The sequence below is a fragment of the Staurois parvus genome, unplaced genomic scaffold, assembly GCF_062004578.1.
Source record: "Staurois parvus isolate SC_StPar_1 unplaced genomic scaffold, SC_StPar_1.0 ptg000704l, whole genome shotgun sequence".
NCBI lineage: Eukaryota > Metazoa > Chordata > Amphibia > Anura > Ranidae > Staurois > Staurois parvus.
In genome coordinates this window covers 5,452,230-6,028,945 of record NW_028318500.1, presented here as the reverse complement: position 1 = coordinate 6,028,945, position 576,716 = coordinate 5,452,230, and the positions used below count along the sequence as shown (strand labels likewise).

Here is a 576,716-nt window from a genome sequence, read left to right as displayed (position 1 = left end):
TGGAGAAGAGAAGGGGTCTAAGGACAGAACCTTGAGGGACCCCTACAGGAAGAGGAAGTGGAGAGGAGGAGACAGAGTTATAGGTAACACTGAAGGAGCGCTGCGATAGGTAGGAGAGCCAGGAGATAGCAGAGTCTCAGAGGCCAACAATGTGGAGTTTTATTTTTAGAAGGAGGGGATGGTCAACAGTATCAAAAGCTTCAGAGAGGTCAAGTAGTAAGACTATGGAGTAGTGGCCATTGGTTTGGGCAGTTAGTAAATCAGTTTTAGGAGGGCAGTTTCAGTGGAGTGGAGTGAGCTAAAGCCAGACTATACTATAAAGGGTTAAGATGATTGTCAGTGAGATAGGAGCTCAGGCGATTGTAGACTAAGTGTTCTAAGAGTTTGGAAGTAAACAGGAGCAGGGAGATGGGTCTTAAGTTGTTCAGATTGGTGGGGTACAGGGAGGGTTTTTTAAGTATGGAAGTGATTTGTGCATGCAGAGGGCACTATTCCTCCCACTGACACCAGCGATGGGGCACTATTCCTTCTAGTGATACCTCCCAATGATACCAACAATGGGCACTATTCCTCCCAGTAATGCCAATGCTGGGGCGCTATTCCTCCCACCGACACCAACCATAGGGCACTATTCCTCCCCAACACCAACCATGCGGCACTACTGCTCCCACTAACACCAATAACGGGGCACTATTCCTCCTAATGATACCAACCATGTGGCACTATTCCTCCCAGTAATACCAATGATGGGGCACTATCCCTCCCACTGACACCAATAATGGTCCACTATTCTGCCTACTGATACCAATCATGGGGCAGTATTTCCAGTAATACCAATGAGGGGGCACTATTCCTCCCACTGACACAATAATTGGGCACTATTCCTTATAATACCAACCATGTGGCACTATTCCTCCCAGTAACACCAATGATGGGGCACTATCCCTCCCACTGACCCCAATAATAGGGCACTATTCCTCCCAACGTCCCTAATGGTGCACTATTCCTCCACTGATGCCAACCACATGGCACTATCCCTCCCACTGACACCAATAACGGTGCACTATTCCTTCCCCTAATACAGTGATGTTTACACCCACTGATGCCAGGAAAATTCCCATCACTGCTGGCCACATTTCTAGCACTGGTTCACAACAGTGCAGCTTTAAAGCTGTGCTACTACAGGACGATTTCAAAGCCGCTGATCGGTACGACTTTAAAGTCGTTGATCAGTACGATTTCATCTACAGATGTCAATGCAGGTCCCACATGAAAACACACAAAAATAGTAATAATACTAGTAGCCTAGCTCCAAGGAGCAGGGCCCTCCTATCCCTCTTGTATTGAACTATATTGTCTCCCTTTATATTGTACAGCACTGAGCAAACTGTTGGCGCTATATAAATCCTGTATAATAATAGTTCAGGAACCTGAATGTTGATGTGATTTGAGCTGTTCCATCTCTGTAAGCAGGGGCGGGCTGACCATTTGGAAACTCAGGCACAGCCAGAAGGCCCGGGGTCAGTAGGGGGCCCCAGGAGATGCCCCTGGTACCTTTTTCATAGGCTTTTTTGAGTTTGGGCATGGATACAGGGGCCCCATGATCCCCTATTGCCTGGGGGCCCCATGAGTTGTCAGTCCGCCCCTGGCTGTAAGGGTGCGACTTTAATCTCTCAAGACGCACCCGGGGCTCAAAGACAATGAACTGGCCCTTTGTTTAGAAAGTTTGGAGACCCCCTGCTCTAGAGACTGAATCAAATCCGTTTAAATGGACCCCAGAAGGAAGAGCATGAGCCAGAGGCCCGCACGACTGACGAGCCCCAAACCCTGACCTGACCGCACCCCTGCGCTAGAACCCATGAGAGCAGGCCTCTGGTCTGTAGAGGAAGGACAGACACACTGACTACCCCGAACCCCGCAATGTCTATAATGCTGCGCACACCTCTCTGCCCATCCGGCAGCTCCCCGTTCTTATCTCGGAGCCATGTGTTCTGCTCAGCGAGCTCAGCCCCTCCTTCCCCCTCTTTGCTGTGCATTGCAGTAAACGTAGTGCGCATGCTCATTCTAGGGTCTATAAATAGCTCATGACGTCACCTAGAAATATTCCCGAAAGACACGCCCCCGGTCCTGCCCACTCATAGTGAGTCCCGGGTTGCAGTACCGTTAGGAAGCAGAACCGGGATCAGTGCGGAAAGGCTGATCGAGAGAGACGAGCAGTGCGAGCCATACCGAGACCCGCCCGGAGAACAGTATGGCGGACCGGGAGCAGCTGCTCCAGAGAGCCCGTTTGGCGGAGCAGGCGGAGAGATACGAGGACATGGCGGCAGCTATGAGAGCGGTAAGGGAGAGGAGGAGGAAGATGGCAACGTGTAGGGAATGCATGTGTCCGGGCGCCCCTCACTGCCCTGTCTTCCTGTATAGGCAGACTGGTGCACCATGCACTCCTTTCCCCATGTCTTGTACAGCACATTGCCAGGATCACAGGAGCTGCAGATACAACCCATGACACATCTATTCATCTCACTTTCTAATGACTAGTATGGATTTCTAACACACTGCATAGAAGGGAAGTCTGATCTTGCTGTAAAGAGATGCAATGAATGAACATGGCTTTCTGATGACCTGTGATCTCCATCATGATGGGCTTTGTAGATGGTACCCATCAAGCAGCAGGATGCAGAGTGTGCCCAGTGATGGGGTGGGGTACCCTGTGCCAGGCTGTGTCCCTGACCAATAGCAGCCTTTGATTCTGGCTCGAGGGTACGAGCTGCATGCGTGTCTACGCTGGTTGTGTCCCGGGAAAACACACACTCGTCTGGCCGGCTTTATATACAGGATGGAGCAGTGGGTCAAAAATGAAACCCAATCTCACAAAACAATCCAGTGTACTATGGGACATTCCAGGTGTCATCTCTGAACAAATTACAACCACAATTGAATAAAATCTCTATATAATGTTTGCAGCTCAGCCTGTTCCATGGGTAGAGTGCAATGATGGGGTGTGGTGACCTGTGTGTAGTGTCCAGAGATAGCACGACAACCTAGTTCTGTGTATGGACCATCAATGTCTTACCATTAAAGATGTTGCCCGTCTTACCGTTTTGCTCCTGTTCCTTTTTCATACTGAAAATCATTTCTTTTGTTCTGGTGTTCCGCAGGTCACAGAACTCAATGAGCCGTTGTCTAACGAAGACCGGAACCTGCTGTCCGTAGCCTACAAGAACGTAGTTGGAGCACGAAGGTCTTCATGGCGAGTCATCAGTAGTATTGAGCAGAAGACGCTGGCTGATGGGAATGAGAAGAAGCTGGAGAAGGTGAAAGCCTACAGAGAAAAGATCGAAGCTGAACTGGAGGCTGTGTGTAATGAAGTCCTGGCGCTGCTCGACAAGTACCTCATTAAGAATTGCAATGACTTCCAGTATGAAAGCAAAGTTTTCTACCTAAAGATGAAGGGAGATTACTATCGTTACCTGTCGGAGGTAGGCTCTGGGGATAGGAAGCGAAGTGTCACGGAGGCATCTGAAGCTTCATATAAGGAGGCCTTTGAAATTAGCAAAGAGCACATGCAGCCTACTCACCCTATTCGTCTAGGCCTGGCTCTCAACTTCTCTGTCTTTTATTATGAGATACAGGGTAGCCCCGAACAAGCTTGCCTCCTCGCCAAGCAGGCCTTTGATGACGCTATCGCTGAGCTGGACACGCTAAACGAGGATTCCTACAAGGACTCCACCCTCATCATGCAGCTCCTGCGTGACAACCTGACCCTGTGGACAAGTGACCAGCCCGACGAAGAGACCGGAGAAGGCAACAATTAAAGAGGGTGTTGCGTCTTGCTACAGCCCATTACTTACCCTCTCCCCTTCACCACATGCTGACCCCCAACCCTTCCCCCACCGCTGTCCCTGACATGTCCCTGTGCTTCTCATATCCGTATCATTGGCACAACTGCTCATACTGCTGCGTGCCCGGGGAGACGGGCTCTCGCGGCGTTCTTTTGGGCATTGCTGGATTGCGTTGGCACATCAGCCGTTTCTCGGGTTGCCCTCGCGTTGTTCAGGGGATAAGGGAGGCTGCAGTTTCAGAGAGGCGCCCGCACTCTCCTCGCCGATAGGGCACTTACGGGCTGGAAAGATGCAAAGTGGTCCCGTTTTTATTTTGTAAAGAAGTCGTTTTTAGTTTCCATTTGTGCAGCATTCCCTTTGCATGTAAATGACCCCCCCCCCCCCTTCCCCACCCCCGATCCCTTTCTTCCCACAAAGAAGGCAGCATACAGCTCCAGCTGTGGTTGGCTGCAGTTCACCTAGTGGGAAATGGGGGTCCACCTGTTTTTGTTGGCTAACAATAGACGTTTTTAAATGTGAGCTTTGTGAAGTTTCTATTTGCCCTTTTAACTTATGGTGTGATCATTCTACACCCCTTCTGAGTTTGAATGCCCTAAAAGTTCCTGTGTTGTGTTTTTTTTTTTGTTTTGTTTTGTTTTTTTCATTTGTTTTTTAATCACTTAATTATTCTGGTAAAGGGCCTCATTATTTGGTTGTAAGCCTTGTGTAGGACAGTCCTTCTTAGGACTGGCTGCATCTGCACAGTGTGTATTAGCCTGTTCATGATGGATGCCAATAAAATGCCAGACACCCAATATAAATGTTTTGAAAATGCGTGGATGAAATAAATGCTGCTTTGAGGATATTATTCTTGCTTGAGCCTCTTGTCTGTTGATAAAACAAACCTAAGAAGCATTCCATATCTTCTAGGTCAGGGCTTCAGTCAGTGCACTTGCATCTTAGTAGGATCAAGAGTGAATCAATAATCTGGTACTACACACCTCTTCCCTGTGGTTTCTTGTAGTTAAGCGATTTTATTTTCTGCGAGGATGTCTATAGGTTAGTGTAGCTGCCCTATGTGCTATTAATTTTACAGGCACACCAGTGGGTGCCTTTTTACTGTATTTATTTTGTGGTATTACGAGAAATTCTTGGTAGTAACCAAAGCATTTGTTTTAGAATTGTTTGTCATAGAATTACATATATTTTTATCATTGTGTCTAAAGCGCAGCTCGACTGAAAATGCTATTTAATTCATTTTTACTATTCACAGTAAACCCACACATCCATTCATGTCATCCGTGTTTTTTTTTTTTTTTTTTTTTTTTTTTTTTTGAGAAATCACTTTGAAAATCACCCCCCTAGCACTTCTAGCTGCAGCCATCTTGAGTAAGGGGAGATGATTTATGTAGCAATTCCTGGAATCCATCTGCCCTTAGCTCAGGCATGCAGACAGGAGGGTGGGCTTACCTGAGAAAGTCCCTCCTGCAGATGAAAGACAAAGTCAATAAATATTCATGTGTTGTATGACATTATTTTGATCTAAGCCAGAATTCAGGAGGCAACTAAAGTAATTAGAATATACCTTCCTTTTTTTTTTTTTTTTTTTTTATCTACTTGTTTTAACTATTTACTAGGGCTAGTGGTGCAAGGATTATAGGATAGGTTTACCTTTTGATCATGGTACATCCATATTTAGGGTTTACCATATTGAAGCAGACCCCCACCCTCCCCTTTAGCCCCCCTTCCCTGTGATAGCAGTCAGGGGTTCCTCTCCCCTGCAGCTGCTGTCACATTCATAATCAATGTGGCTGTACAGGGCTCTGCCCATACAGCCACATCATTCATTCACAGGGGTCTGTGAATGAATGAACTAAAAGTTCCATCTACCACTGCAGTATATGGACTGTGAGCATGCTGATCGACACGATCGTAGTCCATACACATTTCCTATAGCTCGGATACTGAGGTACAGATGTATGGGCACATGGCTGGAGGAAGAGTGTGCAGGAGCCTGACATTGCAGCTGTGATCCACATATTGTAGGTGCAATGCTCTGCAGGCTCCTGTTCTGCAGCATCTCCAGTCCAGTCTGCAGTGGCGCCCTCTATGTGCAGGACAGCCAACAGCTTTAATTCCCATCACTCATAGAGTTACTATGGGGTTCAGTTGTCGGCTGCCTCTCCTACACACTGAAGCTGCTGCTGACAGCTCAGCGTGGGAGCCAACTGGAGCTCCTGCAGAACTGGTAAGTGTATAATTTTTTGTTTTTTTTTCTTTACAGGGCTAGATTGGGCTTAATTTGTGACTGAGAGTAGATTTAGAGTTAGTTAGGTTTTGCCTTTACTTCCACTTTAATGTTGACTCAGAGAGTTTAGTTCTGCTTTAGGTGAAGAAAAGCTGACCATTCCCATTTGAGAAACAATAGCTGTTGATTAAAGCGTAAGTTCACCATTTCACAAAAAATGAAAAGGCGAACCAACACGCTGCACCCTTTCAACCCCTTGAACCTGTTGAGTGGGCAGTGAAAGCTAATCGTCCACAGAGGTAAATGCAGCAGGGACCAGAGGATTGAGAGGTTGTGTATTGGTGTGTTTTACAGGGGGAAAAAAGTAAACTTACATTTTGAAGTCACGTGTGCTTTTAAATTAATGATACCACATCTGGTCCAGATGACAAATTCTTTACATATGCAATTTTTCAAAAATGCTTTAGCATGTATTTTATATTCTTGTTCAGACTATACATGGTCAATCTGTATGCAGTTGCTATGCAGGTTTACCTAGATAAAATGCTATGCTGCTCGTTATACATTTAGTAAAAATATTAACCGTTAAGGCACCTTTCACACGAAGGACTGACAAGCAGACCTGATCGGACGGTACGTTCACCCCTATGGACAGGCAGGTGTAAACAGGTTTGTGTCAGTTTATACCTGCCTACCTCTGATCCGGTCCACTAAAAAAAAACAGGGGAATCCAACCCCTTCTGTCTAGGTGGATCAGAGGGCAGATGGATGTAAATGGGCAGCAGTCAGTTTACTCTCCTCTGCCCACAGAGCAGAGTGGGCGCTCTTCATAAACTGAGCAGACATGAACCTGTCACCTACTCGCCCTGCTCTGATCAGCAGGGGATCAGTGGACAGTCCGTCCTGTGTGATGGGGCCTTATTCACTTCTGGCCTCCTTACCCGACTGTCGTCTTGGTTTAAGCTGGCCATACATGTAAGAAATTTAGTTTGATTTTCTAATCATTAGTGGGGTCAAATCGATGTTTGTTTTCGAAGGGGCAGGAAGGAAAACTTTTCTCGATCAAACGAAGTTTCGGCCAGTATATGTAGTTATCATTCACAAATTATTCATTTTAAACTTGAATGTTAAAAGCAAAAGACAATTTTTGAATGACATTCGTCCATTCACTGAATGTTCAAAGAATTTTCGTACGACTTTTCATATGAATATTCTCATCCAAAAATCTACACGTGTATGGCCAGCTTTAGATACATAGAAGTCTGTACTATAGTTATTGGGTATGATTTATGGCTCATTCACACTACAATCCTTGCTTTCAGTTTGCAGTTCAGCATGTGTGCAGTATGTATTTGACTTTTTTTTTTTTTTTTTTCAGAATTGCATTTTTAGGGACTAGCAGTGCATTTACATGCACAAAACATGCGGCATGCTGTAACGTTTTTTTTTTCTTTAACACACCACGATAGTATAAACCAATCTCATTGAAATACATACATTTTTTTTCCTGCATATGCCTTTGTAGTGTTTTTGACTGCATCTGGTGTTAAAAAGCCCTAAAACTAGATCATCCTGAAATTACTTTTTTTTTTTTTTTTTTTCTTTTTATCTAATCAAAGCTTTATATTGTATACTATAGAATCTTATTTAAAATGCTTATTAAGGTTTCTAAAAGAGAATACTCTACAGATATCATCAGTCTTAACTGGGATACATGTTATGTAGGTGTAGCTGGTATTTCAGGTTATTACAACCTGTATAATTTTTGTAAATTGGCTAAATATGATCTAAACCACGGGTGTCAAACTGGCAGCCCTCCAGCTGTTGCCAAACTACAAGTCCCATGAGGCATTGCAAGTTTGACAGTTACAAGCATGACTCCCAAACGCAGAGGCATGATGGGACTTGTAGTTTCACAACAGCTGGAGGGCCGCCAGTTTGACATCCCTGATCTAAACCAAGGAAATTGTGTCTTGGTTTTTAGGGATTCCATACTGGCTGCTACTAAGGAAATATACTTCCATGGCTTCTGCATAATTGGCACACATCCTGAAATGCATGCCCCTTGTACTTTGGCAGTGCAGCATTGCTGAGTGGTCCTGGATTTCTTTGGATGTGACCTGAATATTGCATACTGCAATACAGGTAATAGAAGAGATGGGGAAGGTCTATGCTAGTTTCCACAGCAACAGAATGAGATTTATAGAAGCTTCTGTTTCCATGGCAATGGGACTGGAGGGAGTGATGCTGCAGAACACATGCTTTAGTCTGAGCTGCAACTGTTACAATGTGTCTGATATCTGCACAGTACTCGCATTCTTATTCCTGGTGGTATGTTTGCCTGATTTAGCCCTCCTACAAATGTAATGTATGTGGAGCAGCTACTGATATGCCCACATGGATTCGCTGGTAAATGATATTCCTTTTGTAACTTGCAATTACAAACGACACTCCAGCAGAAAATTGGTTATCTCACACTGTAAATCCTTTTTGGTCCTTACTAGGAAGGATGCATTAAAGGTAGTTAAAGCTGTCACCTTGGAGACCGTGTGATGTCACCATTTTCCATGGTAACAGTTTTGTGATCAAGATAGATAAAGCAGACAGCATTTATGGCCGTCCAAGGTTGCTAATATGAGTGGCATCTGCTGCTGCTCATGATGCGACTGGCATCTACATATACAGAATATGCATTGGACATAGTTATTGGGCCATATCATTTACTGTGTCACATTCTATTAAGGCATACATCAGCTTAATGCAAATAAATATTACACACTGACCTATGTATGAAAAGAAATTCATCTGCCCGGTTTTTCTTTTCCTGTTTTCAGTATGTAAGCCAGAATGGTTGCTGTAGTCTAGTACATATTTTGTTTTTTTTCCGTTTTTTATAACAGTCAAATAATAAAGCCTGTACAAAAGAACCACTTGATTAACTTGATCAAAGTTGCATATTGGCTACAAAGAGTGATACTGTAAAAGATAAGCCAGTCCCCCTGCACTCCATGTGACACTACACCCACGCGGCCGCATCATTCTTTCACAGAATTCTGTGAACAAATGAACTACAAGTACCGACAGCCTTTGCGGCTGTTGGATTGTAGTTCTCAATGTGCTATCAGGGTGCTTTTGAGCACTCTAGGTAGTTCATTGATGCATCCTGTCAGTGCTCATTTCATGCATCCTGCCTGCTCATTTTTATACTAATATATATATATATATATATATTGACAACAGTTTGCGCAGCACTTTGCAATATAATGGGAAATAAAATTAAAAAACTAAGAGGGCTCTGCTCATAAGAGATTACAATGGGTTATAACTGTGGGGGATGAGCTGATGGAAGTGATAATTCTCTAGTTGAAGGCGTGATTGGCTTCCCAGAAGAGATGAGTTTTCAGGGATTGTCTAAAAGCAGCCAGATTAGGGAATTCCAGACCGATTGAGGTAGATCGTTTCAGAGGATGGGAGAGGCTCTGGCGAAATCCTAGAGATGTGCATGGGAGGAGGAGACAAGGGAGTTTTAGAGCAGGAGGTCATGAGAGGAGCGGAAAGGATGGTTTGGGTGATATTTGGAGACAAGATTGGTAATTTAGCTTTGGGCAAAGTTGTGTATAGCTATGTTAGTATTTAGAATTTAATTCTCTGGGCAATCGCAGGCCAGTGGAGGGATGACAGACACTGAGCAGTTGGTAACATAAATGATTCTGGCAGCAGCATTCATGATGAGACTGAAGAGGGGATAGCCTACAGAGGTAGGCCTATGAGAAGGAAGTTGCAATAGTCAAGGCAAGAGATAACAAGGGAGTGAATGAGTAGCTTGGTGGTTTCATTAGTTAAAAAGGGATGAATGTTAGAGATGTTATGGAGGTGAAGTCTACAAGCTTATGACAGCAATTGAATTCAGGGCCGAAAGGATAGGTCTAGAATTACGCCTAGTACCCTGGATAGATGTGAGGTACTGATAGTTGTATTATTGACCTTGATGGAAAAGTCATGCAGGAGGTGATTCGTGGGGGAGGCATTATTATCCGCTCGGTTTTAGAGAGATTTGTGTGACATCCATGCTGATATATCAGTAAGTTTAGTAATGCAAGGAAACTGAAATAGGTGAGGCGTAGAGAGGTAGATTTGGATGTCATCAGCATAGAGGTGGTATTTGAAGCCGTGGGAGGTAATCAGGTGAGCAAGAGAGGAGGTGTAGATAGAGAAGGGGTCAAAGAACAGAGTTTTGGGGGGACCCCTAGAGGAAGAGGAGACAGAAGTATAGGTAACACTGAAGGAGTGCTGTGATAGGAAGAGAATCAGGAAAGAGATCAAGGTAGTGGAGTTTGAGAAAGAGAGTGGGTGGTCAACAGTATCAAAGGCTGCGGAGAGGTCTAGTAGTAAGAGTAAGGAGTAGTGGCCATTGGTTTTAGCAGTTAGTAAATCGTTAGCGAGTTTTAGTAGGGCAATTTCTAAGGAGTGCTGCAAGTGAAAGCCAGACTGTAAGGATCAAGAAGGTTGTTTTCAGTGAGGTAGGAGCTAAGATGGTTGTAGACTAAGCGTTTTAAAAGTCTAGAGGTAAATGGGTGCAGCAAGATGGGTCTTAAGTTGTTCAGGTTGATGGGGTCCTATGAGGGCTTTTGGAGTATGCAAGTGATATGTGCATGCTTTTGGGGGAAGGTGCCAGTAGATAGGGAGAGATTGAAGATGTGATTGAGAAAACATAGGACAGAAGAAGAGTGACCATAGGAGTTGCGAGGGAACAGGATCCAGAGGACAGTTGGCTAGGTGGGCATCTGAGAAAGGTTTGGTAACCTTTTCAATAGCAGCCAGTTCAAAAGAGGAAAGTGTTGACTCTACTGTTAGATAAGGTATATTAAGTGGGGAAGATATCTATATAGTGGATGTGACCTCATGTATTGCATCAATATTATCTTTGAAGTGATTGGCAATTGCTTGGGCAGTAAGTGAGTTAGTGGGTAAAGGTGGTGGGGGACGAAGTAGAGCGGTAAAGGTAGCATACAGCCAACAAGAACTGAATGACAAAGTAAGTTTGTTTGGCAGCATGGAGGCAGGAATTGTATTTTAGAAAGGAAGATTTATATAGGGCGAAGTCCTGCAGGGATTTGGTTTTACATCACAGTTGTTCAAGAGCATGACAATGTCTCGAGATTTCTGGTGTTGTCAGTTTGCCAAGGTTGTAACGGTCGGGGCATGAGTCTTCATATAGTTAGAGGAGCTAGTGTGTCCAGTGAGGATGAGGGTGAACTGTTGTAGACAAAGGTGGCCAGGTTAGGACAGGAAAGGGGAGAGATTTTGTCATAGAGGTGGTCAGTAGCAGAATAGAGAAGAGAAGGGTTAAAAGTGGTGAAGGTTTCTACACGTAATCGTTTTCTGCTTTAAGGGAAATGTGATTGGAGAAAAAATTACTGTGAAATTGATGAGGTTGTTATCAGAGGAAAGGGGTGTTGGTGAGGTTGCCAGGAGTGCAGAAATAGGAGAATACAAGGTCAAGGATATTACCATTGTATTGAGTGAAAGTGTGTCCATTGTGTTAGGTCAAAAGATGAGATGAAGTTGAGCTGTAGCCAGGCTGTTAACATTAACTGGATGTTAATCACCAAGAAGGATAGTGGGTATTTCAGAGGAGAGAAAGTACGATAACCAGGCAGAGAAGTCCTCAAAAAAGCATGACCTTTGTCCAGGTGGCCAATAAATCACTGCAATCCTGAGAGAAATTGGAGAAAACAGATGAATACAGTGCATACCGAAAAAAGAGAGGGAGGGGTAGGAAGGACTTGGAAGGTGCTTTGTGAGGATAGAAGAAATCCAACTTCACCACCTTTCCCTCCACTAGGTCTGGGTGAGTGAGTTCAGTGGAGGCCACCATGGGTGAGGGCTGCAGGAGAACCCGAGTCAGAATCCTGAAGCAAGGTTTCAGTTATGGAAAGTATGTTAACCACTTCCAGACCGGACACTTTTACCCCCTTCCTGACCAGGGCAATTTTCAGCTTTTAGCGCTATCACACTTTGAATGACAATTGCGCGGTCATGCAACACTGTACCCAAATGAATTTTTTACCATTTTTTTTAGATAGATAAAGCTTTATTTTGGTGGCATTTATTCACCACTGGGATTTGTATTTTTTTTGCTATGTAAATGAAATGTCCAAAAATTTTTTAAAAAAGTGTTTTTTTAATAAAATTTTGCAAATAAATAATATTTCATCATAAATCTTAGCCAAAATTTATTCCGTTATCTTTTTAGTAAAAAAAAAAAAATCCAAGTTTATAAGCAAAAATTATAATTTTTAAACATTTTTTTTTACATTTTTATTTTATTTTTTTATATTATTTTTTATTTTTATTTTTTATTTTTACATACTGTCACCCTAGCAGTACAGTGTCACCATGGTGACACTGTTACTACTTGTGAGGGGTGATAAAGATTTTTTTTTTTACACTGATTGCTTTTACACCCATATAGGATGTAAAAGCAATCATTTCTCTTTCTCTCTGTGCATTCCTGCACTCATTGAGAAATACAGAGTGAGCTGTGATTGGTCACAGCTTGTCACATGGTACAAGGCTTTTGTGAATAGCCTTGTACCATGTGACCTCTGTGATCATTCACAGATTTCACATATGGTAAGCAATGATGTCAGAAGTGACATCTTGCTTACTACTTTGCATGTGATCACTGAGTCCGACGATCGGTGTTTCACTGTGTCCGGAGGACACAGCAGGCACCGCATCGCGGTGCTGCGTGCTCCCAGGGAGCGCGCACAAGCAGGGTGCGGGGAGGCCGTTTATAGACAACCACCCGACCCTGCACTGCCACCGTCCGGCCGTTTATATACAACTGCCGGTCGGGAAGTGGTTAAAGCAATGGGAGATAAAAAGGTCATGCACAGATGTGAGCTTGTTACAGACTGAGTGGGTATTCCAGAGGGTACATGAGACTGGCGGGCTAGTTTTTGGAAGCAGGGGGCTAGAAATTAAACTGCAGCTGTTGCCAGAGGAGGAAGGGTGCTGGTGTTGGAGCTTGCAGATAGAAAATGGAGGGCCTGGATTGGGGCAATTGTTCCCAGAGATTAGGAGAAGTATGAAGGAACGTAAGATGGGATGGGAGGTATGGGAGTGCACTTATTTCACTGCCCTGGTGTTGTGTCAGCTTGTGGGTTCAGTGTTTGTAAGAAGTGATGGGTGCAGTAAAAGGGAGATGGCTGGAGTGAGGGTGGTATGTATAAGCTGTGAGGTGGAGATGACAGGTAAAGTAAGGGCAATTTGAGAACAGAGAACATTAATGTGAAAAGGAAGAGTAGAGGGAGCATATTAGTGGGAATCAGACTTCATAGGAAATCTCCAATGTTGACTTGCTTGCTGTCCTCCCAAAGTGCAGTTCTTGTCTCTTCACACAGCTTTAGTTATCCTGCTTAAGTGATAAGTTCACCTTTGGGAACATGTTACATAATCCATCCGTTTTTAGGGTGTAACATGTTTCCATAGCAGCAGCAGATTTACTGATCACTGGTGCAATGCTTTCCAGGCTCCTTTGCACAAAAATAATAAAAGCACATTTTTTTTTTTTTGCCTGCAAAAAAAATGTGCATTTATTATTTTTGTCCAAAAGGTGAACTTATCCTTTTAAGTTAAACTGCACTTGCTCGCAGACATTTACTATATAGCACAATAGTGTCAATTAGCAGTCATACATGGCATGGAGATAGTACAGATGGATATTGCATGCAGACATTTACCTGTGAAAGAGCAGAGAAGAAATAACGAGAAGGTGATAGAATTAACATCAAAACTGCAATAACACTAGTTAAAGAAACGCTCAGAAAAGAAAAGGGTGCCTGCAATTAACCCCTGTACGATCAGACAGCTACACTGACAGTCTGCAAGGGCCCTGCATTGCACCCATGATATTCTGATAACAGGTGCAATGCTTTGCAGGCTTCTAAATAAATGCACATTTATTTATTTTTTTTAACCTGCAAAAAGATTTGCATTAATTTTTTTAGGTGAAATTATCCTTTAACTCCAAATGCTTTAGGCCCCTTTCATACGGTGCAGATTCTTTTTAGATCACCAGGGGATCTGTCCGCTTGTCTCCTGCTGATCTGAGCATCTGTGGGTGGGTGACAGGTCTGTTTCTGCTTGTTTTATCTAGAGTGGACATGGACCGAGCCCGCTCTGCTCTATGGGTGGTCGGGTGTAAACCGACTTCTTCCCTTCGATCCACCAAGCGGGGGGGGACAGATCTCCTTCCATTATTTTTTAGGCCAGATTATATTGGAGGTAAACAGATGTAAACGGACATCCTTTTTCACCCGAGGGTCTGAGCAGGTCCACCTGAAAAACTGATGGATAGACCTACTTGGACTTGCCGTGTGAAAGGGACCCAACTGATACTTCCATAAAGCACCTATACATTTGATGTGCAAATTTATACAGGTTCTGTGGCTGATTGAACGCAAGTAAGTCGAAATCCAACAATGGAACCTGGAGATCAGGAAAGCAATAAAGTGGGGTATACAAGCATAGGTTTTTTTTTTTTTTACTCGCTCGACCACTCAGTTGAATGAAAAAAAAACTCACAGATCCCTGCATCAGCACAAACAATGTGGATGCTTGGGTCTCCCCTGCTGCACTATTGTATTCTGACAGCAGGGAACCCTCCACCACCTCTCAGAATATACAGATCTGCGCTGCAGCCATTGGCTACAAGCACTGATTGGATTCTAGTTTCTCAGTAGGACCATTCCACAGACGCCTGACGTTAGACTGTCTTCTGTTGAACAGAAATCTGTACACACGAAAATTCAGCTTTAGTTTTGAACTCTGACAGTTTTAAAGAAACCTGTCCTAAAATCACTTTGTAGGTGCCATTGCTGTGTTCTGAAATTGCTAGTTTACTGGATGGCCCACTAATTCTTTTCCTTCATTATTTGGGTAAATAAGGCAGCATGTATTGCATATCCCTTTGGAAAAAATGTGTTCTTTAAGGTAGGTGACTACATCCATCTGTGTTCATTGTATTTCTTTTTCCATTCTGTATTGCTGAGACCTCCTCATACTGCTTATATGTAGCAGTGCGGCAGCAGAGTGATAAGTCAGAAAGGAATGTTCTGTCTGCTGAAGGTCAGTTATGAGATCTGAATGCTTGGTCCTACTTCTCTGAGAACAGCAAGGCCAGGGCAGGAGACTAGAAGAAATACAAAAAGCAAAGCAGCTCTTCTGGATAAAATCACTTGAAAGCAATTTAATTTTTCTTCACTATCTGTTAATATTGTAGCTGCACATCCAGTAAAATGGTGCTGCCTAGATTTCAAGGTGACTACTAGGTTATATGTGGGCAGAAAAAGAGGCCTACTCCTGTTCTGTAATGAAAGCTAAGAAAAATACACTGCCTTGCACTATGGGAAAGAAGCTAGACGTGGCAGTTTTCCAGAATAAATGTCATTTTGTAGTCTCTTACTATATATGGTAACGACTTGTTAATACTAATAAGAGGTGGCAACATATGCAGTACTAGCAATTTAAAAGAGTGTATGAGTCCCGCCAGCACAAACTTTCCATATAAAATAAAACTTGTACTGTAAGCATGTCAGCTGCTATAGGTTACCTTTCCTTCTGAAAATGCTAGATACCTGGCTGTCATGTCTAAACGGTGGTTTCTGTACTTTGTAAGCCACTGATGCACAACACATACACAGATCAGGACTTGTGATATTCCTGATTTGCATGCTTATTTTGGGTCAGTGTCTGAAATCAGGATGACTTTTTCTTTTTTTGGTTCACGTTTTTTTTTGGTCTCCAGATAAAACATTTTTATAAACAAAATAACGCACCAGGGTTCTGAATGTGAGCAGGAAAAAGTGCTCAATGCAAGCCTGGAAACACAGATGACTTACAAACTTGCCTGACTCCTTGATCTTTCCCATTGTATCATTCTGGTAAGAGTGTCCTCTTCAAAGCCTATGTGTAGCTAAAATTATAAACATAAAAATCAGCACAAGGGACATAAGTTACAGGTAGTATATGTCCTTTGTGCTAAATCCTTTTCTTTTAGTTGAGATCCTCGTCTAACCCTAAAAACAGCCCCCACCCACCGCCGCTGCTGTCATCTTCCAATACAGTGGGGGGTTAATAAAAACTAAGGGTCTATCACAGGCTCTCTTCAAGAGATCCCAACTGTGCCCACCCTATCTGCCTACCTGTGGCATTCATAGAAGCCATACTACAGCGTCTATGAATGAAGAGAGTGGATCTTTCAATCATCTGCCCCATCCTCCATTCATAAATCTTATTCATAAAAGGTGTAGTATGGCTTCTATGAATGATGCAGCCAGGCTGAAAGGGCAGGCATAATTTCATATGATGACAGCCTCTTAAGTGTATTAATGCCTGCCCCACTGAAAGATTACAGCAGCAGGGGTGGTGGGGGAGTCGGGGTTGGAGGAGGATTTCAACTAAGCAGAGGAATCGGCACAAGGGACACATCCTACAGACGAAGTTATGTTCCTTGTGCTGATTTTTTTCTGTTTTTAATTTTAGATTTATTTAACTTATGTATAGTCCTCTTGAATGTCTATCTTTTAACACATCACAACACTCTTACTAGGATGTCCATCATCATCCAACCCAAAACATATTATAAAAAATACACTAGTTAAAACATTTAAGTCATGCAAAGATCAAGGAGTTGGGCAAATTTTTAAGTCAACTTGGTGTTCAACCTTGAATTTAGCAGTTTCTCTTCGGAGCCCAACCTGGGGGAGAGGGGTGGGCTGAGGAGGATTTCGTTTACAAACGATTTTATTGTACATGAGTAGACAGTAAAACAACAGCACACTTTAAAAGTGATATTGTTAGCAAAAACAAGGCACTTTTGAAAAGTACAATACATAAAAGTATATTAACATAACAAAGAAGATAAGAAAAAAAGAGGAAGTTACAAGTGCATGAAGTACGTAAACGACAAAGTAGGTTAGGTGATACACCTGTCAATAGTACATGCCAGCCAACTTTTACTGGGGATGTTATTAAGCATGTAATAAGTGTCTGCAATCTCTCCATGACTCCCATTTTTTATCGTATAAGTGCATCTTATCCAGTAGGGTATAATGAATGCGTTCCATAAGCATTACAGTGTCAATTCTGTGTAAAACGGAGTCCAAGGGTACAACATTGGACTTCCAATGTAGGGCAATAGACCATAAAGTGGCAATACATAATGTGTGTATCAATCTCAGATTGGCATCAGAGACCCCTGGGATATGGGCCCCCAATAAACAGGTCTGCATGGACAATCGTATCGGGGCATCCGACAATAAGGCAGCGACCTCAGAAATCCTACGCCAGATCAAAGATATGGTCGGGCAATCCCAAAATATATGAACCAAAGTACCCGTGCAGTCACAGCCCCGAAAACATAGAGGGGATGTTTGTGGAAACAGTACATGTAGTCTTGACGGGGTATAATACCATCTGGTTAGAACTTTAAGGGCCGTCTCACGAACCGAAAGAGATCTAGAGCTCTTGCATATATTATCCACCATGGAATCCCAATCCTCATCCGAAAAAGTGACGCCACAATCCTCCTCCCATTTTCGTCTGTACAAAGGGGGAGCATGAAAAAGACAGATCAAAAATTGGTGATAAAGATTTGAGATAAGACCCCTACCCCTGGGAGAGTCACGGCTGATACGTTCAAAAAAGGAAATCGGAGAGGATGGGGTAAGGCCAAAGTGCGCCTTAAAAAAGTGCCTAATCTGTCTATAACGAAGGTACTCACGAAGAGGAACATCAAATAACATGCGCAGCATATCAAAGGTAATATAAGATCCTCCTCTTTGGAAATCAGATAATCTGATAAAAGATCGATCATACCACCAACGAAACATATGAGGGGAAGAAAAGGCTACAACAAAAGTAGGATCCCCAAAAAATGACACACCTGGGGGAATAGGAGAGACTAAACCCAATTTAGATTTGTGTTTGGACCAAAGCGTCAGTGAGTGAGTCACTATGGAGTTATGAAAAACAGTCGATCGGGGGGAGATGTTAGACCATAAAATTCCCGGTAAATAAAAAGGACGTATCGACTGAGACTCAAACTTGATCCACGGGATTTGAGAGTTAATAGTAGCCCATTGTGACAATTGCGCAAAACGAGCCAAGAGATAATATAGCCAAAAGTTAGGAAGACCGAGACCTCCCGACCGTTGTGAGCGATACAAAATGGATGAGGCAAAACGTGGATGCTTATTTCCCCAAATAAAATTATTAATAGTCCGCTGAAAATGATCCAAAAACGTTTTTGAGACCGGAACTGGAAGTGCTCTAAAAAGATAAAGCAATTTGGGCAAAATATTCATTTTAACCGCCGTGACTCTACCCAGAAAGGAGATATGATAACCGTGCCAGATCTTCAGTAGAGTAGAGAGACGCGATACACATGGTGGATAATTAGCCGCAAATATATCCGAGTATCTGGGAGTGAGGTTAATCCCCAGATAGGATATCCTGTCCTTGACCCAGCGAAATGGGAAAGAACTACGGAGAGATGCACTTAGGGAGTCAGGAACATTAACAGGCATGACCACAGATTTGGTAAAATTAACGGTGAGACCTGACACTTTGGCAAAATTGTTCAATACAGCACACAAGTTAGGTAAAGAAGTCAACGGGCTAGTAATAAAAAGCATAACATCATCAGCATACATGCTCAGCTTAAAATGTGAAACTAATAATGAATAGCCAGAAATATCCGAATGTGATTTAATCGCCAATGCCAAAGGTTCCAACACCAGCGCAAATAAAAGGGGTGAAAGAGGACAGCCCTGGCGGGTACCTCTACCCAATGTAAAGAAGTCAGAGTTACAGCCAGGAAGCCTAATTCTCGTTTTAGGAGAGTCATACAGGGCATGTATGCCTGCCAAAAACCCCTCACTGAAGCCCATTTTCTGTAGCAAGGAGAACAAGTAGGGCCAAAGAACACTATCAAAGGCCTTGTTTATATCCAAACTCATCAACAGAACCTCTTTGGAATGTAAATTGGCATCTTGAATAACATTTAGAGTGAGACGAATGTTATCAGTAATAAATCTGTCGGGAATAAAACCCGACTGGTCTGGAGAAACCAAAGAGGAGATGATAGGGGCCAACCGGTCCGCCAAAATACGGCTAAATATCTTTAGATCATTATTCATGACCGAGATTGGTCTATAGTTTTGTGGCAAACAGTGGTCCTTCTGTGGCTTGGGTATTAGAGACATGTTAGCCAATAACATCTCCTCAGGGAACTTACCCCCCTGCAAAACATCATTAAATAAAGTTATCAAGTATGGAGCCAATGTAGAGGCAAAATGTTTATAATAGCTAGCGGTAAATCCGTAAGGACCCGGCACAGTAGAGCGCTTGAGCGCGCCTATCGCACATGTTATTTCCTCTAAAGTACAGGGGGCATTAAGAGTGACAATCTGAGAGGGTGTAAGGGCAGGGAGGGGTATAGAGTCCAGCCAAGAATCCGACAGAGGGACAGAATCCGACTGCGGAGGAGCTAGTAGTTTAGAATAAAAATGTTCGAAAATACCCAAGACTTCCTGAGGTAGAGATGAGATAGCACCCGAATTTGTGCGTAATTTATACACGTGTGGGGGGCGCAGAGAGTGGTGCAACTTCCTTGCGAACATGGTAGATGCCGAGTTACTATGTAATAGGAATGAGGCCTTCGACCAGCGAAGGGCCTTTTCAGTTTTTTGGGAAAGCAGGGCATTCAGTTCCAAGCGCTTTTGGGACAGTAGCTGTTTATTAAGTAGAGATGGATTAGCGACATGGCTTCTATAGTGTGCTTCTAATTCTCGGGTTAGAAGTAGTATTTGCTGCCAACGTTTGCTATTTCTGGATGAGGCCATGGAGATAAGTCGGCCTCGTAGGACCGCCTTGTGGGCTACCCAGAGTGTGGGTGGGGAAATATCAGGGGTTAAATTAGATTGAAAATATTCCTGAATAGATGTAACCACTTCCTGGCGAGAGTCAATATCGGTTAGCATAGAGTCATTAAGTCTCCAAGAGAAGGGAGTAGGTGCCAATCCCACAAATGTGATAGATAAGGCCACAATACTGTGATCCGACCAGGGGCTCAAATGAATGCAAGCTACCCTAGAATTAGCTAGTAAAATTGGGGTACAATATATATAGTCTAATCTAGCATAAGAGTCATGTGGGTGGGAATAAAATGTGTAATCCCTGGCTCCGGTGTTGTGCGCTCTCCAGGCATCCACCAACTGGAGGGTATCTCATTTCTTAGTAAGGGATTTTGGGAAAGCCTGGGAAGAATGCGAGGGGGAACTATGGTCCAAAAGAGGATTTGCCACCAGATTAAAATCCCCACCCACCAAGAGATGAGGAGACAAAAACCTATCCAGAGTACCAAAAAATTTTGAAAAAAAGGTAGCTTGTGCTGAATTCGGTGCATATACATTAGCAATAGTAAGTTCTCGACCTGAAAGGGTGCCTTTAAGAATGATAAACCTACTGTCCGGATCACGATACACATGTTGAACCTCAAAGGGGAATGAGTTATGTAGAAAGATGGCTACGCCCCTACTCTTGGAGGAATGCAGGGTATAATACCCCTGCCTATAAGATCTATGAAAATATGTCGGGTGTTTTGCAGCTGCAAAATGTGTTTCCTGTAATAAGATAATCTTGGCTCCCAGTCGTTTATATTGAAGAAAGGACGTTTTGCACTTGTTTGGCGAATTGAAAGACTGGACATTATGCGAAATACATTGAATTACCATAGTAAACAGAGCTTATTACTATCATCATAAAAGTACACATTACAAGGATATCCCCTAAAATTAATTGGCTAGACATAGAAATCCGCAGGTCTATAGCAGACAGACGTACAGGTGGCAGAACCAGCCCAGGGGACCCCCCGGCCCCAACATGGGGGCCATGATGTCCACAGACCGACACAACACCATCCTCATGCACTAAAGTGTTGAAAAAAAAGAAGACAAAAAACAATAGAGAGGAGATTTGAAGAGCTCCTACAAATAAGGTAACTGAAGAACATGGATCAGGCTGAAAATTTGTCATACCTGATAAAACAAAAAGTTCAAATATTAAGGGGCCAAATGGGCCCAAACCCTGTCTCCCTAAAACATGGAAAACGGAACTGCCACCCCTCAATCGGGCGGCGACACTTCCGGCCATGTCAGGAGGCAGGGTGGGGTAACGTGTCAAAGAGTTGTGAAACCATAAACCAATGGGCGCAATTAAGAGGGACCAAAGACCCTTGTTATACCTTGACTCGTCCAGCTATCAATGCAAGGCACACACATTACTCAGGATTATAAAATTAACATAGCAGTAACCATAGAAATACACATCCTGACAGCGTAAGATGTAAGAAACAAAATCCCTGTGTCTCAATTCTCGGTAAAGTCATAAAAGACAATAGGCAAGACCAAGGACTGTCAAACAATAGGTAATAGGCAAGTGAGAATGGACCTGTCAACCCGGATCCTGTCTGACTCTCCTTCTATCTCTCCGTGGAGATGGGGTATGCCAAATGGGAGAGACACGAGGGGTGGAGGGTGGACGTTGAGGTGATGGGGCATCCGCTAGGCCCAGTTTGGCCAAGATTGCTCTACCTTCAGAAGGGGATGTAGCTATATATGTGCTCCCATTATGTGGAACAATCAACTTAAAGGGAAAGCCCCATTTGTAGCGGATACGAGCTGAGAACAGGACCGTTGTGACGTCTTTCATTTTTCTACGCTTCTCCAACGTGGCCGGGGAAACATCCGGAAAGATTTGTAAGACCGAGCCTTCAAAGGAGATCGTAGGGGTATTGCGAGCAGCTCTGAGTATTTCCTCTTTGGTCAAAAAGTCCCTCATGCACAGGACAATATCCCTAGGTGGCTTGTCAGTAGGAGGTTTAGGGCGCAGGGCTCTATGGATGCGGTCACAGGCAAAAGACCCAGGGTCACGATCCGGGAGGAGTGATTGAAATAATTTGGTCACGATTAAGGAGAGGTCAGACCTAGACTCCGGGATTCCCCTGATTCGCAGATTATTCCTGCGATTGCGATTATCAAGGTCCTCCACCTGCGCCTGTAGTTGAAAAAATGCCGTTTGTAAATGATCATGCTCTCTGGAAAGTTCACCATAGGCCAGGCTAAGTTCATCGTGTTTGGTTTCTAAGCGGTCTGTCCTGGAGCCCAATGTGGCTATTTCCTGAGAGAGAACGTTAGTGCTTTTATGCAATTCTGATTGAAATTTGGCGGCTAGTTTGGCGTACATAGATTCCAAGCAGGACTCCAAGTCTCCTTTTGTAAGTTGCTGTGTATTTTCACTGACCAAGGCCGATAAGGGAGCGGTGGTATCCTGTGTGGGATCGGACAGGGATGCTCGCTCTGTATTGACTGGAGACATGTTACAAAGCTCGTGTGCCTTAAGTAGGTATGTCGTGAGGGACTTCTGGGCTTGTCCCTTTTTTTTCTTTGTGGACGGCATACAGGGAGTCTCCTGGGGGTGATCAACTGAAAATAGGATAATGAATGGAGATTATAACTCCAGGGGACCTATAACGCCCAAAATAGGTTTAGGATTGTAGTTACATGAATGCGGTTAGATCCATCTGCGAGAACATTATATTGTAAAGATAGTTAGCAAGCCATGGAAGGGTAGAGAGGACATAGATCACAGTAACACGCAGATATAGCACACCGGAGCAGGATGATGGCACCAGATCCCAACCTAGGACACAAGAGGGACAAGTGGGAAGCAGAGGACCTCCAACACCAAGCACAGGGCCCTCCAGGGAGACACTCCACGGGGCAATATTAAGGCCCCAGTAGGCCTCTGAGCCCAACAGGGGCCGTGGTTACGGGAGATGGCAGGCTCCGGGGTCAGCAACGTGAGGCCCACTCCCCAAGTCACTGTGGGGGGAGCTAATGATAAGAGGGCACCCGCATCCCCCACTCACTGTGACCAGATGGAGGCTCCAGACAGATGATGTAGGCCGCAGATGCCGCCGCCACCGCGGGAAGCAGCAAGGCTCAGCGGCGTCTCTCCCCCAGTCCCAGCAATGCAGAGGGCGCCGCGGATGTCCCCAGGCGATCTCCCACAGCCCGGATGGCAGCAGGTGCGGATGGGAGAGCTGATGGGTGGCGCCGGAGCTCCGGCCCACGCGGCCGCACCAGGCCGCGGACGTCAGCCGCCACGAGGGGCGGAAATATCACCCGGGTTCCGACTCCCCGGGATCGGGGATACTACCCGGGTCCTCCGCCGTCACTCCGTGATCCGCTGCCGCACGGATGGCAGCGGATTTAGAAGCTTGGCACCGGAGCTCCGGATTATGCGGCCGCTCCGGTCGCCATCTTGGACACGCCCCCCCGGCTGAGGAGGATTTCAACTAAAACAAGAGGAATCAATACAAGGGACACATCTTACAGACTGTAGGTTATATCCCCTGTGCTAATTTTCTGTTTTTAATCTTGGCCATATATAGGCTTTAACCACTTTAAGTCCGGACACTTTTGCCCCCTTCCAGTCCAGGCCAATTTTCAGCTTTCAGTGCTATCACACTTTGAATGACAATTGTGTGGTCATGCAACACTGTTCCCTTATGAATTTTTTAGCATTTTTTTTAGACAGATAAAACTTTATTTTGGTGGAATTTATTCACCACTGGGATTTTTATTTTTTTGCTATATAAATGAAAAAGTGTTGCAAATAAATAATCTTTCTTCATAAATCTTAGCCAAAGTGTATTCATCCATCTTTTTAGTAAAAAAAACCCCAAATCCGTTTTTAACCAAAAATTATAATTGTTCTAAATTTTACTTACATTTTTATATATTTTTTTATATTATTTATGGGGTTGTTTTTAACATACTGTCACCCTAGCAATACAGTGCCTCCATAGTGACACTGTGTTACTTGGGGGTGACGAAGATTTTTTTTTTCTCTTTTTACACTGATTGCTTTTACACCCATAAAGGCTATAAAAGCAATAATTTCTCCTCTCTGGCTGCATTCCTGTAGCCATTGAGAAATACTGTGCGAGCTGTGATTGGTCACAGCTTGTCACATGGTGCAAGGCTGTTGTGAATAACCTTGTACCATGTGACCTCTGTGATCATTCACAGATTTCACAAGTAGTAAGCAATGATGTCAGAAAGTGACATCTTGTTTACTACTACTATTCATGTGATCACTGATTGGCCAATCAGTGATCACATGAATCAGGACCTCACACAGAGGTCCTGTACAGTGATCTGTGTTCCCAGGGAGCGCGCACAGGCAATGGATGCGGTGTTATATATTGCAGCTTATTCCTTTGATGTAGTGGCAGTATAAGTTTGACTTCTTTTTCTCTTTATTTTCATCTGGTGACTTTAGGGTACTTCCTCTCCTAGGGTGACAGAGCTCATTCCTGCACTGTATCTATGGAGAAGTACTGTTATCACCTTAGGCTGCTCTCCTGCTTTCGACTGCAAACACTTATCTCCATTAAAATCTCAAAGACAGAAATTTGACCAAAGTAACAGGAATTCTACTGTATGTGCAGAAAAATAATAAAACGCTATTTGTAATTGCCGTAAAAGCATTTTCTTGGAGATCATCAAAGGACACAGGATCAGTATTAATTCTGCAAGACGTTATGCTGCCTACAGGAGATTAGACACTAGCAAACAAAGCTGTAATCAGCCACACATAACTCCTCCCACTCCCATCATGCTTCTGTTTTGTAAAAAATCAGTAGTAGGAGTGGATCACAAAGACAGGGATGGGACTTGAAGATATAGCTAAAAGCAAAACTTTTTTTAGTTTTGGATAGAGTAGAGAGGCATTAGAACATGTCAGTTTTCATTGCTGTCTGTGTCCCTGTTAGGGAAATTCATCTTCTCTATCTGTCCTGTTTACTAGTAACATGGAAAGTGAAAGAAAATCTCACATTTTGGCTGTTCCCAGAACAGAAATAGTGAGGATCTCTTCAGATGGAGACACAAGTTCTGGTTCCTTGTGACAACCAGGGATTTCCTCACTTTTGAGGGATTTTCACATACTTCTTGATGTGGCAATGGGACACAAATAGCAAAAATAAACCTTCCAGGGGTTATAACCCTCCCTTACTCTATCCAAAATGGCAAAAAAACAAGTTTGAAACAGAAAGTGAGAGTAAATGTCTACAAAGCGAGGGAATTCCACTCTTAGACCAGTGGTCTCCACTCCATATACAGCCCTTTGCTTGCCTTTATCCAGCCTTTAGGGCATTATTCATGTGACTAACAACAACAATTATGGGGCATAATTCCCTCCTCTGACAACAAAAATGGGACACTGTTGTCCCACTGACACCAACTATTTTTCTCCCTAATACCAAAGACAAGACATTGTTTACTTCCACTAGGCACAGTCTGCCCCCCTTAACATCTGAAGGACAGTAAACTGGCCCTTTAGAAAGTTTGGAGACCCCTGTCTTAGACAGTTGTCACCAAGACAAGGGTCCCCATTGGAAGATTTCTAATATTCCTGTTCCAGGGTAACAATTTTAGATTTCCCATAATTTTCTATTTCAGTGACAATAGCCAACAGGACTAATGGACTATAGGGCCTCATGGAGCACATGGGCCTAGCTGCCGACTCATGATCTGCGGTAGAATCACATCACCAGTGACTGGCCCATGGTTAGTAGTTGATTTGGAAGCAATATGCAACCTCCTTTAAGCCTGATTGAAGAGGAACTTCTCCTGTCATAGTACAGTAACAGTGTCCATTGGATGCATGACGGTTGCAGCACAGCCACCTTTACTTCTTTATAGCACAGTGCAAGGCAATATCATCTGCAGAACACAGCATGTCCATTTTTTTTGCCACACCAAGAAACACAAGTTCACAGCCGCAACAATGTTTTATGAGGTTGTCCAGCTGCCACTGGTTGGTTTTGACAGGCGGCTGAGGCGAGTTAAAAACATGCCTCTTCCACTTGACTGTAAAGACATGCTCATGTGAAAGACACCTTAACTGTTCTGGTGACAAATATCTAAGGGTCTCATTTACACGGCAGCCTATGTAAGTCTATGAGGATGCTGTGGCTGTACATACACAGCTGCTCATCCTAATTTGACAGGCATATGGGTGCTGGTGAGCAGCCCCAAATACAGAGTCTGTGGGTAAGAATGCTCACCCAAACACCTATCAAATTAGGATGAGTGGTTGTGTCTGTACATCCGCTGTGTCCACAGACACTTACATAGCTCAGGTCTATAGGATGCCTGCTCTGTGTCCTCCATTAGCCAGTCAGTGACTCCTGTCCTGGGTCCAGTGACCCATGTCCTGGGTTCACTGATGATCTGGGTCCAGTGTCCAGAATGCAGTGACCTGTGTCCAGTGACCCGTACCTGTTCATAGGAGTGTTGAGTTCTTAGTTCTGAGTCTAAAGTATATGTAAACCCTCACCTTGTAAAACAACCCATTCAGTTTAACAGAGAAATGAAAGGAAAAACATTTATGTATACCAATTGTATGAAACACATTATAAATACTCTTTTCCCCTTTGTATAAGTGATCACATACCCTCAGTTCTCAGTTGCATGAGGAGCTCAGGGAGGCGAAACAGCAGTACACTGGTCTTCTGCGTGAATGGCTATGAAGAGGGGGTGTGTCAGCAGAAGTCTGATCATTGGAGGAGAGCAGGCTGAGTTCCAGTACAGCTAGATAACTAACCATGGTGCTCTCATGCCTAGTGTAGTCAGTTTTTAATAGGAAAGCAGAGGGAGTGGCAGGAACACCAGGGGTTTTACAGAAAGGAAGCAATACATAGAGAACAGGATAGTTTTTCATATACAAGTACATGGTAGCAGGCACATGTGAGGAATATGAAATGCTGGGTTTACATATTCGTTAGGTCCTGACTCCTGAGGAGTCAAGACGAGTCCCAAGTCATGGCTGGGCTTGCTTGGAAGGGAATAGCCTGGAAAGGAGCCAAGACATGCAAAGCATTTCTGACCAGTCTCATGGATGCCACTATACCTCTGAAGGTATGCTGTGGTATCTGGTACCAAGCCATTAGTAGCAGTTCTTTTAAGGACCCATTCACACCTGAATGATTTGCACTTCAAGGCTAGAAGCACAAAAACACTTGAGGAGAAAAAAAATCAATTAATCTCATTGGAAATGGTTCACATCTCCACTCCAGGTCACCTGGAGCCAAACAATTTCTGTAGCTTTTGCGTAGTTGGTCACACGTTTTTTGTAAGGTTTTTCTGCTCAAATGAAAAAATGTAAAAAAAAAAAAAGAATAATCAATAAAATAAATAAATAAATGTTAAATAAAATAAATACACAAATATAAATAAATAATGAGAACTAGATAAAATAAATAATATGTAATAAATAAATAATAACCCCTAACCTTAACCCCCTAACCCTAAAAAAATTAACAAAATAATAATAATATATTAATAAATAAACAACTTAAATAATAAATAAGTTAACACCCTGACCCTAACAAATAATAAATGAATAATAATAATAATAATAATAAGACAATAAATAAAATATTAACCCCTTACCCAAACACCCAACCCTATACCCTAACTCTAATCCCAACCCCTAATTCTAATCCTAACACCTAACCTTAACTCTAACCTCTTACCCTAACAAAAAAAAAAAAAGAATAATAATAAAACAAATTAAACAAAAGCTGATGGAAAAGATAAGAAAAAGTTAGCAACAAATGATGAAACAAATGATATTTTTCTCTATTGGCTAGTAAAAAAAATGCCAAAGCTCAAATTGCTTTAAAAACGCTGTACAAAAACGCACGACAAAACACCTAAAAAATGCGACGCTCAGGTGTAAATGCAGCCTTGGATGGATCAGACTTGTTTTTCCAACTTATCCCACAGATGCTCGAGTGGATTGAGATCTGGAAAATTTAGAGGTCAAGCCAACACCTCAAACTCGTTGTGTTCCTCAAACTATTCTTGAACCATTTTTGAAGTGTGGCAGGGTGCATTATCCTGCTGAAAGAGGCCATTGCCATCAGGGGATACTGTTTCCATGAAAGGATGTACTTGATCAGCAACAATGTTTAGGTAGGTGGTATGTGTGAAGTAACATCCACATCAATGACAGAATCAAGGTTTCTCCGCAGAAAATTGCCCATAGCATCACACTGCCTCTGCCGGCTTACCTTCTTCCCATACTGCACCCTGGTGCAATCTCTTACCTAGGTAAGTAACACACATGCACCCAAGCATCTACATGATGTATTCATCAGACCTAGCTACCTGTCACAATCATGCCCACAGGGAGAGGTGCGGTTCTCCATTTTACCCCAAACTTCTACATTTTGGTATTGCTCTTAAACTCATATGCCATCACCTGAGGGGGGGGAGGTGTAGTATTGTGTATACAAGAGCCAGGCACAGGCTCTCACTGTATTAAGAAGTCTTCTGCATCCCCTCATTCCGCCCCCTCCCTCAGGAATGCCTTCAGTGTAGCTGTTTAAACAATCCTCTTGCCAAATAAGGTAGTGAAGATACCAGTTGATGTGTAGAAAAAGAAGCTGTTATGTTTTGGGTGTAGTCAGAGAAGTGAGGACCGTCTGCGATATAACATCTATCGGACAGAAAGCAAAGGAGAATCTCGCTGCAACAACAAAACTGTGTGCGAGACCAGAAATCCCTTTTTAGCTCATCAGACTTGAAACTGCTTAACCCCAGGCATTTATTTGGCAAGTACATATTTACCTAAACTTCTTTCTGTTATCTGTTGGCTGTGCTGTTGTGCTCTGTATATTTATATATATATATATATATATATTGGTTACATCTTCTTTCTGTAAATATTTTTACTGCACCCTTTCGACCTTTTGGTAATAAATCTTACTTTCTAAAAGTGTTGAACTGTTTCTATAGCTCCTGAATGTAACTTACGAGTCCCTGCCGCTGAAGAACGCTACTATGAGTGTTTAACCCTCTGTATAGCCGGTCTGTAGAGATAGCGGTATACTGTCGATTAACCAATCATCCTAGTGTATTGCTGAGTTTCCTCTTTCTCTGTATAAAAAGGAGGTGGTGGCAGTGTGAAGGGTTAATTGCGTAATTAACCTGACCCAGTAACCAGCGCATTCAGGCTGCCGGTACATCGATTGTGGTCCAATTAGCTGGAAAATCGTTGTGCAGGGTGCAGCTGGGTGTGGCATTGTTACGCACGTGACACCGCGGTTTTAGATTGGCTAGTCCTTCGGTCACGAGTTTGGTGAGAAGGGCTGGGGTCTGACGCCGCGCCCGTCACATATTGGTGGCAGCTGGGGGTTAGTTGCATTAAGAGCTTCAGTGCAGTGTTAAAAATTAGCTCTGCACTGAAGGATTGTGACCTTTGTGGAAACAATCCTTAGAAACAAGAGGTGTATATTTTATATATATATATATATATATATATATATATATATTGTCAAGGTCCTACCTTTCCTCAGGGCTTGTGCTGCTCTATGTGCTGGCATCCATCTTAGGTGTCTGCAAAGCATTGTGGGATCCTTTATGCTTTCAGCACTCTGTGGCTCCTCCCAGGAGGTGGTGGCTTATCACATTTAAGTCTGCTGTTTGTAGCTGTCCATTGCATTCGTGTCCTGTCTGTTGCACAGCAGCAAGCTCCTGCTCAGTTAACCCATTGCTCTCCTGGATACCGATTCGGCTTTGGCAAAGACTCCTCCTGGCTTCTGCCCCGGCTCTGGCGACCATTCCTCCTGGCTTCTGACCCCGGCTCTGGCGATAAGTCTTCCTGGCTTCTGACCCCGGCTCTGGCGACCATTCTTGCTGGCTTCTGACCCCGGCTTTGGCTACGATTCCAGCTGGTTCTCGACTGGATTATCCTGGAAGACGACCTCGGCAGGAGTACGTCAGTCCTACCAAGTCATCCCCTGTTGCTGTCGGACTTGCCTAGACTCTTGTCTTGTTTTTGTATAAATAAACCTACCTTTAATTGCACCTCCTTGTGTGTCTGGCTCCTCGCTCCCTGACACTACACGAATGCTATGAATCCTGACGGTGCAGGTATACCCTCGCTGCCTATGTTGGTTGCCAGATTTGATCAGCAGGATCTCTTGTTGGATCAGTTCGCTCAGGCGTTGCAGACGCTGCTTGCACGCACAGCGCACCTCGCTCCTGGTGCAATTATGCTGGTTGTCACTCCTGTGTTCGCTCCCGCTGCTGCTCCAGTTGTTGCGCCTACCTCTGCATCTGCTGCTGCACCTGCGGTGCCTGGAGGTATGACTGGTTCAGCCCCCCCTTCCACAGCGCTTTGGGGGTGAGCCAAGTCAGTGTCGGGGTTTCCTTAACCAAGTGGGCATATATTTTTAGTTGATACTCCACGCTTTTTCTACTGAGAGGTCAAAGGTGGGCTTCCTAATCTCGCTGCTCTCGGACAAGCCCTTGGCCTGGGCAAATCCCTTATAGGAGAACGATGACCCTGTGATTCACGAGTTTGCCTTTTTTGTTGCCTCCTTCCGTAGGGTATTCAATGTGCCTGCTTGCTCCGCCTCTGCTGCCAAGCTGCTCATGTCCATGCTTCAGAGTTCACAGACTGTTGCCGAGTACGCCATAGAATTTCGTACCCTGGCGGCAGAGGTGGGTTGGAACAATGAGGCTCTGGTGGCTGCTTTCTCTCATGGTCTCTCAGAGGCGTTGAAGGACAAGATTGTAGCCAAAGAACTGCCTGTGGAGCTCGAAGCACTCATTTCCTTACTAATCCTGATTGACACCAGGTTCAGGGAGAGGCCTTCACTTAAGGAGCTTCTGCGGAGGCCTCCTAACCGTTTGGCGCCTACGTTTTTTGTCCCACCCGTTCCTCCCTCTCCTCCCACGCCTCTTGGGGATGGCTTGTCTGGTGCTGAGCCCATACAGCTGGGGTTTGCTGGCCTTTCCGAGGGGGAGCAGGCCTCTCGGCGTCGGGAGGGTCGCTGCCTGTACTGTGGTCTCGGTGGGCATTTTCGGCAGTCCTGTCCAGTCCGTCCGGGAAACGCTCGCACCTGAGATCCTGTCAGGGGCAGATCTTGGGTGGCGTTTCCTCGTCCCCGGTGTCCCGCAAAGATAAACCGCTAATCACCGTTGTCCTCTCTTGGGCGGAAGGCTCGGTGACGGCCCAGGTGTTGGTAGACTCTGGTGCTGGCGGGTTGTTTATGGACAGCTCGTTTGCTGCCCAGTACGCCATTCCTCTGCAGGCTTGAGTTACTCCATTGGTTCTTGAGGTGATAGATGGCAAGCCCTTGCAACCGCCGCAGGTTACCCACAAGACCTTGCCGGATGAAGTAGCTATTGGGGCTGTTCACAGGGAGTTGGCCTGTTTCCAGGTAATTTCTTCTCTTGCACTACTCCGTTGTTTTGGGATATCCCTGGCTTCAGAAGCACAATCCGACCTTTGATTGGCGGTCGGCCGAGATTCTCTCATGGTCTCCACAGTGTGGGGCCAGTTGCATCCGTGGACCTGTTAAGGTGTTGTGTGCCTCCTCGGACTCTGTGTTGCCCACTGACTATGGGGAGTACCTGGACGTGTTTGACAAGGTGCGCGCCAGTGCTCTGCCTCCTCATCATCCATACGATTGTGCCATAGCCTTGCAACCCAGTGCCACTCCTCCTCGTGGCAGGGTGTATCCTCTTTCGGTTGCAGAGAATCAGGCCATGGAGGAGTACGTTGCGGATGCGCTTTCCGGGGGGCACATTCGTAAGTCTACTTCTCCAGCAGGAGCTGGCTTTTTCTTTGTGAAAAAGAAGGGCAGTGAATTGAGGCCTTGCATTGATTATAGGGGTCTCAATCGAATCACTATTAAGAATGCTTACCCAATTCCGTTGATTACCGTTGTTCGACTGCCTCAAGGTCTTTACTAAACTTGACTTTAGGGCTGCGTACAACCTCGTACGGATCAAGGAGGGCGACGAGTGGAAGACCGCGTTCAACACCAGAATCGGCCACTATGAATCCCTGGTTATGCCCTACGGGCTGTGTAACGCGCCCGCGGTCTTTCAGGAGTTCATTAATGATGTCTTTCGTGACTTGTTGCAGCAGTGCGTGGTGGTTTACTTGGACGACATCCTGGTTTACTCTGCATCTATGGAGTCTCATATCCAGGATGTCAAGCGGGTGCTGCAACGGTTACGTGAGAACGAGCTTTTCTGTAAGCTCGAGAAGTGTGAATTTCACCAATCCCAGGTTGCCTGTTTGGGCTACATCATTTCCGCTGTGGGATTTTCCATGGACCCTCAGAAAGTTTCGATGGTTCTGCAGTGGCCTCGTCCCAGTGGTCTTTGGTCCATTCAGCGCTTTTTGGGATTCGCCAACTATTATCGGAAGTTTATCAGGAACTTCTCCACGCTGGCCAAGCCTCTCTCAGATCTGACCAAGAAGAGCAGTAATCCCCACGAGTGGTCATCCGAGGCCATCTTAGCTTTCAAAGCTCTGAAATCCGCCTTTGCTTCGGCTCCGATACTGTCTCATCCCAATCCTGGGTTGCCCTTTGTCCTTGAGGTTGATGCATCTGAGACGGGAGTAGGCGCCCTCCTGTCTCAGCGTCGGTCAACCAATGGACCCCTACTTCCCTGTGGGTTCTACTCCAGGAAGCTTTCCTCCGCAGAATGCAACTGCCAGATTGGAGACAGGGAGTTGGCCATTATTCAGGCTCTCAAGGAATGGAGGCACCCGCTCGAGGGTTCTGCGGTTCCAGTTCTTATTCTCACTGACCATAAGAACCTGACGTATCTCTCGGAGGCTTAGAGGTTGATGCCCCGTCAGGCCAGATGGGCTCTGTTCTTGTTGCGTTTTAACTATGTGGTCTCCTATTTGCCTGGCTCCAAGAATGTCAGGGCTGATGCCTTGTCGCGGCAATACTCTGAGCTGTCCAGGGAGGACTCTGAGCTTACCTCGGTCATACCTCCGGATCAGATCCTGGCTGCCATTCGTACCAGCATGACTTCTCCCCTTGGGGAGCAGATTTTGGCGACTCAAACTGATGCTCCCTCTGAGAGACCGGCTGGCAGATGTTTCGTACCTGAGGGATTGCGCACCTGACTGCTCGTAACCTACCATAATTCCAAGACTGCCGGTCATCTGGGTAGGAACCAGTTGTCCTGGGTCGTTTCTCGTCTATTCTGGTGGCCATCTCTCCATTCCGACATCGCCTCATATGTAGCAGCATGTTCTGTCTGTGCCCAGAATAAATCTCCTCGGCATCTTCAATTTGGCCTTCTGCAACCCATTCCCAATGGGGAGTGTCCCTGGTCACACCTGGGCATGGATTTTATTGTGGACCTCCCTGCGTCTCAAGGCCATACGGTCATTCTTATGGTCATTGATCGTTTCTCCAAGGTGTGCCATTGTGTTCTGTTCAAGAAATTGCCGACTGCACAAGAACTGGTTACGGTTTTTGCCAGGGAGATCTTTCGCTTGCATGGGTTGCCTAAGGTGATTGTCTCGGACCGTGGGAGCCAGTTTGTGTCCAGGTTCTGGTGCGCTTTCTGCTCCCAGTTGGGTATCAAGCTCTCCTTCTCTTTGGCCTACCACCCGCAGTCCAATGGGGCTGCAGAGCGTTCCAACCAGGCCCTGGAACAATTCCTTCGCTGCTATATCTCAGACCATTAAGACAATTGGGTCGATCTCCTGCCATGGGCAGAGTTTGTGAGGAACTCGGCCGTCAATTCCTCCTCCGGGATGTCTCCCTTCATGGCCAACTATGGGTTCCAACCTGCCGTATTGCCTGAGTTGTTCTCGCCACAGGACATTCCGGCTGTGGATAACCATCTTGCTGCCCTGCGTTCTTCATGGGGGCAGATCCAGAGGTCCTTGAAGGACTCAGCACAGCGCCAGAAGCTCCAGGCTGATCGTAGACAGTTGCCCGCTCCTTCATACCAGGTCTGAGATCGGGTGTGGTTGTCCACTCGTAACCTCAATCTTCGGGTGCCCGCACTGAAACTGGCTCCCCGTTTTGTTGGTCCTTTCCGCATCTTCTGCAGGGTGAACCCGGTTGCCTATGCCCTTGCTCTTCCTCCTGGGATGTGTATCTCCAATGTCTTCCACGTATCCCTGTTGAAGCCTCTGGTCTGCAATAGCTTTACTGCCTCACTGCCTCGGCCCTGTCCTATCCGGGTTGACGGTCATGAGGAGTATGAGGTGAGCCACATCCTGGACTCTCGGCTGGTCCGCGGTCGGGTGCAGTTCCTGGTCCATTGGCGTGGTTATGGTCCCGAGGAGCGTTCCTGGGTTCCTTCCGTGGATGTTCATGCTCCTGCCCTCCTCTGCGCTTTTCACGCCCGCTTTCCCCAGAAGCCTTATGTTGAGCAGCGGAGGGGGAGGGGCCCTTGAGGAGGAGGTACTGTTAAGGTCCCACCTTTCCTCAGGGCTTGTGCTGCTCCATGTGCTGCTCCATGTGCTGGCATCCATCTTAGGTGTCTGCAAAGCATTGTGGGATCCTTTATGCTTTCAGCCCTCTGCGGCTCCTCCCAGGAGGTGGCGGCTTATCACATTTAAGTCTGCTGTTTGTAGCTGTCCATTGCATTCATGTCCTGTCTGTTGCACAGCAGCAAGCTCCTGCTCAGTTAACCCATTGCTCTCCTGGATACCGACTCAGCTTTAGCAAAGACTCCTCCTGCCTTCTGACCCTGGCTCTGGCGACCATTCCTCCTGGCTTCTGACCCCGGCTCTGGTGACCATTCTTCCTGGCTTCTGACCCCGGCTCTGGCGACCATTCTTCCTGGCTTCTGACCACGGCTCTGGTGACCATTCTTCCTGACTTCTGACCCCGGCTTTGGCTACGATTCCAGCTGGTTCTTGACTGGATTATCCTGGAAGATGACCTCGGCAGGAGTACGTCAATCCTACCAAGTCATCCGCTGTTGCTGTCGGACTTGCATAGACTCTTGTCTTGTTTTTGTATAAATAAACCTACCTTTAATTGCACCTCCCTGTGTGTCTGGCTCCTCGCTCCCTGACATATATATATATACAGTATATATATATATAGAGAGAGAGAGACATATAGCAACAGCTCCTTCCTTTTTCTACTTTCTATTCTATCTTTGCTTGCAATGATGCCTGGTGCAGCAGAATACAAGAAAATGAGCAAAAGTGATTTGAAGGTGGAATGTACCTCACGAGGAATGGACGTCGGTCGCTAAAATCGTGAAAATTTGATTCGGGACCTATAGTAGTATGATATCCGAGCAGAGCAGAACTCAGGGGAACTTGACCATGACGGGGTTCCCGCTACATCCGATCCCAGTGTCTCAGAGATGGCCTCGCAGGATAGGCATACAGAGACTGACACTGGAGGATCACCGAATGTTATCATCACACCACCGCCCGAGCGGGCCAGCACCGGAGTGCTTGTAACCAGCAGAGACTCTCCTCAGATGCAGGAAGCCCTGAAACGCATCAAGGAGACAGATCCTGAGGCATACCTGCGGTTCATGGAATGCCAGGCTGACAGAGAAGCTGCGGAACGCCAGGCTGACAGGGAAGCTGCGGAACGCCGGGCTGAGAGAGAGGCGGTGCAGAGGGAAGCTGATCGTCGGCACGAGCTGGAGATGGCGAGGCTCCAGCCACAGCGACAGGTGCAGAACCCCGGGTCCCTAGAGCACAGGGATGCCACTCTGGCCATGGGCACAGCCGCCAAGTTTCCACAGATGGAAAGAGATAGTGACATTGACATGTATTTACTGTTATTTGAAAAAACGTGCCGTCAGTACCATGTGCCCCCAACTCAATAGGCTCGGTACCTGACCCCAGGGCTACGAGGCAAGGCCCTGGATGTGTTTGTTGAAATGCCAGAGGGGCAGGACGACGATTATGAAGCTTTAAAAGATGCCATCATCCGGAAGTACCAGATGACCCCGGAAGTGTACCGCAAGCGGTTCAGGTCCATGCAAAAGGGACCTGGGGACTCTTACACAGATGTGGCGAGTCGCTTACGCACCACATTCCGACAATGGACTAAAGGACTGAAAGATGACTCCTACGAGTCTTTAGAAGATCTCATGATACGAGATCAGCTCCTGCATATCTGCCCAGCAGACGTCAGACAGTTTGTCTTACAAAGAGAACCAGCCTCTGCTAAAGCTGCAGGCGATTTGGTAGATACCTTTGTCCACACACGGGTGTCTGACCCTCGCAAAGCTCCTCCAAATGGCTGGAAAGGAGGGAAATCACCCAAAGCAACCCCTCCTACGCCGGTGAGTCAAGATCCCCCTCAACCAACACCTGCAGCACCTGGGGCCAAGCCATTCCTGACTGACAACCGCAGATGTTTCACCTGTGGGAAAGCCAGACATCTCAGGACGCAGTGTCCTGAGCAGAAGCAGTGGACATCATCTGGTCAGCAGGCCAGCAACTCTTCTTCCATGCTGTTTGTCCGCAGGAAGATGCGGGTAACCCCCGCCAACTTGCAGCCAGTCACTGTGGGCAACTGTGGGCACTGTGGGTTTGTAACTGGTTCCCGGGACACCGAAGCAGAAGTCACCTTGATCCGGCCAGAGGTGATTAAGCCAAGGAACCTCATCCCAGGAAAGTTCCTTACCCTCACAGGAGTTGGAGGGACCCGTTCACGCATCCCCTGTGCAAAGGTATTCATCAATTGGGGTGCGAGAAGGGGGATGAGGGAGGTGGGGGTCTCGGATGAAATTCCCACACCTGTTTTGTTGGGTGCCAATTTGGGTACTCTTGTGTCTTATTACGCCCCTGCCGAGAATACCCAGAAGGCCCTCTCTGGACATGCCAAGGTACTGTGTGCAGATGTTGGGGTAATGTCTGGGCAACCTGTGGATGGACAGAGGGAGGGGGCTGGGAATGGAGTGGGGTGGCAAGATTCTTCATTAGCTGGAGAACGAGAAGAAATCCCCTTGCATGGGGAGGTATCGAACTCATGTGTCATGGACGTTAGAAACGTACCTGTTGATAATGATGACGATGAAGCTGATATTGATAATGTTGATGATGATATTGATACAGTCAATGATAGTGATGATAATGATGATGATGATGTTGATATTGATATTATTATTAATGTCAATCATGTTGATGATAAGGTTGGTAATGCTAATGATGATGATGGTCATGAGGATAAAACTGATGCATTTTCATTGTTGGGGGTCAACCACAGTGCTGTGAAGGGGGCAGAGGTACAATCTCTGGGGGCTGAGCAAAGGGATGGTCTGAGTAGGCCTGTTCCTTGCCTAGGCCCAGAGGATTCTACCTTGATAAGTGTCCAGGCGTTGTCCTTCCATGGTACTGGACATCCGGCTGGGGCTTGTAGTTCCACGTGTAAGGCAGCCCTGGAAAGCAATTCACACAGGGATCTCAGCAGCCAGATAGCTGTGAGCTTCCCTGCTGAGAAAGGTAAACAAAGGCCTGACAGGGAGACTGTCATATGATCTGACCTGTCCTGGTGTGTCACCAGGCAGACTAACATGTGTCCTAGGCAGTGACAGCACACCTGGATTGGAAATGCGAGGGGCCTCATTGGAGTTGATCAGCGGATCTCCGAAAGGGGGCTGCGGCCTTCAGCTCCAATCACCTCTCCTTTCCATTCAGGTACAGAAGCTGCTGGCAAGGCCTATGAGAGATGGTGTCAGAGTTCAGGAAAACCTGGGGAGAGCTCACCGTGCTGGTTATGAGTTGGACGGCAGGGTGTATCTTTCTCCCATGCCTTCTGCCAACCTCATCTCACAGGAGGTGCAGACTGAAAGGGCCAAAGAGACAGAGGGAATGGCGCCGTCAGGAATCCAGGGGTCAGCTAGAGTCTGGGCATCCCTGGTAGTCTAGGTCCCCAAACAGGATCAGATGACCAGAGTTTGTGAGGACCTTGGAAAACTGAGCGCCAGCCCTGTGGTTGTGGCCTACCCCATGCCCAGGAGCCATGAGGTACTGAAGCATCCGGAAGGGGCCCACTGTCTAACCATCATGGACCTGAGCAGAGGGTCTGGGCCACCATCTCTAACCCAGGAGGCTCAGGATGAGTCAGCCTTCACCACCCCATGTGGCTTGCCTGAATTCCCGGGAAAGCTAATTGGGGTTGAGAATGCACCAACCACCTCCCCAGGGGTCAAGAATGGCCTACAATGTGGAATGGAACGGGGTGCAGTTGCCCACTTTACGGGCCTTGTGGTAATCGGCACTGTCTGGGAAGAGCACCTCGGGCCCCTGTCACTAGTCAGGAACAAACTGTCCGTGCCTAGTCTGACAGTCAAGAATGGTAACTGTCAAAGGGGCATGTCAGTGGTTCAGTTTTGGGAACCACCAGTAGGAAGAGACCCCCAGAGGTCTGGGAATGGGGAGACTGAGGCAGTTATGGCCTGGCCGACTCCCCAGGTCAAGAAGCAAGTTTCGTCAGTCCTGAATGCAGCTGGCTACGGTAAGATGCCTGGGCGCAACTATCATGGCTCTGCTGGACCTGTGACTGACCTAGCAGACAGGAAACTGACAGGAGTGGTGTCTTGGATGCTAGCAGGTAAAGAGGACTGTTTATCTTGGATGAAGGTACTTGTGGACACATTGGGGAGGCGAGTTCCAGAATTCGCCTCCTCCGGTTCCGGTGCACACAGGCGCCACTACCTTCGGGTCAGATGTAGTCCTGGTTCAGAGGAAAGAGATGGGAGAGGGAAAGCTCACTCTCTACCTCGACAAAAAGCTACATCTCAATATGTTAGCAGATGACACCCCTGAGCCAAAGTGTTTTGTGAACAGGTGGGCACCCCGGCAGTCGCCACGATGTCCGGATAGTCACAGCCGACTGGTGCTCCCCCGTGACCACTCACTTGGTCGGCACAACAGAAGGAACCTGGTTCTCCCGCAGTGCAATGGCACCCTGTCAACCCAAGGTGAACCTCTGGGCAGAGGTCGGTTGCGTCAGGAGGGAAATTGTAGTTCCCTCCCATGCAACCACCTGAGGAGGGAGGTGTCACAATCATGCCCACAGGGAGAGGTGCGGTTCTCCATTTTACCCCAAACTTCTACATTTTGGTATTGCTCTTAAACTCATATGCCATCACCTGAGGGGGGGGAAGGTGTAGTATCGTGCATACAAGAGCCAGGCACAGGCTCTCACTGTATTAAGAAGTCTTCTGCATCCCCTTATTCCGCCCCCTCCCTCAGGAATGCCTTCAGTGTAGCTGTTTAAACAATCCTCTTGCCAAATAAGGTAGTGAAGATACCAGTTGATGTGTAGAAAAAGAAGCTGTTATGTTTTGGGTGTAGTCAGAGAAGTGAGGACCGTCTGCGATATAACATCTATCGGACAGAAAGCAAAGGAGAATCTCGCTGCAACAACGAAACCGAGTGCAAGACCAGAAATCCCTTTTTAGCTCATCAGACTTGAAATTGCTTAACCCCAGGCATTTATTTGGCAAGTACTTATTTACCTAAACTTCTTTCTGTTATCTGTTTGCTGTGCTGTTGTGCTCTGTATATTTATGTATATATATATATATATTGGTTACATCTTCTTTCTGTAAATATTTTTACTGTACCCTTTTGACCTTTTGGTAATAAATCTTACTTTCTAAAAGTGTTGAACTGTTTCTATAGCTCCTGAATGTAACTTACGAGTCCCTGCCACTGAAGAACGCTACTATGAGTGTTTAACCCTCTGTATAACCGGTCTGTAGAGATAGCGGTATACTGTCGATTAACCAATCATCCTAGTGTATTGCTGAGTTTCCTCTTTCTCTGTATAAAAAGGAGGTTGTGGCAGTGTGAAGGGTTAATTGCTTAATTAACCTGACCCAGTAACCAGCGCATTCAGGCTGCCGGTACATCGATTGTGGTCCAATTAGCAGGAAAATCGTTGTGCAGGGTGCAGCTGGGTGTGGCATTGTTACGCACGTGACACTGTGGTTTTAGATTGGCTAGTCCTTCGGTCATGAGTTTGGTGAGAAGGGCTGGGGTCTGACGCCGTGCCCGTAACACTACCGTCTTCCATTTCTCCGTGGTTCAATTCTGTTGCTCACATGCCCATTGTAGGTATGTCATGGGCCCCCTGACCAGTCTGTGGCTATGCAGGCCCAAACAAACTGTGATGCCCAATTTTTCTGCTTTGAACACATCAACTTCATGGATAACATGTTTACTTGCTGCTAGATGGATAATCTTGGGAGCTATTGCAGCTGAACTGAGCTCCACAGTCCAAAAAGTGTAGAAAACATGCAAAGGCTGCTGCACTCGTATATTTCCATTTAGCTTTTTGTTTCTTCAAAATAAATGCTTATCCAGTGCTGGAGGGACACCATTTTGGCATTGTACACAATTGCTAAGTATTTATTTAGAAGAAATAAAAAGCTAATTGGACGTACAGGAGTGTAGCAGCCTTTGCGTGTTTTACTATTGTAGCCAGGTATCGACTATATCATTATGCCATCTAAGGACACTTACAGATGGGACTACAATGAATCCTTTTTCCCCATACTGCCCAGTACTGAGACTGCTACATCACCAACTGTTAGCAGATTGGCTACAGCTCTTGTACAGCTGAGAATCCTGGGATCTGTAGTCCTGAAGTCAGCATATACTGTGTGAGTGCTGATTGAACTACAACTACCAGTGACAGCTGAATACAGAGGGACACTGGGGAAGCTTATATATTCTACTACAGCAAAGGACTGGCTAGCTCTCTTGGTGCAGGATTCAGAATTGAAAACAGGGAAATACAGGGGGACTGGTGTGCTCCTCTAAACATAGATTGCTGGTTACAACTGCAGGACTCTGCATACTCTGCAGTTCAGCACAGTAGTGACGCTGATCACTACACCAGGATCGCATCAGCTTCTTTGCATCGAGACCATCACTATCTAGTCTTCATCCGGTCATCTCTGTTTGCTGCGCTGACAGGCTGTCAGGCAGTAGCTCTGAACGTCTCTTCAAGCAGCCAAGAGTCTGTGCAAGAACCCTGTTCCTAGGAGGCCATGCTATCCATGGAATTGGTGAGGGTGACACTGCGTGCAGACACCTTTACTCCTCAGTACCAAGAGATCTTTGCTTTGAGCATTTACCACAGCCTATCTGTTCTCTTCATTGAATTACCATTACTTACTACTGTATTTGGGCCCCACCATTGCTAGCAGAAGACAATGGCTACTATCACATCAAGAACTTTAAACATCTCAGGACTCAAGTTGCTATTATTAGTTAACCACTTTCCTACTGGGCACTTATACCCCCTTCCTCCCCAGACCAATTTTCAGCTTTCAACATTGTCGCACTTTGACAATTGCGTGATCATGCAACATTGTACACATATGAAATTTTTATCATTTTTTTCACACAAATTTTTTTTTGGTGGTATTTAATAACCACTGGGTGTTTTATTTGTTGCGCTATAAACAAAAAAAGAGCAAAAAATATGAAAAAAAAAGTTTTTTTGTTTCTATTATAAAATTTTGCAAACAGGTAATTTTTCTCCTTCACTGATGTGCATTGATGAGGCTGCACTGATAGACAACACTGATGGGCACTGATGAGGTGGCACGGATAGGCAGCACTTATGGGCACTGATGTTGCTGCACTGATAGGCGGCACTGATGATGCTGCACTGATAGGCAGCAATGATGGGCACTGATGGGCGGCACTGACTGGCGGCACTGATGGGTGGCACTGCTGGGCACAGGTGGGTGGCACTGCTGGGCACAAGTGGGTGGCACTGCTGAGCACTTCTGGGAGGCACTGCTGGGCACTAGTGGGTGGCACTGCTGGACACTGATCATCAGGGCACTGATCATCAGTGCCAGATGATCAGTGCCGATCTGTTCTCTAACAATTACTGGTTTTTGGCAGTACTTTCCTCACACTGTGACATCATGAGGAAAGTGCAGCCGATAAGCAGCAACTGTATTTACCCGGTGATCTTCTGTGTCATTGGATCACGTGGTAAAAGGCCGCTGTGATTGACCATTTACCACATCACGTGATCAGCTGTGTTCGTAGGACACAGCGATCAAGGAGATCGCTGGGTGCACGCCGCTGGGGGTGCGCGGGATTGCACGTTCTGGGAGGACGTCATATGATGCCCTCCCAGAACTGGACAACCACGCTGTAGCTGTCATTCAGCTATAATGTGGCTGGCAAGCAGTTAAAGGGTCCTCTTCGCATCTAAGCCATTGTTGCGCATTGCGCTTCAGGAGAGGTCTCCTTCTTGGACGACACCCATGCATGCCATTCCTCTGCAGTGTGCACTGTATTGTGTCACGGGAAGCAATACTAATATCCAGGCCATCCATGGAAGTTAACATCTTGACAAGAGCATCTTCTGATGAGAAGGGTTGAAGAAAATTGCCATGCAAGTTTACTGCAGTTAGCTAAAGATGTAGAAAGCCAAAAAGCTTGCCTAGAATTTGCTAGGGCCCATGCTGAAAAAGAAGACTACTGGGACTCTGTACCCTGAAGTGATGAGACCAAGGTAAATGTTTTTTGGAACTGATGGCTTCAAAACTGTATGGCGTCAGAAAGCTGAGAAGTAGAAAAAAAAATGCATGGTGCCTACAGTGACACATGGTGGTGGGAGTGTCCTTCTGTGGGGCTGAATGAGTGCTGCTTGTGTCAGGGAGCTGTATTTCATTGATAGTATCATGAATTCACAGATGTACTGCTCTATCTTGAAAGAGAAGATGCTACCATCACTCCGTGATCCTGGCCATTGTGCACCTTTCCAACATGACAATGATCTAAAACACACATCTAAGGCCACTGGTGCATTTCTGAAGAACAGGGTGAAAGTGATTCAGTGGCCAAGTATGTTTCCTGATCTGAACCCAATGGAACACCTATGGGGAATTCTGAAGAAACAAGTTGAGCATCACTCTCCATCCAGCATCCAGGCTCTCATAGAGGTTGTACTTAAAGAATGCAAAAAGATGTTGCAATATGTCGCCAACTTGTTCATTCCATGCCTAGAAGACTTGATGCTGTCCTTACAAATCATGGAGGTCATACAAAATACTAGATGTAGTAGTTTTTGTTGTGGGGTATATTTATTTTTGCATCAACTAATTTGAGAAAAGCTGAAGATTTTGCAATATAAGTTATATTATAAACCTTACTTTCATGTAATGAGCTAAGCAAATGTTCTGAAACTCAGCTTTGTCTAAATTTTGGATATTGCTCTTTTGTTCATTGAGATATTGATTTATGCTGAGCATTATATATATATATAGTGATAATTTAAATCCTAGAATGTTTGCAGCATAGCACTATGGTGGTGATTCATACAGCCATTCGCACTCCAACATGTTCTGACATCTTCAGTTGACCAGCTCACTCAGTCTTTATGGAGTAGTAGAAGAAATAACACGTGTGTCATAGGAACTTAGAACATAAAATTTTACGTGAGAATTGGGAACAGTGCAAGTGAAACTTTAGCTCTTTCACAACAGGCTTATGGTGAACATTCCATGGGGAAATCAAGTTTTATTTGGAGATGTCCACGATGACACAAGTGGCTGGCCACAAACGCAAAGGAAGGATGGAAATGTGGACAGGGTGTGAACATTCGTACTCTCAGATCAAAGATTGAGTGTGCAAATGATGGCAGAAAAATGGAACATGAACAGGGAAACACTGCAGCAGATTCTAACAGGATTTGGGAATGAGAAAGATTTCCGCAAAGATGGTGCCTCGAATCAACAGAAGATCAGAAAGATCGCTGTCTTCAAATTTAATCAGATCTTTTGAAGAATGTAAAGGTGTTTGATCATTTTTTTACAGTCCATTCCAGGAAATAAATTGTTACACTTCGTATATATATATATATATATATATATGTAGCTCCCTCTGATGTACATAGTTTGTTTAGAGTAGTTAGAGGCTTGCTAGAAGCCTGAGATTAGACAGTGGGTTACTACAGGTCGGGCTGGAGGGCTCTACAGGTCAATCCTCTGGTACTTCCTCCTGCTTTAGAATCTTGTAAAAGTTTCTAGAAGTCAGTAGGCGGAGGTGAGGAGGGGCGGATCTGCATATTTATGGGAGTGTCTGGGTCTGACCAATTCCAGGCAGAAGTGCTGGCGGTGTGGCAAACCAGCCCATAAATATGGCAGAGTCTGGCCAGTAGGGGAGTCAGGTGGAAGAGTGATGAGTGCTGAGAGGTGCTGCTGTGTAGCCTGGGAGGGGTCCCTGAGAAGAGGGATTCTGCTTCCAGTCTGGAGGCTGGAAGCTGACGGAGAAAGGAGGAGAGCTGAAGGAGGGAGCTTCACTGCTCTGCAGTCTGTCGGGGAAGGACAGCCTGCAAAGCTTAGAGAGAAACTAGCCCAGCTACAAAGGCCTGAAAGCAGTTTTATCCACAACTGCAGGACAAGGACAGTGTGAGTACCTTTACACCCTCAGAGCCTACAAGGGAGAAGTCTGCTGGATGCAAAATCTTGGCAAGTCTTCAGGGGACAGTTCATAGCTTACCCAATCCCCATGTCCTGGGATCAGATACCATAGCCAGGTGGGCTCGTATTTTTTTCACTTAGGGGACTTAGAACTCCTACAAGTTGGGACTTTGCTAAAATCAATTCAAGGGGACTCAGAGCTCCTGCAAGCTACCACTTTACTAAAAACTGTCATGGTTCCGACTGGAACACAGTCATTCATATGCCATTTTAGTAGTATTTTCTAGATTAGGAAATTGTCCTCAATTGTTACTCTGATATCAAGTTGGTCATCCCATAACCCCTTTACCTTATCCAAGTTAAACTCCCTAATACAATTTAAAAACCAAGGTCCATGGACTGTTTCTTGTGTCTGAATACAAGTGGAAAATGCATGTTGCCTGGCTGTACAGCAAGTAAAGGGGGCCCAAAGCCAGCGGCTCTCAAGAGGCTAGCGCTACATATACAGTATATAAAACTAATTGTATATTTCTGCTTTGCCACAAACATTGGCACTATTTCAGAACATGCTGCAAATAGTAAATACATTTCAGCACAGTGTGCCTTGCTCACCACTATTAACTTCTACCTGCCAGTGACAACCCAGTTACAGCATAAGATCAGCAGCACTGAGAATGCCAACAGGGTGGATGGGTAACCTCCAGCTGTAGCAGAAGCTTAGCCATCATCTCATGTTGCACAATCAAAGCACCCTATCCCAGGTTCCAACCCCTAAGCTTCTAAAACAGGGCTAAATATATAACTGAGGTAGAAGGGCAAGACTTAGATAAAGCTGACAGTGCCAAGCAGAAAAAAAAGCAATTCCAGTGTACTAGGAGTCAGTATGTTATTGACTGTCTATAGCGGGAGAGAAACCCAGACTGTGTGCTATATGTCCAAATCCCAGCAAATCACTTGCTCCTCTATAAGCAACATGCACATGCTATAAATTCCTGTCTACTCTACTAGCTGATATTACTCAATTAAAGATTAGGAGTGGGTTCCAGTGTACTGGTACCTTATATAATGTTTTCATCAGTGTGTCACAATGTAACTTTGCAATTGAGAAATGTGTTACTTAATGGATGTGATTGTACCTCCTAGATTCTGTCACGTCCTCCTGAAGAAGAAATACGACATACAGGCTGGACTGATGTGAACTGAGTTTGTTTCTAAGATACTTAACAAGCGCTCCCTCTTTGGAATATATGTGCCTGGATTACCATGCTGTCTTTATCGTGACTTACTTACATTTGGTCTGGATGGTTTCCCATTGGGAAGTTGGTCTTTCCATTTTAAGATTATGTGTACAAAACCATTGGCTGTCTACTGAATGTACCTGAATTTCTTGCCTTCACCTTGGCTTACTCATTTGCACCTCTGTGGGCAATGTGCACATACTATGAATTCCAGTCTTCTCTACTGGCTGATATTACTCTATTAAAGATTAGGAGGAGGTTCCAGTGTACTGATTCTGTCAATGTGTTCCTGAAGAAGGATTACCAAAATGTGTGAACAATAATCAAAATCTTTGCACATTGTTAACCCGTATGTGCAGAGTAATTTTAATGCTGTGTAACATATTTTTAATAATACATAATAAAGCTGTTTTTACGGTACTCAGTTTCTCTTCTATATGTCTACACAAAGTCCATATTTTGTTCATAGTTGTACATGTTTCTGACTGTGTCATTGAGCATGTCTCTGCTTGTTTCAGTACACAACTTAAATTGTACTGATTCTGTTGGAGGGCATTTTAATGGTCGTGTTGGCATGGTACTGATTATGTTTCTGTGGATGTTTCTGGCTCTGTCAGTACAGTACTGATTGTGTCTCTGTGGAAATGTTTCTCCTCGTGATTGTGTTTATTTGGCTATAATATTGTAACTGCTGGTGAATACGTTTTTTATGTTGTGTGTTGATATGTGTGTGTGTGTGGGGGGGGGGGGGGGGGGGGCCCTGGTAGCCAATAGCACATGCACGGATGCCCAGTGTTAGGAGGGGAGAGGGATCCAATGTCTAAGGCTCTATTTAATCACACCTCATAAAGACAACCCAATAATCATCACAGTGCAAACCACACCTGTTTTTGCCATAGTGTGTAATGCACTCCTCATTTCCCACTTTCTCAAAGCAGAGGACCCAGCTTATGATTCCGCATACAGTACAGGACCACTGCATTCAGAAAATGTCCCTGGACAGACAGCAAGGCCTTTTTGGCTGAAACACCAATTCAGGATATTTTTTCAGAGTAGATTTGGCTATAGATGCAAATGACTGTTTTTATGTATGGTAAATCTGAGAAGCTTCAAAAAAAAAGTAAAATGTGTGACGGGAATAAAGAGAATTCATTGTAGTTGCACAGAAGTGTCCCTGACTGTAGACAGTACAATTATCCTATTACACTAAGTCAGGCATGAGTCTCTTCACTGCTGGCAGTTTGATTGCAACTGTAAAATGCGGTTGAAGGTGTTTTCTTTTACAGATGACAGACAGCAAGAGGCTTGTGATCTCCAGTGTAGGCCGTTCAGAGAATGGGAGGGATGGTCCACCTACAGAAGGTATGTTTCTTTGACCAGGCTGGCTATCCATGATTATATCTGATAGATAGAGTGATTATATTTTATCAATGAAAAGTTTTTTTTTGCATCTGAGTTGTTCAAGCCATTCCAACAAAAAAGTAATCTAAGTCATCAGTGGCTTAGTGGTTAGCACGTCTGCCTTGCAGTAAATGGGTCATGGGTTTGATTCCCGACCATGGCACCTCCTGCATGGAGTTTGCATGTTCTCCCTGTGCTTGCGTGGGTTTCCTCTGGGTGCTCCGGTTTCCTCCCACACTCCAAAGACATGCTGGTAGGTTAATTAAATCCTGTCTAAATTGGCCCTAATATGTGTATGTATGAATGTCAGTTAGGGACCTTAGATTGTACACCCCTTGAGGGTTAGGGACTGATGTGAATGTTCAATATATATATAAAGTGCTGTGTAAATTGGCAGTGCTAAATAAGTACCTGAGATAAATAAATCTAGCTCTTCATTAGACCATGGGACCCCCCCAGGATGCATGTGAGGAACACATATCAATGAGAAGCTGGAGAGTAGAGCACATGAGGGTTTGGCCTGCAAATCAATACCCTCAATGTAGAATGAAAGATACTGATAGAAGGAATATCCAAGTCCTGAGGAAGCAAGAAGGAAAACCATGAACTGTGAAATGCATAGACTGTGGGGATAGGAATTTGTGTATTAGATAAATATATTTACACTGTGGGTTTATGTTTTTAAGTCATTGGATATTTTATGTAGTTGTAGCAAGGGAGCTGATCCTTACCTGCCCCCACAGCTCATCTTCCTGCCCTCTCTGCCAGTTTACTATGTAAACAGTCAGTCGTACGGTGACAAGGGAGAGGTAAGCTGCAGGTTGTTTATGTAACTCTCTGCTGCCCCCCATCCTCTCAACAACGCAGAGTTTAACCACAAAAGAGGACTGTGTGTGTGAACTCTTTTCCTTCTCTCTCCTAGAAACTGCAATGGACCAGTCAGCAGTAAGGAGGAGAAAACCAGATGTTTCTGGAAGAAGGATTCTCCTCGGAGTGTGACAGGAGAGTGATGTGACAGGAGTATGACAGGATCTTGTCAAGGAAACTCCACATAAGAGAGAAATAGCCTGGTCAGTAGAGCCATCAGCCATGTAAGAGACAGCCAGAGGGTACAGAACTTGACCCAAGTACTGAGGGACGAAGCTACCTACCAGAGTCATCATGGGCAACTTAGAGGATCTTGTCAAGGAAACTCCACATAAGAGAGAAAGAGCCTGGTCAGTAGAGCCCTCAGCCATGTAAGAGACAGCCAGAGGGTACAGAACTTGACCCAAGTACTGGGGGACGAAGCTACCTACCAGAGTCATCATGGGCAACTTAGAGTGAGCAGATACCCGATCAGAGAGACCACTGCTGCTGTGTCACTGGGTCTGGTGAGAGTGCCTTGTGGCTGTTACTACCATTAGTGACTGAGGAACTACCTTCCAGTTACTTCATAGATTTAATACTGCCTGCAGGTTTTATTGACTGCCTTAACACGTGCCAATGGGGCCCAACGTTTCGCTGGCTGAAGAGTCAGGACTAAAGACTACTACCCCTAACAGATGCTGCATCCCAGCCAATCCCTTTGAGTGCACTCTGACTAGTGTAGTGTTATCATCATTTGTACTGCATTTGTCGTTTACTAAAATTGTTTATTGCTGATTTACTACGTTACCTTCCAGATTCTACTTAGGGGTATAAAATTAAATTTTTGCCAATTTAGCATAGTTATTACTCTATATAGCAGACTGTGTTCTAATTTATCAACTGTGTGCTCATGTATGTTCAATTTGCCATTTATTCTAACCGTATCAATAGATTAGGAACATTTACCAATAATGGGGTGTGTGTCTATTCACTGGTAGTAACCCACAGCCACATTAAAGGTATTTTACACTTGTGTATTTATCCATGCTTGCTGTGATTTTGAATCAACCAGGTGTGTCAGAGGGGCCGAGGTTGTTCCTGGAGTTGAGGTACAGAACAGAGAACCCAAAGTTACCAAGTGACACCTTTGAGGGTGGCGCTACATAGTAAATAGGGTAATATGAGATTTCTAGGTCTCTATTGATGACCATATTTTTAAAATTATGGAGTAATAATAAACTTTGTATATATTTTTTTATAAATATGTCATGTGGTTGGTGTCTGTAAGTAGATTTAAAATCAATTTTCTTTTGATATTTTTAGTGTATAAGTCAGGTATGAGTCCCTATACTGCTGTCAGTCTGATGGCAATGGCACAACTGTAAAATGGGGATGAAGGTATACCCTTTTACAAAGGACAGAAAGCAGAATATTTTTGCCTGGCAAAACCAATTCAGGAGATTTTGTTGGAATAGATTTGGCAATAGATGCCAATGTCTATTATTATGTATAATAAATGTGAGGTGCTTCAATCAGAGTAAAATGTGTGATGGGCATAAAGAGGAATCATCAAAATTGCAAAATGTCCCTGACTGTAAACAGTGCAATTATCTTATTACAGCAGACCTTTTTTCCTGGGAAAAACACCTTAGGGGTTTTCTAGGAGTAGATTTGGCTATAAATGCAAAGTCGCTATGTATGGTAAATACGAGATATTGCAGAGTAAAATGTGTGACAGGCACAAACTGCACAGGAGTGTCCCTCACTTTAAAAAGTCTTATTACACTAAGTCAAGTGCGAGTCTATAGGTGGAGCCTAGGCCCAAGGTCCCCGATCAGAAAGACACCACACAACACAGTCCTTGATTATAGTAATTACCTTGCAAGTAATTACCCAAGGACAGCTTCCGCTGGAGGGGTGGTGGTTTGCAGTGTGCTGGGATGTCACTGTAAAGCTGCTGGGAAGATCCCCACGCTATTATTCCTGATACTGGGATGTTTCCTCCAGGCAGGCGTTTTCCCAGATCTGACCCTACTTGCCTGGAACCTCTTCCTGCACTATACACCTTCCCTCACCAGTGGGGTCTCTGTTGCTAACCTACCATTCGCTCCCAGTGCACCTGAATGACACAGGTACCCTATTCTATAAGGTCTGACACCAAGATGGCCACCTGAAATCTTGAGCGAGTACAGCATCCAATCCGACAACTTACCTCTCTGATAACCTGCAAGAGTCTATGAGGAGACAACTTCCCTAAAAACTCCACTCCTTCTGTAAGTCCTCATGCGCAATGAACGTTTTTACAGCTGCTGTTTTTGGCTTTTGACATTTTTTACTACAGCCAGTAAACTCCCGAGCATGTTATCCTATGTGTCCATGCACACATAGGCTAAAATCTGTGTTTTTTGGCAGGGAAAAAAACCCCAAGAACTAGAGGGTTTCTAGAAGAGTTTTTTAGCTGAAAAATGCTCTAACGCTGAAAAACACAGCAAAACGTGGTAAAACACAGCAGACCAGCATTTTTGGATGTTTTTTTTTAGCAAAACATTTTTAATGTGACTTTACACAGCTAATGATATCAAGGTTATTAAAACACCCAGTGTGCATGGAGCCTAATAATGACACACTGCCACTTACATGGTAGAGGGAAACTTGCAGCTGCCTACACTCCCCCCCTCTAAATGGATGCAGTCATCATCATAACAAGAAGATTACGCAAGAACACATAACATAACTTGAAAATGAAATGCCTATAGTATCCTACCAGCCCCAGGAAAGAACTCAGTTCTGTCATAGTTTAGGGACTGGACAATCCCATACTTCTTCTATCTTAGCCATATCAGGCGACACCCTACTGGACTCCATTTCACGGTCTAGATACTGGATTCAACTTGTCATAAAATGTTATTTGCCAGGCTTCAGCTTAAGCCTGTATTGCATTAACCTGGTGAAAACCTGATCAAGATGGTGGGTATGGACTTTTCAAAACATTTTTGAAAAGATGATGTCATCCAAGTAAATGAGAATTTTCTTGAAGTTGAAATCCCTCAAACACTGTTCCCCGAGTCTCTGGAATGTACAGGGGGCATTGGTTAGGCCGAATGGCATATAATTAAACTCATACAGTTTCAAAGAATCAATGAAAGCTGTTTTTTCTTGATCCTCCACTTTTACAGGTACTTGCCAGTAGTCACCAGTCAAGTCCAAGGTCGAAAAGTAACATGCCTGCCCTAAGGTCATAAGAGACTCCTCCATCCATGGCAAGCAGTAAGCATCTCAATATATGCACTCATCCAGCTTTCAATAAGCCACACAGATACATAGACTCCCATCTTTTTTCCGAACTAGAACTATGGGGTTGTCCACGGGCTCCATCTTTCCTGGACAACCCCACTATGTAACATATTACGTAAGTCCTTGACTTACTGAAACAGTAGGAATGTTATGATATCTCTCTCTGATTTGGACCATGTCCCCAGTATGTATAGGATGGTCCAGAGCAGTAGTACACCCATATTCTTAGGGCCCACTTACTAACACCAGCACATGCTTTTGCAACAGTTGAAGAGCCATTGTTGTTCCAGCGAGAATTCACAGTTGGTCTAACAGCTGCTGACAATGGGAGTCCTATAGAGTAGTCATGGCAGCCTTCAAAGAGGGCTCCACCCAAAGATATCCTCCACCCCATGACAGGACACATTGATGCACTTCTTCAGAACTGTATACACATCAGTGATGACCTGCTGAGTTGGTAGAGTATAAATTTGGTCCCCAGGTTGACCATTTATACAAGCACCTTGCCTTGATGGCCACCAGCCATTCTCTCATCACTTCCAGATGACATCAAGGTTCCACCATGATACTAACTCATTGCAACTTAATTCGGCTCCCTGGGAGGGGACAAACAACCTCTTGTTGTGGTAATAGCTATAGTCTATGGTGAGGAGGTAATCTTATTATCCCTACCTTTTTATGTTGACATTTGTCCTCCTGGTGTTGAATTTGATAAGCATTCACCAGGTTTTGCAGCTAGATCTGTTCCTTTGAAGCCCTGGGATTGTCAGCTGCCTGAGTTGTTGCATTTTTATGTAGCCAAACCACATCCAGCTCCTGCAAGGCATTCGTACCCAGTACCATGGGAGCGTCTAAGAGGGCAGATCCACGGGTCACTAATACCCCATAGACCAAACTATGAGTAAGATCTTGTTTGACTGAAACACGTTAGTGTTGCTTGTATTCTGGAACTATTGCTCTGCATCTCAATAGAATTTCTACAATTCATCTACACCTTGTTGCCGATCGTACATGATTTGATTTACTGGTTCAGCAGATGGAAACCGCAGGAGTTGCACGGTGAGATACATACTCCTTTTGGAAAACAGGTCAACTCTCTTTTTCCTAAAGAAGCATGGCGGTTTGGGACTTCCTAATCTCCTAGCTTATTTTCATGCGGCTCAGATAGCACAGTTAATTTGTACTACAGCCAGGGGTTATGTCCCCCAGTGGGTTGACATTGAGGCCTTATCCTGCCATCCTTATGCTATTGGTGCTCTTATGTGGCTCCCCAGTCGCTTACGTCCTCCTATTTTGTGTCCTACGCTGTCCTATTCATTGATGGTTTGGCGGGCTCGCAAACCTTTCTTCTTCCCACATACTCCATTAGCTCCAGTTTTTTATAATCCTGAGTTTATTCCTGGGGTGTCACCATCAGTATTTCAGTGGTGGTTGAACAAGGGTTTGCTGCGTATTGGAGACTTCCTGGATGGACTTTGTCCTCGTTCTCTCCAGTATTTTCTGACGCAGTACCAGATGCCTCCCGGAGAATTGTTTCGCTATTAGCAAATTATCTCATTTATCTCTAGCAAACTTAAATTAATTGCGGAACCTTGTACACTCACTCCTTTAGAAGTCTCCTGTGGGGCAACTGGGTTGATGAGGGGTCATTTGTCCTTTGTCTATGCTTCCCTTGTAGATCCTCTCACTAAATTATCCTATATGACTCAATGGGAAAGGGACTTGAATAGCTCCTTAGATCTGGAAACTTGGCAGACTGCGGCCCATTCTCTATCAAAGATTAATACTGCTCTTATTGAATCCAATTACAAAACGCTACTTCGTAGGTACTTGGTTCCTACGCGCCTCGCTAAAATATGTCCTTCAGTATCACCTAATTGCTTCCGGCACTGCAGACAAGAGGGAACTATGTTCAATATTTGGTGGAAATGTCCGGTAGTGAATAGATTTTGGATCCGAATGTTTAATTTTATCTACTCGGTTATGGCAATTAATATTCGTAGAACACCGGAAGTGGCCTTATTTCATCTGCTACCTACTACCGTTCCCAAAAAATCGACTAAACGAATTCATTACCTCTTACTGGCGGCACGTATTACCATAGCTAGAAGTTGGAGACAATCATTGATTCCTCTAGACGGGGTTAAACAAAAACTTAATTGGAATGGTAAATGATAAGTTAACTAGCATTGTCAATAATGATGAATCTAGATTTGAAGGAACGTGGGAACCATGGATCAGATATATCTCCATTGCTTAACAACGCCGCAGCTAACTCTCTCATTTTCTCCCTCTTCCCCACCCCCCCTTTTTTTTTATTGTCTTTTTCTTTTCTTCTCTCCTCCTTGTCTTATCCTAGATCTTTTCTTTCGATCTCCCTATTCTTAACTTTTTTCTTTTGAATTGGGGTTTTATATTGGTGGTTAATGCCCTTGTCCATCGTCTTTTGGAACGTTTGCTACCTGGTGAGAATGCTGGTTTTTATATATATGCTTATATGTTCTATGACTTTGTTTATTCTCACCATTTCGCTATGTGGGCGGAAATGTTATTGTTCCTATGCATACCACTGTAAACCAATTCTCAATAAAAATATTGAAGTATAAAAATAGATCAGAGAATACTCTGAAAACAATCACTTTTAGAATACCCTCAGCAAGGAATACATTACTCCGTGTCTCCATCTCTCATTGTTGGGTATTAATATAGGGTATAGGACAGTTTCTGCATATACACAGGAATTGTTTGAATGTTCGAGATTCGAGACTACCTGCCTTACTCTGGTGCACGCCTGGCAATCTACAAGACCTGCTCTGCTTGTTACTGCTGTGCCTGAATCAGAAGATCATCAGTCCTCCAAGGTCATTATCTGCAAGAGCTGCAAACAACAACTACTGGCGCACTTGTCCCCCTGGTCCCTAGACTCCCTCTGTTCCAACTCCAGTGGGGTCAGGGCTAGTGACACAAGTGAGGCAGACCTCGTCATTTCAGTCTCCCATCAGGTACGTGCTCTGCTTGTTACTACTGTGCCTGAATCAGAAGATCATCAGTCCTCCAAGGTCATTATCTGCAAGAGCTGCAAACAACAACTACTGGCGCACTTGTCCCCCTGGTCCCTAGACTCCCTCTGTTCCAACTCCAGTGGGGTCAGGGCTAGTGACACAAGTGAGGCAGACCTCGTCATTTCAGTCTCCCATCAGGTACGTGACAGTACCAGTCAGCCAATGATAGAGTCTGAAAGGGAGGCCTCTGCATTGGGGGACATTTGTCAATCAGTATCTGCCTTGTTTTACTTGGTGCAAGATTTGCAAAGAAACCTTGAGCATCTGGAGAGTCAACTACTAACCGAGTCTAATGACCCCACAGCCACGGACCTCTCTGCAGTCTCAGATGTAACTATTCAAACAGAGTTCAATATGATTCTTGGAACTCCTTCCCTATCGGAACTCCGGGTGCCTACACCTGAATTTTTCACGGGAGACCGCAGGAAGTTCCGAACGTTTCGCAACTCATGCGAGCTATATATTTCCCTGCTTCCAAGAACCTTTACATCACCAAGCACCAAAGTGGGGTTCATTATCTCACTCCTTAAGAATGAACCCCAATCCTGGGCACACCACCTTCATGAGCAACATGATCCGGCTCTAACTTCGGTGGACTCTTTTTTTCACAGCAATGGCACAACTCTATGCTGATCCTTTCCTACGTCAGACTGCTGAATCTATGCTCAGCAAGCTACAGCAGGGCCAAACGCCTATTGAGGAATATGTTACCGATTTCCACATATGGAGTTCTGACACTCAATGGAATGAGTCTGCTCTCCACTACCAGTTCCATCTTGGCCTTTCTGACACCCTGAAAGATGAGCTTGCCCGAGTGGGGGTACCTTCCCGGCTAGAGAACCTGATAGACTTTGCTATCCACATTGATCGTCGGATTCAGGAGAGACAGGATGAGAAGACTAACGGGGACATCTTGATATGTTCAGAAATGGGGACCCCTGTGCCCTCTATGACTGCTGTCCCATCAGAGTTACTTATCAATAAAGGAGAACATCTTAATTCATCTAGAAGGAGCTTTTGGAGACCACTGTTGTCCTCTGCAGAACGTCTTCGATGACAGAAGTTCAGTCTCTGTCTCTACTGTGGTGACGCAGGTCACTATGTATTGACGTGTCCAGTAAGACCTCATAAGCCCTCTCCTAGCTGGTTCTATATGATGCATCCCCAAGGAGCAAGCCGAACGCATCTCTCCTTCCACCTTCAATTACAACTGGCTGAAAGGACGATCACGGTCCCAGCCATTATAGACTCTGGTGCCTGTAGTTGTTTCATGGATGCAAACTTCGCTACCCAAAATAAGATTCCTCTCTGTACTAAGGCACAAAGACTTTCGGTCCATCTAGCTGATGGCTCTGGTATCAGTTCTGGTCCTGTGACACAAGAGACCATGTCAATGTTATGCCAGTCCTCCTGGGGACACCAGGAATTTCTTTGTCTGGATATTATTACTTCTCCAATATTTCCGGTTATTCTCGGCATGCCCTGGCTAAAAGCACACAACCCATCCATCAATTGATTGTCTGGAGAAATTCTTTTTCCTTCTGAATACTGTCTAAATCCTAAAGTTCCTAAAGAACCAAACGCAGCAACTCCTCTTAGTATCCATCCTGATCCCGAGACAATGAAACTCGTCCCTGTTGTTTACCATAATTATCTGGATGTATTTAACAAGAAGAGGGCCAATACTATTCCTCCACATCGCTCCTATGATTGTCCTATTGAGCTCCTGCCTGGCGCCGAAATTCCTTTCAGGCGAATTTACGCTCTTTCCGAAGTAGAATTAGAGGTCCTCCGGGGTTATATTGATGAGAGCTTGGAAAAAGGGTTTATTCTGACCTCTACATCACTAGCAGGAGCTGGTATCTTCTTTGTTGAGAAGAAGGATCACACCCTCAGACCTTGTGTGGACTACCATGATCTGAATAAGATAACTGTCAAAAATCCCTATCCCCTTCCTCTAATTCCTGAATTATTCCAAAGGCTACGTGGGGCATGTGTCTTTTCAACACTGGATCTGAGGGGCGTTTACAATCTAGTTAGAATTTGCGAAGGAGACAAATGGCCTTTTGAACACGCTTTGGGCATTTTGAATACCTGGTGATGCCTTTTGGTCTCTGTAATGCCCCAGCAACCTTCCAACATTTTATAAACGATATATTTCGGGACTATCTGGATCTATTTATTATCGTTTACTTGGATGACATCCTGGTTTTTTCCAGTTCAATTGAAAGACATTGGGATCATGTAAAAAAGACTCTGGATAGATTACGCCAACATCACCTCTACGGAAAGGCTGAAAAATGTGAGTTCGAGAGGCAGACCATTCAGTTCCTCGGACTTGTGATCACCCCCAAGGGCATTGCTATGGACCCCCAAAAGGTGTCCTCTGTGTTAGAATGGCCCATTCCAAGAGACAGGAAAGCAGTGCAACGTTTTGTAGGATTTGCAAACTTTTACAGAAAATTCATTAAAAACTTTTCCGGGATCATTGCACCAGTAACACAGCTAACCAGGCAACATGCTACCTTCAGGTGGACTCCTGAGGCCCAACCAGCCTTTGAACAATTAAAGACCTTGTTCACCTCTGCACCTATCCTGAAGCACCCAGATCCTGCTTTAGCCTTTGTCCTTGAAGTAGACGGTTCTGAGAATGCTGTGGGAGCCATTTTTTCACAACGACAGGGACTCAAATCCCTTCTGCACCCTAATAATCAATATTGATGCAGCGCTGTGACAAATAAGTATCAAATCAAATATGATTAACAATAAAGTGGGTTTCAACCGTGAGAAAATAGTGAATTCTGTGTCAAACAGCCCGCACAATCTCGGCACACAGTGATTCCCTCTATAACATATAACATTCTCTGACTTTACCGCCATGCGTTTACGCGGTTTTAATTTAGAGACACAATTCTATTTTTTATATATTTTATATTAATAAAATTGTCACTTCATGCATTTTTTAATTATATTACATATTTTTTAAAAAAAATCTTTTATGACATGTACATTTGGTCTATCATCAAGGAATAGCAGCATCACATACTAAGTTAAAGAGCAGATGGAGTAAAACTATTATTAATAGAGATATTGGTATAGGTTATATATGACCGTAATATGGACAGTTCACTGGTATGAATATAATTAATAATATCCTAGTGGTTATTTTATTTACCAGTTACATTGTATTGCGGCAGTGGATCAAGTAAATAGAGGTGGTAATAATAGCATAGAAATGGGTGACTATGAAAAAATGGCTGCGGTACAATGTCCCACAATATCGCGACCTCAACAAAATGGCCGCGATGACTGACATAATTACCAACCAATGGACAACAAGATCCCGCTATAAGTACCAGGGGAAATGACCATGACACTATCCTGACGAAGCTACGAGGGGCGTGGCGTAACGCGTAGATGTGACGTAGTGACGTGGTGACGCACTTCCGGGTTGGCGCCATTTTGCTACACCAGAGTGCCTCAGTACACCCATGAGAGGTGTCACAAGTGAAATTTCGTCTGCTGAAATGTGAGTTGCAACTTGGCGGTTTTAAACAGAATAAACGTGATATACAGTTTTGCACTATGGAGGATCTTTGTGTTTTTGTTTCATGATTGCCACCATCCCATGAATTTTTGAGTACATGCACAGCGGTACCTATTCAGGGGGAATAGCAGATGGTGAAGGAGAGAGCATTGGAGAGTAAAGAGTGTCTTGCACCTGGAGAAAACGCATAGGGTCAAGGTGTGACCCGTAAGGCTATTTGGCCCCTGTGGGTCGCAGGGGGAAGGTGAGCGGGCATGCTAGCCATACAAGGATTGTCACCTACCACTTTGCACGAGCACAGGAGCATGTGTGTCCTCTAAAAACGTGTTTATACATCTATACTTACTGTGGACTGCATTTTTTTGCCTGCACCATCTATAAATAGCAATTTTATATGTTATAGAGGGAATCACTGTGTGCCGAGATTGTGCGGGCTGTTTGACACAGAATTCACTATTTTCTCATGGTTGAAACCCACTTTATTGTTAATCATATTTGATTTGATACTTATTTGTCACAGCGCTGCATCAATATTGATTATTTGTATATATATATGTCCATCTAAAAGGTGAGGATTGGATGTTGGCAGCTGTCTTTATATTATATATTGTAAACGCAGCAGCGCAGGTGGATTTACCACTTATTTCCCTTCTGCACCCTGTTGCATTTTTCTCCAGAAAGCTAAATGCCTCTGAAAGGAACTATGATGTGGGAGACATAGAGCTGTTAGCCATCAAGGCAGCACTTGAGGAATGACGCTACTTACTGGAGGGAGCTTCCCATCCTATTCTCATTTTCACAGACCACAAGAATCTTGAATATTTGAGAACGGCAAAATGTCTAAGGCCACGACAAGCAAGATGGGCACTATTCTTTTCCCGCTTTGTCTTTCATTTGACATACCGTCAAGGATCAAAGAACGGTAAGCCCGACGCACTCTCCCGTATGTTTCATGATCCAATTGTTCAGTCTGAACCTGACACGATTCTGCCAGCCAAGAACTTTCTACTTCTGCATACAGATCTTGTAACACAAATAAGAGAAGTGGTGGACGATCATCCACCCCCCATAGAGATGCATCTTCAGCTAAGAGACGGTCTGTATCTTCATAAGGAACAAATCTTTGTGCCAACAACTCAGGACTCTTATCTTCAAAAGGTCTCATGATCACCCCTTAGCGGGTCACTTCGGGATCCACAAGACCTCAAATTTGGTCTCCCGTTCCTTCTGGTGCCCAAACTCAATGAAAGATTGCCAGAACAATGTTAGATCTTGTGCAGTTTGTCTTCAAAACAAGTCTGACAAAGCCAAGACCTGGGGCCTGTTGGAATCTTTGCCCATATCGGAAAAACCATGGAATATGATCTCTATGGATTTTATTGTGGAACTTCCCCCATCGGAGGGATTCCCCACTATTTTTGAAGTGGTTGACCGCCTATCAAAGATGGCTCACTTCATTCCTTTGAAAGGGACTCCATCTGCTGCTGAAACTGCTTCTGCATTCATCAAAGAGATAGTAAGATTGCATGGCGTTCCTATCAATATTGTGTCCGATCGAGGAGTACAGTTTACATCCAAGTTCTGGAAAGCTCTGTGTAAGGCACTAGAGATCGAATTGCGCTTCTCCTCTGCATACCATCCACAAACAAATGGACAAACGGAGAGAACAAACCAAACTCTGGAACAATATCTCAGACACTTCTCATCTTATTCACAGGATGACTGGGTATCTCTCCTTCCGTTAGCGGAGTTCGCATACAATAACTCCATTCACTCTGCTACCAAACAGTCCCCTTTTTACTCCAACTATGGATATCACCCCTCCTTCCTTCCGGAAATACCAGTGGAACCCGCTGTCCTGGTAGTACAAGAAAGGATGGATTTCCTTAGGAGGAACAGTCAAATATTGGAAAAACCATTTCAGAAGCTCAAGCGAGTAACAAAACTTTTTTTGACAGAAGGAGAAGGGGCAACTTAAATCTGAAACAAGGAGATAAAGTCTGGTTATCCACGGCAAATCTAAAGTTGAATTGTCCTTCGAGAAAGCTTGGTCCAAGGTACCTGGGACCATTTACTATTAAGAGAAAAGTTAACCCTATAGCTTTCGAGTTAAAGCTACCTGCAAATATGAAGATTCATCCGGCGTTCCATTGCTCCCTGCTAAAACCACATATTCCAAGTGGATTTCCCAATCGAGATCCGGAGACTCCTGCTCCACTACTGGTTGAGGGAAATGAAGAATACAAGGTAGATGCTATTCTGGATTGTAGGAAGAGGGGCGGACAGACCCAGTTTCTCATTAAATGGAAAGTCTATGGTCCAGAGGATAATTCTGGGGAGCCATCCACTAATGCCCATGCCCCACGGTTAGTTCAAGCCTACCTCCATCTTCACCCTGAAAAACGAGCCCTAGTGGGCATCCGGAGGCTGCCCCTAAGGGGGGGGCAATGTAAGAGATTTCCGGCAAGACGAATCGCGATTAGAAATGCGCATGCGCATAGGAACTCCCGGAGAAGAGTTGTCGGTTGAGCGCATGCACGCAGAAATGCGCGATTGCGCACGTGCACACGCACGACAAAGATTGAAGCCAGGCTATTTAAAGAGTGTCTCTGCCCATGTTAGGTGCTGATTGGTCTTCAGCTCCCCCGTGTCCTGCTCGTTCCCATGTGATTCTTATGTTGCTGACCCGGCTTGTTCCTGACCCGACTCTTATTGCTCTCCTGATTGATACTGGTTCCTGACTTCGGCTCTGCTCCTGACATTGGCTTTCCTTCTGATTCTGTACCGTGCTGTACGACTGTTGATGACCCTGGCTATTCCTATGACACTGCTCCTGTCTCTTACCCTCACTACCTGCCTTGCTCTAGTGCACGCCTGGCAATCTACAAGACCTGCTCTGCTTGTTACTAATGTGCCTGAATCAGAAGATCATCAGTCCTCCAAGGTCATCATCTGCAAGAGCTGCAAACAACAACTACTGGCGCACTTGTCCCCCTGGTCCCTAGACTCCCTCTGTTCCAACTCCAGTGGGGTCAGGGCTAGTGACACAAGTGAGGCCGACCTCGTCATTTCAGGCTCCCACCAGGTACGTAACACAGCCCGTGTATAGATTTAGATAAAGAGCGTCCTCAACCTAGGCTCCTCCCAGGCCATGCACACTGACATGTTTCATCCCACCCCTATAAGGCTTGGTCACAGTTGCATTATTTATGCAAGTAGTTATTTCTCCATTTCAGGACTCTGCAGAACTTTTCTCTTTCAATAGTCCAGGGATCTCCAAACTTTCTAAACAAAGGGCCAGTTTACCTTCCTTCAAACTTTAATGAGGCTGGATTGTGGCCAATGGGAGCAGAAAATGTCTGGGTATCAGTGGCAATAAAAACAACGCCCCATCTTTAGCATTAGTAGAAGGAATAGTGCCCCATGTTTGGTATTAGGGGGAAGAAGAGTGCTCCATTATTGGTGTCAGTGGAAGAAATAGTGCCTCATTGTCAGTGTCAGTGGCAGGAACTATGCCCCATTGTTGCTGACAGTGGGAAAAATAATGCCCCAAGGGGCGGATAAAATCAAGCAAAGGGCCACATCTGGCCCAGGGCCGCTGTTTGGAGACCACTGCCATAGTCCATAGTCCCTAATCTATCTTGGAAACAAGATAAGGAAGGTGACTACATATGGAGAGACCATGAAGAATAAATGTAACCACCCTCTAACAGGAAGTCAGATCACAGCAGCAAAAAAATAAATAATTTGGAGAAGGATGAGAACAATAGAAGGTACTTTTTGAGTTAAAAATATATACTTGAATAGAACATTTTAATATAAGAAGTTAAATACAAACAATTTGTTTTTCTCTGAGCTACATTTCTTCAGCCATCCCTGGTGCACCTTGAAATCGTGCCCACTGCCTCCAGCATTAATTTAAGTCCTTCAGAGAAAGCCACTAAACACTACGTCTGTGCAGGAGGTTCTTTTAGATTTCTATGGGGCCATATCTTAGACATTCCTGAAAGTCTCTGGCTTTGGGAGATGCCTCATAGATGTCTATGGGTAACTACTGGGCTGGCCTAGTCACTAGCTTTCCTAAAATCCTACAGGGTAAGAAATGAGACAGAGGTAAAAAAAACAGGGTAACTCCTGTGAATTAATGGCGAGTTGACATGGTTGTAACTGCCTGTTTCAGCATGACTGCCCTTAGGCACAATAGCCTTGGGGAAACTACCATCCAGCAGCTGAAAGGGGCCAGAGATGGGTCACTGGTTGCTAGGAAGCTGGCTTTATAGCAATCAAGGAGCCCTGTATGGGAAGCTCAGTGTACATACAGTATTCGTCAGCACATCATGGATCTTCAAATACCTTCCATAGGTTTTTTTGAAGAACAATCACATAGCAGTATAACAAGTGCAATGTTTTGGAGCCACATAGGACCCCTTCATCAGACATGGGAGTATTAGAATGCAAAGGTACAGAGAGAGAATTCCCCCTTCTACCTCAAATGAGTGGAAGGGAAAATTGAGTCTTTTTTTTCATTCATTCTGCTGGCTGAATGTAAAAAATAGTCAGAGAAAGTCAGACTGACAGTAATTCTTTTCCCACCACATGCAGTTCAGTGAGTTTTTTTTTCCTGCACCAAAAATGCATGGATAGTAGGTTTTTTTTTTTTAATTTAAATATTTATTAGTTTTTCATATTATTACAAAAATTCCATAAGAAGAGACACAAAACATATAAAACATCAATACATTTCTACTTTGCCCCCTTCTAATTACCTCTTTTCTTTCCCTCCCCTCCCAACCCACCTCTACCCCCCCCCCCACCCCCTCCCTCCCATCTGCAAGATCTCCAATCTCTCAAGACCCAATAACTTTAAATAATTTCCTAATTTAAAATTTTCTATATTTCTCTTTCATTCCTGATTTTTCCCATTTTTCCCATCGCGAATAGTATATTTCCAACCTGTCTTCCTGCATATAGTATGATTTTTCCATTCTGCTAATCTGGTTTACCCTATTGATCCAATCCTCCTCCATCGGCACCTCTGTCTTCCGCCAAAACTTAGGTATCAACCCTTTTGCAGCACTTAAGTAGTACCATACGCCTGATTCTTTATATTTATTTACTGTTGTCTCAACATTATGTAGGAGACACTTGGTTGGGTCTAACCCTATGTCATTTCCAGTTATTATTTCTATTAATTTAACTATTGTCTTCCAGAAAACCTGAATTTTTGGACATTGCCACCATATGTGAAACACCGTGCCCTCCTCCCCACATCCTCTCCAACACATTTTTGAATTCTCCCCACTCATCTTGTGCTCAGTGCTCGGTGTAATATGCCATCGTGTCAGACATTTATAGTTAATCTCAACGTCTCTCATACTAACACTCTCGTGTACCAATCTAAATATCTTATTCTGTTGATCCTCATCTATCTCCACCTCCATATCTCTTTCCCAATTTGTTATAAAAATTAACTTTGTGTCCGTGTCTAATTCTGTGAGGATCCTATAAATTTTTGTAACACCGTGTTTCCCATCCCTACGTGTTTCTAATAGCCTTTCAAACAAATTCCACTCCTTTTTTAATCTCAAGGGTTTTGGGAGATTTCCAATGAAACATTTTAATTGGTGATATTTCCACTCATCTATTCTATTAAACATATCCCCCCCCTCTCTTTTAATTCTTTAAATGTTCTCAATTCCCCCTCTACCAATACATCTCTCAATTGGATATCTTCTTTTTTAAACCATCTCCCTGATATCTCATCCTTTCCTGGAGGAAAAAACTCCATGTTTGCAAGTGGCATTAATATAGAGTTGAATTCCCATTTCATGTGTTTATGTAAATTATCCCATGTCCTTAAAACATTTAAAGTGAAAGTGCTTGTGTTTTCTTTAATTCTTCTATATTGTGCTGGGACCCATATCATCTTACTCAAACTAATTCCACTCAGTTCGTTTTCTATTTTTACCCAACTTTTTCCCTTATGGTTAAATGTCCAGTCATATATTCTCGCTAAAATTACTGCTTTATGATATCTCTTGACATCAGGTAGTCCCATTCCCCCTTTCTCTTTAGTCCTACTTAATGTTTCGTATGATATTCTTGGTTTTTTATTCCTCCATATATATCTTGTTAACATTCTTCTCATTATCTTAAAAAACGCCTCTGGGAGTTTAATTGGGACCATTTGAAATCTATAGAGTATTTTAGGTATAATTACCATTTTAACTAGGTTTATACGTCCTAACCATGATGGATTTCCTCCTTCTAATCTTTTTAATTCATCCTTAGTCTCGTTTATCAGAGAAATATAGTTTAATCTATACAGTTGTTTATATGAAGTAGCCAGTTTTATTCCTAGGTATTTTATATCTTTTTCTCTCCATATAAAGGGGAATTCTTTTTGTAACTTTTCTTTTTCGCTCTTTGGTATATTGATGTTCAGAATCTCTGTTTTTGTTGGGTTAATCTTTAGATTTGATAGTTCACCATACTCCTTCAGGGTCTTCATTATACTTGGTAATGTTATTCGGGGGTTGCCTACATAAAACAATAGGTCGTCCGCAAAGGCCGCTACCTTATGTTCTATATTTTCTATCTGGATTCCCTTTACCGCTCCACTATTCCTTATTATTGACAACAAGGGTTTCAATGTCAAAACGTACAACAGGGGGGACAATGGGCAGCCCTGTCTTGTTCCATTGGACATCCCAATGGATTCCGACCTCTCCCCATTTACCGTAATGATTGCGGTGGGCTCCCTATATAATTTACCTATCCACTCCCGCATTCTCTCTCCGATCCCCAGCACTTCCAAGTTGTCCATCATAAAGCCCCAGTCCACTCTATCAAACGCCTTTTCGGCATCAATTGACAAGAGCACCACCGGGGCTTTTCCTTTTCTACTTTTCTGAATAAGCATTAAGGTTCTCAACCCGTTGTCTCTACCCTCTCTCCCTGGGACAAAGCCCACCTGATCTCCATGGATCCATTCAGGCATTAGTTCTTTCAGCCTGTTTGCTAGAACCTTTGCGTACAACTTGGTATCAGTGTTCAATAATGAAATTGGTCTATAGCTAGAGCACTGAGAAGGATCTTTTTCTTCCTTATGAATGAGAACTACATGGGCCTGAAGGGATTCCCTCCTCCCCTCCATCCCACCTCCCAAGTCATTCATATACTTCTTCAGCTTCGGTAACAGTAATTCACTAAATTTTTTATAGTACTTAACTGTATAACCATCCGGGCCAGGGCTTTTCCCACCCCCTGTACTTCTTAATGCTGCTTCTATTTCTTCCTGGGAAATTTCCACGTCCAAGGAATTCAATTGTGTTTCACTGAGCTTAGGTAATCCCGCATTTTTTAAATATATCATCCTTTTTTCGTTAATACCTTCTCTAATTTCTTTTGGTGCACCTTGATGACTAATGTTATATAACTTTCTATAATACTCCGTGAATACTTTAATAATTTCTTTAGTTGAGTGGACCAACTCCCCCTTAGGACTTTTTATCTTTTCTATATAATTCCTGTTTTTCTTTTTATTCAGGGCTCTCATTAAGTATTTTCCTGGTCTATCTCCTCATCTATATCTTTCACTTAATACTTTGTTATATACTCTTCTCCTCTCCTCTTCCATCAGTCTCTCTAGCTCGTCTTTTTTATCCTTTAACTTCTGTCTTGTTTCTATTGTTATTTTCTTCTTATGTATCTGCTCCAAGTCCAGGATTTCCTTTAGGAGTCCACTAACCCTCTCTCTTCTTTCTTTTTTCTTCCTTGCTCCCATCGCAATCAAGATTCCTCTTATATATACCTTATGGCTTTCCCATACTGTAGCTGTCGATACTTCCTCTGTCTCATTCTCCTTGAAATATACTTTAATCTCTTCCCTGATCTTCTGCGCAATATCCTCATCCAAGAGAAGAGCCTCATTTAACCTCCATCCTAAGCCTCCCGTCCACCTTCTTCCCCATCCTATTTTCATTATGACAGGGGCATGATCCGAGAAAGTTCTTGTCTCTATTTCTATTTTAACCAACAGTTCAATGAGTTGATGATCTATCAAAAAGTAATCCAGTCTCGAGTATATCTCATGTGCATTAGAGAAGAAGGTATAGTCTCTGTCTTTCATATGCATTATTCTCCAGGAGTCCACCAGTTGGTACTCGTGGATCACTTTCTTCAAAGCTCTCAGAGACCTACCCCCCTTTCTCTGCACAAGGGAGGTTGCATCCTTTTGTGGGTCCATACAAAGATTTAAATCTCCTGCTATTATTAAACGCCCTTTTTTAAAATCAATCAATTTTTTCAGCAGACCCTTCAAAAAGATCTCCGGTTTTTTGTTGGGGCAATATATATTGGCTAGTGTACACTCAATTCCCTGTAGTTTACCTTTCAAAAACAGGAATCTCCCCTCCGGATCAGTCTTTCTCTCTTCCAGCTCAAATCTCATATTCTTTGCCAAGCCTATTGCCACCCCCTTTGCTCTTTTAATTGGAGAGTCAGCGTAATACCATGTTGGGTAATATTTAGATTTTAGTTTCACGTTTGACTCTATCTCAAAGTGTGTCTCCTGTAAAAATACCACTGACGTTGCCCTGTGATGTAACTCTTTAAACAACTTAAATCTTTTCCCAGGACAATTCAACCCATTCACATTATATGTTATAAACTATATTTCTTCCATCCTTCATGAGTCTGTCTATCTTTCTTCTAAATCGTCTCTTCCTATTAGGCCCAACTGTCTTGCAGAGTATTAGCCCCGTAACCCCTCCCCCCCTCCCTCCCACCCAACCCCTATCCCCCACCCCCTCCCCCCCTCTCTTATTTTCCCCCTACCCGTTTTTAGGCTTATAAACTGCCTACAAATCATTTGTGGAACTGTTTCCACGGTTGATTTAAAATATTGGGCGTAAGCTCCGCCCATGGGCAGCTCACCTCTCCTCCGACCTCCCCAGCTCCCCTTTCTCTATCAACTGGGCTCTGCAATACCTTTACTTCCCCCCCTTAACCGGAGCTTCCAGAGGGACCTCCGCTTCTACAGGGGGGATACGAGGGGGGGTGAGGAGAAAAGAGAGAGAAGAAGAAAAGCATATATTTTACTTAATTCTCCCTCCCCCCTCCCCCCAGCCCCAAGGCCTCCCTCCCCCTCCCCCCGACCCGCTGCCAGTCCTCCTTTCTTGCATTAACCGTATCTCCTTTTTCTTCTTCTTCCCACTCAGCTATCTCCATTCTTTGCAAGTCCAGTCTATCGCAAAAATCTCTCAGTACGTCCGGGAATCTCAGATATGCTGTGACCCCATTTGTCCAGCCAATTAGAGATACTGAGGTACCCCATCTATATTGCACTTTCTGTTTTCTCATTTGCTCCAACAGGGGTTTCAGGGATCTCCTTCTCCATAGAGTCTCTGATGTTAAGTCCGCAAAAATTTGAATAGTCCAATCTCTATACTTAATTAATGATCTTCCCTTGATCTTCTTCCAAATCTCATTTTTGACCCCAAATTTCTGGAACTGGACAACGATATCTCTCGATCTTTCCCTCTCAGTCTCTTGTTTAAACTTTCCTATTCTGAACACTCCGTCCAGTTCAATCACATCTGTTTCAGGTCTGTCTCTTATGGAGTTTAAGATTTTATTAACTAGTTCATATAATGTTTCCCCTTTTATAGACTCTGGAATTCCTTGCATCCTGAGATTACACCTTCTTTCTTTATTTTCTTGAGTTTCCATCCTATAGAGCAATTTTTTCTGGGTTTTCTCCAAATGGGTTGTTTTTTTCCTTAGATTATCTATGGTTTGGGCCTGGGTTTTAACTTTCTCCTCTATTTCTTCCATTCTCGACAGCAAATGCCCTAAGTCGTTTCGAATAACTGTCATTTCATGTTTTATCATTTTCTCCAAACTTTGAAACATTTCTGTCATCTCCTTCTTATTCGGTACTTGTAGTTCACCATCAAGCTCTTTTTTTCCCAAGCCATCCTCTATTTGTTGGCTTCTACTGCTGTTCATACCCAATGACAATCTAGGACTATTTCCGGATCTAGTGTCCATTTCCCCTTTAGCACTGTCGCCTTGGGGCCTTTCTGGGGTAATATTACCGTATGATGTAAATTTCCTTAGCATGCCTGATTGAGACCCTTTGAGCCCTGCTCCCTTAGGACCTTTATTCTTCATATCCTCTATATATCTTTTGTCTTCTATATGCTCTAGATGGGGGTGTACCTCTCCTTTATGGTTTGTGCTCCAGACAGGTTTGCAGATTTTCCTTGTGTTTTGCTCTCCTGGGGCACCTGGGGCTTTTCTCTTCTAAACCCAGGGAATCCTCCTCTCTCCTCCTTGACCCCTTGATCCCCAATGTCACTCAGTAGTCCACTGCACAATAGACCCCCCACAGCTCTCACTCACCCTTCTCTTCCCAAGACGGTGGCTCCAAGCATGAGTGGAGGGCCTTCACATCAGCTCTGTCCTGGGGGGGATTCCTCTGGTCTTCCCACGCTATGCCTCGTTTTTCCTCTCTGGGCTTCGTCCCAGGGATGCAGGGTGGGTCTTCTAATACTCCCGGGTCTCCCCGGATTGAACAGTCTACTGGCCGGGGGCCGCAGGCAACAGCAAGCCAGGAGACACGGCCAGTAACAAGCCGGAGGTTGTAGGCAACAATAAGCCGGGGGTTATGGGCAACAGGGAGCCGGTAACAGTAAGCCGGCGTCTCCCTGTCTCATCAGGCAGCTGGCCGGCTTCTCCCAGAGATCCTCCGCGGTTGCATACATGCCCCCACCGCGTCACCTCGCATCCCAGCCGTCCGGATCCCTCTCTCACGAGGCGCCGGAGGAGCCGGCGCGTCACTGCAGCCTCCGTCCAGCTCCCATCTCCGTCTCTCCGGGCTCCATTCCAAGCGCTCCAGACTCCGGTGAGTCGTTCTCTAAGGGTCACTAGGGAGGTCGGGAAGCGGGACCTAGCCGAAAGCTAGTGCCGCTCGCTCCCCTCAGCCACCATGTCCAGGCTTCACCCACTGCTGTGCATGGATAGTAGGTTATATGGTTTCCAATTGCATAGTTGACACCAGTGCAGTCAGTTCCAGTGCGGTCCAGTTCCAGAAAAAAAGCAGAACATTTTTTCTCCACTGAACTGTACTGGAACATGGTAAAATGCATCAAAAACGCACTAGAATGCACCTAAACGCACATGTCCTTAATTAAGGTGAAGAAAAAAAGAGGTGAAAAAATGCACCAGAATGCTTCTAAAATGGGCATGCAGAAACGTATCCAATGAGAAATCTGGATTGTGATTCTGCAGTGTGAACTGGCCCTTAGAATACATCGCAGCTATAATGATGGGTTCTTAGAGTGGCAGGATTTACCCCTCCCAGGCCATTTTTTGCGACACGGTACTGCGTTACTTTAACTGACAACTGCATGGTCATGCAACATTGTACATAAATTAAATTTATGTCCTATTTTCCCACAAATAGAGCTTTCATTTGGTGGTATTTGACTACCTCTTCGTTTCTATTTTTTGTGCTATAAACAAAAAATACCGACAATTTTGGGGAAAAAAAACAATATTTTTTACTTTTTGCTGTAAGCCATATCCAATAAAAATATTTTAAAAATAAAATTTCTTCATAAATTTAGGCCAAATTATATTCTGCTACATATCTTTACTAAAAAAAAATCCCAATACATGTAAATTAATTGGTTTACGTGAAAGTTATAGCGTCTACTGGAATTTTTATTTTTTTACTAGTTATGGCGGCGATCAGCGACTTACTGCGGGACTGTGGGACTGCGGCAGGCATTCTGACACTGAGTGGGAACTGACTAACTGTCACTGATATCCCCAGTGACACTAATACAGTGATCAGTGCTAATAAAAAGCACTGTTACTATATTAATGACACTGGGCAGGAAGGGGTTAACATCTAGGGTGATCAAAGGGTTAACAGTGTGCTGTGTGTGTTTTACCATGTAGACAAGCTGCTTTGTATTGTTTTGCTGTGCAGAGCAATACAAAGCAGCCTGTTCATGCTGACAGGGGAGAGATCTGTGTTGTTTACTTACAGATCTCTCCCCTGTCAGCTCCTGATCAATCATTGAGTCCCGGCCGTGAATCAGCAGGCCTGGTGAGTAACATGCTAAGGAGCCAATAGCGGCGCGGTTAGGGAACGTGCGCGCCCCCTACCCGAAAATGCGAAATCACATATATATACATAATTTTGCGCATCCCTGCCTCCCTGTAGCAGTACTTCTGCTATAGGGCGGTCGGGAAGTTGTTAAACAAGCTGAGGTTAGAAGCTGATTGGTTACCATGCACAGGTACACCAGATTCTGAGTGCTCCAATTTTAGTAAATCTCCCCAAATGTGTCTTCTGCAATAAACTTCACCTACCTGCCTGCTCACAGCAATCTCTGAACTTACAGCGCCTGGCCCAATCCTGTGTTCTGGGATGACTAGCTCCTGTGCATGCGCAGGAATGATGTCATCCAATGCCGGCCAATGAAGAGACTTGAAAACTGCCACAAAGGAGAGGATGCCAGCAAGGGAAAAGTGTGTATCTCTGTCTTTAGTTCCACTTGAAGCATAACTGTGCATCATTTATGTACATTCTAGAAAATATATTTTAATATAATTGAGCCATCTTTAAAGTCATTCTAAAGGCTTATTTTTTTTCAAAAAGAATTACAAACATGTCTATACTTACCTGCTGTGTACAGTGGCTTTGCACAGAGCAGCCTGGATCCTCCTCTTCTTGGGTGCCCTGCAGGCTTTCCTGGCCCCTCCCTCCTGTTGAGTGCCCCTACAGCAAGCAGCTTGCTATGGGGGCACCCTCTGCTCCATGTGTCCATTCACACACGTAGCCGTGGCTTTGCCTCGCCCCCTCTCTCTTCTCATTGACTCACTGGCTGTGATTAACAACAGTGGGAACCAATGGCTCCCGCTTCTGTCTCAGCCAAAGAGGAGAGGGAGTCCCGGGATAGCCGAGACTCCAGTGCACATCGCTGGATAAAGAGGGGGCTTAGGTGAGTATTAGGGGAAACTGGGAGGGATGCTGCACACAGAAGGTTTTTTACCCTCATGCATAGAATGCATGAAGGTAGAAAACCTTAAGCCTTTAGAACCATTTTAAGTATGTAAAGGAATGTTATGTTGTGTAGAATGTGTATATGTTAATTTCAAAATCCATACATTTGTCCACATATGATTATATACATGATACATAATATACAACATATATTCAAGAACAATACATTAATTCTATAATGCACAGAAATATTGTTTATGCTAAAATCCTGTAGTCCTCTAGTCTTATGTTCAGTTCCTATTTGTTTTTAACCACCAGAGGGTGCTGTCTATTAGGTTGTCAGGCAAAATGAAAATTATGAGCCACACTCACATGAAACAACTAAAAAATTGAAGCAATGAAAAAAAACGTAAATGTCTAAGGTATAAACCCCCTGGCAGTTTTTTTTTATATTTGTGTATTACTGAAAACATTTCCCTTACCTTTCTTCCCTGTAGACGCTACAGAAAATGGGAGAAAATATAAAAAAAGTGAGGAAATATCTTAGGGTTGTCACCTCATCCCTTTAAAACCGGACAACAATGATCAGTAGTCTAGGCCGAGTCGGTAGCAGAGGCAAACAGCAAGTTCAGAGCAGAAGCCAGGCCAGTAACAAGGTCATGGCTGCACATCAGGACTTAATCATGAGAATAAGGCTGAAGACCATACAGCACAGGAGTAATGCAGGGTTCAAGTTTAAATAAGCCACTTGGCAGCCGTGTGTGCACATGTGCATGTGCCAGAGCTCATACGTGCAGGCAAATGAACAATCTGTCTTCTATGCTTATGCATATGCACATATTTATTAGCCAAACAATAAGTCTTAGTCTGGCGGCTGGTAACATGTTCCTTCTTGTCAGGGAACCCTCAAAAGGCGTGTTTTGACATCAATTTGATTGATGCTAGAGTCTATGTCTGCTTGAACTTGGAATTCATAACCCACCCTGGGGGTAACTACAGCAATTAGAGTACAAAGAGTGCACCATTGGAGCTACAGAACTAATCAGCCACCACTAACACAGATGATGCCGCTGGCAACCTAATGGTTGCAACCAGAATTCCTTATTGGGCCCTCATATGGTGAGGAGGGTTGTGATGAACCAGTACCTTCAGTTCCTGATGGTCAACCTGCAATGAAGGATTTGCTATGGGGACATGAAAAACACAAATCCGTTGGTTGAGATGATAGAGAGGTACATGGTAACTGAACAGCTTCTTGCTCCAAACTTCAAAGAGCCATTTGTACAATGCAGAGGAAAAACGTCTTCCCTTTGAAAAGTTGGACCATGAAACCCCGGAACCCCCATGAGACAATACAGTGAAACAGAGTCATATGCATTCATGGCGCTGGTGCTGATTACTACCCCATGTGGAACTGTAAAACATGAGGCTGGTCCGGTAAAGGACCTAGTGCACTCCATAATTGTATATTGAGACTTCCCCTGGGAAAGTGCAGAGAAGTGGCGGCTGAATCAGGATGTCAAGCTGACTTCCCAAAAAACAGATAATGTTATTAAAATTACTAATGCTGATATGCCTGGTGTAGATACTCCTAATAAAGCTCAATTAGCCACAAGAAAGGGAATTTCTCCATTGCAGGTTATGCTGAGGACATTAGGAAATTGTGGAGTTCCTGTTTATGGATATCCAACCTGACCTAAACACGCCCAAGAGTTCATTCGGTATTGCCCAAATGCAAGACCTGACCATGGTCCATGCAAAAGAGCAGGTGGGTATCATCACTGGGGTGACCCAGGGACTAGGAGCGGATCAAAAGTGGCCCCATTTTGCTCGTAATGGGGCCTTCTATATTGGAACTTTAAGGTTCTGGAGGAGATTGTTAAACAATTACTGGTACAACAAGCATACAAAATAATGGTACTTGATGTTGTGAAGGACACTTGTAGGTTGAAATAATAGATTCATAGACGTGATGCCACATACCGGTTAACTGCACTTGTATCTCTCTTAATCCTTTCATGCCCCTACCTGTGATCAAAATCTCTTTTGAGTGAATAGCAATGGAGATAGTAGGTCCTTGGTGAAATTTACTCAACGGCACCAGCATATTTGGTCATCCTTAACTATGCCACCTAATATCCCAAGGTGAAAGCCCTGAGGAGTACCTTGGACAAAGCTATAGCCTGTGAGGTATTCCAAATGTTAACCCAGACAGGTTTACAAAGGCGATCCTTACTGACTAGTGAACTTTGTTTACATCAAAAGTAATGACACACGTCTGCAAATTATTACAAATTGGGCAGCTGTGCAGTTCAAGGTCTTTTTGAATCATTTGACCAAGTCATCCACAGATAGATGATTTTGAAATCCATTTTGAAATGGGTTGTACCAGATGACAGAAAAGAATGGGACTGCTTTTTGCCAGCATAAATGTTTGCTTTATACAAGATTTCTCAAGCATCCACATGGTGCTTTCCTTGCCAACGCTCTATAAACAGAGACTTTGGTTTTTTTGTGACCTGGTAAAAGAGACCTGGGAGAGTGACCCCCCCACCCACACACACACACCATCATCACCACCACAAACCTGTTTTACAGTATGTTTCCCAAATGCAGAAAAGGATTGAGAGCGGTGACATCACTCTAAGAGTGCCTCTTGGACACAATACAAATGTTCCTTAAAAGCATCAGCTTTGTTGGGTATCTAAGCTTCTGACTGTTTTTTTTTCTAGTTAATTTATTATTACTGGACATATCTTTGCTATCTTAGCTTCTTTTCCCTGAAGTCAAGTTTTTAGTTTTATTGGATTGGGCCTTCACACCAATCATTTTCTTTTGGTTGACCAGCTTATCTGCTGGTCTAAGTGACTTTCCTGTTTGGATAGTATTGCTCCAACAGTTTTTTCCTTAAGGCAGCCTATACATCATTCATTTTCTTTTGTTCATCCAGCAGGTTGAATGAAAGAAAATGATAAATTCCCCGATTCTCCTATGTTTATGGAGTGTGTGGATGGGAGAATTACTCCTGCTGTACTATTGTGTTCTGACGGCTATAGCTGACAGGATCGTTTGGGAAAAAAACTGCCAGGCTGGTTGTACAGAAGTCAACTGGGAAGTCGACATCTGTACAACCAACCTTTCCATAGATGGACGGCAATTCGACCCATCCCTGCTGCTGAACCAGCCAAATTTTGATCCACCTATGGCCTGCTTTAGATAAAAGGATTAACTGTCCTCTGCATTGTTGGTGGAGGCTCTTTGCTTCTTTAACTACTAGTTTCCTCTTGGAGTTTTTCAGTCCTGTTCTGAAACATCATGTTGATTGTACATGTCTCCCTTTGGCTATGCTCTTCTCCATATTTGGTAAATTGTTTTTCATCAAGCATCTATTCAAGCTTTGATGCTAGTTAACTTCCACATTGTTGGTTTTTCTAATCACCGTGCCCACCCGTCAACTGTTTTGAAGTCCAACACATCATGGACTCTTCTACAATCATGTGTCTCTCAATGGATGATAAAGAAAGTACTTTTGTACTTTACTGTCGTAAAAATCTTATATTAGAGTTCATTAAAGTACACAAGTCCTGCCCCTCTGTGTTATGATCTTATGTATCGACTGTTCACAAAATTGAAGCACGTAATAGACTATCCTACAATCCTGTTTCCAATATGGACTCCAAGAATAATATTTTGCGCCAAGTTTTGACCTTTTAACTCTTTTCGTTTTATTTCAGTTTCACAAAATTACACGCTGCTACTGATTTGCAATAAATGTTTTTTTTCACTGAAAATCTTAGTCAAATATAATAAAGTTTTTATTTTTATTTTCTGAATGATAAAAGCAAGACCTTATTAATATCTACCCTAGACTTTTGTCTATAATATTATATGCATACTAGCATTTGTAATCCCCTAAATTAAGGACAGAGGTTTGAGGCAATCCAGTCTTTTTATGTATATCTAATTAAAATAAAATACATCTTTTGCCATTTTTCTTCTGCAGCAGTTGGGAGAGGAGATACAGTGAACTAAAGAGAGGTAAGTGTTTAAATGTGTATGTATACGTATGTTTTGTGCATGTGCGGGGTCAGTAGGGGGCCCCATGAGATGCCCCTGGTACCTTTTTCATAGACTTTTTTGAGTTTGGGCAAGGATACAGGGGCCGCATGATCCCCTATTGCCCAGGGGCCCCATGAGTTGTCAGTCAGCCCGTGATGCAGAGTGTATGTATGTTGCATGTATGTGCATGCAGAGTGTATGTATGTTGCATGTATGTGCATGCAGAGTGTATGTATGTTGTATGTATGTGTATGCAGTGTGCATGTATGTTGCATGTACTGTGTGTGTGTGTATGTAATGTTGAATTCATGTGTATGCATGTACTGTATGCATAAGCAGTGTGTGTAAAACGGACTCTGCACGGTCTCTCCTTCCAATTGAGACTAATTTATATTTATAGTCGCAATTGCCATAGCTCTAGAGCACAGGCGTCAAACACAAGGCCCATGGGCCGAATCCGGTCCTCCAGGCCATTTCATGTGGCCCCTGCACCTCCCCTGCAGGTGCCCCCTTGTCTCCGCTCCCACCTTGTCTCAACAATCAGCAGCAGAGAGGACTCCTCTGCAAAATCCTGCACCTCTCAGTGCAGCTGCAGCACCCCCTCATCTCTGCGTCCCCTGGTCTCAGCATTCAGCAGACTCTGGTAACTGACTCCACTCCTCCTCTGGTCCTCCTCCAGACCGTGCACTCCTGCTTTCCAGCTCTGCCCCCAAAAGGGGGTGCACAGTGATGCTAGGGAGGGTGTGGGATTCTTGACATCTGATGTAATGGGGGTGCTCTAGACATCTTACAGATACAACCAGCCCTTTCAGGGCAACCATAAAGCTGATATGGCCCGTGATGAAATCCAGTTTAACACCCCTGCTCTAGAGGAACAGCTGACCCACAAAGTCAAAGTTTTCCACAAAGTATTTAGTCCCTTCGTGAGGTATTTATATTTCGGGGGATATCTAGATTAGTGGATGCTCCACAAACTGGCTATAGCAGCCCTTGGTGACGATTTGAATTTTAATTCTGGGGGAAGACAACGTTGTCTGGGGCATGATTATGGATGTGAATTAGGATTTTCATTATATTTTATATTGGTAGTAACTGATTTTGGTACTTAATAAAATTTTAAATTTTTACTAAATTCTTTGGTATACCGCATAAGTTCCTTGAGGTAACTTCTTTATAGTGTGGACTTTCTAGTTCATACAAATTTGGTTATATCTGTTCATACTTCTGACTCCTAAACTATTTATGTTACACACACCTGACCCCTGCACTCTATGCATTACCCACTCATATTCCCCACACTCTATGCATTACCCACTCATAATCCCCACACTCTATGCATTACCCACTCATAATGCCACCCATCATTGCCGCCTATCAGTGCCACCTATCAGTGCCGCCTATCAGTACCGCCTATCAGTATCGCCTATCAGTGTCACCTATCAGTGCCGCCTATCAGTACCGCCTATCAGTGTCACCTATCAGTGCCGCCTATCAGTTCCAATCAGTGCCGCCTATCAGTGCCTATCAGTGTCGCCTATCAGTGCAGCCTCATTAATGCATATCAGTGAAGGAGAAAAATTAACTGTTTGCAAAATTTTATAATAGAAACAAAGAAACTTTTTTTTTTTTTAATTTTTTGCTCCTTTTTTGTTTATAGCTCAAAAAGTAAAACATCCAGCAACAAATAAATACCACCAAAAAGAAAGCTCTATTTGTGAGAAAAAAATTATAAAAATTTCATATGGGTATAATGTTGCATGACCGCAATTGTCATTCAATTTGGCCTGGTAAGGAAGGGGGTGTAAGTGCCGGTAGGCAAGTGGTTAACAGGAAGAAGTGTGCTCTGACCTTCCTCCCTTCTACTGGTGGTATCCAGGGTAATACAGTGGACCTTGCTTTGTGCACTGGTGTGCAGTCATGTTGGAACAGGAAGGGGCCATCCCCAAACTGTTCCCACAAAGTTGGGAGCATGAAATTGTCCAATATGTCTTGGTATGCTGACACCATAAGAGTTCCCTTCACTGGAACTAAGGGGCCAAGCCCAACCACTGAAAATCAACCCCACACCATAATCCCCCTTCCAACAAACTTTTCACAATGCAGTCAGGCATGTACCGTTCTCCTGGCAAGCGCCAACTCTAGACACGTCTGTCACGGATCCACGGTCGCCGCCACCAACATGCGACAATCGCACGACCGCGACTAACAGTAATACGTCACGCCCATGGCGTCAGATCCCAGACCTTCTCACCAAACTCGTGACCGAAGGACAGGCCAATCTAAAACGTGCGCAACAAGGCCCCACCCAGCTGCACCCTGCACAGTGATTGTCCAGCTAATGGGCTACAATCGGTGCCTGCAGCCTGAATGCGCTTGTTACTGGGTCGGGTTAATTACGCAACTAACCCTTCACACTGCCACCACCGTCTTGAAATGTACAGAAAAGACGGACTCTGTCAGAAATACACTATATTGATTGAAAAGTCACCTGTCCAATATGGTCAATTGGGCAGGGAGTAAACAAACACAGTAGCGTCTCTTCAAAGGGCAGGTATTCATGAATTGCAGGTAAGCGCTTAAAAACAGTTTAACACTTTCAGAAAGAAAGATTTATTACTAAAAGAGTCAAACAGGTGCAATAAAATATTTACAAAGAGATGTCACAAAAATATATATATATGTATATAAGGACACAGCAGCAAGATAATAGGAAGGAGATTACAGGGTTAAGTTACTTGCCTTGCCTTGGTTTTGCAGATTCAAGCTGCAGAGCAGGGTGATTCTTTGATCTCCTTTTGTTACGATGTTCCCTGGGAGATCTGTGTGTATCTTAAACTAGCTTGTCTCTTCTTAAAAGTCCCTCTCAAAGGGGAGGGGGGCTCTTACTACACGTTTTGGGAGTGGTCAGTGGGAAACTCAGTTAAACTAACAGCTTCATAATCCATGACATGAAACACACAGTTGACCTGAGGAATGTTCAATTCTCTTTTAATTCCGGGAGAGAAGCTATTATCTGTTTTATGATGTGGGGGCTTACACAGTTTTGGGGTCAGTGCTTCCCAATTCTCTGAGAAATGCTGCCTTATCAAACGTAGGTGAGAAAGGTTACATGTTTCCCCAGACAACTGGCACCAAACCTGGTTGACCCAAACCATCTGTCAGGAGATAACGTTTGCCTCTCAGGACTGCAGGGGGGGTAGGAAATGAGGCTGAGGAATGAGAAATATCTTGAATAAAAAGAGAAAAAAGGGTTGAAGGAGAACTCCGCTCCAACTCTGATGAGCAAGTTTGCTACAACGTCCATTGGATTGCCAGACAGAGAAGCGTAATTGGTCACTCCAGAGAACACGTCTTCTGTTCTAGAGTCCAGTGGTGATGTAAGGCTTGCATGCAGCTGCTTGGCCATGGAAAACCATTCCATGAAGCTCTCTACGCACTGTTGTGCTAATCTGAAGGCCACACGAAGTTTGGAGGTCTTTAGTTATTGACAGTTGGTGACTTCCGCGTACTGTGCGCTTCAGCATGCGCTGACCCTGCTCTGTCATTTTATGTGGCCTACCACTATGTGGCTGAGTTGCTGTTGCTCCCACTTGCTTCTACATTATTATAATTTTTCATTTTTCGCCCGACAATTTGGCCAGAAAACGAGAAATCGGTCGTTCTGTTGCCACCAATGCTTACGAAAATTGGCAGTTTTTCGTAGATTTTCCAGCATGACTGATTATAGAAACGAGAAGGAACAGCGAAAATTGGCCGACGACATTGCCCACTAATGGTGCGAATATCGGCCAATTATTCTTTCGGAAGAAAATTCGGCCGATAAATGACCCGTGTATGGCCTGCATAAGTAGCAAGGAAATTTCACAGATGGACTTATTGCACAGGTGACAACCTATCACGGTACCACACTTAAATTCACTGAGCTCCTGAGAGCGACCCATTCTTTCACAAATGTTTGTAGAAGCAGTCTGCATGCCTAGGGGCTTGATTTTATACACCTGTGGCTATGGAGGTGATTGGGACACCTGAATCCTATGATTTGGAGGGCTGGCCCAATACTTTTGGCAATATCGTGTATATGTGGATGCTGCACTGCCATTCCAAGGCTCTTCTATATAATGCGTTCCTAATACATATTTTTGAGAGTCTCTAAGTTGGACCACATAAAACAGTGGATAAATTAATGGTAAGCATGTCTGCAGGGAGCCCATTCCTCCTTAAGTCACCGGTCACACTGCTGCCATTTAAAATTGCGCAATTTGTGTGCAATTTCAGTGCAATTTCAGGTGTGATTTCTGAAGACTTTATTGCTACTTGTGAAGATTTTCAACGATTTCTTGCAGTTTGCAGTGCGATTTCCATTATATTCTATGTACAGTCAGGTCCATAAATATTGGGACATTGACACAATTCTAACATTTTTGGCTCTATACACCACCACAATGGATTTGAAATGAAACAAACAAAATGTGCTTTAACTGCAGACTGCCAGCTTTAATGTGAGGGTATTTACATCCAAATCAGGGGAACGGTGTAGGAATTACAACAGTTTGCTTATGTGCCTCCCACTCTAATCAGCTAATTAAGCCATAACACCTGCAAAGGGTTCTTGAGCCTTTAAATGGTCTCTCAGTCTGGTTCAGTAGGAATCACAATCATGGGAAAGACTGCTGACCTGACAGTTGTGCAGAAAACCATCATTGACACCCTCCAAAAGAAGGAAAAGCCTCAAAAAGTAATTGCAAAAGAAGTTGGATGTTCACAAAGTGCTGTATCAAAGCACATTAATAGAAAGTTAGGTGGAAGGGAAAAGTGTGGAAGAAAAAGGTGCACAAGCAGCAGGGATGACCGCAGCCTGGAGAGGATTGTCAGGAAAAGGCCATTCAAAACTGTTGGGGACTTTCACAAGGAGTGGACTGAGGCTGGAGTTAGTGCATCAAGGAAAAAATGTAAAAATCAAATTTCACCATAACTGTAGGCCAAAATGTATTTTGCTACATGTGTTTGCTAAAAAAAATCCCAATACGTGTAAATTAATTGGTTTACGTGAAAGCTATAGCATTTACAAATAGCGGTATACATACTGGAATTTTTAAAAATTTTTTACTAGTATGGCGGCAATCAGCGACTTATAGCGGGACTGTGGCGGGCATTCTAACACGGGGGAACTGACTTGGTGTCACTGGCATCCCCAGTGACACAATACAGTGATTAGTGCTAAAAAAAGCACTGACACTGTATTAAGGGCACTGGGCAGGAAGGGATTAACATGAGGGGCAATCAAAGGGTTAACTGTGTGCTGTTTTACTTGTGTCTGTGTCCATGTGCTTTACTGTAATCACACTGCTTTGGATGGCTGTGCTGTGCACAGCCATCCAAAGCAGTGTGCACGAGCTGATAGGGAGGAGAACTGTATTGTTTACATACAGTTCTCCTCCCCATCGGAGATGCTCAGCAATCAGTAGGCACTGGCGAGTAATCACTGTCCGGGACCTGGTGATTGATAGCCGCGGCCTCGTTTTGCACAGAGAAGCCCTGATCCTCCTCTTCTCAGGTCCCCTGCCAGTGCTTCTGGCTCCTCCACCCTGAGGAGTGCCCCCATAGCAAGCTGTTTGCTATGGGGGCACTGTTGCATGCTCGTCCCCAAGCCCTGCTCTCTGTGTCCATAAGACACAGCAAAGTGGGACTCTGCCCTGTCCCCCCACCCCTTGCTCCCTCCTCACAGACTGCGATTGACAGCAGCCATAGGCTTCCACTGCTGTGTCTAAGCCAATGAGGAGGGGGAGACCAAGGAAAGCCGAGTCCATCTGTGCTGGTGGTCAGTGGAACTTTGTCTTTCTGTGCTGGTGGTCAGTGGAACATTGCCCCTCTGTGCTGATGGTCAGTAGAACTTTGCCCCCTCTGTGCTGGTGGTCAATGGAACTTTTCCCCCTTGTGCTGGTGGTCAGTGAAACCTTGCCCCCTTGTGCTGGTGGTCAGTGGAACTTTGCTTGCTTGTGCTGGTGGTCAGTGGAACTTTTCCCCCTCTGTGCTGCTGGTCAGTGGAAATTTGCCCCCTCTGTGCTGCTGGTCAATGGAACTTTTCCCCCTCTGTGCTGGTGGTCAGTGGAACATTGTTCCTCTGTGCTGGTGGTCAGTGGAACATTGCCCCTCTGTGCTGATGGTCAGTGGAACTTTGTCCCCTCTGTGCTGGTGGTCAGTGGAACTTTGTCCCCTCTGTGCTGGTGGTCAGTTGAACTTTTCCCCTTTGAACTTTGCCCCCTTGTCTTGGTGGTCAGTGGAACTTTGCCCCCTTGTCTTGGTGGTCAGTGGAACTTTGCCCCCTTGTGCTAGTGGTCAGTGGAAGCTCTGTTATTGTGTTTTTCTATGAAGACAAAAGATGTTAATGTATGGGTTGTTTTTTCTAAGCTAAAACCTCAGAATTCAGGTTTAATTGCAGTGTTGGACTTTGCGATAAATAAGCGGGTTTTAGGTTGCAGTTTGGGCACTCAGTCACTAAAATGTTCGCCATCAATGTTGTAGGCTATTTTTTGCAATGAGTGAAGCCAGCCCCTAGAAAAAAAACCTCCTAACAGTTTTCCAAGTTGTCCTGTCTTCTTTCCAGGAAAGAGCAGCCATTAGGACAAGCACTCCCTAGCGGTACAAAAGCGAGCATCGCCCCACACATGTTTGTGGATGAGCTTAGTGGCTGCAACAGGAGAACATGTAGAGGGCTTGGTAGAAGGACGGCACATGCTCCTCTACTGCTAGGAGGTGCGCTTCCTAAACATGGGCATACCCAGGTTCAGTTTAAAGGACGTTCAATGAACATATCATAAGTTTGAATGCCAAATCCAAACCCCTTTGATGTCAATGGGAGCTGAAACTGTAACAATTAGCCCAATTTTTAAGGCTAATAGTTGAGGGATTGGCAAATAACGGAAAGGGGATGAGGAGATGAACAAAAAAATACCATTCTGGAGGATGCTGTGATATCAATATTACTGTGAAGCATTAAAAATGCACTATTTCTTTAAGGTTATGTAATGATATTTAGGGACTGCATAGGGTATTTTTTGATAAAGGTGAAGTAACCCTTTAAACATGACTATTCTCAGAGTTCTAGCTTGTACCATTGCATGAATGAATCAAGCTAAGGTTTTCTTGTGTCTGTAGTGAATCATTGATGTAAAGTTCATTTCTATCTCTTATGCTTCCTTAACTACTGTGTAATGATTAGTGGGAGATAATAGCTGTGCATTCTTTTAAGAAGCTAGTCAACCAAAGAATGGCCATCCTGATCAGCTCATAATTATGTACAGGCTAACACCTTCATGTGCTGACCATGCAGTGCTGTGAAGTCTTGCATTAACATTTGTTTCTGTCTTCTGGCAGATGAAGCTTGTGAAAGCACATAGTAAGCTGGTCTGTTGCCTCTTGGAAATACTTGGAAGTACAACAGTAGGAATTCCATCACAAAAGTAAAAATACCAAGAGATGTATTCCTTGTTTAGGGATGTGATGGAGCATTTTATATAATAATTAGAGATGAGTGAAGTATTCAAAAATTCGATTCGACTGATTCGGCGAATTCGTGGAAAAATTTCGATTAGAGTCGAATATATTCGCTGCGAATTTAACTTATAAAAGGGTGTTTCTAGGCTTCAGAGAGCCTTTATATTAGTGCAGAACACTGTACCTTTAATTTAAATGCCCTTGGAGTCTGCTGGGGAAGAGAAATAATACTGACAGTCAGTATGACATGCAGATGAGTGCCGTCGATCTTAGAATCACCGCACACTTCACTCATTTGGGCAGTCACGGGGCCAAAACCAGAGTGTGGAGCCACAGTGTGGCGGTGGAGGCAGCAGCAATGGGAGGCCATACAGCACCCTATGACAAAAATGGAAACCACCAGCAGTGCGAGGAGACCTGAAAGTGGCACATGGCAGAGTGTGGCGATGGAGACAGCAGCAATGGGAGGCCGTACAGGGACCCATGACACACTCTGGACCTGGCAGCAGCATGAGGAGGCGGTAAAGGGGCCCATGACAGATTACGGGCCTGGCAGCAGCATGAGGAGTAGGTACGGGGGTCCATGGCAGATTACGGGCCTGGCAGCAGCAATGGGAGGCCATACAGGGACCCATGACACACTCTGGACCTGGCAGCAGCATGAGGAGGCGGTACAGGGGCCCATGACAGATTACGGGCCTGGCAGCAGCATGAGGAGTCGGTACGGGGGCCCATGACACACTCTGGACCTGGCAGCAGCATGAGGAGGCGGTACAGGGGCGCATGACAGATTACGAGCCTGGCAGCAGCAACTTGGACAGGAGGACGTTCAGCTTCTGCACCGTCGGGTGCGTGCTCGCAAACTGTTGTCTCTTGGAAACGTATTCCAAGAAAGACTGCTGACGGAATCCGTAAAGAGGAGTAGCAGGAGAAGGAGCATCTGAACGAGCGGAATATGCCAACAAGCGACAACAGGGGCCCATGACAGATTACGGGCCTGGCAGCAGCATGAGGAGTCGGTACAGGGGCCCATGGCAGATTATGGGCCTGGCAGCAGCAATGGGAGGCCCGTAATCTGCCAGCACCCTATGACAAAAAATGGAACACAACAGCAGTGTGAGGAGACCTGAAAGTGGCACATGGCATGAGACACTGTGGACCTGGCAGCAGCATGAGGAGGCGGTACAGGGGCCCATGGCAGATTAGGGGCCTGGCAGCAGCTATGGAAAGCCCGTAATCTGCCAGCACCCTATGACAAAAAATGGAACACACCAGCAGTGTGTGAGGAGACCTGAAAGTGGCACATGGCAGAGTGTGGCGATGGAGACAGCAGCAATGGGAGGCCGTACAGGGACCCATGACACACTCTGGACCTGGCAGCAGCATGAGGAGGCGGTACAGGGGCCCATGGCAGATTAGGGGCCTGGCAGCAGCATGGGGAGTAGGTACGGGGGCCCATGGCAGATTACGGGCCTGGCAGCAGCAATGGGAGGCCATACAGGGACCCATGACACACTCTGGACCTGGCAGCAGCATGAGGAGGCGGTACAGGGGCCCATGACAGATTACGGGCCTGGCAGCAGCATGAGGAGTCAGTACGGGGGCCCATGACACACTCTGGACCTGGCAGCAGCATGAGGAGGCGGTACAGGGGCGCATGACAGATTACGAGCCTGGCAGCAGCAACTTGGACAGGAGGACGTTCAGCTTCTGCACCGTCGGGTGCGTGCTCGCAAACTGTTGTCTCTTGGAAACGTATTCCAAGAAAGACTGCTGACGGAATCCGTGAAGAGGAGTAGCAGGAGAAGGAGCATCTGAACGAGCGGAATATGCCAACAAGCGACAACAGGGGCCCATGACAGATTACGGGCCTGGCAGCAGCATGAGGAGTCGGTACAGGGGCCCATGGCAGATTATGGGCCTGGCAGCAGCAATGGGAGGCCCGTAATCTGCCAGCACCCTATGACAAAAAATGGAACACAACAGCAGTGTGAGGAGACCTGAAAGTGGCACATGGCATGAGACACTGTGGACCTGGCAGCAGCATGAGGAGGCGGTACAGGGGCCCATGGCAGATTAGGGGCCTGGCAGCAGCTATGGAAAGCCCGTAATCTGCCAGCACCCTATGACAAAAAATGGAACACACCAGCAGTGTGTGAGGAGACCTGAAAGTGGCACATGGCAGAGTGTGGCGATGGAGACAGCAGCAATGGGAGGCCGTACAGGGACCCATGACACACTCTGGACCTGGCAGCAGCATGAGGAGGCGGTACAGGGGCCCATGGCAGATTAGGGGCCTGGCAGCAGCAATGGGAGGCCCGTAATCTGCCAGCACCCTATGACAAAAAATGGAACACACCAGCAGTGTGAGGAGACCTGAAAGTGGCACATGTTTGGGGCATGATTCATGGCGGATTTAGTCAGTTGTGTCAGGAACTGGTGGTTTGAAATCCAGACTAATCCACGCCTGATTCATTTTCACAAACGTGAGTCTCTCCACACTTTGGGTGGACAGTCGTGTCCTCCGCGGAGTTACAATACCTCCTGCCGCACTAAACACGCGCTCCGATGCCACGCTACTGGCCGGGCATGACAGCCTTTCAAGGGCAAATTCAGCTAGCTGGGGCCAAAGGTCAAGTTTCATTGCCCAGTAGTCAAGGGGATTGTCTACCTCGGTTGGCAGGGTGCTGTCCAAGTAGGCCTAAGCCTGTTGTTTGAGGTCCTGCTCCAGGTCCACCTGATGCTGCTGCTGCTGCGGCTGGTTAGTAGTTTCCTCACTGCGCTGGTGAAGAAAGCTACTCATCATCGACTGCAGACTGAGGCAGCCGCTGCTGGTGGAGCTGCCACTGCTCCTACCACCCCACCCCTCCCCTGCTGCCATGGCAGCGGAACGCGAGAGCACAGGGCCCACAGTGTCTGAGGATGGACGTTGGCGCAGAAAGGCAGAGACCAGCTGACTACATAGGTGGTTTTTATAGTACGTTATTTTGGCCTCCCTCTCAGCAGGTGTGAAAAAGGCCACCATTTTTGAACGGTAGCGAGGGTCCAACAAGGTGGACAGCCAAAAGTCATCCCTCTGTCTGATGGTTATTATTCGGCTGTCGCTACGCAAGCAAGCGAGCATGCTATGGGCCATTTATGCCAAGGAATGCGAGGGACTCCCTGCCTCCATCTCCACAGCATACTGCCACGCTGCGTCTGGGTCCTCTGTCTCCTCCTCCTCCTCCTCTACCAGATGCTCCTGCTCCTCCACTCCTGTCCGCTGAGTGGAAAAACCACCCATTTCACTCAATAATTCCTGAGCACCAATGTCCTCCTCTACCTCCTCCTCTTCTTCCTGTCCTGCCCCCACAGGGGTCATGTGGCGTTGAGATCTGTGCGCCCCGTCTACCGCACCCTGACCAGCCATTGTTAACAGCATTTGTTCCAGGATGTGCAACAGAGGAATGACGTCGTTCATCCCATAGTCCTGCCGACTCACGAATAGCGTGGCCTCCTCAAAGGGCCTGAGCAAGCGCAGGTGTCACGCATGAGCTGCCAATGGCTGACATCTAAGTTACACAGGGAGTACCTTTATCCGCTTGTAACATCAGGAAATCTGTGATGGCCTTTCGCTGTTCGTAAAGGCGGTCTAACATATGTAGGGTTGAATTCCACCTTGTTGCAACGTCACAGCATGAGGAGTCGGTACGGGGGCCCATGGCAGATTAGGGGCCTGGCAGCAGCTATGGGAGGCCCGTAATCTGCCAGCACTCTATGACAAAAAATGGAACACACCAGCAGTGTGTGAGGAGACCTGAAAGTGGCACATGGCAGAGTGTGGCGATGGAGACAGCAGCAATGGGAGGCCGTACAGGGACCCATGAGAGACTCTGGACCTGGCAGCAGCATGAGGAGGCGGTATAGGGGCCCATGGCAGATTAGGGGCCTGGCAGCAGCTATGGGAGGCCCGTAATCTGCCAGCACCCTATGACAAAAAATGTAACACACCAGCAGTGTGAGGAGATCTGAAAGTGGCACATGGCAGAGTGTGGCGATGGAGACAGCAGCAATGGGAGGCCATACAGGGACCCATGAGAGACTCTGGACTTGGCAGCAGCATGAGGAGGCGGTATAGGGGCCCATGGCAGATTAGGGGCCTGGCAGCAGCTATAGGAGGCCCGTAATCTGCCAGCACCCTATGACAAAAAATGGAACACACCAGCAGTGTGAGGAGACCTGAAAGTGGCACATGGCATGAGAGACTGTGGACCTGGCAGCAGCATGAGGAGGCGGTACAGGGGCCCATGGCAGATTAGGGGCCTGGCAGCAGCTATGGGAGGCCCGTAATCTGCCAGCACCCTATGTCAAAAAATTTAACACACCAGCAGTGTGAGGAGACCTGAAAGTGGCACATGGCATGAGACACTGTGGACCTGGCAGCAGCATGAGGAGGCGGTACAGGGGCCCATGGCAGATTAGGGGCCTGGCAGCAGCTATGGGAGGCCCGTAATCTGCCAGCACCCTATGACAAAAAATGTAACACACCAGCAGTGTGTGAGGAGACCTGAAAGTGGCACATGGCAGAGTGTGGCGATGGAGACAGCAGCAATGGGAGGCCGTACAGGGACCCATGAGAGACTCTGGACTTGGCAGCAGCATGAGGAGGCGGTATAGGGTCCCATGGCAGATTAGGGGCCTGGCAGCAGCTATGGGAGGCCCGTAATCTGCCAGCACCCTATGACAAAAAATGGAACACACCAGCAGTGTGAGGAGACCTGAAAGTGGCACATGGCATGAGACACTGTGGACCTGGCAGCAGCATGAGGAGGCGGTACAGGGGCCCATGGCAGATTAGGGGCCTGGCAGCAGCTATGGGAGGCCCGTAATCTGCCAGCACCCTATGACAAAAAATGGAACACACCAGCAGGGTGAGGAGATCTGAAAGTGGCACATGGCAGAGTGTGGCGATGGAGACAGCAGCAATGGGAGGCCGTACAGGGACCCATGAGAGACTCTGGACTTGGCAGCAGCATGAGGAGGCGGTATAGGGGCCCATGGCAGATTAGGGGCCTGGCAGCAGCTATGGGAGGCCCGTAATCTGCCAGCACCCTATGACAAAAAATGGAACACACCAGCAGTGTGTGAGGAGACCTGAAAGTGGCACATGGCAGAGTGTGGCGATGGAGACAGCAGCAATGGGAGGCCGTACAGGGACCCATGAGAGACTCTGGACCTGGCAGGAGCATGAGGAGGCGGTACAGGGGCCCATGGCAGATTAGGGGCCTGGCAGCAGCTATGGGAGGCCCGTATTCTGCCAGCACCCTATGACAAAAAATGGAACACACCAGCAGTGTGAGGAGACCTGAAAGTGGCACATGGCATGAGACACTGTGGACCTGGCAGCAGTATGAGGAGGCGGTACAGGGGCCCATGGCAGATTAGGGGCCTGGCAGCAAATATGGGAGGCCCGTAATCTGCCAGCACCCTATGACAAAAAATGGAAAACACCAGCAGTGTGTGAGGAGACCTGAAAGTGGCACATGGCAGAGTGTGGCGATGGAGTCAGCAGCAATGGGAGGCCGTACAGGGACCCATGAGACACTCTGGACCTGGCAGCAGCATGAGGAGGTGGTATAGGGGCCCATGGCAGATTAGGGGCCTGGCAGCAGCTATGGGAGGCCCGTAATCTGCCAGCACCCTATGTCAAAAAATTGAACACACCAGCAGTGTGTGAGGAGACCTGAAAGTGGCACATGGCAGAGTGTGGCGATGGAGACAGCAGCAATGGGAGGCCGTACAGGGACCCATGAGACACTCTGGACCTGGCAGCAGCATGAGGAGGCGGTACAGGGGCCCATGGCAGATTAGGGGCCTGGCAGCAGCTATGGGAGGCCCGTATTCTGCCAGCACCCTATGACAAAAAATGGAACACACCAGCAGTGTGAGGAGACCTGAAAGTGGCACATGGCATGAGACACTGTGGACCTGGCAGCAGCATGAGGAGGCAGTACAGGGGCCCATGGCAGATTAGGGGCCTGGCAGCAGCTATGGGAGGCCCGTAATCTGCCAGCACCCTATGTCAAAAAATTGAACACACCAGCAGTGTGTGAGGAGACCTGAAAGTGGCACATGGCAGAGTGTGGCGATGGAGACAGCAGCAATGGGAGGCCGTACAGGGACCCATGAGACACTCTGGACCTGGCAGCAGCATGAGGAGGCAGTACAGGGGCCCATGGCAGATTAGGGGCCTGGCAGCAGCTATGGGAGGCCCGTATTCTGCCAGCACCCTATGACAAAAAATGGAACACACCAGCAGTGTGAGGAGACCTGAAAGTGGCACATGGCATGAGACACTGTGGACCTGGCAGCAGCATGAGGAGGCGGTACAGGGGCCCATGGCAGATTAGGGGCCTGGTGCAGCTATGGGAGGCCCATAATCTGCCAGCACCCTATGACAAAAAATGGAACACACCAGCAGTGTGTGAGGAGACCTGAAAGTGGCACATGGCAGAGTGTGGCGATGGAGACAACCCACCGACTGTTTTGCTCGCTGCCAAGCTGCCACCCTCTTCTCCTGATGATGCGGAAGCAATAGCCTGATGACGACGAGGCTGCCAAGTGCGATCAGCCTCATCATCATCAATTAGGGTCTCCGCGTCACTACTAGCCCCCTCGGCTGCGTGTGGGTCAGGAGACAGACCTGTCTCTAGACCGGCTACCGAGCCACTCTCCTCGCCACTACTTCTTCGCCTGGCTGCTGAAGAGGCGGATGTCTCCCCCCGTTCCTGACCGCCCTCTGTTAGCTCTTCCTCACTGTACTGGATGACACTGGGAGCACTGGCCTCTGGCTGCGAATAGTGCTGCCTCGACCCCTTCCTCTGCTGCCACGTCTGCTCGCTCCTAAAACATTGCCTCCTCTGCCACTCCTCTGCATGTTGTCTGACATACTCTTTAATTAAACGATTCTGTGTCCCTGAGTAACAATTCTGTGTCTGTCCCTGAGTAACAATTCTGTGTCCCTGAGTAACGTTTCTGTGGCCCTAAGTAACAGTTCTGTGGCCCTCAGTAACAATTCTGTGTCCCTCAGTAACAATTCTGTGTCCCTCAGTAACAATTCTGTGTCCCTCAGTAACAATTCTGTGTCTGTCCCTGAGTAACAATTCTGTGTCCCTGAGTAACGTTTCTGTGGCCCTAAGTAACAGTTCTGTGGCCCTCAGTAACAATTCTGTGTCCCTCAGTAACAATTCTGTGTCTGTCCCTGAGTAACAATTCTGTGTCCCTGAGTAACAATTCTGTGTCCCTCAGTAACAATTCTGTGTCCCTCAGTAACAATTCTGTGTCCCTCAGTAACAATTCTGTGTCCTTCAGTAACAATTCTGTGTCCCTCAGTAACAATTCTGTGTCTGTCCCTCAGTAACAATTCTGTGTCCCTCAGTAACAATTCTGTGTCTGTCCCTAAGTAACAATTCTGTGGCCCTAAGTAAAGTTTCTGTGGCCCTAAGTAACGTTTCTGTGTCCCTAAGTAACGATTCTGTGGCCCTAAGTAACGATTCTGTGGCCCTAAGTAACGTTTCTGTAGCCCTAAGTAACGTTTCTGTAGCCCTAAGTAACGTTTCTGTGGCCCTAAGTAACGGTTCTGTGGCCCTCAGTAACAATTCTGTGTCCCTCAATAACAATTCTGTGTCTGTCCCTAAGTAACAATTCTGTGGCCCTAAGTAACGTTTCTGTGGCCCTAAGTAACGTTTCTGTGGCCCTAAGTAACGTTTCTGTGGCCCTAAGTAACGGTTCTGTGTCCCTCAGTAACAATTCTGTATCCCTCAGTAACAATTCTGTGTCTGTCCCTGAGTAACAATTCTGTGTCCCTAAGTAACGTTTCTGTGGCCCTAAGTAACGGTTCTGTGGCCCTCAGCAACAATTCTGTGTCCCTCAGTAACAATTCTGTGTCTGTCCCTAAGTAACAATTCTGTGGCCCTAAGTAACGATTCTGTGGCCCTAAGTAACGATTCTGTGGCCCTCAGTAACAATTCTGTATCCCTCAGTAACAATTCTGTCTGTCCCTGAGTAACAATTCTGTGTCCCTAAGTAACGTTTCTGTGGCCCTAACTAACGATTCTGTGGCCCTAAGTAACGTTTCTGTGGCCCTAAGTAACGTTTCTGTGGCCCTCAGTAACAAATCTGTGTCCCTCAGTAACAATTCTGTGTCTGTCCCTAAGTAACAATTCTGTGTCCCTAAGTAACGTTTCTGTGGCCCTAAGTAATGGTTCTGTGGCCCTCAGTAACAATTCTGTGTCCCTCAATAACAATTCTGTGTCTGTCCCTAAGTAACAATTCTGTGGCCCTAAGTAACGTTTCTGTGGCCCTAAGTAACGTTTCTGTGGCCCTAAGTAACGATTCTGTGGCCCTCAGTAACAATTCTGTATCCCTCAGTAACAATTCTGTGTCTGTCCCTGAGTAACAATTCTGTGTCCCTAAGTAACGTTTCTGTGGCCCTAACTAACGATTCTGTGGCCCTAAGTTACGTTTCTGTGGCCCTAAGTAACGTTTCTGTGGCCCTCAGTAACAATTCTGTGTCCCTCAATAACAATTCTGTGTCTGTCCCTAAGTAACAATTCTGTGGCCCTAAGTAACGATTCTGTTGCCCTCAGTAACAAATCTGTGTCCCTCAGTAACAATTCTGTGTCTGTCCCTAAGTAACAATTCTGTGGCCCTAAGTAACGTTTCTGTGGCCCTAAGTAACGATTCTGTGGCCCTCAGTAACAATTCTGTATCCCTCAGTAACAATTCTGTCTGTCCCTGAGTAACAATTCTGTGTCCCTAAGTAACGTGTCTGTGGCCCTAACTAACGATTCTGTGGCCCTAAGTAACGTTTCTGTGGCCCTAAGTAACGTTTCTGTGGCCCTAAGTAACGATTCTGTGGCCCTAACTAACGTTTCTGTGTCCCTAAGTAACGTTTCTCTGTCCCTAATTCTCTCCCTGAATACAGCCAGGTCTGCCTCTGTTGAATGACTGGAGGCAAATGGAGAATTCTAAAATGGCCGCCATTTATAGCTCGACCATTACACTGTGCTGGCTGGCTGGCTGCTGATTGGCTAATGCGATCACATGTCATGAATGAATGCATTATGGGTCAGCGCGCCTTGTCTGCGCGCCTTCCCAGACATCCCCGCTCCGTCGCCGCACATGTCGCCGCCATTTTAGGAAAAATTCCGAAGTCTGCTTATTTTCGGATTCGACGCGAATCTAAATTTTCCTAATATTCGAAACGAATTCCACTTCGCCTACTTCGATTCGCTCATCTCTAATAATAATATAGGGATGCCTTGGATAAATGTATTAAGCTCTGGGAACCATGGTTGTCTCTTTCTGGTTTGGCATCCAATTCCTTGGTGTTGCAAAATGTGAAAAGGTAGTAACGCCTCCGTGGCAAAACGTAACCATGTTTACTCTAAAGGGAAAAAAAGGGTATCAAAGTATAAGATGGAATTTTCTTATGGGGCTTTGAGAACAAGCAGACAGATTTATGTTGTAATGAATGACTTAGTATCTCAAGGCATAATAAGACAACAGAAGGAAGGAGCCCCTTTTTTTGGAGTTTGCTTGTTTGTGTCACATACCTGATAAGAGTCTGAGATGATGAGGTTGGCCTCTCCTGTATCTCCAGCCCAGGCCTCTCTAAGAATGAAACAGATAGTGCCAAGGAGCAAGAAAAACAGGAGTACCGGAAGATGTTAATAGAAGAATTTGCCACTAGAAATGCAGGCTTGGTAGAACTGGCAGGACATCAAGTCAGGAACAGAAACTCTGAAGGACAGACCAGCCAGAGTTAAGGAGGAACTCCACGTGCACTGCAAGTTCCCAACAGGCTTGTGGCAGGAATCCACTGTGATGGTTGCAGCAAATGCAAATTACAGGGCACGTGTAGCAAGTAAATTAATAAACCTTCCACTATTGCTATTACTAGGTTGCGACTAGAGGGAGCTCTAATGATTTGTAGTGTGACTTCATCAGACCAACAAGCTCACATTAAACTTGGAATGAGCAAGTGACCACATGTTTTCTGTTCTCCTCTTTGATACAGGTTAGTCACACGTGGTTTATGCTATCTTTGTTCAGTTTTGTGTTTGTTCTGACATTCACTTTCTCTGTTTATTATCCTATATGTTATTAATGGTAACTCTCTAACACATATTGATGCTCTTCTCCATGTGGCCTGTGCTGCCACTATAAAGAAGGTAACTATCCGTATAGTGTGATTCATTTCTGTTTTCCTCTTTGATATAGATACTGCAGGTGCAATCTTTGTCATACCTCACACTCAGACCACCGATAATCCTGTAACACAGGCACTAGGTAGTAATGTAGAGCTGAATCAGAGACAGGAACGTGATCATATGGGTAGCCAAGGTCAGCAGCGGGTGAGCAACAAGGTAGGTAGGATCATGTTGTAAGCAGAGCCGAGGTCAGTAACGGTAAACAGCAGTAATGGTAGAATCCCAGATCAGGGTCAAAGGCAAGCCATGTAAGTAATAGAAGACACTTACAGGACACTAGCAGGACATAGGATGCATCTGAAGACCAGTCAGTGCTGTCACTGTCAGTGCTGTCACTCGGTAAAAGTATCTTTTAAATAGGCTGTCTTCCCTGACAGTTTGTTTTTGTCATGTAGTGTGAAGGAGCTTTTAGGTGTCTAGAGGTACTACACAGGGTTAATATTGTGGTTTACTTTTATGTATGATATTTTTTAATCAACTAATATAAGACAACATATGGTCATGTATGTTTTTATTTGTGCTAAATGGAAAAAAAGAATAAAAAAAAAAGGATGGTGGGAAAAGTTATGAAAATACAATAATCCGTTTATGTTCCTGTGACCATTATGCTAAATGATCATCTAGATTATTGCATAGATCCGACAATGGGCTAACTATAGACAGGCACAATCAGATTCTTCTGCACATTCTTTGTCGTGTGATTTGTCTGCCATATAGGGGAAGTGCATGCATGCTAATGTCTTCCCTCCTGCTCAATGAAAATGGAAGAGGCCAAATTATACAGGTATTTTCCAAAGGAAAGGTTTTGACCAGTTCCAGGGGTAAGACATACTCAGCATTGCCCCTTTATGGTAGAATTAACATCACTATCAATCAGTTGTCATTTCAGGTATTGGAACTCCAGTGAGATAAGGCTATTTATGAACACTGTATAATATACAACAGTTTATCAAATTGTCAATCCTGCAATGACATGTATGATTCTACCTTCTATACTTAAATGAGGAATAAAGCATTTCTTGGATTTGTGATGACATGCAAATCATTGATGCCACCTGTCCTGGATTTATTGGGACAATCCTGCATCTGTGACTTCTGTCCCAATGATGCTTTGTGGTAGGATCCCCTATTTGAGTTACAGAGCATGTGCATCAAATGAATAAAGGGTATTAAAATAAAGGATTGCGGTAGCGAGTCGGCAATTCCTGGGTTGGGACTGTCCATGGGTGCAAGTGAGTGTGGCCTGGGAGAGACTGCTTGGAAGGTGGACTTGTCAAGTGTGGGCTGTGGGCAGGAAGGACTGGGACTAATATGCTGGCAAGTTTGGGATATATAATCTGTTTTAAGAATATAATGTTATAATAATGGAAGTGTTTCTGGTTCCTTTGACTCACTTTACTATAACCTTAAGAAGCCCATAGATTATACAATTTTCTTTCCTTCAGCCATGGGTAGAAGGAAATAAACTTGCTCAATTCCCCCATCAAAGCAATCAGTGTTGATGGGCGAATTCCTCCTGCAGCGCTATTGTGTTCTGCCAGCGGGGAGCCTTCTCTGCCAGCAGAACACAATGATCACTGCTAGTGTCATAGACACTAGTAGTGACCACATGAAAAAAAATCCAACAGATTCGTAGAACTGAAGTTGATCAATGGATCTCCACCAGTACAACAAACCTGCTCATAGATGGATCAAATTTCAGCCGATCCCTGGCCAAGATTTGATCAATCTATGGCCAGCTTTACTGGATGCATTATCTCAAAAATATTAGGTGCAATGCTAACACAACAAGATAAGAAACTTTAATTTTTAAAGCCTGCCTGTGTTTATATGCTTCTAGTGGCAGGAGTTTAACAAATGAAATGTAGCTTAACAAATATTAAATCTCAAGAATACTTTGCATAGTATATGAATTATTATTATTATTATGATCAAAGATTAAAATGGATGTAAACCCTAAATGGATGACATTTAAAGTTCTAAAGTACTGTGTATCACATTTTCAACTTTTTCCATCCTTTTTGTATCTCATTACCGCCGATCTCCTCCAGCCACTTTTAGCCACTTCCTGTCCACATGCACTTGCTACAGTGGCGGCTGTACATCAATGATCTGGATCAGTTTCCTGACAGTGACAATGGTGTACCCAGGGACATATTTACCACAAGGCAAACAAGGCACTTGCCTAGGGTGGCATTTTTCAGGGGGGCAGCACCTCCCCCCAGAAGAAGGGATGAAAGAAGGGACAAGCGCACCATGGGAACCAGGTGGGATCTGAGAGAGGCTGTGGGATGCTTGATGGTGTATGTAGAGCCTGGCTCTCATTCCTGGGGATGTGTGGAGCTGTGAAGATGACTGTCTCTCTATCGCCAGGGAAGGGGGTGTACTGGAAGGCTCTCCCGGGTGGGGGGCAAGGGTGTTGTTGGTCAATGTCAGGCTCTCTCCGCAGGAGGGGGAAGGGGGGTTGTGTTGGTCGGTGTCCGTGAGGGCAAACGATTTTTGTGTTGACTAGGGCAGCACAAAACCTAAATACACCACTGGGTGTACCATGTCTGTACAATATGCGTAGGCATGGTTAATTGTAAGCTATACCAAGGGAGCATGTAACAATGCAAGGGCACATTTATTTGAGAGACATTTGTCAGTCTGTAACAGAAAATGCCTAAGCAAGCATCTTTATGGCAAGATAACCAGATATTGCTGTAGTGAAAGCTGCATATTTATAAGGGATGAAAACTAAGTTTGAAATTACATTAACATGTTCAAGTGTCTATAAGATTTTAGTAATTGTGTTTAGATCTACTCAACAGTTCAAAGATGATGTGCTGTAACCTATAGCTGTAAATTGCATTTCCACCTCTATCAGTTTAGAGTGCGCAGAACAAAGACATATCATTTCTGGCAATTTAGCATTGGCTATTTGCACTTGATACAAAATGGGGGAAGTTTTGTAAAGAAAAATAAATTTACAGATACATGTGTAGAGGTCAACATGCGCAGTTACACTAATGTTCAACTTTATTCCAATGTCTGGGCAGTTACATAGGAATCTCACGAAGGTACCTGCCTATCTCTTACGTAAAGGTCACAGGTAGGCTAAAACTTGATGACGGATGGTCCAAGGTTTAGAGCAGAGTAAGGATCTTATCTTTTCAAGTATGTCTTAGTATCTCAGATAGTCATACATAATTACAGCTAATAAGTAACCTTATACTTGTATATACAACAAGGCTATCACTTGGTTTTATTTAAAGTATAATACACCAGAAATATGTATGTATATATATATATATATATATACACACACACACACACACTATATTGCCAAAAGTATTGGGAGACCCCTCCAAGTCATTGGATTCAGGTGTTCCAATCACCCTCATGAAGTCTGTTTCTGATTGTTTGGTCAGAGAAATTAACACCAGTGGCCTGCCGGAGGCCATTTTGTAGGGCTCTGGCAGTGCCTATCCTGTTCCTCCTTGCACAAAGTCCTGTTGATGGGTTAAGAACATTTTACAGCCCTGTCCAGCTCTCCTAGAGTAACTGCCTGTCCCCTGGAATCTCCTCCATGACCTTCTGGCAATGGTACGTATTGATGTGCCATCCTGGAGGAGTTGGATTGCCTGTGCAACCTCTGTAGGGTCCAGGTTTCTCCTCATGCTTCCAGTAGTGACACTGACCCTAGCCAAATGCAAAACTAACGAAAAATAGGCAGAAAAGATGATTAGGGAAAAAAATGTCAGTGGCCTCCACCTGTAAAACCATCCCTGTTTTGGGGGTCATCTCATTGTTGCCCATCTGTTGCACCTGTTGTTAATTTCATTAACACCAAAGCAGCTGAAACTGTTTAACAACCCGTCTGCTACTTAGCTGACCAGATCAATATCCCAGGAGTTTCATTGACTTGATGCTATACTCTGATTAAAAAGTGTTCCTTTAATATTTTTGAGCATTGTATGTATATAAATGGTATATCTCTCATTGCATGGAGTAAAGTTGTGTTCTAAAGAAGGGGAATGAAGAAGCAACTCTCAGAAAAGAAATGCCCGTAGCGAAATAAAGAAGAAATAGCGCAGGGCATACATGACTAGGCCCAGAGTGGGGGAAGGAAGAGCAGAAAGGGTTAAGGTAGCTCCAGGGAGATTTGTTATTGTTAGTGGGGGGTAGCTGATTGGTAGAGGTTAGTGTAGGTGGGGTTTTGCTGAACCTTAGGGTGGGAGGTTCTGTGAGGGGGCGTCAGTTAGCTGGACGGCAAGAGTGTGAGCTTGGTGTCTGTTTAGCACACCTTGCTTCAGGCCACCTTTAGACGTGCCAAGGACGGCCTTTTGGCTCAGCTGCGGGAGGCTGCGGAGGACAGGGGGATGGACTGGCTGCAGAGCCGTGTCTCGGATCTCTTGCAGGATCCTGGCTCATCACCTGCAGCAGGGGGGCGGGAGCGCCCACATGCTCAGAGGTCTAGGCCTCCGGAGCGCTTTAGCCCGGGCTCCCTCCCCCCCTCTCAGAGCTCAGAGCCACCATGGGAGCCCCGCTCGGGCCCCTCCGGCTCCGCTTGCAGGGCGCTCCCTTGCCTCTGCTAGCGGGGAAGCCGGGAGGAATCCCCGCCATCGGCGGAGCTCGGTGGGCGGGGCCTCGCGCGGGGGAAGTCCCTCCCCCCCGGCCGCACGGCATGGAGGCAGAAGAAGAATCTGCGGCTCCTCCACTGACAATGTGCCGGTCAGGGAGGGAGCCCTGCGTGGGAGGCGCACAGCTGCAGCTGCCGGGCTGTCTCCTGCTGCGGCCGGCGGGCCCCCTGAGAAGTCTGGGGCTCCGGCTCCAGTGAAGCAGCAGCGTGGAATCGGCACTGGACGGAGTGCAGCGCCGGAGTTCTGCGGCTGCTGGGCTGTCTACTGCTGCGGCCGGTGGGCCCCCTGGACGGTCTGGTGCTCTGGCTCCACAGCAGCATCAGCGGAAGACTGGAGCTGGGCGGAGGGCAGCTGGAAGTGCTGCAGGTCAGAGCCCAGGGACGGCGGTGAGCGTGTCTGGTGCCGGGAGGCGGAGTCGTGAGCGGCACAGACCAGCAGGACCCGTGGCTCCTGGGACTGGGAGGCCATCTGAACAGCGTGCGGAGGACGAGAGGTCGGAGGGCGAGCTGTCGGAACCCGATGCGGGGGCGACAGCTGGCCGCTCTACAACGGTGGATCGTGAGCGCGCGGCTGATGGGGCATCTCCTGGGCAGCCTGGTGAGTTACCTGTTCTGGGGTCTATCTCTTTTTCTTCTGCGTTACGGGACCTGCTGGGGGGTGGTAGGGCCGCTACGGTGGGCGCGGCCTCTGCGGCGTGCACTGTCGGCGTTCCCCCGTCGGGTATGGGTGGGGGTGTCGGTGATGTGATTTCCGGTTTGCGGGACCTGTTGCGGCGTCTTGAGTGGGGCGGTGGTGGGGCGCCTGGGCCTGCTTCTGCGTGGCTCCCGCCGGATGGTGGGGAAGATTTCGGGGTTCTTGTACAGGACAGCGGGGACGTGCGGCGTCCGGGGGTCTCTTCTCCTCCGGGGTCTGGGCTAGGGGTTGTTCCGGCCACGACAGGTGATCGGGGTTCTGCGGCCCCCTCCGCGGTGCTGGGTGCGGATTCGAGGGTGTCCGGGCCTGTCGGCTTGGTGGACCCGGCCAGGGGCGAAGTGTACGTGTGTTTTGAGGGCCCTTTGGGTGCGCACTTACAGTTGGAGGTACGGGAGAAGATTTTGCGTGGGGAGTACGTTGATATATTCTCACTCTTGCCTTTGGAGCATTTTCCTTTTGAAGGGTCCCGGGTTGACGAGAGTAGGCGGGTGGAAGCGGAGCAGCGGCGTTTACGTTTTATCCCGCGTACCTTTGCAAATTGGTTGCAGGCGTTCGCGATCATGGCTAGTGTGATTGGGGAGAAGGCTCCTGAACATTGCTTGGCACTGTTCTGTTACCTTGATGCCATTGGTGAGGCTCACAGGGTTTATGGGGGTACTGCGTGGCTTCGGTACGATAAGCAGTTTAGGCAGCGGAGGGCGGTTCGCCCGTCATTGCGTTGGAATCATAAGGACATTGGCCTCTGGATGCGACTCATGACACCGGCGAGGGCCCCTGGTTTGTTTTTTCAGAGCGGGGCCGGCGGTTCGTTCTCCCCGGGACAATCAACCTCCAGGCGTCAGGGGTTCTGCTGGCAGTTCCAAGAGGGGACGTGTCGATTTGGTGGGTCTTGCCGTTTTCGGCTCGAATGTTCCGGGTGCAGGGGCTCCCATCCCTTGTCGCGCTGTTTCCAGCGGGGTCGAGGCCTTCCCGGAGAGCATGCTGGTAAGAGGGACGACTCCGGTGCGAGTGGAAAGGATGGGGCCTTTCTTAAAGAGGTATCCTGATCGGGCAGCTGCAGTGCTGCTGACGGCGGGTTTTTCGGAGGGTTTTCGCATCCCGTGTACTTTGACTTTGATTCCTCCCTTAGCTCGGAATTTGCGGTCGGCCTTGCGGCATGAGGAGGGGGTTTTGGCTAAGTTGCGTAAGGAAGTGGGGTTGGGACGCATGGGGGGTCCGTTTGCTTGCGCTCCGTTTTCGGATTTGGTTGTTTCTCCCTTGGGGGTTGTGCCCAAGAAGGAGCTGAATGCGTTTAGGTTAATTCACCACCTGTCCTTCCCTAAGGGGGGGTCGGTGAATGATGCTATTGATTCGGAGTTGTGTTCGGTGTCTTACACGTCTTTTGATGCGGCTGTTTTCTGGGTCCGTCGGTATGGGCGCGGTGCGCTCATGGCGAAATCGGAAGTTGAGTCGGCGTTTCGGCTGTTGCCAGTCCATCCGGACAGTTTTCGTTTTTTGGGTTGTCATTGGCAGGGCTATTTTTACGTTGATAAGTGCCTTCCTATGGGGTGTTCTATATCTTGCGCTTTGTTCGAGAAGTTCAGTTCATTCGTGGAGTGGGTGGTGCGGGATGTCTCAGGGGTGAATTCGGTCATCCACTATTTGGATGATTTTCTTTGCGTGGGTCTGCCAGATTCCGGAGTATGTGCAGTTTTGCTGGCCACTTTGCAACACGTTGCGGAACGTTTTGGGATTCCTCTGGTGGTGGATAAGACTGTGGGCCCGGCTACGGTGATGACTTTCTTGGGCATTGTTTTGGATTCCGGCACGATGGAGTGCCGCTTGCCTGAGGTTAAGCTGGTGGCTCTTTAAAAGGGGAACTACGTGGGGTGCTGGGGCAAGCGAAAAATTCAGCTGCGGGCCTTACAGTCGTTGTTGGGCAAAACTTAACTTCGCTTGTCGGATTCTGCCCATGGGTCGGGTGTTCTGCCGCCGGTTGGCGGCGGCGACGGCAGGGATTACCTCCCCTTTACATTTTATTCGGTTGACTTGGGATCATCGGGAGGATTTGCATTTGTGGCACACCTTTTTGGATTCGTTTAATGGGCGGGCTCTCTGGATGTCTGGCCCTGTTAGGAATTTTGACTTGGAATGGTTCACGGACGCGGCGGCATCGGCGGGCTATGGGGCTTTTTCCAGGGTCGATGGAGTGCGGCCTCGTGGCCTGCTTCCTGGCGGGAGGCGGGTTTTCTTCGAAACTTGGTGTTGTTGGATCTTTTTCCGGTAGTGTTGGCGGTTGAGGTTTGGGGAGAGAATTTTCGAAATCTAAACGTGCGTTGTCACTGTGACAATTTGGGGGTGGTTCATGTCATCAATCGGGTCTCAGCTTCTTCTCGACCGGTGGTGGCCTTGCTTCGCCATTTAGTGTTGCGTTGTCTGCATCTGAATGTTTTTCTCCATGCGGTGCATCTCCCTGGGGTTGATAACACCGTGGCTGACGCTTTGTCTCGCTTTCAGTGGGACAAATTCCGAGAGGTGGCGCCGGCGGCGGAGCAACACGGGGTTCCTTGTCCCAACGGGCTGTGGGAGATTGCCTTGGAGTCCTTGCGGGCTGGATCCGGCGTTCGGTGAGTGAGGCGTCTTGGTCTGCATACTCTAGGGTCTGGCGGGAGTGGCTGGATCTGCTACAGCGGGTTGAGATTGATCCCTGGGGGACGGAGGTGGTTTGGGCGGTATTGTACTTTGCGGCGCGGAATCTTGAGCGGGGGGTGTCGGCTGCTGCGGTGGATCGCTGACTGGCGGGTTTGGCATTCTTCTTTAAGTTGCAAGGGTGTCAGGATTTCACTGAAGATTTTTGGGTTCGGCAGGCTCTCCGGGGTTACCGGAGTGCTCATCGCTGTAAGGATTCTCGTCGTCCGGTGTCTTTTGAGTTGTTGGGGGTCTTTGTTTGTGCATTTGTGGTTTGTGTGTTCTTCGGACTTTGAGGTGTGCTTATTTCGGGCAGCTTTTGTGGTGGCCTTTTTTGGGGCGTTGCGTATTGGGGAGCTCGTTAGTCCGTCCAAATCGGTTCTTGGGGGGTTATTGGTGGAAGAGGTCAGGTGCTCCGGTGAATGGGTGGAGGTGCTGGTACGTCGGTCTAAGACGGACCAATTGGGACGTGGTGGTCGGGTGTGTTTTTTCGTTCTTCCGGCTTCTCTGGTGTGCCCAGTGCGGGCGGTTCAGGAATTTTTGTCCCGTCGTCCAGTGGGGCAGGGGTGTTTTTTCAGGCACGCTGAGCGGGAGCTGGTGCGGGATGTCAAGCTGGACTTTCTTCAGTTGCGGCGGGCTTATCCGGGGATGGTGGTGGTGTGGTCTGACATTGTCGCCCGTACCTCTTGGCGTTGGGCGCGGTCGGTGGAGAGGCTCAACAAGGCTCGGATCAAGGTTAACAGAGAGGTGGGGCGTTTCTTTAGTCACCATGGGGGGTTTGTGGTCCGGCACTTGGAGTTGGATACTTGGCGGTATCTCAGGTGCGATGGGGTGCATTTGAATGCGGTTGGGACGGATTTATGGTCCCTGGATCTGCAGGATGGCATACAGCGGGCTGTTCGTTTGTGGCGTGGCACGCATGGGTAAGGGCTTACCCAGCGTGCTGTGGCGGTTGTTGGTCTTTGGAGGCGGTTCTTATTTGGAAGGTAAACAACAATGGTGTGGGACCCATCCGTGGTATGGGATGCCCGGGGACATTCCCAGTTAACCAAGGTTTAACTGGAAGGTGGTGGTGCTGCACTGCGGACGGTATGGTTGTCTCCGAGCTGGTTGGTTGCGGCTGGAGGCCTAGTGTATATGGGTGTCCGCAGGTGCATTTCGGATCGTTTTGGGGTGCCTTCGAAGACCAACAACAATTCTGTGGGTTTCTGTTATAAGGAATGGTTGGTGTATTGTAACTTGAGTTGTTAATAAATGGCCATGTTGGCCATTTACTCCAAAATTGGTGTTATGTCTTTTGTTAGTATAATTGGTTAAGGGGAAGGGGGTTGGTGCGGAATGGTAATGGTGGTAATGGGGAAGTGGACGAGCCTATCTCTGGTGCAATAGTCAAGAAATGCCGTAGCGAAATAAAGAAGAAATAGCGCAGGGCATACATGACTAGGCCCAGAGTGGGGGAAGGAAGAGCAGAAAGGGTTAAGGTAGCTCCAGGGAGATTTGTTATTGTTAGTGGGGGGTAGCTGATTGGTAGAGGTTGGTGTAGGTGGGGTTTTGCTGAACCTTAGGGTGGGAGGTTCTGTGAGGGGGCGTCAGTTAGCTGAATGGCAAGAGTGTGAGCTTCCCTCCCGCCCTCCCTGTTTGGGTGAGTTTTGGGTCCCTCCAGGTAGAGGGGGGGATTATGTTGGTTCATGGGCGGTTGTTGGTCTCTGGAGGCGGTTCTTATTTGGAAGGTAAACAACAATGGTGTGGGACCCATCCGTGGTATGGGATGCCCGGGGACATTCCCAGTTAACCAAGGTTTAACTGGAAGGTGGTGGTGCTGCACTGCGGACGGTATGGTTGTCTCCGAGCTGGTTGGTTGCGGCTGGAGGCCTAGTGTATATGGTTGTCCGCAGGTGCATTTCGGATCGTTTTGGGGTGCCTTCTGTCTTGGAAATTCGCTTTAACGAATTTCTCCTTACCGTGAGTACTCGCAGTTGGATGCGCAGAAATCCCCCATAAAGCTGTGCGAATCTTGCTTACCACGACTGCAGCTAAACTACACGATTCCTGCCCATCCAACTACTTTTAGCTTCTGTTGAAATGTAGGTGATGGAGCTCCGTTACCCTAGAATGATCAAACGACACTCTCAGGATGATGGTTGCAATTCACATAAGGACTGGTTTTAGACTCAGCTCTCTGTTTTATTAAAAATACACACATGCCCCCCACATGAATAAAGTCAATCCCCTCCTACCAAACAATGCAATGGGGAGTGCCTATACACAGGATGTATATTCCAATTGGAGCATAGCCTTTCCTATTATCTATCACTGGTCCTCCCCCATGAGTCTTCTGAGGTCAGCAGACTTCCTCCCCTTCCCCCCCATGAGCCATCTGAGGTCATATTTCCTGTCCTACTAGCTTCTATTGGTATGTCCATTCTCTGCACAAGCACTCCCTAAAAATATCAGTCTGTACCTGGATGGGCCCGGTACGATCTTTATTAAAACACATCCATCCGGATACAGTTCAGATTGGTAATGGGTTGTAAGATATGCATAAGCCTACACGCGGAGTTCGTACCGCTTGGCGCCTTGCGTTATGAAGCCCACGTGGTACTATGCTGCTGATATGTGGATACAGGCCCACGGTCTACTGCCAGCGACATTCGCATCGAATGCCGTGGTGGTATACACGCCGGTCTATAAGCGCAGATCTGCCATCTCATCCATTACCAAGCTGAGTACTGTAATACATACATTGTACATGCGCATGGCCCAATTGCAGCCTTTAGAGCTTTAATTAAGCCACACGAGAGACATATGAATAACACGAATATATGACACATTTAAAGTTCGACCAACAATACAAAATTTCCATGACATTCCCTCCTGTTTTATCATATTCTCCTCGTGTCCCTTCTTGATCTTCTTCAGCTTGATGGGTGTAGTCTCAAACTTCAAAGAGTTCCTGTAGTTGTCCCTGAGAATAAAGCTCCACGGGGTACCTGAAACAACAAGACCCGACGCAGACTCGACGCAAACAGGCTTGATTGAAGCAATGATCCTCAAGAGCGTTGGAACCTTCACTACAGGAAGGCTCTTGCAAAAACCACAAACAGACTTGTGGTATGAATAAGGCTTGTGATCCCACGGTGGTCTGGGGAGATCCAGCAATAGATTCTCAAATTGCCCCTGCAGACGGGGCCACACAAGGCTGGTCTCGACCCAGACGGTTTTCCAAATTGCAGACACAAACCATGATGAGGCTTGAAGCTTGCTTGAAGGTCTTGGAGAATGTGGTCTTCAGAGAGATAAATTAGAGGGAAGCCAGGACGTAATCTGTAGAGAAGGTGGATGGTTGGTGAGGTCTTCCTCCGATCAGTGGTTGGAGTGGGATCCCAGGAGCGGGCATGGAGATGTGGTCGTCTGCCCGAGCTTGGCTTACACGGTCGATGAGGCAACAGGGACATCTCACCGCGGCATATAAAAGGCAGATGAAAAAGAGAAGCATCAGGACATACACTCCCACTTCCTTCAACCAAGATCCGATGGAGAACAGGAAATCTCCCAATCCTCCCAAACCCTTGAACGGATTCCAACCCTCACTAGCTATAGCTCTAGCTTTTCCCTGTAGTTCACTAACTTTGTCCATATGGGCCTGGACCTTGTCATCGGTGTCTTCTATCCAAGTACAACAATCCTCTCCGATGAACTCACAGAACCCCCCTTTGGCGGCTAAAAGATAATCAAGGGCCATCTTCTCCTGAAGCACTAAAATTCCCATCTGCCGTTGTTCTTGGGCAATTTCTCTGACAGCCTCTACGGTCTCGTTAAACATACTATCCACGATGACAGAAAAATTGTTCAGGCGCTTCATAAGTTCTATTCCCCATCCTGTCCATGAGGGGAACCAAGCCCATGCTTGGTCGCCCTCAGAGAACAGCTCCCTGCGAACTCTCCCTGCCATCCTTACCTTCTTGTGGACCATCAACTCTTCATGATCCATCACTACATAGGATGCGGGGACTAGCTTTATGAGGGCACACGAACCTTTCGCGTTCTGGGGAAATGTTCTATAGGCTGCCGAACCATACAGAAAATAGTATGGACCTGTCAGAGCAGAGCAGGAGGAGTTCCTCGTTCGGCCTCTGGCACTGAGCAACAGTTGCACAGACTGGGGGATTGCTCCCTCAGTCTGCACATCACATCCGTCCTTCCAACACACGTGGTCTGGTCGGTCAGTGTGGTTACTCAGAAGGGAAGTCTGGTTAGTCAGATTGACAGTTATACCTCCCTCGCAGGTGGTAGTCCCAACAAACTTGTTACCTGTGCCAAAGCTGATGTTAAAGCACACCTGAGGGCTGCCTAGCTGCCCAGTTACCCATAATGGACTGGTAAGGGCCCTACAGGAGCTAGAGCTAATATTGGTGCTGAAACTGATGTTACCTGCTAAAAATGTGTCATTAAGTTCTACCGACAAATGTCTACGTGGGGGCTGACCAGGGGTCCCTTGCTTTTTCATGCCGACGCGGATGTCATATAGGGCATGAACAGCGGCCATTGCGGACATGTGATGACTGGGTGGGGGCTTAGAGCATACCCAACAGTTGGTTTTGTTGGCGGTTCTGGCTAAACGCAGGTGCATTTTAAATAAAAGGTTGGGGTATCTGCCGTCTTTTCCTCCGTTCACACACATGTAAGACATACAAACAAAAAGAAAAAGGATAATGACACCCCTCATTCTCTGGTGTAGTTGAAAAGCTTCTTGCAGTGGCTTGCGTGCACCCAGTTGTCTCGTCCCTCGAGTTTGAGTGAGGTAGGTGTCGTCAGCTGGACTTGGTATGGTCCGGTGAACCGTGGCTTGAGTCCGGTTCTTTGATGTTTCTTTAGGACGACCCAATCACCTGGCTCAATAGAAAGAACACCAGTTATTGCATTTGGATCGGGGAGCGATTCGCGAACCCGATGGTGTATCTTCTGCAGCTCCCGTTGCAGAGATTGCACATAACCTGTAAGCTGTGAATGCAAAGACGACAACTGTTGAGGAAAGTACAACCCTGTTTTGGGAGGTCCCCCAAACAACACCTCGTAGGGTGACAGCCCATGTGGTTGCCGAGGGGCATTCTGGATGGAATAGAGGGCAATGGGGAGACACTCAGGCCAAGGTTTTTTGGTATCGGCCATGATTTTGGAGATCCTGTTTTTAAGGATTCCGTTGAGACGTTCAACCTTACCGCTACTCTCGGGGTGATACGGGGTGTGTAGCCCTTGGTTGATGTGAAGGGCTTTACATACCTCTGCAAAGATCTGTCCAGTGAAGTGTGACCCCCTATCGGACTCGATGGTTTCAGGTAGACCCCAGCGGCACACAACCTCAGACAGGATTTTCTTCGCCGTGGTACTAGCGTTGGCACATGTGACGGGCCACGCTTCAGGCCAGCCTGAAAACATATCTACACAGACCAAGGCGTATTCGTACGGCCCACTCTTTGGTAACGAGATGTAATCGATCTGGATGCGTTGGAAGGGGCGTTCAGGTTTTGGTGAGTGCCTTTGGGGTATTACTACCGTTCTGCCAGGGTTGTGTAGGGCACAGACTAGGCAAGAAGCTGCAAAGGTAGCTGCAGCAGTACTGAACCCAGGTGCAATCCAATGCTCGTCTACCAACGCACACATAGCCGTCTTAGATTGGTGCCCAGGGTAGTGAGCCAAGTGGGCCATCATGGGGAAAAGGGACTTTGGCAAACACCATCTTTTGTTCAGGCACCAAATGTCATTCGACCCTTGGGAGGCTCCTGCTGCTGTCCATCTAGCCTTCTCCTGCAAACCCGCCTGTGATTGCAGTTTTTTAAACTCGTCTAACGAAACCTCTGAAGGGATGGCCAGCATCAGAACCCCCCTTTCCTGAACCAGTGCACCGGCCTTTGCGGACCGATCTGCCAAAGCGTTTCCACATGCCTCCACACTAGTCTCAGTGGTATGAGCTTTCACCTTAAGAACAGCAATCTCCCGTGGCAGGCCGAAAGCAATGAACAACCTGTCAATCAGTTCTGCATGCTTCACCGGTTTACCTGAACTTGTGAGAAATCCCCTCGCTTTCCAGATGGGACCAAAGTCATGTGCAATACCAAACGCGTACCTCGAATCCGTATAAACATTAATCCTCTGACCTTCATGTAACTCACATGCCCTGGCCAGTGCCCACAGCTCAGCTTCCTGAGCTGACATATGTGCGTTCAGAGAGCCCTTTTCCACAACGTCACTTTCCGTCGTGACCGCGTAACCAGTGTGTGGCTTACCGTCTTGGGTGTAGTACCTGGACCCATCGACAAAAAGATTTTTCGCTTCCGGTATTGGCGTTTCCTTCACTGGGCTGATCGCCGCTGACTCCAGTTCCATCAAAGAAATGCAGTCGTGTCCTTTGGAAGAGAGGTTAGTAGTGGATAAAGAAGACATGTTAGTAGAAGAGGTGTTAGTATTGTTAGTCGGGTTGCAAAATTCAGCACTGTCGTTGTTGTCCTCTCCCCCTTTCTCGTCTTCCAACACAGGAAGAAGAGAAGCTGGGTTAAGAATAGTGCATCGTTTGATAGAGAGGTTAGTAGGAGTTAGGAGGGCTACCTCGTATTTGGTCAATCTTGCTGCAGAGAGATGTTTAGTTTGGACCTGGTTTAGGATCTCTTGCACCGAGTGCGGAGTGTAGAGTGTGAGGGGTGAATCCAAAACGATGTCACCCACTTTTTGGACAAGGACAGCACAAGCAGCCACTGCCCTCACACAACCCGGGGACCTTTTGATGACTGGGTCCAGAGCGGTCGATAGGTACATGATGGGGCGGTATTTGGTTCCGTGAAGTTGGGTTAGTACTCCGGTTGCATGGCCCTGACTTTCGTGACAGAAAAGGTAGAAAGGTAGGTCATAGTTGGGTAGACCTAGGGCTGGTGCTATTGAGAGTTCCTGAGTCAAATCTTGAAGAGTTGACCAGTCGTCATCTGACATTTGAAATGGTGTTTTGGATGTCAGCTCATACAGGGGACCAAGTTTGCCCGAGATATTGGGGACCCAATCTCTGCAGTAGTTGATAAGGCCGAGGACGGCTCTCAGCTGACGGTGGTTTTTGGGTCTCTTTAGGTCTTGCAATGTCTGCACTCTTTGGGTTGTTAGGTGCCTGGTGCCCTGAGAAATACAATGCCCCAAGAAGATTACTTTTTCCTGGCAGAGTTGTAATTTCTCCTTGCTGGCCTTGTTGCCCGTTGACGCCAGATGGTTGAGTAATGAAACAGTATGTTGATAACAATCCTTTTTAGTGGGACAGCAGAGGAGCAAGTCATCAACATACTGTAACAACACCACCTCTGGATTCATTGGGGTCCACTGATCTAACACGATTTTCAGCTTGCAGCTGTATTCCGAGGGACTGGTTACCGCCCCCTGGGGGAGACGGGTCCAGGTAAGTTGTCGGCCCTGGAAGGAGAAGGCAAAAAGGTACTGACACTGGGGATCCAGGGGTACCGAGAAAAACGCGTTTGACAGATCAATGACGGTAAAAAATTTTTCATTGGGTGGTATGGTTGCCAGCAGGGTGTGTGGATTGGGCACCAAAGGGGCATCACTGATGATGATTTTGTTTACCGCTCTCAGGTCATGTACCAGCCGGTAGGTGGTGGGTTGACCCGGTGCTGTCTTTTTTGCTACTGGGAATAATGGTGTGTTACATGGCAACTGGGTTGGGGTGAGGACCTTTATCTGTAGATAATGGTCGATCTGGGTTTTTAGGCTGTCCATTTGAGCTACACTTAAAGGATATTGTGGTAGTTGTGGTAATACGCTTCCTGGTCTGATGTTGACTGTAGTTGGAGGTACCGGCAAGAGACCCACATCATATTTATCTGCTGCCCAAACTTTGGGGTCAACTTCAGCCAATACGTCCAACTCCAGACAATATGTAGCCTCGGTGAGATAAGGTAGGGCCAACAATGTGCACAGTCTTTCTTCCGACAGGGCACTACTCACCACAACACCCGATGGGGTGAACTCAATGACAGCTTGAATGTCTGACAAGATGTCCGCTCCCAAAAGATTGATGGGGACGTCATCTGAGACCAGCACTGACCTGACAGCCTCAGTGTGCAGACCTAACCTGCAATGGAGTGGTTTGGTGGACTGTAGAGACACCGTTTGACCTGTGAGACCTACCGTCGGTGTGCTTGCCCCTGAGAGGGGTACCTTGCCTTGGATGTCCTGTTTTCGCAAGACTGTTCTGGCTGCACCGGTGTCGATGAGGCAAGGGAGGGGATATTTTAATTCCTCGAGAAAAAGATGGATCTGGGCCGACACCGATTTGCCAACTTCCTATGAGGATTCATAGGAGTTACTTACCATGGTGGTCATAGGGGCGGAGGACTCATCAGGAATGAACTGCCACCGACCTTTAGGTAATTTGTGTAAAGAAAAAAACTTTCCTAATACACACAGAAAAACCCTTTTTCAACCTGAAAAACTGTTAAAAAGGACAAAGTGGATCCTTATGAAAAACACGGGAAGTTTCACAGTAAAACAATTACACAGAGGTAAACCGAAAAACTGCGCCAAAAGTAACCTTGTTGCTGACGCAAAAATCACTCCTATCAGCACCGCTAAACGATCCACGTTACACACGCAATCTTTGCTGCAACCACCTAAAAACCGTTTACACAAAAAGTCTGCTGGACGCGAAACACGTGACACAGCAGCTTAAAACAAACCCGCTTTACAATAAGGAACTACTTTTAACAGGAAAAACACAAGAAAAACATAATCACTATACAAGAAATCTATGTGCAAAAACCCAGACTTCACCGCGCTCACTAAATGTGGAACACGTGAAGGGAAAACTCACTTAACACACTTTAAATTGGCTGGCAATACGCAAATTTAAAGCTAAAAGCAAACAAATGAAACTGTAAAAAATTTGGATTAAAAACACAATATGGCTCAAATGCATATAGGAAACTGCATACACATTGCATAGAGATTACTGCACATATGGTAGTCAACAAAATGGCCACCAACAGGGAAAGCACATGGTAGCCAACAAAATGGCCACCAAACAAAAGGAGTCCATGTGGTTAGTCAAGAAGATGACCCCCCACAGAGGAGCACATGGCAGATACTAGAATTACCCCCCACAGGGAAGCACATGGTAACACTAGAATGGCCCCCCCACAGAGGAGCACATGGCAGACTCTAGCCTCAAAATTGCCTCTAACCTCTTACATAAAACAGACTTTTGGACAGAACATACACTGGACAATTACACAACAATATGAAGTACACATACAACACAATTTGGGCACAATCACAGAACGGACATAAAACACCAACATATCACACTAACATGTACATGTAACAGAAAGGACCCCCTGCTGCATGCTCGCTGGGAGCAGTAGTACCACAAAACATTGCACAGACTACATACACACAGAGATCTTACAGCAGTTAACAATTAACCTAAACCTTTCAGCACTGTAATAATTACCTCACGTGGAGGGGGGTAGAGCAATTAATACAGTACCTACAGCCCACAAATACTTACCTAACACTATGCAACAACTTTTACCCGCTAAAACATATACCCGTTTAATTTTTGGTTGGAAGATTTTTAAACTTGACCAAATCCAGCCAACCAAACCCACCCCTCTGCTGCTCTCCGCAGAGACAAACCCTTGTCTTTCACCCACAAATCAAGAGTTTAGGACAAAAAACTAGGTCCTTGCCAAGCGGTAATTCTTGTTAGCTAACAGAGAGCGAAATCAGCCACACGAACACGCAAAAAGCGATCCTCTTAATGGCAGAGAGACCTGAAATGTGCCGGCATACTTTTTGCTAGTTCATGATGGCTATTCCCCCCCCCCGTTCTTGGTTAGCTATGCAAGAATACGCGTTAGTATCCACCAGGCTCGCCAAACTGTCTTGGAAATTCGCTTTAACGAATTTCTTCTTACCGTGAGTACTCGCAGTTGGATGCGCAGAAATCCCCCATAAAGCTGTGCGAATCTTGCTTACCACGACTGCAGCTAAACTACACGATTCCTGCCCATCCAACTACTTTTAGCTTCTGTTGAAATGTAGGTGATGGAGCTCCGTTACCCTAGAATGATCAAACGACACTCTCAGGATGATGGTTGCAATTCACATAAGGACTGGTTTTAGACTCAGCTCTCTGTTTTATTAAAAATACACACATGCCCCCCACATGAATAAAGTCAATCCCCTCCTACCAAACAATGCAATGGGGAGTGCCTATACACAGGATGTATATTCCAATTGGAGCATAGCCTTTCCTATTATCTATCACTGGTCCTCCCCCATGAGTCTTCTGAGGTCAGCAGACTTCCTCCCCTTCCCCCCCATGAGCCATCTGAGGTCATATTTCCTGTCCTACTAGCTTCTATTGGTATGTCCATTCTCTGCACAAGCACTCCCTAAAAATATCAGTCTGTACCTGGATGGGCCCGGTACGATCTTTATTAAAACACATCCATCCGGATACAGTTCAGATTGGTAATGGGTTGTAAGATATGCATAAGCCTACACGCGGAGTTCGTACCGCTTGGCGCCTTGCGTTATGAAGCCCACGTGGTACTATGCTGCTGATATGTGGATACAGGCCCACGGTCTACTGCCAGCGACATTCGCATCGAATGCCGTGGTGGTATACACGCCGGTCTATAAGCGCAGATCTGCCATCTCATCCATTACCAAGCTGAGTACTGTAATACATACATTGTACATGCGCATGGCCCAATTGCAGCCTTCAGAGCTTTAATTAAGCCACACGAGAGACATATGAATAACACGAATATATGACACATTTAAAGTTCGACCAACAATACAAAATTTCCATGACACTTCGAAGACCAACATCAATTCTGTGGGTTTCTGTTATAAGGAATGGTTGGTGTATTGTAACTTGAGTTGTTAATAAAAGGCCATGTTGGCCATTTACTCCAAAATTGGTGTTATGTCTTTTGTTAGTATAATTGGTTAAGGGGAAGGGGGTTGGTGCGGAACGGTAATGGTGGTAATGGGGAAGTGGACGAGCCTATCTCTGGTGCAATAGTCATGCGTCTTAAGGCCTTCTGCACACAGGATGTTTGGTTTCTCCTCTGAATGCCTTTTTCTCCTGGCAGGAAAAGCAGCTTCAAAAACGTGTCTCCATTTTTTCTTTGGTTCTGTTATAAACTTTTGCTCTGATGAGGCTACACTGATGGGCACTGATGAGGCTGCACTGATAGGCACTAATGAGGCTGCATAGATGAGGTGGCTTTAATGGGCACTGATAAGCTGCACTGATGGGCACTAATGAGGAAGCACTGATAAGGCTGCAGTGATGAGGCACCACTGATAGGTGGCACTGATGGGCACTGATGAGATGGCTTTACAGGGCACTGATAAGCTGCACTGATGGGCACTAATGAGGAAGCACTGATAAAGCTGCACTGATGAGGCACCACTGATAGGTGGCACTGATGGGCACTGATGAGATGGCTTTACAGGGCACTGATAAGCTGCACTTATGGGCACTAATGAGGAAGCACTGATAAGGCTGCACTGATGAGGCACCACTGATAGGTGGCACTGATGGGCACTGATGAGATGGCTTTTCAGGGCACTGATAAGCTGCACTGATGGGCACTAATGAGGAAGCACTGATAAGGCTGCACTGATGAGGCACCACTGATAGGTGACACTGATTGGTACTGATGGGCACTGATAAGCTGCACTGATGGGCATAGATCCTGCCCGATGCACGCCCCAAGGGGTCCCCCACGAGGTGCATTCTGGGTGGACGTCTATAGACACCCTCCCAGAACGAGAGAACCGTGCTGTAGCCATCTTTCAGCTATAGAGTGATATTAAAGTGGTGATATGTGCATGGACACATAGGCTGAAATAGAGGCACTTTTACAGGATGAAAAAAAACTGACCTGACATATACAGTACCCTTCTTTGCAGAGCATTTTAGGTGGAACTGTCACAAACATCGTGCCAGCCATCAGGCTCATGCACATATTTCTGTACATAGAAACCTAGTTCTACCCCATAGCTGCAAACGCTCACTGCTGAATGGTCTTTCAGTCTGTTCTACCGTGATTACTGATTCTGATCTTGTGCCTGACTTTCATTGCTGACTTGGCTTTCACCTGACCTGTTCTTGAATCTCCCCTTCTGCTTTTGATTGCTGTTCAATTCTGTCACTGACCCTGGCCTTGACTGTTGACAAAGATTTTGCCTTTTAACCTGGTACTTCACTGCCTGCACATTGGCAACCTCTGCTGTTTCCTGACCAGGGGCGGACTGACAACTAATGGGGCCCCCGGACAATAGGGGACCATGGGGCCCCTGTGTCCTTGCCCACACTCAAACCACACCCAAAAAAGCCTATGAAAAGGTACCAGGGGCATCTCATGGGGCCCCCTTCTGACCCCAGGCCCTCGGGCAGTGCCCGAGTTCCCAAATGGTCAGTCCGCCCCTGTTCCTGACGATGATTCTTCCTTCAGTTTGGAGCTTCGTTTTGATTGTGCTTTCTCTACAGCTCACTGGAAGTGACAAAGACACTGCAATTCTGACAAGATCTACAGGCATTTTCTGTATTTGCTGAAAATGTTAGTGAAGTTAAAACAAATGCAGCCTCTACATCCAAGGACTGGTAAGCTGCATTTTTGTTCTTGTGATTAGTTATCCTTAAGCTCTGGTTCAAACTAATGCGGTGTAGGAAACACAGCAAATCTTGTACGTTTCACGCACCGCATTGCAATCCCATGGTGTTAATGCGATCTGGTACGGGTGTCAATGTTACATTACCGAAACTCCCGAAACAGATCACAAATTGCAGTGCGATTACCAGAATCAGGTGCAGGGAAAAAAAGGTCCTGCACCTCTTTGGTACAGATGCGATGCGATTTGAGCCATACACAATATGCGGCTCAAATTGCACCGTACAGACATCGCATGTAATTTGCACAGGAATGCAGTGCGGTTACTGTGCAAATCACATTCGATGTGCCGCACCACATTAGTGTGAACCAAGGCTTAAAGTTGTACTTTAAATGTTGTGTGTCAGAATGTGAATCTGCAGCACATTACATACGCCAATCTGGATTCCATTGTAACATAAGGTTATAGACATTTATGTTAGCAAAGTACAACTGTTATGTACCGTATTTTTTGCTCCATAAGACGCACCTGACCATAAGACGCGCCTAGGTTTTAGAGGAGGAAAACAAGAAAAATAATATTCTGAACCAATGGACTGCAGACATAGTACAGGAAATGGCCAGAGACTGTGGACATAGTACAGGAGATGACCAGAGACTGCAGACATAGTACAGATGACCAGAGACTGCGGACATAGTATAGGAAATGACCAGAGACTGTGGACACAATACAGATGACCAGAGACTGCGGACAGTACAGGAGATGACCAGAGACTACGGACATAGTACAGGAGATGGCCAGAGACTGCAGACATAGTACAGGAGATGAACAGAGACTGCAGACATACTGCGGGAGATGACCAGAGACTGCGGACACAGTACAGGAGATGACCAGAGACTGCGGACACAGTACAGGAGATGACCAGAGACTGCGGACACAGTACAGGAGATGACCAGAGACTGCGGACACAGTACAGGAGATGACCAGAGACTGCGTACATCCCTCCCTTGTACATCCCTCCCTATCTTCTGGGACACGTGACAGGTCCCAGAAGACTGCCGGACCATTCACAAAGCACAGAGCTTCTCGCTCATGCGCAGTGGGCACCCGGCTGTGAAGCCGCAAGCTGTCACAGCCGGGTGCCCACACTACAGATGCCGGCGCCAAGGAGAGAAGACGGTGAGGACACCGCTGGGCCAAGGAACAGGTTAGACCAAAGAGCAGGTTCTGCTGCACAGAAGAGCTGAGCGGCTGGCCTAGTATTCTAACATGGTAGTGGTGGGAATACCAGGCCATAAGATGCACAGACATTTTCCCCCATTTTTTGGGGGGGAAAAAGTGCGTCTTATGGAGCGAAAAGTGCAGTATATATCATTGGGTCTTTAAACAGAATCTGTATGCTTGGCCAATGTTCTATACTTGTTTTAATTGTTATGCTGATTCAGAGGTTTTAAACCCATAATGTAATCAAAGGTACACTTTTACAAAAACATTTTCAAACAGGTGTACAAAAAGAAACAAGAAAAACTGAACATGGTAGTTAAAGCCAGCCATACATGGATCAAAATTTGGCTAGTTCAGCAGGGACCGGCTGAATTTCAATCAATGCATGAGCAGTTAGGCAGGTATGGTCTGTTTTGTTCACTGTATGTGGCACTAAGTCTGAGTGGTACCACAGCCTGGAGAGGAAGTCCAAGGGGAATACCGTTTCTCTATGGTTTCCTGGGTCAATGGAGCAGTATTCCGGTTGACTATGCTGCGGCCATGCGAACCTTGGTGGCCATCTTGGATCAGCAGGGTCTATTTAAGTCCCTGCCCCTGGGTTTCGGCATGCTTCTTGTGTGTGTCTAGTGTATGGAGAGAGACTCCACTTTTTAGGGAAAGTAACTAGTGGTAGGGAAAGGTTCTTGAGGAAGAGGGACAGGCTAGGTATTCGCTAACTGGAAATGAGCTGTCAACATCTCTCCTCCATGACTGTGAGTTATTTCCCTAGTGGCGCTCTCCTGTTCCAAGTTTACAAGTACACAAGGTCCAAGCAACTGTGTATTTACTGTCCACATCATGCTGCACCTCCCAACAGGCAGGCTGGTTGTAAACAAGTCATCAATCCACTTGTGAACAATAAGCTTGTTGGAAATCTTTCTCTTGATCAACGCTGATCAGTGTATTCTGAAGGCTGGGAAGTCTTGCCACTGTCAGAATAGCACAGCGGGAGAAATTACCCCATCCACACACTGGACACACGATTAACTCCTGTATGGTCAGACTTACACTTTGTTAAAACTGAGTTAATTAAGTTATAAACTCTAACTAACAAACATAACGTCAATTTTGCCAAATATGCAGCTTAACACCTTTTGTCAACTGTTAAAACATTTTTGTGAATACTTCAACTTATATTTAAACAACCTGACACCAGATATCACCTATAAACAGGGTCGGTGCTAGACTATTTTGCACCTTAGGCAGGACCAGCTGCATGAACCCCTGCCCCCCTCAAGAAAAAAAATTATAAAACTTTCAAAACAGTAGAAAATATTACAACCCCTAAAATAATTTTCAGCTCTCTGTGAACCCCCAGCAGCTGCTAGAGAAACCCTAGGACTTCGCGTGACCCTGGCTTAGAAAGGATCACCTAGAACAACTTTTCGCAACCTTTGTTCCCCCATAGAGTAAAGGAATTTAGTATTGGGAACTGCTGAGACTCCATTAGGACATCTTCACTGATTACCTGGACTTGTAATAACCCTTTTGGGGATTTTCAACACCACATTATGAGAGTATATAGCAAACTACACTTAGATCTATGGACCAGCAGGCAACTAGAGGTATTTTCTAGGGTCAGGACCATAAGTACTGGGAACTATGAAACCCAGAGAGGGGCACCACCACCCTGGACTGTGTGCTGGGCATGTGCAGCCTCATACAGATTGTAAGCTCTAACAAGCAGGGCCCTCTGTTTCCTCTTGTATCAAATTGTATTGTAAATGTTATGTCTACCTTCATTTTGTAAAGTGCTGCACAAACTGTTGGTACTATATAAATCCTGTATAATAATAATAATAATAATAATAATAAATACAGGCATGCCACCTGAGTGACTCAGATGTGTAGGTGCCCTGTTGGTGTCTTGGCACCTCCACCCATGATGAATGGAGTGACACCATAAATTATTGGTGGATGCAGGGTGAGGTGAGGAACAACAATGCAGCAGAGGGGGTGTAACAGCATTGAACACAGAGGGATCCTAGTACTACAGGAGGAGGGGCAAAGCTGGTGGTACTTACAGCCAGAAGTGCACCATCTGGATGCCGTAGCCATTCCTCTGCTGGGGAGCACTCATGGTTAGGCTGTCAAGTCCAGGGGCTGGCTCATGCCCTGTGCAGCTCTCATCAGCAGAAGCCCCACTGGAGAGATGGGGCCAGAGCCCCGGCAGGTCAGGCTGGGTGCGGTGAGGGACCCCAAGTTGTGTCTGGATGGCGCTTGAACTGATGGCCATCGCTGAGCCAAAACACGCCACTACCAGCCATCAGCTCCATCTACAGATGGATGATGAGCTGACAAGTGACAGCAACCCGGGGGAGGGGTGAGAGAGGAAGGACCCTAGTCCTGCCTAGTGCACCTAGCGGTGGTGCCTTCCCTACCTATAAAACATTTTTAAATGCTCTTAATTCCTAACATATGGGCAGAATGTCAGCAGCAATAATATTGTCTCTCATATTAAATATTCTAAATGCTTTCAAATGTCTGCTTGTCATTTAGAAAAGTCTGTTAGTTTTAGTTGAGCTTTGAATGAGACTAGGATATACAAAAAAACAGGCAGGTCAACCCCAGTGGGTTGAACGGAAAAAAACTGACAGATTCCTGCATACATGCAAACAATGTGGATGCAGGAATCTCCCCCTCCCTCTCAGAATACAGAGATCAGCACTAATCAAATGCTGGATTTCCAGTAGGACTGTTCAACAGAAGCCAGAGAAGAGTAAGCGTACTGAAAGTTGACCGATTCCTGCGGAACCAGCTGAATTTTGATACAAGTATACCCTGGTTAAGTCTTCATCTAAATCCTGCTGCAACTGTACCATGTATGGTAGTTTATCAGATTTCTAGGTAATTATAACATATTGCAGAAATGTGACCGGAAATGTCAATGGTTTGTAGAGATGCTTCATTGATGTCGTAATACTCACGTCTAAATGTCATGCTAGAGCCTTATCTGCAAAAAACAATAGAGTTCAGTTAGTGGCAGCTGATGTTTGTTGTATGCTCCTTGAGGGCAAGAGACTGATACGAATGTATAATATATGTAAATTGACGGCGCTATCTAAGTACCTGTAATAATAATAATAAAATTACTAAACAATAAAATAATAATAATAAAATTACTAATAAAAGCCCTGATCATTACAAAATGCCCTGATCATTACAAAAATCTGCTGTTCTGAGAAATTCCTTATTTTTCTACCACATAAAATTTTGAGGGTTAAGACTGGGGGTGGGTAGAGATAACGGACTGAGATCTCTGTTTCTCATACAAAGTAGGAAAGAGAAAATCCCTGCGGTGGTACTCTCTATCGATTCTGAAAAGGCATTTGATAGAGTAGATTGGGGATATATGTAGGATACATTGGAAGTATTGGGGATGGGACCTAGAATGAGAGAGTGGATAAGGAAATTATATAGTCAACCCTCTGCAGCAATCATGGTTAATGGGGAATTGTCAGAGTATTTTGGGATGCAGATCGGAACTAGACAGGGATGCCCTTTATCTCCATTGCTAAACGTTTTATCATTGGAATCTCTTTTGGCTACAGTAAGGAATAATATAGATATAAAAGGAATTTGGATAGGAGTTACGGAGCATAAGGTGGCAGCTTATGCAGATGACATGCTATTCTATGTGGTAAACCCAAGGGTAACATTGCCAAATTTAATGAAATCACTGAAAGAATATGGGGAGATGTCAAATTTAAGAATTAACCCAACAAAAACAGAAATTTTAAACATAAATCTTCCAAATAGAGAGAAAAATAGGTTACAGGAGGAATTTCCCTTTATTTGGAGAGAAAAAGAATTGAAATATCTAGGAATAAAATTAACTGTATCCTCCAAGGACTTGTATAAATTGAATTATATCCCATTATTAAATGAGATCAGGGATGAACTAAGGAAATTAGGATGGGGAACCCTGTCATGGGTAGGTCATATAAATTTGATAAAATTGTGATTGTTCCAAAAATATTATATAAATTTCAAATGATACCAATTAAACTACCAGAGGTTTACTTTAGATCAATTAAAAAAAATGTTAATAAGATTTATTTGGAGGAATAAAAAACCCGAGAATAAGCCAGGAAATTCTATGTAGAAATAAAGAGAAAGGAGGATTGGGAGTCCCAGATTTAAAAAGATATTATAACTCGGTAATAATGGCGAGAATTTTTGACTGGACATATAAAGCAAAGGGAAAAAGCTGGGTTAAAATAGAAAATATACTAAGTAATACTAAATTAAGTGGAATTGTATGGTTAACTCCACAATATAGAGGATTAGCAGACAGTAAAAGTTTGTTCACATTTAATGTTTTAAGAGTTTGGGATGTTTTGCACAAACAGATGGGATGGGAATTTAATTAATTATTAATGCCCTTAAAATCCACAGAGTTTTTCTCCCCCCGGGTAAAGAAGGTATCACAGGGAAGTGGATTAAGAAAGAAGATGCACAATTAAGGGTTATAATGGTGGGGGAGGAAATAGGATCACTTAAGGAATTGGAACAAAAATAAGATTTTACGAGAATGGATAAGTGGCATTATTTTCAATTGAAACAATTTATAGGAAAGCTTCCAAATTCTTTAAGAATAAGAGAGGATTGGAATCCTTTTAAGCACTTATTAGGTACACGGGAAACGCAGAACCTCTAAAATATATAAGATTCTCACTGAAATAAACGCAGATATAAGTCCTCCATATATAGAAAAATGGTAAATAGAAATAGGAGTAACAATAGATGAGGAAAAACAGAGGAAAATGTATAGAATAATCCACGGAAATATAAATATGCAGGAGGTAGAAATTAATTATAAGTGTTTGGCAAGATGGTATATCACACCGAGTGTGGCACACAAATTGAGCCTACAGGTTACCCCAGCGATACAGCATTACCAGAGGAACAGGAGCCCTGTATACAGGCTGAGCACCTTTTCCATCCTTAAGGGGGCCTCTGGATCCAGCAGACAACTTAATACAGATTGATGACTACACCATAGAGGATAAGTTCACCGGATTGACCTGCCCATCTACAGATACCTTGATGGTTTATGTTACATGCGCATTTCCCATGCGCTTCTGGTGAGTGCGCAGTTTTATCATTGGTTGACGTCACAAGCTTGCCTGCTGCTGATTCTATCATCTTGGGATTTGATTCTTACATTTATACTTATTCATGTTTGAACTTTATTAGTGGACAATTTTTCATACAACTTTATTGGTTGGTCTGTGTTTGATACCACAATATTATCATTTTTTAGCGCTACACCCATATTATATAATTTCTCCTATATTGACTGCTTTATCGTGTTTCAATGTACCCATTATGCTTGGTTCCAGAATATTCTAACAGATTTTTTTGCCTTAGTAAAATTCAGTAATGGCATCCCAAAATCAAAAGCTTTGTCACAATTAACTCTCCCAGGATCCAGAAGCAGGTTGCTCCTCTGACGTGGCCGTGTCTGAGCCCCTTGCATGCAAAACTCACAAGTGCACCCAAAAGCATCAGAACATCCATTACCTTTTTCTGACACCCATGCACTCCTGTGTATCCCAGAGCATCCTGTGTGTTCTTGTGAGCCTTCTGGTACGGATCAGTTACACCTGTGTCTCTGCACAGTCTTTGGCATGCTCTGCAGTTGTCTGGTCTGCCACTTTACATCATCATTACCCTCTGCTGCCTCTCAACCCTCAGGTACACTCTTGCAATCACCAAGATTGTCCTTCCTTCAGTGCTCTGTGACAGTGGCCTTGAACCATAAACCTGTCTGAGGTACCCTAGATGCCTTCTTATTGTAGGTTCTCACTCAAAGATTTGCTGCCCAGGAAGCCAGTCAGGCTCAGGTGATCCAATATCTCTACACTCTCGATCCACTTTGATCAACTACAGGGATATCTCACTCTAGCTGGAAAACTTCCAGCTACTTCACAGGACTCTCCAGTGTGGCTATTGGTCTTATCTGTTACCTCTACATCCACTTTCTGTCTCCACTACTCTTCACTGAGGACCGCAGGTGTTGCCGTGGGTAATATTCGCTTTGAGCTACAACCACAAAACCTATCTACAGAACATACTAAAGTGGACTATGTAATTTTCCAGCTCTTTCGGGAAGCTTTTTTTCTGGGCATCTTTGCTCTGGGAAAAAGGCAGCCCTGTGGCCAAGAACATTGCTGCTTTTCTGGTTCTCTCCTAAAAAATCTTTGATAGGCTCTGCTTTGGCAAGTGCTCTACTATACTTCCATCAAGGTTTTGCTTATAGTTGAACAGTATGCAATTCAGTTCTGAACTCTCTTGCGCTAAACCTAGAATAATGAGACCCTCACAGCCATATTCTGGCATGGTTTGTCCAATTGGAATAAAGATGAACTGGGTGGATGTGGAAATCACACTACTTTTAATGATCTGGTCTCTTTGGACATACAAATAGACATTTACTCCCATGAGAAGTCTTGTAAAATGTTTTTCTCCACATCTGACACCAACACTTTTAGACCACCTTGAACCAACTATGCCCTCTGCTTTGCTTTCCTATGAGGAGCCTATGCAACTACCTATAAAGAATGGACTTGACATCATCCCAGGGCCTTTGTTTATAGTGTGGGCAAGAAATGATATCCATAGTATCCAGGAAACTTCAGTGTTTAGTATGTCTTATGGAGATTCCTCCTCTATGGCCTCCCATCAACCCTTTTCCTGCAGATTGACCATGTCTTTGCCTGCTGATGCATCGTTGCCTGCTAACAGAACTGACACTGTCTGCCACCTGCACTAATCATTTGCCTGTTTGCTGATCATATCCCTGCCTGATGCCTGGACTGATCCTTTGCCTGTTTGCTGACCACGTCCCTGCCTGATGCCTTGACTGATCCTTTTCTTGTTTGCTGACCATGTCTCTGCCTAATGCCTGAACTGACCTATCTGCATGTCCCACTGATTATGGTCCTGCTGAAACACAAGCCCTCAGCTATTGTCTGCAAACAACTGCACTCCTGCTACCACACGTACTGTTTGTTCACCCTTTGCTCAGTCTTCTGTACTTCCTGGTCATTGAACATAGTATTGTGCTGGTGACGAATAAGTACTGTTATCCTGTTTGTCTTATAGAAATGGGGGCTGCTATAGGTAAAGCAGTGAACATTCCAGTACAGATTTTGATTCAATGTTGTTTTATGTTTGTGATGCACAAGATACAACTTTAGGTGTATATTCAGGACAAACATTAAAAATGTGTCACGCATGTGGTGTTCCCATACTCTGGAGCAGCATGTGTTTTGTGGTGTAATTCTAGGTATACGTATGCTTTGTGTGAGAAATTTCTCATTAAAATGACAATTTTGTGTAAACAATGTTCTCCCTTTTTTTGCTCATTTTCCAAATACATTTGGCAAAAAATGTATTATGCAAATGAGTCACAATGCCTTTTGGCAAATACCTTGCCCACCAAAATGTGGTCATTTTGTGGATGTTTCTACTGTCTTGGCATTTCAGTGCCTCTGAAAATGTGATATGTAGTTAAGAAATCAAATGGATGCCCCTGGAAAGCTTTCAAAGTCTAAAGGTTCTCCTTGAATTTTGGGCCCCTCTAATGCCTATGCAGCGAAAAAGTATCATGTGGTATTCCAATACTTGAGATGAGTAGCAGAATGTGTAATTCTAAGCATACCTATGCTGTGTGTGAAAAATAATTTAACCTGTCCAGCCTGGTTAATAGCAGAATGACAGCCAAGCGGGACTTTCATTGATCCGGGTGAGCATCATATGACATCCTTCTCGGATTGTGCCTTGCATGTGCCCGCGGGGCCGTGCTGTGGCAAAATCTGTCAACGACTGTGTACCTCGGACACAGAAGATGACAGATCTGTGTAGCGGCCCGTTGTCAGTACCATGTGACCTGCTGTGACCAATCACAGCAGGTCACATGACAATTGTAAACAATGGATGGCTTCTTTTTCATGCCATCCATTGTATAAAATTGTGTGACTAGCTGTGATTAGTCACAGTGATCACATGTAGAGACTGAGCCAATCACAGCCCATCTGTCTAATGTGATTAGCCATGGCCAATCACAGCTAATTACAACAAAAAAACCTGAATGAATAGATTTCATTCAGTTAAATGCTTGCTTATAGCAAAGAAATTCTTTGCTATAAGCAATCATAATGTGTAAAAAAAAACAAATACTGATCACTTCCCCAAAGTTACTATGGTAACATTATAATACTATGTTCACAGTTTATTATGAAAACAAAATCCTAAAAAAAAAGAAAAAATGTAATAAAAACTAAAGAATTTAAATTAAAAAATTAAAAAAAATATATATATTTTTTTTTTGATACTGTCACCAGTCAGTGACCCTAACCACCACCACACCAGTTATAAGATGATGTTATACTATTAAAAAAAATTATTTTTTTTAATTTCTTCATTTTCCAGAATTATGACAAAAAATTGCAACTTCAAAAAACTTGGCATGCCTCCTTCTAACTACATTGGACTGTCTACTTTGCAAAAAGGGGTCATTTGGGGGATATCTGTACTGTCCTGACATTTTTGGACCTCAAGAAATTTGATTGGCCATCAGTCAGGGGCGGACTGATAATTTGGACACTCGGGCACTGCCCGAGGGCCCGGGGTCAGTATGGGGCCCCATGAGATGTCCCTGGTACCTTTTTCATAAGCTTTTTTGAGTTTGGGCAAGGACACAGGGGCCCCATGATCCCCTATTGCCCGGGGGCCCCATGAGTTGTCAGTCCGCCCCTGCCATCAGTACTTCAGGATTGATCAATTTTCAGATATAAACCGGTTTGTGAACCCTATAACTTTCCTACAAACTAAATATTAAATACTGATTTGGGTTAATTTCACCAAAGAAATGTAGCAGAACACATCTTGGCCTTAATTTATGAAGAACAATTATTTATTTACAAAATTTTATAACAGAAACAAAGAAAAACGTGTTTTTTTTTAATGTTCATTAATTTAGCAAAAAAATAAAAACCCTAGTTGTGATTAAATACCACCAAAAGAAAGCTCTAGTTGTTTTAACAAAATGATAACAACCTAGTGTGGGTTCAGTGCTTCATGACCGCGTAATTAACATCCAAAGTTTGAGAGTGCTGAAAGCTGAAAATTGGCCTGGGCAGGAAGGGGGTAAAAGTGCCCAGTATTGAAGTGGGTAACAAAATGGCAACTTTGTGTAAAAAAAATCCATTTACACATTTTTGGAAAGCAGATACCACAACACACGTACATTCACAAAAGTAAACGATCAGTCAGCACTACAGAGTTGTGTAAAGTATATGCCAGCACAGTGTATGTTCAGTATCTGCCTGCCAGTCTATCACACAGTCTTCCTGCACTGACAGATCCTTTACTTTTTATGAATGAACAATCAGTACTGTCAGGGCTTTGTGTTAGATCTGGTGCAGTGTATGTGTTTTAGCAGCCAGCTTCTAGCATGCTTTTATGAATGAACAATCAGCGCTGGTGGGGCTGTATCATAGATCTGCCTGCTGCGAGTAAGTATACACTGCATTGGCAGACTTACCACACAGCCCTGATTGCGCTGACTGTTCATTCATAATAGTGACTGATCAGTCAGTGATGTGAGCTGCCAGCTGATGATAAACATCTACTGCGCTAGCAGATAGATCACACAGCCCCACAGAGATGAATGATCTTTTACTATAATATATAAATAGTCACCACTGTCTGCGTTGTGTGATCTATCTTCCAGTGCAATGTATGTTTACTAGCAGCCAGCAGCTCTATCACATAGCCCTGCAGCACTAACTGTTCATTCATCATAATAAAAGTTCAGCCAGCTTAGAGAGGAGGAGGGGATTCTGCTGCGCTGTAGCTCCCCATAGGAATGCTGAAAAATTGGGTTTCAACCTGGGGTGGAGCAAAAACACAGCAGTGATTTCCTAGCCCACAGTCTTAGCATGAAACTTAAATAGAGAACAATCAGCACAAAAAAATGCCACCATACAATTAGAACTAATGAAAGTGTCCATAAAGTCCAATGTAAGGTTACAAAAACTCCATATAGCACTAGGGCAAACCTCCTATAATGGTAGTAGCAGAACTCTGTGTAAATTAGAGAAGAGAAGAAGCGCCTCTAAGTGCAGTGTAGGTAACTTTAATGGGTAACAAATGTAGAACAACTCACATATAGCATGTATAAAGCAGGGCTGTGTAAAGCAGGCTCAAGAAGATGGGAGAATAGCTGCGTCTGCGCTCAGAGGATCATGGATGTAGGAGAGAAGGTGGCCGACGTGTGGAGTCTCCTAAAGATGGTGTCTGGAACGCACGTTGAGGCATGATGTCGACATCAACGTGATGACATACATGGACCGTCATGCATAGTGACGCATTACGGAGCATGCACTAGACCTCTAAGGGTGGAAACGCGCTCCCTTATCAAGCTCGAGCTCCGAAACGCGTCGCTATGCATGCTGGTCCATGTACGTCATCACGGCCTCAACGTGCGTTCCAGACGCTATCTTTAGGAGACTCCACACGGCTTCTACATCCACGATTCTCTGAGCGCAGACGTGGCTGTCAAAGCACGGACACAGCCGTTCTCCCATCTTCTTGAGCCTGCTTTACACGAGCCTGCTTTATACATGCTATATGTGAGTTGTTCTACATTTATTACCCATGAAAGTTACCTATACTGCACTTAGAGGCACTTCTTCTCTTCTCTTTTTTACACAGTCTTACCATGAACAAGTGCTATGTTCACTGGGTCCCTTGGGGGATTCAACAAGAGGCTTCACCTTCTGGTGATAATTCGTCTGTAGCTATATGCAAAAAATGTCTCACATTTTAATTTTCTAACACATAATAAGCCCGCAAATTCACTTATCCTTCACAACAAGACAAAACCATTTTGTTTCACAAATTACCAAGATTTTTTTTTAAGAAACAGTAAATTTCACAGTTCAGTCTTCCCACGTCTTTTAAGCATTTGCTTATCAATAATTTCCCTCAATAAAATTCCTTACATTCCAAAGTGCAAACTCCTGCTAATTGCTTTGGTGATAATTTGGAGGCTACAGCTACAGCTTAGCATATTTCACTTAAGTATTCCAACCCTCTGTGTGTGAACTTAGACTTAGGATTTACCATACAAAAACAAAAGTGCTCTCTATTACTCAACCATCCATGTCCATGGCAGTGATCAATTTTTACCATCCAAGTGGAACAGGAAGCATTTTTATTTCTGCTTCTTATATTATCTGTCCCCATAGCTTCTTAACACAACATACAAGGAACTTAATTTGTGTAATAAATATTGTGCAACTGATATTCTATCAGTATTGTCAAATATCCAACTGATACAATATTTAACAAAAACAGAATAAAATTGCTGAGTTCCAAGCATGTCCTCAAAATATCCCACATGATGTTACAGTTAACACCAGCTTAAAGTGAAACTCTTGGCTCAAATCATAGTTTCAACAACTCAATTTTCGTATAGACCAGAGGTGCTCAACCTGTGGCCCTTGGAGCCCTCTGATGTGGCCTTCAACCTCAAATCAGGGAAGCGTATGCCTGAGGTCACCCACCCGTTGACCTCGATCTGGGATTGGTGACCCGCCATCCCAGAGCTTCAGAGTGCTGGCAGCAGAGGAAGCAGGCAGCCAGGAAAAGAGCAGGATCTGCATAAGCTGCTACTTCCTCTGTAGCACCGGCTCCTGTCCCAGGCAGCGTGATACAAAGTGCACTTCACCTGGCACCTTTCCAGCAGCTGGAAAGCAATGCTAGCTAAAGCTGGAAGAGGAAAAAACTGCCAGTGTATACAATACATACACTTTTGCAATGGGCATATTAGCACCTATATAAGGGTTAATAACTATTAGGCTGCTTTCACACTGATCCGCAGGTGCAGCACAGCGCACCTATGGGTTTCCTGTGGGTTAGCTGCACTCAGCTATAGATTTTATTATATCCTGCAGGTTTGATGCTCTTTCTGAAAGGGTAAAAAAATTTCTGAATGCAGAAAGTGCACCACAGACAAAGCCGCAAGTGCGCTGCGTTGCACCCGCGTTATGGGTAAACCACAGCGCATCAGTGTGAAAGCAGCCTTAGGGACTCAGGACAGTAAGGGTTCACTTACATTTGTGGTTAGTGTTTTCACCACACCCTCTCAACCACTGGTGTAGCTGCAGGGGCCGCAATAGTGACCCGCAATGGTGACCCTGCCACATTTTGTTTTACTCTTGTACAGGAGGGGCGGCATATACAGGAACCAATCCTTTCTATTTTCCTTCTACAACTGCTGAAAGCTGGCTTCTCCTACCATTCTGCCGGCATTCAGTGGCTATAGGAGGAAAATGTTCATTAAGCTATTCAAAATAAAAAAATTTAAATGCTGAACCATTTCGCCGTGGCCCATGAGTGGTTAGCAAATCACTTAAGTGGCCCTCCCTTCAAAAGGTTGAGCACACCTGGCATACACAAATGTTCAACATTACGTTTTATAGCTAGTTTTGTTGTTACTGACATTGCTGCTTTCCCACTAATGCTTGGCAGCCAATAATCCTGGTTCCTGATCATAGTGGGCACAAGGAAAAAACATGCAAAAAGGAAACCTGAGGCTGGGCTTTAGTCCTCATGCACACTGGATGTTTTGATAACGCTGGTGACGTTAGCTGTGTAAAGTCACATTAAAAACAGCTTTTTTTAGCGTTTTTGCATTAGCGGTTTGCCGCGTTTAGCAGCGTTTTCCCACGTTTGCGGTTTTTAAGCAGTTTTTTTTACCAAAATGTTTTTTTTTTGGTCAAAAAGCCATCCAAAAACGCCAGTTTTGTGGCATTTTACAACGTTTTGCCACATTTTTCAGCTGTAGAGCGTTTTTACAGCTAAAAAACTCTTCTAAAACCCACTAGTTCTGGGGTTTTTTCCAGCCAAAAAACGTTGCAGCCAAAAAATGTTGATTACAGTCTATGTGTGCATGGACACATAGGATAACATGCTGGGGGGTTTACTAGCTGTAGAAAAAAACATCAAAACCCAAAAACAGCAGCTGTAAAAATGTTGAGTGTGCATGAGGATTTAAAATCAACGTAAAAGGATTGAGATAGGCAGGTTAGTTACAGACTTATTGTCAAACTTGACATTTATGGTCATAATAGCAATGACTATATGTCTGCAAGCTATTCCCAACCTTAACAGCTTTATATGGGCTGAACTTTGTTAGAAGGATCTATTGGCTGGGTTGTACTTTCTTTGACAGTCATTATTATTTTCCTGAGATAAGCTATTGCAAGTGATATCTTCTGAGTGCTTCCCTTCCTCCCTACGTTATCTGATAAAATGCACATTCAGCCAATCTGGGCATGCGTGTGTGTAGAGTTTTTGTACTTCCATACACCATCTAATGTCTGTAGGTAGCTTTAGATTGGGAGCACTTTGCAGTACTCTTCCTCTCCCACTCTGAATACTGCTGTTCAGAAGTTTATGGGAAACTAAAAAAAATGACAGATTTCGGTATTTATTTTAGCTGTATTTAAAACTACATTTTAGCTGTATTTAAAACTACATTTAGGAATATATAACTGGATTAAATGATAATCTAAAAAAAATAAATAATAATAGGGGAAGAATTAGATGTCTATTGAATAAAAACAAAAACTAGGAAACCAACAATGAAAGAAAACTGTGAAAGTTAAATCAAAAACTACTTTCATATAAACTTATAATAACTATCCATGTTATGTATTCAGTGAAAATACGCAATCCTTAAGCCTACTGAATCAGTGCCTAGAACAACAGTGACAATGTCACACCTGTGCAATTATGTTCATTTGGGCACACATTTACGTGAACACTGTCTGTGTGACTAAGTACCCATCCTTTGGAAGACTTACACAAGTCACATAGCTAAATTGGCATCACCTGGCACACACCCACTTTCCTTTTGTTTTTTTGATGACAAACATTCCTTTTCACCTTAACGCAGGTTTCATAGGCTTATCATACAATGTTGGAGTACAGAGGTTTGTTGTGATACTGATTAGCTTCCTCAGTTTAGGAAAGATCAGGTTATACATTGATGGCAAGGTAAGGGGCGGTGAGTCTCTGTGGGCTGGGTTTATTATTAACCCTACATCCAAGTCATACACCTGAGAGAGGAGAAAGAAGGACCGGTTGGCATATGAGAGCAGAGTGTTCTCTGGACTAAAGCAGAGAAGATGGATTTAACTCCAGCTAGTACCTCTGCTCCCTCTGAGGACACCATTCCAATTAATAACCCAGCAGACATCTCCGTGATTGTGATCTATTTTGTAGTGGTGCTGGCTGTAGGAATATGGGTAAGTGTTGTATTAATTTGGGGACTGATACTGATAATCTGTATAGGTATTGATACTTTGCATGAAATAGATATACATTATATCCACTGCAATTAAGCTTTTGCAAACTCATACCTTAACAGTATGTCAATTACAACTAGTTGTTAGTTGAGAAAGTATAAGCATCAGCATATGCTGCCATTCTCTGAATGGTTTTGTAGTTCTTGAATATCTGTGGACTCAACTTGCTTTTTGAACAGTTCCTGCAGAGCTGACTTTCTTTTAAACTCAAAAGTAAAGTACAGTAACCTATAGCAACGAGCAAATATATTGCACTACCCTCACTAGTCTTAGCAAGGATAGTCTTAGGTGATGAAATATAAAGTGAATATTTATTGGGCTTTTAGTAATACAGATGAACTACTCTTGTACTTAATGAATGATCAGGGGCGGACTGAACATTCGAGCACTCGGGCACTGCCCGAGGGCCCGGGGTCAGTAGGGGGCCCCATGAAATGCCCCTGGTACCTTTTTTATAGGCTTTTTTGAGAGTGGGCAAGGACACAGGGGCCCCATGATCCCCTATTGCCCGGGGGCCCATGAGTTGTCAGTCCACCCCTGTGAATGATTCATAGGGACATTAAGCTCAATTCACTAAGCCAGGGTTTCTCAACCAGGGTTTGATGGTCCCTAGGGTTCCTCCAGAGGTTGCTAGGGGTTCCTTGAACAATGAGCAATTTCTGCCTCTCAGAAAAGTTTCTCCTAACATCATTTATCTTTTTAGCTATCTGTAAAGGGCTAATTCTCCCCAGTAACCACAACTGTAAAGAGCATTAATCCCACTGTCCATCACACTAATGAATTATGAATTGTAGCTTTAGTGATTTTTAGCAGGGGTTCCCTCAGACAAGAAAGTTATTTCAAGGGTTCATCTGTGTTGAACAGTTTGAGAGGCTGCATTAAGCTATAAAAAATGTGCTTTTTCAATTGTATCTATTATTTACAGCTATGCAACTGTTATTTATCTCTCATTGGCTCACTTAGCCTAAATACATTTTTTTTGTAAAATAATGATAGTCATAGCTTCGTAAGTCGAACTTTATTTCATTGGTTTCAACCAAAATGTATTAATTTGTATTGTGCATCATGTCAATCTACCTCTTTACTGTGAAAGGATCAGTATATGCATAACAAAATAAATTACCCTCTGATAAAAAATATATTTAGCAATCATTAGGGAAGATATCTTGACTGTTCACATCTTATGTATGGTCGGAACTTAGCAATGAAAGTCACAACTTTTTCCTGAGCTAAATGCTGTCATTCTGGCTAAATATCAACTAAACAACTATACCTTAGCAAGCTTTTCAACTTTTGCAAATTTGTTTGAGGTACCTTATCAATCCTGTAAACAATATAAGAAGAGCAGTTTATGTAGTAATTCAATTCAGTGATTTGGGATGCAAAATTAACATTGGTAATGGTGATGGGTGGAGAGGCATGTCCAAGTTGATGATGTCCAGCAAATGCATGTGAAGGCGGGCAAAGTAGGACCAAATGCAAAGGCTCCTCCATGGAAACATTAACAAACAACTGTGTGAATGTCAAAGTCAAAAGGCAGGCAGATGTAATGTTCACCATAATACTAAGACCAGGGTCACTTTTTAAAGGACAGAAAATCTGAATGCGTGGTACATGATCCAATAAGCAATGAATGGCATATGTGCTTTATAACCATAGCAAAACTCCCAAAGAGATTAGCACATCAATTCATTGAATAATATGCCCCCATGAAAAGTGTATCTAATTTTCAAGAAAAATAGACAGATTTAAAAAATATTTTGCCCAAATGAGGAGCTAGGTGGTTAACATACTAAAATCTGATTGTATATTACAGGCTATGGTAAGGACAAGTCGTGGCACTGTAGGAGGTTTCTTCCTGGCTGGGCGCAGCATGGTGTGGTGGCCAGTAAGTATTCTAATGTGTTAACGAATGTAGATAGCCACAGTGGCTCTGGCTAACATATATGGTCTTAAATCATGGGCTGGCAAGGTAAATTAGCCTATACGCTTAGTTTCTACTTAGATAAATATGATGATGTGTAAATTCACAGGTATGACTGAATCTAAATGCATCAATGCATGTATTGTAGGGCACCATAGCTCTGAGGTGTATTAATGTCAACACATAGGGCACCAACACGAAGTTGAGTAGTACCTAATGTGGGTTAGCTGCATTGCATCTTACCTTCCTAAAGATCCTGAAAACCAATCCTATAATATTGTTGACACTTGACAACACATTGACTAAAAGGTGTTATAATTTGAAGTCACTGTATCATTGTATATTTAGCATTTTAAATAAATGAATGGGCTGTTTTAGCACATTGGAAGTGAGCTCAAGGAGTTCCACTTGAAATATATTACGCCATCTCACTTATACTGAGATTTGTTCTGTAGCTTGGAATGTCAGCTCACATGTAAGCTATCAGGAATTATGGGTGTTTTGTGCTCATATCTGCTTTAAAGCAAAGATGAAGTGAGAAGGCAAATAATTAAAATGGCATTTAAATACCAACTACACCCAAAATGATGTTTTGCGTTTTTAAATGGGAAATATTCAGTAGAGTCATCCCAATTTTAATAATGCATGATTCCATTTGCAATACTCAATAGTACATTCTGCATTAAGGAAAATCCACGAGGAAACGCATGTACTCATCATTTGACCTAGCAATGATCAACCAAGAAAAGTGATGTTCACGGTCTTATCTTTACAATTGCACTAGAGTGGAAAAGTTGCCTCCTGACAGCATGCTGCAGACAAGGACCCTTGTTCTCTGGGTAGATGTCATGGTCTCTGTGCAGAGATCAAACACACCCTCTGTTGAGTCAGACCCTTAGCATAGAAATCAGCAAAGCTTAACTCCTCACTGATTGGAGAACTCTAGCTCTGCAGACCCCTGCACAGAGACCGCTGCTTTCATGCAGAGAGTTCTTTTCTGCAGCATGCTGACAGAGAACAGGCTACTTAGGCTATAGTTGTGTTCTAAAGGAAATTAACTTGGAACACCTTTTTATTGTGAAGCACCTGGATTGAATTAAGTTCATTTAAACTGAAAGATCATTTTTAAAGGAAAACTTAAATCAAATATTTAAAATGCCCTTTTGTGCAATTTGTTAAATCTGTAAGACTTGTGTAGCACTACCCCCTTAGGAGTTGCTGAAAGTCCTGCACAGCCAGGCATCACGCATCTTCACACAGGCTTGCATTCAGAGTCAGAGATCAGTCCTTGAGCTTTGGTTTTGTTGTTTTTTTAGGGAATTTGAACTGGGATATGGTTAGGGGTGTACAGGATGCCCAAGGAAACTGGTAAACTGAGGACAACTTCCTGGAACTGTTTACAAGCCTTCTCTGCAGCACAGTCTTTGTTGCAGAGCTAGTCAGTGTCTCCTTAGTGTATCACCCCAGACCCTATATGAACTTTTCCTCTTTACCCAGCAATCTGGAGGTATCCTTGAACAGGGGATCTGGTTCTGTCTTTTTAAGAGTTGAACAGTCACTAGTAGGGGGCTAATCTGGTTTGCCAACAGAGTGCTCCTTCCCCTATCTGCCCAGGGGTGTAGGTGTACTCACTCAGATCCTCTCCTTTACAGCTTGTGGGTTGTTGGCTGCTACCAGGCCTATCAGCTGGGCTGCTCCTTCCTTTCCATACAGGTGGTCCTCTCTCAGGGGGCTAGTGAGCTCTGAGCCTTCCTCCTTTCCAGCTCCAGACCTGCATATAGGCCCCATCCCACTGGGCCTCCTCACAGGCTCCTTCCTTCAGCCTCACATCTTCCTCCCTATCTTCCCCCTGAACTCTCCTGCTGCTGAGCAGGCTTACTTACTTTTAAGGGTTGTCCTGGTCCCTTGCCAACCTCCTGCTTGGGAATGGCCAGGATCGCTTAAGAGTATAAGCCAGCCACTCCTCAGATCCATGCACTGCTTCTAGACCTTTCTTTGAAGATCTAGAGCAAGGGGAAATTCCAGAGGGCTGGTCTGCAGAGCCTTCCAGCTCCTGACCCAAATTTACCCTTTTGACCCTTGCACCTGGCCTGCTACTCAGCCTCTGACTGTCAATCAGGTCTCTAGCTCCCCTAGCTAAATATGGAGAGTGCTATACTTTTTTTAATTTAGCTGTGTAATTGTTTCATCTGTGTATTTAGCTGATTGACTGATATTACGGTGCATAAATGGCCAATATCACAAAACCAATAAGGTATTGAGGCACCTCACAGGGCTTGATTTACTAAAGGCAAATAGGCTGTTCACATTGCAATGTAAGTTGCATTTTGCATAGAAATTCTCCCCAGAATGTAGTGAATGCGGTGAAATTTCATTTTGAAAACAATACCCAATTATGTGCAAGGAAAATAAAAAACAGTTTTTGCTCGAACCTTATTTAAAGCGGAACTCTCTCAATCGACACTAGCTATTTTTAATCCTTACGCTGCTAGGATTAATAAATAGGTAGGGAAATATATCATATTAACTTTTTTTTTACATTTCTTCAGTTACTTCCTGGTTTCCAGGCCTAGGCAAATGATGTCATACATACCAGGAGTCTTCAGGAGGGTAGGAGGGGTTTTCTTAACTAAGCACACCCTCCCATCTGCATGTTTGTGCTAAGGGCAGATGGATTCCAGGAAGCAAACGCTACATGAATCATCTGCCTTTACTCAAGTTGGCTACAGCCAAAAATTCTAGGGGGTGTTTTTCAAAGTGATTTCTTAGCAAAATAAAGTATGGGGTCTTGGAGAGATGGAAGAGTTTGCTTTGAATATTAAAAATGAATTAAATAGCACTTTTGGTTTGTGGTGCTCAGAAGCAGTGTAGTTCTGATTTAATGATGGGAGTCAGCACATATTCTTTTCATTTATTAAGTTGTGCAGAAAAGTTTGTTGTACGCTGCATCTTCCCTTGCAAAGTGAACAGCATATAGCTTTTGAATTATGAACTTATTTCTGTTGCATTAAAAGAATACAGTATGGAATAAAATGAAATATCACATTTTTATTTTCCATTTTTATTGCATTGTTTTCTAGCCTATACACAAATACTGTAGCTGCAAAAACATTGTAAAGCTATCATTTTTGGATTCTGTAGTAATTTCCTTGGGTGTGCATAAGTCAATGCAGTTTGTGTAGTGTAGTGAAGAACTATTTGAACAGGATGAAGAGCTCGCAGTTAAAATGAAAGGGTTTGAGGAGAGAGAGAGGTGCGCCAGACTGAGTGTAGTAAGTTAGTAACAGTTTATTGCACACAAGAAAAAAAACTCACAAGACGTGGGTATATATCAGGCATCAGGTATAAGAGGGAGGACGTCATCTAAGCTGCACATCATGGGCAGATGGCTGCAGTGCCAGGGTTCTCACAGTGGCTGGCGCTCTAGGCGGGTCCCAAAAGGAGGAGCGAGGACGGCAGGCGCAGTTACCGGGAGTCGCGGTGCAGGGAAGAACCGTGCTCAGGGCGGGCGCTGCTGGTCTCTCACATCAGCGTGGGTAGTGGAGCCAGCTTGAGGCGCATCCAAGATGGCCGCCGAGCGGAAGTGACGTCAAGATGTTGCTGGGAGTCATCCGAGGGCGGCGGTGACGTGTTTCAAGGCAACCAGCCTTTTCATCAGACCTGAAAGGGTTTTCAGCTTGCAAAATTCCTCTGAAAGAACAAACCCTGGCAAGATATATCTACAGTTTATCTATCTATCTATCTATCTATCTATCTATCTATCTATCTATCTATGCCATGTCTATTTCTCTGTCTGTCAGAGGGAGATAGGCAGGCCATAGACGGGCTGTTTATCGGCCAAATTTTCGGCCGATAAACGAAAAATCGGTCGACCCCGTTGCCAATTCTACCACCCATGTCCACGAAAAACGGCCGTTTTTTGCGGACTTTCCAGCATGACTGATAAAAATAAATGAGGAGATCCGCGAAAAACGGTTGACAGGCTGGCCCCACTAACGGCGTGATTATTGGCCAATTTTCATTGCTTACGAAAATTCGGCTGATAAATGACCCGTCTATGGCCTGCATTAGAGAGGTAGAGAGGGAGATAGACAGGTAGAGATGGAGGTAGAGAGGGAGATAGAGAGGTAGAGAGGGAGATAGAGAGGTAGAGAAGGAGATAGAGAGGAAGAGAGAGAATTAGACAGGTAGAGAGGGAGGTAGAGAGGGAGATAGAGCGGTTGAGATTGCGATAGAGAGGTAGAGAGGGAGATAGAGAGGTAGAGAAGGAGATAGAGAGGGAGAGAGGGAATTAGACAGGTAGAGAGGGAGATAGACAGGTAGAGAGGGAGGTAGAGAGGGAGATAGAACAGTAGAGATTGCGATAGAGAGGTAGAGAGGGAGATAGAGAGGTAGAGAGGGAGATAGACAGGTAGAGAGGGAGGTAGAGAGGGAGATAGAGCGGTAGAGATTGCGATAGAGAGGGAGATAGAGAGGTAGAGAGGGAGATAGACAGGTAGAGAGGGAGATAGACAGGTAGAGAGGGAGGTAGAGAGGGAGATAGAACAGTAGAGATTGCGATAGAGAGGGAGATAGAGAGGTAGAGAGGGAGATAGACAGGTAGAGAGGGAGATAGAGAGGTAGAGATTGCAATAGAGAGATAGAGAAGGAGATAGAGAAGGAGATAGAGAGGTAGAGAGGGAGATAGAGAGGTAGAGAGATAGCAAATTTAGAGCATCAGCAACCTGTTTTTTTATGGGCCAAAATCTTTTCTACACTAGGATCTTCTGCAGTCTAGGTCCACTGCTCATTCTTTGCTTGACTCAAGAATATGGACTTCAATAGCCACAACCAATAATTCTTACTGATCGACCTGCAGATGCTTGAACAGTCAGATTTATTTGTATTGGGGAACATTGGACAAGAGTTCCTAGCTTTTAAAATGATAATGATAATTCCTACCGCTAAAGCCTCATTCACACTGGCACTGTCAGACCTGCATTTCTGTGCATTTAGATAATATTTCTAAATACATATACCGGTACTGTAAATGCAGGTAATTGTTTTTCAATGGTGTCATTTAGAGAAAATTTAATTCAGTGTCCAGGATCCGATTAGTACCTCTAAATGCAGCTAAACGCATGTAAATTTGGATAAACCTACTTTAAAAACAGGAATGTCTAAAAGCAGAAAAAATTCAATACTACACTAGATTTGTATTTATACAAGCAAACATGAGAAAAAAATGTTATAGGAGGAATTCCCTTTTACCGTATTTTTCGCTCCATAAGACGCACTTTTTTCCCCCCAAAAAAGGGGGGAAAATGTCAGTGCGTCTTATGGAGCGAATATAAAGCGGCCGGTCCGGTATTTTTGCGGCCACCATGTCAGAATACCGGGCCGGCCGCTCAGCTGTTCTCTCCTGCAGAGCCTTACCTGTTCCTCGCTCCAGCGCTGCACAGTCTTCCCGCGCTGGCTTCTGTGACAGCCGGGTGCCCACTGCGCATGCGCGAGAAGCGCTGAGCTTTGTGAACGATCCGGTGTCTTCTGGGACACATGAAAGGTCGCAGAAGGCGCCGGGCCATTCAGAAAGCGCAGCGCTTCTCGCACATGCGCAGTGGGCGCCCGGCTGTCACAGAAGCCGGCCCGGGAAGAAGAGGGAAGGCAACTCCGCGGAAGTGGGAGCGGATACCTGTCAAATTCAGGTACGCGCTCCCCCTCCCTCCCCAAAGGTCCACAGTCTCTGGTCATTCCCTTCACTGTCTGCAGTCTCTGGTCATTCCCTGCACTGTCTGCAGTCTCTGGTCATTCCCTGCACTGTCCGCAGTCTCTGGTCATCCCCTGTACTGTCCGCAGTCTCTGGTCATTCCCTGTACTGTGTCTGCAGTCTCTGGTCATCCCCTGCACTGTCCGCAGTCTCTGGTCATTCCCTGCACTGTCCGCAGTCTCTGGTCATTCCCTGCACTGTCCGCAGTCTCTGGTCATTCCCTGCACTGTCCGCAGTCTCTGGTCATTCCCTGCACTCTCCGCAGTCTCTGGTCATCCCCTGCACTGTGTCCGCAGTCTCTGGTCATCTCCTGCACTGTGTCCGCAGTCTCTGGTCATCTCCTGTACTGTGTCCGCAGTCTCTGGTCATCTCCTGTACTATGTCCGCAGTCTCTGGTCATCCCCTGTACTATGTCCGCAGTCTCTTGGTCATCCCCTGTACTTTGTCCGCAGTCTCTGGTCATCTCCTGTACTATGTCCGCAGTCTCTGGTCATCCCCTGTACTATGTCCGCAGTCTCTTGGTCATCCCCTGTACTTTGTCCGCAGTCTCTGGTCATCTCCTGTACTATGTCCGCAGTCTCTGGTCATCTCCTGTACTGTGTCCGCAGTCTCTGGTCATCCCCTGTACTGTGTCTGCAGTCCATTGGTTCAGAATATTTTTTTTTTCTTGTTTTTCACCTCTAAAACCTAGGTGCGTCTTATGGTCAGGTGCGTCTTATGGAGCGAAAAATACGGTCTTTGGAGAGAAAGAGATCTAAAATATTTGGGTATAAAACTTACTGTATCTCTAAAGAATTTATATAGATTAAAGTATATCCCACTATTAAACAAGATTAAGGATGAAATAAAGAAATTGGGAAGAGGATTTCAGTCATGGATTGGTCTGATAAACTTGACAAAAATGGTAATCGTTCCCAAAATTCTATATAAATTTCAAATGATACCAATTAAGCTCCCAGAGGCATATTTTAGAATAATTTAAAAAAATTATAACATAATTTATATGGAGAAATAAGAAGCCCAGAATAAGCTATGAAATCTTAAGTAGAGATAAAGGAAAAGGCGAGGAAGGGTTGTAACAGCGCAAACACTGCAAAGTCCTGGGAAATGGTAGTATGGGTGATGGTGGTATTAGTGGCTACTGTATGAAGAGCGTAGGATTCCGTGTGGCACTGAGGGCAAGGCTTCCAAATAAGCTGTAGCAACTTCTGTAGATGAGAAAAAGGAGAGAAGCGCCTCTAAGTGCAATAAGTCTTTTAATTCAAGTCTAAATGTAGAAACACTCACATGTGTGAAGTAATCATAAGCATAAAAACCGTGGTTAACAATAGTTAACGGTGGGGTGGTAAAACCTATTCATTCAAAGAATTTTACAACTGCTCCACTGATCATGTGATCTATTGTATATCCTGCCCTTGCGGCCTCCTATATGTGGGACGAACCATCAGACCCCTCCGCGCCAGGTTTGGCGAGCACAGACGTCTTATTGAAGATGGTAAAGACAAACATAGCGTCCCCCGCCACTTCCTTGAATATCACCAAAAATCCACTGATGGCCTACAAGTATGGGTCTTAGAATCCATACACAACAATCTCTCTGAGTCTGATCGTTTCAAAAAACTCTGTTCACAAGAAACTTATTGGATATTTACATTAGATACATTGTCCCCAGGCGGACTCAACGAGGAATTAGACATTAACACTATACTATAAACACTACAATTTCCCATTCACAGCCACTCAACACTCACAATGACACTTCCCCCCCCCCCCCCCCTTTCTTTATAATTTTTTTTTTTTTTTTTTTTTTAATCGAATTTTTTAATCGAATTTTTTAATCAAATTTTTTATCGAATTTTTTTTTTTTTTTTTTTATCCAATTTTTAGTTTATTATTTATAACCTTTTGTTCATTATTTATATTTTATTCTATTTTTTACAATTTTTTACAATGTAATTTACTTTTTATAATGTCATCTGCATGTATTATTACCAATATGTTTATCATCTTGCAATCATGCTGTATCATCTTGCAATCATGCTGTATTACCACTAAATATCTGCTCACTACTGTTACATAATTGATGTGCCAGTGCTGCAAGGTGAACATTTTACCCCACTAATCTCCCAGAACATAATTTTTTTTTTTTTTTTTTTTTTTTTTTTTTCTTTCGTCTTCCGTTTTCTTATTTATTACATCCTCTCTTTTTTCCATTTGGTTTCCTTTTACCCCCCAGTTAACATCCATGACTTTACACTATTCACCTGACAGCAATGGTCAATCACTGGTTAATTGGTTAATTGATCAATTAGACTCACGTTCCCTATATATTCACCCCTGTTCATCCACTTCCCCCTGCTTGAAAAAGGAGTGCACTTCCGCCTTCCACGGCCAGTGCATGCTCCGAAACGCGTCGCAGTGCACCCTGGGATCTGACGTCATCACGGCCACGCCGCCGCTACGTTCCAGCGTGCGTTCCATCCGGCTTTGAGGGAGGACGTGCATGAAGGCTGGCCTCACCACTGTTCCCCCTCCAGCCACCACGCTGTTCCAGCCGAGAGCTGACCTCCCCACATCGCAGAGAGATGACGGTTCTTCACCCGGGTTACCACCCCACCGTTAACTATTGTTAACCACGGTTTTTATGCTTATGATTACTTCACACATGTGAGTGTTTCTACATTTAGACTTGAATTAAAAGACTTATTGCACTTAGAGGCGCTTCTCTCCTTTTTCTCATAAAGGAAAAGGCGGACTGGGGGTACCAGATATGAAGAGATACTATAATTCAGTAATATTGGCAAGAATTTTTGATTGGACATATAATGCACAGGGGAACAGTTGGGTAAACATAGAAAATACATTAAGTCACACGAATTTAAGTAGAATCATTTGGTTACCTCCTCAATTTAGAGGATTAAAAGATAGCACAAGTTTGTTTACATGTAATGTTTTGAGAGTTTGGGACACAACACAAACAAAGGGGGTGGGAATTTAATTAATTGTTAATGCCCCTAGGATCTACAGAGTTTTTTCCTCCAGGTAAAGAGAGTATTACAGGGAATTAGATAAAGAAGAAAGATGTTCAATTAAAAGATATAATGATGGGAGAAGAATTGTGTCTACTTAGTGAACTGGAAAGTAAGAGGGATATATTTATGAGAATGGATGAATGGCAGTATGGTCAACTAAAACATTTTGTAGGTAGTCCTCCAGTGCCATTAAGAAAAAGAGAAGATTGGAACCCCTTTGAGCACTTATTAGATATAAGAGGAGATGGGAAGCACGGATCACTATAATATATAAAATTTTCACAGGTTTAATCACGGCTACAAGGCCACTATTTATAGAGAAGTGGGAAAGGGATTTAGAAGTAATAATTGATGAGGGAAAACAAAAGAAAATATATAGTTTAATTCACGGGAATGTAAATATGAAGGAAATGGAAATTAATTAGAAGCGTTTAGTAAGATGGTATATTACACTGATTTAGCGCATATAATAAGTGGAGATAAATCACCTTTATGTTGGCGGGGATGTGGAGAGAGAGGTACAATGATACACTTATGGTGGGAGGGCATAGTGAGTATTATTCAGGAAATAACAGAGGTAAATATTCCTAAGGACCCTGAGACTTGCCTGCTTTTTGGTACCGAGTTTTCGGTTAAAAAATATAAAAAAACTGGATTATTGTATTATTTAAATGCAGCGAAGGGGCTGATACCCAAGTTTTGGAAGAAACAACAGGCACCGAAAATAAAGGATTGGGTAGAGAGGGTGGAGAAGATATATAGAATGGAGGAACTTTACCATATGGAGGAAGATAAAATGGAGGTATTTCGCACAAGTTGGGAAAAGTGGGTACAGTTTAAAAATTCAGAGGCATACCTAGAATATGTGAAATAAGGAAAAGAAAGGAAAGGGGATAAATATAGTACAGTAAAATACCAGTAATAGCTAAGGTTCAGGATTTCTAGAATGAAGTTAAAAATGCATAATCAAAGGGGGGGGGGGTAATAGGTAAGGGAGGGGTAAAAGGTCACCAAGATTAAGGTTATTTCTGGGGAGTGTTATGACAGAAATGTGTAATGTATACAGTCTGTTTTATTAACTTTTGTACATTTAATATGGTGATTTGAAAACAATAAAATATTTAAATTAAAAAAAATATATATACAAGCAAACATACGTCAAAAATTATTCCATCCATAAAATCCATGTGACATCATGATATAAACCTTAAAAACAAAATAAAACAACAGTTTGTTTCCTTTGCAAAGGTCCATCTTCATTATGACAACATTTTTTATCAACAAACAGCTTACTAGCATTTTTCTAGATACACATAAGCTCATCCTTTCATGTCCTCTGAAAGATACACACTGCTATAGGCATTGAAGGCCCTGGGCTCCCATTTAGGGTGTCCCTGTTGTCCTTCTCCTGCTCTCTTCTCTTTCTTTCAGTCTTGCTCTGTTCCTTTACCTCTGATCTGTCTCTTGGCCCTTGGTTCTGGGTGGCCCTGGCTTCTATATTATTATTATTATTATACAGGATTTATATAGCGCCAACAGTTTGCGCAGCGCTTTACAATATAAGGGAGACAGTACAATTACAATACATTTCAGTACAGAAGGAATAGGAGGGCCCTGCTCGTGGACCTTACAATCTAAAGGAAGGGGGAGGTGATACAAAAGGTTATAGCTGCAGGGGTTGATCTTGCGGAGGTGATTCAAGTGATTAAAGTTAGGTGGAGGTGGTGTAGGCTTCCCTGAAGAAGTGAGTTTTCAAAGATTGCCTAAAGGCAGACAGGGGGGGGCTGACCGGACATGCGGTGGTAGGGAGTTCCAGAGGATGGGAGAGGCTCTGGAGAAGTCCTGGAGGTGAGCGTGGGAGGAGATGATGAGGGAGCTATATTTTTTGACCACCTTCTATGTAGGGTCTGACTCTATCTATGGTGTCGTTTTATCATGCAGCGGTAAATGACCGCTGCTCAGTTCTCCGTCATTCTCAGAGGAGAGAGTTCTCCTGTAAATGCCTTTTTATGAAGCGGTGTAGATCAGTTCTCCGAATGAAGGGAGAAGCAATCTACAAACGCTTTGAACGCTAGAAAACGGCTGCTGTTACTATAATCTTGCGAGATTACAGTAAGAGATCAGTTAAACACCGTTTACTAAACAGTGGTAAATATTTCTGCTTTGTTTGTGGTTCCTCCGATTCTCCAGCTCTGGACTGGAGAATCTGGAGGGAGAACACAGATCGCCAGTGAAGGGCTGACATTGCTCCTTCATATACTGGCAGTCTGTGTGTTGAGATGATCAGCGAAGAACATGTTCTCCGCTGATCATCTTTGTTTCCTAAATCACTAATGATCGGAGATCAGCAACGATCCTCAGGATCGCCGCTGATCACTGTATCATAAAAGGACACCTAATTCAAGAGCGTCTCCTAGTTCACAGTTAACACGCGTTTTGATCTGCTATTAGAAAAGCTAAATGCAGGAGTGCAAACATGTCTGCTTTCAAAACCTCCTGCCTGCTTAGTTCTTTTAAAATAACCCTAAGAATCACTTTTTGTGTGTTCTATATTTGTTTTAGTTATTACATTCAACCTTAAAAAAGTAAAGTTTTTTTATAATCAGGTGAATATGACATAATGCATAATAATATATCACATTTCCTATCTGCAGCATGATGGCAAACTCTAAGCAAGGGCATTCCCTTTCAAGAGCATTAGTTAACAACTTTGTTGTAAAACAGGTCAAAATAGTAGAGAAATTTGATTACATAGAATATAGAGTGAATCACAGAGGAGGGACACAATCCCTTCCTCTCTCCTAGCGGAGATGTGACTATCTGGCAGCCAGTTATACAGAGGTTGCCGACCAGCCTGCAGGTAGTGCTGGACTTTCTTATTGAATTAGTACCGGAAATCACAGCTTGCTTTTCAAATTGTCATCTTATTCTAGAGCAGAAACTTTTAAAAAAATGTGCAAAACACAAATGTATACTTTTCATTATTTGCATAATTTGTATTCTTAATGCATTCAGGGTGATTGTCATTCTTTTGTTCAGATATCATAATTGTTTTTACCCTGATGAAAGTGATTTATTTCTGCTATTCTCTATGGCTATATATCCTTTCATGAAAACGTATTGAAAAAGAAAGTGATTTCCTTTCCCAGGAGCCAGTTCCAGTCTGTTACTGAGTGATTGTTATGTGCAGCTAAGGGGGTCAAATACACAGACTTCATGTATCTGGGAATGAATGGGTCTTTTTGTTCTCTAGAATAAAATGTACAAGGAACTCCAAGCATTTCCAAAGAAAACAATGCCATTACTTACATGTCACTATCCTAGAGTCTTGTTTCCACAATAAATACAGTAAACGATCTCAGTTATTGTTTGAAATGCATTTTATATGGGTAACTGTACCCTTATGTTTTTTGTTTTTTTTTAAATTAGCACTGACAATTTAATGGGGTTAATATATATTTGTACAGACCCTGTGCCAGTCTTCTTTGAGTTAAATGGTATGAACAGGAAAGTTTATTCTTTGCTAATTTTCAAGATAGTTTCCTTGTGTCTCCCACAATCATTTATGCCCAGATTATGCAAAAATAAGATGAGCTCATCATTGTGTACACATCCAGAAAATCTAGTTATTTCCCAACTCTCCACTTCTGACCAGAAGAAAAGCTCACAATGGTGGGTGGAGATTAGGAAAAGTTTCAGTGAATCTAACCACAAGCTACCATTTCACATACAACCATGAAAAAAATGTTTTTCTTATCAATAGAAAGCATGGTCACAGATAGAATCATGCTTATTTTTCGGTGACTATAAAGTATATGGATACAATAATTGTATTATTCAGGCTCATAGCTGCCTGATTTTACTTAATTACAAATTTCACTATATTGTCTCAGCTATATTTGCATGCTGTCTTGCAAGCTGATTGGTATACTGTGATGTTTTTAATGAGACACTGTCCCATGGTGACAGTGTCTCTACAAAGAGCTTAAGCCCACCCTCCTCATTCTTCCACAACTCACCCTGCCACTTGTCATGTATCTTTATGAGGAACCTGAGATGATGAAGGTGATTTCTAGGACAATTCCCATCTGAATGTTGGGATGGGGCTGCAGTGGGAAAATAAGGGCAGGAAACTGGAGTTGAAAACTTGATTTTGGAGAGCACTGGAGTTAGGTAAGCAGAACAGAAGAGAGGGCACCCAGCATACAGTACATCAAGTCCAGTGGTGAGCACAGCCAGGTCTCGAGCCGAGTTTGGTAACAGTCAAGCATGAAAGCACCAAATCGTGAGCAGGATCAAGGTCAGAGACAAGCAGTGGTTGGCAACTTGCAGGCAGCAAGGTACAGAATCGATAGGCAAAATCTTGGTCTGAAGCCTAGGCCGACGTTGGTAATAAAGATAGGCAAGAAACTAGACAAGCAAAGATAATTCTGAAGCAGGTCAGATGAATACTGGGTTATTAACAGTCAAGCAGGTTTAGGATCAGGAATAAGTGAAACTCAAGCTGAAAGACCATTCAGCTCTGATCGCATGCAGGGCCCAGGCTAAAATAGCCCACTAGATGCCAGTATCTGTAGTGGGAGTTCCCATGCATTCATGTGCAGGCCATGATGCATGCATACCTATGTGTGTTCGGATTGTTGCATGTTTAATTAGGCCCCATGTCCGAAAACATGTGCACGTTTCTGTGCATGAGCCTTACAGTTGGCACAGCCCTTCTGATGCTGACTTGATGTTCCTGACACCAAAGATTCCTTGCTTCTTCTTTTCTTTTTCACAACAGCACTGAAATGACTGTTTTTGGTGACCCAGTGGAGCAGTGATATAACTCCCCCCAGTCATGTTATAATGCCCAGGGCTAGTGATTAGCTGCTGGACCCAAACACCATCACAGGGAAAAAGGTCACCTGCTTGTCCATATGAAGTTCTGGGTATTGCAGCTATTTGTGTAGAAGGAAGGAGTGGTAAGAGCCTGCTGGTAGAGGCAGTAAAAGGAGGAGGTGGGGTCAGGGGGAAGAATGGAAACTCGGACAGTGCCCGAGGGCCCGGGATCAGTATGGGGCCCCATGAGATACCCCTGATACCTTTTTCATAGGCTTTTTTGAGTTTGGGCAAGGACACAGGGGCCCCTTGATCCCCTATTGCCCGGGGGCCCCATGAGTTGTCAGTCCGCCCCTGCTTATGTGTTTGAATATTCAAAGGCCAATCGTTTGCATGATGCCCCACTTTACACCTGTATTTATGGTGTAAAATGTAACATTGTATAAATGGGACCCCCCCCCCAAACCACCCTCCACTGTGAGAGCATGCAGGGGTTACTTCTCCCCCCCCCCCCACCCAGCCGCTGTCACATTTCAAGTTGGCACAGCTGTGCGGGGCTCCAGATCATGCCACTGCAGAAGTTGGACTCTTATTGGAATACAAGTGCGATATTAAGAACACTCGTAGTCCATTGACTCTTTCACCAGCTCTCTTACTGAAAGCCTGTATCTGGGTACAGGCAGGGAGATGGAGAAAGAGTCTGCTGGTGCCTGGCATTGCACTCATGATCCACTGATCATGGATACAATGCTTTGCATTCTTCTGTAGAAAAAAAATTATTACATTTTTTTCCCCTGCAAATATTAGTGCATTTATAATTTGTTTACTAAAAAGATGGGCTTAGCCTTTAACAAACTGCAAATTTTGTCCACTTATACTTTCATACAGAAGTAATATTGTTGCTTAATTTTAGAAACAATGGTACTCTCTGCGCGTCATTGCTGGCAGTATTCAGGGCTATAGTTAGCAATCTAAATTATTTGAGTGCTCACTGAAACTTTGGTTTATCAGTGTCACCTAGTTTGTCCTTTTCTCTGGTTGTAGGCTAGATATAAATTTCTTATGCTGATGGACCAGCTAAGAAAATGTGAATGATTTATTTTGCTTCCAAAGGAACAGGCTTCCTCATTATATTAACCAAATATTTTATGGCTTGCTTGAACTGTGGTTTTACAAACATATTTAAACAACCTATACAGGGTCAAGTAAAAGTATGTGAACCCCTTGGAATTACATGCTTTTCTGCAGTACTTTGCAATAAAATGTGATCTGGTCCTCATCTATGTCACAATAGACAAACACAACGTGCTTACGCTAATAACACAAAAACAATTCTAATTACTTGTGTCTTTATTGAACACACCCATTACCCATTCACAGTGCTGGAGGAAAAAGTAAGAGAACCCATAGACTAATTACATCAAAAAATTGGAGTCAGTAGTTTGCACACCTGGCATGCAGTTATTGAAATAAGCTTGGAGGTGTGGTTTAGAGCTACTTTGATAAAAAAAAAACACTCACACCATTTAAGATTGATGTGCATAATAAGCATCAGCTAAGTGTTTAGATATCCATCAGTGAACAGTTAGACAACTTATCTATAAATGGAGACAGTTTAGTACTGTGGCTACTCGTCCTAGAAGTGGGTGTCCAGCCAAGGTGACTCCCAAGATACAATGCAAAATCCTCAATGAGGTAAAGAAGAACCCACGAGTAACAGGTAAAGGCTTGAAGACATCACTGGAACTGCCAAACAACCCAGCTCATGAGTCTACCATATGTACAGTATATCTTTGAACAGGCAGGTTGTCCATGGCAGAACACCACGGAGGAAGCTCTGCGCTCCCAAAAAAAATTGCTGTATGCCTGAAGTTTGACAAAGATCACCTTGTTAAACTGCAACACTACTAGGAAAATGTGGACTGATGAAACAAAAGTTGAATTGTTCAGGAAGAATAGTCAGACCTGCGTATGATGCAAAAAAGGCCCAACTTACCAACATCAAAAGATCACCCTCAAGGTGAAGTATGGTGGAAGGAACATCATGATTTGGGCTTGCTTTGCTGCCTCAGGGCCCGGGCCACTTGCTTTAGTCGAGGGGAAAACGAATTCTCAAGTTTACCAAAATATCCTACAGAACAATATCAGGATGGCTGTCCATCAGCTGAAGCAAAGCAGAAGATGGGTGATGCAGCAGGAAAATTACCCTAAGCCTTCATATAAATCCACCACAGACTAGCTTTAGAAAAGGAAAATGCACCTTTTGGAGTAGTCCAGTCAGAGCCCAGACCTTAACCCCATGGAGATGCTGTAGAATGACAGCAAGACCCATTTATACCAGACATTCTACAAATGTCTCTGAGCTGCAGTTTTGTAAAGAGGAATGGTGTTTTGCAGGTATGATTCAGAGTTACCGAAAGCACTTACTAGAAGTCATTGCTGCCAAAGGAGGTTTGACCAGATATTAACACCAAGGGTTCACTTACTTTTTCTTCCAGCACTGTGAATGTTTAATGGGTGAAACACTGATAAAGACACAAGAAATTTGAATTGTTTGTATGTCATCAGCTTAAGCACATTGTGTTTGTCTATTGTTGTGTCTTAGATGAGGATCAGATCATATTTTCTGGCAAATTACTGAAGAAAACAAGTTAATTCCAAGGGGTTCACATAGTTTTCATGCCACTGTATATCTACAGTGATGGGAGTTTTACTGTAATTGGACTTGAGGTTGAGAAAGCTCCTTAGTTAATGCTGAAATGTAAACTGCATGTTGAAAGTCCATTCCGCAGAGGAAAGGTTTTCTGCTGGGGATTGCAAAGGTGTGAATATATGTGGTTAATGATTTGATGTGATTTTGTGCTTAATACCTGTTATTCAGATTAATAATTTATCTGAATCAGATTAGCCCATATCTTCCTGGAGTTCTTAACACTTTACTGCAGAAATATCTGAACAGTTAAGTGACAGATTGACAGAGATCCAAACAGTTCCAGGGGTCACTTTTGTGCTATATAGGTTATTTGGACATGGATATATTATAACCAGAGTTCTGTATATCAGTTATTTTAGAATTATAGGTTTTTATGCTAAGATTTGGACTACATATATTTCTCTGTACATATGTATGCACATGAAATCCAGGATAAATAATATGCTCATTGCAGAGAAAGACCTTTCATATCTTCTGTGTTTACCAGTAATATTTTTACTAAATAAGCATTTGTTCCTATAATCAGTAAATCAGATCATACATTTCCATCTCTCTCTCCAAATAGAAGAACAAACCAATGTGCTATGCCTGCAATTCATATAGGGGCTGTGAAAAATTCCCAGGTATTAAAAAAATAGAAAAGAACATTTTTTTGCATTCTTGCTATTGCCCATTTTGTCTTAAAAATATTGCTCTGAGAGCCAATGGCCTTATTTTCTTGTCTTTCTACTATTTACTAATAGAAAGCCAAACATATTGTTATAATGATAAACTTCTCACAAACGGGAATGTTGAAAAATATTTCTTTAATCAGTGCTGCAGCTCTGATTAGTGTATTCTGACAGCGGTGGAGTCTCCACTCTTAGAATACAATAGTGCAACAGGGAGGATTCCTCCATCTATCTAGAGCTTTTGGATGGGGGGCAGTGGAAGGTACATGCATAATTGCATTAGATGCCAATAGTATAGATTTGCCACTGTTTGTGAACTGGACGTTCATAGTGGAGCCAGTTTCCAATGCAATAAGATGAATGAATAGCAGTAAAGGGATCAGCTATTTTGAAATTTAAATCTAAATTAAAAGTGCTATCTTAGAGCTGGTATTACAAGGGTTTTGCCATTACCTTAAACTACCAGGAATCATATAGAGTCAACACATGCCTCCTGAACTAAAATGTTGGTTCCTATATGACTAAATCATGAAAAAAATCTGGTGCCTGCATATCTACAACTCATGGTTCTTTGATGTGATGTTCAGTGGGAAAAATGCTGCTCATACTTGTAGTCATTGGGAAGAATTACCCTTTAAAAGACAGCTAAAATGCTCAATGGTGTCAGTGGGAACTTATCTGAGAGGCAAAAATTGCTCATTGCTCAAGCAACCCCTAGCAACGTCTGGCGGAACCCTAGGGTTCCATGAAACCTTGGTTGGGAAACCTTATTCTAGGCTGTATGTATGCTTGTTGTCTTACATAATTAAGCTTCCCACTGCTGTCTCCCAATTCGTAACTTGCTGCAAAGTTGTTACATTTCTGAGTAAGCATTGGGAGAGAGGAGACCTGAAATAATGCTTTTTCCTGCCTACACCAGACTGATGGTCAATCCTCAGCGTAGGTTTTTGACTGAGTCTTAAAGTAGAATTATTGCCACTCATAAATAAAAATATATGTACTGCAGCACTTAAAGTGCCTTTAAGTTGAAACCAAAAATGTAATATGTTGTAGTTAACCAATGCTTAAAAGGGATTAGTGCACATTTACAGAAAAAATGTAAAGGTGAACTAACCCCTTACACACTGACTCCCCCCCCCACCATTCCTGTTGTACTTACCTTCAGGGGTGCTGAGCTCTCAGTGCCCGCACAGCTGGTCCAGTGGTCCATGGATTTAAAATCCCTGTCCTTCTCCATCTTCTCTATGCAGTCAGGACAGATGAGGGTGATGCTGGTCAGTGCCGTCACAGAGCATCGCTCTGATCCATCCTGGAAGCACTGCATAGAGAAGAGGGTAAAGAGCAGGGATTTTAAATCCCCAGACAACTGAGCCAGCTGCTTGGGTACTGACAGTTCACAGGTAAATACAGTGGGGACCAGGGGGTGGGAAGAGTGTACAAAGTCCTCCATCTACCTTGAATGTATGAATGGGGAAATCAGCTCAGTTTTTTTTTCGCTCAACCTACTAGTTGAACGAAATAAAACTGACTCCTCATGGCCACCCTCAAATACCTGTTGAGTCTACCAGTGAAGTCCACCCAGTGCAACTTCCTGTGATGGTGTGTCAAGTATGATGCAATACTCCTGAAATTAGAGCAGAGTTGCCACTCTTATGTAAGCTTGGCCTTCTTGCACTATAGCAGGATGAGAAGATGTTGCAGGCTATTAGCATTGTCACTGCTGAGTCATAAGCTTGTAGCTTGTCAATCAGCATGTAGCCACGTCTAATGCAACTCACTTCTTTCTGGATAGACAGTACTATGGAGGGGGAGCATGTGAGATGCAAATGAAAAAGGAATTGGCTTAGTGGAAGACGGTGAATTATGTTTTTGTTTACTTTATGAAGCTTGTGCATCTCAAAATCACTGAATATGGAACTTGTTTTGTCTGTCATATTGGGGTCTTTATTAGTTGTACACATGTGTGTTCCAGGAATACGTGCAGAATGGCACGTATCTGTGTATGTTTCTGAAATACTCGAAAAATGTGCAAAAACCTGCATCACACTTGCTTTGCCATTAATTCTTAATGGCTCCCCAAATGTGGTTAACTGACGTATTCAGTGGTGGTCTTTTGCACATTTGTTGATTTTTCAAAGGACTAAGATCACTGGACAGTTTGTGTAATGTTTTTGAGTGGTTTTTCACTTAACTTGCTCTTTGATTGAAATGTTAATGAGTCCGATAGCACTTCATTATATTATTGTACTAATATTTGCACTTTCTTCTGAATAAATAGGGTATATTAGTAGACATTTTATTGTATATACTATATTGTCAAATGAGCTCTGTATTTTTGTATTTATATTGTTCTAGATATCAGAAGGTATCTTTTGCAGCAACTTAGTCTTTAAATGAGGGTGTAGCACGGTTAAATAGTCAGTATCAATTTGTAAGTTACAATTCACTTTGAACCATTATAGGTTCTCTCAAAGGCCCAATTAGATCTATCCATTGAGGTGTGTTGTATTAATGTATATGTTGTTGCAACATTCCATGCACATGTCAGTGTATTGTGGCACCATTCAAATAAATGGGCTGCAAAATGTGTTGCAAGGGACTCCATAGATTTGAATGGGCCCTTAATACATCATGAAGACAAGTCATGGATGGAGTGAACCATAAAGCTTAGCATGTTTGTCATTAAACAAGCACCAGGTCCTACGAAAACTCTAGGAACTGAAGCTGTGCAGGCCCTCTTTGTGCCTGCATGACGTAAAGCATGGAAGAATACTGAGAGTGATTGAGGAGAAATAAGAGTTATAAGAAGAGTGACGCAGACTATATGAAGAAACAAACCTGAGATGAAGTGCAATGCAGCTCAGCAGTGAACCTTGTACATAATGTCATGAATGTTATTTAATTAATTACAATGACATATATGTGTAGCAGTAGCCTTTGGGGGTTGCTGATGAATTTGGGTCCCCTATAGTTCTTCACAGCTGGTCATTTAGCATTTCCCACACAAACTTTCATCCGGAGACAGAAACCAGTCCTTGAGCATTTGTTTTGTTATTTTATTGAGAAAATTAGAACTTGGATAGGGAAAGGGGGGTATATGATGCCCTAGGGAATTTTGTGAGGACAACTTCCTGAACTATTCACAAGCTTCTCTTCTTCAGCAATACAGTCTCTAGTGGAGTGCTAATCAGCAGCTCCAGTTGTACCACCTCAGACCATAAATGAACTCCTTTTCACCCAGCAATCTGGAGACTTTTCCTGAGCAAGAGATCTGGCCCCCTTTCCTTTAAATGGGTAACAGTAATTAGCAGGGGGCTAATCTGGTTTCCCACTAAAGTGATCCTTCCCCTATCTGCCCGGGGGGTGGGGGGGGGGGCAGGTGTACTCACTCAGATCCTCTCCTATGCCGCTTGCAGGATGGCTGCTGCTACCAGGCCTATCAGCTGGGCTGCTCCTTCTCTGCCATACAGGTGGTCCTCTCTCAGGGGCCCAGTGAGTCCTGAGTTTTCCTCCTTTCCAGGCTCGCAGGCAGGCCCCATCCCACTAGGCCTCCTGGCAGCCTTCCTCCTCCAGTCTCACATCTTCCTACTCCTTCTTCCACCCCACTCCCCTGCTACTGAGCAGGCTCTTCCACTTTTAAGGGAGTCCCACCCCCTTGCCAAGCCTCCAGACAGGGATTGGCTGAGGTCCTTCAAGAGTGTAGCCAGCCACTCCTCAGATCCACCCACTGCCTCCAAGGTCCTCTTCCGAAAGCTTCAGAGCAGGGGGAAATTCCAGATGGGCTGTCCTGCAGAGTCCCTCAGTCCTGACCAGAATTTGACCCCTCTGGCTATCTCAACTGATCTGATAACCAGTTCCTCACTAACCATTAGGGTGTAGCTTTCCCTAGCTAAACTAGGAGGGTGCTACGTATGTATTTTCAGATTGCTATTAAATATGCATATAGAGTAGATTTTCTTTTTACATTTGTTGCACTACTCCCTCAGGAGCCACTGGATTTGTTTTGGGTCAAGCTAAGCTTCACACGGCCAGGCAACATGCATTTTCCACACCTTTGCATGCTTGAAATCAGTAAACAGTCCTTGAGCTTGGTTTTGTAGTTTTTATTAAGGGGTTAAACCTGAATGGGGTCTAGGGGCATATGGGATGCCCAAGGAACGGCAGAACCTGAGGACAACTTCTTAGCAACTACAGTGAAGGAAATAAGTATTTGATCCCCTGCTGATTTTGAATGTTTGTCCACTCACAAAGAAATGATCAGTCTAAAAATAAAATGGTAGGTGTATTGTAACACTGAGAGACAGAATAACAACAAAAAAATCAAAAGAAATGCATGTCTAACAAATTATGCACTGATTTGCATGTTCATGAGGGAAATAAGTATTTGATCCCCTTCACAAAACATGACTTAGTAAATGGCAAATCCCTTGTTGGCAATCACAGAGGTCAGACGTTTCCAGTAGTTGGCCACCAGGTTTGTACACATCTTAGGAGGGACTTTGGCCCACTCTTCTTGGCAGATCCTCTCCAAGTCGTTAAGGTTTGGTGGCTGACGTTTAGCAACTCGAACTTTCAGCTTCCTCCACAGATTTTCAATCAGATTAAGGTCTGGAGACTGGCTAGGCCACTCCAGGACCTTAATGTGCTTCTTCTTGAGCCACTCCTTTGTTGCCTTGGTCATTCTCATTCTGGAGCACCCATCCACGACCCATTTTCAATGCCCTGGCTGAGGGAAGAAGGTTCTCACCCAAGATTTGATGGTACATTGCCCCGTCCATCGTCCCTTTTATGCGGTGCAGTTGTCCTGTCCCCTTAGCAGAAAAACACCCCCAAAGCAGAATGTTTCCACCACCATGTTTGACAATTGGGATGGTGTTCTTGGGGTCATAGGCAGCATTCCTCCTCCTCCAAACACGGTGAGTTAAGTTGATGCCAAAGAGCTCAATTTTGATCTCATCTGACCACAACACTTTCAACCAGTCCTCTTCTGCATCGTTCAGATGTTCAGTGGCAAACTTCAGATGGGCCTGGACATGTGCTTTCTTGAGCAGAGGGACCTTGCGAGCACTGCCAGATTTTAATCCTTGTCGGCGTAGTGTGTTACCAATTGTTTTCTTGGTGACTGTGGTCCCAGCTGCCTGGAGATCATTGACAAGATCGTCATGTGTATCTCTGGGATGATTCCTCATTGTTCTTATGATCATTGACACTCCACAAGGTGAGATCTTGCATGGTGCACCAGACCTAGAGAGACTGACAGTTGTTTTGTTTTTCTTCCATTTGCGAATGATTGCACCAACTGTTGTCACCTTCTCACCAAACTGCTTGGCGATAGTTTAGTAGATCAGTCCAGCCTTGTGTAGGTCTAAAATCTTGTCCCTGACATCCTTGGACAGCTCTTTGGTCTTTGCCATGGTGGAGAGTTTGGAATCCGTTTGTTTGATTGCTCCTGTGGACAAGTGTCTTTTATACAGGTAATAAAATGAGATTAGCAGCACTCCCTTTAAGAGACTTCTTCTAATCTCAGCTTGTTACCTGTATGAAAGACACCTGGTAGCCAGAAATCCTGCTGAATGATAGGGGATCAAGTACTTATTTCCCTCATGAACATGCAAATCAGTGCATAATTTGTTAGACATGCATTTCTTTTGAATTTTTTGTTGCTATTCTGTCTCTCAGTGTTACAATACACCTACCATTCGATTTTTAGACTGATCATTTCTTTGTGAGTTTGCAAACTTTCAAAATCAGCAGGGGATCAAATACTTATTTCCTTTACAGTATGTACCTAAAAATGTGGATTAGCAACAGTCTCTATTAAGGAGCGCTAAAGCCCCTTTGGTGTACTTCCTTAGACCCTGGATAATTCCTCCTCTTCAGCCAGCTGCGCTGGAGCTCATCCCAGGGCAAGGGGGCCTAAGAGCTGTCAATTGAACAGTCCCAGATGAGAAGCTTCCCTTATCTGGTCCAGGGGGTGTGGGAGTTCTCACATTGTCCTCTCCTGTTAGCTTAGTGGGCTTGTGGCTGCCTTCAGGCCTTACGCTGGGCTGGCTTCTTCCCTGCCACATTAGCTGTCCTCCCCGGGAGACGTTGAGGCAGTAGAGATCCTCCTCTCCAGCATCCTGCCTGTAGGTAGTCTCCCTTCCTGGGACCCCCTCTCAGGCTCCACACCCCAGCCTTCTTCAATCCATCTTCCACCTGACACAGCACACTGCTCCCCATTCTCTGTCATACTTAAGGGTTGCCTTGGTCTCCATGCCCAGCATCCTGCCAGGGGATTGGCCAAGGTCCCTAAACCATGCCAAGGGGATTGGCCAAGGGCCTCCTTCCCTTCTACCCCCTTGTTCCAGAAAGGTCTTCAGTTTTTGTGAAGGTGGGAGAGCTCCAGAAGCCCTGACCCGCAGAACCTCACAGCCTGTCCTGAGGTGAACTCACCACCTCACTCCCAGACTGACTCATATCAGGCTGCTACCCAGCCTCTATTTAACCACTTGCCCTCCAGAGGATTTACCCCCCTTCCTGACCAAGCCATTTTTTGCGATACGGCACTGCGTTACTTTAACTGACAATTGCGCGGTCATGCAACGCTGTATATAAATGAAATGTATGTCCTTTTTTCCACAAAAAGAACTTTCTTTCTGTGGTATTTGATCACCTCTGGGTTTTTTATATGTTGCGCTATTAACAAAAAAAGACTGGCAATTTTGAGAAAAAAAACCCCAATATTTTTGACTTTTTGCTATAGAACATATCCAATAAACAAATTTAAAAAATCTAATTTTGTCATAAATTAAGGCCCAAATGTATTCTGCTACATGTTTTTGCTAAAAAAAAAAATCCCAAAACATGTAAATTAATTGGTTTACGTGAAGGTTATAGCGTCTACATATATATCGTATATATACTGGAATTTTTTTAGTTTTTATACTAGTAAATGTGGTGATTAGTGACTTATAGTGGGACTGTGGGACTGCGGCAGGCATTCTGACACTGGGTGGGAACTGACATCCCCAGTGACACCAATACAGTGATCAGTGCTAATAAAAAGCACTGACACTGTACTAATGACACTGGGCAGGAAGGAGTTAACATCAAGGGCAATCAAAGGGTTCACTGTTTACTGTGTGCTGTGTGTGTGTTTTACTTTGGAGACATGCTGTCTTGTACCTCTCTGCTGTGCAGAGAGATACAACACAGCATGTCCATGCTGATAGGGGAGAGACCTGTATTGTTTACACACAGGTCTCTCCCCTGTCAGCTTTCCCCTATGATCTCTGGGTGCTAGCGGGGAATCGTTGGCTGGGACCCGGTGACTTACATCCCTAGCTGCCAATAGCTGCGTAGGTAGGGCGGCACATGTGCACCCCCTACCCGGAAATGCAAGCAAGGGAGGGGTGGGTGTAAGGAAGGGGTGTAAGGAAAAAAGGGAGGAAGGAAGGGGTGGGTTGAAGGAAGGGAGGGGCGGAAGGAAGGAAGGAAGGGAGGGAGGGATGGGTGGAAGGAAGGGAGGTTGGACTCACGTGACTCATTTAGAAGCATCAGAGCTGTCGGCTGCTGTGTTCAGTTTCCCGCCCACACATCCTCTGAAGCTGTACAGACTGGAAAGTGGCATAGGGAGAGGCAGAGCAGATCCAGCCTCTCTCCCCTCTTCTCCTATTGGTGCGGAGGATGGAGGGAGGGGCTGGGCATTGAGAAGAACACAGCGGCGGTGGGAGGGAGAGGGGACAGGGGGTGGTGGTAGCTATAAAACTGAGTCATCAGATATGTTCTTTGCAGCGGTGGGGGTGGTGACAAGCAGCGATCTCCTGTTTAGCTTTCAATAAAGCAGCTGGAAGTCGCTTCTCCTCCTTTGCCTCCCGAGGCTTCCAGCTGATTTATTAAAAGCCGTACAGGAGATCGCTGCTTTTCACAGCCTCCACCGCCACCCCTCCCACACATCCCTACTCCCGGCACTGCTCATCGCCCCCAACTTATTTCCACTTTCGGGCGAGTGGAAATTTCGAGGGCTGCAGGGATGGTTGGCAACTCTCCTCTGGGGGGGGGGGTTCAGACCCCCCTGACTTCCCCCTTATCTACGGGATGCACACTGTGTTGTCATATTGCCATGATGACTGCCCTGCTCAACGGTGGATCTGTCATTGAGGGCTGGCGGTCCGGAAGGGAGCACTGCTGGGACCATTCTCAGATCGTGGTCCACCATTTAGTGACTGCTGATCTAGGGTATACAGTTCATCTGTAGCATGTGCAGCAAATGTACAGATTTCCAGTGTAAAAACATACATGTAGCACCCTCCTAGATAGGTGCTAGGTTCAGATGGATAGATTTAGTATGTGTTTAGATTGCAAATTGTACATTTAGTTACCACACTGTAGTCCGTGTGACTGATTATTTGTTAGGTAAAAGCATAGTTTGCTCCCTGTACTCAGTGAAGCTGCATTCTGTTAGTCAGGTCTGTGTTCATCTGCTGCCAGTCTGATAGCTCCCTGTGCATCCAGAGAGCTTGAGAAGTTTCTGAATGATAGGTGTGGAGGTGTGCAGATGGCAGCATAAATATCGATACAGCCCAAAGAGGTAGGCTCTAATGGCATGCTGGGAGACTGTATATATTCGGTGAGCACACTGCGCTTCGGCTTCGGGTCTTTTCCTGGAGAGGATTTGTCCATCCTGGAGAGGGCACGCTGCCCTTCCAGGCAGTGCTGCTATGTCTGTTGTCGTGAGGCCTTAGGTGGGCGACCTGAGGACCTGGATGTGGAGGTCCTGTAACTAAAGAGAGCTGACTGAGGGGGCTGTCCGCTGAAGACATGTTCTGCTATCACCAGAGGAAGGTGTTGCTTGGAAGTTGTAATGAGGCAACCAGCTGTCCTTGGGCCTTGATTGAGTACAGATGCCTCTGAAAGATCTTGGGGACCCTTGTGCTTTTGCCACCCCTCTGGTGCTAGAGAGTCAGCTGTGGATCTAGCTAAAGGGGACAACGGCTGGTGTCCTGAAGAGCTTTGTCCAGATAATCTTTTACTTAAAGGGACTCTGCTCTTGTGGCTCTAAGAAAGGAAGTTACGGTTAATACTACCATTTTAAAGCTGAAGTCTACTGTTTGCTACAAGCACAGACTTGTACTGAAGAATACCTAAGTCCTGAAGTGTACATAATTCTTGTCTTTGGAGTATGCCACCCAATTCCATCAACCCCATCCACATTCTCCAAAAATAAAAAATAAAAAAACACCCCTAGACTGGTCATTGGAGGAAACATGTGAGTGAGCCTGTGTGCCTGGTTGTGGGGCAAAGCTTGTGGGGAAACCTGGATAGTATTCCTGAGGCTCCTACAGGAGTAGTGCTACATAGATATATAAGAATATTTAGCATCCTTGATCATTTTCATCTATAATATTTACTTATAGCCCCCACCCCCACCTATACTGAGTTGCAGGTAGGGTTGGGGGTCATGAATACAGGTCACATTCTGGTCATTAGAAACTCACACATGCAGTTGTCTCGAGTTTGTGTTGTTATGTTATGTTTCTAGCCAAGATTAAAAAATAGAAGGTAAAAATAAATTGACTGCAATTTTTTAGATTCCATAATGGGCTGAAGAAGGATAAGCAGTCATATGACTTTAACATCCCAGTCAATGTTCACACCCCTGCCACCTCTCAACTACTCAACCTAACTTCCTCTTTTAACCTAACACAATGGTCACAATCCTGCACCTACTCCAATGGCAACACCCTTGACCTTGTATTCACCCACCTATGCACCCCCTGTAACCACTCTAACACCCCTTTTCCTCTCCCTGACCACAACTTTATCAGCTTCACACTCTCCCTGCCTCCTACCTCCCATGCCTCCAACCAGCAAACCGTTACCTGTAGAAACCTTCATCACCTCAGCCCTGACCTTCTCCACTCCGCTACTGAGCGCCTCTATGATGAAATTGCACCCCTGTCCTGCCCAGAGCTGGCCACATCTGCCTACAACAACTATCTATCATCCTCCCTGGACGCTCTTGCTCCTCTTTCTACACACAGAACCAGGCCTCGCCTGTCACAACCCTGGCAAACAGATGACACCAGAAGTCTCAAGAGACGCAGCCGCACTCTTGAGCGAGCATGGCGTAAAAATAAATCCCTGAAAAACTTTACCCTCTACAAATCCGCTCTTCTCAAATACAACTCCAGCCTCCACGCTGCTAAGCAAACCTACTATAACACTCTCATCAAGACCCTCTCATCCAATCCTCGTCAACTCTTCTCTACCCTTAATTCCTTACTCCACCCCCTACTGCCTCCACCCACCAACTTACTTACTGCACAGGAGATTGCCAGTCACTTCAAGAAGAAGATCGACACAATTAGTTATGAGATCTCCAGTGTCAGGCTTCCTCTTCTAACCAACATACCAGGCTCAGCACCAAACTCTACACTCTCCTCCTTTGACCCTGTTACCACCAAGGAAATTACCAAACTCCTTTCCAAGGCCCACTTCACCACCTGTCCCCTGGATCCTGTCCCCTCACGACTGTTTCAGCCTCCTTCCTGCTCTATCCTAAACTCTCTAACCCTCATTTTCAACCTCTCACTCTCCATGGGCACCTTTCCCTCCCCACTCAAACATGCACTGGCTACCCCCATCCTCAAAAATTCCTCACTGGACCCCACCTGTTTGAATAACTTAAGACCCATCTCCCTGCTCCCGTTTGCCTCCAAGCTTCTTGAGCGCCTTGTTCACAACCGTATGAAATGCTACCTTACCGATAACAACCTTCTTGATCCCCGACAGTCTGGCTTCTGCGCACAACATTCCACAGAAACTGCCCTACTAAAACTCACTAACGACCTACTTACTCCTAAAACCAATGGCCATAACTCCATACTCATACTCCTTGACCTTTCCGCTGCCTTTGACACAGTCGACCACCCGCTCCTCCTCAGTAAACTCCACTCCATCGGCCTCCATGACTCTGCTTTCTCCTGGTTCTCCTCCCATTTCTCAGCGCACTTTCAGTGTCACATACAACTCCTCCTCCTCCGCTCCGCTTCCTCTTTCGGTTGGGGTACCCCAAGGTTCTGTTCTTGGACCCCTCCTTTTCTCTCTCTATACCTCCTCCCTGGGCCAACTGATAACCTCCCATGGCTTCCAATACCACCTCTATGCTGGTGATGACACTCAAATCTATCTCTCCACTCCCCAGCTCACCCCCTCAATCTCCTCACATATCACAAATCTACTAAGCGACATATCAGCATGGATGTCACATCACTACCTCAAACTCAATCTTTCAAAACCTGAGCTTGTAATATTTCCTCCTCCCTGATCCCCCACTCACGACTTTACCATTAAGATCAACAGCACAACCATTGGTCCTTTCCTTCATGCCAAGGTGCTAGGCGTAATCCTAGACTCTGACCTCTCCTTTGGGCCCCACATCCACTCACTGGCTAAATCCTGCCGCCTCAACCTCTGGAACATTTCCAAAATCCGCCCCTTCCTGACCAACGGCACCACAAAACAACTTATCCACGCCTTGGTTATATCCCGCTTGGATTACTGCAACTCCCTCCTCACTGGTCTACCGTTACACAGGCTATCCCCCCTTCAGTCTATTATGAATGCTGCTGCTAGACTCATACACCTTACCAACCGATCAACGACTGCTGCCCCTCTCTGCCAATCCCTCCACTGGCTTCCACTAACCCAACGTATAAAATTCAAAATACTAACCACAGCTTACAAAGACTTCCACAACACGGCCCTAGCTACATCACCAACCTCATCCACAGATAACGCCCAAATCGCCCACTCCGCTCCTCCCAAGATATCTTCCTCTCCAGCTCCCTCATCACCTCCTCCCACGCTCGCCTCCAGGACTTTTCCAGATCCTCTCCCATCCTCTGGAACTCCCTACCACAGCATGTCCGGTCAGCTCCCACCCTGTCTGCCTTTAGGCGATCTTTGAAAACTCACTTCTTCATTGAAGCCTACCCCACCTCCACCTAAGAACTGTACTTGAATCACCACCGCCAGATCATCCCCCGCAGCTATCACCTTTTGTATCACCTCCCCCTTCCTTTAGATTGTAAGCTCCATGAGCAGAGCCCTCCTATTCCTTCTGTACTGAAATGTATTGTAATTGTACTGTCTCCCTTATATTGTAAAGCGCTGCGTAAACTGTTGGCGCATATAAATCCTGTATAATAATAATAATATGACCTGTATCCAAAAGGCTCAGAAAAAAAGGTAGATAAGTCCAGATTGTTAAATTTATACATAGGGATTATGACATTTGAGTGACTAGAACATATATAGGCAGAACTTTTGTTTTCATTTTGGATATGATAAGGTATGGTTATAACTCCTGTCAGATTTTTTTCACCATCTCTGTCCCATTACAGAGATTTCCCTTCACTTCCTGTCCCACAGCCAAACAGGAAGTGACAGGAAATCCCTGAAAATTAACAGAATTCCTTGAGGACCCCCACATCACCAGAACTAGTGTCCCCATTGGAAGATTTCTCCTCTATTACTTTTCTGGGGGCAGCCCATAATTTGGGATTTTCTCACATTCAATGATAATGGTAAATAGGACAAATAGAGAGGAGGGACACAGACAGCAATGAAAACTGACAAGCATTCTAATCCCTCTGCTTTCTATCCAGAACTAAAAATAATGCCTTTAGTTATACTTTAATCTAAAGCTCTTTATATTTTTAGAATAATGTATAATGCTATTTTCTTTATGTTTTCAGATTGGAGCATCCCTCTTTGCCAGTAACATCGGAAGTGGGCACTTTGTTGGTCTGGCAGGTACCGCAGCTGCTGGTGGGATTGTAATCGGAGGCTTTGAATGGAATGTAAGATATTGTAATATACTTGTGACACTCTACTACTTCCCTTAACCAGAGAGATCCTTATGGTTTTCTAAAATAGCATGTTACCATCTTACCATATAAATCAGTGGTCTCCAAACTGCGGCCAGGGGGCCATATGCTTTGCTTGCTCTTATCTGGCCCTTGGGCACTATTTCATCCACTTATACCAATTGGGTATAATTCCCCCCCCAATGAATGGGGCACAACACCTTCCAATGACACCAATGATACCAATGATGAGACACAATACCTCCCAGTGACACAAATGATAGGGTCCAATGACATCAATGATGGGGCAGAATTCTTCCCAATGACACCAAACAAAGGGACATTTTTCCCACTATTTTTTTATGTTGACGTAAGTCACATAAGTGACTTCAATTTCAATGTGATTGATGTTCTGTTCCTTTTCATGCAGTACTGGTGGAGCTTTTTGCTCAGCTTGTTTTTCAGGCGATATTGACAGTATAACTCCATGAGACTTTGAACACATTAGAAATTTCACTTCTGCTGTTTGTTTTTTATTGGTACATGGATGCAGAATTCTGTTATCCTGTTGAGACTCACTGCAGCTTTCTTTAGCTAATATTAAGTTTTCTCTGTTGCTTTTCCGGGTAAGCGGTACAGCAGTTTTGGAGGTGGTAGAATGTAACAAATACCTCTTCCCAGTATATTGATTGCATTCTCTCTACAACACCAGTTATGTACTCTGTGCCATTATGTCTGCAAAGTATTTTAGGCATTTTCCCAAATATGTGGCTTACCTGTGCATGTTATTGTGCAAGTATATTTGGTATGTGATCTTGGCTGTGTAACATGTAGAACACAATATACTTTGAGTAGCCAATATGAATGTTAGAAAATATTGTTTCTTCCCTTAAGTCTGAGATTTCATAGGACAAAACATTTTAGATTTGGACAGAGTAGAGAGGGACTAGGACACATGTCAGGTTTTCACTGCTGTCTGTGCCTCTTTTAGGGAGATTCACCCTCTCTATTTGTCTCTATGTTTACCATTATCACTGAAAGTGAAAGAAAATCTCAAATTCTGGGTTGTCCTCAGAACAGTATTAGAGTAGAAATGTTCCATTGTTCTAGTTCTGGTGACCGTGGTTACAAACGGGGTTGCCCTTACTTTGGAGAGATTTCCTTTGACTTCCTGTTTTGACTGTGGGACAGGAAGTGAAGGGAAATCTGACACAAAAAAACCTTACAGGGGTTATACCCCTCCCTTACCCTATCAAAAATGAAAAAAAGGTTTACCTGTAGTTCTACTTTCCATTGCTATATTTTGGAAAAGGGTTCCTGTACAACAGTTCCAGATGTCTAATACAGTTCAAATGTTTTTCTTTATTTGATAGTGTTAACAACTTTACTGCACTTCAGCTGATACCGTTCATCTATGATTTTTTTTTCTTTTGTGAAAATACAGCTGTTACCTCTGATTGTCACTACATGCTTGTTGAACTTTTTTCATTGACAAGAGATTACTTTCAAGAGCAGGAACAGGAGTAGGAATATATAGTACATCATTGATAGGTATTTCTGGTCACTGTTTGGGATAGATAGTCAGCAGTGCCTGAACTACAACCAGAGCAGTGATGATTACTTTTCTTTATTCATTCAAAGGCCATAGCTGTTGTAATTCCTATTGTCTTGCTTTGATCAAACTGAGTTAATGCACCAGGTGGATATGGCACCTCTTTGGAATGTAAGGCACACTCAGTATCTGAAGCATTTTCTACTTTTTTCTTTAACTTTTTTGGTCTTTTGTTGTTTAATTTGTCTTTTTTACTGATTTATTTTAGATTCCCAAATTCTTTTTGTGCACAAAACAGTCATGTGTTTCACTCAACCTATTACTATTATCGTGGTTGTTGGTTCTGATTCTGCTGTAGGAGCATTTCATTGTTTGCACTTTTAGTTTCACTTATACTTATCCACAAGCTTTCCATTAACATATTCCAGGGTAAGCTTGTCATCTGGGTCAGCATCAAGTGCTGTAACAAGTGTTTGCAAAACTATTTCATTTCTTCTCCTATATAGCCCAGCATGTGGTGACCTTTCATTACCTTTCTGTGGCTTCTTCCAAATTTCTTTTGCAGTTTTACACTTACATATGTGGACAATTTGATCATTATATATATATATATATATATATATATATATATATATAGCAGGGGCAGACTGACAACTCATGGGGCCCCCGGGCAATAGGGAATCATGGGGCCCCTGTGTCCTTGCCCAAACTCAAAAAAGCCAATGAAAAAGGTACCAGGGGCATCTCATGGTGCCCCCTACTGACCCCGGGCCCTCGGGCAGTACCTGGGTTTCCAAATGCTTAGTCCGTCCCTGATATATATATATATATATATATATATATATATATATATATACAGTGGGGATCGAAAGTTTGGGCACCCCAGCTAAAAATTTGTATTAATGTGCATAAAGAAGCCAAGGAAAGATGGAAAAATCTCCAAAAGGCATCAAATTACAGATTAGACATTCTTATAATATGTCAACAAAAGTTAGATTTTATTTCCATCATTTACACTTTCAAAATAACAGAAAACAAAAAAATGGCGTCTGCAAAAGTTTGGGCACCCTGCAGAGTTAATATCTTGTACTGCCCCCTTTGGCAAGTATCACAGCTTGTAAACGCTTTTTGTAGCCAGCCAAGAGTCTTTCAATTCTTGTTTGAGGTATCTTTGCCCATTTTTCCTTACAAGTCTTCCAGTTCTTTGAGATTTCTGGGCTGTCTGTCACGGACTGCTCTTTTAAGGTCTATCCAGAGATTTTCAATTATGTTGAGGTCAGGAGATTGTGAAGGCCATGGCAAAACCTTCAGTTTACGCCTCTTGATGTAATCCCCCGTGGATTTCGAGGTGTGTTTAGGATCATTATCCATTTGTAGAAGCCATCTTCTCTTTAACTTTAGCTTTTTCACAGATGGCATCAAGTTGCCATCCAAAATTTGCTGAAATGTTATTGAATCCATTTTTCCTTCTACTCGTGAGATGTTCCCTGTGCCACTGGCTGCAACACAACCCCAAAGCATGATTGATCCAACCCCATGCTTAACAGTTGGACAGAGGTTCTTTTCATTAAATTCTGTGCTCCTTCTTCTCCAAACGTACCTTTGCTCATTCCGGCCAAAAAGTTCAATTTTAACCTCATCGGTCCACAGAACTTGTTTCCAAAATGCATCAGGCTTGTCTATATGTTGATTTGCAAAGTTCAAACAATGATTTTTGTGGTGAGGACGTAGAAGAGGTTTTCTTCTGATGACTCTTCCATGAAGACCATATTTGTACAAGTATCTCTTTATAGTGGAATAGTGTACCACAACTCCAGTGTCTGCCAGATCTTTCAGGAGGGATCGTGCAGTCAAACATGGGTTTTGAATTGTTTTTCTCACAATCCTGCGACCTGTTCTGTCTGATATTTTTCTTGGTCTTCCAGATCTTGCTTTAACTTCCACTGTTCCTGATGGCTGCCATTTCTTAATTACATTCTGAACAGAGGATATTGACATCTGAAAACGCTTTGCTATCTTCTTATAGCCTTCTCCAGCTTTGTAAGCGTCAACTATTTTCAGTTTCAGTTTTCTAGACAACTGCTTAGAAGAACCCATGGTGCTGATTGTTGGGGCAAGGTCAGATGAGTCTGGGCATTTAAAACCTTTGAGATTGACATCACCTGGTCTTCCCAGACGATGATTGAGAACAATCCATGACACTGGCAGGTCTCAGCTTGGCAAAGGGGGCAGTGCATGCTATAAATTCTGCAGGGTGCCCAAACTTTTGCAGACGCCATTTTTTTGTTTTCTGTTATTTTGAAAGTGTAAATGATGGAAATAAAATCTAACTTTTGTTGACATATTATAAGAATGTCTAATCTGTAATTTGATGCCTTTTGGAGATTTTTCCATCTTTCCTTGGCTTCTTTATGCACATTAATACAAATTTTTAGCTGGGGTGCCCAAACTTTCGATCCCCACTGTATATATATAGGGATATAGTATGATGAACTTTTTGATGTTTCTTTGTCCACTCACCTGTAGGACCAGGACAAGGGATGGGCAGGAGGGGTGGCTGCCCTGAGCACTGCGGTATCAAGTGAGGGGGGGGCACTGCAAGGAGATTGGGGGGGAGGAAATTTGTCTTGGGAGGAGAACTTTAGGGGACGGCAGGAGTGCGAATTGTTCTGGGAGGGGGAACTTGAGAGGGGGTGCTGGAATGGTCATTTGGAAGATTTGTGTTGGGAGGGGGATGAGGAAGAGGATTTGTCCTAGGAGGAGGATTTGGGGGGGTTGTGCTAGAAGGGATGATTCAAGATTAGGGGGTTTTTGTGCTAGGAGGGGAAATTTGATGGGGATTTGTGCTGGGGGGAGGAGGCTTTGGAGTGGGGGAAAGAGGATTTGTGCTTAGAGGGGAAAATTGAGGGACAGAGGATTTGTGCTAGGGGGGTGATTGGGGGAGGGTGATGGGGGAGGCGGTCAACAAATTTTGCTGGGAGGGATGATTTCAGCAAGGGGTGGATTTGTCTGGGAGGAGGGGGAATTTATTCTTAGGGAGTAAGCATGCAGATTAGTGCTGCTTTTTTTGGGGGAGGAGGGGATTTTTGCTGACATACATCTTTGGGGGAGGGGGTGCAGTTTGGCATGTTCACCCTGGGCTGTAGAAGATCTTGTCCCAGCCATGCTTCCAAGTACCCTCTCTTACCAGAAGTATCTTCATTTTAATCTTCCAGGACTGGTAGCTCTGATTTGTCAGATTATAAATTGAAAACAAATGTTAGTAGCCAACATACATTAATTCTGACCCTTTTTGTATTTTTCATAGGCTGTTTTGCTGTTTCTCTGAGTTGTATCTGTATCTGCAGCAGTACTTTTGTTGTAGTGGGACCCAAAACCTGTTGGAATTTGCAGTTGATTTGACTCTAACCTTCTTGTTTTACTGGAAAACATCAGAAACACTGGGGTTGATTTACTAAAGTTGGAGAGTGCAAAATCTGGTGCAGCTGTACATGTTAGCCAATCAGCTTCTAACTTCATCTTGTTCAATTAAGCTGTGACAATAGAACCCAAAAGCTGATTTTGGGTTTGTATGCAGAGCTGCACCAGATTTTGCACTCTCCGGTTTCAGTAAATCAACCCCACAGAGACAGGTAATTACATCACAACCATGTAGTTTCACTAGGTAGAACAATACATTAAACAAGCATTAACAAAACACCACAATATAGTGGAAGAACTACTAATCACAGTATAATATTTGAGAATAATTGTTGCACCTATATCTGTATAATCAGCATTCTAAAATGTATTTATTACTCTACATTCCCAGAAATTACTTACTGTTTATGTACAGTATGGGCAGCACAGTGGCTAAATGTTGAGCACCTCCACCTGGCAATACTAGGGTCGTTGGTTCGAATCCCAACCACGCAATTGTTAAGGTTTGCATACACTTTAAACAATAAGTTCACTTTTGTACTAAAACTTTTTATGCAATAAAAGGGTCCCGGTAGTTTATAAAACATTGTTCAGTAGAGAAAAAAATTAGATTACTTGAAATGATATTTTGGTAAGCCACAGGTGGCTTTCATGAGTCCTGGCTGGAAAACTTCCAGTGAGAGAGATCGGCCACATCCTGGGCAGTATCTAGGAAAACCATTGGGCATGGCACAACAGAAAAACACATGTACATAACACATTATTTCACCAAATTCACTTACAGTGGTTGCGGTTTTTAAGCATTTTGAAGGCCTTGTCTCATCTTATGCTTTAAGACCTTTATTTATTTGTGTCTCTAAGCTATGCATTTATTACTTACGTTACTAGCCTGTTTTCCTTTTTTTTTTGCCTTTTTTAACTTGCCACTTTAACTTTTTCTGTGCCATTAGGACTCTTTTCAAGTAGTGCGGTTTAATGATAACATAGGTAGAAGTAACAAATTCATACATAATAATAAACCATTCTGCTACAACCTTACGCCTTGCCTTTTAATCTTTATGAAGAATTACTTGCTCATATAATCAATTTAGACCTTAGATAATTTCCTTTGTAATTCAGATGTTTCAAAGTCCAGAGTGCTACATATTCTGTCCATAGTCTGTGTGAGTCAATTATTTTCAGATGAATCTGTAGTTGTTACAGTGAAGATATTCTAGACTCCTGATTTTCAAACATTTATCTGCAGACTACAATCCTTTGTCATACTTGAAGCGAGTTTGTCAGAATACAATTGAAGGTGCATGCTCCAGTACTTTCATCATTAAACTGGGTTCAGCAGTTAGTGAGTCAGTGACACAAAACAAGAATGGGCATAACAGATACTGAGACAGATGAAATATACATGCTTGTTCTAGGTTATTGATACGGCAAGTAGAAGATGACGATAACATCAGTAGCACAGGTTCCTTAAAACTGAAAAAAAAACTAGTTAACAAAAGAAGTTTCCATATGTCTATCTTTTGTCTTAGTCTCTTTGACTGCGCCATATAAATTTCTCTGTGTGTTTTTAATGCGCAGCACTACCCTTGCAGAACAGGGGTGTATTTACCACAAGGCAAACAAGGCATTTGCCAAGGGTGGCATTTTTTCAGGTGGGCAGCAGCATTTTTTCAGGGGGGCAGCAGCCGTTTTCAGGGGGGCAGTGCCGCCCCCCAAGAGAAGGGATGGAAAAAAGAAAGGACACACGAAGCATGGGACCAGGTGGGATCTGAGAGAGGCTGCAGGCTACTTGATAGTGTATGCAGAGCCTGACTCTTGTTCCCAGGGATGTCCAGCAGCTGTGAAGGTGAGTGCCTTCTCTCTCGCCAGGGTGTGTGTATTGGGGGGGGGTTGCCTGTGTGTATGGGGTGGTAGTAGTGGAAGGCTCTCTTGGTTGCGGGCGGTTGTTGGTCAATATCAGGCTCTTATTGTGGGGGAGGGAGGTGTTTGTCAGTGTCAGTATATCTCCGGGGGGGGGGCCATTTTTGTGTTGCCTAGGGCAGCAGGAACCCTAAATACAGAACTGCTGCAAAGGTTGCTTGATAGTGATTGTCCCCAGTGGTTGCCTTGACCTTGCAAGCCTCTTGACTGACACCTCCAAAACTCTGGGTTCAGGCATATTTCAACAGTATAGAATGATAATGCAAGAGACACAATTCTTTAGTGACACTTCTAAATTAGACTTGTTTAAAAGAGTAGACTACAGTAATTATGTGTTTAGGATATACAACCCCAATTAAGGCATAAATGCAGAACACTGGTAAAATAGGAATAATCAATTAGCAACATTTAACAGGTTTTACAGTCATGAGTAGTAAGCTTTGATTATTTTATTGCAACACCAGCTGCAACAGGGCATGCAGAGAATTATGTAAATATATACTCTGTCATAAATAGATATAAATACCTTAAATTGAATAACAATGGCCTTAGAAGAGAAAACATCCCTTTAACTAGAGACTGCAACTTGAGTCTTGCGATGTTTAAAGTTCCTGATATGGTGGTATCCACTGTCTTCTGCTAGCAATTGTGGGGCCCATACGCATTCATGAATACTGGTAATTCAATGAAGTTAAACAGATAATTTGCGGTACTGCTCAAAGCAAATGTCTTCTGGTAACTGTGGCGTAAAGGTGTCTGCATGCAGTATCTCTAGAGTGATGACAGAAAGAGGTTGGGCATTTGCTCGCTGATCAATCCTATGGTTAACACAGTCTCCTAGCAATGAGAGTTCTTCCCAGGCTCTTGGCTATTTCCAGGAAAGTGCAGAGTTACTGCCTGACAGTCTGTCAGCGCAGCATGCAGAGATGTTTGTGTGAAAACCGGACAGTGACATCTCCTTATGCAGAGAAGGTGATGTGATCCTGGTGTGGTGATCGGCATCACCACTGTGCTGAACTGATGTGTAGCGTCCCACAGCAGTAGGCCAACAACCTGTCTCTGTAGGAAAACTTCAGTCCCCTTATGTTCAGCTCTAAATCCCATGCCAAGAGAGTGAGCCAGTCCCTTGCTGTAGAATATATCTGCTTTCCCAGCATCCTCCTTGTTCCCCAGCTCTCTGGTAGTTTTAGTTTAATCAGCACTCAAGAATACAGGATGTATTGGCTATAGAACTACGAGTCCCAAGATCCTCTGCAGTCAGAAAAACTGAATCCACTCTGCTAAGAGGAAGTCATGTAGCAGTCGCAGTACTAAGCACTGGGGGGAAAAAGGATTAACCATAATCGTATCTGTAAATGTCCCTGAATGACACAATGATATAGCCAGCACCTGGCTACAAATATGATGCATACAATTTACAATAGCACGCAGCCTCTTACCTGTAGTTTTTGTAGTAATGACATTTGGAGAATGTATGTAATACATTCATATTTATTCCACACAACACACCAATCACACATTAAGTATAGTGTGGGTACATACGTTTGTGTTGGCTTTATTTACTATGAGGATACAAGAAAATCCCACACTGCATATGAATTAAAGTGGTAGTAAAGTCAGTTTTTGTACTTGTACCTACAGGGAAGCCTATAATATGGCCTATAATAAGGCTTACCTGTAGGTATTGTAAATATCTCCTAAATGTGCACCGTTTAAGAAATATTTACCTTTGTAAAGCACCGGCACATGTGCTTTGAGGGAACGGCATGCCCATGCTGTTCCTTCAGAGCTGTGTGCCATTGAAAGTGACTCCATGCATGCACCGGAGCGCCATCATCGCGGCTCGACTATTCAAGCTGCCGGAGCCCACGAACCTGGAAAAAAGACCGGGTCAAGATGGAAACTCTGTCAGCAGTGACAGCATGCTGCTGGAGGGCTTCATTTTAAGGTACGTTTCACATAATGTGCTGGTATGCAATGCATACTGGCACATTATGCCATTGTCTTGCAGGTTTTTTTTGTTTTAAAAAGGTCAAAGTTTACTACCGCTTTAAGAAGTTTTACTCAAAGTGATATCCAAACTGTACCATAACATTAACGGAGATTGAATATCACCTTTAAAAAAGGGTTGCAAATAGTCTGCAGAATCAGTGTACTGTCCCAACAACTGCTAAATCCTGAAATTAATCAGTTTGAGTAAATGTTTCTTTTTCTTCTTTTCACTGGTCTGCTGGCTAATCCTGGAGATAGATTCAGGGAACTGTAAGAGTGTGAGGGCTAAGAATCTATTTTGGGGATGTCATGTTTCACATGACTGTCATATGCCTTTAAGTGTTCTTTGTATTTTGTCTCTGCTCCTCACCTTCCTTTGGTTTAGTTCATGCTGTATAGATAGCTCCACCCCTTTTTCATGTTCCCAGTAATGCACATCATCTTCAAGCCTCATGTCTCATAGAGTAGACCACATTATAATCCTTTGAGCTATCCGATTTTCATTGTTGTGAGATCCTCTCAGTTTATGAAATAAAGTTCACAAATTCTACAAGGTGTCGTCTGGATCGAGTCACTGCCTGTTTTATTCAAATAAGATTGGAGTTATCTCTATCTCATCAAAACTGTAAATTACAGAGATCACACTTTCAATGCTTAGATTGGAGAGACAGAACAGGGGATGTAACAGGGTGTAAAAAGAGGAGATCCTAATGGAATACATATTGGAGCAAGAAGAGTCTTAAAAACACAGAGAGTAGAATTTACAAAGCTGTCATGTATAGTTGTGTTCAAAATAATAGCAGTGTGGTAAAAAAAGTGAATAAAGCTCAAAATCCTTCTAATAGCTTTTATTTCCATACACACAAATGCATTGGGAACACTACACATTCTATTCCAAATCAAAACATGAAGAAAAATATATCAAATTTGTGTTGTTCCTCTAAATAAAATTGAAGAAAAGTGAATATTAGACTGTTCAAAAAAAAAATAGCAGTGTTTGTATTCTTCTTTACAAACTCAAACATTCACTATATAAACTGAAAAATGTTTGAAGATTTTGCTTTCCTTTGAATCAATTAATATTTAGTTGTATAAGCAATGTTTCTGAGAACTGCTGTACATCTGTGTTGCATGGAGTCAACCAACTTCTGGCCCCTGTGAACAGGTATTCCAGCCCAGGATGATTGGACTACATTCCACAGTTCTTCTCTATTTCTTGGTTTTGCCTCAGAAACTGCATTTTTGATGTCACCCCACAAGTTTTCTATTGGATTAAGATTCGGGGATTGGGCTGGCTACTCCATAACGTCAATCTTGTTGGTCTGGAACCAAGATGTTGCACGTTTACTGGTGTGTTTGGGGTCGTTGTCTTGTTGGAACACCCATTTCAAGGGCATTTCCTCTTCAGCATAGGGCAGCATGACCTCTTCAAGTATTCTGATGTATTCAAACTGATCCATGATCCCTGGTATGCGATAAATAGGCCCAACACCGTAGTATGAGAAACATCCCCATATCATGTGTTTGCGCAACCATGCTTCACTGTCTTCACAGTGTACTGTGGCTTGAATTCAGTGTTTGGGGGTCGTCTGACAAACTGTCTTCGGCCACTAGACCCAAAAAGAACAATCTTACTTTCATCAGTCCACAAAATGTTGCACCATTTCTCTTTAGGCCAGTCAATGTGCTCTTTGGCAAATTGTAACCTCTTCAGCACGTCTTTTTTTCAACAGTGGGACTTTGCGGGGGCTTCTTGCATATAGCTTGGCTTCACATAGGCGTCTTCTAATTGTAACAGTACTCACAGGTAACTTCTTTGATCTTCCTGGAGCTGATTGTTGGTTGAGTCCTTGCCATTTTAGCTATTCTTCTATCCATTCGAATGGTAGTTTTTCGCTTTCTTCCACATTTTTCAGGTTTTGGTTGCCATTTTAAAGCATTTGCGATCATTTTAGCTGAGCAGCCTATCATTTTCTGCACTTCTTTATATGTTTTCCCTTCTCCAAGCAACTTTTTAATCCAGGTACGCTGTTCTTCTGAACAATGTCTGGAACGACCCATTTTCCTCAGAATTTCAGAGAGAAATGCACTGTAACCAGCATGTACAACATTTGCTGTCTTCCTTCCTCAAATAAGGGCAATAATTGCCACCTGTTTTTCAAAGAATGAATGACCTCACTGCTATTATTTTGAACATGCCCCTTTCAATTAGTGATTCAATTACACAGAATCAGCAGCATGCATGTCATGACTGTTGGATTTCTATTACTCTACTACACCTGCTAGTAAATTATTTGCCATGTAGAAATATCATTTCTACCAAACAGTGATTGATCAGGTTAGTGATGTCTGACTGCTATTATTTTGAACACAACTGTATATGTAAAGGGCAGTAACTAAAAGCCTTTATGTTTTGGGGAATGTTTATGGGGATAGTACACGGTTAAAATGGTAATACAGTGAGCAAGCCCTACACAGCCAATAAAATAATATGGTTCTAGACATGAAGACTGAAAATATGAATATTTGTTTTTGACAACAATTTTCATAAATTGCATTTATTCATTATTTATGCAATTTGCTCCTTTCTTTTTACCCCACCTCCTGAAAAAAGAAGAAACTCACAAAAACTGCAGAATTAAAACCACACAAAAGACATTTTAGCACTTAAAGCATTCAATCCTTAACGTGAGCATGTACCTGAGTTATGGACATTCCAGTATTTACATATTCTTTTCAGGTGGTAAATGAACTTTAAAACAAAGCTTTGTGACTGCTGGCATTGTGGAGCAATTGATCATCAAGGTTCACCTGCTTTCCCCTTCCAGAGTATCTGGTTTGAGTTTACATTAAAAACTGAAAGACTGGAAGGCTGGCAGGTTACTTCACAGAAAGGGAAGCAGGACAGCCTGAGCAGCTGAGAGAACAATTTGACAACTTCAATGCTTCTTCTCTGAACATTGCCTACAGTGCCTGCAGGTATAGAGGTAAGTGAGGGCTTGTTTTAAAGAGCATTTACTGCTTTTTAGGAACATGTCAATACTTGAAAGAACATGTTGCACCAACATTTCATATTCCTGATATGTGTCTGTTGTGCCATGTACTTGTGTTAAAAAATATCCTTTTCTCTTTGTATTGCTTCCTTTGTGTGAAACACCTGACGTTCCTGCCAGTCCCTTTGCTTTCCTAGTTCAAACTGACCAAGCTAGGCATGAGAGCATAGCCTCCTCATTGTTAACAGTTTTCTGGCTATGCTGCAAGAACAGTTTGCCTGTCCTTTAATGGCCAGACTTCTGCTGACATCTCTCCTTCCTTTCACTGGGAAGATTAGTGTCCTGCTGTTTCTTCACCCCACCTCTCTAAGCCCCTTATGTAGTTGAGAACAGAGATTATGTGATCACTTATTTTAAAAAAATGAATATATGTGTATATATATATATAAATATATATATATATATATACACTATATTGCCTAAAGTATGGGGACACCTGCCTTTACACACACATGAACTTTAATGCATCCCAGTCTTAGTCCGTAGGGTTCAATATTGAGTTGGTCCACCCTTTGCAGCTATAACAGCTTCAACTCTTCTGGGAAGGCTGTCCACAAGGTTTAGGAGTGTGTCTATGGGAATGTTTGACCATTCTTCCAAAAGCGCATTTGTGAGGTCAGACACTGATGTCAGACAAGAAGGCCTGGCTTGCAGTCTCCGCTCTAATTTATCCCAAAGGTTGAGGTCAGGACTCTGTGCAGGTCAGTCAAGTTCCTCCACCCCAAACTCGCTCATCCATGTCTTTATGGACCTTGCTTTGTGCACTGGTGCACAGACATGTTGGAACAGGAAGGGGCCATCCCCAAACTGTTCCCACAAAGTTGGGAGCATGAAATTGTCCAAAATGTCTTGGTATGCTGATGCCTTAAGTAGTTCACTTCATTGGAACTAAGGGGCCAAGCTCAAGCCCTGGAAAACATTGTAATCCCCCCTCCACCAAACTTTTCACTTGGCACAATGCAGTCAGGCAAGTACCATTCTCTTGGCCACTGCCAAACCCAGACACATCCATCCTGTGGCCATAAAGGTGATTGGAACACCTGAATCTAATGATTTGGAGGGGTGTCCCAATAATTTTGGCAATACAGTGTGTGTGTGTGTGTGAATATATATATATATATATATATATATATATATATATATATATATATATATATACACACAAATGTTTTTGCCTTTCATTTCTATGTTAAACTGAATGGGTTTAATGGGTGGAAAAGGGTTTGCATATACTGTACGTAGTTATATACATTTGAATTAATGTTGACATTTTGTTTATGGTTACATAATTTATTTAAAACCACATTTCCATGTGTCAGGAAATGGCAACCTGTATATTTTAATTTCCTTTAACAGAAAGAAAAGTCACTACCTGTATGAGTACAGATTATTAACATGATTTTGTGTTATTTTGCAGGCACTGATTGTAGTGGTATTTCTTGGCTGGATATTTGTTCCTATCTATGTAAAGGCTGGGGTGAGAGACTTTATTTTATTAGACTTTCCATAATGCTAAATGTGTATTGTGTATCTCATGTATTTGGACTATTTGCCATTTTTCTCCCCTGACCTTTCCCCATTCTAAAGCAAACTATATGTATTTATTTCCTCTTCCATCCTTTTTGCCACCCACCAGTTAATATGTTTATTCAAAAATAGAAGTATTTAACTTTGCAGATGAAGCAGAAGTTTATGTTCTAAATTTGATCACTCACTATGTTAAAGTGATATCTAAACCCAAAGCCAAAAATGTAATATATTGCAGCTTAGCAATCACTGGATGTGGTCGCTGTATCAGTTTTCTTTTCTTTATTTTTTCCCTTTGTTTTCACCTGGTGATCTGGTCAATAACACACTATCTGGATGAAAGGATACTCTTAAATATACAGTTGCAAGAAAAAGTATGTGAACCCCTTGGGATTACGTGGAGTTTTGCATGAATTGGGCATAAAAATGTGCTCTGAACGTCATCTATGTCACAACAATAGAAGAACACAGTCTGCTGAACATAATACTACACAAACATTAGATGTTGCCATGGTTTAATTGCACATAACATGTAAACATTCACAGTGCAGGGAGGAAAAAGTATGTGAGGCCCTAGCTTAATGACTTCTCCCAGAGCTAATTGGAACCAGGAGTGAGCCAACCTTGACTCCAATCAGTGTGATGATATTGGATGTGTTGCTGACAGCTGTCCTGCCCTTAACCTCCCTAGCGGTATTCCCGAGTGTAGCTCGGGGTAAAATGTCAGTGCCAAAAGCGGTAACCCCGAGCTACACTTGGGCTTACCATGCTGCGCTGCATAGGGAGTCCCCTGCAGCGTCCCTGGCCATCTCCTCCGGCCGATGCCGGCATCTGGCTTCTGTGCTCCGGTCCCTGTGATGTCGGGACGTACGGGCACCGCTGCCGGCGGCGGGAAATTTGAAAATTTTAAAAAATTTCATTTTTTTCAAAACAAATTTTACATGGTAAAACATTGCTGTTTCAACCCATTTCACATACATTTTGTCCCTAGTGCTTTGTCCTGTGCCCTGCCTGCATTTTGTCTGTTCTTTCTGCCTGGAAACTGAGGAAAGTCCATGGCGTCCAAAAAGTGTCCCTTTAGGTCAAAAGCGGGTTTAGATCAGCTAGAGAACAGCGATAGTAAATCAGAACCACTTGCAGAATTGAGTGATAATGATTCGTGGGGAAATTCGTCATCAGACACTGAAAACGATTTTGCGACTTTGCTCAGCAATGTGCGAACTTGGCGCTCTATTTCAAATTTCAGTGTTTTGGTTTGATTATATTATTGAATTTAATGTATTATTATTATATTATTATTTTTTATGATTATTTATTAAATTATAATTTATGATTTCGTGTTTCAAATTTTATCATACCCGGGATGTTTAATAGACTCTTGTTCGGACAGATTTCAGTGAGTTATTCCTAAAAATGACAGCCTACAATAAAAAAACGACATATTTCCATGCAAAATAATGGTACCGCTTTCAGCACCAAAAATCTGAAATAAGCAGACCGTTAGGGAGGTAAAAAAACACAGACCTGTTTTGGGTTTACTGGTTTCAAGAAGCACTGTCTGATGTGAACCATGCCTCGCAGAAAACAGCTCTCAGAAGACCTACGATCAAGAATTGTTGACTTGCATGAAGCTGGAAAGGGTTACAAAAGTATCTCCAAAAGCCTTGCTGTTCATGTGTCCACGGTAAGACAGACTGTCTACAAATGGAGAAAGTTTAGCACTGTTGCTACTCTCCCTAGGCGTGGTCGTCCTGTAAAAATGACTGCAAGAGCACAGCGCAGAATGCTGCATGAGGTAAGGAAGAATCCCAGAGTGTCAGCTAAAGACCTACAGAAATCTCTGGCACATGCTAACATTTTTGTTGACACATCTACAATAAGGAAAACATTAAACAAGAATAGAGTACATGGGAGGACACCACGGAGGAAGCCATTGCTGTCCAAAAAGAATATTGCAGCACGTTTGAAGTTTGCAAAAGAGCACCTAATTGTTCCACAGCACTACTGGCAAAATATACTGTGGACAGATGAAACCAAGATTGAGTTGTTTGGGAAGAACACACAACACTATGTGTGGAGAAAAAAAGGCACAGCACACCAACATCAAAACCTCATCCCCACTGTAAAACATGGCGGAGGGAGCATCATGGTTTGGGGCTGCTTTGCTGCCTCAGGGCCTGGACGGATTGTTGTCATTGATGGGAAAATGAATTCCAGAGTTTATCAAGACATTTTGCAGGAAAACGTACGACCATCTGTCCGCCAACTGAAGCTCCGCAGAGGATGGGTGATGCAACAAGACAATGACCCAAAGCATACAAGTAATTCAACAAAACAATGGCTGCAACAGCACAGAATACGCCTTCTGAAGTGGCCCAGTCAGAGTCCTGACCTCAACCCGATTGAAATGCTGTGGCATGACCTTAAGAGAGCGATTCACACCTGACATCCCAAGAATATTGCTACACTGAAACAGTTTTGTGAAGAGGAGTGGTCCAAAATTACTCCAGATCATTGTGCAGGTCTGATCTGCAACTACAGGAAACATTTGGTTGAGGTTATTGCTGCCAAAGGAGGGCCAACCAGTTATTAAGTCCAAAGGTTCACATACTTTTTCCTCCCTGCACCGTGAATGTTTACATGTTATGTGCATTTAAACCATGGCAAAATCTAATGTTTGTGTAGTATTATATTCAGCAGACTGTGTTCTTCTGTTGTTGTGACTTAGATGACGTTCAGAGCACATTTTATGCCCAATTCATGCAAAACTCCACGTAATCCCAAGGGGTTCACATACTTTTTATTGCAACTGTATGTGATTGGATGAAGTCAGCAGAGCTTCATCTTTGCAACTTCCCTTCAAAAGTGAACAGACTATTTGCATTTAGTAAATCAACCCTATTGTGTCTGTCGATATTGCAACTTGCTGTATAATTTTAGTGTTATTTTGTTTTTAAAATGGTTGTAAAGGCTGAAGGTAATGGCTGAAAATTCTATGCATGAAGGTCAAAAAAACCTTAGCATGTAGTGCCCCCCACAGCCCCCTCTAATACTCATTTGAGCCCGTGTCTGATCCAGTGATGTGCACGCTGAGGTTCTCCTGGGTCTCTCTCTCCTCATTGACTAGGACACAGCAGTGGGAGACATTGGCTCCTGCTGTTGTCATTCACATATGTAGCAGACATATATCAGTCCCCTGCGCTCAAGAGTGGTGTTAGGAATATCAATTTAGGCTGGCCCTCTCCTCCGTACAAATATACAGTTCAAAGTACTTTGGGAACAATGCAAGTCAGACAAAAAGATGTGTGATGCAAAATTCAACTTATTTATTATTGATCAGGCCTTAAGTAATAAATGATAACACTGCATATTTCAGGCGGTTTCCATAAAGCACCAATCAGAATACTGGAAAAAGATTTCAGTAAACTACTCTATGGCTAGTTACAACACAAATGAAACAGAATAGTGTGACAGGATTGACTTTGGGTGGGGGGCCCATGGAACACAGCTCACTTTGGAGGGGTGGGGAGACCTCTGTCTCAGCTCCCCATATCCCTCCTATGTGTAAGTCACCCTGTGCCTGTTAGGGGTACAGGGTGGAATGTCCTGATATTGTGTAGACATGTATAGGTGGGCTGTGGGGGTTGTTCATTGTGTACTGCCACATGATGCATCCCATTGTTCTATAGTGTGTCTTGCTTGGGAGCAAACTATTATGGGATGTATGTGTTTGTGTATTGGCTTGGTGGGGGGTGTCTGCTGATGTGTCTCTGGTTGCTAGATTTGGTTTGCTCTGCCCTGTGTCCATATGCAGGGAGGTGGGTTGTTCCCTTGAATGTTTATATCTTGTGTCTGTGTTAAAATAAAGCAGTCTATTTCCTGGTTTAATACAAGACTGGTCTCGTCTAGTCTCATATAGTCAGCGGTGGTGTCTGTGGATCTGTGTTCGGACAGGGAAGCAGAAGTCTAATGAAAATACCCTAGTGTAGTCGGGGTCCGTTTCCGTTACAAATAGTAACTTCTGAAATTTCTCAGGAAAGAAATGTGTGCATAGATAACAGCATTTCAATCCTAAGGGAACATCTTGTACATAAAATAAACCAGTTAGTAGACACAAAGCAAACGTTAGTTAACTATTAACCCTTTCAAGTGGTGTATTAAGATGGAACTGATCCTTTGAGCATCCAGTACCAGCACTGGCCTTGCTGCCCTCTAAGGGTTGTGGGGAAAATCTCAGACAATAACTGTAAAAACAAAGGAAAAGAGGACGCACCAGCCTTGTACATTACCTAGGGTGGTAGCTTTATTAATCCAAAGTAAATTATACTCACAAACACTGTGGTAACAAAAGCGTGTTGGATACAAAGTGACCAGTACACAGGATCCGCTCCCAAACTCGTGAGGACTCTCTTAAAACTGACACATTTCAAGGAGCGGTCTCCTCTTCCTCAGAGCCACACTCTGCTCTGAGGAAGAGGAGACCTCTCCTTGAAATGTGTCAGTTATAAAAGGGTCCTCATGAGTTTGAGAGCTGATCCTGTGTACTGGTCACTTTGTATCTGACACGCTTTTGTTACCACAGTGTTTGTGAGTATAATTTACTTTGGATTAATAAAGCTACCACCCTATGTGGATCCCGACTACACTAGGGTATTTCCATTAGACTTCCGCTTCCCTGTCCAAACACAGATCCACGGACATTCACAGACAGTGAGGATGGAGCGGTGGTGGGACTAAACCATGTTCTTTGTGCCCCATCTACATGCAGAAAGTGGGGCTCAGGAGCGAGCATGCACAAGTGCTCCAAGAGCAAGCTGCTTGCTCTGGGGTCACTTGTACGTGCTTGCACTGAGCAGGGGAGGAGGAGCCCAGAGCGCCGTGACCCGAGAAGAGGAGGATCTATTGCATGGAGCAGGTAAGTATGACATGTTTGGTATTTTAAAGAAATAAAAGACCTAACCTTTATAACCACTTTAGGCTGGTGATTTAACATAAACCATAAATGCAATAAATGATCCATCTTTTGGACAATAAACATTAAACAACCAAATGAATGTTTTTCAAACTCTTTTGATTCTGAGTAATGGTTTCTAATAATACACTGTATATACTGTATATAGGCTTTGTGCAGAAATGTCTAACTTTGGATCAATGAGCCTGTGGTCACCCTTATGTTTTTCCCCTAGGTGGTAACGATGCCAGAGTACCTGAGGAAACGTTTTGGTGGAAATCGGATACGGGTCTACCTCTCTGTACTTTCACTGCTGCTCTATGTGTTCACCAAGATCTCTGTGAGTTACAATACAATGTTCTTAGTTAACATGCAATGCTTTCTTGATCTAGATCTTTATTTTAGAATAAAGAAGGCAATCAGTCATTGTTGTGTTATTTGTTATCTACTACTGACAAGACAATGGATGCAAATTTGGGCTGGAACATTAGTAAACATCCTATTTAGTCTGTAAATAATTACTTGTCTGAAAAGAGATTCCTAATCTCTTTATATGGTGATCCGTCCATGCACTTTTTGAATTGAAAAAATATATACAAAACTACAGTCAGTACTATATTTTAAGGTGGCCATAGAGAAAAAATGTCAATTAGATATACAGGCATGATCCAATATTACTAAGCTACTTGTGTTTGCAGAAACATTTTGAAGCAGAAGTACTTAGCTTAGCCAAGGGTTTGTGTTTAGCCTACGTGATGGAAAAAGGTATGCACACCCAACCTGACACTGACTTATCAGGAGAAAATACCATCAATCTGACAAGGTTTACCAACTTGTCCAATCAGTGTTTACCCAATAGCCTGGCAGTGTCTGTGAATATCTCATAGATATGAGAGTATCAGCTTGGATGAATGGTGCAGGACAAAATACATAAAACTCCTCCATTATATAGAAACTGGATGCTTGAACTCACATGTGATGATGGCAGATAATAATTTACATGTAAAGGAAAATGAATAAGAATGATTGGTATATTAGCTTTAATTGTATCTTTTCCCAAAACTTTATTTTGTTTTGGATAGAGTGGGGGAGGGTTAAAACCCCTGTAACCTTTTTTTGATGTCTGTGTCCCATTGGGGAGAGTTCCCTTTATTGCTGTCCCCAGAGACCCAGAGACTCGCTAGAAATTGAGAGAAATTGTCAAAAAGTGAGAGGAAGCCCCTCTTGGACAGATGTCTCTGGAACAGATGTCTGCATTGGAAGATTTCCCTTCAGCTTCTGTTCTGGTAACAGTCTGTGCAATTATTTGGTTTTCCATTCATTGATTCTTGCCTTATATGATGTGTGATTTGGGAAAATACACTCACCAGCCACTTTATTAGGTACACCTGTTCAATTGCTTAGTAACACAAATTGATAGTCAGCCAATCACATTGCAGCAACTCAATGCATTTAGACATGTAGACGTGGTGAAGACTTATGCAGGCCATAGACGGCCGGTTTTTTAACAAAAAAAGAAAAATCGGTCGTTCAATAGGCCGACATTACCACCAAGAGTAAAAAAAATCGGCCGATTTTCTTCTCGTCTACGGCCGACATTTAATTACTTCTGTCCCTGCAGAGAGCCCCGCTATTATATTTGACATTAAAAAGTATTGCGGTTGCAACATTGTATCTATTTGTATCCATTTCGGATACAGATGTCTTTTTTGGATACAAATAGATACATTGTTGCAACCGCAATACTTTTTAATGTCAAATATAATAGCAGACTGGAACTCTTCTTCTTTCTCTTCTCTTCTTTCTCTTCTTTCTCTTCTCTTCTTTCTCTTCTCTTCTTTCTCTTCTCTTCTTTCTCTTCTTCTTCTTCTTCTTTCTCTTTCTTCTTCCTCTTCTTCTTTATCTTCTTCTTCTTCTTTCTCTTCTGCTTCTTCTTTCTCTTCTTCTTCCTCTTCTTCTTCCTCTTCTTCTTCTTCTTTCTCTTCTTTTTCTCCTTCCTCTTCTTCTTCTTCTTTCTCTTCTTCTTCTTCTCCTTTTTCTTTCTCCTTTTCTTCTTCTTCTTTTTTCTTTTTCTTCTTCTTCCTCTTCTTCTTCTTCTTTCTCTTCTACTTCTTTTTCTTCTTCTTTCTCTTCTTCTTTTTTCTTCTTCTTCTTCTTTTCTTCTTTTTTTTTTTTTCTTCTTTTTCTTTTTCTTGCAGGTCACGGCTCATGAGCAGATTTTTTATCTGTAAAAAGATCGGCCGATTTGTCCATCATTGCCGTGAAAATCGGCCGATTGGCAAAATCGGACGATTTTTTCCAACATTACCAATAAAATAAATCTGTCAAAATCCAGAAAAATGGCCGACCAATTAACCCGTTAACGTTGCGAAAATTGGACGATTTTTTTTCCGGCCGATCTATGGCCTGCATTACCGAAGTTCAAACCGAGCATCAGAGTGGGGAAGAAAGGTGATTTCATTGACTTTGAATGTAGCATGGCTGTTGGTGCCAGACAGGCTGTCTGAGTATTGCAAAAACTGCTGACCTACTGGGATTTTCATGCACAACCATGTCTAGGGCTTAGAGAAAATGGTCCGAAAATGAGAACGTATCCAGTGATCCACAGTTGTGTGGACAAAAATGTCTTCTTGATGTTAGAGGAGAATGGGTAGACTGGTTCCTGAGACAGGTGGAAACAGAAACAAAACCTCCTGTGCTCAGAGGCCCAGATCAGAATTCAGCGGGTTGAACCATATATGAAAGTTCATCCGGTGGCCGATCAAAGGTTGTGCAGCTCTAACACAAGGCTGGGGAAGCCCAATAACAGCTGTAACAAAAGCACACCAACTTTGTGCATTACATAAGCGAGTAAAGGGTAAATTTATTAAATTGAGATATATACTCACAAAAGTAGCAATATTAAAAGCATATAAAATCCAACATCAGCACACTGGGATAGCAGACACATGTGGGTCCCATCGAGAGGGGAGACTCTCAGGATGAAGCTGACGCATTTCGAAGGGTGATCCCTTCTTCCTCAGAGCTAACACGTCAGCTTCATCCTGAGAGTCTCCCCTCTCGATGGGACCCGCACATGTCTGCTATCCCAGTGCGCTGATGTTGGATTTTATATGCTTTTAATATTACTACTTTTATGAGTATTTATCTAAATTTAATAACTTTGAGCGCAACTTTGAGGTTGGTGTGCTTTTGTTTTTGGTTCCTGAGACATTCAAATGGTAGGGTCAGAATTTGGCATAAACAAAAGATAACGGCCTTAACTTGGACATGGGATACCTCAACCATTATCCGACAGCTTTATGACTATCTATTAGCTGAAGCTTGACCCCCTCTGTGTGAGTGTAGTATCCCCCCCCCCTCCCCCCCTCGCTCTTGATGTATCTTATCTGTAGCCCTTTTTTTTTTTTTTTTTCTCAATCCCTTCTAACATTCTGCTTAAACTTTGTGATTTGTAATAGTACGGTTTGGACTTTGAAGAAGGGGACATACCCCGAAAGATTGTCCTCAAAATTGTATGTTAGTGCAAATAAAAAAGTATCACGGACAGTACTCAATTGTTTCTGGCATAAACAACATGAAAGTATACTTCCATCCTGCCTTGTATCGACAGTTCAGGCTGGTGGTGGTGGTGTAATGTGGGGATATATTCTTGGCACTAGCGACGTGTACCTAATAAAGTGGCCAGTGAGTGTATGTGAAATGGCTGTGTAAAGGAAATTTGCTGAAAAATTCTAGCTCTTTTTCTAGTTTTTCTAGCAACATTAGTCAATTACAAAGATTGTCCTACTAAATTTCTGTAGGCAAACAATCAGCTGAAGCTTGGCATTTCTTGCTATTTCCCCTCTGGGTAGTCCATACTAATGGCTGATGTGCTAGTATAATCCTTCTAGTTCATTATTTAATGGACTAAAAGTGGTTCTCTGTACTGAAAGAACTATGGAAGCTGCCATTTGTGACTTTCTTCAGAAAATGCTACGTGCCTGCCTGTTTCTGGCTTTCGTTCTTTCTGAGCTGCTGAAACAAGCATGCAGCAAGTGAAGTAAAAATTACTGCTCCAAGGCAGTAACCCAGAAGCTATTGAAACCATTGGATCAGCATAGCAGCTTGGCAGAATTACAGGTAAGCCATGGCAGCCTACACACCAAGGGTGGCCATACCATTTGTACAAACTGCAGCTGCAAGAGCCCTCTGGGATTTATTCGAGATGTGGGCTAGGCAGCTGCTGAGATCAGGGTGGTGTTCACTGTTTGAGAGTTCAGGGTCTCAAAAAGGATATTCTCTACCTTTTATCTATCAAATCAGTAGTTGAATTTGGACCCCAAAAAGTCATCCTGCACAGGGGCCCTTTAATGACAATGTCCACCACCACTACATATGGTGTTTCTCTCAGTACAGATTTCCTTTATGGTGCACAGAGTCAAACTGTTATAAAAACTAGCACAATGCAGTTTTTCAACACCCTGTCTGTGGGATAGACACAAGATCTGCACATCAGAACTTGAGTTGGCCTACTCTGTTTTGGCCAAAGCCAAAAACCACCCAGCTTGTATTATTTAGTGAGTATGTCTACAGAAATAGGATCTTCATTCCTAGACAAACTATCAAAAAGCTTTTTTACAGAAAACCAGATGTAAGCAATAAAAACATATTGCATGTGCCAGGAGTATCTCAGCTGTTTGAGGGATTATGGGAAGCTGGATTTTTATTCTTACCTTGTTTTCCTTTCAGGCAGATATGTTTTCAGGAGGCATTTTTATCCAACAAGCCATGAAAATCAATATCTACATAGCCATTGTAATGCTCCTACTTATCACTGCTTTGTACACTGTGACAGGTGGGTCTTTTTTTGCCTTATAAAGGGAAACTGTGATGTACTTGGTCAATATTATTTTAAAGTTGATAAATTTTGAACTGATGTTTTATATTTTTCCCTATTTACACACAACCTTGGTTTTACAAAGAAACAGTTGTGTATGGCGGTGCAGTCTGGGTTTTATAAAGAGGCAGTACAACAGAGGCTTTCTACCCTCAGACTTCTCTCTGATTTAAAGTCTAGAAAGACAGGCAGGGAGGGTGAACGGTGTGTGCATAAATTGCAGTTTGAGCTATTGAGCTCTGTAAACAGGTCTTTTCCAGTATAGCAGCGAAAGATAGCATGAATGATGTGAGAGATTTAGAGATCCACTTGGCTGGATAGTCATATGCAACATATCATATTAACCTTACTGAAAAGGAAAAGCATTTTTTAAAAATGTTTATTTAATTACTTTTGCGCAATGATCATAGGAATAAAAAAAGTATGCAAAATGAATTTACTCCCCTCCCAAGAGAAGCTTTTTTTAACACATGCTTGTGCATACAATATTTGCATTCCTTTTGCCAGTATTTTCCAGCATTTTGCCATCTTCCATTAGAAATGTATATATCTTTGTCGGCTTACGCAAATAAAATAGAGACACATCCACATTTATGGGGTTATCAGAAAAATTCTTGAGAACAGATATTTGACCCCATTCTCCAACTAGAACAGAGGTATCTTAAAGGGTTCAACATATTTCATATCCCATTGCAATCCCAGTTTTAGGAATTATACAGCCCCCACTGATAATGGACAACATCCTCTAAATCAGTGGTCTCCAAACTGCGGCCCAGGGGCCGGATGTGGCCATTTGCTTGCCTTTATCCTGCCCTTGGGCTCTCCACCCACTGACACCAACACTGGGGCACTGTTCCTCCCACTGAAATTATTGGCAGGGCACTATTCTTCCCACTCACACCAATGATGGGGCACTATTCCTCCCACTGACACCAACGAAAGGGCACATTTTTTCCCACTGATACCAACAATGGAGCACTATTCCTCCCACAGACACAAACAACAGGGCATTATTCCTCCCACTGACACCAATGATGACACGATTTCTCCCACTGATACCAACGATAGGGTACTATTCCGTTCACTGACAGCAATGATAGTGCACTATTCCTCCCACTGACACCAATGATGGGGCAATGTTTACTCCTATAGACCCTGGGCATTTTCTACTCTCACTGGCCACAATTCGGCCCCTTCAAAGTCTGAAGGACAGTAAATTGGCCCTTAGTTTAGAAAGTTTGGAGACCCCTGCTCTAAATCTGATTTCTTTTTATGAGGAGGTGTGCAAAACCTTGGACAGAGCGATGGTTGTGGACGTGGTATACTTTTATTTTGAAAAAGCGTTTGACACAGTTCCCCACACATGGCTAATATGTAAAGTAAAGTCTATGGGCTTGGAAAAATCCGTATGTAAATGGATAGAAAACTGGCTGAAAGATCATATTCAAAGAGTAGTCGCTAATGATTCATGCTCTGAATGGTCTAGGGTTGTCAGTGGTGTACCCCAAGGTTCAGTGTTGGAACCCTTACTTTTTAATATATTTATAAACAATATAGGGTCTGTGATTAAAAATCCCATTTCAGTCTCTGCAGATGACACCAAGCTGTGCAGTGGAATAATGTCCTTACAGGATGTCTTCAACTTACAAGCCGACCTCAATGCACTGTTTAATTGGGCAACTATGTGGCAAATGAGGTTTAATGTTGATAAATGTAAGGTTATACACTTGGGGGCTAAGAATATGCATGCATCATACATACTGGGGGGAGTACAACTGGGGGAATCAATGGTGGAGAAGGATCTGGGTTCTGGTAGATCACAAGCTTGATAATGCCAAGCTGCGGTTTCTAAAGTGAGCAAAATCCTCTCTTGTATTAAAAGAGGTATAGACTCCAGAGGGAGAGATATCATATTACCCCTGTACAAATCATTTGTAACACCTCATCTGGAATATGCAGTTCAGTTTTGGGCACCAATTCACAAAAAGAACATTGGGGAACTGGAGAAAGTACAAAGAAGGGCAACCAAACTGATAAGAGGCATGGAGGAGCTCAGCTATGAGGAAAGATTAAAGGAACTGAATTAATTCTCTCTTGAGAAGAGGAGATTAAAGGGGGATATGATCAACATGTATAAATACATCAGTGGTTTATATAGTGAACTCGATGTAGAGCTATTCACCCTGAGGTCATCACAGAGCACAAGGGGGCACTCTTTACGTCTGGAGGAAAAGAAAAGAAATCATTTGGCCAATGGTCAAGTGCATATGTGCATTTTTTATTGCAGTGTAAAATACTGTATATGCTTTTACATACAGTACATAATATAAGACTCTAGAATTGGGTTCTGATATTTAGATGAAGTGGTGGGTCAGTATTTATCAATGTGCTGGATGCTGTGAACAAAGCAGACTGTCCTTGCGGCAGGCATATTTTTAAAAAGCAAAATAGATGGGGGGATTGGCATCATATCTTCGACATTGCAGCAGTTTTACTGGATACAGTCATATTTGGTTTAAAATTGTCCTATCTGACAAGGCTTTATTTGTTAGTCCTTAATATTTAGCAAGGATTAATTTGAATGCATTATATATGTGTATTCTAGTTATCTTAATCCTTCCATATAAACTACAGCCATCAATGGACTTTCCATGTATGACAGCAAATACTACCATTTTATGTATCTGTTTATAGTCTCAGCCATGCACAAATCTCCTGTTATTTTCTAGAAGTGGGTATTGCATATGTGATTTTCCTGCTGGGATTAAAGTACAGCTTTTAAACTATAAAACATAAAACAAAAAAAAAAAATCTGTATCTAGGGACTTAAAACAAATGTTCACTCAGGCTTCAACCTGTGGCAATAAGTGATAAGAAGAAAGTATACGTGAGTTGAGCACATATCACACATAACACATTATCACATTAACCTATCATAAAATAATAGAGCCTTAAAAATGCGCAAAGGTCGAATGTACTGTGTGCTGAATGCTTACTACAGCTTTGTGAAAGTTGTGTATCCTGGATGCAAATGTTCTAAGCACTCCATAACAGACCAATGTCCTAATCCACCTAGGAGTAAACAAAATCTTCTAGCTTTATTTTGCAAATCCTATTAATTCTGCTGATAAGACCTCTTTATATTCCTCAGAGATGGGACATAATGAATACAGATCTGAAGGTTAGGGCCTCATGCACACAGGACGTTTTAAAAATGCTCCTTCTTTTGGCAGCAGTGTTTTGGCAAAAAAAAACCTGTGACGCTTGTCTAAGTGTCTAACGCTTTTACAAGTGTTTAGGTGTGTTTACAAGCGTCAATCTCTTGGGCATTCTTGTCCATCTGTGGGCCCGGGGAGTGCCATGGCAGGTGCCACTGGGTGGAGGGGAGACAGGACAGCGGACGAACGTCTGTTCTCATTTTTCCTCCTTTACTATCCTATTTAATTCTGTAGTATAACATAATAAGTTTCCACTTACTAATTTGTCTGACATATAATCTAGTTGTCTCCAGAATGGTAGACTTTAACAAAGCCCATCGACTCCTGCAGTTTTATTCCAACGTTTTAATTAATTTTTAAGGAATTCACCTCCCTCAGCAAAACTTTTTTTTTTGTTGTTTGAATATCAAACCAAAGACATTGGTGATCACTAGAACCCAAATTTTCTCCCACCTGAACATCAGACAAACCTTCCCCATTTGTCAGCTCCATGTTTAGAATATAATCTTGCTCTGGCTGTGCAGTTTATTAACTTTTTTAGAGAAATTCATTTCAGTACTTCTAGCATACCTCTGATCCTGCTTGTAAGTGCAGTTTGAAAACTCCATGTAATGTCCAGCACGTTAAAATCACTAATATTTAACACCTTTCCCTTCATTTTCAAGTCTGTTTGCCATGTTGTAAAATGTAACATGGTCTAAAAGGCAGAGTTAGCCTTTAACAAAATTCTTTAGGTATAATATATTAATCAGAACATAAACATATAGTGACGTTTTCTCAAATTAGACTGCAAACGTGTAAATACACTTTAAAGTGGTTGTAAAGTGTAAATGTCTTTTACCCTAATGCAGTGGTGGCGAACCTATGGCATGCATGTTGCAGTGGGCACACAGAGCCCTCTCTATCGGCACGCGAACCAAGTCGCCCTAGCATCGTCCTAACAGCCGAGTATCAGATAGCGGCGCACATAGGGGCCAACGTGCATGCTTCGAAAGGAGTAGCGGCACCAGGTGATGACGCCACGGGCAACGACTCATTAACCACAACTTGTCCAAGCTTTCACGTGGTCAGTCAGTGCACTGCCAAGGATATATATATTGGACTGGTTGTAAGTTTTAATACATTCATTTTTATTAACACAAGATTTTAACTTCTGCTGGTGGTCAGTGGAACTTTTCCCCCTTGTTCTGGTGGTCAGTGGAACTTTTCCGCCTTGTGCTGGTGGTCAGTGGAACTTTTCCCCATTGTGCTGGTGGTCAGTGGAACTTTTCCCCCTTGTTCTGGTGGTCAGTGGAACTTTTCCGCCTTGTGCTGGTGGTCAGTGGAACTTTTCCCCATTGTGCTGGTGGTCAGTGGAACTTTTCCCCCTTGTGCTGGTGGTCAGTGGAACTTTGCCCCCTTGTCCTGGTGGTCAGTGGAACTTTGCTCCCTTATGATGGTGGTCAGTGGAACTTTGCCCCCTTGTGCTAGTGGTCAGTGGAACTTTGCCCCATTGTGCTGGTGGTCAGTGGCGCTATTCCCCATTGTGCTAGTGGTCAGTGGAACTTTGCCCCCTTGTGCTGGTGGTCAGTGGAGCTATTCCCCCTTGTGCCGGTGGTCAGTGGAACTTTTCCCCCTTGTGCTGCTTGTCAGTGGAACTTTGCACCCTTGTGCTGGTGGTCAGTGGAACTTTGCCCCCTTGTGCTGGTGGTCAGTGGAACTTTGCCCCCTTGTCTTGGTGGTCAGTGGAACTTTGCCCCCTTGTGCTGGTGGTCAGTGGAAGCTCTGTTATTGTGTTTTTCCTTTGAAGACAAAAGATGTTAATGTATGGGTTGTTTTTTCTACACTAAAACCTCAGTATTCAGGTTTATTTGCAGTGTTGGTACTTTGCGATAAATAAGCGGGTTTTGGGTTGCAGCTTGGGCACTCTCTAAAAGTTTCGCCATCACTGCCCTAATGCATGTTCTACATTTAGGTTAAAAACACCCTACTTATCTTACGCCTCCTGGTTCCATGTCACTGCTCCAGCACTGTCTCTGGCTCTAGCACCCCTTGCTTCTGGTTTTCACAGGAGAAACTGAGAGCAGTGGAACCATACACTCTTGCTGCTATCAGTCAAACGCCAGTCATGAAGGAATGGGGATGTGACTTACCAGCGTTGTGTGTGTTTATGGACGCACACAACCTGGTTAGGATTATGTACACACAGTGTTTCCTTAGCACAAAGCTTGCTGCAGGAGGCACCAGGAGGAGTGAGAAGCTGACAGTGTCGGCAGGGGACTACCACAAGAAGAGACAAGTGATTTTTCTGTGCAATATTGTTGTATAGCGCAGGTAAGTATTACCTCTTTTTTAATGAAAAAATAAGCCTTTAGTATCAATTTAATGTCAGTTGTATGCTATTCTTGTCATAAATATCCGTCTTTCCTTTATAGTGGGTACCGTTGTATAGTTATTTTCCAGTGACTGGCTAACATCTGATGGACTGACACTCTCTCTCTTTCAGGTGGTTTGGCAGCTGTCATCTACACAGATACTCTACAGACTATCATTATGCTTGTAGGATCCTTCATCCTTATGGGGTTTGGTAAGTTTATATCACCGTGCTCCAAATATTTAACGGGGATGGGGAAGAGGGAGCAGATAGCTTCATCTCTGACTTTTTAAGTATATTATTTTGCATTAAAGTTGCCATACACATCCGATATTTGTGAGCAATGCTCCAGTCTTTTGGTCTTCTAGCAAATACGTGGTTCTTAAGAGCTTTACTACAGAATGATAACCTGGACATGCTTGTCAGGAGGGGTTACCCTTTCTATCATATTGATTATATTCTATTTGTGTTAGGTGCTAAAGTTACTATAGACATGTAGCTCTTTTACCTAAAGAAAGAAACCAATTAGAGATCTACCACCATTGTTATGAAAGCCATGTGCACTTGACCTTCAGCAATCTAACATGCAATGCTAAAATGTATGTATAGTAAAAACTATTCTTAAGGAACACAGTTTGAAGTAATCCATGTACATTGCATTATGCTGCTGCCTTTAAGAGATTGTACACTGGCAAACAAAGGTCCCCAGAGATCGAACGTCTTCTTTCCTTTGAAAGAAGGAAACCCTTTTCTCACGTTGTATCAAGAGTCTATTTTCTTTTAGCATGTTTTTTTCATTAGCTTCCAAGCCAGAAGGGACTTACTTTGCAGCTTTCTATTGTAGCACTACATCGGCTGATCCTAGGCTTTACCATGTCAGCTGTACCTAGGCTCCATTGAGAAGAAGAGGCAAAGCCAGTCTGTATTATGTCTTTTAGCACTGGACTTGGCTGAAGGTGCCTGCCTAGGTATCTATGTGCAACACATAAGCAGCTGGAGCGTGTTAAACAGGTCCAGGGGTGTGGTGCACCAATCTGGTGGAACCCTTTCCCTGAAGACCTCCAAGACCTCCAAGTGTTTCACTTAATAGTTGGTCATAGCGCCACTGGATTATTTATGTTTATTTATGTATAGTCAATTCATTTAAAGTGGCAGCAGTGGTCATTATTTGTTAATTATTTAGAGCACGCATTCAATGCAGGGGTTTTTGGTTGTGTTTCACACCATATAGACTACCCTCTTTTTCTTTTGGAATTTCTTTGCATTTTATATTGAGGAAGTTTCATCTTGATGGCCATTTATTTGCATTGTTGCAACAGTGAGGGTGAATTTATCTATGTATTTATTTATTTTGTTTTAGCATATTGTTAAAGAGTATTTGGTATGATGTTTATTGCATAGTTCCATTGGTCCAGCATAGTTCCATTGGTCCTGCTGACTTGGCCTGGCATTGTGGGTCACAAATCCAGCACTGGAATCAGTGAAATTCTTTCTCCCATTGTTTTGGAAAGTTCTCATGGCAGAGGCCAGCCTGTTGAGCTAGGGAGGATACTGTCTCAGTACAGGGGATTTAGCCACTGGAGGAAGCTTGTTTTTCAACTAATATTCTGGAGCTCAGAGCAATTCATTTATCCCTTCAACACTGGACCTCTTGTCTGCAAAGTCATCTGACGAGGATTCAGTCAGTAATGTCAAGGCAATGGCTTAGATCAACTATCAGGGAGGAACTGTAAGTCTTGAGGCTCAAAGAGAAGCAATTGTGATTCTGACATAGGTGGAACTACATGTTCTAACTCTGTCTACTATTCACATTCCACTAAAACTGTTAGGCAGACTTTTTCAGTTGTCATCATCTGGACTTTGAAGCATGGTTTCTTCACCTTGATGTATTTTAGAGCCCGTTACAGTGTGGGATACCAGATATTGATATCCTAGCTTCCAGGTTCAACAACAAACTGAGCAAGTTTGCCTCCTTGTCCCAAAAACATCTAGCCATCGCAGAGGATGCTTGAGTCACTATCAGTTCAATTTTATCTATGCCTTTCCTCCTCTGAAACTCCTCCTTTTCCTGCTCCATAGGATATAGAGATAGGGCATTTTGGTCATTTTCAATGCACTAACTTGCCCAGGTGGACATAGTACTCAGACCTTTTCAGTCTCCTGGCAACTTCCTGTGGGTCCTCTCAGATCATCTGGATCTTCTGTCCCAGGAATTGATTTACCACTCTGCTTCTTGGTCACTGGCTTTAAATGCCTGGCTTTTGAAGGGAAAAAGGCCTGTTGTATTCGGGTATCCCTAAGTTCTTGAAACTAGAAAATCTACTCACAAACTTTACCATTGCACTTGGGACACATTTTTCTCTTGGTTTAAGGCGAGGAAGTGCTCCATTGAATGCATCCTGTCATTTCTCTAGACTGGTTTGGATCACCTGTTGACCTTTAGTATCATCAAGGGCCAAGTCTCTGACTTATTTTTGAGAGATTGCTTGCCTATCACTCCTTAGCAAAGGACTTTTGGATTTCACCCTGGAGTCAGCTGGACTCCTTTTGGACATCTCAAGATACCTGAATTGCTTCATCTTGTGTCGTTTAATATACAATTTGAAAAACAGGATTTTTGACTTACTGTAAAATCCTTTTTTGGAGTGCATTAAGTGACACAGGTCACTCCCCACTGTTCTTATGACCCACTCCCACTATTGCTAGTCACAAGAAGGCAGAATGGGAGTAAGAGGAATTATACTGAGCTGTCCTTACATCTTTGTTTGCCAGTTTACAGTTTCCTAAAAGCAGCAGTATGATCTAGTGCAGTTAAATTACTTCATCCTGTGTCCTTGATCAACTTTTATGGTACGTTCGAAACAATTGTACCCAGTCTGTGATACTTTTTTTAATTTGTACTAACATACCATTTTTAGGACAAGATTTCGAGGTATGTCCCCTTCCTCAAGGTCCATGCAGTACTACTTCACAAAGTTTTAGCAGAATGTTAAAAGAAACAATCTTTGAGGGGAAAAAAAAACACACACACAAATAAATGTACACAATGGTTATAAAACTAGGATTAGACTAGAGATAAGACAGAGCAAAAGCATATATTGGGGGGGGGGGGGTCGTGAAACTGTTGAATAATGAGTGAGAAAACCCATGCATGTCTAAATTAAGGCCGTTATCTTTTGTATCAAATAGAAATATAATTCTTAGTTCAAAAGTCTTCCTTTCCTAAATAGTTTTGAAATTCCCTAGTGTGGTCTGGTTGTGAGAAATGGTGTCCCACAGGTGTACAGAACTCATCTTCTTTATGTTCCTGGATGGTATGTCTGTGCAGATTCATGCTTGTTCTCAACATCTGTCCTTCCACCAATGTAAGATCCTTTGCTACATTTTTTGCACTAGATAAGGTATGCAACATTACTGGGGGTGCAGCTGTATGATCCGGTGATGCTTAAGGTCCCTTTTATATGTTTGACACTTTTTGATGGATTAATTTGGTTACATAGTTTGCAGCGTTTTTTATTGCAGGGTTTGCTTTCATTATTTGTGACATAATAATCAGAAGAAAGTTTCCTACTCATTAGTTTATGTCTGAGGTTGGGGGGTTGTCTGAAAGCCAGTATTGGGGGTTGCTGGAATATTTCTTTCAGAGTTCCATCCTCTGTTATTTTATTTTATTATTTTATTTTAGGTACTTATATAGCGCCATCAATTTACGCAGCGCTTTACATATATATATTGTACAGTCACATCAGTCCCTAACCCTCAAGGGGTGCACAATCTAAGGTCCCTAGCTTACATTCATAGCTTACATTCATACATACACATATTAGGGCCAATTTAGACAGGAACCAATTAACCTACCAGCATGTCTTTGGAGTGTGGGAGGAAACGGGAGTACCCGGAGGAAACCCACGCAGGCACAGGGAGAACAAGCAAACTCCAGACAGGAGGTGCCATGGCTGGGATTCAAACCAACGACCCTAGTACTGCCAGGCAGAAGTGCTAACCATTTAGCCACTGTGCTGCCCATGTTATGATGGGTTGTAAATCTTTTATTATTTTTCTTATTCCTTCTAGTGCTGGGTGGTATGTGGTTACTAGAAGTACACGGTTGTTTGTTTTTTTCTCTTTTTATTGGAGTAGATTTTCTCTTCGGGTTTTCAAGGTTGTGTTTATGGTGGTGTTGACAGTTTTGTCCTTGTAACCTTTCCTATGGAAGGAGTCTGCTAGTGTCCCAAGATGTTTATTTCTGTCATCCGGGTCTGAACATATTTGGGGGTACCTGATGGCCTGACTTTGTATGATGGTCCTTTTAGTGTGTTGGGAGTGAAAGATGGAACTGTGGAGGTAGTTGCATCTGTCAGTGGGTTTCCTGTATATTGAGGTGTGAAGCTTATCATCCATGATGTTTACTGTGGTGTCTAGGAAGTTGACGTGTGTGTTTGAGTATTCCATTTCTAGGTTGATTCTTGGGTGAAAAGTGTTGATCAATGAGTAAAATTGTTTTAGATTTTCTTCACCTTCTGTCCATATTTTGAAAATATCATCAATATAGCGAAAGTATCTGTATGGTTTTTGTTGCATGCTGTTCAGGATTTTTTCCTCCAGGTCAAACATAAATAAATTTGCATATTGGGGTGCCATTTTACTTCCTATAGCAGTACCCATACATTGAAGATAGATGTCATTATTGAAAGCGAAATAGTTGTGTGCAAGTATGAATTCAATGAGCTGTGTAACATCCTCAGTGGTGTATTTATGATTTGATGAGGATGATAAGAATCTGTGACAGGCAGCTAATCCATTGTTGTGACGGATGTTGCTATACAGAGGTTCTACATTCATAGTGACTAGAAGTGTATTTGGTGGTAATTGCTGTAAGTTGTTACTCTTGTTTAGAAAATCAGTTGTGTTTTGCAGGAAACTAGCAGTATTCATGACTAACGGTTTTAAAATTTGTTCTACAAGGCTTGAGATTTGTTCAGTAAGTGTGTTCATACCTGTTATGATGGGTCTGCCTGAATTTCCTGGCTTGTGGATCTTGGGCAACATGTAGAAGTCCCCGATTTTTGGATTATCCGGAATCGCATTGATAAGTTCTGAATGTAGGTGGGCTGGTAGTGTTTTAATAAGACCTTTTAATTGCTTGTTAAAGTCCTGGGTCGGATCATAATCCAGTTTTTTTATAGTAAGTAGCATTTTCCAGCTATCCATCACAACTTCTCCCCCTTTATTTGCTGGTTTGATAGCGATGACCTGATTGTTGCGTAAATCGTGTATAGCCCTTCGCTCCATCTGTGAAAGATTGTACAACAATTTTTTTTTGCTGGGTGGATATCAGGGATGTAACTCAGTCTGAAGCTATCAATATAGGTGTCCAGTTTGGGTTTGCATCCTTGTGGAGGTGTGAAGTTGCTTTTCTTTTTCATTTTGTTGCATTCCATTGTCCTAGGATTCCATTCGCTACAGTGGATGGTACATTAAAAACCCTATTTTATTTAACCCTTCCCTACAAAACCCAGAAAAGTTTTGCCTGTACATAAAATTTAAATTAGATCTAAAGGCAAAGTGTTTTTTTTTTCATTTTTGATAGCTTAAAAGAGAGTTATAACACCTATCAGGTTTTTTTTTACCATCTGTGTCCTGTCGGGGAGATTTCCCTTCAGTGAATTGAAATCCCTTCAAATTAAGCGAATCCTTGGTTGGCAACAGGGTCACCGGAACTAGCATCCCCAAAAATGAGAAGAGTTCCCCCCTATTCCTGTTTTGGTGACAAGCTGAAATTTGGGATTTTTTATTTCACTTTTACTCTTTGTGATAATGGACACCTGGACAAATAGAGAGTGGGCACAGACAGCAATAGAAACAGCTTCTTTCCCGATACATGTAATTAAGAATGCAATAGCTTCTTGAAGCAGGTTGTGCAGCTTAGAAAAAGTTAAATGCATGCCATAAAAGAGTTAAAGGATAAGTTCACTTTTTAAGAAAAATAATAAATGTATGTTTTTTGCTGGTAAAAATATGTGCATGTACTATTTTTTTTAACCCTGTAAAGCAATGCATCAGCGATCAGAAGATCGCTGGTGTAAAGCAGGACTTCTGCAGGCTGTCAGTGTAATCTGTGTGCTCGTACCTCCTTTGGGCAGACAGTTTTACACTGACAGGAAGAATCAGTTAACTACTAGAACTCTCAACAGCTCCATGGTAGTTCATTGAGAACTATAAGCCAACATCTGCAAAGGATGTCGGTACTTGTAGTTCATTCATTCACAGAACTCTTTGAATGAATGATGCGGCTGGGTGGGCAGAGCCCTGCACAGCCACACAGTTTTCAAAAAGCTAGAACTTCTCCCCATACTGCTGTCACAGGGAAAAAAGGCAGCAGGCAGCGGCAGCAGCAGTGGGAACATGTTACATTTTACACGCTAAAAAAAGGTGGAACATGTAACATGTTCCCAAAGGTTACCTTATCCTTTAATCAAGTGCACCTGTCATTGAACTGTGCATGATCTCAGGTGCAGATCTCAAATACAAACAGAATGCAGCTGAAATCAAGCTGCATATGCTTATCAGCAGTGGTCCAAAGCCCATTAACTCTGGCCCTTCCTTTTACTTCCTGTTCTATCTGACAACCATCACTTGACAAATGAAAGAAATTTTCCCTAAAAGGGAAACAAACAGCAATAATATCCTGACAGAGGTCTTTAAAACATTTCCGTTTAGTTAGAAACTGTTTTTATTGCTGTCTGTGTCCTTAATGAGGCAATCTTACTTTCTATTGTCTCTGACACCTATAAATAGACAGGAAGAAAAGAGAATTTCCCTCACTTCTTGTTCTTGTGTTAGTAAGGGGAAATCCGCTACACAGACAGCAATAAAACATTGAAAGAAATTCTACCCCTTTCCTGCAAGTAAAAATAAGTTTAGTATGTACTTGAATATACACTCGCTGGCCACTTTATTAGGTACACCTTGCTAGTACTGAGTTGGACCCCCTTTTGCCTTCGGAACTTCCTTAATTCTCTGTGGCAAGATGTTGGAAACATTCCTCAGAGATTTTGATCCATATTGACATGATAGCTTCATGCAGTTGCTGCAGATTTGTTGGCTGCACATCCAAAGGTGCTCTATTGGATTGAGATCTGGTGACTTTGGAGGCCATTGGAGTATAGTGAACTCATTTTTATGTTCGACAAACCAGTTTGAGATGATTTGAGCTTTGTAACATGGTGCATTATCCTGCTGGAAGTAGCCATCAGAAGACTGTAGTCATAAAGGGATGGACATGGTCAGCAACTCAGGTAGGCTGTGGCATTTAAACGATGCTCAGTTGGTACTAAGGGGCCCAAAGTATGCCAAGAAAATATCCCCCACACCATTACACCACCAGCAGCCTGAACCATTGATACAAGGCAGGATGGATCCATGCTTTCATGTTGTCTACGCCAAATTCTGACCCTAACATCTGAATGTCGCAGCTGAAATCCAGACTCATCAGACCAGAATATTTTTCCAATCTTCTGCTGTCCAATTTTGATGAGCCTGTGCAAATTGTAGCTTCCATTTCCTGTTCTTCTTCAGTGTGGTCTTTTGCTGCTGTAGCCCATCCAAGCTGCGGTTTCTAAAGCGAGCAAAATCCTCTCTTGTATTAAGAGCTATAAACTCCATAGAGAGTGGTATCTTTTTACCCATGTACAAATCGTTAGTAACACCTCATCTGGAATATGAAGTTCAGTTTTGGGCACCAATTCACAAAAAGAACATTGGGGAACTGGAGAAAGTGCAAAGAAGGGGAACCAAAGTGATAATTGATGGAGGAGCTCAGCTAGGAAAGATTAGAGGAAACAAATGTATTCTCTTTTGAGAAGAGGAGATTAAGGGGGAATATGATCACCATGTATAAATACATCAGTGGTTCATATAGTGAACTTGGTATAGCGTTATTCAAACTTAGGTCATCACAGAGGACAAGGGGGCACTCTTTACATCTGGAGGAAAAGAGATTTAATCTCCAAACATGGAAAGGTTGCTTCACAGTAAGAGCTGTGAAAATGTCAAGAGTTGGTTCTGGCCAGCTCAGTGGATTGCTTTAAAAAAGGCTTGGATTCATTCCTAGATACACAGAATATAACTGGATACTAACATTTATAGGTAAAGTTGATCCAGGGAATATCCGATTGCCTCTCAGGGGATCAGGAAGGAATGTTTTCTCCTGCAGGAGCAAATTGGATTATGCTTTGCTGGGTTTTGTGCCTTCCTCTGGATCCACTGTGGGTAAAGGATTATAACTTTTTTTTTTTGGTTGAACTGGATGGACTTTGGTCTTTTTTTCAGCCAGAATAACTATGTAACTATGATAAGAATCAAATATTCTTCCTGACTATCATCTTGCATGCATACAACCTATGTGCAAATTAATTCTCATCTCCTTCAATGACCTCTCTGCACAAATGAGGTCAAACAAAGGCTCAGCTATGTCTCCTAGCATATGAATGGCAATTGGCAGGTATTGCATAGCTCTCTCCTTACAACAGTTGATGGCATATGCAAAGCATAAAATGGGAAACAGATAATGCTCTCTGTATATACTCACAGTGAACCGATAGCATGAAAATGCTCACATTCAGTGAAAGCACTTTGATAACTGTGCATCACTCCTGACCCCAAAGGCATAAATAAGTAACCTAAGAAGCAGGGTGAACTAGCATTTCACCTCTGGGTTAGATCTTTGCCAGTAGTCGAGAAATGTGTACAGAAAGGCATTGGTCACTTTTAAGAGCAATACAGAGTTTATTAGCTCTAATTCAAGCTTGCGGGATAGGGGTTAGGGCACATGACATTCATGGACATGGCATACTCCAGAAGAAAGACAAAAAGGTACTTACAGCCTTCACAGATAAAGGACATGGTATTCTGTGAATTCAGCTCCTGTCTGCAAAATACTGGATTGTTCAGCTACTGACACCATAGGGAAAGGTCACCAAAAAGTTTAGTCATGAACCAATCTTCTACCCAGCTTCCCTGGTACCCCATTTAGACTTAGCTCCTCCATGGTGCTACAATTCCCTTGCTCAGTATTCTAGACCTTGAACCCAGGTCTCTATGCAGTCCATGGACACCCTCTCTAGACAGTAAGTCCAAGAGGACCACTGAAACACTGACAATAAACCTTGTGTTTGTCCAGGAAGATATAAATATTCATAATTCAGGTCACTGCAGCCTCCCATACTATTGCCAGTGACTCCATCAGCAGGCAGAAGAAAATAATAATCAGAGCTTAAGAGAGTCCCGCAGAGGGTTGAACTACCAATCAGGCTTAGGCTTATTGTAGCATTGCAACTTCTTAATTTAAATAGACACTCCTACATAGGCAGGGTGGCTACAGTTGTATCTCATTGGAACTTTTAATGACATTATTTAGTACATTAATTTATTTCAGCATACTAATCCTTGGTGTGGAGGTTGCATTTGTTTTTTTCCTTATATTTTTGCTTGGTAATCCTGCAAGTAACAGGTTCCTGGGTGGTTGCATCACTCCTCCACTGTATCTATGAATGGAGCCATGGTTGTTACCCCAGGCTGCCTGATATGAACTACAAACCTGCCTTTGTCTTCATTTGTTGCATTCACTAACACTAGCATAACCTGCCCTCCTGAAACTGTGAGTGAGTGCTTGTGAGTGAGTGTGTAAACAAACTGAGTTTGTATAAGCACAGTCAAAATTCTTAAGTCCTGATGAAGGGTGAGTGTGTTTGGCCTCTGGAACACATTGGCTTTGTTCTGCTATGAATCAATTTTATAATTAAATTACCAGTACCTTGGACTCTTGGAAAGTTGTTTGGGGCTCTCATTAGATTGTATTTTTATTGCTGTTGGATATGTACACAAGTGAGCCTTTTACAGGTAGATAGCACTCCTAAATTATGTTAAATGATGTAACTCTTATGTGAAGATTATTTTTTAAATTAATGGTCTGACAACAGGGTCTCTTCCAGTGCTAAGGGTTGAATTAAATGTTTGTGAGATTAAGGGTGCTCAAAGCTTGGTTAAGTTTTAAGAAAGATTTAAATGTTGATTTTAGGGGTTAGGTTAAGTTTTAGGATTTGGGTGATGGCAGGGGCAGACTTCTTTTCTATGCTAATTACTGTACTGTATTTCAAAAACCAACGTACCTTATTGGGCAGTGTATAACCAGCCCTAAATGATGTGATTGTGTTTTAGCCTTTGCACTAAGCTTATAATCAACTCTAATGTTATTACTATGCACAAAAAATCTTTTTTAGCATTCAATAAAGTTGGCGGATATGAAAATTTTATGATTAAATACATGGAGGCCATTCCTACGGAGGTTAATAATAATGGCACACCAGTTGATCCAAAATGCTACACTCCACGAGAAGATGCCTTCCATCTTTTCCGGGATCCCATCAAAGGAGATATGCCATGGCCAGGTCTTGTGTTCGGCTTGACCATCCTAGCTCTGTGGTACTGGTGTACAGATCAGGTAATTTACATAAGTGGTGAACACATATGTTGTACCTATACTGATGACAAAATAATGTAAGGTCCACAAAAATATGTTTTCTTCTACCAGGTGATAGTACAGCGATGTCTCTCTGCCAAAAACATGTCACATGTGAAGGCTGGCTGTGTGCTGTGTGGATATCTTAAACTTTTACCCATGTTCCTGATGGTATTCCCAGGAATGATAAGCCGCATTCTGTATACAAGTAAAGGCATTACTTAAGACTTTGATCAATAATAATAATATTATTTTGCAGACACAAATATGCTTACATGTCCACTGTTTCTCTTCATAGATGAAATAGCTTGTGTGGTGCCAGAGAAGTGTAAACAATATTGTGATACTGAAGTTGGATGTACAAATATCGCTTATCCTAAGTTGGTGATTGATTTGATGCCAGATGGTAAGATGTTCCTGATAATTATATCTGCCAAGCAGTTTTTTCAAGATTAGAGTAAAACAGTGGTCCCACTTTTATATTACTAGCTATGAACATTCAAAGATTTCCATATTCTGAAAAAGCAGAGTATGATCTTTAAACCAAGCACTCACTGATGTTTGTAGCAGCAAGTATTGTGGAGTAATTCATCCACAAATAATACAGCAACACTTTCATTTTCAACAGGTCAGTCTATTTATCGCCTCACTCCCAGCAGTCACTTGGCAGCCTTTCAGCCATTTAATCTAAAATTCAAACCAAAGGGATGACTCCACTCTTTATATTGGGAACTTTGAGGATGAATTACTCCACTGCAGCATAAGAGGTCCGTGAGGGCATGTTTGAAAACTGATTGACTGCTTGTTAAAAATATGTAAATATTTGAACAATCATGGCTTGGCCACGGTTCTGCTTTAAATGTGCCAACCACAGAGGAGCCAAAACAGAATTTACCAGATCTAAATAGAGTATAACACACTTTAAATAAATACATTTATAATGTACATTACATTTAGGTGTTACACAGCGCCCAAAGTCTCAAAATTAAATAAACAGTGGTTGATTAAAATTGTTCTAACTGATTTTTCTTACCTTTCTTATGGGAGAATGCAAGAGCGAAAATGCTTATTGGCACACTTTATATATATTTAAATAAAGGCATTATTTATTTTCCAATAGTTTTTATTGAAATATTTCAAGTTATAAATAGTGCAAAAGACAAATGTCATGTTAGAAAAGAAGGTGTTGAACATTACCAAACAACACCCGGTTGAACAAACAACAGATATACCTTCGGAAACCAGAACATCTGTGCAATAATAACTGGGTAGATCAAATAGAAAGTTCCCAGCAATAAATCCACCATGTACAGGGGAAGCAGTAGTAGGAAACACATGGATCGCACAGAACAAGCATTGTAGAAAACATGACAAATAATGTAGAACAAATAAAAAATAAACTCAACTAGCACCAGAAAACAGAGAGACAAAAGAGACAGTAAAAAGTGAGAAAAAGAAAGGAACAAGAACGAGATAATAAAAAGAGGGTCAAATTGGGAAGTATCAAGGCACGGAAATGTATTGAATCCACGGGTCCCACGTTTTATCAGATTTGTTAGTATTATTGTGTAGAACACAGGTGAGTCTGTCATTAATAATGATCCAATTTAATTTGTACTTAACATAGTCAAGCGGAATAATTGATCTCTTTCAATATTTTGCAATAGTGATTCTCGCTGCTAACAGCATCTATCTATCTATCTATCTATCTATCTATCTATCTATCTATCTATCTATCTATCTATCTATCTATTCAGTTGGCTAACAGCATAGAAAGGCATTATTAAAAAAAAAAAAAGAAGATGTCTGTATAGAGTACAGGTCATTCGCACAAATGCACTGCATTATGACTTTGCAGGGTATTAGAAACATTACAGCTAACCGAATGATGACTGCTTCTATCTGTGCGCATTCTGGCATTGGTCTGCAATGAATGCAAGTTATTGCTGCATCTTTTATCTGCCATTCAGTAGACAAAAATTTATAGTGAGTACAAAGATATGTAGTTGAAACAGTTGCATATGTTCACTGCAAGGACACTATATAGTACCCGTGCACAAATAAACTGTTTCTTCATTGTGCTTTGTAGTATTTAATAAGTGAAATATGTTACTTACAGTCTCTGCATTGCTTGATTACAAGGGTCAGATACCATAAATCATAATCACCCCCAGGGGCGGACTGACCATTTGGAAACTTGGGCACTGCCCGAGGGCCCGGGGTCAGTAGGGGGCCCCATGAGATGCCCCTGGTACCTTTTTCATAGGCTTTTTTGAGTTTGGGCAAGGACACAGGGGCCCCATGATCCCCTATTGCCCGGGGGCCCCATGAGTTGTCACTCCGCCCCTGATCACCACTGTACTGGTGTCAACAGTCTGATACATGGCTGGTTTCCATACAATGAACTTGACCAAAATTACAATACCAAAATATTTTAGGATTCTAAAATATGCTGAGCTAAATAACATATAACTGGCATTACTCTATCTTGAATTAATTTTCCCTGGATTTGGTTTCTGCATTTTCATTGAATTGTTTCACCAGGTCTTCGAGGTTTGATGTTGTCTGTAATGTTGGCATCTCTCATGAGCTCCCTCACATCCATCTTTAATAGTGCGAGCACCTTGTTTACTATGGACATTTATACCAAGATCCGCAAGCATGCATCAGAGAAGGAGCTGATGATAGCAGGAAGGTGAGAGATGCTACTCCATGGTCACACAACCCTTGTGTTTTTCCTTTGGAATGGATTAAGTCTGCCAAATAAGCACCTATTGTAAGCTGGCCATACTTTAATACAGGGTCACCACTGCTACCTAATGTAGATCTGCCAAACTTTACAGGCCCAAAATGATACTTTTTTAGTGAGCAAATTTACCTTAATACTTTAACCACTTGCCCTCCTGAGGATTTACCCCCCTTAATGACCAGGCCTCTTTTTGCTACTTGGCGCTGCACTAATTCAAATGATAATTGCGCGGTCATGCAATACTGCTTCCAAACGAAATTTACATCCTTTTTTTCACACAAATAGAGCTTTCTTTCGGTGGTATTTGATCACCTGTGTGCTTTTTATTTTTCACGCTATAAACAAAAGAAGAGCAAAAGTTTTGAAATAAAACAATATTTTTTACTTTCAGCTATAAAAAATATATAGTAAACTCAAAGTTAGTTATAAATTTAGGCCAAAATGTATTCTGCTACATGTTTTTGGTAAAAAAAATCCCAATAAGTGTATATTGATTGCTTTGTGTGAAAGTTATAGCGTCTACAAACTATGGTACAGATACTGCAATTTACGCAATTTTTTGCTATACAGCGCTGCGCTAGTTTAACAGACAATTGCGCGGTCATGAAATACGGTATATAAATGAAATTTACATCCTTTTTTTTGCCACAAATTGAGCTTTCTGTCGGTGGTATTTGATCGCCTGTGCATTTTTTATTTTTTGCGCTATAAAAAAAAAAAGGCTGACAATTTTGAGGAAAAAAAACAATATTTTGGACTTTTTGCTATAAAACATGTCCAGTAAAAAAAAAATGTAAAAATCAAATTTAGTCATAAATTTCTGCCAAAATGCATTCTGCGACATGTCTTTGCTAAAAAAAAAACCCCAATATGTGTAAATTAATTGGTTTACGTGAAAGTTATAGCGTTTACAAATGGCGGGAAAGATACTGGGATTTTTAATTTTTTTTATACTAATAATGGCGGCGATCAGCGACTTATGGTGGCAATCAGCGACTTATGGCGGGACTGCGGCGGACATTCTGACACTGGGGGGGAACTGACTTGGGGTCACTGACATCCCCAGTGACACCAATACAGTGATCAGTGCAAAAAAAAAAACACTGACACTGTACTAATGGCACTGGGGAGGAAGGGGTTAACTTTATTATTCAGTCAAAGGGTTAACTGTGTGAGGGGAGTGTTTTACTAGGGGGCGGGGTGTGTACTGCAGGGAACACCTCTGATCGGGAGAGAGAAACTCTTCTCTCCCGATCAGCCTGTCAGGAGCTGTCAGGGAACTGACAGAGAGCAGAGCTACTGCAGCTGTGCTCTCTGTCACTGATTGCCGCTAATCGCCGGGACATAGCCAGTAACGACCGGCTGTGACCCGGCGACTAACATCCGCGGCCGTGATCGGCGGGACAGGTAGGGCGGCGGCACGCCTCGCGTGCGCCCCCTACCTGTTTTAACCGTTTCAATACCGTGCAATTTTACACCTTCCTGCCCAGGCCATTTTTCAGGTTTCAGCGCTCTCACACTTTGAATGACAATTGCGCGGTCATACAACACTGTACCCAAACTAAAATTTTATCATTTTCTTCACACAACTAGAGCTTTCTTTTGGTGGTATTTAATCACCGCTGGGGTTTTTATTTTTTGCTAAAATAACAAAAAAAGACCAAAAATTTTGAAAAAAAAACACATTTTTCTTTGTTTCTGTTATAAAAGTTTACAAATAAATAATTGTTCTTCATAAATTTAGGCCAAGATGTATTCTGCTACATGTCTTTGGTGAAAATAACCCAAATTAGGATGTATTTTTTAGTTTGTAGGAAAGTTATAGAGTTCACAAACTATGGTATAGATCTGAATATTGATCAATCCTGAAGTACTGACAGCCAATCTAATTTCTTGAGGTCCAAGAATGTCAGAATAGTACAGATATCCCCAAATGACCCCTTTTTGCAGAGTAGACAGTCCGACGTACTACATAAGAGGCATGGCGATTGGTCACAGCAGGTCACATGGTACCAGCAACGGGAGCCGGTACTCGGATCTGTCATCGGCCGTGTCCGAGGTGCACGGCCGGTGACAGATCGTGCTGCTGCGCTGCTCTGCATTAGTGCAAACTGCGCATGTGCGGGAGCACGCCAAATGGTGTGCACCCGGAGTGCAGAGACACTTTTGAAGCCGCCAAACGGCCATTGGCCGGGCGGCTAATGGTTAAAAACACACGTTTTAAAACGTGGTTTTGCCCAGCCGTTCCGCCCTGCCGCTGTATTTCTACAGTGGCTGGGCGGCATGTGGTAATAATACCACACTTTTTTCATTTGATGCCAGTGTAGACAATGGAGTTAATTTACTAAATGCAAATAGGCTGTTCACTTTGTAAGGGAATTTTTTTCCCAGAACTTAGTGAAAGTGGTAAAACTTTGCTTGCACCTGATCGAATGATGGAAGTCAGCAGAGCTTCGCCTCATTCAAGCTTTGGGAAAATTCCCTTGCAAAGTAAACAGTCTATATTTAGTAAATCAACCCCAATGACCTGCATAGAATATTCAAACTGTATTTGTTGACTGGCAATGTTTATAACTTTCCAGAACATAGATCATTTCCCGCAGATGTAAACATATTAATTATTGTTGAACAAATTATGTGTAAAACTGGCAAAAGTTGTCATTCTTTCTTACTTTTCCCAAAGTTGATAATTAAGAGCGATTTTCCCTATCTGAGCATTTTTTTTTTACAATTCCCATGCTTATTCTGAACTCCTAGAGGGAAATAACAAGTGCCTACAGCAGTTGGAGGTGTTTACTGCTAGTTAGATCTTCTGATACACTGGAAATCTCTCTCAAGCTGGCCTGATTTTTTTCACCATTTTACAGAGTATTGGATCAAAATTATATGCCACATAATGTGCTGTAAGCATAAATCAAAGGGTAAGCTTGGCCTGACACTAATGGGACTCTTTTGATCACAGTCAGAAAACTCCCCTTCCATCAGTCTTATGCCCATTTATGGCCAATCTTGATGCGCTGACAATGAATATCTAATCAGATGTATAGGTTATGTGCAGTTACTTCTACAATAGGTGACAGATACATTCTATTTTTTTTTGTGTTGGGTATCCATTTGTGTCTACAGCACTTAAGCAACTCTTTGTTCTATTGTAAAATCTCCTTGTAGAGTCTTTATGCTGGTCCTGATTGGAGTGAGCATTGCCTGGATCCCTATTCTGCAGTCTGCACAGAGTGGACAGTTGTTTGATTACATACAGTCTGTGACTAGCTACTTGGGACCTCCTATCGCATCCGTCTTCTTCCTGGCTATCTTTGTCAAGAGAGTTAATGAACAGGTTAGTTAGCGGATGAAAAAAATTATTAATGGTAAGAAGGGAAGAATGATGTCATTTATTTATTGCATTTTCTAATAAACCTATTTAAACCCAGTCACTAAAGTTCCATATAATCATTAACAATGAATTAATGTCATTTCAAAAGTATTTCAACCTTTGTAACTGCAACTTATTAAAATAACACCTGGTGATCTTGCCATGAAGGTCATTGTTCAGGCGATTGCTGTTATGGGGTGATGCTGCTCATTCCCTATCCCCTCTCAATTGCTCTGTGTTGCATTCTGTCACATGTCTATATACATGTGGTTGAGAATGAAAATGATAAAAACAGTATTTTCTAAAATAAAAAGAATGGCGGTTGTTTATGATACTCAGAGCTTTACCTATCTAAATGTCATACAGTTGGGGGTTTACCGTAGGTTCTCAGATGCAGTTTCCTCTCCAGCTAGGAGAAGAGTGAGTAGTACAATATTGAAACAAACTAACTCAAATCAAATATAAAGGCTATGAGGAGTGATTAGTTGCTGGAAATTAACTGCTATTTCTCAGGAGTAATTCAAGGCAAAAGGGCAATGTTCCCGGGTACTGGTTAGATACAACTAATGCTTCCAAGTGTTCTCTAGATATAGAAAATCTTTACATTTTGAATTCAGCTCCAATTTAACATTCTTGCTTGTTTTTGTTTTTTTTGTTTTTTACTTTTTTTTAGCTTCCATAAACCTACCTTCACACTTTGGACTACAGTTGGTCATAAAGCTAAATACTGAAAATAATTTGTTCACCTAATGCTAACATACACACTTATGCTTATGTAGCACCCTACTAGTCAGCTAGGGGGAGCTAACTGATTAATTGTTTTAGACAGAATGGCTGAGTAGCAGCCTGGGCAATAGTTCCGGGTGAGGAAGGGCTGGTCTGCATACTCAAGGGACTCTGGCCAATCCCTGAGCAGGAGGATTGGCATGGGACCAGAGCAGCCCTTAAGTATGACTGAGCCTACTCAGCAGTAGGAGAGTCCAGGAGGAAGATGTGAGGAAGGCTAAGATGCAGGAGCCTAGGAGGGGGCCCAGTGTGAAGGAGCCTACCTACAGGCAGGAAGCTGGAAAGGAGGATTGCTCAGCCTCACCGGACCACCTGTAGAGCCAGGAAAAGAGCCAGCCCAACTGAAGGCAGCCACCTACCTACGCCAGCTCACAGGAGAGAGACTGAGTGAGTAATCCTACACCCCCTGGGAAAGTTAAGAGGAAAAGAGCACTCTGGTGGGAAACCCAATTAGCTCCTTACTCGAGACTGTTCAACTTAATGTGGCAGGCACTGGATCCCCTTGCCCAAGGATTCCCTCAGGCAGCTGGATAAGAGGAGGATTTATTTGGGGTCTACGGTGGTACACTGGGAGAGGCTGGAGAGCTCTCCAAGAAGAGGAACCTTTCTATGGACTTGTACATAATTTCTAAGGAGTTTGTCCTCAGTTCACTGTTCCTTGGGCATCCCATACACCCCTTACCCAATCCAAGTTCAAAACCCCTAATAAAACTTAAAAAAACAAGTTCAAGGACTGTTTACTGTCTCCAGAATGCAAGTCTATGGAAAATGTATGTTGCCTGGCTGTGCAAGACTATAGGGGGACCCAAATGTTCAGCAACCCCTACTGGGGGTAGTGCTACACTTATATCAAACAAGTAGTCATGTGCTATGAGCTGGGATAACATGCTTCTCCATACCCTGAAAGAGAAAAATATGGGAGGATTATTTATGTCACTTAATCTGGTAACCCAGTGATGTGCTCTACAGAAAGCCTGATTGTCAGAAATGACAAAATTCCAGCGATAACAGGGGCTGATTTACTAAAATTGGAGAGATCAAAATCTGGTGCAGCTGTGCATGGTAGCCAATAAACCTCTAACTTTAGCTTGTTCAGTTAAGCTTTGACAAAAAAAAAACTAGAAACTTATTGGTGTCTATGCAGAGCTGCATCAGATTTTTCACTCTCTAGTTTTAGTAAATTAACCCCAAAATGTCTAGGGATACACTCACAGTTATGTGTAGTATGTATATAAAATAATGAACAATGTTGAAGGTTTGGTTAGGTTTTTAAATATTTATTCATTTTTCATTTACTACCAGGGAGCTTTCTGGGGACTAATTATTGGCTTGTTAATTGGTCTGTCGCGGATGATTGCAGAATTTGCTTATGGTACCGGAACCTGTCAGAAACCCAGTAATTGTCCGACGATCATCTGTGGGGTGCATTACCTGTATTTTGCTATTATTCTCTTTACTGCAACCAGCATCATCGTTCTGGCCATATCACTAATGACCAAGCCAATCCCAGACAAATATGTGAGTACAAGCAAAAAAGTGAAACATTGATTCATTGTGCATATTTCACTTTATGTCACACAAGCAGACATCAGTAAGATCAGTAAGCTTTACACACTTGGTGTTTGATCTTCTGACACTTCTTCTTTTTTACAGTTCAGCACATATTGCTCTAGGTACAGATAGGGGCTGCTGCTATTCTTTATAGATAGACCCTTTCCTGAACATGTATCAAACTCTAATGGAAGAGCGTATAAGGGTGTATTCACACCACCATGTGTGTATTGAGCCCAGGTAAACACACGAGTTGACATGCTGAATAGAGGTACATTGCATTTTAACATGTACTTTTCTCTTCACTTCCTTGAACATGCAAAGGGTGACATGACAGAGGTGCCAAACCTGTGCTGGCCTGCTGTTTTTCCTGTATGTGTTGTAGTAAAATGCATTGCATTGTGTTGCACTAAAAAAGTAAGGCTTGGTCTACTTTTTTCTACTGCAAACAAGATTGTTCCACTCAACTTTTTGCAAAAGCGTTTGACACAGTTCCCCCCACACGGCTAATGTGTAAGGTAAAGTCTTCGGGCTTGGAAAAATCCATATGTAAATGGATAGAAAACTGGCTAAAAGATTGTATTCAGAGTAGTGGTTAATGATTCATACTCTGAATGGCCTAGGGTTGTCAGTGGTGTACCCCAAGGTTCAGTGTTGGGACCCTTACTTTTTAATATATTTATAAACGATATAGGGTCTGGGATTAAAAATCCCATTTCAGTCTATGTAACTATGTAACTCTGCCAGCACAGAAACAGCAGAAGTGTTACCACGTTCACTATCACTGCACTGACATGCACTTCTGCACTGAAGCACTCTACCTTACTTGCCGCCACTACACCAATGTGCGCTAAAGCACTTCCCATCATTGCACTGTCACAAGTTACATTACTGGCTGCCACTACACCAAGACTCGGGTCACCACTGAACCGCACATGCTTTCGCATCGTCCACCACTGAACTGAAGAGCATTTCTGCGCTGCCTACCACAGCACCCATGAGTTTTACCCTACTTGTTACCACTGAAAACAGCACATGATTATCTACCCCCACACGCTGCCACTGCACCAGTGCGCACCACCCCACTGACCTCTACTACACTGACTTGCACTACCCACTCACCATTGCAGCATCGACATACACTACAGAATCATGCTCTGATATGCATTACATTTCTCAGACAGTTGAATTCTGTACACTATATTGTAGGCTCATATTAGGAATTCAATATTCATCCCATTGAATGAATGGGCACATTTTGCTAGTATATATTAAAAATGAAGGTGTGACCACCTAAAACTAAAGTTTAAACTGCTTATATTTTGCCATCCTTGGTGCCTCCCTACCACCCCCTCTTATCGACATGCTATTGAAATATTTACATCAAATTTTTCTGTTGTGATATGTTATTTTAGACTCAGGGATGTCATCAGTAGGTCTCTGTACTTTTCTATGCAATGCAGGGACGTCATGGCCAGTGGAAAAAGTGGCAGAATGCTGTACATAACTAGCTGAAGGCCTCACAGCACCCCGTCTCAGTACTCCACTCAAGAGCCCTCAACCTTGATACAAGCAGTTAAATAAATATAGTGCAGTGCTAAAATGTCAATGATAAATAAAAGATACGAATAATCTCAAAGTGACAGTCCGTGCAAGTTAAAGTGGAGGTAGTAATAATCATGATCCTGTGTCGGTGCTCCAACAGTGTTATGATAAGAATGCGCACTCACCAGATACGCAATGTTAATGCGCATTAACAGTTGTAATGGTCCTCTCTAGGTAATGGATGTGGTCCTGGACAGGGGAAATCCTCTCTCTGCGTACAGGTGGTGCTGTAGGAGCTCTCAGGAGGAGCCACTTGGATCCAGAGTTGTACAGCTGTCCTACGAGGAGATCCTGGTATATAAGCTGCCTCACTCATCCACCCCTTAAAGGGGCTCCTGGCTGCCTGATCCCATCTCCTACTGAGAGCTCCTACAGCAGCACCTGGTGAGTGCGCATTCTTCTCATATCACTGTTGGAGCACCGACACAGGATCGTGATTGTTACTACCTCCATTTTAACTTGCACGGACTGTCACTTTGAGATTCTTCGTATCTTTTATTTATCATTGACATTTTAGCGCTGCACTATATTTATTTATTTGATTGATGAAGGTTTTATATTGGTTACATTTGGTGCATTAGCTGCTGTTTTTAGAGCACTCACTTTTACATCTTTATTTTCTTGATACAAGTAGTGGGCAGCCTCTTGAGTTATGCAAATTGACTTAATGTTGCCAGTAGCAGACTTTAGCATCAATGGCAAAATGCATGCCACCAATCAAATATCAAAATGCTTTGATGGGTGAATGTAAGTATGTTCCTAGGCAGATCACCCTACGTAACGCCCACGTGTAATGCTAACCCTTCCTGATTAAAATAAAGGGACAGGTCAGGAACACTAAGGCTGGGGTGGAGAGCGCTAGATGATGCTAGATGTCCTCCAGCCAAGAAAAGAAATGGGCTCTGTCTGACTTGCTACAGTTTCTAATGCGCATTGTGAGAATCTCACAGTCTGCAATGAAATTAGCATAAGAAATCTCAGTACAGAAAAGAAGCCTGTACAACTGTGGAAGACTGACGGGAAGGGTGGGTGCAGTTCAGCTTTAAGGAATATTATACTATGAAGTTTTAAGTAATTTATTAGTATGTAATAAATCAATAAATTTCAGCAACAGCCACCCAATAAATTTCAGCAACAGCCATGCTTATATAGTATGTAATAAATCAATAAATTTCAGCAACAGCCACCTATTCTGGGGCTGGGTTAGAACCTTTTTTGGTATATTACTGCTTTTGGGGATTTATTAGGTTTTTTTTTCATTTCCTGCCTTGCTGACAGAAAGTCAAAAGAACTTTCCAAAAGCAACACTGACAGAAATAAAAGTGCTTGTTTTAGTAGACTAGTGGAAGACTGTAACCACTGTGAGTTTTGTTTTTGCTTTTGTGTCCCTGTTGCAGATTTCCCTTCACTTCTTCTCTGGTAAAACTATTGTCAGCATAAAGTGAGGGAAAATCTCACCTTTCAGGTGCATTTTCCCGCACCACATTCAAAACACACTGCAGTTACAATCTGCAACAGGTGGCAATGAAAAATTAATCACATCCCAAGTTGCCTGCACTGGAGAAGTACCATGAGATTTGGTTGCAGTGCATTTTTTAAATCACTTCTTGCCTGTAGGACTTCATATGGGTTAAAGTGGTTATACCAGGATGATGCCTACGGCAGCAGGCATCATCCCTGTATCAACATTTTCAGCCAGTAATTTCCTTCAATGTAGAAGTGATTACATCGGCTACAGAGCCACTCTTCTACAGGCGGCGGGAGCGGGCACCCCCCTCCCGCTGCTGCCATTCCCAGACTCTCCTGTCCCATCGGGGTGTCGGGGACTGCTCTGACCAGCGGCTATAAATGCACTGCTTTTGATGCAGTCCCGGGTGGGTCAGACCATACAAATTGTACTGCAGTGCACCACATTGCACGGGAATGTGCAGCCATGCCTGTGCAATTCCTGGTGTAAACTGGCTCTAACTGTCCTGGTAGGTAGTAAAAACAGATACATATTCTAATCTTTTCCTGCTATAAAACAAAAAAAAAGTAGTTTTTGGCTTGATATTCACTGATTTTATTGCATAAAGTGAAAAAATATGACTGAACTATAACAAGAATATGTAAATGTACTACATCACTAAAATAAGAGTGAAATAAGAGGCGTTAGTCATATTGTAACCAAAATTGAAAAACTTTTTTTGTAGCTTTACCGCTTGTGCTGGTCTCTGAGGAACAGCAAAGAGGAAAGAGAAGATCTTGATGCTGAAGACTGGGTTGCTGAAGAAACAACAGATGATGACTTTGATGAAGGTGAGATTAGCCGTATATTGATGCTAAAATAAAGCTAACAACCATAAGGACCTCATTTCTCTAAATAATAGAAATATGTGTACATGTTGCCATAGATATAGCTTCTTGCCAATGGGACCTTAATACTCAGGATATGTGTAACTAGTGTAATCAAATTTTCAACCAGGTGCAAAAGCATTTCACAAGATGTAAGTCTTTGATCTCTGATCAGTAAAGTGGGTCATATGATTACATAATAAAATTACGGAATCTCCAATGGGTCCCTCGGTCACAAAACCACAGAACCCTATTTACTTCAGTCCTGCTGCAAGGCCAAAAGGGTGCTCAGAGCTAGTGATAGCGACAAAAAAGCAGATGCAATCTGTTTAGGTGTAGCATTTTGTTTCCCAATTATTCACTCAACCTTTTTATTTTTGATGCAGAGGAAAAAATGAGTTGCTGGAAGAAGGCTTACAATTGGTTCTGTGGCTTCGAAACTAAGAAGGCTCCAAAACTTAGCGAGGAAGAGAAGGCGGCCATTGAAGCAAAGATGACAGACACATCAGAAGCGCCTCTATGGAGAAATGTGTCCAATATCAATGGCATTATCCTACTAACTGTTGCTGTGTTCTGCCATGCCTACTTTGCCTAGATGTGATGCATTTTTTTAATGTTGAATCCTAATAGACATTCTTTGGTCCAATCATCACTTAAACGGTTAATGGCAGAGAGATACCAGTTATGACTTTTTTCTGCTTATGAGAACCATTTGGATGATGCAAAACCATGGAAATATGGGCATGAAGGTAATTTACGATGAAAAATCTACCCTGTGGGTAACTCCTCCTGTCCATGAAGCCCCAAAAGCAGTACTTATTTCACAGACATGCCCTGTTCTAGGGTGAAGTAGCAAGATAATGGTAGTGAACTGCATTCACACATTACTAACCTATCCATTGGGATGTGGGTTGAAAAGGATGGTCGTCACTGAAGCTCTTGTGTTAATGAGGATCTATAAATACATATCATGGAAGGAATTGTCCAACAGCTGAAATTGACAGATACAGATCCTCTCCATATGTGTAAAATATCTCTTGTATTTTAATAAGGAAATAAAAATTGTTATGAAATAGAATATTAGTACTTTATTGCCATGTGTACAACCAATGTTTGACTATGCCACAGTCCATGCCATAAGAGCCAGCTGATGTTGCCTGTAACAGATCTAGCCACCAGTGGCAAAGTGCATGCTATCTACACACCACTTGCCAACATGTAGGTGGGGCCTAACCAGTGTAACCAAGAATTGAACACAAGCATACCTAAATTTTGTCTATATTGTAGAAATTGACTGTTCATGGAATAAGACAATTTACAGCAATGGCACCATATATGTTGGAGGTCATACATTTATTCAGGCAGAAGAGGGCATGGTTCCAAATAGTTATATGCCAGTCATTCATAGAAGCACAGAATGCCAGAGGAACAATTCCCTAGGGGGAAGCGATATCACACTGTGACCCCAAATGTCCCTGCAGAGATCTAGCTGCCAGTGGGAGACTCTTCTAGGAAACTGACAAGGAAAGGGTGAGGAAACACCCTATGGGGGGAACCTGCTTTTTTCCTCCTTAACACCTCTCTATTGCTGCTCCTATTCTCTCCCTATCCAATGGGTCTCCTTCCTTATCCTACTCTCACTCTGCAGCCAAATGATAATACTATTTATAGTATTCATAGTCAACATGGCTGCCCAAATTTCACAGGACTTCTGTATTCAATAGCATTCTCCCCAAGATGGCTGCACCTCTTTCTCTGTGTGCTTTGTATATGATTTCACAGAGAAGCACTAAAGTGGCAACACTTTAGTGCAATATTTTGATGCTGTAGATAGCAATAAAGTCTACAAAGTGGAGTAAAGACCAATACAGATTTCATGTGTATGTAAACTCTAACAACAAACTTCTCTTATGTGTTCCATGTTTGTATTTTGTTAAATATACAAGTAAAACATTTTATTACATCTGTTCCATTAGTTAGCCAACGAAAAAAAAACCTTTTGACCCTTTCAGAAATCCATTGCTGTCTTGTTTGCTCTGTAATCCTATATCAAACTTTGTTATCAGAACTGCCCCGTGGGTTACCCGCATTTTCCCATAGATTGCTATTAGATCAGGTGCTTTTGATGTGTTTTCTGAAAGCGCACCAATAGTTCTGCATGCTGCATCTGTACTGTGCTTTCAGAAGTCAAAGCACCAAAAAAAGCCTGATCTAATAGAAGTCTATGTGAAAGTGCAGGTAAACTGCATGAAAATGAACCTGATCAAATAAATATATTCTTTACACACCTTGAAACAATGTGCTCTGATGACTTGCCATGATCACTGATCTAATCACTTTCCATGATCACTGGTAAGTTCACTTGTCATGAAGAAAACACACAGCTTCCTTCAGAAACTTTGATAAATAGTGTTGTGCATCATCAACCTTTTAAATAAGTAACCTGACACATCTAATTGCTGTATGTTTTCTTCAATAAAAAGAACATTACATAACATTCAGAAAAACCAGTGTAAGCACTTTAAAGCCGAGTAATCCCTTGTAGAATTGTGCTGTCAGCGCTCCTGCAGGATATGGGAGCTTCTATCTTCTCCCAGTCTGCCTTCTGGGTTTGGATTCTTCAGCCTCTTGATTGACTTGTCCACGATGATGTCACTTTTGGGTATGCGCACCAAAGTCACACATCTTGGCACAGGGAGGGTGCCGTAAATGTAGGCTGCGCTGCGAGGCTCAGTGTACATTGACACGGACAGGCAGAGAATGTCTTTTCTGTAATAAAAATCCAACCTATCAGCATTTTTTTTAAATTCTGCTTTAACCGTTTCCTGTCCCACCATGGTACATAATCGGCCGGATGTGAGCAGCACTGATGTGGGTGGACGTGAATTGTCTCAGCTGTGTCCATCAGGCACAGCACAACACAGATTGTTGTACCAGGCCACTGTGAATGTCCCTGGTACCATGTGATCACTGTAGCCAATCAGCGATCACATGGACAGCAGTAAACAATATGTAATTTCATGGCATCATTGTTTACTACTGTGTCATTTCTTTGGTCACAGAGATCACATAGCACAGGGCCATTCACAGTAGCCCTGTACCATGTGATGGCTGTGGCCAATCACAGCTATCACAATATTTATCAATGCCTGCAGGAATGCAGCCAAAGAACGTGGGAAATGTTTGTTTTTACAGCCATCATGACTGTAAAAGTAATCTGTGATGGAGGGTAAGCGGGACAGAACACACAAGGCAGACGGCAAACACTTAAAGCTTTATTAAAACAGACAACAGTCACTCAATGGGGAGTAGTGCAGGGAGAGAGAGTCCAAAATACTTGTAATCCAGCCCCGGTGGGCAAAGTTAACCGTTTCAATACCGTGCAATTTTACATCTTCCTGCCCAGGCCAATTTTCAGGTTTCAGCGCTCTCACTCTTTGAATGACAATTGCGCGGTCATACAACATTGTACCCAAACTAAAATTTTATCATTTTCTTCACACAACTAGAGCTTTCTTTTGGTGGTATTTAATCACCGCTGGGGTTTTTATTTTTTGCTAAATTAACAAAAAAAGACCAAAAATTTTGAAAAAAAACCACATTTTTCTTTGTTTCTGTTATAAAAGTTTACAAATAAATAATTGTTCTTCATAAATTTAGGCCGAGATGTATTCTGCTACATGTCTTTGGTGAAAATAACCCAAATTAGGATGTATTTTTTAGTTTGTAGGAAAGTTATAGAGTTCACAAACTATGGTATAGATCTGAATATTGATCAATCCTGAAGTACTGACAGCCAATCTAATTTCTTGAGGTCCAAGAATGTCAGAATAGTACAGATATCCCCAAATGACCCCTTTTTGCAGAGTAGACAGTCCGACGTACTTCATAAGAAGCATGGCGAGTTTTTTGAAGTTGTATTTTTTTGTCATAATTTTTCGGAAAATGAAAAAATTAAAAAAATTATTTTCACTATTTTTTTTTTTACATACTGTCACCAGTGCAGTACAGTGTCATCATATAACTGGCATGGCGGTGAACAGGGACACTGACTGGTGACAGTATGAAAAAAAAATATATATATATTTTTTTTTTTTCAATTTTTTTATTATATTTAATTTTTTATTACATTTTTTTTAATTTTTTTAAAGATTTTTTTTCATATTTTACTATGACCAAAGTAGTACAATGTTACCATAGTAACATTGTACTACTTTGGGGAAGTGATCTGTTTTTTTTTTTGTTTTTTTTTTACACAATTTGCTTATAGCAAAGAATTACTTTGCTATAAGCAAGCATTTACCTGAATGAAATCGATTCATTCAGCTTTTTTTTTTTTTGTGCTTAGCTGTAATTTGGTCACAGCTAAGCACATGACATGTGCATGTGATTAGCTGTGACCATTCACAGCTAGGCACTAGTATACAATGGATGGCATCATGAATGAAGCCATCCATTGTATACAACTGTCATGTGACCTGCTGTGATTGGTCACAGCAGGTCACATGGTACCAGCAACGAGAGCCGGTACTTGGATCTGTCATCGGCCGTGTCCGAGGTGCACGGCCGGTGACAGATCGCACTGCTGCGCCGCTCTGCATTAGCGCAAACGGCGCATGTGCGGGAGCACGCCAAATGGCATGTACCCGGAACGGAGAGACACTTCTGAAGCCACCAAACGGCCATTGGCCGGGCGGCTAATGGTTAAAGTCTCTACAGCAATTTGTAATCCAAGAGGCAGTTCATAAGCAGTCAGATAGCACAAGGGAAGCATACACTCACGCAAAGCTGATGCGTTTCAGGCAGGGCTGATGTAGCTTCTGGGGTCCCCCTTCCTCCAATGGGGCTCAGGCAGAGCCGGGGGGCCACTAGAGTCCAGCTGGACCCCTCAGCGGTTGCTCAGCAGAATAGCTCAACAAGAGAGACCAGCACTGGCCTCTTAAACCCCCTGAGCAGGACGAGAGGCGGAGGTGGGTCATTAGCAGGTGACAATGAAGAGAATGGACAGGAATGGAACTACAGTAATTTAATTTGTAGCTGTAAACAGAAAAGACTGGTTGGACAGGATAATTAGTGGGGGAAATACATTAATACAAAAGTAAGGCACTAATTAGTGGGGAGGATATTATAATTAGGCAAATGACTGGTTGAACAGGATGGACACTGAAACAGGATAATTGGATTTGCAGCTGTAAACAGTGTAACAGGGGGGGGGGGGGAATACATAAATACAAAAGTAAGGCACTAATTAGGGATGTATACACTAACTGAATTTGGGACCTTTTGTGGAGGGGCGAGTTAATTACAGCTAGGGGCCTTTGGCACACAGGAGTGAATACTAATTGGAGGACGCTCTTCCTATGGCCAGAAGGGATTAGGAACAAGGAATTAATACCTGGGGATTAATAACTGGGCTGGCAGAGAACTCATATCGTGACACTCTGGATCAGTAAGCAGGAATTGATAATTGGCCAGGCCCCTATACCGTGACATAATCAAATAAAAAAAAATTCTGATCACCACCCTCCAGAGTAGTACAGTGTCACTATAGCTATACCAATTACAGTGTCCCTGACCACCGCCACACCAGTTATGGTGTGCGTGATCACCGCCACACCAGTTGCGGTGATCTGGGACTGATGTGGCAGTGATCACAGACACCATCACACCACTCATATTGTCCTTAATCACTGCCAGCCTCTCACAGTGTAGCTAATCACAGCTGCACCACTCACAATGTCTGTGATCACCACCACACTGGTCATATTGTCCCTGATCATCTCCACACCAGCCATATGGTCCCTGATTACCGCCACACCAGTCATATTGTCCCTGATCACCACCACACCAGTCATATTGCCCTAATCACCACCACACCAGTTACAGTGTTAGTGATCACCATCACAACAGTTCCAGCGTCCCTGATCACTACCACTCCAGTTATGCTGTTCCGGATGACCCCCACACCAGTGCAATGTTGCCTCTCTTTGCTGCCTGTAGCAATCCTGGCCTGTTTATGGACCACATTTCTGCCTGCTGCCTAGACCAACCCTTTGCCTGGTTGCTGACCATGACATCCTGCTGAGTATGTTCTTCTGTGAGACACCAGTCCCAGCCATCCCCTGGGGACAACTGCACTCCTGGAACCACAGGAACTCCTTTGTTCCTTCTTTCTTCAGCCCCCTGTACTTCCTGGTCAGTGAATATGGCATTCCTGGGGGCAGCCACATACCAGTAGGTTAGGCTTGCTTGGCTTATAGGAACTGGGGCTGTTATAGGTAATGCTACACTAATCTATAGTGCCTGATCACTCATACAGGTGACCATTATAGTAAATTGCTTTAAACAAAATTGGTTGATATGCTTGATACACAAGATACGATGTCTGGTACATGCTCAGTACAGTCATTGAAGAAGTCTCACAGATGTGGCATTGTCATACTTGGGATGAGTAGTAGAATGTGTTTTGGGGTGAAATTCTAAGCATGCCCATACTGCATGTAAGAAATGTCTTATTAATTGACAACTTTGCAAAAAAAAAAAAGTATTTAAATTTGTTTATGCATTTTCCAAAAACTTGTCAAAAATGAAATCTTCCAAAGACTCACCATTCCTCTTAAAAAATACCTTGAGTTGTTTACTCTCCAAAATGTGGTAATTTTGTGGGGGTTTTCATTGTCCTTGTGTTCCAGGGCCTCCAAAAATGTGATATGTAGTATAGAAATTAGATGTGTAACTCATGCCCCTAGAAAGCCTGGCCATGCTCCATGGATTTTGGGCCCCTCTGTGTGGCTAGGCTGTCAAAAAGTCTCATGCAAGTAGTATTGCCACACTCGGGAGAAGTAGAAAAATGTGTTTTGGGGTGTATTTTTAAGTATGCCTATGATGTGTGTTATAAATATTTTATTAATGGACAACTTGTAGAAAAAATTACATTTTTAAAAGATGTGCTATGCCTTTCAGAAAATACCTTGGAGTGTTTGCTTTCCAAAATGGGGTCATTTTGTGGGTGTTTCCACTGTCAAGGTGCTCCAGGACCTCCAAAATGTGATAGTTGTCAGGGAATGCCTAAGTATGTAGATGCCTAATTTGTGCCCCTAGAATGCCTAAAGGTGCTCCTTGGATTTTGGACCCCTCTATGCATCTAGGTTGTGAAAAAGTCTCACTAACGTGGTATGCACATAGTCAGGAGACATAGCCATAGCAGAATGTGTTTTGGGGTCTAGTTGTGTGAGAAATAACTTGTTAAAATGACAACTTAGTGAAAAAAAAAATATTTAATTTCTTCATTTTCAAAAAAATTTTGAAAAAAAAATTACAGCTTAAAAAAACTCACAATGTCGCCTACAAATGGACTGTCTAATTTCTAAAAAGGGGGTTATTTGTACTGTCCTGGCATTTTAGGACCTCAAGAAATGAGATAGCCAGTCAGTACATCAGGACTGATCAATTTTCAAATACTATATGCTGTATATACCATAGTTTGTATATTTTATACCTTTCACGCAGACAAAATAATATACACTAATTTGGGTTATTTTAACCAAATTAATGTAGCAGAATACATTTTGGCCTAAATGTATAAAGAAAGTATTTATTTGCAAAATTTTAAAACAGAAACTAAAAAAAAAACTTTTTTCTCCCAATTTTTGTTCTCTTTTCATTTATATAGCAAAAAGAATCCAGTGGTGATTAAATACACCAAAAGAAAGCTCTATCTCTCTCAAAAAAGATGAAAAAATTAATTTGGGTAAAGCGTTGCATTGCTGAGTAATTGTCATTCAAAGTATAACAGTGCTAAAAACTGAAACAATACCTAGGCTGGAAGGGGGTGAAAGTGTCCGGATTTGGACGAAGTGGTTAATGTAATTGAATTGCATATGGATAGAAATTTCACATTACATGTTTTTTTTCAACACAGCAGCTGTAAAAAGACAAGATGAGGAGAATTATGTATTTATCAAATGTAACTGCAATAGAGGCAGAAAAAACTGGATCAAAAATGATTAAAGTGGAAACTCTACAAGCTAAAAAATGACCTTCAAATTAACACCACTACTGGTATTTCCACAATATACACTGCTCAAAAAAATTAAAGGAACACTTTTTAATCAGAGTATAGCATCAAGTAATTTAAACTGGGGTATTGATCTGGTCAGCTAAGTAGCAGAGGGGGTTGTTATTCAGTTTCAGCTGTTTTGATGTTAATGAAATTAACAACAGGTGCACTAGATGGGCAATAATGAGACTACCCCCAAAACAGGAATGGTTTTACAGGTGGAGACCACTGACATTTTTTCCCTACTCATCTTTTCTATCTGTTTTTCACTAGTTTTGCATTTTGCTAGGGTCAGTGTCACTACTGGTAGCATGAGGCGATACCTGGACCCTACAGAGGTTGCACAAGCAGTCCAACTCCTCCAGGATGGCACATCAATACATGCCATTGCCAGAAAGTTTGCTGTGTCCCCCAGCACAGTCTCAAGAGCATGGAGGAGATTCCAGGAGACAGACAGTTACAAGAGCTGGACAGGGCTTTAGAAGGTCCTTAACCCATCAGCAGGACCGGTATCTGCTCCTTTGTGCAAGGAGGAACAAGATGAGCACTGCCAGAGCCCTACAAAATGACCTCCAGCAGGCCATTGGTGTGAATGTCTCTGACCAAACAATCAGAAACAGACTTCATGAGGGTGGCCTGAGGGCCCGACATCCTCTAGTGGGCCCTGTGCTCCACATCCTCTAGTGGGCCCTGTGCTCACTGCCTGGCACCATAGAGCTCGATTGGCATTTGCCATTGAACACCAGAATTGGCAGGTCTGCCACTGGCATCCTGTGCTTTTCACAGATGAGAGCAAGTTCACCCTGAGCACATGTGACAGATATGAAAGGGTCTGGAGAATCCATGGAGAACGTTATGCTGCCTGTAACATCGTTTTGGTGGTGGGTCAGTGATGGTCTGGGGAGGCATATCCATAGAGGGACATACAGATCTCTACAGGCTAGACAATGGCACCCTGACTGCCATTAGGTATCGGGATGAAATCCTTGGACCCATTGTCAGACCCTACACTGGTGCAGTGAGTCCTGGGTTCCTCCTGGTGCATGACAATGCCTGGCCTCATGTGGCGAGATTTTGCAGGCAGTTCCTGGAGGATGAAGGAATTGATACCATTTAATGGTCCCCACACTTGCCTGACCTAAATCCAATAGAACAGGTCTGGGATATCATGTTTCCATCCATCCAACACAGCCAGGTTTAACCTCAGACTGCCTAGCCCAGGGGTCCTCAAACATTTTAACCACTTGCCCTCCTGAGGATTTACCCCCCTTAATGACCAGGCCTCTTTTTGCTACTCGGCGTTGCACTAATTCAACTGATAATTGCGCGGTCATGCAATGCTGCACCCAAACGAAATTTACGTCCTTTTTTTCACACAAATAGAGCTTTCTTTCAGTGGTATTTGATCACCTGTGCGCTTTTTATTTCTCACGCTATAAACAAAAAAAGACCAAAAATTTTGAAGAAAAACAATATTTTTTACTTTCAGCTATAAAAAATATATAGTAAACTCAAAGTTGGTTATAAATTTAGGCCAAAATGTATTCTGCTACATGTTTTTGGTAAAAAAATCCCAATAAGTGTATATTGATTGCTTTGTGTGGAAGTTATAGCATCTATAGTATAGATACTGCAATTTACACCATTTTTTTGCTATATAGCGCTGCGCTAGTTTAACGGACAATTGCGCGGTCATGCAATACGGTACATAAATGAAATTTACATCCTTTTTTCCCACAAATTGAGCTTTCTTTTGGTGGTATTTGATCGCCTGTGCGTTTTTTATTTTTTGCGCTATAAAAAAAAAATGACAATTTTGAGGAAAAAAAACTATATTTTGGACTTTTTGCTGTAAAACATGTCCAGTAAAAAAAAAATTTAAAAATCAAATTTAGTCATAAATTTCTGCCAAAATGCATTCTGCGACATGTCTTTGCTAAAAAAAAAAAAAACAATATGTGTAAATTAATTGGTTTACGTGAAAGTTATAGTGTTTACAAATGGCAGGAAAGATACTGGGATTTTTAATTTTTTTTATACTAAAAATGGCGGCGATCAGCGAGTTATGGCGGCGATCAGCGACTTATGGTGGGACTGCGGGACTGCAGGACTACGGCGGACATTCTGACACTGGGGGGGAACTGACTTGGGGTCACTGACATCCCCAGTGACACCAATACAGTGATCAGGGCAAAAAAAAAAACACTGACACTGTACTAATGGCACTGGGGAGGAAGGGGTTAACTTTATTATTCAGTGACAGGGTTAACTGTGTGAGGGGAGTGTTTTACTAGGGGGCGGGGGGGTGTACTGCAGGGAACACCACTGATCAGGACAGATAAACTCTTCTGTCCCGATCAGCGTGTCCTGGAGCTGTCAGGGAACTGACAGAAAGCACAGCTACTGCAGCTGTGCTCTCTGTCACTGATTGCCGCTAATCGCCGGACATAGCCGGTAACGACCGGCTGTGACCTGGCGACTGACATCCGCGGCCGTGATCAGCGGGACAGGTAGGGCGGCTGTGCGCCTCACATGCGCCCCCTACCTGTTTTGAAAACACACGTTTTAAAACGTGGTTTTGCCCAGCCGTGCCACCCTGCTGCCGTATTTCTACAGTGGATGGGCGGCATGTGGTTAAACAGGGGGCCAGTTCACTGACCTTCACACTGTTGGGGGACCGGACTATAGTTTGAAAAAAATATCAACAAATTCCTATGCACACCGCACATATCTTGTTTGTAGTGAAAAAAACAGGAAAAAAACATTACAATATTTAAAATGCACTGTACACTAACTCACTGGACACTGCAATGCACTGTACACTGTAAATCACTGGAAACCAGAATGCACTGTACTCTGTAATGCTCTGGACACTATAAGGCACTGGACACCACAATGCACTGTACTCTGTAATGCACTGGACACTATAAGGCACTGGACACTACAATGCACTGTACTCTGTGTACTCTGTAATGCACTGTACTCTGTAATGCACTGTACCCTGTAATGCACTGGACACCAATATGCACTGTACTCTGTAACTCACTAGACACCGCAATGCACTGTACATTGTAACGCACATGACACCGCAAAGCACTGTACTCTGTAACACAGTGGATACCAATATGTACTGTACACTATAACGCACTGGACACCGCAATGCACTGTACTCTGTAACGCACTGGATACCAATATGCACTGGACACTGTAACGCACTGGACACTGCAATGCACTGTGCACTGTAACGCACTGTACTCTGATACACTGGACACCACAATGCACTGCACACTGTAACGCACAGGGTAAAAAAATGCACTGTACCCTAACGCATTGTACACTGACACCGCAATGCACTGTACTCTAATGCACTGTACATTGACACACTGGACACCGAAATGCACTGTACCTGGTGCCTGGTGTGCTCTCCTCTCCTGTTGCTCTTCTGGCTGCAGCAGGTGAAATCCAGGACTTCCAGGCTGCCACTCGCTGTGTCCTCATGGCCAAGGACCCAACGAGCAGCCTAGCTATTTGCCGGGCGGTGCAAGGGTTTTTTGTGCTATCTTTCCCGATTTTTTTTTTTTCCAGCTGGCTCAGGGGGCCAGAACAAATGTCTTTGGTGGGCCGTATCCAGCCCGCAGGCCGTAGTTTGAGTACCCCTGGTCTAGGAGCTCAGTGATACCCTGGTCCAGATCTGGGAGGAAATACCCCAGGACATCATCCGTCATCTCATTAGGAGCATGACCCAACGTTGTCAGGCATGCATACAAGCACGTGGGAGTCATACAAACTGAGTACCAGTTTGAGTTGCTGCAATGAAATTTCAGCAAAATGGACTAGCCTGCTTTGATATTCGGAGTGTCTTTGAATTCAGTCCTCTGCAGGTTGATAATTTTCATTTCCATCAAACGATGGGGTATCCTTACATTCCTAACACATTACCCAGTCCATATCAGTATAGATATCCAGCATAGATATTTTTCCCCATTGAGATCTGATGTGTTTTCAAAGTGTTCCTTTAATTTTTTTGAGCAGTGTATATCAACAGATTCAAACTGCAGATCAGTCTTTCTCAACCTTTTCAAGACAGAGGGACCCCTAAGATAAATTTCATGTCTCAGGGAACCCCTGCTAAAAAGGTGGCTTGTGGTCATTGGGAAGAATTACTCCCATAATGAAAGCTACAAAGATCAATGGTGTCAGTGGGAACTTACCTGAATGGCAGAAATTGCTGATTGCTCAAGGAACCCCTAGCAACCTCTGGAGGAACCCTGCTTGAGAAACCCTGCTGTAGAAAAACATTTTCAAGCATGATTCCTGATACTGAGAAACACTTATCTATGTTCTATGTGAGAACTAGCAGTGTGCACGTGTGCCCCCCATCCTCCCTCCTCTACCTAAAATGGCAATATTATGTAAAATAGTGTACATAAATAAGTACACTTACATAAGTCTCTGCTGCTTATTTTCTTATTTTTCTCTTTTTAGGCTGCCTCTGTGCAGCCTGTGTCCCCAGCCTGTGTCCCCACAATGTCTACAGCATTCAGCTGCCATTTTGAAAATGTATGTACTCGTCTTGTAAGTGTAAGGTACAAAATTACATTCATCTGGTTTTTTGGGGGGTTTTTTTTCAAAGCCTTCTTTATACCTCACTATTGTCATGCTACTTAAAGCAGAGCTCCACCCAAAAGGAGAAGTTCAGCTTTAAGTCTTTGTCCCCCGCTCCCCATTAAGGATTGGCACCTTTGGGGAGTGGGTACCCTAATTTGACAGGTACCCAATCCCACTTCCGCTGCAATCGCCTAAAGTGATCGAAATCGGAAGTTGTCCTCCCCCTCCCTCCTTGTAGTCTTCTGGGACATGTGACAGGTCCCAGAAGACTACGGGGCCATTCACAAAGTGCAGAGCTTCCCGCACATGCGCAGTAGGCACACGATTGTGAAGCCACAAGCTGTCACAGCCGGGTGCCCACACTGAAGATGCCGGTGCCAAGGAAAGAAGACGGCTGGTGAAACCAGCCGTGGTGAGGACTGTATTTGAAAAGTCAGCAGCTACAGTTTTTGTAGCTGCTGACTTTTTTTTTTTTTTTCAGTTGGAACTCCACTTTAAGATATTTGGAAAATATTGAGGATCATTACATTGAACTCCTTATCCATGGAAAACAATACCCTCAAGATACAAGACTCATTTATGTGATAAGAATGCCTTTGACGTACTTTATTCCCACATAATCACATGCCCAGATTACTAAGAAAACTAGGATCACTAGGAAAACTACTTTAAAACATGAGTCACAACTCAGCAATTTATATATTATGGGCTTATCATGGACAAAACAAGCCCAAAAAGAAAACAGTACATAGTAGTCAACCTAAACAGATCCACATTTTGTAAACAGCAGCACTTACCATATGTAATACTAACATACAGGTCGAAAAATTTGAATATTGTGCAAAAGTTCATTTATTTCAGTAATGCAACTTAAAAGGTGAAACTAATATATGAGATAGACTCATTACATGCAACGCAAGATAGTTCAAGCCGTGATTTGTCATAATTGTGATGATTATGGCTTACAGCTCATGACTGAGGACATAGTACAGGAGATGACCAGAGACTACGGACATAGTACAGGAGATGACCAGAGTCTGCGGACATAGTACAGGAGATGACCAGAGACTACGGACATAGTACAGATGACCAGAGACTGCGGACATAGTACAGGAGATGACCAGAGACTGCGGACATAGTACAGGAGATGACCAGAGACTGCGGACATAGTACAGGAGATGACCAGAGACTGAGGACATAGTACAGGAGATGACCAGAGACTGAGGACATAGTACAGGGGATGACCAGAGATTGAGGACATAGTACAGGAGATGACCAGAGACTGCGGACATAGTACAGGAGATGACCAGAGACTGCGGACATAGTACAGGAGATGACCAGAGACTGCGGACATACTACAGAAGATGACCAGAGACTGCGGACATGCTACAGGAGATGACCAGAGACTGCGGACATAGTACAGGAGATGACCAGAGACTGCGGACATACTACAGGAGATGACCAGAGACTGCGGACATGCTACAGGAGATGACCAGAGACTGCGGACATAGTACAGGAGATGACCAGAGACTGCGGACATACTACAGAAGATGACCAGAGACTGCAGACATATTACAGGAGATGACCAGAGACTGTGGACATAGTAGAGGAGATGACCAGAGACTGCGGACATAGTACGGGAGATGATAAGGGACTGCAGACATACTATAGGAGATGACCAGAGACTGCGGACATAGTACAGGAGATGACCAGAGACTGCGGACATAGTACAGGAGATGACAAGGGATAGCAGACACAGTACAGGAGATGACCAGAGACTGCGGACATAGTACAGGAGATGACCAGAGACTGTAGACACAGTTCAGGAGATGACCAGAGACTTCAGACACAGTACAGGAGATGACCAGAGACTGCGGACACAGTACAGGAGATGACCAGAGACTGCGGACATAGTACAGAAGATGACCAGAGACTGCGGACACAGTACAGGAGATGACCAGAGACTGCGGACACAGTACAGGAGATGAGCAGAGACTGTAGACACAGTACAGGAGATGACCAGAGACTTCAGACATACTACAGGAGATGACCAGAGACTGCAGACATACTACATGAGATGACCAGAGACTGCAGACATAGTACAGGAGATGACCAGAGACTGCAGTACTTTGGGCAGCGGGGAAGGGGGGGGGAGTTGTCCTTCCCCACTCCCTCCCTGTAATCTTGTGGGACATGTGACAGGTCCCAGAAGACTACAGGTGTCCATTCACAAGGCGCAGTGGGCAGTGGGCACCCGGCTGTGAAGCCACAAGCTGTCACAGCCAGGTGCCCACACTGAAGATGCCGGGGAGAGAAGACGGCCAGTGAAATCAGGACACCACTGGACTGAGGAACAGGTAGGACCGAGGAGCAGGCTCTTCTGCACAGTACAGCCGAGCGTCCGGCCCGGTATTTTAACACGGCGGTGGTGGGAATACCAAGCTGGCCACTCCATATTCGCTCCATAAGATGCACAGATATTTCCCCACATTTTTTGGGGGGGGAAAGTGCATCTTATGGAGCTAAAAATACGGTATATATGGGAGCTGTTTTACTTGAATAAGAATGTATTTTGGGCAGCACAGTGGCTAAATGGTTAGCACTTCCACCTAGTAGCACTAGGGTCATTGGTTCAAATCTCAACCACACCACAGCACCGCCTGCCTGGAGTTTGCATGTTCTCCCTGTGCCTGCGTGGCTTTCCTCTGGGTACTCCTGTTTCCTCCCACACTCCAAAGACATGCTGGTAAATTAACTGGATCCTGTCTAAATTGGCCCTAGTATGTTAGGGACCTTAGATTTTACGCCCCTTGAGGTTTAGGGACTGATGTGAAGGTACAATATATATATATGTGTAAAGCGCTGCGTAAATTAACAGCACTATACAAGTACTTGAAATAAAGAAATATTTCTGTTCATACGGATATGAGGTATACACAGCTCTAACAAACAGCACATCCCTGTCTAGCAAAGGAGACCTGATTTTCCTGCAGTTCAGTCATACTCAGGTCTTATAGCTTTCTTAAACCTAGTACACACAATCAGGAAATTATACAAAAAATACTGATAATCTGATTGTTAGCACACAGCTTTCATCCGAAATTATTCAGAGACAAGCACAAAAATGTTTCTCGGACAATACCAGATCGTATGATTTTTGCTTAATCAGTACCGTTTTCGTATGAAAATACAATACAAATACAGTAAAATACGTTACATCACTTTCAAATTTTTATTCTGTCATACAAGAATGTTCATAACTTTAGTAACCTGTTCACTTTCAATATGAGACTAGCATGTCCAATATTCTCATCGTGTGTACGGGGCTTTAGCCTGTGACTGGACAGTGGAAGGAGAAGATGCAAAGTGATATGTTTATCTCTCTGTCATTTTGCTGTCTCCACCAGCATGTGTGACGGACGCAAGATCGCTGCCACCAATATGTGACGATCCCACGATCGCTGTCACCAATATGTGACTAACGCGGCGTCAGACCCCAGCCCTTCTCACCAAACTCGTGACCGAAGGACTAGCCAATCTAAAACCGCGATGTCACGTACGTAACAATGCCACACCAAGCTGCACCCTGCACAACGATTTTCCAGCTAATTGGACCACAATCTATGTACCGGCAGCCTGAGCGATTGTTACTGGGTCAGGTTAATTACGCAATTAGCCCTTCACACTGCCACCACCTCCTTTTTGTACAGAGAAAGAGGAAACTCGGCAATATCAGCTATAACACTATAATGGTTGAGATAATCATCTGAATAACACGGTCACCGCAGGCCAGTTATACAGAGGGTTAAACAAACACAGTAGCGCTCTTTTTAGAGGCAGGAATTTGTAAATTGCAATTAAGAGCTATAGAAACAGTTCAACGCTTTCAGAAGGAAAGATTTATTACTAAAAGGTCAAAAAGGGTGCAATAAAGTATTTACAGAAAAAAGATGTAACCAATATATATATAAATATACAGAGAACAACAGCACAGCAAAGAGGTAACAGAAGGAGGTTAAAGTACTTGCCAATCAGCCTTGGGTTTGCAGATCAAGTTTCAGAGCGAAAGGGTACGGGTCTCCCCAGGTGGTTCTGACTTCTTCAACTAACTCTTCTTAGGCCTGACACCCAATTTGTGGTTCCCCAGCAGGGGGTGTCTCTGAAGTCAAGGACCAATACCCCGTTTAGGGCGGGAAGGTCTGGGCGTAGACCTAAACTAGAGCCAAAATATCCTGTAGTTCATATTTTGGCTCATAACTCTTCATATGCACAAGTGACACTCCACCCGTGGGTAGATTATTATGCAGACATGTCTGAGGATTGATTAGATATGAATTATGAAATTCTACACTGAATGGTTCACGAGAGCTACTTTTCTGCTTTCCTATGTATTCGAGACAAGGAGAGTGACCTATCAAACTGTTCGTCACCTCTTGGCCAATCTGACAATATGCCTGGTTTTTATGTAAGTCTCTCATATTCCAAGATATTCCAAGATATGAGACATAGGGGAAAAATGGATTTTTAAGGTTATCTGGAAGTGCTTCCTTGGAATGTCTTTTGAACTCCTGGGAAGGCTGCGTTATCTTTTTACAAGGTGTCAAATTGCCCAGGTTCTTTGGACAGTGAGGCCCCAGCTCCCTTGGGGATTTTATAACTCCTAGCCCCCTGCTGGGCTCTGGCCTCCTGTGACACTCCTAACACACACACTGTAAATTAACAGAGAGGGAAGGGGGAGAATGAGGGGGAAATATGTTTGTCAGGATGGTTAACCCCTTTGCCAAGATGGAGGTTGAAGCCAAAATCGTTGAACCGCGTCCATCTCTGGATGTACGCCTGCCACAGCATGTCCCTTACACTTCAGCACAGAAGATTGGCTCCTTCTGCTGCTTTTTCCTCTCCCAGTCTGAGCAATGCAGTAAAGGAGCTGCAAGAAGCTGATATCAGGTCAAATTCAGGTACTCACTTTGCTGGCAATTTAAAGCATGCATTTAATAATGTATTATTTCAGAAATACAGAGCTGCATTAATCTCTGTCTTTTACATCTGTCTGAAGTCAAGCTTTGGGGGCTGTTTAGCTCTAGTGGTAGATGTGATTTTGAGGTGCGTTCACATCAGTCCAAACTATTTTTAAAGGCTCAGCAGCCCACTTTTATTAGACAAAAATTAAAGTGCTTGCTTTGGCAGCTCATATACTAAAATTGGAGCGATACAGAGAAGATTAGCATGGCCCCTGTACAAGGATGACACGCAAATTCGTGAAGCGTTCCGTTAAAAAAAATAAAAGATTAAAGGTCCATCCAAGATTCCCATGCAGGGGTTTAAGTTTTATTTAGCAACAATGTTATATACCGAACCACCTGGCTCTCTGGTCCACAATACCTCTGCTCTGTTTGGCTCTTTCAGCCTCGATTGCAGGACCTTACTGCATGGACCCACTCCTGGCCTCCAGGTAGGGTTATCCAGCACCCTTCCAGGGTTTCCTCACTTGCTCAGAGACTTCCAGTCTTCCTTTAGCCTTCCTGGACCTGCTAGCTGCCTCAGCTTTATCAGCTTCCCAAACCCTTTCTTGGTCTTCCCAGCCCATGTAGCTGTCCCAGCCTTCCCAGTCTTTTGGGCAAGAAGTCCCTCACACAAGGGATGCAACCAGGTTTCCTGACAGATGTCCATCTCCACGCGGCAGCAACTGCAACAACTGATATGGGCTATATCCAGATCTGGTTTATAAACATTCTGCACACCTGTGCGCTCATACAGGCTGCTGGCAACTAGCAAAGCCTGCGTGTGGAACTTGAAGGTTCCACCCCACCCAAGGCTCTTTGGAACCTTCAAGTCCCAGGTCTTGATCCAGTACTACCAATTCCAGAGAAAACGTAGGACAGTTTTCACTGCTCACAAACCACCTGCTGGAGCTTCTCAAACTGGATTTTTGAAAGTCCTGTGTTATTTATATCTTCATAATCTAAATTCACATAGTGGCAGGGCCTCACACTGTCACACCATGTATGGTTGGTATGGTGTATATCTGTTTATAGTTGCTATTTACATCATTATATTTGTTGGAATTGTTGCAATTGAGCGCTATATATCACCTTAACCACTTGCCCTCCAGAGGATTTACCCCCCTTCCTGACCAGGCCATTTTTTGCATTACGGCGCTGCGTTACTTTAACTGACAATTGTGCAGTAATGCAACGCTGCACCCAAATGGAATTTATGTCCTTTTTTTCCCATGAATTGAGCTTTCTGTACCTGTGCGGTTTTTATTTTTGCGCTATAAGCAAAAAAGACCGACAATTTTGAGAAAAAATATTTTTGACTTTTTGCTATTAAACGTCCAGTAAAAAAATTTAAAAAAATCAAATTTCATCATAAATTTAGGCCAAAATGTATACTGCGACATGTATTACTAAAAAAAATACCAATATGTGTAAATTAATTGGTTTACGTGAAAGTTATATCATATACAAACGGCAGCATAGATATACATTTTTTTTCCACTAGTAATGGAGTCGATCAGCGACTTTTAGCAGGACTTCAGGACTGCGGCAGACATTTTGACACTGGGGGGAACTAACTTGGTGTCACTGACATCCCCAGTGACACCAATACAGTGATCAGTGCTAAACAAAAGCACTGACACTGTACTAATGGCACTGGGCAGGAAGGGGTTCAGGAAGTCTTCTCTTGATTGTTGACTTTGACACACATACACCTACCTCCTGGAGAGTGTTCTTGATCTGGCCAACTGTTGTGAAGGGTGTTTTCTTCACCAGGGAAAGAATTCTTTGGTCATCCACCACAGTTGTTTTCCGTGCTCTTCCGGGTCTTTTGGTGTTGGTGTTGCTGAGCTCACCGGTGCATTCCTTCTTTTTAAGAATGTTCCAAACAGTTGTTTTGGCCACGCCTAATGTTTATGCTATCTCTCTGATGGGTTTGTTTTGTTTTTTCAGCCTAATGATGGCTTGCTTCACTGATAGTGACAGCTCTTTGGATCTCATCTTGAGAGTTGACAGCAACAGATTCCAAATGCAAATAGCACACTTGAAATGAACTCTGGACCTTTTATCTGCTCATTGTAATTGGGATAATGAGGGAATAACACACACCTGGCCATGGAACAGCTGAGAAGCCAATTGTCCCATTACTTTTGGTCCCTTAACAAGTGGGAGGCACATATGCAAACTGTTGTAATTCCTACACCGTTCACCTGATTTGGATGTAAATACCCCTTAAATTAAAGCTGACAGTCTGCAGTTAAAGCACATCTTGTTCGTTTCATTTCAAATCCATTGTGGTGGTGTATAGAGCCAAAAATTTTAGAATTGAGTCGATGTCCCAATATTTATGGACCTGACTGTATATATACGTGATTTTGCACACAGGTGCCGCCCTGCTATAGGGCAGTCCTTAAGCCGTTAATAGGTTTGCTAGCTCACCGTTTGGTAGTTTATTTATTGCAGGTACCTATACTGTATAGGGCTGTCAATTTAGGCAACACATTACATATATATATATATATGTATATATATATATTGTACATTCACATCAGTCCCTGAAGGAGCGTACCATCTAAGGTCCGTATCTCACATTCATACACACAAATACTAGGGCCAATTTAGACAGGAGCCAATTAACCTTCCAGCATGTCTTTGGAGTGTGGGAGAAAACCAGAGTACCCAGAGGAAACCCATACAGGCAGAACATGCAAACTTCGTGCAGGTAGTGCCGTGGTTGGGATTCGATTCAATGATCCTAGTGCTGTCAGGCAGAAGTGCTAACCATGTAACCACTGTGCTGTTCACATTGATTTAGTGATTTTGCTCTATTTTTTTCTGGTGGGATAAGCGTTTGGAGTAGTTTGTTGGTTTAGACAGACTGACAGTATAAAACTGTAGGAAAATATAAACCATTCCATGTATAGATTTAATGTATATGAAATACTCCCCATAATGATGGGATAATTGCTACAACTGTATAATAAATGTAATGAGGAAACTGCTACTCCAGATCAGCCCAGGTGAACAAATGATAAGGAACAGCCTCAGCCTACACGTCTCCACCACACCTCACACCCTTATAGTCTGTTGCACAACTAATGGTGCTATAAAGTTCAAACATCAGTTTTAATCACAAGAATGAAGCATGTCACTTTTAGTTGTTATGTTCATGATCCCATAAAAAGTCACTTATTACTTCACATTCGTTTGATCTCCATGGCTGTCTTATGCAGTTATAGAGCTTCTCTGAAACAATACAGATATAACTGTGCCCTATTTTCTGCAGTAGAGATTGGTCTTCAAATCCTACAACTTCTTTGTATGTAGTCCTAGAACCTTTTTTTTCTCATGCTGCAAAGAGATCAGTCTATATGGATATAATTGAGTTCAAAGCTACTAGATCAAAGCTGCCCAGCCTGCAGATCAAGAACCTAAGTAGGTCCTTAAATTGGAGTTTTGTCATCTCCAGACATTCATTGCATCAATATGGGTATCATTTCTTGAGATCATGGCACCTCAACTTTAAGAAAGTTGAGCAGTATCACCATGAAGTCCACAATTTGTAAAAAAAAAAACAAAAAAAAAAAACAACATATTTTTTCAGACAACAAATGTGCCTTTATTATGTTTTTGCAAATCAGCATACAAAGGATTGTAACTGCGATCAGTGTATCCAATGCCAGGCTCCTGCAGACTCTTTCTCCAGCTCCCTGTCTGTACCGATGTATGGGCCGTCAGTTAGAGAGATGAAGGTAGGGTCAATGGACTACGAGTGCAGTCATCACCACACTTCTAATCCATTTAGAACAACAAATCCATCTGTTGGGGAAAGGGGGGCTTTTTGGAGGTGGTGGCGGTTCTGCTTGGCACTTTGTTACACCCTAAATATGGGTGTAACATGGTCTTGAAGGTGGAGATAGCCTTTAATGCTCAAGAATCGAATCTGGGACCAATATGGAGGATATTACATAAATTGAAGTATGAGTTGTTTTTAAAGTTTTTCAGGTTTATTGTAAAAAATGTTTAATCAAATTTGGGAATACTGTTTCACTGCAGTTAGCAAGAAAATACAGGTATGCACAACTATTGAGCAGTGGGAATACTAGACTCTTTGTATAGTGTAGGAAACAATCAGACAATTTCTTAACAAATTTATACCAAAGGATCCATTGTTTCATTTGGCTATCACTTTGAAGGTGAGTGAATTGAACCCAGTAATATTCCTGTGTATGATTATGGCTCAGGGTTTCCACTGTATGACTTGTACTGCTATAGCAGCTGCTGTCTTCACTGCTTCACTGGAGTCACTCAGACATTCCTGGAGTAGATTGACATCTGGCTGAAGAACTTTGCGACCTTCAGGTGTTTCAGACAGGGTAGTCAATGCCTTGATGCAGTTCAGTCGCACCTTGCTGTGGCTATCTTTCACAAGAGCTAACAGTTTTGGAATGGCTCCAGAATGAAGAGCTGCATATTTCCCTGCAGAAAAAGTCCCAATGAGAGCATGCTGGGAAACTATGTCGAGTTATCATACCACCATAGGACAGATGCCTTACCTTGAGTAGTAATGGTAGTGAACATCAAAGCCCCAGAAGCATTGGCTCTGACCTCAGCATCCTCATCTTCCAAGAGCTGTACAAATATAGGAACTACCTCTGCTTTGCAAACACTTTCCTTTCCTTCTAGTGGAACACTGGCAAGAAAGAAAACAAAATGCTAGTCAATTCCATTTGGAGATTTTATTTAAAAAAATTGGATGAATCTAGCAAAATTAAATACAAAAGAAAGGTAAACATATAGGAACACATACATGTTCATTTGATCAAAAAAGTTAGGATTAAATACCCAAGGGAAATACGGGCTACATCACTGTGTTTGTATCCTTCTTTGCATCAGTTAAAGTGGAGCTACACTGCATATGGGCACCACAAACCAAAAATGCTGCTTAATTCATTTTTAATGTTCAAGGCAAATGCACCCATCCATCCAGGTCTCCATGCTTTAATTTGCTGAGAAACCGCTTTGAAAAATACCCACTAGCATTTCTGGCTGTGGCCACCTTGAGTAAATCCACCTGCCCTTAGCTCAGACACGCAGGCAGGATGGTATGCTTAGCTGGTAAAACCCCTCCTCCCCTCCTGAAGACTTCTGGGATGTGTGACATCATTTGTCTAGGCCTGCAAACCATGAAGTAACTGAAGAAATGTAAAGAAAAGCTTAAAACAAGTAAATATGATATATTTTCCTATCTATTTACGAATGCTAGCAGCATAAGGATTACAAATAGTCAATGTTGATTGAGGGAGTGAAGTTCCGCTTTAAACCTCCCTTTGGATTGAAACTATCAGCCATTTTAAATGATTTAAACTGGCAGGAACCTTTACTACTCATGGCACCACACCAGTGGTATTTCCAGAGATACCTGTGCAAGCTATACTGGAGTACCTTCTGAATGCTGTTTCCTGTAGTACAGGGGATAATTCTGGCATGGGCAAGTCTAACCAGCAGTGCCAGAACAAGGTTCCAAACAAAAATTCCCATCTTCCATTACAAATCCCTTCTCTTAGCACTAATCCTCCCCCCAAAATTTCCCCTCCTAGCACAAATCCCCCTAATCATCCCTACTAGCACAAATCATTCCCCAAAATTCCTCTTCCTAACAGAAAGCTACCCCCCAGTACAAATCACCCCTTCTAGCACAACCCCCAAACCATGCTCAGGGCAGCCACCACTCCTGCCCACCCCTTGTCCCGGCCCTGCTAGCCAGCGCTTTCAGGCATGCTAAACCTTACTGAGCATCTCCAACATAGTCACTAACGACTCATATATCCAAAGTTGCTCTCCCCTGTGGTCTTACTTGCTGGGGAGAAGCAGAAGAATGTGCAGATAAATCAAAACATCATTTGACAGATGTAAGAATTCTGCTCTGCTGCTAAAGTAGGTGTAACAAGAGCCTCTCCACCACCATGGACTCTAAAGCTGGCCACACTCTTTACAATATCGCTGTACAATCTCCTTTACATTTATAAGAAATTATGCAGTTCAAGGGTCTACCTTATTAATTGGATTTATTTTCATTCAGGTAATCCCTTACATAACATAGTTGTTGATAAATCTAAAGGAGATTTTTAAACATTTTTACAATCAGACTGTAACATATAACTAACTTTAACCTTTTTCCAGTCTTCTGTACAATCTTTATTATTCATAACACTGATGTCTACCATTTGCGAACATATCCAGGACACCAGAGACTTTGTAAATGATCACAAGGCTCTTTTTATTTCCTCCATAGGATGGGTGATTAATGGTGAAGCAGGACAGAACAGTAAGCTGGGCTTGGTACATTGATATGTACTTACCAGATTGACTAATGCAAGCCGTTGTTTTAATCTGATGAAATCTGATGAAATGATCTAATGAAAGATTATGGCACAAGTATAGACAATTGCAATCGGCAAATGTACATGCTCAAGTTCTAGAAGGTGAGAGGAGCACTTAAGAACTTTTTTTGTGGGGGGAGAATAGCAGGTAAAAAAAAAAAACCTTTCAAACTGATAGCTTTGGCTCTCATGAAAGCCCAGGTCACTAGAGATCTTGATAATGGGCCCACAGATATATGACATTCCCCTATCAGATCATAAGGATGGATTTAGGCAAACCACCCAATATGTTAACACCATTTACAGTAGCACAAGATGCCTGCTATTATCCATTGTAGTCAGACCTATTGTACTCCCCACCAATTACATATATTTCTTGTTAATACTGGTGACCTGACCTTCGAACTAAAGCTGCCCATAGATTAATCATTTTTTGATCAGCCAGTGGACTGCTAAAAAAATTGTATTCAATTGTATTCTGACAATGGGGACTCCTTTGTTGTCAGAATACACTGATCAGCGCACCAGTCGATTGGCTGCATGCTCTGATCAAAAATTTTCCAACATTCCTGTTCCAGAGAAGTCGATCATTAGACGATCAGTCCTTGCTGAACCGACCAATTTTCAATTCATCTATGGCCAGCTTTAGCTTCACTCAACTATAACTCCAATCCAATGAAAGCACTTTACTGGCCAGAGACAAACCCAGAAGTCGGACCTGTAGTAACAAAGTTAGACTTAATCAAAGTGGCATTTACAAAAAAAAAAAAGTTTTAATGGCTGACAGGTATAACTTTAAACAGTTACAATGGCTAGCAGGTTAACTTGAAACAGCACTTAGTGCTGGTTCACATATATGTGGATTGGATGAGGTTTGAACCGCATCCAATCAACAGAACATGTGAAATAACATTGCTTCTAATTGTGCCTGTTCACATACACTATATTGCCAAAAGTATTGGGATGCCTGCATTTACACACACATGAATTTTAACGGCATCCAAGTCTTAGTCTGTAGGGTTCAGTATTGAGTTGGCCCGCCCTTTGCAGCTATAACACCTTCAACTCTTCTGAGAAGTCTGTCCACAAGGTTTAGGAGTGTGTCTATAGGAATGTTTGACCATTCTTCCAGAAGAGCATTTGTGAGATCAGACACTGATGTCAGACGAGAAGGCCTGGATTGCAGTCTCTGCTCTAATCCATCCCAAAGGTGTTCTATTGGGTTGAGGTCAAGCCCAGGGGCGGACTGATAACTCATGGGGCCCCCAGCCAATAGGGGATCATGGGGCCCCTGTGTCCTTGCCCAGACTCAAAAAAGCCTATGAAAAAGGTACCAGGGGTATCTCATGGGGCCCCCTACTGACCCCGGGCCCTCAGGCAGTGCCCGAGTATCCAAATGGTCAGTCCGCCCCTGGATTCAAGCCAGTCACGTTCCTCCACCCCAAACTCACTCATCCATGTCTTTATGGCCCTTACTTTGTGCACTGGTGCACAGTAATGTTGGAACAGGAAGGGACCATCCCCAAACTGTTCCCACACAGTTGGGAGCATGAAATTGTCCAAAATGTCTTGGTATGCTGACGCCTTAAGAGTTCCCTTCACTGCAACTAAGGGGCCAAGCCCAACCCCTGAAAAACAACCCCACACCATAATCCCCCCTCCACCAAACTTTACACTTAGCAGAATGCAGTCAGGCAAGTACCGTTCTCCTGGCAACTGCCAAACCCAGACACGTCCATCGGATTGCCAGACAGAGAAGGGTTATTTGCCACTCCAGAGAACACGTCTCCACTGCTCTAGAGTCCAGTGGCGGCATTCTTTAAACCACTGCATCCGATGCATTGCATTGCATTTGGTGATGTAAGGCTTGGATGCAGCTGCTCGGCCGTGGAAACCCATTCCATGAAGCTCTCTACGCACTTTTGTTGTACTAATCTGAAGTCCACATGAAGTTTGGAGGTCTTTAGCTATTGACTCTGCATACAGTTGGCGACTTGTGTGCACCTTGTGCTTCAGGATGCGCCGACCGCGCTCTGTTATTTTACGTGGCCTACCACTTCATGGCTGAGGTGCTGTTGTTCCCAGTTGCTTCCACTTTGTTATAATATCGCTAACAGTTGACTCTCCAACGACCTGCTAACCGCCAAAGCTAATGGCCACTATTCAGTGCTCCTACTCCTTGACCCACAGTCGACCACCCCCTCCTCCTCAAAAAACTACACTCCCTTGGCCTCAAAGATTCTGCTCTCTCCTGGCTCTCATCCTACCTGTCACAACGCTCTTTCAGCGTTACCTATAATGCTACCACCTCCCTCTCACTCCCCCTCTCTGTTGGGGTCCCTCAAGGCTCTGTCCTCGGGCCCCTTCTCTTCTCCATCTACACCTCCTCCCTTGGCCAACTCATACACTCTCACGGCTTCAACTACCACCTGTATGCCGACAACACACAAATCTATCTCTCAACCCCCCACCTCACCCCCTGGGTCTCCGCCCGAATCACACACCTGCTGAGCGACATATCAGACTGGATATCGCTCCACTTCCTTAAACGGAACCTCTCCAAAACCGAGTTTCTTGTCTTCCCCCCAGCCCGGACACCACCCCCCATTGACTTCTCTATCACATCGAACAACGCTACCATCAAACCTGCCCCGCAGGCCAGAGTACTTGGTGTCATTCTGGACTCCAACCTATCCTTCCAGCCCCAAGTCCAATCTTTAACAAACTCGTGCAGACTCCACCTCCGCAACATCGCCAAAATCCACACGTTCCTAACCCCAGAAACCACTAAACAGCTCATCCACTCCCTCATCATATCAAGACTCGACTACTGCAACTCCCTCCTCACTGGCCGGCCTTGCCGCTGGCTATCCCCGCTTCAGTCCATCCTGAATACGGCTGCCAGACTCATTCACCTTTCCAACCGCTCTGTCTCCGCCACCCCCCTCTACCAATCCCTCCACTGGCATCCGATTGCGCAACGGATCAAATTCAAAATCCTAACGCTGACGTACAAAGCTATCCACCATACTGCCCCGAACTACATCACTGACCTAATATCCAAGTACCGCCCAGCACGCACACTCCGCTCCTCACAAGACCTCCTTCTCTCTAGTTCCCTGGTCTCCTCCTCCCATGCCCGCCTCCAGGACTTCTCCAGGGTGTCACCCATCCTCTGGAACTCCCTACCCCAACCCATCAGATTATCACCTACTCTCCTCTCCTTTAGGCGCACCCTGAAAACCCATCTCTTCAGGGAAACCTACCCCACCCCCTGCTAACTTGTCGACCTCCTCCACTCTTCCTACCACTCCATCCCCCACAGCTATCTCCTCCTGTGCCACCACCCCCTCCCTCCTAGATTGTAAGCTCGAAAGAGCAGGGCTCTCGATCCCCTCATGTTTTGCATTGTATTGGTATTGTTCTGTCACATGTTCTGTCCCCCTTTGTAATGTACAGCGCTGAGCGAACTATTGGCGCTTTATAAATACTGTATAATAATAATAATAATATTTAGTAGCAAGGAAATTTCACGGATGGACTTTTTGCACAGCTGGCAACCTATCACGGTACCACGCTTGAATTCACTGAGCTCCTGAGAGCAACCCATTCTTTCACAAATGTTTTCAGAAGCATTCTGCATGCCTAGGTGCTGAGTTTTAAACACCTGTGGCCATGGAGGTGCTTGGGGCACCTGAATCTAATGATTTGGAGGGATGTCCCAATACTTTTGGCACTATAGTGTAAGTCCAATGCACTGGCAGTGCAGATTCAGTGCGGATTGAAATAGATTCCTGTCTGATTTCTGAGCAGTGCAGTCCAGTTCAGGTGTGGATTACAGGCTATTGACTTCTATGGGAATTGCTTCAGAATCCCACATGTCATTAGTTGTGAACAGGATAAAATCCTGACCTGAACTTGATCTAAACCTGACGCGTTGAACAACTGTCATTTAGCTGTGAAAACGGAGCTTCAATTCGCATGTGTGAATCCACACTTAAGGTTTTTATTAGTTCTTCCATTTCTACTCTTATTGGCCATTGCCCAAACCAGAAAATATGTCAGTATTATTATAATTTTAAATGTAAGCATATTGACATGCACAGAGGTATCATCCTATACATCCTATACAAACCTACATGTCTATGTGCAGAGCAGATCCCCTCCAGCACTATATAGAATAGAAGGAACAAACGTGTCTTGGCTGAACAAACCCAATCAAGTTTAAAGACTTCATTCCAAGCTAGGATGCCTGTTGTATGATAGTAGCTGATATATTGTGCATCCTGGGTATCATACAATTCTGAGATATCAACTAGATTAGACCTTAGTCATCACATTTCTTTGGGTTCCTAAATACTACATGCCTGAAAATTTGTAAAGCTAGTTTTGGTCAGTCTTTCTCTCTCCAATGTGTTAACAACAAAACAATACAAATACAAGTAACAAATAGATAAGGCAACAGGTAAAATTGTAACAATAATTGTAACAAGCGCCAATTGTAATAGGACAAATCTCACTGCCTTTCACATGGGCAGTGGAGTTTACTGCCCCTCTGAAAAACCTGTGGTGGATTGCTTTTCAGAAGCAATTGTGCAGCAGTTTGCAGGTGTTCAGGAGGAGATACTGCTGCCTTGTGACTGCCTGATTTTTTTGTGATTCAAAGGAGGACTTTACATTGAAATACCACACCACAACCATGTGGCAAGCATTTGGCACTCAGTTGCGCCATGAGCCCTTTGACTTAGATGGCTGTTTGGCAAGCAGCACCACTTGATAAGTTAAATTTTCAGCACCGCAAATCAAAGCTCAGGTCTTAGCTGGCCAGGGGCTAAAGAGACATTTGTGCATACCTCTCCCTGGCTAAGTAGACACCTGCAAACAGGAAGGCAAGGAGGAAGATGGCAGCCTGGGGATGTGCTAGAAGAGGAGGAAATATTCATTTTAGGTTGCTCCTCCTCTTTTAAAATAAAGAGAAACTAGGTTTTCATATCACTTTTACAGTGGCATTAACATTTACAATAAATGTAAAGCAGTATTTTTTATCTTACAAAACGTCATGATATTATATTTATCACATAACACTTAACTACATAGTTATAAATATAAATTCCATTAGGCAATAAAGAAAAGTGCTTTTTTTTAACAATATTTATATGACTATAGCAGTGACAAAAAGGTCAGTTTTCAAAGCTTACGTGTCCTGTTAGAAAAGTGTTTATAAGTGATTTTTCAGTAAGCAGAAGTAGCCAATGAAGTTACAATGTAACTTTTATTACACATATGTCCCTTAGGGCACATGGGTTTTACTGCACACATCTCACATCTGCCTAATGGCCTACTTATCGATTACTAATTACCTTGGTTAAAACAGAATTTTCCTTACTCACCAGAAAAGTTTCTTGTTCATTGAGGGACACAGGATTCAGTTATTTTGAGATGATTGGGATATACTGCCTTCTAGAGGAGGATTTGGATACTAGCAAACAAATAGTCATTAGCCAGTCATATAGAAGCCCTCCCACTCCCAGTTAGATTCAGTTTGTTTGAAAAGCAGTACGTAGGAGTAGATTAGAACACAGAGGGGTGGGACCTGTATCCCATAACAAACTCCAAGAAACAGACTTTATGAATTTACCATTCATTAAGGGACACAGGATTCAGTTAGCCCTGAGATGATTGGGATGTCCAAAAGCAGTCCAATTGAGGAGCGAAGAAAAATAAAAAACAGTACAACTATACACTAAATTAATGAAAAAACCACTAAAACTGGGAGAAGACTGCAGCTCAAAGGGCTGCCTGAAGATATTTATGCCAGAAGCTGGCTTCACATGAGGATTGATTATCTACCTGGTAATACATAAAAAAAAGTATGAACACAGGATAAGGCGGAAGCCTTCTAACTTTGCGAAACAGATGCCTGATGCCTAAAAGTTTAGATCCCATGAAGTTACTGGTGGTTGTACAGGACTGGCCACAAAAGCTTGACAAATGAATGAAAGACTAGCAATCTTTGGAATAATGAAAGAGCCTAGATTTGTCCCTTGAAGGTACTCAAGGCCAAATGCTGATCCAGGCCTTATCGGAAAAAGTTAGGATTCTTCCCATGGAGAATTTCCTAGGGTAAAATTTCGATCCTTGCATTATTGAAGCAAACCTTCCATATATGATGGTAGACCCTATAAGAGAAACATTTCCTGGATTTAACAGCATGTGAAAAGCCAAATCAGAGAGACCCCTGTCCTCTTCAACATTCATGCCAATAAAGCTAGCAAAAATGAAGCAAATGAGTAGTAAACTGTTACTTGAGATATGGGATCCTGTTGTTCTGGAAGAGCCCACAGCGTGTCTGCCAGAAGTTTGATCAGACTGGGGCACAATATTCAGTTGGGCTAGTTCAGAGCTATAAGTATCATCTGAATGCACTCCATCTTGACCATACAGAGTAGTTGAGGAAGGAGTTTCAAAGAAGAAAAAGCACAGATCAGGCTGTACTTTTCCCACAAAGTCACCAGAGCATAAATTTCTTCCACAGAGGATTTATGCATCTTGAGACAAATCTGTCATTTATTGTTAAAATTTGGAGGCCAGGAAGTCAGTTTCAGGTGTCCCCCACCTGTGACATACAGTCAGGTCCATAAATATTGGGACATTGACACAATTCTAACATTTTTGGCTCTATACACCACCACAATGGATTTGAAATGAAACGAACAAGATGTGCTTTAACTGCAGACTGTCAGCTTTAATTTGAGGGTATTTACATCCAAATCAGGTGAACGGTGTAGGAATTACAACAGTTTGCATATGTGCCTCCCACTTATTAAGGAACCAAAAGTAATGGGACAGAATAATAATCATAAATCAAACTTTCACTTTTTAATACTTGGTTGCAAATCCTTTGCAGTCAATGACAGCCTGAAGTCTGGAACGCATAGACATCACCAGACGCTGGGTTTCATCCCTGGTGATGCTCTGCCAGGCCTCTACTGCAACTGTCTTCAGTTCCTGCTTGTTCTTGGGGCATTTTCCCTTCAGTTTTGTCTTCAGCAAGTGAAATGCATTCTCAATCGGATTCAGGTCAGGTGATTGACTTGGCCATTGCATAACATTCCACTTCTTTCCCTGTTTTTGAGGCTCACCAATGGTTTACATCTTGTGGTGAACCCTCTGTATTCACTCTGGTGAAGTCTTCTCTTGATTGTTGACTTTGACACACATACACCTACCTCCTGGAGAGTGTTCTTGATCTGGCCAACTGTTGTGAAGGGTGTTTTCTTCACCAGGGAAAGAATTCTTCGGTCATCCACCACGGTTGTTTTCCGTGGTCTTCCGGGTCTTTTGGTGTTGCTGAGCTCACCGGTGCGTTCCTTCTTTTTAAGAATGTTCCAAACAGTTATTTTGGCCACGCCTAATGTTTTTGCTATCTCTCTGATGGGTTTGTTTTGTTTTTTCAGCCTAATGATGGCTTGCTTCACTGATAGTGACAGCTCTTTGGATCTCATCTAGAGAGTTGACAGCAACAGATTACAAATGCAAATAGCACACTTGAAATGAACTCTGGACCTTTTATCTGCTCATTGTAATTGGGATAATTAGGAAATAACACACATCTGGCCATGGAACGGCTGAGAAGCCAATTGTCCCATTACTTTTGGTCCCTTAATAAGTGGGAGGCACATATGCAAACTGTTGTAATTCCTACACCGTTCACCTGATTTGGATGTAAATACCCTCAAATTAAAGCTGACAGTCTGCAGTTAACCTCCTTGACGGTATTCCCGAGTGTAGCTCGGGGTAACATTTCAGTACCAAAAGCGGTAACCCCGAGCTACACTCGGGCTTACCCTGCGGCACTGCTCCGGCATGTTGTCTTCACTTACCTTACCCTGCGCTCCCACGATGTGTCCCCTGCAGCGTCCCCGGCCATCTCCTCCGGCCGATGCCGGCATCCGGCTTCTGTGTCCTGTCCCTGTGACGTCGGGACGTACGGGCGCCACCGGCGGCGGGAAATTTAAAAATTTTAAAAAATGTCATTTTTTTTTTTTTACATTTTTCATAGTAAAACATTGCTGTTTCAACCAATTTCACATACATATTGTCCCTAGTGCTTTGTCCTGTGCCCTGCCTGCATTTTGTCTGTTCTTTCTGCCTGGAAACTGAGAAATGTCCATGGCGTCCAAAAAGTGTCCCTTTAGGTCAAAAGCGGTTTAGATCAGCTAGAGAACAGCGATAGTAAATCAGAACCACTTGCAGAATTGAGTGATAATGATTCGTGGGGGAAATTCGTCATCAGACACTGAAAACGATTTTGCAACTTTGCTCAGAGATGTGCGAACTTGGCGCTACATTTCACATTTCAGTGTTTTTGGTTTGATTATATTATTGAATTAAATTTTTTATTATTTTTATATTATTTTTATGATTATTTATTAAATTATAATTTATGATTTTGTGTTTCAAATTTTATCATACCCGGGATGTTTACTAGACTCTTGTTCGGACAGATTTCAGTGAGTTTTTCCTAAAAATTACAGCCTACAATAAAAAAAATACATATTTCCATGCAAAAAAATGGTACCGCTTTCAGCACCAAAAATCTGAAATAATCATACCGCCAGGGAGGTTAAAGCACATCTTGTTCGTTTCATTTCAAATCCATTGTGGTGGTATATAGAGCCAAACATTTTAGAATTGTGTCGATGTCCCAATATTTATGGACCTGACTGTAAGTCCCGAAACACTTCTTGGTGTGTGAACCTTTCCCCCTGGGTCCTTGATGGCCATAAGCTCTAGTGGACTCCATGAAGAATTTTTTAACTTGAATGAAAACAAGGGCTTCAGATCCAAAATGAGACAAATGCCCCCTTTTGGTTTTGGAACAGTGAAAAGGTAGAGGTTCGAAAATGTTTCCACCGTTGGAACAATGCAATCATTCCTTGATTCATAAGGTCTGTAAGCACAGAATAGAGGACTGCTAGCCTGAGTACAGACACAGACAGGTTGAACAACATAAAGCGGAGTGAAAGTAGAGAGCAAAACTCTAGCTTGTGACCTTTTGAAACTACCTACAATACCCAGGCATCTGAGCTGCTGCCTCTATAGCTGCCTGCAAAGGCCAACAGATGTCCTCCCACTTTGGAAACAAAGACCTTGTCTTCAGGGTTGGAGGATTTAGAGGCTCAAGGTTTACAGCTGTAGTAGGCCTCTGCCTTAGGTATGATTTTGGAATGTGAAGCCTGGGAAAACAAAAGGAACTCTTTTTTGGCTTCAAAGCTGGGAGAAGATTTGCCATTTAATGCTTAGGCTTCTTCTGCTTGGATAAATGAGTGCCCTTACTGCCAGCGACATTCTTTATGAAGTTGTCTAATTAAGCACCAAAGCAAAGTTCACCATGAAAAGACATGCACAGCAAGTGCTTTTTACATTGCTGTTCTGCAGATGAACAGTTAAGCTAAAGAGATCCCTTGATATTCATAGGACATGAGACTCATTCAGGAGATAAGAGATAATATCAACTAAGCCGTCAACGCAATAATGTACAGTGAAAGGGAAAAGCTCTAAGCACTCTTCAATTAAAGGATAAGTGAGGACTGTAGCTGGATCCTGACATAAGCTTCGTCCATTCTCCTTAGGTTTGACAGATTGACATCACAGTAATGGCAGGTTGCACAGAGGGGGCTGCTAGCACAAACTAGAATCCACAAAGGGCTTCTAAATATTTGTCAGTGGGATCCTAAAACCATACAGCTTCTTCATTAGGTACAGCCAGTGTTTTATTAAGGTGGGATAACACCAGATCCACAGCAGGAGCAACCCACTACTTCAAAATATCCTCAACAAGTGTGTGTCTGATGAAAAGCATTTAGGAAGATCTAAATACTTCATTAGGAGTGTGCCAGTCTATGTACAGAACAGGTTAATGTAAGGAGTAAGGAGCTTTTCAGCGATCCCAGACTGGCAAAAGCACCAGTAGAAACAATAGGTTGTTCCATTTTAAAAGTGGCTTGCACAGCATCAATAAGAGCCAATATGGTATCTTTAAGTTTGGGAGCTAAATCAGTTGAGTGAGGTTCCTCAGGAACATATTTATGAGGATTTGTGAGACTCTTTGTAAGACAGTATCTCCACTGCAGAGGACCAAAGCAACAGATGATTTCAGCACAAAGAAATGCCCACTGTTACAATTAGATGGATTACTTAAAAAAACATTGTTTTCTTGTGCTGATATTGATAAATAAGTGGACATCCTTGTGAAGATCCTATTTGCCTTCCAGCTCCTGACTTCAGTGATTTTTGAGTCAACAACCTGGAACCAAAATGCAGCACTGAAATGCAGCAAGAAAAGTCAGCGTACTTCCAATCTGCATACTTTACATATGTTTCTCTATTCATTTAAATCTCCAACAATAGCAGTGTCAGTAAAACTCAGCAGAAAGAATTCATATTTATGTTAAAAATCAAAATAACGCGGCATGGTACAAGGTAAGACTGTTTTATCATTGTATGTATTTTAGTAGCATCACAATGCGCAGCACTTTATTTTTATGTTAATTTTACTGTATATGGGAACACATATAGTGTCAGCAGCAGTATACCATTTGGTGTGATATAATACGTTGAAATTAATTGCACTGAAGTACACTGTCACATTATCATTTTGATGTTTGATGCTTTAACTGCACCACCTAGTGGCCAAATTTAAATAAGCAGTGGAATGGGTTATTATCTCCCATGGCTCTACAAAAAATGTAACAAATAAGTGTACATAAATGGAGGCCAATTTTGCCAAAACATTGAAAAATTTATGGACGGAGCACATTTTTTACTGACAACCTAAAATATGACAGAAACTAAGACAATAAATATTTAAAGGCTAAATTCACCATTAAGAAAAACTTTTTAAATGCACATATATTTGTCGAAAAAAATGTGCATTTAATATTTTTTTTACCACAACAGCCTGCAGAGCATTGTACCTATGATCAGTGGGTCACAGGTGCAGTATCAGGCTCCTGCGGACTCTTCCTTCAGCCTATTTAGGTAGAAAGCTGGAGGAAATGTCAAAGGACTACAAGTGTGCTGATCAGGGGGTGATGGTTGGGATACTTACCAGCATAACATATAAAATGTTTCTAAAGGTGAACTTAAAGTGTTACTAAACCCAGGACCCTACATGCACCCTCCCAAAAAAAAACAGTGTGCCAATTTACATCAGTGCCCCACTTACATCCTCCAGAGTGCCCCCTTACATCAGTGCCACCAGAGTGCCCCCTTACATCCTTCAGAGTATCTCCTTACTGCATCCAGAGTGCCCCCTTAGTGCCTTCTCCTTAGTGATTCCAGAGGGTCCCCTGCCATCCTCCAAAGTGCCCCCTTACTGCCTCCAGAGTGCCCCCTTAATGGCTACAGAGTGCCCCCTTTTGTGCCTCCACTCTGCCCCCCCCTAGTGCCTCTAGACTGTCCCTTCACATCCTGCAGAGTGTTTCCTTAATACTAGTGCATCTAAATTCCCCCTTACATCCTCTGGAGTGTCCCTTACATCCTTCAGGGTGCACCCTTAGTACCTTGAGAGTGCCCCCTTGCACATACCTTCCTAGGTATGTGTAATGGGTAGAAACAAAAGGCATGACTATGAGCGAGCTGTGTGTAAGGTGGCAGTTGGTGTGCCTTGTCAGGTACTGGAAGAGATAATAGAAGAGCAGTATATTAGTGGCAGAAGAAATTATATAAAATCAAACTCAGGGTTGGATGTCCATCAGTAAAGCGTATAGGTACACATGTATAGTCTCCACAGAGGCACCCTCTACTAGGGTGATCTCTTTTACAATGAGTATCTTTTTAACTGCCTTAATCCATCATTTTATACTGAGACATTGTGTAAATAGGCTTACATAAAATGACTTTTTCTACTTATGTGGATAAAAGCTATACAGGGAAACCTCTTTTAGCCTCCTCAGCCTATAGGCACAAGCCTACTGTACTTATTAGTAAATCTGGCCCTGGTACCATTAGAAGCCTACATGAATTGAATTTTAATGGTGTACTTTTTAGGTTCCTAAAGAATTGTATATGCGAGTTCCAAATGAGAGACGAGGCATATGAGATGTCTGGAAGGCAAGTATGAAGAGGAGAGTAAAGTTGGAGAGAGGAGGTCATTCAGAACAGTGGTCACACTTGGGGTAGTACCTTGAAATTTGTAAGAGTATGTTTGAAGGATCCTGGAAGGAAAGAATTTTGTAGATCATGGTTAGAACTTTGCACTGTATTGTAAATATAACTGGCAGCCAGACAAGAGGAGGAGCACTTGGGGAACAAGAGTAGACAGAGATGGAGGTGCTGGAAATGCAGGAGTATCCTATAAGTTAGAGAATGGAAAAATTAAACTAATGCTTATTTACCATTTTGAAAATTGAACTTGAACCCAACTGGCATTCAGTTTTTCTGCACTGCTTGTAAACTAAAATATTAACATTAGAACATCAATTGTATGTGAATAAGTTAATAAGTAGTTCATAAATATTTTGCCTTGCAGTATAATAGATACATATGTTGATCTTAACCTCCCTGGGGGTCTGATTATGTCAGTATTTCTGTGCTCAAAGCGGTACATTTTTTTGAATGGAAATATGTTGTTTTTTTATTGTATGCCTGTAATTTTTAGGAATAACTCACTAAAATCTGTCCGAACAAGAGTCTAGTAAACATCCCGGGTATGATAACATTTGAAACACGAAATCATGAATTATAATATAATAAATAATAATAAAAAATAATAATATATTAATAATACATCTAATTCAATAATGTAATCAAACCAAAAACACTGAAATTTGAAATATAGCGCCAAGTTCGCACATTGCTGAGCTTAGTCACAAAATCAATTTCAGTGTCTGATGAGGAATTTCCCCACAAATCATTATCACTCAATTCTGCAAGTAGTTCTGATTTACTATCGCTGTTCTCTAGTTGGTCTAAAACCGCTTTTGACCTAAAGGGAAGCTTTTTGGACGCCATGGACTTTTTTCAGTTTCCAGGCAGAAAGAACAGTAAAAATGCAGGCAGAGCACTCGGGACAAAATGTATGTGAAATGCTTTGATACAGTAATGTTATACTATGAGATTTTAGTGTATTGAGTGAATGTCACTTTTTGAATTTCCCGCCAGTTCCGCCCCCGTACGTCCCGACACTCGCAGGGAATAGAATAGGATATCGTGGGAGCGCAGGACAAGGTAAGTGCAAGAGGGAATCCCTGAGCAACGCTGCAGGGTAATCCCGAGTGTAGCTCGGGGGTTACCGCTTTGGTACTGAAAGTTAATCCCGAGCTACATTCGGGAATATTGCCAGGGAGGTTAAAGTGATACTAAACCCAGGACTCTGCATCCACTATATCTGGTCTCCCACAGTACACAGAACATGGAAATGCAATTATTTTAGTAAATAGAAACTGCAAAATACCTTTTCTCATCAGCAGTTAGAGCAGTCTTGTGACTTCAGCAGAGCACTGGTTAAAGCTTGTAGGAGGAGTTTTCTTTCTGCTCTGGGAGGATGTAAAACCCCTGACCTCTATCTGGACAGTGCTGACTGGCCCTGTGCTGATCACATGCACTCTCCCAAGGAAAAAAAAAAAAACCTCTCTAGCAATACACGCCACACTGAGCATGTGCATGTGACTATGGATTCAGTCTGTATCAGGTGGTCATTTCAACAAGAGAAGGGGCAGAGAAGACAGGATCAAACAGCCTTTTTACACAATGCAGAAGATTAACCCCTTAGGCTTCACAGTGAGTATAACAAGCATGCTTTACTGCATATACAGACTGATTTTACTGTTGTGGGTTTAGTAACACTTTAAAACATCACTTTTTAATGTGCTACAGAAAATGTACAGCATCTTTGAATAAACGCATAACAATGTAATGTTGTGCACAGAGAGAATCTACACCCAAATGTGTTATTCAATCATTGTAAAATTGCATTTGGGCTACGTCTAGCAATAGCATTTGTTTTCCCCCGTCTGTGCTCCTTTTTAGTTCCCTTTGGCACCGCTCTCTGCCAGATATCATGAAACGGGCTGTTCAAAGACAGACTGGGCAATGGTGGCCATGCTGCCAAACAACCGGCATTCCACAATATGACACTCACAGGTTACATCACAGGAAGCAGAGAAAGCAAGCCAAGCTTATCTGCAATGAAGAGCTGTCCAAGTTGTTGTGAAGAATACACAGAAATAATCAATCATAGATCACCTCCTGATATTAGAAGTACCAAAGTCACTGTAGTGCAGGAAAGGATGCTTGTGACAGCTCATCAGGGCCCATTCACACCTCTTTATTTTACTTACCCTGACAAAATGTAATGGTTATAAGACTCAGTAATGCTATGCACAGTCAAAAAATTAGAGAAACTACCTAAGATTCTGAGTTCATAATTCTAATAACCACAGGGCTACCAGCTACAGATAACAGCCCTAATAGCCAAGATTATTGCTACATTTCTATTTTTCTTGGTCAGGGCCCTTTGTTTTGGGAATGGGGTAGGGGTAATATACTGGTGAAAGCGAGTATATAGGGAGCTGACAATATTTTTTATTTTATTCTTTGTAGAATCAGCATTGGAGTACTGCCAGTAGGGAAAGTGATAAAGAAAATAGAATTTTTCCTTCTTTTTTATACTTAAAAACATGCAACATATGGGCATCAGCAGCAACTGAGAAAGATTTCTATTTGGAATAGGTGGCTACTTGGCACAGATAGAATAATAAAAGTTAGATCAAAAGTGTTGTTGGTAAATAGGGATGGGCTTGATGTTCGAATCGAATGTATGTTCAACTCGAACATTGGCCGTTCGTGTGATCGCTGAACACATGAACGGTAAGACCGTTTGGCAGGCTATTTCGCCTGCCGCACCCCACAATGCACTGCGCTCTCACAGTGCATCATGATTGGCCAAAGCAATGCACATGGACAAAGGTGCGGTGCAATGCTTTGTCCAATTGCAGCACAACTGGGTGGAGCTAGTGGTGACGTCACTGCAAGCTTCGCCCAGTTGTTTACATCTGACCAGCAAATGTCAGATAGCAGCGAGCACTCGGTAGGTGCGGACGGGCAGCATCAGGGTGCCCCTTATTTAACCACCTTCCACCTGCCATATAGTACAATGACGGGCGCAAGGTGGTTCTCTTGTTCTGATAGGATGTCATATGACGTCTTTCCATTCTCACTGCGCATGCGCGGCTCAGGGCGACTGCCGGTGCGCTGTGTCCCTCGAACACAGCGGATCACGGAAAGAACCAAAGATGTCGGCTCAGTCATGTGATCAGCTGTGTCCAATCACAGCTGATCACATGTAAACACGGAAATGCCGGTTATCAGCATTTCTCTCCTCTTGAGCTGTCATGCTGACAGCGCGAGAAGTGAGGAGAGCCGGTAATCGGCTTTCCTCAGAGGGGACATGTACACTGATCATCAGGACAAAAAAAATTATGCTTTATTACACATTAATGATTGACACACGGGCAATCGCCCTGGTTTACCATCACCCCAGTATGAGACAATACACACAGACCTTAAACCATTAAAATCACACCAAGACCGGTCTAGATATATGTGCTGCAAAGGCTATGACCACCATAGTCTAAAGCATTTGCAGCACCGCACATTGGTTACACTCCCTGAAGGAGGTATTTTCAAAAAATTATACCATAGGTATGTAATATCACATGCTATATATATAAGCATATATTGTTACCATATAGGTTACACTCCGTGAAGGAGATTTTTCCAAAAATTGTACCATAGGTATATAATATCACATGCAAGCAAAAAAGACAGATACAGTTACTATCTGGAGAGAAGCATAACCCTAAGCCTATAAAAGCAATATGGGTAAAACATTGAATGAAAAGGGGGGGATAACCCCAATGATATAGTGATGGATTCATGCAGTACAACCCTATAAAGGCACAAGTGGTTGGGGCCCATTTATCTGTAATATACGTGAATAGTTGCAAGGATTCTTATAGCTGAAAGAGTCTTGATGGAGAGATAGATGCAAATAGCAGAGGCCTGCTTTAAATGGTTTCTTCACCACAACATGTGGTATGCAAACCACTTTGATATTTGAAACAAGATAAGGCCCAGTAGGTCTTCCGCCTGTTGCAATATATGTAGTATGCCTTGTTTCTATATAAAGCACCATAATGACCCCATCCTGTAATAAGACAAACGATATAAGGATAGTCACTGTGAGAGCTCTCACTCTATTGTATATATAATATCATATAAGTCGCAAGGAGCCTTTTTCAAATGTCCTGTAACAATCCACTCACCACCTGTGCAATGGGTAGTAGAAAAGAGAAAGATCCTTCATAGGTACTGCCGTGTTGATCCAGGGAACTACCGCTTACATCAGCCGACATTTCGCGGGTTCCGACCTCTCCATGGCGCCTGTACAGCTTTTGCATAACTCATGGCATGTGAAAATGGCTGCCTCCCTGTAGGTCGGCGTGCATATCGCCAGTGTGCATGACCGGAAGTGACGTATCTGACGTATGACGTCAAGTTTAAGGGGATCCCCCTGGCATGATATTTAAAGGCATTTTTCTTTTTTTTCTTTTTTTTTTACTTTAAGCAATGAAAAATGACTGCCTTTAAAAACGGTACTTTTTGAAAAATATTTTCCTTGATTCATACCCATGAGGGCAGTACCCAAGTCCCCATACCCCTTTTATGGACAATAACTTGCATATAAGCCTTCAAAATGGGCACTTTTGAATTTACAAGTTCGAGTCCCATAGACTTGCATTGAGTTCGAAGTTCGAAGTCGAACATTCATTAGGTTTGAATGTTCGACCGCGAACACGAGGGTGTTTAGCCCATCACTACTGGTAAATAAGTACTAGATCAACTCTATAAAAGGAGGGTTGAAAACGGCTATATACCCAGATCTGATTCAGGTTCCTTGCCATTGTCGTTGTCAGTTTCACTGCACTGCCCACTCTTATCCCCATGTTCATGTGGTGTACTATGCCTTTCATGCTGATGTGCATGGTGAGCTTCAACTTACAGTACATACTCATTAGATGGGAGAACAAGCAGAAGTTGTTGCTGGGGACAGAGAGTATGCCTTCAAGAAGGATGTGGACGAAAGAAGTAACTGTCTTGTCTTGGAGCTCATCCTGACCATTTGTGATTGTGTAACCATTTTCTCCCATTATGATACACTATCACTGTCAGCTACTGGAATACAATATAATCTATGAAATAATGGTGCTTTCCCATGTATGCACCTCCAGATGTTGGTAGTGGAGTGCGTTTATTTACATCAGGGGGCATGGCACATTACCAAATATTTTATTCTATAGCACAGCAACAGCCTTGTCAGAGAAATTGTGATTTCTCTAAGTTTCCAAAAAAGATCTTCAATCTAAGAAATAATACAGAACAGACTGCACCACCAACATCTTGGCCAGCCAAGTAAGTAGTCAGTAGACCCACAGCTGACAGGGCACATGGTTCAGTTTGATGTAATGACTGAATGGATGGAAGGCTGGTAACAGCAGGGTTGAGGAAAAGTACGTTCTTGCTGCTGAGGATGTATAAGTGAGGAGCTGCCATGATTCTTTGTCCCTTCCTCTGTTTTATACGCAAATAACAGCAAAAAAGAAGCACTAGCAGCAGGTATGGATGAAGAAGATAATGTAGTCTGCAAACAGTAGACATGTGTAGTTTGTTTCATTCTGAGCAGAAATTTGGACAAATGTTTCATTATTCAGAGATTCGGATGTAACCGAATTTCCAAACTACAATAGTAACGAATTTCAATGATTCCAAAATAACGAAACAAAATTAAGTCCAAAATTCGACTCGAATTCAAAAACGAAATAAAATTCGAATTAGAAAACAAAAATAGCATAAAATATAGTAGAATAGAAAATAAAAGATTAGAAGAGAAAAGAATAAAGTAAAACAGAACGGAACAGAATAGCTTATAAAAGAAATAGAGAATAGGAAAGAATAGAATAGCAAAAACAATAGAATAGAATGAATATAACCACCTTCTCAAATTCAAACAAAATAGCTTAGAATAGAATAGAATAGAGCAGAAAAGAAAAGAATAGAATAGAATATAATGGAAAGAATATAACCATCTTCTGAAATTCAAATTTCAAACAGAATAGCTTAGAATCCAATAGAATAGCATAGAATAGAATATAAAAGAACAGAATAGAATAAAAAAGAATAGAAAATAAAAGAATAGAATAACATAAAAAAATAGAATACAATAGAATAAAATACAATAAAATAGAATTAATATAACCATCTTCCAAAATTCAAATAGAATAGAAAAGAATAAAATAGAAAAAAAAGAATAGACTAGAACAGAAAAACAATATAATAGAAAGAATATAACTGTCTTCCAAAATTTTAATTTTGAATTGAATAGATTATAATAGAATAGAGAAGAATAGAAAAAAATAGAATAGAAAATAACAGAAAAGAAAAGAATAGAATGGAATAGAAAGAATATAACCGTCTACTGAAATTCAAATATTGTATTTCCAATACAATACATTTTAATAGAATAGATTAGAATAGAAAAGAACAGAATAGAATAGAAAATAAAATAATTGAATACAAAAGAATATAATAGAAAAAAAAAACAATAGAATATAATAGAAAAAAATAGAAAGAATATAACTGTCTTTCAGAAATCGAATTTCTAATAGAATAAATTTAAATGCTGATTAGAATTTTTTGAATTCGGTCAAACTGAATTCAATTCCACTGAATTCGTAAAATTTTAATTTGAATAAATGAAACAAATTCCAAAAATGAATTTGAGGAATTTAACTAAATAAAACTGTTCAAATAATGAATCAAAACGAAACAATTTTTTTCATTCTGCACATATCTAGTAAATGGTGACTGGAAAGATGAAGAAGAGTAGGATGGGTTAGTTGATTTAGGCTACCGTGCTCTCCAACAGGGGATTGTGATGATGCTTCAGTGTATTAGCTTCTAAAATTGCCACTGGATGGTCATGTTTAAAATATAAAACATCAAAATAGTGTAAATAAAAATAAAAAAAAAATCAATATTCAGTGAAGAATTTATACCAAAAAAAACCTTAAAAATTAAAAAACAATTATAAATTATATCACATAAATAAATCCCACTCCAAATAAATAAAGTGAAAAATAAAATGGAAAAAGTCCTTTATTGATTTGGAGTGGGATTTATTTATGTGATATAATTTATAATATTTTTTTGAATTTTTAATTTTTTTCAGCTATAAGTTCTTCACTGAATATTGATTTTATTTTTATCTTTAGTTGCGTTGTTCTGATGTTTTATATTTTATTTTTTGGGTGTTTTACACTAATGAGGAGCAGCATTTATTTAGTAAATATTTAGTAATTATTTCACGTTTTTTTGGCGCTGGCGATTTTTTATATATAGGATGGTCATGTTTGCTTTCATAGATTGTTCAAGACAACAACTCTATCCTCAAATGATGTCACAAAATACTAAGAGGCTAGAGATCCCTGTGTAATACCACTGTCGCATCCCAAACTCAGGGCTTTCCCTGACTCCGATGCCTTAAAATGAAGAGTCAAGAATATATCAATTGTGCCAAAGCTTCCTATTATAAAGGAAACATTGCCTCAGGATAATCTTTCTCATTACATTACAAACCTTTTATATATCTTGTCTTCCCCTGCAACTAGAATTTGTTATGATATTGGAAAGCCTTGAGCTGATATCATTGTTAGTCAGCAACAAAAATAAATAATAAGTTGTATATAATGTAAGAAAAAGAAAAGAACCCTTAGCTAGTTACTGTTTTTTTGCATGGATGTCTTCTAAAACATGGTTTAAGCCATTATATTATCGTTATTATAATATCATCATGTAAGCCATTATAATAGAGACAGTCATAATTAAGGACTATGTGAACTTTTAAGAAGTACATCATTTTCAGCCACCTTCTACTCCTATATATATATAACCCCCCTCTGCCTCTCCCTCCACTGGCTCCCCATTGCCCAACGCATTAAATTCAAACTGCTCACTCTGACCTATAAAGCCATTCACAACACTGCCCCTAACTACCTCACCGACCTGATTCCCAGATACCACCCTACCCGTACCCTTCGCTCTTCACAGGACCTCCTTCTATCTTGCTCCCTGGTCTCCTCCTCCCACGCACGACTGCAAGACTTCTCCAGGTCCTCCCCCATCCTCTGGAACTCACTACCCCAACCCATCAGACTGTCACCTTCCCTCCTCACCTTCAGGCGCTCCCTGAAAACCCACCTCTTCAGGGAAGCCTACCCCACCCTCACCTAACAGCCGCTGCCCTTCCCTCCTCCTTCCACTCCATCCCCCACAGCCATTTCCTCCTGTACCTCTACCCCCTCCCTCCTAGATTGTAAGCTCAAAAGAGTAGGGCCCTCTTACCCCTTGTGTGCTGTTTGATGTTACTGTACTGTTTCATGTATTGTCCCCCCTCTATTGTACAGCGCTGAGCAAACCCTTTGGCGCTATATAAACTCGATAAATAAATAAATAAATAAATAAATATATACATATATGTATATATATATAGTCAAAAGTATTGGGATGCCTGCCTTTACACGCACATGAATTTTAATGGCATTCCAGTCTTAGTCCGTAGGGTTCAATATTGAGTTGGTCCACCCTTTGCAGCTATAACAGCTTCAACTCTTCTGGGAAGGCTGTCCACAAGGTTTAGGAGTGTGTCTATGGGAATGTTTGACCATTTTTCCAGAAGCGCATATTTGTGAGGTCAGGCAGTGATATCGGAGGAGAAGGCCTGGCTCACAGTCTCTACTCTAATTCATCCCAAAGGTGTTCTATCGGGTTGAGGTCAGGCCTCTGTGCAGGCCAGTCAAGTTCCTCCACCCCAAACTCACTCATCCATGTCTTTATGAACCTTGCTTTGTGCACTGGTGTGCAGTCATGTTGGAACAGGAAGGGGCCATCCCCAAACTGTTCCCACAAAGTTGGGAGCATGAAATTGTCTAAAATGTCTTGGTATGCTGATGCCTTAAGCGTTCCCTTCACTGGAACTAAGGGGCCAAGCCCAACCCCTGAAAAACAACCCCACACCAAATCCCCCCTCCACCAAACTTTACACTTGGCACAATGCAGTCAGGCAAGTACCGTTCTCCTGGCAACCACCAAACTCAGACACCTCCATCAGATTTACAGACAGAGAAGCGTGATTGGTCACGCCAGAGAACATGTCTCCATTGCTCTAGAGTCCAGTGGCGGCGTGCTTTACGCCACTGCATCCAACGCTTTGGTTTGCACTTGGTGATGTAAGGCTTGGATGCAGCCATTGGAAACCCATTTCAGGGAGCTCTCTACACACTGTTGTTGTGCTAATCTGAAGGCCACACGAAGTTTGTAATGTCTTTAGCTATTGACTCTCCAGATAGTTGGCGACTTCTGCGCACTGTGCGCTTCAGCATGCGCTGACCCCACTCTGTCATTTTACATGGCCTACCACTTCATGGCTGAGTTGCTGGTTTGTTCCCAGTTGCTTCCACTTTGTTATAATAGCACTAACAGTTGATCGTGGAATAATTAGTAGCAAGGATATTTCACAGATGGACTTATTGCACAGGTGGCAACCTATCACGGTACCACGCTTGAATTCACTGAGCTCCTGAGAGCGACCCATTCTTTCACAAATGTTTGCAGTCTGCATGCCTAGGGGCTTAATTTTATACCCCTATGACCATGGAGGTGATTGGAACACCAGAATCCAGTCTGCATGCCTAGGGGCTTAATTTTATACCCCTATGGCCATGGAGGTGATTGGAACACCTGAATCCAATGATTTGGAGGGGTGTCCCAATACTTTTGGCAATATAGTATATATATATATATATATACTGTATATAAATATATATATATATATACTGCATATAAATATATATATATATATATATATATATATATATATATATATATGCCTTTGCTTCAGATGGAACTTGGTGAAACTCAGTTCCACCACCTCCGGCTCAGGCGCTCTGCTCCCTGCTCACTACTGTCACAATTCCAGCTTCTGTGTTTACAAGTGACAGTGTGCCTCCAAATGGCTCCCACAGATCTGATCTCCTGAGTGGCTCCCACTGAATGCAGGGTGGGGACAACGGAGATGCAGGTGCCCAGAGTGCAGTGCAGATGCTGACACCACCACTGGATGATCTTCCTGAGTGAGAAAAGTGGAGTGTGTAGGGAGGTAATAGAGCCGTCTGGGTACTTCAGCTTAATACTCCAACAAAAGTAAGACATATGGAAGATGGTGCAGCTTTTAAGGTTGGGGGGAAGATGGGGGCAGTGGAGGGGGGTTGCACCCCCAAACTCTGCATTCTGTGTATTAGCCCCCCAAACTCTGCACTCTGTATGTACTGCACTCCTGATATTTAATGCCCCTTTAAGACCCTCCTACTGTTAGTGAAATTTGACCACACCCACTATTTGATATGGTTTGGAGGGTGTGTGGAGGGGATAGGGTATTGTGGGGTTGTGGGTGAGTTCCTGCAACTATTTTCAGAGAGAGAGAGAAAAGAAAAAAAAAAAATATATATATATATATATATATATTGAAAGTAATAATATTCTTTGATATGGCTGTGTGGCTTTAAATGTATAGAACAAAAGCCCCGTCTTTACACTAAATTTATTCAAATAGTTTAATTAGGTCTTTTACACTAAATGCTTGGACTGAGACTAAGTTCACACTTGTATGTCTGATTTTAATGGGGTTTCTTTTTTACATTTTAATGTTTTTTTACTGCATTTGTCATTCCTTTTTTGTGCATTTTCATTAATTTTTCATGCACCTTCATTGAAGTCTAGGAGGCCAAAAACGCATCAAAAGAAGAGCCTGTCATACAGAAGTGCAATGCATAGGTATAAACAGGCCTCCTAGAAAATAATGGGATTCCTCTTATGCATATTTGCCTAATGGACTAGGCATAAAATAATCACACAATTGTGAGCAGGGACATAGTGTTGGGGAATTTTTGTATTAAGTTATATCTATCTTTTACTCTGCCTGTCTATATACATTTTAAATACTTCATGTAATATATGTTTCAGCAAACTGGGATCTGAACTGTATATAATATTCTCCTATTAAACTTAGCTACTGTATATTTTTGCTTTTGTGCGGTAAAATATAGTTAATTATGTAGACGTACTGCCCCCTAGGGCTTGTAAAACAATACGACATGGCCCTGTCTTTTCTTTACCATATTTCCATGAGAGCACAGGCTGCTTTCCTCCTAATGCCTACTAACGGATGACTGAGCTTCCCCTTCAGAATGGGGACAGCTCCTGCATTAAGAGCCTGGGCAGCGTCTGCTTGGAGACAAAAATGCAAAGTTTCCAGAATCAGCTCCTGTATTTCATCATGCTCTGACTCCAGCTTGCTCACCAGCTGGGCTATTAAACTGGCATCAACAAGAGCGGTTGCACCTGTAAAGACAGAAGACAGGAATACCTTTATTTAAAATCTATAACTCTGTATATTCTAAAAAAAAAAAAAAATTATATAGATATACAGGGGAAACTCGAAAAATTAGAATATTGTGCAAAAGTTCATTTATTTCAGTAATGCAACTTAAAAGGTGAAACTAATATATGAGATAGACTCATTACATGCAACGCAAGATAGTTCAGGCTGTGATTTGTCATAATTGTGATGATTATGGCTTACAGCTCATGAAAAGCCCAAATCCACAATCTCAGAAAATTAGAATATTACATGCAATCAATAAAACAAGGATTGTACATAGAACAATATCGGACCTCTGAAAAGTATAAGCATGCATATGTACTCAGTACTTGGTTTGGGCCCCTTTTGTAGCAATTACTGCCTCAGTGCGGCGTGGCATGGAAGCTATCAGTCTGTGGCACTGCTGAGGTGTTATGGAAGACCAGGATGCTTCAATAGCAGCCTTCCTCTCTTCTGCATTGTTCGGTCTCATGTCTCTCATCTTTCTCTTGGCAATGCACCATAGATTCTCTATGGGGTTCAGGTCAGGCGAGTTTGCTGGCCAATCAAGCACAGTAATCCCATGGTCATTGAACCAGGTTTTGGTGCTTTTGGCAGTGTGGGCAGGTGCCAAGTCCTGCTGGAAAATGAAGTCCGCATCCCCACAAAGCTCATCTGTTGAAGGAAGCATGAAGTGCTCCAAAATCTCCTGGTAGACTGCTGCGTTGACCCTGGACTTAATTAATCACAGTGGACAAACACCAGCAGGTGACATGACTCCCCAAATCAACACAGATTGTGGAAACTTCACACTGGACTTCAAGCATCTTGCAGTGTGTGCCTTTTCATTCTTCCTCCATACTCTGGGTCCTTGGTTTCCAAATGAGATGCAATAGTTACTCTCATCAGAAAACAGGACTTTGGACCACTGAGCAACAGACAGGTCTGTTTTTCTTTAGCCCAGGTAAGACGCTTCTGACGTTGTTTGTTGTTCAGGAGTGGCTTGACAAGAGGAATACGACATTTGAAGCCTAGAATATTGCACCTTTTCACAATATTCTAATTTTCTGAGATTGTGGATTTGGGGTTTTCATGAGCTGTAAGCCATAATCATCACAATTATGACAAATCAATGTTTAATGTTGCTGTTATGTGTGGACTCTTCTCTGCACATTGTAGCTAAGCAATTCTAAACCAGGAAGAAACAAGACAGCTTTCAAGATGCAGCAAGAGTTGAACCCATACTGCTGCTGCTGTATAACAAATGACATCCCCTCAGCTCCATCTTTTGACCTGCTGCTCTGCCCTTATCTCAATCTTTTTACCGCAGAGAAAATCCTTGAAATAATTTTCAGGTCTCAGGAAACCCTTGATAAAACCAATTTATTGGTGGTCAGTGAGCAAATGGACCCTTACATTGGTGGTCAGTGGGAAGAACGTCCCCCTTACAGTGGTGGCTAAAATGCCACTGTTACAGATAGCTAAAAAGACCAGTGGGTTCAAGCAGGTGGCTCTGCCATGTGGCACCAGACATGGAACTATGCAGGCACCATCAAATGGGAAGTCAATCAGCCACAGCTTAAGGAACCCCTAGCAACGTCTGGAGGAACTCTAGAGTCCAGCAGAACCCTGGCTGAGAATGGATGACTTAGAGTGAGTCTGTGGTTTGCCCATGGGGCACCAGGTGCTTTTTGATGTCACCTCCAACAGCTACATATACTAATCTTCCTTTTGCTCCCCACCAATTTATTTGGGCTGCAGCTCAACTTTCAGTTTGCTCATGGCTGAGGAATCTATCCCCACCATTATGTGACAGCACTGACGCCTGTGTGGCCCAAGAATAAAGCAGCTGCAGTGTCACCCAAAAAGAGGTGGCAGGTAATCTTCGAAGGCTTTTTATTAATATTCAAACTCCAGTGGACAATAAAGGTAAACATGTATTATTGTCACTGGATATGACAAAAGCATAAAATTCCATAACGCAGGAATATCTCTAGTCGATGCTTGAGAGATTTGGGTTTGGGTGCCTATTTATTGCCTGCGTGAAATTTTTGTATTATGACCCACAAGTGGCTATACGGGAGGGGGGTTGACTCTCTTCCACCTTTAGGTTGGGAAGGGGCACCTGACAGGGCTGCCCCCTTTCTCCATTATTATTTGCTTTAGCAATGGAGCCTTTGAATAGATCTCATGAGGAAATAGATGGATTCACAGTCCCATCCAAGAAAAAATTATGCTTTACGCTGACAATATGCTTTTGCTCTTGGGCAACACTGGATCATCACTTAGAGTGGCAATGGAAATAATCTCCTGATTTGGCCAGTGTTCAAGTTTAACCATGAACTGGACTAAGTATGCTCTCTTGCCTCTGAATGGGATAGTGGAACCCAATGTCTCCCTTGTTGTCCGGTCCAGATAACGTCACGTCATACTTTAAATAACTTGGTATAATTGTTACTGCAAATCCCCTAGATCACAGCTGATTGAACGTAATACTTCTGTTGTCTCCTTTTAGCAGTAAAATTAAACTTTGGAAAAAATTAATTTTTTCTTTGATTGGTAGGACCAACCTTATTAAAATGATTTTAATGCCTACTGTATCTTTTACATACTACTCCAGCAGCATTTCCATTGAAGGTATTTTGCTCAATTGACACTACATTCGCTATGGTGGGATAAAACACCTAGGAACACGTGCAACGTTCTAAGGATGAGGGAAGCATGGCTCTTCCAAATCCTTGGATATATTATATGGTAGCCTAGCTGCAACATATAATTAGAGGAATGGCATTATTACCAACTATGCCTAATAACATATTAGATCACGCTCTTGCAGTAATATTACTTTTTGTTACCTCTAAAACTCTGACAGCAGGGTTGGAGTTCTTATCTTTGTGTAGATAAAATAAAGGTATCCTACATATAGACTTATGATCAAAATATGGGAGAAATTAAAGCAAGCAGAGTTTCTGGCTTTACTCTATATAGTCCAGTAGGATCAAATTATATATATCCGGAGTTAGCCAAGTTGCAATACAGCAGTAAATGAAGTGTCACTCACCTGCATCACATCTTTGATGCAGGTGAGCTTGTACCTTTTTCTATGCTTCAAATAAAATGTAATCTCCCAGATAGTATGTATTTTTATAATCTACAAATTTAAACATGTTATTATATCTCAAGGTCCATCTATACCTTGGCATATTTCCCCCACGCCCATTTTTATCTTAATGCAGAATACCACTACAATGAAGGGTTTTATATCCAGGTACTGTATTCTGCATTACTCCTGAAAGAATATTTGGAAGAACATCCATGTAGTGCTATGGTAAAATAATGGGAGATGTGGGCAGTATAGGGCCAGAACAGTGAGAGGAGGCTTTGCAGTCTGTACATATGTGCTCTTTGAGTATGTCTCAGAGGCTCTTACAATTATATATAATACTACGGGTATATTACACTCCAGCTAAGTTAAACATTATGTGCCTACGCCAGGAACCCACTTGCACTAGATGTTGCAGGGAGTATGGAGATTTGCTACACATGCTCTGGCGATGTACAAAGCTATATAGATAAACAATATTAATGGTACATTTAAAACCAATATTGAATTAGATTCCGAACAATGCTTATTAGGTATCCTCAGTGCTGTAGTTCCACAGTTATCTACTAGAGAGGCACTTTCCAGCACACTATTCCAGGTTTGTAAACTTATATTGAAATACTGAAAAAGGGAACATGCCCTGATCTAAGAAAAGTGGATACGCACTATGGGTATTATTTTGAGATATGACCATTTTAATTTTTCAACACTGTGGTTGCCTCGATAATTCAGAAAGAATATGGGGGGATGGTTGAATACTCCTGAATTAGTACCACTTTACATAATGCTGTACAGACAACTATAACCTTGGTAAGATTGGTTTTGTTAGAGTCATATATTTATACCAGTGACATGTGCCTTTAAGTTATATAAACAATATATACTGGTGTGATGCTTGTTTGGACAAAGGTATGCTCTGGAAAGTTGAAAACTCTGGAAAAGAGGAAGTTTATAAACTTTGTTATTTTATCATTTCTAATAAACTTTGATTTAAAAAAATAAAAATGGTATGAAGTTTAGGGGGCCTCAACTGCGGCCCCCAATGTCACCAAAAGTTTACACATAATTTCAGTATATGATGAGACTGGAGACAACAACAGTATATGATGAGACTGGAAGAATGCTGTAGCTTTTACAAAACTGGGGAACCCACTGCTGCTTATAGTGTTTATAATTGTTCATTTTTTTCTTGTTGGTTTCTTTCTTTTTTGGTGTTGAGACATCACAATCTGTTTATATTAGAGGGACTTAATGTGAGGGCAATAAAGGAATAACAGAGAGAAAAAAAGAAGTGGAGTGAGTGACTATACCCAAAAGTACCAGGCATATTTCTTTGTTCCTGGAGAGTTGGCATAAAGTGTGCAAAGCACAGGTTTACGTTAAGCCATCTGATCAGCACAGTACATTGTAGTTTTTGAGGGTATCAGATGTTTGAGACCTGCAGATTTGCAATAAAAAATGCTATTGTTAGTAAAAACATTGTGTGTAAAGGTGTTAAATGTCTGAATTTAGTCATTTTAACAGCTCCCCAATTCAAATGGTCAGCCCAACCAAAACTGATTTTTCAGTTTCTTTGTCTCCTTTGGTCTGGTTTCGTTTCTTTAAAAAGAAGAAACGCACCGGTGAGCTCAGCAACACCAAAAGACCCGGAAAACCACGGAAAACAACTGTGTTGGATGACCGAAGAATTCTTTCCCTGGTGAAGAAAACACCCTTCACAACAGTTGGCCAGATCAAGAACACTCTCCAGGAGGTAGGTGTATGTGTGTCAAAGTCAACAATCAAGAGAAGACTTCACCAGAGTGAATACAGAGGGTTCACCACAAGATGTAAACCATTGGTGAGCCTCAAAAACAGGAAGGCCAGATTAGAGTTTGCCAAACGACATCTAAAAAAGCCTTCACAGTTCTGGAACAACATCCTATGGACAGATGAGACCAAGTTCAACTTGTACCAGAGTGATGGGAAGAGAAGAGTATGGAGAAGGAAAGGAACTGCTCATGATCCTAAGCATACCACCTCATCAGTGAAGCATGGTGGTGGTAGTGTCATGGCGTGGGCACGTATGGCTGCCAATGGAACTGGTTCTCTTGTATTTATTGATGATGTGACTGCTGACAAAAGCAGCAGGATGAATTCTGAAGTGTTTCGGGCAATATTATCTGCTCATATTCAGCCAAATGCTTCAGAGCTCATTGGACGCCGCTTCACAGTGAAGATGAACAATGACCCAAAGCATACTGCAAAAGCAACCAAAGAGTTTTTTAAGGGAAAGAAGTGGAATGTTATGCAATGGCCAAGTCAGTCACCTGACCTGAATCCGATTGAGCATGCATTTCACTTGCTGAAGACAAAACTTAAGGGAAAATGCCCCAAGAACAAGCAGCAACTAAAGACAGTTGCAGTAGAGGCCTGGCAGAGCATCACCAGGGATGAAACCCAGTGTCTGGTGATGTCTATGCATTCCAGACTTCAGGCTGTAATTGACTGCAAAGGATTTGCAACCAAGTATTAAAAAGTGAAAGTTTGATTTTTTATTATTATTCTGTCTCATTACTTTTGGTCCCTTAACAAGTGGGAGGCACATATGCAAACTGTTGTAATTCCTACACCGTTCACCTGATTTGGAAATACCCTCAAATTAAAGCTGACAGTCTGCAGTTAAAGCACATCTTGTTCGTTTCATTTCAAATCCATTGTGGTGGTGTATAGAGCCAAAAATGATAGAATTGTGTCGATGTCCCACTATTTATGGACCTGACTGTGTATATGTATATATATAAAAATGAGGGTTCTTCAAAAAGTTGGCATACTCTTTAAAAGAAGGGAAAAAAAAAAAAAATATATATATATATATACACTATATTGCCAAAAGTATTGGGCCGCCTGCCTTTACACACACATTAACTTTAAATGCATCCCAGTCTTAGTCCGTAGGGTTCAATATTGAGTTGGCCCGCCCCTTGAAGCTATAACAGCTTCAACTCTTCTGGGAAGGCTGTCCATAAGCTTTAGGAGTGTGTCTATGGGAATATTTGACCATTCCCCCAGAAGCGCATTTGTGAGGTCAGGCACTGATGTCGGACAAAAAGGCCTGGCTTGCAGTCTCTGCTTAAATTCATCCCAAAGGTGTTCTATCAGGTTGAGGTCAGGACTCTGTGCAGGCCAGTAAAGTTCCTCCACCCCAAACTCGCTCATCCATGTCTTCATGGACCTTGCTTTGTGCACTGGTGCGCAGTCATGTTGGAACAGGAAGGGGCCATCCCCAAATTTTTCCCACGAAAATCAAAATGTCTTGGTATGCTGACGCCTTAAGAGTTCCCCTCACTGGAACTAAGGGGCAAGCCCAACCCCTGAAGAACAACCCCACACCATAATCCTCCCTCCAACAAACTTTACACTTGGCACAATGCAGTCAGGCAAGTATCGTACTCCTGGCAACGCCAAACCCAGACACTTCCATCGGATTGCCAGAGAAGTATGATTCATCATTCCAGGGAACAAGTCTCCATTGCTCTAGAGTCCCGTCTGTGATCCTGACTGCTTTAATATTTAGAATCTCTGACCCAAAAGCAGATGCAGATTACTTAGGATTGATTTTGCAGATCCTCCATTCAGGTTCTGTCATCAGTTTTATTTATAAATGGATGGAAACTGAAGCAATGCATAAAACAGCAGGACTGGTTTCCTGCTGATTCTTACAAAAGTCATTCTGTCAGGAGGTCCCCTCTGTGTTACTACATAAAGACAGGCTTGTATATAATGCTTGCACAGCATGCTTGCATGGACTGTGTTACTGCTCAAAGCAAGGAGACCCATGAAGATACTAACTTTTTGGAGGGGCAGAAGAAAAGCAAACTCCACGCTAAACAGATAAGTCAAAGAGGATCTGAAACCAATGGAACCATGATAGGCAAGCAAATATCTATAAAGCCACCTAAATGTCAGATGGGGCTCACAACATTGCATTATGTAATGTACGTAGTGGTATGAAGCAGGAGCTCATTGTTATGTTAAAGTAGAAAATCATGACTAGAGTATCAAACAAAGTTTATTTAAATCTGAGATACAGTGTTGTGCAGGGAAAAAAGTGCTAATTAATTTGTGGACTCAGGCATATCGACCCACATTGTTCCTCCACATAACACCAAACGTGTGGGAGGCTCTTTTGTCTGACATTCCAAAGCAAACTTTTAAATTAATCTTGCACATTTTTAGTTTAATGAAGTAAACCATTTGCAAAACATGGATAACTCCTTTACCTATCTTTAGTAAAGTAAAGGCTATCAAAACATTAACAATAACATATAAAGCCTTTTATAACTCTGCCCCAAATTACATCACCAATCTTGTCTCCAAATATCACCCAAACCGTATTCTCCGCTCCTCGCATGACCTCCTGCTCTCTAGCTCCCTTGTCTCTTCCTACCATGCTTGTCTCCAGGACTTCTCCCTGGCTTCCCCCATCCTCTGGAATTCTCTACCCCAATTTATCAGACTATCGCCTACTCTGCTCACTTTTAGGCGATCTCTGAAAACCTATCTCTTCAGGGAAACCTATCCTGCCCTCAGCTAATAATGGAATCTTCTACTCTTCCTACCAGTCCATCCCCCACAGTTACTACCTTTTGTACCACTAGCCCCTCCCTCCTAGATTGTAAGCTCCGAGGAGCAGGGTCCTCCTATCACTCTTGTATTGAATTGTATTGTTGCTGTATTGTCTCCCATTATATTGTAAAGCGCTGAGCAAACTGTTGGCGCTATATAAATCCTGTATAATAATAATAAAGGCTCTATAGACTTTAAGTAATTTTGAAAAGAGTAAAGGAGGGTTACAAACCCTCTCAATACGTTTTCTATCTGTGTTCCTATTGGAGAGATTATCCTTCACTTCCAGCCCAATAGCTAAAATTGGAAAATGAGAGGAAATCCCCCCAAAGTGAAGGAATCCTTGCTGGTCACCAGAACTGGTATCCCTATTGGAAGTCCCCCCTCCCATTCCTGTTCTGGTGACCACCTAAAAATTTGGGATTTTCTTTCACTTTGGTGATATCAGTAAACAGGACAAAGATGGAGGGTGAACTCCCTAACTGAGGTACAGACAGAGTTAATTCCGTTAAGCAAAATATTTTTCAGCAATGAAAACAAAATGAATATCAATTTGAATGTTTGTTAATTGACAAAAATTGACAAAAAATGACAAAAATCAATTGCAATTTCCGTCAACGAATGAAAATAGAACAAAAATGTAAGGGTGGGATGGTTCTTGTGACAAAACTTGGTTTTACTTATGAAGATGTTATATAATGGCTAAATCTGTGTCTGTAGTTTGTTCCAACCAAAATACCATAAATAATAACATATTATTAGATCTTCTTTACTCCCGGAGTATATAATGAGTTTGGAGATTCTAGAGAAATGCTTCAGAAATGCATTACAATTTAACTAAACCAATTAGATTTTAGTCTACTAAAAGATGACTATAACTAAAACAATTCGGATGACTAAAATACGACTTAAACTAAAATGGCATTTTAGTCAAAAGACTATGACTAAAACTAAATCAGAATTTTATGTCAAAATTAACACTGGGCACAGACAGCAATAAAAACCCAACTGGCGTTTTAATCCCTCACCGCTCTATCCAAAACTAAAAAAAAAAAAGTTTTGTTTTAGTTATACTGTAGTTTAATAATATAGTCCTCAACAAGGAACTTTTTGCTACCCTTAAAGCTAAAGGCAACACATTTATAACAGTATGCCAACCATGGATAGACAATACTTATTTTTCTACTGTACATTTCATCCCATAATCTTGTCTCTAGCTGTTGCCATATTATCATACGGCAAAATGTTCCCCTGAATGGGGAGGATTGGGATGGGGACGAGTGCTCCTCTTTTTCTTCTCACACCTCATACTTTCTGTCTCCCTCCTCTCCAGACTTCCTCAGTCTCCCTCTAACATCTCCCATGAGTCTACCTCTGCACCCCAGGTTTGCCCTACCCTAGCCTACTAGTCCTTCTTCACCAACATAGAAAATCCATAGATAATCACAAACATTTTTTATATATAAAGTGCTTGTGAGCCACTAAAATACTAATTTAATTGTGATAGTAAATTAAGAAACATACTCATATTCATATGTAAATAAATCGAAAAATAAAATACAACTGTGTCACCCTCCAAATGTAAGAAAATTTTAATTATAATTAAATACTTCTAAAAAGTGCTTAATTAATAAAAAGTAATACCCTAATTACTGTGCTTAATCCATAACATATCCAAAATCATTATCAATATTAAGTGTAGAATAAATTCAAGTTGAACAAAAAATATATACTAAAATAATATTCAGAAAAAATAAAAAAAAATAAATAAATAGTGATTTTTCCCAAATCATTATTTATATTTTTTCTAAATATTATTTTAGTATATATTTTTTATTCAATTTGCATTTATTCTACGTTTAATATTGATAATGATTTTGGATATGTTATGGATTAAGCACAGTAATAAGGGTATTAATTTTTATTAATTAAGCACTTTTTAGAAGTATTTATTATAATTTAAATTTTCTGACATTTGGAGCGCAACACAGTTGTATTTTATCCATAGATAATCCAAGCGAACAGCGCACCTTGGAGGGCATCCACTGTCTAATAACCACACATATGCCATTCACAGTAACCATTCTACTTCTGTATACCCTATTGTGACTATTTTGTTTTTGTATATTGATGTGTCCTCTACGTCTTGAACATGGTTACATGGATGTTGTACCCTGGGTAGTACCCTTATCTGCATTACCCTACAGGGCACTTTCTGTATTTGAACAACATAATAAAAGACGTAAAGGAAATGTGCTCATTAAAATAAAATAACTAAAACACATAGTAAGGACTCTAAATGATATAGTCAACACTTCTGTACAGCATTGGAAAGCAGATTTTACTTTGCAATAATAAAGCATCAGTTGAATATAACTGGATACAAACATTTATAGGTAAAGTTGATCCAGGGAATATCTGATTGCCTCTCGGGGGATAAGGAAGGAATTTTTTTCCCAGCAGGAGCAAATTGGATCATGCTTTGTTGTTTTTTTTGGCCTTCCTCTGGATCAACTGTGTGTGTAGAATTATAACTTTTTTTTTTTTCTATGTTTGAACTGGATGCACTTTTGCAATTTTTCGGCCAGACTAACTATGTAACTATATAAGTTTGTAGAATACCTTGGGACATAATTTTCTTATTTTATCAGCTCCAGGTGCATGTTTATCATGAGTGAAATACAAGCCTCCTGTGCTTGGAGCTAAGAATTCTGATCGGAGCTAAGAATTCTGATTGGCGCATTCTGTTGACCTTTACAAATAACATCCAGAGCTTATAATTACATTTGTACTCTGGGATAATATAAAAACACCAAATAACGTTATTATGTATTAATTGAAAAAACACAAAAGCAATTACAGTAAATGCCTGAAACTTGATAGCAGAAATCTCCTGTATAGTAACAAGCACACTTGGAGAGGGAGGGCTAGCATTATGATTCAATCATGCCCTGCAGCATGCATGTGCTGGCAGTAATCCAGCTGGCAGGAGGTGTGAGCAGAGTGATGACCTCATCAGCATGCTACTTCACCTTCATTGTCCAGTTAGGAAGCGAGTAATTGCTGCTGATATCCTGTAGCTGCAATGGAGGTTACAAAACTGGCTTTAGGGTCGGCAAATTGTGGCTGGATCACAAAACTGCATGCAGAGTATTACAAATCCTTTGGCATGTAAATTTATTATTTCAGGTACTTATATAGCGCCGTCAATTTATGCAGCACTTTACATATATATTGTACATTCATATCAGTCCCTAACCCTCAAGGAGCTTATAATCTAAGGTCCCTAACTCACATCCACATACTAGGGCCAATTTAGACAAGAGTCAGTTAACCTAGCACAGGGGTGGGCAAACTGCGGCTCTCCAGCTGTGGTGGAACTACATTTCCCATGAGGCATTGCAACATTACAAAACTGACAGTTACAGCTATGACTTGCAGAGGCACGATGGAACTTGTAGTCCTGCAACAGCTGGAGAGCCGCAGTTTGCCCACCCCTGACCTAGCAGCATGTGTTTGGAGAGTGGAAGGAAAGTGGAGTACCCCGAGGAAACCCACACAGGCACAGGGAGAACATGCAAACACCAGGCACGGAGCACCATGGTTGGGATTTGAACCAACGACCCTAGTGCTTCTAGGTGGAAGTGCTAACCACTTAGCCACTGTGCTGCCCATATGTATTTCGTCTATGTATTTAGAAGTTTGTCTGTACTTCAGCTTTTGTTGGTGAGTTTCCATATTCTGAATAGACTACCATAATGCCTAGGACAACCTCTAAAACTACACCTTCATCTTCTTGCTAAAGAAAAGCTTATTATTGCCTCTGCCACACATAGAACCCTCATTTAGCCATTGTCAGACATGAAAATTACAGAATTACAGAGGGAAAATTGGACCTTGGGGGAGACTGCTCCAGCTAATAGATATTTCAGGGTTCTGATTTACTCCAGTTAGGAAGTAGCATGGACGGCTAGGGGCATACCTAATTGCAGTCACTTGCACCTTATTGGATGCAATCACTTGTTAGCACAATTAACCAAATAGCTAATCATTTGCTTACAGCTCAGTACATAAAAAAGCATGTATTTTAGAAAAGTTTTGTTGCTAGAATGAGAAAAATACATAATTAAAGGGGCACTGACTGTAGAATTATTATTACCACCCGATGCGGTGCTTGTAGCATTTTAGAAACCGTTCCCTCTTGATAGTTTTACTCACTACACCCGTATGTGAAAATTCCTAATTAATGAAAAATGCAAGAGCTGCTCAAATATACTCTGTTTACAATGGTTGTAAGCAAAAGGGCAACTATGAATGCACGAACTATGAGACGAATGAGCTACAGCAGCTACATGAAATGAGGCTACACTGTGAGCAAGATCACCAAAACTGGAGGAATGAAGACTGGAAGGACTTGGTTTTTATGAATATTGCTATTGGAAGGCAATGCAGATGGCAGGGTCCAAATTTGGCATACACAGCATGACTTATCATCTCTTGTATCAACGGTACAATCTGGCAATAGTTTACTAAAGTGGTATTTTTTTAATTATTTTTAGAACACCCCCTTGTTTAGACCTATCTCAACCATTTTACCCCAGAAGAACCGTTGAAATAATTTTCAGGGAATCCCAGCTAAAATTAATTAATTTGGGTTCGGTGGGAAGAATGACCTTTAGTCCTCATGAACGTTTTTACAGCTGCTGTTTTTGGCTTTTGATGTTTTTTTACTTTTTTTTTCTACAGCTAGTAAACCCCCCAGCATGTTATCCTATGTGTCCATGAACATATAGACTGTAATCAACATTTTTTGGAAGGGACATTTTTTGGCTGGAAAAAAATTCCAGGACTAGTGGCTTTTTAGAGGAGTTTCTTTAGCTGTAAAAATGCTCTAATGCTGAATAACACGGAAAAACGTGGTAAAACGCCGCAAACCAGCGTTTTTGGACTTTTTTTGACCCAAAAAAAATTTTTTAGGTAAAAAAACCCGCTAAAACACTAAAAAATGCAAACGCAGGAAAAAATCGCTAAACGCGGGAAAACACTGCTGAACGCTAATGCAAAAACGCTAAAAAAAGCTGAAAAACTCAAGTTTTTAACATGACTATACACAGCTAACATTACCAGCGTTATCAAAACACCCAGTATGCATGAGGACTTATATTGGGCAGAATGCCCTTTACATTGACATTCAATAAGAAGAATGCCCTTCTTACAGACAGCTAAAAAGATCTGCCAAGTGGAGCTTGACCTGGAATTAGGCAGGTACCATCAAATGAAAGGTCAATCAGCAACAGCTCAAGGAACCCCTAGCAACCCTTCTAGACAATGGCTGCCCCTATGTCAAATAATTGTTATTTGAATACCGCTGCATAATATTGGTATATTAATATTATCATGTAATCTTTTAGTCTAGATCAGTGGTGGGCAACCTTTTTTTTCAACTGAGCCAAATCTCGCCAAAACCACGATTGAAATTTATTTTGAGAGCCACATTTTTAAAACTGAAAATACATCTCCCATATAGTAATTCATCCCCCATAGTAATTCATCCCCCATATCGTAATTCATCCCCCATATAGCAATTCATCCCCCATATACAGTTGCAAGAAAAAGTATGTGAACCCCTTGGGATTACGTGGAGTTTTGCATGAATTGGGCATAAAATGTGCTCTGAACGTCATCTAAGTCACAACAATAGAAGAACACAGTCTGCTGAACATAATACTACACAAACATTAGATGTTGCCATGGTTTAATTGCACATAACATGTAAACATTCACAGTGCAGGGAGGAAAAAGTATGTGAGGCCCTAGCTTAATGACTTCTCCCAGAGCTAATTGGAGCCAGGAGTGAGCCAACCTTGACTCCAATCAGTGTGATGATATTGGATGTGCTGCTGACAGCTGTCCTGCCCTTAAAAAACACACACCTGTTTTGGGTTTACTGGTTTCAAGAAGCACTGTCTGATGTGAACCATGCCTCACAGAAAAGAGCTCTCAGAAGACCTACAATCAAGAATTGTTGACTTGCATGAAGCTGGAAAGGGTTACAAAAGTATCTCCAAAAGCCTTGATGTTAATGTGTCCACGGTAAGACAGACTGTCTACAAATGGAGAAAGTTTAGCACTGTTGCTACTCTCCCTAGGTGTGGTCATCCTGTAAAAATGACTGCAAGAGCACAGCGCAGAATGCTGCATGAGGTAAAGAAGAATCCCAGAGTGTCAGCTAAAGACCTACAGAAATCTCTGGCACATGCTAACATTTTTGTTGACACATCTACAATAAGGAAAACATTAAACAAGAATGGAGTACATGGGAGGACACCACGGAGGAAGCCATTGCTGTCCAAAAAGAATATTGCAGCACGTTTGAAGTTTGCAAAAGAGCACCTGGATGTTCCACAGCACTACTGGCAAAATATACTGTGGACAGATGAAACCAAGATTGAGTTGTTTGGGAAGAACACACAACACTATGTGTGGAGAAAAAAAGGCACAGCACACCAACATCAAAACCTCATCCCCACTGTAAAACATGGCGGGGGGAGCATCATGGCCTGGGGCAGCTTTGCTGCCTCAGGGCCTGAACTGATTGTTGTCATTGATGGGAAAATGAATTTCAGAGTTTATCAAGACATTTTGCAGGAAAACGTACGACCATCTGTCCGCCAACTGAAGCTCCGCAGAGGATGGGTGATGCAACAGGACAATGACACAAAGCATACAAGAAATTCAACAAAACAATGGCTGCAACAGCACAGAATACGCCTTCTGGAGTGGCCCAGTCAGAGTCCTGACCTCAACCTGATTGAAATGCTGTGGCATGACCTTAAGAGAGCGATTCACACCAGACATCCCAAGAATATTGCTACACTGAAACAGTTTTGTGAAGAGGAGTGGTCCAAAATTACTCCAGATTGTTGTGCAGGTCTGATCTGCAACTACGGGAAACGTTTGGTTGAGGTTATTGCTGCCAAAGGAGGGTCAAACAGTTATTAAGTCCAAAGGTTCACATACTTTTTCCTCCCTGCACTGTGAATGTTTACATGTTATGTGCAATTAAACCATGGCAACATCTAATGTTTGTGTAGTATTATGTTCAGCAGACTGTGTTCTTCTAATGTTGTGACTTAGATGACGTTCAGAGCACATTTTATGCCAAATTCATGCAAAACTCCACGTAATCCCAATGGGTTCACATACTTTTTCTTGCAACTGTAGCAATTCATCCCCCATAGTAATTCATCCCCCATAGTAATTCATCCCCCATATAGTAATTCATCTCCCATATAGTAATTCATCTCCCATATAGTAATTCATCCCCCATATAGTAAGTCCCCCATATAGTAAGTCCCCCATATAGTAAGTCCCCCCCCATATAGTAAGTCCCCCCCCATATAGTAATTCATCCCCAATATAGTAAGTCCCCCCCCATATAGTAAGTCCCCCCCATATAGTAAGTCCCCCATATAGTAATTCATCCCCCATATAGTAAGTCCCCCCTGTGTCAATTCACTTACCTTTGCTCCGCGCGTTCCTCTCGTCGTGCTTCCCGCGCCGTTCTGGTCTTCAGGGCGGACTGTGAGAGGAGAGGAGTTCGTCACGCTGCCCCGCCTACATCCTGGCTGCCCCGCCTACATCCTGACAGCTGCAGAGTCCTGACTTTTGGGGCGGCCGCCCGAGAGGAGGGAGGGGAGGGGAGGTGAGGGGAGGTGAGGGGGCGGCCGCCCGGCACACGCCCGTCCGAGAGGAGGGAGGGGAGGGAGAGGAGGGAGAGGAGGGAGGGGAGGGAGGGGAGCGGACGCCCGGCACACAGAAGAGCCGCATTTAAGCTTGTAAAGAGCCGCATGTGGCTCACGAGCCGCGGCTTGCCGACCACTGGTCTAGATTGTAAGCTCCAAGGAGCAGGGTCCTCCTATCCCTCTTGTATTGAACTGTATTGTTGCTGTATTGTCTCCCTTTATACTGTAAAGTGCTGAGCAAACTATTGGCGCTATAGAAATCCTGTATAATAATAATAATAATAATAATAATAGTCTTTTATGGATACAAGATAGGTGTGCCAAATATTTGACTACTGAGTGTATTTTGAAAATTGGGTTTATAAGACCATAAAACAGCCAAATATCTTAGCAAAATCTTTAATTTCTGTTTAATAAGGAAGGCTAAATCCTGATAATATTACAACAAATCACTGGCATTTTAACCGCCTCCCGCCCGCCGTATAAGGTAATGGCAGGCGCAAGGTGGTTCTCTCGTTCTGGGAGGACGTCATATGACGTCCTCCCATTCTAACAGCGCGGCTCAGGGGGCGCGCAGCATGGCGATCGGTGGTGGACTGTGTCTCTCGGACACAGCGGATCACCGATCAACGGAAAGAGCTGAAGATGTCGGCTTGGTCATGTGATCAGCTGTGTCCAATCACAGCTGATTGCATGTAAATAGGGAAATGCCGGTTATCGGCATTTCTCTCCTCATGAGCTGTCACGCTGACAGGAGAGGAGAGCCAGTAATCGGCATTCCTCAGAAGGGACATGTGATGATCAGTGTAGCCCCTGCAGTGCCACCTGTCAGTGTCCATCAGTGCCAGCTGTCAGTGCCCATTACTGTCACCTGCCAGTTCCCATCAGTGCCTCGTCAATGCCACATATCAGTGCCTACCAGTGCACATCAATGCCACATATCAGTGCCTATCTGAGCTGCCTTTCAGTATCACCTATCAGTGCCAGTCAGTGCCACCTATCAATGCCAGTCAGTGCCAATTATCAGTGCTGCCAATCAGTGCCACCCATCAGTGCCAGTCAGTGCCGCCTATCAGTGCCAGTCAGTGATGCCTATCAGTGCCAGTCAGTGACGCCTATCAGTGCCAGTCAGCGCCGCCAATTAGTGCCACCTATCAGTACCGCCTATCGGTGCCATATATGAGTGCTGCCTTTCAGTGCCCATCAGTGATGCCTGTCAATAACCATCAGTGCCACCTACCAGTGCCTCCTCATCAGTGCCCATCAGTGCCACCTATCAGTGTCCATCAGTGCAGCCTATCAGTGCCCATCACTGAAGCGTCATTAGCGCACATTAGTGAAGGAGAAAAATCACTTATTTACAAAATTTTATAACAAAAACTAAGAAATTTTTTTTTTTTCAAAATTTTCAGTGGTTTTTGGTTTGTTTAGCAAAAATGAAAACCCCAGAGGTGATTAAATACAACCAAAAGAAAGCTCTATCTGTCTCAAAAAAATGATAAAAATTTCATATGGGTACAGTGTTGCATGACCGCGCAATTGTCATTCAAAATGTGACAGTGCTAAAAGCTGGAAATTGGCCTGGGCAGGAAGAGGGTATAAGTGCCCTGTAGGCAAGTGGTTAAACATCCACATAGAAGAATATCATTCAGGTTGCCACTTGCAGTAACTGATTTCAAGGAACCTACCCAGATAGAATTAAGAGAACTGCCATTGCTAATGTACTTGAAGACTGATAGTTTCTGCACTTTCAACTGCCTGATTTCACACACTGCCTTCGACTGGGCAGTGTGAGGGCAAGTAGTTAATAGGCAACAACTTGCCCTGACACTCCATTTAAAATGTCACGCTCAGACTATGGTAATGAACCAAAATAAGTGCTCAGGCCTGAAAGGTGTATTTAACTGGATGGCTCAGAAAACAAAAAAGAAAACTGTTGGCCTCACTGTCTGCTTGGAGGAACAGTATCTGCAGTGTCTAAAAGGCACTAATGTTGCTGTTACAGACAGATGTCTGAGTCTGGATGCAGCTGACTGTGTCCAGGCTTGGACATCCATTCATAACCGCAGATATCCTCTCTGTGTGCGGCAACATGTTAATCATATGTTCCAGTCATTGCCGCTAGAATTCAGTGGCCACATGTAACCTGCTATGTGAATGTGGCCTAACACTGTGTTCATTAATACTGTACATCAGTAATGTAGAAGAAAAGGCATCACAATGACCCACCTGTTAAATGTTGCTCCTTGCTCTGATCATCCACGTGTACCTTTTCTAATAAATCACTGAATACTTTTTTCTAGAAGATTTTCTGTGCGGTTACTTGACTGCAAACCTTCAACGCCCTAGTTAATTTGTCTCACTCTCTCTGTGGTTGTTGTATTTGAACTCTCTCCTGGCCAACAACCCCTTGACAATACTTGGGAGGGATGGATGCATATGTGACCGCATAGAAAAACTTCCCAAAAAGTATGCAGAAAGCAATATTTCCAAAATGTACACAGGGAGGATCAGAGAAAAGGCATTTCCCACATGGAAAAAAAATATATTTGAAATATTTATTTTTTTAAAATATTCTTCTGAAATGTATTGACATATATTTGAAATGCTACAATTGTGGCCATATTCAATATATTTCAAAATATATTTCAATTAAAAAAAAAAAAAAAAATATATATATATATATATATATATATATATATATATACATACTGTATGTTGAAATGCATTTTTATTACAAAATACCTGAAAAATATTTTTAAAAATACATTTTAAATATACTGTATGTCTTTAAAAATGCAAATCTACATTTTTGGAATGCATTTACAAATATATGTAAAAATATATGTTAAAATGACTTTTTTATATGTTAAAAAAATCTGAAGAATATTTTTAAAAATATATTTTTTTTAAAATAAATTCTTCAGATTTTTTTGAACATATAAAAAAGTAATTTTGACATACATTTTTACATATATTTGTAAATGCATTACAAAAATGTAGATTTGGATTTTTAAAGACATACAATATATTTAAAATGTATTTATAAAAATATTTGTCATATATGTTGCAATAAAAACGCATTTTAACATACAGTATATATATATATATATATATATATATATATATATATATATATATTTTTTTTTTTTTATTTTTTTTTATTTTTTTTTTTTTAATTTTTTTTTTAATTTTTTTTTTTTAATTGAAATATATTGAATATGGCCAAAATTGTAGTATTTCAAATATATGTCAATATATTTGGGAAGAACATTTTTTAAAATATATTTAAAATATATTTCTCTTCCATATGGGTTAACAAGTTAGTTGTTGTTAATAAATGCAAATGCAAGCAGTGTAAGTACCTGAATTTAACTTGGTATCAGCCTCTTACAGTCTCTGTACAGTAGAGCTGAGACTGAGAGCAGGAGAAGCAGCATAAAATCAGGTGTACTGCAGTGCAATGAGCATTCCGATAGGAAGAGAAAGCATGCTGCACAGTGATAAGCTTATCAGACTGCTGATTCTCCTTTCATTGTTCAGAAAAGCTTGGGGTAGGGGGGAGATCTGAAAGTGAAAGTGAAACTGCAAAAGATAAAAATTATTCCCCTTGACCTGTCAAACTTGGTTGTGCTATGTTAACAAGCTGTTTAAATCTCAGCATAGGATAGCTAGAAATAGAACTTTTTTGTCAGAAAAAAAAAACAGTTCAAATGAAACTTTCGCGTTTACCAAATGAAATTAAAGTGTTTGAAAGCTGCCATATTCAGATGACACCTCTATGCGCAAAAACAATGTATCATGCTCAAAATGTGATAAAAAATGTAACCTATAACATAGATTTTTTTTTTCTTAAATCCAAACAACTTTTATTGCCAAGACAATGAAAAAAATGAAACAGTGCTATAAAATAGATTTAAACAAATACACATCACCACTCAATTTATAAAGACACCAATTGAAAACAATTGTGCTTCAATCAATCCAATAATCAAAAAAAATTACAGTCCATATGTGTGCTTTCAAACACCACTGTGACGCACTCCGTATTCTGTAAAACAATATTATCCCATGTGACCATCACCATTCCCCATAGACAAGCTCTCACCTTGTCAGTTGGACCTTAAAATTATAAACACTCAGAAATACAGGTTTCCTTTAACTGCTTCCAGCCCAGCGTATGTATATAAACATCTTGGATGAGAAGTGGTTATACAAAGATCATGGCTGCAGCTCATGTCAACATTTTCAGCCAGTGATGGCCCTTCATGTAAAAGTGATCTGAACATCTCTAAAGCTACCCAATCACATTTACAGGGCTCAGAAGGGGCCCCTTCCACTGCTGTTCCTGGGCTCCCCTTGTCCCATTGGACCTTGGAGGGCAGAGGAGGGATCAGGGGTCTAAAAGACCTCAGATCTCTCCATAAAGAGTACCTGTTCATGCCCAATGTTGAAGATCCCTTGTAATATCAATAAAGAAAAAGTGTAAAAATACAAAAATAAATAATGTTTTTTTTTAATATAAAGAGCCGCCACCCCCCTGTGATCATGCACATGGGTCCAGCACACATGTGTAAATGGTGATTGCACCACACATGTGAGGTATCGCTGTGAATGTGAAAGTGAGAACAACATTTCTAGTACCAGAGCACACGTTTACCTCTATACTCGTAACCTGTAAAGGCTTTTAAAAGGTCGACTATGGAGATTTTTAGGTACTGTAGTTTGTCACCATTTCACGGGTGTGCAAAATTTTAAATCTTGACATGTTTGGTATCTATTTACTCAGCACAACATCATCTTTTACAGTCTACTACAAATTGGGTATTATATTGTGTTTGTGTGCACTTAAATGCATCCAAGCGTATTTTTTCCTGATAATTCACACTTGATAAATGGCTGAGCAAATATTGTGCAACATAAAAATTGCAACAACTGCCATTTTATTCTCCAGGGCTTCTACTTTCAGAAAATATATAAGGTTTTGGGATTCTAAGTAATTTTCTAGCGGAAAAAAAAATGCTGATTTTACCATGCATTTGAGCAATGTCAAAATTGTCCCATAAAGCAAGTAGTTAAATCAGCAGGGACAAGCTACTACTTTACTTGTATATTGACACCAGGATCTCGATTTGATGTGTGTGCTCAAAGAGAAAAGGATACACATAGTGCTTTCTGAATTTTTTAAAACAATGTTTCTTTATTAAACTAATACTCACATGTTACATTCTGCTTGGCTCATCAAGTGCAATCAGGCTATGGAAATCTGAAGAAATGGAAGCGCTGTTGTGCTGCCAGCTTAGACTAATCCCACGACAGGGTTTTGAAGTTCCTGCCTGCTCCCGAGGACCAGAAAAGGTTCCAGCAGCTCAAAATGTCTCAGCAAACAAGCAGCCCACAGAACACTGTCCAGCCCCACACAACACCTAAAGTTGATGAGCCAAGCAGAATGTAACAGCATGTGGGTGTCACTTTAATAAAGATACATTGTTTTAAAAAAAAAATAAATACAGAGAACATTATGTGTATCCTTTTTACTATGAGTACACCATTTGTATCAGATGAGGATGAACCTGACATAACAGGAATTGGTACCCCCTGATTTAAAGATAACCTGCTTTTCAGGCCTTTTATATGTTTAAGGTCCAACTGCCAAGGTGAGAGCATATCGACAGAGGAAGGTGGAGGTCACATGGGATAATCCTGTTTTACAGAATATGGAGTGTGTCACAGGAGTGTTTAAAAGCACATCTATGGACTATACTAATTGTTGATTATTGGATTGTCTGGACTGCTATTGTTTTCAATGGTTGTCTTTAGAAAATGAGTGGTGATTTGTATTTGTTTATGTATATTTTATAAGTTATACGTTATGTATTTCAACTGCATATTTAGTAGTTTGCCAGGAGTTCAGCTTCAAAAAAGTCTCAACAATTGTTCTCAATGTGTTCTGCCAATAGGTATGCAGGGATGGCATGTCATGTATTCTGTTCTACTCTCTGTGTCTATTCAAGCAGTGATAGGCTTAGCTGGATCCACTACCTAGTGATCCAGCTTCTTTATTTACTAGGTCCAAGGAGGCCAGGCCACATAGTGTCATAGATTTTTATGGTGCCCATGTCCTAGCAACCAATGGTGCTGTGTGACCCAGACTCTTGCATCTTAGCAACCAATATTCTGTGTCCCAGGAACCAATGATGCTGTGCTGCTCAGCTGCCTGCATCACAGCAACCAATAGTGCTGTGCTGCCTGTGTCATAGCAATCAAAGGTGCTGTGCTGCCTGCGTCTTAGCAGCCAATGGTGCTGTGCTGCCTGGTTGCCTGCATCATAGCAACCAAGGATGCTGTGCTGTGTGGCTGCCTGTTTCCCAGCAGCCAATTGTGCTGTGCTGTGTTTCCTGTGTCTTAGCAACCAATGGTGCTGTGCTGCCCAGCTGCCTGTGTTCTAGCAACCAATTGTGCTGTGCTATCTGCGGCCTAGCAACCAATGGTGCTGTGCTGCCTGATTGCTTGCATCCTAGCAACCAATGGTGCTGTGCTGTATGGCTGCCTGTTTCCCAGCAGCCAATTGTGCTGTGCTGTGTTGCCTGTGTCTTAGCAACCAATGGTGCTGTGCTGCCCAGCTGCCTGTGTTCTAGCAACCAATTGTGCTGTGCTACCTGCGGCCTAGCAACCAATGGTGCTGTGCTGCCTGGTTGCCTGCACCCTAGCAAAAAACGGTGCTGTGCTATGTAGCTGCCTGTGTCCCAGCAGCAATTTGTGCTGTGCTGCCTGTGTCTTAGCAACCAATGGTGTTGTGCTGCCTGCATCCTAGCAATTGATGGTCCTTTGCCGTGTGGTTGCTTTTGTCCTAGCAATCAATTGTGCTGTGTGGCATGGTTGCCTGTGTCCTAGCAACCAGTGAAGCTGAATCACTGGGTGGCTGAGACTGCTTGAAAAGACAGAGAGGGTGAAACAGAGGATCTGACAGCGACCAGTAAACAAGGGGGCAGTGGCAGCTAGTAGAACTCAGTTCTACCACCTTTGGCTTAGGCCCTCTGCTTCCTGCTCAGCACTATCACTTGTAAGCACAGAAGTCTGGCTTATGTGTTTACAAGTGATTGCTTGTCTTGCAGCAGCTCTCACGGATTGGATCTCCTGAGCAGATCCCACTGAGTGCAATACAGGGAGAAGGGAAATGTAAGTGCAGTGTAGTCATGGGCAGGAGGCCCCTCCTGTGGTAGGCTGCAACCTCTGTGATCTCCTTTTTTCCCCCTGGTGCCTGGATGCTGATTATCCCAACGGATGATCTCCCTGCAAGTGAGAGAGATGGAGTTGCCTACAGTGTGCGGGGAGGTACTAGCGCCAACTGGGTGCTTCATCTGAAAGTGTTACTAAACCCAGAACTCTGCATTCACTCTATCTGGTCTCCCACAGTACACAGAACATGGAAGTGTTTTAGTAAATATAAACTGTTAATATCTTTTCTCATCAGCAGTATATAGCAGTCTTGTGACTTCTATCAGTGTCCAGCAGAGCACTGGTTAAAGCTTGTAGGAGGAGTTTTCATTCTCCCTTGATTGTCCTATGAGACTGCATAACCCCTAAAGCTCTGTCTGCACAGCGCTGATTACATGCACCTCCCCAAGAAAAAAAAACTCTCTAGCCATACACACCAAACTGAGCATGTTCAGAGTGTCTTCTAAGGCTCTGTACTATCTGCAGATGGATCTGGGACAGTAAAAGAAGGGGAGGATCAGAGAAGACAGGATCAAACAGCCTTTTTACACAATGTGGAGGATTAACCCCTTCCACAGTGAGTATATCAAGCATGCTTTACTCCATATACAGACGTATTTTGCTGTTGTGAGTTTAGTAACACTTTAATACTGCAGAAAAAGTAAGATACTTGGAAGATGATGATCCTTTTAAGGAGGGGGGGGGGGGGAGTAAATCAGGACAGTAAAGGGGAGGTTCTGTGCAGAGCTTAGAGCTGAAGAGGGGTGAAAGTGAGATGTCAATGGGGGATGCAGAGGTAAGTAGCTGTGGAAGAGGGCTGAACTCTGCACTGCTCTGTGTGTAGCACACCCCTGAACTCTGCACTATGTAGCGCACTCCTGAACTCTACACTCTGTGCGTGGCGCACTCCTGAACTCTACATTCTGTGTGTAGCGCACCCCTGAACTCTATACTCTGTATGTGGCACACCCCTGAACTCTACACTCTGTGTGTAGCGCACCCCTGAACTCTACACTCCGTGTGTATGCACCCCTGAACTCTACACTCTGTGTGTAGCGCACCCCTGAACTCTACACTCTGTGTGTAGCGCAGTCCTGAACTCTACACCCTGTGCGTGGCGCACTCCTGAACTCTACATTCTGTGTGTAGCGCACCCCTGAACTCTATACTCTGTATGTGGCACACCCCTGAACTCTACACTCTGTGTGTAGCGCACCCCTGAACTCTACACTCCGTGTGTATGCACCCCTGAACTCTACACTCTGTGTGTAGCGCACCCCTGAACTCTACACTCTGTGTGTAGCGCAGTCCTGAACTCTACACCCTGTGTGTAGCGCACCCCTGAACTCTACACCCTGTGTGTATGCACCCCTGAACTCTACACCCTGTGTGTAGCGCACCCTTGAACTCTACACTCTGTGTGTAGCGCAGTCCTGAACTCTACACCCTGTGTGTAGCGCACCTCTGAACTCTACACCCTGTGTGTATGCACCCCTGAACTCTACACCCTGTGTGTAGCGCACCCTTGAACTCTACACTCTGTGTGTAGCGCACTCCTGAACTCTATACTCTGTGTGTAGCGCACCCCTGAACTCTACACCCTGTGTGTATGCACCCCTGAACTCTACACTCTGTGTGTAGCGCACCCCTGAACTCTACACTCTGTGTGTAGCGCAGTCCTGAACGCTACACCCTGTGTGTAGCGCACCCCTGAACTCTACACTCTGTGTGTATGCACCCCTGAACTCTACACCCTGTGTGTAGCGCACCCTTGAACTCTACACTCTGTGTGTAGCGCACTCCTGAACTCTATACTCTGTGTGTGGCACACCCCAGAACTCTGCAATCTGTGTGTAGCGCACTCATGAACTCTACACTCTGTGTGTAGCGCACCCCTGAACTCTACACTCCGTGTGTATGCACCCCTGAACTCTACACTCTGTGTGTAGCGTACCCCTGAACTCTACACTCTGTGTGTTGCGCAGTCCTGAACTCTACACCCTGTGTGTAGCGCACCCCTGAACTCTACACTCTGTGTGTATGCACCCCTGAACTCTACACCCTGTGTGTAGCTCACCCCTTAACTCTACACTCTGTGTGTAGCGCACTCCTGAACTCTATACTCTGTGTGTGGCACACCCCAGAACTCTGCAATCTGTGTGTAGCGCACTCATGAACTCTACACTCTGTGTGTAGCGCACCCCTGAACTCTACACCCTGTGTGTATGCACCCCTGAACTCTACACTCTGTGTGTAGCGCACCCCTGAACTCTACACTCTGTGTGTAGCGCAGTCCTGAACGCTACACCCTGTGTGTAGCGCACCCCTGAACTCTACACTCTGTGTGTATGCACCCCTGAACTCTACACCCTGTGTGTAGCGCACCCTTGAACTCTACACTCTGTGTGTAGCGCACTCCTGAACTCTATACTCTGTGTGTGGCACACCCCAGAACTCTGCAATCTGTGTGTAGCGCACTCATGAACTCTACACTCTGTGTGTAGCGCACCCCTGAACTCTACACTCCGTGTGTATGCACCCCTGAACTCTACACTCTGTGTGTAGCGTACCCCTGAACTCTACACTCTGTGTGTTGCGCAGTCCTGAACTCTACACCCTGTGTGTAGCGCACCCCTGAACTCTACACTCTGTGTGTATGCACCCCTGAACTCTACACCCTGTGTGTAGCTCACCCCTTAACTCTACACTCTGTGTGTAGCGCACTCCTGAACTCTATACTCTGTGTGTGGCACACCCCAGAACTCTGCAATCTGTGTGTAGCGCACTCATGAACTCTACACTCTGTGTGTAGCGCACCCCTGAACTCTACACCCTGTGTGTATGCACCCCTGAACTCTACACTCTGTGTGTAGCGCACTCCTGAACTCTATATTCTGTGTGTGGCACACCCCAGAACTCTACACTCTGTGTGTATGCACCCCTGAACTCTACACTCTGTGTGTAGCGCAGTCCTGAACTCTGCACTCTGTGTGTATGCACCCCTGAACTCTACACTCTGTGTGTAGCGCACCCCTGAACTCTACACTCTGTGTGTAGCGCAGTCCTGAACTCTACACTCTGTGTGTATGCACCCCTGAACCCTACACTCTGTGTGTAGTGCACCCCTGAACTCTACACTCTGTGTGTAGCGCACCCCTGAACTCTACACTCTGTGTGTAGCGCAGTCCTGAACTGTAGACTCTGTGTGTAACACAACCCTGAATTATGCACTCTGGATGTAATACACTTCTGGAATGTAATGCCCCTTTAAGACCCTCCCACTCTTAATGAAATTTTGTCACACTTATTTCATGCTGCTTGGTGGGTGTGAGTGTGGGGGGAAGGTGGTTGCTTTGGGGGGGACATGGTTGAGTTGCTGCACTTATTCATTGAGAAAAAAAAGCCCCGCTGAGTAATGTCCAGAAATCAAGCTTCTATATTGGGAGGGGCGGAGAAACAGAAAGGCATTGATAAAAGACTGGGTTTTCTCCAGAAATACATTGATGTTTCTGGCAGAGACACAGCATTGTAATTTGTAGAAAACATGAGAGCTCTTCTTTAACCTGCAGGCTTGTATCAGCGCAGCACCTCCGTATGGGAGCTTTCTCACTACAACACACCTTTTTAAAACTCTAATCTGGAATGGGCATGTCTTTATTTAACTGGGAAAACCCCCCTTTGAGTTTCTAAGACATTTTTTGAGTGTGGCAAAAATTAGCAACTTTATAATATGTTTGGAAAATGGATCAGTTTATAATTCAGATTTTCATATATAACCCTGATATGCGCTTCCCCGCCACCCTATTGTAGAACTACTGCTACAGGGAGGCAGGGCTGCGCAAAATCTGCATTTCCGGGTAGAGGGTACGTGCCGCCCTCCCAGCACCATCATTGGTGGCTAGGCATGTCAATCACTGGGTTCCTGCTGGAAATTCCCAGTCGGCACCCAGTGATCGCTGTGTAGAACTGACAGGGGAGAGACCTGTGTATAAACAACACAGGTCTCTCCCCTGCACAGCAGAGAAATACACAGCAGCATGTCTCCCTAGTAAAACACACGCAGCACATCATGTAAAACAGCTCACAGTTAACCCTTTGATCGCCCCAGATGTTAACACCTTCCTGCCCAGTGTCATTATTACAGTGTCAGTGCATTTTATTAGCACTGATCATTGTATTAGTGTCACTGGGGATGTCAGTGGCAGTTAGTCAGCCACCCAGTGTCAGAATGCCCACTGCAGTACTGTTATAAGTTGCTGATTGCTGCCATTAGTAGTATAAAAAGAAAAATTCCAGTATATATCACCATTTGTAAATGCTATAACTTTCACGTAAACCATTTAATTTACATTTTTTTTAGCAAGGACATGTAGCAGAATACATTTTGGCCTAAATTTATGATGAAATTTGATTTTTTACATTTTCTTACTGGATATGTTTTATAGAAAATGTAAAAAAATTTTTTTTTTTAAATTGTCAGACTTTTTATGTTTATAGTGGAAAAAAGAAAAAACGCAGAGGTGATGAAATACCACTGAAAGCTCTATTTGTGGGGAGGGGGGGGATATAAATGTCATTTTTGTACAACATTGCATGACTGCACAATTGTCAGTTAAAGTAACGCAGTATTGCAAAAACTTTCCGGGTCAGGAAGGGGGGTTAAATCCTCAGGAGGGCAAGTGGTGAACCTGCAGGCTTGTATCAGCGCAGCGCCTCAGTATGAAGCTTTCTCACTACAACCAGGGGCGGACTGACCATTTGGAAACTCGGGCACTGCCCGAGGGCCCGGGGTCAGTAGGGGGCCCCATGAGATGCCCCTGGTACATTTTTCATAGGCTTTTTTTGAGTTTGGCCAAGGACACAGGGGCCCCATGATCCCCTATTGCCTGGGGGACCCATGAGTTGTCAGTCCTCCCCTGACTAAAACACATCTTTTTAAAACTGTAATCTGGAATGGACATGTCTTTATTTCACTGGTGAAAACCCCCCTTTGGATTTCTAAGACATTTTTTGAGTGTGGCAAAAATGAGCAACTTTATAATATGTCTGGACAATGGATGAGTTTCCAAGTTCAGCTTTTCATATATATCCCTGATATGTTTAATATGCAGATGATCCAGAAATCAGATTGGATGAGTCATTGGAAGTGACATAGCAGCATTGATGATCAGGTGGGGAGGGTCACCCTGTGGCAATGTCCTATCCCCCCCCACCTCTCATTATGTGTCTTTGCTGTGATTGCCTCCTAGCAGCTGTATGAATGCATGTATATACTCCTTCATACGTCTACGTGTCTGTCCCAGAAGCCACATGCTGCCGCTACCATGTGATGTACTATAGTGGTTGCCATGGTAACTGCATTTCTCTGGCTCCCCCCCAGTATTACAGAGCAGTATAGAGCCACGTCACATTACACCTCACTCCCCATCTGCCTGGAGGGCGCAGGGCGGGCTGAGCCGATGGACCCCTGCTGTCAGTCCACACAGCACCTTCAATGGAGGGCACTGATGAGCCTCCTGCACAGGAAACAGGACGAGTCCCCCCTGAAAAGGTGCCATAGGTAGAGCATATGCCAGGCAGGTGCACGTGAACCGGCCCATATGTTGTAGGATGATGTGATCGCACAGACGTGGTCGTCTAATATAAAGGTGAGAGGTACAATAGGGAAGGATGCCAAGCAGGTATCACACAGGATGAAGCGCCTGCACTGTATAGAACAGCCTCACCCATACAGACCCCTCAATCCTCCCTCTACCCTTCATCATCCAGGAGCTCCTCCTGAATGACAGCAGCTCCTCCCATTTCCCCGCTGAATGACAATAGCTCCTCCTACGTCCCTCCTGAATGACAGCAGAGCCCTCCCACTTCCCCACTGAATGACAGCAGCTCCTCCCACTTCCCCCTTTCCGACCGACAGCTGAGCCCTCCCACTTCCCCGCCTGAATGACAGCGAGCCCCTCCCACCTCTTGTCTTCTTGCTAATCTCCTCCCATGCCTGTGTAGAGAAGGGCAGCTCAGTGCCGTCCCCTGTCTATGACAGCCTCCCTCCCCCTGTGTCACAGGACAGCCTCTCCTCCCCCCTCCTCCTCCTGGATCACAGGACAGACTCAGCACCCCCCCCCAATCTCCTTCCCTGCTGTATGACAGGACGCTCCTAACCGGCTCTACACCATGAAGGGCTAATCAAAAAAAAAAAGAAAGAAAAGAAGGGAGCCAAGCTCAGTGCTGTCCTCCTCCCATTGCAGGGGCTGGTGCCTATGAGAGCCATGCTGGATGCATCCCAGAGGTGGAGGTTGCAGTAGGTAAGAGGGGTTAAGCATGCTCTCCTTCACTGACCCTTTTCCACAGATCCATCCCTGAACCCCACAATGATCCGGAACCTGCTGATGGGGGAGGATGAGGATGACAAGCAAGGTGCAGGGTGCGGCTGTCATGCCAAGCAAGGCATGAGAGGTCTGTGCTGTTCAGGGTGGGTGCTGGTGCATATGTGTGTGTAGTGTGTGTTCTCGGTGTGATCGTCCCCTATACATACATATGATGACCTTCCCCTGTACTGGCATCTGCTCATTGTTTTCGGGTGATCAGGAAAGTAGGGGAGACGGTTGCTGCACTGTGCTATGTAGACATTTGTGTTGATGGTGGGGTGACTTTTACTTGTGATGGGCAGTCCAGAACATGCTCCGAGGTGGATGGCAGAGACCAGATGTGCTCTTCAGGACTTGATGATGGAAGATCTGCCTTAGGAGAGCAGGGAACATGTGTGCTTTGCAGCAGGAGATGTGTCTGTGTGATGTGTCCAGCGCTGTGTGATGGAGATTAGCACTGATCTATGCTTTGCAGCAGCCAGGGTGGCTGGAGGAGGATTATTGCATGCACTGTGCCTTGTTGGATCTAATGGAATAGTTATTAGGCTGAGCGATGCTTTCCATACAGCACTGTGTGTTGGCTTGGATTGAAAAGGAATGGGATCTGTACTGAATGCCATTGGTGGGTTGGCATAATACATATGGCATGGGCTATATTCAACACTACACTACATAGACCTGCATTTGCCTTGAATACAATGTAGGCAGTGTGATGTACAAGGAAGCGGATTATTTCTATTACTTCATCATGTGCAACCATTTAGGGAAAGCATAGATTGTAATGTGTGTAGACCTGCTGGCCGATGACCTGCATTTTAGTGTGGCATGGTGTCATTGAGCCATGACACCATCATCTTGTAATGCCAATCTGGGATGTTCTTTAATAATGAGTGCAAAAAGTAACATCCAGGGCTGGTTCACACTATATGCGTGTCAGTTGCTTTTTTTCTGCTTCCAAAACTCACAGAAAGTAGGTTATATGGTTTTCAGTGTCATGGTTCACATCAGTGCTTGCAGTTCCAAAAAAGTAGAACAAGCTGCATTTTTTGTGTACAGAACCATACTGGAACATAGCAAACTGCATCAGAACTGCATGTAGTGTGAACTGTAAGCAAAAATGTATTCAGAATGCATCCGGAGTGCGTTTTTGTTGTGTGAACTGGCCGTAAGAGCATTCCATAGCCCAGACCGCCCATTTCTTCAGCCTTTGAATTTTTGATTTAAAAGTTCAATCCACTAATGGCCAGTGCACACTACATGCGTCTCAGTTGCTTTTTTTCTGCATCCAAAACACACAAAGTAGGTTATGTCAATGTCATAGTTCACATCAGTGTGTTCCTGTTGCAGAAAAAAAAGTAGAACATGCTGCTTTTTTTCTGCACAGAACTGTACTGGAACGCAGTAAAACGCATCAAAAACGCACTGGAATGCACCAAAAATGCATCAAAAAAGCACTAGAATGCACATGTCCCTATTTAAATTGGAGAAAATGAGAGGGGGAGAAATGAACTGGATTGTATAAAAAACACACTGGAATGCGTAAAAAACACATAAAAAATGCAGTTGAACTTGTCAAAACCACACATGCGGAAACACATCCGGAACGCATCTGGACTGCGTTTCTATAGTGTGAACTGGCTTTCAGAGTTCCAAGGGGTAAATCACACCAGATGCAGTTCAGTGCGGTTTTGTTCTGCATCAAAAATGCATGCACAGTGTTTTCCATTTATTCCACTGGCCCTGTTCACACCAGTGCAGTCAGTTCCAGTCAGTTTGCGGTGCAAAAAAAAATAGAACATGCTGCATTTTTTGTGTACAGAACCATACTGGAACATAGCAAACTGCATGAAAACTGCACCGGAACTGCGTGTGGTGTGAACTGTGTGCAAAAACGAATCCAGAATCCGGTTTTGTTGTGTGAACTGGTCCTAAGAGCATTCCATAGCCCAGACCGACCAATTCTGCAATCTTTGAATTTTTGGATTAGAAGTTCAATCCACTAACAGCCGGTGTACACTACATGCATTTCAGTTGCTTTTTTTCTGCATCCAAAAAGCACAGAAACTAGATTATATGGTTGTTAATGTCATAGTTCACATCAGTGCTTGCATTTCCAGTGCGTTATGGATGCAGAAAAAAAAGTCGAACAAGCTGCATTTTTTCTGCACAGAACTGTACTGGAACACAGCAAACTGCATCAAAACTGCACCGGAACTGCGTGTGGTGTGAACTGTAAGCAAAAACATAGCCAGAATGCATCCGGAGTGCGTTTTTGTTGTGTGAACTGGTCCTAAGAGCATTCCATAGCCCAGACCGACCAATTCTGCAATCTTTGAATTTTTGGATTAGAAGTTCAGTCCACTAACAGCCGGTGTACACTACATGCGTTTCAGTTGCTTTTTTTCTGCATCCAAAAAGCACAGAAAGTAGGTTATATGGTTGTTAATGTTCACATCAGTGCCTGCTGTTCCAGTGCGTTCCAGTTGCAGAAAAAAAAAGTAGAACAGGCTGCACAGAACTGTACAACGTGGTAAGACGCATCAAAAACAAACCAAAACCGCACTGGAACTCACATGTCTCTATTTAAATTGAAGAAAAAGAGAGGGGAAATAATTAACTGAATTGGATCAAAAATGCACTGGAACGCGTCAAAAACACATCAAGAACGCGCCAAAAACGCATCAAACACGTGCATACATAAACACATCCAAAACACATCTGGACTGTGTTTCTATGGTGTGAACCGGCTCTAACCCCTGGTTCACATCTGTGCGGGTGGTGCGGCTGTGGGACCCGCACAAATACCTGCAGCCCCACCACCCACACAGAGGAATGCGGACCTGCAGGCGGGTGCCATTAATTCTAATGGCAGGCCGTCCGCACTGCAAATCACAACTATACTGGGAACCTCGGTTCCCGTGCGGGCTGCGATTTCCAAAGTAGGCCAAGGACTTCTTCCCTGCGTGTCCCGGGGCACTGGAGTCCATTCAAATGAATGGGCTCTTGTGCCCGCGCAAATCTCGTGCCCGCACGGATGTGAACCAGGGGTTAGTAATTATAATGACACAAAAGGTGAACAGCGCCTATATCATTAGCACACTCCAACCCTTCACAATGTCCAGCACTATCTTTTGGCTTCAATAGTATGTTTGTATACAGAAGTGCATGGCGATCGGTTAAACATTAGGTTCCACTACTGTGTCCGTTCTGAGCAGCCCAATGATGATTACCCTTGGTTAGCACACACCATTTATGTAATATAGAAGCTACTATGTTTGAAGACAACATGGCAGACTAAGGCTGGCCACACACTATACAATTTTCTGTCCAATTTCTGCCCAATTTCCTTTAGATTTACCTTCAACTATGTAGTGCAAGGAATAAATAAATAATAGTGTAGCGCTAAAATGATACTTCAAAATATGACCACGGGTGGGATAAAAAAAGCAATAAAATATGAGCGTATAATAAAAACATATAAATTAAGATAAGTATGATATATAACAATCCTAAACAATATGAAATTACATAGGGCAAAGTGATCCGTAGTGATGACTAAATAGTGCTGTTAATGCCCCCAAAGATTCAATCGGTGCTTGTGCTTGTGATAGCGGAAGAAATGCGCACTCACAGGACGCGCAATAGTAATGCGCGTTTGAATAAATTATCCTGATGTCATCTGGGCCAGTAGATGGAAAAGGCTCCCTCTCAAGGTGAATTGGTCCTGGAACTTTAGATGTTGATGACCCAGGGGTGTCCAGAGTTCCCCTTAAGGGATTTGGTGGGTGCAGCTCACAGGAGTTAGTAGGAGGCTCCCTCTCTGGAGGTAATGGGCTGATGCTGGGCGTCTAAAGGATTTAATGCTCCCCACAGGGGTCAAAACGGAAGAATGCCCATAGTGTAGTAGGTTAAGTAAAGCATTTATTGGTCAATAAATAGGATGCATGCAAAGGTAAACATTGAAAAACAATTAGGACTGTCCTTGAATAGAGATGTCCGCCGGAGCTCCACAATGCTCCGACGGCGTGACGGCACGGCGTGAGTAGGCTCCTCCTTACGCGTTACATGCGCACGCACATCATCAGAGGAAAACAACATGGCAGACTAAGGCTGGCCATACACTATACAATTTTGTGTCCAATTTCTGCCCAATTTCCTTTAGATTTACCTTCAACTATGTAGTGCAAGGGCCTGCCTAATTGGATACAATTGAAAGTGTTGTTTAGGATTGACCTCATATTATATGGTTTTTGGTAAATCTAAAGCAAAATTCTCAAGAAAATTGTATAATGTATGGCCAGCCTTGCATATCTAAATTTATAAGTAATCTAGTCACTTACCTTTAGAGACTGCCAATAGTCATATGATATTGTGGCCAAGTTCAAATGATACTTTTGTATACTGTATGTATATGTACTGTTCTGTCTTTTGTGATTTCAAATATATTGTGCTGCTTAAAGTGGAACTACACGGCATCTGAGCACTACAAACAGAAAACACTATTTCATTCATTTTTAATATTCAAAGCAAACTCCCCCATACTTTATTTTGCTGAGAAATCAGTTTGAAAAACTCCCCCTAGCTTTTTTGGTTGCAGCCACCTTGAGTAAGGGCAGATGTTTCATGTAGCCTTTACTTCCTGGAATTCATCTGCCCTCAGCTGAGAAAAACCCTCCTCCCCTTCTGAAAACTCCTGGGATGTATGACTTCATTTGCCTAGGCCAGAAACCAGGAAGTAGCTGAAGAAATGTAAAAAAAACTGTTTAAACCAGTAAATATAATATGCTTTCCTATCTATTTACTGATGCTAACAGCATAAGGATTATGAATAGTTATTGTTGATTGAAAAAGTGAAGTTCTGCTTTAAATCATACTTGACAACTATTCATTCCAGTCCCCAGGACATGGTTACCCCCACCCACGATCCACACTTAAATCCTATGTGCAGCCAAATTCAAAAACAGAAAAATCAGCTTTAGGGCCGGTTTATACTATACAAACACAGTCCAGATGCGTTCCAGATGCATTTCTGCATGCATGTTTTTGATGCATTTTTGGTGTGTTCCAGTGTGTTTTTGATGCGTTCTGGTACATGTTTGATGCATTCCAGTTCATTTTGTCCCCTCTCTTTTTCTTGAATTTAAATAGGGACATGTGCAGGGGTGGACTGACCATTTGGAAACTCGGGCACTGCCCGAGGGCCCGGGGTCAGTAGGGGACCCCATGAGATGCCCCTGGTATCTTTTTTATAGGCTTTTTTGAGTTTGGGCAAGGACACAGGGGCCCCATGATCCCCTATCGCCCGGGGGCCCCATGAGTTGTCAGTCCACCCCTGGACATGTGTGTTCCAGTGCATTTTTGGTGCATTCCAGTGCGTTCCAGTGCATTTTTGATGCATTTTACAGCGCATCAGTACAGTTCAGTACAGGAAAAATGCAGCGTGTTCTAATTTTTTTTTCTGCATCCAAAACGCACTGGAACTGCAAGCACTGATGTGAACTATAACATTGACAACCATATAACCTACTTTCTGTGCATTTTGGATGCAGAAAAAAGCAACTGAAACGCATGTGGTGTGAAGTGGCCCTAAAGGACATAACATGCAGTCAGTCGGATGTGTCACTTGTGGTGGTTCCTCTTCTGTTAGTAGTAATCTTCCTCTGTCCTGTCCCTCCACCCGTCTCCATAAGCTTCAGATGCGGGGGGGGGGGGGGGGGGTTCATACAAATAGCTGTCACAGGCTATCATCAAAAGAATCTGACTATGCCCACCCTTTTTGCCCAGATCCACCAGAGTGGAGGAGAATTACTACTATGAGCAGAGCAGAGGAATCAACACAAGGGACACATTCTACTAACTGTATGTTATGTCCCTTGTGCTGATTTTCTGCTTTTGCTTTTGGCTGCACTTAAATTTGTAACAGGCTCCTGCTCAGGTTACACCCATTTTCTTGGTGATCCGGCCCATAATTTTGTGGGCATCTCAGGTATGGTTAGTAACTACAAAAAAGGGTGATGCTGTGATTTCAGGACGCAGCCTGGGACACAACATGATTGAGAAAGGTCACTTAGATGTTGGACTGTCCCAGCAAATCTGGGACAGCATCAATGCTTAAAATGATGCTAAAGCTTCAGGTTTTTTTTTAATAAACATATAATACCTGCTCTGTACACTGATTTTGCACAGAGCAGCCCTGATCTTCCTTTTCTCAGGTCCCCCGCTGGCACTCCTGGCTCCTACCCCCCCATTCAGTGGCCCCATAGAAAGACACTTTTAATGGAGGCACTCGTGCAGGCTCACTCCCAAGCCTCCCTGTCTGCATCTTTTAACACAGACAGTGCAGCGTGGCCCTGTCCTCACTGGATTTCATTGACAGGAGCCAATGTCTCCCTCTGCTATCAATCTGTAGGAACAAAGCCAGGAGAGACGCAGCTCTCGTGCACAGCGCTGGATCATGATGGGGCTCAGGTATGTATAAGGGGGTGAGGGGGGAGTCTGTGACACATAAGGTTTTTTACCTTAAAGCATAGAATGCATTAATCTATCATTCTGGAGGGACAAGGCCAGGAGAGGCACAGCTCTCATGCACAGCGCTGAATCATGATGGGGCTCAGGTATGTATAAGGGGGGTGAGGGGGGAGTCTGTGACACATAAGGTTTTTTACCTTAAAGCATAGAATGCATTAATCTATCATTCTGGAGGGACAAGGCCAGGAGAGGCACAGCTCTCATGCACAGCGCTGGATCATGATGGGGCTCAGGTATGTATAAGGGGGTGAGGGGGGAGTCTGTGACACATAAGGTTTTTTACCTTAAAGCATAGAACGCATTAATCTATCAATCTGGTGGGACAAAGCCAGGAGAGACATAGCTCTCGTGCACAATGCTGGATCACGATGGGGCTCAGGTATGTATAACGGGGATGGGAGGGGGGGGGGGGTCTGTGACACATAAGGTTTTTTACCTTAAAGCATAGAACGCATTAATCTATCAATCTGGTGGGACAAAGCCAGGAGAGACATAGCTCTCGTGCACAATGCTGGATCACGATGGGGCTCAGGTATGTATAACGGGGATGGGAGGGGGGGGGTCTGTGACACATAAGGTTTTTTTACCTTAAAGCATAAAATGCATTAATCTATCAATCTGGAGGGACAAGGCCAGGAGAGACACAGCTCTTGTGCACAGCACTGGATCACTATGGGGCTCAGGTATGTATAAGGGGGATGGGCAGTCTGTAACACAAAAGGTTTTTTACCTTAAAGCATAGAATGCATTAAGGTAGAAAGCCTTGAAGGTTTAAAACCACTCACTTATTATTATTATTATACAGGATTTATATAGCGCCAACAGTTTGCTCAGCACTTTACAATATAAATTGAGTCAATACAGCAACAATACAGATCAATACAAGAGGGTTAGGAGGGCCCTGCTCCTTGGAGCTTACAATCTAAGAGACACTTTAAATTAACATATAACTAATTAGCTATGGCTACAGTCCAATAGTTAATACAATAGTACCATACATTGCATACTTGTTCTTGGCATTCTTCCAGATAAGAGCAGATTGTATACGTTACAATTATCTTTCCTCATCTTTGAAAAGGCAGGTGTTAGATGGGATGGGGTGGATGGGGCAGGACGGGGACAAGGGAGATGCAGGTGTCTGGGGTGCAGTGTGGATACTGACACCCCCACTGGATGATCTGCAAGTGAGAGGTGGAGCCACCTACAGTATGCAGGGAGGTACTAGAGCCAGCTGGGTGCTTCAGTAAAATACAGCAACAAAAGTAAGAAGATGGTGGAGCATTTAATGTGGGGGGGGGGGGGGGAATATGGGGGCAGTGGAGGAGAGGGTTGCATGCAGAGGTCACAACTGAAGAGCGGTGAAAATTATTATTATACAGGAACAGTTTGCTCAGCGCTTTACAATATAACAGGAGACAATACAGCAACAATACAGTTCAATACAAAAGGGATTTGAGGACCCTTCTCCTTGGAGCTTACAATCTAGGAGGGAGGGTCTAGTGGTACAAAAGGTAGTAACTGTGGGGGATGGACTGGTAGGAAGAGTAGAAGATTCCATTATTAGCTGAGGGGAGGATAGGCTTCCCTGAAGAGAAAGGTTTTCAGAGATCGCCTAAAAGTGAGCAGAGTAGGCGATAGTCTGATAAATTGGGGTAGAGAGTTCCAGAGGACGGGGGAAGCTCTGGAGAAGTCCTGGAGACGAGCATGGGAGGAGGAGACAAGGGAACTAGAGAGTAGGAGGTCGTGCGAGGAGCAGAGAGTACGGTTTGGGTGATATTTGGAGACAAGATCGTTGATGTAATTTGGGGCAGAGTTATAAATGGCTTTATACGTTATTGTTAATGTTTTGAATTTTATCCGTTGGGCAATGGGAAGCCAGTGGAGGGATTGGCAGAGAGGGGTGGCAGATACAGAACAGTTAGTAAGGTGGATGAGTCTGGCAGCAGCATTCATGATAGATTGAAGAGGGGATAGCCTGCGATGAGGTAGGCCAATGAGGAGGGAGTTACAATAGTCAAGGCGAGATATAACAAGGGAGTGAATAAGTTGCTTAGTGGATGAGATGTGGATAGAGGATGCAGAGGTAAATGGCTGTGGAAGAAGGCTGAACTTTGCACTCTAAGTAAAGCACACCCCTGAATTCTGAACTCATCCCCAAACTCTGTATGTAGCGCACCTCTGAACTCTGTACAGAATGCACTCCTGGTTTATAATGCTCCTTTAAGACCCTCCCACTGTTAGAGAAATGTGACCACACCTAGTATTTAATGTAGTTTGGAGTGTGTGTGTATGTGTGTATATATATGTGTGTGTGTGGGTCACGGGAGGTTTTCCAGGGTTGTGGCTGAGTTCCTACACCTACTTTCTGAGAACAAAGCCCTGCCTTAAAGTATACAGAAACCAGATCACTAAAACATGTAAAGCAATTTCAAATATTTTCAATATTATAGATTTTTAATGTTTTAAAGTCTGAAGCTTTCATTAAAGTATGTGTACGTATTAAATGAAAAAGTGCCCATTCCCCCTACCTAGCCTCCTCGGTAACAATCTAGTGGTGGGCTGCAGAAATCTTGGTAGAGAGGATGTAAGCATCCCCGTGCTGGAGGGGGGACCTAAATGTATGAATTGAGGGGGCTAGGAGGTGGGGCTGGGCAGCTTTTAATTTAAAAAGGTTTATTTACTTTAACCATTTCAATACCGGGCAATTTTACACCTTCCTGCCCAGGCCATTTTTCACGTTTCAGCGCTCTCTTTGAATGACAATTGCGCGGTCATGCAACACTGTACCCAAACTAAAATTTTATCATTTTCTTCACACAACTAGGGCTTTCTTTTGGTGGTATTTAATCACCGCTGGGGTTTTTATTTTTTGCTAAATTAACAAAAAAAGACCAAAAAGTTTGAAAAAAAAACACGTTTTTCTTTGTTTCTGTTATAAAAGTTTACAAATAAATAATTGTTCTTCATAAATTTAGGCCGAGATGTATTCTGCTACATGTCTTTGGTGAAAATAACCCAAATTAGGATGTATTTTTTAGTTTGTAGGAAAGTTATAGAGTTCACAATCTATGGTATAGATCTGAATATTGATCAATCCTGAAGTACTGACAGCCAATCTAATTTCTTGAGGTCCAAGAATGTCAGAACAGTACAGATATCCCCAAATGACCCCTTTTTGCAAAGTAGACAGTCCGACGTACTTCATAAGAGGCATGGCGAGTTTTTTGAAGTTGTATTTTTTTTGTCAACATTTTTCAGAAAATGAAAAAATTAAAAAAATTATTTTCACTATTTTTTTTTTTACATACTGTCACCAGTGCAGTACAGCGTCATCATATAACTGGCATGGCGGTGAACAGGGACACTGACTGGTGACAGTATGAAAAAAAAAATATATATATATATTTTTTTATTATTTTTAATTTTTTATTACATTTTTTAAAAATTTTTTTAAGATTTTTTTTCATATTTTACTATGACCAAAGTAGTACAATGTTACCATAGTAACATTGTACTACTTTGGGGAAGTGATCATTATTTTATTTTTTTTACACAATTTGCTTATAGCAAAGAATTACTTTGCTATAAGCAAGCATTTACCTGAATTACATCGATTCATTCAGGTTTTTTTTTTTTTTTTTTTTTTTTTTTGTGCTTAGCTGTAATTTGGCCACAGCTAATCACATGACATGTGCATGTGACCTGCTGTGACCATTCACAGCTAGGCACTAGTATACAATGGATGGCATGAATGAAGGCATCCATTGTATACTACTGTCATGTGAAATGCTGTGATTGGTCACAGCAGGTCACATGGTACCGGCAACAGGGGGCCGGTACTCAGATCTGCCATCGGCCGTGTCCGAGGTACACGGCCGGTGACAGATCGCGCCGCTGCGCGGCTCTGCAACCGCACGAACTGCGCATGTGCAGGAGGACGCCAAATGGCGTACACCCCGGAAAGCTAGAGCATTTTTGCGGCCGCCCAACGGCTATAGGCCGGGCGGCTACTGGTTAAAATAATACCTGGTGATCCTACCCTGTTCAGGCACTTCCTGTCATAGGTTGACTATAATCTGTCCCTGTCTTCCAGCAAATTGTTCCCCTGTATTGTCATCATGTACATGGTCTTCCGACACAAGTGCATTTAGTTCAATCAATAGAAAAAATGAATACATAAATAGATTACCTCCATCTACAGAACCTTATACCAACAGCTGATCCAGTGGAAGGCAAAAAAAAAAGCAATAAAGCAATTTGATCCAGTGGGGTAAAAAAACCCTTCTTGATTGCCCAAGGCAATCAGATTTTCCCAGGATCCACCAAATTTTAATATCCAGTTTCATTCTGTGCATTAGGAATGCATCCAGCCGCTTTTAACCACTTCCAGTCCGAACATTTTTACCCCCTTCCTGTCTAGGCCAATTTTCAGCTTTCAACGCTATCACACTTTGAATGACGATTGCGCGGTCATGCAACACTGTACCCATATGCATTTTTTAGCATTTGTATTAGACAGATAAAGCGTTATTTTGGTGGTATTTATTCACCACTGAGATTTTTATTTTTTTTGCTATATAAATGAAAATGTCCAAAAAATTTTAAAAAATAGTTTTTCTTATAAAATTTTGCAAATAAATAATATTTCATCATAAATCTTGGCCAAAATTTATTCAGTTATCTTTTTAGTAAAACAAAAATAACCCAAATTAGTTTTAACCAAAAATTATAATTTAAAAAATTTATTTTTATTTTTTTACATTTTTATTTTTTTATATTATTATTTATGTTTTTTTCTACATACTGTCACCCTAGAAGTACTTGTGAGGGGTGATGAAGATTTTTTTTTTTTTTTTAACACGGATTGCTTTTACACCCATAAAGGCTGTAAAAGCAATCATTTCTCCTCTCTGGCTGCATTCTTGCAGCCATTGGGAACTACTGTGTGAGCTGTGATTGGTCACAGCTTGTCGCATGGTACAAGGCTGTTGTGAATAGCCTTGTACCATGTGACCTCTGTGATCATTCACAGATTTTCCACGTAGTAAGCAATGATGTCAGAAGTGACATCTTGCTTACTACTCTGCATGTGATCACTGATTGGCCAATCAGTGATCACATGATCGGGACCTCTCACAGAAGTCCCATATGACAATCGGTGTTCCACTGTGTCCTCCGCACCGGATCGCGGTGCTGCACACTCCCAGGGAGAGCACACAGTCCATAATGGCAAGTGCCGTTTATGAACGGCAACCCGCCCCTGGTGTGCCACCGTCCGGCCGTTTATATACAGCGGCCAGACGGCAAGTGGTTAAAACAATCACCTGAGCTGGCCAGATCTAGCTCCTGAGGGAGCCTATTACACATTTTTACAGCTCTTACTATGAAGAAGCCTTTCGGTATGTGCAGGCCAAAACTTATTTCCTTCAAACGTAGAGTTCAGCAACAGGGAAGAAGTGTTTATATCACACATAAAGAGTTGGGTACTATGCACGCCGGCAGAGTTGGTGAACATGAAGACTGATTCTATACAACGGACTTCATTGTTGTTAGGGCTTATTTGTGTTTGTTTTCACAGTATGGGAAATGTGTTTTTCACATGAAGTTTCACCATTTGTCTGCACATTTTTGGCGCACCGTTCAAAATTCATGTATACTTTTGTTGAGGGTTTGGAGAACCTTGTAAATAGCAGCTTCCGTCATCTTTTTTGCTTTAGGTTTATTTACATAATTTTAGTTTTTAGTCCTCAATATATACTTGCCTTTAAAATAATCACATACAATAAAGCTTTTTGTAGTAACCATAAGTTAGATCATAATAATAAATGCTATATTGAGCCTCTTCTCATGGCAGTTTGTTCCATGTGATTAATCAGAATTGACTTGTTGCAACTTAAGGCTGTTGTTTGTAATTGCGCTGCTATGGCATGGCGCAGGTGCAAATATTGAAAGCATTTCTGTTTCAGTAGCTGAAATTCTTCTTGTAACATTACAGTATGGTTTCTGTGATGGTGATGGCATATACTGTGTAAGTGCCAAGAATCAAACCCCTCCAGTTTGTTCGTTTTTGGAATAGTGATGTCTTAATTACGTATACACACTCACCAGCCACTTTAGTAGATCCACCTGTTCAATTGCATGGTAACACAAATTGCTAATCAGCAAATTGCATGGTAGCAACTCAATGCATTTAGACATCTAGACATGGTGAAGACGACTTTCTGAAGTTCAAATGGAGCATCAGAATGGGGAAGAAAGGGGATTTAAGTGACATTGAACGTGGCATGGTTGTTGGTGCCAGACAAGCCGGTTTGAGTATTTCAAAAACTGCTGATCTACTGAAATTTTCATGCACAACCATCTATAGGGTTTTCAGAGAATGAAAAAGAGAAAATATCCAGTGAGTGGCAGTTGTGTGGATGAAAATGCCTTGTTGAGGTCAGAGGACAATGGACAGACTGGTTCCAGATGACAGAAAAGCAACAGTAACTCAAATAACCACTTGTTACAACCCAGGTATGCAGAATACCATCTGTGAACGCACAACACGTTGAACCTTGAAGCAGATGGGCTACAGCAGCAGAAGACCACACTGGGTCCAATTCCTGTCAGCTAAGAACAGGAAAAGAAGGCTACAATTTGCACTGGCTCACCAAAATTGGACAACAGAAGATTAGAAAATGTTGCCTGGGCTAATGAGTCATGATTTCAGCTGCGACATTCACATGGTAGGGTCAGAATTTGGCGTAAACAATATGAAAGCATGGATCCATCCTGCCTTGTATTAATGGTTCATGGATGAGTAGTCAACAAATTTGCAGCAACTGCATAATGCTATCATGCCAATATGGACCAAAATCTATGGGGAATGTTTTCGAAACCTTGTTGAATTTATGCCATAAAGAATTATGGCAATTCTGAAGGCAAAAGGGGGTCCAATCCGGTACTAGCAAGGTGTACCTAATAAAGTGGCCGGTGAGTGTACTTTTGCATAGTTGATTTCAGTGTTGACCATTCTGAGGGTCCCTGCTCCCAAATGTGAGAGCATGGGGTCTACGGGCAGTGTGTTTAAGACATCCCCTTACATAGGATCCTACAAAGCCACTCTACCCACACTGACAAGGAGTTATGTCTCAGCATTAGGTATTGCAAGACCTGAATCTTTGGATTCAGAGTTAGCAGTTTAATTCTAGCGTGTTTATTTTTCTAAATCAACTCTCTAAAAAAAAGAGTCTTGCTGTTTATAGCATTTCTGTGTTATCCAGATTGGAAAATTGTACGAGTTATAGCAATTGTAGTTCCCAGATCGTTACAAAAATTTCTCTGAACGTAACAGAGAATAACAATTTACACCAGCTTTTAAAGTTATTACCCCTGGTTCACATATATACGGCTGTGCGGGCCACGTTTTTCCTGGGCACGAGAGCCCATTCATTTGAATGGACTCCCATGCCCCGTGACACGCAGAAAAGAAGTCCCTGCACTTCTTCTGAAAACGCAACCCGCACGGGAACCTCAGATTCCAGTACAGTTGCGTTTTCCAGTACGGGCGGCATGCCATTAGAACTAATGGCACCCGCCCGCGGGTCTGCATTCCTCTGTGCGGGTGGTGCGGCTGCACGGATTTTCATGTGGATCCGCAGCGGCACCACCCGCACAGATGTGAACCAAGCCTTATGGATGGGCATTGGATTAAGTTTTAAGTAGTCCGTCACGGTAGGTAATATACTGTATGTATGCCTAGATATGTAAAGCTAAACTTTAGGAAAGAAAATTACCCTTGCAGTGGATCCCCCGTCCCACTGCAAGGGTTAACTACTTCTTTTGTCTAGAGCACAGGTGTCAGACTGGTGGCCCTCCAGCTGTTGCCAAACTACAAGTCCCATGAGGCATTACAAGACTGACAGTTACAAGCATGACTCCCAAGGGCAGAGGCATGATGGGACTCCCCTGGTCTAGAGAATGTTAAAAAATGTGATATACTTACCTTACTCCTTGCGCCTTCCGCAACTGTCCTCACTGTCCAACACTCTGTATTGTGGGCAAGCCCTTGACATCCTCCTGTACAATTCAGGGCTACTGGTCCTGCACTGTATGGAATGATGACAGAGAGCTTGAACAGGGGAACCAGTCACACAAAGAGAGCAAAGATAAAGGGAACTACTGCATATCACCTTATTCATCATCCCCTAGACAAAACAAGCAGTTAACGCTTGTAGTAGGAAGGAAGGCTTCACTGCTACTGTAAATAATATAATGATTCAATATATAATAGACATTAGGGAGGCTAATGACTTAGTTGTGCCCCCTCCTGAAGAACAGCACATCTTCCTCAAAGACAGCAAGCTTATTTTACTTCTCCCCCTTTTAAAGGCCAACCATGCCCTCAGATTATCTTATGCTTGGGGAAAAAAAGTGTTGACAATGGGCAACCCTGTATGATCCCTCTGTCTAGAGTAGGGCAATCCATGTGAACATTATTTATCTTTATACATGCATGGGGTAGAGTGTAGAATTTTAACCCATTTGATAAATTCTGTTCCCAGTCAAATCTATACAAGACCTGCCAGTGGTGTGGCCATTTAATGAGGCCAAATGCCTTAGTGGCATCTAGTGACACTGTGGCTCTAATTCCAATATTATCCAAAGGAAGTTACATATTTAAATACAATCACTTAATGTTTATGGTTGAAGAACTTGGGCTAGAGTTTTAGCATCTGATGTGGAAAGGGAGCTAGGCCTAGAGGACCCTGGGTTAAGTTTGCCCAGCCCCTGTTGTGGCAGTACTATAGCAATGGTTTTGTTTATGGAAATGGGAAGGGTGCCTTATTGACTACCTCGAATAACCCTGGAAGTAGTATTGCCCATTTAAAGACAACGTTACACCAGGGCTTAGCTGAACTCAGAGTGGAAGATACAGAACTTGGCAATAAGGTTGTGGAATTGGAAAAGAAATATGAGGCAGATGTCCATGCAAGCCTTACAGGAGAAAACGTTGAGGCAGGACTATAGAACTGAAGAGTTGTTTATGCAACTAGATGATTACAAAGACAAGAGCAGCCATTCCAATATAAGAATCCAGGGTCTCCCTGAAGCAACTGTGACTAAAGACCTTGTTCCTACCCTGCTCAATATTTTCAAACAATTGCTGGGAGATTCCTGTGATCATCCACTTTTGATTGATCAAGCTCAAAGGACTATTGTCCCTAGGAGGAAGGATGTGGAGAAGTCCCATGATGTACATGATCCATCTATAGATACATGAATTAGGAAGCCATTAAGCCAATTAAAATATTGATGGGGTTATTCCATTTTGGTTGATTGCCATGAGTGATGATGTCACAATCATGCTGCAAGATAAAAGAAACTTGGCTAAATTCCTGAAAGCAATGAACCCACCAATGCTTGAGATTCCAGACTACCGTCAAGTAGAGTAAATTCTGCTGTCACCCGTGAAGTGGTCAGCACAAAGCCTAAGAAGGCAAGACATGATCAGAGTGGGGGCAGTACTCTGTTCCAGGGGTCCCGGCCCCTCCACCTGACAGCCCTCCACTTTTTTCTTTTGCATCCTTGTGGGGGTCTTCCCTTACCTGAGGTCAGCCTGTTGTCTATTTCTTGGATATAGCTGCTGTGACTGTGCTGTATTTTCAACCTTGCAACTTTGCTATGCCTCCCTCACTGGAGAGGCCTTTGGAGGTGGCTTTGGAGCTTTTACTCTGCAGTTCTCCAGGGACCACATTAGCTACTTGGAGGGACTATGGAGGCTGTCCTTCTACAACATGTTCCTCTGGGGGATGCAAGTGGACCAGTGCTGCTTCCTCTGTCAGCGCTGGATGGTTCCTGTTATAAGTCTGAGGGGTTTTGCTATACGTTTATATTTCTCTCAAGTTGTGAGAGTTTGATGGAAGCGTTTTTTTTCCCATCCATCTATGACCACCTTTAGTTATTATTCTCATTCTTTTTACATTTGTTCTGGGTTTTGATTCGGTTTGCCTTTTTGCCATATCTGCTAGATCATATACAGTACACATTCTGAGGGTATTTTGTACATTTGTATACTTTTCTATTTTGTATATTATGCCTACTGTACATATACTTACTTATAATGTGAAGAGTCTCTGTTCCCCTTTCAAACAGTGGAGGCTGTGGGCTGAAATGAAACATCTGCATCCACAGAACCTGCTGTTGCAGAAAATGCATTTTACTAAGGACTCCAGCCTGACTCTGCCTCATACCTGTTTAATCATTGGCTCACGAATGACTCGCCTTTCAGGAAAGCTAAGGAGGTGGCCATTGCCATTCAATAGTTTTAGCTAAAGGCACAAAAAGGTGACCCAACAAGAGATACCTAAAGCAGAATAAAACCCAAAGGCAAACATTCATTATATTGCAGCTGAACATTTTTTAGATTTGGTGGCTGCATTATTTTTCTTTTTTTAGGCTTTTATACTTTATTTTCATCTGGTGATCCAGCCAATAAGTCTGTTGTTTTTATTTTAACAGAACAAACTCTTTGCAAATGTAGCAGTTATTGCTGAGACAAGCCATTTACCACTGACAGGGGTGCTTACAATGATCAGCTTTTATTTATGTAAAACCTGCATTTCAAAAGAAAAAAAATGTTGATGCAACTGCTTGTGTAGCTGCAGTGTGAACTGGAGTTTACTTCGATTTGGTAGTGTATCTAAATCTCCTAGTACATCTAAAACTCCCCTCTGCCCAGACTGACAGTTCTGCAGTCTAAAGGTGCCCTTGTGCTCCTTCATCCAGAGTGGGGGCACTCTAATGTAGTAGATGTTTTACTGGCCAGATCACCAGTGAAAACAGGAGGTGAAAGCTTTAAAAAAGAAAACAAGTGCAGCCACCACATCTACGTATTAGTAAGCTGCAATACATTAGATTTTTGGATGTGGGTTTTAACACCAAGATTAATGATCAAGGGTACCTTATTTAATCATGTGATCAAGATGCTAACACTGTATGCCCCTAACACCCAGCAACTTACTTCTGTGGATGTGTTTCTGGGTCAAGTCTCAGAATTTCGTAGTTTGCTGATAGGCGTAGACTTTAACCTAAGCCCTGAGCCTCTGCTCGATACATAGTCAGGAAAATTGGCAGTTTCACTGTTTGCCTTGAAACATTTTAGTAAGTCAATACAAAAGCTGAAGTTGTTGGACAGCTGGAGATTGAGTCCTGGGTCTGAAAAAAGATTTAACGTTCTACTCAAAAATACATCATTAGTATTCTAGGATAAACCCGCTATTGCTTGATCATATATCTCTTGATATAATGAAGTCTGTGGACATCCATCTAATTAATGTATCAGATCATGACCTTGTCTCTTTGGACCTTTGTCTCAATGAGAACCAGGTCAACAAATGGACTTGGAAGTTAAATTAGAACCTCTTGGATAATGTGGTGACAGAGTCAGAGATGCATCAAACCTCTGGTATATTTTATAGAAAATAACTCTACTAATGTGTTGGAAGGTACCTTCTGGGAGGCTTACAAAGCTTTCATTAGAGGTGAACTGAACATGCAGGAGGCTTACTTAAAAAACAAAGGTGGGTCCATCTTCTTAAACTAATACTCACTGGAGGAGGTTGAGCAGGCACATAAGTTAGGGAAAAGGATCTGGATTTACAGAGAACCATGAAGACGTGCTTTCTGTCCCAGATGTGTTATGAACATAGGAATAAATGTGGGTGAATGTTGGCCAGGGCCCTTAGAAAACAGATAGATAAAATGTGTGTCCATAAATTGGCAAAATTCTGGGATAATTTCCCAAGTCCTTTACATTAGGCAGGACAAAACTCCAGATGCACAAGCCCATAGGCCCCAAACTTGTCAAAGCTATGTATAAGTCCCTGAAGTAGGACATCACAGCAAAGGCAGTTACATTAACCCTGGAAGTTAATGCTGCAGGGAAAAGGTGACCCTGATGGCCTTACTAGAGATTATTATCACAGATTTATAGAAATACTCGTGGACCATATATGTACCTATTTCAATTCTATTCAGGTAACTGTGCATTTTTTCCCTAAAGCACTGGATGTTCATGTTGTCCTTATCCCAAAGGAAGGCAAGGACCACGCTAAATGTTCAAATTATAGACCCATCTCCCTCTATAATGTGGATATGATAGTGCTAGCTAAAATTCTCTCAGATAAATTATAACCTTATCTGTCTAAATTTATTCATTGGGATCTGGTGGGTTTGTACCACAGAGGGAAGCCAAGGACAGTTCGCAGTGAGCATTTTCTATCATTCATTTGGTGTGAACCCAGAATACTCCCTGTCTTATTTTGTTAACAATGCTGAAAAAGCATCTGACAGAAAAGATTGGATTTTTAAAGTGGGATTCCACTCTCTAAATCAACATTGACTATTTTAGGAAAGTATATCATATTTACTTGTTTTAAACATGTTTTTTTACCTTTCTTTGGTTACTTCCAGGTTTTCAGGCCTAGGCAAATGATGTTACACATCCCAGGAGTCTTCAGAAAGGGAGGAAGGGATTTCTCAGCTAAGCACACCATCCTGCCTGCACACATCAGCTAAGGGCAGATGAAATCCAGAAAGTAAATGCTACATGAATTATCTGCCCTTACTCATGGTGGCCATGGTCAGAAATGCTAGGGAGTGGTTTTCAGAGTGAAAAACAAAATAAAGCATGGAGACATGGATAGATGGGGAAGTTTGTTTTGAATATTAAAAATGAATTAAATTGCAGTTTTTGTTTGTGGTGCTCAGATCAAGTGTAATTCCACTTTAAGGAGGAGGTCCTGGCCAGAGTGGGTTTGGGATGGGGGTGAGTGAAGGTGAAAAGTATCTTGTCCTCTCCTTCAGGAAGATCAGGCTTAATCCTATTATTTCAGGAGTGCAGATAGGTTCAATTCATAACAAAACAACCTTTGTTGAAGGCATCTTGTCCTTTGTGATTAAGCAACAGATTTGACTCCACATTTTGGTGGAACTGAAGAGGTTTCACAGTTTTCTTCAACTTCAAAATTAACCTAATTAATTCTAAATCAGATATCCTCCCAGTCCACCTATCCTTAGCATTAGCAGACATTATCAGAACTGAGTTTCTCCTTTTCTTGAAACCACATGATATAATCTATCTCAGGGTCAAACTTATAATTTACTTTTCCCTTATAAGGCCAATTTCCCCCCATTGATCATGGCAATCCAAAGTGATTTGCTCTCATGGGATAAGACGACCTTCACGTGGTTGGGTAGGATACAGATTGTTAAAATTAATATTTTGCAGAGGATTATTTTATTACTCCAAATGCTCCCATAGAACTACTGAGTTCATTTTCAGACAGGTATGCAGGATTCTTCCACAAGAATCTTAATTCTTAGACAATCTAAGGTTATGGGCAGGATGGGTCTCTCTGACTTACAACCTTATTAGAGGGCAATAACGTGATGGTGCATTAATAATTGGAATCTGGACACCAACTTTAAAATATAACTAAAGGCAAAACTTTTATAATTCTGCTTGGAGTGGAGAGGGATTAGAACATCTTTCAGGTTTTTATTGCTGTCTGTGTCTCTTTTAGTCCTGTGTACCATTACCAACTAAAGTGAAAGTAAAAAAAAATCCCAAATTTTGGGCTGTCCCCAGAACAGTATTAGTGATGATATTTTCCAGTGGGTGACCCTGGAATTTTCTAATTTTGGTGACCCCGATGACAACCAGGGACTCCCTCTTTTTAGAGAGATTTTCTTTCACTTACTGTTTTGGTTGTGTGAAAGGAAGTAAAGGGAATTCTAACCAATAGGACACAAATGACAAAAATAAACCTTACCAGAGTTATACACTCCCTTATGCTATCCAAAATGCAAAAAAAGGTTTGTATTTAGTTCTACTTTAAGCAATGGGTACCCTTGGAAAAATCTATGGCTGGGCATAATTTGGTCCACGCTCTGTGGCTTGCACCTAGTCATACAGGCTTGTCTGTTTACACCTGTACACTCACTCTGTCAGCAAGCTAGGCATGCACTCACACCTGCTTATTCACCTTCAACATTAGGGGGGTTCTGGTGGTTTGAACCTGGGGAGATGTGAAAATGGGGGTCATAGGATGATCATTTCTGTTCTGATAAATTTACAGTCAATGGTAAGACCACTAACCCTTCTCAGGAAAGACTGGGGATAATTCCCTATGTTCTCCTGGGGGCATACCCAGTTGCAACACATTTTTCACACTCTGAGAGGACAGTGTAGAGACCCAGAATCAATTACAGAGTTTGAGCACCTTTGTTTAGTATAGAGTTCAACTCTGTTGCTCACATACAAAGGTGACCCCTTTTTCTTGAGAGAATGGTTGAGGGCACTAGGAGTCACACTTTCAGAGGATCAAATATTAAGTCCTTCTGGGCACAGATCTGGACAGTTACACCTAGGTCTTGCAGTCCCAAATGACCCATTGCACTTGCTCTTTCATGCGACTCCTATGTCCATGTCCATGTCTCATGTCCATAAATATAAGCAGACTTTAACCCCCTATCTCCTTAATATGGCGAAGTGCCTCATACCCTGTAGGTGGCAAACTACCCAGGTCTCCTCTCATAAGGATTGGCTTAGAGTGGTTAATGAAATCTTGGAAAATGAGCTGTGGACATATAGAATGAAGGATCAATATGATTCCTTTTATGTGATTGGGCAGAATGGATACAAGTCATGTCTATGAAGACATACAATGATATGAAGAGGAAGCATTTTATTCCTCTATGATTATTACTATGCAGTTGTTAGACCTGGTAGATCCTGGTAGGGCGGTTCTGATTTAGTGGAGTCATGTCTCCCACCCTACTCCCTCTTAGATCTATGGGCTCTTTGAGACACTTTCTTGCGATGTTTTTGTCATTGCCCTGTATTTATTATTGTTCTACAATATGCAAGTCTGTCTATCTCAGCTCATACCTTGTGACTGGATAAGATACAAATTATACCAAAAATGGAAAATGTATTTTCTACTTTTGGTAGGTAGATTTTACACACCTGCTGCCAGTCACACCATCTCCTCTGGTTTGGGATCAGAGATGTAAGCCTCCTAAGTCCTTTTTGTCTCATGCATGAGGGATTTCTCTCACTTGTGAAACTTGAGTTGCTTTTAAGATTATTTATCTCCTTTGTTAAAATTTCCTTAAATATACCTTTAATGTATCTCAAACTATATAAGAGCTTGAGTGTCTGTATATGGCTAAGAACTCCCTTATTTGAAAAATATTGCTCTCTTGGTCAGAAAATAGCTCCCAGGGGGGAAGAGTATGTTGTGGTAATTATCAATGGTGAATGATCAGAGCGGACCCTGGGGGCATAAGGTGATGAGGTGATTAGTGGGGGCATGTATTCATTACCCAAAGACAAATCTAGATATAGGAAGATGGATACTAGAGTAACAGGAATATTGGTGAAATGTAGGTTGTTGCAGCTTCCACATATCATTAAGGCCAATTTCACATAGATATCATGCAAAAGGAGTGTCCTGCTGTGTGTTAGGGGTTTGTTAAAGATTACATTTATGGAAGGTAGTTATAAGGTAATTATTAACTCCCTTGTTACTAAAATGAGGGGGGGTCCTGTGACCAGCTGTAAATTGCATGAACAAGTATACATCCTTCATTGTCAAAGGTGTACTGTAAAATTACAAATCTACAATATATATCTTTTTTCAAATGACTTCAGGAAAAAGCCGCACTTGAGAAGATTAATGTGCTGACTCTTCTAGAGTAAGAGGAGTGCGCTGAGCGATAATATGTTTTGAATTTTGCTCTCCTAAGAGGGAGAAAGTTTCTTTGGTTGAATGGAGAATACCGCTTGTCTCCTAATCGGGTCATTCAACCCTATTACATTACAAGAGATGATTATATTTTGCTTAGCCATAATTGAGCCAGAAGAAATCAAGACCGTCTAAGGGTCTGCTGGAGAATTGACATCAAACAGTGGGGAAAGTCTCCATGATCCACCGCCAAGGCCTGGAGCAACAGAACAGTTCAGAGGAGTCTCAATAGGGTCTGGAGAGTCTTTAAAATCCAATAGTTGGATTATTTCTCTGAGTGAGAGAAAAGCCGGGTAGAATAATATTTCAGGATGGTGTTAACTGTATTGTCTAAAGTGAAGAAAACAGAAACAAGCAAAACCAATACCACTCAGGAAAAAACAACAGGGCAATCTAGAGTTTTGATTGCCCTTAGGATGTGTCACTCCATAAGCAGGACATTTGGTAGGTGCAGTTGACATTTTTTTGGTGTTGACCCATCTTAAATGGATTCTAAAGGCTTGTTGTATTAATGCATCACTTGTAATAAGAGGGAAAGAAGTGTGTTATGTTTCAAGTGGCACTACTTAAGATCTAGCCATGTGGAAGCTGCCCCCAGTGATTCAAAAAAGTGGGCAACACTTTCCAGCAACAATTTCTCAGTATACCAGATCAAATTTTTTTCCCTCTACTTGCTTAGGCAGACCTATAATGTATACATTATTTTTGCACAACCTTTTTACCAGTTCTTTTACCCTTTGATCATAGGCAGCGAATTTAACCTTGGCAAGCTGTAGATCACGCTTAACTGTGTGACCTCATCCTCAATGACCCTCACACACCCTTCCAGTGCTAAGGTGCATTCCCTTATCTTTTTGCATGTCTTGTCTCAAAAGGCCAATATCATCTTTAATACCTTTAAGCTGATCTGCGAGCACTGTCATTGAGGTGTTGCTTGAGTGCACAGCTGTAAAGACATCTCTAAGGGTGGGCTCAGCATCCCCTGTAATGTCTGAAAGAGGCTAAGCAACACCATGTGTGGCCTGGGCTGGTTCTCCAGTGTAAGCAAATTGAGCATTCTTATCAATATGTAACTGAGTCAGAAGTGGCGATATGTCTTTAGGGTTTTAGTTCCCCTCGGGTGTTATCTCTGGTCTGTAGAAGAGTTTTGGATTTGTTTCTTTAGCAGGGGTACATGTAAACTGCTGCAGCTTAATTGCCGCTTCCTTGTTCCTCTCTTTAGCCCATCTTTTCAGCAGCGGCCTGACACCATCTTGGATAAGATGGACCACCGTGGCCTGCTCCTCTTTACTGCAATACACAGTAATTATACTATAGTCATAAAATCAAATCAGTTTTTCTTAATTTATGCAATGCACAAACAGCAAGAGAAGTCCTTGCAAGTAGTGTGGATGGGTCTCAATTCTGAAACTATGCTTTCTTGATAGTTACCTCTCCCTCAGCTCAAAGTGGACCCTCACTTCATCTGAGTACAAATCAAAAACGATCTTTAATTGATTTTATTATTCAAAGCAAACTCACCCATCCATCCATGACTCCATTCTTTATTTTGCCGAGAAATCATGTTGGAAAACACCCCCCTAGCAGTTCTAGCCATCTTGAGTAAGGGCAGATGATTCATGTAGCATTTTCCTGGAATCTATCTACCCTTGGTTCAGGCATGCAGGCAGGAGAGTGTGCTTAACTGAAAAAACTCCTCCTCCCCTCCTGAAGACTCCTGGGATGTATGATCATGCAGGGCATGAAAATCAGGAAGTAACGTTTACATTTTTAAAACAAGTAAATATAATATACTTTCCAATGTATTTACTAATGCTAGCAGCATAAGGATTAAAAATACTGTTCACCGAGAGGGCGAAGTTCTGCTTTAATGCAGCAGCAGCACATATCAGATTCTAAAATGTATGGTGCTCAAACTAAATGTTTCAGTGTAATAATTTGTTGTATTCACCAATGCAGTAATTTGCTTTTTTAATAATTATCGACTGGGGATCATTAAGTATTCTATAGAATTGTGAAATCTGCAAATTCAAGGGTAATTACAAAAATATGAAATATTTTCCATTAACAATTACAATAATAATTCGACTGTTCAATGGCAAAAAACCTGCATACTGTTGAAGTGTACCAGTTGTATACAAGGCAGGCAGCTGGCCAAATCTACATTCTACTTAATGAGACAGGAACTGATAACAGTGCTGGGGCATATGGTGAAAAAATGCCATATGGTAGAGTGGTATCATTAAATACTAGTGAATTGATCAGCTTAAAGCAGTATTAAACCCAAAAGCAAACATTTATCACATTGCAGCTTACCAATTCTTAGATTTGTTGGCCACATTAGTTTATTTTTTAGGCTTTCTTTCTTCTATTTTTATTTGGTGAATCAGCCTGTAAGTCTGTTGTTTTTCAAAAGAACAAGCTGTCCAACAGAATGTATCAATTTTCAAGGATGAGACAAACCATTTAACATGATCAGCTTTTTTTTATTCATGTAAAATCTTTATCCAAAAAGGAACAAACCTGTTTGTTGTAACTGATTATAAAGTGTGATCTGGAGTTTGGTTTCAATTTGTTAGTGTATTTTAAATCTGCTGGTACATCTAACACTCCCCTCCGCCCAGACTGACAATGCTGCTGTCCAAAGGCGTCCCCTGTGCTCCTTCATCCAGAGTGGAGGCACTATAATACAGAAGATGTTTTACTGGCCAGATCACCAGTGAAAACAGAGGGAAAACAGCCTAAAAAAAAGAAAACACCACTTCTAAGAATTGGTAAGCTGCAATATATAAACTTTTTTTGTTTTGGGTTTAATACCGCTTTAATTTTGATTTTAGCCTACAAATGGTGGCCATGGCTGCAAGTTACTAAATCTTTTCTTAGTTATAGGCTCTCTCCATCTAGAGTATATATTAATGTTCAGTGTGTTTATTTTTTAGCTCTTCAACTACTGAAATGTGAGGATAGGGACCACTGACTTTTAGGTCAGAGCTTTCAAAGTGGTATTATACCAAAAACCAAAATTTGAATATATTGCAGACTACCGATTCTTTGATGTGATGGTTGTATTAGTTTTCTTTTTCATTGAATTTCACCTGTTGACCCGGCCAGTATATCAATTTCTTTCAACTTCCTTTATCAGATCAAGTTGTTAAGGAAAGGTGTCAGTTAACACTGATAGGCGTATTTGCAATGGTTAACCTTTATTCATTTATTTAAAACCTTTATCCCAAAAAGAAAGAAGGAATTCAGTTTTACTTCGTTAGTCAAGTCCATCGAAATCTGCTAGTGCATTCAACACCACCCTCTCACCAGTTTGACAATGCTGCTGTCCAAAGGTGCCTCCTTTGCTCTTTCATCCAGAGTGGGGTGGGAAGAATGATACTGGTCAGATCATGAGGGGAAAATAAGGACAAAATAAAAAAAAAGAAAACTAAATGCAGCCACCACATTTAAGAAGTAGTAAGTTGCAATATAACAATTTTTTGTTTTTGGGTTTAATACCACTTTAGGTATATATATGTATTATCCAATCGCATGTCATCTAATAGGATGTAAACATGTGTAAACAATATGTAAACAAAGAAAACCTAAATGCAGCTGGAAGTTGGAAATCACTGAAGTACACAACACTACTTCACTGATCTGCATTGGCTTCCAGGTCCCATGCAGAGCTGCTGCTGTCCTGCACTGTGAAACAGGAGGTTGGCCACTCGGCTCATTTTCTGAATTAATGCAAAGTGCTTTCTCATTGGACAAGATCAGCGGTGAGAGGCGGGGCAGTGGCGTCATGCTCTCCAATTAGAGAACGCGTTGCCTTAATTCAGAAGATGCAAAGCATTCTGTGAAAGGTGCCCATGCTGAGAGGACAACCTTCTGTATTCACAATTCATCAGGTCGGCCACTTGGCACAGGACCTGGGAAGCAAGTGGAGATCACTGAAATAGAAGCATCTACTTCCGTGATTTGCAGCTTCCAGCAGCATCAGCCAGGTATGGTATATACAATGTTGCACTGGTCCAAGCTAAACCAATGTAACTATGTATAACATGCCTATGCCTGGAACTCTCCTTTAATCTGTCTGATGTCAAGATTTCTTAAAGCTGAAGTTTAATCTGCTTATAATTTGCCTTTCTTGGTTTCTCCTTCTCTCATCAACATGCTAATGAAATTGTTAAATAAAACCTCTGTTTTCATTACATACTTTATTTTAGATCCAGTGGCATCATCACTATGGGGGGGGATTTACTAAAACTGGAGCATACAGAATACGGTGCAGCTGTGCATAGTAATCAAACAACTCTTATGTTTTAGCCCCCCGGTCACATCGGGTGCGACTTGGCATGCGATTTGCATGCCAGGTGACTTGCAAATCAAATGCCAAGTTGCACCCTATTGTCCGCTGTTAGAGCGGTCATATCGGTGCAGTCCCGACATGGTCGGAGCCGCACCAATTTCTAAAGTAGTACATGCACTACTTTTGTTGCAATTTGCACAGACATCTGTGTCAGATGTCTTGCAAATTGCGATGAAATCATCAGGTCACCCGATTTTGAAATCGTGAGACTTCACTGTAAGTCGTACGTTTTCAAACTCGGCTTTGATGTGACCGGGGTTTTTTTTTGTCAAAGCCTATATGAACAAGCTGAAGTTAGAATCTGATTGGTTGCTATGCACAGCTGCACCAGATTCTGTGTGTACCAGTTTTAGTAAATCCCCCCCATGTTTTGGTGCTTGTCTATGCAATATAAGCAGATCATGGCTGTTGGGAGGTGCTGGCCAGTTATATGTAGTTTTCAAGGAAGAGGAGACTGTGGTAATGACCACATGTGATGCTGAGCCTCCGTGAGTGAAAAATGGAAATCCAAGGAATGAACGGGGTTGGCCAGGACAGTAAAGTTCGGGAGGAAGAGGCTAGATGATACTGGTCATCATTAATTCAAGAAATGAGTGTGCAAAGCTTATAGAAGTACAGGAGAGGAGACTGTACTACTGAGCAAGACTTATGCAGGCCATACATGGGTCAAATTCTGAACAAATTTTTATTTAGAAAATCAGAAAGTTTGTGCATTTTGTAATCCAATGGTGCCACCATTGATTTCAAAATTCAACCAACCAAAGCTTCAACTTCACCTCATGTTGCTACAGAAAAGAATTTCTGTGGCTGAGAATCTTCTATTCTTTCCAGGTCACAGCTCATGAGCATTTCTTTTTTGATTATATTTCTTGCACGATTCTCCCATCATTGATTAGAAATTAGTTCCTTTTTCAAAAAATCCTGATCACTCAAATTCGATGGCCTCACAAAAATTGGCCGATGCTGTGGCCCACTAATGGTGCGAAATTCGAAAGAAAATTCTTAGTTATGATTTTCGAAAGAAAATTCGGAATGTATGACCTGCATAATGGTAAAGCTGAAGTTCAGTTTCAGGTGTAGTGACAGCTGTGCATATTTCCAACTAGATTGTGGCCTCTATGGTTAGTAGTACAAAGGTGGAAAAGGATAGGAACTATGCTCAGTGTTTTGAGTTCAGTCTGGAATTTGCAGAATAGAGCGCCTTAGATTTTTCTTATGTTGCTCAGTAATTAAGCTGAATTTGTGGACAGGCACATAAAGGTTTTTTAGATCTTTGAAGATGCCACACGTTTATGTTGAGAGATAAAAAAATATTTTTTGTATAGCTTGGAAAAGTTGGACAAGGAATATCACAATAGTCATCTTTCATCATGCCCACTAATCACTGCAGAAACCGTGGCACACTTTGCATGGTACATTTTCTTTCATCCACAGAAATCTGCACTTACTATGAAATGGCTGCTTGGTTTTATTTCCCCTTCAGGTCAAACGTTCCCAATTTTCCCCTGCCTGCAAGACTGCTGTATGCAGCTTCAAACTCTGAATATAACCAAAATGTACGAAAATTGTTCAAAATTGTTCAAAAATGTTCAAAAACATTGCTTATCAATGTGAGTCAATATAAACAACTTTTGAACATTTGTGAACAATATTTGAACATTTTCGTACATTTTGGTTATATTCAAGGTGACTGTCACTGTTTGTATAAAATCACCGGTAACTGTTTACATTTATTGCTCACTTCCAGGGTGGAAGGTTATATTATGCCGTCTAAGGGATTTTAATTTGTAGGTGGGTGTGGTTTATTATATATACACACAAACTGGACTCAATCGTCCACGACTAATGTGGACACTTTGTACTGAGTAATATGGCTCATTAAAGAAGAGTACTCACAAAGCACTCACTGCTTTAAAATGATTATGGCCTGCATTACCTGAAGTTAGTGGAGCTGCAGTTATTTATTTCAGGTACTTATATATAGCGCTGTCAATTTACGCAGTGCTTTACTTATATATTGTACATTCACATCAGTCCCTAACCCTCAAGGGGCATACAGTCTAAGGTCCCTAACTCACATTCATACATACACATACTAGGGACAATTTAGACAGGATCCAATTCACCTACCAGCATGTCTTTGGAGTGTTGGAGGAAACTGGAGTACCCGGAGGAAACCCATGCAGGCACAGGTAGAACATGCAAACTCCAGGCAGGTGGTGCCGTGGCTGGGATTTGAGCCGACGACCCTAGTACTGCCAGGTGGAAGTGCTAACCATTTAGCCACTGTGCTGCCCCAGTTCCTGTACAGTTCAAAAAACTCCTATCCTTGTGAGTATTTGTAATGTTCATGAAACATTGCATGGCGGGTGGATGTGCATTACATGTAAAAAGTATACTAAAAAATCACTGTGGATGGACTGAACCTTTAAGACAGGTCATGTGGCTCTGCCGGTTTGGTTTAATGAACAATACAGGCAGCTTAAACTGACAGGCTTGGGCTCTACTTTGACTTCTACTTCCACTACTTTGTGAACACCCACGTAGGCAGGTGCCTGTTGTATGTTATCATTTTATGGTGACTGCCAGTTATTGTGATTTTGGGAATTGCGTCACTTTAAATATTTTGTTTGATTGCTGCAGGGGTTGGATCGTGTGTGTGATTTCTTCTACTGCAGGGATGTCATATTCTTTATTTCTAAGGTACATATAGTTGCAAAGGTTCGACTTCAGTGAGAGTCCAGATTTCTCATCTTTATTATTTTTCCCTTTATATTTATATTTTTGGTTCCATTTTTCAGGGATCCAGGTTCTTTGGACTTTTATTGCTATGGACTTTCTCCATTTCAGGTCTGGGATGCAGTAAGTTCTCCATGCACCTTTGCCAATTTAACCACTAGAGACATTGGGATTGATTTACTAATGTCAAATGGACTGTGCACTTTGCAAGTACAGTTGCTCCAGAGGGTAGTAAATGACGGGAAGCTTTGCTTACTTCCATCATTCATTCATGTGCAAGCAAAAATGCTGTTTTTTTAATTTTCCTGGCATGAGCTTGGGTATTCTTTGCAAAGTGAAGCTTCACCTGAACCATGTTGCACAGTCAATTGTATGTAACCAATTGTACATGTACAATATGTAGAAGATTTTCTGGATAATGGTGTGAAATATATATGCATTTGTATATGAAATGAGAAATGCTCAAATCAAGAACTAATATAACCTTGGTATATAAAAAAAAACATTACTTTGAGAGTTAAAGCCAATCAACTGTCTGAGTTAAACAGCCTTGTGCTGTTGCAGAACCTTTGTACCAGGTTAACCCGTGTTGTTAAGTGTTGTTCTGGGAAAACACACATTTTAACCTTCAAGGTTGGGACCCTCTTTAACAATTACCAGCCAGTCGGGGTAGGAAGCAGGTGACTGTGGCAGTGACAGTGACTATGAGAGGTGAGAGGACATGTGCACTTCATGTTCCTCACCACACAGCTTGTCTCTATACTGGAGCCTGCTGTGGCCCAGTATTGGCCTAGGGACCTTGCCCCGGGACTCACAAGAGTAAGGCCTTGCCACAATAGAAGTATGGAGGCTTCCTGTGAAGAGTTCCTATACGTGATAAAAAGGTTAATGCCTTGGGAACCGAAGTGTGAAGAATTACTTTAGTGGCTTGTGCTTTCTGACCTCCCTCTAGTGGGTGAACATCTATTCAAGGTTGGGACACTCTTTAACAATTACTGGCCAGCCGGAGTAGAAAGCAGGTGACTGTGGCAGTGACAGTGACCATGAGAGGTGAGAGGACATGTGCACTTCATGTTCCTCACCACACAGCTCGTCTCTATTCTAGAGCCTGCTGTGGCCCAGTATTGGCCTAGGGGCCTGGCCCTGGGACTCACAAGAGTAAGGCCTTGCCACAATAGAAGTATGGAGGCTGCCTGTGAAGAGTGCCTATACGTGATAAAAAGGTTAATGCCTTGGAAACCAAAGTGTGAGGAATTACTTTAGTGGCTTGTGCTTTCTGACCTCTCTCTAGGGGGTGAACTTTCATTCTTTGTGACAAGTCTAACCCCACCCCAACAACCACCTCTACACTATTTGGCCACCTTGAAAATGGCTGCCCAAGAAGCCTTTGATCAGAAATTCTGGAGCCTATAGTAATTACCACTTTATTAAACAGGCTTGATAATTGTATAAATACTTCTATTTTATTTAATGCCAGGCAGGTGACACTGCAGTTTCCTGGTTAAACAAGTACCAAATCTAGTTACTACGTGATGCACAAAGGTCATACGTTAAACAAAAAAATATCTTTGATAGATGTCTGTTTTTTATAACTTTTTCTCTCATATATTTCATTGTGACTTTTATCACTTTAATTACCATAGTTAATACTGTAATTCTATGAGTATTTTGTCGTAAAGTAAACCAGCTGCTCAACACTTGTTTCATGCATTTTCAACTTACATGAGGACAAAACTTTTTTATTGCTTATTTTTTTTAATACAGACCTCATTTAGACTCAGACGTTATCTAATTTCTCCTTCCCCCTTGCTAACTCATACCACTGAAAATATGTTGCCAAGAAGATATTTTGAAGATAGTGAAACCCGATGAACAGAAATACTTTAGTGACGCGAGTTGTTCCGATAATATCCTGACACTGCATATTGACTGGTCTAGCTCCTATTCCTTTGATAGGTTGCTGATGTCACAACATTTACTCCCAGACAGTGACAGTGGGCACTGTCACAGTGGTTTGTGCTGCTCTTTAAATACTCTATGTATAGTTATCTTGACTCCTGGTCATGAGTGTCTGCATTACTTCAGTTTCCACCAGACTCTGAGAGCTAACAATGACTAGCTAAAATACGCAACTGCCAAGAAACAACAACTTTAAAGTGGACCTACTGTACTTGCATAAAGCTAAATACAATTTAATGCATGCATGTAAATATTTGTTATAATTTTCCTCAAGTCTTGTGATTCACAAATCTCTCTGTCACACTACACAACCAGGCAGCTGACACTCCAATTTACTAAAAAAAAAGTACAATTGAAGGCTTCTATACAACAGTCTAAACAAGTACCAAATCAAGTTACCATGTGATGTAAAAATTTCATAAATGAAACAAAAAACTTCCATTACCCTCCCTGATTGAGCCAAATAGCCTTTTATTTGTATATCACAGGCTCAAAGTGGAAGGGTTTAGCAATACAGGCAGTGCTATCCATCCAGTCAATACTGAGAATTTGGAAAACCACAACCCCTACAAGATTTGTTCATCCCACTTCAGTGCAAGCAGACACAGCCTACATGGCAGTGGCAACTCTGCTCTAAATTGAGGAGCAGTGCAGCATCGTTGCCACCCCATCACACGAAGCTGCAATGGGGGGAATTTACTGGCAGTCTCAACATGTATTTGTGGGATTTTGCAGGGGGGCTAAGATAAACCTGCAAGGGTAGATGCACTTGCCATTTAGTTCTGAGTCACATAGTGTACATTTTTTATGGGAGGCCATATATGTCTACTTTAAGCTTTCCCATTCTGTATGAATCTGCTCTTCCTTCAAGTAACTCATTGGATTATGAATCAGTATCATCACAGTACTGCTTCACTGTCTAGTAAGCAGTTGAAAAAGGAAATACTACTACTACTTAATAGCTGTGAAGTGTGGAAGAGAATGAATGGGGCAGAATTGGAAATATTTTTTGGGAGTGAAACAGTTCACATATTTTTGTTTTAAATAAATTACTTAGTTTCCTAGAATATTGATTTAAAGCTGTAAAAAAATCCATTGCTTCTAAAGTGATGTGGACATGGTCAACTTACAATCTGCACGACTGTGTGACTAACATCTCTAGAAAGAGTAACCCTTTGCCCCCATTCACACCTGAGCAATTTAAAGCTCCAACATTCAATGCCCAATTGGGGTGAAATGCACCATAGGAGTGAGGCCACAATTATTGTTTGTGTTTCCTTGCTTTGTCAGATGTTTTACAATGCAGTAAAATGTCTGTCACCACACAGTGGGGGGGTGCATGGTAGCCACTCAGCTTTTAACTTCAGTTTGTTCAATTAAGCTGTGGCAATAAAACTTGGAATCTGATTAGTTTCTATGCCAAATTGCACCACAATTTGCACTCTCCAGTTTTAGTAAACAACCCCCCTATGTGTGAATTAGGTGTGTTTTGATGGAAACCATACCAAACATGCAGCTATACTTTTTTCTAAAAGAAAAAAAAACTGAAGCCCTGAGCAGGTTATATTCCCTGCATACTTTTCAAGCCTGTGGTTATAGGAATACCTCAATACGAAAGAAGGCAGTATCTTAAGTGTGGTGCATTTTAGTTGGATTTTACATGGGCTGCCATTCATCCCAATGGAAGGTGTGTTTTGATGGAAACCATACCAAACATGCAGCTATACTTTTTTCTAAAAGAAAAAAAACTGAAGCCCTGAACAGGTTATATTCCCTGCGTACTTTTCAAGGCAGTGGCTATATGCACACCTCTGTATGAAAGAAGGCATTACCTTAAGTGTAGTGCATTTTAGTTGGATTTTACATGGGCTGCCATTCATCCCAATGGAAGGTGTGTTTTGATGGAAACCATACCAAACATGCAGCTATACTTTTTTCTAAAAGAAAAAAAAACTGAAGCCCTGAGCAGGTTATATTCCCTGTGTACTTTTCAAGGCTGTGGCTATATGAACACCTCTGTACGAAAGAAGGCAATACCTTAAGTGTGGTGCATTTTAGTTGGATTTTACATGGGCTGCCATTCATCCCAATGGAAGGTGTGGTTTGATGAAAACCATACCAAACATGCAGCTATACTTTTTTCTAAAAGCACTCTCAGTGCACCAAAATGCAGAGTTGTGAATGCACCCTCAAAGCTACTGTGTGGCTATTAAAAGTTTAGCCTGCACTTGGCTCTACTGAAAAGTTGAACGTGCTGAAAAATCTTTAGAATTCAACACACTCCCTGATGTGCGGGATTCTTGGTCCCTTGCTATGTGGTATGGTTCCTTCCACCAGGACCTAAGTCAATACTGTGTCCTGTAGTGACGTAAGGGATGGCAAATGGAACAGCAAAGCTCAGTGTGTAGAATGCTGGTTTTTGTTAATATTCAATTTTAATCAAAATACATTCTGAATAGAATATAACACAAGAAAAGGTTTTGTTCTCTGTTGTATTGATGGCCATTTTGGCAAATTTAGGAAACTATTTCTTTTAATTGAGGCTTTTTCTTTGTCTGTACAGATGTCTTTTATTATGTTGTAGCTTAATCCTTACTCATTAGATCAGTAATGGTTTACTCACGATAAATATGCTGCGGATGGACAGTTGTTGAACCAACTATATGGAGATACATTTACTTCACAATGTAAGCGGTAATGAGCTAAAGCTATTAATGCCATTTCCAAAAAGATGTTTGTCACGTGCTCAAAAGCACGCACGGCTGTTTGACTAGCTCATGTTTAAACAACATCAGGAAGGAAGCCACGGCAAAAATGTAACAGTCTTCAAAGATATTTGCTTACCAAGATAATAAACACACCGCATAGAGTCAAAGCCAGTCTGACTAGTCTACAAGCCAGAAAAGATGTGCAACCTTTGAAAATCTACAAATACTGCTCCAAAAGTTAATCATTGCCAGCGTCATTTTAGTCCGCAGGAAGTTTGTTTTGAAATTATGCATTCATAACTTTGATGTACAGCAGTGACGTGGATATACATGAATAAGGAACTGTGGCTATCTGGACCTCATACTTTCACCAAAAAACCTCCATACCTTTATTTTATTTTATTTATTTATTTTTTTTGCTTTTTTTGCATTGTTTAAGCTATACAGAATTAAAGGATATTTAAAGAACAAAGTTGTATGTATAGTGAGTAGTGGTATTAAGCCAGTAGGCTGTAGAGAGGGTGAAGCTGGTTAGAGACCAGGGCCACAGGGCCCAGTAGCATGGTTTAAAAAACAGAGGGACCACGGTTGCAAAAGCGAGGACAGCCTTCATTCATTCATTTAATCTCAAGAGTCTTGATTGATTAACCGCTGCATACAAGGCTACAAATGCTACATTGTAGCTGCTAGAGAAGTTGAGTCTGTGGCAGGGAGTATGAGGAGACGGCCTTATGAACAGGAGCCTGTAAGTTTGAGGGTTGGAGTGGTTCAGTTTGCGAAAGAGAAGGCTTGGTTTATCTGGGTGAGGTCAACTTCAATTCTGATTCAGATGTTGGATTTTGATGATGATTTTACGAATGGTAAAGTGTACGGGGCTATTAAAAATTTATTTAAATCTACCATGAAGACAGGAGCTAATAGGTTAGGGAAGGAGCAGGACAAGAAACTGAGTAAGTTGGTCAAGAAGGTGAATGCAGTCGGAGCAGGGGAGATTTATGCAGTGTCCTTAAAATTAACGCGCTCTCACTTTTCAAAGGGATGGTAGAGTTGATAAGGGAGGGAAGGTATATAGATATGTTTATATTGAGAAGAGAAGCAGTACAAGCCAAACCACTAGGAGAAAGTGCATAAAGGGGCAACAAGGGGATTAGAGGGTTTCAATGTATTTTTTTATTGTTAATGAAACCCCAGCAATGCATGAACTTGATAAAGTATTATAGATTTGATCAGCGATGCAGAATTGTTTTGCAGGAAAAAGGGGTAATCGGATCATAGCAGGGTATTTAGGCTTAGGATAATAGGAAACAAGGGTAAGCTTAGCTTTGGTCCGAAGGATCTCAGTCTATGGCCAGTGCTGGTACAGAGTGAAGAGTATTCAAATGGAAGGCAGTTTAATGGCCCTGTGGTGAGACAGTTGCCCTCAACCTACCAGTCAAGGGGGGTGTACATGGCCTACAATGGTCACAGACAGTGGTGTATTTAGGATTTTTGCTGCCCTAGGCAACACAAAAATCAGATGCCCCCCCACAGCACAGAGAGCCTGACAATGACCAACACCAGTGGCCAACAACACCCGTGCCCCCCAGAGAGAGCCTTCCACTAACACCAACCCCCCTTCCCCCCAGAAACAGAGAGAAAGACACTCACCTTCACAGCTCCGGACATCCCTGGGAATGAGAGTCGGGGTCTGCATACACCATCAAGCAGACCGCAGCCTCTTTCAGATCCCACCTGAATCCCATGCTGCATATGTCCCTTCTTCCTGGGGAGGGTGCTGCCCCCCTGAAAAATGCCTCTCTAGGCACATGCCTTGGTAAATACGCCCTTGGTCACAGAGACTAGAAGGGTAAAGTAAATGCACAGCCTGTTAGGGGTCACATGACTTTGCTGTTAGGGTAATACCAATGGGTAGGGCTTTCAGTTGTCTTTTAGCGTTTAACATAAAGGGAGTCACCAAGGCGCATCACAAAATAGGAATGACTAGACAAATGAAGGAAGACTCGGGGGTCTGAGAGGGGTTTTGAAGGGCTGGAATGGTCTAACAGGCTGTGGTTCTAACAGTTTGTCATGACGTGGTTGAGTGTATTTATTTTGGACACAGTAGGGGAAAATTGAAGTAAAATTTGTTGCACAATCTGTCTCACTGCTCATATTGTCTTGCTGTGTGACAAATTTGATAAATATGCTTCTTCTCTCACTTGATGCATGTATGGTTTTGTTTTAAATGGCAGTGCTGGTTAATTGAAAATATCTGTATGTAACCCAGGTGCTGGATAAATGGTAAGACTGTATTCACACAGTTGTGCACGTTATATGCTTGAATGTTTATTCTAGGTGTGTGCACAGAGTGGGCCAGTGTTCCTGGGCACACCCTAATCACCCTATGTGCATTAGCATTACTGCTCTGTGTGCCGGCGGGAAGATGGGAAAGATCTCTCTCTTACTGGTTCTGCCATAAAAGAGGCACTCTCTTTCACTGTGCTGGCAGGGAGATCATTGTGTTGGGGCCATGTATATGTAGACACACACACGTGTGTTTGAGCTTTAGGGTGCACACCCTGATGCAATAGGCTGTGCACACCTATGATGTTTATTTATAAGTTGTTAATTGTCAAATAACAAGGTATGAAAAAACTGTACTTACGAGTGAAAGACAATAGAATAACAGTAAGACAAGCCTTTCAACACTATAAGAATCAAATATCTACTGTACAGCAAGCATGTTAGACTTATGCAATCCTTATCAACTGGGTCAGCAAACGTATTGTTCATAATGGATTCATACAAAGAATATTCTAATGAGATCATCCAAAGGTTGTTTAACATGTCCAACCTTTGAAAGCTCCAATATTAACTTGCAGAAGGTCAGCAAGAAGAACAATGAAACAACTGAAGAAATACACAGGAAAGATAATTAACAAGGACATAGGTGTGCACAGCCTTTAGCATTAGGGTGTGCACACCAAAGCTCAAACACGCATGCATGTGTATATACAGTAGTACTGGAAAAACAAAAGAACTTAGTATAGACTTTAGGAAGAAGAAAACTGTTTTAGTTCCCACTATATATAAATGCTGATTGTGTGGGGTTGGTTTCTTCTTTTAAATTTCAAGGTGTTGACATCTCCCGGAGAATTTATCTTGGTCAATTAATATGACTGCAGTTATTAAACAAATAACTGCAATAATTATGCTCCCTGAGAGTACTTAGGAAAATGGCTTTAGGAGTAAAACTATTGGTGAACTTTTATTGTTTATCTATTAACCTCCCTGGCAGTATGATTATTTCAGATTTTTGGTGCTGAAAGCGGTACCATTATTTTGCATGGAAATATGTATTTTTTTATTGTAGGCTGTAATTTTTAGGAATAACTCACTGAAATCTGTCCGAACAAGAGTCTATTAAACATCCCAGGTATGATAAAATTTGAAACACAAAATCATAAATTATAATTTAATAAATAATCATAAAAAATAATAATATAATAATAATACATTTAATTCAATAATATAATCAAACCGAAAACACTGAAATTTGAAATAGAGCGCCAAGTTCGCACATTGCTGAGCAAAGTCACAAAATCGTTTTCAGTGTCTGATGATGAATTTCCCCACGAATCATTATCACTCAATTCTGCAAGTGGTTCTGATTTACTATCGCTGTTCTCTAGCTGATCTAAACCCGTTTTTGACCTAAAGGGACACTTTTTGGACGCCATGGACATTTCTCAGTTTCCAGGCAGAAAGAACAGACAAAATGCAGACAGATCACAGGACAAAGCACTAGGGACAATATGTATGTGAAATGGGTTGAAACAGCAATAATTTACTATGTAAAATTTGTTTGGAAAAAAATGACATTTTTTAAAATTTTAAAATTTCCCGCCGCCGGTGGCGCCCGTACGTCCCGACGTCACAGGGACCGGAACACAGAAGCCGGATGCCGGCATCGGCCGGAGGAGATGACCAGGGACGCTGCAGGGGACGCATCGCAGGAGCGAAGGACAAGGTAAGCTCTGCAGGGAATCCCTATGCAGCGCCGCATGGTAAGCCCGAGTGTAGCTCGGGGTTACCGCTTTTGGTACAGACATTTTACCCCAAGCTACACTCGGGAATACCACCAGGGAGTTTAAGATTGTGCTGGTGTACTGTATTTTTTGGTGTGGTACACTAGTCATCAGCCCTTCAGAAAGGCATTAATACCACACAAAAAAAAGCATAGGATGTGAACTTCCCCGCTGTCTTCAGATAGCAGAAAGTTGTGAAGAATTTTTTTCATCCAGGTCATTTATGTGAATTGATGCCATTGGGTCAGGGTGCAGACAAATAGATTTGGAGACAGTTTTTTGAGGGCTATAAATGCCCTTAATGTAAAATTGAAATCAATTTTGGGTTGGTTTGTGTTGGTGAAGGGTTTTGTGCAATCGTGGAAGGTAAAATTCCATTACAGTTTAATTCTATTTTTTTAGGTATTGTGAATGTTTTCAACATATACAGGTGCATCTCAATAAATTAGAATTTCAACAAAAAGTTAACCTATTTCAGATATTCAATTCAAAAACTGAAGCTCATATAATATACACAGAGAGATATATTTCAAGCATTTCTTTTAATTATGATGATTATGGCTATTGTTGCTGGGGGAGTCTTATGTTGCTGGGGGTCAATTGTTCCTAATAGTGATCTACTGTTGAGGGATTGTTGCTGGCTGCTGGAGGGTCTATTGATGCTGGCTGCTGGGAGATCTGTTGTGGCTGGTAGGGGTCTATTGTTGCTGGTGTGGTATGTTGTTGCAGGAGTCCATTTTTCCTGGAGGGGGTCTATTGTTGGGGGGGGGGCTATTATTGCTGGATGGAGTCTATTGTTGCTAGCTGCAAGGGTCTATTTTTCTGCTCTTCTTGTTATCATTACACATTACATACAAACTACTTAGCACCACAAAATTATACTTTGTTCTGTATTCTTTAGAAGGGGCAGTACTGGGAGGTGAGTAGGGGGTGGAACCAGGGGATGGTGCTCAGAGTTTGTTAGGGGTGGAGACAAGGGGTGGGGGGGTTCCTGCACCTGTTCTCTGAGAAAAAAAGCCCTGATAAAAACAAAAGGGTCTTTGTGAATAAAGTGGAGCAAAAATTGATGTGTTGCCTATAAAAATCAGATTTAATGCAATTTTCATTTTCCAACCTAGGCTTGAAAAACAATAGCTGGAACGCAGTAGCTAGGAACTTTTATTTTGTACTTCAGCAAAGCATACAGTACGGTAAAGAAAATGACGAATTTCAGTGTAAAAAAGACATATGGCAATGGAGTTCAGGGGAACATACATGTACATAAACCACAATTTAGCCAAAACATCAAAGCACAATGGTTGCTTTTTAATATAAGGCTGAATTGTACTCCAAGGAAAGGCTTCCTGACCCTATGGATTTACTAAAATTAGAGAGTGTAAAAGCTCTTCATAGTGACCAATCAGCTTCCAGGTTTTATTGTCAAAGCTTAATTGAACAATTTGAAGTTAGAAGCTGATTGGCTACCATGCACAGCTGCACCAGATTTTGTACAATTCAGTTTTAGGAAATCAACCTCTATGTATTCCATATGTAGGTAAAGATCCAGTGAAACATCACTTAAGCTGAAAGGGCATATCTTCCAAAAATTGTGTAGGGGTCTAAGGTGACCCCAAAACTTAGAAGAAGAGAATAGAGAGCAGAGGAAAGGAAAGCCAGAGAGAAAAGAAAAAAAATTAAGACAGAAAAAAGGAGATGGAGGGATAGAGACTGGAGTCTACAGAAAGGACTAAGAGCAGGTCCATAAGGACATGAGTGTGCCAAGTATGACATCTACTGAGGTGTGGCCTGTTTGATCAGGGTGGTTAGATGTGTGGCATAGTCCTGTGAGTATTGAAAATATCGCCAATAATAGCACATTTTATGAAACTGCTCATCTTTACATTTCAGGGCCGCCGTCAGGTGTTCCATATCATTAACCTCCCTGGCGGTATTCCCGAGTGTAGCTCGGGGTAAAGTTTCAGTTCCACAAGCGGTAACCCCGAGCTACACTCGGGCTTACCATGCTGTGCTGCTCCGTGATCCCTCGAGTACTTACCTTGTCTTGCGCTCCCGCGATGTCCCTCCTGCAGTGTCCCCGGCAATGTAATCCGGCGGATGCCGGCATCTGGGTTCCGTCCCCTGCGAGCGTGGGGACGTACGGGGGACGGAACGGCTGGAAATTTAAAAATGACAAAAAGTGGCATTCACTAAAATCACATAGTAAAACATTACTGTATCAAACCATTTCACATACATTTTGTCCCTAGTGCTTTGTCCTGTGCCCTGCCTGCATTTTGTCTGTTCTTTCTGCCTGGAAACTGAGAAATGTCCATGGCGTCCAAAAAGCGTCCCTTTAGGTCAAAAGCGGTTTTAGACCAGCTAGAGAACAGCGATAGTAAATCAGAACTACTTGCAGAATTGAGTGATGATTCGTGGGGAAATTTGTCATCAGACACTGAAAACAATTTTGCGACTTTGCTCAGTGATGTTTGAACTTGGTGCTTTATTTAAAATGTCAGTGTTTTTGGTTTGATTATATTGTTGAATTAAAATTATTAATATTATATTATTATTTTTTATGATTATTTATTAAATTATAATTTATGATTTCGTGTTTCAAGTTTTATCCTACCTGGGATGTTTACTAGACTCTGTTCGGACAGATTTCAGTGAGTTATTCCTAAAAATTACAGGCCTACAATAAAAAAAATACATATTTCCATGCAAAAAAATGTACCGCTTTGAGCACAGAAATATGGACATAATCAGACCGCTAGGGAGGTTAATCTTGTTTACCACAACTATCCAATGACCAACTGTCAGTGGGTCTGCGCTTCTCCATTTTTGCGGGATACATACCTTGGCGGCATTGAGTAAGTGAATCACGAGAGATCTCTTGTATCTTCATCTCGAGAGTTAGGTATTGTGTAATAAAAACATTTCAGGGATAGCTCACAAAGATATATCCGTGAGCTTACAGATCAGCCATCATATTTTTCCCCAAAAGGGACATATGCGGGGGCACGTTGTGTAGTAGAGTACCAGTGTACTATTGGCATCTCCAACATAAAGGTGAGACTGAGAGGAATGTCTTATGAAGAAGAGTAGCCATCCTATACCAGCATCTATACAGTTTATATCCTGCCTCTTGATATCTTCTAGAGAGGGAGGACCAATGGGTGAAGAAGAGAACTCGGTCCCTCTGATTATCTGTCAGGGTCCTATCCAGTTCCCACCCACTTCTGTAGAAAGGGGGGACATAATCCTCACGAGGGTTGTTTAGGTGAACAAATCAGAAGTGGAAGCGAGTACCTGTCAAAGATAGGCACCTGCTCTCTGAAAAAAAGTTCACAACATGTGGAGGCGGGGGAAGGAGAATGAGCGGAACTTTCCTTTTCAAGTGAAATTCCACTTTACAAATAAGATTGAAAGTGATATCCGATAACTGCAAGAAAACTACCTTTTGATCTTGTCATAAATATTATGAGCTTCTAGCTCCCTGTCTTCTCTTGCTGTGCTGCACTGCAAGTGTCATCTGATCAGATCTGCCCAGTGTGCACTACAGAACACCTTACCCCTCTTTTATGTCGATAAGTAGAGGGAGAGGTACTTTGAAACCCAAATCAGGAGCAGCCAGCACTGCTTCTATATACTCACACTTTATTAGATACACCTGTTCCATTGCTTGGTAACACTAATCAGCCAATCACATGGCAGCAACTCAATGCATTTAGGCATCTAGACATGGTGAAGACGACTTGCTGAAGTTCAAACTGAGCATCAGAATGGGGAAGAAAGGGAATTTTAAGTGACTCTGAACGTCGTTTGGTTATTGGTCCCAGACGGGCCGGTCTGAGTATTTAAATAACTGCTGATCTACTGAGATTCTCACGCACAACCATCTCTAGGGTTTACAGAGAATGGTCCGAAAAAGAGAAAATATCCAGTGAGTGGCAGTTGTGTAGATGAAAATGTCTTGTTGATGTCAGAGGTCAGAGGAGAATGGGCAGACTGGTTCAGATGTCAGATGGTAGGGTCAGAATTTGTCGAAAACAACATGCAAGCATGGATCCATCCTGCCTTCTATAAACGGTTCAGGTTGGTGGTGTAACAGTGTGGGGGACATTTTCTTGGCACTAGCAAGGTGGACCTAATAAAGTGGCCAGTTAGTGTAGATACAGTACAGTGAGGAGTAAGTGTTGTCACTCTAGAACAGAGGTCTCCAAACTATGGCCCTCCAGGTGTTGAGGAACTGCAAGTCCCATGAGGCCTCTGCAAGACTCTGACAGCCACAGGCAAGACTCCCAGAGGCATGATGAGACTTGTAGTACTTCAACAGCTGGAGGGCCATAGTTTGGAGACCCCTGCTCTAGAACAAGAAATGTGTTACTGGCAGGATCACCAGGAGACAAAAAAGGATAAGAGTGTGGAAAAAGTAAAGTGCAAGATATAAATTTTTTATATTTTTTGTTCTTCGGTTTAAATACCCTGTAAGAAAAAAAACAAAAAACAGCGTATGTATACACTTATGTTCCATCAGCATTTGAACTATGCACACAAAGAAAGCAAGGATGTGGTCTTTCATGTTTTGTCCGAGTGTAAAATGAAAGATGACAGAGATTTAGGTCAACGAGCTTGAATGACATTTGCATGCATGAAGGGCGACTATACTGAATCTTTTCGACCAACAGATTAATAGAATCATAGAATATCATCTTCTAAAGCTTCCCTGCAGTGAGCAGAATAAAAGAAAGTACACTGTCTGACAGGTAGCCATGAACAAAAGAGACTACATCCTGATAACTAGAAGTCAGTCTGCCCTACAGCTGCACAAATCTGTCTGCCTTGTCAGCTGATTCCAACTGATAAATAATTTTACATGATATCAGCATGTCTGTGGAAAGTTTCATAATGTTCATTTTTCGAATGACTCGGATGTGCAGCTTTATAGGCACTTGGTTCTGTGCTTTACCCCTTGCTTCCAAACATGGTAATGTAAATTAAAAAAAAAAATAAAGATTTTGTTTCACGGGCTAAATTCCACTTTGCGCACCATAACAGTTTTGCCAACGTTGCTTGCGAAGACAGCCCAGATTAAAACCCACTGTGATTCCAACTGGGGCAGTACAGTGGCTAAATGGTCAGCACTTCTGCCTGGCAGTACTAGGGTTGTTGGTTCCAATCCCAACCACAGCACCACCTGACTGGAGTTTGCATGTTCTCCCTGTGCCTGCGTGGGTTTCCTCCGGGTACTCTGGTTTCCTCCCACACTCCAAAACATGCTGGTAGGTGAATTGGATCCTGTCTAAATTGGCCCTAGTATGTGTATGTATGAATGCAAGTTAGGGATCTTAGATTGTACGCTCCTTGAGGGTCAGGGACTGATGTGAATGTACAATATATATGTAAAGCGCTGTGTAAATTGAAGGCGCTATATAAGTACCTGTAATAATAATAAAAGCTCTAGGGGAAGATTCCTCTGTGGGTATATAGGATCTAGTAGGCCAACAGTGAAAGAGCACATGAGGTCTGCTTTTACGTATTTCTGTTACTTACATGTCCTTGCTATAATCTTGCAAGCATGTATATCCTGGAAAGTGTCTGCTCTTATACTGAATGTTTCAGTAACAGCTAGGACAAACACTGTCCTTCTTGTTCTTTGCCATTGTTTATACACTTCCCTATTCATCTTTCATCAGCCACTGAAAGTGTATTTCCATCTAGCAGCAACTGGGTTAAACTTGACATAGTGCTCACATAACAAAACTGGATAATTATGCATATTTGAAGAAAATAACTTGCATTCACGTGGTACATTTTTATTAGACGTATCCCAAGCCTGTAAAAGTGCAGGGATTTCTGACTTGTTTATTATAAAGAAGTCTTACATTTAAAAAAAAAATTTTTTATTGAAAGCAATTCTAAGGCCTCGTTCATACCATATGTGCAGAAAAACTGATGGAAACTGATGCGCAGATTTCACTTGCAGAGACATCAGTTTACATCAGTTTTCATGCGCGCTTCAATGAGTTTTATACATGTTGCAGATTCCTGAGCTGAAAAAATCTGCACGTGACACTAGTGTTGTAATGTGAACAGGACACGTAGAGAACAATTGATTTTGTTGTGCCTTTGCAGAGCACGTGCAGAAAAAATGATGCATCTGCACCATGGTGTGAGCAAGCCCTAAAGGTTGTAATTTAAAGAAAAAAAATAATTGACATTTTATACTTACCTGCTCTGTGCAATGGTTTTGCATAGAGCAGTTCTGTAACGGAACCGACCCAGACTGCGCTTGAGTACTTCCGTTACAATACCGCTTCCCTGTCTGAACACCGACAACAGTCAGCACAGCCGACCATACAAGACTAGACGACACCAGTCTTGAAGTGTACCAGGAGGTAGACTAGTTTATTTGAACACAAATACAAGATATATACACTCGGGGGACAAATTCCCCCTCCCTGCATAATGTCACAGGGCGGGGACAATCCACATTTAGTAACAAGAGACACACTTCAAACTTCACACCAACAGACAGTCCCATCAGGAGGGAGGGCTGCTGGAGACACCCCCCCCCCCCCACTAAGCTAATACACATAAACACATACATCCCATAATAGTTTGCTCCCAAGCAAGACACACAATAGAACAATGGGATGCAACCACATGACATTAAACAATCAACAACCCCCACACAGTATTAGGACAGATCACCCTGTACACCTAACAGGCACAGGGTGATTTACACATAAGAGGGATATAGGGAGCTGAGACAGGGGTCTCCCCACCTCTCCAAAGTAAGCTGGGTTCCATGGGCCCCCCACCCAAAGTGACTCCCATCACAAGTTCCAATCCTCTTCCTTTTGGGTCCCTCGCTAAAGCAGGCCATACATCGAGTCGAATTCCAAACGATTTTTCGATCGAAAATCGAAAACATCATTCATTCTGTAATCCTATGGTGCCACCAATGATTTTGAAAATTGGTAGTTTTTCACGAATTTTCCAGCATGCCCGATAAACAAAATGGGGAGGAACCATAAAAATCGTGCCAATGCCCCACTAACAGCGAAATTCGGCCGATTATTCTTAGGTCCGATTTTCCAATGAAAAATCATTTGAAAATCGACCCATGTATGGCTGTCCTAATGGTCCTGGCTCCTCCCCCTAGCCGAGTGCCCCCGTAGCAAGCATCTTGCTATAGGGGCATGCGAGCTGGATCTTTCAAGCTGGACATTGTCAAATCACACACAGTGCGTAGCTTGGTCCCACCCCCCGTCAATGGCTTCTGCTGCTGCGTGAGGCAGTGATGTGAGAAGGACCTGAGAGAGCCGCACCCAGGGGAGCTGCACCCAGAGGGTTTTTTTTACCTTCGTGCATAGAATGCACGAAGGTAAAAAAACCTTCTGCCTTTAGAACCACTTTAAAGTATCAAAATCCAAAACAAAAATGTTATATATTGCAGTTTAGCAATCCCTAAATGCGGTGGCTACATTTTTTGTTTTTTTTTAAGATTTTTTATTTTATTTTGACCTGGTAATTCAGCCAGTAACACTTCTATCCTAGGGTAGGTACATTCACACCTCCACCATATCTATGGAAGAATGTGTCCAGAGTCCAACAACATTTAATATCCTCTATTTTTGGAATTTTTCATGAAGCTCCTCCACTGACTGTGGACTTCCATCTTTATGAGAAAAAAGGAACGGCCCCTTCAGCGACATATAACCTTAAAATGTTTGGATAAAATATGGGAAACAGCTGCTAAATCGTCCAAATGTGTGGTATATAAGGAGAACATATATAAGATATGAATGTTTTGGTATAAAACCCCTGATCAAGTACATGCTTGTAATCCACAGTGATCACAGAACTGCTGAAAATGCCAACAGGGTAAAGGTACATTGTTTTGTATTTTTTGGCTATGCCCCCCATATTCAACCCCTCTGGGCCCCAGTTTCCTTACTCCTACAACAGGTCCTGCATGTTTCCTTCCCTGCAGATCCCATGAAATTTCTCTTAGGCCTCTCATTTATTGGTATATCCAATAAGCTCACTGCTCATATTGTTAAAAGCAGGCCATAGACTTCTATCATCCCATTGGTTATCCAATAAGGCCCCCTCTCAGATTCGTTTAATGGAAACTATTGCCAACATTCAAAAGGATGGAACACCTCACAGTCCAAGCCCAGGGGTCATTGAAACTGTTTAAAGTGTTTGTATAGGTTCAGATTTTTTTATTTTAAATAACAAACATGTCATACCTGCTCTGTGCAGTAGTTTTGCACAGAGCAGCCCGATCCTCCTCAGGTCCCCCCGCAATAGCTTTTGGCTCCTCCCCCATGCCGAGTGCCCCAAAAGCAAACTGCTTGCTCTGGGGGCACTCATACATGCTCAGTCCTGAGCTGCCTGTGTGTGTTTATAAGCCATAACCACTTTAAGAATGTATGGGCACCCTGGCACAGCTCTCCCTATGGTCTCCTGCCTCCATCCGAAATGTTTTCAGAATAATGCTTAAACCCTCTTGTTGATTACAGTCAGAATATTTTTGGACTGCTCTTTGGTGTGTACCTTTCTTTTGTTTAGTTCATTATTTAGCTTACATAATCATTATCTGTTATTTGAGATTGTGCTTCAATTCAATCTACAAACCCATTCTTGTTTAATAAAGTCCCTTTTAAGACCTGTAAGACCTCAACGTGAGTTTAGGAGCTTACGCTGTTTTTTTGCCAAAGCCCCCAAACTCAACCTAACAAAAGTCTATGTGTCACACATGTGCACACATAGGCTTTTACCTGAGTTTAGGAGCAGGAGAGTTTAGGGGCATTCAGGAGAGGAACGTTTTGGCCAAAACTCGGCAAAAACACGTGGTAACGTGGCAACGTTTAGTGCTTGGGTGTTTATTCATTTCAATGGCAAGCGCTAAACGTGGCAAAAATGCAGTACTGCTTTTTTGTGCCGCGTTTAGCATTTTTCAGCTGTCAGGAGAGTTTAATTTATGAATGGCCAGATGGCGTAATAGTGAAATAGCGGTGAGAATTTGTTATCCCACCTCTTTATTTCCAGCAATGGGTATATTCCTTTGTCATTCTTGTACAAGGACTTTATATGCTGACTTTAAGGTGAATAAGGATCGCTTGTGCTCCCTTTTTTCCTCATTGCTATAAAAATTGTACTCTGTACTGAACTGTTTGTTCTCTATTATCTTTTGAAAATCAATAAAAATACAATTTATATATATCTATGGAAGAGCAACGTAGCCACCCCAGGGCAGCAGCATTGTTAACCTGTGAATAGGGTAGTGTTAGATGGACTTAGTAGATTTAGATGGACATTACATAACTGACTAGCAGATTAAAGCATGACTACAGCTAACGTTTTTTAAAGAGTTCCTTTTGTGCTAGACGTTTTAGCTAAATTAATAAAAGCTGGGCATTGTAAACACTCCTGTGATTGTTAAATGGTTTGTCTCAACCCTCTAACGTATGCTGGACAGCCTAGCCTGTTAAAGGAAGTTGAAAAATATCAGATCTACTGGCAGGATTACATGGTGAAATTAAAGGAAAAAAAGAAAATGAATGAGGCCACCACATCTAAGGATGGGTAAGCTGCATTATATTACATATTGCATGTAGCACATGGTCTTGTTGGAATTTGTCCAGCTGATGCTGGGCAGCATGGTTGAACAGTTTGCTCCCTGCTGTCCAACAATGCTGTTAGGAAGAAGGCGGATATGTGAATGAAAGCCCTGGTCTTTGACAGTAGGGGCCGCTTTGGAGACCAGTGCTGCCACTCACAAGATCACACAGCCTGTAAACATACACAGCCCCGGATAATTGAGCACACAGCCTCACAGACACACAGCCTCACAGAATTGTGTGGTCTTTTACTTTATGTAACAATGTTTAGGGCTATGTGACACAGCCCCGGCCCCAACAACACTGATCGTTCATTCATAAAAGTGAAAGATCACACAGCACTGCGGGGCTGTGTGATTCATTAGCTGGGGCTGTGTGCATGTTCCAGCATTGGTAGACAGATCACAGACAGCCATGGTGCTAAGTAATCTTTTACTATTGTGATCCATTGGCTGGGGCTGTGTGCGTGTTCCAGCATTGGTAGACAGATCACAGACAGCCACGGTGCTAAGTAATCTTTTACTATAGTGATCCATTGGCTGGGGCTGTGTGCGTGTTCCAGAATTGGTAGATACATCACAGACAGCCACGGTGCTAAGTAATCTTTTACTATTGTGATCCATTGGCTGGGGCTGTGTGCGTGTTCCAGAATTGGTAGATACATCACAGACAGCCACGGTGCTAAGTAATCTTTTACTATTGTGATCCATTAGCTGGGGCTGTGTGCGTGTTCCAGAATTGGTAGATACATCACAGACAGCCACGGTGCTCAGTAATCTTTTACTATAGTGATCCATTGGCTGGGGCTGTGTGCGTGTTCCAGAATTGGTAGATACATCACAGACAGCCACGGTGCTAAGTAATCTTTTACTATTTCGATCCATTGGCTGGGGCTGTGTGCGTGTTCCAGAATTGGTAGATACATCACAGACAGCCACAGTGCTAAGTAATCTTTTACTATTATGAATGAATGAGAAGCACTGATTGTTCATTCATAATAGTAAAAGAACAGTCAACTTACAGAGGAGGAAGGGTCTTAAGGCTAGCTGTTCCTCCCCCTACAGAAACGCCATAATTTGGGTTTAAGAATTGGGTGAAGCTGTAGCCAGCAAACAAGGGACTTTTAATCCCCAACCGAGTCACTGATCTGAACAGAACAAAGTGCTAATTACAATTGGCCCCCTTACAATTAATACAATGTATATGTACAGTAGTTAGGTCCTTAAACTACATAGTTGCTGGTAGATCTAAATGACAGCGTATAACAGACTGCACTGTGTGTGACTAACATTGGTGTTTGAAAATTGGATAATGAAAAAGCAGGGTTAAAGTGGTTGTAAAGGCTGAAGGGTTTTTACCTTCATGCATTCTATGGATAAAGGTAAAAAACCTTCCCTGTGCAGCAGTGCCCCCAAGCTCCCTCAATACTTACCTGAGCCTCATCGCAGTCCAGCAATGTGAATGATCCTCGGCTGTCCCTCCTCATTGGCTGAGACAGCAAGTAGGAGCCATCGGCTCCCACTGCTATCTATCATGGACAGTCAGCCAATGAGGAGAGAGAGGGGGTAGGGCCAAGCCACAGCTCCATGTGTGAATGGGCACATGGAGCAGCGGGTGCCCCCATAGCAAGCTGCTTGCTGTGGGGGCACCGGACAGAGAGAGGGGTCAGGAGAGCCTGTGAGGGACCCGAGAAGAGGAGTATCCAGTCTGCTCTGTGAAAAACCACTGCACACAGTAGGTAAGTATAGAAACGTTTGTTATTTAAAAAAATAAATAAATAAATTAACCTTTAGAATCGCTTTAAGTAACCTAGTAAGACTCAAGGCTTCAGTAGATAAAATGAAACATGAGTTATCACTGGTTGCTACTTTTTTTTACACCAAAAATCTGCCCCAGTGTTTTTGGAGAATCTGTGTGGATAATCGTTCTGCTTGTAAGCACTAAAAGTGTGATCTCTATAACTGATCCACTTGTGGTAAGATAACTTACAGTCTAGTACAGGGGTGTCAAACTGGTGGCCCTCCTGCTGTTGTGAAACTACAAGTCCCATCATGCCCCTGCCTTTGGGAATCATGCTTGTACAGTTGCAAGAAAAAGTATGTGAGCCCCTTGGGATTACGTGGAGTTTTGCATGAATTGGGTATAAAATGTGCTCTGAACGTCATCTAAGTCACAACAATAGAAGAACACAGTCTGCTGAACATAATACTACACAAACATTAGATGTTGCCATGGTTTAATTGCATATAACATGTAAACATTCACAGTGCAGGGAGGAAAAAGTATGTGAGGCCCTAGCTTAATGACTTCTCCCAGAGCTAATTGGAGCCAGGAATGAGCCAACCTTGACTCCAATCAGTGTGATGATATTGGATGTGTTGTTGACAGCTGTCCTGCCCTTAAAAAACACACACCTGTTTTGGGTTTACTGGTTTCAAGAAGCACTGTCTGATGTGAACCATGCCTCGCAGAAAAGAGCTCTCAGAAGACCTACGATCAAGAATTGTTGACTTGCATGAAGCTGGAAAGGGTTACAAAAGTATCTCCAAAAGCCTTGATGTTCATGTGTCCATGGTAAGACAGACTGTCTACAAATGGAGAAAGTTTAGCACTGTTGCTACTCTCCCTAGGCGTGGTCGTCCTGTAAAAATGACTGCAAGAGCACAGCGCAGAATGCTGCAAGAGGTAAAGAAGAATCCCAGAGTGTCAGCTAAAGACCTACAGAAATCTCTGGCACATGCTAACATTTTTGTTGCCACATCTACAATAAGGAAAACATTAAACAAGAATGGAGTACATGGGAGGACACCACGGAGGAAGCCATTGCTGTCCAAAAAGAATATTGCAGCACGTTTGAAGTTTGCAAAAGAGCACCTGGATGTTCCACAGCACTACTGGCAAAATATACTGTGGACAGATGAAACCAAGATTGAGTTGTTTGGGAAGAACACACAACACTATGTGTAGAGAAAAAAAGGCACAGCACACCAACATCAAAACCTCATCCCCACTGTAAAACATGGCGGAGGGAGCATCATGGTTTGGGGCTGCTTTGCTACCTCAGAGCCTGGACAGATTGTTATCATTGATGGGAAAATGAATTCCAGAGTTTATCAAGACATTTTGCAGGAAAACGTACGACCATCTGTCCTCCAACTGAAGCTCCGCAGAGGATGGGTGATGCAACAGGACAATGACCCAAAGCATACAAGTAATTCAACAAACCAAAGGCTGCAACAGCACGGAATACGCCTTCTGGAGTGGCCCAGTCAGAGTCCTGACCTCAACCCGATTGAAATGCTGTGGCATGACCTTAAGAGAGCGAGTCACACCAGACATCCCAAGAATATTGCTACACTGAAACAGTTTTGTGAAGAGGAGTGGTCCAAAATTACTCCAGATCGTTGTGGAGGTCTGATCTGCAACTACAGAAAATGTTTGGTTGAGGTTATTGCTGCCAAAGGAGGGTCAACCAGTTATTAAGTCCAAAGGTTCACATACTTTTTCCTCCCTGTACTGTGAATGTTTACATGTTATGTGCAATTAAACCATGGCAACATCTAATGTTTGTGTAGTATTATGTTCAGCAGACTGTGTTCTTCTATTGTTGTGACTTAGATGACGTTCAGAGCACATTTTATGCCCAATTCATGCAAAACTCCACGTAATCCCAAGGGGTTCACATACTTTTTCTTGCAACTGTAACTGTCAATCTAGCAATGCCTCATGGGACTTGTAGTTTGGCAACAGCTGGAGGGCCACTAGTTTGACACCCGTGGTCTAGTAGCTTGGCAGACAATGGCTCAATCCAAATGACATCCTGCAGATCGTAGATCGAAAAATTGTGCAGAGCTTCACAGATGAACATCAGATAGGTCAAAAAATAATTTTGTGTCTAGCTTCAGCGGAATACAGTATATGTGATGAATGGAGACTAAAGCATGAAGAAGAAGGGTGGGACTAACTACATAGAGCATCCCCTAGTTACAGAGTGAGGAAAGGACAAAATTATTTAACCTCTTCACGATGGCCGCACACAAATGTGCAGCCTCCCGGCGTCTGGGCCTAGATGCCGAGCAGCCGCACATTGGCGTTCTATTAAAAAAGGACATATGTGCCTGCGCGTTCCCAGCACACATGTCGGGTACTCACGGAAAGGTCCTCATCTCCTCTTTTGATCGGGACCTTTCCCGATCATGTGACCGCCGTAACGGCGCGTCACAGTGGTCACATGACCCTAAACCCCCTCCCGCCTCCTGGCTTCTGCAACCCTTAAAGGCCCGGGAAGCGCCGGTGTGAAGGGGTTAAAGGCAAACAAACAACAATGCATGTGTAACATTATAATCGTCAACTGACTTTTTTTTTTCAAATGCAGTACTCGAATTAGCTTTCATTGACACACTTGATCTCAGAGCATTCACGAGAGTTGCAGCTTTAAAATCAATATTGAGAGGGCCATCTCATGTGAATGTGGGGGAAGGGACAAGTAAGACAGAAAAAAGAAAAAAGGATGTTTAGTACACGCCTGTCTCAATGAAATGCACTCTCTAAATGTATGTAAAATCTAAAATATCCTGACAAGGCTAGTCTCAAAATACTTTCACATTTTGCATGATTATGATTTTCCCAACACTTTATCTTTGTATTTTGATCTGCCTTGAAGTATTATAACCAAAAAGTGAAAAAAGGGCATCCATTCTTGCATGAATAATTGCCATTTTCCCTGACAAACATCATCCTTTTTTAACAAGCACACAGCCATGTTGCAAACCTTCTGGTTGTAGTGGAACATGTTTTTGAGGAAGCTGGCACAACTTGATTTTGTACTGGAACACGGCCAATTGCATTATCTTTGACGCCTGAAACAGTCAGGACCAGATGAATACTCCCCCACTGTCTCCTAGACATTTCAAAGTGTGCTAACAGAAAATCATAACTTCCATGTACAGGAATGAATGATAAGAAGGACAAAACCATAACCGTCTTCGAAAAAAAAAATATCTAGGTCAACACTGTGTTAGTGACAAGCTTGAGGATGGTCATTTGCCAACCAATGGCAGTTTTCCTGAAATTTGCTACTAAATGCTGCAGCTGAATTCTTAGTTTTTACATAATGATTTTACTGAATGCTTTCAAAACCCAGATGGCTCTAGGTTTTAACAAAAGAAGCACAAGTCCTGATGACCTTGAAATGAGAAAATCTGTCTGCAGACTGCCTGCACTTTTGGGAGCAAGTAAAGTGTGAAGGTAAAAGTGACAGTGTGAAGCAGCTTATCACATTACAGGTCTGCAGGTGCTATACAGGCCATGCACCAGCTGCGGATCATATGAATTTTAAAGAAAATCTAAGAATAGGCTCTATAAAATCCCAGTCCAGCAGTTTAATCTCATACTTACATTTAAACTACGTAAAACTGAAATAAATGATCTTTAAAACTGCATTAGAAATATGTATTCTGCATTCTTCATGTCGTACAATTACCCTAGGTTCACACCTAAGCTTTTTCTGCAGCATTTTGCAGAAAGGCACTACAGTCCATTTAACATGATTTCCTATGGGACACGTTCACACCTCTGCATTTTCCACTGATGCGTTTGGGACTTTTTTGAATGCAAAACTTTGTGTTTTTCGTTCTATAGATTTCAAAGGAAACACTGCAGAAAAGCGTGTAATGCATTTTTGCTGCGTTTTTGCTGTGTTTTTGAAGTGTTTGCATTTTAAATCTGACTAGCAACAAGAAAAAAAAATGGAAAAAAAAACACATTGAAAACATGGCAAAAACGCAATGCAGAAACGGGTCAAACACAAACTGCATAGGTGTGAACCTAGCCTTAAACAGGTTTGTAATACACACTGTATATCTATCTCTCTCTATCTATCTATATATCTAAAATTAAAACACATAAACCGCGCATGGTCATAAACGTGCATATTTTAGACATATCATAAAGCAGTCCCATAATTAGTGTAAAAGAAAGTGCTCGTGCTTGTGTTCAACTTGTATTCAAAATCCTGATTGGTGCTCCATTGTGCTCAACAAAAGTGCCCCACATGGACTGACACTCACCCTCATTCTATGACCATCTATCTCTAGAGTGGTCATTAATGCTTTGCGGGACAATCCCAGTTAGCCAATGGTCCCCGGATTGCACTTCCTGAAGACAATCTTTGATCGAAACTCGTCGAGGTTTGATGACGCAACGTCCGCCAACCCTGTGGAATGCACGCTGCTCCGAGGAGCGATCAGGCCAGCGGCTTCCATCTTTGATTTACAAAAGAAGTTAAGTGAGCGCTAAAAGTCCAATAAGCTGCTGAAACACCAAAAGGCACCAAAAAAACCTCCAAAGCATAAATATAAAGTAAGGTGCAGTGCTAAATATTAGAATCAATATAACCACATATGTAAAACGGTTCCATAAATCAAACACATGAATAAATATATATGAATAAATAAAGTGACTTGTGATAAAGTGCTGAATATATCAAACAAGGTAAAAGTGACTCAGTGGTATTGCATAACTCTGTCACTGTGTGGTGACCAATAGTGCTAAAAAGTGCTAAAATGATGATATATAAATTGTCCAAATATACTGTAGGTGCAGGGAAGATTATTATTATTATTATTATTATTATACAGTATTTATATAGCGCCAAAGGGTTTGCTCAGTGCTGTACAATAGCAAGGGGGACAGAACATGAGACAAAACAGTAACAATACAATACAATACAATACAATACAATACAATACAAGGTTCGAGGGCCCTGCTCTTTCCAGCTTACAATCTGGTAATCTTCAGTTATTGGTGGTCTATCCAGTACTGTGGTGACGTGACCAATGATGTAAAGACTGCACACTCACCAGATGCGCAATCAATAAGTGCATTTAGAGATACTGCTCTCAGTGAATGAACTGGAGGCCCCTTTAAGGTGAATAAGGTCTGATCAGGTATTCCCCCTCACTGCTCACTCCACTCTCAGTAATGGCTCTGTCACTCTTCTCATGTAGCTCTGCGGGTTATTAGAAGCTCACATAGAGCCCAGAAAAGAGGAGGCCAATAGCGTGATACCGTTTGGTAAGGTGTATGTTTATTCCAACATAGATAGCAAGCGTTAGGGAACAGAACAAAAACTACTGACTATATACAAAGATCCAAGATGGCCACCGGGACCCACGTGGTGCCAGCGGCGTGACGTCACGACGCTGTAGCTCCTCACTGACGCGTTTCGTGCTATTGCACATAATCATAGGCACACCCCCTATGATTATGTGCAATAGCACGAAACATGTCAGAGAGGAGCTACAGCGTCGTGACGTCACGCCGCTGGCACCACGTGGGTCCTGGCAGCCATCTTTGATTTACAACAAGGCTGAGTACACCAGGTGCTGGGCTATAGGCATTTTTTTGTGAGTGTATAGTCATATAATTACCCCCAATAAAGGTACCAAGCAATTTTACACTATGGGATGTCCCCTTCTTTTTCTTTATATAAGGTGACACATTTCTTTGCTGCTTGCATTTTTGGAAATTGTTCCTTACATGTCATGGTCCACCTAAGGATAGATGATCACAGGTTAAAGGATCCGGGGACCACTGGGTTACTGGGATTGTCCCGGTAAGCGTTAATGACCACTCTAGAGATAGATGGTCATGGAATGAGGGTGAGTCACTTCCGGAAAGAACTTAATGCAGGGCAATCTTTTAGACCCTGGATGTCTCATTAAAGAGAACCTGTTACCAAAAAATCATCACATAGGAGACTTTTTGTCTCCTGCATTTGTAGGGGCATCTACATATGAAATAGTGTGAGTGAGAGCAATTTTTGTAGCATTTTTCTGGCAGCCCCCCTATAGGGGGCTTTTAAAGCGTCGACGATGGAAAATATAGGGAACTAAAATTTGTCTCCATTTCACGGAAATATAAGGTTTGACATGTTGGGTATCTATTTACTCGGTGCAACCTCATCTTTTATATTTTACCTTTGTGGTAATATTGTGTGATATAAAAAATTGGAACTACCACTATTTTGTTCTCTAGGGTGTCTGCTTTCAGAAAATATAATGTTTTGGGGGTTTGTGTAACCTTCAGGGCTAAATTGATTTTGTAAACATGTGTGCAATAAATTCAGAAATGGCTCTGGCAGCAAAAGGGTTAAAGTAGACATCAGGGCTAGAAATAGCTGCTCCAATCCCCCTTCTAAAACCTATACTAACTACCCTATAGCAGGAAGATGTTTATATACTTCCCTATTCTCAGGGCGCTTCAGTCTGGTCACATGTCATGTCACATACCCGGTCATAGTGCCAACAATTTATGCAGCAATTTTTAGATATATTTTGAACATTCATGTCACATCAGTCCCTGTTCAAAAGGAGCTTACAATCTAAAACTCAAATTCACATACATACTAGGGCCAATTTAGTTAGGAGCCAGTTAACATACCAGCATGTCTTTGGAGTGTGGGAGGAGAACCGCACAAGCACAGGGAGAACATGCAAACTCCAGGCAGGTAGTGGCACAGTTGGGATTGGAACCAACAATTCTGGTGCTACCAGTTGAAACTGTGAACCACTTAGCCAATGTGCTGTAGCTATTTTGTAGCATAGTTAATTCTAGCTCAGACTTGGGGTTTGTCAGAATGTATGAGAAAATAGTTTTTTTTTGTTTTTGTTTGGTCTATCTATAGCAACGTATTCTAATTTGAATTCTCAGAATTCAATTTTCCACTGTGAATCTGACTGGTTATTGTGATGAAACACCAGCTGCCCAAGACAATTCAAGCTGAGTGCTTTCTAAGGCTAAGTTTACACTTACAGCTTTGTTAGCAGGCGTTAGACAGGCGTTTGGGAAGCATTTTTAACCCTCTTCAAACGCCTATGTTGTTCACACTGAAGCGTTAGCGTCACGGCAAAATTGATGCTTCATGTGGAGTCAGGAGGAGTTTAAGCCTCCCATTCAAGTCTATGGTGACGTGCCTCGAACGCCTGGCAGGTGTTTGTGAGGCATTTGCGGAGCGTTAATACCATTAAACTTCATTATAGGCGTTTGTGGTGCGGTTTTAATGCTTGGAAAACGCCTATGAAACATCTCAAAAATGCGCATAGGGCTTTTGGGGAGCGTTTGAGGAGCAATAAAAACGCTTCCCAAATGCCTGTCTAACGCCTGTCAAACACTATATGGGCGTTTGGGAACAGTCAGAAATTAGTCAAGTGTGAACAGGCCCTAATTCCAGGAGTTTACAATTCATATGTCATGTTAGATCAGTCCACATACAATTTGGTGCCACATCCCAAATGTTATCAGTACAGTGTTTCTTCAGAACTCGGCACTGAATGGAATGCAGAGGAGCGTAGTTGACTTTGACTTCGCCTGTGCCCCATATAGTATTGTTTAGACAGATGTGTTCCTGGATGCTTATACTTTGCAACAGTATTTTGCAAAATTTGTTGCTAAAATAAGGATTTATGAGCTAGATGTAAAAATCACTTATTTCTATGCAGTCAATATGTTTCTTGTGGCGGATACATACAAACGTAGGCGACTGTCTTTTTCATTGCTTGGCTATTGATTCCATGATACGATATGACCCTGGGGGTGTGGCATTTAGTCTGTCTCCTTAAGTAATCAATGGTGCTTTCAGCTTACATAATACCCTTCTGTTGAAGATCAATATCTATTGATAAAGATAAATATCCATTGTTCCTTTAGCCATAACATGATATGGGGTAAAGGAAAGGATAACACATGACAAGGAAGAAATGTAAGTAACTCATGCCAAGAACAACCTTTGTGTATCTGCGTTCACGCTATACCTAGTCCATTTGCACAATACACATTTAGTTGTTTCCTGCAATATAAATAAAATATAAATATATATAAATAAATATTATTATTGCTATTATTATTACTGCATCTATATATCTTACGAACCAAGAGGCATTTTCATTATCAATAAATATTATTTCATTTTCATCCTGTATTTTCTATATTTCACTTTATTTCATGCCTTTTTTCTCAACTCATCAAAATCACTTTGTAGCACTTAAAACAGATATAAACCCAGTAACTAAAATCTCATAGATGTTTTTACATGTTAATTTATTTTAAAAAGTTTATTTCAATTTGAAATTTACAGCTTTCATGAAAAGAATACCTGATGATCCTGCTATGAATATTCTTGTTCAGGTACTTGCTGTTATGAGGTGACAACTGTGTCCTAATTGTGCTTGTGCATTGTCATCATGTCACATGCAACTCTCCTGAAGTCTATGAGTGCCTGTGTCAACACCTATTGCATAGGCATAGTTAACTGTTGTCACTATAAAGATGCCAGTGGAGCACAATGACGTGCAGCCAGCTCTGGAGTTAGAGAATGCAGACAGGAAGTGGCTAAAAAAGGTCTCAGGAGGTTTATCACACTGATATAAAATGAAGGGTGAAAAAAGAGCAAAAACAGTATTTAAGAAAAAAAAAAACGCACTGGTTTATGAAACACTGTTTTAGCATTCTAAATGCCTTCCATATATGGTTTAGATCTACTTTCTTTTTTTTTTTCTATTGAAGAACTCAGGAATGATGAAACAGTCTAGTTATATTTGTGCTACAGGAGGTTTGAACATTGCCAAACAGAAAAAAATGTTGAAGGCCAGCCCTGCCATGCCTCAGTTTTTGTACATGTGTTCTAGAAGACAGCAAGCTTTTTCTCAGCTCTGCTAAAAAAAAAGTCTTACTTTATTTTTTGTCCTTATTTTAATTTCTCTTTAATCAAAATACTTGGTACACTGAAGATATTTTTCTCATCAGTCAAGGATACTGCCTGAGCTAGCCTCTACAAAGTAGCTATCGGGACCTGAGTATCCTCATCGACAGCTTTGGAAGTTGTACCTACTGGGCTGGTAAATTGTGGAATGTGACCTTGGGGCACTGGACTTTGCATTGTAGCGCTTTCTAGACCTTTATGTACTGTGTTAACTAGCTGCAAAGCGCTTTCCAGTTCCAGAGCCATGGAACAGCCTCTAGTGTAATCCTGTCTCTAAAGTCTCATTCAGTGAGTAAGGCCAGTCGAGTTGAAGCACGGGTGCTACCTCACAGTTGGCACTGGTAGGCATTATATTTAAATTTCCTTCTGTTTTTACCACTATCTAGGTTTCAGTTGGGGATCTGAAACCACGGGGGAAGCTACCCCAGTTATTTCTAATTCAAGCTCAAAATGCCAATGTCAGAAGAGGCTCCTGCAATTGAGGTCACTGCAATCTCCTGCAATTGACTAAGATGCATGGGGGTTGTTTTAAAACTTACTGATGAAGTGCATATCACGTGCTGTTGTAGGCCTTAGATCTTTGAACCTTGTAGGTCTTAGACCTTAGAACTTCTACAGCTGCACCTGCAGTTTGACAGCTTAAGGACTTCCTTTACACAGAATGGAAACACCCGGAAGGCTTCTGGGCCTATGCCAGAACTTTTCCTGTTTGATAAGGGATTGTTTTCTTTTCTGCCAACTTCTGCAAGTCTCCACATGTCAGAGCCTTATAAATGCCTAGTGCTAGTAACTATTGTTCACCAACAAGTGAGGCTGACCAGCCTAAATCCTCACTAAAGCACTCTGCACCCCCTGGGCTTGTGAATGTTAAAGCCATTATACTCCCTACTCCTTCTCATGTAGGATTCAATGGGCACTAGGAGCTTGCCTCTCTTTCTCTTGATTAACTTCTGTCTTCCCTAGTCTCCCCCTTGGTGTCTGGGAGTCTGGATGTGAGGTAAGATATGCAGGAAGTCCTTATGCATCTAGTGTTCCCTGATTTGAACCCTCAATCTCTTAGGGTCTGTGGAGTGGTTCTTTTTCCCCATCATGGGAGGACTTCTGCCTTAAATCTGTCCTCATGTCTGGAAATCTGTTTTTCCTGGGCAATCAGTACCTGTTTCTCAGGAGATCCCACTGTAAGTATGTCCATTGACCTTGACTTCACTGGACATCACTTTGGAGCTGTGAGGCCAGTTCCAGGAAGGATTGGTAATTCTCCCAGTAACAGAGCAAGTGACCTGCCCCCTGTTCTGGATGATGTTGAGGCTCTTTGGAGGCACTCTTTTTGCCCTTTGGGCCTCTGCATCCTGTAGCCTCCATTCTGGGGACAGGAATTTGTGCACTCAAGTGTGCTTTCTCTCCTGCACAGTAGGAAGAATCTATCATTGGAGGGCTTGGTGTTCCCTTGGAAGGTAAGCAGACAGTTCATGTTGCAACCCTAATGCAGACAGTCACCATGGGAAACAGCATGCATTTCAGGTTCTTCTTGGAATATGGTTATTTGGAGTCAGTACTTCCTCTGTGGCTAATGTGTAGCCTCTAGGGGAAGTCCCTAAAAACAATCTTCCCTACTCCTGTCCTTAATCATCTGATCGTTCTTAGCTCTTTGGATAGGTTTACTGCCCCTTGCTCCATGTCTATGGACACTTTGGTTGATTGGGAGGGTCAGAAGACGTGTAGTTTCATACACTGAATCAGACAGGCAGGTCCTGCAGGGGGGTCCCTGTCAGGTTGTAATGATACTGCTTGGTGTCCTTGTGAACAGGTTTATACTTCCTTCTGTTTTTTCTGGAATGTGGTGGTAGTCTTTCGACTCCAACCTTTTTATGGGGGTTACCCTAATTCCTCTTGTTCTTCAACCTCTGTGACTTACAGTAGTTTCTTTGGGGTTTTCTACAACTCCTAAAATCCTTGACCATTCCCCTTGGGGTATAATGCTAGATAGCTATCTATCTTTATTATCTCGTACAAGATCGTGTGGCTGTCCTAGTCTTTGGAGCCTTCCTTCCCTGAAGCCTAGAGATGGAAGTTTAAGGCTTAGGCTTTTTGTAATTCTCAGACTGGCTGATCTTACTCAGTGGACCTGTTGTCCAATTTTCCCTTAGGGATCTATTTTAAGGCTGATAACCCTCCCAGGGTATCCTTTTCTTAGCCTTATTGTTCCAACCATCCCATTCGGGTAGTTATATTGCCTCACCTGTTTGTGGTTGCTTTAGCTTACAGCTTCTGCTGCTGCAGGCTCAGCGTCCTTTGAAGTAGTAATTCCTTTTGATGAGATTCTTATCCTTTTTTAGCATCCTATTTATCTGCTTTAACCTTATGGGTGACCCTGGTAGTTATCATTTCTCCTGTCTGGTAGAGAAATGCACCTTTTCTGGTTCAGATTTGGATGTTGATTCTTCCATTTGTTGCAGACAGTTCTTGGTTTATCTTACAATATAGATCCATTAGTGGTTGTTACTCACCCCTAAGTTGCACACAGGTCCAAGCTCTCTATGTTTTTTGGTCTTAGATACTGCTTGCATACTAAACTGAGGCATTACTGTTTGAGGTAAGGTTATATGGGGGCTGACCTTCAACATTTTTTTCTTTTTGTCAGGGAGCCAACTTCCTGCATGGGGCACTATAACCCAACTGTTTCAAAATCTCTGTGTCCCTCAATGCTTATTTTTAATCTTTTGTGACACCACTCAATCTTTGCAAGTGCTGTGCCCAATGAAAACATTTTTGCAATGATGAAGCACAAATTGAATCAAAGAGGGTTGGCCTGAAAAGGGGGCTAATAAGCACTTCTGGGCATCAGAAATATACCACATAAAGGAGAACATTTCTGTGGGAGAATGTCCCAGTTGTTTCTTTTTCACTGGGGTAGATTTACTAAAACTAGACTACTCAGAATCTGGTTCAGCTTCTAACATCAGCTTGTTCAATTAAACATTGACGATAATACCTGGAAGCTGGTTGGCTTCTATGCAGAGCTGTACCAGGTGGAATCTCCAAGGTCTCAGCCAGCAGATGGTGCTGTGCATATGCAGCATAGATGGTGAAGTCTGGCAGAGTCTCCAATATGTCTGGGATCAGCACATGTGGCATCTGACGTCATCAAAATGTGACAAATTTCTGAGCCTGTGCAGGACGAGATGAGTCCAGGCATGCTCTTTCATCAGGCAGGGAGGAGCTGGGGGTGAAGGAGCCTTTTGTAGAGCAAGGGGCGGATGATGGACAGGGGCAGGGAAAGGAGGAGGAAACTGTCACAGAGCACCAGACAAGCTGCTCAGAAACGCGTCACATTTTGATGACGTCAGACACCACATGTGCTGATCCCGAACATCTTGGAGACTCTGCCAAGCTCCACCATCCATGCTGCATATGCACGGCACCATCTGCTGGCAGACACCTTGGAGATTCCACTAGGCTTACCATCCATGTTGCACATGCACAGCACCACCTGCTGGCGGACTCAATCGATCTCCTCTCTGGATCAGACACACAACTACATCTGGCTACAGACGTCTCACCCTCTTACCCATGAGCCTGTTTTTAAATTCTAAGATGTGAGATACTACTTATCTTTCTATTAAATACCTTCACAGTACACACTTAGAGGCGCTGTGTTTCTTTGTTTGCAAACCAGATAAAAATGATAGATACTAGTTAGCTGATCTCTGGTTAGATTTTAAAGTTTTCTGCTATTTCATATTATGTCCCATTACCAACAGGCCTATATAACTATATTGTTTAGTAGTTATGTCATTATAGTGGTTAATAGAAAGCACTTTACATTTTTTTAAAGTGGAGGATGTACAGATACAACTATTTCATGTTTGCTTTTCTTTGTGTCTGGCAGGTGCAGATCATTGTCAGGAACGGGGTGAAAAAAGAAAAAAAAATCAAAAAGGCCGGTGGAATAAATGAGAGGTTGGCCACAGAATCTCTTGCTGCACAGAGCAGAATCACCATGGTAACCAGAAAATACAATTAAAAAGGCAAGTGAAGTAGAAACAGATGAGTAGGCAGCTCCTTACCTTTGGACAGAAGGAAGTGAAATAATTATGCAGGAAAGAAAATGGTATATGACAAATATGGTTATTCATTGGAGACGGGAAGTATCTTTTCATTAAAGAAGGAATGTACCACTTTTATCTCAAAGGAAGGGGAGTGCCATGACATTTGTTGAGGAAACCATCTGCTTAAGATTGTATTTTTCCTTATTTTTAGTTTGTTAGACGTCGACACTTATTGTCCAGACTGATTGTACTTTTACCTGTTTTAAAACCTGGACACAATATTTCTGAGAAAGGTAATATAAAGAGAGAGAAAGGGAGTATCTCCACCTTTGGCAAACACCTACCATGGGATGTCGGCAAAGTGCGGAGGAGAAAGAGGCTGCAAGGCGCTCGCGCAGGATTGACAGACACCTGCGCTCGGAAAGCCAGCGCCAGCGTCGGGAAATCAAACTTTTGCTACTTGGGACCAGCAACTCTGGCAAAAGCACCATTGTAAAACAGATGAAGATCATCCACAGTGGAGGTTTCAACCTGGAGGCATGCAAAGAATATAAACCCCTCATTATTTATAATGCAATTGACTCACTCACGCGCATCATAAGGGCACTTGCCACATTGAAGATTGAGTTTCACAACCCAGATCGAGCGTATGATGCAGTACAGCTCTTTGCTTTGACTGGGCCAGCAGAGAGTAAGGGAGAAATTACATCTGAGCTCCTAGGAGTCATGAAGAGACTGTGGGCAGACTCGGGCGTTCAGGAGTGTTTCAGTCGCTCTAATGAGTACCACCTGGAAGACAATGCTGCTTATTACCTCAATGACCTGGACAGGATAGCAGCCATTGAGTATATCCCCACTGTAGAAGATATCCTACGCTCACGAGATATGACTACAGGCATTGTGGAGAACAAGTTCACCTTTAAAGAGCTAACTTTCAAAATGGTCGATGTTGGGGGTCAGAGATCAGAAAGGAAGAAGTGGATTCATTGCTTTGAAGGTGTGACAGCCATAATATTCTGTGTGGAACTCAGTGGATATGACTTGAAGCTTTATGAGGACAACCAAACAGTAAGTGCAAAACTCATCTCAGGGAATGTTTAAATTTTTTATACTTCTGTTTAAAGTAGGGATCGGTTAGAACCCCTTTCAGTTTTTAGGGTTGATTGATCTCTGATGGAAGATTTCCCCTAACTTCCTGTACTGGTAACTACAGGACGTGGAGGCAGTTTCCCCAGTGGGAATGTTGGCATTTGTATGAACATAACAGGGGTTCTAATGCATCTCTCCTCCATTAAAAATAAGTGCTTTTATTGCTGTTAGTGTCCTCATTGATACAATCTTAAGTCTTGGTGACCACTGTCACTTGGTGTGAGATAAGGAAAACCCCTCACTGAGAAGGACATAGTGATAAACAATCTGACAGGTTGCAGTCCTTCCCATTGGAGCCCTTTGGCTGGATGGCACTTTGGGCTTAGATAACAAAGAAATTGTAACAGATGCACACATTCTGGACATAGACACAAGCAGCTCTACTAGTCTGTATGTCCCATAACTAAACCAGAGAGTACTAACTGTACCAATGGTGCTGTTCAGCTCTTATCTATGCATGTAAGAATGTGCACACTTCATATATTCATAAGTCAAGGGCAGATAGCACCACCAGTTTGCTCAGTAGAATAAACATTGTCTAAAGAGACTAGGTGAAGTATATTTGAGAAGAGAACACATTCTCGATGTCAAGCCTTCTATGCTAAAATAGCTAAAGTTCCAACACTACCCCCACAAACTAGTATTTTGCAACTATTTTCAATTCTCAGTTTCAAAGCAGGTTGTAGGCCTCATTAATCAATTTGTATGAAGGAAAATTGGCTCAGACTGCCTGTGTTACCCTTCAACAACCTACCAGAGATGCCTTTTACAGTATGGGGAAATGAAAACAATACTGTGGTAGGCTACCTTCGATATTTCCACTTCTCAGTTCCACAGCAGGGTATATACCTTATTAATCAATTTGTATGAAGAAAAATTGGCTCAGACTGCCTGTGTTACCCATAAACAACTTATCACAGTGGCTAGCACTTCTGCCTAGCAGCGCTAGAGCAGTGGGTTCAAATCCCAACTACATCATTACCTACATAGACTTTGCATGTTTTCCTTCGTGGGTTTCTTCCTACATTCAGAAAGTGTGCTGGAAGGTTAATTGGCTCCTGTCTAAATTGGCCCTAGTATGTATACGTATGTATGAATGTGAGTTAGAGACCTTAGATTATACACTCCTTGAGGGTTAGGAACTGATGTAAATGTACAATATCTGTAAAGCACTGCGTAATTTGACAGTGCTATATAAGTGCCTGTAATAAATAATCAGAGGCACCTTTTACAGTATGGGAGAATTAAAGAATACCATGGTAGGCTGTTTAGAGCAGTGGTCTCCAAACTGTGGCCCTTTGCTTGCCTTTATCGGGCCCTTGGGACACTATTCCTCTCACTGCTACAAGACACAATTCTGCTAGATGACATCAATAATGGGGCACCATATCTCCCACTGATATCAACAATGGAACACTATTCCTCCCAATGATACCAATTATGGGGCACTATTCCTCCCACTGACACCAATGATGGGGCACTAGTCCTCCCACTGATACCAATTATGGGGCACTAGTCCTCCCAATGATACCAATTATGGGGCACTAGTCTTCCCACTGCCGCCAATTATGGGGCACTAGTCCTCCCACTGACACCAATTATGGGGCACTAGTCCTCCCACTGACGCAATGATGGGGCACTCTTCATCCCAATGATAACAATTATGGGGAACAATTTCTCTCCCTTATACCAAATGTGGCAATGTTTACTACCACTGATTTCAGGAAAATGTCCACTCCCGCTGGTTACAGTCTGCCCCCCCTAAAGTCTGAAGGACAATAAAGTGGCTCTTTATTTACAAAGTTTGAAGACCCTTGGTTTAGAAGAACCACAAACTACATCAATTTTTATCAAGACACTTTGATTAATGAGGGCTAGCGTTAAAAACTGGTATGTGATCAATTAAGACACAGGGGTTTTTTTTAGAGAATATGTACATGCTGTGTTCATACACCTTCACAGATTGCTAAGGGTATGTTCACACCATGGTGCAGAGACATCAGTTTTGCTGCACGTGTTCTGCAAGGGCACAACAAGATCAATTATTCTCTATGTGCACTATTCACACCACAACACTAGTATCCATGCAGGAACCTGTAACGTGTATGAAACTAATTGAAGCACTCATGAAGACTAATGTAAACTGATGTCTCAGCAAGTGAAATCTGTTCATCAGTTTCCATCAGTTTTTCTGCACGTATGGTGTGAACGAGGCCTAAAGGAGAGCTCACAGCATAAATTGAACCGCTGTCCTATAGTTTCAGAAGCCAGTCTGTAGTTTTCTCTGGATGCACCATATGCACAAAGAAAGAATATTCCACATATTTTTTGGCCTGCAGCAGGAAATGAAGCTTGTTTCAGATAATGTCCAGCCTCTGTGGTTTCCAGGCAACATTCTGTGACAAGCAATGTACTTCTATCCAACAGTGAACCCTCCCCCATAAACAATTAAAAACTGATCCTCGGCTGAAGGTAGATCATTGATAAAACTGGAACCTTCAACATCTGGCTGCTGTAGCCCAAAATTACAAAATACAGCATATTCATGTAACCTGATATTGTGATTTGCTGGTAACTTTTATCCCGAATGGAGTTCTCCTTTAAATTATGTTAAAAATACAGGCTTCTCAGAGGCATGCTATATAGAATATGATTCTTTATGCACAGGAAACACAAATAGCTTTTCATACTGAACATAACATTGCTAACATGCTTGTACACTTTAATACTAAAGCAGAATGCAGATTTTGTCAATGTCAGAACCAATAAGAAATTTGTTGTATGCAGAAAAAATATATCACCTCAGGATCGAAACTTTATTTCTTGTTTACTTAGTATTTAACCGCTTCCTGACCGCCCTATAGCAGAAACACTGCTACAGGGCGGCATGGGTGCACAAAATCAGATATAGACGTGATTTTGCATTTCTGGGTAGGGGGCGCGCGTGAGACATTCGCGGCCATGACTGTCAATCATCGGGTCCCGGCCGGTGATTACTCACCGGCGCCCAGTGATTGCTGAGCATCTCCGACAGGAAGGAGAACTGTTTGTAAACAAAACAGTTCTCCCTGTCAGCTTGTGCACACTGCTTTACATGGCTGTGCACAGCACAGCTATGCAAAGCAGTGTGCTTACAGTGAAGCACACAGACACAGCACATAGTAAAACTGCACACAGTTAACCCTTTGACCACCTCTCATGTTAACCCCTTCCTGTCCAGTGCCATTAGTACAGTGTCAGTGCTTTTTTTTTGCTTTTGGCACTGATCACTGTATTGGTGTCACTGGGGATGTCAGTGACACCAAGTCAGTTCCCCCCAGTGTCAGAATGCCCGCCGCAGTCCCGCTATAAGTCGCTGATCGCCGCCATTACTAGTAAAAATAAAAAATTCTAGTATATATATTGACATTTGTAAACGCTATAACTTTCACGTAAACCAATTCATTTACACATATTGGGATTTTTATTTAGCAAAGACATGTAGCAGAATACATTTGGCCTAACTTTATGACGAAATTTGATTTTATAAAATTTTCTTGTTTAATAGCAAAAAGTCAAAAATATAGTTTTTTTTCTCAATATTGTTGGTCTTTTTTTTTTTTTGTTATACTGCAAAAAATAAAATAGGCACAGGCAATCAAATACCACCGAAAGAAAGCTCAATTCGTGGGAAAAAAAGTACGTAAATATAATTTTGGTGCAGCATTGCATGACCGCGCAATTATCAGTTAAAGTAATGCAGCTCTGTAGCGCAAAACAATGGCCTGGTCAGGAAAGGAGGTAAATCCTCTGTAGGGTAAGAGGTTAATGCAGTCAGTACAGCAGAACTACTGATTGTATGCTCCAAGGAGCAGGGCCCTCCTATCCCTCTTGTATTGAACTGTACTGCTGCTGTATTGTCTCCCGTTATATTGTAAAGCGCTGAGCAAACTGTTGGCGCTATATAAATCCTGTATAATAATAATAATGATAATAATATTATTTTCCTCTTCAAAGCATCCCTGTAAATAAAGCCTAGCACGAGCCATCTTTTTTCTTTCTTAGGCCTAGTTCACATCTGGCTATTTGGGATCTTGGAAAGAACTGCGATTCACCTGCGATCTCAAATCACCGTGCAATAGTGGCAAAACAAGCCATGTGTGTTTGGGTGCTATTTATTTTAAAATGGCACCTAAAAGCGGCAAACCGCATTATGCAAAGCTTTTGCCCAAAAAAGGGGAAAGGCTTCTTCTGGGCACCGAGCTTGCCAAAGCGGTTTTTAAGATTGCAGCGCAATTTATCATGCAACAGTCATGGCAGAACTGCACCGCGTTTAAGTGCCATTGAAAATAAATTGCACCTAAACATGCCTGGTGCATTTTGCCACTATTACAGTGCGATTTGAGATCCCAGAGAGAATCACAGTGATCCCAAAACACAGTATGTGAACGGGCCTATAGTGGAGACGGGTTAGAGCCTCAATCAGTTCTATCTTTCAGAATGTGTGTCTAATAGGAATATTTCCCTTCACTTCCTATTGAGACGGGCAAAAATACATTCTGGGGAATTAAAAAAAAAGTGTCTATGAGACTCTTTAGAAGGCATTCTGCCTGTCTCTGTATGCTACTCCTAATTATCTACAAACCGGAGTTAATTTTATTTTAATTTGGTACAACCATGCTGTCAGTTTATAAAACTACCTGATTCTGTCACACATATCAATAAAGCTACCAAAAACTGGTGGCAGGGCTTAATTGAATCTGGCGCAGAGCTTTTTAAAGGACTATACCACCAGAAAGGTGTGACAAATGCTTTGTTGAATTCCCACATTGTCAGTAGAAAGGGTAAGAGCTAGTACTTTAAGCAATGTTTTTTTTCTCCATGCTTTCATCTTTCAGTAACCACTGCATCCCTCATTCCTTGCACGGGTGTCCCAGGGACAGAAAGTCTCCCCAATGGGAGTAATAAAAACTAAACCGACATTTTAAGTCTTTTCCAAGCAGTGGCAGACAGAAGCCAAACATGGTATGTGACATTCATGTTATCATATGGCAGATCCTTTACTTCCTCCATTTGATGGGTTTGGAACTATGAGCCAAGAGCATCCTTTAAAGCGGAGCTCCAGTCCCCCTAATAAATGTTTGGTAAAATCAGATCCATGATGACCTTTCAAATAGCATTAACAATTGGAATAATTCAATAGTAAAAGCATTGTAATTACTTAGTAATTTTTTAAAATTTACCATGATCTCGGAAGCAGGCAGACGCCATGAAGGCTGTGGGCATCTGAAGCCCGCAGGTATGTATTTCTGGGAATCAGTGCTGCTGGTTATCCTAGCATGCACCACTCGTTCTCGTGCCTGCGCAGTACAGACACTGTTCGGCGCGACGTGTGTAGTACAGATTGCCATAACAATGGTGGGAACGGCTGAAGTTCCTGCCCCCCACCCCCGTCAGTCAACCTGTACATCACTTTACTCACAGAAAGATAGCCCATCAAGAGTCACCACATCCAATTAAAAATCGATTACCACACAAAATATAGTTACCAAAGTAGACACATTAAATAGACAGAGTGAGATATACACACTATGCAATTCCAGCATAGAGTACAGCATAGGACGCAACAGGATACGGCATCCACGTCTTCCTGTAATCTGGACACCCGGTAAAATGGCGCAAAACACCTCCCATTCGCGTCATTGCCGGTTTCCATGTCCCACGATTACAGGAAACCAAAGGACTCCTGGGATACAGGAAACGACATCCCAAGAGACCTTGCAAATCGCCTTATGACGTCATCGCGTAGGTGGCCAGGACCGGAACTGCAGGCTTGCAGTTGATTTAAAGGTATGTATATATATATATATAAAAAATAAAAATATCCAACTTGTTCATTATTTCACAGGGACAACATAATCAGGTAAAGTATGAAAAATGGGTGGAACTCTGCTTTAAGTGTCCATCTGAACATTGCCTGAATATTAAAAAGTGACATTTTGCTCCTCCAACAGCAGGCCATACATTTACTTTCATTAGTCTGATTAGTCAGGTGCTACAGATCAAAGTTAGACACTGCACAAATGCATGTCTCTTGGTAAATAACACCGGTTGCTATTTTCAGTGTATTTAAATGATAAATAAGAACTAGACATAGTTGAAATCGTTACTGAGTATCTAGGACACGCTGCACATAAATCGATTCAGATTGATTTGCATTGGCTTGAATCAATACAAAATCACAGTAGGAGATTATTATAATTTTTGACCACTCTTCCCCTGCAGCAAAGGCTTTTCTTTAATAGAAACAAATTGATATTACAAACATTACATTACAGCAATTTATTATGACAGCAAATTTTGCCATTTTGCAGCATAACATAGTGTGTTTTATGTAACTTATATGTAATGTAATATATCGCTATGCTTTGCTGTAAATCATAGTATATGAGGAAAAGGAGGGTCAGGTTTCTCTGAGTGTATGTAGTCAATCGATAAAAAGATAGTTTCTACAGTGCGGCTGCATCAGCCATAATGTCTTTATTAACTAAGGTAAATTATCTATTCTGCAACATGCAGCTTCTGTGAAGTACTGCCAAGTCACATACAAATATATTACCACATTTTCTTCTTTTGATGGATCTGAACTAACGGATAACATCCAATCAACAGCATGTTAGTTTGTCAGTAGCTGACATAATTTTGCATTCAACAGAATGACAGAAAATCAATGACCTTTTTTGAAGGTCTGTATCAAGGACAGTGTGCTTGGGGCATAGCACAAATGTCACCAGTGCCACTCCTTTCTCTCTTGCAGTCTGGATCCAGACCAGTCGCACCCATATTATCTGCATTTATGTGTGTAAAAGGGTATGAAGCCTGCAGATGGGTCTAGACTGGCTATGGTCAGGTCAAGATGAGTCTCCTAATTGGTCTCCAATGCCTCTATTAAAATCTGGGCAATTACTAGCAAATGTGGCCAGAAATTCAGCTGTCAGATTTTCCCTAATTTGATTGCATGTTCAGATACTTCCTAGCATCTTAAGGTGGAACTCCAGACAAATATGATATCCAACATTAGCTCATTTCTTTTAGGAAGGCCATTTTTATGAACTAAGAAGAACACACTTATGTATTCACTAAATGATTGCATGTACACTGATCAGCCATAACTTTACGACCAATGACAGGTTAGGTGAATAACACTGATTATCTTGTTACAATGGCATCTGAAAGTCGGTGGAATATATTAGGCAGCAAGTAAACATGTCAATGAAGCTGATGTGTTGAAAGAAGAAAAAATGGGCACAGCAGTTTGTTGTATATGGGGTTGCATAGCCACAGCCTAGTCAGGGTGACCATGCTGACTTGTGTCCTCAGCCAAAACCACCTACAATGGGCACATGAGCATCAGCACTGGACCACAGAGCAATGGAGGAAGGTGGCCTGGTCTGATAAATCATGTGGATGGTTGGGTGTATGTGGGTTGCTTACCTGAGCAAGAGATGGCACCAGAATGCAGTATGGGAAGAGGGCAAGTCAGCGGAGGCTGTGTGATGCTTTGGGCAATGTCTTGGGAAACCTTGCCTCCTACCATTCACGTGGATCTTTCTTAACATGTACCACTTACCTAAATATTGTTCCTGACCAAGTACACCCCTTCATGAAAACCAACTTCCCTGATGGCAGTGACCTTTTCAGCTGGATGATGTGCCCTGCCACACTGCAAAAATGGTTCAAAAATGGTTTGAGGAACACAACAATGAATTTGAGGTGTTCACTCGGCCTCAAAATGCTCCAGATCTCAATCCAATCAAGCATCTGTGAGATGTGCTGGTAAAACAAGCCCAATCCATGGAGACCTTACCTTGCAACTTACAGGAAATAAAGCATCTGCTACTGACATCTCAGTGCCAGATACTACAGCATACCTTCAGAGGTCTAGTGGCGTCCATGCCATGATGGGTCAGGGCTGTTATAGTACCAAAGAAGCTGTTTTGGTGGCAAAGGGGGACCTACTCAATTCTAGGTGAGTGGTCACAAAGTTATGGCTGATCAGTGTATATTAATTATTGCTAACCTAACAGCCTGAAATCTCTGGTTATATTCACCTTCAACCATCCTAAAGTAACCCTTAACAATATCCTTAGTCTCCAAAAATAATTCAAACACATCCATTACTTAAAGGCTCTGTAATCTAGATGTTACTGTGTTTTCTGCCTCCTTGTATTGTCATCCATGAGCTCCCAATCCTGTCCTTTTCCCTATAATTTCCTTTTGTTTGGAACGAGCAGTGCAGAGTTGTGGTCAATTTAATTACCCCATGCACACTCCATAGTCCATAGTCCCCAGTCATGTCAGGAGCAAGCAAGAGAGTGTAGCTATGTTCCTAGAGACCATAAAGAATGAACATAGCTACCCTCTAGCAGAGAGCCTCAAAAAAAGCAATATGGAGATTTGGAGGAGGCTGAGAATAAAAAGAAAAAAAAACAAGTTTAGTGTCTCTTTAAGCACAGTGAATATCAGACCGAGGCTGGTGGGTTATGCACTGTGAGGAGGTATTTAGGAAGGTTTCAGGAGGAGAAGACAACCTGGAAAAGTACAGCAACAAGCAGACAGGTAATACAGGAAGCTACAAAACTGCATTAGTAATTAGTAGTAGCATTATGACTATGCCGTATACCATTGTGTCAATTCCAAGAATGATTGAAAATAATTAATATTTTGGCAAGTATAACAGTTTACATATATAAAACACTGTACATAGCCTGAATTATTTCCAAATCCAGCCATATTTACTAAGTATTTGGACAACCCTTCAGGTGTTTGAGTTTAGGTGCTCCGCGATGAAGGACAATACTACAATATACAAAGATATTTTCGAGAATGGTGCACTTACAACCTTGTAGCAACAATCTAGGGTGCACTTTTCCCTTGAAGACTGTAAGGCCTCTTGCACACTGCTGCCTTAAAATGGTGCAATTTTAGGCCTACAGGCGGTTTGTATTTACAGATGTAAATGCAGCCCTTTGTTTTCAATGTGCCTGTACACACAAGCACCTAGACATGTGCTACCTGTAGATCAATAGAAAAAAATACAGAGTTGCTGTCCAGTATTTTGACAGGCATATGCATGTATACACACAACTATGTGCTTCTACCTGCAAATATGCACATACACCAAACTCCCTCGATTACAATAAAGCTAGACACATTTTTATGTGTTTTTTACACGCAAATAAGCGCAATTGATATACAGCTCATCCTTTTAGTTTTTTTGCCAGGAATTTAAGATGTGCATACATCAGTACAGGGTACAAGTACCGTTACCCTGTGTACAAACCAGCTCCAGAAAGACATGAAGGGGAATTCAAAACAGCCCTAAAGACATATTTTTGTCCAAATTTAGGCAAGTATTTGCGCCAGTGTCAGTAACATTAAGGACACAAGCAGCAAATTCAGGCAGTTTTTACTGCCGCCACTTTAAGAACCTGTAGCTGTGGCAGCAATAAATTCATAACGATTTGCTGCCTTTTCTCATGTTAGGAAACTGGCGGTAAGTCTGAGTGGGCCATGACAGTACCGGAAAGCTGTCGATAGCTTCCCTCACAGTACTGTATCTCAGGCCCCATTCAGCTGTCAGCCAAGAGATTCCCCAACCAAAAGCTAAGTGCAAGTGGGGATATAGATGATGTCATTACCCACATATGGACAATGCCCATATTTAAGAAATGACTTGTCATTGGGTGGGTGGTGCCTGATGGGGAACTGAGAGACTAGTTCCCCATCAGGACCACTTAACTTTTGATGGACAGCACACAACGATGGGTGGAACCAAAAGCTGCTATTGGACGGAATAGCAGCTATGGACCTGTCTGCTGCTGTGCACTGTCAGTCAAAGGTACAACGGACCTGATGGAGAACTAGTCTCTCAGTTCCCCATCAGTTATTGCACACCCAAGTACAAAACTCTTCGGCCATGTGTCTGTCAGTGGGACTGGGGCAGTGACCATGGAATGAGGGAGTGCATTGAGGAAGGAGCATCCAGTGTGGACACACCTTCCTCAGTGCAGACATGGTCTCTGACAGGTTCATGAATCAGGCACAAGCCCCAACACTTTCAGTCTTGCACTCAAAAGGAATTCTAAATTCCCCCGTTGGTTTGACAAGTCTGGTGTAGAGGAACTTGAGTGGCCTGCACAAAGCCCTGACTTCAATCCTACTGGATAGCTGTTGGATAAATGAAATACCAATTGTGAGCCAGGTATTTCAGTTCAACATCAATGCTGTACCTTACAAATGCCCATTTGCCTGAATGAAAATTAAAAAAAAAATCCCAGACACATTCCAAAATCCTATAGAAAAGATTCTTTGGAGGCTGTTAAATCCTGAAAGTAGGGGCCAACCCCAGAGAAATGCCCATAGTTTTGAAGTGGAATGTCCAACAAGGTCATATACCGTAAGCGTGATGGTCAGATGCCCCCACATTTTGTAATACCTCCCTCACCACTTCCTGAAGAATAAGCCAAAATTTGTTTAGTGGGTGATGTTCGATGGACTTTGGTTGAACGATGCGGCTGGAAAATATTTGGCCAAAAAGCAGCTGCATAAGATGCAGCCACTGTTCAGGGTCTTATTACAGTCAGCAGGACCAGCTGTCAAAATGAAATTGGCGCAGTCAAAGAATCGTTTAGCATGGATGGAGAAAACCTGCTGGCTAAACAAAAAGAAACTATCAGTGTAAGTCAGGACCCATTCAAAGGTTGAAGATGGGGTCTACTGGAGGTATGCATGACTGACAAAGTCATCTGAATAATTTGCACTGCGCCAAATGTCTAGATTATGATATCTGCAACCTTTGTATAGAGGGCATTACTTATTCATACTCAATTACTCCCCCCCGCTATGCTCCATCCAATCGTTGATGACAGGATATCGATCTGCATCTGAAATAGTTTTTGCCCCACATACAAGAGTGTGCACAAAGAGTAATAATCTGTTATAACCACTTTATATGTAGGCTTGTTTAGATATAAAGCATTCACTTGGATTCATTGAAGGGTTAACAGGGTAGATACCAGATAAGAGGAGTATTAATTTCTGAGGCTCCTGGATTCACGATTGTTCATGAAAATAGTTTTCTTAAAAATTAATAATGTCTAATAATATTATACAAAATGTTTAACTATGTAAAAACACGATATCATTTAGAAACATTTGATACCATTGGGGAGTACTGACAATAAACTTTTACTCTATGGGGGTACCTGAGATAAGTGAACATTCACCAAGCATACTTGGCTAAACTGTTACTGCAATTTTTCATTTTGCTCTTCTTTGGTGTCACAAATATACAGGGAAGGAAGGAGAAACAGCTAATCATGCTGACATAAAAGTGACAGGTCAAGTGACTATGCCTTGGCAGGAGGCAGAATTTCATCAGTCTACTGTCCCCAAGTAGTTTCTCCCTTTGGACTATTGTTATATTGAAAATTGTATTATAGGTGTTATCTTAGTCCTTAGTCCTGGAGTAGAAGGTGCAGGAACAACCTTCTGGCACCCTTAGAGAGAGGGAGGTGAAGACATTGTCACAGGGAGTACTGTGAGCTCTATGTTATGTAAATATATGTAGTACAAGTGATAGTGCTGTTTCAGACAGGCGGCTGAGGGCGGTAAAATAAGGAGGCTGAGCCATTGTTTTAGGCTTGGTTCACATATGTGCAGGTGGTGCCGCTGTGGATTCGCACAGAAATCCATGCAGCCACACCACCCACACAGAAGAACACGGACCCGCGGGCGGGTGCCATTAATTCTAAGTGCAGGGACTTCTTCCCTGCGTGTCCCGGGGCATGGGAGTCCATTCAAATGAATGGGCTCTTGTGCCTGCACAGCCGCATATATGTGAACCAGGGCTGAACCACGGCCGCATATATGTGAACACCCACCTGAACTGTCCCGATACAGCTGGACAGGACCGTACGTGTGCTGTGGCATTTTCACCTTGGGGCACATTCAAACTTGCACATTGAGTTTCATAGGACCACACTACAAATGTGTGCAGTGTAGTGCAGTAGTGCAACATTAAAGGGTAAAGCAGGCGGTAAGAAGGTGTTAAGATGCCTCCTCACAGCCAGTCAAATGCCCTCTGAAAAGCAATCTGAACACACTCTTCAGAGGGTACCATACTCTACAGTGATTGCGAAAGAGCCCCTACAGTTACACATGCATGCACATAACATGAAAACATGTCTCTGAGGCTATATCCACTTTAAAAGAGTTTTGTCTACAATGCCCAGATAGGACAGAGCCTCATGATATCTAAAATTGATGAACTCATGACCACTGTGGACTTACAAGCTGACTAATTCTTCTATGAATGCACAGCTTTTTAGGACAAAGAATTTTTTCTTTCCAACCAGAATCACATGGTCGCTCGATAACAATACTATATTATGTAAAAAAAAAATGTAAGAAACACATTGGAGTGGCTTCATAACTGGTACTGTCTGTATTAATGCTTTATTTTAAGCTTTCAAATAAAGCAACAATTAGACATCTTCATAAAGTGACTAGCTAATTAAAAGTCTAAGTTTAGTCACAAACAAAAAAAACAAAAATCAGTACAAGGGACATATTTACAGTCAAAAAAATGTGTCCATTGTGCTGCTAGCTCCTGCATTAGCTGAAATTATCCTCCTCTGATCCCCTACTTATGCCCGCCACTGTAATCTAGTGTGGCAGGCAGTAATAGAGCCAAAAGACCCATGATAGATACTCTATCAAGAGTGGGGGATATGCACGCCCTTTCTGCCCACCTCTTCGATTCATAGAAGTGGTACAAGAGGTAGACCTTTCATCCATCTTTCCATCCTCCATTCATAGATGCTATAGTGCAGCTTCTATGAATGGAGGAGGTGGGCAGAAAGGCACCAGTCCAAGTCTGCGCACATGTCGTGTGACAATCTTGGCACCTGTGCCTTAGGTTGCCTATCCTTGGAATAGATCTTTATTTTGGTAGATTGGGCAGTAGTTACTAGGACTCATATGGAAGGGAGATTTTTGACAAGGGATAAATAACATAATATATTCCAAGATGATGGAACTAATGATACAGAAATTGTAGCAAGCTAATCGATCAGCTGGAACTCAACAGGCCTCAATAAGGCCCCTTTCACACAAACGTTTTGTCTGTTTGTTTGTTAGCAGATTAAATACAGACAGCAATGTATTCCTGTGGACAAATGCATGTAAGCCTATCAGTTTACATCTGCGTCCATTTAAAAAAACGGAAGCGGGCCTAAACTGATGTAAATGGACAACAGTCTGCTTTTGCATCCAATTTTGCATTGGTTGTTAGGAGCCGGCACGCACCGATTTCCTAGCAGCAAGTGGCTGTCAGCAGCAGGAATGAGTCATTGGGGTTGATTTACTAAAACTGGAGAGTGCAAAATCTGGTGCAGCTATGCGTAGAAACCAATCAGTGTCCAGTTTTTTTTTTTTGTCAAAGCTTAATTGAACAAGCTGAAGTTTGAAGCTGATTGGCTACCATGCAGAGCTGCACCAGATTTTGCACTCCCCAGTTTTAGTAAATCAACTCCATTGGTTGTTAAGGAGCCAGCACCTGCCAGCATCCTAACAACCATGACTCATTCCTGCTGTCAGAAGGGGATTTCCAACTGACAGCAGAATGTAAACAAAAGTAGTTGTGAATGCTATTTAGTCTTTATTCAAATTTAAATAGTTAAACAGGTAATGCATTCAGTAATATTATGCATTTGTAAAAAAAAAAAAAAAAACTATTACACCTTTTCTGATGTGCTAATCTGCAGGTCATATGATCAATCTTCCTCCCTGAGCACATCACGGACCTGCGGGTGGACGTGTCTGCCTCAGTTTACACGTCACTTCTGACTCTGTGACCTCCCCTCGAAGTTGCCACTATCAGAAGAGGGATAGGCAGGGGGAAGGGGGTTGTGATGAACTGACCACGGAAGATACCAGCAAGCTGTGCCTGTATCTCAGAATGTAATGACGGGAAACAAACTGACCACAATAATACGAATGCTTAGCATAGTCAGTTTTCAACCATGAAGTGGGGAACTGGCAGGATCAACCGGGCAATTCAGGGGAATGACAATAAGACATAACATTTAAAAAGCACATATGAAATACAGAAAGAATCAGATCTATTAAATTTGAGCAAGCTGTGTCTGTATCTCAGAATGTAATGCAGGGGAAACAAACTGACCACAATAATACGAATGCTTAGCATAGTCAGTTTTCAACCATGCAGTGGGGAACTGGCAGGACCAACCGGGCAATTCAGGGGAATGACAATAAGACATAACATTTAAAAAGCACATATGAAATACAGAAAGAATCAGATCTATTAAATTTGATTTTTTTTGGTTTACAAACACTTTAAAAAATAAAAAAATACCACTGATAGCAAGGATGAGTCATGGTTGTTAAGGACGACAGCGGGCAGAATTAAAAACCAATGTAAACCGAACTGAACTGACCTAAAAAATGATGTAAAAACTAGTATAAGCTGAATCTGTTTTTTTCTTTGAAAAAACATGATTGAACCCGTGAAGCCCATGTGAAGGGGGCCTAAACCATCCATCCATCTGGAACAAGAGAGCTTGAGTAATATGTATATGGAATGAAGATAAATACAAATTAGTACAACAAGCATTATTTTTGCTTCATTTAGCCACCCATTTCCTACTTAGGCTGGCTACACTTCTCCCTGAGTATGATGGACAGTGTGACATTTGCCTGTCTTTGATTTGACAGAACTTGTCACCTGTTATCCTACAATCTGCCTAAAGACAAGAAGTAGCACTTAGGTAGTGACTACATTCGACCCTCCTTCCCATGAGAAAAGAGGATTGGATAAATTGCTTGACAAGCTGTAAAATGTTGATCAATACGAGGGGGTGCAACACTGAAAATGCTTATAATTGCTCTCCTGGTTTGCCTCTTAATATCACACTTCCCAAGCCTTACATTTGCAATTGTTGCATTAGGATGTTGACTAGAATTTACCTGACTCATTAAAAGTGATACTATTTAAAACATCACTTGACCCTTTCCATATCTCAGATTTCAGATGACAAATTTAAGGCACAAAAGAAAAAAGTAAAAGAACAATCCAGATAGAAACACAGAGAAACAGCAGAAAATGACCAAGTGATCCATCAAGTGTTGCCTTTTTTATTTTTATTTTTTAATTTGGTAATTTTCTTTACCTTTTCGCTTGTGTATAGACCTGTGTTCATCCTAAGCAAGGTTAGCTTCACTTACTGTTAATTGACTCACTACGTTTGCTGGAAATCTGTTCCAAGCATCTATTACTTTTTTTTTTCAGTAAAATCTAACTTTCAAAGGCTAGATTTGAATTTTCCTCCTGCTAGTTTGAGGTCATGTCCCCATGTTCACGATAGTTCTAGACCAGGGGTGTCAAACTCAGTTTCATTGTGGGCCACATCAGCATTATGGTTGCCCTTAATGGGCTGGTTGAATCTGTAAGACTAAATGTCCAGAGCACCAAACCTTACAGCAGATGTCAAGAGCCCCCCCCCCACCATCAGAAGTCAAGAGTCCCCCACCCTCCCTTACATCACAGTGCACCCCCCATACCTTGTACTGCTGCTGGAGAAAAGCTGGGGTCGGAGCTAGGAAGCAGAATGTGCAGGGTGTGGAGGAGGACCAGAAGAGGACTGGAATTAGCTGCTGGAATCTTCTGAATGCTGAGACCAGAGGAGGTGAAGCTGAGGGAGGGATGTGAATATATGGTGAAGTACAGCATCTGGCAGAAGAGTTCTGTCCGACTCTCTGCTGCCAACTGCTGAGACAAGCAGGGGAAGGAGGCAAGGGCTGTGCCGCAGCTGCAGGAGAGGTGCAAGGGCCACATGAAATGGGCAGATTTGGCCCACAGGCCTTGTGTTTGACACGTGTTCTAGACAGTTGTCATGGTCAATACTATCACTTTTACTCCAATTGTTAGCTCCATGGGCATATTGCTTTCTGTTCTACATGTTTATGATTTTTAAATAAAAAGGAAAAAGTTTTGAGTAAATTCCAGAAACTGTTTTGTCTCATGGATTCATATTAATTATTAATTTGCTCTCAAATGACTCCCTGTGGTGGTTTTGTATAATAATGTGACCACACAAAAGTGGTCAACATTAATAACTTTTAAATCTCATTCTGGCTTCCCATGCATTTATACTTAAAATAAATTACCTAATACTGTCAACTGTCAAAACAATTATCAATGAACGCCACTAATTGACTGAACCACTAATTGTTCCATTTGCTCTCAGAAATAATGTAATGTGACCATGGAGAATATTTTTTCTTTGGGGTAGAGCTAAAGGCCAGACTAGAAGTCCAAAGAGCTTCTGCTCATAATAACCTGCACTGCACTTCCGGTGTGATTTCCAGGGTGAAGCCACTATCACCTGGTTGTCATAAAGCAATGTATGATGGTTTGGGAAGTGATGGACATTAGAACAACAATTTACTAAATGTCAGATTATTAAAGCATGAATTTCAGTTGGCTCCTATAGATCAACACTCTTACAGAGACAAAACTTTCACACTTTCTATCCCTATAATGGTTAAAATGTACCATGGACTAGTCTGTGTTATGATCTATGAAAGCAGAATATTGGTGGATTCCCATATGCCAAGAAATTATGTGCCAGGTGTATTTTGTCCCATTACTAGCTTTCCTATTGTTGAGAACTAAAAAAACATCCAGTAGGGAAAGTGGGATACTTATACTGGCTAAATTTAACCTTTTTAACCATTTGCCACCCGGCCAAAGGCTGTTTGGTGGCCAGCAAAATCCTTCAGCGCTCCGGGTGGACACCATATGGCGTCCTGCAGAGCTGCACAGCGGCGCGATCTGTCACTGGCCGTGTACCTCGGACACGGCTGATGACAGATCTGAGTACTGGCCCCGTTGCCGGTACCATGTGACCTGCTGTGACCAATCACAGCAGGTCACATGACAGTTGTATACAATGGATGGCTTCATTCATGCCATCCACTGTATACTAGTGTCTAGCTGTGAATGGTCACAGTGATCACATGCACATGTCATGTGATTAGCTGTGGCCAAATCACAGCTAAGCACAAAAAAAAAAAAAACCCTGAATAAATCGATGTCATTCAGGTAAATGCTTGCTTATAGCAAAGTAATTCTTTGCTATAAGCAAATTGTGTAAAAAAAAAATAAAAATACTGATCACTTCCCCATTTTAGTACAATGTTACTATGGTAACATTATACTACTTTGGTCATAGTGAAATATGAAAAACAGATCTTTAAAAAAAAGAAAAAATGTAATAAAAAATTAACAATAATAAAAAAAAAAAAATTATATATATATTTTTTTCATACTGTCACCAGTCAGTGTCCCTTATCACCGCCATGCCAGATATATGATGACGCTGTACTGCACTGGTGACAGTATGTAAAATTTTTTAATTTTCCGAAAAATTATGACAAAAAAATACAACTTAAAAAAACTCGCCATGCCTCTTATGAATTACGTCGGACTGTCTACTTTACAAAAAGGGGTCATTTGGGGGATATCTGTACTGTTCTGATATTCTTGGACCTCAAGAAATTAGATTGGCTGTCAGTACTTCAGGATTGATCAATTTTCAGATCTATACCATAGTTTGTGAACTCTATAACTTTCCTACAAACTAAAAAATACATCCTAATTTGGGTTATTTTCACCAAAGACATGTAGAAGAATACATCTTGGCCTAAATTTATGAAGAACAATTATTTATTTGCAAACTTTTATAACAGAAACAAAGAAAAACGTGTTTTTTTTTATTTTCGTTCTTTTTTTGTTAATTTAGCAAAAAATAAAAACCCCAGCGGTGATTAAATACCACCAAAAGAAAGCTCTAGTTGTGTGAAGAAAATGATAAAATTTTAGTTTGGGGACAATGTTGTATGACCGCACAATTGTCATTCAAAGTGTGAGAGCGCTGAAACCTGAAAAATGGCCTGGGCAGGAAGGGGGTAAAAGTGCCTGATATGGAAATGGTTAAAGGTCTTTAATGGAATACATAACCAGATTCATGTTTGGCCTTTTAAATATTCCTTTCCGAAGACACCTTTCACAGAAGTTAACTGCAAACTTGTAAACAGTTGTAGTACCATAGTTACATTTTTAACAGACATATAGTCTACGTCTGGCATCATCTTGAGATGTAGAATAAACTGTTTTGTGTTACTAAATAATCCTTCCCTTACTTATTATAAGGCCCCATTCACACAAGCGGACCAATCAGGTGCGCCTGTCCGATTTTCAGGCGGACCCAATTGGACCACCCATTGTTCTATGGAGAGGTGGATGTAAACGGACATGTGTCTGTTTATACCCATCTGCATCCAATCAGCTCCAGTCTGCCAGAAAACAGACAGATGGGGATACAGATGATAGTCGGATGTAAACAGACAGGTGGTCCATTTACATCTGACCACCCCATAAAGAACAGTGGGCTGCGTCCGTGCCCGCTCTGCACAACTGGAGCAGACACGTACCTGTCATCCGCTTGCTCAGCAGACAGACCCCCCTCTGAGCAGGTGGATCTGCTTGACGATGTCCACCTCCTGTGAAAGGGGCCTAAGAGGCATTAAACCAAGTAAAGGAAGCTTCTTATTTTCTTTCTCAGCCAAAACAATATTCAGTCCACTCATTAAAGAGGATCGTCAGTCAGTTCAGCAAAAATGAAAAATCAGCAGCTATAAAAACTGTAGCTGTTGACTTTTAATAAACACTCACCTGTCCAAGGATTCAGTGCTGTCCTCTTTGGGGCTGGCACCAGTCCTTGGGTCCCCGGCACCAGCATGTTAACTGTGGGCAATCAGCTGTGACTCCTTGTGGCTTCCCACTGTGCATGTATGAGCCACACTGCGCTTTGTGAACGGTCCCACAGCCTTCTGGGACCTGTGATGTGCCCCAGAAGATTGCAGTTGGGGGAAGGAGATCGCCTAGACCAGGGGTGTCAAACTGGCGGCCCTCCAGCTGTTGCGAAACTACAAGTCCCAATATGCCTTTGCCTTTGGGAGTCATGCTTGTAACTGTCAATCTTGCAATGCCTCATGGGACTTGTAGTTTGGCAACAGCTGGAGGGCCACCAGTTTGACACCCGTGGCCTAGATAATCCGAGCAGAAGTGGGAGTGGGTATCTGTCAAAACTAGGACGCCACCCCCCAGCCCAAAATAAAAAATATATTCCAAATATGGCAGAGGAGGGGGGAGGAGGAGGAAGAGCAGAACTTCCCCTTTTGGATGAAGTTCCATTTTAATCACCTTGCAGGCCTCTGCTGGAATAGGGCACCATTAGCAGGCACTTTGTGAAATTAATGGCATTTTTGTTCTTAATTATGTGTTACTGACTTTTTGTTTTTAAACGCTCTGGTTTTAGATTCATAATAAGCTGTCTGTACTCTAGATTTTGATATGCAATCTGCTAGATATCCAATATTTCATATAGTCGTTGTGAGAACACATTTCATTCCACATAGAAATATGTTTTTTTAGCCCAGCATGGAAGCATCTACAGAGCTGCAACAGCTGTATTAACGGAAGTTGCCTACAGAAATGCAGCATATAAAATGTTCCATCTCCAGCTGGAACAACACTGGCTGTAAACAAACAAGAGCACAATGTAAGGATGGAGGAACATGTGAAACAGATGGATAATGAAATATGGGGGCTATGAGTTCAACTGAACACATACAAAGTTTATAAGATTTTGCTCCAAATCGATTGTTTTATTAAAATTTTGTTCACTAATTTATGAGGCTGCTAGCTTGAAATTCACTTGATTTTCTTATTCAGATTTGTTGGTTAGTTATGTAGTACAGAGTATGGTCTGTCAAAGTTCAGTACTTTATGAAATACTTTGTAAATGGTCAAATAACACACATATGCTCTTTAATTCATGTGAACATAGATTCTAAATAGGTATAGGTCAACGTCCAGTATTCAGAGATATACAGTGAGTATAGAAAATAATCACCTTCCCTTTAAAATAATTATATTTTGTTGCTTTGCAGCCTGAAATGAAGACAGACACAGTTTTTGTTTTATCCAGCTGTATTTACTCAGTGCAACCTTTAACATCCAAGTGAAAGATATGACACCAACATATTAGAATAAATTTAAAAAAATCAAAAATAGAATCACAGAGTTGGAAAAAGGATCACCCCCTCCTAAAAATGACTTGTAAACTCAATCAAATGTAGTTAATCACCTTCTCAATGGCACACAAAGCCATTTGACTTTCAAATGTGATTAGCTGTGGTCATTTTGAATAGCTTAGCATGAAAAGAGCTTGCCTGGAGCATTTCAGTCCGTGGTAGTGCAACTGAAGCAAACAAGCAACTATGGGTTGCAAGGCACTGGCAAAGGATCTCTGGGATAAAGTTGTGGACAGGAACAAGTCAGGAAATGGATACAAAAAAATTAAAGGCTTTATCAATGCCTAGAAGCACAGGGAAGTCTATTATTAAGAAGTGGAAGGTATTTGGTACACACTCTCACTGGATCAGGACGCACCAAACTGGATGAAAGAGCGAGGAGGAAACTGGTCAGAGAGGCTACCAAGAGACCTACAGCAACTCTGGAGCAGTTGCAGGAATTTATGACAAAGAGTGGTCATTGTGTGCATGTGACAACAATATCACAAATTCTCCACAAATGTGGGCTGTATGGGAGGGTTGCAAGAAAAAAGCCGCTCCTCCAGAAAGGCCACATGCAGTCACGACTGAGCTTTGCCAAACCGCACATTGAAGATTCTGAGGCCACATGGAAAAAGGTGTTATGGTCAGATGAGACTAAAATAAAAATTTTTGGCCTGGACACTAAACAATATGTCTGGTGGAAATCCAATACAGCTCACCACACAAATAACACCATTCCTACAGCAAAGCATGGAGGTGGTAATAGCTTGTTATGGGGATGTTTCTCTGCAGCAGGGACTGGAGCACTTGTCAGGGTAGAAGGAAAAATGGATGGGGCAAACTACCATCACATTCTTGAGGAAAATCTGTTGCCCTCTGCCAGAAAGTTTCAATGGGAAGAAGATTTACTTTCCTACATGACAATGACCCAAAGCACACAGCAAAAATGACCATACAGTGTTTGAAGGAGAAAAAGGTGAAGGTCCTTGAATGGTCTAGTTAGAGCCCAGACTTAAACCCCATTGAAAATCTGTGGAATGACTTGAAGACTGCAGTCCACAAACGGCCACCATCAAATTTAGCTGAACTTGAGCAGTTCTGCAAAGAAGAGTGGGCAAATATTGCAAATTCTAGATGTGCAAAGTTAGTAGAGACATATCTCAACAGACTAAAGGCTGGAATTGAAGTGGTTGTAAAGGCTCAAGGTTTTTTACCTTCATGCATTCTATTTTGTGTGCAGCATTGCCCCCAGCTTCTTCAATACTTTCCTGAGCCTCATACCAATCCAGTGATGTGAACGGCAGCCTCGGCTGTCCAGGGTCTCTGCCTCCTCATTGGCTGAGACAGCAAGCGTGTCAGCCAATGAGGAGAGATAGGTGGCGGGACCAAGCCACGGCAGTGGGTGCCCCCATAGCAAGCAGCTTGCTATGGGGGCACCTGACAAAAAGCAGGAGCCAGGAAAGCCTGTGGGGGTCCCGAGAAGAGGAGGATCCAGGCAGCTCTGTGCAATACCACTGCACACAGCAGGTAAGTATAACATAGTTGTTATCCCCCACTCATAAAAAATGAATCTTTAGAATTGCTTTAAAGCAAAAGGTGGTTCAACGAAATGCTGACATAAGGGGGTGTTCCTTTTTCCAACTCAGTGATTCTGTTTTTGAATTTTTAAAAAAATTTTCTGACATGTTGGTATTATATCTTTCACTTGGATGTTATAGGATACATAATATTTAGCACACATAGGATAACACTAGTTAGCTTCTAGGAGCAGAAAAATACTAATAACAGCTTCTAGGAGCTTAAAAAAATGCTAGTGTGCATGGAGCCTAAAACAAGTAAATTTGATATACTTCACCATCTATTTACTAATGCTAACAGCATAAGGCATACAAATCAGAGTGGAGTTCCATTTGAAAGTGGTAGTAAACCGCTGAAATGAAAAATGAACTAAGTGTATCCTTCTGTAGTGTGTATATGCCTCTATACAAAGCACCTAGTGTGACTTCCTTCTGTAGTGTGTATATGCCTCTATACAAAGAACCTAGTGTGACTTCTGTCATTCCTCTGCTATCTGCATGAGTCGCTAGACTGACACCAGACAATCCTGGGAAAAGGTCCTGCCCCCTAAGCGCATAGCATGTGATTGACAGCCTCAGCTGTGTATGTTTTCCTATGAGACTGAGACCCTCCACTTAGGTCTCAGTTTATTTTAAGCTCTATGCTGTGTAGTGTGTGACACCGGTTCCCCTCTGTCTTCTGAAGCTCAGAAATGCTGTCTAAATTCTGCACTTTGAACAGCTGTAAAGAAGAGAGGGCTGCAGTTAAACAGGTACAATGTATGTAAGAGGATTTGTTGAATCTCTGTGTGCCACCGGAGGTGTGTCACTTCAGTGGGTATATCTAACGGTTTACAACTGCTTTAACTAGGTGGTAAAATATGGTATAAAAATAATTCCATTTCCTTATAGATAAGGGATTGATTGATGTCAGATAAGGGTGTCAGGTTTTGGTGTCAGCAAGGAAAAATGTCACCAGCACACCGAGGATCACCAATATGGGTTTTAATGAACGATCACATAGTTACAGCAAGGCAACGTTTCAGAGTCTCGCAGGACTCCTTCATCAGGCATGGTGTCAGGTAGCACAAAGACATATCTGCATGCACATCTTGCAAACACACACAAATATTTATCTGTACCTGGATCACTTGTTGTAAGCAATGTTCATATATTTCCCATTGGTTATGTTCATTGAGCTGTGCATGGCCACCCTTTGTGGGTGTGACACCAGCAAAAGGGTTTTGCAGTCCTCCTCTTTTAGCTGCTTTGCTTTCTGTGAAATGTGATTGATCAAGTCTGCTGTTTTCAGTAATTCAATCATTAATGCAAATCTTTGAAAGGGAAGCGATTAATAGAACTAAACATTTCCTGTAAAAAGCTATTACATTTCATTCAGATGCTACATCGCTCACCAGCATATGACAAAGCATGACTTTTTCTCTGGTTTGCAGATAAATACAGATTTAAATCAGAGATAAACTCTCCTATCTTTTATAACCAAGGAAGCTGCCATATTAGCCTTTGTTTGATCAGCAGTTGTCATGTCATGTGATCAGTTATGACACCAGCCGTTTTGATAGCTTGACAGTTCGGTTGGGAATACAAGGAACAGTGACAGTTATCATTCACGGGATGCCTTGAATGTAGCTTATGGAAAACAGTTCAATTGATGGGTTTAGTTCCGCTTTAACAATATTCTAATCATGACAGTTATGTTATTGGTACTCTTAAGATTTTTATGTTTACCATCAAAATAGCTTTTGGCAGCCTTTTGGTTTGGTCCAATCACCATCTCATAACTGGATAATGTATTTCAACCTTCTGTCAGAAAGGAAGAGCTGTTGTTATTGCCTATAGAAACCAACCTGATACTTTTTCTTTTGTTTTCTGCTATTATAAGGGAATGAAGAGGTGGAAACTGCTATGGGTAAAACAATCAGCTTTTTTTTTCTCCAAAAACTGCTAATTAGGCTTCATGCACACTGGGGCTTTTGTTAATGCAGCTTCAAATATGCACCTAAGCTGTATTTTTGTAAACACATTTAGGCGCGTTAAGCACTTGGGAGTTTGTTTATTTCATTGGCCAGAATGTTAACCACTTGATGTCCAGCAACATACACATGCATCACTGTACTTCAAGTGGTTATAGCAGCTGCAGGCATCACCCCGGCAGGGGTGGACTGACCATTCCGGCACTCGGGTCAGTAGGGGGCCCCATGAGATGCCCTTGATACCTTTCATAGGCTGTTTTGGGTGTGGTTTGAGTGTGGACGAGGACACAGGGACCCCATGATCCCCTATTGCCCAGGGGCCCCATGAGTTGCCAGTCTGCCCCTGCACCCCGGTACCATTTTTTAGAGCTGAGGGTTGGCTCTCCTGTAATTGAAGTCCAAGCGGCTAACTACTTGCTGGATTGCTATTACAAGCAGCGGTAGGGGACATCCTCCTGACGCCTTCTGCGGCTTTACCCACCAGGACACCATCTCTAGCGTCTGCCCAGCGATCATAGATCCAAAGAAGGAGCAGAACCACTGCATTTGGCTCTATGATCTAGGGAACCAGAAGTGATGACCTTACATCACTTCCAGTTTAGCCAGATATCAATGGGGCCATTTTTTAAAAAGAAAAGCATCTGATCACACCAATCGTGGTGTGATCAAATGCTTTTAGGCTCCATTCACACGGGGCGTTTTAATAATGCTGGTAATGTTAGCTGTGTAAAGTCACATTAAAAATCTTAGTTTTCCAGTGTTATTTCATTAGCGTTTAGCCGCTTTTTTTTGTGTTTGCGTTTGCCACGATTTACCGCATTTTGCTGCATTTTTCAGCGTTAGAGCGTTTTTACAGCTAACTCTTCTAGAAACCCACTAGTCCTGGGGTTTGTTCCTGCCAAAAAATATTGATTACAGTCTATGTGTGCATGAACGCATAGGGTAACATGCTGGGGGGTTTACTAGCTGTAGAAAAAACATCAAAAGCCAAAAACAGCCGCTGTAAAAACGTCCCGTGTGCATGAGGACTTAAGGGCAGAGAAGGGATTTGGGGCCCTATTGACCCCAGATCTCTCCATAAAGAGTACCTGTCACATGCCTATTGCTGTTACAAGGGATGTTTATGCACATGTCGGTTCCACAAGCAGTGATCATTCCACACATGTGAGGTATCATTGCGAACGTCAGGTCATGGGCAGTAATTCTAGCACCACACCTCCTTTGTAAATCTAAAGTAGTAACCTATGGATAATTAAATTAAAAATTTTTGTTGCCGTTGCACGGGTGAGTGCAATTTTTAAGTGCAGCATGTTTTGGTATCTATTTACTGGGCATAACATAGTTTTTTATATTTTACCAAAAAATTGGGTTATGTATTTTTTTTTGCATTAAAATTCAAAAAAAGCGTATTTGTTCCCAAAAATTTGTGTTTGGAAAACCGCTGTGCAAAAATCGTGTGACATAAAAAAATTACAATGCCCACCAATTTATTCTCTTGGGCCTCTGCTTTAAATAATTTATAATGCTTGGGGGTTCTAAAAAATGTTCTAGGAAAAAATACTGATTGTTCCATGTAAACAAAACGTGCCAGAAAGGCCTGGTCTTCAAGTGGTTAATTTATTCTGGCCACTGAAATGAAAAACGTTTAAGCGCTGAACATGCCTAGGCATGCGTCACGCATTTTTTCTGCCTAAAAGCACCTCTCCTGAATGGGATTTTGGTGTGTTCAGATTTCTGCCCCTAAACACTTTTGTGCATGGACATGTTGGCTAACATACAGGGGCATTTAGCGGCAGAAAAAAAAACAGTCAAATGCCTGTAAAACATATAGACAGCTTCAGTGTGCATGAGGCCCTAAGGTCTACTGTTCTGTCTGTGTAAAGCTTCAATATATTAACATGTCTCTTAAAGTGGAGTTCCACCTGAAAAAATCATCTGTCTTCTCTCCCTGGCGCCGGCATCTTCAGTGTGGGCACCCGGCTGTGACAGCTTGCGGCTTCACAGCCGGGTGCCCACTGCGCATGCGTGAGAAGTGCTGCGCTTTTTGAATGGCCCCGTAGTCTTCTGGGACCTGTCACGTGTCCCAGAAGACTACGGGGCAGGAGGGAGGACAATTTCCGCATCCGATCACCTAGGCGATCGTAGCGGAAGTGGGAGCAGGTACCTGTCAAATTTGGGTACCTGCTCCCCTAAGGTGCCAGTCCTTAATGGGGAGCGGGGGACAAAGGCTTAAAGCGGAACTGCCCCTTTTGGGTGGAGCTCCGCTTTAATAAATTTCATTAAATGTAGCATAGTTTTCCATTGTCAGCAATAAAGTGTAAAAGCGCCGCACCACTTGCATCCATTGCAGACTGGCAGAGCTTCTCCCGCATGGAAATTTGCTAATCATCTGTTAAAAAGCAACCCCCAGATTGCCACGGTACTCGGAACAGCTCAGCCTTTTCCATCAAGCACTACCCTGCCCTACAAAACCCTCTGCTTTCTCAGACCAAGAAGGGTTACTTTGGAGTAGTTTCTGTTTGATTTCTAAATGTTAAGTTCGTGTTTGAGCTTGAATTATTACTCAGTGAAAGCAGAATTGAAAAAGGGGGGTTGCCTTTACAATCTCCTATGACATAAGTTCAGGTTGACCAGATGCAATCAAGCAATTTGCTGTTTTTATGTCTTTTCCTGCATAGACACCTTGCATCTAGCATGTGAACAATGCGATTTGTGCCATGTATTTGTGAACTGCTTTCATAAGAACCTATATATAAAGATGTAGCAATTACAAGGGATGTAACTGGGTTCTAATGTCTTTATCCCTGGGTCCTTGATGATCAAGAGAGGGGGGAGGGGCTGCAGTGCCAGGAGCTCTCCAGCAGTATGCTCCCTGAAGGCAGTATTGGAAGACATTGCTCTAATGCTGCTGTTTATGGGCTGCTGAGCAGAACTGGGGCAGGAGGATATTAAGGAATATAGACAATGCACACTGTCAAACAGATTAATGTATCATTCAATATCATATCAGAGGAGTGACTCATACATCCTACCCAAGCACCCCCCTGACAAATCAGAGCACATACACTCAAATGATACAACAAAACACATATCAGGAGTGCAAATACCCAATAACAAGTCAAAGACGAAACGCCATGTTCCATGAATGGCTAACTACCCCACTCATTTCTTGAACTTGTTAAAGAGACGCTAAACTCACATTTTTTATTTTTTAGGTAAAATAAATGCAGTATGTAAATATAAGTAGAATGTATTTCCTATCTCTCTCTTCCTTTGTTTCATCCCTCAGGCTAGGTTCACTTTAATGCATTGCATGTGATTCGCACAGGAACCGCACCGCATTCCTGTGCAAATCACATGCGAATTGTGTGCAGTGCATTTATGTATGGCTCAAATCGCACCGCATCCGCACCAAAAAGGTGCAGGACCTTTTTTTTGGGTCCGCACTAAAATCGGTATTCGCATCTATGCGATCCGATTCTGCACATTGCACCGCATTTTGCAGACCAATTTCAGGGTGTTAACTTAACGTACACACCTGCAGTGGTTCACATGAACAGGTGCCATTCTGATGCGGTGCGGAATTCACACAGAAAATGCTGTGAATTCCGGACCGCATCAGTGTGAACCCAGGCTCAAAGGCAAGCTTTTTCCTACTGTTCTCAAACTTCCTGTTCTAGGGAGGCTACGTTCAGTCTCCTTGCCCCCCCTTCCCCGTATGTGAACATAGGGACCCTTTCCTGCTCACCCCTGAGATAGATTACTATGCTACGTGCAGATTCATTGAACTCTATGGGAATTGTAGTACACATAGTGCGGCGTATATGACCAGAAATGTCGGCACTGCTCGCTCTACACCATTAATCAATACACACACACAGCATACAAACATATTTTAATACACCATTTTTGTATCAAGCTGCATGGGTTTCCTCCGGGTACTCCAGTTTCCTCTCACACTCCAAAGACAAGCTAGTAGGTGAATTGGATCCTGTCTAAATTGGCCCTGGTATGTGTATCTATGAATGTGAGTTAGGGACCTTAGATTGTACACCCCTTGAGGGTTAGGGACTGATGTGAATGTACAATATATATGTAAAGCGCTGCGTAAATTGATGGTGCTATATAAGTACCTGAAATAAATAACAATAAATAAATAAGATATTCCAACTGAATATTTAATAACACTTGGAAAACAAGCAAAAACACAGGAGGGAGATTTACTAAAAATAGTGAATTTAGAATTTGGTGCAACTGTGCATGGTAGCCAATCAGCTTCTAGCTTCAGCTTGTTCAATTAAGCTTTGACAATAAAACCTGGAAGCTGATTGGTTTCTATGCAGAAATTTTACACCATACAGTTTTAGTAAATAACCCCATGACATTTTGGGTTTGCTACATTAAAGCAGAGCTCCAAGCTCACCCCCCAAAAAATAAAAGTCAGCAGCTACAAATACTGTAGCTGCTTTCTTTTAGGCCTCATGCACACTGGGCATTTTTACAGCTGCTGTCATGGGAGTAAGATATTTTTCTTAACTGCCTCCAAATTCCTCTGCATGTTATCCTATGTGTTCATGCACACATAGGCTTTTAGCAGCGTTTTCAGGTAGGAGAGTTTAGTAGCAGAAAAAAAAAACCCTCTTTCAGCGCGTTCTGGAGCAGCAGCGTTTTGGCAGAAAATCCGCTGACAGCTCCTAAACGGTCAAAAACTCCGCTAAATGCCAGTGGCCATTTTTTTTTCCGCTGGTTAAGGAGAGGGCCGGGAAGCCAGTCGCCATGTCCTTTACAATGGATGAGTCATTAGCTGTCAGAGGGGTTTCCCACTGACAGGTAAATGTGAAAAAAAACCTTTGCCAGCAAATTATAAAAAAAACCATTGTGGGGCCCTTTGGGTCTGGTATGGATTTTAAGAACCCCACGCCAAATTTTTTTTAAAAAATGGCATGTGGTCCCCCCCCCCCCCAAAATCCATACCAGATCCTTATCTGAGCATGCAGCCTAGCCTTGCGGCTTCACAGCTGGTTTCATACTGTGCATGCGTGAAGTGCACCTCACTTTGTGAATAGTCCCGCAGTTTTCTGGGACCTGTGAAGTGTCCCAGAAGGCTGCGTAGGAAGGAGGGGGGCCAACTTCCAGCTCTGATCGCCGTGGCGCATCTGATCGGAAGTGGGAGGGGGTACCTGACAAAACTGCCCCACCCCAAAAAAAAGTGCCATATGTGGAGGGGGAGGTGGCAAACAAGCAGAACTTCCACTTTTGGGTGAAGTTCTGCATTAAACTGTTTTATTTTGTGTTTGGATATAAGTTACAGGTTTAATTTTGTGCTCAAAGAACAAAGGGCCTGATCACATTTGGACGATTAGAAATCGCAGGCAGAATGAATGGCACCCTAAACACTGTACAATTTTGCCATGATTGTCATGACAAAACATGCGAAAATCAAGCCAAAACAAACATGTAAAATCGCCCCTGGCTCAGGAACAAAATCTGGTCCCTGAGCTTCTTTGGCATGACAAACTCCTATGGAGTAGCCGATTCAAGTAAATGATCTTCCCTATGTGCGACATGTGGAAAAATGTGTGAATCGCACTTTTCAAATCGCTTTTTAAATTCCCACTGTGTGATATGTGAATAGGGCCTTAGGCGTGTTATTGTTGGAACCAAATTTAGGAACATGATGCACAAACCTCATAAAAGTAAACAAAAGACTTCCTTTACCAAATTGTTCCTCATTTCTGTCTCACATGCTCCCCTTCCTAGCCACTGCAGCTCACAGTGGGAGGTTTCAGCAAAAGAAACAGTGTTGTCATTCCAGAAAGCCTTGGGCACAATTGGACCGAACGCCAGGAGAAGCACCGTCCGGGATCCAAGACAGTTTACACGTTTCGAGGTACACCCTCTTCATCAGCTCTGATTCAGAGGGGTACCCTCGAAACGCATAAGCTGTCTTGGATCCTGGATATATATATATATATATAGCTATAATTCTACTTTAAAGACACAGATTAGGTTATATAAAAGGCTGAGATTTAAGTGCTGTATTTGACTTTACACAGATTCATTGCATAGAGGTTTTCCAGCACAGGCACAACTCACTTACTGTTTTTTAATACATCCCATTCACACTGCATGAGGACTTTGAAAGTACAGAAGAACAGCAAACAACTTTTTGTTAACTCATTAGCTGTGTAATTGGGACCGGTGGTTACAAAGTCAGGTGTACTTAGAATTCTATCCTTTCATCTTTGACCACAAAGTGAATATCAAAGGTCTACAAGACTGCACACATTTCACACGATTAGAACAGCTTGTCCAAATGAAACAGTTCTCACATTTCTATTAGCCAATGCACGCCATTACCTCAACTGGAATTTGGATCCCAGCTTTTAAGTTTACTTTTGTTATTACTGGTTTCATTTTATGATTACATGCTTACACTGGAACACGCACCTCTTTCACATAAGCAGGCAATCCTTCATCCATGCAACATAAGTCTATGGTCAGCTCAGGCAGAAACCAATTAACCAGAACATTTGATTTAAAAGAACCTGTCCACTCATAAGTTATATTTTAGTTATAAGTGGAGCACTGAATTCTTCCTATATGTCAGCAGCAAGTCCTCCTGACTCTGTTCCTGTCCACCTGGGAGTTTTGTTCCTGTCCTCCCCCTATTTGTGTTCTACTTTCTTCTGTTGCAGTCTGCATAATATAAGATAAATAAAATACTAAGGGGTCTATATATGTCAAATATGTGTATTTCCTACAATTGTCACCTTCATCTAGTGCAGGGGTGTCAAACTGGCAGCCCTCCAGCTGTTGCAAAACTACAAGTCCCATCATTCCCCTGCCTTTGGGAGTCATGCTTGTAACTGTCAATCTTGCAATGCCTGATGGGACTTTTAGTTTGGCAACAGCTGGTGGGCCGCCAGTTTGACACCCATGATCTAGTGACTATAGTGCAGTATTTTTTCTAATTGTGGCATTTCTGGGTAGTACAGCATTATGGCCAATAATTGGAGCTGATAATCATGCATATATTGAACACATTACGGGGATTTTTCATGATGGCTGTACATATGCTGTGGCATTCACAGCAAAAGTTTTTTTTAAATAGGCCCCTAGGAGTGGGAACCCCTCATGTTGGCCACAGCAGATGTAAAGACCCAGGAACACACGCATAGAGATTTCATCAATAGAGTACATAAGAAATGCAAGGAAATGTTGGGCATGTTAAGCTTTCAGCGTACTAAAAACTAAACTCATTTGGATAGACTGACTCTTGAAGATTGGGTGAGGACTCTTACAAATCTGGAGGAAATCCATGTTACACAAAGCAAGCACACAAACGTGGACCTCAATGAAGGCATCATTGTTAACAACTAAAGCATAGGTAACTACTACTCTAGCCAGAAACTCCTAGTGCCCCCTTCTGCCTTTGCTTCCCCCATTGCAGTGCAGTGTCTCTCATAAAGAATTATAGTCTAAATCATGGGTCTCCAAATTGCAGCCCTGGGGGCTAGATGTGGCCCTCTGCTTGCTTTTATCTGGCCTTGAAGCACTAACCAATTAATTGGCACCAACAATGGTGCATAATTCCTCCCAGTGACACCACGGGACACTATTCCTCTCAAAGACAAAAATGATGGGGCTCAAGTCTTCCCACTGGCACCAGTTATGGGTCATTACTCTCTCTGACACTGGGATAAGTTCTCCTCCAATTGGCCACAGTCCTCCCTCCCAAAACTCGGAAGGACAGTAAACTGGCCCTTTCTTTAGAAAGTTTGGAGAACCCTAGTCTAAATATAAAGCTGCATTTTATAAATGTGGAGCTATTAAATATACCCACTCATGCAGATTTAAACCCTAATTGAATGACATTTAGTTTGCTTAAACAATTGCCATTTTTTTCATGAAATAGTCTTTTCATCTTTTTTACATCTGACTGTTGCTAATGTCCTCCAGCCAGTTTGAGCCACTCTACATACACCCATGTCATCTGCACATCATTATTCTGCTCTGGTTTTCTGATAGTTACAGTGCTTGTCAGCACAGCTACTTGTATTCTCCTCCAGGTGTGCATGTGACAAGGTGACAACACACAAGCACAACTGGGAGATAGTTGTCACTCTATAACAGGAAGTGCCTGAACAATGACCTTCATTGCATGATCATCGGGTATTCTTTTTATAAAAGCTGCAGATTTAAAAATACTGACTTTTCAAATTAATTTACAATGTCAAAGCTTATATGACATTCTAGTGGTTGGGTTTAGATTTACTTTATATCTTCATGTAGATTTCATGCATAGGAGAACCTGCTATGATACAGGAGAGAAATGTCACCAGCACACCAAGGATCTCCAGTGTGGGTCCAAAAAGGCTTACATAGTTATAGCAAGGCAATGTTTCGGTGTCTCGCCTTCATCAGGCATGTGCTATGATACAAACGCCAAGCTGGACATCTTCACAAATTATGTGCCTATGCACCTATTCTTTCAACTACATTATGTTGAATAACAGCACAGATCAAATGGCAGGCAAAGCTCCCATTGCATCATGAGAGCTGAGTTTTTTTTTTTCTGACCAGCAGTGATAGATTAAGCAACAGGTGGAAAGGATTAGTCCCACACTAACAACCCCTAATATTAATATTTTATATCTATGGGACTTAAGGGACATTATAATGAGCACATTATTTTTTCATAGAATGGATTGTAGCACTTTAATACATTCTATCTGGCTTATGAGACCAGTTTAGGTACAAACAGCACTTGCGTGTGCCTGAAGCTGGACATACACTGAATGAAATTCAACCGGTTCAGCAGGGACTGGACAAATTTTGATAAGTGTATGGTCATCTCCGTTTGACTGAAGTCAGTCACTTAATTGACTTTTATCAAAGGGACATATTGGAAAATTTTCCTTGATCAGTGGCTGCAGCTGATGATCAGTGTATTGTGGCAGAATAGTTTCCCAGTGGGGAGGGTTATTGCTCCATCCACCTTGCTTGTGTGGATAGAGGAATCTGCTCTTTTTTTGTACACATATACAGTACATTGCTCAAATAAATTAAAGGAACACTTTTTAATCAGAGTATAGCATCAAGTCAGTTAAACTCCTGGGATATTGATCTGGTCAATTAAACAGCAGAGGGGGTTGTTAATCAGTTTCAACTGGTTTGGTGTTAATGAAATTAAAAACAGGTGCACTAGATGGGCAATGATGAGACGATCCCCAAAACAGGGACGGTTTTACAGGTGGAGGCCACTGACATTTTTTTCCCTACTCATCTTTTCTGACTGTTTTTCACTACTTTTGCATTTGGCTAGGGTCAGTGTCACTACTGGTAGCATGAGGTGATACCTGGACCCTACAGAGGTTGCACAGGCAGTCCAACTGCTCCAGAATGGCAAATCAAAATGTGCCATTGCCAGAAGTTTTGCTGTATCTTCCAGTACAGTCTCAAGAGCATGGAGGAGATTCCAGGAGACAGGCAGTTACTTTAGAAGAGCTGGACAGGGCCGTGGAAGGTCCTTAACCCATCAGCAGGACCGGTATCTGCAACTTTGTGTAAGGAGGAACAGGATGAGCACTGCCAGAGCCCTACAAAATGGCCTCCAACAGGCCACTGGTGTGAATGTCTCTGAGCAAACAATCAGAAGCAGACTTAATGAGGGTGGCCTGAGGGCCTGACATCCTCTAGTGGGCCCTGTGCTCACTGCCCAGCACCATAAAGATCGATTGGTATTTGCCATTGAACACCAGAATTGGCAGGTCCGCCACTGGCGCCCTGTGCTTTTCACAGATGAGAGCAGGTTCACCCTGAGCAATGTGACAGATGTGAAAGGGTCTGGAGAAGCTGTGGAGAACGTTATGCTGCCTGTAGCATCGTTCAGCATGACTGTTTTGCTGGTGGGTCAGTAATGGTCTGGGGGGGCATATCCATGGAGGGATGCACAGACCTCTACACTCTAGGCAATGGCACACTGACTGCCATTAGGTATCGGGATGAAATCCTTGGACCCATTGTCAGACCCTACACTGGTGCAGTAGGTCCTGGGTTCCTCCTTGTGTACAACAATGCCCGGCCTCATGTGGCGAGAGTATATAATTCCTAGAGGATGAAGGAACTGATACCATTGAATGGCCCCCACGCTCACCTGACCTAAATCCAATAGAACACCTCTGGGATATCATGTTTCAGTCCATACGACACCACCAGGTTGCATCTCAGAGTGTCCAGGAGCTCAGTAATACCCTGGTCCAGATCTTGGAGGAAATACCCCAGGACATCATCCATCGTCTCATTAGCAGCATGCCCCAACATTGTCAGGCATGCCTACAAGCACGTGGGCCATACAAACTACTGAGAACAATTTTGAGCTGCTGCAATGAAATTTCAGTAAAATAGACTAGCCTTCTGCATCCTTTTTTCACTTAGATTTTTGGGGTATCTTTGAAATTAGTCCTCTGTAGGTTGATCATTTTCATTTCCATCAACTGATGGGGCATCCTTACGTTCCTAACACATTACCCAGTCCATATCTGTATAGATATCCAGTATGATACTTTTTCCCATTGAGATCTGATGTTTTCAAAGTGTTCCTTTAATTTTGTTTGAGCAGTGTAGATTTTTTTGTTCAGGCTGCAGTTCCAGCTACACAATGTAATGGATAATTCTTGGGTGCTGCTGTCAGAATACAATGTTCCAGGGGGGTTCCTCCATCCACCTCATTTGTTGAGGTAAATGTCCAGTCTGAATTTAGAGCCTCGGGTGGCCCTGCCAGCACCACCATGCTCAACAAACTTCGATTGAAAGCCAGGTATAAAATTGTTGGCTGAACAGTGGTTGCATCTAATTAGATGAAGTCTTGGTTCGGGTATTCAGACTGTCTAGGATGCCGGCTTTTTATTACAATAGCTGGCAGGGGAGACTTCCATCTGTGCTGTTTAATGTGGATTGAGAAATCTATAAGTGTTTGAATAGCCTTAAGCCAGCCATAGTAGGATAGAGTTTCGGCCGGTTCAGCAGAGACTGGCTGAGATTCAATCCATCTATGGGCAGGCTGGTTGCACCCAAGTTGATCCATCGTTTTTTTTACATGTGATTACTGCCACCAGCTATAGCCGCTCCCCAGCAGCAGAACATAATAGTACTACTGACGAGATTCCCCCATCAATATTGACTGTGTTGATGGGGGAACTGAGCGATTTTCTTTCCTTTCACCAGTGGCAGAAGGAAAGAAAATCGCATAATCTATGGGTTGCTTAGGTGGAGATCTTTGATGACAGCGATATAGACAACTGAGTGTGTGCTATCACCAAAGTCAGGTCATGTGTAATAGGCTAAGGATCTGCTTTTTTCCGATCACAGAACTGTTCGCTGATGCAACCATGTGCAAATGCAAAAAATGCCTGACCAGACTTTTCTCAGGGTCATGTTTTTTTGTAGGTGAACTTTCACCAGGCACTAATCCTGTTTATGTTGGAAAGTTTGTTTTTCTTTTATCTTTGAGAAGAGCGGAAGGAATGCTTGTATGGGATTATTATAATCTTGGCTATCTCTCTGCTTCCTGCATTGATTATTTGGAAAGATCACAGGCTGAAGGTCAACGCAGTTCAACTTCATTTAACACTATTTTTGGTCTTTCGTTTTCGAAAGCTGTTTTTTTAGATTCATATTAACATCTTGTGCACTTTACCATAATTACTTTAGGACTCAACAGAAAATGTGATCATATGTCTCTCTTATGCAAGACTTGCTGCATGGAAGTGTACTCAAACGGATGGGTCCAAGGCATTTGCGTCTTTCATCTTCAGAGTGATACATTAAAATCGTTATGAAACCTTCCACCATGCTGTAATCCATTTAACTGTAATCCCATTAGTGTTCAGCTCTCATGTATAATAAGTGAAAGTGTCTGCGCTGCTCCCAGCAAACAGTGGTGTTCAAACTGTTATTGTTTGCAAGTTGTTAAAATTAATGTAAGAAGCCTACTGGCTGCTTCAACAAACAGAAATTCTATACCAAGGTCCAGTATATCCTCATTAAAGGTAGTGAGCAAGGGCCATATTTCTCTTTCAGGGAGGCAAAGTCTGAGCACTTGTCTGTAAAACTGGCCTTACTCATTAAGCCTTGCAGACTGAATGGGAGAAATTTATTGATCCCCCCCATCCACAATAAACAGTGTTGATGGAGGTATTTCCTCCTCCTACAGCTTTTTGAATACCCAAACAAGGGCTGCATCAGATTTGATGCAGCCGCTTTTTAGCTGGCGATTTTCTGCCAAGCTCTTTCAATTTTCAGATTGAATGATATTGGTTAGGAGGGTTCCAACAGGGTCAACCATAGCTTCAATTATGGCCTATCAAATGAACCAGCTGAAATTATGGCCAGCTTAAAAAATATGTTACCCGAGCATTTCATATTCCTGATATGTGTCTGTTGTACCATATATTTGTATTAAAAAGTATCCTGTTTTCTTTATATTGCTTCCGTTGTCTGAAACACCAGGTGATCCTACCAGTCCCTCTGATTTCCTATTTCAAACTGACCACACTAAGCATGAGAGCACATCCATTTCAGTGTGGTCAGTTTTGTAGCTGTGCTGAGAGCAAAGCCTGCCTGTCCTTCAGTGATCAGACTTGGGGAGATCAGTGTCCTGCTTTTTTCCCACCCACACCTCTCTAAGCTCCTTACGCAGCTGAGAACAGAGGTTATGTGATCACTTATAAAAAAAAAAATTATATCATACATATAAAATGGCATGACAAATCCGAGGTGCCAGGTCGCATCCTGGTGCCTGAGCTTTTGTCAACCCATTCACTGTTGGTCTGAATAATGTGTCCACCTGAAACCTGAACACACTGTTCAGCCAGTAATGTGGCTCGGAGTGGGGCCAGGCAGGAGGGTGAGGGGAGTAGAGGAGGAGGCAGTGACACCCGACCTGTGAAGTCAGTGAAGTGGACTGGGCAGAGGGGTAGGAGAGCGGCTGAACACGGCATGAGGGGACTCACTTCACTGAGCTCCCGCTACCAATCTTTTTTATTCTCCTTTCTGCACCCGCATTACTGTTAGCATCAGCTTCTGCTTCCACCCACAGCTGCCTGTGAGAAAAAGGACTACAGTGTCCTTAAAGTAGTAAGCAGGGCAAGCCCACAAAGCAGCCAGCTAAGGAGCCAGCCAGGGACGGACATGTTGTTTTATTCACACAAGCTGTCCTCTGCGTCTAATTTGCTCTGAAGACACTGCTGGGGAGCATGCACAGGACATGCAGGAGGACACAGGGGGAGTGGAGGACTGCTTTACTGTCCTACACCCTGCACCACATGCCCTGCATTCTGCCCTCCATGTCTTGCGTTCTGCACCCTGCATCCCATGTCCTGCATTCTGCAACCTGCACCCCATGTCCTGTGGTGACCTGCACCCTTTCTCCGGTACCCTGCATCCCATGTCCTGCATTCTGAACACTGTACCCTTCCCCTGCACCCCATGTCCTGCATTCTGCACCTCACAAATTGCTTGCCTTGCCCTGGGCACTGACAACCCACACTATACTAAACGGACTCCTAACTTTTTTAGATGGCCTCTAGATTCAAAGCTAATATACAGGTGTACCTCGGTTTACAAACGCCTCGGTTAACGTAATTTTCGGTTACGAATGAAAATCCATTGAAAACAATGCCTCAGTTTACAAATTTTTTACAAATTGTTCTCTCAATACGAAGTGTATGTCGGTGCCGATTTTTAAATGCAATTGCCATTTTTTTTTCTTCACTATAGCTCACAGAGCTGTCACTTTCCCCAGAGTTAAAGGAAGCTTTGTTTCTTTTAAGAAACTAAAAGGAAACATTGTTTCTTTTAACTTGGGGAAATAAACTAAAAATAAACTTTCTCTTTTAGCTGGGAGGAAAGTGACAGCTGAATCTCTGAGCTATAGTGAAGGGAAAAAAAAAGCAGTAATTACATTTAAAAACCGGTACAATAATAAAAATAAAAAAGGCGTGGGGTCCCCCCTCCCATCCATACCAAGTCCTTTGGGTGTGGTATGGATTTTGAGGGGAACTCCCATGCCAAAATTTTTTAAAAAATGGAGTGGAGGTCTTCCCCAAAATCCATACTAGACTCTTATCCGAGCATGCAGCCCGGCAGGTCAGGAAAGGGGGGGGGACGAGCGAGCGCCCCCCCCCGAACCATACCAGGCCACATGCCCTCAACATGGGGGGGGGGTGCTTTGGGGCAGCACCTTGTACCCATATTGATGGGGACAAGGGCCTCTTCTCCACAACCCTGGCCGGTGGTTGTGGGGGTCTGTGAGCAGGGGGCCTATTGGAATCTGGAAGCCCCCGTGAACAAGGGGACCTCCAGATCTCGATATTCATTCACAAAAAACAAAAAGTGTAGTGTGAAAAAAGACATGACACGGTCTTTGACAAGTCCTTTATTAAAAGAAAAAAAACTAAAAGAATGTCCCCGCATTAGATCCAACATCTATCATGATGCCGCCGAACTGAAAAAAAAAAAGAATAAAAAAAAGGCTCCGCTTCCGACTATGGCTTCCTGCTCCGGTGGTTTGACAGGTCTTAAATAGGTAAGGGACAGGGCCACCCGGGAACATTACACATGTGACCTCACGCCATGTGACATTAAAGATGTCACATGGGACAGGGTCACTCGGGTGATGAGGCTTTTGTCCCCATCAACATGGGGACAAGGTGCTTTGGGAAGGATGAGCCCCCCTGCCCCAAAGCACCCCCCATGCTGAGGGCATATGGCCTAGTATGATTCAGGAGGCGGGGCTCTCATTCATCCCCCCCCCTTTCCTTACCTGCTGGGATGTATGCTCAGATAAGGGTCTGATATAGATTTTGGGGGGACCCCCACGTCATTTTTTTTTTTTTAATTTTGGCGTGGGAATTACCTTCAAAATCCATACCAGGCCTGAAGGGCTTGGTATGGATGGGAGGGGGGACCCCACACCATTTATTTATTTATTTTTTAAATTGCTGTCAATTCTTTTACATTCAGCGGTCAGTGAGGAACCCTGCTGACAGCTGAAACATTAACATATGGTTGTCACTACTAAAATACCGCATGACTTGATAAAATAACTCATGCGGTATTTTAGTAGCGTTTACTTTTTTCTGCCCTCAGGAACGGATTTATTGGTTTTCAATGCATTCCTATGGGAAACGGCGTTTCGATTTACAAATTTTTCGCTATACGAAAAGTCCCGCAGAACGAATTAAATTTGAAAAACGAGGTATTACTGTATATATATATATATATATATATATATATATATATACACACACACAAACATACACACACGCACAAATGCTTTGCCTTTCATTTCTATAATAAACCGAATAGTATAGTAATATGACGGACGCAAGGTGGGTCTCTCGTTCTGGGAGGACGTCATATGACATCCTCCCATTCTAAGCGCGCAGCGCGGCGATCAGCAGTGCGCTGTGTCTCTCGGACACAGCGGATCACCGATCCACGGAAAGAGCCGAAGACGTCGGCTCGGTCATGTGATCAGCTGTGTCCAATCACAACTGATCACATGTAAACAGGGAAATGCCGGTTATCGGCATTTCTCTCCCCACGAGATGTCACACTGACAGCTCGTGAGGAGAGGAGAGCCGGTAATCGGCATTCCTCGGACGGGACATGTAAACAGATCATCAGAGTATTGATGATCAGTGTGCCCTGATGATCTGTGTAGCCCCAGCAGTGTCGCCTGTCAGTGTCCATCAGTGCCAGCTCTCAGTGCTCATCCATACCACCTGCCAGTGCCACATCAGTGCCACATTTCAGTGCCCATCAGTGCCACACCAATGCCACATATCAGTGCCCATCTGAGCTGCCTTTCAGTGTCACTCATCAGTGTCAGTCAGTGCCACCTATCAATGCCAGTCAGTGCCACCTATCAGTGCTGCCGATCAGTGCCGCCTAACAGTGTCAGTCAGTGCCACCTAACAGTGCCAGTCAGTGTCGCCTATCAGTGTCATTTATAAGTGCTGCCTTTCAGTTCCCATCAGTGATGCCTGTCAATGCCCATCAGTGCCACCTACCAGTGCCTCCTCATCAGTGCCACCTATCAGTGTCCATCAGTGCAGCCTATCAGTGCCCTTCACTGCAGTCTCATTAGCGCCCCTCAGTGAAGGAGAAAAATCACTTATTTACAAAATTTTATAACAAAAACTAAGAAAAAACTTTTTTTTTTCAAAATTTTCAGTGGTTTTTGGTTTGTTTAAGAAAAAAAAAAAAAAACCAGAGGTGAATAAATACCACCAAAATAAAGCTCTACCTGTCACAAAAAAATGATAAAAATTCATATGGGTACAGTGTTGCATGACCACGCAATTGTCAGTCAAAGTGCAACAGCGCTGAAAGCTGGAAATTGGCCTGGGCAGGAAGGGGGTATAAGTGCCCTGTAGGCTAGTGGTTAATTATCCTTTCTGTGATTAGGTATCCCAAGTGAAAAGGACAACTGCATAATAAATACTATGCTGTATGCACTAGCGAGGAGGACAGGAGAAAGCACAAATTAGTGTGTCTTGTATAACATGTTTACTTTGCACTGTGAATTGTAGGACTGAATTAATATTAAAAAATAATGTCAGTGCAGAAGAAGATGGATGATGCCCGAGGATAAGCTGCACTGGAGTCAGGAGATAATTCCCATTGTACTGAGTAGGGTAATTGGTTCTCTATCCTTCAGAACATGCTACCATTTTCTCATGACCATAGGACATTTTCTAATGAAGAAATAGAGCAGATGAAAATAGAAGAGCAGTTCAGAGTTTCTTTTTGTAGCAAACGCATTATTGAATCCCAGTAGACAAAGTTTAGATGTATCTGTAATTTGACCTAAATAAGTTCATCTATAGCTTCGCAGTTTGGAGAATCCTGTCACCAGATCAATGGGGGACATTTTGAAAACTAGAGCAGGCTGAAAAGCGGCTGTGTCTCTGCTTTGCAACAAACATACAACAGAATATTGGTAAACTATTAGGAGAGGCCACATGACACCTTAGAAAAGCACGCTCTGAATATAATTTGGAAATCTCAGATATTGCTTGGGTTTCAGTTCTTAAGCCTATAAAATACCCAATAATGTTGTAAGTGCTGATTCACATTAGGTAGCTTTGCTCATAGAAAGTCATTTTTAAGTTTTTTACTAATTTAAAGGGAAACTCACCCCTCCTATCCTTTTCAGCCAAGGGAGCTGCCATCTTGGCCACTGTACGATCTGTAATTGCCATGGTGCTGCACATGCGATCATTTATGACACCAGCCATTTGATGGTTTGATAGTTTGGTTGAAGACACAAGCAAATGTGACAGTTAGCATTTCCAGCATGGTAGGAATGTAACTATTTTAGGAAACCGTTACATTGATGGGTTTGGTTCCACTTTAACCACTTCAAGTCCGGACACTTTTACCCCCTTCCTGTCCAGGCCAATTTTCAGCTTTCAGCGCTATCACACTTTGAATGACAATTGCGCGGTCATACAACACTGTACCCATATGAATGTTTTAGCATTTTTTTTGACAGATAAAACTTTATTTTGGTGGTATTTATTCACCACTGGGATTTTTATTTCTTTTTCTATATAAATGAAAAACTCCAAAAATTTTGAAAAAAAAAGTGTTTTTCTTATAACATTTTGCAAATAAATAATCTTTCTTCATAAATATTAGCCAAAATTTATTCGGTTATCTTTTTAGCAAAAAAACAATAACCCAAATTAGTTTATAACCAAAAATTATAATTTTTCAAAAAAAATTTGTACATTTTTATTTTAGTTTTTTATATTATTATTATTAATTTTTTTTTTACATATCGTCACCCTAGCAGTACAGTGTCACCATAGTGACACTGTACTACTTGTAAGGGGTTATGAAGATTTTTTTTTTTACATTGATTGCTTTTACACCCATAAAGGCTGAAAAAGCAATTATTTCTCCTTCTTTCTGGCTGCATTCTTGCAGCCATTGAGAAATACTGTGTGAACTGTGATTGGTCACAGCTTGTCACATGATACAAGGCTGTTGTGAATAGCCTTGTACCATGTGATCTCTGATCATTCACAGATTTCATACGTAGTAAGCAAAGATGTCAGAAGTGGCACCCTTGCTTACTACTCTTCATGTGATCACTGATTGGCCAATCAATGATCACATGATCGGGACCTCATACAGAGGTCCCGTACAACGATCTGTGTCCCCCAGACACAGCAGGCACCAGATCGCGGTGTTGCGTGCTTGAGCGCGCACAAGTAGGGAAGCAGGGAGGACGTTTATAAACGGCCACCCGCCCCTGCATTGCTCCCGTCCGGCCATTTATATACATGGGCTGGACGGGAAGTGGTTAAAGGGATAGTTCACCAAAACTATGCAGGTAAGAGGCATCTGTGGATAAAAACAAACTGCGTCTCTAACTAAAGTTGAATAATGTCCTTTCTATAAGTGTAGGCCATTTACATACCCCATGAAGCCTGCCTGGAATACTCCCAGGAAGTTGCTAGGACGTTGCTAAGTGATGCCTGGTCATTACTGCTCATCCCCATCATCACAGGGGTGAGCTTTTTCTCTGATTCAGACCTCCTTACATGCTCTATCTCTCCCCTGATGTAGTAGCCCTAAGCTCAGCATCTGAGAGCTCACTCCTGTGATGGAGGAAGTGAACAGTACCATGTAGGCCTCACTTAGCAACGTCCTGGGAGTATTCCAGTCAGGCTTCACGAGGTATGTATATGGCCTACACCTATAGCAAAAGCATTATTCAACTTTAATCAGAGCTGTCCAGTTTGTTTTTATCTACAGACACCCCTTACCTGCATAGGCAGTTTTTTGGTAAAGGTGAACTAATCCTTTATAGAAGATAAAAAAAATCTCATTGCCTTAACCAGACCTTCTTGATACAATGGTACTACCTCCCTAACAGTAGACAAGGTAAAAAAAATCATGTTTTACTAGTGTAAAGTTCAATTCATTGAGAGAAGCAGAAATGCAATGAAATGTCACATAAAATATCTGGTATACAGAGTGGTACCATAGACAATCATTGGGTGCTATGAAATGTCACATAAAATATCTGGTATACAGGGTGGTACCATAGACAATCATTAGGTGCTATGAAATGTCACATAAAATATCTGGTATACAGAGTGGTACCATAGACAATCATTGGGTGCTATGAAATGTCACATAAAATATCTGGTATACAGAGTGGTACCATAGACAATCATTGGGTGCTATGAAATGTCACATACAATATCTGGTATACAGAGTGGTACCATAGACAATCATTAGGTGCTATGAAATGTCACATACAATATCTGGTATACAGAGTGGTACCATAGACAATCATTGGGTGCTATGAAATGTCACATACAATATCTGGTATACAGAGTGGTACCATAGACAATCATTGGGTGCTATGAAATGTCACATACAATATCTGGTATACAGGGTGGTACCATAGACAATCATTAGGTGCTATGAAATGTCACATAAAATATCTGGTATACAGAGTGGTACCATAGACAATCATTAGGTGCTATGAAATGTCACATAAAATATCTGGTATACAGAGTGGTACCATAGACAATCATTGGGTGCTATGAAATGTCACATAAAATATCTGGTATACAGAGTGGTACTATAGACAATCATTGGGTGCTATGAAATGTCACATATAATATCTGGTATACAGAGTGGTACCATAGACAATCATTAGGTGCTATGAAATGTCACATAAAATATCTGGTATACAGAGTGGTACCATAGACAATCATTGGGTGCTATGAAATGTCACATAAAATATCTGGTATACAGGGTGGTACCATAGACAATCATTGGGTGCTATGAAATGTCACATAAAATATCTGGTATACAGAGTGGTACCATAGACAATCATTAGGTGCTATGAAATGTCACATAAAATATCTGGTATACAGAGTGGTACCATAGACAATCATTGGGTGCTATGAAATGTCACATACAATATCTGGTATACAGGGTGGTACCATAGACAATCATTGGGTGCTATGAAATGTCACATACAATATCTGGTATACAGAGTGGTACCATAGACAATCATTGGGTGCTATGAAATGTCACATAAAATATCTGGTATACAGAGTGGTACCATAGACAATCATTGGGTGCTATGAAATGTCACATAAAATATCTGGTATACAGAGTGGTACCATAGACAATCATTGGGTGCTATGAAATGTCACATACAATATCTGGTATACAGAGTGGTACCATAGACAATCATTAGGTGCTATGAAATGTCACATACAATATCTGGTATACAGAGTGGTACCATAGACAATCATTAGGTGCTATGAAATGTCACATACAATATCTGGTATACAGAGTGGTACCATAGACAATCATTGGGTGCTATGAAATGTCACATAAAATATCTGGTATACAGAGTGGTACCATAGACAATCATTAGGTGCTATGAAATGTCACATACAATATCTGGTATACAGGGTGGTACCATAGACAATCATTGGGTGCTATGAAATGTCACATAAAATATCTGGTATACAGAGTGCTACCATAGACAATCATTAGGTGCTATGAAATGTCACATAAAATATCTGGTATACAGAGTGGTACCATAGACAACCATTAGGTGCTATGAAATGTCACATAAAATATCTGGTATACAGAGTGGTACCATAGACAACCATTGGGTGCTATGAAATGTCACATAAAATATCTGGTATACAGAGTGGTACCATAGACAATCATTGGGTGCTATGAAATGTCACATAAAATATCTGGTATACAGAGTGGTACCATAGACAATCATTGGGTGCTATGAAATGTCACATAAAATATCTGGTATACAGAGTGGTACCATAGACAATCATTGGGTGCTATGAAATGTCACATAAAATATCTGGTATACAGAGTGGTACCATAGACAATCATTGGGTGCTATGAAATGTCACATAAAATATCTGGTATACAGAGTGGTACCATAGACAATCATTAGGTGCTATGAAATGTCACATAAAATATCTGGTATACAGAGTGGTACCATAGACAATCATTAGGTGCTATGAAATGTCACATACAATATCTGGTATACAGAGTGGTACCATAGACAATCATTGGGTGCTATGAAATGTCACATACAATATCTGGTATACAGAGTGGTACCATAGACAATCATTGGGTGCTATGAAATGTCACATACTATATCTGGTATACAGAGTGGTACCATAGACAATCATTGGGTGCTATGAAATGTCACATACAATATCTGGTATACAGAGTGGTACCATAGACAATCATTAGGTGCTATGAAATGTCACATAAAATATCTGGTATACAGAGTGGTACCATAGACAATTATTGGGTGCTATGAAATGTCACATACAATATCTGGTATACAGAGTGGTACCATAGACAATCATTGGGTGCTATGAAATGTCACATACAATATCTGGTATACAGAGTGGTACGATAGACAATCATTAGGTGCTATGAAATGTCACATAAAATATCTGGTATACAGAGTGGTACTATAGACAATCATTGGGTGCTATGAAATGTCACATAAAATATCTGGTATACAGAGTGGTACCATAGACAATCATTAGGTGCTATGAAATGTCACATACAGTATCTGGTATACAGAGTGGTACCATAGACAATCATTGGGTGCTATGAAATGTCACATATAATATCTGGTATACAGAGTGGTACCATAGACAATCATTAGGTGCTATGAAATGTCACATAAAATATCTGGTATACAGAGTGGTACCATAGACAATCATTGGGTGCTATGAAATGTCACATACAATATCTGGTATACAGAGTGGTACTATAGACAATCATTGGGTGCTATGAAATGTCACATACAATATCTGGTATACAGAGTGGTACCATAGACAATCATTGGGTGCTATGAAATGTCACATATAATATCTGGTATACAGAGTGGTACTATAGACAATCATTGGGTGCTATGAAATGTGCAAGGGTAGCTCAGTTTTTAAGAAAATAGTAAGTCTCTATTTACATCTAGGCGTTTTGTATCGCGGGCAGAATCGTGATACGGACATTTTTGTTGCATATTGTATTATATGAGGGTTGTATATTTTGTATATACACCCAATATTTATGTGGATATATTGTGATGCTGAAAACGCACATGCACCTGGCACTGATATTGATGTAGATTTATTGCTTTTAGGTCAGGGTATATAGAGTACATTTATTTGGATACAAGTTTCATGCTAAAAATACACATGCACTCTTTACATCTGGAGGAAAAGAAATTTAATCTCCAAACACGGAAAGGTTTCTTCACAGTAAGAGCTGTGAGAATGTGGAATAGACTCCCTCAAGAGTTGGTTCTGGCCAGCTCAGTAGATTGCTTCAAAAAAGCCCTGGATTCTTTCTTAGATACACAGAATATAACTGGATACTAACATTTATAGGTAAAGTTGATCCACGGAATATCTGATTGCCTCTCGGGGGATCAGGAAGGAAATTTTTCCCTGCAGGAGCAAATTGGATCATGCTTTGCTGGGTTTTTTTGCCTTCCTCTGGGTCAACTGTGGGTATAGGATTATAACTTTTTTTTTTTTATGGTTGAACTGGATGGATTTTGTCTTTTTTCAGCCAGACTAACTATGTAACTTAACACTTTAATATTTATGTAGACATTTTACACTTTACTCGCAGATAGCACTGTCCGCTTAAAGTAGTAGTAAACTCATTTTATAGGCAAGCTTAAAATAAATTTACCTGTAGGAAAAACTAATATCCCTTAAACGTTCACCATTTTACTTCCACCTGGCAGCACTAGGGTCGTTGGTTCGAATCCCAGCCACGGCACCACCTGCCTGGAGTTTGCATGTTCTCCCTGTGCCTGCGTGGGTTTCCTCCGGGTACTCCGGTTTCCTTTCACACTCCAAAGACATGCTGGTAGGTTAATTGGATCCTGTCTAAATTGGCCCTAGTATGTGTATGTATGAATGTAAGTTAGGGACCTTAGATTGTACACCCCTTGAGGGTCAGGGACTGATGTGAATGTATAATATATGACAGCACGCCACTGGAGGGCTTCGTTCTAAGGTAAGTGTTTCATATTGTGCTAGTATGCGATATTCCCTTACAGCAGGAAACTTTTTTTTTCTGAGTTTACTACCAATTTAAACAAACTTTCACCAATCAGTATGCCTGATCACCGCCACACCAGTCATATGAAGGCAGTGTTCTGCTCTGGTGACAGTATGTAAACAAAATTGTGAAAAAAAATTATTTACTTTCTTCATTTTTCAAAAAACAATTGTGACACAAAATTACAACTTCAAAAAACTCACCATGCCTCTTACTAAATACCTCACACTGGCTACTTTCCAAAAAATGGGGCCATTTGGGAGGTATTAGTACTGTCATGGCATCTTAGATATGAGATCAGTCAGTATATAAGGATAGATCAATTTTCAAATATATATCCCATAGCTTGTAGACTCAATACTCAAACTGTCAAACCATCAAATGGCTGGTGTCATTACTGATCACATGTACAGCATCATGGCAGCTGCAGATCAAACAGAGGCTACGATGGCAGCTTCCATGGCTGAAATGGATAGGAGTGTTTAGTTCCGTTTTAAACGTAACTTTTTGAGCTCATTTACATCATGGTGTAGAGACATCAGTTTTTCTGCATGCGTTCTGCAAGGGCACGATGAAATCAGTTATTTTCTATGTACCCTGTTTACACCTCAACACTAGTATCATGTGTGGATTTTTTCTGCGCAGGAATCTGCAACATGTATAAAACTCATTGAAGCATGCGTGAAAACTGATGTAAACTGGTGTCTCTGCAAGTGAAATCTGCGAGTTTATGGTATGAACGAGGCCTTAGTACCAAAACCTTATTTTTTTTTGTGCAAGATTACTTAAAGTGTAACTAAAGGCAAACCTTTTTTCTTTTCATTTTGGATAAAGTAAGGGAGAGTTATAACCCCAATCCGTTTTTTTTGCCATCTGTGTCCCATTGGGTAGATTTCTCTTCACTTCCTGTTCCACTGTCAAAGCAGGAAGTGAGAGGAAACTCCTCCAAAGTGAGGGAATCCTTGGTGTGTCACCAGGACTAGTGTCCCCATTGGAAGATTTCCCATCTATTAATTTTCTGATGATTTCCTGTCTAACTATTTTCTGGGATTTTCTTTCACTTTCACGCTCAGTGATAATGTTCAACAGGACAAATAGAGAGGGTGAATCTCCTTAACAGGGGAACAGTCAGCTATAAAAAACTGTCAAGTGTTCCAATCCCTCTCCACTCTATTCAAAACTAAAAAAAAAAAGTCTTGCCATTAGTTAACCCCTAGACGCTGAGCGCACACAAATATGCCGCCTCTTGGCGGCTGGGCCTTGACACCGAGCGGCCGCATATTTGTGTACCATTTGAAAATACATATGTGCTGAGAGCACGGGCCCTGCGCGCTCCCAGCATATATGTCCGTGACTCACGGAAAGGTCCTGATCTCCCTTTGCGAATAGGACCTTTTCTGATCATGTGAACGCCGTGACAGCGAATCACAGCGATCACATGACCCTAAAACCCCGCCCCGCCTCCCGACTTCTGAAACCTCTTAAAGGGCCGGGAGGCACCGGCGCAAAGGGGTTAAACTTCAAAACCTCTAAATCATTACAGTTTCTGAAGGCAGAGGGCCTGTAGGTAATTGCAATTTTATTTATGTCACACAATGTTAGCGCAACTGTTTATCAAATGTAAATTTTCAGTAAAAAAAAGTATTTTTGGTGCCCCAAAACATAATATAATGGCCATTTTTTGGAGAAAACATAAAAGACGAGATTGTGTCAAGTAAACCAATTATGCATCCACATAACATAAAAAACTATGGTACCCAAAATTGGCCATTGACCATCCCAGGACAGATATCCTTTAATACAAAAGTAGTTAGGCTGCATCATTATATTCCAGTTATTCAAACAAGATAAGAACTGAAATGGTATTCAGAGCACAGATCTATTTTAAAAGGGATCAAATCTCTAATCAATATATGGATTTGTTACCGCCCACATTAGGGAAAATAAATGTTGCTTAAAATAGTGCATGTTCCTCCTCTAAGGTTCATTTCACACTCCATATTCTGAAGTATTGCCAGTTGTCTCATCAGCTAAACATCATCACATTAACATCAACTCCACTTAGGTGAATGGGATCTCCGAAGCTGCAGGAAGCTGCAAAATCAACATCTGTTACTTGGTTGGTATCAAATAAAATGAAAACCTTTCTAGATGTTGAAGAATTCCATTATGAAGTGGAAGTGTCAGACGTCTTAACTAAGCTTGAATCTACTAAAGAAAAGAATATTTAATGTGTCCTGAAACCGCTTTAAAAAGACCCTGTCACCCGAACAACTAAAAACAATCAGGGAATCTGCATTAGGCCCCTTTTACAAAGTGGGTCCAATCAGATCCACCGGTCAGTTTTTCAGACGGACTTGATTGTATGGGCCATTCACCCTATGGACCGTCAAGTGTAAATGGACTTGTGTCCATTTACACCCACCTCCCTCAAATCTGATCCGGTCCACTAAAAGAAAATAGAAGGGGATCTGTCTTTCTCCATCTAAGCAGATCGATTTGGAGGGCAGTCGAGTGTAAACGGACAGTGGAAGGTCTATCACTGGTGGAGTGGAGGAGAAGGAGAATCGGGGATACAAGAGGTCCAAATAAGAGGAGGTGCGGAGAAATTGAAGGTGGAAGTTATATCAAGCGCATATGACTCGCCTGTAAAAAGGGAGTCTTAACCACTTGCCTACCGGGCACTTATACCCCCTTCTTTACCAGGCCAATTTTCAGCTTTCAGCGCTGTCGCACTTTGATTGACAATTGCGCGGTCATGCAAGATTATACCTATATGAAATTTTTATCATTTTTTTCTCACAAATAGAGCTTTCTTTTGGTGGTATTTAATCGGCGCTGGGCGCTTTACTTTTGCGCTATAAACAAAAAGTGTGAAAAAAAGTTTCTTTGTCTCTATTATAAAATTTTTCAAACAGGTAAATTTTCTCTTTCACTGATGTGCGTTGATGAGGCAGCACTGATGGGCACTGATAGGCAACACTGATGGGCACTGATAGGCAGCACTGAAGGGCACTGATAGGCAGCACTAATGAGGTGGCACGGATGGGCGGCACTAATAGGCAGCACTAATGAGGTGATACGGATAGGCGGCACTGATGATGGGTACTGATAGACAGCACTGATAGGTGGCACTGACTGGCATCACTGCTAGGCACTGACTGGCGGCACTGCTAGGCATTGACTGGCGCAACTGCTGGGCACTGACTGGTGGCAGCACTGCTGGGCTGCATTAATGGGCACTGGTGGGTGGCATTGGTGGGCACAGGTGGGTGGCACTGCTGGGCACAGGTAGGTGGCACTGCTGGGCACAGGTAGGTGGCAATGCTGGGTGACACTGCTGGGCACAGGTGGGTGCACTGCTGGGCACAGGTGGGCGGAACTGGTGGGTGGCGCTGCTGGGCGCCGATCATCAGGGCACTAATCATCAGTGCCCTGATGATCGGTGCCGATGCCTGCTCTGACAACTGCCGGTTCTCGGCAGTACTTTCCTCACGCTGTCAGAGTGCAGCCGAGAATCGGCAATTGCATTTCCCGGTGATCAGCGTGTCATTGGACACGGCTGATCACGTGGTAAAAGGCCGCTGTGATTGGCCTTTTGCCACATTGCCGGGTGCGCGCCCCTGGGGGCGTGCAGGAGAGCGCGTTCTGGGACGACGTCATATGACGCCCTCACAGAACTATCCGGCCGCAGTGTAGCCGTCATTCGGCTATCTGCGGTTGGCAAGTAGTTAATCTCTGGAGGCACTTCACCTTTGATGGATCAGTGACTGGTCATGTGAAGTGGATGTATACATTCCTAGGAGTCATTTCCATTCAATGCTGTCTTGCCTTTTGCTTCTGGTGAGTGCATACTGGTGGAGCAGTATCACAGAAGTGACGTTATTACTGGTCACTACCGCTTCACACAACACGTTGGACAATTTTATTTCTGGTCATCATTGGCACACAAGAATATTTTTTGGGACACTATAATATTGTTTGATAGTGAATTATATTCACGTACAGTATTTGCTATTTGAATTGTGCAATATGTTGGACATTCCATTCCTGGTCATTATTCATACATAGATTAATTTTGGCACACTGCAATACTGCATGGTAGTGTATAACGTTCACACATTTCTCACTAGTATTAGCGCTGCACCTTCGTTTATGTGCTTGGACAGTGGAGTTTGTTTACACCCAACCAGCCATAGAGCAAAGTGGGCTTTGTCCGTGTCCTCTCTGCATAAAGTGAGCAGATATGGACCTGTCATCTGTGTGCTCTGCTCTGATCAGCATGGGATCAGTGGACAGATCAGTGGACAGATCCCCTGCTGATCTAAACAAAGCCCGTCCAGTGTAAAAAGGGGCCAAAGGGTCTGTGTTGATTGGGTTTTGCTTGCCTATGTCTATGTGAATGCAGGTCAAATATGGGTCAGAAGGATGTCAACTGCAGGTCAGATAGACCTGTCTGTGAATTCTGAATGATCTCAGAAGCGTCTCAGTCTGATGTCAAACTAATGCCACCTACAAAAGGTCAAAGCCCATCAACGTGAGCCCCTAAACCTAGTACACACGGGCTGAATATCAGCCAGGTTTCTGTTGAGCCGGCTGACATTTGGCCCATGTGTACAGAAGTCTGTCTGCCTTATGTAGAACGGGAATGCTATAAAAAAAATCTGCCAATCATCATCCGATCAGCACTGTCAGCCAATGGCTGCAAGCACTGATCGGTGTGTTCTAGCAGGGGGGCATTCCCCCTTTCAGAATACAATAGCTCAGCGGGGAGATCGCTGTAGTAACATCGTAAAGTAAGTATAGAGAACTCCCCGTGAGCTCCTCGGTTTTTTTGTTCTGTCTGCTGCAGCAATTTGAGACTCGTAAGCATATATAATAGTATTGCAGTTCTTTCAGAAAATCAACACTTCCCAGGATGCCTACAGCATTCCTCCTGCCCCACCCTCCCTGGTCCCTACAGCACTGCAAGTATAAGGAAACTCTCCGGAGATGGACAATGAAATCCACTGTATAGTGAACAATGACTGCAAGCTTGCTGAACACAGACTGTTGGTACTATTTATTTATTTCAGGTACTTATATAGCGCCATCAATTTATGCAGCACTTCACATATATATTGTACATTCACATCAGTCCCTAACCCTCAAGGGGTGCACAATCTAAGGTCCCTAACTTACATTTATACATACACATACTAGGGACAATATAGACAGGATCCAGTTCACCCACCAGCATGTCTTTGGAGTGTGGGAGGAAACCCACGCAGGCACAGGGAGAACATGCAAACTCCAGGCAGGAGGTGCCGTGACTGGGATTTGAACCAACGACCCTAGTACTGCCAGGTGGAAGTGCTAACCATTGAGCCACTGCGCTGGTACTAGGCTTGTTCACACCACAATTTCTGTGTTTCAGATGCATTTCTGCATACGCAAGTTTTTGATGCATTTTCAAATTATTCCAGTGTGTTTTTTCATTTTTTTAATTTTACAATTTAACCTTTAGCTTAATTCAGGGCAGTGTATTTACATGCACTCTGGTGCATATACATGTGTTTTGCTGTGTTCCAGATGCACTCCGGACAAACAAAATGCAGCAGATTCTACTTTTGTTGACTGATCTGGGAATGACAGCACTGGTGTGAACTAGGGCCATTTGAATACATGAAAACCACTGTGCATGCATTTTTTATTCAGTCTGAAAACACACTGGAAAGCATCTGGTGTGATCTAGTCCTCTAAAGCCAAAATCTGGTTTCCCATTTTGAAGAGAGTAGGAAAATATCTGCAGGCTTATGTTGCCATTTGTCTTTTGGGAGATTTCCTTTCACTTCCCATCCTCATAGTTCCCAATCACATCTGACCATTTGGGATCATGTGCGATCGTGGCAAAACTGCACTGCGTTTGAGGTGCCATTAAAAATGAATGCCACATAAACAAGTGTGCTGCATTTTGCCATGATTGCAGTGCAATTTGTAAGCGCCAGATGTGAATGGAGCCTAAAGAAAGAAGTATAGATAAAATAAAAACATTTTTACTAGCCTAGATGGTTGCAGCATTGAACCCCTGCTGCTTCTGTCTCCCGACACTTCTAAGATTGAGAACTGAGTGATCAAAGAATACTGATTGCTCAGTTCTCATTATTCAGTGAGCAGGGAGTGGTGACTGTCAGTGACCACTCTTTGCTCTGCCCCTCCGGGGCTCACTGGAGCACCGGACTGTGGAGGGGGCAGGAGCGGCTGGCTCAGGCTCTTAGCAGCTCGCTGAGAGGCTGAGCCAGCTACCGGTCCAGGCATCTGGGTAGATCCTGATTTTAAAATTGGAATCTTTCCTGAGCCTGGACCAGCTGAGTGACATCAGCCAACAGCAGGCTTTAGCCCACTGTCAGCAGAAAACGGGTGACAAGAGAATGGACTGCACTCCTGTGATCCCCAGTAAGGATACCTCAAAAAAAGTTTAGGCTATACTTCTCCTTTAACTCAACAGGAAGTCAGAGGAAATCTCTCGAAAGAAAAGGAAATCCTCTCTTTATACAGTTGTCATGAACAAAGGTCTCCTCTATTCCTGTTCTGGTAACCATCAGGTCAAATTTCTTTAGGGAGGCACAACAGTAAAAACCTTACAGGGATTCTTAACTGTTCCACACTCTTTTCTAAACCAAAAGCAAATGTTTTGGCTTTGGATACCCTTTAGAAATAAACTTCAAGAGTGCCATAAATATGTCGAAAATCAGGTTTCCATATCTGGCTAGTCTGTTTTCTATTTCAGAAGATGCAGAGGTTTGGGTTATTAACAGATGTAGTCACATAGGAAGGGTTCTGCTCAGCCAAACACTTAATAGACAAGATGCGGGGAAGAACTATGCTTTCAGTAAGCTTCAATGGGCAGAGATTCAATGGGCGGGGATTCAATGGGCAGGGGTTCAATGGGCAGAGATTCAATGGGCAGAGGTTCAATGGGCAGGGGTTCAATGGGCAGAGATTCAATGGGCAGGGGTTCAATGGGCAGAGATTCAGTGGGCAGGGGTTCAATGGGCAGAGATTCAATGGACAGGGGTTCAATGGGCAGAGATTCAGTGGGCAGAGATTCAATGGGCAGGGGTTCAATGGGCAGAAATTCAATGGGCAGGGGTTCAGTGGGCAGAGATTCAGTGGGCAGAGATTCAATGGGCAGGGGTTCAATGGGCAGAGATTCAATGGGCAGGGGTTCAATGGGCAGAGATTCAATGGGCAGGGGTTCAATGGGCAGAGATTCAGTGGGCAGAGATTCAATGGGCAGGGGTTCAATGGGCAGAGATTCAATGGGCAGGGGTTCAATGGGCAGAGATTCAGTGGGCAGAGATTCAATGGGCAGGGGTTCAATGGGCAGAGATTCAATGGGCAGAGGTTCAATGGGTAGAGCAGAGGTGCAGAGCAGCTCATTTCACTTGTAGGGTTTACATCTAGTGAAGACTCTGAGCTGTGGAGACACCAGAAATGATTGCTGCCATTTTACTGTGTGGCCACCACTACAACCCATAAAAACTATTACCAAGATGAAGGCTGATTGGTGCCTGATGTATGAGAAGCGCTGGCTACAGAGCAATAATGGAGTAGGTAAAGGAAATCGATTAGGGATAAAGATTTTTAGAGGTAAAAAAAATTGACTTTCAATTATTATTATCCATATTTTGGAAAACAACTATTTTACAAAGTTATGTTTGAAGGCTAAGTTCACCTTTGGGAACATGTTACATGTTCCACTCATTTTTAGGATGAAACATGTAACATGTTCCCACTACTGCTGCTTCTCCCTGATCCGTCTCCTCTAGGGACAGCGAGTCAGAGATATTTTCCAAGCACCTGCTGTCACAATGTAAAAAAACGCGGCCGTGCAGGCCTACGCTCGCCTGGCCACGTCATTCATTCGCAGAGTTCTGTGAATGGGAAAACTACAACCACTCTCAGCCTTTGCAGCTGACGGTTTGTAGTTTTCAATGAACTACCAGAGCACTGGTGTGTGCCCTAGGTAGTTCTTTGATGGTTCCTGTCATTGTGCAACTGGTTGCCCATACGAGGTATGAGCAGACAGCATACACTGACAGTCTGCAGGAGCCTTGCATTGCACTGTGTAAGGCTGCTAGTAAAAAATAATAATAGATGCACATTTTTTTTACCTGCAAAAAGATGCACGTTTTTTTTTGTTTGTTTGTTTTAAGGTGAACTCTAGGCAGAAATAAAACTCCAATTATCTGATCATTAAAAAATCATTAAGCGTATTTTTACATGTCTTGATATCAATCTCCTGTATGCACATCCGCAATCAGGCCAAAAGAGTGAGGACCTGACCTCAGTGGTCTGTTGCTTACAGGGAACATGGTTACAGGAGGGGAGAGAAAAGGGATGACTTCATCAGTGTGCTGTTGCTCCTTTATAAATCAGTAACAGTAGGCTGTTTGTATGCATAAACCGGACTAGGTAATATTGCTAAAACTGTATAAATAGCCCCAATTTTTTTTTTTGGAACAGAGCAAGGAAGAGATAGAAAGCAGTGTCCCCTCTCGATGATTTGCCCTCTCTTCTTTGTCTGGTGACAACTCTAAAATATTTGAATTTCTTTCTTTTTCTGTCTTGGTGACAATGTTCACCAGGAAAAATAGGAGGGGTGAATCTTTCCAGGGTGGTCCCACTTCAATTAAAACTTGACAAAGGGTATAACCCTCTCCCAGCCTATCTAAAACAAAACAAAAAAGATTTGCCTCTACATACGTTTTGCTCTAACTCCTTTAGCTGTAGGGGTGTCCAGGACTTGACTGTACTGTCTGACAGAAGTGTCTGTATGCAAATCTGGGTATGCAAATTCTTTGACAGGTAAAGATTTCACATATTTGCATTTTTGTGATTAGTTGTTGGCCAGTAGTTCAGCTTCAAGTCACATAAATACAGTCCATCAAACACGCTTATAATTTCCTCTACAAACCACCACCTCGTGGAAAGAAACTGCACAGATTAACCCCCCTTAAACCTCCACCCCCTTGCTGCTCTAATGCAAGCCATAGACGGGTCGAAAATCGGCCGATTTTTCGTCCGAAAAAAAATCGGCCGATTTTCACACCGTTAGTAGGTTAAATGGTCGGCCATTTTTTGGGTTTTGGCACATTTTTTTTATCGATAAAGTTGGAAAAAAAATCGGCCCATTTTCCTGGCAATGATGGGCAAATCGGCCAATCATTTTACCGATAAAAAATCTGCGCATGAGCCGTGACCTGCAAGAAGAAGAAAAAGAAGAAGAAAAATAAGAATTCCAGTCCGCTATTATATTTGACATGAAAAAGTCTTGTGGTTGCAACAATGTATCTATTTGTATCCGAGTAAAAACATCTGTATCCGAAATGGATACAAATGGATACATTGTTGCAACCACAATACTTTTTCATGTCAAATATAATAGCGGAGCTCTCTGCAAGGGACAGAAGTAATTAAATGCCAGCCGTAGACGGGACAAAAATTGGCCAATTTTTTTTTACCATGGTGGTAACGTTGGCCTATTGAACAACCGATTTTTCGTTTTTCTTTTTAAAAACGGACGGTTTTTGACCCATCTATGGCCTGCATAAATCTAAATTTTAAAGTGGAACTAACTTCACTCTCTCAATCAACACTGACTATTTTTTAATCCTTATGCTGCTAGCATTAGTAACTATATAGAAAAAGTACATCATATTTACTTGTTTTCATTTTACTTTTACATTTCTGATTTCTGAGCCTAGGCAAATGATGTCATACATCCCAGGAGAGGAGGAGGGGATTTTTCAACTAAGCACATCCTGCTGCCTGCATGCCTGAGCTAAGGGCGATGGATTCTAGAAAGTAAATGCTACATGAATCATCTTATCTTACTCAAGATTGCCACAAAATGCTAGGCGGTGTTTTTTAAATTGATTTCTCAGTACAATAAAGCATGGAGACATGAATGGATGGATGGGGGAGTTTGCTTTAAATATTAAAAATGAATTAAGTATTTTTTTGGTCTGTGGTGCTCAGATGCAGTGTAGTTCCGCTTTAAAGTAAGACCTTTACAACAGAATCAGGAGTCATTCAATAGCCCTGTCTCAGTGATCCCACCATGGATGACACCCGTAGCATCAAAGAGTCATCACCGCCCCACATTCTCTTGTAATGCATTTGGGGGGATGTGTCATTCTTTTACTTTTAGATACAGCACAGCAGGAAGGGAGTGTGGGGGAGCATAGGCTTTGGGTTTGAGAACTAGTCACAGTTGAGCTTATGTAAGTATCTGATTATTCAGTCATCAATTATATGAATCTGGGACAGCACAATCAAATTTAAAAGACGCAGGAAGGCTGTTCTTGTGGGTACTGGAAATTTGCAGGGGCTTTGGCAGCAGAACTCAGTGGTGGATAAGCAGTGTTAAAGTGGTTGTAAAGGCTAAAGGTGGAGAAGCCAGGAGTGCCTGCGGGGGACCCCAAAAGAAGAGGATCGGAGCTGCTCTGTGCAAAACCATTACACAGAGCAGGTAAGTATGACATGTTTGTTATTTTAAAAAAAAAACAAAACAAAACATTTAATATCACATTAAGGCAACAGCAAACCCTATATATCATCAAGCATTTTTTTCTTTAACAGGTTTTCTTAAAGTGGACCTAGTGCCTGCCATTTTAAGCTGCTGCCCTATTAGAAAAAAAACAAATATCTGTTTGAACCACCATTCAGTGTCTCTCTCCCGCACAAAGCAGTGGCAGAGAAACAGAATGAAGACAGAGTGAATGCAGCGACTGTTGGCAGTAGGAGGGACCCTGTACTAGACGACAGGCATTTCAGGTTTTATTGGAACCTGACTGGCAGCTTGGAGTAGATTATCTAAAATCAAAGTCTTGATTGACTTTAACTTTCTACTCCCACAGACTTATAAATATTGCAGACATGGGGCCAACGGGTTTTGAACTTGTGTTGATGGCATCAGTTTGACATTAGTATGAGACACTTCTAAGAACATTGAGAATTCAATTCATTGATAGGTCTATTTGACCTGCAGTTGACCTGCTTCAGGCCGGCTTTGCATTCCCATAGATTTGTATGGAAGCCTGTTTAAGGAGGACCTTCATCTTCCTCGTTCGGTTGCCCACTCTCAACCTCTCCTCCCCAACTCTGCACAGCTTGGGCTGTGTTTTTTTCCCTTTTTTTTGTTACCATTTATTTTCTTTATAAAAGCAAGGCCCCACCCCTCCGTGCACGTCATTCGCCTAGATGAATCACGTGCGTAGTACCTGCTGGGCCACCTTGGATATGCACGTCACATGTCCCAGGAGGCCTTGAAACTTCCATTCAGCTAGTAGGAGGGGGGGGCCTACTGGTGCGTCATCACAAGGCCCCACCGGCTGAACCCAGAAGAACTGGCGGGCATCTCGATGGCGTCAGGAGTAAGATGGCGGCACGGGACCAAGTTTTGTATGGTCACAGAAGGTTATAAGCGGGACAACGCTGGATCCGGTGGTTGGGTTAGTATACATACTGTGCCTAAAACACCACCAGGTAAGCAGGGGTATAGATAAAAAAATGGAAGGGGGGGAAACTGAAGTTCCGCTTTAAAGGGAACAAGCCCATTCACCAAGGTCCTAAAAATTGATATACTCATTAAGAGCATTCCCATGTAAAGTCATTCAGAGAGTTATTAAAGCAGTAGTAAACCATGTAAAAAAATCTGATCCCCTGCAGGTAATGTCCTAAAGTACTACTCTGGTATACTGTCCATTGAGAGTGCAATGTGTATGCACCGGTGAAGTCACCGACTGCTACACGTGTAAATATCTTCTAAATGGTGCATGTTTTGGAAATATTCGCTGTACTTACATGCAAGCCGTATTATAGGCTTACCTGTAGGTACAAGATAAAAATCTGAGTTTACTACCGCTTTAACTTCTCACATGTGGATGTGAAATAAATATGCCCACTTTCTAAAGACTGTTTTGTCTAGCTTACACCTTAAGATTTCTCAAATGGAGGAAACTCCAGGAGCACAGGCGTGCAGGGGATATTCCCAAACAGTGATTGCATCTGAATGGCTGCAGTCACTGTTTGGCTGTTAACTTTCTGCCCGGCTCCTTTGATTTTCAGATCAGTTTGTTGAGCCGGTTGGTGTGGACAAGGCCACCTGCAGCCTCTATTTTAGAGGATTCTGAAGGCAGAATCTGAGCTGCTGTGGCCAACATTACTTTCTCCCTTTGTTTGATATATTACCATTTGGGAGGGGAGTAATCACTTCTCGACTTCCCAAGTATATAGAAAAACATATAAAAATGCAGAACATTTACAGCTCTTGAATACAGTCACAAAGTTAGTTGTGGAGAAATTTTACAGTGTCATAAAGGAAGCAGCACTTGTAAACTGTACATTTAGGATCAAAATAAAGGTATTAAAAAGAACTTTCATTTTTATGCATCATTTATTACAACTAGTTATACAATTGAGAAGGTGGGGTGGGAGGTGATATAATGGTAGGGGGTCATGCAAAAATCCCTATTTTGTTTTTCTTTTTACTCTTAGTGGGGGGAACTTAGATTGTATTCATTTTTCATCCAGGTTTTTTTTAATCTGTTTATATAATACAACCTCTGTTTATATAAGTCAATTGATACAGTGGTAGTACTTGAAGTATGGTCATGCACTAGTCTTGTGAAATGGGGAAGAATTTAGAAAGAATTTCTCACATGGCATAGAAGATAAGTCTGCAGTATTTAACTATGGTATGGGCATTGTGGATATCCAATAGGAGGACAAGTGGGACCAAGCCCATGGAAGTTCTCAGGACTACAGCCACCTTAAAGACTACCTGTCACCAGTAGGACTGAAAGATGGGACAACTCTAGTCCATATGTGTGAAGGTTTCAACCTCAAGTTGGCACTTATTAAAAGTAGCTGAGACATACGGAATAATATGTCATATTCTTTGTGTGTAGTAAACTATGTGCAAGAATTTTAGTCAGACTACCACATTAAGGTGACCCTGTCAGGTTTAAAATAAAGGAGCATTTACAGTATCTCACAGAAGTGAGTACACCCCTCACATTTTTGTAAATATTTGATTATATCTTTTCATGTGACAACACTGAAGAAATGACACTTTGCTACAATGTAAAGTAGTGAGTGTACAGCTTGTATAACAGTGTAAATTTGCTGTCTCCTCAAAATAACTCAAAAAGCAGCCATTAATGTATAAACTGCTGGCAACAAAAGAGTACACCCCTAAGTGAAAATGTCCAAATTGGGCCCAAAGTGTCAATATTTTGTGTGGTCACCATTATTTTCCAGCACTGCCTTAACTCTCTTGGGCATGGAGTTCACTGGAACTTCACAGGTTGTCACTGGAGTCATCTTCCACTCCTCCATGATGACATCACAAAGCTGGTGGATGTCAGAGACCTTGAGCTCATCCACCTTCCATTTTAGGATGCCCCACAGATGCTCAATAGGGTTTAGGTCTGGAGACATGATTGGCCAGTCCATCACCTTTACCCTCAGCTTCTTTAGCAAGGCAGTGGTCATCTTGGAGGTATGTTTGGGGTTGTTATCATGTTGGAATACTGCCCTGCGGCCCAGTCTCCAAAGGGAGGGGATCATGGTCTGCTTCAGTATGTCACAGTACATGTTGGCATTCATGGTTCCCTCAATGAACTGTAGTTCCCCAGTGCCAGCAGCCCTCATGCAGCCCCAGACTATGACACTCCCACCACCATGCTTGACTGTAGGCAAGACACACTTGTCTTTGTACTCCTCACCTGATTGCCGCCACACACGCTTGACACCAAGTTTATCTTGGTCTCATCAGACCACTGGACATGGTTCCGGTAATCCATGTCCTTAGTCTGCTTGTCTTCAGCAAACTGTTTGCGGGCTTACCTGTGCATCATCTTTAGAAGAGGCTTCCTTCTGTGATGACAGCCATGCAGACCAATTTGATGCAGTGTGTGGTGTATGGTCTGAGCACTGACAGGCTGACCCCCCCACCCCTTCAACCTCTGCAGAAATGCTGGCAGCACTCATACATTTATTTCCCAAAGACAACCTCTGGATATGACTCTGAGCACGTGCACTCAACTTCTTTGTTCGACCATGGCAAGGCCTGTTCTGAGTGGAACCTGTCCTGTTAAACCCCTATATGGTCTTGGCCACCATGCTGCAGCTCAGTTTCAGGGTCTTGGCAATCTTTTTATAGCCTAGGACATCTTCATGTAGAGCAACAATTCTTTTTTCAGATCCTCAGAGAGTTATTTGCCATGAGGTGCCATGTTGAACTTCCAGTGACCAGTATGAGAGAGTGAGAGAGATTTCTGCTCCCCATTCACACCTGAGACCTTGTAACACTAACCAGTCACATGACACCGGGAAAGGAAAATGGCTAATTGGGCCCAATTTGGACATTTTCACTTAGGGTCGTACTCACTTTTGTTGCCAGCAGTTTAGACATTAATGGCTGTGTGTTGAGTTATTTTACACTGTTATACAAACTGTGCACTCTCTACTTTACATTGTAGCAAAGTGTCATTTCTTCAGTTATGTCACATGAAAAGATAGAATAAAATATTTACAAGTATGTGAGGGGTGGACTCACTTCTGTGAGATACTGTATATTCACCTTTCCAGTGGCCTACATCAACTACCTTCCCTTCGTTCCAGATCTACAGCCTCCATAAGTCCCTTTATACCCATAAGTCCCTTTGTACATATCTGGCCAGTCAGAATACCTGTGTCCCCTGTCATGCATTGAGGTTCCGTTCTCAATCTCCTATGTCACTAAAGGACTCAGCGGGGATGCTGAATGGAACCACAGTGTCCAGGTGGGGGACACAGACATCTGATATTCCCCAAAGCATGGAATGATGAAGAGGCTTATAAAGAGCAGAGCTATAATGGAGGCAAGGTAGACACACAGACCGCCGGAGAGGAGAGTATGAACACTTCTGCAAGGACATTTATTCTTGATTTATTTTAAACCTAACAAGGAAAGGAATGAGATGGACTGAATGAAAACTGTAGCTGTAAAAATAGTTTAATCTGCATTTATATGTGTTTGCAGACTTTTTTTAAATTGATACATTTCTAACACAGAAGTGAGCAAAGAGCCGTGCCTGTACAAGGCAGGCAAGCCTGTTTTGTAGCTAATGCCATTGTCTGTATGCAGCTGCATACGTCTACATTTTTGTAAGCTATTTGTCAGTGCAGAGGTTAACGTGATTCTGAGCATTCTCAGCTGATTGAGGCAGAATAACGCCCATTATCGAGCAGGCAGACTTTGTGACCACCCACCTAGCTGCACAACGACCTTGAAGGCAATTTTACATCTTGTGTTCCTTCTGGTTGGCTGTCAGTGTATATTGCAATGGCTGGCTGTTCTTGTAGTGGAAAAGCCTGACATGGTGTCTTTACTAGGCCTGAGACAACACACAGTTCTCACTGCCTACTGTAGTCTATGGAGCAAGGATTTCAGGCCCTGAGATAACGCATTTGTTTTGTTCTTTTCTAGTCTGCTGATAATATTTTTGTATGTTGGACAAAAAATATTCAGATGCCAATTAATATCTGCATATACAACTTTTTGGATAATTAGTGTGACTTGTATGTGGCTGCGTCTGTATGTACAGTATATCATCAGTGATAAAAATTTGGAAAATTGTTTACTTGCTTCTAGTGAAAACTGACGTTAATAGTTTGTTCAATCCAGAAGCCAGAAGCCTGACAACAAAACAATAGGCTGTGAAAACTTATGAGCCTATTTAAAATGGGTACTGCAGTGTTCATTCCACATTCCACCTGCATTTCACAAGTCAGTAATAAAATGCAGGCAATGGTGTGGAGCAGGGGTCTCCAAACTATGGCCCTCCAGCTGTTGAAGTACTACAAGTCCCATCATGCCTCTGGGAGTCTTGCCTGTGGCTGTCAGAGTCTTACAAGGCCTCATGGGACTTGCAGTTAATCAACACCTGAAAGGCCATAGTTTGGAGACCCCTGGTGTGGAGTATTGATTGGAGGAAATTTCTCAAGTCTCTGCAATGCTTATACACTTGCAATGGAAAGGGAAGGTGGAAAGAGCAGAAGAGTGCAAGACGGTGGCAGCACTGGCTTATCAGGCAGGAACAATCACAATCGGGACACGTTTTCTAAACTTTCTGATTGCTCATCGAAAATATTCTGCTGTCGCATGTCAATGTGAACAAGACTCACTTGTGGCAGACTGTGATCTTGTCTGTGGGTACCTATGAGCATAGCTCCCAACTGTCATTCAGTACTGATTCGCACATGTGCAGTGCAGACTGAAGCTCAGGTTTCACAACTAATTGATACAGTAGGTGTTCCCAGGTTCACTTCAGGTTTATATCAGGTTCAGGACAGGATTTTATCCTGTTCACAGCTGATGACATGTGCGGCTTAGATACGGTTCCCATAGAAGTCAATAGCCTGTAATCTGCACCTAAACCTGAAGGCACTGCTCAGAAATCGGACATGACTCTTCTTCAAACCGCACTGCCAGTGCACCAGACATATGTGAACAGGCACCATAGGAAGCAAAGTTATTTCACATGTCATGCGGATTGGATACAGTTCAAACCAATCCGCATATATGTGAACTAGCACTTAGAGGGACTGCCCCTCGTTTGGGACCAAACCACTCTGTCTCTCTTTTCTACATACTGTAGTTATCCTATGGGGTTACTTGCTGAAGAGGAGGGACCAGGAGCTCCAGCGGGAGGACCCGAAAAAAGGATGATCAGGGCTGCTCTGTGCAATTGCATTGCACAGAGCAGGTAAATGTAACATGTTTATTATTTTAACAGAAAAAAAGAACCTTTAATATTATTTTAAGGGTGATATGATCACCATGTGTTAATACTTAAAGTGATAGTAAAGTAATTTTTTTTAATTATTACCTACAGGTAAGCTTATAATAAAGCATACCTGTAGGTAAAATGAATATCTCCTAAATGTTCACTGTGTAGGAGATATTCTACGGAGCATCAGCTGGTGACATCAACATACCTGTACCTTTTCTTCAGGGCTGTGTGCTGTGGCTGAGACTCCCGTGCGCCTGCGCGGGAGTGATGTCATCGGCAACTTAGCCATTCAAGTAGCCATAGCCCGCGAACCTGGAAGGAAGACCGGGTGAAGAAGGAAGCCCTGTCAGCGGCGACAACGCACCACTGGAGGGCTCCGATCTAAGGTAAGTCTTTCATAATGTGCTAGTATGCGTTACATACTTAAACCTAACTATGTGTATTTATGCATTAGGCGGATTACAGTGATTATACATAATGGCTTGTGACATTTGTACAGGATATTTTTCTTATCAATAGACCTCTAATGTTTACTTATAAAATACTACACTGCTCAAAAAAATTAAAGGAATATTTTTTAATCAGAGTATAGCATCAAGTCAATTAAACTCCTGGGGTATTGATCTGGTGAGATAAGTAGCAGAGGGGGTTGTTAATCAGTTTCAGCTGCTTTGGTGTTAATTTCATTAACAACAGGTGCACTAGATGGGCAACAATGAGATGACCCCCAAAACAGGAATGGTTTTACAGGTGGAGGCCACTGACATTTTCTCCCCTACTCATCTTTTCTGACTGTTTTTCACTAGTTTTGCATTTGGCTAGGATCAGTGTCACTATTGATAGCATGAGGTGATACCTGGACCCTACAGAGGTTGTCCAGTTCCTCTAGGATGGCACATCAATACGTGCCATTGCCAGAAGGTTTACTGTATCTCCCAGCACAGTCTCAAGAGCATAAAGGAGATTCTAGGAGACAGGCAGTTACTCTAGGAGAGATGAACAGGGCCATAGAAAGTCCTTAACAAATCAGCAGGACCGGTATCTGCTCCTTTCTGCAAGGATGAACAGGATTAGCACTGCCAGAGCCCTACAAAATGACCTCCAGCAGGCCACTGATGTGAGTGTCCAAGCAATCAGAAACAGACTTCATGAGGGTGGCCTGAGGGCCCGACATCCTCTAGTGGGCCCTGTGCTCACTGCGCGGCACCATAGAGCTCAATTGGCATTTGCCATTGAACACCAGAATTAGCAGGTCCGCCACTGGCATCCTATGCTTTTCACAGATGAGAGCAGGTTCACCCTGAGCACATGTGACAGATGTAAAAGGATCTGGAGAAGCCGTGGAGAACGTTATGCTGCCTGTTACATCGTTCAGCATGACATTTTGGTGGTAGGTCAGTGATGGTCTGGGGAGGTATATCCATTTAGGGATGCACAGACCTCTACAGGCTAGACAATGGCACCCTGACTGCCATTAGGTATCGGGATGAAATCCTTGGACCCACTGTCAGATCCTACGTTGGTGCAGTGGGTCCTGGGTTCCTCCTGGTGCATGACAATGCCTGGCCTCATGTGGCGAGAATATGCAGGCAGTTCCTGGAGGATGAAGGAATTGATACCATTGAATGGCCCCCACGCTTGCCTGACCTACATCCAATAGAACACGTCTGGGATATCATGTTTCGGTCCGTTCGACTTCATCAGGTTGCACCTCGGACTGTCCAGGAGCTCAGTGTTGCCCTGGTCCAGATCTGGGAGGAAATACCTCAGGACACCATCCATTGTCTCATTAGGAGCATGCCCCAACATTGTCAGGCATGAATACAAGCACGTGGGGCCATACAAACTGAGTACCATTTTGAGTTGCTGCAATGATTGATTGATTTCAGTCCTCTGTTGGTTGATAATTTTCATTTCCATAAAATAATGGGGCATTCTTACGTTCCTAACACATTACCCAGTCCATATCAGTATAGATATCCAGCATGAGATTTTTCCCCATTGAGATCTGATGTTTTCAAAGTGTTCCTTTAAGTTTTTTGAGCAGTGTATATTCATACCCTCCCTTATTGGTAAGTTGTCAAAGTCTGATTAGTTTGATTGTCAGGAGTCAGAGGTCACTTTAAGCCTGAAATTTCTTGCGCTGTCAACTTACCCCAGACGTGTCCTATAAGTGATCTCCTATGGCCTCCTATGCCATATTTTGGTTTAAATAGACAGACCAATTGTCATCCTGATCTGTTAAATCTGCAGGTATTAGTCGAGTGTCATCTCATGTGTATGGGTACCTTTAGCCCATTTTATGCTGTTCACTGAGTAAACATCCTTGGCCTAGGCTGGGCTTTTGACATGTATTGTCCTTCTTGGCGCTTTGTGCGCTTTGTGTGTGCTGTCATATTTACTGGAAATAGAGAAGTGTGTAAACATTAACAAATGTCTTGCTTCTGTGTACATTGTCAGTTAATGAGTAAAAGAGATTGTTCTTACCTCACATCTAGGAATCTGTTGGAACAACAAAAAGATAACCAATGTCACAGGGAGGTCCCAGGACCCCATCAGTGTTGGTATTAGCATACGTGAGAAATTAGATTACCATCTTTGCCCATAGACTGCCTGTAAAAGGGTGCTGCTCAGACTGACCTTGGTAGTTCTTTTTTGTCTATATCTTTTGTGCTGTATAAACAGTCACTGACCCACCCATTACCTTGACTTTCCTCTAACCTGTTTTAAATGTATCATATGCTTCTTGCCATAAAACCTGCTTCGGTTAAAATGTGCTTCTGATTTTCTACAGCCAGGACTAGTATTATTAAAGTGAACTTGTTTAAATTGTCATGTGTACAACCTTGTCCGGCGGCCCTTTACAGCCCCTTGCAAAGAAACTTGGGAACCCCAAAACTCAGGTCGCACCATTGTATAGATACCAACTTTACTGTCTTTAATCCACCTGTCATTAAAAAAAAAGCTGCTATTGATAATTTCTCCTTCTGAAAATGCTGGTTACGTACTGTAGATGTCATAAGAGCAGCTTTGGCTTCAAGCATGTAAATATCACTGACTCAGAATCGGTATAGAGTAATGGAATTCTAATTTCCATTCATTCTATGCTTGTTGTGGGTCTTTAACTCACTGAGGTCAGTCAGAGCTAGGGGTAAGTAGCATTTTCAGAAGGTACTATGCAATGTAACTTCAATATTTCTTCCATCGCAGGATCTGTTGTCCTACCACACCTCATCATTAGTCCATCACTTGAGTAGCCTCACTGAGGCTAGATCTCAGCTTCACAAACAGAATATAGGTTTCTAGCTTTTTGTGCTCTGCAGGTATTTGACTGTACATGTAAGTACCTCTACAGTAAGTGCCTGCTTTCCATATCTTCCTCTGATTACAGCACACCATACCATGTGTACGAACCCAATCCAGTGGTTGTAAAGCACAACAGACACTACCATGTGACTGCACATTAAAGCGGATCTTCACCCAAAAGGAGAAATTCCACTCCCTACCCCCCCCCCCCCAAAATGGTTTCTTTGGGAAGGGGCAGGTACCTGATTTTGACAGGTACCTGCTCCCACTTCCACTGCAACCGCCTAGGTGATCGGAGTGGAGGTTTGGCCCCCTTCCTTCCCCTCCAGCCTCTTGGGACAATTCACAGGTCCAAGGAGACTGCGGGACCATTCACGGGACTCAGAGCGGCTCACGCATAAGCAGTAGGCAGTGGACTGTGAAGCCACAAGGAGTCACAGTCGGCTGCCCACAGTTAAGATGCCACCTCCTGGACCAGACCAGCAAAGAGCCGGGTTGGGTGAGGACAGCGCTGGATCCTGGGACAGGCAAGTGTGTATTTTTTAAAACAGTATTTGAGGCTGCTGACTTTTAAATTTTTGTTTATAGAGTGAAGATTCTTTTTTTCGACCCCCCAGTCCCCCGCCAAAAAAAAAGTAAAGTCAGCAGCTGCAAATACTATAGCGATGAACTGAGCCGGAAGTGGGAGCGGGTACCTGTTAAAACCAGGTATCTGCTCCCCCCCAAAAGGTGCCAAATGTGGCAGTGGGGGGGGGAGGCAGATTAATGGAGCTTTAACTTTTGGTTGGAACTCCGCTTTAAGTTCTTCATTTGATCAACTCCCATCAAAGAGACATACTGGAAATTACTTCTCAAAAAGTGGCTGTAGCAGCTGATCAGCTTATTCTGACAGCAGGGGGTGCCCCTGTCTGAATACATTTTCCCATTAGTGAGGATCCACTTTACCAGCCCTTCCTTTTGTGAATTGGACACAGTGAGTGATCGGTAACAATCGCTCTTGTGTCCGTCTATAACGGGAGCATAGTAAACTGTATTTACCACACTTCAGTTTATGAATGAACAGGAGCCTCATTCATTTTCAGTTCAGCCGAGGATACAAAGAAAGGAACTGAAGAATCTGTGCCCTCAATTGCTTTCTCTGTCTCAAAGGTGAGAAGTCAGGATGTCAGGGGTCTGTTTAGACTCCTGATATTTTACCCAAGCCCCCCCCAACAGCATTGTAAAAAATAATTTAAAAAATGAAGAGCTCACTCACATAGGTTATCTGACTCATACAGTGTGAATGAGTGGTGTGCTTGTGTGACTGGAGCTGTCTTTTACTCCATGAGGATGCAGCCGCTGTATGAACACAGCCGCAGGCCCTAATTGTTAAATCTACAGGTGTGGGTGAGTGGCCCTGAATACACACTGTCTGTGTTTGGGGACATACACCTACATCCACATGCCTGTCAAAATAGGACCTGCGGCTGTGTTCATACAGCTGCTGCATCCCTACATCCGAACATAGGCTGCCTGTACACAGCAATAGGCACATTAAAAAAAACACTAATTCACACTGTACAGGACCTATGTGAATTAGCCCCACTCACCCACACCTGTAGGTTTAACAATTAGGACCTGAAGCTGTGTTCATACAGCTGCTGCATCCCTACAACTGAACATAGGCTGCCAGTACACAGCCTGTCAAAATAGGACCTGCGGCTGTGTTCATACAGGTGCTGCATCCCTACAACTGAACATAGGCTGCCAGTACACAGCCTGTCAAAATAGGACCTGCGGCTGTGTTCATACAGGTGCTGCATCCCTACAACTGAACATAGGCTGCCAGCACACAGCCTGTCAAAATAGGACCTGCGGCTGTGTTCATACAGGTGCTGCATCCCTACAACCCAACATAGGCTGCCAGTACACAGCAATAGGCACATAAAAAAAAAACACTAATTCACACTGTACAGGACCTATGTGAATTAGCCCCACTCACCCACACCTGTAGATTTAACAATTAGGGCCTGTGGCTGTGTTCATACAGCTGCTGCATCCTCATTTACACATAGAACTTTATTTATTAACTCAATGCAGTCAGGTAGGTTGTACGGGGCTCCATGGTTTCTAACAGCAGTCTGCCACTGAATGCATGCTTGAGATTGGTGGTGGGCAATTAGTGAACTATGCCTTCCATTTTTCCAGCTTGTGACTTTCTGTTTGCTTTAATAGCTACTACTTACACACCGTGCTTCAACGTGCGCACTCTCTGCCCCACATGCCCAACCACCTACCTTTAAAACAAAAAAATACACCATGCACGGAAAACCACCCAACTGCCCTCAGCTGCTAGTAAGCAAATGCGAACTATGGGCAGCCAGAGTCCCGGGGATGGGGGAGTAGAGAATGACAGTGTCAGGGCAGTATGCCCACCTACGACATGCATTAGCAGCAGGAGAGGGGTGTGCAGTTCCGCATGTTAGCCCTGGGCATTGATTGACCCTGACCTGGTACTGCATGGGTAGCCCTGTTGGCTCTGCAAAAGTCAATTGAAAAATCAAAGGAGCCTGGTGGAAAGCTGTCAACTGAACAGTAATTGCATGTTATCAGCCACAGATGCTGTAGCTGTCTGAATACAGTAGCAAGCACGCTGGAGGAATCGATTGAATTCCCTCATTCAGCCTGCTTTACTTGCTTTTACTTCCTTTGGGTGCCTGGCTCCATCCCCTTCCACTTCCTAAACCTTACTAATGTCCACTGATGTTGACCATCACAGTAAGGCTACGTTTTTACTACCGGTAGTAGCAGCCTTTGCAACCCCTCTGAAAAGCGATCCACAGTGAGAAGGTAATATGTTGCCTTCTCACAGCCTGTTTTAATCCTGTAAATACAGCACCACTGAGCACACATTTATAGGGTGGTTACGGTGTGGCCCCATTCCCTAAAATGGGCTGCGTTTATTGGCTATGATGCCCGTGGAACACAACGGGGGGAAAGGGGTCATTTTTGCTGCAGACGCAAAACAAATTATTTCGCCTGTGGCATGTGTGCAACCTTGTCCGGCTGCTTTTCACAGTCCCCGCTCCTCTGACAAGTGTAAACGAATTCTAAAGGGCCAATAATAAAAGTATTAAAAAAAAAACTATTTCAGAGCAACCAGACAAGTAGCAGAGATGATACAGTAAGAATGTTTAAGGGTTCATTTGCACATGCATCTGCCCTCTGAAGATCGATCCACAGTGGATCGCTTTTCAGAGGGTATATGACAATCGGTGAGATGGTGGTATGTCACCTCCTCACCACCTGTTTTAACCCCTAAAAGTTTGCAGTACTTCACTGCATTGCACATGGTTGCGGGGTGGTTTTGGTGCAGCCCCATTCATTTGGGGATCATTTTTCCATGCTGCGATGCAGAACATTGTGGCTGTGGCTTGTGTAAACCCATGTGCCTTTGCAACTTAAAGGGGCTTGGGGGTAGTAAAATGCAGGTCAGCTGTGTGTTTTTAATGCTCCCCAACCATTAGTGTAAATGAGACCTAAAAGTGTCTATAGATAGTGCAGTAAGGCTTCTATTGCAAAATGCATGTAGAATTTAGTTGCAGAGTTACATTTGCCTACATTTAATTCTAAGTCCTCATCAGGGGCGGACTGACAACTCATGGGGCCCCCGGGTAATAGGGGATCATGGGGCCCCTGTGTCCTTGCCCAAACTCAAAAAAGCCTATGAAAACGGTACCAGGGGCATCTCAAGGGGCCCCCTACTGACCCCGGGCCCTCGGGCAGCGCCCGAGTTTCCAAATGGTCAGTCCGCCCCTGGTCCTCATGCACACAGGTTGTTTTTACAGCGGCTGTTTTTGTCTTTTGACGTTTTTTTCTACAGTCAGTAAACCCCCCAGCATGTTATCCTATGTGTCCATGCACACACAGACCGTAATCAATGTTTTTTGGCAGGGATGGTTTTTGGCTGAAAAAAAACCCCCCAGGACTAGTGGGTTTCTAGAGGAGTTTTTTAGCTGTAAAACGCTTTAACGCTGAAAAACGCGGTAAAATGCTGTAAATCGCGGTAAACCAGTGTTTTTGGATTTTTTTTTTACCAAAAAAGAAAAAAAATTTTTATGGTAAAAAAAAAAACTTCTAAAAAACGCTAAAAACCGCAAACACAAAAAAAGCGGCTAAACGCTAATACAAAAACGCTGAAAAACTCAAATTTTTAACGTGTCTTTACACAGCTAACATTACCAGCGTTATTAAAACTTCCCGTGTGCATGGAGCCTTAATATGCAACTAACAAGCAGGAACAGTTCAGATTTGAAAAGCTAATATGTATCTTCTATGGGACTACGCAACGCAAACGTGTCTCAAATAACAAAAATACAGTTGGGGTCATTTAGGTGCGACATTTGTATTATCACCATAGCAACTAAATATTTAGACAACATGCTTGACAATGATTGATTATTATAGTTCAGTGAAAATCATAGCACTGCTCATATTTTATGCCTGCCATAGACGGTTCGAAAATCGGACGATTTTTTTGTCCGAAAGATTAATTTTCAGACTGTTAGTGGGTTGATTGGTTGGCCGGTTTTCGTTTTTTTGCAATTTTGGATTATCGGTCAGGTTGGAAAATTTGTGGAAAACGACCGATTTTCGCGGCAACGATGGCCAAATTGTACGATCGTTTTAACGTAAAAAAATATGCGCATGAGCCGTGACCTGGAAGGAACAGAAGTTTTGGCTGTTATATGGGGTGAACTTTATGGCTTGGTCGGTCGACTTTTGTAATCGTTGGTGGTAACGTCGGTTTAACGAACGACCGATTTTTCGTTTATCGTTCGAAAAAAAAGGCGCGGTTTTCAAGCCGTCTATGGCCTGCTTTAGTAAAGGAGTCTTTGCAAGTTGAAAAACGGACCTACCATTAAAATTACATTTCACATGAATCAGTAGGGCACGTGCCAGCATTATCAAATCAATCTTTTTTTTTTTTTAAATGCTTCTTTTTTGCTATAAATAAAAAAAAACTGATAATCCCAAGCTCCTAGTCTAGGCAGCCTAGATCACATGGTTGTTGGCAACCAATCGTTATTGCATGGCTCTACTATTTTCAGCCAGCAGTGTGATAAGAGGATCAAAAAGGCTGAACTGATATACAGAAATGATTACAAACTATACACAGCAACAAGGGTTTTAATACTTTAAATCTGTACTAAACAATATGTAGGCTCCACTGCTGACATTTTACTGAAAGTGTCAGTTGCCTGGTTATCTCCAGCTTATATTACAGTTTACCAATTGTGACTGCATTGATTTTTTTTTTCTTTTTTCTTTTTATTTCTGTTTTAACCTGGTAATCTAGCCAACAATTCTGTTGTTTTTCAACTTCCTTTAGTAGACCAAGCTGTCCAGCAAAATTGGAAACTAGAGGCTTGGAGACAAACCACTCACCCTAGGTTCACATCTGTGCAGGGGGTGCCGCTGCGGATCCGCATGAAAATCCGTGCAGCCACACCACCCGCACAGAGAAATGAGGACCCTTGGGCGGGGGCCATTAGTTCTAACCGAGGTTCCCGTGCCGGCTGCGTTTTCAAAAGAAGTGCAGGGACTTCTTCCCTGCGTGTCACGGGGCACGGGAGTCCATTCAAATGAATGAGCTCTCGTGCGCTTGCAAAACGCAGCCGCACGGCCACATATATGTGAACCAGGGGTTAAAGCAGAACTAAACCCTCCTATCGTTTTCAGCCAAGGAAGCTGCCATCTTTACTTCTGTTTGATCTGCAATTGCCATGGTAATCAGTTATGACACCAGCCATTTGATGGTTTGATAGTTCGGTTGAGAGCAGAAACAAATGTGACAGTTAGCATTCCCGGAATGCCGGTATGTAACTTTCTGAAACTGTTAAATGGATATACAGTAGTTCTGCTTTTACACTGATGGGTGCTTTCAATAGTCAGCTTTTATTACTTTATGTAAAACCTTTATCCCAAAAGGAAAAAAAAATCTGTAACAGCTTCAAAAACATTATCTGGAGTTCAGCTTTAATTTGTTTGGAAAGTCCATATACATTTTCTAGTGTATCTAACGCTACCCTCTCCGCAGGTTAACAATGCTGCTGATTAAAAGTGGCTTCATTGCTTCTCCATAGAGTGGAGCCATCCCAAGACAGGAATTGTGTTACTGGCCAGATCACCAGATGAAAATAAAGAAAAGTCTGAAAAAAATAAAACAAATGCAGTCTTCACAATTAAACCGGAACTAAACCCACCAATCATTTTCAGCCAAGGAAGCTGCCATCTTAGCCTCTGTTTGATATGCAGCTACCATGATGCTGCACATGTGATCAGTTATGACCTCAGCCATTTGATGAATTGACAATTTGGTTGTGAGCACAAGCGAATGTGACAGTTATGCAGGCCATACATGGGTCGAATTCTGAACGAATTTTCTTTAGAAAATTGGAAAATCTGTGCGTTCTGTAATGCGATGGTGCCAACATTGATTTCGCAATTCAACCAACCAAGCCTTCAATTTCACCTCATATTGCTACAGAAAAGAATTTTCGTGGCCAAGAATTTTCTTTTCTTTCCAGGTCACAGATTTATGTTTCTTGCACGATTCTCCCATCATTGATACAAAATTCGTTCTTTTTTCCAAAAATTTCCAACATGCCCGATCACTCAAATTTGATGGTCACACGAAAATTGGCTATTTCTGTGACCCACTAATGGTACGAAATTCGAACGAAAATCCCTATAAAAGATTTTCGAAAGAAAATTCTTTCAGTATTCGACCCGTGTATTGCTGGCTTTAGCACTCCTGGCACGTACTGGAAATGTAACAGTTTTTTGAAACAGATAAATCGATGGGTGTAGTTCTGCTTGGATTGGTAAACTAAAATATATTGCATTTTTGCTTTGTTTTTTTTTTGTTTAAACCCTAAATCCAGGTTTGCCAGAGCAATGGTAGTTTTCCGCAATTCCTTGGAGATGAGCCTTGTTCACACCATACGTGCAGGAAAACTGATGGCAACTGACATGCAGATTTCACTTGCAGAGACGTCAGTTTACTTTAGTTTTAATGTGCGCTCCAATTATTTTTTTTCACGTTGCAGATTCCTGCACAGAAAAAAACCTGCACATGATACTAGTGTTGTGGTGTGAGCAGGGCACATAGAGAACAACTGATTTTGTTGTGCCCTTGCAGAACGCATGCAGAACTGAGGTCTCTTCACCATGGTGTGAACGAGCCCTTAGCCTGGGTTCACATATATGCGGTGCGGTATATCGCAGTCAAGATTGGTAAGCTGCAATATAAGCTAGAGATAACCAGGCAACTGACACTTTCAGTAAAATGTCAGCAATGGAGCCTACATATTGTTTAGTACAGATTTAATGTGTGCGGTGCGAAAATGTATGGCTCTAATCGCACTGCACCTGCACCAAAAAGGTGCAGGACCCTTTTTTTGGTCCGCACTAGAATCGGATCGCATAGGTATTCATACCTATGCGATCTGATTCTGCACATCGCACCGTGTTTTGCGGACCGCTTTCAGGGTGTTGTTAACATACACACCCGCAGTGGTTCGCAGGAACGGGGTGCGATTCTGATGCAGTGCGGAATTCGCACAGAAAACGCTACAAATTCTGCACCGCATCAGTGTGAACCAGGGCTGACAGCTGAACTCTAGGGAAAAAAATGATTTATCCTTGCACTGGGTCCCCCTCCCCACTGCAAGGTTTAACTGTTCCTTCTGCCTAGGGCGGGGGTAGGCAACCCGCGGCTCTCCAGCTGTTGCAGGACTACAAGTTCCATCATGCCTCTGCAAGTCATAGCTGTAACTGTCAGTTTTGTAATGTTGAAATGCCTCATGGGAAATGTAGTTCCACAACAGCTAGAGAGCTGTAGGTTGCTACCTCTAGCCTAGGGGATAATAACTAAGGTGCTATACCTACCTTATTCCTTCAGCACTCCCCTCTACTGTCCAAATGGACATGTGAGCGGCCCTCGGCAGTCTCCTATACAATGCATGACTGCTAATCCAACATTGTAAAGAATGATGTCAGAGTCCAGTTGCACAAAGAGGAGGAAGCCTGCGGGAGTGAGGAATAAGGTAAGCAAATCACCTTATTTATCATTCCCTAGGCTACACAAACTGTTAACCCTTAAACTGTTAAACTCAAGAGGGACCTACTGCAAGGATAAATGTCTTTTTTTTTCTCAGAGTTCAGCTTTAAAAAAAAAAAAAAAAAAGTCTGCATGTGCAGGGCATAAAAAAAACCATCAAGATATCTGATTTCCTGCTGCTTGACAAAATAGAGAAAATCAAGTAAATCCCTGTGCAAGCATTTTTATACAGTCACTAGAGATTATGTGGATGAAATCCTTAGTACGCTGTACTGCGGAAAATCTTTCCTTCCTTTTATTTGGGCAGTTCTTTATCATCACAACACAACACCCAGTGAAAACCAAGCCCTACCTGGCACTGGTCCTGACTGTCGCCAGTTTATACTTGACAGTCATCAGTGAGGCTCTCTGCAATGTAGGATTATACTCACCGTTGAGTGGCAAGATTAGGGCAGATACTTTAGCCCAAGCTGGAAATTAGGCACAAGAAATGAGCAACAAACATATGACCAGATGTTGGATGGAGGCCTATTTCCCATGGAGTCTCCACCCTTGTCACCATATTGTAGAATAAAAGAAGCTTATAGACACTTAGAGGTCAGAGATCCTGCCACAAACAGCTGTCAACTGTAGATCAGACAAGATGGTTCCTATTACCCACCAGGCTCAGCGAAAAATGATTAAAACACCTTACAAACATGCAAGGTACTAATGTTTTCCTAATCTGTTCTATAAAATACTTCCAAAACCTCATATTTCCTAAAAGCCACAACAATAAGGCCCATTTTATAGTAGCATTTACTATACTCATCACAGGCTGAAATCAACACAAAGTCTGTGCCTTATTAAACATTTCAATTTACTAATCAATTACTTGTAAAGGGTAAAAATACATTATAAATAATATGCATTACACATTTTGGGACACAAACCCATTATAAAGAATGCTTAAAAATGCATCAAAGTTGCAAAAGATTAACAGGGCTTGAGTTAAATAAATGCCCCTATATAATCTTTTTCTACTATGTCCTTACCAGGGATGTATTAAAATGATTTTTGTTATAGTCTGGTACTGCTGTATGTTATGCATTTGAACTAATCTTTTAACAAGTAACATATTTTCTTTACTGCTCTCCAACATCTCATAAACATTTCCACTTTATATTTTTATCTAAAGAAAGATACACACGCATACAGTACATAGTGTCCTCAGGGTTTCTCAACCAGTGTTCTATGGAACCCCAGGGTTCCTCCAGAGGTTGCTAGGGGTTCCTTGAGCAATCAGCAATTTCTGCCTCTCAGATAACTTCCCACTGACACCATTGATCTTTTTAGCTATCTATAAGGGGCTAATCCTTCCCAATGACCACAAGTGTAAGGAGTATGCTTCCTACTGACCATCACACTAATGCAGTGTTTCTCAACTCCAGTCCTCATGGACCCCCAACAGGTCATGTTTTCAGGATTTCCCTCAGATGAAACAGCTGTGGTAATTACTAAGGCAGTGAAACTAATCAAATCACCTGTGCAAAATAATGGAAATCCTGAAAACATGACCTGTTGGGGGTCCATGAGGACTGGAGTTGAGAAACACTGCACTAATGTAACATGAGTTGTAGAGAGATAGTCATTTTTAGCAGGGGTTCCCTGAGAGCGGAAAGTTACAGTATTTCAAGGGTTCCTCTGTGTTGAAATGGTTGAGAAAGGCTGCACTAAATATTATTTAATCAAGATAACAGTCAGTGATAAATAATAGACATGGTAACCTTAGGCCACAACAGTGTCTTTTTAACTACTTCCCGTCCGGCCCATGTATATAACCAGCTGGACGGGAGCAGTGCAGGAGAGGCTTGCCGTTCATAAAGGAGCCAGCATTTTATGCCTGTGCTCACTCCCTGGGAGTGCACGGCACCGCGATCCGATGCCTGCTATGTCCAGAGGACACAGCGGAACACCGATCACTGTATGGGACCTCTATCTGAGGTCCCGATCATGTGACCACTGATTGGCCAATAAGTGATCACATGCAGAGTAGTAAGCAAGATGTCACTTGTGAAATCATTGCTTACTACGTGTGAAATCTGTGAACGATCACAGAGATAACATGGTACAAGGCTATTCACAACAGCCTTGTACTATGTGACAAGCTGTGACCAATCACAGCTCACACAGTATTTCTCAATGGCTGCAAGAAAGCAGCCAGAGAGAAGGAGAAATTATTGCTTTTACAACCTTTATGGTGACACTGTACTGCTAGGGTGACAGTATGTTAAAAAAAAACATAAATAATAACAAAAAAAATAAAAATTAAAAAAAAAAATTCGAAAAATTTGGCCAAGATTTATGAAGAAAGATCATTTATTTGCAGAATTTTATAAGAAAAACTTTTTTTTTTTTAATTTTTGGACTTTTTCATTTATATAGCAAAAAAAAATTTAAATCCCAGTGGTGAATAAATACCACCAAAATAAAGTTTTATCTGTATCAAAAATATGCTAAAAAGGTCATATGGGTACAGTGTTGCATTACCGTGCAATTGTCATTCAAAGTGTGACAGTGCTTGAAAGCTGAAAATTGGCCTGGACAGGAAGGGGGTAAAAGTGTCGGGACTTGAAGTGGTTAATCGAAGGCATCTCCTTCCATATGATCCAGCCACAAACAGGAGATTTTAGTTTTCTGGCCATGCTATGGCTGTGTAACTCAGCAGAGCTTTATAAGTGAATTAATCAAAAATGTACAACCTGAAGGGTGATGGTCCTTTCAATCAATGAAGCAGTATTGGTTTACGAGCTTAAATTACATTACCACTCGGCTACAGGGAGCAAGGAAAGTACCTTGTACTTCTGTGTATATTAGAGCATGTGACTCATTCCCTTTCTTCTCTTGTTGCATGGGCACAAGGAGAGAATCCTCAGTGTTGTGTTACATCTGACTAGAGCTTACACTGGGTTTGCTTTCTTCATTTCAGGCAGCTGAACAGGGCAGCAGGAGAGTGAAGGAAAGAGGAGTACATGTTGCTGGAATGGGGGCATTGAAGTTAACGTGTTTTGCCATGTACAGTATATGCAAGGCACTTCTTTGCTTTAAAATACATTCTTTCTCTTTATGGAATTTCATTTTTTGCATTGCTGCTCCAGTGCTCTATGTTGGTATAAATCAGGGCTCCAAACTTTTGAAACAAAGGGCCAGTTTACTGTCAGTAATAGTTTAGGGGGGGGCGAATTGTGCCCCATCATTGGTGTCAGTGGGAAGAATAGTGCCCCATCATTGGTGTCAGTGGGAAGAATAGCGCCTCTTCATTGGTATCAATGGGAAGGATAGTGCCCCATCATTGGTATCAGTGGGAGGAATAGTGCCCCATCATTGATATCAGTGGGAGGAATAGTGCCCCATCATTGGTATCAGTGGGAGGAATAGTGCCCCATCGTTGGTATCACTGGGAGAAATAGTGCCCCACCATTGGTGTCAGTAGGAGGAATAGTACCCCATCATTGGTATTAGTGGGAGGAATAGTGCCCCATCATTGGTCTCAGTGGGAGGAATAGTGCTCCATCATTGATATCAGTGGGAGGAATAGTGCCCCATCATTGATATCAGTGGAAGGAATAGTGCCTCATCATTGATATCAGTCGGAGGAATAATGCCCCAGCATTGGTGTCAGTGGGAGGAATAGTGTCCCATCATTGGTCTCAGTGGGAGGAATAGTGCCCCATCATTGGTCTCAGTGGGAGGAATAGTGCCCCATCATTGGTATCAGTGGGAAGAATAGTGCCCCATCATTGGTATCAGTGGGAGGAATAGTGCCCCATCATTGGGATCGGTGGGAGGAATATTGCCCCTTCATTGGTATCAGTGGGAGAAATAGTGCCCCATCATTGGGATCGGTGGGAGGAATATTGCCCCTTCATTGGTATCAGTGGGAGAAATAGTGCCCCATCATTGGTATCAGTGGGAAGAATAGTGCCCCATCATTGGTATCAATGGGAGGAATAGTACCCCATCATTGGTCTCAGTGGGAGGAATAGTGCCCCATCATTGGTGTCAGTGGGAGGAATAGTGCCCCATCATTGGTATCAATGGGAGGAATAGTTCCCCATCATTGGTATCAGTGGTACGAATCATGTTCCACTGTTGGTGTCTGTGGAAGGATTAGTACCCCAAAGGTCAGATGAAGGCAAGCAAAAGGCTGCATCTGGCTCTCGGACCACAGTTTAGAGACCACTGGTATAAATGAATAAATGCCAAACTCCTCATCACAAGTGTCCTCACAGAGTGGAAGGGGTTTTCTATAAACATGTCTGTTAGATTAGGGTGTACACTGGGCACTGTGATTTAAATCACACATCAAGTGTAATGCACTGCCAATATCTCTAGGGAAGAAGTCCTCAGCTAAGGAAATAATATGCTGAGAGACATCTTCTCAGGTTAATCCAAACTTTATGCTGTCCTCAGAACAAGAAGGTAAGGGGAAATCTTTTGTTCGGGACACTTTTTCTAGTGACTATTGTTTAAGATAGGATTTCTGACTTTGGAGAGATTTCCTCACTTTTCAATGTTTCTCTGAGACAGGGAATGAGGGTTAACCTCTGCTACGAGACACAACATGACCAAACCCTGACAGGGCTTTTAACTATGGAGGAAATAAGGTAGGCCGCAACTGTTGGCTTTTTTGTTAAATACTAGTTCCCTGGTTATCACTCTGATCTAGTGGCTTTGGAATGTTTTGCTTTCTAAGGCATTGATTCTGAATATGTTTGCATATTAGTTCTGACTTTCCTGATCTGCATGTTTGTCTAGGACTGTGCCTCAAAATAATAAGTCAGAGACAGGCAACTGGAGAGGAGATCAGAAATGACAACCTCCATGTTTTAGTACTGGTTTTTTTAAAGTGTATGTAAAACCAAAATATTCATCATCTCTACTGGTTCTGCCAACCATTGCCTCTTGCTGAAAGTAATGGGAATACTTGTGAGCTGTCACAGGAATTTGAGTTGAGAAGAAATCTTCCAAATGGGGAAACATGTTCAGGTGACATCTGTCTAAAAGGGGATATCACCTTGTTTTTAGAGATCTTGAGATCTCTTACTTCCCACTGTATGTAAGGGGATATTACAGATTGGTCACAGACATGAAAAAAAAATTTAACCCTTCCCTGCTCTATACAAAACGAAAAAAAAAAAGTTTTGGCTTTATATATTACATACACTTTGGGGTAGATTTACTAAAACTGGTGCACTCAGAATCGGGTGCAGCTGTGTATGATAGCCAATCAGCTTGTCACCTCAACTTGTTCAGTTACGCTTTGGCAATAAAACCTGGAAGCTGATTGGATTCTAGGCAGAGCTGCACCAGATTTTGCACTCTCCAGTTTTAGTAAACCCCCCCCTTTATGTTTGTGAACACTGGAGGTATGTGGTTATGTTGATATTTTTACTGTTGGTTGTGGGTAGGATGAGTCTGGACTTTATTTTCAAGGTGATCTTAACCCTAAAAATAGAGCAAAAATGCTTACTAAGCATATATGGTTTAACAAAAATCAATACCACTGCTTTATATTTCAACAGCCACAAAAACAGTTCTGTGCTTACAATAAAAACATGATGCCCACATTAAAATATCATTAAAAAGCATAATATACTCTAATCTAAATAATTTACAAATATACAGTCAGGTCCATAAATATTGGGACATCAACACAATTCTAACATTTTTGGCTCTATACACCACCACAATGGATTTGAAATGAAACGAACAAGATGTGCTTTAACTGCAGACTGTCATCTTTAATTTGAGGGTATTTACATCCAAATCAGGTGAACGGTGTAGGAATTACAACAGTTTGCATATGTGCCTCCCACTTGTTAAGGGACCAAAAGTAATAGGACAGAATAATAATCATAAATCAAACTTTCACTTTCTAATACTTGGTTGCAAATCCTTTGCAGTCAATTACAGCCTGAAGTCTGGAACGCATAGACATCACCAGACGCTGGGTTTCATCCCTGGTGATGCTCTGCCAGGCCTCTACTGCAACTGTCTTCAGTTCCTGCTTGTTCTTGGCGCATTTTCCCTTCAGTTTTGTCTTCAGCAAGTGAAATGCATGCTCAATCAGATTCAGGCCAGGTGATTGACTTGGCCATTGCATAACATTCCACTTCTTTCCCTTAAAAAACTCTTTGGTTGCTTTTGCAGTATGCTTTGGGTCATTGTCCATCTGCACTGTGAAGCGGCATCCAATGAGTTCTGAAGCATTTGGCTGAATATGAGCAGATAATATTGCCCGAAACACTTCAGAATTCATCCTGCTGCTTTTGACAGCAGTCACATCATCAATAAATACAAGAGAACCAGTTCCATTGGCAGCCATACATGCCCACGCCATGACACTACCACCACCATGCTTCACTGATGAGGTGGTATGCTTAGGATCATGAGCAGTTCCTTTCCTTCTCCATACTCTTCTCTTCCCATCACTCTGGTACAAGTTGATCTTGGTCTCATCTGTCCATAGGATGTTGTTCCAGAACTGTGAAGGCTTTTTTAGATATCGTTTGACAAACTCTAATCTGGCCTTCCTGTTTTTGAGGCTCACCAATGGTTTACATCTTGTAATGAACCCTCTGTATTCACTCTGGTGAAGTCTTCTCTTGATTGTTGCCTTTGACACACATACACCTACCTCCTGGAGAGTGTACTTGATCTGGCCAACTGTTGTGAAGGGTGTTTTCTTTACCAGGGAAAGAATTCTTCGGTCATCCACCACAGTTGTTTTCCGTGGTCTTCCGGGTCTTTTGGTGTTGCTGAGCTCACCGGTGCGTTCCTTCTTTTTAAGAATGTTCCAAACAGTTGTTTTGGCCACGCCTAATGTTTTTGCTATCTCTCTGATGGGTTTGTTTTGTTTTTTTCAGCCTAATGATGGCTTGCTTCACTGATAGTGACAGCTCTTTGGATCTCATCTTGAGAGTTGACAGCAACAGATTCCAAATGCAAAAAGCACACTTGAAATGAACTCTGGACCTTTTATCTGCTCATTGTAATTGGGATAATGAGGGAATAACACACACCTGGCCATGGAACAGCTGAGAAGCCAATTGTCCCATTACTTTTGGTCCCTTAACAAGTGGGAGGCACATATGCAAACTGTTGTAATTCCTACACCGTTCACCTGATTTGGATGTAAATACCCTCAAATTAAAGCTGACAGTCTGCAGTTAAAGCACATCTTGTTCGTTTCACTTCAAATCCATTGTGGTGGTGTATAGAGCCAAAAATGTTAGAATTGTGTCGATGTCCCAATATTTATGGACCTGACTGTATATTTACTCAGCATGATAATATTTATGTGTGGTTTAAAAAAAAAGATAAAAAAGATACTTTATAAAAATATTTATAAAGCACAGATATGCGTTTCACTGTGAAGTATCAAAGCATGGAATAGCACCTTCCAATGGTGCTGTCAGGAATGGACTTGCCAATAGTGGTGGGACTCACCTGCCTTGTGGGCTGCAGTACCAGGGCTGGCCAGCGGGTGCTCTCAACAACCAGAGGTTCACTTTGGCAATTAGCCATCACCTGGGGCTAATTGCAGGTGGTGTATTTAAGGGATGGCCAGACCTGCAGTCTGTGCCTTGGTGTGTGTTTTTCCATGGGCCCCTGTATCTTGTAACCTGCATTCCTGTTTCTGCCTGACTTGTTGCCAACCCTGCCTGATCCTGCCCTCTGCTGACTTCTCCTGTTTGATCCCTGGCTTGTGACCCTGACCATTCTCTGCCTGACCCCCTGTAACTACCTGTCCGTTAGTCGCTGTACCCGGCTCGTGACCTGACTACTCACCGCCTGCTCCTCCTGTACCTACCTGCCCGATAGTTATCGACCCGGCCTGCCTGACTACGTTGTGCTCTATATGTGTATGTACCTGTGTATCTATATCAGTTTAGGTTTGGGTTTGTTTCACCTTGTTGTATGTATTTGTGTTAGCTTGGGGTTTGGTGCACTGCGTTTATGTTTTGTATTGTTAGTCTTAATAAATTGTCTTATTTATACCATATCTGAAGCTTGCGTTTCCCTGTGTCAGTCCACACACTTCTGGTCACACCCGCATCCCTGACAGGTGCACTGTAATTCAATTTGAACAGCAATTTAATGCATAGTTACATTATCAGGTAGTGAACTGCATTAAAAACAGGATTTTGACCAATTTGTAGCCATTGCAGTGCATTGGCAGCTCATCCTAATGCTAAACATTGTAATGCATCACAGTGGGCCTGGGAATGTAAATAGACCCAAAGAGTTGCCAATAAAAGGCAATAGGGTTTCACTATAGCAATGCCTAAATTAATAAAATATAATCTCTGAGCAGATGAGTTGTGTTCCCTGCATGCATTTAAGACTGAACATTCAATTCAGAATGGAATGTATCTTTACGTTTTTCTCCTAGAGATTCATGAATGATGCCATGTCTTGCATACAGTTCAATTAGCTGTGTTCACGGTGTGCTTGTCATTACAGAGATCTTGATTTATATAGTAAACACATCTTCTGTGCTCAATTACTCAATTACCCTGTACATAAATAAGGCATTTACCAAACGTAGTAAATGCTTGGTTCCAGGTGTGCACTGCTTTATGCAAGTACTGGAGATACATGTACTAAAAAGATCAAAGATCTCTATAATGAAAGGCATTTCACCTGCTGAGTCAAGCATTCATTCGGCAAAGCCGTGCTGCATGTAAAACACACTTATCTAAAATAAAATCAGTAAAATGAAAATAAATAAAAAAAAAATAACAGTAAAGCCTACATTAAGGTCTCAATATGCTTACATATCTGGATTATGCTGCAGACATACAAATTTGAAAATAAGGTACAGATGTGTATTTACAAGACTCTAAAAGATTGCGCATTTAAAGGAATTCACCACTTTCATTAAAAAAATTATATAAGGTACGGTATATCTTTTCTATGCAAGTTTCTTTTTAATTTATCAAAATTTACAGCTCCAATTTTTAATAATTTGCAAAAAATATAAATTCTGCCTCAATGCAGATGTCTGTGGACAGAGAAACTGTCACTTCCTTTTCATGTATTTGGTTCACTGCTTTTTCCAATAGATTTTCTTTTATTATAACACAGCATAAGTTATGCCATTCCAGCAGCCCCCACCCCACTAAGCCCTGCCAATTCTTTCAGTCTGAGGAAGTTAGTCAAAACACCTGTCTTTTTATCTGTGATTATGTTTTCTAAAATAATGTAATGTATATAACTTACCTGGAAAGGTTAGGTTTTTTTCTGCAAAAGTAGTGTTCCACTTTAAAAGCCAACTATACTTTTTTTTTCTTTTTTTTAATTGTATTTTTTTAATGCGAGAATGCAGTTAACAAATAGCCACAACATTTGGCCAGTAGGACAATACAAAATTGAAAACATACAGTTTATTATTATAGCATGAGAACCAGGTATCAGTGCTGGGTCAAAGGACATTAAGATACAAAAAAGATGGATGGTGGTTGGTCTAACAACTAGTAGATGATGGAATGAAGAGAGGCCTTTGCTGTTAAAACGTAAAATATATTTTCATTTTATTGGAGGGTAGGATATCAATTGGAGGGTCATTGGTTAACCCTCTGGTTTGAAACCATTGTGTATATTGAAAACATTGTACTATTGATTTTTGGGTATCTGTAGGCTAGGTTTGAATGAATGATTCCCAGATGTTAAAGAATTTTTGGACCAGTGACTTCTTATGCAAGGAGGCCTCCGCCTATTCCATGCAGAAAAGAGAGTTTGTCTACAAACAAAGAAACGGTGGGGGGTTCTGGGTAGATCTACTTATGTAAAATGTTTTTTCTTGCTACAAGGGATATGACAATTAGAAGTTGTTTACATCCTCTTGAGATTTTAACACCTGGTATGTTGATTAGGCCAAAGAGTGCCCATTCGAGGGTTACAGGTAGTTTACTAAGTGTGTGGTAGCATAATGCACAACTGTGTTCCAGAATCATTTAATCTTGGGACATGCCCAGAAGGCATGGAACAAGTCCGCATCTAATTGTCCATATTTCAGGCAGCAGGAAGAGAAGCATAGGCCCATAAGATATGAGCGATGTGGAGATATATAAGAATGATGGAAAAACCAAAGCATCATCTCGCGGTACATTGTAGCTTTAATTATTCCCCAAGAAAAACATAATGATTTTAAAAGTGTGTCAACCTGAAGTTGGGGGAAAGTCTTGGTCCATTTGGTAAGACCAGCTGTAGTGGAGGTATAGTCCAGCAGTTGCCGGAAAAAAAATTGTATAAGGTGGAGACAGCTTTATTTTTTTTTTGTATTTCAATGGTTTTTATTAATTTAGTAAACATTTCAACAAGACTTGAAGAACAAGACATGCCCACGCAGGGGCTATCAGTGGCACATAAATTGCAAAAACAGTGCTATAACACAGACAATAGCTCAAACCAAAGGCCGCTATCCACCGCCTCATAAAAAGACAAACAAATATAGAAAGGAATAAGGAGTAGAAAAGGAAGAAGAAGACAAGACCAGGAGCTGGGGTCCGGGAACGCTAATAGCGAACAACATCACAAACCCAGACTAGCCCGGGGAGCATGGGAAAAGCATATGTCAACCACGGCTCCCATATTTTCAAAAATTTCCATTGGGAGTCATTACAGATACTCGACATCTGTTCATTAAGCATCAGAGTGGTCATACGGTCCAACACCCCCTGAAGAGGGACAGACGGGCTCTTCCATGCTTGAGCAATTGTTTTAGTTGCCGACAGGAACAAATAGGAAGCCAACTTCTGCTGGTGAGCCAACAGGCCTGGTATGGGACAGTGAAGCAAAACGTACCAAGCATTCCAGTGTATGGAGAGATGGAACAAGGTGAAAAGAAGGCCAAACACACAAGACCAAAAACAAATCAGTTTTGGGCATGACCACCATATATGCAACACATCTCCATGATGACCACAACCCCGAAAGCATTGATCACTGCAGGGAGGGTTCGCCTGGGCCAAACAAGCCGGGACCCAAGGAGATAGCTTTTTTACTAGCGTTTGGATAGCCTAAAAGTGTGTCCAATTAATTTGTCCAGTTCTTTTGAGAAAATATATTAACCTCCCTGGCGGTATTCCCGAGTGTAGCTCAGGGTAAAGTTTCAGTACCACAAGCGGTAACGCCGAGCTACACTCGGGCTTACCATACGGCGCTGCTCCGCGATCCCTCGATCATTTACCTTGTCCTGCGCTCCCGCGATGTCCCTCCTGCAGTGTCCCCGGCAATGTAATCCGCTGGATACCAGCATCTGTCATCTGGATTCTGTTCCCTGCAGCGTTGAGACGTACGGAGATGATGCGGCGGGAAATTTGAAAATTACAAAAATTGACATTCACTAAAATCTCTAAAATCACATAGTAAAACATTACTGTATCAAACCATTTCACATACATTTTGTTCCGAGTGCTTTGTCCTGTGCCCTGCCTGCATTTTTACTGTTCTTTCTGCCTGGAAACTGAGAAACGTCCATGGCATCCAAAAAGCGTCCGTTTAGGTCAAAAGCGGTTTTAGACCAGTCAGAGAACAGTGATAGTAAATTAGAACTACTTGCAGAATTGAGTGATGATTCGTAGGGAAATTCGTCATCAGACACTGAAAACAATATTGCGACTTTGCTCAGTGATGTGCGAACCTGGCGCTATATTTCAAATTTCAGTGTTTTTGGTTTGATTATATTATTGAATTACATTTATTATTATTATATTATTATTTTTAATGATTATTTATTAAATTATAATTTATGATTTCGTGTTTCAAGTTTTATCATACCCGGGATGTTTACTAGACTCTTGTTCGGACAGATTTCAGTGAGTTATTCCTAAAAATTACAGGCCTACAATAAAAAAATACCGTATTTTCCGGCGTATAAGACGACTGGGCGTATAAGACGACCCCCCTACTTTTCCTGTTAAAATATAGGGTTTGGGCTATACTCGCCGTATAAGACTACCCCCCTCTTCCAACCAATCACGGCAAGCAATGTACCAGTATTTTCTGTGCACACTGTGCACACTGCATACAAAGCCTGCTTGGATTGGGTGGGTCAGCTCTCCCTGCCTGCCCAGCCCTGCCTGTCTCCAAGATACCATAAATTGCACAGAACTGCCACAGACATTATAATATTAATAATTAATTACCGTATCTCATAGAAGTTAAGGGGACAAGGTCGGATGCAGCAGTACCATACCGGTACTTCCGAGCTGACGCTTCTGCACATGTCTTCGGCAGCAGTAGACGATCACTGATCGCCATTCCTCGCAGAACTGCATGAGACGTCGGATGCAGCCGTTCAGTGCTCGATTGATCGTGACTGAAACTGTGACATGCGCAGAATCACTGTCCCTTCTCTGCATATCACAGTTTCAGTCAAGCTCAATCGAGCACTGCTGCATCCGACGTCTCATGCAGTTCTGCGAGCTACGGTGATCCGCGATCGTCTACTGCTGCCGAAGACATGCGCAGTAGCGTCAACCCGGAAGTACGGTAAGGTTTCAGCACAGCACCCGGCGTATAAGACGACCCCCGACTTTGTAGACGATTTCCAGGGGTTAAAATGTCGTCTTATACGCCGGAAAATACGGTACATATTTCCATGCAAAAAAATGTACCGCTTTGAGCACAGAAATATGGACATAATCAGACCACTAGGGAGGTCAATAGTAGAGACAATGCAGGATTTCACTTTTAGGAAAAGGAACGGGTTGGTAGACAAGTATGGAAATTTCTCTAAGATTGTATTGGAGGTGAGAGGTTGCTTATTGTTAACATCCACCAAGGATTTTATAAAAAGAAAACCTGCATGGTGCCACTGTTTAATGGCCAACTATACTTAATATAGTTTAATTAGCTTCTGTCTACAGCTCTTAGTGGGGCAGGATTATCAAAGTAAACTAGGTGGGTGCCTATGGCCTGGTCTTTGGAAGAGATCAAACAGGTTCCTTATGTGGATTCCTGATTGCCGAATAACTATTAGATCTAGAGACGCCGAATGTTTTTAACTTAGTGATTTTATAATGACCAGTTTACCATGTGTTTGTCCAACCTCTTTATGATCTATGTGATCGAATAAAGTTTTTTGTAATTATTAATAATATTACTCCGCTTGGATCTTCAAGTAACCACTTAGTGTGAGCAGCATTGCACCTGTCATACTGCTATTTTTTATGTTAAGTATATTGGGTTTATAAATCCACACTAATTAATAGTGAGACGGAGATATTAATATGACACATATATACGTGTCATGTTAGGTGGCTATTCCTCCCCCTTTTTTGTTCCTGGCACATGCTCCTTGAGCTCTTCCAGATTGTCAGAATCTTTTTTCCCTTGGACTGGTTTACCATCCTGCTTCACAGATACTGGCTTTAATGGCATGGCTGTTTAAGTCCAGATCTTGAGGGATAGGAGCCTTTCAAAATCAGTGATTTCTACAATGCTAAAAGCTAGGAAGTCCACTTCCAGCAAGGTCAAACATGGTACATGAAAAACATACTTTTCTTGACGTGAGAAAGGAAGCTTTCACCCGAGAGAATATTATGTGGGACGTATCCTGACTTTTTGATAATATATCTGAATCAGCATTTGGCCCTGAGTTCCATCAGGGGTAACATTTCAGAACTTGCAATTCTGTTTCCAGAGACTGCTAGGCTCTCATTCTTTGACCTTTGTACAGGGTGTCTCTTACGTGGCTCCCCTCGGAAGCTTCCCTCAGGGGTGAAAAAAAGAGCACTCTACTAGATATTTGGCTTTTTGGCATCAGACAACTGTTTCCCAACTGTTACAAGGCTCCCTTCTAGTGTTTTGTTCAGACATTCTCTAGGTTTTATCCAGGTGTATGTCCAGGCCTCATCTGATGCCAGCTTTGAGCATGAGGTCCTTCAGGCAGCTCTCTGAATTGCAGGCAGTCCCCAGTTTTATGGTTTTAGTGGGTCTATTAATATTTTGCTTGGTTGTAGAGATTTACTACTGGTTCTTGTCCTTATGACATAATTCTTCTGTTTACAACTGTTACCAGAACAGTTGTAAAAGGGAAATCTCCCAATGGGGACACCTGTTCAGCTCTCAAATGTGTAATTTTCCTTCACATAAAAGGAAATGATAAGAAATCTCCTGGGGATACACATAGCAATAGAAACGATACAGATGTTCTTACCCTTCCCCTCTATATCCTAAGCACAGATAACTAATGATTGGCTCTGCAGGACTATCCCTGTTAAAGCAGACCTTTCCCTCAACTGTGAAGTTGTCCTTCTCTTACCAATGGACATCTTTTTTTCTTAAGGACTTTAGTTATCCTTCAAGACAGCACTTCCACTCTTCTCGCCTGGGTGAGACTTTATCACCAACCCCGTGCATAAAAGATCCCTGAGACACATCCCACAGTCCAAAGACATGCTGGTAGGTTAATTGGCTCCTGTCTAAATTGACCCTAGTATGTGTATGTATGAATGTGAGTTAGGGACCTTAGATGGTACGCCCCTTGTGGGTTAGGGACTGATGTGAATGTACAATATATATGTATGTAAAGCGCTGTGTAAATTGCTATAAAAGTACCTGAAATAAATAAATCTGTGCATGCGCTGGGATTCAAGATAGGCTATTAATAGAGAATCTGGAGCCCATGCAAAGTCCGTGGGTGCATCTGCACATGTGCAATAACTGCGGTGCCCAGGGGGACGAAAGGGGGTGGACTGAAGGACTGCTGGAAAAATGTCATTGTCAGTTAGTGTATTTATAGAAAGAATATACAATCTACAAAACAGAATAGATGCAAAACTTACTTTGTAATCCCAGATGTCAAATCTGAATGTCTATATATCTGTATGTATGTCTATCCATTTTATAGCCTTACCTTGTCTGTACATGTTAGCTTCAAGCAGGGCAAATCGCAATGGACATTCGCTGTCAATGTTTATACATAATAACTGAAAGTCCATATTAAATCCCAGGCTTCATGTATACATATGGTCATCATGTAGGTAGGCATGCAGGAAGTACAAGTAGGCGACATTTGTGTGCATGTGGGCGGGTGGGTGTGCGTGTACGGGGCGCACTTCCAGTCTGATTATGTTGTGCGTAGGAGCAGTGCTTGCGTACAGAGCTCTGTCTGCCTCAGCAATGCAGCATCTGCCGTGTGATCTTCAGAGCTCTTGCTCTCACTCTGAATATTTTAACACTGAGAATACTGCTATTTCCATGGAAACCAGAAAAGTTCAGTCAGAAGGATTCCAAGAGAATGAAGAGGGCAGACGGAAAGGGCCCCTTCTCTTTTTCTTGTACACTGAGCAAGAACTCAGTGTACAAGAAGCTTTGAGCTTCAAGAGATCAGTGCTAGATGAACAAGGGTGGGAGCAGCTGGACATTATTACAGCGGAGCTCGTAAAATCCATTTCCCTGAAAAAAAATAAAATGTGTAATATTAAGCTACAGTCCCATATTTATTCATCAGACACGGCAATATTTCCTAATCCCTACAAAAGTTTCCTATCGTTTGCAGTTCGCTTTTATTTTATGACACCAGAATGCAAATCAGGGTTATTTCTTTTTTAGATAGATTAAAGTGTCATTAAACCCAAATCATCAAACCTTGTCAGTACATGCTATAATACCTTGTGTTTATACTCACTTATTTACTAGAGCATTTTTTTCTGTAGGCTGCAAAAATCCTGGTTCATCAGCTGTTCACTGCCCCTCCCTCCTTATCTATGTCCCCACCGCAGCCTTAGGCTGGCCATACACTATACAATTTTCTGTCCAATTTCTGCCCAATTTCTTTTAGATTTACCTTCAATTATGTAGTGCAAGGGCCTGCCTAATTGGATACAACTGAAAGTGTTGTTTAGGTTTGACCTCATATTATATGGTTTTTGGTAAATCTAAAGCAATTTTAGAAAGAAAATTGTTTAATGTATGGCCAGCCTTAGGCTCCACGTACACGGCAGCTGATAAACTGATGTTCAGGAGCTTTTCTGTGTTTTTTCAGCAGCCCCTGAACTGTCCCTAATGTTTTCCTTTGTGTCCATGTACACTGTCATTTACAGGCAGTTGAGATTACAGTAATTTTTTTTTAACTCACCAAACTTGCGTTCAGGAGTAGATTTTACCACTTGGCTTGTGTCAATGGGCTAACGCAGCTGGCTTTCAGGTACATTCAACTTGCATCTGAGATCAGGAGGAGGCACCGCTATGATCATCTGGATTTCATTCACAGGTGTATTTCACCTGCAGTTGACCTCCTATGTGGCATCAACCTTTCACATTGTTTTTGCACTCCACTCAACTTGTACCAGGAGAAAAGCAGTTCTAATGCGAACAAATGCCTACGTACATGGGCCTCCCTGAAAATGAAGGGAATCCCTTGGGGACCCCGAGGCCACTAGAATTAGTGTCCCCCATTGGACGATTTCCTCTCTATTACTTATGTGGGGACAACCCAAAATTTGTGATTTGATTTTCGCTTTCAATGATAATGGTAAACAGAGAGAGTGAATTTCCTTAACCAATTGGCCTCCAGAGGATTTACCCCCCTTTCTGACCAGGCCATTTTTTGCGTTACGGCACTGCATTACTTTGACAATCGCATGGTCATGCAATGCTGCATTCGAATGAAATTTACATCCTTTTTTCCCATCAATAGAGCTTTCTTTTGGTGGTATTTGATCGCCTGTGTGGTTTTAATTTTTTTCGCTATAAAAAAAAAGGCTGACAATTTTGGGAATAAAACAATATATTTGACGTTTTGCTATTAAACATATCCAGTAAAAAAATGAAAAAATCAAATTTAGTCATAAATTTAGGCCAAATTGTATTCTGCTACGTCTTTGCTAAATAAAAATCCTAATATGTGTAAATAAATAGGTTTACATGAAAGTTATAGCTTTTACAAATGGTGGTATATATACTGGGCTTTTTTTTTTTTTTCATTTTTATTAGTAATGTCATTTCCAGTGACACCAATACAGTGATCAGTGCTAATAAAAAGCACTGACACTGTACTAATGGCACTGAGCATGAAGGGGTTAACATGTGGGGCGATCAAAGGGTTAACTGTGTGCTGTGTGCCGTTTTACATCATGTTCTGTGTTTGTGCTTCACTATAAGCATACTGCTTTGCTTTGCATGGCTGTACACAGCACAGCCATGCAAAGCAGTGTGCAGGAGCTGACAGGGAGGAGAACTGTTTTGTTTACTAACAGTTCTCACCCCGTTGGAGATCTTCAGGGCATTGGCAAGTAATCACTTGGGATCATTGGGACCCGGTAATTGACAGCTGCAGCGCGGGTAGGGCGCACGCGCCCCCTACCTGGAGATTCAAAATCACGTATATATTTGTGATTTTGCGCACAGGTGCCGCCCTGTAGCAGTATTTCTGCTATAGGGTGGAGATAAAGAGGTTAACGGGGGCACAGACAGCAAAGAAAACTGTTTTAATCCATCTCCACTCTATCCAAAACTAAAAAACAAAAGTTTTACATTTAGTTATTCTTTAAATACCTCGCCCTACTTTGTTTCCACTGCCAAGATCTAACATATGCTCAGAAGTAGAACATGTTGTGTCATATAGAATGAGTCATGAGTCCACTGAAACAATCTGCATGCAAACTCCTAAAAATTTAGCCCTCGTAATATATGGAACTAATTGTTATATTCTCAGATATATAAATCAATAGTTGTTAGGCATTATACCAAGCATTTCTATGACCAAATCTAGACTATCTTTGGATTGGAAATGGGCATTGTCTACTGTAGCCTTTCTCAACCTTTTCTATTTCAATGGTTTTTATTAAATTTTTTAAACAGTATAAACAGAGGCAATAAAACACGCCCACGCAGGGGCTATCAATTGCACAGATAAACAAAATGCAAAATAAAAAAAGGGAAAAACAGTGCTCTAATGCCAACAGGGCAAAAGGTACGCCCACACAGGGGCTATCAATGGCACATAAGTTACAAAACATTAATGTAACTGATTATAACAACTAAATGCAGCTGTCCAGTCACACCAAAAACAGAGAGAGAGAGAGAAAAAGGAAAAGAAAAAAAGGGGGGGGGCAAAGAGCAGGGATTCAAGAGCGCCAATACCGAACGCCATTACATCCCCAGACTAGCCGGGGGGAGTGAGGGAAGGGCATATTGCAACCACGGCTCCCATCTTTTCAAAAATTTACGCTGGGAGTCGTTGCGGATACTCGACATCTGTTCGTTAAGCATCATAGTGGTCATACGATCCCGCACCCCCTGAAGAGGGACAAACGGACTCTTCCAAGCCTAAGCAATTGTTCTAGTGGCGGATAAAAACAGATAGGAAGCCAACTTCTGCTGGTGAGCCAAGAGGCCTGGTATGGGGCAATGAAGCAAAGCATACCGAGCATCCCGGCGTATGGAGAGATGGAACAAGGTGAAAAGGAGGCCAAATACACGAGACCAAAAACGAAACAGTCTCGGGCATGACCACCAGATATGCAATACATCACTACGATGGCCACAACCCCGAAAACATTGATCACTACAGGCAGGGTTAGCCCGGGCCAACCGAGCCGGAACCCAGTACCAACGAAACAATACCTTATAGGCTGCCTCCAATGTGGTCGTATTAAATGAGCATTTAGCTATGAGTGACCAGGCCTTATTCCAGTCCTCCGGATCCACAGCCACTCCCAGGTCGCGCTCCCACTGAACAACATATGAAAGAGAAGTATGCGACGAGCGTCTGTTCAGAGCTGCATAAAGAAGGGATATAAGGCCCGGAACGCCCGGACGCTGTTGGCAAAGCTGCTCAAAGGCAGATTTCTGGTACAGGAAAGCAGAAGTACCCCGCAGCGAGAGCAGCCAGTGTCGCAATTGAAGATATCGAAAAAATTCCGCCGGGGGGATATTCCGGGATTCCCGAAGAGAGTCCCAGGTGGGAAAGGACCGAAAAATCAAAAAGTGTCGCACCTGCGAAAACTTTCTCAACCTTTTCAACACAGAAGAATCCCCTCATAACTTTCTGGTTGAGGGAAACCCCTGCAAAAAATGTCTATGTCTAAATTCATGATACACTAGTGTGATGGTCAGCGGGAAGAATGCTCCTTACACTTGTGTCAATGGGAAGAATTACCCCCTTATAGATAGCTAAAAAGATCAATGGTATCAGTAGAAATGTATCTGAAAGTCAGAAAGGTCTTACTGCTCTAGGAACCCCTAGCAACCTCTGGAGGAACCCTGGTTGAGGAATCCTGGTCTACTGATTTACCATCAATGAATACAGTACATTATGTACTAAAAACAGAAGGGTCGGAGCTAACAGAGGTGAGCATATCTGAACTGTCTCTGTTGAAGACAGGTGATCAGCGATGCTGTGTAAACAGAGGATAAGTTATATTGTAGCTGCTGTACTATAGCTCTTTGCTACTTCACAAACATACATAAAAAATGTACTGTACAGTCACCCTAGACTCAAGTAATGTAATTCCAAAGTGCTTTGTGGATCACAACCAGGGGCGGACTGACCATTTGGAAACTCGGGCACTGCCCGAGGGCCCGGGGTCAGTAGGGGGTCCCATGAGATGCCCCTGGTACCTTTTTCATATGCTTTTTTGTGTTTGGGCAAGGACACAGGGGCCCTATGATCCCCTATTGCCCGGGGGCCCCATGAGTTGTCAGTCTGCCCCTGATCACAACTATTTCACACAGTTAGAATTGTATAAAAATATAGAAAATACATGAATCATCCTATTATTTGTGTGCCGTTTAGATGGTTATCTTTCAGAAAGTGGTCTTGTGGTTGCTAGTTACATCTAAGGCATGTAAAGCTGTGATTACTAGCTAGACTGAATCCTGTGAGTGAAATGGATTTTGATCCTCTCATTGACCATATGGCAGCTTTTCACTGCACACACAATCAGCCGGAGTGAAGATAGTTGGTCACTGACAGCCAGCAAGGCTGTGATCATTATCAACTTATTCATACTGTGCCAACAGATTCTGCAGGATGGTATAAGCTTTTGCAGACTAGACAGAAATGCTAATTTATCACTGACCAGCCCAATCAGCCGATGCTAAGAGAGTTCTCAATAATTATATGTATTTGAGGTCTGGACTCATCTCACAGCTATCTAGGTATTAGCATGATAAAGGGAGGGCTAATTTCAATGAAACATTCATGGGCCAAATAGCACTTCAATAATGATGTTGTCCTTCATGTGGAGAATAAACAAAAGCAATTTTGTAAAGGCTTCAATGCTTTGGTCCTGGCTAAAATATATGCACTCACCGGCCACTTTATCAAGTACTCCTGTTCAACTGCTTGGTAACACAAATTGCTAATCAGCCAATCATATTGCAGAAACTCAATGCATTTAGGCATGTAGACATGATGAAGAAAACTTGCTGAAGTTCAAAACGAGCATCAGAATAGGGAAGAAAGGGGATTTAAATGATTCTGAAAGTGGCATGGTTGTTAATGCGAGATGGGCTGGTCTGAGTATTTTAAAAACTATTGATCTACTGGGATTTTCACATGACCGTCTCTAGGGTTTACAGAGAATGGTCTGAAAAAACAGAAAATATCCAGTGAGCGGCAGTTGTGCCTTGTTGATGTCAAAGGTCAGAGGAAAATGAGCAGACTGGTTGCTGGGACATTCAGATGGTCGGGTTAGAATTCGGTATAAACAACATGAAAGCATGGATCCAACCTGCCTTGTATCAGTGCTTCAGGATGGTGGTGGGGTAATGGAGTGAGGGATGTTTTCTTGGCACTAGCAAGGTGTACCTAATAAAGTGGCCGGTGAGTGTATATCCTCCTGGACCTAAAACAGCTAACTACTAGTTAACCCCATTCAACTGGCTTTGTAATGTTTTGTAGATAATCTAAACCAATTCTTCCGTGTCAGGAACATTCCCCAGCATTTATATTCACACATAATCCCATCTTTTTGTGTCAGAAAGTCTGCATAGATGTTAGACAGTTGGTTTTTCGTAATAGATGACCACTGGTTAGTTATTTCTTGGTGCCTGACTGATGACCACTGGATAGTCCCACCATTCTATGTCAGCCTTTCTCAACCTTTTTAACACGGAGAAACTCTTGATATTACATTTGTTGTCAGTGGGAAGAATGCTCCTTACATTTGTTGTCAGTGGGAAGAATGCTATTTACGTTTGTAGTCAGTGGGAAGAATGCCCCTTAAGTTTGTAGTCAGTGGGAAGAATGCTCCTTACATTTGTAGTCAGTGGGAAGAATGCTCCTTACGTTTGTTGTCAGTGGGAAGAATGTTCCTTACATTTGTAGTCAGTGGGAAGAATGTTCCTTACGTTTGTTGTCAGTGGGAAGAATGTTCCTTACATTTGTAGTCAGTGGGAAGAATGTTCCTTACATTTGTAGTCAGTGGGAAGAATTCTCCTTACATTTGTTGTCAGTGGGAAGAATGTTCCTTACGTTTGTAGTCAGTGGGAAGAATGCTCCTTACATTTGTTGTCAGTGGGAAGAATGTTCTTTACGTTTGTTGTCAGTGGGAAGAATGTTCCTTACGTTTGTAGTCAGTGGGAAGAATGCTCCTTACATTTGTAGTCAGTGGGAAGAATGCTCCTTACATTTGTTGTCAGTGGGAAGAATGTTCCTTACGTTTGTAGTCAGTGGGAAGAATGCTCCTTACATTTGTTGTCAGTGGGAAGAATGTTCCTTACGTTTGTAGTCAGTGGGAAGAATACTCCTTACATTTGTAAGGAAGAATGTGGGACGAGTGCTCCTTACATTTGTAGTCAGTGGGAAGAGTGCTCCTTACGTTTGTAGTCAGTGGGAAGAGTGCTCCTTACGTTTGTAGTCAGTGGGAAGAATGCTCCTTACGTTTGTAGTCAGTGGGAAGAATGCTCCTTACATTTGTAGTCAGTGGGAAGAATGCTTCTTACATTTGTGGTCAGTGGGAAGAATGCTCCTTAAGTTTGTAGTCAGAGGGAAGAATGCGCCTTACGTTTGTAGTCAGTGGGAAGAATGCTCCTTACATTTGTGGTCAGTGGGAAGAATGCTCCTTACATTTGTAGTCAGTGGGAAGAATGCTCCTTACGTTTGTAGTCAGTGGGAAGAATGCTCCTTACATTTGTAGTCAGAGGGAAGAATGCTCCTTACGTTTGTAGTCAGTGGGAAGAATGCTCCTTACATTTGTAGTCAGTGGGAAGAATGCTCCTTACGTTTGTAGTCAGTGGGAAGAATGCTCCTTACATTTGTAGTCAGAGGGAAGAATGCTCCTTACGTTTGCAGTCAGTGGGAAGAGTGCTCCTTACGTTTGTAGTCAGTGGGAAGAATGCTCCTTACGTTTACAGTCAGAGGGAAGAATGCTCCTTACATTTGTTGTCAGTGAGAAGAATGCTCCTTACATTTGTGGTCAGTGGGAAGAATGCTCCTTACATTTGTAAGGAAGAATGTGGGAAGAATGCTCCTTACGTTTGCAGTCAGTGGGAAGAGTGCTCCTTACGTTTGTAGTCAGTGGGAAGAATGCTCCTTACATTTGTAGTCAGTGGGAAGAATGCTCCTTACATTTGCAGTCAGAGGGAAGAATGCTCCTTACGTTTGCAGTCAGTGGGAAGAGTGCTCCTTACGTTTGTAGTCAGTGGGAAGAATGATCCTTACATGTGTTGTCAGTGGGAAAAATGCCCCTTACATTTGTAGTCAGTGGGAAGAATGCTCCTTACATTTGCAGTCAGAGGGAAGAATGCTCCTTACGTTTGCAGTGAGTGGGAAGAGTGCTCCTTACGTTTGTAGTCAGTGGGAAGAATGCTCCTTACATTTGTAGTTAGTGGGAAGAATGATCCTTACATGTGTAGTCAGTGGGAAAAATGCCCCTTACATTTGTAGTCAGTGGGAAGAATGCTCCTTACATTTGCAGTCAGTGGGAAGAATGCTCCTTACATTTGTAAGGAAGAATGTGGGAAGAGTGCTCCTTATATTTGCAGTCAGTGGGAAGAATACTCCTTACGTTTGCAGTCAGAGGGAAGAATGCTCCTTATATTTGATGTCAGTGGGAAGAATACTCCTTACGTTTGCAGTCAGAGGGAAGAATGCTCCTTATATTTGATGTCAGTGGGAAGAATGCTCCTTACATTTGATGTCGGTGGGAAGAATGTTCCTTACATTTGGTGTCTTAGGTAATAATCCCCCATCCCGGTTATAGATAGCTAAAAAGATAATTGGTGTCAGTGGTTACCATTCTGAGAGACAGAAATCACTGCTTGCTCATGGAACCTCTATCAACCTCTGAAGGAAACCTGGTTAAAACACCTGATCTATGTACTGACTGACGGATAATCACCTTAACCACAGGATATTCATGCCTAGCTGCCTGACAATGGATGCTTGCAGCTGACTGATATACCTAGCTGTCCAATTGATTCCACTAGAGAAAGACACTTTGCTGTTGGTTCCACTAAATAGACATGACTATGTTAACTATTAAACACTATTAATTCAGGAGTGTGCAATGAAGGCTGTTTTATCCTGATAGCTGACAGTACCTGCATCTAATTGGATATGGGCATCGTTCAGCTAACATTTTTGCCCCGCTACTTCAGTTTTTATACTGAAGGATGTCAGGTGGAGTGGTGTCACCAGCTTGAATTTTAGTTGGTTCAGCGGGAACTGGAAGAAAATCAGTCAGTGTATGGCCAGAGTTATGGTTAACACCAACCAACTGTAACTTTTACACTGTGGCTCTTTTATTATTACAGGTACTTATATAGCACCATCAATTCATGCAGCGCTTTATTTATTATTATTATACAGGACTTCTATAGCGCCAACAGTTTGCTCAGCGCTTTACATTATGGAGGGAGACAGTACAGTAACAATACAAGAGGGATTAGAGGGCCCTGCTCCTTGGAGCTTACAATCTAGGAGATATATTGTACATTCACATCAGTCCCTAACCCTCAAGGCATGTACAAGTCCCTAACTCACATTCATACATACACAGGACAATTTTGACAGGATCCAGTTAACCTACCAGCATGTCTTGGGAGTGTTGAAGGAAAGCCACACAGGCACAGGGAGAAGATACAGACTCCAGGCAGGTGGTGCTGTGATTGGGATTCACACCAACAACCCTAGTACTGCCAGGCAGAAGTGCTAACCACTTAGCCACTGTGCTATTCTTTTGAATAAAAGCAAGATTTTAGAGCAATGCCGGTTGTGCAGATCACTTTCATAGACAATCACCTTCAGCTGTGCGTCTGGAGATTGAGCACCCGTGAGCTCTATTGATGGAAGTCTGTATGGGCAGAAGCACTAAAATCCTTATCTATAGTAATGGCCAGACTAACGTATGACCGCTGAAAATCATCACCTAGCTGACAGTTACAATGGATAGACACAACTAGAGAAAAGCTTGCTTTTTTTTCCACTGGATAGGCGCAACATACCGTCTAACTGATGACTGTGTACAAAACGAATGATATGATCACTAGACAGGCACACCTACCTAAGTGACTGGTAACCACTGGGTAGGAGCACCTAGCTTACTGGGTACCACCACTCATCTGATTATTGGTTACAGCACCCATCACTTCTTGAAATGTAGCTTTCTAAATGTGAAACAAATGCAGAAATGTGTGTGTTTTGGTGTGTACGGAGGGGCTGCAGTGGGGTCACAGTAATCAGGGTGGAAATCATGTCTTTTGTATGCTTTATTCACAATCTTTCATTTACAATGTTCTTTGATGCATAACATTGCAGAGGCAATTGGGGCCTATATTCAGCAAGGTTTAGTTTATTTTTATATGGACACATTTAGCTCACAATTTACAGACACTAAAGTGGTCATCTATGTCTGCCCTGTACCAGTTTCAGATAGAAAAATGAACAGCGTCAGTTAAAAACCAATTCTTTCATCGCCCTGCCTTTTATTAACTAAGCTATACCATGAAATGGTGCTCTGTGATGTGCGTACAGACTCCCCTGTGTGCCCCCACTCAGTGACTCTGGCTTTACATTCCAGCTGCGCTATGACAGCTTGTATTTATCTGGCTCCACCAGGACACAACCTTTATCTTCCATGTTCCAGGGAGGAAAATCTGTTGTTTACACTGTACTTTCTGGAAAGGCAGTAATCTGCTGCCTCATGCAAAGTCTAGCCCATCCATGTGCAGATTACAGCGGTGTAGCCCAGGTAGAGAAAGAGAATGGGTTTCTATAGACGCTGCCATTCTGTGGATTCCAGTGGGAGCAATGAGGCTACACAACTAGCTCTAGCATCATAGTAATAGCACCAGCAATGGATGGCTATTCTACCAGTCACACATTGGTTTCTTTACACCCAAAAGGTAAATATACGTCACTTAGTAATAATAAAATAAAGGTAAGCTGGCCATACATGGAGACAAATTTTTCCATTTCAGCAGGGAAAGCCTTTTTTCAAGTGTCTGTTGAGCAGATTGAGGTAAGAATTTTCTACAAGGCTAGGGTTCACACATGCAGTTTGTGTTATTTTTATTTATTTCAGGTACTTATATTGCGCCATCAATTTACGCAGTGCTTTACATATATATTGTACATTCACATCAGTCCCTAACCCTCAAGGGGTCCCCAGTGGCGGACTGACAACCATGGGGCCACCGGGCAATAGGGGATCATGGGGCCCCTGTGTCCTTGCCCAAACTCAAAAAAGCCTATGAAAAAGGTACCAGGGGCATCTCCTGGGGCCCCCTACTGACCCCGGGCCCTTGGGCAGTGCCCGAGTTTCCAAATGGTCAGTCCACCCCTGGGGGTCCCTAACCTATATTCATACCAAAACCAAATTACATCAGCAATCTTGTCTCTAAATATCACCCAAACCGTACTCTCCGCTCCTCACATAACTCTGCCCCAAATTACATCTCCAATCTTGTCTCCAAATCATCTTCTGTGCTCCTCCTGCTCTCTAGCTCCCTTGTCTCCTCCTCCCATGCTCATTTACAGGACTTCTCCAGAGCTTCCCCCATCCTCTGGAACTCTCTACCCCAATTTATCAGACTATCGCCTGCTCTGCTCACTTTTAGGCGATCTCTGAAAACCTCTCTCTTCAGGGAAGCCTATCCTGCCCTCAGCTAATAATAGAATCTTCTACTCTTCCAACCAGTCCATCCCCCACAGTTATTACCTTTTGTACCACTAGCCCCTCCCTCCTAGATTGTAAGCTCCAAGGGGCAGGGCCCTCCTTTCCCTCTTGTATTGAACTGTAGTGTTGATGTATTGTATCCTGTTATATTGTAAAGCGCTTAGCAAACTGTTGGCGCTATATAAATCCTGTATAATAATAATACACTAGGGCCAATTTAGACAGGATCCAAATAACCTACCAGCATGTCTTTAAAGTGTGGGAGGAAACAGGAGGAAACCCACACAGGCACAGGGAGAACATGCAAACTCCAGGCAGGTGGTGCTGTGGTTGGGATTTGAACCAATGACCCTAGTACTGCCAGGTGGAAGTGCTAACCATTTAACATTTGATATGTTTCTACAGTGTTTTTGCGGTGCGCTTTGCGTTTTTGCATATGCGTTTTTGACCCTTTTTTTTTTTCAACTTGCTGCTGGGCAGATTAAGACGCAAAATACGTCAAAAATGCATCCAAAACGCACTACATGCTTTTCTGCAGCATCTCCATTAAAGTCTGTAAAATTATTAACAAAATGTTTTGCGTTTAAAAAAAATCCCCGACCCTTTCCAAAAAACGTACTGGGAAAACGCGGAGATGTGACCTGTCTCATAGGAAATCATGTTAAATGGACTGCTGTGCGTTTCTGAAAAAAGCAATGGAAAACGCATAGGTGTAAACCTAGACTTAGGCCAGGTTCACACCTGTGCGGTTTTTATGCATTTTGCGTTTTGCAGGAACGCAGTGCATGCCATTTATCATGATTTTCCTATGGATCACGTTCACATCTATGTGTTTCTTGTGGGTTGGTTTTTTGAAAGGGTCAGGGGCTTCTTTTCCTGCAGCAGTCTGCGTTTTTAGTTTAATAGACTTCAAGGGAACTGCATATAAAACTCAAGTGCCACATTTTGAGTGTGTTTTTAATGCGTTTAGTGTTTTTAACCACTTCAGTACCAGGTACCTTTATCCCCTTCCTGCCCGGGCCAATTTTCACACTTTGAATGACAATTGCGCAGTCATGCAACACTGTACCCAAACTAAATTTTTATCATTGTGTTCACACAACTAGAGCTTTCTATTAGTGGTATATAATCACCGCTGGGGTTTTTATTATTTGCTAAATTAACAAAAAAGGCCAAAAATGTGGGAAAAAAAACAGGTTTTTCTTTGTTTCTGTTATAAAAGTTTGCAAATAAATAATTGTTCTTCATAAATTTAGGCCGAGATGTATTCTGCTACATTTCTTTGGTGAAAATAACCCAAATCAGTATTTATTATTTAGTCTGTAGGTAAGGTATAGAGTTCACAAACTATGGGACATATCGGAATATTGATCAATCCTGAAGTACTGACAGCCAAACTAATTTCTTGAGGCCCACAAATGTCAGAACAGTACAGATATCCCTCAAATAACCCCTTTTTTTAAAGTAGACAGTCCGACATATTTTATAAGAGGCATGGCGAGATTTTTGAATTTGTAATTTTTTTGTCATAATTTTTTGGAAAATGAAATTAAAAAAATGATTTTCACAATTTTTTACATACTGTCTCCAGTGCAGTACAGTATCAACATATAACTGGTGTGGCAGTGATGAGGGACACTGACTGGTGACAGTAGGAAAAAAAAAATTATAATTTTTTTCAATTTATTTTTAATTCTTTTTTTATTTTTTATTAAAAAAAAGATTTTTTTTGTCATATTATACTATGCCCAAAGTAGTATAATATTGCCATAGTATCATTGTACTACTTTGGGGAAGTGATCAGTTTTTTATTGTTTTGTCTTTTTACACAATTTGATTGCTTATAGCAAAGAATTTCTTTGCTATCAGCAAGCATTTAACTGAATGAAATCGATTCATTCAGGATTTTTTGTTGTGATTAGCTGTGATTGGCCAGGGCTAATCACATGACACAAATGGGCTGTGATTGGCCCAGCCTGTGCATGTGATCACTGTGACCATTCACAGCTAGACACACTTGTATACAATGGATGGCATGAAAGGAAGCCATCCATTGTATACAACTGTCATGTGGGCTGCTATGATTGGTCACAGCAGGTCACATGGTACTGGCAAAGGGGCCAGTACACAGATCTGTCCGAAGTACACAGCTGGTGACAGATTTTGCCACAGCACGGCCCTGCGGGCACGCGAAGTACGCGATCCAGGAAGGACATCCTATGACGCCCTCCCGAAGGGACGAGAGGCTCGCCCGGCCATCATTTTACTATAGGCCAGGCAGGAAGTGGTTAAACTTCCCAGCAACACATTGGCCAAAAAAAAACGCAAAATGCATATGCAAAAATGCACTGCAAAAAGCACTGCAGAAACAGATCAAATGCAAACTACATAGGTGTGAACCTAGCCTAATTTTTGCTAAAAATTCTTGAAATATAGCTGCCTTGTAGTGTAAAGGATTGACTTTTCTGACAAAAAGTAGGATTACATGGGGTTAAAGCTCAGTTTTGACTTGCGCCAAAAGACAGCTAAAGCAGAACTTCACCCAAAAGGGGAAGTTCCGCTTGTTTGCCCCCTTTTAACAATTGGCACTTTTTTGGGGGGGTGAGGAGGAGCAGGTACTTGGTTTTGACAGGTACTCGCTCTCACTTCCCCAGGGATCGCCTAGGCCAGGGGTGGGCAACTGTGGCCCTCCAGCTGTTGTAGAACTACAAGTCCCATGAGGCATTGCAAAACTGACAGTTACAAGCATGACACCAAAAGGCAGAGGCATGATGGGACTTGTAGTTCACCAACAGCTGGAGGGCCACAGTTGCCCACCCCTGGCCTAGGCAATCCGAGCAGAAGTTCACCCCCCATCGACCGCAGCCCTCTGGGACACATCACAGGTCCCAATAATTTGCAGGACAATTCACAAGGTGCAGCACAGCTCACTTTCCCTTAGTTAAGATGCTGGCGCCTGGACCCGAAGCCCATTGAAGAATCGGTTCGAGTGAGGACCACGCTGGGTCCCTGGACAGGTAAATGTCCTTATATTAAAAGTCAGCAGCTACAGTATTTGTAGTTGCTGATTTAAATTTTTTTGGAGGGAGATTGGAGCTCCTCTTAAACTGATTTTAAGAAGCTGAAGTATACCACTAATGAAGGTGATGATTGTGACGAAATGATAAATGCCTCTTAGCCTAGGTTCATACCTAAGCGTCTTCCGCTGTGTTTTGCAGAATCGCAGTGCAGTCCATTTAATATGATTTCATCGGAGACATGTTCACATCTCCGCGTTTTCACCCGGTGCGGTTTTGGAAAGGTTTAGGGACTTTTTTGAAGGCAACAAGTTGCGTTCTTGGTTCTATAGACTTCGTTGTAAACGCTGCAGAAAAGCATGTATTGCATTTTTGATGCGTTTTGTGTTTTAAATCTGCCTAGCAACAAGAAAAAAAAAAAGAAAAACACATCAAAAACGTGGCAAAAACGCATGTGCAAAAACACAAAATGCAATGCAGAAATGGGTCAAATGCAAACTGCATAGGTGTGAACCTAACCTTAAAGTTTGTTGGGGTAGTTCTAATTCTCAAATCTCTAGACAAGGTATTATTATTATTATACAGGATTTATATAGCGCCAACAGTTTGCTCAGCGCTTTACAATATAACGGGAGACAATACAGCAACAATACAAGAGGGTTAGGAGGGCCTGATCCTTGGAGCTTACAATCTAGGGTAAAGTCTAACCATTTTCAACATGCATGAGTATAAGTGGATGGAGTATGTAAATCAGTTATTAAGATCTGAGGTTAAAAGATTTTTGGTTTGGATAGAATTTTATATACCTTGGAAGACATACAGGGGTTTATTTACTAAAGCTGGAGAGTCCAAAATCAGACTCCCTTCTGCATAGAAACCAATCAGCTTCCAGGTTTCATTGCCAAAGCTTCATTGAACAAGTTGAGGTTAGAAGCTGATTGGTTTCTATGCAGAAGGGAGTCTGATTTTGAACTCTCCAGCTTTAGTAAATAAACCCCACAGTATCCAAGACTGTCCACAAATGGCTCAAAATTTGAGTTGTGGATGGCCCCGTCAGCACATTTTTCAATCAACTTTTGCTGAAGGAACCCATCAGAAAAATGTCAGCCAAACAGTAACTGCATCCACTCAACAGCTCTGTGTCTCGACAGCTGCTAAATATAACTGACAGGGAAGATCCCTTCTTCTAGGCTGTTTAGACTGAATAAATGATCAATAAGATTTCCTGCATTCAGCCCACAAAGACATTGCAGCATGTATGGCTAGTTTATCCATTATGGGGAAAAAATATTTTATATAGTTGGTTGATATCCAGAATTCACTATACCTTGTTGTCACTTGTTGTCTGTGATTCATGAATCATATTTCAACTAATTCACAACTTGCTGTACAGCCACTCAAGAATCTTCTGCAACAGCATAAAATACTACCCAGGCTTATGTTGAAAATCAATGCCCCCAGAACCCATATTTCTAAATTCTCTCTCTCTTTCTTTCTCTCTCTCTCTCTCTCTCTCTCTCTCTCTCTCTCTATATATATATATATATATATATATATATATATATATATATATATATATATTAATAATTTTTTTCATTCTTTATTTAGTGTAATGCAACACAGAACAGAAAAACAGAAAAAGAGATTACAGCAGCATGATGTGATGATGTTCAAATAGGCAATACAAGATACAACTAGCAATACAAACATACACATGAAAAGGGGCATTTGATTTTTGCCCGTGCATAAATTGCTTATGATGTCTATGGGCTGTTGGTATTCAGCACTAAGAGTCAAATCCTGAGGTATTTTACATGCAGGAAGATAATCTTAACAACAGGTATACCACAGAGAAGAAAAACAGAAAGGAATAATAGTAAGAGAAAGGAAGAACGAGAGGTAAAGTCGAAGGAGAAAAGAAAATAAGGAGAGAAGGGTGGGACAGGAGGAGGAAAAAGGTAAAATATTTCTAAATTCTTTGCATTCAACAATGTACCAAAATTATATTTAGATGCTACTTGAAAAAGACTGTAAAGACTCAGAAGGATTTTAGTATAATAGGTGAGTAACAGAAAGTGGAAGTGTGCCAATGACACCCACTTAGATTCCAACCTTCCTTGAAAAAGTATTCATACCCCACATTTTGTCATGTTACAACCAAAAATGTAAATGTATTTTATTGGGATTTTATGCGATAGACCAACACAAAGTGGCACATAATTGTGAAGTGGAAGGTAAATGATAAATGGTTTTCAAATTTTTTTTACAATCTGAAAAGTGTGGCGTTCATTTGTATTCAGCCCCCGAGTCAATACTTTGTAGAACCATCGTTCACTGCAATTACAGCTGCAAGTCTTTTTGGGGATGTCTCTACCAGCTTTGCACATCTAGAGAGTGAAATGTTTGCCCATTCTTCTTTGCAAAATAGCTCAAGCTCTGTAAGATTGGACGGAGAGCGTCTGTGAACAGCAATTTTCAAGTCTTGCCACAAATTTTCAATTGGATTTAGGTCTGGACTTTGACTGGGCCATTCTAACACATTTGATCTAAACCATTCCATTGTAGCTCTGGCTGTATGTTTAGGATCATTGTCCTGCTGGAAGGTGAACCTCCGCCTCAGTCTCAAGTCTTTTGCAAACTCTAACAAGTTTTCTTCTAAGATTGCCCTATATTTGGCTCCATCCATCTTCCCATCAACTCTGACCAGCTTCCCTGTCCCTGCTGAAGCTAAGCATCCCCACAACATGATGCTGCCACCACCATGTTTCACAGTGGGTATGATGTGTTCAGGGTGATGTGCAGTGTCAGTTTTCTGTCACACAATGTTTTCTTTTAGGCCAAAAAGTAAAATTTTGGTCTCATCTGACCAGAGTACCTTCTTCCACATGTTTGCTGTGTCCCCCACATGGCTTCTAGCAAACTTCAAACTGGACTACTTATGGTTTTCTTTCAACAATGGTTTTCTTCTTGCCACTCTTCCATAAAGGCCAGGTTTGTGGAGTGCACGGCTAATAGTTGTCCTGTGGACAAATTCTCCCACCTGAGCTGTGGATCTCTGCAGCTCCTTCAGAGTTACCATAGGTCTCTTGGCTGCTTCTCTGATTAATGCTCTCCTTGCCCGGCCTGTCAGCTTAGGTGGACAGCAATGTCTTGGTAGGTATGCAGTTGTGCCGTACGCTTTCCATTTTCGGATGATGGATTGAACAGTGCTCTGTGAGATGTTCAAAGCTGGGGATATTTTTTTATAACCTAACCCTGCTTTAAACTTCTCCACAACTTTATCCCTGACCTGTCTGGAGTGTTCCTTGGCCTTCATGATGCTGTTTGTTCACTAATGTTCTCTAACAAACCTCAGAGGGCTTCACAGAACAGTTGTTTTTATACTGAGATTAAATTACACACAGGTGGACTCTATTTACTAATAAGGTGGCTTCTGAAGGCATTTGGTTCCACTAGATTTTAGTTAGGGGGATCAGAGTAAAGGCGGCTGAATACAAATGCATGCCACACTTTTCAGATATTTATTTGTAAAAAAAATTGAAAACTATTTATCACTTTTCTTCCACTTCACAATTATGAGTCACTTTGTGTTGGTCTATCACATAAAACCCCAATAAAATACATTTACATTTTTTAGTTGTAACATGAAAAAATGTAGCACATTTCAAGGGGTATGACTTCTTTTTCAAGGTACTGCAAGTGCCAGCTAGATTATAAAATTGTCACATTCCCTTTGTTTCAATGTTTCAAAATTAGTGACAGTAAGGTAGCAAAGTGGCATTACACATAACATGAATACATTATATAATAGAGCGGAATTCATATACATTATATATATATATATATCCCAAAGTATTGGAATGCCTGCCTGTACACGCACATAACATTTAATGGCATCCCAGTCTTAATCTATAGGGTTCAATATTGAGTTGACCCACTCTTTGCAGCTATAACAGCTTCAACTCTTCTGGGAAGGCTGTCCGCAAAGTTTAAGAGTGTGTCTATGGGAATGTTTGACCATTCTTCCAAAAACGCATTTGTGAGGTCAGGCACTGATGTCGGACGAGAAGGGCTGGCCTTAAGTCTGCTCTAATTCATCCCAAAGGTGTTCGGGTTGAGGGCATGACTGTGTAGGACAGTCAAGTTCCTCCACCCCAAACTCGCTCATCTATGTCTTTATGGACATTGCTTTGTGCACTGGTGCGCAGTCATGTTGGAACAGGAAGGGGCCATCCCCAAACTGTTCCCACAAAGTTGGGAGCATGAAATTGTCCAAAATGTCATGGAAAGTTGACACCTTAAGAGTCCCTTTCACTGGAACTAAGGGGCCAAGCTCAACCCCTGAAAACCAACCCCACACCATAATCCCCCCTCCACCAAACTTTACACTTGACACAATGTAGTCAGGCAGGTAGTGTTCTCCTGGCAACTGCCAAACACAGATACGTCCATGGGATGGCCAGACAAAGAAGCGTGATTGGTCACTCCACAGAACACATCTCCATTGCTCTAGAGTCCAGTGGCGGCACGCTTTACACCACTGCATCTGATGCTTTGCATTTCACTTGGTGATGTAAGGCTTGGATGCAGCTGTTCGGCCATGGAAACCCATTCCATGAAGCTCTCTCCGCACTGTTGTGCTAATCTGAAGGCCACATGAAGTTTGGAGGTCTTTAGCTATTGACTCTGCAGACAGTCAGCGACTTCTGCAGAATGTGCGCTTCAGCATGTGCTGACGCCGCTCTCTCATTTTATGTGGCCTACCACTTCGTGTCTGAGTTGCTGTTGTTCCCATTTGCTTCCACATTGTTATAATACCACTAACAGTTGACCATAGAATATTTAATAGCAATTTCACAGATGGACTTATTACACAGGTGACAACCTATCACAGTACCACGCTTGAAGTCACGGAGCTCCTGAGAATGACCCCTTCTTTCACAAATGTTTGTAGTAGCAGTCTGCAGGCCTAGATGCTTGATTTTATACACCTGTGGCCATGGAGGTGATTGGAACACCTGAATCCAATGATTTGGAGGAATGTCCCAATACTTTTGGCAATATAGTGTGTGTGTGTGTGTGTGTGTGTGTGTATATATATATATATATATATATATATATATATGTTTCATGCGTCTCCTAGCTTTTCATATCCACTTTTGCTTCCAACTATGGGCTACATCCCACTTCCTGCACAGTAAAATGCTACGTGTTACCATGCAGGAAGTGTCTATTTTAGCCGGCGTTGCTTTGTGCTTTGGAGCACTGTTTACTTTTTTTAACTTTACTGAAATCTCAGTGAAACACAGGGTGTTTGTCCAGCCCCATTAAAAATGACAACATAGTATAGCGGTTCATATACAGTGAGGTACAGAAGTATTTGAACACCCTGCGATTTTGCAAGTTCTCCCACTTAGAAATGGAGGGGTCTGAAATTCACATTGTAGGTGCATTCCCACTCAGAGGGACAGAATTTTAAAAAAAAAGTCAGGAAATCACATTGTATGATTTTTAAAGAATTTATTTGTCTTGCACTGCTGAACATAAGTATTTGAACACCTGAGAAAATCAGTGTTAATATTTGGTACAGAAGCCTTTGTTTGCAATTACAGAGGTCAAACGTTTCCTGTAGTTCTTGACCAGGTTTGCACACACTGCAACAGGGATTTTGGCCCACTCCTCCACACAGATCTCCTCTAGATCTGTCAGGTTTCGGGGCTGTCGCTGAGCAACATGGAGTTTCAGCTCCCTCCAAAGATGTTCTATTGGATTTAGGTCTGGAGACTGGCTAGGACACTCCAGAATCTTGATATGCTTCTTACGGAGCCACTCCTTGGTTATCCTGGCTGTGTGCTTCGGGTCGTTGTCATGTTGGAAGACCCAGCCACGACCCATCTTCAATGCTCTGACTGAGGGAAGGAGATTGTTGCTCAAAATCTCACAATAAATGGCTCCATTCATCCTCTCCTTAATACAGTGCAGTCGTCCTGTCCCCTTCGCAGAAAAGCACCCCCAAAGCATGATGTTACCACCCCCATGCTTCACAGTAGGGATGGTGTTCTTGGGATGCAACTCATCCTTCTTTTTCCTCCAAACACGACGAGTGAAGTTTAGACCAAAAAGTTCTACTTTGGTCTCATCTGACCACATGACTTTCTCCCATGCCTCCTCTGGATCATCCAGATGGTCATTGGCAAACTTCAGACGGGCCTGGACATGTGATGACTTGAACAGGGGAACCTTCCGTGCAATGCATGATTTGAAACCATGACGGCGTAGTGTTCTACCGACAGTGACCTTTGAAACTGTGGCCCCAGCTCTCTTCATGTCATTGACCAGCTCCTCCCTTGTAGTTCTGGGCTGATTCCTCACCTTTCTTATCATCAGTGATACCCCACGAGGTGAGATCTTGCATGGAGCCCCAGTCCCAGGGAGACTGACAGTCGTCTTTAGCCTCTTCCATTTTCTAACAATTGCTCCAATAGTTGATCTATTTTCACCAAGCTGCTTGGCAATTGCCCCGTAGCCCTTTCCAGCCTTGTGGAGGTCCACAATTTTGTCTCTGGTGTCTTTTGATAGCTCTTTAGTCTTGCCTATGGTAGTAGTTGGCGTCTGACTGACTGTGGGGTGGACAGGTGTCTTTAAAGAGCTCAGACAGGTGCTACTAAGTTAGATTAATGAGTGGAGTAGAGGCACAGTAACAGGTCTTTGAGAGCCAGAGTTCTTGCTGTTTCTTAGGTGTTCAAACACTTATGTTCAGCAGTGCAAGACAAATAAATTCTTTAAAAATCATACAATGTGATTTCCTGAATTTTTCTTTTTTTAATTCTCTCAGAGTGGGAATGCACCTACAATGTGAATTTCAGACCCCTCCATGATTTCTAAGTGGGAGAACTTGCAAAATCGCAGGGTGTTCAAATACTTCTGTTCCTCGCTGTCTAACAAGTGTTCAGTACCATGTACAGTAGAGTATGCTTAGAAAAATGGCTAAAATATTGACAACCAAAAAGATAGGAGGCTGAATGGCTAAGATTGAAAAGAAGTAGGTAGATGTCTGATTTTTTTTGTCTCATCTGATGCCATGCATGACTTGCAAGCAATTCAAACATTCCATCTGGCCATTAGAGATGAGCTTGGGTATGTTCACATGCTCTTTCGAACCCATGAGGCCAAGCCCACCAAGGAGCTGTGTCTCTATAGAGTCAATGGACTTGTCTGGAAGTTGGAAGGTTGTAATGAGCCAGTCATCTCCGCTGGAAGCAATACTCACCCCGAAGCTGCTTGTATACAGGGGGCATCTATATGTGAGGCTGCAGGGTGGGGAATACCCTGGCCTCAAATGATTGGCCCATTATAGGCAACAGCTTCTTGTACTGTAGATCACTTTACATCATACATACATATTCGAGAACTGTGTGGATAATTCAACCCTAGACAATTCTGCTGGCAGTGATTTACCTTCAGTAAATATAAGACAGTATCCCACACAATACAAATTCAGTGGTTAGTTAGTTATTCCTCCCTATGTGATTATTCTGCTTAAAAAAATGAACCAAGAGGCAACTCATGAGCCAACCAAAAGACTGCAATTGCTGGAATTTTGTGGTCTGTGTGTTAATTGCCTTGTGGATACATGACAATGTCTGAAGAAAGCTGTGGCAGCATCCACACCAAGCAATCTAGAGAGCATGTCCACAGTAAATCCAATTACTCTGTGTGAACTCCTGCCAAAAGCACAGCACTGGGAGAACAACTAGAAGAACGTCATTTATCCCCATGTTGCATAGTGCCGATTCTCCCTCCCTCTGCTCTCGCTATTTCTTTTTCCCAGGCCTCACAGATCACTTGCCTCCTATTAATTAATTTTGGTATATAGGCTAATTAAAATTTTTACATTGCTGTCCATGTGGGCTATTCAGCTGGGAACGTCCATGACACACGTTCCTCTCATGAGGTCTAGTTCCTATCCCCATGGCAACCGCAGTGATGGCTGCATTTCACTGCTGATGTTTTCTAGACAGTCTGGCCCAATAAGGAGTTACATGTTTCTATGTGGAATTAATTTAAAGGGCCAGGAACTGTATAAGCTGGCTTTTGATAAAATAATTATTTTTTTTAACATTAACAAATATCTACAGAGATATACCAGTAGCAAAGGAATGATTATATTTGAATTCAGATATTCAGTCATTAGCAAGATAAGGGCACCCTTTGCTATGAAAATGAAATGGCAGTATTGCGTTGCCAGCTTCAGATTGTAGCAGTAGTTCTTTTATCAAATTTTACAAAATTGAGTGAAGGTTTTGTATGGATTTAGAAGGTAGCTTCTGTTTATAAACCAATAGTTGTCATGATCTCTCATACAAAGCTAGTCAGTTGTCAGGAAATAATCTAACCAATGAAAAATCTTTATCATCAACATTTTACATACCCTATATGTAGTGCATATATTTGATACATACATTGGTATATTGACAGTGCACATGCCTGGGGCATACCTTTACATTGACAATAATTTATTGGTCTGCTGCACTTGTTTATATTCCAATATTCAGTTTGCTAATCAGTATTAATTAATTAAATGCCCTTCTTAGTGTCCATATAATCATAACAAAAATCAAAATATCAAAATAAAATCCATAAATTAATTTATGGATTTCATTTTTATTTTTGTTATGATTATATGGACACTAAGAAGGGCATTTAATTAATTCATTTATACTTTCAAGGGTGAAAGTGAGACTTTTCTAAAGTGTTTTTTCACAGGGTTTAAGAATTTTGGACACCGATTAATGTGTATTAGTTTGCTAATCAGTATACATATGGATTTTAGATTGAGGTCTGAAAATCTGCTGCATGATCATTCTGTAGGAAGACTATGATATAAATATGAATGCTTTTTTTTTTCAAATATAATACTGGCCTTCTTACCATGAGGAAAGAGTATACATCAGCCAGGAAAATCAGTTTCAGATACTTTCCCCGGATTGGTCAGCATACCTAATCTGACCATAATCAGCAACAATCACTTTATATTTAGAGTTGTAAGAAGATACTTACCACTTACAACATGAAAAAATAAGAATTTTGTACTTGCCCTAAAATCTTTTTCTTAAAGTAGAACTACAGGCAAAACTTTTATTTTTGGATAGCGTAAGGGAGGGTTATAAGGTATGGGTTAGGGAGAGTTATAACCCTTGTCAATTTTTTTCCACTGGGGAGATATATCTTCACTTCCTGTCCCATAGCCAAAACAGGAAGAGAAAGGAAATTCCTACAAATTAAGGGAATCTTTTGGGGCTCCCCAGGTCACCAGAACTTCGTGTCCCCATTGGAAGATTTCCCCTCTATTACTTTTCTGGGGACAACCCATAATTTGGGATTTTCTATTACTTTTACTTTCAATGATAATGGTAAACAGGACAAATAGAGGGGATGAATCTCCCTAGCGGGGGGCACAGACAAAAATGGAAACCTGTCAGATTTTCTAATCCATCTCCAGTCTGTCCAAAACTGAAAAAAAGAAAAAAAGTTTTGCCTTTAGTTAAACTTTAAAGTTCATTGAGGGACACAGTAATTTAGGAATTTTTAGATGGTTGGGTTATACTGCCATCTACAGGAGACAGGGACACTGCACACAAAAAACCTACACTCAGTATACCCCACCTCTAATCATCTTGGCTTAATTTTGTGAGCAAGCAGTACAATGAGCAGGTAACACGGTGGGGTGGAACCTGTGTTCCACAATAGACTGTTTTGGTAAGTACAAAAATCCTATTTTTTATGGCCCACTGAGGAACACAGGAATTTAAGGATCCATAAACAGTCAGAATGTCAAAAATAAATTCAAATGGAGGGTGGCAACAGCCGTTGAGAAATAAAAGAAATTTGGAGATTATACTACAAAATGCTATCTGAAAGAATCAGCGCCTTAATAAAGGCTAAATGAAGAAAGAGCAAAACCAAATATGGAAATTGTCATGACCAAGGAGAGGGCACCGAGGATCAAGATTGATAATAACCAGTTAATAAAAATTGGTACTTAAAAATTGACACTTAAAAGAGTGATTGTCCTCAATAGGCAAACCATCCATCCAACCATCCCCAAAAAACAGATGGAACAACACACTACCTGAATGGGAGAAAACCAGACCAACAAATAATGTGGTCAACAAGAAATGTTTACTGGGCCAAGTACCCGAGAAAAAAAAGATTCCCAACGGGAAGTTTGAATAGACATAATTCATAGGCATAACCATTTATTTAACGGCAAGCAAAGCTTAAGAGTAGCGTACCTAAGTCTTGACTTCAGGAACTGAAGCTTGGCCAAGCACAAACTGTCCAGAGAAAAGAACAACAACCAACAGCAAGAGTCTTAAAGAAGGATTCCAGGTGTGGATATTTTTACATAGTTACATTGGTCCACATTGGACCAATATAACTATTCAAATATCATGCTTGCCTGTGACATTGGATGATGGGATGGGGTGGAGATGTGGGGTGGTGACATTATGCTCTACACTTCATCCAATCACAGAATGCTTTGCATTCTTTGAGAAAATGCAAAGCAGTTTCTGTTTTCACAGTGCAGCATGGCAGCAGCTTGGGATGGGACCCGGAAGCTAGTGGAGATCACTGGAGTAGCTGTGCCTACCACAGTACATTTCAGCTTCTAGAACAGCATTTATCAACCCTTTTCACAAGGAGGAACCCTTGAAATAACCTTTAGGTCTCAGAAAACCCCTTACAATAATTACTAATCCCACAGCTCACAGTACATTAGCATGCTGGCCAGTGGAATGAATGTCCCTTACATTGGTGGCCCTGGAGTAGAATTCTCCTCTTTCAGATAACTAAAAGATCATTGGTGTCAATGGTAACTTACCTGAGAGGCAAAAATTGCTGATTGTTCCAAGAACTCTTGGCAACTTCTGGAGGAACACTGGGGTTCTGCAGAACCCTGGTTGAGAAAGGCTGTTCTAGAGGTATCCCACAGGTATGGTGCATACATAGTTACGTTGATCCAAGTGGACCAATGTAACTATGTAAAAGTATCCATACCTGGATTTCTTCTAAGTACTCTATTAAGACATCTAATCTTGTAAAGAGCTATGGTAGTAAGAGCCCTCACATCATAAAATATAAATAGAGGTTAAAAACCTCTTTGGATGAAGGAGATACTGTAACCCACACTGGTGTACAAGAGTATGGTAATCAAAAGAATGAGTAGTACTCCTTCCAACCAATACCCAAAGGTGTTTTGGGGTGGGATAATCACATTGCAAATCTGCCTAATCAATTACCAAATATATGATTCTAAAAGATAGAAATATTCACCTATCAGAAAACAGGAAAGAAAAATGAATCCAAGGAGATTTCCTCAGAAGACCTCAGCTTGGGTACAGAAATCTTGGCTTGGCTATATGATTACCTCCTGGTGATCATGTCCCACAAAGGTCTTTTGATTTAAACTATCCCCTTTAGGCATCCTGCCTAATAATATAAAAGGAAGGCGTTTCCAGCGATGGGTAATTCAAGCCAAGGAGGAACACTCACTAGTGATTATCTTCTGTCAAACGGGAATGTTGGAAAATTTTCATTTGATGAGCAACTGCAGCCAATTGACTGCAGCACCGATCAGTGTAGTCTGACAGCGGAGAAGCCCTGGCTGTCAGAATTAAATATCACAGTGGGAAGGATTCCTCTGTTCACCTTGCTTGTGTGGAGGAATCTGTTGTTTTTGTTTTTTTATCAGCCTGGCTGATTAAAAAAAAAAGACCAATCTATGGGCAGCCTTAGACTCTGTCATGTTTTTATTGTTGTCAGTGTCCCCACTGGGTAGATTCATCCCTCTTTTTGTCCTGGTGACCATTTTCACTAGCTGTCACCAAAACAGTTGTCATCTTGGAACTCTCTACCCCAATTTATCAGACTATCGTCTACTCTTCTCATTTTTCGGCGATCTCTGAAAACCTATCTCTTCAGGGAAGCCTATCCTGCCCTCAGCTAATAATGGAATCTTCTACTCTTCCTACCAGTCCATCCCCCACAGTTATTACCTTTTGTACCACTAGCCCCTCCCTCCTAGATTGTAAGCTCCAATGAGCAGGGCCCTCCTATCCCTCTTGTATTGAACTGTATTGTTGCTGTATTGTCTCCCGTTATATTGTAAAGTGCTGAGCAAACTGTTGGTGTTATATAAATCCTGTATAATATAATAATAATAATAATCAAAACAAGAAGTGATGGTACGCCTTCAAATGGGGACACCTGTTCTGGTAACAACTAATTAGAAGGGATTTCGATCACTTTGGGGAGATTTTCTTTTCCTGTTGTGTCTCCAGGACAGAAAGTTTTGGGAAATCTCCCCAACAGGACACATATTACAAAACATATGTCAGTGGTTTTAACCCTTTCCTACTGTCTCCAATACTAGAAAAAGGTCACACAGTGTTAGCAACAAGCAAAAATGCTAATAATTTTAGCCTGTATTTGCTGGCCTACTAAATGAATCAGTAAAAAGGCACTGCTGGTATCTGACTCTTCTGGTTATGTTGAACACATGGGAGTTGATATACTAAAACTGGACTGCAAAATCTGGTGCAGCTGTGCATGGTAGCCAATCAGCTCCTAACTTCAGCTTGTTCAATTAAGCTTTGACAAAAAACTGGAAGCTGATTGGTTTCTGTGCAGAGCTGCACCAGATTTTTCACTCTCCAGTTTTAGTAAATCAACCCCATGGTGTCCTGAAGTGACATTGCAGCCAGCAGGGGAAACAACAGAGCACAGCAGACCCATGTGTCTAGACACAACTTGAAGTACCATATAATATAGGAGGAATCTGTTTCACTGCCTACTGGAAAGGTAAGTATTAAACATTTTCCCTGACAGTATGCAAGTAATTAATTAATTACTGTAGTAATTATTTTTGTTATGGTTGAACTGCATGGACTTTTGTCTTTTTTCAGCCAGACTAACTATGTAACTGTAAATGTTTATTAGCCTAGAGAGGGGGACTTTTTAATTTTCAGAGGAAACATTTTCATATTATGTCACAATAATCCATTAAATACAGATTTCTTTAAAAATTATATGATATTGTTTGAAAACCCTGTTCTAGTTTTGTGTGTAGCTCATCATCCTAACACTTCTTTTTCTTTTCTATTTAGAGCCGTATGGCAGAAAGCCTTCGCCTGTTCGACTCTATCTGCAACAACAATTGGTTCATAAACACTTCTCTTATCCTGTTCCTCAACAAAAAGGACCTGCTAGCTGAGAAGATCCGACGCATCCCTCTCACCGTCTGCTTTCCTGATTATAAGGGACAGAATACGTATGAGGAAGCGGCAGTCTATATTCAACGTCAGTTTGAGGACTTAAATCGCAACAAGGAGACCAAGGAGATTTATTCACACTTCACCTGCGCTACGGACACCAGCAACATTCAGTTTGTTTTTGACGCAGTGACAGATGTTATTATCCAGAACAATCTAAAATACATTGGCTTGTGCTAAGCAATTCTCCTGGAGCCAGCACAGCAAACAGGGCATGTCCTCAAACACGAGAGCACATGCCAAGGGGAAAAAGTAAACACTAACAAAGGGTGAGGTTATACACAGAGGTTCCCCACATACTGCACTGACAAGTCCTAAGTGAACCCCTCACCCACACAAACTCTTCATTCTGACAGTGGAAGGAGATTATGGCTGGGTTTCTTCAAAGCTGATAACGTCTGATAATCCTGTATTGGACCAAGAATAGGGCCCATGTTCTTTGCTCCCTGTATTCAGTATGTGTGGTGTGCGTGTGCGTGGATGTAACTTGTGCTCGACTGATGTCTGATGTGGAAATATTCTGAAGATCTCTGGGTCTCCTGGAGATGTTCTGGCTGCCCAGAGGGGATTTAAGTTGTGTCAGGTAAGGAGCCGTCACTGTCAGAAAGGATGCTTTAATGCCAGCACCGAACAAATAAAAAAAAAAAAACAGTTTTGTATTATTCCACCTATGCCTGGCACCTCCTGTATGTGCCAAACCTACACAGGGTACGACAATTCATTGAAATTTGAATGTTGTTGTATACTTGCAATGTACAACTGCAATACAAGCAATGCTTATTTGGGTGCAGAGAACTCAGTTCAAACCAAGGTGACAATCATAGTTCTCAGATTCCTAAGAAGACCTCTGTTTAAAGGGGATTTCTGCTTTGCCTGGAAACCACCCTCCTGTGTTTCAATGGGAGCAGATGCTGTAATTCTAGTTTTCGCCTGCTATTGTGGAATGTTCGTACTATGAAGTGGCTGCTTGAAGAAATGGTTTTCTGTCTGCCAGCTGCTATAAACAGTCCGCACAATAGCATCCCTGTAGATGACTATTATTATTTATTTCAGGTACTTATATAGCGCCGTCAATTTACACAGTGCTTTACACATATATATTGTACATTCACATCAGTCTCTAACCCTCAAGGGGTGTACAATCTAAGGTCCCTAACTCACATTGATACATTCACATACTAGAGCCAATTCAGCTACCAGCATGTCTTTGGAGTATGGGAGGAAACCAGAGTACCCAGAGAAAACCCACGCAGGCACAGGGAGAACATGCAAACTCCAGGCAGGTGGTGGTGTGGTTGGGATTCGAACCAACGCCCCTAGTACTACAGGTGGAATTGCTAACCATCTATCCACTGTGCTGCCCATGACTAGTTAAAGTCTGTAGGAGGTGGTGATACCTCTGAGTTTTAGGGCCCGTTCAGGCAAGATGCATTGGCAGCCTTGCCCAACGCAGCCTCAACACATAGTTTAGGCAAAAAGCCTTGTTCCCTGTCATGTTAGTTCACACCACCACGTTGCAGTGGTGTGTGCTAAAAAACAGTATGGCGGTCAGTATTTTTTTCAGTGCAACTTGGTGCACAATCTACTGCATCACATTTCAAGTTCTAACAACACTTTCTTCACATCACACACGTGGTAGTGCATGCTGCTGGTGTAAACAAGCCCTTACTGTATGGAGGAGTCCTTGGTAAATACGGGATTCCATTCAAACTGGAAATCCTCATTAGGAAACACATCTTCAGTGGCCCTTTCCAAAATATATATCATTCGCATACCATTCTAAAACACAGTAGCCATCTTTTTCACTATATTTCAAGAAAATCTGTTGCTTGTTTCCCTCATGTCAGGTGCTTAGAAATCAATGGCCTATGATAGGTCTTTAACCAGACAAAAAGGGAAGTGAAGAGATCAAATACAACACAGTGCAGCACTGGGGACTTTAACCTGTGTTTGCCTTACTCTTGTAAAATGCAACCTGTTGGTTAATAAATATGAATTGCACAATTTATGTCTTCATCATGAATTGCCCATCCATTACAGCCATTAATTTTAATAATCAAACCACTGTATATAAATGAGCTACTAATAAGAGTCCACAAATGTATATGTACAAACTAGTGCACTTTGAAAGATCTTGATATATCTGACTTTAAATCTGATGAACCCCCGAGTGTCATTATTTGCTGTTAAGGTTTGCCCTAGACATGAGATTACAGTTGGCTGATCCTGGTTCAGGCAGACATCTGCTGATTAGCTGCTCTCAATGGGAACAACCAATATGACAGTTTGTAAAACCAGTTCTGACCATTGCTTCCCCCAATAAACATAAAGCTTGTTTAAGAGATTAAGGGCTTGTTCACTTCAGGTGCATTGAGCTGTGTTTTTCTGCACAACACCGCTCATGTATGGTGTGAACAGGGCACATAAAAAAACCATTGTTTTCCTTGTGTCATTCAAATCACATATGAAGAGCTCAGAGGAAATTAACTCATGGCATAATGCACGTTACATAATACTACAGTATGAATCCAGCCTGTGGCACTACACAGAATGGGACATAGCACAGTACTTTTAGCATTCTCCTGCATAAATACTACAGTTTTAAAGGGAACCTGGGCTCAAAGAAATAGAATTGTGCAATTGCATTTTTTTTCTGATTGTTTTTATTACTTTTAGAAAAGTACTCTACAAAACAGAGCCTTTGGGCATTCCCTGGCTCAAAAGAACACATAATAAAAAAGAGAAGAAGAAAAAAAAAATCCCAACTGTAGTCACAACTCCGATACCCCTTGATCAACGAGGGTAGAAGGCTGCTATTGTTGATCTCTCCTTCCAAAAATTCTAGTTGCCTGCCTGTCATGCAGACCCTCTCTTTAAACCCTTTCACAGATTCAGAAAATATATGGTGTTCTGACTTACTAAAGTTGTTTAAAATCATATGATTAGCATGATAGTCAGCCCACTAACCATTGTTAGATGGAGGTCAGAAGTGACTGCCCATATATTTTTCTCAACACAGGTTTCCTTTTTAGGCCCTTCCTTTTACGATGACAGTTGGTCAGATTTGGCAACAATCTCATAGAAAATAAATATATTTAAAGCTGGCTGGCAGTTGTTGAGGAAGGGTGGGGGAGAGATTTAGCTCAGATATGTTAGAAAACCAGTTCCCAATGTTCCATGCCGAAAAATACCTGTCAAATTTACTATTTTAATTTCTTTCCCTCTCCCTTTCCCATTAACATGCAAAAATGGTCAGATGGTGCATGAAAGTCCAACCACCCTATGAATCATAGACAACTTTAGGTGTCATCAGGGCTGTGTTTAGACCATCTTGTATCCCTTATATCATGCCATTAATAAAAACCAATGCTGGAGTGTGCTGTGGGAAGGAGCATATTGCTTTATATGCAGAACTACCTTGTACAAGCCAATAAACATTAGAAACAAAAGATGGGCTGGTGTTTGTCTAGAACAGAGAAGCAAAATACCCCCCCCCCCCAAACACAAAAAAAAAAATCACAGTTTGTATACTTCAAGGGTTGGTGCTGGCCCTCTTACTGTGCTGCCCTAGGAACTGGCCTAGGAGTGCCATTATGATAAATACAACCGTGGGTTTTATAAACCAAATAAGGTTCCTATGTAAAGAGGATAGGATCGCTGCTACTCCTGACCAGCCCAGGTGAATAAACTATAAAGAGCGGCCTCAGCGTACATGTCTCCACCAAACCACACACCCTGATGCATTTCATCCTGCCCACTGGGGTTTAAGCAGGCCATAGATGAGTCAAAAACCGAATGCTCTGTCTACTGAAAAACTAAAATGCCATTCATTTTGTCATACAGATGTGCCATCAATTGTTTTGTTTTTCTAAAAAAAAAAATGTTGGATCAGGCGCTTTTGGTTGCGGCACGAAAATCACTTTTTGCTGCTGAAAAACTAATGATAGGAAAACCAAACGATCTAATGGTTGACAAGAATATTCATTTGGCTTTCGACCTGTCTATGGCCTGCACATACGAATAAGCCCTGGCGGGTGAGGCAAAATGCATCAGGGTGTGTGGTTTGGCTGAAGCCGCTCTTAGTCGTTTATTCCCCTGGGCTGATCATGACTAAAGGCCATCCTTTCATCTTTAAATTTACTAGCCTCCTGGATTGGTATTAGGACAAGCCTGCACCCCTGGGACACAGGGATATGCTTTCACCTCTACGTAGACTGGCGCCAAAAGCAATCTAAAAGATTCCCATGTATTTATAATAAATGGTGGAGTGGTAGGAATGGTAGGTAATGGTAGGACTATAACATGCACAGGTAATGCATCAGAACTATAACATGCACAGCTGCCAAACACGATGACAACTTCTCTTAAGCGCCAACTGCACTCGTAAGTATACTTTACCCCCCCATCACCATCTGTAAAATTAGAAAGATGATCCTAAAGCCTGTTTTGCAGTTGCTAACCATTGCAAGTATACATATAACAGCTAGAATGCAAACTTAATAATTTTTATTTTTATTTTTTAATCCTGTTCTTTGCTGATCTTAGTAGACTACCTGACAGTATCATCAACATAGCCCGTCCTTTACCATTGGCCTTTATTATTATGGTTGAACTTCTTGACTCATGAAACCACTGTCACAATGGCTGATGAAGCAGGGATGAGGCAACACTGGGGCAAACAGCCTCCCACTGACGATTCTCCACACAGCACATAACTCTTATTTTTTCTTCTGCCAAGTCCTGCACGTTTTTTAACATAAAAAAAGCAGAACATTTTTAGGACATTTTCAAAGAAGCGCTTGACTATTTATGTTTGTAAAGAAGCAAAAAAAAAAAATACACTGGAAACAAATATAACACTGGCTATTTATTTTGCAAAAAAAGAGAAGGAAAATTAAAAGAAACTTTCAGCTTCTGAGTATTTACACTGACAAAGACTTTCTGTGATAAAAAAAAAACAAAAAAAAACATTCTGAGCAGGTCTACCATTTTTGTTTTCTTTAAACTCAAGTAGTGCGGTATTAAAGAAGCATCAATGGAGCAATATGAACAATAAAGTTGCCTTTTTTATGGTAACGGGCGCTAAAGGGTATGGCCTGAAATGCACTGGCCTTCCAGAGAGATGCACCATAGAGATGCAGAGTTCCCCTATTGTAAGGAAGCTGGGCCGTTAATTCTGGATGTCTGTGTGAAGTGTGTGTAAATAAGTTGAGATTGTGTAAAGCACATCCACTTAGTATGTAAATTATTCCCCTTACAGCTTCATGTGTACCCCAATTCACTTGGTGTCCTCCTGAGAACACAATACCCCTAAATACAGTGTATGACTCCTCTGCCAAGGGCTCAATTCCTCAGGGTCTGTGAGGCCTGCAACACACTACGTACCTGTTACACGGCTTTGCCCAGAGTGCCTTGCAGGCTTCTTTGCCCCTGAAGGCTGATGACACTACAATTTTAAAAAGAAATCTCTACTGGCGAAAGGGAAATAAAGGTTCTGAATGGATCATTTGTGTTTTTCTTACTGTTTATGGAATGTTTTTTCAGCAATAAGTGATTGCATGGTTTATCTACAGATCCTTAAGCTGGCCTCATATCAGTAGATTCCCTTTAAAAACCTACATTTTCAGAATATTCATTTGATTATCCCAGGGTTAAATAGGCAGTTTCAACAAATGCTTTTGAGCAGAGGGAGCAGAAAAAGGATAAGGATGTAAAATTACAGTATGAGAAAACTGCACTGAATACGTGAAAAAATGTGAATCATAAATAGAATTCAAAATTGCTGCCACTTCCAAAATTATCAACTATAACACATAAATGAACCCTCAAAAGTGATTCAGTGGCGCACAAATATATAACTGAATAAAATGTGAACATAAAATTCAAATAAAAAATGATATAAAAAAAATATGATATAAAAAAATATTAAAGTCCAAAGAAAGCCCAAAGATGGGATCCCTATGAGTAAGTCAGATATGACGAAATGTGTCAGGGAGAGGCTGTGCGGCGATCGGTGGTGACGTGACCGGAACCGGAAGTGATGCAGGAGCGTCAGTGACAGAGAATCCGGTGGTGGTGAGAGCACTGTCTCGGTTTACACTAGTGTGCATACTAAGTGCAACACCTTTGGGCTTTTTACTTTTGTTTATTCTGTGGCAGTCTATTTTAGCAATAAAGGAGCTGTGCTTTGTACTGCACCATTGGGGCCTTTCTTGCTTTCTTTTACATGACCATTACACCTGAGTGTGGAGTATTTAGGAAGGAGGTACACCTCTATGCTACCCTAAGTGCCTCCATATTAGGAATCCATTATTATATGATATGATTGCCGGCCATTTTTGGGGGAGGGTTTTTTTTGGAGATTGGAGGAGAGGAAGCATACCGATACTAATTGATCCTTTATCCCACCGAGAGATATCCATTGAGCGATTTCAGCCAACCATGAGAGTGGGGGGCAACACTATTTGGTGAGTGTACACCCAATAGGGGGGACACTGGTTTCTTTTTCACGTGGTGATTTATTTTGAAGAATCATTTGGTGGATAAGAATTGTCTTTGGGCTTTAATATTTTCTTATAACATATTTTGTTTATATCATTTTGATTTGAATTTTATGTTCACATTTTATTCACTTATATATTTATGCGCCACTGAATCACTTTTGAGGGTTCATTTATGTGTTATTAAGGATGGAAAACTGGTATCAAATCTAATGGTAATAAACAAATCTTAACTAGCGTTAAGCGCATGCACTTATTAAAGTTCAGATTGTCAATCAAAAAGCGAGACATTGACAAGGTACTTTAATGAAGTTGCTTGAAATGAGTTGAGTCTATGAAAGCACCATTGAATTCTTTTGATCTCTTCTCGTCTAAACGTTTCAACAAAAGTCTACATGGGTAAGGCCAGCTTAACCATCTAAGAATTTTAACTGACAAACACAGTGGAGTCTGTACGATGGATGGTAAGTTTGTGGCAGTTACGTTATGCCTGAAGAATAGTGGTGATAGATTTATTCATTTATTTATTTTATTTATTTATTCATTTCTTTATTTGCTTTTCTTTTCTCTTTTTCTCTTTCTTTCTCTTCTCTTGTATTTCAACATTACTGTTAAATTTTTCTTGTTTTCTTTCTGTTTTACCAATCACTCTATCATCACATATACACATCTGATTCTTTTTTTCATGGCCAATGAGGCATATATATTCCTGGCTTCTCACATCCTCACTACCTTTGTGACCAAGGCCTGGTGGGCGGGACGAAATGCATCAGAGGGTGTGGCCAGAACAGCGGCTGAGACCATTCCTCAACACTGGACTCCTGAGGTCTGTTGGGCAGAGTCCATCCCTTCACTTGTATTGGCTGACACTGGAAGTGCTCAGACACATGCTCCCTTCTTCTCACTTGCCGGTCGGGTGATCCTTTTTATTTGCTTATCCTGGAGATCAGCTTTAAAGCGGAACTAAACCCTCCTATCCTTTTTAGCCAAGGAAGCTGCCATCTTAGCCTCTGTTTGATCTGCAAGTGTCATGGTGCTGCACATGTGACCAGTTATGACCCCAGCCATTTGATGATTTGACATTTTGGTTGAGAGCACAAGCCAATGTGACAGTTAGCATTCCCGGAATGCTGGGCATTTTTTTTTTTTTGTTTGAACTGTTAAATTGATGGGTTTAGTTCCACTTTAACCAGTCTGATTTTAACCCTATTTAACTCGCATTGCACACTTTTACATTTTGTCCAACAACAAACCAAATAATAGAATAGCTGGGAGATAAAAAATGATAAAGGGAAGTTTGTAACGTTCTCTTCCAGGAATAACAAGATTTATTTTTTCAGTCTAACAACCAATAATGATCGTGTTAATCGCAGTTATATTTAATCCCCAGTAAGCAGATTTCAGTTAAGTACTTATTTATCATCTCTTTGTCTTCTAACAAGCCTGTTAACGTTCTAAGGGTGATATTTAAGCATCCAACCTCTGGGTGTTCTGTTGTTTCCCCACTCCTCTCCTGCCTTCCCACAAAGCCCTGCTACCACTCCAGAGGCTCCCTATCTTGTTGTGTGCAGCATTCTGTAAGGCCACTTCTACAGTAAACTGTTTAGACAACTTGTTAAGCAGCGCAGAGGGCATCGTGAAACAAGTTATTTCTACACCGTAATCTGCAGTCTGTCTGCATGCTCTGCAGAGTGGAGGGGGTGGCAAGTTCCTTGACTCAGTCTAAAATTGGGATCTGCATACCGTGTGCTTTAAGAGAGTCCACCAAGCTATCAATTTTTCCAATACTACACACATTAACAAATTAAGGATCTTTTAGGTATCCATATGTTCCATTTATTACAATCGCAATCAATTATATAAAATCACGTATCTTTTATTTATAGTATTCTTGTTAAAAGTTTACACTTTAAAAAGACATCCAAAGAAGCTAAATATTAAAAAAAGAACAAATATACTAACAGAGAGAATACTACCCAACGCATGCACTACCCAGCTATCGGTATCTATATATTATTAGGTGAACTATGTACTTGTATATACAGTATATATATATATATATATTCTATGATATACATCAAATGACTATCTATCACAGTACCAAGTTTTTTCCAATGGATGGTGGTTGTAGTTATAACTGTAAGACATTATACAGCTCCCGCATGCACTACCCAGCTATAGGTATCTATATATTATTAGGTGAACTATGTACTTGTATATACAGTATATATATATATATATATCCTATGATATACATCAAATGACTATCTATCACAGATTATACCAAGTTTTTTCCAATGGATGGTGGTTGTAGTTATAACTGTAACACATTTCACAGCTCACCTCTGCTTCTTCAGACAGAACTGGTAACAATCATATAAAACATATATTATGTCATCCTGCAATGGGTGTAACCAGATCCCATGGGATTGCAGGGGATCAGATGGACTGGAACATGTAGGATTCCTAGGGAACCCGCCTCCTCATTCTCTCGCTTTCACTCTAACAGTGACTAACCTCGGCCTTCAGTCATTCAGATTGCCTGAAGGCCACGGTTAGTCTGTGACTGTGCCACCACTGCCTACAAATCATTTATGTTTTCATTTTCCCTAAATTCACTAGACAGCAACAATATGGGGCACAGCAAGTCAGTTCTACTCATTGAGAAACAATACTGCATTTCCACATAGAGAGCAACACAACAAATTACAGTAAACCATTGGCTGCTGTTGCTAGAATTCAATGTGCCGAGTTGGTGGGCCTTGCAGTAACTCATCCACATAAAATTGGCTCTCTGGAAGCTGGGCGCACCGCATTGCACACAGCAGTAGTGACTGACACCCCATGAGGCCCTTGGAGAGTATCTAAGACAGTAGGTAGGTATTGTGTTGGACTAGGTGTCTGCTGCAATGCCCTACAGTGAAAATACTGAGGCACACAGTGAGGAGAAGAACAATTTACAGCACAATTTTTCATTAGGGTACCAGAGGGAGGAGCAGATGGGACAGAAACAGGTGAGGTTGGAGTTCTTCATGAATTTTAAGCATGCTGCAGTTATATTGATTGATCCTTGAAATGCAAGGAAGATACAATTGCCAGTTTGCTGAAGGATCTATGAATGCCACTTACTGTATGTTGAACAGAGATCTTCTACCCCTCCACATAATGGTCGCTAATCCTGGTGGTTCCTACATTTTAGGCAGACAGTATCTATGCTACAACAGATGTCACACACAAGAATACTGGTTGTCCCGTAACCCCTTAAACTCTGCTTCCTGCCTCCTCATCCCTGAAACACGAGAAGTTATGAATCATTTCCATAGTAAGTGAGACATATGCAGCACATAGACGGTTCGTTTATCGGCCAATTTTTCGTCTGAAAGAATAATCAGCCAATTTTTGCACCGTTAGTGGGGCAATGTCATCGGCCAATTTTCGTGGTTCCTCCTCATTTATTTTATCGGACATGCTGGAAAATTTGCGAAAAACGGCCGATTTTCGCAATCATTGGTGGCAACAGAACGACCGATAAACGAACCGTCTATGGCCTGCATAACATTTCCCTCAGAGTACAAAACTTAATTAGCACTTCTTTAATAGACATGTTCCGCTTGTTTAATGCTCATTGGTTATGATAACCATATAATAAAGGCAGAGAATAGATTTTTGGGAAATCCATTTTCTATTACCCCATCAGTCTTTCTGTCCAAAGCTGGGATCTGTGTAAACTGCCATCAAATCCACAGCTAGATGAAATCCCATGCAGTGAAATAAATGTATGACTATAAGCATTGTGAAGTAAAGATTCTGTCATTGGAGTAATGATAAAAAATGTTGAAAATAATGCGTCCAATAGGAGAAAGGCAAACACACTGAAAAATGATAATGTAATACCAAGCATGTGTCCCAGGAATGGTACACGTATCTCCTGCATTGATAAGATCTGCAATACACATGGCCATATACCTTCCACATATCAGCCAATCTGTTATTTGCAGTGTATGTCTTTATTACAGTAATGATAAGCATACTGCATTGAATTATGATCTTTCTTTTACTATAGGGAAACAGTGACAATCAAAAATTAGTTGATGTCTATGTAGCCCAGCCTTTTTCAACTAGGTGGCCATGACACCCTGGGGGGCCTTCTGGGTTCTTCAGGGGTGCCTTGGAAATATGCCTAAACATTGCCCCAAATTGCCCAAAAAGTGTCAATAAGCCAGCGGGTAGATGAAGCCTGCCTTCTGTTCTACACAAAGCCATAGGTTTTTATTGTGCAGCATTACAGCCCTGGGCACTGTGTGGGCCAATTGCCAACAACCCAACAACCAATGATGTCAGACTGATAAGGAGGACATCAGAAGCCTGAGGACGTTTTTGTTTCCCCCACCCCTCTCCGTCAGCACTGGGGTCACATCAGCTGAATTAGGAAAAGAAACTGATGGAGAGGAGAAACACTGGAACCAGTCCGTACCAGTGCCTAATGGTATATTGCTTTGTAAAAATAAGCCACATCTAAGGTTGAGTGTCCTACATGTGTGGATGCTGCTGCATTATACAAAACTATTCATTTCATTTTCTTTATATTTTAGAAAGGGGTGCCTCCAGATTGGCCAGAATTTAAAAGGATGACTTGACTGAGAAAAGGTTGAGAAACACGGACGTAGCCTATCAAATCACCATTCTGTACTGAGCTTTTTTTGTATTGTAACACAAATGAGAAAGGTCTATGGTTATAGGCATATGATCTTATCCTTTTGAGAAAGACAACTCCTTGGTTTCCTGCTGATACATTGGCTTCTGTGTCTCAAACCCCAAACAAGTATAACAATTAGAAACTCCAGACACTTGTACAGCATGCTTTGTTTGGTACACTATTAACACTATACACACACTGGCGACTAGCATTTTCAAAATGAGGACATCAATGGCAGCCTTTGTAATTCTCTCATTTGACAGATTTACTTTAAAACAGAACTAAATCCTCCTATCTTCAGCCAAGGAAGCTGACATCCTAGCCTCTGTTTGATCTGTGACTACCATGGTGCTGCACATGTGATCATTTATGACACCAGTCATTTGATGGCTTGACAGTTTGCTTGAGAGCACACAAAAATGTAACATTTAAGCTCCATTCACTTTAGCATGTCTCCATGCTAAGAACTAAACCCTCCTATCTTCAGCCAAGAAAGCTGCCATCTTAGCCCCTGTCTGATTTGTAACTACCATAGTGCTGCACCCAGTGGTGTATTTAGGTTTTGTGCTGCCCTAGGCAACACAAAAATCATCTGCACCCATGGACAGCGACCAACACAACCCCCCTTTCCCCTCCCGCAGAGAGAGAATGACATTGACTAACAACACCCCTGCCTCCCATCCGGGAGAGCCTTCCACTACCGGCCACCCTCCAGCAATAGAGAGACACTCATCTTCACAGCTCCGGACATCCCCGGGAACAAATGCCAGGCTCTACATACACCATCAAGCAGCCCGCAGCCTCTCTCGGATCCCACCTGGTTCCCATGGTGCGCGTGTCCCTCCTTTCCTCCCTTCTTCTGGGGGTAAGTGCTGCCTCCCTTAAAAATGCCGCCCTAGGCAAGTGCCTTGTTTTCCTTTTGGTAAAAACGCCCCTCTCTGCACATGTGATCACTTATGACACCAGCTATTTGATGTATTGACAGTTTGGTTGACAGTACAAGCAAATGTAACATTTAAGCTCCATTCATATTAGCATGTCTCCATAGTTGCATAATTTCCAGTGTGACTTTGGAGAACAACTTTGATCTGCCTTTACATTCTCTTGACCAAAGATGCATCAGAAGTCACACCAAAGTAGTGCAGACACTTTTCAAAATCACTGCAATGTTAAGTTGCATAGATTTCAATGGGTGCCATTGAAAAGAATGGGCTGCGACTTGTCATATTTGCTTGTGCTCGCAACCAAACTCAGACCATCAAATGGCTGATGTCATAACCAACAACGTGTACAGCATCCTGGCAGTTGTAGATTAAACAAGAGGCCAAGATGTCAGTTTCCTTGGCTGAAAAGGATAGGAAGGTTACATGCAAGGCCTACCTTGAAAGATGACTGCTAGCTCTTAACTAAACTGTTAAGCCATCAAATGGCTCAAATGTGTAGCACCATGGCAACTTCAGATCTAATAAAGGTTAAGATGGCAGCTTCCTTGGCTGTAATTGTTAGTAAGGTTTAATTCCACTTTAAGAAAGATGGCAAGTATATTGCAATGATACCTCTGTTAAAGGAGAAGTGTGGGAAGTGAAGAAAACAAATATACATACTCACTTCTATGGCTGCAGAATTGTTGTGATGCTGCAGCTGTCCCCTTCCAGCGCTAAGCCTGAGAACTGATCAAACAAATGACCACTGATCACTCAATTCTCCCATCCGCTCTGAGCAGAGAGTGGTGACTGTCAATCACTGCTCTCTGCGCCACCCCTCCAGTGCTCAAGGGAGTGCTGGGCAGGAGAGAGGGCGGAAGCAGCTGGTTCAGGATCTCAGCAGCATGCTGAGAACCTGGGCCAGCTGCTGGTCAGACATCTGGGTGGATCTAGATCCCGATATTATTGTTGGAATACATCTAGCGACTGGAGCACCTCTGTGATGTCACCCGACAGCTGGCTTTAGCCCACTGTCTGCTGATTCTGGGTCACAGGAGTGCAAAAGTAAGACCAAAAGAAAAGTATGACCAAACAAATTTTGATCATACTTCTTTTTTAAGTATGTGGGCAGGAGTAGTGCATGTGACTGTTGCAAATTAGAATGATGGTAAGCATGCGTAGCAAATAAGAAGAATAATAGGTATATTAAAATCACAGTTTCCATTCGGAACAATAGTAAGCATGGTTCAGCAAGATTTCCCAAAAAGAGGGATAGTAGGTATAAAGCAGTGACAGTTGCCATTCAACCCTGGTTCACAATAATGCGGTCACATTCCTGTGCAAATCACATACGATGTCTGTGTGGTGCAGTTTGAGCTATACATTTTGTATGGCTCCAATCGCATCACATCTGCACCAAAAAGGCGCAGGACCATTTTTTTTCCTGCACCTGATTCGCATCGTATAGGTGTTCACACCCATGCGATGCAAATTCTGGTATTCACACTCCATTTTGCGATCTGTTTCGGGGGGTTGTTAATTTAACATTGACACCCGTACCAGATCGCATGGACACCGTGCGATTGCAATGCAGTGTGGGAAACACACAGGATTCGCTGTGTTTCCCGCACCACATTAGTGTGAACCAGGGCTTAAAGTAATAGTAGGTGTGCTACAGTGAATGTCTCCAAAAAGAAAGATGATAGGTATACTGCAGTGACAGCAGTTGGAACTAAACCCTCCTAGCAATTGTGACAGTTATCATTCCCGCAATGCTTTGAATGCATTGGTTTTGGGAAGCAGTTCAATTATGGGGGTTAGTTCTGCTTAAAAAAAATGATAAACATAATGTAGGAAATAAGAAGGATGGCAGGTATGGGCAGCACAGTGGCTAAATGGTTAGCACTTCACCTGGCAGTGCTAGGGTCGTTGGTTCAAATCCCAGCCATGGCACCACCTGCCTGGAGTTTGCATGGCTGTGCCTGTGTGGGTTTCCTCCAGGTACTCCAGTTTCCTCCCACACTCCAAAGACATGCTGGTAGGTTAATTGGCTCCTGTCTAAATTGGCCCTAATATATGTATATATGAATGTAAGTTAGGGACCTTAGATTGTACGCCCCTTGAGGGCAGGGACTGATGTGAATGTACAATATATATGTAAAGAGTTGCATAAATTGACAGCACTATATAAGTACCTGAAATAAATAATGGGCCAACAGTGAATATATCCTATCAGATGTAGTCACTGTTCAGCAGCTGCTGAATACAATAGCTGGCAGGAGATTCCCCCACCCACACTGTTTAAAGTCAATGGGGGAACTGGGTACTCCGGTTTCCTCCCACACTCCAAAGACATGCTGGTTGGTGAATTGGATCCTGTCTAAATTGGCCCTAGTATATGTGTGTATGAATGTAAGTTAGGGACTCTAGATTGTACACCCCTTGAGGGTTAGAGACTGATGTGAATGGGCAATGTACATCTATGTAAAGCGCTGCGTAAATTGACGGTGCTGTATAAGTACCTGCAATAATTAATAGTTATATTGCAGTGACAGTTTCCACTGAGAATGATGGTACACAAGCAAGATACAGAAAATGGCTTCAATATCAAGGATGGTAAGTGTAGCGTAGTGACAGTTGCCACTGAGAATGATGGTAAGCATACTGCAGTGATTGTCTCCAAGAAGAAACATGGTAGGTATGCCGCAGTTTCTATTTATTCTGTTGTGAATTTGTTAAAAAAAATAATGGCAATCCTGATGCTCTCCTGCTCTCACTTAGCGGTGGCGACAAGGTGCAGTATATCTCCCTGTCACTATTATAAGTACAGAAGCGAGTCAGACAATTCCTCTTCTTAGTACATTATCACAATGGACATTGGGTGCGCCATAGTGAGCTTCCTATTTCCAATTGTCATTACAAGACTCATGAAGAAATACACTAGAACACTTTATTAGGTGATTTATGAAAGATGTGTATATTCTGCTGTAAAAGCCAAAAACTTGTCCCAGGGTTCTTCTGTCCTCATGCTGCAGAGAAACAGATGGAGTCTTATTACTAATATGTTTCTGAATGGTCAGGCCTCCAAGCACCAGACAAATTATCAGGCAACCATGCCACCTAGTGGAACCATTCTGCCACTACTCCCAAAGCCAAGCTCTACCTAATAGTACAATGCTGGTTTTGTTGTAGGGACAGATATAGTTTTAGTATAACTGACTATTTACTCTTCACTGGGGAGGTTTCCCTGGGACCTGTACCAGAAAGTCCTTGGCAGACCTGGAACAAACTGGCTGGGATTACAGTATATCACCAACCCTTGCAATCTCTAATGAAGAGCTGGAGTGGCCAGACAAGAGGAAGTCTGGACAGAGGTGCTCAGCACATCATCCTTTAACGTAGACCTGTTAGGAGCGGAATATGGAGGGTGCCATTGCTAATCTCCTCCGAAGGATAATCTGTTATAATAAGTGAAATAAGTGAAAAAAATGCAGCGCAACAATAAAATAAATATAATGGTGCTTGCAACCTTATACGTGCGTATATAAATGGTGACAATCAATCTGCCATGCTTCTGAGAATCAATAGACTCCCTCAAGAGTTGGTTCTGGCCAGTTCAGTGGATTGCTTCAAAAAAAGGCCTGGATTGTTTTTTAGATACACCGAATATGACTGGTTACTAACATTTATAGGTAAAGTTGATCCAGGGAATATCCGATTGCCTCTCGGGGGATCAGGAAGGAAGTTTTTTCTCAGCAGGAGCAAATTGGATCATGCTTTGCTGGGTTAATTTGCCTTCCTCTGGATCAACTGTGGGTGTAGGATTATAACTTTTTTTTTTTTCTATGGTGGAACTGTATGGGCTTTTGTCTTTTTTCAGCCAGACTAACTATGTAACTATGTAATATATGCTACTCATAATCTCTTCCAATAAGTAGATATAAACTCCCATAGATTCTGTACATAACCAGTGCTATGAATACAACATAAATCATGCAATAAAATAAATAATGATTTGTAGTGAACTGTCCCTTTAAATCCGTAATCACATCACGTGGATCAGTGTAGTCAAACTTCCTTTTTATCATGATACAAATACACCAAAAAAAGTGCCAATTTAATACAATCTCAATAATGGTGAACTGTCCCTTTAAATACAGAGTACTTCACGTGGACCAGTGTTGTCACACTACTGTACGGTGCTCCTGTGTCACCCCTTAGTGCTCTTCCACCTCCAACACACTTTTGCGCTCACCTCCAAGTTTGACCCGTAATGACAGGTCAAACTGAATTTTTCCCTTTTAACCTGGGAGGGTATACTGGTACACAGATCTTCCCACACTTTGCCAGTACTTTTAAGCAGATACAAATCGCTCCGTATCCATGTAAAAAAATGCTCATTATAGTGTAGTATGTATGCTAAGATCATATACATACTGACAATCTGTTATGCAGACTCTGTTTTTGGAGGCCCAGAGGAGGTATGCAGATCAGGGAACTTAGAGCGGAGTTCCAGACGTTTTTTTGTTTATTAAAAGTCAAAACTTCAAAAAAAATATATAGGTTGCGCTTAAATACATGCAAAAGTAGAACAAGAAAATAAATAACAAAACAATAAGAAACAATATATAAATCAAAATAAAATCCAGCAAAAACGAAAAAGTCCAAAAGTTCAAATAATCAATAATGTCCAAAATAATTCATCACCAAGTAAATCTACCACCAAAAATGGTTAAATAGAACTCACCAGAGTAATATGCTGATTGTTGAAAAACCAGCATATAGTACTTGTTATTCTGGGAGAAATGAATAATATGGTGATAACAACACTGAAGAAATGAGGGAAGAACTCCAACAGATGATGTGCTGCAAAGTAGAAAATCCACTCCAAAAGTGATTTAGTATTCAAACTGAGAGATGATCAGACTGTCACTCAAAAGAAAAAAGCGAACAATCATGGTGCAGTATGTTTTAAAAAGCATCAAACTTTAATAAAGAAATGCACTTACAAGCAAGGTGTCCAGACTGACACCAGTGTAAACAGCATGTATAATGAATACAGGCGACTCAGACCCAGCCAAACATGCACATGCAAGGTGCAGACAAACCAGGAGTATTCTGAACCTCACATCCAAAGGCACCGCCCTAAGCTTTTCGTCATCGACGTCCTCACGGAGCGGATCATCCCTCATTTCTTCAGTGTTGTTATCACCATATTATTCATTTCTCCCAAAATAACAAGTACTTTATGCTGGTTTTTCAACAATCAGCATATTACTCTGGTGAGTTCTATTTAACCATTTTTGGTGGTGGATTTACTTGGTGATGAATTATTTTGGACATTATTGATTATTTGAACTTTTGGACTTTTTCGTTTTTGCTGGGTTTTATTTTGATTTATAATATTGTTTCTTATTGTTTTGTTATTTATTTTCTTGTTATACTTTTGCATGTATTTAAGCGCAACCTATATTTTTTTTTTTAAGTTTTGTATATCCTATAAGTTTATAGGCTAGGTTTTGCAGCTTACTGTGTTATATAATTTCCGTGGCGCTGGTTCTTTATTTATATATTATTAAAAGTCAGCAGAAAAATGTAGCTGCTGACGTTTAATAAACACACACTTATCTGTCCCAGGGTACAGCGATGTATTCACCCGTGTCGTCCCTTCTTCCCTTTTCCCCTTCTCTCCTCCACGGCGCTGGCATCTCAACTGAGGGCACCAGGCTGTGACAGCTTGCGGCTTCACAGCCAGGTGCCCACTGCGCATGCGTAAGTCACACTGCGCCTCCTAATTGGTCCAGCAGTCTTCTGGGACCTGTGCAAGTTCCCAGGAGACTGCAGGAGGGAGGAGGGGACTGAACTTCCAGCTCACTTCACCGCGGCAAACTGAGCCAGAAAAGGGAGCAGGTACCTGTAAAAAACAGGTATGTGCTCCCCCTCCCCCCAAAATAAGGGTCTGGCTAAGACATACCTTGACACCACAGGGTACAGTGAGACATTTCTCTATTATTCTCTATAGCATGGGTGTCAAACTGGTGGCCATCCAGCTGTTGCCAAACTACAAGTTCCATGAGGCATTGCAAGATTGACAGTTACAAGCATGACTCCCAAAGGCAGAGGCATGATGGGACTTGTAGTTTTGCAACAGCTGGAGGGTCACCGGTTTGACACCCCTGCTATAGAATAGCCAATATTTCTTGTAGCAGGTAAAGGTTGTTGCATGTTGCAAGTTCCACATTTATCACACCTTATAGCGGAGTTCCAGAGAAACTGTAAAAAAAATAAAAGCAGCTACAAAATCTGTAGCTGCTGTCCTTTAAAAAACAGCCACTCACCAGTCCCTCGATCCCACGGTCTCCTCCCCGCAGCCCGTTGCACTGGCTGTCTGGTGTTCCTGGCACGGGCATCTTCAGTGTGGGCACTCTGCTGTGACAGCTTGCTGCTCCACCGAGTGCCCACTGCACATGCGCAAGTAGTGCTGCGCTTTCTTTATGCTCCCGTAGTCTTCTGGGATCTGCCATATGTCCCAGAAGACTACGGGGCAGGAAGGACAACTTCAGATTCCAATTTCCTAGGAGATCGCAGTGGAAGTGGGAGTCGGTACTTGTCAGTTTCGGGTACCCGCTCCCCCCACACTACCCAAAGGTGCCAATCCTTAATGAGGAGCGGGGGAACAGTCTTTAAAAAGGAACTTCCCCTTTTGGGTGGAGCTACACTTTAACATTATTATTTACTATAGGTACTTATATAGCGCTGTCAATTTATGCAGCGCTTTAAATATATATACTGTACATTCACATCAGTCCCTAACCCTCAAGGGCTGTACAATCTAAGGTCCCTAACTCACATTCATACATACACATACTAGGGCCAATTTAGACAGGATCCAATTAACCTACCAGCATATCTTTGGAGTGTGTGAGGAAACTGGAGATCCTGGAGGAAACCCACGCAGGCACAGGGAGAACATGCAAACTCCAGGCAGGTGGTGCTGTGGTTAGGATTTGAACCAATGACCCTAGTACTGCCAGGCACTTTGCTGCCCCATAATAAATGACTACACATAGGTCACAATAATAATAAATTACCAATTCAAAGCTGGCCACAATAATAACAAATGACTTATATGTAGCTGGTCACAATAACTAATATCCATATTCAACTGGCTCCAGGCAATGAAAAACTTTTTAAAGCTTAAAAAGAGTATAAATTGAAGAGCCACGCCACTGCTAAGTGGTCCAGACACAACTTTATTCCATTAAAGGTCAAGGGTACAATTCAAAAAGTAGTCAAGGCATTTCGAGGTTCTAAGTGCCCCCTTCATCAGGGCTAGAAAGAACATAAAAGGATTTTCATATTAATCTGACATCTATACAGTATCCCCTCCATGGGGTCATAAGTAAAACCAAACAGTCAATAGGACAGATTTTTTTTTTTATACAATGTGGAGCAAAATTGCAATTGTTAGTAAAATCAACCATAATTCTTGCATAGTTTAAAGGATGAAATTTGACTAGTTGCCATTTTTGCACCAGCTTTTGTAAATCATTTACATTGCATTACACTGAGCATATGGGTGCAAACACTATTCCACCTCATAAATGTATCCATCTAGTATAACAAGAGAAAATAATTTCAGGTACAAGGACTAATGCCAGATAGTGTAAGGGATGAAATTACATGATGCTGCTACAGCTTAAAATACCTATATGAAATGACAGAATTTGGTAGCACAATACTTTGAGGCATGATACTTTCTTTTCCTATTAGTATTTTTTGTATTATAAATGCCCCCAGTTATGTAGGATTATGAAGAAATATAAAACACTTACCAGCTCGAAGCTCTGAGAGCATCTCAAACGTTTGATGCATATTTCTTCGAACTATATCCACCGGGTCATTCAGAAGGTGTGAGAGTGGAATAATAACGTCACTTTTTAGGAGACCTTCCCTGAAATGTGGAACATAAAATTGTGAAACTAAATCTATACCTTAGAACAGGAAGGCGCTTCTAAGTGCAGTATATCCAGAAGAATCTTTAATAATGACAGTTAGAAACACTTACAAACTCGTAGTTAAAACAGGCTCAATAAAATCATCAGAGTGCAGAGGCTCAATCCACCATGCGAGAACCCGCTGTGGCGGCCAGCAGCTGCAGGGGGAGCTGAGGATCAGATGTCCAAGATGGCCGCCGCAAGTTCCGGGATCACTGGAACGCACGTTGAAGTGCTTGCTTCACAACCGTAAATGACGTGGGCTAGGAACGGGAGTGGAACGGTGATGCGTTTCGGAGCATGCGCAGAGCTCCTTCTTCAAGACCGGTCTTGCTTCAACTCCTATAAGTGCTACCCGGTGCCTGTTGTCCAGTGTCTCCTCCATCCCCTGCTGACATCTCTCGGTCCACAGCCTCCTCCATTGATGTGCCCTATACATATCCTCTAAATCTATATCTTAGCACACCCATTCTCAACCTTTTCAACATAGATGAACCCCTGCTAAACATTACTATATCTACAACTCATGATACATTAGTGTGATGGTCTTGTGGTCATTATAACAATAACCCCCTTACAGATAGCTAAAAGATTAATGGTGTCAGTGGGAACTTATCTGAGAGGCAGAAATTGCTCATTGTTAGAGGAACCCCTAGCAACCTCTTGAGGAACCCTAGGGTTCCATGGAACAATGGTTAAGAAACTCAGTACTTGCCTTTATGTCACAGTGGTCATATACTATAAGTGCTACACAACATATTAAGGACAAATATAGTGTATTGATGTGCAAATGGATTATTATGAATGAATACTATAAATACCAGAATAATAAATAGCACACTAAAATTACCAACACCTTGGATAAATGAACATACATCTTCCAGGAAGGGCTTTTGTAGACCTATTTGCTGCTTCGGTATCAGTACAGTAGGCATGTTATTAAAGCAAAATTACAATAGCTACAATTACAAGTATCCAACTCAATTCAAAAGTTCAAGCTGTCACTAACAATGTTGAGGTGCAGAATGAACTTGCATAAAGTATATGTATACTGTGCCTCCACTTGATTCAAAGACAGAATAGGTTATAGCTCACCCTACAAACGTATTTCCTGCCACTTTATTGTTTGCCTCCATAGACCCTCTCTGAGACTATGCCACTCTGAAGCTCCAAAGAAGTTTCTTTCTCCTGAATTTCTCCTATATGTATCTAGTGCTTAAAGAATACAATGCTATAAAGCAGCCTTTCTCAACAAGGGTGCCCAGGCACCCTGGGGTGCCTTGAGGTTTCTTTAGGGGTGCCTTGGCAAAATGTCTAAAAATTGCCCAAAACTTGTATACAAGCCAATGGCCTGCCTTTTAGTTACACAAAGCCACTGGTTTTCATTGTGCACCATTAAGACCTTCTAGCCACCAGAGTCCTGACAACCAATTACATCATCAGTTGATAAGGAGGATGTCAGCTGCCTGCACAGCATCTTAGTTTGACCCCTTTAAAACTGAAGGAGAAGAGAAACACTAGAATACTACTCAGTACCAGTGTGCAATAGTGTATATGGTTTAGAAGAATAAATCACCTCTAATGTTGGGTGCCCTACATGTGTGGATGTTGCTGCATTATATAAAACTATTAGAATAGTTTTTCCCATTTTATAATAGGGTATCCTTTTAAAATTATGGACAGTCTAGAGGCACCCCATTTTAGAATGGGGTGCCTCAAGACTGTCCATAACTTTAAAGGGTCCCTCGGGACTGTCTATAATTTTAAAGGGTGCCTTGACTGAAAAAAGGTTGAGAAACACTGTTATAAAATATCCACTTGAAGACCAGGCTTATTCTGACACTTTTTGTTTACATGTAAAAATTATTTTTTTCTTTTTTACTAGAAAGTTACTTAGAACCCCCAAATAATCTTTTTTTTTTTTTGCAGAGGCCCTAGAGAATAAAATGGTGATTGTTGCAATTTTAATGTCACATAGTATTTGCGCAGCGGTTTTTCAAATGCAGTTTTTTTGGAAAAAAATACTACACTTTAATGAAGTTTAATGCAAAAAACATAATGTATAACCCAATGTTTTTGATGGAATATTAAAGATGATGTTACACTGAGTAAATAGATACCTAACATGTCTTGCTTTAAAATTACACACACTCACAGAATTGTGACAAACTACAATACTTAAAAATCTCCATAGGCAATGCTTTAAACATTTTTACAGGTTACCCATTTAGAGTTACAAAGGAGGTCTAGAGCTAGAATTATTGCTCTCGCTATAACGTTTGAGGTGATACCTCACATGTGTGGTGCGAACACCATTTACATATGCATGCGTGACCTATGTATGCGTTCACCTCTGCATGCAAGCATGGGGGGAAGGGGGAGCTATACAAGTTTTTAAAATTATTATTTATTTTATTTTAAAAATTCTAATTTTTATACTGTCCATTTAAATTTTTTTTTGCTATCACAAGAAATGTAAACATCTTGTGATACCAATAAAGCTATCTATAAAAACCCCAGATCTCTCCTCTACTCTTGAAAGCATAAGGTGAAAAAAAAATTGATCTCATGCTCCCCCCCATACCCAAAAAAATGTTTACATTTGCCCTAACCAAAAGTGACAAGAATACTCGTTGCTTCTGGTCTCCTAAACCATAGAGGTGATTGGAGACGATCCGGTCTCCCAATACCTCTATCAGCATTGGCAGCAGCCACTGGACTGGATCCCGGGCTTCCCGGTGCGCTGGAAAACAAGGTATGGCACCGGTGATCTGGGAGAGGGGGGGGGGCGACTCCTCCCGCTGCTTGTAAAAGATCCTGCTGCTTGTAAAAGTGATTTAGCAGCTAAACAGCAACTCTGATCACTTTTGTAGGGGAGGGAATCGCCGGCTGAAAATGTTAAAACTGGGGTTAACCACTTGAACACAATCACATACATGTACATGATTTTGTGGAAAGTGGATGTATACAGTAGAATGCTCATTGGTCCTTGCTCCAGAGGTGTAGCAGTCTAATGCCCTACCAAACGCATACATAAATATACTGTGTGTGTGTATATATATATATATATATATATATATATATATATACACACATATAAATTAGGATCAGTTTATCAGTAGTACATTTTGAGCTGTGGAAGGAACCAGGCACACCCAGGGGAAACCCACCTAAACACAGGAAGAACACACAACTGCATGTACTGTATGTGGTATCTAGTGGTAACAGAACAAAGGATCCCAGTGCTGCAAAGCAAGCATGCTCTTTTCTTGCTCTGCTTGATTCCGTGTGCAGAATGAAGATAACACATTGAAGTAAGCAGGCTCAGCAAGAACAAAACAGACACAGAATACCCAAAAAGGCAGTCAAGCTGTTCAAATAATCCAAAGGATTCCAGTTCAGTCATACTAAATTCAGACAATACATGGAAAGAAAACAGTGACATAAGATGAGAGGCTGAGATGTGGATTAGATGGATAAGAAACCTCGGGCAGGTTCTGGTGTTCTCTACTAGTCCAGCTGCTATCGAAATACTTGTCAGGCTAAAAAAAAATCTTTTGAGTACTTGGCTGTTCCTAATTATGTTTTTGGGTGGGACTAACGTGGCACTAAGATTCATATATGGTGACACTGACCTATACTTAAGAACCTTTGGAAGCGGCTTATCCCACATATGGTACATTCAGTTATCAACAGGCGTATAGATTGCTTTATCACATTATCCACCTGAAAATCTCTCTAAACCATTGAAGGAAATCTGCACTTACAATTACCCTGATATATGATAGGCTTAGGCAGATTTGGATTAATGAAAAAGTAAAAGCCTGATTGCAGTTCTGTTTTCTCACCAATTTATATTAGTTGTGGTACCCTGTAAGAGAGAACAGTGCTTCTTGTTTAATGTTGGTGAAGGATTCTTGCACACACTGAGCTTTTAGGCCTCATGCACACTGGGCGTTTTTATAGCTGCTGTTTTGGGCGTCAGCCGTTTTTTTTTACAACCAGTAAACTCCCCAGCATGTTATCCTATGTGTCCATGTGTCCCCTTTTATCAGCATTTTTTGGCAGGGGCGTTTTCCAGCTGGATAAAAAATCCCAGAACTATTGTGTTTGAAGAAGAGTTTTTCAGCTGTGAAAATGCTCTAATGCTGCAAAATGCAGCTATCCAGCGTTTATGAGCGTTTTTGAGCCTCAAGCTTTTGTGAGAGTATAGTTTTGCTATAAAACGTAAACACTGAAAAACGCTAATTCAAAAAAGCTAAAAAACAAAAATTTTTCTATGCATTCTACAGCTAAAGCTACTGGGGTTTTTATAACGTGCAGTGTGCATTCCTACTCTGCTCTCCTCCAAAACTTTCCACTAACCATTTTTTATCTATCAGAAAACCAGGCCGACCATCCCCTCATGCTACCTGATGTAACTAAAAATTAATAAAAGCATTTTCCTCTGTGCTTTCGAAGATGCATAGTTGATGGAACATTTATACATATAGATTGGGGTGCCCAAACATTTTTGGTCCTGCATCTACCAGATAAAATATACTATACTAAATATACCTCACCGAAAAAAAAACATCAAAGCTTTAGTGAATGAAAAAACTGTTGTACCAATAAAAAAACAAAATCCACCAAGTCTGAATTAAGTTTGCTTACCTTCATCTTTACTGCCACAAAGCAGGTCTTGGAAAAAGCCAATTATTAATTTTGCCTGATCAACCATTGCATGACATATGGGAAAATGGCGGGTACCTTGGATGACAAACTACCTAAATTTCATAATCCTTGGATTACATACAACCTACTGGCAGATTTCAAGTGAACTCTTCTGTTGACTTAATCTTTTATATTTGGGCCCTTCGTGTTCAAACTGCCCCCTCTTTCTTTCACCTGTTCTCCTTGCCCTGCATTCCTCTAGATTCCCGTTATCTACGATAGAAGCTATTCTGCTTTCCCAATTTCTATCGCCCACTTTCTTTTCAATCCAGAGATTGGATATCCCTAGGATTACTATTTTGATAGGTAAGTAATAGGCTGCCATTTTAAGATCTTAAGAGCAGGGGAACAGGCATACCAGACTGACTTGAGCTCTATTTTAAATGTTAAGCTCTCCTCCTATGTTGCTCCTTCTGCTGTCATCCTCAAAACTACATACCCATCCACCGTGACCCTCATCTTCTGTCTGTCAACTCCCTCTTGTTACTCTGTTCTGCGCTAACTTTTCCTTAGGTGATTTTTTTTACTTTAATGCACTCAGCTGTGCTGTTCCTCTCATTTTTCCTCAATGTTTTCCATCCAAACTTCTAATTTCCAATCTTCCAACAAAAAATTGTTGATGAATGACAGGACTGAGGCTACTTCATTCATGTCAAAACAATTTTTCTATGACACTGCCTGGCTACAATATTGGAGCCAGGGTCTTGAATACAAAAGAAATGTTGCTTTAGATCGGGGTCTCCAAACCTTCCAAACAAAGGGCCAGTTTATTTTTACTTCACACTTTAGGGGGACCAGACTGTGGGCAGTGAGAGTGGAAATTTTCCTGGCATCAATGGGAGTAAACATCGCCACATTTGGTGTTGGGAGGAGAAATAGTGCCCCATTGTTGGTGTCAGTGAGAGAAATAGTGCCCCATTATTGATATCATTGGGAGGAATATTGCCCCATTGTTGGTGTCAGTGGGAGAAATGATGCCCCATTATTGATGCCAGTTGGCAGAATAGTGTCTCAAATCCGTGGGAGGAATGTCCCAAGGGTCATCTAAATGCAAGCAAAGGGCCACTTCCGGCCCCCAGACTGCAGTTTGGAGACCACTGCTTTAGATTTCATTAATATGCTGTTGTCCTGTTAGATCTAATCCATGATTTTTCCTTCTATTCTCCTTCCTTTCATACTCCTTGTATTTCAAAAAAGGTGCTCATTGATACAGAACACTAAAATTCTAATTTACACAAGTTGAGAAAGGGTATCAACCGTTATTTTTTCTAATAGGAGGGAAAACAGCAGTACATACATGAGTTTGTATACGAAGTTTGCTATCTCGGCCCACTGTTTTAACTGCATCCTCTCTAATTCCCTACATCCACAATTAGATTTTGCTGCTTCCACTCTCTCCTCTCTCCTGGCCATAATCTGCTTCCACAGACTGCTTTCTCCCCTTTGCTGTCTGTGACCTGCTGCTACTGCCATTTGTTTCCCTTTATGTCCATGACCTGGTCTCATGTACTGCACCCCTCTGATTTTAATGCCCCTGTCCCACCACTTCCTCTACATGTTCCTGTTAAAAACCCCAATGTGTTCACCTTCTACTCATTTTACATGCCCTGTGTTACACATGTACTCTCTGTTCTGCATCATCTTGATGCAAATGAATGAAACGAATTAATGAAATTCTCGTGCTTGCTTTGCTTCCTTTGCCCACCTTCAGCTCCAGTTCCCTGTTTTAATCATAAGGTCCTGTCCCTGCTGCTACCATTAGTTTCCTTTTCCTTTCCCCCCACCATTTACTGTCATATCAACTGAACCTTTGGGGAGTGTTCTCCACACTACTTCAATATCAACTGCCATGCCCTGCTCCAGCCTCAAATTTTACCCTCCCCCTTCAGCAACAGGTCTTTTCCCATCACCATCAGCTCTCATCTTCCACTGCAACTTTTTTGTCCCATGCCACCACTTGGAAGTTTGGAAAGCATGTTGAAAAACCAGATCATTTGGATTTGACCATGTGTACAGCTGTCCAAAATCGAAACCAGGTGCCCTGCTAATCAATTAAATAAAAACACAACACAAAAACTATACAGTTATGACACACAATATGCCAACGTATTTCCATTTTACTAAGATACAATATCACACACAGGTCATTCACCTTCCAATATTATGACCAGCCATGATGTGGAAAACTTCAGTTGTCTTTTGTCTGACAGTGGAGTCTTCATCATTCAGCAAAGTTTTCAGGCTGTCCATGAAACCTATGTAAGAATAAACGTACCTTAAATAAAATACATAAGGGAATATTAAGCCCAAAATAATCTGCTAAATTTACATCTTCCATTTAGCCAGTGAACAAATCAGAAACCCTGGCCAGGATGACAAAAGCATGGTCTGATTGGGGTACAATCCTGTCTCTGCAAGCCCCACTAGGAGAAACGGAACAAAACTTATGTTAAGAAGGAATAATGGATGTGATGTGATGGTAAATACCCACAGTGGGGACAGAGAGAATAAAATACTGAAAAGAGTTCTGTCCTTTCCCACGTCTGTACAAAAAACATTTTTGGCTGGAAAGGACTTAAAAACAATAACTAAAATACAAAACAGCAACCTTGTAAAATGTGAAAGTCATATAAAAAATGTTCATAAAAAGGCTGCAATAATAACTCCTCGCTGAAAATTCACTTCACATCCACACTTCCTCGTTGAAAATACACTATACTGCTTAAACGTTACCATGAAAGTTATTTATATATCATCTCATCTATCGCAAATCCAAAAAAAATGGTTGTTTATTCCTCAATGAGCAAATAAAGCATTCTATAAAATCTTGATGGGGGACCTGTGAAAATAACAACCTGACAAGTACCACTAAGGCCTCATGCACACTGCTGCTCCTAAATGTGAGTTTAGGAGCTTTTGGCATTTTTTTGCCAAAAGACCCTGAACTCAACTCAATAAAAACCTATGTATCCATGCACGCATAGGCTTTTATCAGAGTTTAGCAGCAGCAGAGTTTAGAGGCAGTTAAACGGCCCTCTCCAGAATAATCGTGTTCAGGAGAGGAACGTTTTGGCCCAAAAAATGCCAAATGTGGCAAAAACGCGTGTAAATGCATGTAAGCACTTCATTTCAATGGCAAGTACTCTGGCTAATGAAATTAACACATTTCCAACTGATATACACGGAGAAATGCGGCTAAACATTTAGCATTTTTTTTCTGCCAGCAGAGTAAATGTTTACAGCAGTTCTATTGTACATGCAGCCTAAAAATTATAAAAGAGCTTGACTTGGACCACATAGTAAATATACTCTCATTCATGGAAAGTCTCAGTTGATTATCTGATATGAATTCAGCTGCCCTTCATTTGTTAACCCCTTGGCGCGGGAGCCTCTTGGCCCTTTCCTTATACCATAACCCGAGGTGGAAGGAAAGAAAATTGCATAATCTATGGGCTGCTTTACATTTTTTCTCCTCTAAATGCTCCAAATGTTTAAAGTGTAATAGAAGTCCAACATGATGTTATTTCACTGGTATGATGTAGTAGGCACCTCTAGCTGCCTGAAAGTCAAATTTCACATGGAGAACCTTTTGTGGAATCCAGCCATACCACTTGACTTACGATGGAATAATAAGGAAGTTTATTAAAGGACAAGTTCAGTATTTACCTAAAGAAGACCTAGACTTCTACCCAAGCTATAAAAACACTAAGCTCAGCCATTCCTGGTGCTTACGTAACTCCACTAAAGAGGGCACCCTAATACAATGTCTATAACATGGCCAGTAAAAATCTAGCGCAGATTGCCCGTGCCTGTACATATATGTCCTATTGACTTAAATAGGTCATTGCTCTGTATGTGTACTACCTACACAAGTCTATAAGAAGTTATGCTCAGGCATGGGCAGCCCTGCACTAGATTTTTTCCGACAGGGATGTAGGCATCTCATAAGGTCACTGCTGCCAGTAAAAAAAGGAAGCATCTGCAGGTGGGATAAAAATGAAAGCCTGCAATTTGTAAAAAGATACATGTATATAATGCATTAAAAAAGTCAAGGCTTTAATATGCAGGACAGAGGCACCTTAAAACCAAAAATCTAGCCAGCGCCATCTTGTCTCTGCATCACCAACAGCCATATAATAACCTAAGGTCAAGAAAAAAGTGTATGTTCACTGCCTGGCCTCCACTGAGTTGGCACTGTGTGTACCCTGGCTCTGACATTTAATCTTACAGCCAAGCACTTGGGCTAAATTCAGTACCCTGGCTTTGAAATGGAATCTTACGGCATGGCCTTAGTTATGGACAGGGTCTAGCCAAAAGGAATGACAGTACCCATCTTCCAAAAGGTAAATGTGCCAGCCACACAGCCATTATTCCCCATGCAACTGACTGTAGGATGGCAAATCACTTGGCTTGAAGATGCCCCTAAGAAGCCTTTACTGTGCCAATGCCACAAAAAAGCCTGGTTACAAAATGCCCAACAACACCTTGACATGCCTCCCCGGGCTTTTCTTGTGGCATTGTGGCATTTTTGTTCAAGTATCATCATATTGTGGCTGGAATCTTTCTTGGTCTACCTAACCTTGGCTTGGAATCAAGATATCTCTGAATTCTTCACTTCTGATTGAACAGTACTGACTGGCATATTCAAGGCTTTGGATATCTTTTTATATGCTTTTCCATCTTTATGAAGTTCCATTACCCTGTTACACAAGTCTTTTGACAGTTCTTTTCTGTTTCCCTATACACTGTGCTCAGTGTATCCATGTGAGAGATAACAAACTCATTGACTATTTATACACAGACACTAATTTCAATTTAAAAAAACAAAGATGAGGGAAATTAAACTGTAATTGCAATTTCAACCCGTGTGTACCACCTTGTGTGTCTGTACCAAGGCCAAAAATTCCAGGGTATGTAAACTTTTGATCAGGGCCATTTGAATGATTTCTGTTATCATCATGATTTAAAAAGGAGCCAAACAACTATGTGATAATAAATGGCTTTATATGATCACTATCCTTAAATAAAAGACAGTTTTTTGGCATGATCAGTCATATTGTTAATATCAATGCCAAAATGTCATGATTTCTGCCAGAGTGTGCAAACTTCTGAGCCCAATTGTATCTCAGCGGTGGGCCATCAGGGACAGCAAGGCCTTCTCTACTGGCCTACATACTGCTTATGTGTTATTCCCAGTAGAATATTCTCTTCATTTCATAGCTTTTCACTTGGTTTTACTGCTTCCAGTAGTGTATGTTTATGTTAGAGCTGTTATCCAATCATACTGTATTTCAGCCATGATAGCCATCAGGTGTTGCCGGGTCAAAGAAATCTGCCTTGAGGCCTCCAGAATCAAAAGTGCGGGCATGTGTAGCTTACAGTAAATGGCAATGAAACTGTAGCTTTAACCAATCAGATTTTGAGTTGGCGACACCGGAGCAATCTAGCAGGTGTACATCCACGTCTGCATTTTCACGTTCTTTGATTGGATGGTTGGTCGGAGAGTGGATGGACTTTTTTTTCTGTTTTCAGGAGCAGGCAGATAATCATGCCGTGCCAGTGCACCTTCACAAATAACATTTCCAGTCGGCCACCTACTGTATGCCTTCCCTGGCAGATTGATTGTTATGTAGAACCACTCTGCTCACTCAGTAAGTGCCAGACATGCAGCCTGAGGTAGAGACTGATGTCAGGCGGCTGAGAGGGCGCAGCAGGACTAATCCTGGCAGTGGGTGGTGGTGCACGAGCAAGCGGCCGGGCTGCACACTGTGAGTGATTGAAAATGATTGACACACTAATCTGGATAGGATCCTCAGAGTCCCCAGACTCCCCATTATGATACAGACTGTAACACAGGACAGCCATAAAAAATCAGCACCCAACAGCCATGTGAAACTGTATCAATTCAGGAAAGACTGAATGCCTAGATGTGAAATGCATAGCCTGCCACTGACATATCTGAAGTATACTGTCCACCATCTGTGAAAGGAATGTAGCACACCCCCAAAGGTGCCGCTGATAGAAAACAACCCCCTGAGTATAAATTGGAGCAGGGACTATCAATGTTACCGCTTAAACCACTCTTACACACCCCCTGACAATGAGCAGAAAACACCAAATCGAGTGATAATGTTATTGTATTAGCATAAAACAGCTTGAACAACAATGAAGCAACACAGTCAAAGAGTAATTCAAAGGAATGCAATGACTGTCTAACACTATACAGAGATCTTCTAATCTACTTATGTCCATGGACAGAAAAGAGGAAAAAGCCCAGGATATAACCAAGCCCAGATTTCACCAACCTCTTAGTGCAGCTTAAACTGTAACAGGGGCACGAAGGGCACAGTAATGGCAGCAAAAGATGAAGTAGAAAAGACTGCAGACTACGACATCATCAAATCCCCTTTGGGTGACCCAGGTATGTTCAAGTCTGCCTGCAGGACTTTACCGTATATTCAACACTCAGTCCTCCCCAGGAAATGAGGTAAAGTGGATTTAGGTCTAGGCGGCTTAGTTGGAGCCCTTAAGGTGGTGCACAGTTGGTGGAGCTCAGTAGTTCTTGCCTGCTTAGAATTAGTAAGACAGACATAGGAGAAGGGTCTGAAGGGGTTAACTCAAAAGTCAAGCAAATAATTACAACAAGTTCAGGGTGGGACGAGTGGGAATATCAGTGGAGCAGTATTGCGACTGAAGATGTAGTCTTGGAATGTTAATGCAATAGCCTTTAAGGATGGTTTGAGTAGGCTGGATGACTCTCAAGGGACAGTCAGGTAATGAAATGATGAACTAAAGTATCAGTGTCTACTGCACAGTGTGAGGCATGGGTTAACACCCTCTCACCAAACTCCTGCATGACAGTGGTAGGTCCCGGCGATGAAGGGGCCCCTCATGTAGAGATGTGGTGGCTTAGGAGAAGAAAAGATCTGCATACTTACCAGGGGCGGACTGACCATTTGGAAACTCGGGCACTGCCCGAGGGCCCGGGGTCATTCGGGGGCTCCTATGAGATGCCCCTGGTACCTTTTTCATAGTTTTTTTTGAGTTTGGGCAAGGACACAGGGGCCCCATGATCCCATATTGCCCGAGAGCTGTCAGGGCAGGGGCCGAGGAACGGACAGGCAGGCCTAACAATGTAACGCACTGGCTGACGACAACCACCACCCACAGACCGAAGTCCCTCAGGGCGCGGAGTCTAAGTCCCAGGCTGCCCTTCACCAGGGCCCCTGATGGTGGGGATGGACTTGACGCAGCCAGGAACCAGGTCGCGGCTCCCGAGACACCTCAGCTGCGGTAATGGCCGCCGCCAATGGCGTGTAGCTGGTGGAAGAGACAAAAGAGTAGTCAGACAAGCCGGGTCAACAACAACAGGACAAAACAGTACAGGACAGCAGACAAGAATCACAGGTCACGAGCCGGGTTCAGCAACAGAGGGTCAGATCAAAGGAGAATACAAAGAATAGTCGAGTCACAAGCCGAATCAGATACCAGGAGAGTCACGAGAGTCAGAACAGAGTAATAGCGACACAAAGACACAAGACACAAGTGCAAAGAGCATGTGCGGGCCACAGGCTTATATGTCATCAGCCACACCCCTCTGGGGGATGGACCACAGAGACCTGAAGGCATAAAAGGATTCCCACCATGCACAGCAGAATCCAAGATGGACGCCAGCACATGGAGTAACAAAACCTCAGGGAAAAGGTAGGACCTTGACAAGAGCCCCATGAGTTGTCAGTCCGCCCCTGATACTTACCTATTTTCAGACCGCTTTAGTCTGGTCACGTGATCTTCCCTGTGTCAGTCAGAGGCGGCTGCAGGGGAATGGGGAGAGCATTCAACATAAGCATACTATGGCCCATCTGTTGTTAACGCTCCATCCTCTCCCCTGCAGCCTGTGCTGGCTGACAGAGGGGAGCTGATCATGTGACTGGACCGGAGTGGCCTGAAAATAGATAGGTATACAGATTCTTTACTCCACAGGTTAGTCATAATATGTGTTCAGAAGGGGGAGGGAGAATTTTGAGGAGTAGTTAGGTTTTGACCAGAATTCCACTTAAAATAAGTACCATTAATAAGAATCAGAATGTACATCATAATAATGAAGCATCTCTGTGTGTATAAAGGTATTATTATATCCTGTCTGTCCCAGTATTGACTATTTGGCACACCTTGTGGAATAGGAAAGTGTTTTTCAAATGGAAACTGAAAACATTCAGTCTGGTTTTATAGGACAAGCAATAGGTAAAGTGCAGTGACTCACAGAAACTGAACAGAATTTGTCTTCCAGTTTTGGGCAGTAAACGAATTAATGGATATTGTCTTTAAATAAGTGATCACATGAAGCTTTCTCTTTGTTCTAAATAGCAGAGTCTGACAGTGTTATTATTATTACTATTATTATTATACAGGATTTGCTCAGCGCTTTACAATATAAAGGGAGACAATACAGCAAAAATACAGTTCAATACAAGAGGGATAGGAGGGCCCTGCTCCTTGGAGCTTACAATCTAAGAGGGAGGTGAGGATAGGACTTACCCAAATGTACTGCCTGATAGACGTACTCTGGATCGTGCACAAGATCACAAAGTGCCATGAGAGCTCTCTGTCGAGTAATTAGGTCAGGGCTTTTCAGTTCCTCATTTAATTTTGGTAAAGCCCTCTCACCAAAGGCAATGGGGGCTTTTGTGGGATCAATGTTGGGTGGTAGGTAAGCTGATATCTTAACTTCAGCCATTCTTATATCACAGAAATACGGGAACCCTATGAATGTTTCTTTGTCCTAAAAAAAGAATAACAATAGAATGTTAGTTACGGTATCATACATATCATTTGATATGTTTTATGTTTTGGTTTAGAGTATGATAGATTTGACTAGACAGATCAGATATCAAAACTGAATAAGGTGTTTAAAGTGGAGTGTTTAAAGTATACGTTCATCTTTGTAAGAACAAAATATATATATAAATATATATACACACAGTATCTCACAGAAGTGAGTACACCCCTCACATTTTTGTAAATATTTTATTCTATCTTTTCATGTGACAACACTGAAGAAATGACACTTTGCTACAATGTAAAGTAGTGAGTGTACAGCTTGTATAACAGTGTAAATTTGCTGTCCCCTCAAAATAACTCAATACACAGCCATTAATGTCTGAACCGCTGGCAACAAAAGTGAGTACTTTGAACATTTGATGAATGGATGAATGTCATTCGAAAATTGTGTTTTGCTTTTAACATTCGACTTTAAGTGCTTCCCGTCTACCCTATAGCAAAAATACTGTTACAGGGAGGTACAGGTGTGCAAAATCACGTATATGTATGTGATTTTCAATCTATGGGTAGGGGGCGCACGTGAGCAGTGCGTGCGCCCTACGTGCGCCGCCATTTGCAGCTGCGGCTGTCAATCACTGGGTCCCATTCGGTAATTACTTGCCGGCGCCCGGTGATTTCCGAAGATCTCCGACAGGAAGGAGGACTGTTTTGTTTACTAACAGTCCTCCTCCCTGTCAGCTCGTGCACACTGCTCTGTCACTAGGGATATCAGTGTCACCAAGTTAGTTCCCCCCAGTGTCAGAATGCCTGCCGCAGTCCCTCTATAAGTTGCGCTATAAGCACGTGCCCTACCCACGCTGCCATTTGTGGCCGCGGCTGTCAATCACTGGGCCCCAGCCGATGATCTCCAAGGGGGAGGAGCACTGTTTTGTTTACTAACAGTCCTCCTCCCTGTCAGCTTGTGCACACTGCTCTGTCACTGGGGATGTCAGTGACACCAAGTTACTTCCCCCCAGTGTCAGATTGCCCGCCTCAGTCCCGCTCAGGGGCGGACTGACCATTTGGAAGCTTGGGCACTTGCCGAGGGCCCGGGGTCAGTAGGGGGCCCCATCAGATGCCCCTGGTACCTTTTTCATAGGCTTTTTTGAGTTTGGGCAAGGACACGGGCCCCATGAGTTGTCAGTCCGCCCCTGGTCCCACTATAACTTTGTGGGACTACACAGTTAACCCTTTGATCGCCCCTCATGTTAATGCCTTCCTGCCCAGTGCCATTACTAGTGTCAGTGCTTTTTATTAGCACTGATCACTGTATTGTGTCACTGGGGATGTCAGTGACACCAACTCAGTTCCCTTCAGTATCAGAATGCCCGCCACAGTCCCACTATAAGTTGCTGATCACCGCCATTACTAATAAAAATTAAGACTAAAAAAAAAAAAAATCCCAGTAGTATATATACCGCCATTTGTAAACGCTATAACTTTCACGTAAACCAATTATTTACACATATTGGGAATTTTTTAGCGCAAGCATGTAGCAGAATACATTTTGGCCTAAATTTATGACGAAATTTGATTTTTTACATTTTTTACTGGACATGTTTAATAGTGAAAAGCCAAAAATATTGTTTTTTTTTTCTCAAAATTGTCGGTCTTTTTTTTTTTATAGCGCAAAAAATTAAAAACATAGAGGTGATCAAATACCACCAAAAGAAAGCTCAATTCGTGGGGGAAAAAGGACATAATTTCATGTGGGTGCAGCATTGCATGACTGCGCAGCACCGTAACGCAAAAAACGGCCTGGTCAGGAAGGGGGGTAAATCCTCAAGAAGACAAGTGGCTAGAGGAGTGGAGTGTGCTGGGAATGCTGGCAGGGGGTACTGGAGTAGACGGGGTAGACATGCTCACCGGACCGCAGATCGCAGCAGCTGCCTGTCCTCATTTAGTGCCGCACACAGCGTACTCCGGTTGCCAGGCAACCTTACTCACCGGCGCACGCAGCGTAATCGGGAATAACAATTTACGCTAACGTTGTAGTTGTAAGAAATAGCAAATACGTAACTTGCATTGGACTTCCAAAGCCGCTGCTAATAACAGACGTACTTAGAATAGTTACAAGCCGCATATGTCCCTGAATTCCCAGTCTTTTGTATAAGCGTGGACTCTAGTCCTATCACCAATACTAAGTGTAATTCGGAGATCATATTATATCCATCAGAGAGACAAGCCGTCTACAGATATGTTAGCCCCGCCCACAGAGACCTTCCATGAGCCTCCCCCTTCTGGTCCTCCAAAGCCACAGAAACCACGCCCATGGCTTGCTAGCCGTTTCCTTGGTAACCGTGGAGTGCCCTGGCATAGCCAGCACCGCTAGTCCGAGCTGTTGTGTACACCGGCGGCCCCTCTGTGTATTCCCGGAGATCGGAGAGCTGGACCATGCTGAGCCCGCCGGCATCACCCGTCCCACGAGACAGGCTCATCAACCACATGCCCAAGGCAAGTCACCCCCTACCTCCCAGCGAGGGTTGTCCCTGCACTGGGAAAGTGTCCCTGGAATTATTCTCCTCAGTCTAATGCTCTTACCTCCCAGGGTTCTCATCTTCTGCACTACATCAGGGGTCTCCAAACAACAAGTCTAGCCCGCTGAAAGGGACCCTGATGGAAGAGGGGATTCTGATGGGGACCCTGATGTATGGGGGACTCTGATATGCGGGGGGCTCTGATGGGAAATCTGATGTAGGAGAGAAGTCCAAAGTACGGGGGCACTGTTACAGAGACTCTGATGTGGGGGGGGGGGGGGGGACTCTGATGGGGAACCTAATGTAAAGAGGATTCTGATGGGGACCCTGATGTAGGAGAGAAGTCCAAAGTAAGGGAGAGGGGTTCTTATGGAGATCCAGATTTAAGGGGGGACCCCTATGTGAGGGGGGCTTTCATGGGTAAACTAATGTAGAGAGGACTCTGATGGGGACCCTGATGTAGGAGAGAAGTCCAAAGTAAGGGGGAGGGGCTCTTATGGAGATCCAGATTTAAGGAGGGACCCCTATGTGAGGGGGGCTCTGATGGGTAACCTAATGTAGAGAGGACTCTGATGGGGACCCTGATGTAGCAGAGAAGTCCAAAGTAAGGGGGAGGGGCTCTTATGGAGATCCAGATTTAAGGGGGGACCCCTATGTGAGGGGGGCTCTGATGGGTAACCTAATGTAGAGAGGACTCTGATGGGGACCCTGATGTAGGAGAGAAGTCCAAAGTAAGGGGTGCTCTTACAGAGAGCCAGATGTAAGGGGGGACCCTGTTGTGAGGGGGGCTTTGATGTGGAACCTAATGTAAAGAGGACTCTCATGTGGAACCTACTGTAAAAAGGACTATGATGGGGACCCTGATGTAAGAGAGAAGTCCAGAGAAAGGGGGGATTCTTACGGAGACCCTGATGTAAGGGGGGACTCTGATGGGGACTCCAAAGTTAGAGGGGACTCTTATGGGGACCCTGATCTAAGGGGCACTTTGATGGCGACCTTGATGTACGAGGGCACTTTGATGGGGAACCTGATGTACGAGACAACTCTGATGGGGACCCTGATGTAAGGGGAACTCTGGTGGGGACCCTGATGTAAGGAGGACTCTGATGGGGGATCCTGATGTAAGTGGGCACTTTGATGGGGACCATGATGTAAGAGGGACTCTAATATGAGGGTGGACTCCAATGTAAGGGGACTTCAATGTAAGGGGGGACTTTGATATGGACTCTGATGTAAGATGGAACTCTGATGGGTATTGCCGGTACAAAATCATTCAAACTGTGCCGCCCGCCCCCCCTTCCCCCAGAGTCATGATGTGCAATCTTAGGGGATCCTTTGCCCAGCAGTCACTCTCTTGTCAAAATCACTGCCACTGCCACTTCCCCTGTACCTTCTAACAGAAGGAATGTGCCCCCATCCCTACAGCAAACCATTGCTTCCAGGGCAGCCGCCCCTTCCGCCCACCCCTTGTCCCAGCCTTGCTGATGGGGACCCTGTTGTAAGGTGGGACTCTAATATAAGGGGGTTATGATGGGGAATCAAGTTTATTTGGAAGTGTTTTGCTTTGCTTTACTGTTGTTCTCAACCATATCATGCTATGTACAAACAAACCCCATGGAAAACAGGTTCATTTATTTAAGTTAGATTTGTTCATTTATAAAAGTCATTTTTTTGGCCCTCATATATTTGTACAGTATAAGTGTGATGTCATACTGAAAAGTTTGGAGAACCCTGTGGTTGATCCAGTATTGCTGTAGTGCAGTCCTCTTTCCATAGAAAGTGATCAGTAATCCCCCTGTATGATGATATGAATGTGCTGGGTACAGTTGTTATATGCTCTTTAAATATTTCTGCTGTTTCGCCTGGTTTACACTAGTATGGGCCATGCAGCCCGCGTTTGCTCGGGCACAGCAGGTCTATTCATCTGATTGGGCTGCTGTGCCACATGTTCCGCACAAAAAAAGGTGCAGGTCTTTGTGACCATGCGGTTTCCCCGCAGTTCCCACACCCGCAATTGTGCTGCGATGCATGGGGGGGGGGGGGGGTGTTCCATTCAGAATCAATGGCAGCCCTGCACGTCTCACAGGAGCAGTGCAATTCAGCTGCGGGTGGTTCCGGGAACATGTGCGATTCCTGCACCCATAACCAGTACGCAGCCCATACACCATCATATACATCTCCACTGGGCAGCATGTGCTGAATGTTCATATTCTGTCTATATTTGCTATGTCCTCAGGGAATACTCATGTTCACATTCCTCCCAACCTTCTGGCAGAGGGACACATGAACAGCATGGATTATTTAGCCAATCTCCATACTTCTTCCAGATCCCCAGATCACACCGGCCATGGCAAATTAAAGCTAAACAATGATTGTTTAAAGTAGAACAGAAGGCAACCTTTTTCTCATTTTAGATAGAGTAAGGGAGGACTTTGACCCTTTATTTTCCATCTGTGTACCATTGGGGGATTCCTTTTACTTCCTGTCCCATAGCTACTATAGGAAGTGGGAGGAAATCCCTCCAAAGTGAGGGAATCCCTGGTTGTCACCAAAACTCTTAGATTGTAAGCTCCAAGGATCAAGCCCTCCTAACCCTCTTGTATTGAACTGTATTGTTTCTGTATTGTCTCCCGTTATATTGTAAAGTGCTGAGCAAACTGTTGGCGCTATAAATCCTGTATTATAATAATAATAATAATAATTAGTGTCTCCTTGGAAGGTTTCCCCTCTCTTCCTGTTCTGCTGACCACTCACAATTTGGGATTTTAACTTTTGGTGAGAGCTGTAACTGGGACAAACAGAGAGGGTGAAACTACCTAACAGGGACACAGCAATAAAAACCTGACAGGTGTTCTAATCCCTCTTCACTCTATCAAAACTAAAAAAAAAGAAGAAAAAAGTTTTGCCTTTAGTTATACTTGAATCCCAATGGAGACTTTTTCATCTCTCCGTCCTTCATATTAGTGTATAAAAGGAATCATTGGAGGTGTGGATGAAATGTTTACTGCTGTGAACAAGGTTGGCAGTGATATATATATACAGGTGAAACTCGAAAAATTAGAATATCGTGCAAAAGTTCATTTATTTCAGTAATGCAACCTAAAAGGTGAAACTAATATATGAGAGAGACTCATTACATGCAAAGCAAGATAGTTCAAGCCGTGATTTGTCATAATTGTGATGATTATGGCTTACAGCTCATGAAAACCCCAAATCCACAATCTCAGAAAATTAGAATATTACATGCAATCAATAAAACAAGGATTGTACATAGAACAATATCGGACCTCTGAAAAGTATAAGCATGCATATGTACTCAGTACTTGGTTTGGGCCCCTTTTGCAGCAATTACTGCCTCAATGCGGCGTGGCATGGAAGCTATCAGCCTGTGGCACTGCTGCGGTGTTATGGAAGACCAGGATGCTTCAATAGCGGCCTTCAGCTCTTCTGCATTGTTCAGTCTCATGTCTCTCATCTTTCTCTTGGCAATGCCCTATAGATTCTCTATGGGGTTCAGGTCAGGTGAGTTTGCTGGCCAATCAAGCACAGTAATCCCACGGTCATTGAACCAGGTTTTGGTGCTTTTGGCAGTGTGGGCAGGTGCCAAGTCCTGCTGGAAAATGAAGTCAGCATCCCCATAAAGCTCGTCTGCGGAAGGAAGCATGAAGTGCTCCAAAATCTCCTGGTAGACGGCTGCGTTGACCCTGGACTTAATGAAGCACAGTGGACCAACACCAGCAGATGACATGGCTCCCCAAATCAACACAGACTGTGAAAACTTCACACTGGACTTCAAGCATCTTGCAGTGTGTGCCTCTCCATTCTTCCTCCATACTCTGGGTCCTTGGTTTCCAAATGAGATGCAAGAGTTGCTCTCATCAGAAAAGAGGACTTTGGACCACTGAGCAACAGACCAGGTCTGTTTTTCGTTAGCCCAGGTAAGACGCTTCTGACGTTGTTTGTTGTTCAGGAGCGGCTTGACAAGAGGAATATGACATTTGAAGCCCATGTCCAGGATCCGTGTGTGTGTGGTCACTCTTGATGCACTGACTCCAGCCTCAGTCCACTCCTTGTGAAATTCCCCAACACTTTTGAATGGCCTTTTCCTGACAATCCTCTCCAGGATGCGGTCATCCCTGCTGCTTGTGCACCTTTTGCTTCCACACTTTTCCCTTCCACATAACTTTCTATTAATGTGCTTTGATACACTTTGGGAACACCCAACTTCTTTTGCAATTGCCTTTTGAGGCTTTCCCTCCTTATGGAGGGTGTCAATGATGGTTTTCTGCACAACTGTCAGGTCAGCAGTCTTTCCCATGATTGTGATTCCTACTGAACCAGACTGAAAGACCATTTAAAGGCTCAGGAACCCTTTGCAGGTGTTATAGCTTAATTAGCTGATTAGAGTGGGACACTTTGTGCCCAGAATATTGCACCTTTTCACAATATTCTAATTTTCTGAGATTGTGGATTTGGGGTTTTCAGGAGCTGTAAGCCATAATCATCACAATTATGACAAATCACGGCTTGAACTATCTTGCTTTGCATGTAATGAGTCTATCTCATATATTAGTTTCACCTTTTAAGTTGCATTACTGAAATAAATGAACTTTTGCACGATATTGTAATTTTTCGAGTTTCACCTGTATATATATAATACATATATACAGATATCTCCGCCAGAGCTAAGACAGTGACATTTGTGGAGGCATCATGGACAGAGAGAATTGGTTACACAAAAGGGACAGTTCCTTTAAATGAGGAACAGCTGGGAGATATACATGCCTGTTCCATGCTCATCAAACTGGGCAGCCATTTATATAGTTGTCTCTTCTTTTGTTTGGGATTTAAGATACTCTCCTTGGATTACAGGAACATTTGCAGTGAATATGTATTGTTTTACATTGCAGTGTTACACAGCTGAAGCTTCCCTGCACTACAGAACAAATTTTGATGATCAGGTGAAGAATGTGTGCCAGCAGCGCCATGCTGGACCCTTTGGGTGAGTTTGGACATGGAAAACATATATTTTTCTTGTGCTCTCATTATTTATCAATAAAGGGTCAGTCCACCCATGAATCGTATTTTATTTATGGGTGGGTCATCCCCAGGCTTCTACCATAGTGAGCTCTCCATGCCATGTATCTGAGCTCTGTTCCTGTCCTCCTCAAAGTTTTAGGTGATCCCATCCACCTTCATTTGCTCCAGCAATATTTATTTATTTCAGGTACTTATATATTGCTGTCAATTTATGCAGCGCGTTACATATATATATATTGTACATTCACATCAGTCCCTAATCCTCAAGGGGTGTACAATCTAAAGTCCCTAACTTGCATTCATACATACACATACTAGGGACAATTTAGACAGGAGACAATTAACCTACCAGCATGTCTTTGGAATGTGGGAGGAAACCAGAGTATATGGAGGAAACCCACGCAGGCACTGGGAGAACATGCAAACTCCAGGCAGGTGGTTCTGTGGTTGGGATTTGAACCAACAACCCTAGTACTGCCAGGCGGAAGTGCTAACCATTAAGCCACTTTGCTGACCCTACTTGTTGCATTCTCCATAATATGAAAAAAAAAAGCCATCAGGGAGAGTAATGTTACCTTTTTATGGCAGATGTAGGTGAGTAGACCCAGGAACTCTAGTGTAGAGATCTCACCAAAAGAGCCCATTCACACTATCATGTTACGGTAGTGTGTGCATTATAGCATGTTACAACAATGCGTGTTACATGTGTTAGTGTGATGCTTTGCCATTCTTTCTGAATGGCACCTCAACGTACCTTGCCAAGGGAAATATGTTGCAGCATGGTGACATGAATCTGCATAGCAGTGCACTGCCAAAGATGCTGCTTGCACAACTTTTAGTCTGTTGTGGTGCATTGAGCAGCCAAATGAATGTACCACAGTGAAGCAGACTTTTATGAATGGGTCATTTAAAATATTTGTCAGGTGGTTTAATTTTCCAAAAAAATAAAATATAATATTTGGTTGAAACAGCCCTATAATGCAGATTTCTCATGCTCACTTAAAGCAGAACGTCACTGAAAAACTGAAGTTCCACTGTTCCTTTTCTTCTTTTTTTTTGGAAGGGGGGGTGGGTGTGACGATCACGGCATCAGACCCCAGCCCTTCTCACCACACTCGTGACCGAAGGACTAGCCAATCTAAAACCACGCTGTCACATGCGTAACAATGCCACGCCCAGCTGCACCCTGCACAAAGATTTTCCAGCTAATGGACCACAATCGATGTACCTGCAGCCTGAGCGCGATTGTTACTGGGTCAGGTTAATTACGCAATTAACCCTTCACACTGCCACTACCTCCTTTTTGTACAGAGAAAGAGGAAACTCTTTATCGCAATATCAGCAATAACACTATGATGTTTGATTAATCGTCGGTATACCACTGTCACCGCAGGCAGAGATATACTGAAGTTTAAAACACCCACACAGTTGCGTTCTTCAGAGGCAGGAATTGGTAGTTTGCATTAAAGGGCTTTAGAAACAGTTCAACACTTTCAGAAAGTAAGATTTATTACTAAAAGGTCAAAAGGGTGCAATAAAAATATTTACAGAAAAAGATGTAGCCAATATATATATAAATATACAGAGAACAACAGCACAGTAAAGAGATAACAGAAAGAAGTTTAGGTAGATAAAGTACTTGCCAAAAAGCCTTGGGTTAAGCAGCTTCAAGTTTCATGAGCCAAACAGATTTCTTATCTCCCACTGTCAGTTCCGATGTTAAAACAGGGGGAATCTTCAAATCTTACCCACACTCAGCTTAGCTTAGCTTTTTCTAGCAACTCCACAGGGTGTCTCCCTGGGGCAGTAAACCAATCGCCTAATTTAGGGAGGGAGGTGTAGGTGGAGACCTAAGCTATGACCAAAAACTCTCATAGCTTTTATTATGATTCGTAACTTATTCTCGGGGCATTTAGCAGCCTTGCCACTAGTAGATTAATATGCAGACACATCTGCTGAACGGTTAGATATGAAATATGAAATCCCCGCTTGAATGATTCAGGAGATATAATTTTCTGCCCTTCTGTATATGTCAGACAGGGGGTGCAATATATCAGGAAACTTGTCTTAACGTCAGCCGTCCGAATATGTGCTCCATGTTTAAGTATGTCCTATTTGAAGATATCACTTATATGAAAAAGTGAGTTTTTAAATGCAAGTCTGTTTTTACGACCCCATGGAATGTCTTTTGAACTCAGTGAACGACTTGGTTTATGGCTTTACGAGCCCAGTTTGCGAAGTTAACAGACAGCTAGGCCCCAGCTCGGTTGTGGGATTTATAGCCGTGACGCCCTCCCATTGAGTCTGCTGCCTGTGATCTGCATCAAACTGACCACATGTCACTCAACAGAGAGGGAGGGGGGATAAGGAAAGAGGGAGAGAGATATAAGATGGAGGGTTGGAGCAAAATGGATGACCGCGTCCATCTCTGTGTGTACGATTGCTACAGTGGGTACCTAGTTTTAGTCTAAAATCGCCTAGGTGATTCCAGTGAAAGCTCGCCCCTCTCTCTCTCTGGTCACAATCTTCTGGAATACATGACAGGTTCCAGAAGGCTGCGGGATCATTCTCACTGTGCAGCACGGCTCATACATGCAAACAGGCTTTGCAGCCAGTTATCCACACTGCATGGCACCTCCGGGTACCCAAAGACTGGCATAGAACCGGCCCAGGTGAGGACAGTGCTGGATCCCTGGACAGGTAAGTGTCTTCTTATTAAAAGTCAGTAGCTACAGTGTTTGTAGCTGCTAACTGTCAAATTTTTAAAAACTGACTGGAGAACCACTTTAAGACTTACTTTTCCTGGATCTTCTACATAAGCCGTTGTGCTGGGGTATATAATTATCATTATTATTAATCAATGTCTTAATATGGTACAATAGAAGCAGCCATCTGATAAGTAGCTGTGGGCAACAACTCAACTTTTTCTTTTACTTTCTAAGCTACAGTTGCTACTTTTCATCTGTTCAATTTACATACCATACCTTGGTAGGCAGCATTCACACCTGTATGTTTCCAGAATGCATGCAGAAATGCGCAGGAACACACGTTTTTGTGCATTCCTGCTACATGAAGTGTGAATGTGGCCTTAGTTGGGTAATTACTACTCTTTATGCAATCTCAAACAGAAAGAACATAAATGTATGATCTTGCTCTGCTTGTAAATTTTATTTATATTAAAGTGTTACTAAACCCAGAACAGTAAAATCAGTCTATATATGCAGTAAAGTATGCTTGTTATACTCATTGTGGAACTTAAGGGGTTATTCCTCTGCATTGTGTAAAAAGGATGTTTGATCCTGTCTTCTCTGATCCTCCCCTTTTTCCACTGCCCCAGACTCATCTACTGATAGAACAGAACTTTGGAGGCAAGCTGCACATGCTCAGTTTGGCGTTTATTGCTAGAGATTTGTTTTCTTAGGGAGGGTGCATGCGATTAGCACAGGGCCAACCAGCACTGTCCAGACAGAGGGTCAGGGGTCCTGTAGCCTCATAGGATTGTGAGAAGAGAATGGAAACTCTTCCTGCAAGCATTAACCAGAGCTCTGCTGGACACTGATATAAGTCACAAGACTGTTCTAACTGCTGATGAGAAAAGGTATTTAGCAGTTTATATTTACTAAAATAATTGTATTTCCATGTTATGTGTACTGTGGGAGATCAAGTATAGTGAATGCAGGGTCCTGGGTTTGGTAACACTTTAAAGTCCAATTCTAGGTTAAATGTATCCTCCCTCCCATACCCCTTTGTCAGATTACTGAGTTAGCAAAAGAAAAAAAAAATCTCTCATTCCCATTTTCAATTACCTGAAGCTACAGTCATGTGATCATCCAGCACCAGGTTCTTCAACTCACTGCTTACCTGCTGGTGGGTCCTTTTACTGCCTGTGTGATGTGGACAATTGGCTGATTGGCTAGCCAATGGTGGGGTCCACTAGGGATCCAAAAAAGATCTGATGTTGGATTGAAGGGAGTGAAAGGGACTGGCCAGCGAGCGTTATCATGTGGTGCTAGATTAGCAGAACCTGCAGGTGGAAATGGTGTTAGCAAGGTATCTGGATGGGGGACTCAGGTGAGTATACCTGACTTTACTAGATAGAGAAAAGTTATCAGCTGGCAGGATGGGTTAGAGTGCTGGGAGGGATGGATGGGAAAATAATTAGTTTACAGATAAATTAGGGTTCAACTTGGTGGGTGTTCTAGCAAATCACTGCATTTGACAAGAACAGGTTGCCACTTATCTGGGTTGCCTGCAGTTCAAACACACCTCACTAGGACATGCTGCATTCTAAGAAATGCAGTGCAATGCAAAGCAGGTCAAACACAGCCTTTGAATGCACCTGTCAGTGAACTGTGAGTAATCTCAGGTTCAGACTTATGCCAAAGGTCTTGTTCACACAGGCGGACTTATGTGTACCACGGCCCTCTTTACCAACATGGGATGTATGGTTTCTCTACGCATCCACGTGCAGGCAATCCCATTCATGTCTCTTGGGACAAAGCAGTTGCACAGACACAGCTGCTGGTTCTGATTTGACAGTCATGCGTTCCTGTACACATTCGGTCTGCATTCAGTGAAACGTACCTACACGGCTGTCAAATTAGAACCAGCGGTTGTGTCCATGCAACCACTGCATCACAATAGATATGAATGGGACTGTCTACACACAGATACATGGCACACCACTGTGCGGGCAAAAATGATCCCTAGCAGGGATGGATGCAGGGGTGGACTGACAACTCATGGGGCCCCCAGGCAATAGGGGATCATGTGGCCCCCAGGCAATAGGGGATCATGAGGCCCCTGTGTCCTTGCCCAAACTCTAAAAAGCCTATGAAAAAGGTACCAGGGGCATCTCATGGGGCCCCCTACTGACCCTGGGCCCTCGGGCAGTGCCCGAGTTTCCAAATGGTCAGTCCGCCCTTGGATGGATGCATAAGTACTTCTGTGTGAATAAGGCTAAATGCAAGCCGATTGCCCCTGAAAGAATCTACATTTGACCTTCAACACAAAAACCCTAACGCCCTGGTTCACACTGATGCAGTGCAGAATTTGCAGCGTTTTCTGTACGAATTCCGCACCGCATCAGAATCACACCCTGTTTATGTGAACCACTGCGGGTGTGTATGTTAAGTTAACAACACCCCAAAAGCAGTCCGCAAAACACAGTGCGATGTGCAGAATCGTATCACATGGGTGTGAATAACTATGCGATCAGATTCTAGTGCGCACCAAAAAAAGGGTCCTGTACCTTTATGGTGTGGATGCGGTGTAATTGGAGCCATACAAAATGTATGGCTCCAATCGCACCGCACACAAATCACATGTGATTTGCACAGGAATGCGGTGCGGTTCCTGTGCGAATCACATGCGATATACCGCGACGCATATATGTGAACCCAGGCTTTAAGGGTTCCTTTACGCTAGCAGTGTCCTCTGAAAGGGTGGATCAGTGGATCACTTTCCAGAGGGCATTTATCAGTCAGTGAGCAGACATTATTTCCACCCCTTCACCACTTGTTTAACTCCTAATATCCTGCACCACTGCACTGCAATTCACGTGGTTGCAGCGTAGACCCATTCAGTAGCACCTGTCGAATGAGACAGGTGGGATACTTTTTACCATGCCATGTACACACCCTCTTTCAACTGCCTTTGCAGCTTAACGGTATGTGGTTATTGGGTGGTAAAACCGCATCTAAACCATGTGTTTTTAACCACCTTCCCTCCCAACTGCAAGTGTAAACCTTGCCTAAAGCTAGTGTCACAGCAGCAATCACCAAGGTGCACCAATAACTTTACTTAGAGGGTGTCCCTCCCTCTTTGTCCAAGAACACTTTTGAATTGCATTCTCCAATAAGGTCGGTCATACATTATACAATTCTCTTGTACAATTGTCCTTTAGATTTACCAAGGTTATATAATATGAGGTCAAACTTAAACACTTTTAATTTGTATGCAATCAGGCAGACCTTTGCACTACATAGTTGAGGGTAAATCTAAAGGAAATTGAATAAGAAAATTGAATAATGTATGAGCAGCCTAAGGGGCAGTAACAAAAGGGACATCTTGCCAGAGTGGGAACAAAGCCATACGAGAAGGTAGGTGGTCTCTTAGCAATACTGTAGCTGACAAGTTCTCCTCCAGAATAAAATCACTTGTGTGACATGGACCTAAGAAGAAAAAGGTTACATATTTGATAATACAGGTGAAACTCGAAAAATTAGAATGGTCCATTGTGCTTCATTAAGTCCAGGGTCAACGCAGCCATCTACCAGGAGATTTTGGAGCACTTCATGCTTCCTTCCGCAGACCAGCTTTATGGGGATGCTGACTTCATTTTCCAGCAGGAATTGGCACCTGCCCACACTGCCAAAAGCACCAAAACCTGGTTCAATGACCGTGGAATTACTGTGCTTGATTGGCCAGCAAACTCGCCTGACTTGAACCCCATAGAGAATCTATGGGGCAATGCCAAGAGAAAGATGAGAGACATGAGACCGAACAATGCAGAAGGGCTGAAGGCCGCTATTGAAGCATCCTGGTCTTCCATAACACCTCAGCAGTGCCACAGGCTGATAGCTTCCATGCCACGCCGCATTGAGGCAGTAATTGCTGCAAAAGGGGCCCAAACCAAGTACTGAGTACATATGCATGCTTATACTTTTCAGAGGTCCGATATTGTTCTATGTACAATCCTTGTTTTATTGATTGCATGTAATATTCTAATTTTCTGAGATTGTGGATTTGGGGTTTTCATGAGCTGTAACCATAATCATCACAATTATGACAAATCACGGCTTGAACTATCTTGCTTTGCATGTAATGAGTCTATCTCATATATTAGTTTCACATTTTAAGTTGCATTACTGAAATAAATGAACGTTTGCACGATATTCTAATTTTTTGAGTTTCACCTGTATATGGTAACTCCTTGATTCCTTTTGAATTGATGACACAGTGACATATGTATAGCAGTTTTGAAACAGCAGGTTTATGTAACAAAATAATGATTGCTTTATCTGAGGTTCTTGCTATGCAAACATGTACTTTGACACATTGATACACTTCTTATGGAAACAGAAATAGCTTTTTAACCTCCTAGTGCTACATTTATGTGTATATAACAATCACACCATGAATGGATGCAGTAGATGACCAGGAGCAGTAATTTAACTACAGACATATCCTTTGACTAACAATACAGGAGACTTTTGTGTGTTCGTTTGAAAACAAAGCCCCGTGAGCAAAGAAATGTGATCAACAACGATCACTTGGATCTCATGTTACCTGAGCACAGATGTATTTCAATGTTTATGAACAGACAGGCTCTCCAGAATGATACCACTAAATAAATGATTTTCACATCTGCAAGATATTTGTAAATAGTGTTCATTTATTTGATAAGGAAGAAGCTCAGTTTTTGAAGTATTAACTACCATGCTGGTCATTTACAAGGGGCGTTCAGTCAATTCGGGCCTTTTGAGTTTATATTATAAAATAATAAATTTCAAGGAGTGGAAACGGCATTTATTTTTCAGCATTCTCCCCTGCTACATTTATACAGTTATCCCAGTGTAACTAATGCCTGGAAAGCATCAGCATAGAAAGATTTGTTAGTATGCCTGAACCATCCTAGGACAGCCTGAATGATTGTGTTCACCGTTCCCACAGAAAGATTTGTTTCTTGTGCAATTTCACGACAGGTTATGCATCGATTATCCAGGATCAGGCATTCCACGAGCTAAATGTTCACAGGAATGACTTCGGTGGGCTGGGAAACACCACTGCCGGGATGGTCATTGATGGACATATGGCAATCTTTGAAATGTTTACATCATTCAAATGTCCTACTGCAGCTGAGCGTCTCATCACCGTACTATGCTTGATGTCTTCTGTAGGTATCCTTGGGTTTTATGCCTTCGTTCAAAAGAAACTCCATCACCACACGCTGTTTAATGCACGCACTAACATTGTTGTCTGCCATCTTGAGTAATGGTCTCTGGACTGGCCCATGTGTGCCACCTATCAGTAATAGGACACACTTGCCACTTACTACTGAGTGTAGTACCACCAGGCTCGCATCCCTTTTTATACCTTTAAAATGAAAGGTTGAATTTAATGCCCCTCATACTTGGCATAATGTTTACATAAATATTGAGTTTCTTTGTTAAGATGTTCCACATTTATTTATTAGATCAACAAAGAATACTGTATATAAGTTTCCCAGTTTAAATAAAGACCCTTGATCCCTCCATGAGGTGCCCCACTGCTCCATAGGATTTCTGCCAGGTCTTCCAGGATTTCCAGGACACCCAGGCTCTCCATTACTCACAGGATCTCTGATGGTTATTTATGGCAGAAATCCTAGGACCTCTAGTACTCACAGGATTCTTGCTGGGTTTTCCAAGAATTCCAGAACTCCTTGGACCTCCAGTCCTCACAGGATCTCTGACAGTATTTCCAGGATTTACAGAACTCTTAGAACCTCTGGTACTCATAAAATCCTTGCTGGGTCTTCAAGATCCTTGCTGAGGTCTTCCCTAATTTTAAGAACCTCTAGTACTCACATGATCCTTGCCAGTTCTTCTATGATTTCAAGAACTCCTAGAACCTCTAGTACTCACATGATCCTTGCCAGTTCTTCTATGATTTCAAGAACTCCTAGAACATCTAGTACTCACATGATCCTTGCCAGTTCTTCTACAATTTCAAGAACTCATAGAACATCTAGTACTCACAGGATCTATACCGGGTCTTGTAGGATTTCTAGAACTCCTAGGATCTCCAGTACTCAGGATCCATATAAGGTTTTCCAGGAAACATAAGCCTCGTACACACAGGCAGAATTTCGGCCGGTATCAGCTGGTTCAACAGAAGTCAGCTGACATTCGGCCTGTGTGCACACCAGCTTGTCTGACAGAAGTCGGCAAAATGGTCGACTTTTGTTGAACGGGTATGCTGGAAAACCAGCATCTGATTGGCGAGTGCTGACCAGTGTGTTCTGGTGTGGCGCAGTCCCACTGTCAGAACACAATAGCTCAGCTGGAGTTCACTGTACTAACATTGGATAGTTAGTACAGCCAGTAGTGTATTTAGGCTTTGTGCTGCCCTAGGCAACACAAATATCGCCTGCCCCCACGGATACCGACCAACACCACCCCCCCTTCCCCCTCCTGCAGAGAGAGGCTGACATTGCTGACATTGACCAACAACATTGGCCTTCCACTACCCCCCCCTCCCCCCGGCGATAGAGAAAAAGACACTCATCATCACAGCTCTGGACATCCCCGGGAACGAGAGTCAGGCTCTACATACACCATCAAGCAGCCCGCAGCCTCTCTCGGATCCCACCTGGTTCCCATGGTGCACATGTCCCTTCTTTCATCCCTTCTTCTGGGGGGAGGTGCTGCCCCCCTGAAAACTGCCGCCCTAGGCGAGTGCCTTGTTTGCCTTGTGGTAAATACGCCCCTGAGTATAGCTCTTTAGTTTTTTTTTTGTTCAGCCCGCTGGGGTAAGTGTGTACCAGCCATAAGGAACTGCACTACTTTGAGGACTTCCAGAGTTCCCACTAACAAAACTGGGTGTGTACCTTAACTAGAAAGGGTATTTAAGCACCAGTCTTTTAAGTTGATGGTGTTGTGTCTAATCAAAAGCTTGGTGGGACAATCCTTAGGGTGGCAACCTGGTGTCAGTTTGCAGACCATGAAGGTTTCTAATATATATGTGTAAAAGTGTTGTGCTGCTCAAAAAACACAAATAAAAGCACAAAGTCCAAATAACACCTATGTGCATATAAACATGAAAGTCCAACATAAAAAGTCCAAATGAATAATGAAAAAACAACTCTTCAGGAATTCTTGGTGGGAAGGACCATGTATCTACTGGAAAGTAAACCCACAATCCTGGTGCTGTAAATCTTTAAAGGAATACACTGCCACAGTGAGTATATGGTAAAAATGGACCCTCACCTTCATATGTGGACCCATATGAGAAACAGGTCAATAGGGCATCTCCACTCTTAGTGTGGGTAATTAAGTGATCTCTTCCATGCACAAAATCTTCCCTTTGTATATGGTCACTGTGTCCTCCAACAAGCCCTCTAATTGGTCAGGCCGATTCTGCAAATGGAACTCAACAACCATACAAAGCAACCATATTGCAGCACGTCCATTAAAAACTCATAGAAGTTTATTTATTTAAATACACTCACATGGTAAAAGTACATAAAGCGCTGGATATCAGTAATGATAAGGCTGTCTCCTATTGAACTGTCAGCGTTCCAGCTCTGACATCACCCAAGCTCCTCCCCATGTGTATCGTCACATGACTTCATCAATGTGACGATATGCGTGGGGAGGAGCTTGGGTGACATCAGAGCTGGAATGCTGACAGTTCAGTAAGAGACATTTAAGCTAAGCAGAAAATCAAAAAGCTACAGAAGGCTTATTGACCTACGCTATAGTTGCTATACAAGTCCTATTATTATTAAAAGAGTACAGAAAAAGTAGTAAATGTCACATGACTGGCAAATATGCAGTCCAGTATAAAATTCCTATATATTTTGTATATAATATTGCATATGAATATTTTGTATTTTCTTCTTCTGCCAGCAGGTGGAGCTCTACATTTCTTTTTACATGTTTTTCAGTTATTATATGTTTTTGTTGATTGCTGCGATTCTTTGGGTGGTGTACAATAATTACTAGGAGTTTTGTTAATTGTGGTATTTTACAGGTTGAAAATGGCTAAAGTTGTAATGGTGGGAGACCTTTATGTGGGGAAAACCAGCCTGATCAACAGGTACACTGCATTGCTTCTGTTTTTGTTTTAAATTCTGTATCATTTGGTGCACACAGCAGATCAAGACCAAGATCATGAGTTGGAATATACATTATTTTCCATTTTTGGTGTGGATGGTCAACCAGAATACAATCCTGAATCAAAATTTAGAATTTAGAAGGTGGAGGAGAGATTTCTTGTGTCTATGTTTTGGGATAGTGTTTAAAGTGGAACTACACTGTATCTGAACACCACAAAGCAAAAATCTAATTTAATTCATTTTTAACATTCAAAGCAAACTCCCCCATCTATCCACATCTCCATGCTTTATTTTGCTGAGACCCCCCACCCCCCCCCCCCCCACTTAGCATTTCTGGCCATAACCAACTTGAGTAAGGGCAGATGATTTAGGTAGCATTTACATCCTCAGATTCACCTGGCTTTAGCTCAGGCATGCAGACAGGAGGGTGTTCATAGCTGAGAAAGCCCCTCATCCCCTCCAGAAGACTCCTGGCATGTATGACATCATTTGCCTAGGCAAGAAACCAGGAAGTAACTGAAGAAACATTCAAAAATAGTTTAAACAAACAAATATGATATATTGTACTTTTGTATCTATTTACTAATGCTAACAGCATAAGGACTGAAAATAGTCCATGTTGATTGAAAGAGTGAAGTTCCACTTTGAGTAGAGTAACTAAGCCACCGTGTTGTTTCCCTGTTTCCTAGGTCAGTCTATCAGTGAGTTTGTGAACCACGTTTACCATCTTGAACAAATATTTTTTTCTATATTTTGAGAAATCAAATATCTAAATATAAAAGGTTATTTGGGATGTTTGTGATTTTTTTTAAGTGATTCAAACTAAATAAATGTGACCAGTGAACCTTACAGAATAGTTAACATTCACAAAGACCAGTATGCATTTATCTATTATCTGTAATATTGTATGTATTCTTCACTTGTCTCCTTTTTTTTGGTTTGTTTTTTCTTTAATAATGTTCAGAATGTCTAAAGTGTAGTAAGATATTAGCAAATGTCTTTCCGTATTCTGGCTATCCTAAACTGATGGGAAATCAAGTGTGATTAGTTACTATGGTCTACTATATTCTGATCAACAGTCATCTGAGCCTCATAGCCTATAGGATTAAACCTGATCTCTGGCAAATATTGTCTAAAAATAAGAGTCATGTGTATGCTCACTTGAATCTTGTTGTGCATTGTGTATTTCTTTCACATCTGTGTAGTAATCCAGTGTGACACTTTACCTCTGTGTAGGAGCTTCCTGTAATAAGGACTGGTTACTACTGCTCTTTCTCCTTGTGCAGGGTGACTGGTCTTGTCTCCGCCCCCTCCTGTAGTTTTCTGTAGGCAGGTTGTAGTGGATGAGCATTGATCTCTGCAAAGGCTATGTACAGCACAGCTACACTATATTGCCAAAAGTATTGGGATGCCTGCCTTTACACGCACATGAACTTTAATGACATCGCAGTCTTAGTCCATAGGGTTCAATATTGAGTTGGCCCACTCCTTGCAGCTATAACAGCTTCAACTCTTCTGGGAAGGCTGTCCACAAGGTTTAGGAGTGTGTCTATGGGAATGTTTGACCATTCTTCCAGAAACACAGTTGTGTGGTCAGGCACTGATGTTGGATGAGAAGGCCTGGCTCAGTCTCCACTCTAATTCATCCCAAAGGTGTTCTATTGGGTTAAGGGCAGGTTGAGGCAGGCCAGTCAAGTTCCTCCACCCCAAACTCACTCATCCATGTCTTTATAGACCTTGCTTTGTGCACTGGTGCGCAGTCATGTTGGAACAGGAAGGGGCCATCCCCAAACTGTTCCCACAAAGTTGGGAGCATGAAATTGTCCAAAATGTCTTGGTATGCTGATGCCTTAAGAGTTCCCTTCACTGGAACTAAGGGGCCAAGTCCAACCCCTGAATAACAACCCCACACCATAATCCCCCCTCCAGCAAACTTCCACTTGGCACAATGCAGTCAGGAAAGTACCGTTCTCCTGGCAACCGCCAAACCCAGACACGTCCATCAGATTGCCAGATAGAGAAGAGTGATTCGTCACTCCAGAGAACAATGTCTACACTGCTCTAGAGTCCAGTGGCAGCCTGCTTTACACCACTGCATCCAGCGCTTTGCATTGCACTTGGTAATGTAAGGCTTGGATGAAGCTGCTCAGCCATGGAAACCCATTCCATGAAGCTCTCTACACGTTGTTGTGTTAATCTGAAGTCCACATGAAGTTTGGAGGTCTTTAGCTATTGACTCTGCAGACAGTTGGCGACTTCTGCACACTGTGCGCTTCAGCATGCGTTCACCATGCTCTGTCATTTTACGTGGCCTACTACTTCATGGCTGAGTTGCTGTTGTTCCCAGTTGCTTCCACTTTGTTATAATACCACTAACAGTTGACTGTGGAATATTTAGCAGCAAAAAAATTTCACAGATGGACTTCTTGCACAGGTGACAACCTATCACAGTACCACGCTTAAATTCACTGAGCTCCTGAGAGCGACCCATTCTTTCACAAATGTTTGTAGAAGCAGTCTGCATGCCTAGGTGATGATTTTATACACCTGTGGCCATGGAGGTGAGTGGAACACCTGAATTCAGTGATTTGGGGGGCTGGCTCAATACTTTTCACAATATAGTGTATTAATGTTCAGAAAGGAACCCATTGAATCTAATGAGATTTTAGTACATTCTGGTAAAATCAGTGAAAAATCAGTTTGGATTGCTTGGTTTAGGATGCTGCATTGTGAGCATTGATTTGTTTTCTTTATAGTTGATCCTATATTTTAACAATGTGCTTTGCTTTGAAACATTTGTATCTAATGGGAGTGTGTGTATTTTTATTTTCTGCTCCTGTGTTACAAACTAACATTCAGAGTTCTTTAGACTTTACTGTACAGGACAATGATTTTGACTCTTCTCCTTTACTGCAGGTTTTGCAAGAATGTCTTTGACCGTGATTACAAAGCAACAATTGGTGTTGATTTTGAAATTGAGCGGTTTGAAATCTTGGGTGTACCATTTAACCTCCAGATGTAAGTCAGCTTTTAAAAATCTCAAAGCACCTCCAGGGGCGGATTGACCATTTGGAAACTGGGGCACTGCCTGAGGGCCCGGGGTCAGTAGGAGGCCCCATGAGATGCCCCTGGTACCTTTTTCATAGGCTTTTTTGAGTTTGGGCAAGGACACAGGGGCCCCATGATCCCCTATTGCCCAGGGGCCCTATGAGTTGTCAGTCCGCCCCTGAGCACCTCACACTGCATACCTTATCTATCTATCCATTCAGTTGTATCCGACCCTTGGCGATTGCATGGACCATCACTTGTAAGCGACTTTTCCATGAATTCTCTTAGCAATTATTTTACGGGGTAGGTTGCCAGGTCTTTCCCCAACCCCCACCATGCAGGAAATCCCACATGGCCAGGGATGAAATTAGGGCAATTTAGACAGGAGCCAATTAACCTACCAGCATGTCTTTGGAATGTGGGAGGAAACTGGAGTACCCGGAGGCCTACCCATGCAGGCACAGGGAGAACATTCAAACTCCATGCAGGAGGTGCCATGGTTGGGAATTGAACCCATGACCCAATTACTGCAAGGCAGAAGTGCTAAACACTAAGCCCATGTACCTTCTATACACTGCAAAAAGCAGAAGGCATTGTTTGGATTAAACAATTACTCTGGGGTAGTTTCTAACTGATCATTATCAATCTACAGAGGTGAGAATATTATCCTACTGACCTGATATTATAAACTGCCTTATTTAGGCTTCATGCACACTAGCATTTTTTTTTAGCTAAAAAAAAACGCTGGATAAAAAACGCTGGCAGTAGCATTTTTTTTTAGTAGCGGTTTAGTAGCGTTTAAGTGTTTAGTAGTGTTAGCATTTTATTAGCATTTTTACAGTACATATAGAAAAATAAAAGCTAGAAAAAAGCTGTTAGAAGCGTTTTAGTACCATTTTGGACCATTTCTGAAAACTCTACAAACACAATTTTTTTTTTCAACTCCTAAACGCTGAACCTTGAAAAACTCTGCTAACCTAAAATAGTGTGCATGGACACATAGGAAAACACTGTTTAGCTTCTAAGAACAGTAAAAAATGCTGATAACAGCTTCTAATAAAAAAATAAAATTCTAGTGTGCATGAAGCCATAAAGCACAGTTGTACCTCTCTTCTTAAAGGAGAAGTATAGCCAAAGCTTTTTTGGCTGTACTTCTCCTATGGATCACAATAGTGCAGTTTATTCAGGACTCCAGTGACCCATTTTGAGTTGACAGCGGGCTAAAGCCCTGCATAAGTTGTATCAATTTATCTACAAACCTCTCTTCTCTACAGTCATTCAATGTCCATAATTTATACAGCATGTCTGAGCTTTCAGAGAGTAGGGGGCAGAAAGCTAAAGTTAAACTCTGAAGAGCTCAGTGAGAGCTTATTGGAGGGAAGGGACACACCCCTTCACACAGCAACAGACCCGAGGCTGTCAATCACAGGCTGTGTGGTAGAGCTCCCTCCCCTGTCACCCTTTTTCTCTTGGTGTCAGGAAAACTTGTCAGAGGTCAAAACAGAGTAAGTAGGCAGCAGATAGAAATGGCACTTAGTGCTCTGGATTGAGACAAGTTCACACTATAGAGGGACATGCTTTGTTCATATTTCATGTCAGAGGTTTACAATCACTTTAAAGCTGAACTCCAGGGGCAAAAAAACATTTATCCTTGCAGTGGGTTCCCCTTCCTGCTGCAAGGGTTACCTGATTGGATGATTATTCAGGTTATATGCTTACTTGCTGATTAAAGTGATACTAAACTCAAAAACCCACAACAGTAAAATCAGTCTGTAAATGCAGTAAATCATGCTTGTTATACTCACTGTAGAACCTAAGAGGTTAATCCTCTGCATTGTGTAAAAAGCTGTTTGATCCTGACTTCTCTGATCCTCCCCTTCTTCCAGTGTCCCCCTCTTATCTCCTAATAAGACACATCCTGTGAGTCACTCTGCACATGCTCAGTTTGGTGTGTATTGCTAGACAGGTTTGTTTTTTTTCTTGGGAGAGTGCATGTGATCCACAGGGCAATCAGCACTGTCCAGACAGAGGTCAGGGGTCCTGCATCCTCCTAGAGCAGAATTAAAACTTCTCCTACAAGCTTTACCATGTGCTCACCTGGACACTGATAGAAGTCACAAGACTGCTCTAACTGGTGATGAGAAACGGTATATATTTACTAAAATAATTGCATTTCCATGTTGTGTGTACTGGGGGAGACCATATATAGTGAATGCAGGGTCCTGGGTTTAGTAACACTTTAATTATAGTGACAGACTGCATAATTTATTGAATATTTAATTTTGCCCATGATGTGGTTAAATGTTAATGGTTAATCTGATGTGGATGTCTGGATTTTATTAAGTGTTAACAGTTCATTTTAATCCCTTTCTGCTGAGCCTCAGCATCCCCTTAACAGTGTCTTTATGTCCAGGGGGCAGAAAGGAGTTCCTAATCACATGACCACTGATTGGCTGTCACATGTTTAGGAGCCCCTGATCAGTAGTAAAGTTTTTGACAGCTCAGTCACTGAGCTGGGAGTGCATGCTCATCACAGACACCTCGTCTGTCCATGGACACATATGTGCGGTGTGCAGGAATTAAAGTCCACCCTCTTTTCTGCTACACATATAGGTTATGTGGGTGGCCAGAGGTTAAAGTGTTACTAAACCCACAACAGTAAAATCAGTCTGTATATGCAGTAAAGCATGCTTGTTATACTCACTGTGGGACCTAAGGGGTTAATTCTCTGCACTGTGTAAAAAAGGTTGTTTGATCCTGACTTCTCTGATTCTCCCCTTCTTTTACTGTCTCCAATCCATCTGCTGATAGTACAGAGCCCTAGGAGTCACTCTGCACATGCTCAGTTCTGTGTGTATTGCAAAAGAGTTTTGTTTTTTTGGGAGGGTGCATGTGATTGGCACAGAGCCAATCAGCACTGTCCAGACAGAGGGTCAGAGGTCATGCAGCCTCATAGGACAGTCATAGGAGAATGATAACTTCTCCTACAAGCTTTAACCAGTGTTCGGCCAGACACTGATAGGCGTCACAAGACTGCTGTCTACTGCGGATGAGAAAAGGTATTTAGCAGTTTATATTTACTAAAATAATTGCATTTCCATGTTGTGTGTACTGTGGGAGACCAGATATAGTGAATGCAGGGTCCTGGGTTTAGTAACACTTTAAGTGTTAGAGATGAGGTTTAAAGTCAAGGCTCTCAGTACTGAAATGTGTTGATTTCTTATTTCCCCTTTGATAACACAATATTTTCTTAAACTGTAACATTTCATATTGTTTTGTTTTCTTAAGATGGGACACAGCTGGACAAGAGAAGTTCAAATGCATTGCATCAGCATATTACAGAGGAGCACAAGGTTAGATTACAGAATAATTGTAGAATCATCCAAACTACAATGAGTACTTTCTTTGTGTTCCATCATCCAGATGTTCTATAATTAACAGAATCTGGTTTGCATCAATGAACTAATATAAAGATTTTTTTTCTTCTAGTGATTATTACAGCTTTTGATCTGGGTGACATTCAGACCCTTGAGCACACTAGGTAGGTACCAGCTATGCGGGCAGCCCTGAAGAGATTGTGTGCAGACATATGTTGTTGTGTGATATCTTTTTTAAAGGAAATTAATGCTGAGTGAAATGTTTAGGTTGTCACTGATGGGCTTATTTTCTGAAAATGTCAGTTGCTGGACTGTCAGGCTGACTCAGTAGCTCCAAAACACTGACAGTGAGTGTTAACAAGAATGCAATTCAGAAATTCTGACTTAACTGGCTTTTTTGATGTATGGTGACATACAGGTCATTGACAAGGAAAGGTCAGCAATAAAATCCTATGTATGCACACCTGTCCTTTTAAAGTGACACATTGTAAGCGTACACTTTACTAAATGTGTATTTAATGGTATACTTATATATTATTATTATTATACAGGATTTATATAGCGCCAACAGTTTGCTCAGTGCTTTACAATATAATGGGAGACAATACAGTAACAATACAAGAGGGATTTGAGGGCCCTGCTCCTTGGAGCTTACAATCTAGGAGGGAGAGGCTAGTGGTACAAAAGGTAGTAACTGTGGGGGATGGACTGGTTGGAAGAGTAGAAGATTCCAGTGTTAGCTGAGGGCAGGATAGGCTTCCCTGAAGAGATCGGTTTTCAGAGATCGCCTAAAAGTGAGCAGAGCAGGCGATAGTCTGATAAATTGGGGTAGAGAGTTCCGGAGGATGGGGGAAGCTCTGGAGAAGTCCTGGAGACGAGCATGGGAGGAGGAGACAAGGGAGCTAGAGAGTAGGAGGTCTTGCGAGGAGCGGAGAGTGCGGTTTGGGTGATATTTGGAGACAAGATCGGTGATGTAATTGGGGGCAGAGTTATAAATTGCTTTATACGTTATTGTTAATGTTTTGAATTTTATCCGTTGGGCAATGGGAAGCCAGTGGAGAGATTGGTAGAGAGGGATGGCAGACATGGAATGGGAAGCCAGTGGAGGGATTGGCAGAGAGGGATGGCAGACATGGAATGGGAAGCCAGTGGAGGGATTGGCAGAGAGGGATGGCAGACATGGAACGGTTAGTAAGGTGGATGAGTCTGGCAGCAGCATTCATGATAGGCTGAAGATGGGATAGCCTGCGATGAGGTAGGCCAATGAGGAGGGAGTTACAATAGTCAAGGCGAGATATAACAAGGGAGTGAGTTGCTTAGTGGTTTCCAAGGCTAGGAACGGGCGTATCTTGGAGAGGTTTTAGAGATATACTTATGCCTACACAGCTCTCCCCCACGGTTCAATCACTAGGTTTCTTCTGGTTACATTTGGGAAGCACAGTGGCTAATTAGTTAGCACTTCCGCCTGGCAGTACTAGGGTCACTGGTTCGAATCCCAACCACAGCACCACCTGCATGGAGTTTGCATGTTCTCCCTGTGTCTGTGTGGTTTTCTCCCCCACTCCAAAGACATGCTGGTAGGTTAATTGGCTCCTGTCTAAATTGGCCCTAATATGTGTATGTATGAATGTAAGTTAGGGACCTTAGATTGTACACCCCTTGAGGGTTAGGGACTGATGTGAATGTACAATATATATGTAAAGCGCGGTGTAAATTGACAACGCTATACAAGTACCTGAATTAAATAAATACATTTCAGAACTGTTGTAGAACAATGGAAATAAATCTGGCCATACACTGTGTGAATTTTGTCTGGTTCCTGGTGAATCGGCCAAAATACACTAATTGGATGCCTCTTGGACCGCCCCGCCCCACATCCTTTGATTCAAAAATGGAAAGATCCAGGCAAAACATGGCCACTAAACAGCAGGAGATTCCAATTAGATGCAGTCGCTGTTTAAGTTTCTGACAAGCAATAGCTGCAGCTTTCAGAATACAGTACCGCCGCAGGGGGGGGATTTGTCCATCCACGCTGTTAGCAAGCTGAACGGAAAAAAAAAAATGAAGACTGACCACTCTACTTTACTTACATGAATTAGATCGATATTTCTGGTATAAAAGGAGACATGCTAATAACTGTTATATCTCCTATGTTTAGCTCAGGTAGGCATAGTGGGTATGCAGAAACTTATAATAAGTTATCACTTATATATGGAACCAGCATGCCTGCTCCCATAAATGTATACACAAATGACTACGCTGACATACAAACATTTTTTGTAAGATTTAATTTTGTCTATGTATTTGCTAAAAGAAAGTTTTCTTATGCCTTTAAAGTTAACTGAAAGTGTAAAATTATTGTAAACTGTAAAACCTAATTCAGTACAGTCAGCAGTACTATTCATCTCCAGCAGCTTACCTGTCACTGTTTTGTATTTCAATGGTTTTTATTAATTTTAAACAGTATAAAACAGAGGCAACAAAACACGCCCACGCAGGGGCTATCAATTGCACAGATAAAAAAAGCAAAATAGAAAAAACAGTGCTCTAACGCCAACAAGGCAATAGGTACACCCACGCAGGGGCTATCAATGGGACATAAGTTACAATAACATTAATGTAACTCTGACTATAACAACTAAAGGCAGCAGTCCACTGTCACACCAAAAACAAACAGAGAAAGAGAGAAAGGAAAAACAAAAAACAAAGAGAAGGGGTCCAAGAGCGCCAATACCGAACGCCATTACATCCCCGGACTAGCCTGGGGGAGCGTGGGAAAGGCATTTTGCAACCACGGCTCCCATATTTTCAAAAATTTACATTGGGAGTCGTTGCAGATACTCGACATCTGTTTGTTGAGCATCCTAGTGGTCATACGATCCCGCATCCCCTGAAGAGGGACAAATGGACTCTTCCAGGCCTGAGCAATTGTTCTAGTGGCCGATAAAAACAAATAGGAAGCCAACTTCTGCTGGTGAGCCAAAAGGCCCGGTATGGGGCAATGAAGCAAGGCATACCGAGCATCCCAGCGTATGGAGAGACCTGTCACTGTTTTGAATGCAAGCACCATGTGTACTCGTTATCCTTAAGCCTCATATACATTGTAAGTTCTGTTATGTTGAGCCCAGCAGGTTGAACGAAAAAAACTGACAGATTGCTGTACTTTGGTGCACACCCCCCCCCCCAGGCCAGAACACACTGGTTAGTGCTCTCAGCCATTGGCTGAGAGTGCTGATCAGTAGTCATTTTTCGGTCATACCCCTTCAACAGAAGCCGGATGTTCGTCTGGCTACTGTCTGTATCTGTTGATACCGTCTGATATTTGGCCCATGTGTACTTAGCTTTAGGCAGGACATAGATGATTTGATTTTCTTTCCTGCAACCACAGGTTACAGGAAACAAAAATAGCTCAATTCACTCATCAACACAGTCAATGCTGATGTAGGAATTCCTTCTGCAGACTCTCTGCCAGCAGAGTACAATGATTACTGCTAGCGGCTATAAACATTGGCAGTAATCGCAATACAAAAAAAAAACCCAACAAGCTGGTTGTACTGAAGTCACTTGATGGATCGACCTCAGTACAACCAGCTTGCCCAGACATAGATCAAATCTCGGCCAGTCTCTGCTGAACTGGCCGAGATTCATTCCGTCTATGGCTGGCTTTAATGATCACATTCATTATGGGTTAATAGGTGGAGCACCGTACACAATCACTTTTAACCTCTTAAATCTTACAGTAATTGTCCACTAGTAAGGTTTGGGAAGCCAGAGAAAGTGGGGCCATGTGCTTAACCAAGTATTCCAAGTACTCAAATTGCTTAAAGCGGTTGTAAACCCTTACATATCCCCAGTGAAGTGACCTGCTTCAGATGATCCACAGAAATGAAAAGAAATCCTCCTACATAAGTTGTACTTGTTTATCTGTAGCCATCTCCTCTCTACAGCTGTTCGAAGTGCTGAATTTATAAAGTTTGTCTGAGAGTTCAGAAAAAAAAGTGGGCAGAGAAATGAAATTACACACTGGAGAGCTCAGTGAAGGGAGCTCTGAGAGCTGATTGGAGGGAAGAGACACACCCTCCTCCACACAGCTCACAGGAACAGAGCTGAGGCTGTCAGTATGTTGGAGGTTCCTCCCCTATCACCATTTTTCTCTTGCTGTCAGGAAAACCTGTCAGAAGTGACTCAAACTGATAGCAGAGGAATGGGGCAGCAGACAGAAATGACACTTAGTGCTCTTAATTGAGACAAGTACACATTATAGAGGGTTGTGCTTTGTTCATATTTCATGTCTAAGATTTACAGCCACTTTAAATACAATAAAAATAAACCTGAAATGCAGGTTCTGCAGGTGTGCTGAGAGTACTGGATTAAATAAATATTTTATACTCATGTTTGCTGTACGTATTCAAGCAATGCTCTTACTAATTTCAGGCACTGGCTGCAGGATGCTGTAAGAGAAAATGAACCCGATTCATTCTCTGTATACCTTGTTGGGACTAAAAAAGACACTTTGGTGAGTAAAAGGTCTAAAGTTTGGCTCATTTCAGCATCATGTAAATGTTAGGTAAACATTCTGTTTCATACAGGATTTAGATGTTGCATGTTGACACCGTAATTGTGCTGAGATTTTCCCACACAATAGCGCCTTTGTAATGGATTTGATAAATGCCCTCTACCTCTAGTCAGAACACAAACAGCAACCTGAAATTTAGTTTTGGAGTTCATATTTTCTGTAAATCTTCATTTACTATGAGGGCAGTTATATGGTGAAGTCTGTACTTAAGATGTAAAATTTCTGGAAATTTTGAAGCCAAGGGAGCAAAATTTTTTTTTTTCTGGAAAAAATTTACATTTTCAGAGAAGTTGAAAAAAAAATTCAGTGTAGAGTCTTATAAATTGAAAGTCATTTGGTTACACTGCAAATTGCAGCTTTGCTCTCAGCAGAAATTGCACTGTGGAAATGTTTCCAAATACTAGATCAGGGTTTCTCAAATTTGTTTGCCTTTGAGGAACCCCTGGCAAAAAGTCTATTATCTCGGGAAACCCCTGAAGTAAGTCTTGTATGTATAGCTCACAAACATTGATGTGGTCAGCGAGCTGTAGATAGAACAGCAGTTATTCTTAGAAAAAGTATTAAACAGTAGAATACATATTAAAACTTACCTCCTTAATATGAAACGTGCTTGCTTTTTTTTTTGCACAGATGCTTAACTCTGGGTCAAACTTGAGATAAGCAGTGTACAGGAGGTAAGGGGATCCATGAGCTAACAGTGCAGGGGGGCCAGGAGAGAACTGAACAAGAGTGGGGGGGCAGAAGGGAACAGTGCGGGGGTAGGGGGGGGGGTAGAAGAGCACAGTACAGTACAGTGGGGCTAGGAGGGAACAGTACAGGGGGAGCAGGAGAGAACAGTATGGGGGAATCAGAAGGAAACAGTATAGGGGGGCAGGAAGAAACAGTATAGGGGGGCAGGAAGAAACAGTATAGGGGGGCCAGGAAGAAACAGTATAGGGGGGCAGGAAGAACCAGTATAGGGGGGCAGGAAGAACCAGTATAGGGGGGCCAGGAAGAAACAGTATAGGGGGGCCAGGAAGAAACAGTATAGGGGGGCCAGGAAGAAACAGTATAGGGGGGCAGGAAGAAACAGTATAGGGGGCCAGGTAGAAACAGTATAGGGGGCCAGGTAGAAACAGTATAGGGGGGCAGGAAGAAACAGTATAGGGGGCCAGGAAGAAACAGTATAGGGGGGCCAGGAAGAAACAGTATAGGGGGGCCAGGAAGAAACAGTATAGGGGGGCCAGGAAGAAACAGTATAGGGTGGCCAGGAGGGAACAGTATAGGGGGGCCAGGAAGGAACAGTATGGGGGGAGCTGGGAGGGAACCGTATAGGGGGGCCAGGAGGGAACAGTATGGGGGGCCAGGACAGAACAGTATGGGGGGAGCTGGGAGGGAGCAGTATAGGGAGGTCAGGAGGGAGCAGTATAGGGGGCAGTCGAGCACAGTACAGGGGGGCCAGGAGGAAACAGTACTGGAGGGCACAATACTGGGGTCTGCAGAGGTTTCCTCATGCAGAGTAGCTCAGGAAAGCTCCTGGATCATATCTGAGGCACTGATCCCCTCCCACCCTCCTCTCTTGCCCCTCCTGAGTCATGTTACACACAGGTATCTGGGACAGGCAGAAGGGGAGGGCTGGCTGGGATCAGCACAGGACAGTGATGCAAGTTGTTTCCCTCTGCAGCTTGACTGTCAGCTATGTAGGGATGCGATCTACCTGTCTTCTGCTTGTGATGGACAGGCAGAGCATGGCGAAACCCCTGGGAACCTCTCACGGAACCCCAGTTTAGAAACACTGCTCTAGATGTCTCACCATTTTACTGAAAGGTGGAAAAGAAAATACAATTTACTGACCAGGGTATAGGTAAACATTATGCTGTGATGGTGGAGAACATTAATAGGATGGTTTAAAGGTTATACAAATAAACAAATTTGTCAAATAAGGCCTGAGAGGAGGACAGGAACTATCATCTAATGTATCCCAACAATCACCCAACTGTAGGAGGTACAAGATGGAACCCACAAGCAAACTAAATTGGAGCCTCCTAGTGGCAGAAATGCAGATTTATCTTATCTGAGAACTGTTCGGTGTGCAGTGTTACCTGAATTGTATTTCAGGATTTGCTTGTCTTCAGCTGAAATAACTTTACATAAAGTCTCAGAAATTTTTAATTAAAGTGTTAAAAAACCCACAACAGTATAATCAGTCTGTATATGCAGTAAAGCATGCTTGTTATACTCACTGTGGAACCTAAGGGGTTAATCCTCTACATTGTGTAAAAAGGATGTTCAATCCTGTCTTCTCTTATCCTCCCCTTCTTCTACTGTCCCCAATTCATCTGCTGATGGAACAGAGCCTTGTGGGCAAGCTGCATATGGTCAGTTTGGTGTGTGGCTAGAGAGTTTTTTTTTGCTTGGGAGAGTGCATGTGATCAGCACAGGGTCAATCAGGGCTGTCCAGACAGAGGGTCAGGGGTTATGTAGCCTCATAGGACAATCAGGGGAGAATGATACAAGCTTTAACCAGTGCTCTGCTGGACACTGAAAGAAGTTACAAGACTGCTATAACTGCTGCTGAGAAAAGGTATTTAGCAGTTTACATTTACTAAAATAATTGCATTTCCATGTTGTGTGTACTGTGGGAAACCAAATATATTTGAATGCAGGGTCCTGGGTTTAGTGACACCTTAAGGTCTTCATGTTATATTCAGTACATAGTGAAGCATTTTTCTTGAGCTTTTCAGGTGGATTTTTTAACGCAAAACGTTTTTAACGCAAAAACGCTTCAAAAACTCGTCCATGTGAAAGTAGAGTAACACTGTACAGACTAAATGTGTAGGGAATCCTGGCCAGACCTCCTCCTTTGTATTACCCTCCCAAATTCATAGGATTAAAACTTTAAAACAAGTAAGAAGAGACTCTGGTTGATTGATGATACCTCAGCAGTACTGCTAATGTTTGTGTATTTTTGTGTACAGATTAGAGATGGAAAGGCCTGGAAAAAAAAAGTAAAAAATTGAAAAAAAGGTTTTTTTTTACAAAACCATTTATGGTTTTTTTTTCCGGAAAAAAATGGAAAAGAAAAAAAAAAAGAAGTGTGGAATATGTTCTTTTAAAATGATAAATATTATAGCTATGACATGGTATTCAAACTACAGTATTTCACAGAAGTGAGTCCACCCCTCACATTTTTGTAAATATTTTATTATATCTTCATGTGACAACACTGAAGAAATGACACTTTGCTACAATGTAAAGTAGTGAGTGTACAGCTTGTATAACAGTGTAAATGTGCTGTCCCCTCAAAATAACTCAACACACAGCCAGTAGCCTCCCTGGCAGTATTCCCGAGTGTAGCTCAGGGTAAAGTTTCAGTGCCACAAGCGGTAACCCCGAGCTACACTCGGGCTTACCATGCGGCGTTGCTCCGGCTTCTGTTCTTCACTTACCTTATCCTGCGCTCCCGCGATGTCCCTCCTGCAGTGTCTCCGGCAATGTAATCCGGCGGATGCCGGCATCTGTCATCTGGGTTCCGTCCCCTGCGAGCGTCGGGACGTACGGGGAACGGAATGGCAGGAAATTTGAAACCGACAAAAAAAGTGACACTCACTAAATACACTAAAATCACATAGTAAAACATTACTGTATCAAACCATTTCACATACATTTTGTCCCGAGTGCTTTGTCCTGTGCCCTGCCTGCATTTTTACTGTTCTTTCTGCCTGGAAACTGAGAAACGTCCATGGCGTCCAAAAAGCTTCCCTTTTAGGTCAAAAGCGGTTTTAGACCAGCTAGAGAACAGCGATAGTAAATCAGAACCATTTGCAGAATTGAGTGATAATGATTTGTGGGGAAATTCGTCATCAGACACTAAAAACGATTTTGCGACTTTGCTCAATGATATGCGAACTTGGCGCTATATTTCAAATTTCAGTGTTTTTGGTTTGATTATATTATTTAATTACATTTATTATTATTATATTATTATTTTTTATGATTATTTATTAAATTATAATTTATGATTTCGTGTTTCAAATGTTATCATACCCGGGATGTTTACTAGACTTGTTCAGACAGATTTCAGTGAGTTATTCCTAAGAATTACAGGCCTACAATAAAAAAAAATACATATTTCCATGCAAAAAATTTTACCACTTTGAGCACAGAAATATGGACATAATCAGACCGCTAGGGAGGTTAATGTCTAAACAGCTGGCAAAAAATGGAGTATACCCCTAAGTGAAAATGTCCAAATTGGGCCAAAAGTGTCAATATCTTGTGTGGCCACCATTATTTTCCAGCACTGCCTTAACCCTCTTGGACGGAGGGGGAGATTTAGACCCTGTTCACACTTGAGCATTTTTCAGCTCCCTGCTCAACAAATAAAATCCCATTATTTCCAATGCCGCCTGTTCACACTTCAGCGTTCTGTCACCTGTAGCAAAATGCCTGTCGCTCAAAAAAGTACTTGCTCTACTTTTCAGGCAGATCTGAGCATTTTCTCCCCATAGACTTGAATGGGAAACACCTGAATAGTTGAAATGAGCATTTTTTCAAGTGTTTTTTCAGGCGTTTTCAGTTCAAACAGCAGCTATTTCTATTGGCCACAGCAAAAATGCCTAAATGAAAACTCCCTGAAAAACACCTATAATATTTGCAAATCTGCTCAGAAAAACACTCAAAGACGCCTGAAATAAACGCTCAAGATTAGTGTGAATGGAGCCTACGGCTGGCCATAGATTATGCAATTTTCTTGAGATTTTTGGATTAGATTTACCAAAAACCATATAACATGAGGTCAAACCTAACAACACTTTCAATTGTATCCAATTAGCCAGGCTCTTGCACTACATAGCTGAAGGTAAATCTAAAGGAAATTGGGCAGAAATTGGACAGAAAATTGTATAGTGTATGGCCAGACTAAGGCTGGCCATACACTATACAACTTTTTTACGATTTTCTGTCCAATTTTGGCCCAATTTCCTTTAGATTTACCTTCAACTATTGCAGGCCATACATGGGTCGAATGTCGAATGATTTTTAGTCCGAAAATCGAAAACGTTTGCTCGGTAATCCGATGGTGCCATCAATGATTTCAAAAATCAACCGACCAAGTCATAACATTCACCCCATATAACAGGCGAAACGTCTGTTCCTTCCAGGTCATGGCTCATGTGCATATTCTTTTCGGAAAAACGATCGTACGATTTGACCATCGAGTGGAAAATTGGTAGATTTTCAAAAATTTCCCAAGATGCCCGATCACTGAAAAGGGGACAAACCACGAAAAATTGGTCGAATTTCGACCCATGTATGGCCAGCTTAAGTAGTACAAGGGCCTGCCTGATTGGATACAACTGAAAGTGTTGTTAGATTTGACCTCATATTATATGGTTTTTAGTAAATCTAAAGCAAAATTCTCAAGAAAATGTTATCATGTATGGCCAGCCTTACTAAAACTGGAGCACTCAGAATCTGGTGCAGCTGTGCATGGTAGCCAATCAGCTTCTAACTTCAGCTTGTTCAATTAAGCTTTGACAATAAACCCTGGAAGCTGATTGGTTTCTGTGCAGAGCTGCACCACATTTTACACCATGCAGTTTTAGTAGATAATCCCCAGAGTGTTGTAGGCACCTACTATCTGTTCCTCACCAGACTCTCAAGAAAAAAGAAGTGATCCGCAACTGTGCACAAAGGGCTAGGTTCACACCTATGCAGTGTGCGTTTGACCCGTTTCTGCATTGCATTTTGCATTTTTTTTCTTTTTTTTTTCTTGTTGCTAGGCAGATTTAAAACACAAAACGCAGCAAGATGTAGTGTGTACATGCTTTCTGCAGCGTTTCCATTGAAGTCTATAGAACTAAAAACACAACTTTTTGCGTTAAAAAAAGTCCCTGACCCTTTCCAGAAAACGCACCGGGTGAAAACGCAGAGATGTTAACGTGTTCCATAGGAAATCATGGTAAATGGACTGTAGTGCACTTCTGCAAAACATAAAACGCCGCAGAAAACGCTTAGGTGTGAACCTAGGGTAATGCTAAGTTCACACCTATGCAGGTTGTGTTTGATCCGTTTCTGCAGTGCTTTTTGCTACTCATTTTGCATTTTTGCACATGCGTTTTTGCGTTGCGTTTTGCATTTTTTTTCTTGTTGCTAGGCAGATTTAAAATGCGAAATGCAGCAAAAATACACTACATGCTTTTCTGCAGCATTTCCATTAAAATCTATAGAACTAAAAACGCAACTTTTTGCTTTCAAAAAAGTCCCTGACCCTTTCCAGAAAATGCACCGGGTGAAAACGCGGAGATGTGAACCTGTCCAATAGGAAATCATGTTAAATGGACTGTAGTGCGTTTCTGCAAAACACAAAACGCTGCGGAAAACGCTTAGGTGTGAACCTAGGGTAAGGCTAAGTTCACACCTATGCAGGTTGTGTTTGATCCGTTTCTGCAGTGCTTTTTGTTATTATTATTATACAGGATTTATATCGCGCCAACAGTTTGCTCAGTGCTTTACATTATAAAGGGAGACAATACAGTTCAATACAAGAGGGTTAGGAGGGCCTGATCCTTGGAGCTTACAATCTAGGAGGGAGGGGCTAGTGGTACAAAAGGTAGTAACTGTGGGGGATGGACTGGTAGGAAGAGTAGAAGATTCCATTATTAGCTGAGGGCAGGATAGGCTTCCCTGAAGAGATAGGTTTTCAGAGATCGCCTAAAAGTGAGCAGAGTAGGCGATAGTCTGATAAATTGGGGTAGAGAGTTCCAGAGGATGGGAGAGGCTCTGGAGAAGTCCTGGAGACGAGCATGGGAGGAGGAGACAAGGGAGCTAGAGAGCCGGAGGTCTTGTGAGGAGTGGAGAGGATGGTTTGGGTGATATTCGTTTTGTGTTTTACATTTTTTTTTTAATCTTGTTGCTAGGCCGTTTTTGTCGCGTTTTTGATCCGTTTTGCTTTTTTTTCTTGTTGCTAGGCAGATTAAACCGCAAAACGCAGCAAAATGCACTACATACTTTTGTGCAGTGTTTCCATTGAAGTCTATAGTACAAAAAACACAACTTTTTGCGTTTAAAAAAGTCCCTGACTCTTTCCAAAAACGCATCGAGTGAAAATGCAGAGATGTGAACCTGTCCCATAGGAAATCATGTTAAATGGACTGTACTGCATTTCTGCAAAACACTGTGGAAAACGCTTAGGTGTGAATCTAGGGTAACATATAGTTTTGAAAAATAAAGTACTGTTGCAGCCCCGGGAACACATAGACATGTCTGTTACCAAGCTGGAAGCACTGTGCAGTTCTATGTGTGGAGGATTCTAGGGAAAAGCTCTTCTTTCTAGACATGTTCTGCCGTAGGTTTGCAGAGGAACTAGGTAGCAATCTGCTTCTTTTAATTATTAATCTGCCTTAGTCAATAAAGGCTTGTCGCTAGAGGCTTCCGTTCTGCCTAGCAGCTACCTTGGCCAAAGAAAACCGTTCAGTTATGCAATAATTAGATATGCACTGGGAAATATCCATGTTCAAGCTTTCAAGCGCCACTCACAAGAAACAAATCTGAACACAGTTACATGTAGAACATGCATAGTTTGTAGACAATGTACAGAAATGATACAATCGATTAATATCAAATACACAAGAGACACTAGAGATACCTCCTTTTTTAGAGTGCCCCCACTAGGATGAAGGAGCATAGGGGGTCACCTTTGGGCAGCAGCATTGTTATTCTGAGGGGAGTGGTAGATAGATTAGCAGATTTAAATACACTAACAAATTGAAGTCAAACTCCAGCTCACACTGCAGTTACAGTAACAGTTTTTTTGCTTTTCATTTTGGGATAAGGGATAAGTTTTCCATGATTAACCCCTTCACGCCTAAGGGTAAAACAAATCTAAATGCCTAAGCACAATTCTGCAACGATGACATGTGTTAGTAAAACCGTACATATCATCACAACTACTGTGTACATCCAGGTGGATTATACCTTGATTTTTTCAGGACAAATTGGGCTTTCATTTGGTGGTAAATGGTATTTAGCTGTGTGTTTCTTGTTCCGACCATAACCTACCTCCATAGAACAACCCAAAATAAATTCTCCAGCTCTTGACGATCGCAGCGATACCATATGTGTGTATGTTATTTATTATTTGTACCCGCAGTACAGCCCAGAAACAATAGTGCACATTTTGTTTTTGTCTTTTTTACCTAAAACACACTGACACTGACATTAACCCTAACTGACACGGATACCAATTTTTTTTTTAATCCTGACCTTTGCCCTTGACCTTTGACCCTGACCCAAACACTCACCCTGGCACTGAACTAGATCAAACCTTGATCTAGGTATTTTTCTTTATTTTTTAATATTCATTTATCTTTTTTTTTTTTTTTTTTTTTTTTTTACAAACATTTTTTTTTTCTCTCTATGCCAGGAGTTCGAGAGATACAATGTATCTCTCTCCTCCATTCATAGAGAGAGACAAAACAAGGGGGCTGGGCTGCACAGTGACTGATCACTGTGATAGCCAATCAGAGGCTATCACAGCAATCACGTAACCCGGAATCGGGTGTCCCAGGTCCCGATCATTAGAACGGGACCCGGGGCTCTCAGTGACACCGCAGTCTCTGTGCTGGGAGCACAAAGACAGGTACGCAAATATGTGGCCCCACGAAAAAAAAGCCCTGTTCCATGATTTGTGTGCCATCGGCATCAAGGGGTTAAATAAAAGCTGACCATTGTAAGTACCCATGTCACTGGTAAATGGTTTGTTTCAACACTCAAACCGATACTTTTGTAGGAGAGCTTGTTTTGGTAAAAAACAACAGACTTACTGACCAGATCACCAGATGAAAATAAAAGGAAAAAAAGCTAATAGAAAAAAACTAATGCACCCATCACATCTAAGAATTGGTAAGCTGCAATATAATACATGTTTGCTTTTGGGGCTTTTACTGCTTTAAAGGGTAACTCCACTTTTGTGGAAAAAAAATTAGCAAAAAAAAAAAATTATAATAAAAAAATGAACAAAAAAACAAATAATAATATAACACGCACAATTTCGACTCAAGTCATATTGTAATTGAACGTTATTAAAATTTACCTTTCCTTTTCAATCTGCAGCCCCTGTCATTTTCTGTAAATTGCAATGCAATATGGCTACCTGGAGGTGTTCTGTACACAGAGTGTGTACAGAACGCCCCCTGAAAACGTAATTTCCTGCTTGTGTGATTGGCTCACTGATTTTCCCAGAAGTCTGCACTAAGACACAAGTCAAATTTGTAGCATCTCCTGCAACAAAAATGTAATTTTTGGCCAAATACTCCCTATGGAAAAATCACATCTAAAGGGATGCAGACCTGCAATTTTCCTCATTAGAGCCCTGCAGGTGCAACAGCTGATTGATAATTAATCAGTCCCTCCCATACAGATTCACTCTGCACATGGACTTTTTAAACGGGGCCGGTTCATGGACCTGTTGGGGGGTCATGAATAGTTTGAAAAAATATGAACAAATTCCTATGCATACCGCACATAACTTATTTGTAGTGCAAAAAAACAGGAAAAAACAATACAATATTTAAAATGCACTGTACTCTGTAACGCACTGGACACCGCAATGCACTGTACTCTGTAACGCACTGGACACCGCAATGCACTGTACACTGTAACGCACTGGACACCGCAATGCACTGTACTCTGTAACGCACTGGACACCGCAATGCACTGTACTCTGTAACACACTGGACACCGCAATGCACTGTACTCTGTAACACACTGGACACCGCAATGCACTGTACTCTGTAACGCACTGGACACCGCAATGCACTGTACACTGTAACGCACTGGACACCGCAATGCACTGTACTCTGTAACGCACTGGACACCGCAATGCACTGTACTCTGTAACACACTGGACACCGCAATGCACTGTACTCTGTAACACACTGGACACCGCAATGCACTGTACTCTGTAACACACTGGACACCGCAATGCACTGTACTCTGTAACACACTGGACACCGCAATGCACTGTACTCTGTAACGCACTGGACACCGCAATGCACTGTACTCTGTAACGCACTGGACACAGCAATGCACTGTACTCTGTAACGCACTGGACACAGCAATGCACTGTACTCTCCAACGCACTGGACACCGCAATGCACTGTAACGCACTGGACACAGCAATGCACTGTACTCTGTAACGCACTGGACACCGCAATGCACTGTACTCTGTAACGCACTGGACACCGCAATGCACTGTACTCTGTAACGCACTGGACACAGCAATACACTGTACTCTGTAACGCACTGGACACTGCAATGCACTGTACACTGTAACGCACTGGACACTGCAATGCACTGTACTCTGTAACGCACTGGACACCGCAATGCACTGTACTCTGTAACGCACTGGACACTGCAATGCACTGTACTCTGTAACGCACTGGACACCGCAATGCACTGTACTCTGTAACGCACTGGACACTGCAATGCACTGTACTCTGTAACGCACTGGACACCGCAATGCACTGTACTCTGTAACGCACTGGACACCGCAATGCACTGTACTCTGTAACGCACTGGACACCGCAATGCACTGTACACTGTAACGCACTGGACACTGCAATGCACTGTACTCTGTAACGCACTGGACACAGCAATGCACTGTACTCTGTAACGCACTGGACACCGCAATGCACTGTACTCTGTAACGCACTGGACACAGCAATGCACTGTACTCTGTAACGCACTGGACACCGCAATGCACTGTACTCTGTAACGCACTGGACACCGCAATGCACTGTACTCTGTAACACACTGGACACCACTATGTACTGTATACTGTAACACACTGGACACCACAATGCACTGTACTCTGTAATGCACTGGACACCGCAATGCACTGTACACTGTAACGCACTGGACACAGCAATGCACTGTACTCTGTAACGCACTGGACACCGCAATGCACTGTACTCTGTAACGCACTGGACACCGCAATGCACTGTACACTGTAACGCACTGGACACCGCAATGCACTGTACTCTGTAACGCACTGGACACAGCAATGCACTGTACTCTGTAACGCACTGGACACTGCAATGCACTGTACACTGTAACGCACTGGACACTGCAATGCACTGTACTCTGTAACGCACTGGACACTGCAATGCACTGTACTCTGTAACGCACTGGACACCGCAATGCACTGTACTCTGTAACGCACTGGACACCGCAATGCACTGTACTCTGTAACGCACTGGACACCGCAATGCACTGTACTCTGTAACGCACTGGACACCGCAATGCACTGTACTCTGTAACACACTGGACACCGCAATGCACTGTACTCTGTAACACACTGGACACCACTATGCACTGTATACTGTAACACACTGGACACCACTATGCACTGTATACTGTAACACACTGGACACCCCAATGCACTGTACTCTGTAATGCACTGGACACCGCAATGCACTGTACACTGTAACGCACTGGACACAGCAATCCACTGTACTCTGTAACGCACTGGACACCGCAATGCACTGTACTCTGTAACGCACTGGACACCACTATGCACTGTATACTGTAACACACTGGACACCCCAATGCACTGTACTCTGTAACGCACTGGACACTGCAATGCACTGTACACTGTAACGCACTGGACACTGCAATGCACTGTACTCTGTAACGCACTGGACACTGCAATGCACTGTACTCTGTAACGCACTGGACACCGCAATGCACTGTACTCTGTAACGCACTGGACACCGCAATGCACTGTACTCTGTAACGCACTGGACACCGCAATGCACTGTACTCTGTAACGCACTGGACACCGCAATGCACTGTACTCTGTAACACACTGGACACCGCAATGCACTGTACTCTGTAACACACTGGACACCACTATGCACTGTATACTGTAACACACTGGACACCACTATGCACTGTATACTGTAACACACTGGACACCCCAATGCACTGTACTCTGTAATGCACTGGACACCGCAATGCACTGTACACTGTAACGCACTGGACACAGCAATCCACTGTACTCTGTAACGCACTGGACACCGCAATGCACTGTACTCTGTAACACACTGGACACCGCAATGCACTGTACTCTGTAACACACTGGACACCACTATGCACTGTATACTGTAACACACTGGACACCACTATGCACTGTATACTGTAACACACTGGACACCCCAATGCACTGTACTCTGTAATGCACTGGACACCGCAATGCACTGTACACTGTAACGCACTGGACACAGCAATCCACTGTACTCTGTAACGCACTGGACACCGCAATGCACTGTACTCTGTAACGCACTGGACACCGCAATGCACTGTACACTGTAACGCACTGGACACCGCAATGCACTGTACACTGTAATGCACTGGACACCGCAATGCACTGTACACTGTAACACACTGGACACCGCAATGCACTTTACTCTGTAATGCACTGGACACCGCAATGCACTGTACATTGAAATGCAGTGGACACCACAATGTGTAAAATTCTTGCAATGTACATAGATCTCCTAGAGGGGAATGTTTTTTTCTCAGCAAAAGTGGAGTTACTCTTTAAAGTGTTACTAAACCCAGGACTCTGCATTCACTATATCTGGTCTCCCACAGTGCACACAACATGGAAATGCAATTATTTTAGTAAATATAAACTGCTAAATACCTTTTCTCATCAGCAGTTAGAGCAGTCTTGTGACTTCTATCAGTGATCAGCAGAGCACTGGTTAAAGCTTGTAGGAGGAGTTTTCTTTCTGCTCTAGGAGGATGCAGGACCCATGGCCTCTGTCTGGACAGTGCTGATTGGCCCTGTACTGATCACATGCACTCTCCCAAGAAAAAAAAACTTATCTTGCAATACACACTAAACTGAGCATGTGCAGAATGGCTACCCAGTCAGTTTTATCAGGAGATTAGACACGGACATTTGAACAAGACGAGGAGCAGAGAAGACAGGATCAAACTGACTTTTTACACCATGCAGAGGATTAACCCCTTAGGTTCCACAGTGAGTATAACAAGCATGCTTTACTGCATATACAGACTGATTTTACTGTTGTGGGTTTAGTAACACTTTAAATGTGGAATTATATTTTCCTAACAAAATCCTATATTTTAAAAACAAGGTGTTTAACATCTTGAATCATTATCTTACCATTGTGTCAAAAGGCACACTTTCCTGCATTCTGCAGTAAACATATCAGAAAATCACTGTTAATGCCAGCAGAAGCTAGTAATATTTTAGGAGGAAATGTGAACATATCATTGATAATTGACCTTTCCATCCAAAATATGGCAAAAAATCAATAATATGACACACAAATGTTAAATTCAGCAGTCCCAAGCTATAAAACCTTGAGTTGGAGAGAAAGTCAAGTTGATAGATTAGTCAATATCATATGTGAATGAAAATACTGCAGACTGAGAACTGACAGTCCTGTGAGTCCCTTTTGAAAATATAAACCGAGATTTTCTAGACTGCACAGCCTGCAGACTTTGCTGTTCTTGCAAGTCTGAGGTCTTGGAACTGGAGTTGGTCTGGATAAACATACGCAGTCCGTTCTATGAAACCACCCTGGCAGACGTTTTCATGTCAAGATTTGTTTTTCATACTGGAGGTAACTTGTATAAGAAGCTTTGAATATCATGGTTATAAACTGAAAAATCCAGTACAAAATGTATTCAATTTTAGTTGCAAAGACATGTATACTCACGGCCCGTAAAAGACAAAATAAATTTCAAATGAAAATAATTATCCACTGAAAAATCCAGTACAAAATGTATTCAATTTTAGTTACAAAGACATGCATACTCATGGCCTGTAAAAGACAAAATAAATTTCAAATGAAAATAGTTGCACCACTTAGTATATCCCTCTTGTTCGATAAATCAAAGGGACAACATGCATCATATACTGGATCGTGCACAGTATGCCCCACAACACTTACATGAAATGTCACACTTTGATGAAACCCTTGTTTGATTGAAATAGTATGAAATTCAACTAACAATATGAAGTGAGAAAAGTTCTCTATATGCAGCATCAAGAAACATTCACAAAAAATAGATGATGTGGTCTTCACCACCTATTTGAGTACTCATCAATTCTTAGCAGTCGTAATCCTCAAGGGTACTGCTGGCATATATTCTGATTTAAAAGTCACCATCCTATATGAATGATTTTCAGGAACACATGACTACTAGTTACATTAATGATGATTAAGCACGAGATTGTGTGAAACGCGTTGACAGGTCCTGTATTCATGTTCTGGTGTTTTGTGTGTCCTATGGATTAATAAATACACGCTATATTCATCTATCCTCCGGTGTTCGGCTGACCCTTCTTCCTATTGCATGACTACTAGTTACATAGTTAGTCTGGCTGAAAAAAGACAAAAGTTCATCCAGTTCAACCATAAAAATAAAATGATAATCCTATACCCACCGTTGATCCAGAGGAAAGCAAAAAAGGCAATACATAATAATCTAAACATGGCTTCAATGGACAAATTCCCATTGTAAGGTTATATGTGTGGAGGATACAGATACTATTGGCTTAAAGTGTTACTAAACCCAGGACTCTGCATTCACTATATCTTGTCTCCCACAGTACACAGAACATGAAAATGCAATTATTTTAGTAAATATAAACTGCTAAATACCTTTTCTCATCAGCAGCTAGAGCAGTTTTGTGGCTTCTATCAGTGTCCAGCAGAGCACATGTTAAAGCTTGCTGGAGGAGTTTTAATTTTGCTCTAGGAGGATGCAGAACCCCTGATCTCTGTCTTGACACTGCTGATTGGCCCTGTGCTGATCACATGCACCCTCCCAAGAAAAAAAAACCTCTCTAGCAATACACACCAAACTGAACATGTGCAGAATGACTCCGCATGATGTGTATTATAAGGAGATAAGAGGGGGACACTGGAAGAAGGAGAGGATCAGAGAAGACAGGATCAAACAGCCTTTTTACACAATGCAGAGGATGAACCCCTTAGGTTCCACAGTGAGTATAACAAGCATGCTTTACTGCATATACAGACTGATTTTACTGTTGTGGGTTTTGTAACACTTTAATTAAAGATTTCTGAGACTTTATGTAAAGTTCTTTCAGCTGAAGACAAGCAAATCCTGAAATACAATTCAAGTAACACTGCACACTGAGCAGTTCTTCAAGCATGCATTACTGTATACACAGACTGACTTCACTGTTGTGGGTTTAGTAACACTTTAAGCCTAGTACACATGATGAGAATATTGTACGTTTTTTTTAGCATGCTAATCTTATATCGAAAATGAATAGGTTACTAAAGGTACGAAAATTCTCGTAAAACAGAATACAACTGGAGAAGTGATGTAATGTGTTTTTTACTTTCGTTGCTGAGCATGTGCTGTCTTAGTCACTCAATTTTTTATGGACAAATACTGTACTGAATAAACTAAAATTGTTCGTTCTGTTATTGTATAAGAAAAATTTTCCTGCTTGTCCCTTTGGATATTTTCACATGAACTGTCTTGATCGGCTCTGAAAGCTGAGCATTAATGATCAGATTATTGGACAATCACTCTGAAAGCAGTGGTATTCGCCCAGTAGTCTCATTGTGTGTACTAGGCATAAAGATGGTCATAGATGGGATGCGATCAGTGACTTATGGCGGGACTGCGGGACTACGGCGGACATTCTGACACTGGGGGGGAACTGACTTGGGGTCACTGACATCCCCAGTGACACCAATACAGTGATCAGTGCAAAAAAAAAACCACTGACACTGTACTAATGACACTGGGGAGGAAGGGGTTAACTTTATTATTCACTGAAGGGGTTAACTGTGTGAGGGGAGTGTTTTAGTAAGGGGCGGGGGTGTGTACTGCACAGAGACACACTGATCCGGACAGATAAACTCTTCTGTCCCGATCAGCTTGTCAGGAGCTGTCAGGGAACTGACAGAAAGCACAGCTACTGCAGCTGTGCTCTCTGTCAGTGATTGCCGCTAATCGCCGGGACACAGCCGGTAACGACCGGCTGTGACCCGGCGACTGACATCCGCGGCCGTGATTGGCAGGACAGGTAGGGCGGCGGCGCGCCTCGCGCACGCCCCCTACCTGTTTTGAAAACACACGTTTTAAAACGTGGCTTTGCCCAGCCGTGCCGCCCTGCCGCCCTGCCGCCGTGCCGCCGTATTTCTACAGTGGCTGGGCGGCATGTGGTTAATGTAGCATGCAGATGAAGCTAGCTATACACTGATAAAAACTTGGCTGGTTCAGCAGGGACTGTGTCTGCTCAACAAAAGTCAATCACTTGAAAGATGTCTGTCGAAGGGACAGAACACTTTTGTCGATCAGTGGCTGCAGCTGCTGATCGGTTTATTGACTGCAGCTAGTCCTGCTGTCAGAATACAATGTCTCAGCTAGGAGGATTCCTCCATCCACCTCATTTGTGTGGATGGAAGAATCTGTTTTTTGTTCAGCCCACTGATTGAACAAAATCAAACTACCCTTGTATCACCAGTTTAAGCCCTCGTGTACACGGGACGTTTTGATAACGCTGGTAACGTTAGCTGTGTAAAGTCATGTTTTTGCATTAGCATTTAGCGGCATTTTGCCATGATTAGCGGCGTTTTCCTGTATTTTTCCGCATTTGTGTTTTTTTTACAAACAAAAAAATTTGGGGGTGACAAAAAAAGGCCCAAAATGCCGGTTTGTGGTGTTTTACCATGTTTTTCAGTGTTTTCCAGTGTTAGAGTGTTTTTACAGCTACAAAACTCCTCTAGAAACTCACTAGTCCTGGGTTTTCTTTCCAGCCTAAAAACCTTCCAGCCAAAAAACATTGATTACAGTCTATGTGTGCATGGACACGTAGGATAACATGCTGGGGGGTTTACTAGGTGTAGAAAAAGACTCAAAAGCCAAAAACAGCAGCTGTAAAAACGTCCAGTGTGCAATGAGGACTAAGACTTGTGGAACACTCAATAAGGAGCTCACAGAGAGCAGGACATATGTATAACAAACTCAGCCCCTTGAAACAGCTCATGTATAGTAGTCTCATCCAAAGTATAGGAGCCGGACATATACTGTAGGATGTGAGCTGTGTATGTGGTGTATACCCTTATAACTGACCAGAATTCAAATAGGAGGTCAAGACAACAAAATCTATTTATTCTGCATGTTTCTTGATCCGCAAAAGGAGAACTTATCTGTTTTGCATTGTCAGTTCCATATCAAACTATGTGGATCCAACAAGGTTTTTGTCAAGTTCTGAAATTTCATTTATCCTTTAAGTGGGGCACCCACAATTTAGAATAATTGTTTATTAGTGTTGTGGCAACACAGTGAAAATGTACATACTGCATTGTCAATCATTGGTCATTATAAGGCAAAAACAATCATAGACCATATCAAAATAAAACAAGTTGCATCCAACAATAGCTTGACAAGGTTACATAGTTACATAGTTAGTCTGGCTAAAAAAAGACAAAAGTCCATCCAGTTCAACCATTAACAAAAAAAAAAAAAGGTATAATCCTACACCCACAGTTGATCCAGAGGAAGGAAGGCAAAAAAAAAACAGCAAAGCATGAACCAATTTGCTCCTGCAGGGGAAAAACATTCCTTCCTGATCCCCCAAGAGGCAAGCAGATATTCCCTGGATCAACTTTACCTATAAATGTTAGTTTCCAGTTATATTCTGTGTATCCAAGAAATAATTCAGGCCTTTTTCAAAGCAATTCATTTACATACAGATTTTTCCAAGCCCATAGACTTTACCTTACACATTAGCCGTGTGTGGGGAACTGTGTCAAACGCTTTTTCAAAATTCAAGCATACCACGTCCACTGCCACCCCTCTGTCCAAGTATACTACGTCCACCTCCACCCCTCTGTCCAAGTATACTACGTCCACCTCCACCCCTCTGTCCAAGTATACCACGTCCACCTCCACCCCTCTGTCCAAGGTTTTGCTCACCTCCTCATAAAAAGAAATCAGATTTGTTTGACAACTTCTGTCTTTCATGAATCCATGCTGTCTGTTGCTTCAAATATTTTTTTCCAGCAAGAACTCATCTATGTGGTCTTTTATTAAACTCTCCAGTATCTTCCCAACTATAGACGTTTAAACTAACAGGTCTATAATTACTTGGTAAAGATTTTGACCCCTTTTTAAATATTGGCACCACTTTGCCTTACACCAATCCAGTGGTACTATGCTAGTCATTAAAGAGTCCCTAAAATGAGAAACAATGGCTTTGAAATGACAGAGCTCAATTCTTTAAGGACCCGTGGGTGTATGCCATCCGGTCCAGGTGCTTTATTCTGTCTAATATATAGGTTATAGTAACAAACTCTTGGACAATCGGCGCTGGCCTTCTCTCAATCAGCAACTAGGTAGGATGAAACATCAATCAAAGAGAGCAGGAGTGGGTGTAGGTCCAGTCCCCCATTAGTATCGGGGCTCCCACAAATAATATGTGATACATATTGTTCTTTTGATTTATCAGGCTGTTTTCATTTTAATTGTTTTTAAGAGTTGATCTTGTGCAGGCTTAGGATGAACTAATATGATACATCTTGTACTGGATTTTTCAAATTATGACTGTCACCCCTAAAGCTTTTTCTGCAATTGCTTCATGTATGAATAGAGTAAAGGTAAAGTGAAGAGGTTTAATTTACTAAAAGCAAAAAAAGCTATTTTCTTTGCAGGGGAACTTTCACTTTGCAAGGGAATTTTCCCTAAGCTCAGCAAATGGGGTAAAAAAAAATCACTTTGCAAAGAATATGCAACCACGTGCCAGGAAAATAAAAAGAAATGATTTTTGCTTGCACATGATTCAGTGATGGAAGTCACCACATTCACTAAGCTATTCCTTTTGCAAAGTTAAAAATTACATTACAAGGTGAACAGCATATTTGTCTTATAAATTATTCTCAAGGTATTAGTGCAGTCTATAACTATTCATTTTTGTGTATTTTGTAAAGCCATACATTTCCCTCTCCTTATAGTGTGTTTTGTTAGGTCATATATTTACCTCCTCTTTTAAAATTAGAATTTTTTTCAGTGCTATCTGTCAGCATGATGTCAACAGGCATTTATTTACTGGGTGCCACATAAGCCCATATCTCCTGAATCTGGTGCAAAGATACGTGTTCTGTTGAGGGATTCCAAAACAATGGGACATTATAACCAATTATTACAGTGTTTCTTGAATTGTTCCTTTGTTTCTCATTTTTGTAGCAATGTAAATATAAAATATACCACATACAACCATTGTATGATTTACTGTAATAGAATAAAAGTTCCTCAATCATTAGGGCCATTTAAAATAGAGTTCTGTCTACTCGATTTCATAAAATCCATAGCATTCGTGACAGCATTAGTACAATTCCTCTGGGCCATTTGGGGCCTGATTTGTGCGCAGTACACTTTTTTTGTAAATAGATGGCGCTGTTGTTTATAAGAGTCTTGGGGGGTTTACAGTACTACTAAACTATATCCCACTTTAGTATCGAATTTTGTCTCTGAATGTGATTTCTGCTTAAATCTTTTTTTTTAAAGGGGTTTACAGAATTGGCCACTGGTGTGAAGTACAGCATTTATCTGTGTCAGTGTAGTGGTTTTCAGCTGACTTTTTTTGGAATTATTAAGGTAACACATGCTTCATTAGTAAACTAAAACTAGCAGAATTTTCCGCTCAGTACAAATCTTCAGCTCCATACCATTATTATTCCCCCTATGATTCCTTGGTTGCTGCTCTGAAGGCATGTTAGCCCATATCTGGTGAAAATGTCTTGTAGTTTAACATTTTTGGATACAAATTTATTATTTATTTATTTCAGGTACTTATATAGCGCCATCAATTTACGCAGCACTTTACATATATATTGTACATTCACATCAGTCCCTAACCCTCAAGGAGCGTACAATCTAAGGTCCCTAACTTGCATTCATTCATTCATACACATACTAGGGCCAATTTAGACAGGAGCCAACTCGCCTACCAGCATGTCTTTTGGAGTCTGGGAGGAAACCGGAGTACCCAGAGGAAACCCACGCAGGCACAGGGAGAACATGCAAACTCCAGGCAGGTGGTGCTGTGGTTGGGATTCGAACCAATGACCCTAGTACTGCCAGGCGGAAGTGCTAACCATTTAGCCACTGTGCTGCCCGTTTATCAATTCCTATACACAATGACTGAGGTATCCTATCACATAGACCCATATTATTATAATTATTATACAGGATTTATATAGCACCAACAGTTTGCATACGAGTTCTTAGTGAATAGAAGACAGGTTGGCTGTAGTACAATCCAGTTCCGGCTTGTCACATATATTCTTACGGCAGCGACAAGTGTAATAGGTCGGGCCTGGCAAACTTCTGTCCTCCTAGTTGTTGAAGTTTAACATAAAATATACGAAACAATGCCCTTTAAAATACTTTCAGCAATCCAGAATGACTCCTTGCCCAAATTTAAAAAAAAAAATGTCCATGGGTTTGCTGATTACCTGCCCCCCAATTTTCACATTGACTTCTTGACGGTGTAACCTATAGAGATTGGACACTACATAGCTATGAAAACTGCACATTTCTGAGTCACCCTGCCCTTATCTTGGGGTCGCCTCTGTCTGGGCCCTTGCAGAGCAGCCCCTGCATACCCAATGCCTCTGCTTTTCCCCATAACCTATGTGCACATATCTAGATTCATACGCCCCATCCCCCTCCCTGTAAGTGTACAATCCAAACGCACACGTTCTTGCGTGAAAAATGGCTGTGTGTATAAGTGGGTGCTGCAGCGACCGTGGCTGGAACCGAACAGAATCAGCAAGGGAAAATGTCACCAGCACACCAAGGATCACCAATATGAGGTCAAAAGTTTTAGTGAACGATCACATAGTTACAGCAAGGCAACGTTTCGGAGTCTCGCAGGACCCCTTCATCAGGCATGGTCACATGTCTGATGAAGGGGTCCTGCGAGACTCCGAAATGTTGCCTTGCTGTAACTATGTGATCATTCATTAAAACTTTAAGCCCCATATTGGTGATCCTCGGTGTGCTGGTGACATTTTCCCTTGCCCATCCCCTTCCCTCACACTTCACTTTCCTAGTTTTAGCTTACCACAAATGTGCCAGTTATTTTTTTCTAGTTATAGCATTATCCTTGCTATTACTTTTCAGGCACAAAAATCAAATTCTACATGATTGTAATACGATTTATACTGGGCCAGCATGATAACTGTAACATTTTTCTCCTTTGTTTTTCACCATTGTACTGTTACGATATGTTGTAAGACTCAATAAAAACCTATTAAGCAAATAGAAAAAAAAAATACCGGTAGCTGTCTTCACAGCCCGAGCATCTTTATCCACTTGTCGACTGCCCACCTGCAGTGTATGGATGGGCAGCCGCTGTAGGCAAAGCAACTTACAATGCTACCTACTTCCAGGTTTAGGGTGTGAGCATGCATGCCCCCACCCGGCTCCTGCTGTGATTGTACACAGCGGGAGCCTTTCATCAAGTCCTGACCTATGTTTAATGGCCATGACCTGTTGATCAGTTGTGTACAGCCCAGAGCTCTGTGTCAGTAATGTTCACTGGTCACTGTATTAATGTCACTGGTGAAGTCAGTTGTCAGATTGCCCGCCGCACTATTGAAGTCCCATTATAAGTCTCTGATCACCGCCATTAGTAGTATATAAAATAAATACAAATTCCATTATATATATCATAGTTTGTAGGCGCTATAACTTTCACGCAAACTAATCAATATACAGTTATTGGGATCAAAAAGATGTAGCAGAATACAGTTAGGCCAAAATTTATGACGAAATTTGATTTTCAAAATGTTTTCATTGGATATGTTTTATAGCAGAAAATAAAAAATATTGTGGTTTTTTTTTTCATTTCAAAATTTTCGGTTATATCGATTTTTTTTTTGTTTTATATTGCAAAAAATAAAACAAAATAGTGGTGATTAAATACCACCAAAAGAAAGCTCTATTTGTGTGCAAAAAATGCTATCAATTTATTTTGGGTACAGTGTTGCATGACCATGCAATTACCAGTTAAAGTATTCAATAGTAAAAAATGGCCTGGTCATGAAGAGGGTAAAATCTTCCAGAGCTGAAGTGGCTTTTCAGACTAATTCAAGAAAAGCATCCTTTGATCCATGTAAAATATAAGATCCTGTATCTTGCCATTTCAGATTTACTTTTTAATTTCTGTATTTCTGAGCTTCTGTTGTGAAATTTGAAAATGAAATGCTCCACAGTACCTGCAGCTACATAGAGCAGTGAGGGTTTCTTTAAAGCTCTTTTACTACTTGTTAAGAGTATGTAAATAATCGAATGTCCATAGTCTGAGCACAGGTGTACCTTAAAGCGGAGTTCCAGTGAAAATAAAAAAAAATAAAAGTCAGCAGCTACAAAAGCTGTAGCTGTTGACTTTTAAAAAATGGACACTTACCTGTCCCTCAATCCCGCGATGTGTCCCCGCAGCCCATTTCACTGGCTGTCCGGTGTTCATGGCGCCGGCATCTTCAGTGTGGGCACCTGACTGTGACAGCTTGCGGCTTTACAGCTGGGTGCACACTGCGCATGCGCGAGAAGCGCTGCACATTGTGAATGGTCCCATAGTCTTCTGGGTTATGTCACATGTCCCAGAAGACTAAAGGGAAAGAGGGGAGGAGAACAACTTCTGCTTCCAATTCCCTAGGCGACTACAGCGGAAGTGGGAGCGGGTACCTGTCTATTTCGGGTGCCTGCTCCCCAAAAGTGCCAATCCTTAACGGGGAGCAGGAGACCAGTCCTTAAAGTGGAACTTCCCCTTTTGGGTGCAGCTCTGCTTTAAAGAATTCAGCAGAAGTGGTCTAGGTTGCCTAAAGCAACAAAGCAGATTTCAGCTTTTACATGTTTTACTGTAGATTAGATATTGTAAGCAAATAATATATTATGATGGGTAATTAAAATGTGTTTTTGGAATAATGTACATGTACATATATTAATGCTCCTCAACAGTGTGAGTCTAGAGTAAATGTCCACATTCTAAGCACATGTGCATTCTAAATAGCTCCTCAATGATTCAAGTTTAATATCATTATTCGATCAGTTTCTGTTTTGTAGCTGCCTATTCCTGCCTGTTTCTTGGGTGATTTCCCTGATCCAGCAGGACATTGGGCCCCCAAGAATTCCAGCACTGATCACTTAGGGCATTGGTTCTCAACCTTCCTAATGCCGCAACCCTTTAATACAGTTCCTCATGTTGTGGTGACCCCCAACCATAAAATTATTTACCCAGTAATTATAATTCATGAAGTGTCGTTTTACCTCCAATACTGCTGCTTTCAACACAGTAGCTGCTTTCAACACAGTAGCTGCTTTCTACAAAGTAGCTGCTTTCTACACAATAGCTGCTTTCAACACAGCAGCTGTTTTCTGCACAGTAGCTGCTTTCTACACAGTAGCTGCTTTCAACACAGCAGCTGCTTTCTGCACAGTAGCTGCTTTCAACAGAGTAGCTGCTTTCAACACAGCAGCTGCTTTCTGCACAGTAGCTGCTGTTTACACATCGGAAATATATTTCCGATAGTCTTAGGTGACCCCTGTGAAAGGGTCGTTCGACCCCCAAAGGGGTCACGACCCACAGGTTGAGAACCACTGACTTAGGGGATTCCTGCGTGGCCACCCAGCCTGGCCTAACAAGTATGCCCAGGAGTCCTCTTATACCTGTTACAGGCTTAGCTGGCAATGAACAAATGAACAGCTGTGACCCCAATATAGAGGGCTGTTTTTTAGGGCAGGTCCCCATATAGGTTAGAGGAAGAAGCAGTTCATGCACAAAGGCTGTTTTTGAGGATTTACTAAAATAATAGAAGCAAGGTGCAGGTAATGGGTGGTGGCACACCCCTTAATGTTCCAGTTTGTAGCAAATTATGAACTATCCATGTAATTCAAAGATAACAGAGTCCAGACAGCAGATAGATGAGAAGTTCATACTTACAGAATGCCCCAGAGTCTGGCACCCCACCAAAGGGAATACGAGTAGTCCAATTGTGTATAATTCCTCCGGCTACCTCCAGCTTCTCCCCTAAGGGGAAGATGCGCGTTATATGCTTTCTTGCCTACATGCTGGTCTACCCACAGGAGAAACCGATTACCATTCTACTTGCGGTAACTACCTGTACAAACCCCAGGAACCTCTCTGCTTTCCTACTATATCCTTACCCATGACCTTCTCCTAGTACGGTGCCTAAGTCAAATCTCACGCAGTCTATTGGGGCATCTAGTAGCCAACCATGGGTGATACCACATGCCCTACCCTACATGCCTATGCTGTATATATGTTTTAGGTCAGTATAACTGGCCATTGACGCCAGAATGTTTTAGGACTGTGCTTGAATGTACATAGATTCATTATCTTCCTTGTTTTCTTTGTTCTAGTCAGAGGCTGAGTGTGAACGGACAGAACGAGATGCTTTGAAATTTGCAGAGGAGATGAATGCGGAATATTGGTCTGTCTCTGCCAAAACGGGTAACTATAACAACTGTCAGAAATCAATAGCAATTCCAATGCATCAAACAGAAAAAAACAACACATACCCAGGGCAAGGAACATCAAAATGACCATGGGAAAAATTGTGTAATTTTTTTGTTTCTTTTTTTAGGTGAGCATGTAAAGGATTTCTTTTTTCGGGTGGCAGCTCTGGCCTTTGAACAGTCCATGAAAAGGGAGCTGGAGAAGAGCAAACATATCACAGCACAGATTGGAGCTGGCAGTCTTATACGTATGTATAACCGGTCCTGCATTTTATACTGTGATTCTGTTTAGGCCAGCATTTTAAATCAGGGGAAAATCAGCATAGTTCATATAGATTCATAGATCTCTTATAGGTTAGAAGAGAAGAATGAGTTATTTGCTTCCCTGTATACTGGGTGCTGATATACGATAATGTCACCTGAGGCTCCCAATGACTCGTTTGCTTCCTTTGCATTACAATATGTTAATACTAAATCAGGACCTTATGGGAGTGAGCCAATCACATGATCAGGAAATGAGATTTCTTGGGGCGTTTTGTACACAAAACGGTACAGAACTCATGTAATATTGCCATGGCAGCAGACAAGCAGCATGTCAATTTTTTTGACATCTACAGAAAATTATAGTTGGCTGTAAATTGAAATGGGAGGATAATTTTTAATAAATGACTTGTATGTCAATTACAGTATATTTAGGGCATATAATATATTTAGAAGTGGAATTTTCTTCAGTATTGTTATATCTGCCAAGGTGCATTTTTAACTTCCATTTATTATATTATCCCTTATAAATTGCCAGAAAATGTGTTGCTAAACTGTGATACACAATTGAGCTTCAACCTATGGGGATCATTCATATTAATGTATTTGCCATGGAAGCAGACAAGGAACATGTCAATTTTTTTGACATCTACAGAAAATTATAGTTGGCCGTAAATTGAAATGGGAGGATCATTTTTAATAAATGACTTGCATGTCAATTACAGTATATTTAAGGGCATATAATATATTTCAAAGTGGAATTTTCTTCAATACTGTTATACCTGCCAAGGTGCATTTTTAACTTCCATTTATTATATTATCTCTTATAAATAGCCAGAAAATGTGTTGCTCAGCTGTGATACACAAGTGAGCTTTGACGTATGGGGATCATTCATATTAATGTATTTGCCTGCGTCTGGGCTGCCCATAGTTGGGGTCATTAATGCATCTTATTATTCATGTTCTGTTAGGTTACTTCTGTAACAAAGATACAGGCTGAGCAGAGTTGACATATCTCTTTTTTTACCCCTTTCTAGAACTTGAAGGAAATTCACCTGAGAAAAGGGAAAATGATTCCCAGCCTAACGTGAACTGTTGTTAGATTATGACTGCCTAAAGAGCTCACCACTTAATACTGTGCAGCTCTTATTGCCACCGGCCGTGTCCAGGCAGCACAGCAAACCACATGAGTTTCCTCTAAATTGTGACCAAACAATGAAGCTCAAATCCCTTCTTGGGCTTTTATAGACAACGACAAAACATCTCGAAGCCTGCACTACATTAAGATTTAAGATTTGTCTAGCCTGCAGCACAGCATTAATGTGCTCATTGCATCAGGGCCGCTCACCACCATCCCTGGCCAATTTCTGCATCAGCAAGCACAAATGTATAATCTTATATTATGCAGCTTAGATAAAAAAAAGGGGGCAATAAATAAAAATATAACTGGTGTCTAAAAAAAAATGCCAAAACCTACCATTTATTGTCTTACATGCATTTTGGAATTGTATGTAGCTGTTCTCATTTCTAAAAATAATAATTATGACATGAAAAGGTAACTGTTATTATGGTAAGGTCTGAATTTCTGCATTTCCAACGAACGGTGGCATAGGATGGCGGGGCTGCAGGCAGGCACACAGCCACCTATGCATTAGTGTTCATTTACTAAAAGAGTAGAGCATGTTCACTTTACAAAGGGAATTTTCACTTAGCTGAGTGAATAAGGTGAAGCTTTGCTGACCTCAATAATCCAATTATGTGTAAGCAAAAATCCTTTTTTATTTTTTTCCTGCACGTGATTGGCCATTCTTTCCAATTCTTTCCAAAGTGAATTTTTACCATATTTACAAAGCTAAGCGAACAATCCCTAAGTAAATTTTTCTTGCAATTTCTCCTTCAGTAAATCACCCCCATTATGTTGCAGACTGTCAGTAGACATTTTTGTGAGTAAAAAGTATTCCAGTTTCCACAGCTATTAGATTTTTGTTGATTGAATAGTGATATGTGTACTTACAGTACACTTAAAGTGTATGTTCACCTAGCACGTCATATTCCTGATGTGTCTGTTGTACCACGTACTTGTATTAAAAAGTATCCTGTTCTCTTTGTATTGCTTCCTTTGTGTGAAATACTTGGTGTTCCTGCCAGTCTCCCTGCTTTCCTGTGTCAAACTGCCCACACTAGGCATAGAAGCACATTTCCCAGCATTGTCATTTATCTGGCTAGCTGACTGGATCCCTTAGAAAAAAAGGTATTTTATATATATATATACAATATACTATTGCCAAAAGTATTGGGACGCCTGCCTTTACAGACACATGAACTTTAATGGCATCCCAGTCTTAGTTCCGTAGGGTTCAATATTGAGTTGGCCCACCCTTTGCAGCTATAACAGCTTCAACTCTTCTGGGAAGTCTGTCCACAAGGTTCAGGAGTGTGTCTATGGGAATGTTTGACCATTCTTCCATAAGCACATTTGTGAGGTCAGACACTGATGTCAGACAAGAAGTCCTGGCTCACAGTCTCCGCTCTAATCCACCCCAAAGGTGTTCTGTCGAACTGAGGTGCAGGCCAGTCAAGTTCCTCCACCCCAAACTCACTCATCCATGTCTTTATGGATCTTGCTTTGTGCACTGGTGCGCAGTCATGTTGGAACAGAAAGGGGCCATCCCCAAACTGTTCCCACAAAGTAGGGAGCATGAAATTGTCCAAAATGTCTTGGTATGCTGATGCCTTAAGAGTTCCCTTCACTGGAACTAAGAGGCCAAGCCCAACCCCTGAATAACAACCCCACACCATAATCCCCCTCCACCAAACTTTACACCAGGGGCGGACTGACCATTTGGAAACTCGGGCACTGCCCGAGGGCCCAGGGTCATTAGGGGGCCCCATGAGATGCCCCTGGTACCTTTTTCATAGGCTTTTTTGAGTTTGGGCAAGGACACAAGGGCCCCATGATCCCCTATTGCCCGGAGGCCCAATGAGTTGTCAGTCCGCCCCTGCTTTACACTTGGCACAATGCAGTCAGGCAAGTACCATTCACCTGGCAACTGCCAAACCCAGACACATCCATCAGATTGCCAGACAGAGAAGCATGATTTGTCACTCCAGAGAACACATCTCCACTGCTCTAGATTCCAGTGGCGGCGTGCTTTACACCACTGAATCCAACGCTTTGCATTGCACTTGGTAATGTAAGGCTTGGATGCAGCTGCTCGGCCATGGAAACCCATTCCATGAAGCTCTCTACACACTGTTGTTGTGCCAATCTAAAGGCCCCACAAAGTTTGGAGGTCTTTAGCTATTGACTCTGCAGACAGTGGGCGACTTCTGCGCACTGTGCGCTTCAGCATGCGCTGACCCCACTTTTTGCTGCTTTTTCCAGTTGCTTCCACTTTGTTATAATACCACTAACATTTGACCACAGAATATTTAGTAGCAAGGAAATTTCACAGATGGACTTATTACACAGGTGACAGCCTATCACGGTACCACGCTTGAATTCACTGAACTCCTGAGAGTGACCCATTCTTTCACAAATGTTTGTAGAAGCAGTCTGCATGCCTAGGTGCTTGATTTTATACACCTGTGGCCATGGAAGTGATTGGAACACCTGAATCCAATGATTTGGAGGAGTGTCCCAATAGTTTTGGCAATATAGTGTGTGTTTGTGTGTGTGTGTGTGTGTGTGTGTATATATATATATATATATATACACACACTCACCCACACAGAAAAATGTTTACCTTGCACTTCTATTTTATGGAATTTGGAATTGGTTGTTTTACAAGGTGAGGGTTCACATATACTTTAAGCTGAACGAAAGAAATATGTCAATTCCCTGATTCAAACTAAACAGAGTGGATGGAAGAATCTTTCCTGGTGGCTATTGTATTTTGAAAGTCAGCACTTGTGGTTGCCTGATCAGATGCATCCCAACATGCCAATAATTTTCTGCCCAGCACTTTCAATTATCATGTCAAAGGATGTTGAAGAAGAGGATGCCAATACGGCCACCATTTTCTCTGGTTTACCAGGAACTGGCCAAAATTCATGTAGTGTATGGCTAGCTACAGGCGGCACAGTGGCTTAGTGTTTAGCACGTCTGCCATGCAGTAAATGGGTCATGGGTTCAATTCCCAACCATGGCACCTCCTGTATGGAGTTTGCATGTTCTCCCTGTGCTTGCGTGTGTTTCCTCCCACACTCCAAAGACATGCTGGTAGGTTAATTGGCTCCTGTCTAAATTGTCCTAGTTTCATCCCTGGCCATGTGGGATCTCCTGCATGGTAGGGGTTGGGGAAAGACCTGGCAACCTACCCTGTAAAATAATTGCTAAGAAAATTCATGGAAAAGTCGCTTACGAGTGACGGTCCATGCAATCGCCAAGGGTCGGATATGACTGAATGGATAGATAGATGGCTAGCTATAAGCCAGCCATACATGGATCAAAATTCTGCCGGTTCAGCAGGGACCGGCCAAGATTTGATCCATGTATGGGAAGGCTGATTGTACCTAAGTCGATCCATTGATTGACTTGGGTACTGCCAGCCAGGGGCAGACTGACCATTTGGAAACTCTGGCACTGCCTGAGGGCCTGGGGTCAGTAGGGGGCCCCATGAAATGCCCCTGGTACCGTTTTCATAGGCTTTTTTGAGTTTGGGCAAGGACACAGGGGCCCCATGATCCCCTATTGCCCGGGGGTCCCATGAGTTGTCAGTCCGCCCCTGCTGCCAGCCTTTCTGATTTTTTCCATACAACTACTGCTGGCAGCTATAGCCGCTAGCAGTAATTATTGTGTTCTGCCAGCCAGGAAGGCTCCCCACTACCCTGCACCCCTCCACTGCTGGGAGAACACAATAGCACAATAGTGCTGCGGGTGGCAGTCATTGGGTGAATCAAGCATAAATCAAATCATCAATATCCTGCCTTACTCTGGAGTCATAAAGCCAGAACTAAACTACTAGCAGATTAGAACAAATGTTAGCTCTGCAATTCGAATATTTGTTTTTTTACCAACACCAAGTGGGCAAATGGTTTTTCAGCTTCATTGCCCCCAGCCTTAGCATGTCTTTTGTGTGATGTCTGGTATTGTTATTATAATATTAAGGCTAGCCTGTTGACTGGGATAGGTGGGAGAGGCATGAGCCAATTGGCCCATGGGAGCAGGAAATTTAAATTCAGCCCTGATTATACACAGTGCCGTCTTTTTCCACTAGTATTTTTCACTGCCGTATGTATGTGCCATCATTAGACAGTATGTTACTACAGCGGTAGAGACTGTTCACTTTGCAAAGTAAATGTTCACTGAGCTTAGTGAAAAGGGCGGTATAGCAAATACCCAGACATGCACAAGAAAAATGGAAAATAAAAATTGAGGGTTTTTTGGATGATTGATGTGAACACAGCTTCACCCTAATTGCAAAGCTTAGTAAACATTCATTTTGAAAAGTAAACATTCACTCTGTTAGGAGGAACAGTCTCTACTGTAGTAAATTATCACCCTTGTGCCTGGTAGAAATTGAATTTGACAGGTACACCAACATACGTGAATGCAGGAGAGGATCTGGGGACTGAATGTATAGGTCGATACAAAGGGCATCAAGATCTGTTACTTTTAACAGATCAATAAAAACCATTGGAAAAGAAAGACCAAGGGCAGTGCTTTTCGCAGGTCATTTTGCGTTGTTCTACACGCACGTGTTTTCACCGCATTTTGCGTTTTGTTCAGCTTTTTTTTTTTTAAAGTGGATTTTTTTTTGTTGCTGGGCAGAATAAAAATGCGGCAAAAACGCACTAACATGCATTTCAGCAGATTCTCCATTGAAATCTATTGTAGCAAAAACGCTGCTTTTTGCTTTTCAAAAAGTCCAAAAATGCAGCAGCTCAAAAAAGCATAGATGTGAATATGTCCCATGGTAAACCATGTTAAATGGATTGTAGTGCGTTTCTGCAAAAAGCAAAGTATACTAAAAAACGCATTGGCGTGAACAGAGCCTAAAGATCCCTATATATGTTTTATTTTCATTCTGCTAGTGGGCGGAATGAAAAAAAAAAACACAGTTTCCTCCATCCACATTGTTTGGGTGGACGGAGTCTGCTAGTTTTTAACACTCGGTCCACTAGCTGAATTAAAAAAAAAAAAAAAAAAGGAGTATGGCTGGCTTTACATTGTGTAAACTGGCATTTGGGCAGCACAGTGGCTAAATGGTTAGCACTTCCGCCTGGCAGTACTAGGCTCGGTTCAAATCCCAACCACAGCACCACCTGCCTGGAGTTTGCATGTTCTCCCTGTGCCTGTGAGGGTTTCCTCTGGGTACTCCGGTGTCCTCCCACACTCCAAAGACATGCTGGTAGGTTAATTGGATCCTGTCTAAATTGGCCCTTGTATATGAATGTGAATTAGGGACCTTAGATTGTACATCCCTTGAGAGTTAGGGACTGATGTGAATGTACAATATATATGTAAAGTGCTGCGTAAATTGACGGCGCTATATAAGTACCTGAAATAAATAAATAAATAAATTCACAAGTGTGTGAATTTGGTCTTTCTGCCTTTTGTTTGGACTTATACAGTCAGTTCACAGATCCTCTCCTGCATTCAATTATGCTGGAGTACCTGTCAAGTTCAACTTCTACCAGGTAAAAGGGCGATAATGTACTAAAGGAGTAGAGATTGTTTCTCTTAGGAAAATTGAATCGTCGCTGCTAGGACTTTATATTTTGACAGTAGTGGCTGCAGATAATTTGCTTAATCCACTGATCAAGGAAAATTTTCCAACTTATCCCTTTGACAGAAATCAATCAAACGATTGATTTTTGTCTAGCGGGGGAGGGCCACACACTGAAACCCTGCTGATACGGATGAATTTCAAACAGTGTATGGCCAACTTAAAGAGGTTGTAAAGGCTGAAGGTTTTTATCTAATGCATGAAGGTAAAAAACCTTCTGTGTGCAGCAGTGCCCCCAGCCCCCTCAATATAATACCTGAGCCCCATGGCGATCCAGTGATGTGAATGACAGCCTCGGCTGTCCCTGGTCTCTGCCTCCTCATTGGCCGACACAGCCAGCAGGACCAATTGGCTCCCGCTGCTGTCAATCACAGCCAGTCACCCAATGAAGAAAGAGAGGAGGCAGGGCCAAGCCGCGGCTCCGTTTGTGAATGAACACACGGAACAGCGGGTGATGCCATATCAAGCTGCTTGCTGTGGGGGCACCCGACAGGAAGGAGGGGCCAGGAGAGCCTGCGGGGGACCTGAGAAGAGGAGGATCCAGGATGCTCTATGCAAAACCACTGGTAAGTATAGACATGTTTGTTATTTTATGAAAAAAAGTTTGGCATAGTTGTGGCCGGCGCAGACCAGCAAGGCCCATGAACTCCTGTAGGGATGCCGTGTTTTCAGTAGTACTGGCAGCACATGCAGAGACTCCCGCTTTCTAGCACCAGCCAAGTAAGTGCTACATGACCAGATCTAAGGGGGTGCTGGAGTGGGCTGCACCCCCAAGATCTCAATTGCGTTCCTCCCAAAGTCCTGTGCCCTCAAACCCCCCCTATCTCTGACACTGCCTGGCTGTCTCCCATCTCTGCTCTGTACACACACAACCTGAACACACAGCACATGGTTGAAATCTGATCATCCAACTTTTCTGCTCATCAGCTATCCTTAGGTCCCATTTACACTTCGTGATTTTGAATCACTGCAATCCTGCCTGCAATTCCAAATCACACTGCAATCATGGCAAAATACACCATGCAAAGCTTGCCGTGCAAAAAGGAGCAGGAGCTTCTTTTGGGCAACAACTTCATGCAATACGTTTTGCCCGTTGATTGTGTTGTTTGACAATCGCGGCAAAATTGTACCGCGTTTGAGGTGCCATTGGAATGAATGGCACCCAAACACGTGGTGTATTTTACCACAATTGCAGTGCGATTTAAAATCATGGATAGAATCGCTGTGATTTTGCCCAGGGGCGTCCCTAGGGTTGGTGTCACCCGGTGTGGTAACACTTGCGACACCCCCTCCGACGATCCCCACAGAAAGGATCGGATCTGTGGATTGAGCATAATGGATCGGACTCCGATCCATTATGCTCAATCCGCAGATCCAATCCATCCTGCGGGGATCCAATCCATCCTGCGGGGATCGTAGGCCTACTGTACAACTTACCTTTTCGTGGAGCGGGTCTGGTGTCACCCTGTGCGGTAGGTGTCACCCGGTACAGCACGCATCCCCCGCACCTAACTAGGGACGCCACTGATTTTGCCCATGATTCAAAACCGTGAAATGTGAATGGGGCCTTATTGCTAGTGTTTTTTATGTGCGGCCCAACACAGTTCCTCTTCTTCCAATGTGTCCCAAGAGAGTCAAAATGTTGGACACCCCGGCTGGTAACAGTGCATAGGCACCACTGCCATTGAATCGCACTCCGGCAGCCATTCAGTAGTGCATGCTGTCGGTGTAAAGTGGCCCTACTTCATAGAAAGGGGAAGGAAGCAGAGACGTGGTAAACCTTGCACTGTATATTCTGATGTTTAATCAGTCTGTGCCACAACTGACACACTAGTAAGTGTTTTGTTAATATAAAAATCATGTTTTCATTATCATAAACAGCCTCAATGTAATGCTTACCAGGTTGTAAAGGGAAATCACAAAGTATAAATTGTTGTTTTTATATATAATTCCTGCAAAGTGCTTTCTGAGTTTCAGAAAGTAACAAAATGATGTTAATTTTACATTTTCTACTTTAATTTGCTGCATATTGTATTATCCATATTACTGTGTCCTTAAATACTCTTGGAGAAAAAATAAAAAAAGAATGTTTAAAGAAGCATTGTGCCTGGAAGATTTTATTTGATAAGCAAGCAAAGCTACTTGTTTTTTTTTTTTTAATTAGCCATTCAGACTGTGAGATTAGTGCAGGACATTAGCTGTGTGACCTCCCTGCATGAATCAGCAGTCCTGTGAATGGAATAATCAATTGGTGCTACGTTACCAGAGTTTGCATTGTCTGGAAATGACCAATCAGTGCTGAGTTTAATTTTTCATTGAGCCGGTATTAAACTTTGCAACCAATTGACAAAACCTGGAGCTCATAAACTAGAGCAAGGGAAAGTAGAGAGGGACCCTAAAGAGACCCTGTCGTCAGACCATTCATTTCCACACACCTTTTCCCCTCTGATTATATGTGCATTTTATATATATTATATTGTAAAGTGCTGCACAAACTGTTGACACGATATAAATCCTATATAATAATAATAATCTGTAAAATCTTCCCTTGTGTAGACATTCAAAGTCCCTAAGACTTCTGGGCACAGCCATCTTGGATGTGATATCAGCACCTCCAGCACAATCTGTGCTGTCACTCAAGTGACACTCTATAGCAGTGTTTCTCAAGCCTTTTTCAGTCAAGGCACCCTTTAAAATGATGAACAGTCCCGAGGCACCCTTTAAAATGATGGACAGTCTTGAGGCACCCCATTCTAAAATGGGGTGCCTTAAGACTGTCCATCATTTTAAAAGGGCACCCCATTCTAAAATGTGAAAAACTATTCTAATAGTTTTATATAACACATCCACACATGTAGGACACCCAACATTAGAGGTGATTTACTTTTCCAAAGCCAATACACTTTTGCACACTGGTACTGACTAGTATTCCAATGTTTCTCTTCTCCCTCACTGTGCTAATGTGACCCCAGCACTGACAGAGAGGGAGGGAAAAACTAGGATGCTGTGCAGGCAGCTGTCATCCTCCTTATCAACTGATGATGTCATTGGTTGTCAGGATGCTGGCGGCTAGAAAGTCATAATGGTGCACAATGAAAACCTGTGGCTTTGTGTAACTAGAAGGCAGACTTGTTCCACCCGCTGGCTTGTATACAAGTTTTGGGCAATTTTTAGACATTTTGCCAAGGCACCCCTGAATAAACCTCAAGGCACCCCAAGGTGCCTGGGCACCCTGGTTGAGAAAGGCTGCTCTATAGCATGCCTAAAAGATTATGTAGGGAGGGGAGGGGTGGAGGAGCTGGAGCAGCACACATAACAATTAGACACTCCCAGAAGAAGAGAGGGATGATGTACAAAGAAGAAGGGGATATACTGTGGTGCTGAACGTCCTGGAGAAGTAAAGTTTGCTAGCGAGTTTAAAAGCACATTGCAACTGAATTATAGAAAAGAAAGATAGATAATTTGTGGAAATAGAAAATACTGCATGTAAGCAACTAAAATATGTAATTTTGCCATGTTTTTATCTGCAATGTTTTAAGTTGCTGGCAAAGTCTTTTTATAGAAACTCTTTAGATTTAATCATATTTACATTTCTGATTAAATGTATTTATGAAGTTAAAAATGTTTATTTTCCATTTCAATGGGGCTGTGCTTGCAGTGCATAGGTTAACTGCTCGCTTTATCCAGGGGCTCGGGGCAAAGCTATACTTACCCTGTCCTCCAATCCTCCCGAAAACCATGCTCCCCCACATCTAGCGGTGGACTGTTCCTGCCGTTCTCACGTCCAGAGCTGGTAAATGGGCGTAATGACGTCAGGAACAGCCCATTCACAAGACCGCTAGCATGTAGGGGGGCAGGAGGGACCATTCTTGCACTTGGAGGATTGGCAGATTAGGTATGTATATCTACGCTTACTGAACCCCTAGAAAAAAACGAGCATTTAACCCATGCATTGCGGGCGTAACCCCATTGCATGGGAAAATATATTTTTTGCCCGGTATTCTTCTTTAACCCCTTGATGCCGACCGTACGCAAATATGCGGCCTCTTGGCAGCTGGGCCTTGACACCAAGCAGCTGCATATTTGCGTACCATATTTTCGATCATGTGACAGTGAATCACGGCAGTCACATGACCCTAAAACCCCGCCCCACCTCCCGGTGTCTGAAACCCCTTAAAGGGATGGAAGGCGCAGGCGTGAAGAGGCTAATATTGTTATTCTAGGTCACAATAAATAAATTCTGTTTCATTTTAGTTTTGGTTGGAGTGAGGAATGGTTAGATCCTCTGTAAGGTTTTTTTTATTGTTGTCTGTGCCCCCCTGCTAGAGAGATTTCTTAAAGCGGAGTTCCACTCGACCTATCAAAAAATAAAAGTCAGCAGCTACAAAAACTGTAGCTGCTGACTTTTAAAAAAACAGCCACTTACCTGTCCCTCGGTCCCGCGGTGTGTCCCCGTTTCACCGGCTGTCCTGTATTCCAGTAGGCCGGCATCTTCAGTATGGGCACCCGGCTGTGACAGCTTGCAGCTTCACAGCCAGGTACCCACTGCGCATGTGTGAGTAGCGCTGTGCTTCATGAACGGTCCTGTAGTCTTCTGAGACCTGTCACCTGTCCCAAAAGACTACAGGGAGGGAGGAGGGACAACTTCCATTTCTGACCGCCTAGGCCAGTGATGGTGAACCTATGGCACGCGTGCCAGAGCTGGCATGCAGAGCCATCTCAGTGGGCACGCCAGGAAGAAGAGGAAGAACGCGCTCTCCTGCGCACCCCCGGGGGCGCGCACCGGGCGATCTCCGTGATCACTGTGTCCTATGGACACAGCTGGTGACATGGTAAAAGGCCAATCACAGCGGCCTTTTACCACGTGATCAGCCGTGTCCAATGACACGCTGATCACCGGGAAATGCAAATGCCGGTTCTCGGCTGCACTTTCCTCATGCTGTCAGATCGTGAGGAAAGTACTGCCGAAAACCGGCAGTTGTCAGAGCAGGGAACGGCACCAATCATCAGGTTCACTGATCATCAGTGCCCTGATGATCGGTGCCCAGCAGTGCCACACACAAGTTCCTCCCACCTGTGCCCAGCAATGCACCCACCTGTGCCCAGCAGTGCGCCCACCTGTGCTCAGCAATGCACCCACCTGTGACCACCTGTGCCACCCACCTGTGCCCAGCAATGCACCCACCTGTGCCCACCAGTGCCACCCACCTGTGCCCACCAGTGCCACCCACCAGTGCCCATCAGTGCAGCCCAGCAGTGCTGCCAGTCAGTGCCACCAGTCAGTGCCCAGCAGTTGTGCCAGTCAGTGCCCAGCAGTGCCGCCAGTCAGTGCCCAGCAGTGATGTCAGTCAGTGCCACCTATCAGTGCTGTCTATCAGTACCCATTATCAGTGTCGCCTGTCAGTGCCGCATATCAATGCCACCTATCTGTGACACCTCATTAGTGCTACCCATCAGTGCCACCCATCAATGATGTCCAGCAGTGCCGCCGGTCAGTGCCTCCAGTTGGTGCTATCAGTCAGTGCCGCTTATCAGTGCCCATCATTTCCTGCATATCAGTGCATCATCAGTGCCTCCTCATCAATGCTCACCAGTGCGGCCTCATCAGTGCTACCTATCTGTGCCGTCTCATCGATGCCCATCAGTGCTGCCTATCAGTGCAGCCTCACCAATGCACATCAAAGAAGAAATATTACCTGTTTGTAAAATTTTAGAATAGAAGCAAAGGAAACCTTTTATGTTTTTAATTTGTTGCTCTTTTTTCATTTATAGTGCAAAAAATAAAACACCCAGTGGTGATTAAATATCACCAAAAAAAGCTCTATTTGTGTGAAAAAATGATAAAAATTGCATATGGTTACAGTGTTGCATGACTGCACAATTGTCATTGTTAAGTGCAACAGCACTGAAAGCTGAAAATTGTCCTGGGAAGGAAGGGGGTAGAAGTGCCCGGTAGGCAAGTGATTAATTCCAGTGTTGGCACTTTGAAATAAAAAAGTTGGTTTTGTGTTGCAGTTTGGGCACTCGGGCTCAAAAAGGTTCGCCATCACTGGCCTAGGCGATTGGACCGGAAGTGGGAGCGGGTACCTGTCAAATTCGGGTACCCGCTCCCCCCCACCCCCCATAGGTGCCAATCCTTAATGGGGAGCGGGGGAGCAGTCCTTAAAGCGAAACTTCCCCAATTGGGTGGAGCTCCGCTTTAATACATTCTGTCCAGGTGACACAAAATGAAGTCACTTAAGCAGTGATACAGAAAGCAACAAAATCTAAACGAAGTTATTTCCCTTTTCTACTCGACCAATAAAAGTGTTTTTACTGCTGCATGTGTTCTCACTGGAGATATTCTGCTTAGTTCCTACCTTGGTGACAAAACAGGAAGAGGGCAAAATCTGGCTACAGTTCTGCTTTAAAGATTTTTTTTTTATGGGTGAGGCTGGCCATACATTATACAATTGTCTTGAGATTTTTGCTTTAGATTGACCAAAAACCATATAATATGAGGTCAAACCTAAACAACACTTTTAATTGTATCCAATTAGGCAGGCCCTTACACTAAATAGTTGAAGGTAAATCTAAAGGAAAGTGAGCAGAAATTGGACAGAAAATTGTATAGTGTATGGCCAACCTAACAGCTTAAATTTTCTGTAATTTTCTAGTCACCTCTAACGCGATTGAAACACAGATAGTTATCACAATACATTTTACACATTTTTGGTACCCTAGATATAAGGAGCTTTCAAAATGATGTACGTTTTCCACCTGGCAGTACTAGGGTCGTTGCCTTGAATCCCAGCCACGGCAAGAACCTGCCTGGAGTTTGCACGTTCTCCCTGTGCCTGTGTGGGTTTCCTCCAGGTACTCCAGTTTCCTCCCACACTCCAAAGACATGCTGGTTGGTTAATTGGCTCCTGTCTACATTGTCCCTAGTATGTGTATGTATGTTAGGAACCTTAGATTGTACATCTCTTGAGGGTTAGGGCTCATGTACACAGAGCATTTGGAAAACTCTTCTAAATGATGGAAACTGCTGGAAAACGTAGGTTAAAAAACGTCAGTTTAGACGTGTTTGCATACCGTGTTTATGCACGTTTGCATTTAGAAGCGTTTTTAAAAGGTAACCTCAGGAGACCTTCCCAAATGCCCAGAATGCACTGAAAAATAGTAAATAATTAACTATTTTAGACATTTTGAGAGGAATAGAGAAAGCAGAAGCAGAGAGAGCAGTATGTGTTGAGATGACCTCTCTTTTCTGGTTGTATTCACTATGGATCCTATCCAGGGGCAGACTGACAACTCATGGGGCCCGCAGGCAATAGGGGATCATGGGGCCCCTGTGTCCTTGCCCAAACTTAAAAAATCCTATGAAAAAGGTACCAGGGGCATCTCATGGGGCCCCCTACTAACCCCGGGCCCTCGGGCAGTGCCCAAGTTTCCAAATGGTCAGTCCGCCCCTGATCCCATCATGAGCATAATGCAGCAGTTTCTACCATTTTTTCCTTCACGCGAAACCTGGAACTGACTGCGCTGGTGTACTAGGTCCATTTGAATACATGGAAAATGCTTTGCATGCATTTCTGATGATGAAAAAAGGCTCTGGACAGCATCTGGATATGGAACAGTTAAAAAAAGCTTCTAAATGCAAACACTTATAGACACGGTTAATCACATTTACAAGCGTTTGGCGTTTGAAACGCTGGTAAAATCTACTCCTGAATGCAAGTTTGGTGCGTTCAAAAAAACAACTGTAAACTCAACTGCCTGTAAACGACGATGTGTACATGGATACATAGGAAAACATTAGGGAGAGTTCAGGGGCTGCTGAAAAAAAACGCTCAACAGCTCCTGAACGTCAATTTAGCAGCTGCAGTGTACATGGGCTCTAGGGACTGATGTGAATGTACAATATATATGTAAAGCGCTGCGTAAATATACGGCGCTATATAAGTACCTGAAATAAAATAAAAATAAAATAAATACACACATTTGCTTTAAACCTTAAGACTCCATGCACACTAGCGTTTTTTTTACGCTCCTAGAAGCTATTATTAGCATTTTTTCTGCTCCTAGAAGCTAAACAGTGTTATCCTGTGTGTCCATGCACACTACTTTAGGCTATTAGTATTTTTTGAGCTTCAGCTTCTAGGAGCAGGAAAAAAATTGTTTTTGTTGATTTTTTTTTTAGTGTTTTTCCAGCAGAAAAAAAACACTAAATGCTTCTAAACGCTACTAAAACACTGGTAACAGCTTTTTTCTAGCTTTCTTTTTTTTCTACATTTAGTCTAAAAATGCTAATAAAATGCTAACGCTCCTAAACACTTCTAAACGCTACTAAAAATGCTACAACCAGCATTTTTTTATCCAGCAATTTTTGAGCTTACAAAAATACTAGTGTGCATGGAGCCTTAGAAATGTTACAAATGTGCTCTCACACCACCAATAAATGTACACACGCAGAATGGCAGTGGCTTTATTCATCATCAGTGTTTCATTTCTCACATTTATCTCAAGGTCTGTGCAAAGGACAAGGGGACATCAGTTGTACATGGAGGGAAGGAAATGTTAACATACTGTAGATATAGGAAGGGTTTCTTTAAAGTAAGAGAAGCAGAACATGTCTCCCAACCAGGGGCGGACTGACCATTTGGAAACTCGGGCACTGCCCGAAGGCCCGGGGTCAGTAGGGGGCCCCATGAGATGTTCCTGGTACCTTTTTCATAGGCTTTTTTGAGTTTGGGCTAGGGCACAGGGGCCCCATGATCCCCTGTTGTCCGGGGGCCCCATGAGTTGTCAGTCTGCCCCTGCTCCCTGCTTCTGAGATGGGAAAGAGCTTTGCCTTTTAGCGCAAGGTATGTAAGCAAAGGACACACCTCTTCCCCAGTCCCAGATTCCAGACTGTAAGGGTAGATGCAGGGGCAGACTGACCATTTAGGCACTCGGGCACTGCCTGAGGGCCCAAGGTCAGTAGGGGGCCCCATGAGATGCCCCTGATACCTTTCATAGGCTTTTTTGGGTGTGGTTTGAGTGTGGGCGAGGACACAGGGGCCCCATGATTTCCTATTGCCCGGGGGCCCCATGAGTTGTCAGTCCGCCCCTGAGTAGATGCAAATCTAAATCTACCTGTCCTCTGAAGCATGATCAGCATTCAGATCACACTTCAGAGGCTACTGACAGGAAGCAATGTGACACATCCTCACTGCCTGTTTTAACCCCATTTTAGCAGACAAAAGGTTGCGAGGCGTTTGCAGTGCTGCCCCATTTGCCTGAATGAGTCGCGTTTGGTGTCCATCAGTCGCTATATATTGAGTAAACTTTGCCAAGGGCACGACGCTAAGCATCACGACCACCACTTGTAACCATCCCCGTCTATTACAGCTTAAGGAAGGGTGGTTGGCGGGCAGCAAAAACACATCTCAACAGCGCATTTTTACCACCCCCTACCTGCATGTTTAAATGTAGCCATAAGCAGTCAGTGGCCTCTGAAGCATGATCCAAATGCAGATCATGCTTCAGAGGAAAGGTAGATTTAGACGCACATCTGTATTTACCCCCAAAGCCAGCCATACAAGCATTGAAATTCAGCTGGTTTAGCAAGGACTGGACGAATTTTGATCCATGTATGGGTATGCTGGTTGTACACAAGTCAATCTATTGATCGAATTGTGTACAACCAGCCTGTCTGGATTTTTCCAAATGATCGGTGCTGCCGGCTATAGTCGGAAACATTGATCTTTGTATTCTGCTGCAGGGAAGGCTTCCCCAACGGCAGGACACAATGGCATTGTGGGAGTGATTCCCCCATCCACATGTGTGGATGGGGGAATCGGTACATATTTTTTTTTTTTCTTCACCCTGCATAATGTATTACCAGCCTAAGAATAAATGTGCAGAAAATGATTGGGTAAACCAGCAAGTATTTTTCCACCACTTATTCTCCTTCATACTGGCTGTTCAAAACAACAATTTAAGGATTCAGAAGCCAGATGAAAAGTTTATCACGGTATAATAGTTATGTTAGGTAGATAATACATTGTTTAATGAAGTCTCTACCTCTAGACTAGAAAGAGGGACAAATGAAAAGGAAAGAGAGACAGAGGAACTTAGTTTGAAAGGAAGGACAGTTCCTTGAAATGAAGGACAGCTGGGAACTTCGGGAATACCCTATCATAGGTGGTATTATTAGCAAAATTGGGTGGCCACTAATGTAATTGCCATGTGCATGAGCAGGAGTTACATTGTCCCTAAGGCCCCATACACACAATATCAGACAAATGATCATCTATTTTTTTTTTTTGCATGCTAGTCAAAAATGAAGAGGTCACTAAAGCTACGAAAATTCTTGAATAACAGATTAACAATTCAGAAGTGATGTAGTGTACTTGTGTTGTATTTTCAGTACTGTACTGATTAAATGAATATCATGTGATCCAGTATTATTTATTTATTTCAGGTACATATCTAATGCCATCAATTTATACAGTGCTTTCCATATATATTGTACATCAGTCCCTAACCCTCAAGGGGTGTACAATGTAAGGTCCCTAACTCTCATACATACACATACTAGGGCCGATTTAGACAGGAGCCAATTAACCTACCAACATGTCTTTGGAGTGTGGGAGAAAACTGGAGGAAACCCATGCAGGCACAGGGAGAACATGCAAACCCCAGGCAGGTGGTGCCGTTGTTGGGATTAAAACCAACAACCCTAGTACTGCCAGATGGAAGTTGCTAACCATTTAGCCACCATGCTGCCCGTTGTACAAGAAAAACGTACTTGTCCCTTTGAATAATTTCGGATGAAAGCTGTGTACTAACAATCAGATTATATGTACGATCTAGGGGCGGACTGACAACTCATGGGGCCCCCGGGCAATAGGGGATCATGGGGCCCCTGTGTCCTTGCCCAAACTCAAAAAAGCCTATGAAAAAGGTACCAGGGGCATCTCATTGGGCCCCCTACTGACCCCAGGCCCTCGGGCAGTGCTCGAGTTTCCAAATGGTCAGTCCGCCCCTGTCCGCATCCCATAGATACCTGGACCATACACTACACTGTATAGCCATGTGTAGTATAGCTAAAAAAAACTGCTTGGAGGAAGAAGAAAAAGTTTTGAGCAAAGAAGCTTTGAACTATGAACTATGAACCAATTGCTAAAATGTGATGTTGCAAGACTGGAACAGAGCTTTTCGTTCACTTTGTTGCCTTGTGTTGGAAGTTCTGCTCCACACTTCCTCTTACGAAACAGCTGCATTCGAAAACCTGTCCCGTGACATCATCCTATATAATGAAAGTTTCAGTAAATGATTAAGGATGCAGTCAGGACCAATTTTACTGCTAATTGTTGCTAATTGCTATGCTAATCCTCTTCTCTCATTCGGAATTTCCATGTAACTTCCAGCTGGAGTTACCTGCACTGAATACATTCAAACGTATTTGTAATGCGGTGTTTGGGTAGCTTTAGTCAGGGAATATACAGAGGACCTGGCATCAAAAGTATCTCAGCCCTGTATTACTCATTATATAGAAGTGGAAGTGAGAGGGAGAGAAAGACTTCCATCTGCAGATCATCCCTTATCATGGTCATATTCCCAATGATATAATTAGAGAATTATAGCATTAAAGTGCTAGTAAAGCCACTTTGTTTATTTTTAGCTACAGGTAAGCTTTTAATTAGGGATGCACCGATACCAA

At 42.6% G+C, this 576,716-nt stretch overlaps 5 protein-coding genes, 1 non-coding gene and 1 pseudogene across 6 annotated transcripts; 5 read left to right on the top strand and 2 right to left on the bottom strand.

Annotated features, from left to right (window-relative positions):
* The first annotated feature begins 2,114 nt into the window (after positions 1-2,114).
* YWHAH (tyrosine 3-monooxygenase/tryptophan 5-monooxygenase activation protein eta) lies at positions 2,115-4,689 on the top strand. The gene is made up of 2 exons (XM_089653244.1): positions 2,115-2,338; positions 3,159-4,689. Exons 1-2 carry the CDS (start codon positions 2,252-2,254, stop codon positions 3,813-3,815), a joined length of 744 nt encoding a protein of 247 aa, XP_089509370.1. The 5' UTR covers positions 2,115-2,251; the 3' UTR covers positions 3,816-4,689.
* A 124,046-nt stretch (positions 4,690-128,735) lies between these two features.
* SLC5A1 (solute carrier family 5 member 1) lies at positions 128,736-213,584 on the top strand. Its single transcript, XM_089653243.1, has 15 exons — positions 128,736-128,903; positions 130,780-130,851; positions 160,614-160,718; positions 174,079-174,138; positions 179,375-179,479; positions 183,871-183,976; positions 189,722-189,802; positions 199,870-200,090; positions 200,181-200,316; positions 200,407-200,514; positions 202,653-202,803; positions 206,026-206,194; positions 208,319-208,534; positions 212,365-212,470; positions 212,893-213,584. The coding sequence occupies exons 1-15, from the start codon at positions 128,784-128,786 to the stop codon at positions 213,099-213,101; spliced, it is 1,965 nt and encodes a 654-aa protein (XP_089509369.1). The 5' UTR covers positions 128,736-128,783; the 3' UTR covers positions 213,102-213,584.
* On the bottom strand, positions 193,589-194,236 carry LOC149445947 (uncharacterized; annotated as a pseudogene).
* A 16,760-nt stretch (positions 213,585-230,344) lies between the features above and the next one.
* On the top strand, positions 230,345-230,451 carry LOC149445945 (U6 spliceosomal RNA). Its single transcript, XR_016306304.1, has one exon. It is a non-coding gene; the product is annotated as a U6 spliceosomal RNA (small nuclear RNA).
* Positions 230,452-233,768: 3,317 nt separating this feature from the next.
* On the bottom strand, positions 233,769-506,070 carry RSPH14 (radial spoke head 14 homolog). The gene is made up of 7 exons (XM_089653242.1): positions 506,013-506,070; positions 503,865-504,108; positions 497,479-497,581; positions 490,452-490,570; positions 259,851-260,076; positions 234,730-234,866; positions 233,769-234,652 (listed from the first exon to the last, which is right to left on the bottom strand). Exons 2-7 carry the CDS (start codon positions 504,061-504,063, stop codon positions 234,414-234,416), a joined length of 1,023 nt encoding a protein of 340 aa, XP_089509368.1. The 5' UTR covers positions 504,064-504,108; positions 506,013-506,070; the 3' UTR covers positions 233,769-234,413.
* On the top strand, positions 288,865-476,000 carry GNAZ (G protein subunit alpha z). The gene is made up of 3 exons (XM_089653241.1): positions 288,865-289,071; positions 351,552-352,779; positions 470,333-476,000. The coding sequence occupies exons 2-3, from the start codon at positions 352,057-352,059 to the stop codon at positions 470,675-470,677; spliced, it is 1,068 nt and encodes a 355-aa protein (XP_089509367.1). The 5' UTR covers positions 288,865-289,071; positions 351,552-352,056; the 3' UTR covers positions 470,678-476,000.
* Positions 506,071-506,443: 373 nt separating the features above from the next.
* RAB36 (RAB36, member RAS oncogene family) lies at positions 506,444-560,404 on the top strand. Its single transcript, XM_089653240.1, has 10 exons — positions 506,444-506,600; positions 511,534-511,625; positions 522,401-522,466; positions 525,402-525,503; positions 528,822-528,886; positions 529,023-529,074; positions 533,345-533,426; positions 557,940-558,030; positions 558,164-558,283; positions 559,334-560,404. The coding sequence occupies exons 1-10, from the start codon at positions 506,541-506,543 to the stop codon at positions 559,396-559,398; spliced, it is 795 nt and encodes a 264-aa protein (XP_089509366.1). The 5' UTR covers positions 506,444-506,540; the 3' UTR covers positions 559,399-560,404.
* Positions 560,405-576,716: the final 16,312 nt, after the last annotated feature.

Excerpts from the sequence above, each read along its gene's own strand:
- YWHAH (XM_089653244.1), top strand. The coding sequence starts at position 2,252 with ATGGCGGACCGGGAGCAGCTGCTCCAGAGAGCCCGTTTGGCGGAGCAG. Across the intron at positions 2,339-3,158 it reads TGGCGGCAGCTATGAGAGCG|GTCACAGAACTCAATGAGCC; the intron begins GTAAGGGAGAGG and ends GGTGTTCCGCAG.
- SLC5A1 (XM_089653243.1), top strand. The coding sequence starts at position 128,784 with ATGGATTTAACTCCAGCTAGTACCTCTGCTCCCTCTGAGGACACCATT. Across the intron at positions 202,804-206,025 it reads GAGCTGATGATAGCAGGAAG|AGTCTTTATGCTGGTCCTGA; the intron begins GTGAGAGATGCT and ends ATCTCCTTGTAG. Across the intron at positions 208,535-212,364 it reads AGCCAATCCCAGACAAATAT|CTTTACCGCTTGTGCTGGTC; the intron begins GTGAGTACAAGC and ends CTTTTTTTGTAG.
- GNAZ (XM_089653241.1), top strand. The coding sequence starts at position 352,057 with ATGGGATGTCGGCAAAGTGCGGAGGAGAAAGAGGCTGCAAGGCGCTCG. Across the intron at positions 352,780-470,332 it reads TTTATGAGGACAACCAAACA|AGCCGTATGGCAGAAAGCCT; the intron begins GTAAGTGCAAAA and ends TTTTCTATTTAG.
- RSPH14 (XM_089653242.1), bottom strand. The coding sequence starts at position 504,063 with ATGGCTGAAGTTAAGATATCAGCTTACCTACCACCCAACATTGATCCC. Across the intron at positions 490,571-497,478 it reads GCTGGTCATAATATTGGAAG|GGAAGGTCTCCTAAAAAGTG; the intron begins GTGAATGACCTG and ends TCCACATTTCAG. Across the intron at positions 234,653-234,729 it reads CACTACCATTACTACTCAAG|GGAAATATGCAGCTCTTCAT; the intron begins GTAAGGCATCTG and ends CTTTTTCTGCAG.
- RAB36 (XM_089653240.1), top strand. The coding sequence starts at position 506,541 with ATGCTGAGCCCGCCGGCATCACCCGTCCCACGAGACAGGCTCATCAAC. Across the intron at positions 511,626-522,400 it reads CGCCATGCTGGACCCTTTGG|GTTGAAAATGGCTAAAGTTG; the intron begins GTGAGTTTGGAC and ends GGTATTTTACAG. Across the intron at positions 558,031-558,163 it reads GTCTGTCTCTGCCAAAACGG|GTGAGCATGTAAAGGATTTC; the intron begins GTAACTATAACA and ends TTCTTTTTTTAG.